Source organism: Tachypleus tridentatus, chromosome 9 (assembly GCF_004210375.1).
Source record: "Tachypleus tridentatus isolate NWPU-2018 chromosome 9, ASM421037v1, whole genome shotgun sequence".
NCBI classification, from domain to species: domain Eukaryota; kingdom Metazoa; phylum Arthropoda; class Merostomata; order Xiphosura; family Limulidae; genus Tachypleus; species Tachypleus tridentatus.
Window position 1 is genome coordinate 128,853,624 of NC_134833.1, and position 576,716 is coordinate 129,430,339.

The 576,716-nt window shown below is 33.3% G+C and overlaps 14 protein-coding genes and 1 long non-coding RNA gene across 45 annotated transcripts in view; 6 read left to right on the plus strand and 9 right to left on the minus strand.

Moving 5' to 3' along the window:
• Positions 1 to 235: 235 nt before the first annotated feature.
• LOC143226349 (ras association domain-containing protein 10-like) lies at positions 236 to 65,442 on the plus strand. Of its 6 annotated transcripts, none has more exons than XM_076457204.1 (4): positions 236 to 1,052; positions 13,062 to 14,972; positions 62,842 to 64,053; positions 65,248 to 65,442. In XM_076457204.1, the coding sequence occupies exon 3, from the start codon at positions 62,868 to 62,870 to the stop codon at positions 64,047 to 64,049; it is 1,182 nt and encodes a 393-aa protein (XP_076313319.1). In that variant the 5' UTR covers positions 236 to 1,052; positions 13,062 to 14,972; positions 62,842 to 62,867; the 3' UTR covers positions 64,050 to 64,053; positions 65,248 to 65,442. The 6 variants fall into 6 exon arrangements, 5 of the variants coding, with proteins under 5 accessions (XP_076313319.1, XP_076313318.1, XP_076313315.1 ...); XR_013014557.1 differs by having other exon boundaries at positions 237 to 1,052; positions 62,842 to 64,105; XM_076457203.1 differs by having other exon boundaries at positions 237 to 1,052; positions 62,842 to 64,094.
• Positions 65,443 to 75,369: 9,927 nt separating this feature from the next.
• Positions 75,370 to 77,743, plus strand: LOC143227248 (uncharacterized). Its single transcript, XM_076458717.1, has 2 exons — positions 75,370 to 75,679; positions 76,899 to 77,743. Exons 1-2 carry the CDS (start codon positions 75,595 to 75,597, stop codon positions 77,585 to 77,587), a joined length of 774 nt encoding a protein of 257 aa, XP_076314832.1. The 5' UTR covers positions 75,370 to 75,594; the 3' UTR covers positions 77,588 to 77,743.
• Positions 77,744 to 112,930: 35,187 nt separating this feature from the next.
• Positions 112,931 to 113,954, plus strand: LOC143227249 (uncharacterized). The gene is made up of 2 exons (XM_076458718.1): positions 112,931 to 113,130; positions 113,371 to 113,954. The coding sequence occupies exons 1-2, from the start codon at positions 113,046 to 113,048 to the stop codon at positions 113,784 to 113,786; spliced, it is 501 nt and encodes a 166-aa protein (XP_076314833.1). The 5' UTR covers positions 112,931 to 113,045; the 3' UTR covers positions 113,787 to 113,954.
• A 3,925-nt stretch (positions 113,955 to 117,879) lies between these two features.
• Positions 117,880 to 118,821, minus strand: LOC143227250 (uncharacterized). The gene is made up of 2 exons (XM_076458719.1): positions 118,624 to 118,821; positions 117,880 to 118,385 (listed from the first exon to the last, which is right to left on the minus strand). Exons 1-2 carry the CDS (start codon positions 118,706 to 118,708, stop codon positions 117,970 to 117,972), a joined length of 501 nt encoding a protein of 166 aa, XP_076314834.1. The 5' UTR covers positions 118,709 to 118,821; the 3' UTR covers positions 117,880 to 117,969.
• Positions 118,822 to 132,187: 13,366 nt separating this feature from the next.
• LOC143227251 (uncharacterized) lies at positions 132,188 to 133,463 on the minus strand. Its single transcript, XM_076458720.1, has 2 exons — positions 133,263 to 133,463; positions 132,188 to 132,954 (listed from the first exon to the last, which is right to left on the minus strand). Exons 1-2 carry the CDS (start codon positions 133,345 to 133,347, stop codon positions 132,335 to 132,337), a joined length of 705 nt encoding a protein of 234 aa, XP_076314835.1. The 5' UTR covers positions 133,348 to 133,463; the 3' UTR covers positions 132,188 to 132,334.
• Positions 133,464 to 138,221: 4,758 nt separating this feature from the next.
• LOC143226351 (uncharacterized) lies at positions 138,222 to 139,485 on the plus strand. The gene is made up of 2 exons (XM_076457205.1): positions 138,222 to 138,382; positions 138,735 to 139,485. The coding sequence occupies exons 1-2, from the start codon at positions 138,340 to 138,342 to the stop codon at positions 139,331 to 139,333; spliced, it is 642 nt and encodes a 213-aa protein (XP_076313320.1). The 5' UTR covers positions 138,222 to 138,339; the 3' UTR covers positions 139,334 to 139,485.
• Positions 139,486 to 139,621: 136 nt separating this feature from the next.
• LOC143226352 (uncharacterized) lies at positions 139,622 to 143,371 on the minus strand. The gene is made up of 2 exons (XM_076457206.1): positions 142,959 to 143,371; positions 139,622 to 140,779 (listed from the first exon to the last, which is right to left on the minus strand). The coding sequence occupies exons 1-2, from the start codon at positions 143,084 to 143,086 to the stop codon at positions 140,437 to 140,439; spliced, it is 471 nt and encodes a 156-aa protein (XP_076313321.1). The 5' UTR covers positions 143,087 to 143,371; the 3' UTR covers positions 139,622 to 140,436.
• A 2,508-nt stretch (positions 143,372 to 145,879) lies between these two features.
• LOC143226353 (myosin light chain kinase, smooth muscle-like) lies at positions 145,880 to 214,663 on the minus strand. 6 transcript variants are annotated; one of them, XM_076457213.1, is made up of 12 exons: positions 187,017 to 187,177; positions 185,695 to 185,796; positions 174,403 to 174,450; positions 173,148 to 173,238; positions 164,930 to 165,136; positions 161,312 to 161,453; positions 160,723 to 160,922; positions 160,145 to 160,297; positions 156,699 to 156,744; positions 155,081 to 155,155; positions 150,837 to 150,932; positions 145,880 to 149,754 (listed from the first exon to the last, which is right to left on the minus strand). In XM_076457213.1, exons 3-11 carry the CDS (start codon positions 174,434 to 174,436, stop codon positions 150,876 to 150,878), a joined length of 1,005 nt encoding a protein of 334 aa, XP_076313328.1. In that variant the 5' UTR covers positions 174,437 to 174,450; positions 185,695 to 185,796; positions 187,017 to 187,177; the 3' UTR covers positions 145,880 to 149,754; positions 150,837 to 150,875. The 6 variants fall into 6 exon arrangements, with proteins under 6 accessions (XP_076313328.1, XP_076313325.1, XP_076313326.1 ...); XM_076457210.1 differs by having other exon boundaries at positions 156,648 to 156,744; positions 187,017 to 187,144; XM_076457211.1 differs by lacking the exons at positions 185,695 to 185,796; positions 187,017 to 187,177 and adding an exon at positions 214,451 to 214,663.
• A 7,808-nt stretch (positions 214,664 to 222,471) lies between these two features.
• Positions 222,472 to 294,676, minus strand: LOC143226354 (sodium- and chloride-dependent glycine transporter 1-like). Of its 4 annotated transcripts, none has more exons than XM_076457217.1 (14): positions 294,522 to 294,676; positions 248,530 to 248,740; positions 247,298 to 247,432; positions 246,694 to 246,837; positions 243,908 to 244,061; positions 242,915 to 243,047; positions 239,566 to 239,700; positions 237,033 to 237,136; positions 235,130 to 235,367; positions 232,656 to 232,784; positions 230,544 to 230,643; positions 228,351 to 228,460; positions 226,889 to 227,059; positions 222,472 to 224,515 (listed from the first exon to the last, which is right to left on the minus strand). In XM_076457217.1, the coding sequence occupies exons 1-14, from the start codon at positions 294,570 to 294,572 to the stop codon at positions 224,345 to 224,347; spliced, it is 1,986 nt and encodes a 661-aa protein (XP_076313332.1). In that variant the 5' UTR covers positions 294,573 to 294,676; the 3' UTR covers positions 222,472 to 224,344. The 4 variants fall into 4 exon arrangements, with proteins under 4 accessions (XP_076313332.1, XP_076313329.1, XP_076313330.1 ...); XM_076457214.1 differs by lacking the exon at positions 294,522 to 294,676 and adding an exon at positions 283,242 to 283,522; XM_076457215.1 differs by lacking the exon at positions 294,522 to 294,676 and adding an exon at positions 267,137 to 267,366.
• Positions 294,677 to 304,617: 9,941 nt separating this feature from the next.
• On the minus strand, positions 304,618 to 364,191 carry LOC143226355 (uncharacterized). 9 transcript variants are annotated; one of them, XM_076457222.1, is made up of 15 exons: positions 364,084 to 364,191; positions 353,925 to 354,024; positions 336,535 to 336,568; positions 326,732 to 326,767; positions 321,600 to 321,626; positions 319,209 to 319,257; positions 318,676 to 318,792; positions 318,064 to 318,150; positions 317,254 to 317,430; positions 316,236 to 316,457; positions 314,961 to 315,031; positions 314,162 to 314,183; positions 311,049 to 311,129; positions 307,312 to 307,674; positions 304,618 to 305,406 (listed from the first exon to the last, which is right to left on the minus strand). In XM_076457222.1, the coding sequence occupies exons 3-14, from the start codon at positions 336,555 to 336,557 to the stop codon at positions 307,339 to 307,341; spliced, it is 1,248 nt and encodes a 415-aa protein (XP_076313337.1). In that variant the 5' UTR covers positions 336,558 to 336,568; positions 353,925 to 354,024; positions 364,084 to 364,191; the 3' UTR covers positions 304,618 to 305,406; positions 307,312 to 307,338. The 9 variants fall into 9 exon arrangements, with proteins under 9 accessions (XP_076313337.1, XP_076313335.1, XP_076313336.1 ...); XM_076457220.1 differs by lacking the exon at positions 353,925 to 354,024 and adding an exon at positions 340,283 to 340,674 and having other exon boundaries at positions 364,084 to 364,158; XM_076457221.1 differs by lacking the exons at positions 353,925 to 354,024; positions 364,084 to 364,191 and adding exons at positions 337,085 to 337,258; positions 340,283 to 340,649.
• Positions 364,192 to 364,382: 191 nt separating this feature from the next.
• LOC143226358 (uncharacterized) lies at positions 364,383 to 393,720 on the plus strand. 2 transcript variants are annotated; one of them, XR_013014560.1, is made up of 4 exons: positions 364,383 to 364,563; positions 368,984 to 369,160; positions 374,782 to 374,945; positions 393,382 to 393,720. It is a non-coding gene; the product is annotated as an uncharacterized LOC143226358 (long non-coding RNA). The 2 variants fall into 2 exon arrangements; XR_013014558.1 differs by lacking the exon at positions 364,383 to 364,563 and having other exon boundaries at positions 368,846 to 369,160.
• LOC143226356 (troponin I-like) lies at positions 375,396 to 400,412 on the minus strand. Of its 4 annotated transcripts, none has more exons than XM_076457229.1 (9): positions 400,275 to 400,411; positions 395,805 to 395,854; positions 389,356 to 389,484; positions 388,186 to 388,309; positions 385,284 to 385,384; positions 384,503 to 384,546; positions 382,711 to 382,752; positions 381,776 to 381,878; positions 375,396 to 375,969 (listed from the first exon to the last, which is right to left on the minus strand). In XM_076457229.1, exons 2-9 carry the CDS (start codon positions 395,823 to 395,825, stop codon positions 375,847 to 375,849), a joined length of 687 nt encoding a protein of 228 aa, XP_076313344.1. In that variant the 5' UTR covers positions 395,826 to 395,854; positions 400,275 to 400,411; the 3' UTR covers positions 375,396 to 375,846. The 4 variants fall into 4 exon arrangements, with proteins under 4 accessions (XP_076313344.1, XP_076313343.1, XP_076313346.1 ...); XM_076457228.1 differs by lacking the exon at positions 385,284 to 385,384 and adding an exon at positions 386,196 to 386,296 and having other exon boundaries at positions 400,275 to 400,410; XM_076457231.1 differs by lacking the exon at positions 375,396 to 375,969 and adding an exon at positions 380,270 to 380,553 and having other exon boundaries at positions 400,275 to 400,412.
• A 7,068-nt stretch (positions 400,413 to 407,480) lies between these two features.
• LOC143226359 (chaperone Ric-8A-like) lies at positions 407,481 to 441,790 on the minus strand. The gene is given in 16 exon segments (XM_076457232.1): positions 407,481 to 411,230; positions 414,827 to 414,946; positions 416,245 to 416,398; positions 418,306 to 418,388; positions 425,139 to 425,200; positions 425,502 to 425,600; positions 426,288 to 426,459; positions 426,688 to 426,778; positions 427,168 to 427,436; positions 428,171 to 428,223; positions 430,254 to 430,296; positions 430,298 to 430,327; positions 431,035 to 431,104; positions 431,533 to 431,746; positions 432,922 to 432,969; positions 441,511 to 441,790. Coding segments are annotated over 16 exon segments (1,701 nt in total). The 5' UTR covers positions 441,592 to 441,790; the 3' UTR covers positions 407,481 to 411,118.
• A 20,209-nt stretch (positions 441,791 to 461,999) lies between these two features.
• Positions 462,000 to 576,716, minus strand: part of LOC143227487 (uncharacterized) — a 146,433-nt gene continuing 31,716 nt past the window's right edge. The window contains exons 3-22 of the mRNA XM_076458929.1: positions 576,434 to 576,495; positions 574,537 to 574,590; positions 573,093 to 573,191; positions 570,282 to 570,347; positions 564,513 to 564,582; positions 562,674 to 562,792; positions 558,038 to 558,133; positions 550,090 to 550,200; positions 549,106 to 549,150; positions 509,382 to 509,721; positions 492,802 to 492,990; positions 491,754 to 491,815; positions 489,854 to 489,907; positions 488,411 to 488,509; positions 486,080 to 486,145; positions 477,776 to 477,845; positions 475,943 to 476,061; positions 471,252 to 471,347; positions 463,221 to 463,331; positions 462,000 to 462,281 (exon numbers count right to left, since the gene is read on the minus strand). Coding sequence (XP_076315044.1) covers positions 462,234 to 462,281; positions 463,221 to 463,331; positions 471,252 to 471,347; positions 475,943 to 476,061; positions 477,776 to 477,845; positions 486,080 to 486,145; positions 488,411 to 488,509; positions 489,854 to 489,907; positions 491,754 to 491,815; positions 492,802 to 492,990; positions 509,382 to 509,721; positions 549,106 to 549,150; positions 550,090 to 550,200; positions 558,038 to 558,133; positions 562,674 to 562,792; positions 564,513 to 564,582; positions 570,282 to 570,347; positions 573,093 to 573,191; positions 574,537 to 574,590; positions 576,434 to 576,495 — 1,976 coding nt within the window. The 3' untranslated portion in view covers positions 462,000 to 462,233. The remainder of the gene's footprint in view (positions 462,282 to 463,220; positions 463,332 to 471,251; positions 471,348 to 475,942; positions 476,062 to 477,775; positions 477,846 to 486,079; positions 486,146 to 488,410; positions 488,510 to 489,853; positions 489,908 to 491,753; positions 491,816 to 492,801; positions 492,991 to 509,381; positions 509,722 to 549,105; positions 549,151 to 550,089; positions 550,201 to 558,037; positions 558,134 to 562,673; positions 562,793 to 564,512; positions 564,583 to 570,281; positions 570,348 to 573,092; positions 573,192 to 574,536; positions 574,591 to 576,433; positions 576,496 to 576,716) is intronic.
• Positions 522,371 to 550,223, plus strand: LOC143226360 (RNA helicase Mov10l1-like). Of its 6 annotated transcripts, XR_013014561.1 has the most exons (13): positions 522,371 to 522,708; positions 527,098 to 527,282; positions 528,801 to 529,209; positions 530,186 to 530,356; positions 530,695 to 530,843; positions 531,946 to 532,086; positions 534,913 to 535,140; positions 540,584 to 540,689; positions 545,734 to 545,880; positions 547,297 to 547,503; positions 548,356 to 548,433; positions 548,622 to 548,692; positions 550,164 to 550,223. XR_013014561.1 is itself a non-coding variant. In XM_076457233.1 (11 exons), the coding sequence occupies exons 2-11, from the start codon at positions 527,143 to 527,145 to the stop codon at positions 548,670 to 548,672; spliced, it is 1,749 nt and encodes a 582-aa protein (XP_076313348.1). In that variant the 5' UTR covers positions 522,371 to 522,708; positions 527,098 to 527,142; the 3' UTR covers positions 548,673 to 548,687. The 6 variants fall into 6 exon arrangements, 4 of the variants coding, with proteins under 4 accessions (XP_076313348.1, XP_076313349.1, XP_076313350.1 ...); XR_013014563.1 differs by lacking the exon at positions 547,297 to 547,503; XM_076457233.1 differs by lacking the exons at positions 548,356 to 548,433; positions 550,164 to 550,223 and having other exon boundaries at positions 548,622 to 548,687.

A 576,716-nucleotide genomic window follows, 5' to 3' on the forward strand; every position in this document is an offset into this window, starting at 1 on the left:
CGTTATTTTATTCAAGTGATTTTCTATGTTATCAAACTAACGCTATTGTCCACGGAGAATTTGTTGTCATTTGTCATTTTATTAACCCTCGTAGACCCAAAGGTGCTCATGGGAAATATCCATTGTGAGGTTTGAAAAGTTAAGTTGATTCTTAAGTGCTAAGTTGAGAATCTGTTGAAATGGTTTATTTTACTTATAACGCTTAGTGCTATGTGTTAGTAAAACGCATTTACTCTCATGTAATTGAGCAGGAAGGTTACTTAAAGTCAGACAGCCCCTTTATTTTAAATGTCATTTGTGCGAGTAAGAAGTACTATTATTGCTGGTTTAACAATCTATTTTGTCATTACGAAAACCGCAAATAATTCCCACTAACAAATATTAAACTGAAATTATGTGCACATCGCATTAGAATTCGAGGCCAATGTCCAAAGGACGCTCACGTAGAACGTACACTGTATGTTACCGCCGTTTGGCTTTAATGTCTTTTCATGCCTAACAGGTCCTCAGCTACCGTAATCAGTTCAGCTAGCGTTTGTGCCCGCGTGAGGTAAGGTACCATAGCTTTTATAACGCAACAGAGAGTTGAGTAGTTCGAGCGTGATGTGTCCAGTTTCACAAGAGCTTTCACGTGCTGCTTGCCGCCACACAGTCCCTGCCAGCCTCTTCCCGATCTGTCTCTTGGCTGTCATGTGACTTTCTCTTAACTCCAATGAAACAGGGTTTCTCCCCACACCTAGCTACTCGAGAAGAGATGCTCGTCTTGATCACTCGTTAGGACTCACACACGTGGGTAGCGACAAAGATATCTTTGACGTGTGTTGTGGGAGGAAACTTACCACGTTAAGGCATACGAGAATGTAATACTTTTCTGACAGTAAAGTATTTCAACTTTGCACCACATGTGAAAGAAAAAATAACCTGTAGTTGAGGAAAGAACACTTAGGATTACACAACTACAGTCTTGTTTGGTGTGTTCGAGATTAAAGAACTAAGCCTTATCGGCGCCAGCACGAGAATCTAATTTCTCAGGAGATTTTGGTTCCCCAGAGGTAAGTCACAATCCTTGTTATCGTATAATCTCGTTTGGACCGAGATTTATCAATGTCACTTATATACATTGCTGGGATGACAGTAAGGGGGTCTTTCTGGATTAAACTGTCCAATAACGGCTTTGTAATAAACACAACCAAGAAGCTCAAGCAGGCTGGAATGGCTGAAGTTGGAGAGTGACATTAATTTACACAAGCCAAATTATGATGTATTTTTTCACCCTAATTTTTTTTCTGTGGGAACGATATCTTTATCAGGAGTCAACACACTTAAAAATACCACTATCTTAATAAATGCTCTTTGGGAAAATGAAATAGGGTTAGCAAAAAACCCCAAAAACAATGTGTAATTTAAAATATTTAGAGCTGTGTGACGTATAAACAATAGGGCTATCAAATTCAATACTCCTAGATTTTGTAAGACAAAGTTAACATATTATTTATATAGATAAAATATAAAGTACTATAAAATATAAACATGCGCAAATACATTATACATAAAAGGGAAATAAATTAAAAAGTATTTCCCTCGCAAAAACTACGTCGAATTTTAGTTAAAATGTTTTATTTATTTATTTCGTTTCTGTATCTTCTATACGCACAGAAATTATGAATTATAATTTAGACTGTCTTGTTACGCCACAATAATTTTATGCTTGCATATTTGTTAAGTGATATACTTAAAAAAAAAAAACACGACCTGAAAGCACATATCCTTTATTATAGAGAAATAGCATACTGAAGAAATGACTGTATAAAAGGTAGAATATTAGGCTTAGCGGGTGGAGCTACATTTTGCATACCACCATGTTTTTTTTTAAATGAAATTGGAATGAGGCCAAAATTATATTATTTTAAAAATCTAAGAAGAAATGTTAAAGTATAAATAAATGTTTCGCATGACCGCATACAGTGAATGGACAAAAATAAAATTTCAACGAGTAAATTAAGGCGTTTATTTAGTCGGTATTAAAAAACAAACAAAAACAAAACAAAAGCAAAAACTCACTCCGTTGGCGGTCACGCATTTCCTTTACAAATTATGACTCTTCTTTTCTTCTTCGTGTCTTCCACGCTTCCATAAAAACAACAACAACAACAACAAAGACACACAAAAAGAAGGGCTTAAAGTGTTTGCTTTACAACATAATTAAAGCACGTGACAAATAAAGTATCTGTTTAAGTAGTCTTTACGTTTTATTGTTTGAAATGGAATTAATGTACGTGCTTTTGACTTGTTTATTTTTAAGTCGTGAAAACATCATAGAGAGTTTATTTTTAGGCCGTGAGACTTGAGGACAGCACGTAAATAAATTAACCAATTCATTTACCGTCCAGTTACTTAACCTAAAGTTCCACTTTTGTTCTCATTTAATTAGAACGTGCTTCTTTGTTTTAGTGCACAGCTACAAAACGGGCCCTCTAAGCTCCGTACACCACAGGGAATCGAACCTCGAATTATATAGTTGTAAGTCCTTAAACTTACTGCTTGAGCACTGGGGAACGGTTTGAATGTATAAGGTCATCCAACAAAATTATTGTTCAAATCAACTTTTTGAACGACTGTTAATAAGCAAGTTGTATTCTAGAGTCGATAGAGTGGTGTTTAAAACATTGCTAATCTTCGTGAAGGATTTAGAAAAACGATAAATAAAAGAACTTGTTACTGCACAATTATTAGCGTTATGGCAGGAAGATACAGCTTTGATGTTAAAGCCACTTATAATTCAAGTGGAACAGCAGTACTTATTACATTATTCATGAATTATAAATACTTTATTAAAAATAAAGATATGGCGAAACAAAATATTGACATAGATTATAAACTCACAACCGTTATATATAGGTTCGATTCCCGCAGTAGACACAACAAATAGCTCCACGTGAGTTTGCTCTTAAACAAACAAACGTTCTTTCTCAACATTACTTATGACTATTTTTTTTCACCATAGGTAATTTTGTGATAAGTTTCGGGCACAACCACAGTTCAAGAAAATCCCTGAGATACAACATGACGCAAACTCTACACATTACGTCTGGTTAAAACTTGAAGAATAAACCATACTTTTTTCCGAATTTTTTCAACGGCCAAGTGCTGTAATTCGAATCTAAATAAAATACGAGTGGAGAAAGCAAAGGTCAAGGCCGGCCAAAACAATTCAGTTATTTACAGCTGTTGTTTGACTTGTTTAAATTATATTTTAAAGTCCCACAACGATGTAAAAAAAATTCTTGGAATGAGTTACATCTGTTCGTATCAGATCGATACTGCTATCAGTGTTTTGCACTATTCTTAAACTATATACCACTAAAATTGTTTTAAAACGTCGTATTTTCTGTTACTTTGTAAATAAATATTTATATGACAGCTAAGGCAATCCGCAGGTCAAAAGCTCTTAGCCTTTTCGTATGGATATTTCTAAACTGACGAAATATACAAACACTAAATGCAGTTTTGGTTGGAATAATAGTAATAATAATAAACAAACAGTCGTCACATGTATCATTCGAGGAATGAACAAAAACAAATAATAGCAAATAAGAATTCTATTATCTAAAGAGTGAGGAAACACACGTATGCTAACCTGTTCTCTGCTTATCAATACAAGTGTTAATACCCATACCAACCGTTCTGAGATACACATGTATGATATGATCAACACTTCGAACAAACTAAGAACTTCTAACTGTTACGATTACAACACCTTTGGCAGACTGAATGTTCGTAACTGCGACAGTGAGCACCTAAACACTTTAATGGGTCCTAGCCTTCAATATCAATATTTCCAACAGGCTGAGAGGACGTAACTGTTACGATGAACACTTCGAGCAGACTGAGAGCTTATACCTGTTACAGTGAGAACCTATAACTGTTACAATGAACATCAAGAAGAGGCTTACAGCTTGTGTCTTTACAACGATGACTAGAGCAGAGTAATAATTCATTACTGTTACAATTAGCACCTAGAAATGACAGACTAATAGTTCGTAACAATAAGTATCTAGGACAGATTAATATTTTTCAAAATATACAGACTGCTCTTCAGATGCCACTTGAAAAATCTTGTTGAAAAGTTTAATTACAATTTAAATTGAAGACATAGTTGGGGGGGGGAAACGAAACAAAATCTGACAAACATATCTTCTGTTAAACATATGCATCTCAATAAGGAAGCAAAATAAGTCTCGTTTTGCACGAGACTCAAAGCTGTTTTTACCTCAGTGCGAGTTCTGGCATGAAATGCTTCAAAGTGTAAAGTTTTTCAACCCTGCTAACTTAAAGCACCCTATATGTCCTCGCGTTATTCTTTCTCAGCTGTACAGTCAAGTCATCTTCCCAGAACAAGTAAAATTTAACCTTGGCTATTATCCATCAAACAATGGTAGAAATGTAGGAAGACCAGACATACAAGTAGCTCATATGTGGTAGGTCACACAGAAATCACCTTGACATTTCTATACATGCTCTATTAACATTACTCGTTTAGCAACAGTGAAAATGTGTAAACTGTTGTCAGTAACTTACATCAGTTCCAGCCATTATGCTTGCTCACGTGACCTTGACCAAACTATATCTGCCCTATTATCGTTCATTATTTTTTTGTTCTTTTCGATGCTTATTTGTAAGTCAAACCCGTTCGGCCGCTATTGTGTGGGCAAAAGACAAATATATATATATATAAAGAAGAATAGTCTATAAATATATGCCGAGCGGGAGATAGTGCAGTGTTTGTGGTGTTATATCACTGCATAAAGACGTAACGTGTTGTGTGATAACAATCTTGTAACGTACAACGTAGTATCTAAGCACATGAATTATAAGTAGTGTCCCAGCATGACGATACCCAAATTAATAAACTACTGTCATATGACTAGAACTAAATAAAGTACCGTGTCGTATAAAGATAACCAAATAAAATATCGTGTCACAGCATAATGATAACCAAATGAAATATTGTGTCACATGATTATAAACAAATGCAGTACCGTGTTCTGTAATGATAACCAGTGATATATTGTGTCAAGAGATGACTATTTGGTCTTTATTTGTTTTACTAACTTATACCTTATCTATTCGTATATAGTTTTATGTATTTTAATTTATGTTACGAATTTTATAATTTATTTAATTATATTCACTATATTCTGTTTGATAAGCCTCGTTATATATTTTAAAATTATCTACTAAGCTGAATGCTTTCAGTTCTATTCTTTTTGAGTATTTACTCATAAAACTTTTAGAGATGTTTAACAAACTTTCATCCAGATGAAAAACTGTGATATACTTAACATATGCTGAAAATAAGGAAGACTTTTAGCAAAAAACTAATTGAAAACTTTCATATAGTTATGTAGCCAGTGGACAGTCAAACCGTTAAAACACTTACAAAGTACTTTTTTTTTTTTTTAGTGTTCAACACCTAACGTACAGTTAAAAGGGCTTGGCACTTCCAAATGTTCAATACTTAGCATAAGGTTAGAATGACAGACAACTCTTAAATGTTCAATACTTAGCATAAGGTTAAAATGATAGATAATTCTCGAATGTTCAAGACTTAGCATAAGGTTAGAAGGACAGATAACTCTTAAATGCTCGATACTTAGCATAAGGTTAGAATGACAGACAACTCTCAAATGTTCGATACTTAACATAAGGTTAGAAAGACAGACAACTCTCAAATGTTCAATACTTAACATAAGGTTAGAATGACAGATAATTCTCGAATGTTCAAGACTTAGCATAAGGTTAGAATGACAGACAACTCTTAAATGTTCAATACTTAGCATAAGGTTAAAATGATAGATAATTCTCGAATGTTCAAGACTTAACGTAAGGTTAGAAGGACAGATAACTCTTAAATGCTCGATACTTAGCATAAGGTTAGAATGACAGACAACTCTCAAATGTTCGATACTTAACATAAGGTTAGAATGACAGATAATTCTCGAATGTTCAAGACTTAGCATAAGGTTAGAAGGACAGACAACTTTCAAACGTTCAATACTTAACATAAGGTTAGAATGACAGACAACTCTTAAATGTTCAATACTTAGTATAGGGTTAGAATGACAGACAACTCTCAAATGTTCAATACGTAGCATAAGGTTAGAATGACAGACAACTCTTAAATGTTCAATACTTAGCATAAGGTTAGAATGACAGACAACTCTCATATGTTCAATACGTAGTATAAGGTTAGAATGACAGACAACTCTCAAATGTTCAACAATTAGCATAAGGTTAGAATGACGAATAATTCTTGAATGTTGAAGACTTAGCATAAGGTTAGAAGGACAGACAACTCTCAAATGTTCAATACTGAACGTAAGGTTAGAAAGACAGACAACTCTCAAATGTTCAATACTTAACATAAGGTTAGAAGGACAGACAACTCTCAAATGTTTGATACTTAACGTAAGGTTACAAGGACAGACACTCTCAAATGTTCGATACTTAACATAAGGTTAGAAGGACAGACAACTCTCAAATGTTTGATACTTAACGTAAGGTTACAAGGACAGACACTCTCAAATGTTCGATACTTAACGTATGATTAGAAGAACAGACAACTATCAAATGTTCGATACTTAACGTAAGATTAGAAGAACAGACAACTCTCAAATGTTCGATACTTAGCAGAATTAATGCTATCACTGTTTTTGTAAACCTTGCCAGGATGTTCTAGTGGTTACTTTTATTCACAAATCAAATTTGCAACCCGTGAAGGACGTGTGAGCTATAGCAGATCGTCTCTTACCACGATCTGCTCTCTCCCTTAGGGGACGGCTTTCCATTCGCTAATCACAGAGCTACAGCTCGGAGCTGCGGGCAGAGCCCCCTTCTTCTGACGAAAACCACCGTTGTAAGTCACGGCTTTCTTACCGGCTTCGGTTCGTGAGGATCTTTAAGTTGGCTATCGTTTTCAGTTTCGCCGCTAGGCTACCTGAGACACGATCATCGTGGAAGAGGTGGCAAGAAGTAACATAAATTTTGAATTCACCAAGCGGCAAGTTATTGACTAATCATTCCCTTCTCGGGAAAATATTTTCTAGCAATGTGGGGGCAGCCAGAATCCCATGTTATACACAACTGAACAGGTCACGAATACTTTAAGTTATTATTCATTCTGGAGTAAGAAAGATGATTTAACTAAATGTTCTTTTTTTCTTTTTTTTTTCTACATTGGCCAAATTTCGTGCGGGGAGTAAAGAACGATTAAATTCGGTTATTTCTATGAGCGATACCAGTCCACCCAGCAATATTGGGAAAGGTTATTATTCTCTCTAATCATAACGGTCAGATAAAAGATAATTATCTTCATGACCCTACGACCTACCTATCCAACCACCTCGATTCATCTGACTGCTTTTGTACGAATGCACAGAAAAACAAAGTTCGTCGTTTGAATAAATTATGGAACAAAGCCAATTCTTTTAATAGTCTTGGTGTGAATACTTCCATACAAATATACTAAAAGGTAGAAAAAAATATCTAAAGGAAACTTGTTAACGACCACTTTCAAGATACACCCCCTTCTCTCTTCCCAGGTGGCTCATCGGTTAGCCTGCAGGATTATAACGCTAAAAATCGGGATATGATAACTGAAATGGGCACAATGAACGTAGCTCAGCGGTTAGCCTGCAAGATTATAACGCTAAAAATCGGGAAAACTGAAATGGGCACAATGAACGTAGCTCATTGTGTAGCTTTCCAGTTAAAAATAACAACAACAACAATTCTTCTTACAACAATGGACATTGAATTTACGCATAAAATATTTCGTTAATGTGCTGAAAGTGCAAGGAGCACACAGGATTAAAAATTTCATGTCGAATGCTAATCAGTGGTTTAATCAGTTCATATTATCTCTCAGAATAGTGTGTTAATTTCCACGTGAACATGAATATGGTTCGGTTTCAGGATGAGTGCCCCGCATACGTAGAGAATGGATGAGATTGCTGTCTCCAAAATTAGGATATTGACGATACTCGAATCGACCCAATAATATTGTTTTTAAATAAAAGTCAAGATCAGAGTTAATATTTTTGCAAACACATTTCAACGTTTATCTTAGAAGAAGAGAAAACTATTTTTTTTTAAACAGGTATTAAGTGTCTTATTCTTTTGAGACAGCACTTCAACTAGGAACCAAATGGCTGTAATTTACACAGTGACATCTTTACTCATTTGACACTTTGAATAACACTTCTGAAAAAATCTCTAGGCAACAAAGCAGATTATATGCAAATGTAAGGCTTTTAAACACTATTACACAACTTGACGAACTTCTCATGATAATGGTTGAACTAAAGATTTTGACCAAACTAAAACTCGACAAGAAACAGTGGTGTGCTAGGAAATTCAGTCCAATTATGTAAAATGACTGAGTTTCTAACAGAAATTCCTGAAAATACATATGAACTAATTACTGACCCAACGGCGTATTTTTTTTTTATAGTTAAAGTATAAAGCTACACAATGGGTTAGCGGTTCTGTGCCCATCTTAGGTATCGAAACCCTGTTTTTATAAGTCCCCAGACTTACTGTTGTTCTACTTGGTGACCTGACCTAATGGAGTAAAAAAATATTGTGATTTTTGATTCTGGTGTTAAAGATTATATTGGCATGACTTGATGTTGTATTACTGGGAATGTAACTTGTATTCCCATAAAAAATACAAATAAATAGGGTAAGCTCCTTTTATTATAACATTAAAACAACATACTGGATTTAGTTTATTTGAATTTCGCGCAACGCTACTCGCAGGCTGTCTGCGCTAACCGTTCATGTCTTAGCAGTGACAGACTAGAGGAAACACAGTTAGAAAACACCACCCACTTTCAACTCTTTGGCTACTCTTTTACCAACGAATAGTGGGATTGATCGTTATATTATAACGTTCCCACATCTGAAAGGGCCAACATAATCAGTGACGGGAATTCGAACCCGTGACTCACAAGTTGAACGCCCTAACTACCAGGCCATTCCAAACTCCTTCGTTTAGGACTACATAATAGAAATATAGTTGCCGAAAGCTCTAATAAAACTATAGATAGTTTCAAACACTCCCTACAAGCATTGTGACTACAAGCGAAGTGGCATTGAAATATTCAAAATAAATTCGCAAAACCATGCGAGTTTGACGTACAAATTATGAGTTGGAATGAAAAGTAAAATTGGATTAAAACTTACCGTAGGTTTTTACAAAATATGATGAGGTTAATACTGTATTAAAGATTACCGTGAACTTTGGGTAACTTCATTTCCAGAATGTACAGACAGTTCTCCGAAGTGTATTTTTCTCAATGCGTTCTTTGGTATAATGTTCTTAGAGTTTCATGCTGGACACACAAGTTTCATTACACTTATGCATTGCTCAGCAGACTGTTCGAGTTTGATATTAAGAATCTTTTATTTTTCCGACAGTTTTGCCGGTATAATTACAATAAAAATTCGACAGTAATAATTTATTTGTTTTATTAGTCTGTTAAACAAGGAACTGTAATTGTATCGTAAATATTTATAAGTAGGCAAGCCGGTTTTAGGAGCCGTTTTTTTTTGTCTTGTTTGTTTTACAAGAGTTTCATTAATGTCGTGTACTTCTCTTTTAAGCTTAATATTAAACTATGAAAACGAAAAATATTAGTGTTTAATATTTATGCTATTAAAACAACAGGAATATTCTTACTTTCTCAAAACTTAAACTTTGCTTATTACTAGAATAGTTTGTGAAATATAGTGATACTTTTCTGGGAATATTGAAAATGTTTTACAATATATGACCAACAGATGGCGGTAAAACACGATCCCGAACGTTTAAATTATAAGGATTTCGGATTGCCCCAAGATTGTATTTGCATTTTAGTTCAGTATTGGTAAAAATTAAAAAGATAAAAAAATTAACGTATAAGCGAATAGAAGTAGATATTGTAAATTTATTTAATAACACATAATATTTAATACATTAGAACTGATGCCTGATTTACAAAACATCTAATATAAACAAAAATGGATCTGTTAGCCTCTTGTGATAGGTTGTATGTGACCTTTGTAGATTCAAAACAAGGGTTTGGTCTTATTATCTGAAAGCGTGTGAGTAATTTTGTCTGCAAATATAATTAAAACACTCAGGCAGCCAAGTCATATGTCTATCTAGCTCGTCTATATCCACTTCATGTGATTTTTATATAACTATAAAATGTATAAAGGTGGAGTGTTGTTTACATATACAGTAATATTAGATTCTTATCTACATAAGAATTAACAAAAATAAATCTGTATTAGCATGATAGAGGCGCAAACTTGTTTATTTAGAGAACGAGTCACTTCTATCAAGCTGAGAAGCTATCATAAAGCTGCTCCTATTTCCACTATATCAAATTACACGTTATATTGTACCATGCATCAGAATCTTAATTAAAATTATAAGAAAAACATATTTAAGAATATGCAGTTTATGAATTATGCACACACTAGTTTGAAAGTTTTCTAATGTACATCAAGTATCTTGTAATGTAGTTACTCTAGCACACATTAATGATACCGTGCCGTCACCGAAAAAGCTCGACAAGGGCTCCTCTATTATATCAAAAACTGAAAAAAAGGCCTAGAAATATTTTTAATCGTATGCATCCATAATTAAGCATGATGAATGAACAAAAGCTGAGATCTTCTGCTTATAACAACATCAGAGTAATCTTTTTTTATATTTCAGACACATCAGATATTTATTTATATATATGTTATTTTGTTACGTTACAAAGTTACGACTGTCAGATATTTGGACTTTAAATGGCACACAAGGTTATCGAAGTTGCAAAATGGTTTGCTGGGTGCGCACGTGCGTGTGGTTTTCACCGCAGATTTATATCCATCCAAAGTTCACGATTATGACGTGAATGGTATTTGGTTTCCTACCTACAATGCTTTATTGTTTGAAGGTCAGTTTATCCATCCAGAGTTTAGGGATATGAAATGAATTCAACAGTTTCCGTCCCACGATGGTTTATTCGTTCATAGGTTTTCACAGCTTAAAGAAGCAGACTGACAAGATGGCTCTACTTATTCATATATTGAAATGTGATTGAGCGCATACCACAATTCACCTCTCACTGACGAGAAGTGAAGTCAGATGATATTTAAAGTTTCACAGGCTCAAGCAGTGACCAGACAATCTTCGGGAGTACATATAATAAAAGTTTAGTTAATATAATACTAAGAAAATGACAAAACACACACACACACTGATTATATTAAATTCCCGGTTTTGTCTTAAATAATTTCGTCTGTAACAATTCTAAATTAATTTAGAATTTTATATTTTTAGTATCGTCGCACCATAAATTAGGGTTATTTAAAGGGTTATTATGTGCATATATCATGTATTATAACATAAATATTAGTTTAAAGGTTTATGTTGGCCAGTTGATTGTAGTTATAAAAAATATTATCAAAGAGATTTTTCAAGTACCTGGTAAGGCTCTGGAATGTGTAGAGATCTTAGGATTTAGAATAACTTAAGTACAAAGTAAATAAAACAGACAATTATCTTACCTTTCTTTATAAGTTTATAGCGTGTAAAGTGTAAGTGTTTTAATATTCTTTAGGCTATGTTACTATCAATGCCTCACTATGTTAAAGACAAACTCAGAAGCTCAATAAAACCATGTTTCAAGATAATATAAAACACGACCATATGAATAAACACAAGATGCATAATAACGTTAACGCCTATATCAGAATGCAGGTAACACAACATAAGCTTTATCAAGTTACGCACAGCTATTCAAACTCCACACCAACGTCACTAAATAAGAAAATTCACATAAAGAAACTAAATTTACTCAGCAATTTTCAAAACAAGAAACATCCTAACAGAACAACACACCTAAACGTACAGTACTAAACTTAAGTAAACACACATTTAATAGAGCCAAAAAAGTGTAGCTATTACAAAAACCAAACATTGCTCTAATACATCCTAGATACAGCAATAACCAAGCATAGAAGAACGTTCAGCTAACCAGAAGAAAAACATTGATGTTTAGATTTTCAGGAAGACATGAAATGTAAGCCCCACTACTTAACACCATTTTAGAAGAATAGACCTATTGTCACGCAGGAACTTAAGTACCATCACGAACCTGTGAACAGGTAAAGGTAATGCTACTGTACGCAATGACAAAGAGGAAGATGACATCATCAAACCTCAAAACTTTCTTTGAAGATGGTCACGAAAAGAAGAGCAGGTACAACGCATCAGCTAATGCCAATAATCTTTCCAAGACACATAAAAAATAACAGAACAGTATACCACACACACACACAAACACGCACAGCTATGCTGTACCTAGTATTCGTAACCAAGGTTACTTTCGCCGTTTTATAGTTGACTACAAAGACATTCCCTCTATCTTCCAAATATTTTGTAGATATAATATCATCATTAGTCGGTAAAACGTCCACATATTTTAAGGTGGCTTTGCTATAAAAAACACACACACAAACAGAGATCAGTTAAATATAAAATCGAATATGAAAAGAGACATTTCCTAGTACAGGAACAATTAGGGTGTTATTTATATGCGTTGAATAATTCTGACTTACCAAATAAGATCAATTTTAAACAGAAAGTTGCATAATAACGTATCTAGTATTCTATGATTTCCGTCTTGCGTAATGATATTGTTTTTATTATATACATTTTATCTTGCACTCCATAGTGACCCCATATATATATATATATAAATGGCGAAAATGTTTTACATGTTTCTGTGAGTATTGCTTACATACGTATATATATATTTACTTGTAATAATTTGATTTAAAAGTAATGCTATTACCATTCACATAGATCCTTTTGAAACAGTTAAGAATAATTACTCTTTCAATACAGCAGGTTAATTATACTGACGCGTCTCTCGTTCTTCGTTTGTTTCTATTAAGATATTAATTAATCAAATGTCTGTTTTAACAAATATATTTAGAGAATTACTTTTTTTCTGAAGGTATATGATTCACTTGAACATCGCGTTATCTACAGACGGTGTAAAACGAGCTGAGTGCACCATTCAAGATTTCAGTATCAAAACATCGTTATCACCATTGTCTTGAAGGGTCCTTCGTCAGTTCAGTGAACAAATCAGGTCTGTTTAGGTTACGTATTCTCAGTGTTGAAAAATACACTAAAGACAGAGAGAGACTAACTTCCCAGTCGACTCAGTTCACGGTCACTTCGTGGTCACGACCAGCGAGATGTAGAAGCGTTTCAAGGCCGGTCTTTCCCTCTTATGGATCGACTTGAATTAACCTTCATGATGTAAGAGGGTGGGGCAGCATGATGGAGAGAATAAACATTAGTTACATGGCCGCGTTGTTGTCTAGAAAAACAAAAAAGCATTTCGGTATCTTGTTGTGCCCCAAACTTTTGGCAATGTTGCCAAAAATGGCAAAATTTTAAAGCTGACATTAAAGGAATTGGCTAAAAGGTCCTTGTAAGATTGTTGTACGAGCTTCGTGTTTTATAGTACACTAATTACAAAACATAAGAGGTGGTTATTTATGCCATTAAATTATTTTTAGACATCTGTATGGTAAACTGATGTTCTCTCATATAAGTACGTTTCGTGACAGCAGAGGACCATTTGTCAATGTTGAATTAACCATAAAGATTAGATACAAAAGGTGGAACAGCAGTAAGTGAGATTACCAAGCCATCTTTACTCAAAAAAAGAGAAAGAAAAAAAAGAATTATCTTAAACTAATTTTCTACAGATGTTAACAAGCGCTTTGAAAATTGTTTAAATGACTTAATTGTTAGAAAATCTCACCCACTAAAGTCAGAATTCACGATTATAATCGTGGATGAGACTGTTTTAATTTATTACTGAAATATGTTCTCTACCTTATTAAAATAAGCAGCAAGAGTAAGTAAGTTTAGATTGTATTATTTGATGACATGGATTAATAAAGCCTGAAATGTTTATTTTTTTTAATTTCGCGCAAGACTCCACGAGGGCTATCTGCGCTATCCGTCCCTAATTTAGCAGTGTAAGACTAGAGGGAAGACAACTAGTCATCACCACCCATTGCCAACTCTTGGGCTACTCTTTTACCAACGAATAGTGTGCTTTGGCGTCACATTATAACGCCCCCACGGTTGAAAGGGCGATCATGTTTGGTGCGACGGGGATTCGAACCCGCGACCATCATATTACGAATCGAGTGCCTTAACCACCTGGCCATGCCGGGCCTTAAATCTACTACAAGAAAATAATTTTAGCCTAGTTTTCCTGAAGATCCAAATAGTTCGTGAATCAGAAAGTGGTAACTAGATGACACAAGCCGTTCTGAATATTTCATAGAAAATGACATCCGTCTTTTGTTAAATTGTAAAAAAAACAAAAAAACATCGGATGGGTAGTTTTGGTAATAATGTAATATGAGGGTGCTCAGTTATCTCGTGACTTCATATACCACACAAAAAACATAGTAGATTCAGTCTCTGTTTTTCGATAGTTGCTTGAGGTTTTTGACCACTCAGTACAAACATTGTGTTACTTAGTAACTAACTAAATGATTTCTGCTTTTGGTCACATTATCATTGAAAATTCCTTATTTATTATATAATGTTACTCTCACTGCCTCTGTTCTCTGAATTCCCTTAACAAATACAATGATTTCGTAGGATTATAAACTTGCTTCTGATTGATTTATTACGCACTTAAATAAACCTGAATTTGTTCAAGTTTTTGGTTATCTGCTACACGAAGATCAAAAACAGTAACTTTTCAAAGTGCCTTTTCTACAGACGAGCTTGACTGTATCTTGCATTTTACATCATGGTCCGTGACAACCCTTGACACATGACTGACGGAATGATAAGGAAATGAAGATAAAAGTGGAAAACATTTGAAGAGGTTTGTACAATGTAAATTGTCACTAGCTTCGGTAGACAAACAAGTGGCGACATCAATGATGTTTGCCTCGGTTCTCGAAAATTTAGTATCAGAACCTTCTTTCCATGCCAGCTTTCCTGCTTCTTTATAAGGTCTTTTAAATTCACTAATTTGCACGTGACTTTCCAAAATTTACTCTTATCATACTTTACTAAAGGTATGCAAAAACAACAACTTTTGCTTCAAAACCAAGCGAGAAGAATGATTCCTACTTATATGAGTTGTCTCTTTTAATTGCATGAGACGTTACAAAGAACACGTGTATATTTTGCACATTTCAGGATTTTTTTGATGAGGTTAACGTGATATAAAACACGTTCTATCAATCAGTTATTAACGAACGATTGCAGTCTTCGCATTTCACCAAAATCTATAAATTATTCTACTTAATGCCTTGGAAAACCTTATAAACATGTCCGTATAATAACAGTATAAACAAAAAAAAAACAGTTGCAAAAGGTAAAACAAATTTACTATTAAGAGACAAGAGTAGTTTCATATAATATTTAATACTTTAAAATGATGAAAACTGGTGTGAAATGTGGCATACGCATTCACTTGTTGTTTTTTTAAGCATTCGTCAAAGACAAATTATGCTGAACAATAGATATATGTGTTCTAGACTGTGTTTTAAGGGCTATAATATGTTTTTGTCTGCCGAAGTCCAAGGAAAATTGACTGCGCGTTATTGTATTGAAAACAGTTATTCACATAGCTCATCTAGACAGTTTATTGTACAATGTAAGCAACTTAAAAATACATAAATCACCATTAGATACAGTTTTAATATTTATACAAACCAACTTGGTCTTTTATTTCTGAATTTTGTATCGACGGTAAGTTTTTTTTATGATCCTGCCCCGTGTAACCAGTTTGAAATAATTTGTTGCGTTCAGTAATAAATCCTTTTACGAGGTTGCACAAACTCAGTAATAGCCCTAATGTTTTCCCCTTTCTCTGGTTAGCATAGTAACAAAATGATTTATTGTAATGGGTACGTTTTATGAGATTTTACACACATTGTCAGTGATTTTTGTCGTAGCTGCTGTTGTTTTTGAATTTCTCACAAAGCTACTCGAGGGCTATCTGCGCTAGCCGTCCCTAATTTAGCTGTGTAAGGCTAGAGGGAAGGCAGCTAGTCATCACCACCCACCGCCAACTCTTGGGCTACTCATTTACTAACGAATAGTGGGATTGACCGTCACATTATAACGCCCCCACGGCTGAAAGGGCGAACATCTTTGGTGCGACCGGGATTCAAACCCGCGACCTCGTATTACGAGTCAAACGCCTTAACACACTTGGCCGTGCCTGGGCTTTGTCGTAGCTTTACAACGTTTTTTGAGAGGATTAGCTCTTAATCATGACGAAATATTTTTATTTCTCCGGTTTAGTATAAATTTAACCATTTTTTTTCATCGGTTAATTTCATACATGAACGAAATTTCTCAATTTTTTTTATCAATGTGAAAGTAAAATCTAGGTTACGTGTTCAAGAGATTAAAGTAACAGGTATTGTGCATGAGTTTGAGGATACCTTCTTATATGTGAATTTTAGAATACTTTCCTTGTAAGTGTTGACTTCCGTAAAGCGTGTCTGTCCTTGGCCGAGGGTAAAGAAAAGCCAGCCAAGCATAAACACTGTTCTTCTTAGGCATAGTATAGGCATAACATATGTTTTCATGACATAAATCATGACTTATGTGTAAAGAGAACAAGGGAGAAGTAGTCTTGTTTGAAATAAAACGTAAAAAATAACAAAAGAGAACCATGTAGCACCAGATGTGAAAATAACAGAGGCGTATATAATGCTACTGTTTGCTGAAAAGAACGTTTTCATTTGACGTTCACGGTAACAATGGGAATTTTATATCTGGAATTTATCTAGTCGTATGTAACTAAGCGTATTTAAACACTACATTTTGGATGGGGGGAAGGGTTGGTTAAAGTGCAGTTTGAATTAAATGGATCTTCTATATGGGGTGCTCTCTTTGTTTACAGATTTAAATAATAACAATGGTAACTTATATCTTTATCTCGACTGGTTCAAAAATAAGATACCTAAACTGAAAGAAGGTAATACATTTAAACGTATATTAAAAATGAATAATAAACACTCAGATTGGTTGCTTATTTTGTCGTTTTCTGTCTTAGTCTAGACACTGCAATAACGCAAGCTCTAAGACGTGCAATAAAAAGATGAGTGTGCAATTCAATCAATGATAAATCTCCATCTTTATGACAAAATGAAATTAAACGAATCCCCCTATTCTGTAAATGACTGAGCATTTGATGCAATGATAGTTGTCGAAAAATAAGACTGACAGAATATTTGGATATTTTTATTATTGCTAAAAAAAAGTGAGGTCTGTTAAATATAAGATGTAGCTGATGTCTATTCATAATCAGTGTGAAATTTTAATGTGGTCTTGTTGCTACCAAAACAAGTAAATCTTGTAAAACTAGACGGGAGCCTTGGGTTCTTGAAGTGGAACACTTAGGTAACACTTTGCTAGGACACGTTAAATCGCTATGTCACAATCAAAAGAAATCCTGATTGAGAAATGACAAAATCTTGATTAAAATGTCTTACACACTTGATTGATTTGACGCCATAGGTATTGAAGCTTTCAAAGCTGTCCTTGTTGGAGTGATCATTCCAAGTGTTTTTAGTGCATTATTTTTTAGGTTCATTCGCCCTGTGGATATTGCTACTAAGCCATGCTAACACCGCCTGGCGAATGTCCTCAGTATTCGTGTGGCATTATTTTGGTTTGCTATTTGGATTCCGTATATCTTGTCTATATTTTTCAATTTTTACCAGTGACGATATAACATGTTATGATTAAACCGTTTTATTTTCTTCAACCAAAATATTTAATCTATTTCTTTGTTTCATTATTACGGCAATATTAGTTCTGTTGATTTGCTACATCTGAATTCATAGTAAAAAAAAAAGATTATTCAGGAAACACCAGAAGATGAACATAACGAAAATAATCTTAGACAGCGTTTTACGATAATTACGCGAATGAAATAGTTTTATAACACTTTTAAAACAATTTTTATCCAATCAATATACAAAAAATAAATATAGAAAAGTAAAAAAATAAAAAAGCGATTATTTTTTTACCTGAAAAATTACGTTTACTTTTTGTTATACACAACACAGTATTTACTGCCATCTAGAGGCAATTGAATTTAATCATAAAATAGCAGATTTCTTTTTTCATTTTATTTGAAATATCTGTTTGTTGTTGAGAAGAAAACTTCTCAATGGGCCATCTATTCTGTGCTCACAGTATAGATTCATTTTAGGGTTATAGCCTCCCAAATGTACCGTTGAGACAGAGGAGGCAAATGGGAAGGTATCGTATTTTTGAATATATTGTTTAAAAAATCGCAACGCCAGGTTTGAAGAGAATGTTAGAAAAACACTGTTGAGCTTGATCGTATGAAAAATTAGTTTTTTTATTTTTTGTTTACGAAAGCAGACAATAGATCCGTTTATTTATATATATTTTTTCTACAATCAGATTGTGTTAACATGTACCAGCGAATAAAACCAAAATATTCAAAAATTAAATAATTTTCACTTTACATATACCTTTCTCATTAGAGATTTGTAAAACAGAATTTCAAACTTCGTTTCCTTTAAAGTCCCGAGAAACATTTTAGTTTTGTATATTAGCATACAAAGACACAAGGGCCAATAGCGCTGGCCGTCCTAATTGTGAACTGATAGGTTAGAGCGCAGATAGCTAGATAAGAAAATTCGCCATCACTTCATGGTCTATTCACATCTGACCGAATATTAGTGTTGTAGAATCACTCCAATAATGCCTTCAGAAACTTCGGTCGTCGAAAGAACTGTTCAGTATGATAACCATTAGACTAAATCTATTACATATTTAAAGAGAACCGACTAGAGTGATTTGTACTATTAAAATATTGTTCTACTGTCGAACTTGCGCAGTTAAAGGCGAAGAGAAAACTCTGTTAATCAATTACCACGAAGACAATTCTGCACGTTATAAATACCACCTTTTTTTCTAGTTAAAAATGTTCAATAATTTTTTTTTAAATTTATTCAGCTCACCCTATGGTTCCATATATATCTTTAAATATGTCATCCGGTGAAGAGAGGTGATTCAGTTGCACAGAGGTGAATACTTCGAAATAGGACACACATTGAACTAGAACTACTGATAATATCTCTCTGGAACATTCCTGTGTTCTATTTCTACGCACTCGGGCTATTATATGCCGTTTTTATGAAGTAATAGACCACATTAAGGGCTAGATTTGTTCTTGTCATATTTATTCAAATCTCAAGCAGCGGTTTCTGTAAAGGTATTATGATTTTTTCCGCTTACTTAATAGGTTCTCAGCTAGCTGTTCGTGTGTTTAATAACTACTTTATTCCGTATCGTGCTGTTGGCGCTGCATGCAAACGATTATGTACCACTATATTTGATTTAAGTATAATGACATACAATAAAAATAAAGCTATAAGATGTCTCATATTACAAAGTAAGAAACTCTGTCCTGATTACCACGTGGTGCGTTAGTTAATAAGGGATAATGCATTATGAAGGGCGAGGGGGAAGATGCTATGTGATAAAAGTGATATTTTGTATTTATTTTTACAGATTTTTTACCTAATAGAAAAGTTTCACATTCTTTTATATTACTAGAACATCAATTAAAATATGACCCTATGTTTTAAGTTTTTCTAATCGAAACACTAATCACATTGTGAAACATCTAGCCGATTTTGATCCCTTATATGAGTAGCTAACATTCTCATCCACGTCTGTGGGTTAAAAGTTTCATCCAGGATTTATGAAGGTCAATCTTAATTTTCAGTCTTTGATGTTGCTTTTTCGAAAAACGAATGTCAATGATATTATTTTGATACAATATCTATGTGGTCAACAACCTGATCAATGATCTCTGATGTCACTATTATCATCTAGTGATCTGGTAGCAAATTACATTTCTATTTTATAAAATTGTGTAGTTACTCTTATGGTTCATGAATTTGTTTAGTTACTATTCTGGCGTACTTGCGTATTTAAATACTAATCTGTTTAGTTTCTATTCTGGTTTACATATGTGTTTAACTACTAATCTGATTAGTTACTATTCTGGCTTACTTGTGTGTTTAACTACTAATTTGTTTAGTTACTATTCTGGTTTATATATGTGTTTAACTACTTATTTGTTTAGTTACTATTCTGGTTTATGTATGTGTTTAACTACTAATTTGTTTAGTTACTATTCTGGTTTATATATGTGTTTAACTACTAATTTGTTTAGTTACTATTCTGGTTTATATATGTGTTTAACTACTAATTTGTTTAGTTACTATTCTGGCTTATGTGTTTAACTACTAGTCTGTGTAATTCTATTCTGGTTTATGTGTTTAACTACTATTTAGCTACTAATCTGTTTAGTTACTATTCTGGTTTACATGTGTTTAACTTATAATCTGTTTAGTTACTATTCTGGTTTACATGTGTTTAACTACTAATCTGTTTAGTTACTATTCTGGTTTACATGTGTTTAACTACTAATCTGTTTAGTTACTATTCTGGTTTACTTATGTGTTTAACTACTATTCCAGTTCATGAATCTCTGAGTTATTCTCTTCCTGTTCATGAATTAATCTGCTTCTTAATTATCTTAGCCACCTTTTTTGTGTATAGCTCTTTTAGACTTCGATTTCTTAAGCTATCATATTTAGTTATATTTATATAGATGGTATAGCGTCTCACTAGGTTCGAACACTCATTAAAGCGCACCCAGCATCTCAAATCAGGGGCCTGGCATGGCCCAAGTGGGTTAAGGCGTTCAACTCATAAACTGAGGGTCGCGGGTTCGAATCCCCGTCGCATCAAACATGGTTGCTTTTTCAGCCGTGGGGGCGTATAATGTTACGGTTAATCTCGCTATTCGTTGGTAAAAGAGTAGCCCAAGAGTTGGCGGTGGGTGGTAATGACTAGCTGCCTTCCCTCTAGTCTTACACTGCTAAATTAGGGACGGCTAGCGCAGATAGCCCTTGAGTAGCTTTGCATGAAATTAAAAACAAACAAAACAAAATTCAAATGAGAAATTAACTGCTAATAAAAACACTTTTCAGCTTTTTAAACTACTATACAAGTAAATTACATGATGTTACATTATCATGAATTTTAATATGACATAGGTTATGAATATGAATATGATAAAGGTTCATGAATATGATAAAGGTTCATGAATATGAATATGATAAAGGTTCATGAATATGAATATGACATGTATTCATGAATATGAATGGGATATGGATTCATGAATATGAATATGATATGGATTCATGAATATAAATATGATATGGATTATGAATATAAATATGATATAGATTATGAATATGAATGTGATATGGATTATGAATATGAATGTGATATGGATTAATTAATATGAATATGAATGTGATTTAGGCTCATGAACATGAGAATGATTCAATTGCAACTGGTCAAGCTTCTATATTTATGTTAAAATGGTAAATTTGTACACCTGAAAAGAACTTCCACTTTCTGTCTGCTAACTGGACTCTATAACGTCATTAACAGTAGTAAGAAAATAATCTTATGTTGCAACATAATCTAATTCACACTTCATAACAAGTTTGTAGGCTTCGTTTTATCTGGAAAGAGAGATTTCCTAGGGAATAAAATTCATGGTCATTTTATGAGTAGGCCAATTTTACAGGGTAATGAATGTCACCATCACTTGTTGCTTAATCAATTAAAAGGTTAGACATTACACCACGGGAAGATGTTGTTGTTAGAAACCACATCTTTTGCTGGTATTACGGAAAGATAACAGCAATTACAAATTAAATACGTAATAAAATGTGTGATATAATCACTTTTTTTATCTTCGTGTATCATGTGAAGACCAATAGGCTATAAACTTGACAGTTTAGAGGGTTAATTACGGCTATATTTCAGTCTTTAAGAACTTTACTGCTGTCGTCGTTAGATATTTCTAACATTTTTATGTTTTGTTTCCCGTAGGAGAAAGCAACAAAAACATTTTAGTGCCAACATACAAAATGTTGTTTACAAATTGGTGGACATTTCGAATAGGTCACGCGTGGAATTAAATGAAACACGTCCAGTCTATAATTACAACAAAAGTGAGGTCGCAATCCATTCTAACAGAAAATTACGTTACACTTCTCTATCTAGGCTTCACTTATAAAGAGGGACGTAAAACAAAGTAAATTACACAACAATTTCTTATTTAAGGATACTGAAAATGGGAAATTATACGGAAAATGGTTAAGTCAAATTTGTTCCAACAAGCTATTAAGAAACAGAATATTGTATACATTAAGGAAATTATATTAACTCTCTTTCCTTTTAGGCTTTAAAGGAGAAAGGTATTCATGAGTCGGCCCGGCATGGTCAGGTGGGTTAAGGCGTTCGACTCGTAACCTAAGGTCGCGGGTTCGAATCCCCGTCGCACCAAACATGCTTGCCCTTTCAGCCGTGGGAGCGTTATATTGTGACTGCCAATCCCACTATTCGTTGGTAAAAGAGTAGCCCACGAGTTAGCGATGGGTGGTGAGGACTAGTTGTCTTCCCTCTAGTATTACACTGTTAAATTAGGGACAGATAGCGCAGATAGCCTTCGTGTAGCTTTACGCGAAATGAAAAAAACAACAATAAAAAAACGTAGGGTCTTAAAAGTGGGAGGTTACAAATGAAAAAAAAACAACATATAAAATCTTTTCCATTTACTGTTTAAAAACAGGATCTTTCATAAACCCACTTTCATGAAGACTTTGAAAAAGAAATTATATACATAATGGAAATTAAATTATTTAAATTTGAAAATAAACATAAGTTACGTATACAAAAGCCTTACATGAGTTTTTTTTTTCATCCAAGATTTAAGAAATTGGGAGTTGAGTGAAGTTACATAATTTTATATCCTACTTCTAAAAATAATGTTATATAATAGAAAATGGATAGAATTCAGACGTGGTTTTATTTGGTATGTGTCGATTTCTATTCTACTTTGTTATCATGTTTCTACCTACCATAGTTGATGGTCTTCCTGCGACTTTAAGTGTAACTATCTCTAACATCATCTCCAGGCTAAGCCGACAGTCCGGCTTGACCCCACAAAATCTCTGAGATTGGACAAGGTTTATTATCCCAGCAGGACCACGATTTCTCGCTATCTTTCTGGCTGCTTTTGGATTATCAGATTTCCTGTATCTGTCTGTCAGCAAAATCAAAGTGTTTTCGTAAGGTCTGTCTGTTAATAATTTATTGCTGCTACTGTTGACAATTTTTGTTCGCTTTGTAGGCCACCCACAAATGCTACGCCGATGTTGATTCATTTTGTTATGATAAAGATTAAAGGATAATATACATTTATATATATATAAATATACAAAAACTACTCTGATTTTTTATTGATATTCTTAATTAATATATAAGCAGATTGTTTTTCTGAAGCTTGCGGTTCCGTAAGATGTTTAGTTCCAGCTTTCCAGCTTTATCTTTGTTTCCGGAAAACTTTGCTGTAGATGTAAGTGTGCAAAGACAGTAACTTTCAGTGGAACGGCCATTGATGATTAACATCCATTATGACTTAGTACCATATGAACGAATCATATGGAATTATTGTTCACCTGACTACGTGCATAAGCACATTGGTGAAAAGACATGGATGTGAATGATCAAAGCGCGACTACAATTTCAAGTTTTTGAATAGCTTTGATTTAATGTTACAAGCACCTTGAATGTTTTATGAGTACAGTTTAGATATGTGAGAAAATTTCGCTTTGATGATTTTTAAACAATGCGGAATTATAGACAGCTCAACATGCCTTTCAAGAAAACGTTTCAATTTCAATGATTGGTTTTATAACATACAGTTGCTTTATTATGAGCGGTTGGATTAAGAGCTATCTTCACTCAAACTAATGGGGCTTCGGCTCTAGTTTACGTTACTATCCTGCAAGGAGATTACTCCGGCTCATTTTCGCTATTGTCAAAAATAGTTCACATGGTGCGCGATCTTTACGTTCCCTGTCAAAATATTTAATATTTAAGATGGGATAATTTGATCGCATCTTGAGAGAGACTCTTTTATTCAACCTCATTGGTAAAACGGTTCTTAACCACAAAAAGTGCACTAATTTTTCAATAGTGTTGTATATTTGTTATTAAATACAAAACTACATAAAAGACTATCTGCGTTGTATCAAAATTAGATGTGAAAACCTGGGTTTTAGTGTTATAAATTCCTGACTTATCGCTGAGCCATTGGAGGGGTTTTCATTATTTAAAAAGATACGTGTCAAACCTTTGTTTAACTAGAAATTACATTTATACTAAAAAAAAAAAGTTCATTTTAAAACGTTTGCTTTTTTACGACTTTCACTTTAATAAATGAAAATCACAATTAAAGTGTAGGTGGCCGTATTACACAACTTTCCCCCAAAATTACTCTTTATCGGACCAGCGACCTCTTTTAAAATACTTTATCAGTAGTCATCCAAAGTTTTTCTTTTCTTATGCTTATGTTGATTGCCAGTCAGTCCTTTTGGTAGTTATCCTTTTTCTAATGGCTATTTCCAGCTGTTGATTGTTTCATATTTCCTTTTTACTTTGCATCCATTCTCTATTTGTTAATTTGAATTTTTCTGACATCGAGCGTGGCCTAGTAACTAAGCCATCTAGAATAAAAATCGCTCTCTGCACAGCCTTGGGTGCGTAAAAGGTGATGGTCGAATCCTACTGTTTATCAGGCAAGAGAAATCCAATATACAAAATGAGTTCTCCTCTTTTTAATAATGGATCTTTTCCTGTTGGTTTCAGCCTAGATGTTTGCTCCATTGGATTTTACTTTTACTCATTCTGGGCTTTCTTTGCCTGATTTTCGCTGCCTTTTCATTAATTTGTGATGTTATTTTTGACTGTCTCTTAAGTTTTTTTATCACAATTTTTCATGAAATCCTTTTCACCTTTCTTTCTATTCTGTTCGTCCTTGGGCTTGATGAAGAATCAGAATCACCTCGAATACTCCAAATACTCTCCATAACATTTTTACGTTTCGGCTCCTGTTCTCTATACAACTGAAAACATTGTAAGAGTCTCTTCCAGTTATACTAAAGAAAATAAAAACAAAAACTTGCACATGACGGAAATTTCCCTTCTATCTAGGCTTAAAAGAATGAATATAGAATCATAGGAAGTTATGTAAATCAATCCTCCTTCATGCAAAGTTTAAAAGTAAGGAGCTTAACATAAGAGAAATTAGTTAAGCTATCCCCCCATTCAAGATTTTTAAAATTCAGATCATCTACGGATTTATCAAGTCATTTCTTAAGTAATGTCCGATATTAGGACACAGTATATAATGTCCACAGTAGTTGTACACAAATCAGATATGTGCTGCAAGACAGAACTTTTGCATCTTCAATTAAGGAAATTACATTCATAAGTAAAAAGCAGAGATTTTCGAAGCAATCAAGTCCTTCCATAAATATACATTACCCCAAGGTTTTAGCTAACGTTGAAGCGCTTCCATTTTACTCTGAGCTCTGAAGTACGTTACCCTGCATTGTATCATTCACTTCATTTAGATAGACAAATACGTCCGAAAGGTAAGCTACTTTCTGTATCCAGCATTTATCCCTTAATTTGTATGCAAGTTCAAAATAGCATTCAGATAAAGAGAAACCTATATCTTCACGCACTTCGTAAAACAGAGCAAGCATTTTTCCCTAAGAAAGCCATCGGACTTCAGTATGAAGCATCAAATTTTTATACAAACTTCCCATATCCTCACAGAGTAAACTGAAGATCCTCACAGTGAGTGGTCTTGATTTTATAAAATTAAATATTTTTGTAATATCACCCAATACCTCTTTTAAGTCTTCTGGCATTTGTTTCATTGCAAGTACATGACGATGAAGACAGCAGTGGATACTCTCGATATCTGGGTTCTCCTTTTTTATGCGTGCCACTACGCCTGAAAATTTTCCAATCATAGTTGCAGCCCCGTCAGTGCAAATACTTGAGCAAAGCTGCCATTGGATCTCATGTTTTTCCATAAATAAATCGACCAGTTTAAGTATTTCTTCGCCTGTTTACAAATTAGCATGTCTTCTTTAAAACTATCAGGTCATCCTTTAAGTAATGTTCGATTTTAGGTTCCAAAAAAGAGAAAGAATTTCAAACGCTTTTAATGTTATTTAATCAATAACGTATGTTCCATTATTATTAATTACTTCCTGCCAACGATTCACAAGCTTCTGAATGTCACTTCTATAAAATTCTTGGGGTTTGGAGGAAAAGAATGTAGAGAGGGTAGTTTTGACATCTTCATGTGTTCCAAGCTCTTTTCCATCAAGATAGTTCTGCAAACTTCGGAATAGATGATAATCAGATGGGGCAAGATCTGGAAAATAAGGAGGATGTGGAAGTTTTTCCCAGTCTAGCTTTTCAATCCTTGCAGATGTGATCCTTGCTGTATGGGGCCATGCATTATCCTGGTGTAACATAACACCTTTACGATTGATCAAAGCAGGTCTCTTTTCTTTCAGTGCAACATTCAAGCGCTCTAACTGTTGACAATAGAAGTCTAATGTAATCGTTACATTGAGTGGCAGCAGCTCAAAGTGGATCACACCAACAATATCCCATCAAATGCTTTACAAGACTCCTAAGGTGGAGGTCCATTTTGGGCTGTGATTTAGCCAGTTTACCTGCATTGAGCCATTGTCTGCGGCACTTAACATTTTTGTAAAATATTAATTTTTCATCTTCAGTCACTAACTTGTCCAAAAAAGGTGAGTTACGTTCACAAGAGTGCAGAGAAGTGCAAATGTCCATCTCGCTCTAAGGTTGGCTTCTGTCAAATCACGGGGGACCCATTTTCCAAGTTTTGACACCTTTCCAAGCTGTTGCAGATGATGTTAAAATGTTGAATAGGTTGAATTAAGCTTCTGTGCTAGTTCTTCAACTGTTACAGTAGAATCTTCATCAAGTGCAGCCTGCAGCAAGTCATCATTAAACTCAATAGGACAACCTGAACGTGGCGCATCACTTAAGCTGTAGTCACCTGATCTGAACTTTTGAAACCACCTTCGACGTTTTCTTTCATTGAGAGACTCCGCACCATTAACACCTTGAATGTTTCGTGTAGTTTCTGTTACACTATTGCCTTTTTTAAACTCATAGAACATTATATGTCTAATGTGCTCCTCAAACACATCCATCTTCATAATAGTTGATTTGATTAATGATCTGAAAAAGTGGAGTTGGGTTAGTTTCTTTTATTTGTCTGAACTTTTTTTTATATAGGTCCTACTACATATTTTAGTCATTAAAGCCTTCTACAAAGACAGAAATTATGATGCACTTTCTGTATTAAATTTTCGGACATTACTTATGGGATGACCTGCTACAACTTTAAAATCAGGGGTTAGATTCCCCCTCGGCGGACACAGCAGATAGCCCGAAATATCTTTGCTGTAAGTAAATGCACACACACACACGCACTTGTTGTAAATTTCACTTTTATAAAATGGGATTATTTCTTTTAAATTTATTTATTCAAATTAAAAACAACTAAATGAGTAAAATTAGAAAATTTCTTTATTGATTCTGTATCTAAAAACAACAAAATATCATGTGGACAAATACATAATTCTTTAAAGGTTTCTTGTAAATAAAATGAAATAAGACGTGAGCAACATGCACTTGGGATTTGTTTTTCTTTTTAACGAGCAAAGATACAAAATATCTAGTGATTATTTGGGCTCGAAAGATTTCTGCTGAATTATTTGTTGTTGTGTATTAAAATTTTAAATAGCCTAAAACTTAGTTAAATTGTAATTTAGATTTAGAACGTAAATAAATGACAATATGTATCCATTGAGAGATTGTTTAGGCAGATTATTCATGATGAAACTTTGTAGAATGGAGGGCAACTGTCTTTTGTGGAGACACAAGTGTAGAGGACGACGTTTCGAAAGTCTTCCGCCACAGTCCATTGTACAAAGTTTCATCAATGTGTATCCAACTTATACTTGCCAACAAGACTGATACACAGAGTTGCTTTTTAATACAAATATATTTTAATATGCAAACTGTAATACAATTTACAGTAATGATTATTACAAATAATGATCTATATACAAAAGTTTACAAACTTACAAACAGTATCGAGTCTTTTTTCTGGTAGGCCTGACATGGCTCGAATTGTAATCTGAAGTTCGCGGGTTCGAAACCCCATCACAGCAAACATGCTACCCTTTCTGTTGTGCCTTCCCTCTAGTCTTACACTGCTAAATTATGGTCGGCTAGCACAGATAGTCCTTGTGTAGCTTTGCGCGACATGTAAAAACAAACAATCTTTCTGGTATTGAACTTCCTTGATGTCTTATCAAAAATTCACGATGGGCGAGTGAGTTAATTTCGAGTTGACGTAAGTACAATTCACTTAACAGGGAGCTACTTAGCTCTGCGTTCTTCGCTCTTTGCTAATCACATCTCGAGTTTTCTACTGCTGAATTTATATAACGCCATCATAAAAATACTAATGTCCGATGTGAATCCGTTGATGATAAATGGTTGGTAATGCTCAAAATTTACAAACATACCTGATCAAATACCTGGACTCTCTGATTAATAAGCCTTAATTACAATTATATCTTCCGAGATTTATAGTATGCCAACTATAACAAATCAATAATATATATATTGTGTCTTGGCCCGTCGTATTAGTTACATTTATAGGTGTGACAAGAGTTTTTAGACATTTCAGCTCACACAACAATACTGACGATACGCTAATGTTTACGTATATACATACACATATGTTATTGATTTTTGCATTCGAGAATTGTTATCAACTTTAGTAAGTAGGCGAGACTTTTCCATTACAGGTTTAACGGTATAAATCACGTAAATTTCAAACTTAAACAAACATGGATACTAAAACAGATATATAATAGTAAATCCTTCACATTGAGTTGATAGTGTGATCTCTAGCAGTGACGTGATATTATTTTGAACAATATTTTGTAGAAATTACATTCTTAAAAACTTAATACTGAAGCAATGCAAGGCTCTGTAAATTTTGACACCACGAAAGATAGACCTAACATGTATTTTCATAGAAGATGAAGTATATGAAACTGATGATCGGGATGTGTTTTCTTTTACTTTTGATGAGTATATGAAGTTGCATATGTGAAGCTCGTTTCTTTTGTACTCAAACCTATGCCTCGTTCAATCTCTTCTGTTGCACTAGTCTCATCTTCAGTACTTGAAGAGAACGACCCGTGTTTGTATGTTTCTTTTCTTTTTCGTTCAGTAAACACGATGACCTACTTTTCTCTTTCTTTTTTTTATGAGGTTTCTCTTCTATTTAGGCCTTCATCGTGCAGAAAATACTAAACACCCATTATTTTTCATGTATAATTTTCGTATTTATCTCTATTACAGTTTGTTTGTTTTTGAATTTCGCGCAAAGCTACACGAGGGCTATCTGCGCTAGCCGTCCATAATTTAGCAGTGTAAGACTAGAGGGAAGGCAGCTAGTCATCACTACCCACCGCCAACTCTTGAACTACTCTTTTACCAACGAATAGTGGGATTGACTGTTACATTATAACGCCCCATGGCTGAAAGGCCGAGCATGTTTGGTGTGACGGGGATTCGAACCCGCGACCATCAGATTACGAGTCGAAGCCATTAACCCATTTGGCCTTATCGGGCCTTTCCAGTTTGTAATGGGAAAACGTCATTATCGTTTTCTCACTATCTGAGTCGCTATTTATGAAATATAGTTCCCTATTTAATCTAGCCAGAGAAGAAAAACGTTAATTAAAGGGAAATAATGAACGGATTAAATTATTTTCTGAAACTATTTGTGCCTTTAATCGACAATTCCTTTAGGGAGTTTGCTGCTGTCATGGAGCAGCAGCTCTGTCATCAATATTACCGATATTAAAAACGGCTTCTAAACATAAACGTGGTTTTATCACAATGATGTCATTTATGGTCTTGTCAAATGGCTTAACGTCGTTGGATGATTCAACACATTTTTCTTAAACGTCTGTGAATTTGATCCTTCAAGTTACTACTGTAACTTCCCTTACGTGTGTTTCATGGAAAATGAGTGATTTCACCATTGCTTTGTCTACTTCTTATCATTGAGTGTTGTAACACTTCAAAACGTAAAACTACTCAATATTCTACAATATATGGGCGCCACCTATATGAAAACCAATTGTTCATTCCAGAGATAAAGAGGTGGAGCATTTAATCATTTATCTAGAGGAAGGTTAATAAGACAAGAAGCTGAATATAGCTAGCTATATTGTAGATACATTATTCTATTATTATTAACAACAAAATAGCTGAACTTGAATATAACAGCGTAACGTTTTATCTCACTGATATAATACAGTCAGAGTTCCGTTAACGTAAGATTAATTCTAGTTTTTTTTTTGTTTCTAAAGTAACTACAGTCAGAGGTAAAGCAAATGTCCAGGATGTAGTTTGGTTCAGTCAACAATTAACACGAAGTTCAAATCTAATAATACTAAAGTGTGAGGGACCCAACACTGGGAAAATATTTTTGGCCCAGCATGGCCATGTGGTTAAGGCACTCAACTCGTGATCTGAGGGTCGGGGGTTCGAATCCCCGTCGTACCAAATATGCTTGCCCTTTCAGCCGTGGAGTAATAATGTGACGGTCAATCCCATTATTCGTTGATAAAAGAGTAGCCCAAGAGTTGGCGGTGGGTGGTGATGATTAGCTGCCTTTCCTCTAGTCTTACACTGCTAAATTAGGGACTACTAACGCAGATAGCCCTCGTGTAACTTCGCGCGAAATTAAGAATAAACCAAATCCAACACTGGTGTACAGAGAGGTGGGCCAAAATACATCTTGTGACTTTAATCTTGATTCTGTTTAATAGAAACTCCCCAAGAGTTCATTATTCTGGTTACTCCTCTTATGAAATGATTTCTTTGAATATCTTCTGCGCTGCACGTTTTACAAATGGTTACTTAAAACCAAACATGCAAACATGTGCATATTTTTACAAGGAGGTACAACGTATTTCCTCCTTTATTTCCATTCCAAACTCGATGTTTATAAGGTGTCTTGGGTGGGTCGCTCACCCTGAGTGGACAATCAATATTCCACTCACGGTGAGGCCCCGTTGCACTTTAGCGACAACACATTTTCGAGAACTAAACCATAGTCCTAACAATTCACTACATCCGTAATGAGATTTCCTACAGAAATAAATGCACCAGAGACCATTTAAACAAGTAACATATTTACGTTTAGAAGGCGTAAGCGAGGAATCATTCGTCACGCTCTAGTCCATTTATTGACCGGTAGGGGGCCTGATTTTGTTGAAAAAGGTATTTGTGAAACGTTCAGAAGGAAATTATTAACACTAGAATAATAAATTCGCAACTAATTTTGCTTATAAAAGGAGTAATTTTCCAGTTAGAGAAAATTTCCATTTAGTTTCTGGAATACCAGAATATTAATGAAGTAATTTCAGTATGCTCCTATTAACAACAGTTTTACAGACAATTTTTCATTTTGTATTAGGTGGTCTTGAAATTTATTAGTTGTTTTTTTTATTACTGGTGCTTATTAGGGAAACTATTTCAATTCATCTGTTGTATAAAGCAAATTCCAGTCTTACGTATATTAGAAACGAGGCTGAAGCGAAAACGCTTATTTAGTGTTACTCTTTACACGTGGTCGAATTTGTTTCATGCATACCGAGATTTGAAGGTAAAAGTTTCTACATATGCCATCTGATATTTAAAAAAAAACATTGTTAAATTTTTTTGCGAAACTGTGACTGCTTATACGAAATGTGTGACTGATATTTATTGAGATATAGCTCAAACTACTGAAGCTATAATTCCTACATGACATAGTTTTTAACCTGGCCCGGCATGTGGGCCAAAATACATCTTGTGACTTTAATTTTGATTCTGCTTAATAGAAACTCCCCAAGAGCTCATTATTCTGGTTACTCCTCTTATGAACTGATTTCTTTGAATATCTCTTGCGCTGCACGTTTTACACGTGTTAAGGCGTTGGACTCGTAATCCGAGGATCGCGGGTTCGAATCCCTGTCGCACCAAACATGCTCGCCCTCTCAGCCGTGGAGGCGTTATAATGTGATGGTCAATCCTACTATTCGTTGGTAAAAGAGTAACCCCAAGAGTTTGCGGTGGGTGGTGATGACTAGCCGCCATCCCTCTAGTCTTACACTGCTAAATTAGGGACGGCTAGCGCAGATAGCCCTCGAGTAGCTTTGCGCGAAATTAAAAAAAGACAAGTTCTGAACCTGTTGCCTATTCTACCAAAGGAGGGATTTTCTCTGTGGTAACATTTTTGATAATTTGAAATGTATACATTATGCAAAGGTCTTTCTTTATCATATAATTGTTCGTTTGTTTACGCTAACTTCTGAATGATGAATTACAAATGCAGTATCTTAAAATTTAGCGGAATTAAAATAACTCCACTTAAGATACATTATACTTACACTGGTTTTAGAAATAAGGTTTGCTGATACTAAGTTTAGGACGGGTAGAACCTGTGAGATAGATAATACTTTTGACAAGTTTTCAGGAAATTGTAACTGAATAACCTTGTACCTGATATTACTGATGGACTGGTACAATATATTGAAGGAATTTCTAATTTAAAAAAAATAAGGCAATATAAATACAAAGACACCTCCTAAAGTAATTGTGAATCAAATAAATGCTTTTTAAAATTATTGTTAATAATAGAATTTTAGTTTACTTTAATTTACAATACGTTTATTCAAAACATGACTGGATATTTTAGCATCAGATGTTTGTTTATTTGTTCGTGTGCTAGCTAGAAGAACGACTAAGTTTTGTCATTATGAGGTTTAGGTACACAAATATGTGGTGTTAAGTTTAGGTTTAATAGAATCCAAAACTTCATTGTTATTTTACCATCCCATATGTTATTATGACAAAGTATCTTTTTCTCTGAAATATGAAAAAAGTGAAACATTGAAAAGAAGACGTTTATTTGTTTATTTAAACACGACGTTTTACAATGAACTAGCTATCTGCACTGTGTACCCACCAGAGAATCGTATCCGAACATCAGTTTTAAGTTATTCAGTTTTAATATATTAAGCTTGTTAATAAAAATAGAATTTTCCATATTAATAGAAATAACACTTTACACAGTCCACAGTTGTGAACATGGAGTCGATTCTCTCGCATCTCGTAGTTTAAACGTTTTCAGCGACGTCATGGCTCATAGAAATAAAACTTAATATTTTCAAAATATGTATATCGTATATATTAACTTCGAGCGTCCACTATAGCTATTCTACGTCGCTGTATGTTCTGTACAAGTCTTTGGGTGGAGTGTTGAGAATGTTTCCTTATTTCATCACCAAGATGTTTTCCAGCTGATCCAGAGTGAGTGTCTGGTAGATAAAGTAGACGTGAAATTGTCCCTGAATCTGCTTCCAGTTGTACTTAACGGGATTGAGATCCGGAAGAAAAGTTGACCAGTTCATTCTCACAATAGTTTATTATTTATAATTGGAAGAACATACAGTATGGAAGAACATTATTGTCTATTAAAGTAATATTAAAAAGTTGCCAGTTAAAGACCTAAGGTTTGTTATTGTCTTAATTGTAAAGGTTGTATTCAAAGTGCCAGTCTCACTGACAAATATACAGGTCAAACGTGTCGTAACATTATCAGAGAGCCATTCCAAAAACCATGATTTTAACTCTTTTGCTAGAGGCTTAGCGTTTACCAAACTGTTCCCACAGACGATGATGGTTGTTATTTAAATTTAGCCAGAACTTTGAACTGTCTGTAAGGAAATCTATACATTATTAACGTCTTTGCTAGTTCATATTATCCTGATTTGTCCTACTGAAGATTTTAGGTGATCATACAGCATTCTTGGTCACATGACGGAAAAATAGCATCAATGTAGCTTATTTATTTATTTGGGTCAAAATCATTCTCACTATCTTGAAGGATTTATTTATTCAACCTCACAGTGCCGCAGAAGAGGTTTAATTTGGCTTCTTGTTCAGACCCGGAATTTACACTTTATAATAGTCTCCAGTGAAGAGTAAAACCTCTTGAGTTCCTCTGCTCATAAACAACAACTATTTGAGCCTCTCTGCTACCGAACAACAACTATTTGAACTCCTCTATTTTCAAGAATCTCTTAGAGTTTCTCTACTCTGAAGCAACAACTCTTTGAGTCTATCTTCTCCCAAGCATGTCTTTGAGTCCTATACGTCAAAGAAACAACTATTTGAGTTCCTCTATTTTCAAGAATGTCTTAGAATTTCTCTACTCTCAAGCAACAACTTTTTGAGTTCCTACTTCCAAACAACAACTGTGTTCCTATACTCTCAAGCATAGCAACAGGTTTGCTGACTTTTCTCATTGGTAAATAACTGCCATAATCCATTTTATCAAGGCAGTTGAGCATAGAGTCATGCGTCACACTTGTTGTAAAAGAAGATTGCCCAGAAATTAATGTAAAATTAAGATTTACTCATGGATTGACATGGTGCATGTGAAATGCCAGTTACAAAGTTGTCATTAGATTCTTTTTTTTAGTTCAAATAAATAGTTGTTATTTTTTTTGATCAAACTTGAATATTAAGCATCTTTACAAAAGTCTTTGAACCAAAATTTATATTTTCCAGTAAAACCACTGAGAATGACAACTATAAGGAAGTAATTTCATTGGTGTCACCCAGAGGGCAATTGGGTAATTGACCAAAAACTTTTAAATGTAACTGCGAACAACACAAAAAGATATATAAGGCAAAGACAGAGGTGAAAGCGGAAAGAGAAATCCATAAAAGTAGGATACAAAACCGGAATGAAAATATTTTAATTCAGAGCGTTTTAAATGAAAGATAAAAAATAATCCCAATTGCACACTAAATAAAGTGTTGTATGGCTTCAGGATAGCCATTTGCTTCAATGCTGGCTAACATCAGGATTTGGTGAAAGTTCCAATCATTTAAATAAACTATTGATTAAGAAATGTAACATAGGAAAAATATAAAATATAAAAAGAGAAGAAATATTTAAGATGTGTCTTCATTATTGACACTATTTGGAATATTCGAATTTGAGTTCAATGAGTAGACAATAGAAATGGTAACAGAAGTGAATATTATCTCATTGGAACAAATTCGGAACTGCTTTTGTAATTTTAAGGTTACACATAAGTTTATACCTTCACATCTTGATACAATTCAGCACATATATGATTTGAACATCATCCTTGAACTGGATAATTATTGGTGAATGTTGTCAAAATCTGGCTTGTTGCCCATAGGTGTTATCGAAATCTGAGTATTGGTAGATGGATGACCATCAATGGTACAGTAGTATGCCTGCGGATCTATACTGCTAGAAGCAGGTTTCGATACCTGTGGTGGGCAGAGCACAGATAGCTCTTTATGTAGATTCGTGCATAATAACAAAACAAACAAACAGTAGTTGGGTTTTGTCACTATCTGCAAAACGTAGACGACTGTTACAAAAATCTGGATAGTATTTGGGTGTTATATTAGAATCTGTATAATTTCAACTTTGAAAAATATGTAGTCAACAATAGCATGTTATGATTTCAGCATTTAATAATATTAAACTAATGTTAGCAAAATTAAAAGTTAAAGTTAACGCAATAGGTTTGTGTGTTTGGAATTAAGCACAAAGCTATAGAATAAGCTATCTGTGCTCTGCCCATCACGAGTATCTAAACCCGGTTTCTAGCAGTGAGTCTGCAGACATGCCGCTGTGCCACTGGGAGTAATACAACAGGCTTGTTTCTTTGTTTTGGAACTTTGCGCAAAGCTACAGGAGGACTATCTGCGCTAGCCATCTCTAATTTAGCTGTGTAAAACTAAAGGGAGGCAGCTAGTCATCAACATCCACCGCCAACTCTTGGGTTACTCTTTTACCAACGAATAGTGGGATTGACCGTCACATTACAACGCTCCCACGGCTGAAAGGGCGAGTATGTTTGGTGTGTTCAGGATTCAAACCCGCGACCCTCAGATTATGAGTCGAATGCCTTAACCACCTGGCCATGCCGGGCCCGAACCCCTGATTTTATCGTTGTAACTCCGTAGACTTACCGCTGTACTAGCGGGGTCAACATAATAGGAAAACAACATCAACACAATTCTAAACTAATGATAATACAATTGATTTTAACATCAACGAAATGTTAAGCCAACGTTAACATGATATGAATTATTACAAACACTGAAATGTCTTACAATAGGTCTACTAGAGCGTAGTTACAATACAAATATTAGAATAAAACTAAAATACTGTCAGTTATGGAACTTAATAAGTGTTAAAAAGAAAAGTTTAATTTCTACTCGGTTGTGATACTCTGCCAAAGAAGAATTACAGTTTATAACACACATCTCGTAGCTTGTTGAACTAAAATGTCTGGTATAAGTTTGGTTTAAATTTCGCGCAAAGCTACACGAGGGCTATCTGCGCTAGCCGTCCGTAATCTAGCAGTGTAAGACTAGAGGGAAGGCAGCTAGTCATCACCACCCGCCGCCAACTCTTAAGCTACTCTTACCAACGAATAGTGGTAACATTATAACGCCCCCACGGCTGAAAGGACGAGCATGTTTTGGCGTGACAGGGATTCGAACCTGCGACCCTCGGATTACGACTCGAGTAATTTAACCATCTGGCCATGGCGGGCCTGTTCGGTATTATATGAAATGTTATCTGGGTTAGTTACTACAGTTCCTTAAATCCAAAATGGACCAGCTAAGAAAAAAATAACCAAAAATAAAATATGTCATTTCGAACTTGTGTTTCCGCGGATGTTAACTAGAGATACATTATGGGAAAAATTTGGTCTCATTTCTGTTCATAGCCAGTATACTCGCCAAAATCGAAAATATTTTAACGGATGTTTGTTAAACGTTTATGAATTATTTCATTCATTTCTCTGTTTTGAGTAATATATTGCTCTGATGATCTTTGGCTCAATCTTGAGTTCAATTATTCCGACGATAGCTCAAAAATAAGAATGATTTGCAGGGAATGTTATTCATTTTCATTCTATGAAAAATTACTTGCTGCATACATCAATTATGCATATCTAGAAGACCATCTTAGTTCATGACTGACCTGAACGAACAAAGATTCCCGCAACCAAAATTTACATACCTGCACGAAGATAGGGGCTTCGAGTTCAATAATTACCTCAAAATAAGCAATATAATATGATATAATCAATCACGACTTGTCAAATATTTTCATTCTGAATATGCACTGACTTCGGGCATAACCGAGTACAACAGATATACAACCAAATTCTTGTTCACTTTGCCCTGGATAAAAAAAATAATGAAACAAGAACAAATGAAACAATTATCTGTACCTTTTTCTGATGAGAAACGTAGTATTTTGGCGGGGCTCCGCTGGTGTTATTTCATGCAGGTGTTACTTGGATACACCTACGTACGTACCTGTTTTAATGTCCAGATTCACTATGATTCCCCCTTACATTTCATTTGATTACCCTTTAGATTGTATATTATTTTGTTTAACCAAAGTTACATAAGACACAGCGGTATGTTTGCGGACTCATTCTGCTAGAAATCGGGTTTCGATATCCGTGGTGGACGGAGCATAGATAAGCTATTCTGATTAATAACAAACAAATATTTTAAAGTGAAAACGAAACATGATAATAAATAATCACATTCTCGCACGTGAAAAGAGAATATTGTGATTGGAAGAGACAGATGCACTGATAATATTAAGTATGACCTTTCTCCCTTTGGTCAAGCGTAGCCGACTGGTCAGCTGAGTGAGGAGCTGAGTTTCCCTGGCTCGCCTCCAGTTGCTGCAGTAAAAACGTGTTCTGCAATTTGAGGCTGAAAGTGCGTTATTAGAGTTATATTCACATTAATCGGTCTCACAACAGTAGGTCAAGGGTTGAGGATTGGTAGTGTTGAATAGTTGCCTTCCCTATAGGGTATCATTTCAGTGTTGGGATGGATAGTATTTATCGCTCTCTTGTAGGTCCGCGCTAAATTTAATAGAAAAAGTTTGTCATTTCTAATAATTTAGTGTTAGGTAACTCTAGGATCGATAAATTTTTAATGATAAAAGTCATCCGTTTGTTGTTACCTTAAAAGTTAGTTATTATAATTTAACAGTTGGAGTCTTTCGTTCTTGTTACAGATGCGGGTCAGCCTATCTTGTAAAGCTGTGAATTGTGGAGTTAGTAAGACAGATTCGAATCTGTGCGACCGCGAAGTATTCTCTCCATTTTAAGTTGTAGGTACGTTATAAGAGTGTGTGCCACTCCCTTAGAGTAGATGGTTGGTAGTAGGGTACTGCTGATTTCCATCTGCTCAGTCGCTCAAAATTAGGGATGGCGGAACAGCTTTACCATGAATACAAAATCCATTCTTGTTACATTCTTTTTTTTTAGTGACATTTCATGTAATCCCATAAAATGTATCTCGAAACTACAGAATATTTGATTATTAACTAACTTGATTGGTTAAATGTTTAAAAAGTATTCAGTTACAGCCACGTTTGCACCGGAAATAAAAACTTAGCAAATGTTTTATGACAGATTTCTACTTAACACAGTAGAGAATGATTTATAAGTACCTTTCTCAGTCTTTGTAACAGACTTGAATGTCAGTGGGTATGTTTCATAATTTATGCTGTAGTAGAGAATTTTCAAATGCTTTCGTTCATTTTTTTGGACATTCTGATACAGCTATACAGGGGCAACCTGTGCTAGCCGTTATTAATTTTTAGCTGACATATTACAGGGAAGGCAGCGTAATCTAATAGCGTGGTTTGACAGTCATTTCTACAACAAATCCATTGTTTCCAAAGTGTATAATTTTATTTTTTATCTAGGAGAGTGTGATACGAACAAACGACCTTAGGATAACAGTACAACACGTTAACCATTAGGCCATGTCCGGTCTAATTGCTCAGAAATGTGTTTTATCAGCTAAATCGTATTAAGGAAAATATTAAATACAAGTTCCTTTAAATAGAGTATAATAATATGTTCTGTCAGTTGCTTAACGTTAAGGATAATGTGAGAATCCGTCCCAGCAGTTACATTACATTAAGGAAAGTGTGCAGGTTGTTTTATCAGTTGTATCGTACTAAAGATAATGTGAAATTTGTTTTGCCAACCACGTTGCATTAAAGGAAGTGTTCACAATATATTCCCTCTGTTACATTGCATTGGGGAAATTAACTGCACAGGTATGCTATGTAATTTAAGTCACATACTGAATATTGCCAGAAATGTGTTCTGTCAGTTAAGTCTCATTAAGATGAGTGTATGAATTTTTTTGTTAATTATATTACATAAGGTATAACTAGGACTTGTAACTGCTGTTAACAGTAATTCACATAATAAACGCTCTCTTCGTCCAGTGGCTCAGGCTTACCAGGTTAAAAATTGAACTTTGATATCCTTTGTGAGGAAAGAACAGATAGCCTATTGTATAATTTTGAGCTTAACCACAGCTAACCATTAGAAAACAAACCAAGAGAAAGTAACTTAAGTAGTGTATAATTGGGATATATTTCTGTTCCGTATAAATAACCAGCCAGTATACTATGCCATACTAAAGTATCGAAGATAAAGTAGGAAAATAAGAAACTATTTGTTACAAACTGAACAGAGCAGTTAAGTATTTATTATTTTTCATGTAAACTTTCGTTAGAGATATATCCAAGTAATGAAATTAAACGAGAATTTTGTTGTTTTGTAATTAATATTTAAATGTATTGTAGATTACGCACAAAATTAATATTTTTTATTAAACTATAAAAGCAGTAATAAGCGAATCTGAGTTATGAAATAAGTGAGGAACAATTGTCACGCTAAATGTTCGTCGTAACAAATTGAATATGTTTAACAGTTACATTGACGTGTTAACTGTAGGAATCTGAAGGACACAAAATGAAAATTTATATAAAACATTTTGTTGTAAGGATTTTTTGTTTGCTTTGAATTTCGTGCAAAGCTACACGAGGACTATCTGCTCTAGCCGTCCTTAATTTAACAGTCTTAGACTAGGGGAAAGGCTGCTAGTTATCACCACTCACCATTAACTCTTGCGCTACTCTTTTACCAATGAATAGTGGGATTGACTGTAACATTATAACGCCCCCACGGCTGATAAAGCGAGAATATTTGGTGTGAGGGGTATTCGAATCCGTAACCATTGGATTACGAGTCGAGTGCCTTAACCATTTGGTCATACCGGCCCATTGTTGTAAGGAACTGAAAAAGATAAAACAATCAGCTTAGTTCCCATGTTTTACATATTTATTCTAATAATATAAAGAATATTGTTATAAATAAAATGATGTACCAGTTTATATGTTAGTTTAAGCAACTGGAAAAAAAAAAGCTACCTCGAAAACCTGATTCGCTGATTTACTATATACAGGTAGTCCGGAAATTACGTTAATATGTGTTGTTTTTTTTTCTTTCACCACAAGTAAAACATACTGTTAATGTAATTTGCGGACACTTTGTATATTGAGTAGAGTATTCTGAGTGACCACTTTCTTACAGAATACGCCTTGAGAAATCATTGTCTTGTATTTCTTCGGGTAATAAATATATAACCATTCTCTTGGTATAGTAATAAAGGTAATTAAATATCTCAGTAAAAACTAATTAGTTTATACTGGGTTAAAGTTGTTACTCACAACTTTGCCGGCTGAGTTTTAAAATGTTATTATTTTAACAGTTTATTTAGAAAACTAGACGATAGGTTCCTGCGTTTTTCTTGCTAACTTTCGGTTGAAGGTTTCCTTTTAATCCAAAAAAGTCCTCTCTCCACAAAGTGCGAAGGTCAGTTTGAACATTAATCGTTCTTCTGTTATAGTAGGTAGAGAAAAAAAAAGTCATACTCATACTACGTTTACTTTCAGCCGAGACAATTATTGCTGGAAACCAAATTTGTCACACTTTTAAATCAGTAAATAATAATACAACAGGTGTTTGCGCACACGATTACGTTTGTATGCATGTGCATCATTGTTGGGTAAAAGTGTGAACGTATATCTTGTGTATTCGATTACACACACATAAAATAAAGAAAAAAAACGCTTACTTGGGGCGTTTGCGGACTTAGTCTTCGTATTCCTTAGGCCTAGTTGTGTGCAGCCAGTTTTTCCATCATTGCAGTCTCAGATTTGAGGTAATTTGTCGGTATGATCAGAGGTTTAGCCCCCAGGGTCCACATCTCGTAGTTTCTGTAATTGTATCTTAATAGCTCGCTCTATATTTTTGAAAGCTTTTGAGATGAAAAATGGCCTGTTATACGAAAATGGGAGTTGGGAGGTGCCTGGTATCAACATTACACATAAAATATGTCCAGAGTGACTACCAGTAACTGACGTTTTAAGTGATAGAATAATTTTGTTGGCTTGAATGTAAATATCATACTAGGACGTATGTTCAAGTAAAATTACTTAACCATGTTAAACTCTAAAATTTATGTCAATGAACGAAGTAATGTTTCACGAGTTAAACTTTAATTACTCTAAGTGTTTTTTCACCAAACTTTAGAGTAAATAACGGTGGTTATTATTTAGCATTCAAAAAAAAAATTTGACTTAAGCTGTCATTGATATAATTTTGTAACAAAACAGTGTAACTCTGTAAATGATGCAGTTTGCTGAGGTTACCCCCTCAAAGGTAAAGCCTGTTCTGCCTACGGTAATCATATTGTTAAACACGATTTTTTAAAAATTTATTCTCTGATATCTTTATGCTAACAAAACGCATTTTATTCAAGTTGTAGAGATTCTTTTCGTTCAAAATATAAGCTTATCATACCTTTTGTAATTCTGTTTTAAAACAACTTTATTTGTTCTATTACTCTGCTGTTTAAACAACATTTGGTTTTGCTCAGCTTTATTTTGTCTAATTTTATTGTAACTGCTCTAACAACATTTATATCTGCTTAGTAACGTCGTCTCTTTTTGTTTTATTGCTTTAAAACAACCCACTGTTTTAAGACATTTTGTTGTGTCTGTTATTATCTTGTTCTAAGCACAGCCTAATTATTATTCTTCAAAACAACCTGATGTTTTAAGACAGTTTAACCTGTTTATTATTATTTTGTTCTTTATACAACATAGTTATTCTTCTTTAAAACTACCTATTGTTTAAAGAAAGTTTAACTTGTCTATTGTTATTTTGTTCTCTATACAACCTAGTTATTCTTCTTTAAAACTACCTATTGTTTAAAGAAAGTTTAACTTGTCTATTGTTATTTTGTTCTCTATACAACCTAGTTATTCTTCTTTAAAACTACCTATTGTTTAAAGAAAGTTTAACTTGTTTATTGTTATTTTGTTCTCTATACAACCTAGTTATTCTTCTTTAAAACTACCTATTGTTTAAAGAAAGTTTAACTTGTCTATTGTTATTTTGTTCTCTATACAACCTAGTTATTCTTCTTTAAAACTACCTATTGTTTAAAGAAAGTTTAACTTGTCTATTGTTATCTTGTTCTATATACAACCTAGTTATTCTTCTTTAAAACTACCCATTGTTTAAAGAAAGTTTAACTTGTCTATTGTTATTTTGTTCTCTATACAACCTAGTTATTCTTCTTTAAAACTACCTATTGTTTAAAGAAAGTTTAACTTGTCTATTGTTATTTTGTTCTCTATACAACCTAGTTATTCTTCTTTAAAACTACCTATTGTTTAAAGAAAGTTTAACTTGTCTATTGTTATCTTGTTCTATATACAACCTAGTTATTCTTCTTTAAAACTACCTATTGTTTAAAGAAAGTTTAACTTGTCTATTGTTATTTTGTTCTCTATACAACCTAGTTATTCTTCTTTAAAACTACCTATTGTTTAAAGAAAGTTTAACTTGTCTATTGTTATTTTGTTCTCTATACAACCTAGTTATTCTTCTTTAAAACTACCTATTGTTTAAAGAAAGTTTAACTTGTCTATTGTTATCTTGTTCTCTATACAACCTAGTTATTCTTCTTTAAAACTACCTATTGTTTAAAGAAAGTTTAACTTGTCTATTGTTATTTTGTTCTCTATACAACCTAGTTATTCTTCTTTAAAACTACCTATTGTTTAAAGAAAGTTTAACTTGTCTATTGTTATTTTGTTCTCTATACAACCTAGTTATTCTTCTTTAAAACTACCTATTGTTTAAAGAAAGTTTAACTTGTCTATTGTTATTTTGTTCTCTATACAACCTAGTTATTCTTCTTTAAAACTACCTATTGTTTAAAGAAAGTTTAACTTGTCTATTGTTATCTTGTTCTCTATACAACCTAGTTATTCTTCTTTAAAACTACCTATTGTTTAAAGAAAGTTTAACTTGTCTATTGTTATTTTGTTCTCTATACAACCTAGTTATTCTTCTTTAAAACTACCTATTGTTTAAAGAAAGTTTAACTTGTCTATTGTTATTTTGTTCTCTATACAACCTAGTTATTCTTCTTTAAAACTACCTATTGTTTAAAGAAAGTTTAACTTGTCTATTGTTATCTTGTTCTCTATACAACCTAGTTATTCTTCTTTAAAACTACCTATTGTTTAAAGAAAGTTTAACTTGTCTATTGTTATTTTGTTCTCTATACAACCTAGTTATTCTTCTTTAAAACTACCTATTGTTTAAAGAAAGTTTAACTTGTCTATTGTTATTTTGTTCTCTATACAACCTAGTTATTCTTCTTTAAAACTACCTATTGTTTAAAGAAAGTTTAACTTGTCTATTGTTATCTTGTTCTCTATACAACCTAGTTATTCTTCTTTAAAACAGCCCATTGTTTTAAGACACTCTTATCTGTCTGTTATTTTGTTTTAAGCACAGCCTAGTTATTCTCCTTGAAAACATCATATTATTTTAATAAGTTCCAACCCCTCTTTTATTATGATATTTCAAGCACAGTCTGGCTATTTTCCTTTAAAACAACCTATAGTTTTGAGACAGCCTAATCTGTATGTTATTATTCTGTCCTAAGTAAAACCTAGTTATTAACAACCTATATTTTCTTCTTTTCATACTGGTTAACAGTTTAATCATAATCATTAAAATATAGCCATATTTCCCGCCTTTAAAACAGCTTTTAACCTCTCAGCTTTTTTTTCCATTTAAAATAATTCACTTATTCCCCTATAACAAATTGTCTTTTCCTATGTTTCGTTTTATGAAACACAGTCTAAACTGTCTATTTAGCTTACTTACCCAGTTTAAATACACAACTTGTTTTTTTATTTTTACAAACAGTCTATCTTGTTTGTGACTAACAGTCTACTTGTCCTACTTAACAGATATTTATGTACTCTTGTTTTTTATGCTTGAACAACAGTAAATACTATTACCTGTAAATAAATAGTTCAGTTAGGTCTTATTAGCTGTTTTACTTATGCTAAAAATAAACTAGAGTTGAATTCAAGGTCTTAAAAGTTGACGTGAATTAGTGAGCTTGAGTTCTCGTAATGTGTTGACATAAAAAAATTAGAGAATTTGTTATTTATGTAATAAGTTTAAGTATTTTTCTTTTTGTTTATCATATTACAGAATAGATTTTACATTCACGGTTGACTGTCCATTTAACATAGTTTCGTGACACGAGATAAAAAAATTTATTTCTTTGTCAATAATTTCTCTTTCGAACTTTCGTTTCAAAATTAGTTGCTTAATTTTTGAACAGATGGCTCTAAAGTTTAGCGCGTGAAATATTTGTAATAATGAAAGTGTTTTATTCTTGCTAAAAGTGCGTAGCTATAAGTTCATCTTAAATACGTTATCTGTCTTAAACACTTTATGTTGTACACGACGCTTTAATAGGGACATGCACCAAAGTTGTATTTTATCACAGCAGCTAAGGGGAAAACGACATGACCTGACTTTCAATGGTAATCTATGAAGCACAACGTTGATACTTATATAAAAATGTTAATTCGTGGATAGCTTCAGATCTGTACTCAGGAGGACCTGCTATTCTGAAATTACGAAGGTCTACTCTTTATTATAGTTCATCCACTCAGGGAATCACTTGGCCACCCACTACGTGACTAGTGTTTCCAGTGTCATCCAAGTGCAAGAACACTGGGGTTTTGTGTTCGAGTTGCATATATTTTACGGACTTATGACTCTACCGTCATCTTGGCTTCTTCTATCATTACACCAGCAAACAATTTTTAGTGTACACGTTTCGTACCTTGAGTTTAATGATTCACGTAGTGCAAAAATTTGCTTCAAATGTACATCACGTAAAACACAAATAAAAGATAGTGATATGCTAGTTACCCTTTCTTTCGTACGGGGTGACAAAATAAAATATGATGACGTAAATATCTCCGTATATATCACCATAAGAATTACTATATATATGTAATGTGTATGTATATATATTAATATTAGGCTTGTTAATAAATATATAACGTTCTCTATAACTGATTACAAAGAAGGCCCACTCTGAGTAACACATAAGGCACTCTTTAGTGGCCGCCATCTTGACAATTATGGCGTTATAAGATCTGTTATATCTCTCTTTATATTCGGGCAAATTTTCATCAAAATGCTAAGATCAATCCTTCAGTTTATTATAATTTCATTATTAATGACGCATGGTGATAAAACTGTCAGTGTTATAAGTATGTGAAACCTTCTTTTTGAGCTGTTTTAATGTCCTTTACAGATTAGAAAGAGAGATAATTTATGTTAGTTTAAAATTTATGTATAGATTCAATGTATTAGTTTAAAAGTGTATAGATTCTTTGTGTTAGTTTGAAAGTTTCATAATTATAAGACCATCTTCATACTTTGCAAATACTACTCATTTTGACTAATTCTATTTTGAGATAAAGCTTAAATCTTTTCATGGCTCACTTGCTTCGACTTACAAAGAAAAAAAAATTGGGATTCTTACTTTTGGACATGTTTGTGTTATAACAATGACGGTCAAACATCCCATAATCCCATGACAGTAACCCAAGAATTGGCTTTGGATCCTGATAACTAGCTGCTTTTCTTCTAGTTTATCAGTCCAAAATTTGTATCCTTATACAAATACCCAACTCAAACCATTCTTGTATAAAGTTCATTCATTATTGTGAAATCGGTTATGTTACCATCATACAACTTGCCATTGCCAGTTAGTTTGATAACTCATGACTTCAGACATACATGTCTACCTCTCGTGCCCTCTTTGTGACACTAAATATTAAAAATGTGCTATAATCAATCGCTATGTATTATTGATAGAACTCGTTGTTTTATGAATTACTTTTTCTCTCTCTATAAATATATATACATACTTATGTATTGATATCTAATTCATTATGCCTTAAGTTTGAGAATATTTAAATAACAAAATGTTTCTGGTTGAGACGATTTCGCTGCCACTTGGAAACATACCTTCTGAAACATGTTTAACTTTAAAACATCTTAAATGGTTTGAGTTGAGATATTTAAAATGCTTACACAGAAACGTATTTACTGCTTCAAGTCAAAACATCAACATTTTAAAAAATGATACGAATGGTGCTCTAGTACAATTTTGTGTTTTAAATTAACGGACTAAAAGCATTGAAACAAGTTGGAAGTTTATTTTGTACAATAATTTCTCAGTCACAATTATCCATTACAGAATTATCTTTTTTGACTTACTGTTATTTAACAGTCATACAGACCGAAACTATTCTTATTTTACTAGACTCACTAACAAACTCCGATTATGTAATGTTGTATTATGAACAAAACTTTGAATTTCGATGAGAAAGAAACACAACACCCAGTCTATCATTCGATTCGATACTTGTCGCGGGATGAGACCAGTTTGAGAAACTCAACCCCAAGTTCGTAATTTCGGACAAAAGCATATCAGAAAACAAGTCTATGTCTCTTCTACTTATAGTCTGTAAATTATATACACATAAGGTCCTTAATTTTTTTTTATTAGCCACAGTATATTGGTATACGAAGAATATGTAACGTTAATGCTCCTGATACATTATTTCAAATTAGCCAATGGAGAAGCTGTTTAGAGATAATAATTTTTTCTTACCACCAGAATTGTGAATATTAGTAAGAAATAAGCTACAGACCCAGTGTGTTATTTTATTCGCTGTCTGAGTAATATCAACTTTAGGGAATTTCAGTCCTCATCAGCTATCTCTTTCTCTTCGCCCCCAGTGACTCAGCGGTATGTCTGCGGACTTACAACGCTAAAAACCGGGTTTCGATACCCGTGGTGGGCAGAGCACAGATAGTCCATTATGTAGCTGTGTGCTTAATTCAAAACAACAACTCTTTCTCGTCAAAAGTCCAGGTTTGATGAAGAACAAAAGTTATACATTATCTTAAATTAGTTTGTTTAATAATACAGAAGGGTAATTTTGTAGAATTTATGTTAGATATTTCACATAGTTTTATTAATATGGGTTAAATGTAGTGAGTAAAGAAATAAATATCATACATGAAGACAATGTTGTATGTGAAAACTCTCCGAAATTAAATAACTGCATTAATATATCAATGATTCAAAGTAGGAACTCCTTCCTGATTGGTTTTCATGTATAAACCCATACGTATCAGAAGGCTATTGTCGTTTTCATCATTTATTTTGTATATATGTGGCAAATCGTGTCAAGTAAATTTTCTATAGACATATATTTCATGATATTCCATATCACTGATAATCTAAGAGTATAATTCATATTTATTAACTTTAAATCTCTTTACACTTTTTAAAACAGTTATTTACTTTGTTCTAGTATCTGTGCATATACGTTTATCCGTAAAAACTACAGCCGTTAATAAATGCTCATTAAGCAAACTTGGTCATTCAGAACAGTATTCGTAAAATGTTATATTGGTCACTTTGGCTGAGACATTGCTTTACTTGGTTTTAGTATTAAAATACATAAAACAAATGTGTTTTAAAATAAAATGTATCGTAGTTCTAAAGAAAGTAACCCATCTTCAATGTTTCAATCTGAATCATGTTTTGTGAGATACATTTTGTGAATTTCGTTGGTGTAGAAATAGTGATACCCAATAATGTCGCAAAAAGAGGTTAGTCTCAGCTGTTATTAGTTACTTACCAATTCTGGATGATAAATATTTTATGATTTTTTTTTAAATAGAAAGTTGGTGTACTAATATACAACCCTTGTTTTTAAAATAAAAACAACTAAAGTACACGAATAGTTAGTTAGTTAGTTATCACGATTAGATTCCATCTAGGAACATAGGGCCGCAATCGCTTGCGGATTCTTCCACAAGTATTTAAGTAAGTAGTTGTTAGCCCACTGCACCGAGCCGTCCCTAATTTAGCAGTGTTAGACTAGAGGGAAGGCAGCTAGTCATCACCACCCACCGTCCACTCTTGGGCTACTCTTTTATCAACGAATAGTGGGATTGAAAGTCACATTATAACGCCCCCGCGACCCTCGGATTACGAGTCGCATGCCTTACGCGCTAGGCCATACCAGGCCAAAGTACACGAATATAAGTTTATTTTATAGTACCTATTTGGTGAGGCTAATTTTGAGTGTATTTTGAAAATTAAACAAAATATTCATAATTTTTAATAGTGCAGACATTTTTTGAACGTGTTTATCAAGTTCTGAATAAAGTTGACACAAAAAAGAAGAATGATTCTCATGAGGTAATAATTAAAAGTATGTCATTGGTACAGTCATTGCATTATGTTTACATTTTTGGATTTTTAACAAAGTCTTTTAAACTCTTTAAAGAAACGTCTTAAGATATTTTTGTCCACGAATATCAAAAACTATCTGTGGAACGTGTTTGCTTTATTTGATTTACAATGACTTTGGCCCAACTGGCTGAACTATGAAAATATAAAATAAACAGGGTAACGAACAAAGTATACTCACAGGCTTGGATTATTTTCTTTAGATAAAACAAAATCTGTTTATTTATAATGACAACATAATCGATAATCGAATTAGTTCTTTAGTCTTGGGTAAGAGAGATTGGAGGGATAGCTCTTAAAAGATGACTTCACGAGAACTATTCGTTCTTTATGGATCATCTCGAGAATCCCATATGAAAATTCACACCAATAATATCCTTGTGGGCCATCTAGAGAATCGCATATGATAACTCGTACCACACTACTCACTCTTTTTGAAACACTTCGAGAATTCAATATGATAGCCCGTTCCACACTATCTACTCTTCATGAAGCATCTTCAAGGATCCCACATCATAACAGATGTTAGATTACCAATTTCTTATGAAAAGCCCCGAGAAACTCGTATCATAGACCATGCGACATTGCTCACTTTTTTATGAAGTATTTCGAAAATCTCAGATGTAGTATATGTCGTTCACGAACTCCTTGCAGAGATGCCAACCATTACGATTTTGGTGTATACATTACGACTGTACGTTCATATAGACAAATATTACGACTTGTTGCAACTCCCAAATTATTATATATTATATAGGCCTATAAAATAAAGTGATAAATTGTACCCCAGGGCTTGAAAGGGGTGAAAAGAAAATTTATAGTGAGATAAAATAAATTTTGATAATAAATAAAAGACATCATAATCATGTTTGTGCTTGAAATAATACAAAATATTTGTATCTCCGACATTTACCAATAGTTTGAGTGCGGTGCTTCTCCATACTGGGTTCTTGGGGGGAATCCATAGTTACGTTATCAGTGCTTGTCAGCCAATCAGCACTCGCGTAGATGGGTATTCCTCGTTTTCTAAGCGACATAGAAACTCCAATGCGATCGTTCACAAGATGGAAAAAAAGAGGCCTCGTTCACCAGATTGTCTTGTTTCTGGCAAATCTAAAAGGACTAAAACTGTGAATCAAAAACTTATGAAAGAGTTTGTTTGTTTTTGAATTTCGCACAAAGCTACTCGAGGGCTATCTGTGCTAGCCGTCCCTAATTTAGCAGTGTAAGACTAGAGGGAAGGCAGCTAGTCATCACCACCCACCGCCAACTCTTGGGCTACTATTTTACCAACGAATAGTGGGATTGACCGTCACATTATAACGCCCCCACGGCTGAAAAGGCGAGCATGTTTAGCGCGACAGGGATGCGAACCCGCGACCCTCAGATTACGAGTCGCACGCCTTAACACGCTTGGCCATGCCGGGCCTTAGGAAAGAGTATAGTGCAAAATATCTGGTCATTGCATCAAAAGTCAGTTACAGTCATGCGTTTTGTACAGTTTGTTACATCGATTTTTCTGTGGCGCATGGCGGAATAAACGATTGTTCCAGACATACAAAATCTGCATCTCACCAACAAAAGGCTGAGGCGAAGACAAAAACGATGCAGATAACGACATTTATGAGTAAGAAGAATTCAAAACTATTACAATAAGTGTCATAAACATGATATAAACTAGTCCTTACACAAATACTTTTTCTGCTTACTGTTTGTGCATGTTCAATGTTGTTTTACCAGTATGTTTGTTACTCTGAACTAAATAAAAGACATAATTTGAAAAGAATTTTTTAAAATTTATTTATTAAATACATAAAACACAGTCATAAATGAGCAATCTATAGCAGTAATAAATAATAATAGTTATGATAATAATATAATAATAAACAGCTTGGAGACATTGGTCAGGCCTTGTAGCCGCAAATGATAAAGGGCTCTATCTGCAATCATTACGCTCAGTCATTTGAAATAGTTGGCATCTCTGTCTTTGTGAAAAATCTTGATAAAAATATGTATAAAATAATGCGTCACATTCTCTTTATAAAATATCTCAACGATCCTAGAAGATGCTGCTAAATTACTTGAGATGAACCAGTAGAAAATTACTGTAAGCTACACTTCTATTGACAAGCTGTCATGGGACTCAAGTGAAAATTGTGTAAGCCATTAAAATAGACAGATAAGTTAATTGCTTTATTTCATAAATACGTTAGGTAGTGATCCCGCTAGGTTCAAAATGTGTAAATATTTACGGGCAAAATGGACACTATTATGACAGGTTTTTTTTTTTGGACCATTTGCAAGTGGAAAATGAATTTAAGTAATCTTTCTTGGTGAAATTTTAAACTTCTCTCTAATGTAATGGAACAAGTAAGATGTTTTTTTAACTTAGGTCAAATTTTTCATTTTCTGATATTCAAAATACAAAGACACTTTCTTTTAAACATTGCCAAACAACAACTGAATAAGTGAACTTCGGTTGTAAATAACGTCTTTTCACCATCTTTAAGCTTCATTTTCGAAACAGTTGAAGATATGAACTTCAGTTGAAAACATCATGTATTTTCACTATTTTTATCCTTTGTTTTTACAAAGTTTTTTCAACAGAACTCATTTTTCCCTATGCAATTATAATTAAAGTTAATCCATCCAATTACCTAATAGGACAAGACGGTTACATAATGACTTCCTATCTGAATAATGTTATGTTTAACATTACATTTTCCTTGTTGATCGTTTTGTTAATCTTGCTATAAAAATCCAGCATTAGTGACGTTATGTCTTCCAACAAAGTTTTACTCTTCTGTGTTAAAGTTAAAACTATTGAATGATTTCTAATTTAAATAGACTACACGATTTATCACTTGAACATTACATCCAACATTCCAAACTGTTTTCTAACCGAAACTCGCTATTAAGTCCATTTGTAACCACATGTAATCAAGAAGATACCTTTCGTGCCAGCACCTTACTCCTGTCTTGAATATTAAGAGTGACTTTTACGGCCCACCAGGGGGCTTTCTTCGTCATTTTACGACTCTCATGAATTTGATTAGCTGCCCTCGTTATGCTAAGACTATCGGAATCTTGTAATATTATTGGAGCGACCTCTAACGGCTGCTGAAATTAGGAAAAATCGCCATGAATATGTATTCCTGACAGCGTGACATTTAGAATACGGAAGAAGGATTTATGCCACCCCTAACGAAAAATTCAAGATCGTTCCAAGTAATTAATCCCAAGTCTTTCAGCCATAAATTGTTGACTTGTTAGTGACCACACGTGACCTGGTGAAAAAATAAACCGTCTGATCCTTAGTAGCTAAGTACTTTGTCTTGAGAAAAATTAAAACAAGCTTACTGTTTTCTTTTACCGGTGTTTACCATCACACGGTGTTTGTTAAAATAAACCATTTGGCTTTTATACTTTGACAGAGTTTCATAAGAACGAATGAAAATAATTTTATTTGTGTTTATCTTTCACACTCAGCTTCACGAAAGTTACTCGAAGAGAACCACGGGTGTTTCGATACAAAGCTTTGTATTTACCGATTGTTAGTGGACTACATTTTATACAGTCCATTTCATCCAGAAAAATGATTAGTTTGGTTTAACATGCTCGTTTATCTTTTATTTTGAGAAATAATGTGTATGCTTTCTTATAGTAATGCCACATTGGACTATCTGCTGAGTTTACCGAGGGGAATCAAACCTCCTAATTTTAGCGTTGTAAATCCGTAGACTTACCACTGTACCAGCGGGGCACTTGAGAAATGCCTCTCTGGTTGTAAATATTCGCATAAGGCAGTATAAAAATGTTTTTGAGAACCAGACCTTATTTGGTATTTACGTTGGTCGATAGACTAAACTAAACTTATTTTAACAAATATTCTTTGTATCTAGCTTCGTATAAAACTATCAGATTTTCCGAAAATGACAGAGAAGTTCAAAAATAATTTTGGCCAGGTTATATTTTTAGACTGATATAAACATATGTTTGTTTTGAATTTTCGCGCAAAGCTACTCGAGGGCTATCTGCGCTAGCCGTCCCTAATTTAGCAGTGTAAGACTAGATGGAAGGCAGCTAGTCATCACCACCCAATGCCAACTCTTGGGCTACTCTTTTACCAACGAATAGTGGGATTGACAGTCACATTATAACGCCCTTATGGCTGAAAGGGCGAGCATGTTTGGTGCGACCGGGATACGAACCTGCGACTCTCGGATTACAAGTCGAGCGCCTTAACACACTTTGCCATGCCGGACTATAAACATATGCATTTGCTATAGCATTGCTATTTCTACTATATTTAGTTACTTTGTGATATTTACTAATTATCGCTTTCGTTTTCTGGTAAAGTTATTCTAAAGATAAAGGTAATTTTTTATTATGTTTTCTTTTATCTTAATTTTAGTTATCTCTTTGGAAACTTTTAAATTTGATTACGGCTTTCGTTTACTTGTAAATATTACTCTAGTTTTTTTGTGATACAACAAAAAAAACTCTCATTTCACATGTAGGCTTTCCAAGGGGTTGGAATCGGAGTAGAACGTTTCTAATAAGTTTTATCTGTTAACATGATCTGTTGAAAATATATCTTTATCGTACAACACATTTTGTATTCTAAGAGGCTTGAGGCAGGGTGCGTATTTTCTTACTTTTTTGTATTCGTGTTTATACCTATACACGACAGAGCAAAGAAAAATAAAACTGACTGTCCTTGGGAAATCTTTACCTGACTGTCGTCCTAATTATCCAACTGTCGTTTTCTTTTGCATTAATTTTTGCTTGCTGTAATATTCGATTTAAAGTGAACACGTTATTACCTTTCGTGAAAGTTAATCTGATTTCGAGAAGGACAAATGTTTCAACCCTGTTATCGTTAAGACTGGGGTGTATCAGTTTGAAGCCTGGTGTACATTTTAATTAGATAAGTCAGACGACAGTTACCTTCTACACTCCTGTATCTCTCCAGGAGTGTCTAAGGTGGATGTGCATGGTTTTGTTCTAAGCGCCTCACACACACTATACGAAGTTTATCGTTAATTTACTTTGAATAAAATTAAAAGCATTAAGCTCCATGCGTTAACGTAAATCAACACAACAGTGTTGACAGTGTTAATAACCCATGGTGTTCATATAAATTATCAGTTTCTCTTGAAAGTCGATTAATGTTCCAAATCCTGGTTGATTATAACGAAAGACATAAAACCTGAGTGGACGTATATCTTTTCATACTTGTTACGTTTGTTTGTATTCTCTTTACAGCAAAACAACATCGGGCTATCTGCTGAGTCCACTGAGGGGAATCGAACTCCTGATTTTAGCGTTGTAAATCCATAGACAAACCACTGTATTTATTATTAATACATACTTTACTACACAATTAGTGAGTGAACGTATATCTTTCCACACTTGTTATTAATACATACTTTACTACACAATTAGTCAGCGGACTTGTATCTCTCCATGGTACTCATTAATACATATTTTACGACACAATTAGGTTTTCTCAGCAGTAATTCCTCGGATTATGATAACAAAAATAAACGTATTTTAAACATTTATCCCTGATGAATCGCTGTAAAACAATTCTTGAGTTAGTTTCTCTAGAACACCAAACTTAGTATATACCTAAGTACATTTAATTTAAGCCTAAAAGATATTCATATAACTTGTATGTCTCCGGATTTACAACGCTAAAATCAGGGGTTCGATTCCCCTCAGTGGGCTGAGCAGATAGCCTGATGTGGCTTTGCTATAAGAAAAACACACACTCATATAACTTGTATTTTACATCAGAGTTTTATCTGAATTACAAACTTTCGATGTACAATAATCAAATCGTGATAAGAATTGAAATACGTTCTTTGTCTTGAGTGTAAAAAGTCATTCTCGCTTGTAGAGTTTTCAGTGTTTAAATATTTGTAAAAAATAAATTGAATCATGTGGGATAGGATATTACGAGTTGAGTTATATCGGATACATACCCACGAGCCGAGTCACGGGGCTCGGGTCGTTTGGTTTGTTTTTAATTTCGCGCAAATCTACACAAGGGCTATCTGCGCTAGCCGTCCCTAATTTCGCAGTGTAAGACTAGAGGGAAGGCAACTAGTCATCACCACCCACGGCCAACTCTTGGGTTGCTATTTTACCAACGAATAGTGGAATTGATCGTCATATTATAACGCTCTCACTGCTGAAATGGCGAGCATGTTTGGTGTGACAGGGATTCGAATCTACGGGGCTGGGAAGTTAAAGAGTTATGTGGGATGGAAACCCGCAAGTTATGATGCGAATTTTGTACGAAATGACAATAACAGAAATACTCGGAAATAAAACATGTATAAAATGTGTGAAACATGACATTTTACCAACACAATGTTGAAGAATGTATATATGCTTTTGAAAAAATAAATGAAGTGATAATAACCGTCAAAAGTGTTTATTTTAGTGGCTCATTGAATAGGTTGAATAGTTAACTGAAAGTAAGTTAGGCTTAAATACCAATCGCATCGTAAACGAGTCACAAAGCAAACAATCAGATATTTGTTTTAATCTTTGAAAACAGCTAAAGTTGCTACGATTACGTGATACATACGTGTAATAACAATACACAAGGTGATGGTACTTGTTTTGTTTTTTAACTTTAATTAACATCAGCTATTGCAGGGCTGTCACTAGGTTCCATAGTTGGTTTATGTTGCAACACGAATAAGATGTAGTACACGCCATTTATTTTTTTCTGGTAGTAAATATAATATTATTGAACTACTTCAAAATTATATTATGAGGGATAAATTTATTTGTAAACTAAGAAATGCTACAGATGTTAAAATCTTCTGATGGTTAAAAGTGTACTTAATGTTTAAAGAAAACTATTTTAAAACAAAATATTTTTTTTCCAAGTTTGAGGCAGATTGTCCAATAATGGGCATCTTTCTCTTTATGTGCTTTGTAGTACCTGTTTTTTGTTTTTTTTTGCGAAAGCTACATAATGGGCTATATGCATCCTGTCCATCGCAAGGAATTGAACTTGAAATTTTAGTGTTTTCACTCCATAAAATTATCCCTCACCTACTAGTGGACTCTTTTTATCCATTTTCTAATTCAGTGTACGAGATATAAACATGTTAAGGCAGTTGAATGTGTTGCGAGTTGGCTTATTTTGTTTCGTGTCCCCAGTGGTAAAACGGTATGTCTGCGGGACTTATACCGTTAAAAACCAGATTTTGATACACCTGGTGAGCAAAGCACAGATAGCCCATCGTGTATCTTTGTACTTAATTACAAACGAACAGACAAACCATTTTTAAAATTAAAAGTGGCGACGTTTGTCGAATTGCTCAAACTAAAATTAGAATTTTATCCTAAAGGTCTCACATGTATTTAGGAAATTACATTTTTTAGAACACGTCATTTTCTGATACTCACCTGGACTGTTAAAATGATTGATTAAGTTACGAGTCGTCCAGATGCATGATGGGTGTATTCATTATAAAAGGTTTTCGCAAATCATTATATCAGATTTAGAACGCAACTTGGAATAATAATAAAGAATGTAATATGCTTGAAAGATCCCATCCTTTATAAGACAGAAGTGGAATTCGTGTTTAAAGTGGCGATTGTATGAAAAGACGTGTGTTGCTGTTTGCCAAGTGTTGCGTCAGTTTTAAATGTTCTATTGCATGCACACACACACACAAACCTCCAATAATTAAAACGTTTTAAATCTGCAGCAAAATTTATAGATCCTCTAATTAGTACTATTTATTTTTTGAAAAACTATCACCTTATAAATTACAGATCTTTAATATTTTATTTTTAAATATTTGAGAAAATCCTTCACATCTATGCTTCATTTTTCTTTCAACTTATTTAATATTAGTGCATTATCCCCAAAGTTGTTAGCGTTAAATATTGTGTCACTAATTCTGATATAGAATCTGTTAAATGTTGACTCACGTACCCTATAATTAAGCATATTAAATATTGGTTAATTAGACTCATTGTTAAGTCTAATTGAAACATTCAAATTTAAACACCAAACTTAATCCTTTTAAAATCGTTATTTTAAATAAATAGTTTTAATTTACATTTAAACACTCAATATTTCCCGAGTTATCTTCATTATTCTTTTTGTCTTTTGATGGGCTGGGGATAGATTTGAGGAATTATAATGCTAAAATAAGGGGTTTGATTTCCTTTCTGTGGGCAGAGCGCAGATTACCCACAATGTAGCTTTGCGCTAAAAAGAAGTAGTTCCAATGAGACAGTGTATTTGTTTATATTGTATGTCATCCTAAAACCACGGTTTTCTGGTAATATAGTTAAGTCTGTTAAATATGGACATAGTTCAAGTTACTACTTTTTTGGTATTACTTCACTAGCTCCAAAGTTTTCTATTAAAACTAGATAATTAATCCCGTGTAATTATTATCTTAATTGCCGGCAATATTATATAATCTCAGCCAACAGGTCTCTCTCTCTGTTCACGTCAAAGTAGCACACCAATGTAAACTCCAAGTATACATAAGACGTTCGTGGACATGTCACAGGTTTTTAGGATACATGCATTGTATAATTTCAATATTGTTGGTTTAATTAGAAGTCTTTATTATTCATCAAAATTTAGCATTGAACCACAAACATTTACATTAAGATAATTTTAGGAAAGTGAAAATTTGTTTGTTAAAAAAACACCCGAAGATTTAGAAAGTGGTTGAGTGAAAATGGTGATTCGATGATTATTCATGACAGGGATATAAAATAATTGCATAGTAAAAACAGTTATTGAAGGCCCACGGATGATTAAAAACAGAGAAAATAATATACTGACAGGCCATTATTGATCATAATTGAGTTTGTTTGTTTTGAATTTCGTGCAAAGATAGTCGAGGACTATCTGCGCTAGCCGTCCATAATTTAGCAGTGTAAGACTAGAGGGAAGGCAGCTAGTCGTTACCACCCACCGCCAACTCTTGGGCTACTCATTTACCAACGAATAGTGGGATTGATCGTAAAATTATAACGCCCCCACGGCTGAAAGGGCGAGCATGTTTGGTGAGACCGGAATTCGAAGCCGCGACCCTCGGATTACGAGCCGAACGCTTTAACACGCTTGGCCATGCCGGGCTTTCATAATTGAGATATTGAAAATACGCATTGAAGTACTTTTAGTAATAAGACTGAAAAAATAGATTATTGAAAAAGACATTTTATAACCAGATATTGAGAACTTAACGCAACAAAACGTAAATAGAAAGAATGTTAGTAACCAGAAATTGAGGAGATGGTATACTCTAAACATAGATTGAAATACCTTTAATAACCAAATAGTGTAAAGGTATTATTAAGTGTGAACCAGATGACCTATGAAGATCGAAACGTTGTTCTATACTTTATTTTAATTTAAAGTGCTAATACCCATACCATATCATTACTTGGGATTACAGAATATGGTTACGTATATTTTGCTAAATACATTATTGAAGTATTGATGGTATCTGCGTTAAACAGTATTTATTAATGTGGTTTCTAATGACGCCACAGCAGGGTGTATTTAACTGACTGTGTAACGTTGTAGTATTTAAATACTATAAATTATTATAACGATTAGTAATGACTCACGACAACTCCCTCTATATACATGTACGTGCAGCGTGCACTTCGGATCACTGAAACAACGGTATTGTGCAACTTTATAATAAAATAACGATATAAAAAAATACAATTCAAGCACAATAACGTTGTGAGTTTTAGGGGTCACAATAAATGATTTTCTGTATGGCAGACTATTTTTAACGCCCTATTAACAATAATCTAAAATATTTTCTAAATTTGCATTTTGCAGATAAACCGTGTTCCAGAATGTGGTAATTTGTGTGTGTATTTTTTTTCGAATGTAAACCCCCGGTATCAGGATGTGGTAGCCTGTTTCTTTTTTCAAACACAGTAAGACATGGGTAGTTTTTGTAAATAACAAATTGAGCTTAAAAAGCGTTATAACGTGACAGTCAATCTAACTGTTCGTGAGTGGTGATGACTAACTGCCTTTCCTCTAGTCTTATACTGCAAAATTAGGGACGGCTAGCACAGATAACCCTCGTGTAGCTTTGAGCAAAATTCAAAACAAATAATCGATAGTCGTGGTGGGTAGGGCGCAGATAGTCCATTGTGCAGCTTTGTGCTTAACTCAAAACAACAAGAACGAACGTTTCAAAATATTAAGATGTAACGAAATTACAAAACAGAACTATCATAAGTATAGTTTTATTGTGTTTATGACAGAGCTGTTGCCGCCCCTAATTCTAAGCTACTGATCAGAGAGAAGGGAGCCAATCAGTAGCATCTTAATAACGCACCCACGGCTTAAAGTGTGGGGAATAATTTGTAATATATCGACCACACATACTAGGGGACTGATGACACTCTCATAACGCACGCGCAGCTTAAAGTACTATCTCTAATCTGGCTCTTCAAGTCCGAAATCCGTATCTATATCATAGATCCAACCCGCATCCTAACAGTGTCTGTTTTTTATGGCACGTTGACGTGTTACAAAATAATACCTAACACATTTAGAAGAAATAGTAAACATGACAGTCGCCTTCTCTCATGACATTCATTAGAAAGTAGTGATAGAAGTTGTTCTTTATAGGAGATATAACCTGTTTTATATAGATATATATGTACACATACGATCTGTATAGTTATGTACGCTGTAAGAGATGTTGATAATGAGAAAAGATAAAGTACGTTATGAACTTCAAGAAAGATAATTGTGGTATAAAAGACCATATTTTTTTTTATATACAGGTCAAAATGTACCTTTATGAATAATTTAGAAACAAGCCAGCAGAAATCTCACGTGAACTAGTGGAAATACTGTATATATATATACGTTACATTTGGGCTGCAACAGTCAAAAAGTATCTTCTTTTATTGACTAATTACATCTTTCCAAGGAAAGGATAGGGCATGAAGAAAAGGTTATAATTTACGGGTACGCAGAACATTAATTAAAAAAGCCTTTTGAAGACTACCAGGTTTACTAGGAAGAAAGGCCTATTAATCATAGCTAACCCTAGGCATGAGTCGCTACCCCCCAAAAACACGTTTATTCGAAGATGGATAACTACTTTGAAAACTAGTAGCTACGAAGAACTCCGTTATATATAGTTGTCAGTAATACTCTAAGCTTGTCACTGGTAGTAATTAATAGATCCCAAACTTTTTGGGTTCGGTTGATATTACTTTAAAGAGTGCCGAGAGACTTGTGGTTGGTTGGAATTTCCCACTCAAAATCTTATATAGTTTCATATGATATCGTCATCATGAACTCGCGTGATTTTTTGTTTTTTTTTGCTCGTGGCGATGTTATAAATACCGTGTGCTAACATCGTCACATGGTAGAATCAAATGGCAACAGTCTTTAATTGATGTGTTATTTTAACGTATATCACGCGTGAAACAAAAAAGTATTTTTTAATTCTATGAAATGATACAATTATATTTGAGGTTATCGAACTTTTACGTAAGAGCTTTGTCATAATTTGGAACTATATCAAAATCAACTGCCACCAAAAATCACCTGCAACACCTCTAACGTCTAGTTTAATTTATTTTATAAACGCATTATAAAATGCATCTATTATGGACCAAAAGTAATGGATGTTTTTTATCTGTATTGAAAAATTCACGAAAAACGTAATAAAATGAACTCTTAACTTTTACTTACATTTATATTTTGTGTTTAAAAACAAGTCCACAGAAATTATTTCGATGTTTTTCATGGACTAATTAGCTGCATACATGAACACAGTTTAACTTTTCGAGTTTATTTGAGAATATTGTTAAACACGTTTTGCGATCGTTATTATTTTTAATTGTTGACATCAGTTAACATAGCTTATTTTTAAGAGTTCGCATTCATTGGTTTATATAGGAGTCATAAAGTCATTTGTTTGAGTTATATAATCTAAGTTTCCACGAGCTTCTGGGAGTAACGATACACGTAGTGTATTTGGAGGACAAATGTGTGCATTATGTATGGAATATCTGAAATATTAAAATAAAAAATGAAAAATATAATTATATATACTGTCTCTTTCGGATATGCTAAGTTTCAGAGGCTAAATGGCTGTTTTTCATTGCAACAGATTTGTTTTTGCCATCATAAGGTCATTGTTTAGAGGCTTCAGAAGAATCTTAGGAAATCAGTGTTAATTAAATTAACGGTAGAATGATTATTTTACCACCCAACAGAGGTTTATCAATAGAAAAGGATAATGGTTGTGAGGCCTATTTGTTATGCCTGATTAGAACTTTGAATAACACCAGAGGTTTCATTCACCCTGGAAACTCTGACGGTACATCTTTTGAGAGTTTTTTTTTTAATATGAAATGCAATTATAGTAGACATCAGTGCGTCGATTATGAAGAATTATTGCGAAAGAAATAATAAAGATTTTTTTCAGGGGAAGATTTTGACCTTAACAACAAACTCGTCTAGGCAGTATCGCAGGTGGTTGATTAAAAGCATTCCAGTGTTACTTACTGCCACGAAGTTATGTATTTGATGTTTTGTAGCATACACCAAGGTGTAACTAGCAAGTATTCACTATCAACTCAGGATATGCGAGATTAACTAAACGTTTTATGATTCTGATATAATCGTCACTATTGTAAGAATGTTTGTTCGATAAGGAAAACAAAAATCAAGATAATTTTATATCATTTATTTGTTCATTAGACATATTTACTCCGGCTTAAGAAATTCTGTAAAGGATAATAACCAGTGTTGTGTACATATAAAAACAAGTATTCTAATAAGGACCTAAAGAATTAAGGGTCAAGGAAAATGTCCTTTTATACAAGTTTCTCCTTTGTCTTAGTTTTACCTATGATTTAGTGACATAAACATAAATTAAAATATTTATGTGTAGTATTAAAAATTAGTTGTGATATTATATGCAATCATGACCACCCTAAACTAACGTGTAGTTAAAAAAAAACAGTTCTTTGATGAAAACCGCAATCATTAGCCAAATCTTTGTATTTCAACCGACGGCATCATTTGGCCTAAAGGAAGATAAATACGGAGACATAATCTGAACCAATCCAGTTAATACAGAGAATGAAATAAGAGCGAGTTCTAAAAAGAACATAAACGAGTTACATTCTTGTCGTCAGAACTTTATGATGTAATTATCTAAATGTGTCACACATTTTCTGTATATTGTAACAAGAGAAACAGTCATTCAATACTACATTTCCTAAAAGAGCAAATAATATGTAAAAAAAAAGAAATATTATTTATAAAAAGATAAAATTAATAAATAGCAGCTTTACCACATCGGTTTTACTCATCAAAATATGACATTCTTGTGCGTTACCTTTATTGTTATTTACAACAACAACTAACATTTCTTGGGCGTTTTCAGTCTTAAGATTTAACGCCAGGTGCACAAAAATAGATGAAAATTAAAAAAAATTCTTTTTGTTTTCAGTTAGAACGATCAGAAAAGATATTTTGTAGATTTGTTATTTTTAAGTAGATCAATATATATACATGTATATATACTTGGTGTATTTTTCATTACCATAGGTCTTTAACTGATGTAATATCTTAGTAAATAGATGACGCAATTATTTATTTTTGTATACAAAAATAATCTATTTTAGATTAAAAACACGCCACAACAGCAAGTAAAACTTATATCATGATCAGGCAATTGATGTGCCAGGCTGCAGATCTGATGGTTGCGATTTTGAGCTCCTTTTACCCTTGGGATCTCTATCAATGGTCACTTGGCTTATGTGTTGTATAAGAAACCGTTAAGCTCGAACGTACAAAGTACTCATTCCTTGCAGCAAATAACATGATATAATTTTTATACATTATTTTATCTTTAAATAACACATTTACATGGAAACTGTTGACTAATTCCACTTGCCACTCTTTTTCTTTCCAGTTGAAAGTTCTTGATGGTACTTCGGGATGGGTGCCGAAATACCTGTGTGGGTCGGAGGATTTCAGAAATGGGTGACCGGAGTTACCAAGTCAACCACGTGCGAAGACATTGTTCAAGCTGTTTTATCTTCCAGCCCAAGGAGCAAGGAGCAAAAAGGAGAGAAAGATCACAAAAGTTATACAATTGTTGAAAGATGGCGGAAAGTGGAAAGACCTTTGGAGGGAAAGTCTCGAATTCTGAAAGTGTGGAAGACGTGGGGAGAAGAACAATGTAATGTGAGGTTTTTGCTTAAACGGGTTCACCCACACACGTATAAAGATCTCAGAACAACCAGGAGAAGAACAGGAAAAGTCATTGCGAACAACAGTCGTTATAAAACACTTTATTCCAAAAGAACTAAATCAGGAGATAATGCAGAGTGTAAGTCGGATTATGTAAGTAGGATTAAGAAAATTGTAATGTCCCAAGAAGAGAAGATCAGAAGCCAGCATCAGGAGTTGCAAGATAAAGATGACGAAATTGAGTACTATGAAACAAAAATCCACATAGTTAGAATGGAGGAAAGAGGTGTGAATTATCTTATAGATACTTATCTGGGAGAGACGAGTGAAGAAGAAGGTGGAAGCCAGGCTTCAGTAGGAGGAATCGAGGACACATCGCATTTATACGAGAAGGTTCTTTCTTTATGTGAAAAGATCGACAAGGAAGAAGAAAACATTAAGGACCTCTCGTCCAGAATCAGACTTTCTGTTGCTCTAGAAGATGGGAACGATGAAGAAGAAAATAAATTCAATGATGATGAAAAGAGGCTTCCTTTACCTGACGTCACTTCCTGTAGTAATATTAAACTATCGGATGACTTACTAGGTATTCAAAACGAAATTACAAGACTCGTCGCCGTTAACGATACCCAGAGGACTACTATCAAACAGAACGAGGACACGATTAGAGAGTACAGTCAGATTATTAACGAAAAGTATGTGTATTTACGTCAACTACAGTCAGATTTAGAACGCGAAGAAAGGGAAGCAAAAAGATTACAAGAAGAACTGTCAGTAATACAAAATAGTCATGTAGATTCACAACGAACTTGTGCTACCACTTCTTGTGAGGTCCCTGAAATCGGAGACTCGAACTCTGACACAGGACTTAGCTCTCTGCACAGTGGAAGTGATGATGGTGCTTGCGTACTGGATACATTAGTATGAAAATGTTGGTGCCTCAGAAAACTCTTATTATTTAACGATTCAGTGGTAACAATGAGGTTATAATCAATTATATTTTGACTTATTTATTTTAATTACATATTATTTGATCAGCACGTATGAAGAGCGAAACTTCATAACTTACTCCAAACTTTTTTTCTCTATAATCCAGGGTAGAAGAGTAAATAAATAATTATATATAATTATACATAAATAGTTATATTCTTCCATTTGTATATAATGCTTAAGACCGAGTGCCTAAAATCGCGAAAAAATGTATAAATAATATTATGTTCCAGGAAAACTATTTGCGTCTAATGGTTACACTATATAACCCTTAGTTGAAATAAACACAGTATGAAATGGACCGCTGACAGATGATAACTATACTTGCTTGCGATAAATATCTATCTTTGGACGAAATCACAAGACTAAGTTTTTAAACAGACATTTTATTAGTTATACTTCAAACTTTGATAACGAATGAGGTAGAAGAAAAAAAAACAATAAGTGGATTAGTTACAACCGCGAATATAAGAACTGCAGCACATTTAAGTTCCTGCGATAAAAAGAAATCAAATAAAAATCAACCTTTACGATTTAATAAGTAAAATCCGACTCCAAATTTCATCCAAAGGTGTCTGTGTTTAAAGTACTTAGAATAGACCTGAATGTGCTGTTATTTATGTTCAGTTTTTCAGCTTTATATAGATCTAAATGCTCTAACTGATTAAATTCCCTAAACAAGGCCGGTGGCGAACTATTTTGATTTATTAGTACTTTAAGTGTCGCATAAAAACGCCAAGATATATCTTCAACTATTATCAGTGATCTAACACTTACCTAAAAAAAAGCTGAATGTCTTGTACTTTTTTATTTGGCCAAAGTGTTACTGCTCTATATACTATACTGTACTCTATAGTATTATGTTCTAAAGAAGAGAAATAGTGATTGGCTTTCATTATCGATGCTTAATCGTTTTCGATAAAAAATATCTAAATTTTGTTAAAAGATGTACGAAAACAATGATCGTGGGCTATTTTCTGTGAACAAAATTATCTCAGAATTCTCTCTTTATGGTTTCTAGAATCTATTCAACGGCTGTGGTAATTTTAAACAAAAAGCGAAAGTTTGTGTTTGTTTGTTAACGTTGTTTAAGCGAGAAGCTTCATAAAAACTGATTGTGTTGTGTTTATTACAGTGACTGAAACCCGAAATTCAGCGTTGGAAACACCCCATGCTTGTCGCTGAACTCTCGGGGGCAAAACTTAAGTTTGGATCCTAATTCATCTACCAATAAACACTGAATTACTTTGAACAAAGTATTAAGTGGTGAATTAAAATCCAAACTAAATCTGAATTTGGTTTTACAGAACATGAATAAAGTGACGAAACGTGAATAATTTCATGTTGTTTTGTTTATGTGTTTATGTGATATCATCTACTGTTTGTGCTAAAACAGAATTTCAACATTTTTTTTTCCGCTCAAATGTTCATGGAAAGATAACCCACCCCCTTCACTACATATAGTCCAAATACAAGACGAAAAGTTTTAAAACTTGCAAGTTACCAAAAATTCAATCATAAAAACACATCCAAATAATCGGACTATCTGATACGATCTGTTTCTGCTTCAATGAGGCCCAAACTACTTTTGTCGCTGGAAATTCTACTATAACTAATACGTCCCACGGTTTATAAAGTTTATCCAGCTATAATATGTTTACGGTGTGGCATATTTTCTAGTCAAGTAAAACAAGTATCAATCGAAATGAGAAAGCATGTACACAATAAAATGGCTTGTGTCCACGTTTCTTTTGACGAACATTTACCGACTTCCAAACATACTGCTATCGTGAAACTTCCAGAAGTTCTTTGGAAAGCCTGAAGGGGATTCTAAAACCCTTTACTTTATCCATGTTCCCATTTTTGTGACCCTTACACTCATTATAATTCTTCTTTTTGGTATTGCCTTAGTGCCTACTTTCCGAACTCTGATCACCATTCGGGTGGTTCTTGGATGTGACCCAGTTCTCCAAGGTATCCAGAAGCACATGCTAAGTAATATAAGGAAGGTCGTTGCTAAAGGATAACTTCTAAAAAAATATTATTACAGCATTCAGTAAACCTCTATAACAAATGATGCACACGCACCTCGTTCCATTACATCCGTAAAACTAAGAACATAAATACCATGTGTAGTTTAACAATTGCTAATGTAACAAACTAAGATGACATAACAACAGTTTGATATTACAAGAACTATGAAAAAAAAAAACACGAATACAACTTACGTTTGGGTCCAAATTACTAATTTACTCTGAAGCAATCTTTAACAACTATTACAGCTACAAAAAGAAGAATGTTTCCTCTTTACGTTGACACTAACATTACCATTTAACAGTCCTAGCATGAATGACTAATTTCTAGTTCATTTCCGGGCGTTAATTAATGACTCACTATTAAATAAGCCCATTGAAAGTGATCAAACACAATTGCCACTGCTTCAAACTTTATCTCTGACTGAGACAAAAATCCTTATAATAGAAATCAATTTTGTCAGTCAGAAAAGCGAAATCCTATAACAGGATAGGATTCGAACAGCGGGAAAAGCGAATTCTCGTTAATAACTGTTATTTTAACAAAATACAGAGAGACTGAAAAAATGATACAAAGGGTTCAGCAATTCATACTAAGAGATTGAAAATAGGTATTTACCTATAATCGTCTACCAAATTCTACTCGAATATTTAATTTATCTTTCAACAAGCTCAAACAAAAATACCTGTAGTTTACACACGTTCTTAAAGTACTTACTGGGATTCTTCATATGACTTTTAATACTTTGCGTGTATTACTTGTTCTTTATTTCACTCAAATCCAAACGTCTTCGTTATGTTATTAATATAACCCTTTAACCTTCTTTCTTGTGTACACAGATCAAATTGCTTCCCACCAATACTTTTACTTTTATCATTATATTCGAATTAAGATTTTTGTTTTGTTTTTGTTTTTTGAATTTCGCGCAAAGCTACACTGGGGCTATTTGCGCTAGCCGTCCCTAATTTAGCAGTGTAAGACTAGAGGGAAGGCAGCTACTCATCACCACCCACCGCCAACTCTTGCGCTACTCTTTTACCAACGAGTGTGCGTGTGTTTTCTTACAGCAGAGCCACATCGGGCTATCTGCTGAGCCAACCGAGGGGAAGCGAACTCCTGATTTTAGCGTTGTAAATCCGTAGACATAACGCTTCACTAGCGGTGGGCTTTTTACCAATGGATTGACTTCACTTTATAACGCCCCCACGGCTGAAAGGGCGAGCATGTTTGGTGCGACCAGGATTCGAACCCGCGACGCTCGGATTACGAGTCGAACGTCTTAACACGCTTGGCCATGCCGGGCCGGGCCGGATTAAGCTATTTCATTTTATCTTGAATAACTTTTTTACTGTGAGTTTTTATTTATGTTATATAGGATGTTCACAAATTCTCTTTGGTCCTTTTTTTAAATCTGATCATAAAGTTATTTTCATTTTTTAACCCCTACTTTTAGCATATATTTGTTTACAATTCTATAGGGTCAAACAATCCACCTTTAAGATTTAAGTAAGCGAAATAATAAGGTAGCAGACACAGTCGAGTGTGTATTTTCCTTCAAAGACATTAATACACAAAATCAAAGTTAACATCCTGGGCTTAATTTAGTTGGATTTTGATTGTTTTTTATGTAAAATTTAAATAATTTATACAAGTAATAAACTATGTTTTGTAACAAGAAAGTTGTAAAAATCAAGTAAAACGTAGGAGAGTTTTGTCAGAAACAATGATTGGGCTTTACTCAACAGTGTCTATTATTATGTACCAACAGAATATTTTAAGAAATTGATAAAATATTAAGATGCTAAAGTTCGGTTCAGCGATCGCTTTACTTCGCTAAGCTTTCATGAAATTTTATAAAGAGCTACTTGGGTCGCTTCCATAAGTTAGTGTTCTCAAGCCTGACTGACCACAAATCTTAAAAAAAAAGAAACACCCCAAAATTCCACTGTCTTAACACATAGTAACAACTCATTGTCATATTTCACAGGAAGTCTCGTATATGACTACAATTACTAACATATATGAAATGCTGTGATGCAACCATAACTAATAGCAATGCCTCTACCCTCTGAGATCACAAGTGAATGTCTCATGGTTTATGAGGTGTCCTTCACACCGGTTTCATCAGAATTGCTTTGTGGAATCCGATAAACATTCTTGTGGTATTATGCGGGAGAAATTCGTCCGTCAGTAACATGGATCGGTGAGAAACGGATCTTGTTCACACATGTGTGTAACGTATCTAGTCAGTCATTCTTTAAGGAATCCAGGAAATTTCAGTTGAGGCAAATTTTCTGTTCAGCTGTGATTTGTACGCACGAGAAAGCGAACACAACGAGTGTTGAGGTGATTGTACAATAACTTAGTTGCAACATACAGGAGCTAGATGTAAAATATTGACATCTCATAGAAATAAAAAGAAAACTACTTGTTTTTGTATAATGGACAATTTTTTTTCTGTTTTGTTTTTAATTTTTTTAAATTCAAAAACAAAAAACAAAACAAACAAGCTACCTAACTATGCCGGGTTAATATTATACAAACAAGGAAAGAGCGTTTCTCAGTACCTTCTACTGAGAAGAATTTTATCCTTCAAATACCTTTCACGTGGCTTTTAGTTATGCTATTATTTTTCCACATAAAGTGACAAAATTAATAACTGTTACACTTCATAATATTCAGCATATTATTAAAGTTTACTTAATGATTAATGCATAATTTATTAATTTCGAGAGTATTTTGAACATGATCTAGCATGGTATGGGGGTTAGGGCATTCGAATTGCAATTTGCGGGTTTGAATTATTGTTACTGAACACATTTGTATTTTTAGTCGTGGGATTGTTATAATGTGACGGTTAATCTCACTATTCGTTGGTAAAAGAGTAGCTCAAGATAGGCGTTGCGTGGTGTCGATTATTTTCATTCGTTTTTAGTCTATCAGCGCTATATTAGGGACGACTAACGCAGATAACCGTTAATCAATTAGTTTTGCAAGAAACTGAAATCAATTCAAACCCTTCGTATAACATATAGTTGGAATAATCGTGTTTAACTCTTTCTTCTAATGCTAACTTGTGTTTGAAATATCTAATAGATATTTGCATGAAAACATCAAGCTGGCTCTAGAACAGCCAAATTTCTAACTATAATAGATTGCATACATTGGATCAATTTGCTGGGCCCATTGCTTGACGTTGGTTTGTCCGCCATTTGAAAAAGTTCGACAAGAAAGCTCTTTCGCATAGATCAGGTTACTTAAAAACTATGAACGTGTGTGCGAGACGACTGATAATGTAAGACCGATTTTACTAATTATTTCTGACGTAATAATGCTCTGATACCAATAATCATTGCAAGTTACTACCAGCTGCATGTCACTCTCCAGTTAGGCTTAGCATAACTTGTATAATTTAAACTGGTGTGAGACACGAAAAGGCGTTCCGAGTTCCGCATGTTCACGTGTCAAATGTTTGGTTATCATTTTAATTATTCATTAGACGAACTCATTGCTGAAAGCCAATAGACCGGTTATTTTGTATTATTAATAAAACATTTTTTATGCTAAGTTGTTTATTTAATGAGGTTTTCCAACAAAAATCGAAACAGTAGTTTATAAATAAGGGACGTTACTTCATATATCGACGTAATAAAACCTGCTTTTAACAACTCATGTAGTTCATTGAGAAGACAGAGAAACTTTTGAAGTTAAAACGAGTAAATGTAGTTTCAATAAATTATAGGTCTAATTAGTGTCTCGTATGACATATTTTGAAACCATCGGAATGTTACAGAGTTGTTTGATGCAACAATCCGAGTTAATAAATGTCAAAATCTACTTACATTAGTTGATTAACGACAGAAGAAAGTTACTTTGTTAGCATAGTTAAACATATTATATTTGAGAAAAAGAGAAAATTAGATTCATAAATGAGTAATATAATATCAAAATAAAAAAACAATAATCAAAAACGAAATTTTTTCCTAAACAGATTTATGTGGCATTGAAACTGAAGAGGAATTCTTGTTTGATATAGTCTAAAGATTACACATTTTGGTGCAGAATTATATTAGACATGGTTTTCAATGTGAATGTCTTATAGGGTAAGAATTATGTTTGAATAATTTCCATTATTGCCCACATATATTTGATTATTTAATGACGTGATAACAGTAACAGTTGTACTTTGCACATAAAGTTATGAGTAAAATGTGGTTTTGTGAAATAATGGTTTAAGTATGATGGGAGAAATATAGCGATGGTCCCTTATGTTATTTAACTGTTATTTAGTATTTTAAATTTTACGACTAAAACCTGCTGATCTTGAAATGCAGGAAGACAAACCAACGCTATTAAATTACCTTCACATTCCACATTTTATACTGATATACTAACATTTCTTAGCTTTCAGTGCTTTCTAATATTTTGTATTTGCTTTTCATTAAACGAACATTTTGTTTTTGTCGATAAAACGTTATTAATCAGCGAGATTCGGGATGTAAAAATAAATACTTCGGTTGTATTGATTATCAAAAATATTATCTTTGTTTATTGTTTAGTGACAAATAATTTTCCGAAGAGTCTGAATTAATTACTATGGCTTTTTCATTGCAAGGCCCGACATGGCCAGGTGGTTAAGGTACTCGACTCGTAATTCCAGGGACGCGGGTTCGAATCTCTGTCACACCAAACACGCTCGCCCTTTCAGCCCTGGCGGCGTTATAATGTGACAGTTAATCCCACTATTCGTTTGTAAAAGAGTAGCCCAAGAGTTAGCGGTGGATGGTGGCAACTAGCTGTCTTCCATCTAGTCTTACATTGCTAAATTATGGACGGCTAGGGCATATAGCTCTCGAGTAGCTTTGCGTGAAATTCAAAACCAAACAATGTTTCTTCTTTTCACTACAAATTTTGATGTAGCCAGTAAAAAAAGTAATAAAGATTACAATATTACATAGGATTGAGCACGTTGTATTAACATGTCAGCTGCCACCAATATAAAGTTTTGACGAAACGAAACCTGACATTATTTAACGTTATGGGCATTGTATGATATCACCAAAAACTGAAAGAATACGCAACGAAAAATATCCATACATTCGGATCACAAATATATACTCAGATAGGGTAGAATATTCCTTATATTTAACGGCTTTGGATGACAAAGGAATATGAATTTGGATCCTCAGGGTTATCGAAAACAGACCTGCAACAACTCATACATCAGCCATGGTAAAAAAAGTGTAGTATCCTGTTATACGTGAAATTTCACAAACGTAAAGGGCAATGGCAAACGCCGTCCACGTCCCCAGAGAACAAACAGTACGCAGTATAACCAAGAAGGGTATTCGTCTGGAAAAGCGACATAAGTAATATGTACACAAGCTACTTCCACGACATATCAGTTTAACCGCCGTATATCTGATGTAGCTGGAGAACGAAACGATTATTCAGGCTATTTTATATGAATATATTCTAGTCATGTTGCCGGACATAATTCTATGGATGTCTAGGTTGTCGGCGGACTATTGAAACGGTCTCTAGGGAACGGCTGAGCTCGTATGCTATGTGGATTATGGAAAGTTGTTAGGATAATGGATACGCTTTGAAAATGACAAATGTACGATAAAGACGTTTGCAAAGAAAAGTACGGTGTAACGCTATTGATTTTAATCTAAAGATCTGTAATTTGTTGCATATTGTGATCTGATAACTTGAAACCTAGACAAAAGCAAAATATAGAATCGAAAACGTCAAAGTAGCACAGGTTCGACTGAAATACGTATAGTAAAAATGTGAAAGTAACAAATCATATATAACCTTTTAAAGAGTAAAACAAATGTGGTATCAATAAGAATGTGAACATACTGCTTGGGTTACGAAAAATGTGACTGTTTTTGCATAAATTTTAGAACTATATCTAAAGCACCGCCTATAATATCAGGGCAAAATAATTACTGTAATAATTCCAGTTTTCAAAAGGACAGATTCCATAAATCTAGTCCATGGACAAGATTCGAAACTATTTTTTCAACTATATGTTAACTACCTCTTAAACAGGCGCAACTGACAAAATTATGTAGAATTTTTATAATATACATTAAAGCAATGTAACGTTACATTAAAGTATCGCAATTCGTTTTGAAAGCAACTATCTTCATCGTGTTGTTTTCAATTATGCACAAAGCTACACAATGGACTATCTGTGCTCTGCCCGCCACGTGTATCGAAACCTGGTTTTTAGTGTTGTAAGTGCGCAGATATACCGCTGAGCCACTAGGGGCGTTTTCACTGTGAAGAATACATTTTCTGTGTAATGTATTTTAACAGTTGAACATTCAAAAAAGGAAACTTTGACACATAGAGATGTTTGAAAAACAATATTGAACCCCACAAAGATGTAAATAAATCGGACTTTTAATCTTTGTTGTGTTTACTAAACGGCTGCGTATGGCCTATAGTTAGCGTGTCTAGAATGTAATTGGAAGGATCCGTGGTACACATCCCGTTACAGTGGAAACAGCACCCTCGGTCAGACAAGAATATTCCAAGATTTTATGCTGGGTATTATTATAACTAGTAAAGTTATCTTCTGTTTGCTCTCACAGTTTAAAAATAGGGATAGCTATGCGCAGGATGCTCTTGCATAGCTATGAGCAGGAATCATGAAATAAAACAGACTTTTACTAATACGTATTGCGAATGACAAGCACCTATTCAACGTAAAAAAGAACAACAAAAAGCGATAACTTAGAAAACCTTATTTTATATAGGCTTAGACGTTGGGTGTTACTAAAATATATCCTAACATGAAAAATGAAAGCTATCGTGATGTGAAAATATAATAATTTAAGCATCTTAGAGTCTGCAGGCAACTAGCACCTCAGTTGGGTGTGTGTGTTGCTAGGTGACACCATTTTCATTTACCGTGTCAGTTGTATTGTATAGATACATATGTATAACCGGTGAAAGAAACCACTCACTGTGGTCTTAGAGAATATATGGTAAAACTAATCTCTACTTATGTATCTCAGGAAGGTGAGCGTTGATCTCTGCTTTATTAGTAAAAGTGTTAATAACCATACCGGCCGTCCTGAGAAACATTTTTACTTCAAGGGGTTTCTAGTCATCACTTATCTCTACTCATGCTAACGATCTAGTGCCATCTAGTGACAGGTACTTAGTTAGAACACTTTAATTATTTATTTTTTGTTTAATATATTACTTCTGGCATTTTTTTTATGAAACTGCAAGAAAAAGATGTTATTTTAAAATCCAACAGAGACAAAGTATCCTGTAAACGCTTATACACTTTAATTATTTGTTCAAAGTATTTTTTGTCCACAACTTCACTCTTGTGACTTTTAGACGTTTTAGATGTTATATAAAATTATGTCACTCTGACTAATTATTTTATAAAAAATGCTTTTTATCAGAATAAAGTTAGGTCTAGGATTTAGATTTAAGTAATTTTATAGTTCGTATCTTATCGAAATTATATTATTATTATATCAGTATTTATTTATTTATTTTTCTCTTGGATTAACAAAGTAATTACACAAATACAGAGAGCAGATTTCAAAGCAATGTCAGTAATTTCTCTGCACAATGTTATACTATCCCGACATCTGTTGGTGGAAATATTCCGTGTTTTAGACTGTCAAAACAAATGAACTCTTTTAAGTTAGACTAACTTCATTGTTTGAATGAAATAGTTTTAAAACGACGTTAAAATCATGTTTAATAGCATTAAGTGCTATCTAATAATTCATTAAATTATTCACTCTGTATTTAATAAAAACGAATAAGTTACTTGTTGGAAATTCAGTTGTTTAATTATTTCACGTACCTATCTATAATTCACGATAAGTCTGTTCCCTCCCAGGCCCGGCAGGGCCAAGTATGCTAAGGCGTTCGACTCGTAATCCGAGGGTCGCAGGCTCGAATCCCAGTGGCACCAAACATGCTCGCCCTCCCAGCCGTTGGGGACGTTATAATATGATGGTCAATCCCACTATTCATTGGTAAAAGAGTAGCCCAAGAGTTGGCGGGGTGTGGTAATGACTAGCTGCCTTCCCTCTAGTCTTACACTGCTAAATTAGGGACGGCTAGTGCAAATAGCCCTCGAGTAGCTTTGAGCGAAATTCAAAACAAAAAAAAGTATCTAAAAAAAAAGTCAGAATAGTTTAAATGCATGTTTACTATAAAGTTCATTCCAACAGAAGAAATCAGAACTGTTAGAATATTAACTTCTTTCAAAACATATTTTGCTCTTTACTTTAGAAACAGAAACAGACGATGATTTTAACAAAATAAACCATTTATTGAATGAAAACATGAGTGAACTAGTTGTGAAGGAATACTGTCGTAACAATTATGTGAATAATTTTGTAGTACTAAGATAACTTTCTTCAGAGGCAAATGTTGGACAGAACGTATTTATTAAGTCAAAACGTAAAAAAGTTAAAGTTTCGTTTAAGTAAGCTTGGACACAATGTGGAGTATTTATCTTGTTGGGCAAGTTACTCTAAATTAGTAATAATGTATTTAATGTAACGATTTTCTGATTACAGATATTTCTTTTAAATTTTAGATTAAAATATTATTCATCTGTTCATTCCACTAAATAATAAATTACCTACCTTACTATGTCTAAAACATATCATAGGTCTGCAATATGTAATAATAAAATCTAAACGCACTAGATCTGTTACATCAAAGGTCCAGTGTAGCAATATATCTCGGTAACAGCACATCGCAGTTCGCGTAAAGCGTTTTGTGAAGTTGGTGCAGATTGGGTCTTGGACGTCTGACGAATGAGGTGTCTAAGTGGTCAGGAAACATTGCTTTTCCGATTCTACATTTTGAGCTCGCAGTTCTGGAAGGATGCTGTTCCTAGAAAGGGCTGTTGTAATGAGGTTTCACCGTTAGTGGTCGATCCGTTTAATCTCGCGCTGGGATAGTAAAAGCCAATAAAAGATTATTTAATCAGGTTAGACGCTATACCTTTCCCACCCGTTTTCGAAACAGTTGGCAGGAGGGATTTTCCGCACAATATAGCACAGTCTGCCCCAAAAAGATTCCTGCTGGGGACTAAATCTTTTCTCATAAACTAATGCCACTGAAAAATAAAACAAAACACGCAAACATTACTAGAATAAAATTCATCCTCATTTGTAACTCTGATAATGAAAAAAGTAAGTCTCTTCCAATAGGCTTGAACTCCACAAAGTACCAGGATACCAATCAGGCCAGAAGAGAGCGAGGGTTGTATAAATAGAGCTGACGTATCATGTTTGCTTTCACGACACAATCCACTTGAGACGCAAGACCTTCTGTATTGTCGGTTTCATGTTTGGTATTTGCCAAAGCATCCTAGAAAACTGAAACACACATCAGATTTACGCCTTTGAAAGAAAGCTGACTAAACATTGAAAGAGATCACCTGATGTTGAAACAGTTTCCATCAGTAACAACTGGCTCTATTCTGATGAAGACTTGTATTTTTGTATTATTACTATGGCCAGCCCAAGGTAGTTGTTTTAGTTTTTATTTATTTCCGTTATTTTATACCATGTTGCATACATATTTGAGCATACTTTTGTTAGTGCAGTGGTTCCCAACCAGGGGTGCGAGATAGCGTTCCAGGCGGTGCGAGATAACATTTGTTTTGGCCACCTTCACCTTTATTCTTAAACAAATATTTACTGTGAGCGGTGCGAGAATATATTAAAATTTTTTAGGGGTGCGGGGCATAAAAAAGGTTGGGAACTACTGCGTTAGTCGAAGAAATTATGAAAAACGTATTAATATTAGAAACATTCAAACTTGTTTTATGGTAACAATGCTAGTAATACACTTCTCTTTAACAAAACTATTCCATAAAGTAAAGTTTAAGCAAACTGTAAGGTAACTCACAATTTACGAGCGGGGATTGGTCGTGTGGTAATGTTCAGGATTTCGATACCACAAAACATTCCTCGTATTTAAGACTGTGGGGCGTTATAAGAGTGGCAGTCAATCGTTTAACTTGGATGGTAAACTGAAGGGTAATCCTGACTGACTGATTCCCCTGTGGTCAAAAATTCAAAATTATATACAGCGACAGAGAACATTAGTAGCTATGGCATAAATACAAATATATAACGTTTACTCTGATTAAGTATCATGAAAGCTGAGAAGTTTTGAAATTACTCTGACCATTTAGTTAGAAACATTTTAGAATACAAGACTGTCCACATCAAAGATGTGTTTCTCAAGTATTGTTATTTTCAACCTGAAGGCCACCTTATGTCAAACATGGACTAAAAATACCAAGTTAGAAATCTTGAAGATTTAAACAAACCTATCTCTAATGAACTCCTGTTGGCCAAAGACAGGACAATTAATCATCGCTAGTAGGTAACTTACATAGTTACTCTTATCAAAATGACAGGAAGGAATTAGCACAGGTATAATTCTCTACAGCTGAAAGTATAGAGCATGTTAATAAGCACATCGTGGTTCGAACTTTAGAACTGCAGTTCGATATGCTAACCATTAATTTTTAGTCGGACATTTCTCAAAACTAACTAAGTCGGAGAATAATCTTAAATGAATTACAATGTGTGATAATTGTCGCTGTGTAAGTATTTTTAACAGTAAATTGACGCTTGCCTGATTCATTACAACTACTTTCGTACAATTGATGAAATGATGAAACGTTTGGCTAGCAAAATACACAAAAATATTTCATTTTGTTTCTATCGACAGGCTTCGTCGTTTTCGATGAAGACAAACGTCAAGACCTAGTCCCTTTCCCTCGAGTTGGTCGGAGTTTTTGGAGTTGGACAGAAGACAAACGCCAAGGTTTGGTCCCTTTCCCTCGAGTTGGTCGGTCAACGGTGAAACGACAAGGACTGATTCCATTTCCTCGAATAGGTCGCTCATATTCTTTTCCCCAGGATGACATTGTAGATGATATCGAAAACACCTTTGACAAAGAACTTTTGTACACCCCTTCTTTTAAGCGCTTCTCTTCTGAGTTTACGCCAAGATTAGGAAGAAAAAAAAGGTCTGTAGTTTCGTCTAATGATGACACACAAGATAGAGATTATCATTCATGGTACCAAGGACTCAGTCCATATGAAAACCACTTTCATAGGAACCTACGTCAGCTAGTTCCTGCTCCTCGGTTGGGCCGAGCATTTACTCCACTTATCGGGAGTCAGACTACTCATCCATCCAGTTCCTTTCACAATGGAGAGGGTGAAAATAAGCGATCTGCCTTTACTCCTCGCATCGGAAGAGATCCAATAACACCTCGAGTCGGTAGGTCGGAAGGTAACATAGGAACTAATTCGCATGGTGCTTTCGCACCTAGAATTGGTCGAACAGCTTTTACTCCAAGACTTGGAAGATCCCATGACCATTCGAAACATGGAAAAGAAATTGAAGCCTAAAAATCCTAACGGAGTTACGTTAATTTAACAAAACATATTTGTCGTTTACAAATGGAAGAAAATGTATACTAGAATCTCATAAAACATTCTGTTTAGGATATTTATGTCAAGGTACTGTGTCCATAAGCTAATAACTTCCTGAAATAAAGGAATTGCAGAGAATTTGTGTGTTTTTTTGCCTAATCTTTGTTAATATCAAACTGCTATGACAACAAATTCGTTTAAGAAAAAAATATGTTTAAAACCGACTTGTTGAAACGCAAGAAACCCTAGAAGGTAAAAGAAGTTTTCTTCCATTGAGTGTTTAGTTCGTTTGTTTTTGAGCCCGCGACCCTCACACTACGAGTCCAGAGCCTTAACACCTGGCCATGCTGGGCCTAGTCGATATGTAATATTTATTACTGAAACTTTATAGTGTAGTTTATTACACTGATTCATCACTTTAAAATAATTTTATTTCTCATAACGTTAGACTATGTCTAGTAATTGTTATGATTTAAACTATACAATATGATGTTGTTCTTGTTTTTTTAATCTTACATATTCACGATTTTTCACAATACCAGACGTTGTATGATATTGAAATTGTGATCTATAAGACTTAATTACATGTCATTATCATGTTGCTATGTAAATAATTATTGTATTTTCATTGATTACCATAGTTTAACAAAACAAAATTATGGTAACGATTTAAACACTTAACACTCGGTTCGAATCTCCGTCACACATGCTCGCCCTCTTAGCAGTGGGGGATGTTATAATGTGACGGTCAAGCCTACTATTCGTTGGTAAAAAAGTATCCCAAGAGTTAAAGGTGGGTGGTGATGACTAGCTGCCCTCCCTCTAGTCTTACGCTGTTAAATTAGTGACGACTAGTGCAGATCGCCCTCGTGTAGTTATGCGCGATATTCAAAAACAAACAAACGTATGGACTAATGTTACGAGAAATTATTTGATCTTAAAGTCTTAAATTGTTATGTTAATAACAAACTGTAAGCTCAAGTTAAAATCGCTATCAATCGTTTTCTGAGGTGATGAGAAATAATTTTATTTTAAAGACGTAAATGTGTGTGTGTTATATAATTAAAACGATTAATAGTTTAAAGTGAAAACTATTGAAAGATCATTAACAATCTGAAATCAGATGCTTTACATCTTTTGATGCTAATTTTCTCACCTTCTGGAGGGTAAAATTAAAACAAGGTTATAAAACATTCATACGGAACAATTCATTACATGATCCATATTACCACAGAATTGAACCTAAAGACTGTAGCGCCATCTGCATACTTTTCAGTCTTACGACCCTTCATCTTTATTTAGATATAATAATAATTATTTTTTTTCGTGCGTGTTTCATTATTCCTATATATTTTTTCACATTTCTGTTCATCATGCTACTCGGCTAAACTAAAATAACAGTATTTTTACCACTAAGTGGTATGGCTTGTGTGTTCTGCAAATATAGTACGGCCTGGCATGGCCAGGAGGGTTAAGGCGTTCGACTCGTAATCCGAGGGATGCGGGTTCGAATCCCCGTTCCACCAAACATGCTCTCCCTTTCAGCCATAAGGGGCGTTATAATGTGACACTTACTCTCACTATTCGTTGGTAAAAAAAAAAAGCCAAAGAGGTGGCGATGACTAGCTGCCTTCCCTCTAGTCATCACCACCCACCGCCAACTCTTGGGCTACTCTTTTACCAGCGAACAGTGGGATTGACCGTCACATTATAACGCACCCACGGCTGAAAGGACGAGCCTGTTTGGTGTGACGGAGATTCGAACTCGCATCCCTCAGATTACGAGTCGAGTGCCTTAACCACCTGGCCATTGCGGACAAGACTAGAAGGAACGCAGCTGGTCATCACCATTCATCGCCAACTCTTTGGGTTTTGTTTTTTTTACCAACGAATAGTGAGAGTAAGTGTCACATTATAATGCCCCCAGGACTGAAAGTGCAAGCGTGCTTGGTGTGACGGGGATTCGAACCCGTGATCCTCATATTGCCTAAACATTTGTCTATTCCAGGGAAAATTTAAATTTTAATATCGTTAACTTTTCTCTTATGTTCATTTATTCCAAGTTTTAAGTGTTAAGTTTATTTTGGTTAGGTCGATTTATACACTACCGTATTCACATATAGGTTAGTAATACACATCTTTTTATCAATACATTTATTACATATTCAGTTCCATTTGATATTCGATTAATTTTTGTTTACAAGTTTATTGAGTTTTTAATTTCTGACGGATTTCGCACGATAAATGTGGAGCTTACGACAAAAATAACATGCTGTTTTTATCTATTTTTATCAAACGTTGAATTTAGCTTAGGTTTTGATTGTTATTTGTAATTTCATTGAATTGTGTGACGACTACATTATCATCAGGTGAAAACTCCTATCTAGTCCTGCACATTTTAAAACAGTATATGTACATTTAGCGGCACGTGTTTGATTGTAGTATATTTTTATAGCAGAAACTTGATTCATAATCAATCGCAAATTCATTTATCAAATATGATCTTCAATTTTGGTGCGACGAATTTTTTATTCCTTGTGGGTTGTACCTGACCATAATACAAATTCCAATCAGGATTTTAATCTTTGATGAGCTGTACCTAATTGTAAGTCAATTTTAAAATAATATTTATATTTTTACGTTGTTCTTGGTTGCAGGATCTATTTTCCTTATGAGCTGTGATTGATTATAAGTCATATTTCAAACAGGATCTTTATTCCTTGTAGTTGCAAACACATATTTCAAAACAGGATGCTCACCAGTAGCCCAACGGTTTGTCTGTGGACATATATCAATAGAAGCTTGGTTTCGGTGCCCGTGGCAGGCAGAGCACAGATAGCCCTTTGTGTAGCTTTGTATTTGATAATAAACAATGATTTTTGTTTGTTTGTAGTTAAACACAAAGCTGCACAATGGGCTATCTGTGCTCTGCCCACCATGGGTATTGAAACCTAGTTTTTAACATTGTAAATTCGTTGGCATACTTTTAACAAAATAAAACAGGGAACAACGTTTCAATTTTTTCAGGTCATTTTCAGGTAAACAACAAACAAATTAAGCAAAATCTTAATTTCCGGTAGTTTCAACCAGGATTAATAATCTCTGTGAAATGTACTCGGATTTAAGAAAATTTTCAAAAGACATCACTTTTTTCTTTCTTTCTTTTGACGTTACTCTGTGGTCTAAATTTATTCGTAAGACATTCTACAAATAAAACCTTTACTTTTGTTTGGTTGTGCTTCATTGTAAGAGATGTTTAAAACGTCACTTCTTGTGGTCTAGGTTTGTTCGTAAGACGTTTTTCAAACATCGTTACTACTTCTGGGTTGTGCTTGAGTGTGAAATTTATGTTTTAAATGGCTGCTTCATTATTTTTGAATTGAGTTTGGATGTATGATATATTTTTTAAAGAAGATCTTTATTTCTAATGGATTGAGTTTGATTGCAAGATTTGTTTAAAGTAACATATTTATTTCTTGTGGGTTGATTTGCTGTTGATTTTAAAGACATTCAGTAAACAGAACCTTTATTCTTGGTTGGTTCTACTTCAGTGTAAAACGTTTTTCAAAAATAACATTTATTATGTGCGGGATGTCTCCGATTCCATTTGTTTCTTCTTCAAGAAGTATCTTTGTTCCTTGTGAATTGTGTTTTATTACAACACATGTTTAAAGAGGGATATTTATTTACTTAATTATATGACGCTTTTTCAACAGAATTGTTATCCTTTATGAACTGTGGTTGTATGTGAGACATACAAACAGGGTATTTGATTTTCATGGAATGTTTGACTATACGATATTGTTTAAAAATATCTTAATTCTTGAAGCTATATTTGACTATAACGTATTGTTTAAAAATATGTTAATTCTTGATGGGCTGTGCTTGAATCAAAAGAAGGTCTTTATTCCTGGTGGGTTCTGCTTATTTTTTGAAACAATTTACAATGAAGATGTTTTTCCCGTCATGTTGCAGTTGATTGCAATACAAATTACTACCCAACGTCTTTTCTTCTTGGTAAATATTCAAGGTTTTTGCTTAAATCAAACATCACAGAAGTCTTGAAACAGTTAGTTTGATATGTGCGTTTGTTAATACATTGGAAAAATTATGCAAAAACAATGATTTGTTAAATTAGAAAGATTAAAAACAATAACAACAATAACGAATTAACTGTCGCACAGATAAAAAGAGTAACTAAACATATTATTATACAGTCTTGTTTTACTAGACTAAACATATTATTATACAGTCTTGTTTTACTAGACTAAACATATTATTATACAGTCTTGTTTTACTAGACTAAACATATTATTATACAGTCTTGTTTTACTAGACTAAACATATTATTATACAGTCTTGTTTTACTAGACTAAACATATTATTATACAGTCTTGTTTTACTAGACTAAACATATTATTATACAGTCTTGTTTTACTAGACTAAACATATTATTATACAGTCTTGTTTTACTAGACTAAACATATTATTATACAGTCTTGTTTTACTACACTAAACATATTATTATACAGTCTTGTTTTACTAGACTAAACATATTATTATACAGTCTTGTTTTACTACACTAAACATATTATTATACAGTCTTGTTTTACTACACTAAACATATTATTATACAGTCTTGTTTTACTAGACTAAACATATTATTATACAGTCTTGTTTTACTAGACTAAACATATTATTATACAGTCTTGTTTTACTAGACTAAACATATTATTATACAGTCTTGTTTTACTAAACACTAAACATATTATTATACAGTCTTGTTTTACTAGACTAAACATATTATTATACAGTCTTGATTTACTAGACTAAACATATTATTATACAGTCTTGTTTTACTACACTAAACATATTATTATACAGTCTTGTTTTACTAGACTAAACATATTATTATAGTCTTGTTTTACTAAACTAAACATATTATTATACAGTCTTGTTTTACTAGACTAAACATATTATTATACAGTCTTGTTTTACTAGACTAAACATATTATTATACAGTCTTGTTTTACTAGACTAAACATATTATTATACAGTCTTGTTTTACTACACTAAACATATTATTATACAGTCTTGTTTTACTAGACTAAACATATTATTATACAGTCTTGTTTTACTAGACTAAACATATTATTATACAGTCTTGTTTTGCTAGACTAAACATATTATTATACAGTCTTGTTTTTTTGCTAGACTAAACATATTATTATACAGTCTTGTTTTACTAGACTAAACATATTATTATATAGTCTTGTTTTACTAGACTAAACATATTATTATACAGTCTTGTTTTGCTAGACTAAACATATTATTATACAGTCTTGTTTTGCTAGACTAAACATATTATTATACAGTCTTGTTTTACTAGACTAAACATATTATTATACAATCTTGTTTTACTAAACATAATGCAGCGATATTATGGTCTTACAAAATATTAAAATACAGCAAAAATGGTTTAAATAACAGAACTGAAAACTTTGTGACATTAGTTCGAAATTATTTGGTAATTCGTATTGATGTTTTACAAAAAAAAATTCGTTCAAATAAGCCAGAAGCATACTTTATATGTGTGGAAATAGTTAACAAGAATTGGTAGGAAAAATATGAGAAGCTCAGAACACAAATGAAAAACTACGAAGCAAGTAAAATATCACAGAATGATAAGAAAGTGGGAAAAAAACCGTAAAATATTACAGAATGGAATTAAGCATTCTAAACCTTATCTCCCCAAGTAAACAAAAAAACGTAAAATATTACAGAATGGAATTACGCATTTTAAACCTTATCTCCCCAAGTAAACAAAAAAACGTAAAATATTACAGAATGGAATTACGCATTTTAAACCTTATCTCCCCAAAATAAACAAAAAAACGTAAAATATTACGTAAAATATTACAGAATGGAATTAAGCATTCTAAACCTTATCTCTCCAAATAAACAAAAAAAACGTAAAATATTACAGAATGGAATTAAGCATTTTAAACCTTATTTCTCCAAATAAACAAAAAAACGTAAAATATTACAGAATGGAATTAAGCATTCTAAACCTTATCTCTCCAAATAAACAAAAAAAACGTAAAATATTACAGAATGAAATTTAGCATTCTAAGCCTTATCTCTCCAAATAAACAAAAAAACGTAAAATATTACAGAATGGAATTAAGCATTATAAGCCTTATCTCCCCAAGTAAACAATTCTATTTTTTCTCAATAGCAGTTATCAAAAGGGATCTGTATAATTACGTTAACGTTTGTAACTTTTAAGCAGAGTTGGAAGGCAATGTAGATTGCAGGCTAGTTTAAAGGTTGTGTTAATGTTTGAGTAAAGCCAAAACCTTAGGTTTGAGAATACTGAACCTTCGCCATCTAAAAATTATAAAATACTGTAACGGATCGAATTTTTCTGTATAATCTATGTCAATGGTTGTCACTGAAAAGATAAGAATTAATTCGGAAAAATACCACATGATATTCTATCATCATTAGACAAAATAAAACACAAAACAAATTAATTAATGGTAAATACCAACAAGTAGCTAGATTTAATGAATAATATTCACTTATAGCTAGATCTTGCGTGGTGTGTGGTGAGTGTTAACCTGTAGGTGTGGCTAATAACGTCACTGGTGTGTATTAACGTGTAGACTATATTTAGAGAGGTGGGTTGTGAGTGCCTGCGCATAGAGTACAACTAATAATGTGACGTAAAACAACTTTATAATTTAATTGAAACTAGAAAATTGAAAGTCTAAACAACAGTAAAAATATCTTATGAATTTTAAAGATGTTGCAAATAATTTAGAATTAAAGAATCATTTGTCTTCAGCTTATAAGAGAATTACAAAAAAATTTATTTTTAAATAAGATAGAATTTAGTGAGACACAAAACAAACAAGGTATTTTTGTAAGTTTAAATCTAAGAACAAGTAACTTATACAGACCTTAAGTTTCTAATTCCTGTGTCTGTTTACTAAGGAGAAGGACAGAATGAAATGTGTTTAGTATTTAAATGTAAACAGAAAATACAAAACTCACCTCAGAGTTGTTAAGTTTTATGAGATCAGTAAGTGAACTGATGGTATTGACGTATTTTGTTATTTATGTGAGCAGTGTTGGATGTAGCTTAATACTCTTAGTAATAATTATGTGAATGTGTTGAACTTAAACGAAAACTAGAACCTATTGGAATAATTGTTCTTACATAATCTGGCTCAGAAGTACCCAATACGTTCAGAAAATGGTTCTATTAAAGAAGGGCAAAGAGGTGACATGCAAGTGCTATAGACTACTATAAGTCTAAATAGAACCGAAATTAAGTTATTAAGATAGGGTTAGCACTTTATGGTAGTTTGGGAATTTAAAAGGCTACACACACATGTTTTATATTATTCATGGAAACTAGACGTTGTTATGAACAAAGTTTGACTCGTTAATAATATGTCAAGTCTAATATCTACAGCCCACGGCTAGTACAGCGGAATGTCTATGGATTTACAACGCTAAAATCAGGGGTTCGATTCCCCTTGGCGGGCTCAGTAAATAGCCCGATGTGGTTTTGCAATAAGAAAACATACATGCTAATATCTATATGAGTTTATCAAATTGAAACTGTGCATTTACTGTCTTAACGCTGTGAATTATCACTATTTGTATTAAATATAAAATAAGATTTCATTCAGCCTACTGAAAATCTAAACAGAGCACAAACATCTAAAGTCGAACAAATTTCAGAAGAAATACTCGATTCTTACGTAAAGATGAACTTTGTTGGACTTTGCGTTGTCTTTTAATTTCCAGTAAGCTGAATACACGTAGTATTGAGGCGTTTCGATGTTTATATAATAGTACAATATGCTGTCATTTGGTAGGTAAAATAGCCATTGTAGTACTGCTATCATCAAAGCTTGTTTGTTGAAACAGTATATTCAATACACACAATGTTAAATCACTTGAAACGTTTGTTATGTAACGGTACCTGTGATATAATGCATCAGCCAGAATAATCATTGTTGTGTTAGTACCTTCAGAATTTATTAGAAATGTTATTATTTGAAACAAGTTTAAACTTTTATGAATTATACAAATTTATCTGTAAAATAATTTGGTGATGGTTATTTTGAGATTAACATCCCATTCGTTACATGTAAAGTTACAGACACAGACCTGAAGGTTTGCGAATAAAATATGTAATAGTGGGATAATTCATACTTACAGTCTCAAAAAACGCAAAATAAAAAATAAATACATTCTGATGGAATATCAAATTTGTTTTATTGCTATTTTAACTTAAAGCAATATTCTTTTGGCACAAGTTCTTCTGGGCAAACTTAAGATAATTTAATTCTAGTTTTGCTTTTTAACTGGTCTGGCATGGCCAAGTGGTTAGGGCGCTAAACTCGTAATCTGAGGGTAGCGGGTTCAAATCCCCGTCACACCAAACATGCTCGTCCTTTCAGCTATGGGGTGTTATAATGTGACGATCAATTCTACCATTCGTTGGTAAAAGAATAGGCAAAGAGTTGGCGGAGGGTGATGAAGACTAGCTGTCTTCCCTCTAGTCTTATACTGCTAAACTAGGGACGACGAGCGCGGATAAACTTCGTGTAGGTTTGCGCGAAATTTAGAACAAACGAACAATATTTTTACTTTTTTCTCAATCCAGTAATGTTTTACTTTTTACCAAGACCTGCTCGAAGATTCTAAACAAAAGATATTTTGGATGGAAATCTCATCATACATGGCCCAGCTACTAATGTACCCCCTCTTCGCACTCTGGGTCCGTATGTAAATTATTTGAGTGACAGTAAAATCTTATTGTTCGACCAGAGAAGAGAAGCCCAAAAGTTGGCGGTGGACTTGTTGACCATCAGTCTTTGTTCTACTTTACACGTTCAAAATTAAGGACGACTATGCGTGGCTTTGACTGAACTTCTGAAACAAAGTAATAAAACCATCCATCCTGTCAGGAAATCGCCCTGCTGAACACTAAATATATTGCTGGACACTTCGTAGAAGTCACGCGGTGAAAGACCATGGCGATTGAAACAATATTAATTCGGCACTTCTTTGAAATCAAAGCTGTTCCAATATACTTTGCTTTACCTAGTACATTAGAGTGTGAGGGAACAAATACAATAACATACGAGTTCAGCTAGATAAACTTGTTTGTTTGCAACGTGTTTTACACTTAGTTACTGTCTTATCTACAGCTGAACATCTTTGTTGTTGTATTTTAGCACAAAGATACATAAAGGACTATCTGTTGGGAAATGAACTCCGGATTTAACTACTAATCCGCTGAGGACACTGTAGACAGTAAAAGGTTATTCGTGGAAAAGTGTAAGTTAATAACACCTACGCCTTTTTATCTTTCTACTGCATCATATCAAACAAGAGTTTTATTTAATAAATAAAGTACTTGTGCATTCATTATACAGATTTTAATCCCATGGGAAGTTTTTCTTTTAACTTGATTCATTCCTAGATTGTTTGTTTTTTAATAAAACGCGCAAGAGTAAGCTTTAATATTTGTCGAGTTTATTAACTTTATATCATTCATCATAGAACAACAGGAAGGTGAAGTGCAACGGTAAAGTATAACCTTCAAAAAATATTTGTTTTGACTGAAAATATCAAAAATTGCCAGTATACGTTTAGTATCTTTTAGAGTAATGTTGGTAGATAGGAAAAACGTAATTCTAGCTCTAACGTTTATGACAAGGAATTTTACTAAATGGCCCGGCATGTCCAAATGGGTTAAGGCGTTCGACTCGTAATCTGAGGGTCGCGGGTTCGAATCCCGCTCGCAACAAATATGCTTGCCCTTTCAGCTATGTGGGCGTTATAATGTGACGGTCAATCCCAATGAATAGTCAACCACCGCCAAGTCTTGATGACTAGCTGCCTTCCCTCTAGTCTTACACTGCTAAATTAGGGACGACTAGCGCAGATAGCCCTCGAGTAGCTTTGTGCGAAATTCAAAAAACAAACAAACAAACGATTTTACCAAATAATTATTAGGAATCATTGTTTGGTACAAGAGTGATAAGCTGTGTTCAGTAAAACAATATAATAATGAACTCAAAATATAATCGATATATTTAACATGGTCATGGCAATGGTTTTGTTACCTAAGGATAGCAAACATTATCCGAAACCGCAGTTGTTATCTGGTCACGTCATAGGTTTACTTACCGAGTGAAAGCTATTGATAGTATTGTTCGAAACCATAGTACCCAGCTGGTCATTCTATGGGTTTTTGTACCTAAGGAGAACTAACATTACCCGAAACTACAGCCGATCATTCCATGATTTTTTTTTGTATTTAATGAACGCCAACTTACCCGATACTACATATCTCAGCTGGTCAAATCATGAGTTTCCTTACCTAGTGAGAGCGTACATGTTGTTATATTTTTGTTCCCAGACTTTCTAAGTAACATACAAAAGGGTTTGTTTGTTTGTTTTGAATTTCGCGCAAAGCTACTGGAGGGCTATCTGCGCTAGCCGTCCATAATTTAGCAGTGTAAGACTAGAGGGTAAACAGCTAGTCATCACCACCCATCGCCAACTTTTGGGCTACTCTTTTACCAACGAATAGTGGAATTGATCGTAATATTATAACGCCCCCACGGCTAAAATGGCGAGCATGTTTGGCGCGACGGGGATGCGAACCCGCGACCCTCAGATTACGAGAACACGCCTTAACGCGCTTAGCCATGCCGGGCCTCATACAAAAGGGAAAAGCAATATATTACTAAGGTCTTACACCTAGTTTTTGAATTTGCAATAAAGATACGTTTAAATTGGACTTTTTTTGAAAATTAAGAATAATATGATTGATTTATATTATTTACTTAAGACTGAAAAATATAATGTTGAGTAAATAGCATGTAACATAACTTTCCTAGGCTGATAAACAGATACACCGAGAGAAACAAGTTAATACTATAATAGGGATAAACAAAAACAAAAACGGTTTATTGTTCATATAATATCTACAAGTTCAATGACCTATAGATTCGATCACTCGATTCTTCGTTGACATGGTATTTCCAAGTAAGACTATCTTAATTCGTTGTTGACATGACAGTTTTACTTTTGTAATTTTGCGCAAAACTACACGATGGTTATCTGCGCTAGCCGTTCTATACGTTGTCTTCAATTATGCTGAATTTTAAAGTTTGTAACAATAAACAATACTTAAGCTCTTGTTACGATAGCAACAGTCTTTTACTCTTACCACTAAATTTACGGCGCGTTTTGAAACAATCCATTGTTGAGCAATTTTATATTTCAGCCTGTTACAAAACTCACTGTAAAATAAGCGAGGAAGCAAATATGAAATATCTCATTTGCTATGTAATATACACATAGAACATCCACAGGGTTAAATAAATTAATTGTAGTACTGACAGTATTTGTGTTAAAGATGTTTTAAGCAACACGTTATTGGAAACGCTAGAAATGTAATGAAAAAATATACGGAGAAAGTGGATCCCATCACTAATATAACTAACAACCAGCACATTATCGAAATTATAAACTTAAAATTTAGAACAGTTTAGATTTAATAATCCTAACATAAACTATTTTAAGATTTGGTTAACTCTATTAATCACAAACATAACAAAACATAATTAGATGAATGTACTATGTTTTTTTATAACATAAACAACGACTTTCATGCTGAACTGACTTGGTTAAGTTTCAGTCTCTGTTTATGAATGAGGAAGTTTTCTTTTATTTGGAAGATTTGTCTGTTATCAAAAACAGTTAAAATCTTAAAATAAATTGAATGTATGATAGTTAAGGCGTGATCAGCATACCTAGTATACCTAATAAAGTTTCCTAAAGCGGAAACTTCCCAAACAACGTACGGGGTGAAAGTACTGAGATCTGTAGCGTGTGTGTATTTTCTTATAGTAAAGCCACATTGGCCTATCTGCTGATCCCTTCAAGGGGAATCGAACCGCTGATTTTAGGGTTGTAAATCCGTAGACTTACCGCTGTACTAGAGGGGGTGAGATGTGTAGCCTTAACTTGTTTTGATAACTATAACTTATATTATTTGTCTTTAAATTCAAGTTAAGTAAAATGTTATCATTAAAGATAATAATATTAAAACTTTGTTATAATTAATTGTGATGAAGGGAAGAGTGTTGTTATTTTGAACAAAGTTGACTGTTTGAGTAAAGGTTTGAATACCTCTTCTAAATGTGTTAAAGTTTATCATGATCCTACAGTACTAGAGATTCTTAGCTACAGAAATATTTACTAAAAGATAACTTGTTAACTCAGGGACAATTCTAAGGAATTGGACTCTCAAGAACTTAATTTTTCTCAAAATTTCTTAATAGTTAGAGCAAAACGTTTGTGAACTGTATTTACAATTTATCAATCATTATAACAACACATATACGGACCAGGATTTTACCTACTGTGAAGCAGAACAGAAGTGAAATGCCCTTCAACACAGCACCGCATGAAAGTATATCGATAGTAAATATATATGTATATATATTTCGACCAGGCCAACTGCATGGTCAGGGTAAGAACGTTAACCCTTATTAGAAAAAACGCAACTGTGTACCAGAGTAATAGCTTAAGAATTGTATTTCACCATTCACACTGAATAAATACCGTGTTTTTATTGTAAAACGTTTTAAAAATGTTACACATTGAATTAAGTGAATATAACAGTGTTTGGAAAAGTGATTCTATAAATTACAAAAACTTGTGGATAACTTCAGTAAATGTATACATTCACTGTTATAGTATTTTTCATGTTATATCAGTATTTTTAACTGTACTTTAAAATACAGTGTTTATTATTGAAAAAATACCTGCTAATTAATTTTAATTAGTGTGAAATTAATTTTAAACCATATTTCTCATATTTGATATCATCAGTTAACTTTGACTTAGAGAATAAGCCCCCCAGTGACTCAGCGGTATGTCTGCGGGCTTACAACGCTAAAAAGCGGCTTTCGATACTCGTGGTGGGCAGAGCACAGATAGCCCATTGTGTAGCTTTGTGCTTTATTCAAAACAACAATAACAACTAAGAGAATAAAGATTATTTTCACTATTTCTACACTGAATAATAAAAGTAAGAACTTAAATACAATATTAAACAGTGTTTCTTCCTACAGAATGGTTTGTTTTGAAGACGTGGCCATGAAATAAAACTCCTCTGTTTAACTTTGATATTCAATCCACGTCAATACTTTGTGGTCAAATTTGTTTTTTTTAGATCTATTTTAAATTACCTTTTTATTTAAGAATTGTTAGAATTCGTAAAGGGGGCTGAGTTTTGAATTTCCCGCAAAGCTACTCAAGGGCTATCTGCGCTAGCCGTCCCTAATTTAGCAGTGTAAGATTAGAGGGAAGGCAGCTAGTCATCACCACCCACCGCCAATTCTTGGACTACTCTTCTACCAACGAATTGGCCCAGCATGGTCAAGCGTGTTAAGGCGTGCGACTCGTATTCTGAGGGTCGCGGGTTCGCATCCCCGTCGCGCCAAACATGCTCCCAGCCGTGGGGGCGTTATAATGTGACGGTCAATCTCATTATTCATTGGTAAAAGAGTAGCCCAAGAGTTAGCGGTGGGTGGTGATAACTAGCTGCCTTCCTCTAGTCTAACACTGCTTAATTAAGGACGACTAGCACAGATAGCTCTTGAGTAGCTTTGTGCGAAATTCAAAAACAAACAAATAAACCAACGAATAGCGGGATTGACCGTCACATTATATCGCCCCCACGGCTAAAATGGCGAGCATGTTTGGTGTGACGGGGATTTGAACTCGCGACCCTCAGATTACGAGTCGAACGCCTTAACCCACCTGGCCATGCCGGGTCATGAGCTGAGATTACTTATTAAAATTGAAATAACGATAGTTAGTACGTGTAAGATAACTTCATTTCTAACAAATACTTTTCTCCATAAACTTTCATCTTATTATTATTGGGTTTCTTTATCTTTATCAGGCTTATATTATCAATGAATGATCAAGTTAAAGTTTTAGCATTGGATGTACAAACATATACACAGGTTTCAGTTAATGGGCTAAATCATTTTATTTACATTTTGTTAATGTATAGACACAGAATAAAAAGTATTTGCGAATATATTTTGCTTATTTAAAGCAAAAACGTTACCACTACAACCAATAGAGAAATATAGATTTACAACGATAAAGCCAACGATTCGATTCCCCGCGACGGACAGATAGTTTATTGCGTAGCTTTGCCACTGATAAATTAAAAACAACAGAGAACTATAAATAGTTATTGATAACATGTTAATATTTTTCAGCATATTTTACTTTTTGGTATTAGCATAATTATTTCAAAAACAAACCAAATTCCCAGAAAACGTTTAACATTGAGCAGACTCATTTGGAATTATGTGACCATAAAGTAACTGTTCAACTAAAGGATAATGGAGTAAACCCATTCATTTATTTTCTGTGTAACTCTGTCCAACTCAAAGATAATTGATTAAACCCATTCATTTATTTTCTGTGTAACTCTGTCCAACTCAAAGATAATGGAGTAAACCCATTCATTTATTTTCTGTGTAACTCTGTCCAACTCAAAGATAATGGATTAAACCCATTCATTTATTTTCTGATTAAACTCAAAGATAATTGATTAAACCCATTCATTTATTTTCTGTGTAACTCTGTCCAACTCAAAGATAATGGATTAAACCCATTCATTTATTTTCTGTGTAACTCTGTCCAACTCAAAGATAACGGATCAAACTCATTCTTTTCTCCTCTGTGTAACTTTGGAAAGTCGGTTCAACTCAAGGATAATTATTGCCCCAAGTTAACGATAAAGAATAAAGTCCTTATTAACTTGAGGGCAAGTGACTAAGTAGCTTATTTTGCCTTTTATGTACTACCAAGTATTCTATCCAAACTTAAGGTTAAGGATTTAAGCTCTTCGCTTATGTTCTGAATATTTACTGATAGTTTGCTCAGCTCGAACATATGGGATTAGCCCTTGTTTTGTTCTTTGTGAAAATAACAGTTCCTCAACGAGAGCAAAATCAACAAAGTATTACTGCTCATTGGCTTAGTAAGGGGTTACACCATTAATACATTGCCATTTTTGTTTTTAAATGTTATGTTATGAGATTGAATCATGAGTTGTTTTAACTACAACTACTGCATACACACAATAGAATATATTTAATTAAAATAAGCTAATTCTTGATGTGTAAATTATAGATATCCACGTCATGCAAAAGTGTTCAGTTCATGGCCTGACTGGTTTTACCGCTTCTTACAGCCCTGCTCTTAAAGTTATGCCAAACGATTCATCAAGAATTTCTTTTTTTATTAACAGAAATGAGTTACCAGGAATTCGGTTAACGAATTTTTTGTAGGTTGAGAGTGGTTCTACTTCAGATTGTTTTAATCGAAAGTCCACATTTATTCAAGCCACAGTATAACATCTGAGGAAATTCATTTTGTCAATTTCTAAACCTATTTAATGAGACATTTTGAGGGTACTTATTTAATACCGTTTTTTTTACACACCCTAAAATACATCGTACAGTTTGAACAGTAATATTTTTTGTTACAATTAGTTAAACGTTTGTTTTCTATTCTATAATAATTTACATCTTTTTATTATAATATCGCAAATAAAAGGTAGGAAGTAGTGGAGAGGAAGAAGGTGCGATACATTGTTTGTTTGTTTTTGAACTTCACGCAAAGTTACACGAGGGCTAGCTGCGTTAGCCGTCCGTAACTTAGCAGTGTAAGACTAGTTATCACCACCCACCATCAACTTTTGGGCTACTCTTCTACCAACGAATAGTGGGATTGACCGTAAGATTATAACGCCCCCACGGCTGAAAGGGCCAGCATGTCTGGTGTGATGGAGATTCGAACCTGCGACCCTCAGATTAGGAGTTGAGCGTCCTAAGCACCTGACCATGCAGGGCTGCGAAACATTGATTTTAAGTTAAAAGAATGCTATTTTCGTTCGTCTTTCCTTTTCTCATTGCGCTGATTTCCAAAAGAGACATTCTACTATTTCTTTCATGAATGAGGTTTCCACCGGCCTTACTGTACAAGGAAACATTAGAAATACAATTCTTTGGAGAACCAGTCGATGATTTCATAAAGCAACAAAATGCCTGCACGTGATATTCAAGATTAATGCTCAACAATTTATTGATAATAAATTAAATGTAAAGATTATATACTTTTGATAATTAATTCTAAGATAAATAGATTTTGATCATCCAAAGTGTGTTAAATACGACTTATGAGAGTATGTCTTAGTATTAGATTAGAAAAAAAGAGTTTCAAATGTATAAGACTTATATCATTTATATCACTTATATTATTTATATCACTTATATCATTTCCATAAAATGTTTCTAATTTATTTCTAGTTTATTATTATTACCACAGTTTAATGATTTCTTCATTTGATACAAAAATGTACAGAAAGTTCTGAATTTCTTTTGACCATTTTTAAATATTTTTTAAATATAAAGCAAATTCGTCCACAAATAGTTAATTAAAAACTATAAATAAAGTGATTACCATTGTATAACATGACATGAATTATGATGTCGTCAGACTTTGTTTGAAACAATATAAATTTTTTACCTAATGCTGGCTTAGAGACGAAGTAAATTTATACTAGATCTTAAAGAACAGTTAACCACAAGAGGTAAAAAAGTATATTCTTGGACATATTAATAGAAATAGTCAAATATAAATTTCAAACTATTCGTTTGATAATTAAGATGTAGACTACAGTTGAAGTAAGACCTAACGGGAGGACTGTTAGTCTGTGAATTACTTTTTGTGTAAATTTTAATCTCTCGTCAAATGACCTGAAACATCCTAACATTTAACATAATGTGAAATATTGTAATAAGGGATACACCATGCTATTTAAACCACTGTATAACAGAACACTAACAAAACAAAACTGATGCATTAATGACGTAATCATTTATTAAGAGGACAAACAATCTGAAATTATGTTTTGTGACAAATGGTACACTTTAAGAAGTTTAATATTATTTTGGATACTTTACTTTTGATACTGTTGCTATACAAGACAGATTTTCTCTGCTAAATTGTTTCAAAATTCTGGGTTATACATTCATTTGAACGCCAGGTATTTCGTAACCAGAAAGATTCCCGCTGACATATGTTTCTAGTTAGATATTTTAGAAGAGTAAAACAAAATAATATATATAATTATCGAAGAATAAAATTTATCGTAATTTATAAAGGTTTTTCTTCCAATAAAGTCCGTTACCATAAACATTAACACTAACAAGAACCTGAGAATAAAGTAAATCAAAAGACAAAATTTAGCAGTGTAAGACTAGAGGGAAGGCAGCTAGAAGACAAAAAGAACTGTATAAATGGAGGTAGGCTTGGCATGGCCACGTGGTTAAGGTACTCGACTCGTAATATGAGGGTCACAGGCTCGAATCTCCGTTACACCAAACATGTTGACTCTTTCAGTCGTGGGGACGTTATTATGTGACGTTCAATTCCACTATTAGTTGGTAAAAGAGTAGCCCAAGAGTTGTCGGCGGGTGGTAATGACTAGCTGCCTTCCCTCTCGTCTTACACTGCTAAATTAGGGACGGCTAGCGCAAATAGTCCTCGGGTAGTTTTGCGCGAAATTCAAACCAAACCAAACATAAATAGAGATGGTGCTCTTGTAAATCAAATCATCCAATACAGGTATTGAGTATACACAAGTAACTCTGTAGTTTTTAACGCTCCCGAATGTGGTTGGAGATAAACAGTTGAACATAGCTTATTGTTAAAAAATACTTTTACTCAATTCCTTCTTTTACGTTGGGCCATGTGCAATATTTCTAGCTTTCTCACGTCACACTAAAACCATTATACTTCTGTGTATAATGTGTAGGGTAAGAAACAAAACAAGTTGTCGAATTACTTTCTAGTAATTTTTTTCTACCTGCTGTATTTGAAAATTGAAATACTTAAAATATTAACTTTTAAACTTATTAAGTGTACGTTAAACAAGTTATCTCACTTAGGTACATTTACATACACAGATATAATTTATACAATGACAGTTTTATTAAAGTCACTAGAAAGAACAGATTTTACTCATAATAAAAAATATAATCAGATTATTATTTTCTCATTCAGACGGAATCAGGTTTGATGAAGAAAAACACTATGTTGTAATTTCATATCTTGAGATGGACTATATTTCTGTATCTGCTCAGAAGACAAACAACAAGGTCTGCTTTCGTTTTCTTTTTCTGGTTGAACCAACTTTCTGAAATAGTGGCAGAAGACAAATGTCAAGATCTGCTCTAATTGTTCTAGATGAACAATCTTCCTTGAGAAACGTCAACTCCCAGTAGTTGGATCTGAAGAAACACAACTGGAGTTAACTATTATTCAACATTTTTGATAGAACAGGATTTATTATGGAGAGATTTTAAGGATAACAACAGTTTAGTTCATAACAGAAATCTTCGATGTACTATTATTTATAAAACATTTCTATCTTTAAAACAGATCAGACTTTTGACACGTATCTTCCAACAAGTGACTACGAATCTGGCTCATATAAAGAAGATTTGAAATGAAAACTGCGTCAAATTATCCTTACGCTTCGATTCGCTTGAATATTTAATCCTGATAAGTGTTGTTATGTTTCTGTTACGGATGATTATCAGACTTTTCAATAAAGGCAAACCGTGCCAAAAGATTAAAATTAAAAGCAAGAACAATGTTTGCAGTGCACAATAAAACTTTATATTTGGCCAACATTAAAAGACTACAAGTTCTGATGGATTTACGTTGCCCTAGGAGTATAATGATGGCAACGTAAAGATATGAAAACATGTGATTTATTTTAATGTTGACTGTTGATCAAATGATGTTTTATTATACATTTCAATGTCGTTCTTACTTTTAATTTTAAAGCACGATTTTCCATATGTGTAGCAGAAAGGAAAAAAATAAAGTATCGTCTAATCATTCTTTACTCGAGAAAGGGGTAGAACTTTGTTAACAGGTATGCCAGCGAAAGATACCGGTAGTTAGACAATGTATACATGGTATTTAACTAATACTCGTGGAATAAATGTAAATAAAACCAAAGGGCTTTATAACCGACGAATAACCAACAGATACTTAACCTTGAAATATATGACAAGGGTTTCAAAAATGTCCTCCGCTGGAACAGCAGTAAGTTTACGGATTTACAACGCTAAAATCAGTGGTTCGATTCCCCTCGGTGGACACAGCAGATAGCCTGTTGTGGTTTTGCTACATGAAAACACACACACGGTTTCAGAAATACGGTTACGGTGGGACGGCGGTAAGTTTAGAGAATTACAATGCGAAAATCCGGTTTCGATTTCCCTCAATGTGGACACAGCAGATAGCACGTTGTGAGTTTATCGTGAAACAAACATAAAAAATACACAACAGTAAAAGTACTTATATTAGTTGTCGTGTGTAACTGTAGAAGTACTGATTTGATGCGTTAAGTGTGTTTCAGACTATACAATATTTTTAAGTTTGCATAGTTTCTCCAAGTAACAATATGCATTTCCACAAGTATACAGATAACTAAATAATATATATATATATGAACATTTCTCAATAGTTTATTTGGTCGAGTGCTAAGAGTTCCCCTAAAAATTTCTCGATGAAGTCATCCAGAGATTTAAAAAACATCCTACCTGCTATTAACTATCATAAACAGAGATTAATGAAAATAGGATACATTTCAAATGAAAAGGATTTAGTTTAAATTTTTTCTGGTTGAGATAAAGACGTCTTTACTTAAGTTACTTCAATATAATGCATGTCGTTTCTTTCGTAAATTGTTCTAATTTTAACGTAAAATACTTAGAGATTGTTTTACTTTCTTGTAGTTTACTACAGTATTGTAGTAATACGTTGGCAAAATATCAGAATATCAAGAAATAAATATTAATAAGGGATTTCTGGGCATTAATAAAACCAATAAATACAAGAAAGTAAAGTGTGGCTACATCTACATATGACGTGTACGGCTGCGATTAGTTATAATGATTCAGTGTTTGAAAATATATAATTAATGTAGAGAAAATTTGAAAGTAAAACATATTTCACACTTCAAACCCTAAAAAGAAAAATAACATCTTATTTTAAATTATATTATGGTCTGATAAGCTAACTAAGATTAGCATAATTAGATGTATTAAGTTGTTCTTCAGGCCTGTGTGAAATTAGCTTATTTAGTCAAAAAGAGTTTAGGGTAATCACGGTTTATCAAGTAATTTGATCCTACGATATATTATATTGATGAGTAATAGCTTTTACGTCTTCCAGTGGCTCATTGGTAAGTCTGCAGAGTTATAACATTAAAAATCGGGTTTTCTCACCAATTTTGAGTACAGCGTTAAGTAGCTTTGCCCTTAACAACAAAAGAACATTATTTTGATGTTATTAATGAAGTTTGCCCACAAAATAAAACTAGGAATACATATTTTATTCATCGCCTCTGGATACACATTGAATAAGAGTTTCATTATTAATGAGTCTACTACGTGCTGGGAGGTTTCTAACCTAGGATATAAATGATGATAAATGGTATTTTTATGAAGAGGTTCCTTGCTGAGTAAACTCGTTTACTTGATAACTTACAGAATTTTGTGTACAGTAGGTTGTGTGTCTAGTAATTTATGGCATATTGCCCAAGTTGGTCAAACTAATCTTTCTTGTCAGCTCTGTCGAATGTACATTGGAGGTATCTGTGTTCTAAGATTATGATATAATATATCTTCATTAGTTTTACATAAAGTTAATATATATTATTGTTTCTGATTTGTAAGTATCGAATATTATTGTTATCGACCAATATTTGTTAATGCGAGAACTTTAATAAAGAAGGAGTGATGAATAAAAATAACTTTCCAAATTTATATTACTTTTCCAATTTAATTTTAGTATTTGTAACAAATCGATCCTTTTGTTGGATCTAATTGTTCATCACAATATGAATTTAATTATATTCTACACAAACTTTCTATACATGTATCAACTTTAGTTTTATTGTAGTACAATAAACACTCAACACAGATTTGATGTTACCTTAATTGAAATCAATTTCTTAGATGACAGAACTTATTGCAATGGTTTCCTCACAAGATCTTTTTTTGATATAATATCTTAAGCTATTTGATACGTAGTGTTCATTTATTTATTACGTGTACATAATCTATAACAGTCAGTTAACTTCTGTTAAACTTCATCTGATGGTTGTCGTTTTATTGTAATACTTATGTGTATAAGAAATCTCACAGTGTCAATCTCGTGATGTCCTTTTCATTTTTTGATATCATAATTTTTCTTACCACCTGGTGGTTTGGGCCTGGGTATGATCCCATGGTCTGAGCGTTTTACTTTAAGCCTTAGGGTAGCGGATTCGAATTATGTCTCTAACCGTGCTTGCACTTACAATTAGAATGTTACGGTTAATCCCACTTTTATTTCGTAAAGAGTAACCCTAGAGTTGCCAGTTGGTGTTGACAAGCTGTCTTCCTTCTAAACCAGGGGTGTGCAACAGGCGGCCCGCGGGCCACAACCCGGCCCGCCAAGCCATTTAGTGTGGCCCTAGTTGTTGTAATCTAACCATGTGGCCTGATCTGTAATCCAACGCAAATGGAATATTTTTAAAAGCATCGATCCTACGGGATTCCCAGGCTTCGACTCGACAAACTTCTAAAATTATCTTTGCTAGAGAGGAGCAGGCCGAATTCGATTGGTCGGCCTCCTTAGGGCATGAATAGGTGACGTGCACTAGCACTATTGTCTACGACTCAACGTCATGTCCTGAACCTCGCCTTCGCCCACTGGCGACAATTTTCCCTAACCTCTGCTGTCCGTCATTCATTATTGGTGAAAATTTTATTACCTTTTACAGTTACTACAAGAGATTGAAGGTAAATTGATTATTATTTAGCATATTGTTGTGACTTTACTGAATTTATTAAAATTTTTGCTTTCAGATGCATCTGATTCTATGTACAGTGTGACCTCGTTATTCGCGGGGTTACGTTCTTTACCCTCCGCGAATAGCGAAAACCGCGAATATTGGACGCAGTTTTAAAACGTATATGTATGTGATTATATACTATATGAAATGCTTCCCAAACACTAATGATACTTATACTCATTGATGCAGTAATAATGTAGCAATATTGCATACTGTTATGCATTTCACTAAATTGTACCGTGCGTTACCGGGCTGTGCTTTGCCGTTTGCGTTCTTGGGAAGCTGAGGCAGTCAGCCAATAGCAGTCAATCTTGTTTGGTGAAGACGACAATTGATAAAAAACGGCTTGATTGAGTAAATACAACAGAAATCTCCTCGAAAAGCCCTTTCAGTCTCTGTGACCTACAAAAACGCAGTTCGCGCATAACCCGCGAATATGCGGGTCCGCGAATGGCGAACCGCGAATAGGCGAGGTCACACTGTATTTTGCTATTCTCAATTAATTTAAGTACCGGAAGGCTATGATCGGGATGCCAATTTAGAAACATGTGTTTCTGTCCATAAGAGGTTCCATGTGTAAATAAATTCTATGTTTTTTTCTACTTTGCTATTTTCGTGAGAATAATTTTTGTTTTGATTTCAGGGCTAGTAAAATGTCAGTAGTTAAGAAACGAAAAATTGATGATGAGGGAAGGTTATTCAACAGTGAATGGTGCACAAAATATCTTGTTGTCCCACATAATCAAGGTGTTGTCTGCCTCGTCTGTCAAACTACAATTGCAGTCATGAAAGAGTACAATATTAAGCGACATTACGCAACTAAGCACTCCTCCCAGTTTGATGAAATTGTTGGTCAGGCACGAAAGGACAAAATTGAACATTTAAAACATCCATTGAAAAGCAACAAGGTGTTTTACCACTTTCAAGAAAAATTCAGAACTGGTGACAAAACTGAGTTTTAAGCTTTGTGAATGTATGGCAGAAAAGGGAAAGCCTTTCAGTGATGGAGAATTTATTAAAATTGTTTAACAATATTCACAGAATATGCATGTCCAGAGAAAAATATTTGGTGGAGCAAACTAGCCTTTCCCGCTTTACTGTCTCACGCAGGACAAAAGATCTTTCAGAGGACATCAAAGAAACTTTGAAAGAGAGATTGAATTCGTGTGAAGCTTTCAGTCTGGCTTTGGATGAAAGCACTGATATCAATGACACATCCCAACTTGTCATTTTCATCAGAGCTGTTACTGCAGGCTTTGATGTTTTCGAAGAGTTTTTAGATATGGCAAGCCTTTCCTCCACAACCACAGGACAGGATATTTGTGTACAAGTGCTTAAGGTTGTAGAAAAGTTTGAACTGAATCCTTATAAATTATGTGGTGTTACAACAGATGGTGCTCCTTCCATGACAGGTAGGACAAATGGATTCACCAAGAAATTTCTAACTGCAATTGGAGCACAAGACGTAGTTGTAAGCCATTGCATTATTCACCAAGAGAGCTTGTGCACCAAAGTTCTGGATTTTGCAGAAGTCATGAAAATGTCGTCCAATGCGTAAATTATATTCGAACACGAGGATTAAATCATCGACAATTTAAAACTTTTTTAGATGAGCCGGACAGTGAGTATTCAGATGTTTTGTACTTCTCTGCTGTACGTTGGCTTAGTAGAGCTGCTACTTTGAAGAGATTCTGGAATCTACGAGAGGAGATTAAGTTCTTCATGGAGAGCAAACGTCAGAATGTGGACTTCTTGAGCAATGAGAACTGGCTGAATGACTTAGCATTCCTCACAGACATTACACAGCATCTGTCTGATTTAAACTTAAAACTACAAGGGAAAAGTCAACTTGTGAATAAGTTGTTTGAGCATATTTGTGCTTTTGAGAAGAAATTGGAACTTTTCCAGGTTCAGTTGAGAAGAGCCATATTGACCCATTTTACATGTCTTGCAACCAGGAAACTGGAATTTCCTAATCTGGATTGCACCAAATATGGAACCAGTGTACAAAAGCTGCGTGATGAGTTTGCAAACAGATTTCCAGATTTCAGACAAACTGAAATTAGATTGAAATTGTTTGCTCAACCTTTTGATTTGGCAGTGGAAGACAGTCCTGATGATTGCCAAATGGAACTCATTGAACTGCAGGCTGACATGGACACTAAAAGGAAATTCTCTGAAAACAGTTTGCTAGACTTTTACAAACTCTGTGTACGTGAAAAGTTTCCCAATTTGTCCCGTCATGCACAAAGAATTGCCTCCCTTTTTGGTAGCACCTACTGCTGTGAGCAATTTTTCTCCAAAATGAAGCGCATCAAAACCAAATGTAGAAGTCAGCTGACTGATGAACATTTGACCAGTCAGTTAAGAGTGGCAACCACTTCTGTCAAAGCTGATATTGACAAGCTCTGCAAGGACTCTAAATTTCAAGTGTCGCACTAAAATGATCACTCATGCATATAATATAAATAATATAAAATATTATTGCTTGCATTTTGAGAATTTTTTTTAATTTATTGTGCATGTACACGAATAAGCTTGTTTTTTAAGTGGCCCCGCTTGATTGATGAAGTTGGTTATATGGCCCACCGACGAAAAATGTTGCACACCCCTGTTCTAAACTAACACTTAGTTTTTGTATCTTTTTAATGTTAAGGTTATTCGAGTACATTTATCTTAGATGGGTTCTTCATGGTGTAACGTTCAGTGCCTGTATAAATTAGGTGGTTATGGTGCTTTTAATTTTGTGTATATATATATGTTGCAACGTATTTGTGTCCTTACATAAACTCTAATGTTTGCCAAGCTATCTATCCTTCTTCTTTAACTTGTATGAGTCTTTTTTTTTCATTTGTTTGTACTTTTTCATCTAAGTTGGCTTTCTCAAAAATATTTTTCTGTTATTTCTATTATAAAAAAAATTTCGTCAAACGTTATATAAAAGACTTGCTTGTATATTTGTTTCCAACAGTTATACAAAGCCGTCATTAATTATGAATTCACATACAAGATGGAAGGAAGCTAGTCACCATCACTCACCGACAACTCCTGGACAATTATAATAGGACAGTGGGGTTTGAGGATCATTCTTCGGGACGAAAGCTATGTAAATTCACGATTAATGAAAGGTTATCTTAAGATACGAAACGTTGACTTCCTAATATGTAATTGTAAATAAACGTAAAAAGGCCCACAAATCAGTAAAACATAAAATGTGAAACCGTACGTTTGCGTGTACTTTACATGCACGAAATAAATGTGGATGTCAATTTTTATAAAGATCCATCAACAAGGGTGTGAAGTGGTGGTAAAAAAATGCAAAAAGCTCCTATATATAAGAACCGCAAAACGCAAAAATTGTATGTATCTCACCCTGGACTCAATAAACTTACATATTAATTTTGGCGAAGATTTGACGTCCCGCGAAGTAGTTACATAGACATATACCAGACAAGACAATAATATTATATTTTAACAAATTTAAAGAAAGCTACGTTTACCTAACATTCACGTTATAAACAAGACTAATATTGACCAAGTTATCGACTTGTTAAGGGTACGATCTTTTAAACGATCTTTCTCATAGCAGAAATCTCAGTGGACGCTTCTTACAGAATATTTATACAGGTTTTAAAGGAAATTTCATCAAGCTATTATTCTATCTCCAATCAATGATATTTACGTTGGGTTCGGTTACCAGCTTGGTCAGTAGGAATTAGATTAACGTTACTTTACTCCGGTAGACTTTCTTAAACAACTGAACTGTTCTGGTATTAACTCGTTGTACACATGATATTAAGTAGAAATTATCACCATAAATGATAAACAAACAGACTGGTATTAGAACATAAAATACATAATAACTTGTCACTTACAAGATACGCAATGTTAAAAATATTTGTCATGGGTAAATATAAAAAAACAACAACATCAGTTTTGTTTGAATAAATCATCAGTGGATCATCCAGTGTTATCTGTTTTCTGTATTTATGTTCTTTATAGATGTTATAAAATATTTCCGCAACTTATATTTAATACCAGTTTCAAAAAAATATATATCCATTGTCAATAAGAAGAATGTGTGCTAGACCGAGGTCTGAAAATATTAACAAGCTAGGTGTTCTTTTTTATTTTGTACAATAATTTGAAATCAAGAGTTAGCACTCTTACTGGGTCAGTGTTAACTGGAGTAAAACTAAAGAACACTATTTTATATTAGATTTTGCCTTTTTTACAGTTGAATATAAATGAAAGTACATATTTTGATTTTGTGGACAAGTTTTACTAGAAAGTAAAATTTCAGTGAAAACTTAAATTGAGTTTTCTGTTTCAAAAATGCTATGTTAGTGTTTAAAGTCATAAATCATTTCAAATTACAAATGCGGTTTACCAATATTTATTTATTTAAATTAGCCTTTTCAGAGATAATGTATATATATATGTATGTATAATATTACATTATACCGTAATATGGCGTTAATCATGGTATATTTTTGGATGGTTATCTTGACATAAAAATTTATTTAAACATAAAGGGTGTTTTATTTTGACAGAAAGTTAAAACAAAACAAAGCTATCTTAACTACCAAAAAAATCAGTAATTTACTTCATTTTAACCAGGGACGAAAGAATATTTGTGTGGGCTGTCTTATATAATTGAAATTGTTTGAATTTGTAAGACATGCAGTTAGGATGAGGTAATGTTGATATATTACAACAGTTACTTGCGAGTTTCAATGTTAATTTTTGCTGCGAACATTTTGCTTATTAATACTGATTTCGAGACTTCAGTTGTACAAATATCATATGATACCCTATATATTTGACTTATTTATCTTTTACTGCATCTTGATATCAAAAGTAAATAAAATATTTGCATCATTTATCTATCTTTGAAAGCAGTGCGAGCACATGATATTTGTAAAACTTCAATTATTCGCTCGAATAGCGTTGTATGAAGTATTGGCAATAATATAATCACCCAGAAAGAGGTGTAATTGAGTATCTGAAGAGAATTAATTCAAGTTACTTACACAGAGATTTTTGTTTGCTTTTAACGAGGAAATCCCATACGAGATCCTGGAAATGCAGCCATTAACTAAAACGTTTCTTAAAATCAAAATCAATTTCAAGTCAACAGACTGAAATCCACCAAGCGAATTTTAAGAAGACAGACTCCGTGTCGCCACTACTGGATTTTAAATAACTTTTACAATAAAACATTATAAAATTCTATTGTATGCCATTTGGAAAACATTTTCCTTTTCGTACGGCCATTTCATCTAACCGTGAAATTACTGAGATGCAGTTAACTCAAAACTAGAAAAAATTCTGAAGAGAATGGTCAAACAATTCCCTGGATTACATAGTTTATAGTCAACTATAATGTTGGATAGATATTTAAGTTGAAGCCAAAAAGCCAAAGGAATGATGAAATGAAATTTGAACGTCAATACATTTCCTTATAAAACGTGTTTTTACCTCACTGTATTTCATTGTTACGATACCTACTTTCACTAAGAGATACTGTCTGATACTTATTTCATAAGAAACACTGGCGCCATAACTTTTATTAATTTGATATAAAATCAGTCTAAGAATAAACTCAGAACACAGACTTATTTTATTTATGTTCGAAAATGCAGTGTTATGACTTTACTGGAAAGATACTCTACTACGGATATCTTTAAAACTATCTAAAAAGTGAAGCTATTATGAAAATGCCTATTATTAATAACAAGCTGCATGCACATCGAACGATGGGAAAAATGATTAATTTTTCTTTACAGAAATACATCTAAATAAATGTTTTATGAACATATTTTCTAAAAATAATTTTAATCTGGAAATAATAGACGTATGAAGAATGACTATCCTGTTTCTAATTTTTAATAAAATAATATTTTCATGTACATTCGGCTATCTCTTTTAAGTGTTGTTTGATTAGCATTTTGATTTCTGTATATGTTTAAGTTCTGTTCAAATGTGTTTGAACATAGTAAATCCTTATACATTAAAATGCAAAACAACAACACCAAATGATTCTCAGAGACGTATTCCTACTTGGTTAACTATGGAGTTATAGGGTTATTATACAGTTGTAGCTGAGGGCTCCGACTGGAGAAAATTTGCTGATGTTGTATCAGTGTGCGTTTTCTTGACAACCAAACAAAATTGTTAGGGTATTTCAGTCAATGATTATGACCTTTAGGCGCTAGCAATATCAAGCGTTATTGTGCGCGTGTACGAATTATTTCTCATAACAATTTATATCAGCCTGACCTTAAATCACTGCTCACTGTCCGTTATATATGGGCCCTGCATGGCCAGGTGGGATAAGTCGTTCTACTCGTAGTCTGAAGGTCGCGGGTTCGAATCCCCGTCACACCAAACATGTCTCCCTTTCAGCCGTGGGGGAGTTATAAAGTGACGGTCAATCCCATTATTCGTTGGTAAAAGAGTAGTCCAAGAGTTGGCGGTGGGTGGTGATGACTAGCTAAATTAGGGACGGCTAGCGCAGATAGTCATCATGCAGCTTTGCTCGAAATTCAAAACAAACAAACCGTTATATACATATGGCCGGAATAATTTTAAAAAGGCAAACTTGATTTTTGCGGTAAAAAGCGCTGTCGTTTCGAACAAGTTGCGTGTCGATCGGTAGAGCGACGACCGAAATATCGACACAGACGGACGACTTTTCGTCTTTATGTAGTAGATAATCACTAAACCTCATGCTTTTGTCGGTGGTATACAACTGTTTGTCACCAGTAGAAAGTTATGACGTAATTCAGATACGTTATGGAAACAAATAACACCAGGCTAAAATTTAGTTCAATAAACAGATCTACAGGTTAGATCTATTAGATCAGACTCTTCACTAATAGTAACCGTCTTTCACTATTTTCTTTCTATTTCCTGATAATCTGAGACCTTGATAGAACTATTTTAAAAATTTCTTATCAATGGACCATATTAATATTTTGATATACAACATAAATCCTGACAAAAGTTGTTAATTTTCTCACTTACATATTATGACAAATAAACTGCTAAAGTTAACAGACGTTTCATAATCAATCAAACTATGAGTTGCTCTGGGTAGAGTGATAAAAACTATATATGTGTTGTTGTAGGTTTTCAAAGTGTAAAATTACTCTGACCAGAGACCTCAAGACATTATCCATAACAAACAATAACATGAAATGTTTTGCTGTCTTAAAGTCACTAAAGAACATAAGGATCCCCCCACTTTTATCTCAGATTTATGGCTTAAATGAAAGTGGATTGCGCCCCCAGTGGCTCAGCGGTAATTCTGTGGATTTACAACGCTAGAAAGAGGGTTTCAATACTCTTGGTGGACTAAACACAGATAGTCCATTGTGTAGCTTTGTGCTTAACTACAAACAGTTAAATAACAAAAGTGGATTGCTTTTTTTTGCCTCTTGTCCCTGGATCATCAGTAATTCTCTGGACTGACGACACTAAAATTTATAATTTTGATACTGGTGGTAGACACAGCTCAACTATTCCATTGTGCACTTTGTGTTTAACGACAAGCAAACAAATTGATGATGATAAACGAAACCGTTACTCGGAGAATATCTTGCTTTGGACGAAAATTTAATTATTCCTCGCAACAGTCGTCATTGTTCAGATAAGATCGAATATCCTGTGTAAAACAGGAAGGATAGGAAAAAATATTATTTACGCCTCTGTTTTGTGAAGTGTAAATAAATACTAAAGATTGTTAGATTGAACTTCAGATGTTAAGAAACTTGAAGATCGTGTGTTTCCCAATGGAGATACTTAATGAGAATCGTTTATAAATGATTATTAATTTTCTCTATGCTCTTTCGAATACAAGAAATAAATCAAATGAAAAAATAGCTATACATTCTGGTTAAATACTTATATATATCTGTACTAAATGTACATGTAAAATTTTTATTTTGAATAAACACCGTCCAGAAAGACAATATTTGTTATTCTCTATTATAGGTAGAAAATTAATCAACATGAAAAATAAATTTTTCTCCAGTAATGTTTTATCAACCTGTATAAAAATAACATAATTGTAAAAGCTTCACACATTTAATGTGGTTATAGCTCACACAATAACGTCTGAAGTGGAAAAGTATTTGAAACGTGATAACAAGAACCATGTTTAGTTTGGTAAGAGACGTAGTTTATATTTCATAAGTTTCCTGAAGATAAACTATTTAGGAGGAAGAATATGTGTATAAAGTTTCCAGAAAACTGTCAGAATCAGTTCTTATTTAGAGAGGTCTAACATGGTCAGGTGGTTAGGGCGCTCAACTCCTAATATGAGTGTCGCGAGTTCGAGTTTCCATCACACCAAACATGTTGGCTCTTTCACCCGTGGGGACGTTATTATGTAACGGGTAGTCCCACTATTCGTTGGTAAAAGAGTAGCCCAAGAGTTAGCGGTAGGTAGTGATGTCTAGCTGCCTTCCCTCTATCTTTACCCTACTAAATTAGGGACGGCTAGTGCAGATAACCCTCGTGTAGTTTTGCGCGAAATTCACGAAAACAAACAATTTAGTGCTAATATAAAAGCTTCGGATAAAAATATTTTTCAGTATTAGATCTGTGACTTAATTTCTTTTACGATATAGAAACAGTTTGATATAAAAAAATTAAAAAGTAAAATTATTCTGAATTTTCTACAGTAAATTTAGACATAAGGTTAAATAACTTCATCTCGCACAAAATTAACGAAAAAATAAACGTAGTCTCAACTTATCCCAGTCAATGATGGAAAATAAAACAAGCATTTGTTGTTCTTAGAGAATTAACTGTGTAGTAATTTATATTTTACAGTTTTATTCATAGCGAGTATAATATCTTGTTTTATTTGTCCTCTAAAATAGAATTATTACAATTAATGAGAACTGTAAATTATGTATGCGTTACATATATTTTATATTTAAATTCTAATATTATTGATTTGACTAATAATGTTAATATATCATTTCTTAATTTGTTTGTTTGTTTTGGAATTTCGCACAAAGCTACTCGAGGGCTATCTGTGCTAGCCGTCCCTAATTTTGCAGTGTAAGATTAGAGGGAAGGCAGCTAGTCATCAACTCTTGGGCTACTCTTTTACCAACGAATAGTGGGATTGACCGTAACATTATACGCCCCCACGGCTGGGAGGGCGAGCATGATTAGCGCGACGCGGGCGCGAACCCGCGATCCTCGGATTACGAGTCGCATGCCTTACGCGCTTGGCCATGCCGGGCCTTCTTAATTTGTACTTTTGATATTCTGATATCTTGTTTAAATACTCTTGAAAGACTTCTATCTTAAGACAGTTATTTTTCTATTCTACATAAAAGGCCCGGCATGGCCAGGTGGTTAAGGCGCTCGACTCGTAATCCGTGGATCATGGGTTCGAATCACCGTCACATCAAACATGCTTGCCCTTTCAGACGTGAGGGCGTAATAATGTAATAGTCAATCCCAGTAGTCGTTGGCAAAAGAGTAGCCCAAGAGTTGGAGGTGGGTGGTGATGACTAGTGGCCTCCCTTCTAGTCTTATACTGCTAAATTAGGGACGGTTAGCGCAGATAGCTTTCAAGTAGTTTTGTGCGAAATTCCAAAAACCAAAACAAACAATCTACATAAAATATATAAAAAAAATTAATAAAGGTAAAATACACCTCTAGCATATTTCATTAACCAGTTAAACACTTAGAAATATAACTTATCCTTATCCTAAATAACCCACCGTCCAATCTATTCCAACAAAACTATATTTCTATTTAAACCTATCAATTTACATAAATATCTTCTAAATCTGTGAGCAATTTATAAACAATCTTATACATTTTAAGGTCCAAATATCAATTATTCATTCAACCTCTATTTTTATATACTTATTGTAAATATTCATTTGTTACAGGGTTTAAAGTAGGACCTCTGTCTGAGTTACTGTCTGGATGCAAACGGGTTACATCGATGGGTGGAGTGTAGGAATATCGTTTATGTCATTTCAGCTAAAGAAACAGAAACGTGATCCCAAAGATTAAGAGAAAATTAACGTTCGCAGAAATAATGAAAGCAAGTTGTTGTTGATTTTGATGTCTGTTTCTCTTCCATTTCCCTATCTTTTTTACAATAAGACGAAAAATGTACTTTTTACGTTGATGTATTTTCAGCACTGAAGGTCGTAAATCTGATATGACGAATAAACTTAGCATTTCAAATTCGTTGTACTAGACCACCAGCAATCCGACGTTCAGCCCGTTTGAACTGGTTTGAGCTAACTTCACAAATGAAGGATTTTCTGTTATAAGAATGCAAGGACTGGATCATAATTCTGAAAACTTCGTTATGAAAGACATCACGCACTCTCAGTTCAGTCCGGCTAATGAAGTACCAGACCTTGAGCAACAACGTTTCAACTTTGTTCCGAAAACAACCCAGACAAAGCTGTGTTCGTGCTTGCTTTGTTGATGTCTTGTTGAATGTTGTAGTGTGATACATATGATAATGAGTGGTTTTAACATTGGAAATCCACCATTCTAACCTGGAAAACGTCTTCTCCAAACTCAAGAGAGAATGCTCCCACGATGGAAGGAAGACCATTGAGGTTATGAACAAATTGTGTGACTAGTCACGGCAGCATAAGAAGTCTTCTAACTTCATTAAATATTGATGGTAGTGGTTGCATCAGAAAGCAAACTAACCACAAGCAAGGTACGACGTTGTTGACTGCACTAACGAACACAAGTTGCTAGTAAAGAAGACGATCTTCTGTGCCTTTTGTCAACAAGAACTGGGATGATAAATAGAATAAGATAACAGTTCATGTTGTCGCACACATTCTGAGTTCATTGTTTTAAACTTAATCATTTAACGTTTTTAAATCTTATTCTAAAAATTCAGTTTCCTTTATAACGATCAGTACGAGTTTGACTATATTTTGTGTTCTATAGCTTATTATACTTGTTTCCATGTTGCGGTCATTCGATTGTAGTAAAAACTTTGTTCACTTGACGTGTAAACGAGTTAATTAGACCCTTCGAGATCAGGTATGGCCAAGTGTGATCGACTCGTAATCCAAGGTTCGCGGGTTTGAATTCCGGTTGTACCAAACGTGCTCGCCTTTTTCGGCTGTAGGTGCATTATAATGTGTGGTCAATCCTACTCTTCGTTGGTAAAAGAGTAGCCCAAGAGTTGGTGATGGGTGGTACTGACAAGCTGCCTTCACACTAGTCTTACACTGCTAAATTAGGGACAGCTAGCGCAGATAGCCTTCGGGTAGCTTTGTGCGAAATTCAAAAACAAATGAGACTTTTATCATTTGTTCATGAACTGGTGTACACTTTAATTTTTAAAGATCGAATTGAGAAAATCTTTGACCTCAGGAAATGGATTATGTAAAGTTAGTTGTGGATGGCTACACAATATTTTTTGGATAAATTGTAATGTTTGTACACTTTCTGTACTAATTTTTTTGAAATTCTGACAAAGTTTGAAATACTCAAGAGGAGCAAAAGATTTTTATAATTTGTATTTGATTATTTAGAAGCATCACTTTATGTTACAGAGTAGAGTATATATGTCCTGCTTACCATGGGTATCGGAACCCGAGATTTAATGTGAAAAACTTTCAGACCACCTTTCCTTCGCTGACCCATCGGAAGGGTTTGTTCGGTTTGTTTTGAATTTCGCGCAAAGCTACACGAGGGCTATCTGTGCTAGCCGTCCCTAATTTAGCAGTGTAAGATTAAAGGAAAGGCAGATAGTTATCACCATCCACCGCCAACTCTTGGGCTACCCTTTTACCAACGAATAGTGGGAATGACCGTCACATTATAATGCCCACACAGCTGAAAGGACGAATATGGTTGGTGTGACAGGGATTCGAATCCGTGACCCTCAGATTACGAGTCGAGTGCCTTAACCACTTTCTCATGCCAGGCCATCATCAAAAAGGAGGCAGGCTAAAACGTTTACCATAGAAAGTATTCTTGTGTTCGTTGTTACGTCATGTAAGCGTTTTTGTTATTCTCGTTTTGAATCCCCCCGCTAGTACAGCGGTAAGTCTATGGATTTACAACGCTAAAATCAGGAGTTCAATTCCCCTCGGTGTACTCAGCAGATAGCTTGATGTGGTTTTGTTATGAGAAAAACACCCATTATCGGCTTATCTTTCTTTGCTATTTAATTTTTTAAACAGGTAGATATATTGTTTCTGTCATTAAACAGATTCAAATCAAACATGGCATAAAGTACACTTTACGTGAGTAACAACCATTATTTGTCACATAATTTTTAACAACTTCGTTTGTCTGCTTTACAATTAAAAATTACGTAATATCATTTTGGATTATGAATACTTCCCAAACAACTGCAGTGGTTGAACAATAACCCAAAGGTTTATAACGTTAAAATTTATGGTTTAATCCATTAGATGGGGGGGGGAAGTACAGTGCTGCTTAGTACTTAATAACAAATAAAAGATAATAATTAGACCTTCTATGGCCAGGTGGATTAAGGCGTTCGATCCTCCTCAGAAAACCATGAGGTCAAATCCCCGTCACATCATTAAGGTTTTCTTAAGATTCTAAAATTTTAATTGTTAAAAGTAAGACTTCTTGGTATTGTTTCTATTGAGAAAACTTCTTTTGTGTAAAAAATAAAAACTCTCTAACAAAATGTCTCTCGCCAAGTGACTTAGAAACGTTACAAACATTTTAACTCACGAAAAATGTTATAGTAAGTGATATGCTTTGATCTCTAAGGATAAGTTCACCAGTTCTCGAAAAACTAACACATTACTGACAAAATCTAAAATATCTGTCTGGGGAAAACTTTCAATCACTATATTTAAAGGATTTCCTATCAATATACTTTGGACAAGTGAGAGATTGTTCTTTGTAGTTCTGTTCCAAAAATTCTATTTATAACGTTTACAAACTAGAGACATTTCCTTTATTAAATGAGCTTCAAAATCCAAGATAAACATTAATTGATCAGTTTGGACACCAGACGTATACTAACCGAAAAGAGTCCTGCTGACCACTAAATCTCTTGTTAGACCCGTTAGACAACTTTGTCAAGAAGATACGTAAACAATGAAATGTAGACTAATTTATAAAGGTTTATCCTGGTATGAAGTTTGAAACAATAAACATTAACACTAACAAGAACGTGGGCACGAGCTAGACCAAGAGACAAAGAGAGCTGTATAAATAGAGATGGAGCTCTCGTAAGTTAAGTCATCCAATACACACATAGAGTATAGACAAGTAACTCCCTAAGATCTGTCATTGTTGGTGTGTGGTTGAACACATTAGTTGAAGAAATTTTATTGTTATAAAAATTCAATACTTTTTATCATTGGTTCAAAATGTGTAAAAAGTTTATGACATTTGCAGCATCTTCAAATCCCATAAAAATCATTATTCTTTTCTTCATGATGTGGGAAGTTACAGGTAAGGAACCAGAAAATGTTTCAAAATAGTTCTTATTTTCTTGTAAATTTTTCATCAAACGTATTTCTTACTACAATGTCCTAAACTAACGGTATAAAATTTAAGAGACTTATAATAAGTGTAAATTCCGAAATGCTCGAAACGTATATTCAAGAAAGTTTTATTTTTTTGATGTGCTATATTATATTTGCAGTTATTCATCTACGGTTATTATAATCGAACTATAAATTCTCACCGTAGGCTTCTTTAATTTTGATGACGACAAACGCCGGATTGTTATTCCTTATTCTCGTATTGGACGATCTTCCTGGAGCTGGTTGGAAGACAAAAGACAAGGTTTGATTCCATTTCCTCGAGTTGGACGAACATCCCAGAAAATGTCAGAAGACAAACGTGTAGTTCTGGTTCCGTTTCCTCAGGTGGATCAGCCTGAAGAAAAAGATGTACAACTAACTCTTATTCCACGTCAACTTATTCCTTCACCTCGATTCGGTCGATCATTTACTTCTGGTATTGGACGTCACGTTTTGGTTTGGCCAGACCCACTGTTTGTTGGAGACAAACAATCATTATTTACTCCAACCATCGGTAGAGATCTAGTTACATCTCATCTTAGTAGGACAGACAATGACAGTAACACACAGGGTATTAAGTAAATATTACTACACTAAGATACGAAGGACAAACAACCATGTTGACGTTGAATACTCACTGAAGGATTGAAATGTATAGTTACTCTTTAAAAATGTGGTCAATATAATAAATGGAAAAAAAATAATTATTTTACTGTTGCGTAAAAAAGGTAAAAGTTGCTCGAATAAATAAACTGCAAGATATTCAGAATTATTTTGTTCTTTATGTAGTTTATTACTTGTATTTTACTAAACACACAGATGTAAACGTATTTTCTCTACAGAATAACACAACTGTCCATACGATTCTAGATCAGCTAACTATTAATAATCTGTGATGTTGTATTGGATGAGAGGTTAGGTAGTAGTTGATTTTTGAAATTCAGCACAAACTGCACAATGGGCTATCTCTGTTCTATCCACCACAGGTATCAAAACTCAGTTACTTGCGTTGTAAGTCCGGAGACACACCGCTGTGCCACCGGGGGGATCATGAGATGATGGTTTTAATTTAACGAGGAAATGAACAGAATGTATAAGTTTCTAAAATTGCCATTTTTAAAACCCTTTAGATGGAACTCATTTTAAGTGATTTTAAACATACATTGTTTATTAACTGCATTTTACAATCGAAAAGAAAAGATTTACAAGAAAAAATTTTACATTTTGTGGATGTAATAAAAACTCTTCACTACTTTTTATCATCTTACAAAGTATTCTTTACTAAAGATATCAATAATAACTAATTAAAATAAAATAGGATGATTATCATACGATTAGTCAGGCTTTCACGGGGAAATAATCAGAATGCATGTCTTTGGGTATTTTAAAAATGATTTAGAATAAATTAATTTCACCCTATTTCTAATTGTACATTGTATATGAACGTACATGTTTATTTACTACTTTATAAAATCATTTCTTACTGATGACACATATAAATAGCAAATAAAGCAAATATCATTATTACTGTTAGGTTCTTATCAAATATCATTATTACTGTTAGGTTCTTATCAAATATCATTATTACTGTTAGGTTCTTATCAGTTTTTCTTATCAGTTTTTCAATTTTTATACTGTGTATTACCAGTTTCACGTTTCAATTAATGTCTACACTTCGTTAATGGAAGTTAGGTTTTAAAATATATATCTGTTGTTTGGAGAACAAAACACGTACATATAATTTACACATATAAGAAAGAAATATCTAAAACTTCTTTAGAAATCACGGATGAAAAGGAACGGTATGTTTCCCAATTTTATCTTCAAGTGCGCCCACATTTTGAGGGTGATGACCAATCATTGAGGTATCTTGGTTTTAAAGAAAATTTTGAGGGTGATGCCAATCATAGGTATCTGGCTAACTACAGTGTTCACTGGGGTTGATCGAATCCTGGATGTTTACGTTATCAGACCGTAAACGTATTTAGGTATGTTGCGCTTCACCTTCTGGTTATTGTAATTAAGTGAACAATACAGGAAATGTTTTATCTTCCTAAGATATTGTTGAATAAACTTACTCATATCTTTTCTCAAGGCAACTATTCACTAGTACAAGAATTCTTTTTCAAGAATGCGCCAGGGAGTAATTTTGTTTATTATTTCGTTTAGTTGCGTATTTCAGTTTAATTATACATGTTTGTTTAGTATTAAGCACAAAGCTATACAATGGGCTATCTGTGCTTTGCCCAACACGGGTATCGAAACCCGGTTTCTAGGAGGGTGACTTCGAAAACATACCGGTGTGCCACTGGACGTTTCAGTTTCATTCAATCATCGATAATATGTTTATTTATAAAAGTGTTTTTCAAAATCAACCTTTAGGCATTTAAGTTAGCGACTCTTGTAAACAATATTCGAACATTTTATATTTCTTTGTTTGTTGTTGAACATACAGTTGCAACTTTTGAACCTTACCATTGAGTTACATAATACAGTTTTAGAAACTAATGACTAATAACAACACAGTTATATTAGAATACACATGATATTACTGGAAAGTAAATCCAGCAAACTTAAGTAATAATTATTTTATTATTATTTCTTTATGCCTCTCGATTCCATGAAGGAACATATGGCTGCAATCTCTTGCGGATTCATTAACAGGCTGGTTTTTTTAAGTGAGTAGATTGTTAGCCCACCGCACAACCCCCAACCAGGAGTAGAAACCTTAGCCGTCCCTAATTTTGCAGTGTAAGACTAGAGGGAAGGTAGCTAGTCATCACCACCCACCGCCAACTCTTGGGCTACTCTTTTACCAACGAATAGTGGGATTGACCGTCACATTATAACGCCCCCATGGCTGAAAGGGCGAGCATGTTTGGCGCGACTGGGATGCGAACCCACGACCCTCGGATTACGAGTAGAACGCCTAACGCGCTCGGCCATGCCGGGCATTAAGTAATAATAAAACTACTAAAAGTTTCTTTTAACAAATTTCTGGTAACACAGTCATTAAAGGGATGCTAGAAATATTTTATTAGTCAGAATGAAAATCCTCTTTCAGAAGATTTTATGTCCTGTAAAGTTACTTCACAAGCTTTCTTCTTATCATCGAAGTGTTCCTTGTAACACTCCAGTTGAAATAGTTGCTGTTAAAGTTTAAGCGCCTGGAGCTGACAAAGTATTTAAATATCAACACATGTAAAACCTTTGATATAAACCACTCATACTACAGATGTTGATTTCTACGGTTTTCTTAATTCGGCCAATAAAGGTTGAAAATCAAAAGCGTAAGAATTTGTATTGTTTTGTATGAGCAATGTCATAACATTCTAATTGTTTATCGCACCAATAAAAACTGAGATAAAGAAGTGTATTGTTAATAATACGTATAATTTAACATTTATGCACAGGAATAGTGCTTGTTTGTTTTTTGAACTTCGCGCAAACCTACATGAGTGCTATCTATTTTTTATTTGTATGTTTCACATTATATTAGTCACAAGTTAATACATTATAATTTAACATTTGATAATAAAATTAGGTTTTCTCATCGTTTGAAAAGAACAGAGCTCGTGGAACGTGTGTGCACTTTTATTCAGTTTTATAAAGCTACAAGTACTACTTCATTTATAAAAAATTCTTTTTAATAATTATATAATTACGAACATTTTTCATGTTTATAAAGCAAAGTAATTTGGTCAATATAAATAAAAGAGAGAATTAAATTATAATTGAAAGTTAAACATATGACATCAACAATGCTGGGTTCTTTTGGAACGTTTCACAGACGTGAAAGTCTGTTTCTTATATATTAAATCTATATTATTAAGGGGAATTTATAATAATCCGCTGTCATGAAGCACACATTTTAACACGTAGTAAGGGAAATTACGATACAATGGCTTTCCAGACTTTCTTTAAATCCTGAATTTGAATGTTAAAGATAATGCGTGACGGTTTTATTTTTGAACTGTCAAATTCAATTATTTTTGGATTAATTTAAATTACACCGTATTTCTTTTTAAGCGATGGGAAAATATAGATATTTAAAACATGACAAATATTGATGTGAATTATATACAATTGCCATTATAACTATTACATAATAACTTTAGATGGACTTGCATATTAACAAAAGAAACCGAAATATTTTCTGGAATACAAAATTTTTTACTTAATCATAATGAAGACAAACACAAGGTTATAATTCCCTGTCTTTCTATTACACGATCTTCCTGAAGTTGGTCAGCAAGGTTTATAATTTATACTTTATAGGATCGGCATGGCATGGCAATTGCGGAGTTCCTGCGGACGTACAACGCTGGAAATCGGGTTTCAATACCCATGGTGGACAGAGCATAGACAGTCCATCGTGTATTTTGTACTGAATTTCAAAGCACTAACAAACTAACTAATTAGCTTCTCACCTAATACAATACCACAGATTTTTTAATAGTTGGCTGACCTAGAGAAGTGTGGACATTTTTTTCTGAAGAGAAAATACGTTCACAGGAGTTTGTGTGTGCGTATGTGTTTAGTAGAATACAAGTAATAAACTAAATGAAGAACAAAATAATTCTGAATATCTTGCAGTTTATTTATTTGAGGAACTTTTACATTTTCACCCTATAGAAATATAATTTCTTTTTTACGATTTATTATTTTTACCACATTTTTAAAGAGTAATTATACATTTCAATCCTTCAGTGAGTATTCATCGTCAACATGGTTGTTTGTCCTTCGTATCTTATTGTAGTAATATTTACTTAATACCCTGTGTGTTACTGTCATCGTCTGTCCTACTAAGATGAGATGTAACTAGATCTCTACCGATGGTTGGAGTAAATAATGATTGTTTGTCTCCAACAAACAGTGGGTCTGGCCAAACCAAAACGTGACGTCCAATACCAGAAGTAAATGATCGACCGAATCGAGGTGAAGGAATAAGTTGACGTGGAATAAGAGTTAGTTGTACATCTTTTTCTTCAGGCTGATCCACCTGAGGAAACGGAACCAGAACTACACGTTTGTCTTCTGACATTTTCTGGGATGTTCGTCCAACTCGAGGAAATGGAATCAAACCTTGTCTTTTGTCTTCCAACCAGCTCCAGGAAGATCGTCCAATACGAGAATAAGGAATAACGATCTGGCGTTTGTCGTCATCATAATTAAAGAAGCCTACGGTGAGAATTTATAGTTCGATTATAATAAATGTGAATGAATAACTGCAAATGTAATATAGCATATCAAAAAATAAAACTTTCTTGAATATACGTTTCGAGCATTTCGGAATTTACACTTATTATACGTCACTTAAATTTTATACCGTTAGTTTAGGACATTGTAGTAAGAAATACGTTTGATGAAAAATTTACAAGAAATAAGAACTATTTTGAAACTTTTTCTGGTTCCTTACCTGTAACTTCCCACATCATGAAGAAAAGAATAATGATTTTTATGGGATTTGAAGATGCTGCAAATGTCATAAACTTTTTACACATTTTGGACCAATGATAAAAATTATTGAATTTTTATAACAATAAAATTTCTTCAACTAATGTGTTCAACCACACCAACAATGACAGATCTTAGAGAGTTACTTGTCTATACTCTATGTGTGTATTGGATGACTTAACTTACGAGAGCTCCATCTCTATTTATACAGCTCTCTTTGTCTCTTGGTCTAGCTCGTGCCCACGTTCTTGTTAGTGTTAATGTTTATTGTTACAAACTTCATACCAGGATAAACCTTTATAAATTAGTCTACATTTCATTGTTTACGTATCTTCTTGACAAAGTTGTCTAACGGGTCTAACAAGAGATTTAGTGGTCAGCAGGACTCTTTTCGGCTAGTATACGTCTGGTGTCCAAACTGATCAATTAATGTTTATGTTGGAATTTGAAGCTCATTTAATAAAGAAAATGTCTCTAGTTTGTAAACATTATAAAAAGAATGTTTGGAACAGAACTACAAAGAACAATCTCTCACTTGTCCAAAGTATATTGGTAGGAAATCCTTTTAAATATAGTGATTGAAAGTTTTCTCCAGACAGATATTTTAGATTTTGTCAGTAATGTGTTAGTTCATCGAGAACTGGTGAACTTATCCTTAGAGATCAAAGTATATCACTTACTATAACATTTTTCGTGAGTTAAAATGTTTGTAACGTTTCTAAGTCACTTGGCGAGAGGCATTTTGTTAGAAAATTTTTAATTTTCATACAAAAGAAGTTTTCTCTATAGAAATCAGACCAAAAAATCTTACTTTTAACAACTATACATTTTAGGTTCTGAATAGAAACTTAAAGGTTACCATAGGAAAGATTCGCTTGTACGTGATAGACTTGATGTTAAATATCGGCAAGTTACTATAAAATATTTCTTATGAAGCGACTTTCATTTGTATCAGTGAAGTTTCTATTTTAATTCATTATTTAACGTAAAATGTGAATAAAATTTCGTAGTTTTGATTATACAAAATATTGATGTATTCGAGAAAGCGATATTATGAATTCAAAATGAAAATATAAATTACCCACGTTAGATGTCACATGTACAACGTACTCAGTTTTGGTTCACTCCTTTCTTCACTTACATTAGGCAGGTGATCAATGCTATAATCACGACAGTAGACAACTTAATTCAGATGAATGATCATATTGTAAATGATGAAAAATTTGTGTATTTTCTGTAAATCATAAATGTTTTAAATCGTTTGTAAAACATGATTTAGAGACTAGAAACATAACTCTTTATTTTTATATTTTTATCTCGGTTAATAATGAAAACATGTATTAGTCTATATTCATAAAAATATTTGGGTATCGTTAATTATTTAGTTCTATTTCTTGTTAACCACTGAGCAGTACAGTGTCGAATTCCTACCACAGAGAATGAACTCCAAATTTTAGAGTTATAAGCCCAGCCATATTAGTGACTTTGGAAGTATTTATAATCCCAAATAATATTCTATAGTTTCTAATTGTAAAGTAGCCAAACAGAGGTGTCAGAAGTTATGTCACAAATAATGTTTCTTGCTCGCGTAAAATATCTTTAATGTTACATTTGATGTGAATCTATTTAATGATGAAAACTATTCATTACAAAATTAAAATAGTAAAAAATGATAAAACAACAGGAACACACATACCTACATGACTTAACGACGAATACCTTCTTTCATAGAACATTTTAGCCCCAAAGGTTCAGAGAAAATGGAAACTCAAAATGTAGAAAGACATTTAAAGCTGGTGAACTGAATACAGTAAAATAAATAATTATTCAGTAGTTATCAATCATAATTAAATAATAGGTTCGTAGATCAGGTGACATGGCTTGGGTGGTATTTACGATCCGAAATGATAAAACAGACAAATGTTGCTGTCAACAAATTAACTTGCGAATGAGATTTGTTACCAATGTAATGTTCTTTGCGTTACCTTTGATGAGAAAATACTTAATGGCACCAATAACAAATCTCTCTGTTAAGCAAACCGAAATAACTTGACAAGGAATACTTTCTATTATAAAAAGTTAAGCCCCAGTGACTCAACGATAAATCAAAGATATTTTCACATTTAACTGCTGGTTATCAATAATAATGGTAGGAAGATTATGCTTTTAAACAAACAAACAAAAATTATTAAGAGTTTTCGCTTCTCTTGGGAGTTTCGAATTTTGACAGATCTCATTACTAATATTTATTTTCTATAAAGAGTATGGCAATATAAGTAACATTATACTGTACAATTTAAAGGTTCATGTTTAAACTGAATTAACGGCTGAAATTTGAGAATCGAGTTTACAATGATATACGTCGATTATTATTCATAGAAAATAGAATAATTTTTTATTTATATATATCTGTACGGTACTTAATAAAGAGAAATTCTTTACATGTACAATCAATATAGAAATATACATTTATAATTAGATATTACTACTATTCTTCAATTTCGCAAGATCGCAGAGCAAGTTAATATTTACAGAAAAAAGTATTTATGTCTAAACATCTTTAAAAGGAAACGTATAATATTCAAGTTCTATAATGTCGAACACAATTCAGTTGATCTTAAAATATTTTTAACTGAACAATCTGTGGTATTTATTTAGGCTTCGCGAAGAGAAACTTGAAGTATAATTCTTTGTGTCCATCCTGGTGTAAAATTAGATATTCGAGCTCTTTCTGAATATTCTAGACTGTTGTGAGAAATTACTAATCATTCGATGAAAACAAGACTAACTTGATGTGTACTTTTAGAGTGTTGTCAATGTGAGCTAAATCTCCCTAGTGTTCCCCACTGTGACAGGAGTACATCTAATGATTTACAACACTATAATCCAGGCCCGGTATTGCCAGATGATTAGGGCGTTCGCCTCGTAATCTAAGAATCTAATCGAATCCTCGTATCAACAAATAAGCTTGCCCTTTCAGCCGTGGGGACGTTCTATTTTGTCGGTTAATCCCACTATTCGTTGGTAAAGGAGTAGTCCAAGAGTTGGCGGGTTAGTCACCGCCGGGTATCGAACCCCTGATTTTAGGGTTGTAAATCGGGAGACATACCGCTGTTCCAGAGGGGGACTTGTCAGGAGACCATTGCAATAAGTTCTGTCATCTAAGAAATTGATTTCAATTACGGTAACATCAAATCTCTGTTGAGTGCTTATTGTACTACAATAAAAGTAAAGTTGATATATCTTAAGAAGGTTTATGTAGAATATAATTAAATTTATATTGTGATGAACAATTAGATCCAACAAAAGGATCGATTTGTTACAAATAATAAAATTAAATTGGAAAAGTAATATAAATTTGGAAAGTTATTTTTATTCATCACTCCTTCTTTATAAAAGTTCTCGCATTAACAAATATTGGTCAATAACAGTAATGTTCGATACTTACAAATCAGAAACAATAATATATATTAACTTTGTGTAAAACTAATAAAGATATATTATATCATAATCTTAGAACACAGATACCTCCAATGTACGTCCGACAGAGTTGACAAGAAAGATTAGTTTGATCAACTTTGGCAATATGCCATGAACTCATTAGACAGACAACTTACTGTACACAAAATTCTATAAGTTATCAAGTAAACGTGTTTACTCAGTAAGGAACATCTTCATAAAAATATCATTTATCATCATTTGTATCCTTGGTTAGAAACATCACAGGATGAAATAATAAGTGAGGTAATGGGACCAAAGCTGCACGTGAGTGGACTCAGTTACCTGATTAGAAATAATATCCTCAGATTTATCATTCAATTCACGAAGTATTTCGTTATTGTACATTATCCTCATTAACATATCTGTAGTCTCTATAACTGTTGGCTATTAAAAGATAAAAATATGCTCTAATTAAATGCATGTATTGCAATGAAGAAAATTTGCTGCTTTGAATAAATGTGATGTATATAATCCCAAAAACATAATTTCTGGTTTTGTTATCACATATTATCATAGCATGATTAAGATCTATTACAGTATTAATCTAAAATTTGGTGTAAGGTTTTAGACTTGACCCTTACATACCAAATTTTAATTCCGTCCTTCGCAGTAACAAAAGCAATGTAGTGTAGAGCCACACAAAACAACAACAAAAATATATTTATTATTATTATTATGAATAAAATAAGTTGCTATGTATTACAATTTTAAATAGCCTAGGACTGAGTCCAATTGTGATACAAATTTAAAAGTTAAATAATTGTTGATATGTATCCAATTTATGATTGACGGTTCACATTAAGCGAGCTAATTTCGGGTTGTGCGGGTGCAATTAAAGTAACAGTGAACTAGCTAGCTCTGAGTTATTTGCTGTTTGTTAAATGTCAAATTTTTAAACGCCAAAGTTATATTATGTCTTCGTAAAAATGTTAATATTTTGTGTGAATCCGTTCATGTTAAATGGTTTGTAACGTTCCACATTTATACAGTTACGACAGAAAGTGTTCGTACCCCTGCTTCGTGAATAGTTTTTCCTTCATAACTTAAAAAGTATCACGATTAGGATAATGAAAGTTTAGTATATTATAAATATTACAATAACACATTTGCATCTACGTAAATTTTTATGTAAATTAAACGACAAATAAACTGTTTATAAACAAATAACCAAATATAGGAGGGGCAGAAAGTGTTCGTGCGTCTACTTTAATGGTCAGTTGTGTAGTCTTTCAGGTAATTATTGGCGCAATCTCTCTCATAGCTCTCCATGATCGTTTGACAGTACTCAACTGGTATTTTCTTCCATTCTTCTTTACAGAAGGTCTCCAACTCTTGCAAGTTTTTCGGATGACGCTGATGAACCCTGGTCTTCAACTCATGCCAAACGTTTTAATTGGATTGAGATCGGGTGACAGCGATGGCAACTCCAAAACGCTTATATAGTTCCTCTGGAACCAGGATTGCACATATTTCGATGTGTGCTTAGGGTCATTGTCGTGCTGGAAAATCCAACGACGCCCAAGCCGCAAGTTCCGAGCATTATTCTTAATATAAGTGCCTAATATATCAACGTACTTTTCTTTTTTCATGATTCCGTTGACGCAGTGAAGGCTGCCTACACATAGAAGAGCTGAAGGAACCCCATAGCATGATCGAGCCACTTCCGTGTTTAACTGTAGGAACCGTGTTCTTTATGATTTCGTTCCCTCTTCTTACGGAAAATATAGCGAACGTCATTGTGGCCGAAAAGGTCGATTTTAGTCTCGTCTGACCAAAGAATACTCTTTTAATACGTAAAGGGTTTATCTACATGCTTTTTTGCATACCTCAGTCGTGCTTCTAAATAAACAGGCTTTAAATATGGAGTTCTACGAGGACGGCATGCTTTGAACCCAGAAGAGCGTAACATGTTCGTAACTGTAGAGGTGCTTACTTCAACCCCAGTTTCCATTACCAGTTTCTGTATGTCATTACGTGTTAAACGAAGGTTCCTACTAACTTCTCTGAGAACCTTCCTCTTGGTTCTCTCTGAAATTTTGGTGGGGCGTCCGGAACAAGGGAGGTTAGTAGTTGAACCTGTAAGCTTAAACTTGGCAATTATGTTTTGAACATTAGATTTTGGCACATTAAGTTGTGAAGCAATACCGGAAAGAGACACACGAGACTTGTATTTTACAATAATTCGGTTTTTTAAATCACTGTACAGTTGTTTCCTGTTCGCCATGATGACCAAGCAGATAATGAGGGAGACGGCGCTAAATTGCCGGAAGTACATTTTTTTGCTGGCTAAATTCCAATAATTATGAACCCAGTGTCTAGTTCTAGAATGGTATAATGTAGTTTATTCGCCAAACTAAAGAAAATTTTTACGGGAATATCAGTGTTTTTCACACGTTCTGAACTGTACGAACACTTTCTGCTCCTCTTATTTTTGATTATTTGTTTATAAACAGTTAATTTGTCGTTCAATTTACATAAAAATTAATGTAGATGTGTGTTAGTATAATATAATATATTATACGTATGTTAGCCTAATCGTGATACTTTTTAAGTTATGAGCAAAAAAACTACTCGGGACGCAGTGGTACGAACACTTTCTGTCGTAACTGTAAATGCTCCTTGTCAAATATTTGAAGTTTCTGATTAATAAGCGTTATTATAGCTTCCAAGGTTTATAATATATCAACAATAGGAAACAAATAAAATATACATTCTTTTGGCGCATCACTTTGGTTATATTTATTGGTGTGAGGACAGCTCTAAATACTTGAACTCAGGTAACAATATAGACGATACACTAGCGTTTACATGCATATACACATATATTGTTGTTTCGTACACTCGAGAATATTCTGAAGCTTTAGTGAATAGACGGAAATTTAACATTGTAAGTTTTGTACATTTTTAAATATAAATTTAACTTAGACAAACATGGATATTCTGGTTTAGGTAACTAGAATAAACCCAAAATCTTCTCGATTGAATAAATATCTCAAACATATTCGTTTAAAAAAACTATTTGCCAAAGTAAGGTTAAATATCAAAGTCTAAGGATAGTTTTTTTTAAATTTTCAATAACGATTTATCTCGGATAAATAGTGTGTAAAAAGAAGAAACATTAACAATGGTTTCCAATCGTGTTTTTACGACATCTTTACGTTAAAGTTCAAACTTGCAGTATAAAAAATTATTGTTTGTTTGGTGTTAAACACAAAGCTACAGAATGGGCTGTATTTGCTGCGCCCACAAGTGGTATCATACTTTGGTAAGGAAACCCAATTTTTAATGTTATAACTCCACAGGCTTGCCAATGAGTCACTGGAAGACGTAAAAGTTATTACTCATCAATATAATATATCGTAGGATCAAATTACTCGATAAACCGTGATGACCCTAAACTTTTCTGACTAAATAAGCTAATTTCACACAGGCCTGAAGAACAACTTAATACATCTAATTATGCTAATCTTAGTTAGCTTATCAGACCATAATATAATTTAAAATAAGATGTTATTTTTCTTTTTAGGGTTTGAAGTGTGAAATATGTTTTACTTTCAAATTTTGTCTACATTAATTATATATTTTCAAACACTGAATCATTATAACTAATCGCAGCCGTACACGTCATATGTAGATGAAGCCACACTTTACTTTCTTGTATTTATTGGTTCCATTAGTGCCCAGAAATCCCTTATTAATATTTATTTCTTGGTATTCTGATATTTACTGACGTATATCATGTCAAGGCCCGACATGGTCAGGTGATTAAGGCGCTTGATTCTTAATCTGAAAACCCGTCGTACAAAATATTATCGTCCTTTCAGTCGTGGGGGCGTTATAATTTGATGGCTAATTCCCCTATTCGTAGGTAAAAGAGTAGCCCAAGAGATTGAGTGGGTGGCGCTGACTTCCCTATAGTTTAACACTGCTAAATTAGGGACACGGCTGAAAGGGCAACAATGACGAAAGAAACAACATGCATTATATTGAAGTAACTTAAGTTTTATGAAACTTGAGAACTATCTTATTTTTTAATTTAAAGTTCTGGTTTTTATATATTCCTAGGGTCACGGGTTCGAATCCCGGTCACACATTTTCAGCCGTGGAGGCGTTATAATGTAACAGTCAATCCCACTATTCGTTGGTAAAAGAGTAGCCGAAAAGTTGGATGGTGGATGGTGATGACTAGCTGTCTTCCCTCTAGTCTTACACTGCAAAATTAGGGACAGCTAGCAAAGATAGCCCTCGTGTAGCTTTGCTCGAAATTCCAAAATAAACAAACAAACATTTTTATATGCACTTCAGATCTACTACACCTAGCTGTTAAAGCCGTGTTTGGTTTTACAAAATGTTCAAGAATTATATAAAATCACTTTCTTTGAAAGAATTTTCACATCGCGTCGTTAAACTAGTCATTAGAACAAAAAACATTACTCTAACAAAATGTGATACAGTTAAAACATTAATGTTCTAATCCTTTAGTACTCTTGAAACAAATACAAATACATTGTTTGATTATTATTCAAATGAGTCCGTTGCTTGATAGTTTGATTTTATTGACTTGAAGTGGACTTTGTGCTGGGAAATATATTTTAATAAATAAATAAATCACTGATGCCACCGACCTCTGCATTCATCAAACATCTGCCAAGTTTCTCTGTCAGAAAATACCAACAACGTTCAAAATCAATATTGTCTTTCAGATCTCATCAAAAACGCAACATTTCTGCGAGTGCGGCGAAAGGGAAAAATATAATCCCTGTAAACACTAGTTTAAGAAAGTGTAAAATCTTTCTTTTAAAAACTACCACGATTGTTTTATTAAATAAAAAGTAAGGCGTTAATCTAGGCTAAAAACTTTCTTTTAAATGGAATACAAAACCAAATTAAGGCCCGATTTTATTTTAATTGTTCGTCTTCTTCGCATACTCGAGATTTACGAACCGAAGAAGTATTTCCAAATAATTCTAAAGGATGCCCGGCATGATCAGGTGATTAAGGCACTCGACTTGTAACCTGATGGTCGCGGGTTCGAACCCCCTCACATTAAACATGTTTGCCCTTTCAGCCATGAGGTGTTATAGTGTGACAGTCAATCCCACTATTTGTTGGTAAAAGAGTAGTCAAAGCGTTGGCGGTGGGTGGTGATGCCTAGCTCTCTTCTCTCTAGTCTTGCACTGCTAAATTAGGGACGGCTAGCGCAGGTAGCCCTTGTGAAGCTTTGCGCGAAATTAAAAACAAAACAAAAATAAAACAACACTCTCGAGTTAAACTTAAAATACACATGTACTAAAGTAGGAACTGGAAGTGAAAGTGTGAATCAGATAATTCTTTCTTTTAGATAAACATTTCTAATTATGACTGCAAATAAAATCAATTTAGAATAAGTGTCTGTTTAAGCTGTTACTGAAAATATGAAAGTCACTGAAGCCTTTCTCGAATACTGAGAGAGCCATGTTAAAGAGTGATTGACGAATTATGTAATATATTGAGAGTTTCTTTAATTTCAATTTCGCGTAAAGTTGTCCCTAATTTAGCAGTGAAAAAACAAGAGAAAACATCTAGTCCTCATCACCCATCGTCAACTCTTGGGCTATAATTTTACTGACGAATAGTGGAATTGACCGACACATTATAAAGTTCACACTGATGAAAAGGCTATTATATACTCTTCAAAAAAAGAAACGCAAAAGGGATATTTTTGTTATTTTAAAGAGAAATATATGTAATAACGTTACAAGCTCAGGGTATGTGATGTTACACGTGTTAAGGCAGTGATTATCAGACCAAAATGACAATAAAAGTTGTGCACTTTGAAAACGGAGGAAAACATCGGATTTTTCGCCAAAACGCATGCGTGTCCAATAAATTTGTTTGATAGATCTGCATGTTCTGCAAGTGCAACATGTGCAAAATCTCTATAAAAGTGACGGGTTCTCGGTTTCCATAGCTCAGTGTTAAGCCACCGACACGCAATACAGTTACGCCAAGACTGACTGAAGCACAACGCAACAACGCCATTGGTCGTTTGGGAGCAGGCGAATCTCGATCAGATGTTGCCAGAGCTGTGAATGTCCACCCAAGCACCATCACAAGGCTGTGGAATCGTCACCAACAACATGGATCAACTTGTGACCGTCCACGATCTGGCAGACCTCGTGTGACCACGCCCGCATAAGATCACTACATCCAGTAACGTTACCTTCGGGATAGGACCACCACTGCGACGTCTACTGCCTCAACCGATCAGACCGTACGCAACCGTCGACGAGATTCTTAGGCCCCATGTGCAACCCATCATGGTGAACGTCAACGACGTTTTTCAACATGAAAACGCCGTCCTCACACAACCCGACTCACGACTGTCTTTTTGAGACATCACAACATAAACGTTCTTCCCTGGCCCTCCAGATCACCAGATTTAAATCCCATCGAACATCTTTGGGACGAGTTGGACCGACGTCTGCGACAACCTCAACCGCAGACTCTACCTCAGCTTGCAGCAGCTTTGCAGGCTGAGCGGACAGCTATTCCACAGGATGTGATTCGTCATCTCATCGCTTCCATGGGCAGGAGATGCCAAGCAGTTATTGATGCTCACGGGGGGCATACTCGTTATTGACGTTGAGTGACGTTAAACTTCATCTAGTGAGCGTGGACTTCGCCTTTGCAGACTTTGGATGTTCAGCAGTGAATGTGCAAAGTTTCACACATGTCATACAGAACTACCCGGAATAAACTTGTTAACAATATGCCTCAAAATTTGTCTTTTGCGTTTCTTTTTTTGAAGAGTATATTATCTTCAGTTTGTTTTGTTGTTTACCGTCGTACCCAAACCTGGGATTACTATACGCAATTTATTTATCTATTTCTGTTCCAAAGTTATATTTTGTAATTTTTTTCTTTATTTAATTTCCAGATGTCGCTTATTAATATGTGTTACTTGATGTTATGGTAAGTTTCTGAAATAGTAGTAGTTTCTAAGGTGATTTCCCGCTATCCCTAATACTGACCTACTGAGAGGGGGAAAGGATTCCAGTCAAAAGCACCCTACCAATCACTAGTGATCTACGCTAAAATAATGACGGTCACTCTCATAACACACTCACAACTTAACATGTGCGCAGTACTTTATGACATTGCGTGGATTCAAATCCACTTCACGAACTTCTGTAACATACATTCACCAACACGCCCAACCCTATCAATTTGAAATATTTCATGGTAAACTTCTATGTCGATAAAATTACAATTGAAACATTTGTTCTAAATTTTACAGCTTTTGTAAATATCTGGAAAGTAAAACAACTCTTCAGTCTTTGAATTTCAACTGGATTCCAGATTGGAATATACGTGATTTTAGAAGGATTGAAAGAATGTAAACTTATTGTTCATAGGTAATAATGATCGCCTAAGATGTGTTGGCTGAAAGGATAGGTTCATCACAAAAATCACCCAACCACACAAGTTTATCAATAATATGTCGTATTTATTTAGAAAATATTAGTCACTATCAAATAATTACAGTTATTACTTCGGTAAGTTATTTTGGGATGCGTGAATTTCGTCAGATCCATTATATCTTTCGGTGGATTTCATCGTGAAATCTTAATTTCAGATCTTTCCACGTACACTTCATAATAATAACTCTCGAAGTATTCTATTGTGAAGTTCTGGTTTCATTGGTTTCCATGTATACTTCAGAATAATAACTAAGCCACTAAGTTACAATTAACATTTAAAAGTGTGTTAAGTTTGTTGAAACGCTACTTCTATAACGTGTTTTAACTAATCTTAGAAATTGACAACACTAACGCAATTCGTTTACAAACATTACTAAATTCAACGTCACAGAAAACACGTCTCTCTCATTAAACGTAACATTTTACGATGTTAAATAAAAAATTAGCGAAATCCACTTGATTTTGGTTTTGGTTTTCAGAGGGCATTTTAATGTATTGAAATCGCAATACGTTTTTGAAGAAAGTTAACATAACTTCCAAAAGCTGTCGGATTATCGGGTATCTTGTTTTTTGTTAATTGAATCCCGACAGTGTTTAGATGGTTTACTACATCTTTCAGTTGTAAATATTGTTTGTTTGTTTTCGAAATTTCGCACAAAGCTACTCGAGGGCTATCTGTGCTAGCCGTCCCTAATTTAGCAGTGTAAGACTAGAGGGAAGGCAGCTAGTCATCACCACCCACCGCCAACTCTTGGGCTACTCTTTTACCAACGAATAGTGGGATTGACCGTCACATTATACACCCCCACGGCTGGGAGGGCGAGCATGTTTAGCGCGACGCGGGCGCGAACCCGCGACCCTCGGATTACGAGTCGCACGCCTTACGTGCTTGGCCATGCCAGGCCGCTCAGTTATAAATAAAACAATTATTGAGAACTGTATAGGCAACACTAAAAGTCTGTTTGTTTGTTTTTTTACCTAGATTTCTCTGATGTAATAACAATTAATGCACTACAAAAGGATTTCTGTACATAACTTTCTACTGGTATGGTAATAAAATGGTAATGTCCTAATCCAATCACCAAACGCCTATACTACAGCATTGTTATATGTGAAAAAAGTCTAATTTTAAAATTTTACTCATGACGATGACATTTAAAAACCTTAAAGTGTGATGACATTTTAAAAACCTTAAAGGGTGATGACATTTAAAAAACCTTAAAGTGTGATGACATTTTAAAAACCTTAAAGGGTGATGACATTTAAAAACCTTAAAGTGTGATGACATTTAAAACCTTAAAATGTGATGACGTTTACAAACCTTAAAATGTCATGACATTTAAAAACCTTAAAGTGTAATGACATTATAAAGCCTTAAAGTGTCACGACATTTATAAAACTTTAAGGTGTGATAATAATTTTAAAAAAACTTAAAGTGTAATGACATTTTAAAACCTTTAAGTGTGATGACATTTAAAAAACCTTAAAGTCATGGCATTTAAAAGAACCTTAAAGTGTGATGACATTATAAAACCTTAAAGTGTGATGACATTTATTAATATCATGTTCTATTGATATTACCATGAAGACGTTTGGTTGAATTTTATTTATAACTCAAACTTAGAAATCATGTAGTGTTTGTAAATACAATTAAAGTGTTTGTTTGTTTAATTTCTATAAAACGAATAACTTATTTCAAATCGATCTATATAATCTACTCAAAGATAATTACTCAAAGTCACAATTACGACCTTATATTTTATAAGATACGAGTTATAATTTTTGCAATGTTTTGTCACCAGAACTACGCAATGTCCGTAGTATATTACGAATGCGTCGATTAATGAAATTCTTCACTAACCAAAACATAAAACAAATTGCTCATAATCACCTATAACAGCAATAATTTTTCTACGCAAAATGTTTTGTATATTTTCAAACAGCTTTCTAACTGAAGTAAAACTATCAAATAAAACATAAATAACAACCAAAGATTTTCAAAAGCGGTCCTGTCCCAATTTCGTTTATCATAATTAAAAAATAAAACAGCAACAAAACTTATAAACTTGACAATAATTCTGTTGTTATGAACATTTACTATCCTATACGATTTCAACTAAACATAATTTTAGAGCAAATGTTATTAAAGTTCTATCGTTTTTTATATTCATAGTATGTACATGTTTTTGTTATCCACGAAACGGAATATAAAAGCATAATCGGCCTGGCATGGCCAGGTTGGTTAAGGCGTGCGACTTGTAATCTGAGGGTCGCAGGTTCGCATCCCAGTCGCACCAAACATGCTCGCCTTTTCAGTCGTGGGGGCGTTGTAATGTGACGGTCAATCCCACTATTCGTTGATAAAAGAGTAGCCCAAGAGTTGGCGGTGGGTGGTGATGACTAGCTGTCTTCCCTCTAGTATTACACTGCTAAATTAGGGACGGCTAACGCAGATAGCCCTCAAATAGCTTTGCACGAAATTCAAAAAACAAATAAACAAGCAAAAGCATAACAGAAATTAAGTAAGATGAAAGAAACTTCGATAAGTCATGAATAGTCTGCACTTCATTTATTCAAGAAATACTATACACAAGTATCTTCAACATTGCGTAATTTTGTAAAGCTACTGGTGAAACTCCTTACATATTTCAGTATTAAAGCATCAGTTGAGTTTCCAGCAGGTACAAGGTCCTTTGGTCTTCCATGTCTTTAGTTTAGTGAGCTACCATTAACGTTCTGATGTACTATGTTACTAACAGTGTTGTCGTCATTCAACCTGTCCACTCTGAGTGTGAAAGGAGTTCTAATGTCACGTGGAGTAAAGAATGATCGTTTTTCTTCTTCACGGTGAACAAGCACAGAGTAGGGCAATATAGAATTGTGACGTTTAATACCAGGAATATATGATCGTCCGAATCTTGGTGCAGGAATGACTTGACGTAATTTCATGTTAAGATCTTTACCGTGTGAATTGGGTATCTCATTCTTTGTTTGATAATCTGCGTTTTGGTTTTCGTGATAAGATGACAATACAGAATGGTGCTGAATTAAACTGTTGTCACCCATAATATCTCTTTTAGGGTTGTAGTACGCATGTCCAGCTCGTGGAATGAGGGTTAGTTGAAACTGTTTATCTTCAGACCTACCCAGACGAGGAAACGGAACTAGGCCTTGACGTTTGTCTTCCGTCATGTCCCAGGAAGGTCGTCCAACTCGAGGATAAGGAATTACGTCCTGACGTTTTCCTTCCATCCAAGTCGAAGAAAATCGTCCATGTCGAGGATATGGAATGATAGTTTGACGTTTGTCTTCATCAAAATTACCATAACCTGGAGACAATAACGTACAGTTCATTTTTACTTCTTACAATAAGAAACAATAACTCTTCCTTCGTCATGACATTAACTTAAGTTTTCTAAGCACGATATATGTAGATATATATATATGCGTGTATAACAGATAATTCTATAACCAAGTTGAACATATATTTTCATAAATTTAGAAGTACATCTTTTAATCAGTTAAATTTTAAAATAATCGTGATATGTATTTACAATATTCTATATATGAAAAATTCTTTAACAGAATGGAACAAAGATAGTTAGAAACAATTCCAGAACTTGTTCTGGTTTCTTACCCGTAACGTGCCATATCATCAACAGTAGAATAATGATTTTCAGAGGATTTGAAGATGCTGCAAATGTTATAAGTTCTTTCCACATCTTGGATCAAGGATAAAAAATATAGAATTTTTTATAACAATAATTTTTTTTTCAACTGTTGCGTTGAACCACACACAAGCAACGACAGATCGTAGAGAGTTACTTGTGTATACTAATGTGTCTATTGGATGATTTGACTTACGAGAGCTCCACCTTTATTTATACAGCTCTCTTTGTCTCTTGGTCTAGCTCGTGCCCACGTTCTTGTTAGTGTTAATGTTTATTGTCACAGACTACATACCAGGATAAACCCTTATAAATTAGGATGTTGATGTTTTTTATTGTTTGAAAATAAGTTTTTCTTTGTGATTTTTGTCGTCCGAAGCATCTAAACAAGAGATTTAGTAGTCAGCGGGAAACTGTCTAGATAAACCTAATGTCAAAACTGACGTAATAGAGTTTATCTTGATACTGAAAGCTGTTTAACAGAAAAACTTCTCTTCATATTGAAAAAGTTTGCCAAGAGAAGGTGGGAAACAAAATTACAAATATATGACACTCCACTAAACGTTATTAGATACATATTGTTGCGGTTGTCGAAATATTTGAAATTTCGTAATTTCAGCTTTTTGTTTTGAATTTCGCGCAACGCTACACGCGGGCTATCTGCGCTAACCGTCCCTAATTCAGCAGTGTAATACTAGAGAAAATTCAGCTAGTCATCGCCATTCGCCGACACCTCTTGGGCTACTCTTTTACCAACGAATAGTGGGATTGGCCGTCACATTATAACGCCCACACGGCTGAAATAGGGAGCATGTTTGGTGCGACGGAGATTCGAACCCGTGACTCTCAGGTTACGAGTCGAACGCCTTAACCCATTTGGCCATACCAGGCCGACCTTTTTCTACACCCAACAGTTATTTCTAAGCGCTACAAAAATTTGTAAAGTAATTTAATTATAGGAACATATGTACGATACAAATTCGTAACTATGAGACTTGCTACAACATAACAATATTTCATGTGCTTAATCATGTGAGATGTATTTCCGTATCCTTGCGTAGTTTACATCATGTTATTACCGTGCCTTTACATAATGTATTTCCTGATTTGTACAGTACTTTTGAATAATTTGTATCTTGCTTTTGAAACAAAAATAAGTGATTCAAACTATGAAAACTAAACATATACATTCCTTTTAAAACCTGTAATAATTCTCATATTATTATTGCAACTTCTGTCTTCCAGTTCGCTAGATAGTAAATAATCATCAATAACATAATATAAGCGGTTTGTAATATAGATTTTTTTGGTTTAGTTTATTTTTCCATAAAGTGATTTTTCATTTCAATACCCCCTAGCGTCAAAGTGGAATGTTTGCAGACTTAGACCGCTAGAAAGCGGTTTTCGATAGCTGTGGTGGACAGAGCACAGATAGCCAATTGTGTTCTTTGTGCTGAACTACGAATAAAATTCATTTTAATGAAATAAAATTAGTGTATTATCCGACAAGGATAACCCAAGAACTATTTACAATTGTTTTTCCTAAGTTTAAAAAAAAGACGAAATAAACATACGCACCAGTCAACAGCTTCCACCGGCAACTTTCAATTCAGGACAGTCATTGTTAAATTAATTTAGAAAACAAGAGAAAAGAAAAGCTTTAAATTAAGTAAAAATAGTATACATTTGGTCACATTTAAACTCACTACTTATCTGATATAACTTATTATCGTTACAGTTAACAATGAATTAAATATTTAAAGAATGTATTAAGTAAAAATAGTATACATTTGGTCACATTTAAACTCACTACTTATCTGATATAACTTATTATCGTTACAGTTAACAATGAATTAAATATTTAATGAATGTATTAAGTAAAAATAGTATACATTTGGCCACATTTAAACTCACTACTTATCTGATATAACTTATTATCGTTACAGTTAACAATGAATTAAATATTTAATGAATGTATTAAGTAAAAAAGGTGTTACATTAAGGTTACAACACAAGTTGTTCTGTGTATCCAAGACAAATATGTCGAGTTTATTCACTTGGAGATAAGCTACATTTTAATTTAAAAAAAAAAAACATTTTTCTCTGAAAAGACCTCATGCCTAATTTTTGTTGAGAACCTTAACTACATTCCTGGTTAATTTGACATCGATATAGGAAGAAACCTCTGGTTGCAGTGATCTTGCTGTCACGACTAGGAATATAATTATTTGTTATTTTTCCGAAAGGCGACAGAAATAATTTTAATACACAGACCACGAAAGGGAATCCCACAGTATGTACTTGTTTGGGTGGTTGTTTAAAAACTTCACGCAAAACTACTCGAAGGGCTACTTGTGCATAACAGTCCCTAATTTTGACGTGATAATCTAGATGGGCAACAGCTAGTCAATAGCATCACCCATCACAGACACTAGGTTGAGTTACTCTTGCCTGATGGAATAGTGGAATGTGCTGTCACCTCTCATAGTGCATCTGCGGTCACAGAGTGCAAAGCATGTTTACACGGCAACAGGAGGTGGCTAAGCCTTCGGATTCATAGTTCGGACACCTTAGCTACAAGGCTAAACCGAGCCACCATTGAATATGCATTTTGATTTACGTATAAATCACTTGCAAACAACGATTCTGAAAGTCAAAAATTAAGAAAAAGAGAGACTGTGAATTATTATTTGTATCAGTAAAACTTTTTGTGTGTTTTTCTTACATCAAAGCCACATCAGGCCATCTGCTGCGTCCATCGAGTGGCAATCGAATCCCTTGCAAATTCGAAGACTTATCTTAGCGGGGAACAAATAAAACTGAAAGAATTACTCACGCCACAGATACTGCTGTTGTGCGTGTCTTGAAGATAATTCTTTTTAGTACGTTTGTCGTTAATGATGTATTTTAGCTCCAAATTGGCTCAACGATAAGTTTGAGGAGTTTTAGCTCTAAAGTTCGGAGTTCGATCTCTGTGATGGGTACAACACAGATAGCTGGCTCACTTTGCAGTTCTGTGCTGAAAAAAATCTAACAAACAAAGGAAATATTGATTACGTCTATATTAATACCGATAAATTTAATTTTAAAATATTTGTGCAAGTACAAAATAAAACAGAAAAATTATATAGATGTTTCGCTCATACACACATATAGGTGATAAGTTATTAAACAACGCATCGATCTCAAGCTCTGTGTGAGACGCTTGACATAATAGAATACGAACTGACAGTTGACACTCGGCGTAGGTATGAAACTTGACCCCTGCTTTGGCTCAAAATTAGTTTAGTAATGGGTTTTAAGTATGTTGTTTACTGTTTAAGAGCAGCACACAAACCTTCATTTTTGAAGAACTTTAATTATCATAATTAAACATGCGTATATAAGCACACACGCAAACACGCCTTTTTACTGAGATAAAAATGATCATAAACATATGTGGAGTTGTAGACATGGGCGTAGCCGGGGAAAGAGGTTAAACTACAACCTTAATATTCTTTAAAATCTAAAATTTTCTATGTTTTCTGATTTAAATAAACAAATACATGATTTTCATGCCAGTCTCGTAAAATCTCTGTGCAGAAGAAAATGTTCACAGTTTTTTTTATAAGTGTCCCCTCTGTGGGACAGCAATAAGTCGACAGTCCTTACAACGCTAACTCCGATGTTGATACCCTGCTTTATACACAGCAGGTGATCCCTGTGTAGGTTTGGTCTAAAACAAACAAACATAGCTCATGGATAAAGTCCCTCTACACACAAACACCGCGTATCGCCGGTCATGCCCCTGGAAATATGTATTTCGTCTCTGAGTCTGTGTAGAATACCGAAGGTGTTCAAATATTTTATTCTAGACGTTTTATCAGCTATTCAGAAAGAAAACAACTAAAATTAAAGTATAGCATATTTGACGCGTTTCAACCATGTCTGTACACCTGTAGTTTTTTACATTGAATATCTATATAGCTTCAGAGCACAAACTGTGGCTTGTTCGATTTTATAAAATATCTTATATTATTTTCAGGTCAACAACTGCATTATATATTCTTGTTTTATTCTGGGTATCAAATGGTATTCTACAGATTCAGGACCCTCGTTTTCAGTTCAATACGAACGTGTTTTTATTTCACTATTAACTAAAATTACTACATTACACAATTAACACAAATTACATTAAGTAATTATTTCAACGTAATGCGATAAACAAATAAATGAATAAGAAAAGAAATACTTGTTGCATACAGGAATAAACGTCTGTTGCATGCTGTTACAAATGGCATTTAATACTCCATCAAAAATGTCACATTTTGAGTAATAATTACTTCTTAAAACTGTTTTAAACGTCATAATTTGTATAGGTACGTATACATTTGTCAGTTGGTTTGATACCGCATTAATGTAATATGCATCATCTCATGAAGAAATTCAATATATATATATATATATATATTTAAATATCCAAACGGCAGTAGATTAATATATTTTAGGTCATAAGTGACAACTATAGAAATGTTAAGTTGAATGAAAATAAACAAGACTTTTTTAATAACCGAGAGCATGTTTGTTTTGTGCGCTACCGCGTATTAATTCTTACCAAGTTGTTGCCGTCCAATAAAATCATAGTTTATCAGAACAGGAACAAAAGTGTTTTACTTGTTCAAGGAAAAAAAAATGTCAGGCTGGATTTTCCGAGTAATATAAGACAATCTGGCCAAAATACTCTCTTCTGTGTGGGCTTATGTTTTGGTAAAAGCTACTAATATAGCAACGTTTCGTGAAGAAAAATCCTAGTGTCAGAAAAATGACATTTATTCTCATTAGTTTAGTAATAAAAACATTTTCCAACAGGAATCACCGCCAGCATTTACGTAGGCACTAGTGGTGCCAGACAAGCATATAAATAGTACTTCTGCTGAGTATTCACTACAGATCCATGGTTCTTGGCATTGGCAGGAGTTTGTAGAAAGGTCCTGCATTAAAGACTGTCGAAAGTATCATTACTTTAAATAATAATAATAAAAAGTTTATTTTTTCTTTTTGACTACAATGACAGTGTATCTGTTTCTCTTGCTATTATCACCAGCTATAGGTACGTTTCAGTTTAAATTTGTTTCATTTGTTTTAGCATGTTAATAAATACAAAAAAATATTACTATGTGTTTATCTTTAGCATAACTTATTATTTAATAAGTACAAATACTATATATTTCTGATTTAATCATTTATTAAAATACATACAAATAGGTTGTTCTCTTCGAAACAGGAAACATTTTATATTTATGTCCAGTCGGAATATATCTATCTGAGCGTCTATTGTTTGAAACTTCATTAGTATTTTCATATTTTTACGAACTGAAAAGTTTTATAAACACTTTATGTAAATTATGTGAACTTATTATTCCTTCCAATAATTTAATCCATGCGTCATAATCATTATACAGCTTACATCATTTTCGATGAAAACAAACGACAAGACCTTATGCAATATCAAAGAACTGGTGAGGGGTACTGGAGTCAGTCAAATGACAAGTCACAGGACTTGATACCTTATCCACAAGTTGGTCGGAGACACTGGAGTTGGATAAACGATAAACGACAAGACTTAATCCCTTATCCACGAGTTGGCCGAAGCTATTGGAACAGGACAGAGGACAAACAAATGAACCCGAGCTACTGGAACTGGTTAGAGGACAAAAGACAGAACTTAATTTCTTATCCACAAATTAGCCCGAGTTACTGGAGCTGGACAAAAGATAAACGACAGGACCTAATACCTTATCCGAGAGTTGGCCGGAGCTACTGGAACTGGTTAGAGGACAAAAGACAGAATTTAATTTCTTATCCACGAATTAGCCCGAGTTACTGGAGCTGGACAAAAGATAAACGACAGGACCTAATACCTTATCCGAGAGTTGGCCGGAGCTACTGGAACTGGTTAGAGGACAAAGGACACGACCTTATCCTTTATCCGCGAGTTGACAGGATAAAGGACAAACGACAAGACATGATTCCTTACCCGCGAGTTGGCCGGAGTTACTGAAGCTGAACAGGACATAATTCCTCAATTACAAGCTGATCAGAGTTACTAAAGCTTGAAAAAGAACAAACATTAAGATGATATTTATTTTTCTTATGTTGTGTGAACTGTGAATAAACATCAGGAACAAATTAATGTTTAATTGTCTTTAAATACTGTTGTGAATGACATTTATAAAATTTGGTATTGATGCAAAATTCGTATTCTGTGTCTTATAATAGGCAATTGTCACGATATCTAACCACAAAAACAGACTGTTAAAAAAGAGCTAATTACAATAAAGAAAACTAAGAATTTCAAGCTTAAGATCAAAAGTGTAGTTTTTACAAAGTTATTTCTCAATGTAAAATAAGGCTAGTGTTTTTGGTCCTTCTATTTGACAGAGTAGATAGCCTCATCTGCGAGCGCTTTGTCCAGCCGACTTGTTCTTTAACCGATGATAAAACATGTAATGTATTCTCAAGACGGCTGGTATTGGTATTAAAACTTTAAAATTAAAATAATTTATTTTAATCAAAGTTTTAATACCAATACCAGCCGTATTGAGAATACATTTTTACTTCAAGTGGGTTTCTTGTCGTCACAAATTATTACATATTTGACAAATAGGAATCATTAAACAAATTTAAATTTAAATATTGGTTTGGTTTGAATTTTGCGCAAAGCTACACGAGGGCCATCAGCGCTAGCCGTCCCTAATTTAGCAGTGTGAGACTAGAGGGAAGGCAGTTAGTCAGTACCACCCATCTCCAACTCTTGGGCTAATACTTTTACCAACGTCACATTATAATACCGTCACGGCTGAAAGGGCGAGCATGTTTGGTGCGACGGGGATTCGAACCCGCGACCCTCAGATTACGAGTCGAACGCCTTAACCCACCTGGCCATGTCAGGCCTCAATTACATCAGTCAATAAGTATTTCGTGAGTAATTGTATGACATTTGTTATTCTTCAGCGTGTCTTTTATTGTGCATTTTAATTCCAAACTACAAACACGTGAAGTAAAAATTAAGCTAAGTGATATAATCATTGTTCAACATGATCTCGTTGAAACACTTTTCGATCTAAAATAAATCATAACTACAAACCAAAGTGTACTGGATGTCTAGTACATATTTCTTTTATTTCTCCTTACATTTACGCGCCTTAGTGTGTTCGCCAGTAACGCCAATGCTATTTCTTCAGACTGTTTTTCAATTAAAGACGAAGGAAGAACCGTTGGAATATCGTCTACATCTTCATTGACGAGAGTGGTTCCTAGTTCGTCTTCAGCATAATCTTCCACAGTTTCTATGACATATCGAAGAACCATCTTAACCGGTGAAACTTCGAATCTGGAACTTCCAGATCGTAAATATCCGGATTTTCTTAGATTAGAAGTGTGGTCTTCAAAACAAGTCGAGTGAGTAGAAGCTAAATTCTTGAGGGTTGAAGAATTTGTAAAATATCTGAAAATTTGTTGAGAAAAATGACAGATTTCGTCAATTTGATAATATATTTTGGGTTTTAAAGATATAATAATTTCGTTTTATTAGAACCTTACGTAACTATCACAGACTTATGATAAAACTCATGATAAGTATCCAGGTCACAACTGATAATTATCCCACCCTTGGAAGAACCTGGTGATTAGAGCTTGCTATTTGCAGATTCGAATCCCATCACCGAACGTATTCACCGACAAAACGCCGGCATATTATTAGTGACATTTTTAGAATAATTCCAAGATCAAGTAACGCATTATGGAGATTCCTATCTCATTCTTTTATAATCCTTTACAAAATCCTTTGGATCATAAAAAAAAAAAACAGTTTAGTGAGAACGTCATACATTGATTAATATCCTTCAGGTCATTTTGCCATTAGAATATTATTATTCAATAGGATTACTTACTATTAATTATTGACTGAAAGTAAACTGTTTACTTCTTTCTAGGCTAATTATGTGCATGGTTTATCTACAAAGAAAATCGTAATGGCCTTCAAAGGCCCGGCATGGCCAGGTGGGTTAAGGCGTTCGACTCGTAATCCGAGGGTCGCGGGTTTGAATCCCAATCGCACCAAACATGCTCGCCATTTCAGCCGTGGGGGCGTTATAAAGTTCGGTAAATCCCACTATTCGTTGGTAAAATAGTATCCCAAGAGTTGGCGGTGGGTGGTGATGACTAGCTGCCTTCCCTCTTGTCTTACACTGCTAAATTAGGGACGGCTAGCGCAGATAGCCCTCGTGTAGCTTTGTGCAAAATTTAAAACCAAAAATGGCCATTAAATCTTAAAGGTTTTATAAAAGCTTTCGTTTTATGCGTGTAGACATTCCAGATGTTCTTCCTTTCTTAACATTCAAATCATCCATAATCTCCAAAAAGGAACGATCATATAAAATTGTTTTTTTTAACCGCTTATAAAACTCGAAAGTTGTTTTTTCTACATACATACTAGTACTTTTTTATGAAACATTATGATGATAGACCAATCCACTACTTACTGAAAAAATACAAACTTCCTGAGCACGTAAAGGTTCGTAAGTTACAAGTTCTGGGCATGTAAAGATTCGTAATTAATTAACAGGGATGGTATATACTTCGGGAAAAGTATTTTATAGTAGAATGTTACTATTTTACCAGTGATTGCCTATTGGACGTTTAGGCAATATATTCTTGTCTATATGTGGACACACCGCACTGAAGTGGGCCGTCAACGTAGTTTTAAGTTAAAAAACATTTTCTCTCATTTTAAGGTGGAAATCGTGTGTATTAAATTTTGTCTTTTCTTGAGGGCACCCCCTGCTGGTACAGCGGTAAGTCTACGGAGTTACAATGCTAACATCAGGGATTCGATTCCCCTCGGTGGGCTCAGCAGATGGCCCGATGTGGCTTTGCTATAAAAACACACACACACTCACATTCTTGAGGGTATTTCTGTGGTGTTATAACGCCAAAAACCAGGTTTCGATATTCGTGGTTCGCAGAGCACAGTGCAGATATCCCATCGTGTAACTTTGTGAAAGTGATCATTATTTATAGTGAGGGTTAATTCCATTTATTATAAGTCAATGAGATCGACAAGCTAATATTTAAGTTGCAAATACAGCGGTTTTTCGATTGCTTAACAAACTGGTTCAAGGAAACGTTGATAAGGCTGTCTTCAAATATGCTCTAACAATCAACTGTTTGTTTGTTTGGAATTTCGCGCAAAGTTACTCAAGGGCTATCTGCACTAGCCATCCCTAATTTAGCAATGAAAGAGTAGAGGAAAGACAACTAGTCATCACCACCCACTGCCATCTCTTAGGCTACTCTTTTACCAACGAATAGTAGGTTTGACCGTCACATTATAACGCCCCCACGGCTGAAAGGGCGAGCATGTTTGGTGCGACGGGGATTTGAACCCGCGACCCTCATACTACGAGTGGAACGTCTTAACCCACCTAGCCACTAACAATCAATATGATTTACACAAAAAGGAGTGACTTTTGTTGCCTTCCTCTTTGTTTTGTTAATTGAAAATTCTTGGAAAGTTAATAGAGGTGGGCAATTATTAGCGTCTTTGAGAGACGACGTTCAAATCGTCTATTAAGACATCTAAATTATGTACTTGAATATATATTTAAGTATATGTATACACTTACGTTTTCTCCCCTTCTTTCGGGCAGTCACTACATGGTACATCGCAATCTCCTCGACATTGTACATCATTTATCACCAGTTTTGAAAATAATAAAACTACGAAATATATTCGTGGTAGTCTTCCACACATGTTTGTTTCTCAAACGTCAGCCTTCCTGCTTATAATGTGTAGTTGAGAGTAAAATGGCCGTTTTATATCTTCCACAAATGACCTGATAACAAGAGTTAAGTACATGAATAAAGAAGGAACTACAAGGAGAACTTACGACACAGAAGATTGAATGGCATCATTAATCTGCCGGCTAAGCCTAACACGACGTGGTAATTATCCTATGTTTACACACACACCGAAACGAAGCGTTAATAAGACCTGATCTTGAATGTAAGATTTACAGAGAATGATAGCTTAACTTTGTCTTTTATGGGTATTTCCCCGATTGCGATTATAATTTACTTGTTTTTGTTAGCAGCCTGTTCTCTTAAACATGAAAGATTCCTTGTTGTGTGTGTATATATATATATATATATATATATATATATATATATTGTGTATATTGTAGATATACATATATACACACACACACACACGACTGGACTATTGTTGAAATAGTAAACGCCAAAGTTACAGGTCTTCACTTTTAGCGTGACCACTTATAAACAGTAAACAGTGATGATCATAACCTATGCTTCAAACATTTGTATATGAGTGTTTAAATAGTCCAAATAAATGTAGATTGTAGTCTAGTACGAAATAAGCATGATTCAAGGAATATAAACCACGGTATAAAACTGCAGGTTTTGTCTAGATGCATCTATTTACGAATTAGATATTTCTCTGACTGCTTCTTAGATTTAACAGTTTAAGCTGCGTTTACGTTTTATCTATTTACATGTCACATACCAATGTCAGTATCTTAAAGTTTCAGCATTAATAAACACAGTCATAAAAATAACTTTCATTCAACAAGACTGCTCGGGCAAAAGTAAAAATATTATTGTCCAAGCTCGCAGACAAACTACTAATCTGTATTCCAGCTAAAACATGTATCACGAACCTCGTCAAGATCCGTCGAACCGTGTTCATATATATTAGTATTCAAATTCGATAGTGAATCTGTGAAAGTCAGTTCACGTTTGATCTATTCCTCCCCCATGTTAATACTCTTGTACACAGTTATGTTCTTAAAGTGACAGAACAGTTACCTTTAGCCTCCTAGAAGGCGTTGTGCAACTCGCCACAAAACAAAATACAGTTTGTACTTACATCATGTAACTGCATACACTCAGTAATATATCAGTATTTAGACTGGTTTGGTTTGTTTTGAATTTGCGCAAAGCCACACGAGGGCTATCTGTGATAGCCGTCCCTAATTTAGCAGTGTAAGACTAGAGGGAAGGCAGCTAGTCATCACCACACCCCGCCAACTCTTGGGCTACTCTTTTACCAACGAATAGTGGGATTGACTGTCACATTATAACGTTACGACGTATTTAGATTGTGCAATATGTTTTCATATTGACAATAATTTCAACCTCACAAACTTGGATTCTATTTCTAGTAAATCACGTTTCAACTGTTGAATTTCTAATGGACTTTGTTTAGCTCGTTTGAGCACAATACTAATGAACGGTTCCATAATAATTAGTTAGTACATATATTACGAACACATGCTAAGACAAACGACCAATCGGCGTTTCGGCACGTGCAATATGAGCGGGTGTCAACACGAATAACGAATCCACGTGTCAGCAGTTGGCAAAGTATCATTAACGTGTGTGCACCTGCTTTTTTAAACAAGATGTGTTGATGATCAGATGTGAACATTTGGACAAGAATCGTTTGTTTTTTTTCGTCTCAAATCAAGACACCCCTAGTGTTATTTCTTTTTATCTCTTTGGTGATAAAATATTTCATCATCCAACCCTTCTTCAGATAAATGCCAGTCTCTCCCATTTAAAACCATTTCTGTGACTATTGTTGGCACAAATAATTTAGTCTGGCGAGAGAGATTACGTCCTCTCTAGCCTAGATGTAGTTGTTTTGTAGTATTTATTTAATACTTAGTTTCCTATACTCCTATTACAGTAGAAAGTCAGTTGTCTTTACAGTGTTTAATGTTGTTTATAATTACTTATACTCACGAATAAAAGTGTGCACCAGGTTCGTACTATACAAAAGAAATTTCCTCAGCACTGTTGATCATACATTTGTGTAATCTACTGAATGCAAGCTTCAAATTACGAATTTTCATTAGAGTTTAAAGCTTAGCAACTCCGTTTGATACGTAAACGCAATCAAACTTCATTTTTATGTTGAAATCTTCAATAACACTAAGATTCATTAGGAAGTACCGATGGAACTTCCAGCTTTACTCTAAAGATTCATTGGAGAACGAAAAATTCCCTTGAACTCGTATTCGGTTGTTTGATCTTACAGTTCTCATGGGGAAAAGTTTATGGGTTACCGAATAAACTGAAGTGATTTGGTAATAGGAAATCACGATGTTTTTCTTGTCTCCTTGTGTGCACCAAGAACAAATTTCAGGTCTGCTGGATCCAGACCAGACAGTTCCCTGACAACATTTACTTTATTAAAATTCCATAACTTATCTGCCACCTCTGCGAATTATATCCATTTTTTATACGTTACTGGTACTTTTTATTCAGTTTTCCACAGCGCGATAAAACTCCAGTTTATCTTGTAATCACTTCGTTACACATTGAACTTCACGATAATCAAACGTCGTTGCTTCCAGCATTACTTTAAAAAAAAGATCGGTCTCATTAATTAATCTTATCACAAAAAGAATACTGGAAAAGTGTAGTCGTGTTATAAAGAAACAAAATGAAACTAATTATTAGGTAAAGTGATATAACATTACATACAAGGACGAGCAGATAAAATAAAAACAAAACCAGGAGCTTCATCGTAAAAAGCAAAGTTTATTCATTCATTTTTTTTGGTTTCCTTTACCGATTACATACCACTAATACAAGCAATAGAAAAAGCACCTTTCGATCAGCGAAAGCCATTTCACAGTTTCAAACTGGATACTTCAGTAAAACACGAAACAAACAACTTCAATCACATTAAAACAAACAAACGAAGATGTACAATAAACATGAAACAGATGCGAGTTATTTCAACTGAATGCCAACTGATTGCTTCTCTGCTTTTATGGGAAAAAAATTTTATTGTTGTTATTTTATTTAAGCCACGCATGGGTGACTAAATAAATCTTTGTTTATGTTTCTAAATTATACACAAAACAAAACTTAAGTAAAAGTGAATATATTTAATTCACCACTTGGCGAATATTTTATGTCGCATCTAAAGTAACTTGTACAAGAGAAAAAACAAATTCACTTTATTTTCTTACATTTTAAAATTCTTACAAAAACGATTATCGAACAGAAGTTTCATAAGAATGTTTTAAATGTTACAAGAAACATCACTAAATATTTATTTTTTCTTTAAGAATTAAAGATTGAGTTTTGTTCGGACTTAACCCGTGACACTACAAACCAGGTAATGTTTAGTTAGCTAAGTATATTGGTACACACAGTTCACAAGTTCTGCCAAATTACGCTCCTAGTAACAATACGAAGTGAAAACAAGAACTGTAATATTCAAGACAACGTAGGTTAGATGAAGTTTGATTAGTTGATTCGCCGCCTCGGATCAACCTTTTTTTTTCTTCTGAAGACAAGAAAGCTATTTAGTTTCGCAGGATGGTGTGCCATCCTCAAACTTAACTATGCCATTTAGGTTTCAAAGTTGTTTAAAATAAACTTAATAGTGTACACAAAGCACAAAAACAATCAATTTCCATATATAAGCCATAATGATTTCGCATACGTTAAGAAAAATTCTTTTCACTAAGATTTGGATGTATACGCCTATGATATTTACTGTTTCTATTATTAGATTTATCACATCAAATGCCTTTTCGTTCTCACAAAATCTTCATAACTGATTATCCATCTTTTGTTACTGGAATCAAAGCAAGCAAGTAAGCAAGCTTAAATGGAACAAAAAAACACTTTTGTTCAGAAATATAAATAACGCAGATTCTTATATCAAGTTTGTTTTTAACAAGGATGAAAAACATGAGCTATAAGCTTGTTTATCTTTAACGTTAAACTGCTATAAAACACGCCAGAGAAAATACCACACTAATTCAGTGTCATAGAGTACAATTTTTAAACTAACACTACGTAAATTAAACACTACAAAAATATGCTAATTAAAATCACACCCGTTCAAATAGTAACTGTCCGCCACACAGTAGAACAATTTAATATTGAAATTCTCGATGTACAGAAATGCAGAGTATTGCAAATCAGTTTAAGATAAAATTCATTGATACACAAAAATGAGGTAAAACTAAAAGGGGCTTCAATGAGATGAAGTTGATACTTCCAATAATTTGTCACATAAATGAAAATCTCAATAATTTTGGTTCGTAACATTAAGATGATCACATTCAATAGATACGACAAATGAATGTTTCTTATACGTATTTAGGCTGTAAACGTTTGGGAGTAGATTGGAGAGAGGTGGGGCGTTATATTATTTTTTGGAAAACAGGTAAAGAAAATAGAATAGCGAGCAAAAAAAAAAAGTTTATATTCTGTATTAGTTTCCCTTCCAATGACAAAGTTTAAAAGTTAACAACACTGCTATTTGTTATTTTAAATTTCGCGCAAAGCTACTCAGGGCTATCTGCACAACCCGTCCCTAATTTAGTAGTGTAAGACTAGAGGGAAGGCAGCTAGTCATCATCACCTACCGCCAACTCTTGGGTTACCCTTTTACCAACGAATAGTGGGATTGACCGAACTTTATAACGCCCCCACGGCCCTCGGATTACTAGTCGAATACCTTAACCCACCTGGCCATGCCGGGCAACAACATGGAGCTGTGTGTGTGTGTTTTCTTATAGCAAAGCCACATGGGCGATCTGCTGAGCCAACCGAGGGGAATCGAACTCCTACTTTTAGCGTTATAACTCCGGAGACATACCACTGTACTAGCGGGAGGCAACAACATGGTGCTAAAAACTAATTTGTCTTAACCCCCTACCTTCATATGGGAGCTGTTCGGTTTTAAGTTTTGAAAAATGCTTCTCCAAATATTTGTTGTTATTTTAAATTTAGCACGACATACAAGTTGACTTTTGTTAATCTGGGGTGCATAGAAAACTGCAGTTTTTGCAGCTATTTTACTCGTAAAGTCTATAAAACAAAAATTATTTATAAGAACGTGCACTGTGTTTACGTCTTTTAATTTTTTTTGTTCTCGTACATAAAAATACATTTTACACGCTTTTGTTTTACACGAAACAAATATAAAACACCTTCCTTCCTTGTAAAGCCGTAGTTAAAGAAATATGTTATCTCGAACAAGATAGTGAAAGTCAAGACTACTATAAAATAACAATGGTATTTGTGGCTACATAATATTAATTGAAAGAAGATTTTAAACAATTATTTTGATCGTAATACTGATTTATTTTGTTTTTGCTTTTGCCTTTGAGGAGTTCAAACAAATTCGTCACAGATATACAAATATTACAAGATACAGTAAATGAAAGAAGCTATTATTGGTGCATTGAAAAAAAAGCGTACGTGTGTTACGTTTCGGAGGGGTTTAAGAATAACACAAATACAACTGAAAGAGTTACGGGGTATTGAAACTCTTACTTCTCTGAGACTTCCTGTGATCAAAAGAAAAAGTTCAAAAACGTTGCTTGTCTATGTACTCAAGACTGGTATGGGTATTAACGTTTTAATTGAAATAAAATAAGGAACAACAGTTCGACCTTTTTCGGTCATCTTCATTAAAATTTTAATAATCATACCAGCCGTTTTGAAAATTCATTTTTACTTCAAGTGGGTTTCTTGTCATCACAAGTTGTTTGTAAATGTTTCGCTGAAAGCAGTAAGAATTTTTGTTCAACCATAAAACTTCAGAAATGTTAACCTTTATGATGACAGTTTACCGTCGATACAACTTAACTGAAATGATTAGCACTTAAACCCAAGTATTATAGTTATATAAAATTATAATGTAGCATTTTACAAGTGTACTAATACATGTTAAAAGTTAATTTACATTTATTAATTTATTTGCTAATAATTCATAAATCAAAACACAATGGAAGACTATTAGAGTATGTATTCTTAATATTATTTGCCAAAGATTGCTTTTAATTTATTAACAGTATACATAAACTTACGTTTTTAAGTTGCAAATGTATTTTAGTGCAGATGAAGAAAAAAGCAAATGTCGCCTTCAGAGAGAGTTAATTAATTTCCAATCTCGGTTTACGAGTAGAAAGTAAAATAAATATTGAATGAACTTTACGCCTAGGTATCGAGCATTGATAGTTGTGTAAAAGTATAAGGTTGTGACATAGCTATATTCTTCAGAATTTAAAACAATTTTTTGTTTTAATTAGTTGCGGGTAAAAGTAACAAGGAAATGACCTGCCATCTAGTGAGAAGATTTATAGTTCTAAAGTGCCTTTTAAAATAGCAATAAATGAGAAATACCTTTATATGCGCTGAAGATAAGAATGAAAAAAAAAATTATAACTTAAAATATACTCACTACAAAAATAATAAAATGCAAGTGAAAAGTTTTGGGTGGTATTTAATTACAAATAATAAAAACACTAAATTATAACAATATGCGAACGATTGCTAGCGGCCTAAACATGACTGATTAGCAACTGGTTTTACGTTAGGATAAGTCCACTGATAAACAGCGTCCTCATTTCTGCTTGGATACACCTGCAAAGAGAAAAAGTTCTATTAATCTGTTTGCGAATATATTGTTGCAAAATAATTAAAACATTATTCAATAAAACCCTACAGGTTAATAATGCGTTTAAGAAAAACTCATTAAGATGGTTACAGCTGATAAAGTAATTAGAATTCCTATACAGAAGCGGGTTGTTTAGAAGTAAGAAAGATTTAAAACCCCAGTTTCTTCCTTTCTTTTCATCTGTACATTCGTTGTAATTTTCAAATATTTGATATATCTTAATTAAATGCTGTTAATAAAGCATTAGTACCTAATATTGAAACGATATTATAATCGAATATTTTTCAACATCAAATGTATATTAAGAAAGCACAAGACGTTGCAATCGTTATCTGAATAATGATTAAAGTTTCAGAAAAATTCCATTACCTTTAAATATCACCAGATAAATTCATCGTGTATTATAAATTCGGGATATTCAAACTTTTACAGGTTGAACTAAATCTAAGTGGTATAATTAAGCCATTATGGAAATACTTCAGGAATAGACAAGCCAACAGTTGGGCGAAAGAAAACCCAAAATGTTAGTTTACATTAAGCCTACTTCATATTATATTTCTTTAAAGTTAACGAATAAAATTAACTAAATCTTAAAACAATAAAGGCCTACTTCCGTATAACAGCAACCTTTAGTTTATGTCGCCTTCGAACGTTAAACATATCACTGCTGCTGCAAACAATATTGATTTATATAATAGATACAAGCCACCACAACTAAAACTTTTGTACAATGATGCAGGTTATATAATTACACATTTTACAAAAGTTTATTTTAGTTATGTTGGCTTGTATCTATTATATAAATCAATATTGTTTGTAGCAGCAGTGGTATGTTTTACTTTAACCAAAGGTGGCTGTTATTCGGAAGTAGGCTTTTACTGTTTTTAAGATTCAGTTAATTTTATTCGTTAACTTTAAACAAACAGAATATGAAGTAGGCGTAATATAAACTTACGTTTTAGGTTTTTTTTTGTCCAATTGTTGGCTCATGTATTCTTACCGCAAAAATAACATTACAATATATCCATGTAATTATTCAAAGTCTTACTTGTGTCGCTGCTATTTCCCTCCTTGGTTTGTTGTTTTTTTACAAATTTATAATTGCTCCCATTCGTTTAAGGGCCAGAAAAGCATTAACAGCTTTCTATTGGAAGAAAGAAGGTAGAAAAGTAAGATCAATGATAAATTAAAAATTGACAATTTTACAAGTACAAATGTTGTGAACTTATGTAATGATATACAACTGAATTAAGTATCAGGATGTTAAGGAAATTGTCAAGTACGTCTTCTTCTTTAATTTATTAATTCAAAATAAGCTATTTTAGGCTCAATATACTTCTGCCAAGGAGATGCAAGTTTATAAATGCCATCTTTAAAGGACTAGACGTTCTTTGATGAAGTATTCGAAAGCCTCCAACTGACTTTTGGTTTGCAATCGTTTCATTTTTTAAAAAAAGTCCAAATGTTTTATAAGAGTGATAATTTATAGGAGAGTTCTCAAAGGATGGTGAATGAGGTAAAGTTTTATAATGAAGTTAGTTTATTTTTTTGATAGTAACGCGTGGGACATGAGGTTAGGCATTGTCATGAAGCATTATGTGTCTACTACGACTCACTACTGTTGAATGTTTTCGTGACAACTTTGGATGCATAATTAAGTTTACAATATTTCTCGGCTGTGACTTTTTATCCTGGGTTTAATAATGAATTACACCTATTGACGGACCACCAAATACTGACCATAAGCTTCTTAGAGTGAAGAACTGGTTTGGCATACGTTTTGATGCTTCTTTACAGTTGGGCCACCGTCCAAATTGTCGTAGATTGTCATAAATAATACAGGTGACAATTCTTTGGAAAAACTAGTCGTTTTTATTGTGAGTAAGGAATAATGAACAAATTTCAATTCGTCTTGTTTGATAGTTCTCAGTCAATTCGTGTGGTACCCCCCATTTAATGGAGTTTTTCACCTTACCTGTTACTTCAAGATGTCGGAATACTATTGAATAATGAACATGAAGTTTGTGAGCAAGTTTCTTCATTGTTTAGCGGGTACCTGATTAAACTAAGGCCTTTAATCCTTCCTCATTAATGGTTGTATGAGGGCGTCCCCGAGACTCATTTTCAAGGCTTGTGTCACCAAAGTAAAATATCCTAAACCAATACTGTGCTGTACGCTCCTTAGCTGTCCCATCACCAAATGCATGACTAATATTAAGACCTGCTGTATCTGCATTATGACCAAGCTTGAACTCTTACAGGAAAATTACACGAATATCAAGCTTACCCATGGTGAAAAAACAAACAATATAAATATTTAATTTCTGAAATAAGAAAAATAAAGTGAGTTTGGAATGAAAAATCGAGTTTTAAATTTGCACATGAAAATCCGAAATTCATATGCAACAGCCTGATAAAATAGGAATTAACACGTCTCTAAATCAAAAATAGTTCTACGTGATTTCATGAGGCAACATCGGGTTTAACACTATAAATGAATACAAACATACCCCGCTTTAAACGATTAATTCGTCCCAATTTTTACTCAAGTAAGACGAATTCGCGTTAAGCGATTAATAGAATCAATGGGAATAATTACAATGAATCCTCGTCCTTTCAGATCGTCCATCAAGTCTTGCAAAATGTGTTTTAGAAACAACTTAGCTGCATATAATGCCAAAACTGTAATAATCTTCAATCCAAAGATGAAGTAGCCGAATCATTGCAATCATTAACGGGCTTCTGTTTCGATTAAGTCGCATGCTTAGAGAAGCTGATGCAACTTTATTTTATTCTTTATATTCGTGCTTCTTACTTAAAATTGTGAGTACCGTTGACTCATTGTAGCCCAGATCGTGTCAGATTTTCAACATTGCTGGCACAGTCTTCATGTTGTTTAATAGCTTCAAGTTTTTCTTCTAAAGTAATTGCTTCTCTTCCTTTTAATATTACTGTCAGATTGTTGGCTATATTTTATTTTATCCATATTTAATAGGGGGTGTAATTTTACAAATTAGAAATAAAATAAGAACAGGCAATATTATACAGTATGTCAGAGACACTGCTATCACGTCCGAGTCCCAAGGTGACTGAGCACGCACTGGGTGACTCTCAATTGCGCATATTTTATTTAGGACCGTTCACGCAATCTACTTGTAACTCGAGTTTTTCAGAAATTTCCAAAAGGATTTCGCGATAACTGAATAATTACAGGCGAAAAACAAGAAATGGTCGCCCTTTTCCAAAACGCGATAAGTGAATTTCGCGTTGATTGAAGTAGCGTATAGTGGGGTTTGCCTTGTTTAAAAATCTAGCTACAGTAAATTGTGGCGTAGGGGGAAGGAAACTATCAAAAGTAACGCTTCCTACCACCAAAGAAAATATTTAAGAGGAATTTCTCTACCTTGCTCTAAAAAAAAACTCAAACTCGAAATTGGTTTTTGGTGTTGAAGTTTTACAGAAAAAGTATTTTAGGTTTGAGTATTGAGTGTTGTACTCGTCATAAAAACGAGTTTAAACATGTTAATAGCATCTAAAGCCTCATACATACTTTGCAGAAATGATGCATGTCATTTTACACTCGTTTCACGAGATTAATGCTATTAACAAAGATTAACAAAGTCTAGGGCATTACTGGAGACCCTTTCCTACTGGAATTTTCAGCGAGCACCTTATATTTAGAGTACCTTATTGGCATTTATTTAATGCAAACGCTTTCAAACCTTGTTTGAAGGACATTTCCTCAGCGTGAATTGATTAGTTTGATGTTTCTGAAATTAATACATAGCGAAAAAACGTGATCCACAAATTGTTTAATATTTCGAATCTACTTATCAGGAATGTAGTTATTACAAAGTTAATTAAAAATTAATATTGTCTTAGTTTAACAGATGTATTAAGAACGTCAGGGAGATGTTATAAGTACTTTATTAATTAACAGTAACTGTATACCACCACTACCGATTTATTTTAACACAGTTATGGAAATATGGGGCAAGCCAATTGTCTTAAGACTATCATTCTTCCCATTCACTGTGTTAAATCTGTAACAAAGCAGTTACACCTAATGTAAGTGTAGATTTTATACATGTAAGACATGTCCCAGTGTTATTAAAATAACACGGCATTATGGGCATAGATTGAATATGTATGATTAATTATATTGTAGAATATCAACCATATGGTCACACCCATCACTCTGCCTGGAAATGCTTGTGTGATTACTACGAAGTTGACAGCAACTCAAGCAACAATAATTAATTTTAACTTGTGATCAAAGCAAGCTGTCTACGTAAAGAATTATACATAAACCTTTTAATGAGTACAAGTAATTAGATAGTGTTTTTATTTTAAGGTTTGAATGTCCTCGTTCCATCCTCGCTGTTAGCAATATTTTCATCCTTAATTCTGTCCCATACTATTTCAACGTCTTGGAAATAAGCGGCAGGATAAATGGAAAATGTTTTTTAAATGTTGCAAAATGGTAGCTCGCTTGAAATTAAAGTTTATTACTTTTTTCATTTTTGTACAAAACAGGATGACCAAAACGTTAAAGATAATGAACTCAAACAAAGCCAGACTTCTACGAAAATGTAGGTATTTAACAATTTCATATATTTTTGGACAATTTTTTTAAGTTTAATTTTTCTAACCAACTTTTCACTCTGACTACCGAGCTGTTAGTAAAAAACACATGCAGACGATATTTTTTAAGATAAAAAAACGTATTTGTGCCCACTATTACGATACAATAACGGTTTAGGGTTAACCAACTATTACACATTACTTTTTACAGTTAATATAAACGAGCCTTTTTACTTTCTTTTTATAAAATGCCACAACTTTCGAATACGACTCGATGTTGCTACATATCCTTAACATGAGTAGTTATTAGAAATATGGTAATCTAACATTGTACTGCTTACGATACTTTAAAACAGCAGAAAAATAAAAAAACGAGTTATTTGCTTTTGAAAACAAACAGCTCGTTACTTTTTTCAGGATATAACAAAAGAACTCAGTTACTTAGATTTTTAATGTAAAGTTATAAAACTAAAACCTCAAAAACATACCACTATCGACTAATTCTGGTTCATATTCTTTCTGCTAAACTGTGATTACTGCGTTTGGAATGTAAATTATATTTCGCCTACAACAAGAATTTGCTTTACATTTATGTTAGGCAATAAAATAGCCACGAAAACTTAAGTTAAGGTTAGTCATCTAGTAAAGAAATATAGGCTTACTATATCACACACACGTAGATTAATCGTCATGTGTACTTGTACTCACCTGCCACCTACGGCGGATTACGAACCTCTTAAGCCTGGTTTTGTCCAGCTGGGTATCCTTTCTCATCTTGTCTTTCTATAAAGATCATATTTAAAGAAAACCGATGTACGTATGTATATTTTACAAATAATATAATTAATACAAAGAAATTTAAAACCAGTTATTTACATAAGAGATATGAAAAAGTATAAAATTACGAAGATAAAACATAGAAAAGTGATAAAAAACAATCGTTGAAGTAACTTTCCATTTTGAATAACAGGTGTTGACGTTCTTCGATAGACTAACTTGTATTATGAGACAAAAAGAAATTAAGAGACTACATAGAGAAGAAGGTTCACTATAAGATTTCTACACTAAAACTGTTAAGTATAGCAAATGTTAAAGATGCGGTCTAGATGTAAGGCAAACATTGATTTAGTTTTACACAAAGATCAACAGAAGAACATGTAAAGACATAAGCTACGAGAGAGGTTTTTTAAAAACATTTCTATACCGATGTGAACAAGAACCGTTTTCCACGAGGCAGCGTTTATTATCACTGCACTTAAGTGATTTCCAAGTATATTTTAATGAGACATCTTGGATTTCTCGCCATAAACACACACAACAAAAATCAACCGGCCCGGTATGGCCATGTGGGTTAAGGCATTCGACTCGTAACCTGAGGGTCGTTGGTTCGAATCCCCGTCGCACTAAACATACTCGCCCTTTCAGCCCTGGGGGTGTTTATAATGTTGGCCAATCCCACTATTCATTGGTAAAAGAATAGCCCAAGAGTTGGCGGTGGGTGGTGATGACTAGCTGCCTTCCCTCTAGTCTTACACTGCTAAATTAGGGATGGCTAGCGCAAATAGCCCTCGTGTAGCTTTGCGCAAAATTAAAAAAAAAAAAAAAAAAATCAACCCACACTTAGGTTGATCCCACAAATCACGTTAACTTAACCGTATGAAAATATTTTAGCATCTGCCATCACAAATTGTGAAACTAGAAATACGGCTACGATCGAGAACCACACCCTATTCACAAAAGCTTACGTCAAAGTTATTCCGAATAACATTCGCCGTTTGATATATTATTGTAGGGGAGGCCTTGTACCTAAACAACTGTTCAAATTTATGGATTTGACCAAGGGCCCTGGTTAAAATATAAAAACGTTAAGTTTACTCCTTAGTATGTTCCTCTAGAAAAGATCAGTTAAGTGCTCAGGATTATTTGTGTAAGTACTGAATCATCTCGAAATCACCGAAGAAAAGCTGTATGCTGATGACGTCAAAGCCTTCAATACAGCTTCAGCTTTAACATGTTCCAGAGAATAGAATGGTTTTCGTTTCAAGCAACGTGTGTCCTAACTTTAGTTGCGTAGAAGAATCTGACGAAGAGCTACTGTAAAGCAGTTCATAGATTATTTAGCGGATTGCAGCCTACAGGCGACAAGCTACCATGTGGATATCGGCCTTTAACAGATTTTGACTACAGAATAGGTATTCCCTGATTAAAGTTAATACTTAAATATTAGACAGAGCAGACCTGAAAGAAGCAGTCTACAAAGCGACAGAAGACAGACCTTGAAAGCACTCTCTTTCGTTGAAAGTACAGTAGGAGATTCTAAACCTACCCTCAACCATGGATGATCCAAACAATCTTTTGCTGACATTCTTTGGCTAGAAACAGAAAAAATTAAAGTAAGATTTACCTTTATTACAAATAACAATGCTAACAACTTAAGACTAAATAGTAAAGAGACGACTTTAATTTATTACACTACTTTTAATTACTTTAAGGGTTGGATTTTAAAGTAGTCGCTGTTGGGTGCAATTGTACGGGCGCATATTTTTTGAAAAGTAATTTTTTATTGTTATTTCAATTAAAGTACGTTTCTTCGCTCCTCTTTACGAAATACGAAAATGTTTACATTCGGATTTATTATAATAAATAACATGACTAGATGAAAGCCTAACTAGGCTTAGAGATTCGCATTGGCAAACAGGCATAAGAAATTGTTTCAACGCCAAAGGAAACGTGCATAGTTAAATAGCAACAACAACGAAATTCTAGGTTATTTAGTGGAATCAAAATAATTAGCTAATCTATTACACGTACTGTAAAATGTACATTTCATAGTCATACACGAAAACTGATTTAGGTTTCTTGGTGTTAAATAACACTAATCATCTTGTACATGAATAGATAACTACAAAGGAAAATTAAATTATTTTGAAAGTTAAAATAATTGTTAGCTTAAAAAGTTTACACTAAGTAAATTCATCTACGTTATTTTATTTTTACACAATAACAAGGTAAATACTTAGTTATTCGTTCAGTCTGATTGTGTGCGCGCGCACTCGCGTTTTGTTATAACAAAGCCAGATCCCGCTATCTGCTGTGTCCATTGTAGGTGTTTCTCAATTTTAGAGTTGTAAACCCAAAGGCTTAACGCTGTCTCATTGGGGACAATTTAAATCAGAAATGTGCCACAGCTCTACAAATTCAGAGCAAGTTTAAATAAAAAAATAAAAAACATTTTCTCTTATAAATTAAGAATTATCAGCTCATTATTTATGTTCTAATATTATATAAATAGTTTTTTAAAGATAAAGTTTACATACATTTTAAGAGTGAAACTTTATCTTTGCAATAGCTCTTCTGTGGTCCAGATATACAAATTACGTGCATGGTGAATCGGATATACATGGATATCTAGATAGTTGAGTGTTATCTTTCAATACATGGCTTTGGTCTTGAATTTTAATTTATTATGGTGAAAGACTAAACCACTGAGCAAGATTTGAAACAGTAAATATGTTCCCGCTTCTCATAGAAAATCTGTTCTTCTTTCATAGATATTCACTCAACTCTTTGTATAAAAATGAGAACATTCTATTATCTGAATTTTCATTCTCCCAATCAAGCCCTTCATGAAGGTGAAATATAATCAACCCTGATCCAGTCTCAATATATACGTACAGAATGTATAATACACAAATATTACTGTCTTTTGTCCTCAATTTCACTTTTGTTTTTTAAACAAATTATTATAGGATATTTCCTGACATTACCAAAGTTTATGGAGTATCCAATGCTTCTGTTTAATTGTAAACATTGTTTAGACAAGTAATCTTTGCCACGTTTTGATATAGTTAGTGACAGCCTTTTATGGTTTATTGAACCAAATTAACTTCTATTGAACTAAAATGTGCAGTTTTTTTAGAGAGCAGAGATCTACCATAACTAACTGATGAAAACATCCATCAGGAATAAATTTGTTAAACAGGGCGATTAGGTGTTTTTTGGTTGCTTTTTTTTACTTGAAAAAATCATATGATGTCTGTTGGATTTATAGTATCTTAAGATGCCTTTGTTAATACTTCTGTGGCTACATGTATTTACCCATTGCTGACAGTATCTTTTAGTCAATAGGTCTTTTAAGGTCCATGTTAGTTTGGTGAATTCACAATCCCTTCACAGAAGACCTGGGCATTCCTCAAGACTATATGGAATGCAATACTCTTTTGATCAATGTTACTTATTATGAAAAAACCTCTTTCTGTGTCAACCCTACATATATGTTTATTGCTTCCCAATATTTTAATGAGCATTGAATATTGGGATTACCAAGAGGTGGCTTCAGACCTCCCCTTAATTGAGTATGTGAGTGAAACCCTTTTGTAGAAGACCAGTTGTGTAATATCTGAAAGTATTTATCTGCATTTTGCCACCAGTAAGGTTTCTGTCCTATCACACAGTTTCACTGAAATACTTCTCATAATTCTATTGTGGCAGAAGCCTCTTTGGACCCCATTGTTAAATAGTAATGATTTCATTCTTCACAAAGCAGTCAAATATTAAATGAACAAAATGCTTTAAGTTCTCTCTGTAGTTTTCAACATCCCAAAGGGCACACAGGATTTGTGTTCCAAAAATTTATAGCCATGAAACAAAATTTAACAATAAAGTATCCAATACTTGCTTTAGCCACACTTCTTGCTTTGAGAATGTTTGATCCTACACATAACTTGAGTCAGTCTGCACATAGGTTTTCTGAATTTGTCCAACCAAAAGCTTATATATCAGATTCCTTTGAAGTCTGCTCTATATTTAACATAACCAGTATGATGTATAGTTATGATCCTTTAACAACATGAAAATGTTGCATTACATTTTTTATGTTCCAGGAGTGTTTCTTTTTGCAAATAAACGATCTGTTATTTTACCTTTCATTAAGTATTCAGGCAATATTTAGTAACCTAGGTTTATCTTTAGAGATGCTTGCATCTGATGGACAAGTTATTCCACAATGGTTGATTATTTATTCTTATGTGCAAATTGTTCTTTATTTACTATCCAGTTTCATACATCTTATTGGAACACTTCTGATGAACATTATTTGAGCTATTTTACTTTATTATTTTATAGATGGCTTCAAAATCATATGAGTCAGCTGCTTCAGCTGTGATTTGTGAAAAATGAACAAATATTCTAACCTAGCATGTACATCAGATACAGAAGGAATCTTCAAACAATTAACCTCTATCATAAAAATAAATCAGGTTTTGCTAGATTCTGGTCATGTTTGTAGTGGAGAAAATGATTTTCTAGACAACGTAGCTAAAACAGCCTATTCTGCTGCAATAGTTTGTTTTTTATCGTGCATCATACATGTGTAATTTTACACATTATCACAAGGAATGACCTCTTGGTAGAAGTTTTGGGAAGAACAATAAGCTAAAACGTTTTTCACTTTAAATTGTATAGTGAAAGACTGAATGTTTAAGTTTGAACAAAGTTTGAAGGGAAGTTTTTTTTAATAGCTATGCTTGGTACTAATTTTTTAACTTAATATTTAATCTGCAATGATCATCCAATGCATAAGACATTGGATAATTGTCCAACTTCAGCGTAGTTATACGAACGTTATGATTCACTTTCATTATTGGTTATGATTGTGCAGTAAATTTTTCATGTATTTAAATATTAACTTATTGCTCTCTTAAAACCTCTACACAATCATTAACATCTTACAATAAATTCACTATTTTTAACAGGATAACAGAATGTACTTACTCCCCATCTTTTATGAGAAGTTTGGAAATAAACTCTTTAGCCTCTGCTGAAATTTTCTCAAAGCTTTCATCGTCAAAATCATAGACTGCTTTGGTAACATTAGCCATAGTTTCAAGATCACTGTCACCCATAAATGGAGATAATCCAGATAATCTGAAACACAAAAAATTGAGGAAATGATTATTTTTTATTTGGTATTGAAGCACTTGTAACATTTCTTCTTGAAGGTCAGTTTTCTTGTTTCAGTACGCGAGACTACACAATAGGCCATCTTTGCTGTGACCACTGCAAAGACAGGATCCTAAATTCTAGTTGTGATTTTCTGATAGTGACTGATGTAAGAACATATTGTAATTATACAAACTAGGTTCTCTTGTTGGAAAAAAGAATACACTAGGAAGTTACAACTGGAAACAAAAAATTATCTAGTAAAGATGTTAGATACTGAGGAAACAAAAGGACCTTCAGATGTAAGTGAAATAGTTGGTAACCATAATTATACATCACTTGAATTTGTCTATAAGCCATTTGAGAAACAAATACACCAAAATATTATGCTCAGTGCTAGTATTACTTACAGGACATAACAAACAACGCCTACACTCCACATATCGGTCTTGTAGGTGACCATCTCAAAGTTCACAACCTCAGGTGCGACAAATTCTGGGGTTCCAAACAGTACCTGAAGTTTCTTCGTCGGATCATACTTTCTCGCCAAACCAAAGTCTATTAGCTTGATACGGTTTCCCGTTCTTGTGACGCAGAGGATATTTTCTGGCTGAAACATTGCCATAACAATAGCAACCACGTTTTTAGAACTTACTTTGAAGAAAGAAGCTTCCATGTAAAATTAAACTACCAAATAAAAAGTGAAGTAATTAATTAATTGAAAAAAGCTACACTTCAAACAACGAGCACGAATTACGAGTTTTATTCAATAATATAAGAAGGCAGAAGCTAGCGATTTGCTATTAGCTTGTTTTCTCTAAACATACAACCTCAACAGTCATGCAACTTACAAATTACAAGGCGAAGTGCACATCGTTTCGTTGTAGACACACGCCACTGAAACATTAGCAAAGAGCACAATGTTTCTCAACGGAGCCAGCTACGCCACTGATACTACCAAGCGAATTTTATGACGATTAAATCATACAGCTGACCTACCTTCATGTCTAAATGAAGAATATTTTGGTTGTGCATGTATTCTACACCTTCGCAGATTTGTCTCGTGAATATGGAACAAGCTTTTTCAGTAAGGATAAAATCATCGTCAATGACACGTTCAAAGAGCTCCCCTCCTTCTATCCTGTGAGAAAAAAAGAGCAAAGAAAACGAAACGTTTACACTACTAAAAACTGAAATTAATTTTGGTGTAATATGCAACTTTTATAACTAGCTATGACGTTACACAATGTTCAGTTATATAAGTGTGGGAAGAATAGAGATTAGGAAAAGTGCTTGCTATAGAGTATTTGGTCAGATGTTACGTACTCTGAATGAAATAAAACTTCATTACCTGGTTATTTAAGACGATTCAGTGTTGATTAAAGTAATTCACCCTTATTTGTAGTTTCAAAGATAGCAGTGTTTAAGACGTCTGCCTTCGAATAAACTTTTGGGATGTAGAGTTTCGAAAAAGAGGTTTAGTTAAATAATGAATACAAATCAAGTAAACAAATGCTATCTAAATAATCCATTTACTTTTTAAAAAACAACAACAAGAAACTAAAGTCATAACCTTAGAAAATGCTTAAAAATCTCAATCATTTTAAAATTCGCAAGAAAATCTCTAAAACGCTGTGAACATTCAAAACCCAGAAGTATAGGTCGCTATTCTTTGTAATTTACATACGCTATTGACGTCAGCACAAAATAGGCAAATTACGTTAATATACGTATAAAAAACATTCTATATGACGACTTTTACCGACTCGCACAGTCAATGTAATTTTAACAATAGAACAAATAAATTTAGCTGTGGGTTTTGCTCAATAGCATGTACTTAAGTGAATGTATAAAATATTACAGAACAAAAATTAGTTTAACGGAAAAATTAAGATAAAATGTTTAAAAGTATATTCATATTTCCATCGTGGTTAGTCGGGCACTAATAAAAATGGCCGACTGGTATGCAATTGTGCTGCCGCCTCGTTTTCAAAAACGTAACTAGAAGTGGAAATTATAGCTCGTACTTGTATAGTTACATCACAACCAATGACAAGTTTTTGGCACGAGTTTTAAAGAAAAAGTTTAATTTTTGCATAAAGGTTTTACAAGATGACATATTGCAAGAGAAATGGCACGTGTTTATCTTTAATGCAAGGCAAAACGTAAAAATATTAAAAACATGTTAATTAGTTCATGGATATGGAAAACGTACAATTAGTTTCAAAAACAAAATAACTAAACTTAATTTTAAAAGTTTATCTATTCAGACACTACTTGGCATTTTTTAAATATAAATTAAGAAAATCAAATAATCCTAACAGAAAGACTTCACTAATTTACTTGCTTTAAAGAAATGTTCTTAAGTTAATGGAACTTTCCGTTAAGTGGCATCAAGTTACACCAAGATCAGCATTTATGCCTGATTAGTGCAGAACAAAAAGAACATTAAAAGAATGAAGGTCATTTTGAAGTACGTACAAGACAAATTAAATCACGCGTTCTGTAGAGGGAAACGGAAAAAAAAGCTAATAAAAACATGGTGGAAGGTGGTGTGTGTCGGGCTGTCTGCCGAGCCCACAGAGGGGAATCGAGCCTCTGATTTTAGCGTTGTAAATCCGTCGACTTACCGCTGTACTAGCGAGGGACAGGTGGAAGTTGGACATTGATGCTTTTGAATTATTTTTAGATCACTTCAGTGTAATACGAATTTTGAAGAGTTCCGTACTGGATACAAGGTCAAAAGTAATAAATATTAACAGAATGTAAAACAAATCCGTTTTATCTAACTGAAGTAGTAATATATACTGGCTAACCACTTTATCTGGGGCAATAGCTAACAAGTGGTTGAACTGTTATATCTGACAGCCAGACGTGACGTGTCAAATAATCTACAATGTGCAGGAAAGTACCCTGGGGAATTCCCACCCTTTCAGTCATTAATATCATATGGATTTAGTTAGGCAAAGAATCATGATGACAAGTTAGTGTTTTGTTCATCCACAGATGTGCAACTGAATTAAGATCCTGGGATTTACTTGACCATGGGAAATCCCCGCAGTCTATCCTTTTTGAAACAATACGTGCACAATTTGGGCACAGTTAAATCTTTGAAATAACTGTCCTTCTCAGAGTACACATACTGGATACACAATCAGAATAGGCCCCCGCTAGTACAGCGGTAAGTCTACCGATTTACAACGCTAAAATCAGGGGGTTCGATTCCCCTCGGTGGGCTCAGCAGATAGCCCGATGTGGCTTTTCTATAAGAAAAACACACACACAATCAGACACGATGTTAAGGAAGGCTTAAATATTCATTATTCCCCCCCCCAAAAAAAACAACAACAAACAACAACTCCCTAAACCATTACTACCAGAGGCTTGTACAGCTGGGATCATTACACAGATGCTGTGATCGGTGTGGATTTCTTCAAATCTGTCCTTTCCAATATGTGCAGCAAAGATTAAAGTGCCACTCAACCTGCAACACTGTCATTCCTCAGTTCAATATTGCTATTACACCACCCTAATTTCCTTCTTGATGGTAATAAAGAAGAGTGGTTTACACAGTGATCTGTTGCCAAGTCCTTTCCTTGCAGTGTTCTTTTCAAGGTTCATCTGGAGATGAGTGTATATTACAATGAATTTTGTGTGTGTCAGATATTTTATTGTATAATGATATTCGAATCTTATCTCTAAATCGTGCTTCTCTCTTTCGGTCACGTTTAAGACTACGGTCCCCCTCGTAGTAAATACTTTATTTACGTTTTGCTAATGCTGATAAACTCGAATGACTGATGTCGTAATATAGTTTATCAACAAAACGGGTTTGGCCATCGGTGCCTATCAGATGCATACCCATGTCTCCTTAGAAAACTGCAGTATCTTTGCATCTCCTCCATACTTGGACTAACTGCAATTGTTCTTTCCCAGTTGTTTATAGTGTTAGAGAAATCACGATACACCAAGTCAATCTAAACTACATCTGAAACTCAGTTCAAACTAAAGTCTGAAAGGTTACGCAGGTTCAAGATATTACACAGTCTAAACTTTTAAAAATCATAAAACAGCTAACATAAAAAAAACTAACCATTTTAGCAATTTTCTGAATTTATAAAGGTCCTAATAAAACTGATAAACTAGTACATTAAGAGTTACTTCTCAATAACTTTAAACCTAACAAATAATTTTAAACTTTCCAAACATATTTATTATATATTTGAAATTAAATTAATGCACGAAATTCGGACTGGGTTACAAGTGTGTTACATTTCTCATTCCACTATTAACAAACTTTCATATACCTAGTTCTTCCAAGTCTAATCTCTAGCGAATTAAGAATGATCACGATTCCTTAATATACGAGTAACGTTTTTCTTTAACCAGAATTTCTCATAAAAAAAGTACAGAAGTGGCAATAATGAACTAATATTGCTAGTTATTAGCTCAACTGTATGTCTATTGACAATTTCAAATGTAAAGTATCAAGCATGCTTATATTAAACGTTTAAAGCTAGTAAATGATAAAATTACAAAACATTATCGTTAGGAAAAATAAACTTAAAAGTATGAATGAAAAGTGATGAAAATAATATTGTGTTAAAAGATACTAACAGTTCCAGTATCAAACACATTTCTTTTTTTCCGTCGTCAAAGGCGTCGTACAACTGAAGAAGTCGAGGATGTTGAAGTGTTCTCATGATTTGTACTTCCCGCTCCACATCCTTCCGGTCTTCTGCCCTATTTGTTATGACAAATTTTGCCGCTAGGGAACGTCCTGTTGCCTTTTCTTTACATTTGTAAACCGTGCCGAATTTTCCTCTAAAAGAAATAAACAAAGTCAAATAGCAGTTTGTTGTTTTTATAATTTTACTGAAACAATTTTATTGTAAATTTCATATGAATTACTACAGCTAGAATAGAAGTATTGTCCAAATGTTTTGTATCTCATTACATTGTGACACTTTATGTGAAGGAAACTAGAAATTTCTTGTACTTTGCCCCGCCCCATTTTTTTTTTTTTTTTATCAATGAGCAGACTATTTACATAATTTTACTTTTCATCCGAACTTAAAACTTTTTTATATTACTCTAAATTAGGAACGGCTAGCGCAGATAGCCCTCGATTAAAACAAACTCTTACAAGTAGGCCGGGCATGGACTGGTGGTTGAGGCACTCGACTCATAATTCAAGGGTCTCGGGTTCGAATCCACATCGCACAAAATATGATCGCCCTTTCAGCCGTGGGGGCGTTATAATGTTACGGTCAATTCCACTATTCGTTGGTAAAAGAGTAGCCCAACAGTTGGCAGTGGGTGGTGATGACTAGCTGCCTTTCCTCCAGTCTTAGGAACGGCTAGCGCAGATAGCCCTCGTGTAGCTTTGCGCGAAATTCAAAACAAACCTCTTACGAGTAAAAGAGAAGGGAAGACATTTAACTAAGAAAATTCCTCCAAAAGTAGCGCCAAAAGTGTTAATTTCTTTATTAAGCACAAAGCTATACAGTAGAATATTCATGCTATGAAAAGCACTGGTATCGAAATTTGACTTATTGTCAAGTCCAGGAACTTAAGCCGAGTTACTGTTGGTGAAGCTTGTGTTAATAAATATATATTATTTATTATGCTAATGTTTCATATACTTGACTAGTTAAGTGTTAGTGGTCTAATTCTAGGATAGCTTTAGTCAAAATCATTACTAACGTCTTCTATACTTGCTTAGCTACCCATTAATAAACGTTGAGATAAATTATTAAATGTGGTAAAATTTATTAAGGTAGTCCATTGATGCTTGAACAATATTTCATAATGGAGTATTTTGACAACCACTGAATAAAAACTGTAACCCCTACATGTTATGGAAGCCAAGCATTCGTTTGATTTTATGTTAGAACATGTTAATAAAACAGTGTATACATGTTTACCAATTTAAGTAAAGCCTTTAATCAGACTTTGATACAATGTTCACAATAAATACATTAAAAGCAAGCACTTCTAATACCAGTCGTTGATGTGAAGTACTTTGATACTGTAAGTTTGAAAATGAAGCATCCTCCCCTCCTTACCGACCCCCGCTAGTACAGCGGTATGTCTCCGGATTTACAACGCTAAAATCAGGGGTTCGATTCCCCTCGGGGGGCTCAGCAGATAGCCCAATGTGGCTTTGCTATAAAAAACAAACAAACAAACCCCTCCTTACCCCCCACCAGAACCACAAGTTCTCTCACCAATAAGAGTCTTATTTCTCAATAAGAAAGACTTTTTTACAACAGATGGCAGCACAAAGCAGTATAGGTGAGAGTTAAACAGGAGAGGATAATTTTTTTTACAGATAAGCAGGTCGTGGCAATAAGCGTTCTTTTGTCTAAACGTATTTGTGTATTCACTTATACCACTTGAAACTGAAACGACAGTTTTAAATCACAGTATTATTTCTTGAAGGGAGAACCTAAACGTGTAGGAAAACAAAGCTTACTTTACACTGATATTCATTTGTTAAAGAAAAATAAAACCGCTTGAGTAACTAAATTTCTCAAAGAGAAAATTCAAGTAGCGTCACAGTCAACAATACTAGGCTACTCCAGCGATAAAAAGTTTTGTTTTTTTTAACCTAGTATTTCAGTTATCGTAAACCGACAAATGACAATTCAACTGAAACTTAGAACTTCGCGTTACAATAATTCAAATGAATACAATTTTAGACGCATCTTTAACAGTACTGGGTGTAAGAGAAAACCCGACAAAAAAATCGCAAGTGTGAAAAATATCCAAAGAATCTTGTAAAGTAAGTTATCAGTTTATATTTTAATAACGGCCAAACTAGTTAAGTTTGATACAATCTCACGAAATATTCCAATAATCTTTATGTGACCTATGAATGAAAGTCCAAAAGGAATTAAAAACAATTGTACTTTAATTGTATTTATTTATTTAATGCAGAAAGCTGCTGATGAGGTTTCTACTAGAGTATTCTATGTCTTGAGAAATAACACTAATTGTTTTAGCGCAAGGCTCGGTAATGGGCTATCGGAGCTCTGCCCGCCACAAGAATTCGATTTTAGAATTTTAGCAAAGAAAGTATGGAAACTTACCGTCAATCCACAGAGATCAAAGCTTTGGTTAAAGGTCACCAAAAATATTTTTAAACACCGCAAGGGGGGCAACAGTTATTTAGTATAGCATGTTATGGTTCGTTGTTACGCACAGAGCTATCCGAGCTGTGTCAGTAGCAGAGATAGAAGTTATAATTTTAGCGATACAAGTTCTCAAGTCTACTGCTGAATGACTGGGGATGGGGCGGAACAAACGTTTAACTCTTGGGGTAGAGTAGCTGATGAAACAACAATACTATTAATAATTTGCAACAGAATTTATTAATTAGTTATTATTGGTGGTTAACGACGTTATACGTGCACAGTATTTTTTTTTTTTTTAAATTAAGTCAGTGTACGACAAAAATCACACTTAAAATATGCTAGCTAATACATCAAGATAGCGAACAGGTTTTCTACCTTCTTTTAAAAAGTCTGACAAAATTAAAACATTATAGAATTAGTTTTTGATACATTAATAAAAAAAAAGTCAAACAGCTCACGTTGTCGTTGTTTGATAAAGTGAATAAATGCGGGAAAATTTGTTCCAAACCAATTGCATGCACACACACACATTAATCAGAAGTGTTGAATCTAAAAGTTACGTACAATATACAAAACTTTCTATGTATCGAAAAGTGATTGTAAAACATAGTATTAAAAAGACAAATATAGGGTCGATATGTACAGTGATTTCGCTGTCAATGTCCAAGGGACAATGAAATGCCAAAAAATGTCTAAAACGGAACCGCCGCTCAGGGTCCTAGCATGAAAATGAGTAATTTGCGAGTGTTGTCACATTGCTAATGCACTGGAGGACCATAACCTACTATGAGAAATTAAGAGTAAAATATATATAGTCTTTTGAAGATAAGTTCTAGATAGTTATGACAAAGAATTTGTTCTATTAACAATGAGAAGGTAGCCATGTCTTCACGAGTTTTGGAGTGGTTCGTTCGTATCCGGCCTACTACGTTAGTCATACTGTAATGGTAAGCGTTCCAATCTGATACTAATGACCAGGCATCAGCGACTTCAAAAATCCAAAGTATAAAGGAGTGGAGAACGTGCCAATTAGCTATGGAATTTATACTTTGCTTTAGTAGCCAAGGATAAAAACAATGTATAATTTGTACATAATTTCTCCACATGGTAACATATAAGAACCGGTAGCAACTACTTTACATGTGGACACGGGTAACTCCAGGGTGCGTGTGCTTATTTCTCAACGAGAACAAAAAAACTGGCGAATTTAAAGAATTAACATTTCTAAGTCTGAACAAGTTGGAATCTTCGCAGCAAAAATATTTTCCTTATATCCTACTCTAAGTAATGATAGAGCACGAGCTGCGATGTATGTTGGTGCCTCCTGTATCCATACGGAAGATTTTAAGGCTGGAAGAATGAAGCACAGAAATACCACACTCAAGTTAACGTTAAGATACCTAAAAACATATCCTGGGTCAGTTAAAAAATGTAGATCTTGCTGGTTGGTGTAAATAAACCAAAACCAAAACAATTTACATTTTAAACTGGTACCAATGAAATAAAATTTTGTTTAACATAGAAATCCACACTGGCAGTTAATCCATCTGTCCACACACTAAGTAATACCTACGATAAATATTGAAAATAAAAATAGCAGAGAAAGAAAGAATTACAAAAATTTTGCAATTAAGAAAAATCTCAAGCGCATACTTAGAATTATGATTGAAGTTAAGACAATGTAGGTAAAGGAATACGCGCTTTAGAAAGTTGCAAGTCATGTAGCTGTGGGTGTTAACTTTCTCGGATGATTGTCCTCGTCATTACTGTTGTGGTTTCAGAATTTCTTACAGAAAGATTAGTTTGTTTTGAATTTCGCGCAAAGCTACACGAGGGCTATCTGCGCTAGCCGTCCCTAATTTAGCAATGTAAAACTAGAGGAAAGGCAGCTAGTCATCACCACCCATTGCCAACTCGCGGACTACCCTTTTACCAACGACTAGTTGGATTGACCTTTACATTATAACACCTCCACGGTGGAAAAAACTAGCATGTTTGGTGTGACGGGGATTCCAACCGCGATCCTCGGATTACCAGCCTAGCGCCTTAACCGCCTGGCCATGCCAGGCCCTTGTAGAAAGAAGTATAATTGTTACGGCATGCAAATATAGAAGTTTACAATATTTATAGGGTATGATATATCACTAGGAAGGTAGGTGGGTATGAAGGTCTTGGTAAGTGCCTTAGTTTATATAACTTTAAACATTCAAGCTAATGCATCAAGATGGCGAATATGTTTTTACTTTGTCCTTAAAAAATCATAATTAAGACAATAGTTTTTGATGGATAAGAAATATACTACCTTCAATGGAGTAACCCAATTATGCATATGAAGAACAACCTTTGATCGAACACAACTCTAGGTCTTATTTAATTTAGTTGATATCACAAAGTTGTTTCGTTTATGAAATAAACTTTTACAATTTGCGCGCTTTGGTTACCAGTGCATCACTTTAATAAAAAATAAAGCTATTTTAGGAAATAATAGCCTTTATCCATTGTTACATAACGAGAACAACAGAACTACTCTATCACATTTCTTCCAATGAAAAACAGTTTTGTCAGTAGGAAAAGTAATTCAATAGTACGAATCTCACACGTTGGAGTTTCGCCAAGCCAATATTAATATGTGTGGTTACCGTTGTTAGGAATGTTTGCACATCCAGATCTACATGGGTATTAACTACTTAAATAAAACAAGGATTACGTTCAAAGAGTATTAGTATTGTGTAATACTAATAATACCTAGTGTACATGTCCGGAATGAAAATAAACGTAGCCTTCAATGTCTCCCCTACAGTGCTTTATAAATACACAAGTGTTTTACTGACTAGGTGCATTGTTGGAATAAAATCCGTAAAGTTTCCGTTTTGGGCCTTCAAGAAACGGATATAGATCACTTTAGATACGTGTCTAAACACTTCGCAAACCTTCGTATTAATACTTTAACCACTACTCCAAACTGATGGATATTCGAAACATTGGCGTTATTCGATATTTATTTTTTTCCTCCATATTATTAAAAAAGCATTTGGGAAAGTAACTTTATTTTATTCTGTATGAAAGTTTTACAAAACTATTTTATAAACGTGGAATATAGTTACATCATTTCCGTCCAGAGGAGGGCACTGTTATAAATGAAAATTCATTTTGAAATTTATTTTACGACCTAAGTTATAGTCATTTATCTCATGGAATTTAGGCAGAAAATAAGATAGTCATAATTAGGCTACGATTTCAATGAGTCTCAGTTTCATGCTGAAAGCACGCGACTGGGTTTTGAGAATGGATTGTGTCAGAAAAACACGACATCCAAAGGTTACTTACTTAAAATGTGAGCATAAAAACAGATTTTATAATTCTTAACGTCACCTCTTTCCGTATTAGCTTTGTTGGCTCGCCATGGCCAGGTAGTTAAGGCACTCGACTCGTAAACTGAGGGTCTCGGGTTCGAATCCCCGTCACAACAAACATACTCGCCCTTTCAGCCATGGGGACGTTATAACGTGACGGTCAATCCAACTATTCATTGGTAAAAGAATAGCCCAAAAGTTCGCGGTGGGTAGTGATGACTAGCTGCCTTCCCTCTAGCCATACACTGCTAAATTAGGGACGGCTAGCGCAGATAACTCTCGTGTAGCTTTGCGCGAGATTCAAAATAAACTAATCAGCTTTGTTTCCACGAGCGCAAGAAACGCACAGGAAGGTTAAAGGGCAGTTTTTGTTGTTGCATTTTAGTCTTCGCACAAAGACAGAAATGGAGATACAAGAACTTTGTCACAGATACAATTAGGTAAACGCGACAACATTTGTGAAAACGCAACAGCGATAGTTCCAGTGTATATTTAACGCTTCGTCTATTTCCTTTCTTTTACCAAAAAAGTGAACTTGAGGCTGTCCAGTTGGTTCTAACACTCAGTTTCCATTAAAATAGAACAAAAGGATTAATTGCAACCTGAAGAATATCTCCACCTGAAGTCATATAATATTATAATGAGATGTATTTCTTACAACCCTGGTTCTCAAATTGTGGTCTTTGAACCATTAGTAATTCGAGGTTTGGTCCAAAATGAAAGTCACTGGTGCGTAATGCTACAGCAATTTTCTCTCATTTAACTTTGAAAACTTTTTTTTATTTTTTTTTTCGGTGGCAAGCGAAAGGTGGTGGGGTGGAAAAGGAAGGTGGTTCGTGAGGATTTGTGTTGCCAAAGTGATCCGGAAACGAAAATGTTAGAGAATCACTACCTTACATGGTCATGTTATTCACGCTCAACGAAAGCCAATATTACCCGAAAATTTCTAAGCTGGTTACGAAATAAGTTCTGTTGTTTTCACACCAGGTTGCTGTATGTGCTTACTGGACAATGGAGTACCAGTTTCAATGTAGTTTAGACACATTAAATGATCATAAAATCAGAGAACGTTTTCATTTGCCAAACTCGTCCTTTTCTTACCAAATGTACTTAAAGTCGATTGTTTCATGCTGAATAAGTAATATCTGAATGATGTCCTAACACGCGATATGCTTCAAAATTACGCATTTTGTACAATTTTAGTTGGTAATTTAAATTTTATGTTGAATCACTCGATACCAAAAATGCTATAACTTCAAGCATAATTTTACTACTCAGTATCATATTAACGAGTAGAACAACAGTACTAATCAACTGCCATAAAAAACAAACTAACAGTTCTTGGTAAGAAAGTGTAATTTAACACTACGGTTAATAAATCTTCGTTGGAGTTTCGCCAAGTGAAGCGTTTTCCGTAACAAAGTTTCTCACTTCAACAAAATTCAAGATAACTAGTTTTTTTTTGTTTTTTTTGCTTGCGTGAAAAAAGCTTTCAAGAGAGAACTAGAGAGGTGTTCGATTAAAGGATTAGTTGATGTCACAAGTTGTAACTTGTTTTGTCTACGAACAACAAATGATGTGCATTGGTTACATTACATTATAATTAATACATTATTTACCACTTTAATGAGAGTAAAAATATTTTCCGAAATAATAACGGGCTTCACATGTAGGGCGGTGGATCAAATGGTCCGGGGTTCAAGACTTGACGACTCTAAACATGTTCCACATTTTCATCTAGGGCATATCATAGTTAATTCAGTTATTTTAAAAGGCTCTTGTGGCGGTGGGTGATGCATTCTTTATTCATTAGTAATACAACATCAAGAGAGCGCTGTATGCTTACGTAGGGTTTCTGACCTGGTAATTTCGCGTTGTTTAAGTATGTTAAGTTCCGTAAATTAGCAAGGGCAAAATTTTTGGAATTTGCTTAGGGCGTATAACAATCTCCAACTGTTCTCCAAGTCTACAGTGATAGCTGTATATTAGAGAACTTTCTTTAGGAAAGAAAATGTCTGCCTGTACCTAGTGACTGAAGTGGTTTTGAAACATTAGCCTAAGTAGTTTTATAAACTCAAGTCTCTTTCTGTACATGAACATGGTAGAACATGTTTATTCATAATAACAATAAAAATGCAATTATAACGACTATAATGTATCTGGGTTTGTACGTCTTCAACAACAAGTAAAAATATATCAATTTAATTATTTTCGAATTATGTAGATAGTTAGCACGTGCGAAGAAAGAAAAATTCGTGTTGCACGTAAAAAGCTGACGAGTTTGTACAGGATTTGAGTTTTCTAATAAAACTTCCTTCACGTTATGAACAAAATAAAAATTACCTTCCAAGTTCCTCGTGCAATGTATATTCCTTTTTAATATCTTGACCCTTCTTCACTAGAACGTTTCTTGGTTCAAAAGGAGGTTCGAGCTCTAAAAATTAAAAATAAACGAATTTTTAGGGTAGAATAAAAGAAACGTATTGACGTACTGAAACATTCATTATATGAATTAAGGATGAGACAGAGTGTGGAAAACAAACTACGCACAATGTTCAGCTCAACTGAAACGTTGAATTACGTTAAGAGTTAAATGGTAAGTGAAAAAGTTAAAACGATATATTTCAAAGCTCATTTGTTCACACCTATGTATAAATTGTTCGTATATTTGTTACGTTTGATGTTTGGATGTTGCCACTTAATATTTAACTGTTCTTACTTTAGCATTCAACTGCTTTAAAACTTCCGTGTATGTTTTATATTGAACGATTTCCATTTATTTAGCTCCACTGTACATAAAAACATACAGTAACAGCTGTGTTGCACTCTTGTAAGCATTAGATCACTAAGTTAACAATATAGTAACTTTACTTAAAAGGCTCTGTTCAAATCTAGTTTTGACACATACACAAGTAGAATCTGTCTCGATTTAGTTTAATTGTCAGGTATAATATAAGTTAGAGATTTATTATACACAAAATACACCTCTGTGCCGTCTCTTGCTGTTTTATTTGATGAAAGTGGGGAAATCGAAACGTGTTATGTATTGTATATGACCTTTTCATTTTATAAGCCAAAGAAACAACTAGCTTTCAACAACAATTGGGTGACTAATCAATTTTTGAATGTTATAAACGTGTATATTGTACGCTTTAACTTATTTACCACACACTAAATACGAGGTATAATGATAAGCCAAGAGTGAGAAACAAGTTTCTGCGCGAATTAGTTTCGTGCATTTTTAATGGTACTTTGCAACCAAGTTTCCACACCACACGTTATGCAGCATCATTTTGGTGGCATTAGGGGCCTTTCCCTTGTTTAATTTTTTCTCTTGGTGAAGCTAAGTTTATAACAAAGACGAAAATCTACTTCGATAACTTTCAAAACAACCTTGCCCTTTCTTCACAGATAAACAAACGACTCATGTAACTTCTTTAAAAACACGAATATAAGAATATTTGGAGAGGAAACAAGCATCCATAAGTTTTTCTCCGTCAAGAAGATTTGGATATTTCTAGAACTGTTACACTGTGTTTGAATTCAGTTACTAAAGAGTGACCATTAAGGACAAATAGATACAGTAAATTTAAAGTACCTCCGTCTGGTTCTGTCTCGTCAACATAGATCATATTAGAGTGGCCACCTGAAAGAAATAAAAAAATTATATTAGAATGTTATTAGAAGCTAATTAATATGCAGATATAAATGGGCTGTTATGTTTCAATAAATTATGGATCAGCTTACAAAACCTTGAAATCTGCCGTTTCATTGTTTTAAAATTTGACAGACATTTACACTTAATATTGTTCTGAAAAAATTCTGGATAATCTAGAACTGTTTTAGCTATATAGCAGATTATCAGTGATCTCTCTTTCGTGGGTACCAAACCGAATATTTTCACTGTAAGCCATAAAGATTACCAATAAGCTACTACGGTATAGTTACCTTAAGAAAGCTTTGTTATAAGTGGTAATTTTATGAACAACTGAGTATATTCAGACTAATGAAGAGTTTAAAAAAAGATCAATTTATTTTTGTCGATTTCAAAAGTAATTAAATTAAAGCGTTACCTGAACTAATCTTGGCGTTACTAATCGGTTTTTTTGTTTAGATTTTAATAATGATAATGTTTTGCGATAATATAGGATCATTAAGTTTAAACGGTAAATATTTAAATGAGTAATCCTTTAAATGGTGTACAAAAATAAATATAAAAATGATGCCCGTGTTATTAAGTATTTAGTAAAGCTTATTCAACTTTGTGCTGAAAAACCTGTTACGTGTTTAAATTATTTCGTTCGAGCCTCATATCTATTTGGTTACTTGTAAGTATTTCAAGAAGCTTAAAACCGAGTTAAATTTTAATATAAAAGTTAATTAAATGTCGACATGTATGAAAATTGAAATTTGCCAATAAGATTGACACACAGATCTCTTTCTTAATACAAAATTTTAGTATAAAAACAACACAATTTATAACAGTTATTACAGATAGTTAATTCAAATAATGATTTACATATTTGCAAATAATATTAAGTCATCTTTCCAGTCTGGAACTTTAATAAAGGATTTACTGTGAGTGAAATAATTCCAAATTAACGTAGATACAATTTCACTAACAGGGAGCTAACAAGCTCTGTATTTTTTGCAAGTTTCACGCTGTTTATAAGCTGATTTTTAACCTCTGAGGTTATGTAATGTTTTCGTAAAAATGTTCATGTCCGATGTAAATTCACTGAAGATGAATGTTTTGTAACGTTCAAAATCTATAAAAAACTTTTCTGATCAAGTATCTGTACTTTCCCGATTAATAAGCGTTAGTAGTTATAGTTTCCAAGATTCATAGTAGACCAACTGTAGCAAACCAACAATATATATATATATAGTCTCTCGGCGTGTCGCTTTATAAACCTTAAGACGAGGTTTAGATATTTCAGTTGGACTAACAATAAATACTCTAGTGCTTTAGTGAAACATTTGATTCTTATAATCGAGAATCTTCTACAAATTTAGGAAATAGACGGGAATTTCGCAATACACGCTTAACAGTAAAAGTTTCATGCATTTCTAAATACATTTAAAACATCGATATTAAAATATATTTTATATATATTACCATATACTTTTATACCATAAAATATATAGTAAATCCGTCACACACTTCATCGAACTTCTTGAATAAATATAATGAAACGAACTTATGAGTTTTTTTTATTAAACGATATTTGATTAATTAGTAAATATTTTCTGAAAACAAGTTCTAAACACACACACAAAACAAAACCTGTGAATATCTGTCATTGTAAAAGTAATGAAATCTGGGATGTTTCTTAAATCTCTACATAAGGTGAGACACAACTTGTCTCACTTAGTTTGAAAAAAAAATATGACGAGTTAATTCTTTGTAACTTTTATAGTTTCATCTTTACTTAAGTGTTATAATTAAAGCAAATAAATTGTTGAATCCAGATTGAGATCCGAAAGACTCAAGTTGAACTCGATCACGAATAACCGTGGTTGAAAACAGACATTTGTTTTACAAAAAACAAAACTACGATACAAGTATAATATGTCAAAAAAACAAGAATCTCATTTTACTCTAGGTCGGCTACTCTGATGCACCCACTGAACAATAGCAAAATGTATGATCAACACCCGTAGAGTTTAATGTGAAAATTAACTTGCTTAGAATTACGCGTTAATATTCTAATTTTTCCGACTTCTCTGTCGTCGCACGTGACTAAGATCATACGGTCCACTGAGCCTAGACTATTGAATTTTATTCAACAAGAAAGGTTTAAATAAAGAACTTGTGGACTTAAGACAACCTTTAAGCTCAAGATTAGAAATGTTAATAAAACAATTATAAAGATATTGTCCTTCTGTCTGCTGAAAGTAATTTTGCAAAATAGATATTTCGTTTATTATAGGAAAACGTAATATTTAATAAATGTGTTATTTGCCATAAACTCATTCAGGCACCTGTGTTTTGGAACATAACTGTGTCTTTCATTATTCCGATAGTTAATTGCTAGATAAGTTTCGCACTCCTACAAATTTAGTTTGAGATGGGAAAGTAAATTACAAAGATAAGCATGATAAAAACACACGATTTATTTACAAGAGCTTTGGATAAAACAAATCACCCTTCTTTACACCCATTTGTCCATATTTGTATAACAATATTTTTCTTAAACTTTAAAATAAATTCATCCAAATATCACCCATGTATAACATTAGATATTACAGGAAGGTTGAATATAAACCTTTACATTAAAGCAGTTTGCTGTAATTAATTTATATAATATGAATGCTTTACTTTTAGCAGGCTAAGTAGGCTGTGGCAGTAATTATGCTTAAATATTAAAACAGTATTTATAAGGTTTAATATATTAATACAGTTTTCTTTATTGAACTGTTTGATTGTAAATTACTCAATTTTATGCATTCTGCGAAGCATACGGATCAAGCTCTGAATTTTATCGTCAGAAAGCCAAGCTTACTGCCTAGCAACAAGGGTGTTGAACATAGATATCAGTCCAAAAGAGGGTGTGATTGTTAATGATGCAAGGTAATTGATGGCCAACCTTCATTCAAGCCTTATTGAAGAGCTGAAGTTTTATCGACATTACTACACTGAAAATTATAATTGCATTGTTTTGAATTTTAGAGAAGTTCTATTGTATTTTCCATCACAATGTACGAGAGCATAATTTGCCAACTGAGCTAGTAATTAGTGCTTTAGCATTAAAATGGGATGGAATGCCAACTTTAGAAGGTAAGTATCTTACCTCAAAGTGGTAGTATCTTATTTTGTGCGTTTTGTGTTTACTTTGAAGAGCAATTTCACTCCCAAAATTGTCTGCAGGCTGTGAAAAGTGATAATTGTGGGGCATTGTAGGCTTGAGCACCCATACCTCGGTCTCCTAATTTATATTTCTGTTGATTATAATAATATTTATCCAATTATTTTTTCACGTGAGACTGACAAACGGATGTTATGACTAACAGACGGTGTATCACCACCGCAATATGGGTCCCATTTCTTCAGTCACCTCCAATACCTAGGGTATATTTTATTCCACATAGCTTGTTCGCTGTGGATCATTTTGATTGGTGTAGTTTGTTTGTTTTTTTTCGAGCGGGGCTTGTTTTGGTTTAGAAAACATTAGTCAGAGGTTTGGATTTGCTGTTCTTAACGAAATCCTTTAGATTTTGTTTTACTTGAGTATTAATCTTGTATACAAATCAGTAGCATAAATATCTATCGAATTACCTTAAAAACGAATATTTAAAACAAGCAAAGAAAGGTAATCAGTTTGTGACAGCTTGGATAAACCGAATTTAGTGTTATATTCTTCCGCTATCGATGCTAATATCGTGTCACTTACTCTATTCCCTTACTAAACCATTTCAGTCACTTCCCTCAGTGTACGAAACATGTTTTAGGTGCAAGAGCTAAGTGCAACAACATTACCAGACTAGAAACGCGTCTGAGGATGGTGTGGAGGGCTGATAAGGTTTGTCCTGCGAGATACGGGTTCGATTTTAATATTTTAAAATTCTCCTTAAACTGCGAAATTGATAGACATAACAGTACTGAAACTTGATTAATAGAGTAGTCGCGCTATGAAACTTAAACTGAAAAAAATGTCCCCAATAACATGAAAAAAATAGAGGACAAGTTTAGTAGCACTTAAAAAAAACACCAGATTGAAGTTATGCAAAGTGCTTGAAGTATGTTCGAGATTTTCTGGTTAATAAAAAAACATACGCTTCTCAAAAGGTAGTTCTTTTGCATTTTATAACATTTAACTCTCCCTTTGAAACCCCACCTCCCTAAAAAAAAAAAACAGCATGCAAGTAAATTCGGAAGACTGACTTGTATTGTACTTTCAAGGTCCAAAACCTTATTACGGCACAGAAAGCGAGCTTGACATTTAAACTTGTATTGTACTTTCAAGGTCCAAAACCTTATTACGGCACAGAAAGTGAGCTTGACATTCAACACCAGTTTTATTAGCGTTACACTCGGGAACCACTGGAGTGAGCCGTGTAATGAATGACGTTCATGCTGGAACACGAAATTTAACAACAGGTGGAGAAAAATTCATTGCCACGATTGACGTCAGTACCTTGTATAAATGCACAAACCTCATGAGCGAGCAAACACGTTCTTCTCGAGTCAAACTACTAACGTATTCATTAAAAGATGAAAGCGAATTTTAGTTTTATGCTCAGAGAAGACACAAGGAGTAAGAAAGACGCCGGAAGATTAGATTTGGCATTACTAATATTGAACAAAAATTTGTAATTTGAAACATGAGCTTAAAGCTTTTGGAACAATACAACTAGTGTATAAATATTTAGTATTTTTTTTCTGGAGGATCCTTTCAGAAATTTAAATCTTAGACAATAGATACCATCTTCAGTAACGATAACCTTTAGCTCTGGAGGGCGTCCATCACACAGAGATAAAAATGGAAACTGGAACAACATAATATGAATTGTACCCATCCAATAATTTTAAAAATGAGTGTAAGCAGATTAAAACCATATAACTTGAGAAATATAACCGTGTCTAATTCACCAGGGAATTATATGAGGCTAGAGAAATGAAGCTGGATTGTTGATTCAGAAGACGATTGTAAGTGCCATACAAACTTGTCTGTCTGATCTGTTATGTAAGTGCCATACAAATTTGTCTGTCTGATCTGTTATGTCCTCCGGGTGCATTCTTAGAACTTGCAGACAGCTTTACCAAGGTTGCGAAATCTATCAGTCTTCATTAGTTTCTTCTGCTAAATGAATGAAACAGCCAATATACTTAAACAGTTTTACTATCACAATCAGAGTTTGCAGGAACTGATCTCCCAACAGATACTCAAAATGGTCCTAAACCCTCAGAACAGGTCTTGCCAGATTAGTTCAGTTAGTCTGATGAATTCATCTAAAAGCATAAATCCTATATATTACAAATAAATAGGCACAGTGCTTGACGTGGGAGTCCACATATTAGTAACAGAGGTTGGGAGAATGTGTAGCGCTTAGGAATAGCACGAGAAATGAAAGGCGAAAACATTCGGTCCCTCACTACAGAAGTAGCCACTAGCATACCATTCAGAAGTTATTTTTGGCAACTAATAAGCACTGGTTCACTGCCATACAGGAGCAGCAGCTACTCCACCAGGAGACTGAATAGTCTTAGGCTCCTACGCTAAAGCAGTTTTGTCACCTACCCTCCCCCAACTTCCTTGCACAAAAAATTTCAACTACATGCGAAGTGTAAAAACCATAGCCATGTGTCTCTGAATACGTGGTAAGGCTAAACTTCTGTTGTTAGTATGTTTTTTTTATCACTTTTATTGATATTATAAACTGAAATAACATAAAAATAGGTTATTTGATATAATAACATTTTAATTCGTCTTAACAGTTGTTTTGTCAGATGTGTAACGCATACAATGTATACAGTCATACAACACAAATTTGAAACGGTGGAAAAAATCGTTTCAATAATTTTTTGTTTTTTGATAGCAAAGCCACATCGGGCTATCTGCTGAGTCCAAGGGGCGTTTCAGTAATAATCTGTTAGACCTTTTGTTATTTTTTCAAAATGAATCATGAACTTAAAACCTGTATTATTGTTCTTACAAAAATAGTTAGTTGCGAGAATGTAAAGGTTTGTCAGTAAAACGACTATTAACAGTTTTTTTTTTTTATTCGAATATTCGGGCAAAGGTGCACAACGGCTACCAAGGCTAACCATCCCTAAACTTGAACTGAGTGCCAGAGGAAATTCAGCTTTAACAGTAAAGTGTGTGCGCGTGCGTGAGAGGATTCGAACCACTGGTTTTAGCGTTGTAAATCCGTAGACTTACCGCTGCACTAGCGGGGTACAACAGTAAAGAATGCCAAATGTAGGGCTGCTGTTAACCCAATACTGGTATTTGACAGTTACTTGTATAAGACAGCTACATTCTTAGACTGCGTAGACCGGCACTTGAGAACACAGGTTTTTCCGAAATGCCGTTTATTATTTACATTTAATGACGTTGTAAGTAGTAAACTGAATATCTCCCTCATCGAAAAACAATTTGGTTAAAAAAATGGATAATAGGTTCTCGTAACAGCAGAGAACTCTGCTTAGAGAAAACATTCCGCAGCTTAGTATAATTAATACATGTTAAGTTTAAATACTCGAGACCAATTAAGATGTACAATAATTGAAGTTTCTTTCTGGCGCCATCTGGCGAAGAGTAAAATATTTGTATAATAGTTTTTTTTTAACGTTTATTTTGCATGTATAGTAATGAACATATTAATACGTGGGATTTTCTTTTTGTTCATTAGTGTTAAGAGAGTAGTTATTTAATGACTTAGAATTCTAGCTTTATTTTTTAAACGTACTTTGAAAAGAAAGTCGTTGGATTTGAGCAGTTAATTGTAATTGATAACCTACACTTGTGCCACCTTTTGGCTCTTGTATGAATAGGATAAGCTTGACAAAATAGTGTACTCTAAAGCAAAAGCTACAAAAATAATATGAACACAAAACGTGCAACAAAAACAATAAGTGAAATCAACACTTCCAAGTTTATGGATTGCCAGAAATTTGTACAAAACTAATAGCCAATAACATGTAGTGTACAACATACGGATCACATCGGATCACACGAAGTTCCAATATAATCATTAAACAAAGTAACAAAACTGGTTATTTACCAGTTTTCTTCTTTACGCTCCCCCACATTTCATAGTTTAAAGCCAAAACGTCGACCCCAACTAGAAACAGACAGAAATAGTCTATTTAAGCCAAATCTCAACATGAGGAAATACAACTAGCTTGGTTATATTTATGCAAATCCAAGCTAACTTAAGTGATTCGTTTTATTGAACAGGTTCACTTGTAAAAATGAACAGTCAGTACCCACTGCAACGTGACAACGTTTATAAATATGTGATGTGGATTTTTTCTGGGGTTCAACTTACTGTTCGTCGTTACAAAATAAGTAACATGAACACTAAAACTTCTGAAAGAAAAACATGCATGTAACCTGAATAATGACCGAAACATGACAACTTGAATATTCCCATTCCAACGAAATTGCTCATGACCTAATTATTGAATGTTTCTTCCCTGCAGAAGATATTTAAGAGTTAGGATATGTAAAAATAACCTTTCCAACCCTCGGAATTGATTTATAGTTAAATTTATTACTCAAGCTAACAAAGTGTGAAAGCGATGAATTAGATTCACATATAAATTAATCTGCGTTAATAGGTGTCCCCAAAATATAACTCTCCTCCCAATGATCTGGCATGGCTAGGTGGTTAAGGTCGCGAGTTCGAATCCCCGTCACAAACATGCTCGCCCTTTCAGCCGTGGGGGCGTTATAATGTGACTGTCAATCCCACTAATCGTTGGTAAAAGAGTAGCCCAAGAGTTGGCGTTGGGTGATGATGACTAGCTGTCTTTTCTCTAGTCTTACAATGCTAAATTAGGGACTGCTGACACAGATAGCCCTCGTGTAGCTTTGCGCGAAATTAAAAAAAAAACCTTCTCCCTAGTTCATTTTATAACGCTATAAGTCACGTAAGGTATTTGTGCGTGTTTTCTTGAACAGAATGTATCTATACAACGTGTAAAAGTAACGTTAATTTTGGGCTGCTGACCAAAGGAAGGAAATCAGTCAATGGCACCCGCCTTAAATTTTGTACTTTGTTTCAAAATAATGGAATGGCCTGCTTTTTAAACGTACATGTAGATGCTTGTATCCGATGTGTTCAGTTTGATCGCAAGTAAACATAGGACCTTCCGTCTCTTAGCGCAGAACACGATTCATTAGGCTACGCTCAACTCCGCGAAAACGCCACATGTGATAATAATGGTGACATAATTTACACAAAAAGGTTTTGTTTTTTAATGATTCCAAATTAAGTCAATGTTAGTGAAATTCATTATATGATCGTTTGTAATCACAAGATTCCCTAACACAACTCTTTTATAATACAACAATAACAGATTCAAAACTGATTAGTTGGTAAAGAATTTATAAAGATGGAAGCTAGTTGCTTGTGGCATTCCCCAAGGAGTGTAACGTATACAGGCGTAATCTGGAAACAGACCGTGTTGGGTTGCAAGTGCTACGTTTCGCTCTTTCTGCCAAAGAAATTTCTACCGTCTTGTTTGACCTTGAACTAGATACAGATGTAGCACGTTTGATCCTTGAAATTGATGTTTAGACTACTGAGAAGCCTGAGAGTATTTCCTGTGCTCCAAAGAAACCCGAGATAAACCTGACTTCACAGCAATATATGGACAAGTATGTGAAAGCTGAGCACTGTGATAAACGCACTGGATCTCCAACAATGAATCCTATTATTCTATCATTAGTCAAGGGGAACCCGCGTTCTTGCCACTACTGAAGAATAAACAAAGACAAAAAGCGTGCTTTGTTCTATAAAATATAATTTTCAGTGCGCGAAATTTAATCAAACAATTCAACGAGCGTATCCATACAACTGTGTTACAGTTAAAGGCAATACAGAAATACGTCAGCAATAATCACCAGAGAAAAAGTTTTAAAATTAGAGCATATTTTAGAATGAGATTAAATTACTCGAGATGGTAGGTTGCGTTTACAGTTCACCTGCAAAAATTTGTTCATAACAATGAATTTAATGATGTTTGTCGATGAACATTAAGCTCTCGGAAGTAGTTTCACAATTGTCTGTTTCACCAAAGTGTTAATAGGTTGGCAAAGAAATAAGGGCATTGGCATTTTATTACCGAGTAACTGCGACTCTTTCAAAAATAATTCAAACTTTCTTTATTCGCAATTCACCCTTATAAAAACAAGTGTTGTAGGTCAGTTCGAGGTTTATTTTATTATTCTATCTTATGCTAAGGATTTGTAAGTAATTCGAAACGCTGTGCAACACTAAAGCTTAAGTCACCGTATGATGTTTTTAAACCAAGTTGAACAAATCGAATACACCGTTAAACATCTAAAAAGTGCTTTGATACACATGATACGAAATTAAACTGATTAATAAAGAAAAACAAACAAAACGTGTCCTTGGTGTGCTTCCCATTGATGTTTCTTCAAGTATTTCCAGATACACCTGTAAAACGTAAAGCTGTATTTCACTTTAAACGTCATTAATATCTAGATGTGTATACAAGGAACAGATGCTACCTATATTATGAAACAATAAATAAATATTTTAAGCAATTTATGGAATAATTACTTGTGTGCAGTTCCCATAAAACTTCATCAATTACACGTTTTTGAGTCATTAAGCCGCGTGAAATGCTGAAAATCAAAACATTCCACAGACAATGTTTTCCAAATTGTCAGTTTCGTTTACCCCAAATAAGATTTACGCGGCTTTTTGCCAGGATATCTTCCGGTTGTTTGGCAATTTGTCAAATAACGAAAATGTTCACGAGAAGCAAATATTTCTTGAACAAACACATTCAAGCCTTCTTTGAGGAATAACTCAAACATTTATCGCAGTTTATTTAACCCATAATTCATTTACTGCCCTTTGCACGTAACTTCTTTTTTTACTGTTATGGCATGCTAACAACTTTGAGATAGTAAGAGAAAAACAAACATCTGAAATGCGCGTTGCTAAAATCGTTTCTGTTTAGTGAAGCGAAAATAAAGCAGAAATTTGTTCAATTTTATAAACTTGTACAACGATTTATAATTAAATAATTTCTTTGTCAGTGCTTTTTTAATAAAATAAAACTGTAGAAGAACGTGCAAAGCATTTTGCATTATATAGAAGTTCCTTATACAGGTTAATTATCAACAAAAACTTATGGTTTAGTGCATTTGAAATGCAAGTCTTCAGTTTTGTTTCTCATAAAAGTGCTTATAACACGCAACTGCCCCCTGCTAGTACAGCGGTAAGTCCAAGAATTTACAACGTTAAAACCAGGGGTTCGATTCCTCTCGGTGGGCTCAGCAGATCGCCCGATGTGGTTTTCCTATAAGAAAATACACACACGTGCAACTACATATTGATTCCAACATCAACAAACACGCGTTTATATTAAAACGTGGTTGTTTTGTAATCGAGATTCATAATCGTGGTTGATTCAACAGCCGAACCTGACTGCCTTAAGTGAATGTTAAACGAGTCAGACAATAAAATATTCGTTGTGTTTGTAATAACAGTTCCGGTAATGTCGACATATATGAAGTCAGAGAATTCCTCTTTCCAAAGAAGTTGTGAAAGCATGACAATTTAAGTTTCTTCTGCATTCCTGCCTCTTAGGTAAAGATAGGTAAAGTGCAGAAGACTAACAACCAGAAATCAAGCTAAGCCTAAATAATATACCCTTGTAGTTAAACTGTTCAAGTCACTGAATTGTGTTCTTTCTTTATCAAGTGTTAAATACGATTTCGCTGTTAAAAAATAGTGAACTGTGACATAGCAGTTAGCTTCCGCAGACTGAACAACGATTCATGGTTGTCGTTTCATTTTCGCTAAAATGCGTTTAGCAGTTTGAGTCCCACCGTAAGCGCGCTGTGAAAGTGACTAAAGTCCTACCGTTCGGTTGAATAATATTCCAAGAGTTGGCGATAGGTGCTCAACTAGTTTTTCCTTAAGCCTATTAATTAGTTTTATACGTAAATACTGCTTGTGGGGTTTTACGGGAAAGTTCTAAAACAAAACTGCTAAGATACATATAATACTTCAAATACAACATTTTATTAGTGATCTCAATTTCTTAAAAAGTGCATCAAAACCCATTTTCAGTTGTCTTGAGCAATCGCTTTTCATAGAAAACTTTCGTGTATTGTTATAGAAGTGGGTTGAATTATTTTTTTTAAATAAAAGTCCGAGTGAAAAGTGTTTCAACCTTCACCTTCTCGTTGAAAAATGTTTCAACCTTCACCTTGAAAAATGTTTCAACCTTCTCGTTCAATTTCTGTCAATATTTCAAGCTTCTTTTATATCTGAAAAGAGACTAAAGCAAAGAGCAGTTTTAGTTAGTTATGTTAGTTTATTTTTCTTTTACTTTATGGTTTTTCGCTTCGAACTTTATGTTCTTTGTGCATTTCTCAGCAGGGATCACTCGTCGACAACTCCAGATAGAAAGCTCTCAGCTTTTGCTTCTAACTTCGTAAGAATTCGTACTTTTAAAACCACAAAACTGGCTGGTCTACTCTTAAGTGCCTTTTAACAGAACATGTTGACAAACTCAATTATATGTACTTCAGACATGAAAAATAGAAGTATTTCAAGATTTCCTGGGGTTTGTGTCAGATGTCTCATACTTAAATGTATGAAAAATCTATGAAGGTCATGAAGGATGCCAGATCCAATGAGTACAGAGCACATTTAACTAATAACTTTTGTAGACAGCCAGGTGAAAATGGTGACAGTATGCAATCCATATAATACCTAATTTAGCTAAATCTACTAAAATAGTTGTTCGCCTACTAAGCACTATTTTTCTCACGTTAAGACATCTTTAGATAGAAGCCAGTCCATCCTTTCATTGTAGAGATCCATTTCAATCACTTACAATATCGTAGTTTCAATCTCGTATCAAAACTGCTGTTCACGTTCCTTACACTAAACACAATGTCTTGAAAAGAACGTTCCTAAAGTGTATTTCTCCTGAGCTTTGAAGACGAAAGTAAAAACTCACCAACGTGATGCATTTGATTAAAGACTATTATACATTAGGTTAATTTTATTATTATAACTTCAACAACTCGTGGCCACAAAACTCGTTTTCATATTACGTAAATAAAATGCATCATTTTCTATCATTTCTCATAGTGTTTATAACTTGATCAGTTCCCTAATCAGTTACTTCTTACCACCGATACTTCTAGAATGTGGGTTTATATCTCGCCACGGACAGAGTGCAGGTAGAACATGATTACCCTTGCCTTGTGAAACTCACACAAAAACAATGGTTAAATCAGTTAAAGGCATTCTTGCATGAATGTATCGATAACTACATCTACAGAACATTTTAGTAAACAGAAACATTAAAACTTCAATCTTAAGATTTCTGGACCTTTTTTCAGTACTATAAAATGGATGGGTTATTTCTCAACAAAATCATTATATACAACTAGGCTTAAGATTTAATGTAATAATGTAGTAAGGATAAGTACTAAGAACACGCGTAAGATAGACTCACAACGCGCATGTGTCTAAAATGTTACTTACGTTTTCAATGTGACGTTGAAGACCGAGTATTCTGAAATTTAAAATTATGTACCAATGATGACCCACTTAACCGTTGCACCACAAACTCTGAATAAGTGTATCGAAGTTTTCTGTCCTAAATGCACAGTCCTTAACATCCGGATATCAAGTTAGTAACAGTCTGGGTTTGTAGTTATATCCAATACTTTATATTCAAACACGTACGAACAAGGATCAGGTGGGATGTGTTCGTAAAACGGAATAAACCAACGAACAGCAAGGGGATATATGAAAGATGGGGCTGGCAATTTGCCAGGTTTGAGTTCCTGTAACTAATTGCCAGCGACTAGCAGCTGGTTCGTTTTTCCCATGTAGTGTAATAGTTGAACAGTAGGTTCGATTTACACTATTCCTCGGACATCGAGTGCAAGCGACACAATGTTTGAGATATATTACAAAATCAAAACGGTAGAGCTGTATACACAAAGGTAACAAGAGAAACACCAGAAAGAATTCCTCCCTCCACACTGGCTGATTTGTTTAGAGGTCACAATGTACACATTTATACCTCCACATATTTCGCCGCCTTGTTTCCAGAAGTCGTATTGAGTCACACAATACTAGTTTCACCTTTTTTTTTCAACCCATAACATTTCACCAAAACTAAAGTGAAAGATAATTTCATTGGCATGTTTTTTTATAAATAAAGTTATTTGGAGAAGAGTGAAAAGTGCCAGTCTGTGAAGTAAAGTGAAATGTTAGAGTCAATGTGAGCTAGAGCTGATAGAGATAACACACGAATTGGTTTTCGACTTCAAAAATAATTTTACTCGTATTTTCTTTACCGAGATGCAATTTATTTGTATACTTCAAATTGTTGAAAACCTTAATATTTAACATTCACTTACTAGTGGCGACCCACAAAACATTTGGGATACTTTCGATGCCCTTCATTTTTATTTACCCTATTCTATCACATTCACGTACACCATTCAAGCTATGCTTTCTTGTAGGCAAAGTATGTTAAATTGACAAATAATGGTTATTTAAAAAAAAATATTACGATGTCAAACTCACATAGACGTAACTTTGTAATAAAACTTCACTTAAACAAGTAAAGGTGTTGAAAGTGTACAGACCATGACAGTTAAGAGGGCTCAACCCATGACGGGGTTTTACGAGTTGACGCAAAATGCAAAAAAAAAAAATTCGTTGTAAAGAAATAGCTAAAAAAGAAGTTTATAGTAGTCTGTGAAATGAGTCAAAGCTAAATTACTGTAGAGTAAAGTTTTAATGAAGGCAAACTTAGCTAAATATGCAGAAACGTCTGAATGCGTCTTTAGAAAGTGATAAGCATGTTGTTTTGAATAAATTGCAAGTGCATAGCTCAGATCTTAACAAATTGAGAAAGTCAATAGAAGCGGTATTTATTGTAATGTCCAGTGTTAGGAAATTACACCCAGGTTGTTTTAGTTAAATAATTTCCAAATAAACGTGACAACGACATTGTACCAGAATTAAAAAGGTTGTGCATCAAAAAAGTTGACTAAGAAAACGAGCGATTCTGAATTTAAAAAAAAAAAAAAGCAATCCGGATTCCTTGGACAAAAGGCCTTACCATCCAGGAGAATTAGTAGTTTGCCGGGAAATTTGGGAGAAAAGTTCGAGACGGAAAAAAGTTTTATCCATCTAGTTGAATTTGTGTGTCATTCTCCTTAGCTGTCAATCACGTGTTTGTGGTCATACTTGTGCCAACACATCATTATCAAGAGATAATTGATTACCAAGACAATCTTAAGTGAACTACTTGGGATACCGAGATATCTTCCACAAGAACCCTTTGAAGGGGAGTTATGACGTAACAAGAAAGAAGCGACAAAGGTTAAATTAAAGCAATGTTAGTTTCTATTTCAGTAACAGGTAGGGACAACACTTATGAAAACTTCTCAGAGGAAATCTCAAATTCATTCTCCCCTTCCAACGACTTCTCAACTTCATTCCACCTCCAGTGGTTTTATTCGATCACTGTTTAACCCTTTTATAGGTAATTGTTCTCTCCCTCAATATTCACCCGAAAAATGTGGCTTTTAGAAACTGGTAAACCTATAAGTTTAATTTTATGACAATTGCAGACATTCTTTAACCCAACATTGATAACAGTCCCTCAACTGTACTATTTCTCAGTGGCTGCTAGCATATTGAGGGTATTTTATTGCTACTTCAGAATATTAGCTGTTTCTGACAGCATCTCTTCACAGACACAAAACAAGTAGCTTAGCTTGAAGAGATTTACTTGCTTTAACTTGACTCAAATCTGGTATAGGCAATGGGGTTTCCATTTCCACAGAAGGTAGAACCGGAACATCAAGTGTAATAATAATGCGAGATAGTCTTAGTTGTTCTATACTCAGGTAAATTTACATACTTCAAAATAAATTTCAAATTAAAACATTGGAGCTAAACTGGCCAGTGTTGGTCATCATGTCCGTGATGGGTCAGCAGGATGTGTTTTACCCCACGATGAATTAACAAAATGCACATTTTAATCTAGTTTCAGTTTACTATATGTATCAGCATTATCGAAAAAAGATGAAAAACATTCAATCCGCAACTAAAAAACAACTCTTGTAGAAAAGGGATTAAAGTTGCCTTGATCTAAGGACTTACCATTTTAACTAGGCATAAGTGACCACTCTCATACGACTGAGGAAGTTAACCTATCACTCACACAGCAATCCATTTTCTTTTTGCACAACATATATGTAACTGAACTGTAAACACGAGTATCAATGTCTGAATCATGTCTACAATTAAAACCAAAAAGGCGAATTCATTTATGCGTAGAAAGAAGTCATACACAACGTTTTACTAATCTCATAACTAAATGGCTGAAACCGAATTTTATAATATCGTAGTGAAAACCTTAGCTTTTCTTTCCCAAGTTTTATACACAATTTACTGGAACAAGAGAACCAGACACTGAAGCGAAGCATATGCTGTTTCTGTCGCTGTGCCAAGTAAGAATCAAACTTTATATCTTAAAATGAAAGAATAAATCCAGAAGATGTGTACGTTACTTCAACATTGCACGTATGACCTTTCATGGCTTTATTTTACAAATATTTTATTGTTCTTGTATGCTACCAGACACTTGATAACATGCACATGTATATTGTGTAGGTCAACCATAAATAACTTTAAATGACGCAATAGAATAAAAGATACGCAAGCTACACTGCAAATAAACTCATTGTCATGGTAGCAAGTTGAAGTCAAAATCATTGTGCTGTCATCTAAGGTCAGAAGGTCTTTACACAGTCAGCAAATAACAATGAAAACTTGTCAATTTTAATGTAGGTTTCTCATCAGTATTTGTTTAAATTTCCATAATTACAAGAGAAGTGTTAATTTACTGTGGATCAACATTCATATACCTCCCATACATACCTTCGAAGTTTTCTGCTAAGTATTAAATGATTAACCACTTTTTGCAAGGATGTCAACCAGAATACCTTGACTGTAGAAGGTAACGATGCAATGTGAAAGGATTAAAGATTGCCATGGTTTGTTCACAAACCATGTTAACTACAGTACTGAGTGGCAAATTGTAAACATTTTAATATGGAATCTCATGGACTAAAAGAAAGGGAGTTATGTCAACTGGTTTCAGTTTTGATACAGTTACTGTAATAGATATACTTTATAACGTTTCCTAATATCCGATGTTCCTCATTTGTTAAAAGCCTTAACGTCTGTGTAAAGTAACAGTACTGCCCCAGTCACTTTTCTGAACACTAGCTTCTATACCGAATCTTTATAGATGCTAAGAGAAGGACTTATCTTTAGCATTAGTTGGATTAATTTTACCAACAACATTTCTTTTCAATATCTGGCTGTTTATATCTTCAGTTTATAACATTCAGGTTACCTACAGAAGAGAAGGAAGTTGTCTTCTGAAAGTAAACAAAAACTTTAAGTTAATTTCATCTACGTATATTATATCAGCACGCACTCTGGATTGAAATATTCTCTATTCAGCTAAATTACCAACTATGGTAAAATAGATTAAAACCAAATTTAATATTTTCTATTTCCTCAACATGTCTAGTTCTAGCAGAGAACAACTTACATCTGACAGTTTGGTGTAGTTGTTTTTCCACTGTTGATAGCACACGTACCAGTTGCCAATACTCAGGGTTAATTGGTGTAAAAGTGGTGAATATTAAGAATTGCAATAACAAGAGCCAAAGATGATATGGAATAAAATAAACATGGATAAACGAAAAACAATTTAACTTCAAAATAGAATATTTAATTCCTAATGAAGTGAAACTGGGATCTTTACTGTGTGACTAGCCAACTACTATGTTGCTAGGCTCCAAAGAATGTTTAAGCATGGGAAGTAACCAATTTACTACTAGATAGGTTAAAATCACAACAGTACAGCTAATAGACTGGTACAAGTCCTAATGTAATGTCTCAGAATCCTAAACTACAAACATCACTAAATAATTCTTATTGCACATATTTGAGGAGATGAATTTCTAAACTCATAACAAGATTACACAACACTACTTGGATCTTGTCCACAATCCAGGGAAAATGTTCAAGAACAGTTAAACAAACAATTTCTAATATGCACAAATATCTAACGTAGTTTTAGGAAGTAAATAATGTAAGTTTAATTACTTCCATTCCGTTCACAAGAAAAACATGTGCTTAAAATTAAAAATATATACTTGAATAAACAAGTTATTTTCTAATTTTAAACGGGTAAATATGGCAGTTCCTGTCTGCCAAGATTCCTCTTATTTTTGGAGGGATTTTGTGCTTAAAGTTTAGGAAAGACATCTTTCGAGTTGGGAGTCCTTATGCACCACAATTCAGATGGAATGTGCTTGGCACACTGTACATTGATGGTATTGTCTGATAAGTTTCTGAATGGTGGTTGACAGTACTTATGCTTATGTAGTCAAAGAATTCAAAGTTTATATATTGTAGCCTTGACAGCTCTGACATCACCCAAGGGTTTGGAATGACACTTGTTTTCACATGAAGCTCCAGGCATCTTCTTGAAGTTATTAATACTGCAAGAGTAAAATCATGTAGATTCTCTAGCAAAATATTTTTCACAATATTCGGGCCTTGTTGGCTGGTTTCACTTTAAAAATATCCTTGATTATAAGTGGAACAATCTAGGAATATAAATTCCAACTCGACCTCTGGCTGATCAGAAATGTTGATAGCAATGAGAAATTAATTCCAGAGGCAGCTCAGAATTTTAGGAAAATCCATTAAGCTGCAAATTGTACATGTTTCTTGTGTAGTATGAACGGTTGCTATACACACACACATACATTTATCTACTACAGAGATGCTGTACCAAACATCTATGATTTACCATCCTACCACTAAGCTTGTATGGGATATTGTACGCCATTTAGACCCTCTTCTGTGATAACTTCCGAATGGTCTTACCAGCAGCATATGCAGCCATCAAGTTTAACCTTACCATTGTTTGCAAAAATAGAACTCATGTTCTAATAGAAAAGTATATATTGCACGCTGGTTTGTTATGTTGGTAATTGAAATTTAGTCTCATTTAACAAGCAGTAACTACTGTATCTTGCCTTAAGTAATTTATACTTTATTTTTATTTCACAACACAAATTTATACGATGTAAAAACATGCAAATAAGGAAACTCTATGTCCAGTTTGATGAACGAATTCAGAGTTACATATGTGTAGCCAATAAATTGCGTTGTAATACTATGGACGTGTAGTCAGAACAAAAAACTTGTGTATAACCACTACCGTATTCAGAAGTAAAGTTAAAATATTTACTAACGTAATAATTACACTATAATAATTCAATTCAGTTCAAAAATATTCTAAATCAAAAGTACTGAAAAACTTACTGTCATTCAGAAGGCAAGAAATCATAGTGTAGTTATATGATTTTATAAAAGATTATGAACTTTTCAGTTGTCACAACTACAGAATATTCTTTCCGCAGCACCATGATAATGCCCCCCCCCACACGCCATGTTTCTCAGATTTAGTAAAGATTATCCAATAGATTAATCCCCTTGAAGTATGTATAAGAATATCACAGATTTTGCGATTTGCAGCAGTAAATGTGTAGTTATTCCAATTTTTAGGTTTCCACACTACCACCGTAGTTACATGTGGTCATGAAAAATTAATTAATTTTATGTTTATCCCAGTTACTTTGCCTCTGTTTTCAAAAGTGAAAGTTATATTTGTCTAGTAGGAATAGTTCATCACAGAATCAGGTGTTTGAATTAGGCAGGGTTACAGTGTAATATTCTCCTCGCTTTGAAGTCTTCCACCGGACGAAAAAGCAAGTTGGTGTTTTAAATCTTGAAACACTGATTCTATTTGATTTTCAGTGCAACTAGTTCAGCAGAGATTACACAAAATTGGAGAGCTATTCACTGATTCTATAGATGCAACCATCACTTATATAAATAAAGATGATGGCATTTAAAAGACGGTGAAAAAAATTCATTGTTCACGTAATGTAAAGCTTATAGAAGTTACACTGAACAAAAATATAAACGCCCCATGTGAAATATTGGTGTCACATGAAGAGTATCACCCAAAGTTAGTGTATACTCCTTCTACTTGTACAAAATGGATATTTCTCTTGATTAGTGTCCCAAATTTGAGTCTACCACTGCCTGTGAGCATTTGCTCAGTGATGCGTTAATGTCACTGAGTGCATGGGTGTGGCATATCCAGACGCTGCTCAAACAGAATGAGCAGTACTCAGACACTCCTTATACTGGGGACAATAAAAGGCCACCCCAAAATGTCAAATTTTGACAAAAGCAGCAATGCCTCAGATGACTCCAGTCATGCGGGAACGTGCCATTGGCATGTTGGAAGCAGGAATATCCACCAGAGCGGTCGCTGTGCAACTGAATGTTCACTATCGGACGATAGGACGTTTGAGAGTTCGTTTTCAACAGACGGGCAGTACTGCAAATCGACCTCATCCACGTCGACCACGTCTGATCACCCCAGCACAAAATCGTCACATCCGGCTTGTTCACATGGAGGTGGTGGTGTTATGGTGTGGGCAGGCATCGTATATGAGCAAAGAACACAATTGCACTTCATTGAGGGGAACTTGAATGGGCAACGATATCGGGACGAGATCCTCAACCCAATTGTAGTGCCGTTTGTCCGGCAGCATAATGTTACCTTCCAACATGACAACGGCCGACCACATGTTGCCAGGATCTGCACCCAGTTCCTTGAAACTGAGCACATTCCAGTTCTGGACTGGCCTGCGTATTCGTCAGACATATCGCCCATAGAGCATCTTTGAGATGTTCTGGATCGACGTGTTCGCGACCGTGTTCCAGTTCCGGATAATGTGCGTCAGCTCCGTGTGGCACTCCAGCAAGAATGGAATAACATCCCACAGGCCACCATAGACAACCAGGTGAACTCCATGCGAAGGAGATGTGTTGCTCTGACAGAAGCAAATGGTGGACACACAAGATACTGAACAGTGAATTTCTTCAGCCTGACCCCTACCATGTTTGAAGGAGTGACAGTCCTGTTCATATGCCAATATCAAGATGTAATGGACAGTGATTTGAAGATTATTCAATAACAAAATGAATTGTGGTTTATTTCATATATTGCATGTCCCTAATGTTAATAAAAACTCAAAAGTCTGACATGGGGCGTTTATATTTTTGTTCAGTGTAATTACAGGATATTATTCTAATTTGTTGATTGAATCTACCTTTATATATGGGATTGCCTGTCTAATACTTAAAGCTGTTTTAAACTGAGAATATCACTTTCTTGGCATGACAAATATATCAAACATGTATGTCCATCTCAAAGTTACATAGGAATCAGCATGTATTTCAGGTGCATACTATTAACATTCCCCGACAACTTTCATAGTTATGACAACCGATGGTAGCTTGACACTTAGTAATCCAATGTTACACATGGTAGATGGTACAGAATACGTTCAAAATAAACTGTCAGAAAAATTTTTACAGACTGGAATTAGGAAATAAAAGCCAGTTTCTGATTTACCACTACGATCGCATTTTGTGTTATAAACCGAGATGTATATATAGCAACCAGTACGAACACTCAGATCTAAATGTCTAAAAACCCACTAGACATAGGACTGAAAACAGACTCATCTTGCAAAATGATACACATATAATCAAGGTTTATTAAGTATGTTAACTTTTACAATATGTAATGTACAATTGCAGCACTGCTACAGAGCTACCAGACCCACAGGTCTCCTTATGCCACAATCACAGTGCAGGGCTACATTTACTTTATCGAAGAGATTTATCAAAAAGATTAATTCAAATGTTCAGAAATCAAAAATTGCAAAGTCCTTTTAACTTATTGGTATGTCAGAATTCTCAGTTACAAAATAGTGATATTGTAGAATTATACCCATTTATATCACTTGTCCTAGCTATAATTATACAGTGTCCTGGTTCGGTATAGCTAGATTCGCAGTCTGAGGGTCGCAGGTTCACATCCCCGCCGCACCAAAAATGCTCGCCCTTTTTCAGCCTTCTGGAGGGGGTGTTATACTGCGGTCAATCCCACTATTCACTGGTAAAAGCGTAGCCCAAGAGTTCAAGTGGGTGGTGATGATAGAGACGACTATCACAGATAGCCTTCGTGTAGCTTCGCGCGAAATTTAAAAATCAAACAAATAGTCCTTTAATTTTGTTGTTTTTAGTAGAAACACTACTAAAAACAATTCACGCTGGTCCCTTTCGCAAGTTTCAGAAAAGGCGTAGTTGTGTGAACATATATTTTCTGTAAAGGAAAACTTAACGTTCAACCAGAATGTTCTTTGGTTTGACCAACTTTTCATCTGGGACAGTGTATGAGAAATGTGAACATGAATGTAGTCAGAAAAATATTAATACGAGTTTACAGTCGAGAAACTTCTTGACGCCTCCATATAATGTATAATGCAAAATCCAAAGTATATCCTACCTACAACTCTTGGGAACAAATTATCCAGGACAATGTACGTGGTTTACAATGACAAAAAAAAAAAGCACTATTCAGCAGTATAGCATCCGACACGTTTATAGTTATGTAGCCAGAACTGAATTTACAAGTTTTAAGAAATACTTACTATGTCTGGGTGAATATAGCACCAAACCTATCAGAGTTATTCAGCTGCTTTCAACCAAATTCAAGCTTACTTGTAACTACCCCATCCACACGTTGAGCTGTCGCTACTAATACGATTAGTAGTCACTGCTGTATAGTTGATCTAATTACTGCTGCAGCAGTGTATAGGATCCTGAGATTTAATAAATGAATGTATTCTCACTAAAGAGCTTCATAACTCATCACCGTTTCACGAGCTTGATGTTACACGTTAAAGTTCTATTGTTTTACAGCATCGTTATTCAGTGTGCAAGCAAACCTTTTGCATTTATAAAAATCATCTTTTGTCAGAGATGTCTCACACTTTGTTCAACTAGTGTATGAAAGTATTACAGATGCAATTTCTTTTGTTGGAATTCAAGAGTTGTTGAAATACAACTCGCATACATAATTGCATGTTCTATGTCGCCCGGCATTCGTGACATAACTACTCCAAACCTAATGTCGCAATAATAAGAACTGAGAATATATGAACAATCTTCAGAAGATGATCCAACACCTTTCTTTAACCAAAACGTATTGGAATGCTCGGCATTCTCCTGGAACATAAAAGCTCTAGTCAGTATAAACAGTAGTGGAGTTGCCCAAGATGACTAAGAAACCTCAACAGTATAATGCAAAATAGAAAATTCGCTTTGTGATTGGCCTCGGATTGGAACCACTTAATACTTGAACATTTGCATAATAAATTAACACCACATCTTTTACATAAAAGAAACGCATGCATTTGTGTTTATATTAATGCATCTTTCGATGACCTTCAAATCTTCAGCTTTGATACACTGAAACTCAGGTTTCATTGGCCGCCTGAAACCTAAGTTCCAAAATTAAAGTGTTCATACAAATCCTTGTAGGTGCAAAAAATATAAACTGATTTACATTGATCAGTTAAACTCTCCAGTAGCTTAATCTACTATTAAATTAATGAACATCTTTCAACGTTATCTGGATATTTCTATACAACAAAATTATCGTGATGTTACTTTACTCACCTGCTTGATGTCCAAGTGTCTTTAACTCTTCACTTTACATTAACTACTGAAGAGAAAACAAGTGCTAAGGTTGTATTATTTCATTGTTCATCAACTCAGTTTCATTGCTAAGAGTATTCCTAAGTCTCCAAAAAATATACACACTGTTTGTTTAATTGGATGTGTACGTACTATTATCCCATCCAACTGATCCTACAAGCACATTACTAGTGTAGTCCTCATGCAGTGGTCTCTAGCGTTTGCCAAGCTGTGTCTTAATATTTAAATACAGGATAATTGCAATGGTTACATATTGGTGTGCATCGAATGGTTTTTCCTCATAGTTGTAACTTACCTGTTACACAAGTGAAACTGCCTAACATTTTCTATACGAGGTATTAATACAAGATCATAGAAAAAGATCGGAAAGTTACAAAGTTGAAAAGATGTGACAAACTAAAGTTGATGTTAACTTGAATGTGAGTTTACTGAATTCTTAATGCATTGCAAGTTATTTGAACTTTCCATCATACTTCTGGATGATCTGACTAGTGGAATTTGTCAAGTTGGAGCTAGAAAAAATTAGATTCCAATACTTTAAAAACAAGCCAGCCATAATTGGCATTAATACTTCTACATTCCAGTATCATAAGTTGGCCTGCAAGTTTGATTCAACTACTGTTTCCCAACAGAATATAGATAAATACATCCAGTGATTTGATACCCCACAGTTTAGTTAAATACAAGACATTTCACAAATCATAATGGCTTCATGAAAATACTCTTTAGCTTTGGCAGGAGTAGTGATAGGGATGCTTTGGTTGAGCCATAAGGACAATGGATTCAAGGTACTTGAAGTTGAGTCATGTACTTCTCCAGCATTATATTTACTGCGACTACATCACATTACGATTAAAATAGTGAAGTTGGAATACAATGTTCCTGTGACCAAAATGGTGGAGGCTGTTCTAAAGCAATAAGTTCACTTGGCATCTCCCCTCAATGAACTATTTAGATCCTAATCACAAATCAGTGGATAATGCGTCAGGAAGACCTCCCATGCTATCTCAGTTGTAAAACAGACAACTTCTCACAGGGAATATATACACCTTTGCCATGTAGATAATTGTTATTCAGTGATATTTAATGAAAAATGGTATTGCTGTATTTTGCACGCTACAAGCATAATATCTGGGTTCAGATTTCCAAAATGTTTAAAAAAAAAAGAACAAACCAGTAACCTTCCTGTTCTCTCGGACTCGAACCTTGATCAAGCTCACACAAAGTTTCAACCTCAGATATTCTTTAAAGTTTCTTTGAGAAACATTTAAAAGGTGAAAATTTACTTCACTTTTCACCACTGTCATCTTTGTCAGGAATCACAGCACGTTATTTTTACCGATTATATTTAGTTAAGATTAAATTATATGTAATATCTAACAGTTTCCTACGAGTTAGATCTGTACACGTGCGCAAACACGCACGTACTTGTAGGGATGTACTTGGTTGGATGTAGAGATTGAGCCAGAGTTGTATTGGTATCAAATGTAGTTTTCCCATGAAGTACTTAACTAATATCATTGCAAGAAAACTATAACCTGATGACACATCATGTCTCACGAATCCCCTCTGGTAAAAAGAAAGATTTTGACCCTAGCTGTAACAGTACAAGATGAAAAAGCAACAAGTACAATAACTAGTCATCAAGAGTTTCAGGCTAACCAAAAATATTCATCACTACGCAAAACTTTAGAGTTGTACTACTGAACTACGTGTGACTGGATAGTGACAAAGGGAAAAGTACGACTCGGCGCAAACACTTCTTGTATGGGGTTTGTGTTCTTCTGATACACCAGTGCAAGTTCACCATTGATACTCTTAGAGTTAAAAAAAAATTGTGCTCCGTTCATTTCTAAGCTATGGAAAGAACTTTTAGTGTTCTTACAATGTTTAGAAAAAAACTGCTCGTCAAAAAGTCTAGACATCCAGTTTCAGTGACCAGACTTCTAATGAAGCCTGTCCCAAATCGCAATAAAGCCTCTGTCAGTAATAAGAAATATTTCACTATAAAGATACACGCCTTTCAAGCAGAATTGGTCAATTCCAAGGGATGACCAATAGATGTGACATGAAAGACAGTGATTGGAAAAAAAAAGTTATGAAAAAACTAAGTAACATTCAGAGAATATTTCAGAATAATTATATACAACAAATAGGAAAAGTAATCAGTGATGACGAGAAACCCACTTGTTGAGAAATTTATATGCAAAAACGGCTCGTTTGGGCTGAGAAAACACTTTACATAGAAGAGCGAACAACGTTTCGACCTTCTTCGGTCATCGTCAGGTTCACAAAGAAAGAGGTAACTGACCGGAAGCTGACCACATGTTTGAAAGGGGTTGTGTAACTGTGTGTCGAAATGTAGAGGGCGGTATTAGATGTTTGAATATATAATTTTATTTATTATTTTAATATAGGTATAAAGGCGTTCCTTTATATTGGTTTATTTTGGGTTTAAGTTGTTGTATAAGTAAGGCTTCTTTAATTTTACGTTTGTTTATGTTTGTTTCTTTATTTAGTATTTGAGTGTTTTCTATGGTTATGTTGTGTTTATTTGACTTGCAGTGTTCGAAAACGTGTGAAGGTGACTTTTATGTTCTTTGAATCTGGTTTCCATTTTTCTACTTGTTTCTCAATATAGAAGTCGTGGCAGTTATCACATTGTATTTTATAAATAATGTTGGTGTGGTGTTTGTCAGTGTAGTTTTTACATAGTATAGACCTCAGTTTTGTGCCGGGTTTTTGAATAAATTTGGTATTAATTGGAATGTCATATTTTGTTACTAATTTTTGCCAAGTGTTGGTTATTTGTTTGCTGATGTCGGGAATATATGGTATACAGCAGTATATGGTTTCGTGGTTTTTTGATTCGTGAGCTGTATTTACTTTAGTTGGTTGATTTTGCTTTCTGTCTAGGTGTGTGCGTATAATGTTTTCTACGGTTTGTGGAGGAAACTTATTGATGTTGGTGAAGTATTGTTTTATTTTGTCTAATTCATCGTTAATTTTATCTGGTGAGCATAGTTTTATGGCTGTGTTTATTTGGTTTCTTAGTATGTTGAGTTTTTGTTTTGTTTCATGTGCTGAGTCCCAAGGAATGTATAGTCCAGTATGGGTGATTTTTCGGTGGATTTCTGTTTGAAATTGTGTATCAGTTCTTGTAATTTTGAGGTTAAGAAATGATATTTGATTGTTTTCTTCCTGTTCACATGTGAAGTTGATGTTGGGATGTATAGAGTTAATGTGATTGAAAAAATTAAGTATGTGTTCTGTAGATTTGAATCCCGCAACCGTGTCATCTACATATCTATACCAGTATAGTGGTGGATGTAATGCTGTGTTAATTGCTTGTGTTTCAACTTGTGTCATAAAATATTGGCTAGAACTGGTGATACTGGGTTGCCCATGCTTAGGCCGTTTGTTTGTATATAGTTTTGGTTGTTGAACATGAAGTTTGTCTTTATCGTGGTGAATTCTATGAGGGTTGCTAACTGGTTACTGGGAATTTCTATAGTTGGGTTAGGGTCTCGGATATAGAGTTCTAAGGCTATCTTGCAGGCTTCAGTGGTTGGAACTTCTGTAAAGAGGGATATAACATCGAAACTGGCCATTAAGGCTTTATGATTAAGTTGATTTAGATTAGACTTGAAATTAAAAGAGTCTTTGATAAATGAGCTGGCTGATGTTACATATTTGGAGAATGCCCATGCTATGTATTTACCAAGGTTGTAATTAAACGATTCATATGTGGACATTATTGGTCGTAATGGACAATCTGGTTTATGAGGTTTGGGGATGCCGTATATTTGTGGTGTGCGTGAGTCGGTTTTACGTAGGTAGGAATAAAGTGTTTGTGAAATTGTGTTGGCTTTTTTCATTTGTAGTAGTAATTTGTTCAGTTGCGTCTCGTGTGTCTTTGTTGGATTTGTGTGTATAGGTTTAAATTTGTTCGTGTCTGATAGGATGTTATTCATTTTTTGGATGTATTCATTCGTGTTCATTATGACTATAGCGTTACCTTTATCTGCTTTTAGAATTTTTATGTTTTTGTCTTGTTTTAGGTTTTTTATGCAATTAATGTCTATTTTTGTAAGGTTGTTTTTCAGTTTTCTGTTTTGTGAAATTAGGCTGTACTGGAATCGTTTATATTATTGTAGGAAGATGTTCGCAATAGACATTGACCTTGTTTTTATATTAGAATGTTATCCATACATTACTTTTCTTGGAATTTTGGTATAAACGTAGTGCTTAAAATCTACCAAGAAAAGTAGTTGAGACTACACGACAAAACAGAAACTGACTTGTGCATGCCATGTTTCTTCCTTCATGAAGTGACATCGATTAATATTCGTCTAGAATCTAGATCATTGTCAAAGCATATCATGTCATTAAAGAAAGTTACTGTTGTATGTAACGAAGTTTGTTGTTCAGGCTATTTGCGTTAATGTACCTAACTCTTACTAGTTTAAACAAGTTCAAAGACAGTGTTATTAAAGTCATTAAATCGTTTTTTTATCGAGTTTTCGCGACTAATTTTTCATGTAAATAGTACATGTTCGTATGATCTGCAACTATTTACGATTTCGTTCTGTCAACATTTATTTAAATAAAGTGTTAATTATGTAAGTACTGCACTTACTAAAAGTTCAGAAAGTTATTTTCCCAAGATTAAACATAGGAATACATGATGTCCGAAAAAAAGATTGGAACCATAAGAATTTTGATGAATTTAACAGAATGCGTTCTACGTGCCGACTTGTAATTTGAAACAAATTTGAATTAATAGCAGTATTAATTCGACATTCTGATGCTTTGACAACACTGTAACTTCAGTTACGTATTCGAAATTAAGTTGTAAAGTACCCATGGTTCAAGACGTTTTGGACAACCTGTACTTTGCATGATTAAAATGTGTACATTAGGCTACATGAATGTGAATGCTGAGGTTTGGTTACTAGAAATATTGCCTATATCAGTGCTCATAAAGAAGGGATGGCTCTAACTACGTTGTTGTCAGAATGTTATCAACAATAATTATATTCCCTGTACAGTTGTACTTAAAATAGATATTGACAAGTGTTTTTAAATACAAATGTACGCAGCATGAAATAAAACGGAATTATTCAGGGCCACGATTAAGTCTGAATTAGAGCATAGATAACATACAGGACTTTGGAATGTGGATAACTGAAAATTAAACTGGAAAGAGTAACTTTAATTTTAAGATTTTTTTTCAATAAATAACCAACTGCTTGCTTACGTTTCACTATAAAATGGTATTCTTTTGTTGTATATTATTATAACATTAGAAACCCTAGACTTGTCTCTAGTATTATACCGTTATTTCTTATACGTGCATCCCGGTTTTTTTGCCCATTTCTACGTGATACACATTTAACATTTCAAAGAATTAAAACTGAGCACTTAATGGAGCGTCATTAGTTGGTACTAATTCCCTCCCCCCCCCCCAATACAGAAAGTTTCTGTGAAATTAGTTTTACACATGATATTGAAGTATATTTCATAACTTACTGTTCTTCAGGAGTATACGTTAAAATATACTGAAGGTTCCTACGGGAAAAAAAGTTAAATTTTATTGGTCAATTAAAAAAGTCAGTATTTGTAAACTTAAGTTTAAAAAACGAGAATGATAGGACCTCCCACATAACCAGTTACCATAGTAATCGCTCTTGCTTTTACTTTACTGGACCAGATTTACTTTGATTCTTATGATTATATAATTATCACTTAGTAAATAAAATTGAAATAATTAATTTTCTCACACAATGAGTTTTATTCAAGTAGTTTTGTTTCAGTTGTATATTATTTCTACGAGTCAAGTATTAAGTTATCGTGTAAAACTCACGTCTCGAATTTGCCTTTTGGTGTCACATAAATGTATCCAGTTGCGTAACTTTGTAGGACGTCTGCTTCAAAGGATAAGTTTAAATATTTCAGTTGGACTTTTAATTTTTAAAATAATCGCAACAAACAGTAGGGGACACTGACCTCTTTTACAGTCCATATCTAATCATCTCTTAAATGTTTGTTATAGGGATATTATCTCATTCTTAAGATCAACCACTCAATAAGGGTGTAAAGCTCTTGGAATCAGACTTAAGCGACGTTCCTCACCCAAGCTGTGGAGAACGTTGACTGTTTCCCACGTTTTGTGGTGTTCTTGTCCCACAGCTAATCAACTTGTATGCACGTGCTCGAATTTCTAAAACTGTAGCCCTCACGATCGGTTTTGTTTTAAGCCTTTCATAGAAAAGGCCTGCAAAACATTTATTGACATTTATGCTCTTCGCTTTAATGTTCCTCATTCTATCAGTTTCACGCACCTCGTTTAAGCTATTACTTTTTACAGATTGTGTTAAAATGATATGTTCTGGTTATTTTTTTTTAATTACGCAATAAATCAAACTCAAGTAGACGTAACTTTACATGATAAAACTACACAAAGTAAACAATAAAGTAACGGTATTTATAATAATGTACACAATATGAACTTGTTATGAGCGTTCAGTGTATAAGTTTCATAAATTGAAACAAAGAAACTCACACACTGAAAAATAAGGTACGAAGAAAAAGATAACTAAGAGGTGTTTACAGCAGTTTATGAAATTATCAGAAGCTAAATTATTGTAAATTAAATATAAAGTTGCAACGTAGGCAAACTTGTCTGATTATACAGACATCTAAAGGTATGCTCACAAAGTGATAAGCATATGGTTTTGAACGAACTGCGCATACGCATGTTAGACTTAAGACCATAGAAAATGTATTTAATGTAATATTCATTGTTAAGAAATTTATATACAAGTGTTGTGTGAAACACTCCAAATATATTAACTAAAGTTGAAATCAAAGCCAATTATCATGTGATAACAATGATAATATGCTGGTACTATCGTGCATCTTACTGGTTCGACTAAAAGGTTTGACCAAGCAAAACACGGGTAAAATAATTCTAATTGAAAAATCAATATTCCATCCGGATTCCGCGGACAAAGGCCTTTCTAACTATATGAGAGAAATTCTAGAATACTAAACAGAAACGTAGGTGAATTATTTATAGATACAAACGAACCCGAGGGGCCTCTGGCAAACATTTATGGAACTGTGATAATACAGATTTAATGGTTGAACTGTTATCCTTCACTTTTTTCAGTTTAATTATAATTGCTGCACGATAATCCATGAAATTCAATTTGCTTAATGAAATTAAGAACGGTAATTAGTAGGACTAATTATTTACGTACTTCAATTCAAATCAATGTCAAGTTTGGAGCTCGCTTTCTGGAAATCCCTGTAAGTGCTTTCACAAAACACCCAGTTTCTCTAAATGGATTAGATATAAAGGTACCTTTGTGCAACACTTCGGGCGGAGAAGTTGCGTTTGGAACTGTTTAGAAGTCGATGAGTCCAGCAAATTAGGAGAAGGGGTTTAAGGAAAATGCCCGGTTTCCTCAAGGATGAATTTATCTTTGGGACCTAAACGATTCGTTTTGCATCGTTTAGAAGGCACTGAGACTAAAGAGTTACACACGCTCACACAATCTTATTATGTAGACATTTGGTTAGCCTTTTGGTTAGCCTTTTCAGTTCATCACCCATGTTGTTTTCTTCAATTTTCTGAACTGTTATATGAAGAGTTTAGTAGCTATCTACGAACCTTCTTAAAGAACCTAGAAATTTTACACCTTGTATGTAAGAACCATTTATATAGTTTCGCACTATTTTAAATGTGTGCGACTAACGTGTTGACGAATTCACTATTTGCCTAATAAAGCACCCACTAATTGAACTCTTGGGATAACAAACACCCTTTGTGGCTTACAAAATTGTCCATACGTAAGACAGGTTCACTTGTACAGAATTAAGAAAGAAACGTAGTATTAGTTACTGAACAAAATTAAGGTACATATCCAATAAACAGTTATAGTGTCATTTTTTTCATCTGTTAGGACTAACTGTCGTAATACTTGATTAAATATATTTACAAGTACACTGTTCTTTATATTAAGGTTTTTCCTATATAAATAAAATACAAAATTCAATTTGTTAGTAAAACATTTATTTCTTGGAGGCTTCTGTAATAAAAACTGCTGTATACAGTTTTTAAACCAGTACGTATGTACATAAGTAAATACCAATATGCGTGATCAGAACCTTTTTTGTACTTTCTTTTTTAAAAATATAAATTTGCCTTATTGTCGGACGTAAGTAGACAGCATTTGTGTGTAGTATTTATGCACATGCACGAATGTTTAGTGAAAATTAGTTTGTTTTAGTTACAACTCTACAGTTTACAAAATGACCCAAGGCACACGATGTAAAACCGTTTTTAGCAACAGAGAATGGACTAATGTTTTGTTTTGTAACCGTACGCGAATTGTGGGGGCGTCGAGTTACTAATCCAAAGTAGAGGAAGAATTTCCCTATTAGTTCACTGATATGGAATTCGAACACCTACACACTATAAGCCGACACGGAAACACCAGATGTCACTATATTAACATAGTCCCTAACTTATATATATATAACTTATATGTTTTTCTATAAAAACATTTTTGTAGAAAGGCTTTTGACGATTTGAAACCTCAGGAATAGCAATTTACTTATAACACTGCAATTCTGGGGAGGATGTTTGTTTTGAATTTCGCGCAAAGCTACTCGAGGGCTATCTGCGCTAGCCGTCCCTAATTTAGCAGTGTAAGACTAGAGGGAAGGCAGCTAGTCATCACCACCCACCGTCAATTCTTGGGCTACTCTTTTACCAACGAATAGTGGGATTGACTGTCACATTATAACGCCTTTACGGTTAAAATGGCGTGCATGTTTGGTGCGTCCGGGATTCGAGCCCGCAACCCTCGGATTACGAATCGAAAACCTTAACACACTTGGCCATGCCGGGCTTCTTGGGAGGAACAAGAATCTATAGATACAAAAAGTTAAATTGTAGAATCATTATTTACTCGTTACGAATCTTAACTCGGTCTTAACTGGCGTACGTTTGACGAGAATAGAAACATGTTACTTAATTGAAGTTGCATATTTAATAGTCCGGATACGCTTAGTGAACGTCCTTCTCAGCGACACTACAAGTGGCATTGTTTTCATTTCCACAAACAGTTAAACTCAAAGCGAAGACACTACACATCATAATGCAGAATACTTGTTAATTCTGGTGTTTTTTTTTGCGGCAGTCTAACGGATTAGAAAATCATTACATAAAGCCAATATCGTGTTATTTTGTCCTGGTGTGCACAGATACTTAGTCCACAATGGGTTAGTGAAACAGTTTCAATGAATGAAAATGGTACATGCACAGGTGTCCCTAGTGAGCGACTTTTAGGTTAAATTTTATTACCCGCGTGTAACCACACATACTGCCCTCTATTTCGAAAGAGAAAGAGGCAATTTACGAGTAAACCAATCTTTTGCCATAAATAGCTGTATTTGCATGACATCTAAAATCAGCTTAAGATCATAAAGCTTAGAAGAGGCTTCGTTTCTTAGTGCCCGTTTTCTCGAACAGTGGTGAAAAATCAAACTATCAAATCACAAGGTAAGTACGTGGTTGAACTTTAGTTTCTGTAATACATCTCGTCATATTCCATATTCAGAGAAAAGAATATTCACATTGTTATAAATCTTCAGTGCAAACACATTGTTTCTACCTAAATTTATCTCAAACAACAGTCATCGTTTCATTACTCACTTTCCGTCTATACGAGTAAGTCATTGTGGCTAACAAAGTCATTGTTATGCAGCATGACCTATATATGGATGGGTGATGTCAAGTCTATATAAATACTTGTTTGTTTTTTTAATTTCGCGTAAAGTTACACGGGGCTATCTGCGCTAGCCGTCCCTAACTTTGCAGTGTAAGACTAGAGGGAAGGCAGCTAGTCATCACCACCCACCGTCAACTCTTGGGCTATTCTTTTACCAACGAATAGTGGGATTAACCGTCACATTCTAACTTAGTGTAACAAATGCATAACAATTACCACAGCAACGGAAAGCACTTGATAACTCAATGAACAATTGTTCCCAGGCTAAGGGGTAGGGGGATAAATACATTTAGATCTTAAAAGAACAACTTAAGAACAAATCCTTGCTTGTGTTGGGTCAGTATTACCTTGGTAACAAAATTGGCAAGTGTTCAGCACTGCTTGACGTCATGTCGAGCTGCTGTCATTAATCTTCGGTGAAAGAGCACGATGTGGGATGCAACAGAACTACACGTATGAAACAAAAATCACATTCCTTTTCAAATTTCCTATGTCAACTTATTTGATTCAAAAATGTTGTGAAGTGAAATGAAGGAGAAGGTGGCATTACTTAATACAAACAGTATTTAATAATTGTTATAAGACTAAGTATATTCTTATTGGAAAGTATTTACCCAGTATTTGTAGCAACAAAGCTAAATTTTGATAAGCAGAACATTACAGCCCATTGTCTTAACGACCTAGTCAAGTTTGTTTTAATTATGCCAATCCTACGTCACAAAATGAGCTTATTTTGTTTCATTGTGTACAAAAACGTTAAAGATTTTGTTTTATCTGTATCTCAACCAAATGACTTTAATAACAACAGAAATGTAGGCTTAACGTGATGTCTGCAAATGGTGCCAATTATCAAATATTATAGTTTAAAACTTATTTTAAAAAACCGAAAACAGAAATAAATAGGCACGAATATAGAAGATAAATAATATTGGAAATATTAATGAAGCTCAACAATTACCCATCAAACATTTTGTTGGTGTGCAGTAAGCTATGCCGTAAGAATGTCAACAATTACCCATTAAACATTTTGTTGGTGTGCAGTAAGATATGCCGTAAGAATGTCAACAATTACCCATTAAACATTTTGTTGGTGTGCAGTAAGCTATGCCGTAAGAATGTCAACAATTACCCATTAAACATTTTGTTGGTGTGCAGTAAGCTATGCCGTAAGAATGTCAACAATTACCCATTAAACATTTTGTTGGTGTGCAGTAAGCTATGCCGTAAGAATGTCAACAATTACCCATTAAACATTTTGTTGGTGTGCAGTAAGCTATGCCGTAAGAATGTCAACAATTACCCATTAAACATTTTGTTGGTGTGCAGTAAGCTATGCCGTAAGAATGTCAACAATTACCCATAAAACATTTTGTTGGTGTGCAGTAAGCTATGCCGTAAGAATGTCAAGAATTACCCATTAAACATTTTGTTGGTGTGCAGTAAGCTATGCCGTAAGAATGTCAACAATTACCCATAAACATTTTGTTGGTGTGCAGTAAGCTATGCCGTAAGAATGTCAAGAATTACCCATTAAACATTTTGTTGGTGTGCAGTAAGCTATGCCGTAAGAATGTCAAGAATTACCCATTAAACATTTTGTTGGTGTGCAGTAAGCTATGCCGTAAGAATGTCAAGAATTACCCATTAAACATTTTGTTGGTGTGCAGTAAGCTATGCCGTAAGAATGTCAAGAATTACCCATTAAACATTTTGTTGGTGTGCAGTAAGCTATGCCGTAAGAATGTCAACAATTACCCATAAAACATTTTGTTGGTGTGCAGTAAGCTATGCCGTAAGAATGTCAAGAATTACCCATTAAACATTTTGTTGGTGTGCAGTAAGCTATGCCGTAAGAATGTCAACAATTACCCATTAAGCATTTTGTTGGTGTGCAGTAAGCTATGCTGTAAGAATGTCATATTTGTTTTGAACATTCGTTTTAAGCAAATGAGAAGCACTTTTGCGGAAGTGAAAGTGATTAGTAAGTGGAACAGTTAGATAGTAACTGTTCCACTTACTAATTGTAACTGATTGAAAATTAATACCACAGAATTACCGAGAAGAATCACCAAGACGTTATCACGTTAAGCCTATTTTCTCTTGTTATGCAGCGTTTTCTTAGTTCACGAAAAAAGATAAAGAATTGGATATGTATCCATGTTAACGTTTAGAAGAATCTATCTTTAAAGTAATGGATTAAAAAGAAAAAAAATTCTTATTTTTCCTAATATATCTTTATGTGCGCTTTGTTCAAAGTAAAATACCGAAATAAAATAAAAGTAGAAAAAAGTGTTTGTATATCCTCCTGATACGTCACGTTTTCACTTAAAACCTTTATTAACGAGCAGTGTACGAATAATCAACATAGTCAGGCATTCAAATGAGGTATTGAAAAAATAGGTTAAACTAAGGTCTCGACCTAAAGGGTGGTCAGAAGATTATTGTAGTGGGTGGAAACATATTTCCGGTAACTGCAATTTTAGAGTATGCACACTAACTTCCTGTCACTTTATGATAGGGGAATCCGTTACAGCCTGATATACTTTCGGGGTTTATTGATAAGCATTTAACAACGACTCCTTGCGTTACCCAACAGAAACATTCGCACATATTCGGATTTTCATTCTGTCATTAAATACTCGAAACATTAAACCGAAAATATGGTAGCAGATATATATTACTCAAGTTTCATGACTTAGTTATGTCTGTATTGCATTAACTTTTGTAACCATGTTATATGAAAGTTACTTAAACAACGTTTTCAAACCCTTACTGAAATGTAATATTTATTCCATAGATGCAATGTTGGTTTACGAAACTTGACTAATTATGACCGTTTAATATTTAGCATCTGTTTCATTTAATATTTAACAAAGACTTATTTATAAAAACTTAAGTACCAATTAAACGATATTCAGATTACGCTCTTGCGTTTATTTTCACTGTTTAATATCAGGTTTTTTACGCTGTATCATTTAGAACTAGTCCTTCAAATGTGCTAATAATAGATTTTACATGGGAGAAGGTGAATGAGTCATTAATGATAAACACCTAGAACTATCGTACGTTACTATCAAAAAGCACATAGCTAAATACGACGTTCATGACAGAAAATGTGGAATGATAAAGAAATAAGGTATTCTTAACTATGAAAAAAAATACCGAAAGTATTTTCCACTTTCATTCCCATATGCCTTGTGATACGTTTCGAATAGTCTTAATATGATTGGATGAAAACCTAAATTACTCAGGTGCTGCAAAAAGCCTTTAAAAAAGAACATTACGCACATTGTTGGCATCACACCATCTGGCTTTTGTAAAGACTTAATTTATTGTAACAAAACTAATTTTACGTTAAAGATAAGTTCGCTTAATACCAGGAATTTTTTATTATTAATGTTTGTGGTAGTACTAATTATAGGTTACAAGATACTCTATTTTATTTATTAAATATTCAAGTGGAATTATTACACGTGTTCGATTGTTATGAAAGCACGAGGAATAATTAATCTTTGGAGTTAAGCCTGCTGTTTATCATACAATAGTTGCCAATGGTTTACACATTAGTATATTTACATTAGCCATAACTCACGAGCGACTAAAACAGTCTACGTCTTAGCTATTGTACTAATTAGTTGTATCAATATTAGACGATTTCATTGACAGACTTATTTAAAATTTTATCTATGAACTAGAAATGGCTCAGTTAAACAAACGTTACACTTGGAAGCTGTCTTACTTGAGGACAACTTGGAATTAACTTTAGGGAAATATTGCACTAGTAGTAAGAAAATAGAAAGCTAGGAGAATAAATCAAGGAATCCAGAGATAAAATTAATAAATTTAACATAAATATTGGTTTGGGGAAGGGTGTTAACTAGAGTCAAGTTTCCAAGGGTACACACAGTGGTAAAAGAGATATGGCTATTGAAGAAGACTTATTCAGTATTCTGACGAATTATAGGACTTTAGAGAGTGCTGACAACTCACCTGGTGGTACCAAATAATTATTCTTAATTGTAGTGCCTGTGGGAGCGGATGATGTTAAAAGCTAATTCAGAGGAACTGTTTGAAAAAAAAGGAGCTTCAGGGAATAAAAGAAACAAATGTGTAGCCCTTTCTGGGGACCTATTCCCCCTAGCTTATACACAATATTGTATTACTTAACAGGATTCGATGCTCAAATGAAAAAGGTTTATCGAAGAAACCTCTTAAAACAAGTGGAGTGATTGATGTTAACAGTTTTCGAGACGAGAATGAATTATATACAAGAGATAGACTTTATTTAAACAAACTTGGTAATAGAACAGTTGCCGATAGTTTAAACATATTCATTAAAAGTAATATTAAACTTCCACAGTGGTGAAAACAGAAAGGAAGGCCTAATAGTTTTATCCTTGTAGTGAGAAAATTTAATATTATGACAAAAAAAAACTTTCCAAACCCATTAATTAAAAAGTTAAATCACAGTAATGATACTGATAGAATACAGTTAATGTTTTTCAATACAAGTACCCTAAGAGTGTTACTTGTATTGAAGTAATACAGGATTAATTGTCGTTGGTAAGTTGAAGAAATATTTAACAAACGAACTAATTATAGATTGGAAGATAATGCATCTGGATTATTTTGATCTCTTGCAAAATTACTCTAGGGATATTTGCGCTAGCCGCCCACAATTAAAAGTGGCAGATTAAGGAAGGTGGTGTTACTCAAACATACCCACCGCAAACAGGTGAGCTACTCTTTACTAACGTAGATTAGAATTGACCATTACACTACACCGCATTCACGACTTGAAGAGTATTTGACGTAATTTGATCCGAACCTTCAACTTGCATGTTGAGTCTAGCGGCCCAAACATCAGGCCAAGTCAAAAGATTTCTCTATACAAGATAGTGGTTGAGCTTTAGTTGGAAATACTGTGTACAGGGTGGCCCGCAAAGTCCCTACCCATCCATATATCTTATGTATCCAGTGTATGTGTGCTGTCCCTCATTCTCGCTGCATAATATTATGCGTACTTGTCACAATACTCTTCAAGTGTAAATGGGCTTACATCGGCTATATTTCTCTGAAAAAATAATTTTAATACATGCGTAATTGAATATAACATAATAACATATGAATGGGTAGGGTTTTACGGACCACCCTGTACAGTTCTAGTCCCTAAAATTAGGGTTAGATATTTATTGCAAAAAATCCAGAGAAAAGCTACTATAATGGTACTGGGGATTGTGGGGTTATTGGGAAAAGGACAAGAGGATATTTCTGAAGTCTGCAAGATTATCTGGGGAATAAGCTTTCTGTGTCTTCGTGCTTATTTTGAAGATAAGACAGGTTTCAGATTAAAAAAATGAACAAAGGTTATGTTACGGCTATAAACTTATTTTTAATATGATGATAGCTTATTAATGAATACGCTTTGGAAAGTAATAGAGGAAGAAAGTATTTTATAATAATTTTAAGAAGGTAATTGACTACTTTACGAAATTTGAATTTAATTTATCAAACGTTGGGTGGTAGGAACAGTATTAATAGACCAGATGCTCCCTCACTGTCCATATCTTGATTGTCTGAATTCTTTAGTTTTGCCAAGTTAAATTTTTTCAACCATAGTAATGGACGCAAGTAATGTTTTTTAAAAAGAAAATGGTTTAATTTTCGTTTTCTTCGTATTTTCGAGTACAATTTAACTCAAATCTTATTTTCAGAAAGATATAATTTCAATCGTTCATGCCAACAAGGATGTTCGAATGATCCATTGTTATGAAATTATGAGAATTCAAAAAGTAAGATGCGTGTTCAAATAACCGAACCTTAAGTCCTTCATATCATTTATCTTAAACTTCACAAATTATACAAATTTGAGGTTATTCTAAATTAAGTAATAATAAACAAGTAATACGTATTTATCTCAGTAAGGTAATATTTGGTTCCCCTACCACACCGATTCTGTAAGTCTAAAGCTGGAGAAATAGAAACTCCGATATCAATACAACCTATGACATTTCCAAAACACCTAAACATATACTCTGGTAGGTTGTAGATGGTATCTCGACAAGTTCATATGCAAATTTCACACACCAAACATTCTCGTTTCAAAGTGATTGTAAATTTTACGCGAAGTGTAGGTAAATTTTGCTTATACATGTCACTTCACATTTTTTTCATGAGCAATTTTTGTTTACAATGGTTCTTTCATTAGGTATGAAATATGCTTTCAGAATTAAAATAAAAAAACACTTCAAACAATATTCACTTTGCAAAGCGAGTGGATGCCTCGTTAAATATGAAAGAGGTTCGAAGGTTGAGCCCATAGGCGCGGGAATTTAACTTTTCTGTATGTCGACCATGGGTTTTCTATTCTGGGTTTTCAAGATACTAAATGGAAATTCATGGTACTGTCAAGTAAAACCGTCCCATGCCCTCTCCCACCCCCTTCATAACTGTTATATTACTAAGGAAAATAAAACTACTACAGAAGTATTTACCGTACTCTCCCACCCCCTTCATAACTGTTATATTACTAAGGAAAATAAAACTACTACAGAAGTATTTACCGTACTCTCCCACTCCCATCATACAGAATGTTTTATCGTGAATACATCTATTGACGCTACTGATGAGTCGCATTTTTTATAATAATAATAAAACGGCATTAGTAGTAGTACTGTCCGATAAAGAGCTAAGGTCAGCCAGACGAAAATAAATGGTGTTGCACTCTACACTAAGCGGCCATACATACTGGGAAGTCAAACTCTTTCATCACTAAGCATCGTTTCTTGGGTAAAATGGTGCCTAAAAAAAAAAAAAAAAAGAGAGTCCTAAACGTTGTTTTACACGTTATGTTATTGACTATACGAACCGTATCCACCGAGAGTGAACATTTTTGGAACTCGTACGACAGCAATGTTTTAATCTTTGTAAATTTCACATGAATTTCTTTAAAGGATACTGTGTACGTCATTTTTTTTCTACTATCAACTCTGTTCCGATTTTATAAACTATATTAATAATAAGGGTTTCACTAATATTTCCAATTCACCAGACTGGGTTCGTAGATCAAAGTTTGTTTGTTTGTTTTTTGACATACTAGGTTTTCAATATCTGAATCTATTCCACTAAAAATGAACAGTTACTTCCAATATTTAAATACGAACACAACCCTGTGGAGTTCTAGTTAACAGCAGTCTCTACAAAAGCAATAGCGTACTAGCAAATATTATCGACTAAATCTATATTTAGCTCGAACTTGGAAGCTAGTTTTCCATGGTTCCGTCAGAACCAAATGAAAAAAAAAGTCCAGAGAGGGAGTAGTCTTGAACTACATTTATTATCTTTGTTTTATAAATCGTGAAGTTCTGTCATAATTTACAACACAATTATTAAAATTAATTTCCTACTTACCAATTATAACTTCTTACAGCCTAGTTAATTCTTTATTTATGCGGCCAAATCACTTCTAAACCAGCGAAGTGCTAGCGTACCGAGCTTCGTGTATCACGACGAGTAATCCAAAAACAGAACACCCTCAACTTAGGCTTAATACCCCAGGAAAAATCTCCACGTGCGAGTAACTGCGCCACCAAGCTCTCTAACTAAACAGCGCGAATATGCATGATCTACCAGATACGTCATACTGAATGGAAAGTTTCATGTATGGCTTCCAGGGGGCGGCTGAGAAAATAACATATTAGTTAAGAAGTATTAGGTTGAGGAATAATTCGTGAGCGTTTTTAAATAATTTCATTCAAGCATTACATGCAAGACTATACAATACTTCAGTGCATGAACATATTACACCCAAAACATTTATTATGATACTTTATTTCATGTAATACCTAGGTATATAGTATGCATTGTTTCAAACGAAATTGCAAGAAATTAAATGCGAAAAACAGATGGTGTCGAAAATGCTCGATTTTGTCCACTTGACAGTTCATTTAATGAGTTGAAAATGAAAGCATAAATTAAAGACATATGAAAATCAAACACACCATCTATTAGAGCAAACAATTATCTACCAAATGACATTAAATATTTTGCGAAAGCGTTTCATTTATGAATATATTTTTTAACTTGAAAAAACGCTCACGAATTATTCCTTAACCCAATAAAAACCTCTAATATTATATTTAAGTAAAAATTAAAATTTGACTAGAACAATGAAAATAATTGCATGTAAGGTTCCTGTTACGATACCTTATGCACTCTTTTTTATAGATATAGAGTGACAATTTTTTTATATCTTTTTCACAAAGTGGTGTGTGTGTTTTTCTTATAGCAAAGCCACATCGGGCTATGTGCTAAGCCCACAGAGGGGAATCGAACCGCTGATGTTAGCGTTGTAAATCCGTAGAATTACCACTGGACTAGCGAGAGGCTTCACAGAGGGGTATCTGTGTTGTAAGTCTTAAAACGTACCTCTCACCAATCGGGGAAGATAATTTGATGTGTAAGAACATTATCACGTATTCCAGATTTGTCAATAAGAAATACGTTTATTAATTGCCAAATAAAATTAGTTCTCAAAACTGCTTTTACATTAGCTTATCTTTGCTAGCTTTACACCATTTTTATGACATAGAAACAATGTCTCAATGTGCTATTTCAATATATTTTGTATTTTTATACTGTTTAGGAAAAATTTCACTTCTAAAGTCATATGGTTGTTGTTGTATGTAAATTGCTTTTGTTGCTAAAAACTTGATTCTTTACTTTCAAAACTTCTAATGGTATTAGTAGCCTCCCAGATACTTCGTTCTGTTTGTTTGTTTGTTTTAGAATTAATCACAGGGCTACACAATGAACTATCTGTGCTCTGCCCGCCATGGGTATCGAATCCCGATTTTTAGCGGTGTGATCTCGCAGACATATCACTGTGCCACTGGGGGGCGTTTCGTTCTATGCTAGAAATATCCAGAGCTGTTGCTTAAGTGTTCTAATCACTTGATTGGTTCATTAATGAGAGGTATAAAACTTGGTTGTAGTGACGTCACACCTGTTTAACAGAATACAGGATTTTCTGTTCAAATACTGAATTTCACATATATAAGTTAAACTGATCCCAAGTTTAAGAACAGCCTATTCGTTCTTACCATTTACCTTAGCGTTCGAGATCTGGTAGTAATGTGCCCGGACTGAGAAAGTGAAAATTTCTTATTGGAAACCAGTTCTTACAAAATCGATCTCCGCACATTGAAGCTGTTGGTGCACGGTTAAAAGCGCAACGGTCAAATCACATTAACAGGTTGAGTGGCTGCCTTCCCTCAACTCTATGATTTCAAAATTAATAACGGCGATGTACAGACAAGCCTTGAGCGGAGGTTAGCAAAATTCTGAAAGAAACAAACAAACAAATCGACGAATGATTTATTCAGCCAGGCAAACGGCTGGCGTTTGTGCAGAATATTTTTTAAAACATCTTGATATATGTTCTCCACAACTCTCAACGTCATCCGTGAAGTCATGCTTTGAAGGTCTAGGCTAGAATAAACATAATATTTTGTAATAACCTGACATTTCAAACCCCTCGATTTAGTCTTAAAAGAGTTTTATCGTTTGGTTGGACAACTTCCAAATCGTCTGCCTTGTATGTTGAATCATTAATTATAGAAATAATTTACTACAGGGAATTAAAGCAATACCTTAAAATGCAAACAATTTATCTGACATAGCACAGTCTTATCTTAGACATTACTCAACGTTTTCATTTTTCAACTTAGCTGTTATATTGAAATTTTCTGTAAGTTAGTAAATCAAGGGGTAGGTGTTAGAACATTGGATTCAACCAGTTTTATGGCCTGGCATGGCCAGATGGGTTAAGGCGTTTGACTCGTAATCTGAGAGGCGAGGGTTCGAATTTCCGTCACACCAAACATGCTCGCCCTTTCAGCCGTGAAGGCGTTATAATGTCACTGTCAATCCCACTATTCGTTGGTAAAAGAGTAGCCCAAGAGTTGGCGGCGGGTGATGATGACTAGCTGCCCTCCCTATAGTCTTACACTGCTAAATTAGGGACGGCTAGCGCAGATAGCCCTCGAGTAGCTTTGCGCGAAATTCAAAAAACAAACAAAGAACTGGTTTTACAGTATGGAGTAAACACTTATTTAATTAGTCTTCCAAATTACCTGAAATAAAAGGTAAAATATGTCAGTTGCATTTTTTTAATGCGGTAAGTTTATTGAAAAAAACTATGCATCTTTTCTATTTGTTTTTGACTTGAAATCTGTTATCAAGTTTCATTTTAATAAGTAAAGCGTAAGTATGTATTTTCTTACAGTAAAACCATATCGGGTTATCTGCACCGAGTGGATCGAACCACTGATTTTAGCGCTCTAAATCCGGAGACCTACATTCGTCTCAGCAGGGTACGAATGAATAAAGTAATTATAATTCCGGTATGTTTAATTTATGTTGTTAACACACTGAACCATGCAACTCATTTCCGACTACATATATTCGTCATCCAGTTTGTGAATTTACATTTCTGTCTATGTGGTTTACAACAATATTCATTCCAAAAAATACATAATTGGTTAAATTTTACAGTAATTTTAAATAATTCTAGCGAAAAACTCAGAATTCGTTGCAGCAAACTAAAGACACTGCGACGTGTTACAAACGATTTATTTATTTAACAACTGATGGTTCTTTAGTCGTATGTTTCCTTAAGTCACATTTTATATCAAATGACAAATCAGTGTTTTGTTTAATTATACCTGTTAAGATAAAAATATTGTGAATGAAAAAATATATCAAGGAGGAAAACATCTGAAAAGAAAAACGAGCGAATTGTCTTGGGTCTTTTTCTTTTTTTACTATCTTAAGAATTATTCAGGTCACACGTGCCAGAGCACCACCACTAGAGACATTATTTTGTTAAGACACATGACATCGTAGTTAATAATAAAAGCGTCGTTTCTTGTGTGTTGGGATTTTTTTCTCACTCGCTTCAGTGTTATACACTCAAAAATGATGCAATCTTAAAATAGCTACAGCGGTACAAATTAAACATGATTCACATTAACCTAGCTTCAACTGTATACTCTTAAAACATGATACAACTTAATCCGTCATAAATAAACTGTTACGTAAACTGATGTTAGTTGAACTTGCTCCGTTTAAGACCACAGTAACGAACATTAACTATAATGTTTTGATTATTTGTTTCTTGTTAAACATGTGGGCTATCTGTGTTCAATCCCCCGTTTGGATAGAACCCCGAATCTCAACGTTTTAAGCCCTCATAATTGAAATTTTGCCACCGGGAGTTTAGTTTTACTAACTGTCCAATGTTTTGTTTAGTTAATTTCAAGAATATGTTCAATCACCTCTTACTAATGTACACCCATTAAAATTGTAAGAGTAATTTGAATCGCCTGCCACATATTGACCCAGTGCATCAAAATGATATAAATCTCCCTATAAGTATGCAGCATCTTTGATACAGTTAACTTCCCCAAATATCTTAATGCCATCTGCAAAATTCAAAATTTTGTTAGATATTCTAGAGTTAATATCATTAATAAAAATCACAAACAGCAGAGGATCCATTACAGAGCCCTGAGGCACACCATATGTAACCGTGATTCCAGTTAGATCTAACTCGACTTATTACTGCTCTGGGCTTTCTACTCTCCAACCAATGTTCTTTCAACTCAATACAATTTCTCCCATATTTAATTTTTGTAACAAGTATTTTCTGAGACACTTTATGAAATGCTTTATGAAAATCAAGATAAACCATGTCCAAACTATTTCCTTCACCAACTCTTGCAGTAAAATCCTCAAAGAATGTCACAACATCTGTTAAACCCAAGTTAGTAAAACCATGATGGCTCTCTAACACTAAAAAATTGCTCTAGGTGGCTCTGTAACACATTTTGAATCACACTCTCCAGAACATATGCAACTACTGATGTAAGACGGTTTTATATAATGTAAGATGGTTTTATATATCATCGTGCAGTAGTGTAAGCACATGCTTTGATGAGATGACGTCGAGTGGTTGAGGCACACAACTCGCAAGTTGATAGTCACGGGTTCGAATCCTCGTCACTAAAAGTGACTGCCCTTTCAGGTGTTGGGGTGTTATAATGTTACGGTTGATCCTGTTATTTGTTGAAACAAGAGTAGCCCGAGAGTCGGTAGTAGGTGGTTTGGTTTGTTTCGAATTTTGCACAAAGCTACACGAGGGCTATCTTCGCTAGCCGTCCCTAAATTAGCAGCGTAAGGTTAGAGGGAAGACAGCTAGTCATCACCACCCACCGCCAACTATTGGGCTACTATTTTACCAACGAATAGTGAAATTGATCGTCACATTATAACGCCCCCACAGCTGAAAGGGTGAGCATGCTTGATGCGACGGGGATTTGAACCCACGACCGTCAGATTACAAGTTGAACGCCTTAACCCACCTGGCCATATAAAGATTATCCAAGACTGATGAAAACACATAATTCTGTCCTGCAAAACGTTTCATGTTTACTGGACATAAATATAAGCAAAGAAAAGTTACAGACATATAAGCTCAGATGAACTGTGTACAGAGAAAAACAACATATTTCTACATCAATACAATGAAACGATCGATTATAAGAGAGTCAGGTTTAGAAATCAGCAGCTTGTGGTTACCACTAGTTAAACGACCACCCGTTTCACAAGAACCTCAAAAATAAATTACTTCATGTCCACCCCAATCATTCCTTATGAAGTAAGCTGAACGAAACCTGAAGCAAGCTGGACTGAACAAGAAAATATTTCGATTGGTTGGTTGGTTGATTTTGTGTTTTATGAGGCAAAGCAACTAAGCTGTCTGCACCAAACATCCAGTAAAAAGTTAAAATTAAAGTAAAATTATTAAAATTCATAAAAGGGAATTAAGGTAAAACAAAACAAAGTTTAAAAAAACAACATAAATAGCATAAAACCAACGTTAAGAGAAAAACTACAGTAGTACAAGTTGTAAAGGACTTTCTGTAGCATAACTGAAAATCTTTCGAAACGTTCTTTCCATCTGTGATTAAATCGTCTATAAAATAATGAATATTACTTGATCTTTTGGAGAATACACATGCATCAAAAATATAATAATAATAATTAGATTTTCAAAAGTCTTTGATGGAATACTTTAATCTTACTAAACATACCAAGTCGTAGTTTGATGACCTGCTTTCCAGGATTTTAATTTTCAAGAATATCCATTTAAGATATGTAAGAACATGTTTGAGATTCTTTTAATGAAAATTTGTAATAAGTTATCCAAACGAATTCTGTGTTTGGAAATTCATTTTGTTGTAAAGAGAAAAGTACACTCGGTTCATTCTCTTCTAATTAACTATTTTGTTCCTATGTATCTTGGATTTGGACATAGCCGCCAAGAACAGACATTTTTAAATATGTCCGGCCTCTCACACTATATATATTTTGATCCAAAGTAACAACATTGTGTAGGTACAAAAAAAAATGTGAAACGTGCATTCCAGAGAAGAATCAGCCAGTTGTTAAACAAAAATGGTTGCACATATTTTAGTCAATGTATTCCTGTAGTAATTACTTATTTTGAGCTCTGATTGAAAACATTAACATGTGAATAGAACTATGTGATATCGCTGTTGTGAATAGAGGACTTACGAATGAACTGAATCTTATTTACGAACGTGGTGGGTAAATCCCCTTACCATTCTTTCTGTAACCAATAACCAGCATCCTACAAAATAATGCAATATTTCAAGGCTTACAATAAACGTATATTGAATTTTAAAAACAATAAATGAAACAATAGAAACTACTGAGCTTGATTACCACCATGAAAGTTTTTTTCGTAGGGAGTTATGTAATTGTGCTGATTGTGCAAAGGTATAGCATTCCCAAACTATCAAAAAAATCCCGACTCCCTGTAATATATTAGGTTGAGGAATAATTCGTGAGCGTTTTTAAATAATTTCATTCAAGCATTACATGCAAGACTATACAATACTTCAATGCATAAACACATTACACCCAAAACATTTATTATGATACTTTATTTCATGTAATACCTAGGTATATAGTATGCATTGTTTTAAACGAAATTGCAAGAAATTAAATGCGAAAAGCAGATGGTGTCGAAAATGCTCGATTTTGTCCACTTGACATTCCATTTAATGAGCTGAAAATGAAAGCAAAAATTAAAGACATATTGAAATCAAACACACCATCTATTAGAGCAAAATATTATCTACCAAATGACATGAAATATTTTGCGAAAGCGTTTCATTTATAAATATATTTGTTTAACTTGAAAAAACGCTCATGAATTATTCCTCAACCCAATATTATAATATTCAAGTGTTTAACGTGGAAGTGAAATCAACATGAGAAATGGTTTTGCGAACAAGGGATTTCCACAGAAATATCTTCAGAGACGTTCGGTCACTGGTACAAGGTTGACACCATGCTGAAGCAGTTACATCACACATAATACCTATCTGAAGATGGACTGTATAATGTATGGATTAGCGGTGAAACGGTTTGCTCTCTATTGAATTTAGTGCAAAGCTACACGAGGGCTATCTGCGCTAGTCGTCCATAATGTAGTAGTATTAGACTAGAGGGAAGGCAGCTAGTCATCACCACCCACCGCCAAATCTTGGGCTACTCTTTCACTAACACATAGTGGCATTATAACGCCCTCAAAGCTGATAGAGCGATCATGTTTGGTGCGACGGGGATTCGAACCCGCGACCCTCAGATTACGAATCGAGTGCCTTAACCACCTGGTCATGCCGGATCCATTAAAAGCAACAATCTTTTCCGTACAAAGATCTAAATATAGTCTCTATATGTGTCAGGTAAGATGTCTTTTTCACTGTATTTAGCATAGCACAGATAATAGTCACAGCTGTGAGTCTTTCTGAGTCTATGCAGTCAATACAGTGAATGCTGGGGTGCCTGAAACATAGGTTCAGTAATTTGATCTTTAATACTCAAATGGCAGCATGACATGGCCAGGTGGCTAAGGCGATGGATTTGTAATCTGAGGATCGCAGATTCGAATCCCCGTTGCAACAAACATGCACGCCCTTTCAACTATAGGGACGTTATAAAGTGACGGTCAATCCAACTATTTGTTGGTAAAAGAGTAGCCCAAGAGTTGGCGGTGAGTGGTGATGACTAGCTGCCTTCCCTATAGTTTTAAACTGCTAAATTAGCTACGGCTATCTCAGAAAGCCATCATGTAGCTTTGTGCAAAATTAAAAAATAAAATGAACGTAAATTTCAAACGTATTTCAAATAGGATTTTTTTTAGACTATTAAAGTTTAGTGGCTTTTACGCGACAGAAGAGCATTTCTATTAAATAAACTATTAATACTGTACCTACACTGACAAACTGTTATTTAATTATTTTCAGATATTTCATTGTAAAATCAATCACGAAAAAACATCATATCTAACATGTTTTATTATTTGTACACTTCTTCAAACCAGTTACATGCTGTATATACAAATTTGAGACCACTACATACTCACCCGTTCTTCGATAACCTATCAACTAAAAAAGAAAAAAACATCTGAAAAAACTGACACCAACGTCAAATGTATTTTTAACAAAATCTAATGAGCAAGTGACCATTCACAGCTCTGATTATTGATTTCTGAAACTCATAAAACTTCAATGGCAAATCGACTGTTATGGCTTAAATTAGCATGCAAATCCAAAAAGAAACCATTTGGCTAAACAAAACAAAACGCCTGGAAACAGTTATAAGAGGAATTATGCCCAGGAAATTTTGGCTTAAGCTCAGCATAAATATCGATTAGCAAATATAACAAATGAAGGAATACGAAATAAAATCTAATAAAGCAGTAATTCACAAGTTTCTGCACGGAATCCGAGCTTCTACGAGATCTGCTAGATTATCAATTACACACATAAATATATATATATATATATATATATACACACACACAGATACACGTTCTCGTGTGTCTAAATATAATGTATATGTACAAAAAGTTGCAATACTATATTTTGAAACGTAATGATGAAAATAAAAAAAATTGTATTAAACAAATAAAACACTAGGTGTAATTTAAAACAAAATTATTTAAAGAATAATAAAGTTGCTATAAATACGGTAGATTTTTGATCTTATAGTGTCTGTCTAGTTCATTAAAGTTTAACTTTCCATTGGACAGACTCTGTTAAAATATAATCGCTTTGGGAATAATTATTAGGCGAGTGTCAGTGCTATATCTTTTATTACAATTCACTGAATCACACGAAGAAAGAACCAGACAGACGCGTTACAAGAACAGAAATCCATGGGGCATATTCTAAACTTTCATATATTTCAGTTAACTCCCTGTTCATAGCCAGTCTCCTGTGTTTAATTTTCTGCTCTAATAATTAATTCTTATTGTCTGTACATAGTTGTTCGAGTTTTCATTTCACTTTCACACTTTTTCCATTTAAAATATTGTGGTAACTATTTTGTACTACCCTATACATTATAAATATACACACATGACTGACTTGTATGATACTACCACATAATCTATCTTGAATAAGTAGCTGTACATGATCCTAGAGCTGGAAGTGAGACCCTGCAACTGGTGGGTAATTAACATATTACAAAAGGCAACTCTAATATTGCCACAATGCCAGACTTGTTATAACTAATCTAATCCTCCACCACAGTACTTGGTTATTCAATAAAAAATAAATAATTTTTATTCCTCCGCTCTATTTCTCTTATTGCTGAGAAAGAAGAAACAGGAAAACATTTAAAAAATAAGCTCGAGCGATGTTAGACTTTGTTGTTTTTTTGTGGTTCATTGGTGTTAATTGGTAGCTCCAAATGAACCATTAATGAATTCCCTTTTTGATCACAAGCTGGACTACCTAATACGTGATGGTGTTTCTGGTATTAAGAAACACCCATGGACGCCAAACTACAGAAAACCTACAAAAGTTTACTCTAGAAGATTTATTAGGGAGCAAGATATGTGATTTATCATACAGCATTTAAATTTATAACGTAGTCAAGGTTTGTTTTTTTTTCCGAAGTTTTCTTTACCTGGAAGTTACCACCCAATGTATTTCAACAGTAACTACAAGTCACCCACTTTTCACGCACAACACAACCTCAAACAGTTGCCGGTTTTGACCCTTCAATTAAGTGATAATATATATATCACAGATTTTCTCATTGAAAAAACCGTGAGAATGCTTTGGTGAGGACGAATTACTACAATGAGCTTAGTTTCCAGAACTAGATGATAAGAAAGTTTGTCTTCTATTAAAGTGTAGCTTTTCATATAGCGGTTTCAAAAGTATAGGTGACGTTGAAGTTCGGGTTGTCGAAGGAATTTTCTCGTATAATACCTCCATTCATTCCATCGTCATCATAAACACTGTTCTTCATTTGTTCGTGCTTGTGAGCGGGTCCCCAGTCCTCTCTAGGTGTCAGCAGAATAATAAAACGCTAAAAAACAACACATAATATTATATCACTTCTCCCGTATTGCGATCATTTGTTTATAGTCAAGAAATAAAATTGTCCCAGATTATCAAAACATCTTATCCATATTTTATATTTGAAACACCTTGAGGGATTTATATTTAATTGTCCGTACTGTACCTACTATAAATTATTATTGTCAAGGAAGATCTTACATGATGTCGTAACAATGAAATATAAATTATCCATATTAAATTCTATCCATTTCATGGCTCGCTTTTGGTCAAAAGTAAGTGAACCAACCTTCGTGAACTTTGACAATTGTGGTGATTAATTGTTTAACGAACATTTTTGTAGGAACGTTTGACTTGCTTTAATATATTATTTTAAAACAAGTGGACTGTGCGCTGTTTATTGCTAACATGTCTAATGTAAAGGAACTCTGCCTGTCCGTATATAAACACCTAACAGATATCAACATAATTCTGGTATCAAAACTAAAAGTAAAGGGATTATGATAAAAGAGAATGAATGCTACTAATACCAATACAGTCCTGGTGTCACAACCATTTGTAGAAATGTTAGGTAGAAGGAAAAAACGTGGTGATAATGATGCTAGTATATATAATCTAGGTATTACAACCACTAATAAGAATATTATGGTTGGAGAAAAAGAAATGATGCGGACACCAGTACAATCCTGTTATCATATCCATCTAACACCAGTACAATCCTGTTATCATATCCATCTAACACCAGTAGTCTTGTTATCATATCCATCTAACACCAGTACAATCCTGTTATCATATCCATCTAACACCAGTAGTCTTGTTATCATATCCATCTAATACCAGTACAATCCTGTTATCATATCCATCTAACACCGGTACAGTCCTGCTGTCATATCCATCTGACACCAGTACAGTCCTGCTATCATATCCATCTAACACCAGTACAATCCTGTTATCATATCCATCTAACACCGGTACAGTCCTGCTATCATATCCATCTAATACCGGTACAGTCCTGCTATCATATCCATCTAACACCAGTACAGTCCTGCTATCATATCCATCTAACACCAGTACAGCCCTGCTATCACATCCATTTAACACCAGTACAGTCCTGCCATCTTACCATCTAACACCAGTACAATCCTGTTATCATATCCATCTAACACCAGTACAGTCCCTGCTATCACATCCATTTAACACCAGTACAGTCCTGCCATCTTACCATCTAACACCAGTACAATCCTGTTATCATATCCATCTAACACCAGTACAGTCCTGCTATCATATCCATCTACAAAAGATCTTATGGTAGAATAAGAAGAATGCTTCTGATATCATCATAATACTGGTACTAATAAGGATTTATTTCAGAAAGACTTGGATACTTGTAATGCCAACATAATCCTGACATCATTAACCAAACTAGTTTTCGGTAGTAAAAATATAGTTGCCTCAGATGCCAACACAATCTGTTAACAGGGAATTTTCAATACAACAAGAAGGCTGCCATTCAGATAATCACAATCTTGAGAAACTCAACCACTTGTAGGACTTGACAGTAAAAGAAAGAGGAGTGACACTGATGTGAAGAAATGCTGGTATCTCTACTACCAGTAAGGATCTTACAGTACAAAATAGAAAGTATTACTTTTATAAGAAGACAATCCAGTATCTGGACCAGAAATAATATTCTTACAGAAGGAGAAGGAAGAGTAACATTGGTGCCATAACAGTTTGGTATCTCGACCACAAGTAAGAATCTTTCAGTTGTAAGAAAGATAGGTGGCATTGATCTCAATAGAATCCGATAGTCCAACTTTTAGTGAAAATCATTCTGTTAGAAAGAGAAGGATGGCATGGTAGTTTTGCACCTTAATTACTAAAAATAATTTTCAGCAGAAGAAAGAAAAATGACGGTGATAGTAGGAGAGTCTTGTTGCTCACACGCTAGAAGGAATCTTATAGTAGAAAAAGGAGGGATGAAGCAGGTTCCAGAACAATCATGTAACTAAAGTAATATAAATAATCTTACAGAAGAAGGTATATGCTGCTTATATCCCTAGTATCTTAATCACTAGCAATGGTTTGGGAGAATGAAAACTGCTGATAACGAAAGAACCCTGAAAATTGAAACTTTAGTGAGGGATCTACACAAGGAACCAGAAAGATACGTTTCTTATACTTATTCAGTTTTCAAAGGCAAGTAAGTACTTAACGAAGGAAGAGAAAATACAAATATTTCTGATACTTGCGCAATCCTTGTTTTAATGTTTATTTTGCTATTGAATCTTAAATACCTAAATAATGTTAACACACAGTAAATTACAAATGTATATCATTTAGTGTTGCATAACAAAAAGTAATGACATTAAATCTATATTACCTGTTTGAGAGATCCTTTTGGTAGAGAACAAAGCTTCCAAAACAGTACACCGATAATAACGACTACTGGTTGAAAAGCAATTATCCACCCAACAGCGTTAGCCCATGCTGGAAATATATAGTCTCCTGATTTGGCTGGTTCATATTCGATCCAGTTGAAGAACAGAATGAACTATTGCAATGAAAATAAACAAAAAAATTAAAGTTAAAAAAGAACAAACAATTTGGCAGAAATATGAGAATTTTGCTCAAAACATCAGATTGTCAGAAAAATACAGAACATAAAATATTAACACTTACTAGAGTTTCATAAAACATTATAAATATAAAAGTTAGCTTTAATTAACCACACGGGAAATCGGTTCCTCGTAAAAGTTATTTAAAAAATGTGAAAATGACAATAACGCTGTTACAGAAAGCAACAAACGGATGAAAAATGTAACCATGGTTACGGTGCAAGATGTAACGATTTTCTTCAATGTCTCCATAGTAACCACGCTTCCGAATGTCTACACACTGTCCTAATAATCATTAAAACAATTGTGAGACGTTTCCACAAAATTATTACACATATCAAATAAGATTTGTTCCAACAACTTTCAGTGTTTACATAACAGCGAAGCAGATGTAATTTGGGCCAACAGTGTTCCCATATTTTTAATTGAAACAACTAATCTCACAATATTATCATATCAGATATTATTTATTACAACAATATTCATGTAATAATTTTATAAAGTTTAAATGCAATGTCTACACAGCCATCCTTTCATAAATGAATCATACAATGATGTTTCCATGATAACCGTATCGGGTATGGTGTGTTCTAATAACGTTCCCACAATAATTATAACGTATGTGACTTATTCTCACTTCATCCAGGGTATACTGAATACAGCCCGATTAGTTTGCATACTGACTCCATAAAATAGATTTATGGATGTGATTAGTCTATAAACTATACCCGTAAAAATGACATAACGTGTGAATTGTGCTACAGTTTACCTACAATAATTGCATTAGACAACTTTTATTCTAATAATATTATTATAGTAATTGTACGAACTTTAAACTGGACAAATAACAAACATTATTTTATAGATAATTGTATTAGATAGTTTAAACAGCGTTACCTTATCGTATCGAATGTGATATGTATAACAGTGCTCCCACAATAACTGTAACAGATACGTATCGTTACAATAGAGTTTCCATAATAATTGTACTAAATGCGAATTATACATCAGTGTTTTCATAACAATTGCATGATGTATTTATTATCTGTTGCAACAATATTCCCATAATAATTGTATCGTATTCGAGTTATTGCAACAGGCACGATTGTTTTTAAACAGTGCGTCGAATTAATTTAAAGTAACTGGATTGTTGTTGTTTTTTTTTTTTTTTTTGGTTCTGAAATGGTAAAGAGTTTTACGCCAGTCAGTAAACAGCGTTTCACTTACCAGAAGAGTAGCTGGGGTTAGATATTTCCATATTATTGACCAGAATATAACCCAAGCATTGGAACGAGGACCGATCATTTTCTCGATGTCATTCAGGAAACGGTCTGCACCTAAACGAAACACTTTCTATTATTAACATCTTAACTTAGAAATACCCAGTGATGTTACACTGTAATACACGGCTTGAAACACATCCATACAGTTACATGATGTCAAAAGTATAGGTAAAAAAAAACACACACACACTGAAAAATAAAGCTATATAGTGAAAACTGGCATCCAAAACCCGAACAGTTTTTCACGTAGGAAATCTTCACAACAAGAAATTCAGTCAACATTTCACACAATCGTGTTCCAAATCTGAACAGCCGGTTTCCTACAATTAACACATATGTATTTTCTACGAATACATGATTCAATAACTAGTATATAAATATGGAAGTCGATTAGAACAGGAAATAAAGCGATCACTAACTGACCAAACAAACGTCTCCACTCGCAGTAGGAACCTACCAGTTTATGACATTTTTTAAATACAAGAACGATCTTTATAGTGAAGATGTACCTATAAATTATAATAAATATTCAGAGGGCGTCAGAGTAATCGATGCTTTAAGTCCAGTTAAGTCACCGTGCTACAAAACGAAAATACGTAGAAATATAGTAGTTAAAAGGGACGTTTTTTTATACAAGAAAACGTTAATACATTCACTACATGCTTTGCAATACGTTTATAAGCCATCGGTTTGAAAAATTATGATTTATGTGAAAATTTGTATGTTTGTTTGTTTTTAACTTCACGCAAAGCTACACAATGGCTATCTGCGCTAGCCGTCCCTAATTTCGCAGTGCAAGACTAGAGGAAAGGCAGCTAGTCATCACCACCCACCGCCGACTTTTGAGCTACTCTTTTACCAACGAATAGTGGTATTGACCGTAACATTATAACGCCCCGACGGCTGAAAGGGTGAGCATGTTTGGTGCGATGAGTTTGTAGGTAAGCGCAAAACTAAACAATGGGCTATCTGTGCTCTGCCCACCACAAGTATCGAAACTCGGATTTTAGCATTGTGAGCCTGCAGACATACCGCTGTGTCACTAGGGGGAAACACATACAATAAAAACTCGTTGCATTTTTTTTTAAATCAGCAGCACGCAAAGTCTTATTAGTCCTAATCTTACAGTTATGACTATATTAATGTTAACAGTGTTTAAAGTGGTGGTTTTCATACATATTTGTCCGCAGACCATTTCGAGGTGGGGAACCCCGCCTACCACCTACCGATATACCGATACTACATGTTCTATTATTTCCCATATGACCTTATCCATTGCGTTGTGTGTCAGTAACATGCATTTTGGACCAGGCCGCGAACCACCTTGAAGACCTTCAAGACCCATCAGTGAACTTCGAACCACGCTTTGATAAACCCTAGTTTATAGTGACTGCTTCGTTTATCCAGAAGTTTTCAATAATTCGGAAGATTAAGCTTTATTAAAAAGCGTTCGGATAAACTGTAATTTGATTGTTTCTATATTAATTCCAGTTGGGTATTTGTTTCTCCGTAAAGTTCTCCGCAGTTTTAGTTAGCAAGACAAAACTCGGCAGATGTCTTTAATTACGTGACATAACATTCCTAGCGAAAGGGCAGTCGCATGATCTAAATATATTATTTTTAATTTATTTCATTTATTTTTCGACCTGTTTATGATTTTAGAAACAACTGTGGCCGTAGTTATTAAATTAACACTACTCTATTGTGTATATTAAAATGCATGTTCCTTGGAATATTCAGTTTTAAGGTTTATTTATTGTAAACTTGGAAACCAATGAAAACGGTAACTTCACATCAACCAGAGGATAGCACCATATTGCACGTTATCAATATCGTCAATGATCGGAAAAGAGCAAAATGTATTCTGGTATCCACAGAGCTAAATAGTATGACGTAATGCAAGGTCAGTTACCAAACATCCTGTCATAGAAATGCTCCCAAATAATTTTTAATGTTGGAGTCGTCAGCTTCATCAGATTATCGCGTGACGCTTTCAAACTAAAAATTTGAGGGCGCCCTCTACATAGAAATACTTATATTTGTTAAAGTGATACAAAACAATGAATTCTTTCATTCCAAGTTTGTTTTTGTTATTCTTTTTTCTGCAAACACTAAAGCTGTTGACGTCTGCACTTACCATAATTCCAGGATATCAGGAGACATTCTGCAATGGCGATTAGGAGCACTGAAAAGTTAGCTGCATACTTATCAAACAACTCCAGCCAATACACACCAGCCTGAAAATATCAAAGTCAACTTCAGGAACATACCACACTTTCTATTACACACAAGCATATATATATATATATATATTTAATTATGTATTATAATATTATATATTATAATATTAATATAATTTTATCATATATTATAATATATAATTTTTATTTTCTAAATAAAAGAAATGTGCTAAAACGCGCATCTAATGTCTTAATTGTCGTTCGAAATCAAATTAAATCTCAAATAGGTTTGGTTCGTTTTAAATTTCGCGCAAAGCTACACGAGGGCTATCTGCGCTAGTCGTCCCTAAATTAGCTAATCATCACCACCCACCGCCACCTCTTGGGCTACTCTTTTACCAACGATTGACCGTCACATTACCATGCCCCCACGATTGAAAAGACGAGCATGTTTGATGTGACGGAGATTCGAACCCGATTACGAGTCGAGTGCCTTAACCAACCTGCCATGCCGAGCCATCAAATTTCAAATAGAATTAATTATTTGAATCCAAACAGGTCAAGGTCTGTTACAAAAGTCATAAATGATTCATTATTTGAGATTATTTATAATTATCCAATATTGATAATTACATAAAAATAAACGCTGTGTTTTCATAATTTACAATTCTACACATTGTTAGCACTAACCATTTACATTTGTTATTTGATTTTTGGTAATTTATATCACAGAGCTAACTATTTACATTTGTTATTTGGTGTGGGTAATTTACGTCACAGAGCTAACCTTTTACATTTATTATTTGGGGTGGGTAATTTACGTCACAGAGCTAAACTTTTACATTTATTATTTGGTGTGGGTAATTTATGTCACAGAACTAACCTTTTACATTTATTATTTGGTGTGGGTAATTTATGTCACAGAACTAACCTTTTACATTTATTATTTGGTTTTAGTTAATTTATGTCACAGAACTAACTTTTTGCATTTGTTATTTGGTTTTAGTAATTTACAAGAAAAAAATCGTAAGAATTTCTTTATTTCTGGGTATTTTAAGAAACACTTCATCCAGTTCAAGCCACTTACCTCATAAATAAGTATTTTGTAAGATTTTTAAACGTTCACTTGGTAAAATTCCGAAAACGAACTAACCATTTGAATTCTAACGAGTCTGTAATTTCATTCCAGTAATAAAATTCACAAAATAAGAGAAATTTCAATTATCACGCACATCCTACTAAATCATTCATTCGTGGTAAAAATCTAATTTATGTAAAAAGAGGTATCTTGTACATTTAAACATTGAAAAGTATACATTTTAAGTACATATGGGATAGAACAAAAGGGAAAACATCACACTACAGTACAACGCTTAACCACGTTATCAATGTGGTACTATATATGGTATAATACGTTTTTATATACATTTACCACTAAGTTTTGAGACAACCGTGACCTTATAACAAACATAAACCTTTTCTTACTGAACTAACTTACTCCTCAGCCACGTGCTTAATTTTTAATTAGTGTTGGAAATAACAAAGAGTTATAACTTTGCAGTTTTTAGAAATAATTTGAAAAGCACGATTTATCAAACAAGTATGAACAATATAACAAAACAAGTATGAACAAATGAGAAAGATGTTATTACATAAATGTAAGAGTACTTTGAGTTTATATAATCGATATTTATATATTACAAAACAACCAGATGGTGCTTTGTTGTTGAAATATATAGTATAAACGTGTGAAAATCTGTTAGATTTAACAGATAACAAAAATAAAATAAAGAAAAATGTTTTATTTCTATATATTGTCAACAGATGGCAGGAGTGATGATATAAACATGTTCGGTGATGTAACATTTTTGATAGTAAATTAACAATCGAGTTGTAAGCACAATGAAATTTATCGTTTTAGTTTTTTTGGAATGGTCATATAACATGCTTTGATAGGAGACAGCTATGCGATATAAACTACAAACAAACATAGCACTACTAGCTCAAATTAAGTAGCATTATTGAATACTTGTATAACAGTTTCAACAAGGAATTTCCAACGTACTCACCCTTGTGGTAAAGATTATACCTCCCAGAAATCCAAAAATGGATACACCCAACACCACAAATGTTTTCTTTTCTCTGAGAAAGGGGAAGCTGTCGAGGATAGCAGTTGTTACTGTTTCTAGGAGAGCAAACTAAAAATACAGGTAAGAGTAGTAACAGTCATCAACAAAATAGTATTAAAAAATTTAAATAAGTATTTGACAAGCAGTGGTTAAGTGTAAAGTTTTGTCTTGAAATTTCGTTGCTATTTTTCTTAGCAGAAGCAAAAAGAGTGTATTTCATTAATTAATCAAAGTATTATTTTTTCGCTTAAGCATTATTTACGTCATAATAAATAATAATGGACAAACGTCACAAATGTACTCAAACTTTGATATTATACCTTAGACATCTGAAACAAAATGTGTGACAAAAAATGAAGTTGTTCGAGTTCTACAGAATTTATAATTAGAGTGGAAAGCTAAGCCTTAACACAGTGAAGTTTGTTTATAGTTATGCACAAAGCTACATAATGGGCAAACCCGATCTTTAGGGTTATAAGTCTACAGATATACCACTGAGCCAATAGGGGGCGATACATGAATGATCAATTTATGATGAAATCAAGGAAAAAAATCAAGTGAAATGAATGTAAAATGTGTGGTTTAATAATCAACTTATATGACTTTCTTTCTAACCTTTATCTGTTCAAATGTTTATCTGAGGTATGAAAATGTCTTCAAAATATTTATCAGTTTATAATAAGTCATCACTTCAGACCATAAATTTTTGGTTTGTTTTAAATTTCGCGAAAAGCTGTACAAGGGCTATCTGCGATACCCATCCCTAATTTAGCAGTGTAAGAATAGAGGGAAGGCCAGCTCTTGGGCTACTCTTTTACCAACGAATAGTAGATTGACCGTCACATTATAAAGAGAGAGCGAGCATGTTTGGTGTGACGGGGATTCGAACCCGCGACTCTCAGATTACGATACGAACACCTTATCCACCTGGCCATGCTGGGCCTACCGTAAACCAATCAAAATGTATGAGTGGAGACCAAAGGGTGTGTGTTATAGTCCCCTACATCTTTCAAACGACTGCGTAATACGACGTATTATTTATTGAGCTAAGTTACATTTGCCATTGATGTGGTAAAATTGTTTTACCTTAATTATGTATAGAATAATAAAACAAATATATTGGGCTCTAACGTTAAAGACGAAACTGTGATTTTTTTTAAAAAATTAATTTTGCAGACGAAGATATATTTTGCCCATCAAAGCCGAATTTTAATCATGCAAAATTTACTGTCTCCTTCTTTGAACACACGTATCACTTGTGCCAATGTTTAGTTGCAGTGTGTAAAGCCACATTTCTGGCGCTCGTAGTTATAATAAAATGGTCAACACAAAACTTTCTTCTGAGCTTATATTAATTAATAGCCCTTTCAGTCGTGGGGGCGTTATAATAATTAGGTCAATCCCACTATTAGTTGGTAAAAGAGTAGCTCAAGGGTTAGCGGTGGATGGTGATGACTAGCTGACTTCCCTCTAGTCTTACACTGATAAATTAGGGATGACTAGGACTGATAACCCTCATGTAGCTTTGTGCGAAATTCAAAAAACAAACAAACAATCAATAATTAATAATTCAGCCAGGTCAGGTTATGGTTGTTCAATGTTTTTAAACATTTTAGATGGGAGAAATCACGTAAATGTACAAACACAAAACACTGTGTTAGTTTGTTTTTACTCTGTTTAGTGCCTTTGAATAGGAAGTAATTGTTGTGAATATAAGAGGTATGAAATGTTAAATAATAACATATTAATTAAAATTCTCTCATACAAATCTATTTGTTTATTCAGAAATTTTTAACAATTAAACTGTTTACTCGTTTTTGTACCTATTACTAGAAGTTGGTTCCTCGTATTGCACCATACTGAGTAACTGAGTGTTTTTACGTATTATAACAATCAGGGTAAGAGTTTATGAATTTATTCATTTTCTATGAAAAAAAATATATAGGGAAAACCTAGAGTAATCAGTGGTATTATATGCAATATTAATGGTATTTTTGTCTATATTATTTTTGTGTAATTCGCATGTCACTGACGCATATAACGAACAAGCAACTTGGTACAAAAATACGTGAAACAAATGTGTTTAAAAGCTAAAATATTTTATTAGTAATATTATAGTTAAAAAACGCTGTTTTGAAAACGTCTAGCGGTAAAATATCTGCAAGTTCAAAAAACAGTTTTAATTAAAAATCGTGCACTAAAACCAAATCTTGCTGCACGAACCTGATACGAACAGTTGTTTTCTTAGTTATTTCAAAAACAACTGTTTAGAACTCAGTTATATTAAGTTTTAACATAAACTGGTTAAAAAGAAGAGAAAAAAGGCTGTATTTTGTTGGAAAACATGTCAGAATAACAATATTAAATAACTACTGCTCCTGTTACTTTAACCTAACGTAAGCCTATATTCTTACCTGACTGTCAAGACCGAGGGTCAACAGCATGATGAAGAATAAAAATGCCCAGAGAGGAGCTATAGGAAGTCTTGCTACCACTTCCGGATAAACAATAAAAGCTAACCCCGCACCTTGATCTACCACGTGCTCTACTTCCACATTCAACTCATGGGCCAAGTAGCCAATCACAGAAAAGATAACAAAGCCAGCAAAAATACTTGTTAGCACATTCGACAAAGAAACTATTATTGCGTCCCTATATAAAAAGAAAAACGAAGAAAAAATACAAATATTTTAAGCGTAAACTCTAATTTAAAGTTTAATTATACATAATGCATTTCTCTCGTTTAAATAACTACGTCGCTCTAAAAGATGGAAGACAAAAACAAATATTTAGGTCGTGAATTCTAATTTACAGTGTAATAATATATATATATAAAAACTTCTCTCGTTCGAAGTGATCCAAATTTTTCTTCAATAACTATTGTTAGATGAATTTAAAATGCTGAGCACTTTGACTTTTTTTAATCTCATAAGCCCATATTGAATAAGTACAAAGTCGCTTTTACATGTGAAACATCTCAGCTCATATAATTGTGAGATTAAATTTTGCCTTTGCACACATATGACAAAATGGTTACAAAGACTTGACGTTACTAGAATTCTCCGGTGTCTGTGGCCACATATATGTGTGGAATACATTAAGAAATATGAGTGCGGTAAACAAACTAAACAATTTTGCTTATGCGCAGTAAATGTTTGAATATTGGGTAATTTTTGCCCTAAATATCCAAGAAAAGAACATAGTTAAAACTATTGTTAGATTGTTAACATATGTAATTAATAACGTTATCAACTGCTTTAAATACACTTTAATTTTTAGTTATCTCACTAACATTTTCCCAAAAAAGAAAAGGATTAAACCTATTGAAATTTTATGTCTGAAGCCATACTAATCTATTAGTCACTTTCATCACCAATAGAGGGCACAGCAGTAAAACGTAAATAATAAAATTATATAAAAGTGGTGAAAATCTCTGTAGAATCAAAATAATTACACGGTTAGGATATCGGTAAAACGACTTTTCTTTCGTTTCAGTACAGTTTGGTCAAAATGCTGTCCCCATATATTTCCCGCGACATTGATTTTAACAACATCTCTTGTATTTATACACTCTAACAAGCTGTAGCGTCACTCATTAGCAGAAAACTAAATACTTGTATGCAAAACCATACTTCGTATAATATATTTTTCAGTTTTGTTTTAAATTGTTTTATTTAGTGAAGTAGATATGTTTGTATTTTGCTTACCCAAAGGTAATTAGTAAAAATATTTTAATTCCATTAATTTCTCAAACGTCCAATATAGTTACTATCATTAACATCAAAATGGGGAAGAAGGATTGCCCACATCATGTTACTTTCAGTAAACCACATTGCATTAGTTCTTGAACAGAGGAAACGCACATATCTGTCTCCTTTATTCAAATCACACAATACCTAAAATTTGGTGAGCTTTCTAACGGAATGTTTCTAACGGATTTTACCATGATTGAGGGTGTAAAGGTCAAGGGTAATATCCAGGAGGGTTAAAGGCAACTTTCTTGGAAGGTAAACAACCAATAGAGAGTGTAGAAAATTATGATGGGTGTAGGAGACAAATCTAACACACAAGACACACAAACATGATATAAATAAAGGAAGGAAACATTGGAAATAACATAAATAGAGAAGAAAACAATACATCTTCGCCTGTTTGCTAATCATGAAATTTCAGTTAAATGTTTTGCAAACAATTATTTATCTTACATCATTGTCCAAAAAAATCTAACGGTAAGATAAAACCGGTTACTTGATGTATTACAGTGACTTTTGGCTAACTTATAACTTGAATAACAAAATTTAGATTATCCTGTCTTACTTGTAGCAGTTATTGTGGAACGGATTGTAGGAAGACAGAGTTATAAGACCGCCCCATGCTGGACTAAGGGCAAAGAATATCTGAACAGCAGCATCACCCCACACCTGCAAGAAACAAATAATTAGCTTAATTCCAAAGGGCTTTATTGATTGGTAACAATCTAGGATACATATTTCGAAATAATCGACAGTAAAAGAAGCAACGCCCGACATGGCCAGGTGGGTTAAGGCGTTCGGCTCGTAATTCGAGGGTCGCTGGTTCGAATCCCCGTCGCACCAAACATGCTCGCCCTTTCAGCCGTGGGGGCGTTATAATGTGACGGTCAATCCCACTATTCGTTGGTAAAAGAGTAGCCCAAGAGTTGGTCCCTAATTTAGCCGTGTAAGGGAAATCGAACCCCTGATTTACCGCTGTACCTGCGGGGGACTCTTCTTTTGTACCAAATTTAGTTGATTTGTTGATTTTCAGTGAAATCTTTATTAACTATTAAACATTATTTCTTATCAGCTCACCGAATAGCTTCTGAACAACCAATTAGAAACACAAAATTTTGGCAACAGTAAGAAACAGTATTAGATTGGATGCAATACACCAGTTCCTAATTTTGTAAGATTACCTATAGGTGGGTTACAGAGTAAATGTTTGGCCAATACAAAATATTCGCAGTGTTGCCAAGCTCGTTGAAAATAAACAGAAATAGGGTTGTTTGTTTTCTTAAGTAGCTCTATTTTTTTCTGAGAATCCCCGATTGCGTTTGTTTTTTTTTATTCGTTTTATTCTGTGGTCGCTTATTTTGCCTTTTCTCGTAAAGTCAACTATTAAATACGTAATAAAATGATTGTAGGCGTAGTAATTTCATTGATTTAGTTGGTCAGTAAATAGTCCACACATCATTACGAATTGAAAATCAATCGTGTTTAATTGAAAAACACACCCACAATCGTGAACTTTCTGGCCTGATCACTTTGACACATTCTGTGTCCTAATTAAGCATCACAGATAGCCATTCTGGAGGTAAGCCATAGAAGATCTGTTTTGAAAGTCAGTGCTGCTTGTTTGGTACTTGTTAAGAAAGGTATTGACACTCGTTTAAGCTTGTTTTGAGCGGCAGCGCCGCTTATTGTTCTCGCGAGACATGGCAGCATTGCTTCCTTGACGTACAAGATAAGATACTTTTGTTTGCCAGCATACTGTGTACTATAGTATTGAGTTTCGGGAAGTTCGTTATTTTCAGTACCAGACACAGAAACGTTGTAGGGTCCTCGCTTATTTAGTGAAGTGAACTTAATTTGTTGCAATCAAATACAGGGGAATACGTTTTCATTTATTGGTGATATCTTACAAAAATACAAAAACAAAGACGTTTGGGCCCCGGCATGGCAAACGTATTAAGGCGTGCGACTCGTAATCTGAGGGTCGCGGGTTCGCATCCCGGTCACATCAAAATGCTCGCCCTTTCAGCCATGTGGGCGTTATAATGTGACGGTCAAATCCCACTATTCGTTGGCAAAAGAGTAGCCCAAGAGTTGGCGGTGGGTGGTGATGACTAGATGCCTTCCCTCTAGTCTTGCACTGCTAAATTAGGGACGGCTAGCATAGGTAGCCCTCGAGTAGCTTTGTGCGAAATTCAAAACAAAAAAACAAAAACGTATGGATTAAGCAAGATAAACAAGTCTGAATATCCTATAACTGTAATACTGTTTTCACAATTCTATCGTCTGCGGATAATGGGGTTAAAAAACAACTGTTTTTAAGAACCAAATATTGTACTAAATTTAATCACGGTTCATGGTATAAACACCACTTACAACATATTTGATGTTTTTTCGCTTATGATCATTTGATTATGTTGTGCTTTGAATCAACAAGGATAACATTGTTTTTTATACTTTCAAGAAGTTACTCGGACTATTTCATGTTTTACCGATGAAAACACAGTGTGCTAAGCCTAATCTAATGATGTCAATTTTGTCATTTTAACGTAAAAAGTATCTATTAATTATCTTCATAGCTATAAGAACTGCTGAAAAACAACATAAACATGTAATAACCTTCAACAATATCAATTTCTAATCTGTGAACCGAATGTTCCGCTTCGCTATAGTTTCCTTCACAACGTTTTCTTCACGCGTTTCATAAATTTCGAGTACTATACCACCATATTTCAACTGGATTAATTTTATAACATCTGTTATGCATTGAAGCTTTTAGTTACAAGTATTAGGCTTAATTTGTAATGTTTATTACTATTAATTGACGAGATGATGGACTTAGTATGTTATCAGGATTTCTGGTTTTACTTTTAAATCACATGTGTAAATAAAGAATACATAGATATTAATATTCTATATGTAGCGCTACAGAACTGTAAATATTTATATACTGTATGAAGCGTTACAGAAGTGTAAATATTCACATTAAAAAAAAAACCTATTTCGCTAACTAACTTTAACGTATTTTGAAAAAAAAAAAAAGCCTCGTTATGAAACTGTAGAAAATAATAAAATAAAAGTTTGTTGTAGTCGCATCTTACTTGAGCTTTTCCAAGTAAACTCCATTCAGGTGTGATATACCACAAAATCCCTTCCTTAGCGCCTGGTAGCGTCACCCCCCGGAAGAACATAATTATAAGCACCACGTATGGAAACAAAGCTGTGAAATACACCACCTGAAAAACGTTAAAATTGTAACAGAATACAAACATAAACTAAATACATGTGTGTAAATACACTCATATTTACAATGTACTACTTTAGTAATATTTCTGAGTCAGTAAATAAACATTAAAATGTATTAACTATTGGTGTAGTGTGGTCGAGTTAACACATAAACGTTCTCATTTACTAAATATTATTATATAATTTCTGAGTTAATAAATAAACACTCACACTTATTAAATATACTCTTCAAAAAAAGAAACGCAAAAGGCAAAATATGAGACAAACTGTTAACAAGTTTATTCCGGGTAGTTCTGTATGACATGTGTGAAACATTGCACATTCACTGCTGAACATCCAAAGTCTGCAAAGGCGAAGTCCACGCTCACGAGGTGAATGTTAACGTCACTCAACGTCAATAACGAGTATGCCCCCCCGTGAGCATCAATAACTGCTTGGCATCTCCTGCCCATGGAAGCGATGAGATGACGAATCACATCCTGTGGAATGGCTGTCCACTAAGCCTGCAAAGCTGCTGCAAGCTGAGATAGAGTCTGCGGTTGAGGTTGTCGCCGTCGCAGACGTCGGTCCAACTCGTCCCAAAAATGTTCGATGGGGTTTAAATCTGGTGATCAGGAGGGCCAGGAAAGAACGTTGATGTTGTGGTGTCTCAAGAAGATAGTGGTGAGTCGGGCCGTGTGAGGACGGGCGTTTTCATGTTGAAAAACGTCGTTGACGTTCACCATGATGGGTTGCACATGGGGCCTAAGAATCTCGTCGACGGTTGCGTATGGTCTGATCGGAAATCCTACGCAGCCCTGGTATGGTTGAGGCAGTAGACGTCGCAGTGGTGGTCCTATCCCGAAGGTGACGTAACCGGATGTTGCGATCTTGTGCGGGCGTGGTCACACGAGGTCTGCCAGATCGTGGACGGTCACGAGTTGATCTATGTTGTTGGTGACGATTCCATAGCCTTGTGATGGTGCTTGGGTGGACATTCACAGCTCTGGCAACATCTGATCGAGATTTGCCTGCTTCTAAGCGACCAATGGCGTTGTTGCGTTGTGCTTCAGTCTTGGCTTAACTGTATTGCGTGTCGGTGGCTTACCACTGAGCTATGGAAACCGAAAACCCGTCACTTTTATAGAGATTTTGCACATGTTGCACTTGCAGAACATGCAGATCTCTCAAACAAATGTATTGGACACGCATGCGTTTTGGCGAAAAATCCGATGTTTTCCTCCGTTTTCAAAGTGCACAACTTTCATTGTCAGTTTGGTCTGACAATCAGTGCCTTAACACGTGTAACATCACATACTCTGAGCTTGTAACGTTATTACATATATTTCTTTTAAAATAACAAAAATATCCCTTTTGCGTTTCTTGTTTTGAAGAGTATATTAGTGCAGTAATTTTGAGTTGATAAATAAATCCCCACATCTGTTAAATATTAGTGTATTAGTGTATTAGTCTGGGTTGATATAAAAATATGTTAAATATTAGTTTAGTACTTCTGGGTTGATATAAGCACGTGTTAAATATTAGTGTGGGCTTTCTGAGTTAGTAAGTATATATATAGAATGTCTGTATTAATAAATAAATACGTACATTTATTAAATATTTGTGTTGCGTTTCCGAGCTAATAAATAAACAATAAAAGCTATACACATTAGTACAGTATTTCTAAGTTTATAAATAAACGCTTAAATCATTTACGAATTAGTGCAGTGTTTCGGATTCGTGAGTTGTGTTTCTTACTCAATATAAACACTCAAATCCATTAAATATTAGCATAGTGTTATAGCATTGATAACATCCATTTTTTTGTTATGGTTTAATGGTTATATATTCTAACTCTAGGGCAAGACTAGTGAGAAAGCAAAATAAAAAAAAAAACTTGTAGAAATTAAACTAATACTTTTAACTCTATGGAAAAATAAGTGAGAATACAAACAATAAGCGCAGGGATTAACTAAATCCTTCTAATTCTGGAGCAAGACCGAAGGAAAAGTAAACAATAACTATAGAGATTAACCTAATCCTTTTAACTCCGGAGCAAGACCGAAGGAAAAGTAAACAATAACTATAGGGATTAACCTAATCCTTTTAAATCTGGAGCAAGACCAAAGGGAAAGTAAACGAAAACTATAGGGATTAACCTAATCTTTTTAATTCTAGTTATAAAGTTAACAATAACCTGTAAGGTATAGGTGAGCACCATGTATAACAGCTTCAACTAATTCTGACTTTTACAGTATGAGCATTATGAATGTCTTAAGAGACGACAGAAATTAATTTATGAACCTTAAATTCTGCACATTTAAGTAGAGGACTCAGCATAATTTTAGTACCACATTGAATGTTTGGACATGGCAAGCTTTGCATGAACAGATATGCTAATCATCATAACGAACACATACTGATCCTGAATATCTTTGGAATACGCTCTCCGATGTGGCTCACTTTACGTGCTCTATGATTATTGTTGTAACTGTTCTATAAAGAAAATTATTAGGATATCTAATTATGCGTTTTATAAAGAAAGTTATCAGAGTATCTAATTATGATAGATTCTATACAATGTTACTGAAATTTATTAAATATTCTTATAAACATACCATGTAAAACACATTGGTTTTCGTGTAATATATGGCTGATCATCCTAAATTTTTGCATCATGTTTCAAAGCACTAGAAGTAAAATTTTATCAGTAAAAGATAAGCATTTTTAGAGGCCAATCAGAAATTGAGACTCAAACGAAAAGAAAGTATGGGTGAGAGACGAGGTCCATAAAGGCAAAGCCCAGAAATACTAACACTGGGTGAAGTGAAGCAAAGAATATTCCTGAAAGACCTGGTACATGCATTCTAAAGTTTCGAGAGTTGGATTTTAATTTATTATGGATTTGAGAATTTTACGTTGTTTCTCACGCACTCTTATTATGCCGCGAGTAGCTAAAACAGGAAAAGTTCGTAATGGGTTGATAATTAGGGCTACAATAACTTTATAAAGTGTTCTTGTTAACTTCTGGAAACTAAAAGTGCAAGGCTTCATTTGTCAGGAATGGAAACTGATAAATATATATCTTTTCACTGATCAAAAGCAAAACTCTAAGTCATCCAGAAAATAGAAACACACAGCAGCAGAAACTATTCAAAATATGTTTTTTTATTATTGGAGAATAACACCTGATCTGTTTAGAACTGAAAAACGACAACAACCTACTTTCCCCGAAGACTGCACACCTTTGGACAAACAAGCAAACACGATGACCCAGGCTAGTAGAAGACAAAGAGCTAAAGACCATCTCACTTCGCCAGTTTCTTCAATTCCATTTGATATGCCCAACACATAATGCCTAATGGACAAAAACACAAGTCAATATAATTTTATTTAGTTGATTTATATGTATTATGTATTAATTATATCCTGGGGCTCATACCATTAATAAGTCAAATATATGGTTTGTTCTATGTGATTTATGTACCAGGTCTGTCATAGTCTTTATACCATTAACTGACGAATATATCAATCTTACTAACGTAACTTATTATACTGGCACATTAGTTGTATTCTTATCTCTGTAATATTAACTGTTTAACAGGTTGCATCTATGGTTTGTTCTATATGTCTTATAGATTAGATCAATTCTCATATTCTAGTCTCCATATCAAGAAATCACAAAGGCGTTAAACTCTCATTACCTATAAACTATCATATTACATTTACAGCATCATTTGTAGAATGATTTATCATGAACCCTCAGTTTATTTATCGATTCGTATACTTTTCACTACCACTGTGGTATACATATTACATAATATTGAGTAAGTTTATGTCTTTGTCTGTTACAACACTTAATGTAAATAACTATCTAGTAAAATTGGATGAAATTACTCAATTTATTTTAAAAATATAAAGCGGACCCGAGCAATGATTTATGGAATTAATCGAAATGCTGATGGTGTTTTTTGTTCAATTTTTTTTTCATGATGCATACCTTATAACCAAGTATTCCCGCAAGTAATTTGACGGGAACACAATTTCTTGGTTAACAGTAGTTTAAAAGAACGTGCTTTAAATGTCTTTGACTGAGTGGTTAGATAGTGTACATTCTGCTTATTACAAAACGTTCCATAAAACTCCATATTCTTACTAGTTCAATATTTGTCGTCTATGTTTGTTTAACAAGCTCACTGTAATATGGTTTTAACTTACAGAAAGTATTCGTCGGCTGGTGTTTTCTTGTGCATGCTTTTGACCAACTCAGTCAGGTTTAGGGCGTTCGATACATTCACACTGAAACATGTTTGGTTAAAATAAGTTCCATTTTTCAGATTACACGCGTCGGCTTCCTGATACGAGTAACATGCTGCAAAGAAAATTTAAATAAAAGCGTTAATACCCATACCAGCCGTTCTGAAATACGGTATACATTCTATTCTAAAAACATCTAAAGTTAGTAATAAATGAGCAATGAAAACTGAATAACGATGCCGTAACTGTCTTCTTCGTGTGCATGACAAGGGAAGAACTGCTACTCACTGGCGGGTTTTAATGAAACACTATTTTGTACTATACGAAACACAAGAAAAGGGTCTATAAGAAATGACACTTTCGTCATGCTGAAATGTAACGTAAAAAAGCCATTTTTACAGGAGGGGACAAGTTAAAACCTGCTAACATTTGTTATAATTAAAACTATATTTCTAAAGGATAGTTATGACTTCTCTGTTGGTTCATACGATGGCTTAGCAAATAATAATGGTTAAAGCCATCTTCAATGGTTCTCGTCTGTTTCGATTACACATAACAAGTAATGTATCTTAACACTTACATAGAACAAATAATTATCAATACAGGAAGGATAGTTTGAAATATGGAAAACAAATGGACTCTTCTCAGAAAATCAGTTATACAAAATCACAATGAAAAGCATTTGCAAAATCAAATTTTTAAACTTGCTGTAAATCAAAAACATGTAATCCTTTTAATATTTACGTACTGATTGTTTAGACACTGTGACGTCATATCTTCCCTGGGAAATTAGTAGGTATAACTTCAAGCTGAAACTCCATGTGTTAACAGCAGTTATTGTCCAATAAAAAATATGATTTCTGGCAGTTTCAAGGAAGAGTATTTAAAACATCGCCCTCTGCAATCATCTCCAAATGATTTTGTTTATTTGTTTTTTAATTTTGCGCAAAGCTACTCGAGGGCTATCTGTACTATCCGTCTCTAATTTTGCAGTGTAATACTAGAGGGAAGGCAACTAGTCATCACCACCCACCGCCAACTGTTGAGCTACTCTTTTACCAACGAATAGTGGGATTGACCGTCACATTATAACGCCCCCACGGCTGAAAGAACGAGCATGTTTGGTGTAACGGGGATTCGAACCCGCGACCCTCGGATTTCGAGTCAAGTGCTTTAACCACCTGGCCATGCCAGGGCAACTGACAAGGAAGATAAATGGGTGCGTTAGCACACATTGTGGATTTAGGCGTAACAGTGGATGAAGGATAAGCTAGTCGAATAAGCCGTAGTAGAAGAAACAAACTTAAGAACCGAGTTTCTTAACCATCTGGCCATGCTGGGCCTGTCTTCAAATGAAGATGATTTGAACCATATTTGACGTTTTAAGTTTTCAATTATTTTATCACGTAATTTATTCCCTCGCGGTGGTTCAGTGACAAGCAAGAGACCGCATAGCTCAAATATTTTCGGTTCTATCCCTGGAATGGGCATATCTACAATAGCTCACTGCAATCTTTGCGTTTGAAATAAGCATGTATTTGTCTACGTTAAAACAGCTCTGTTAACTACTAATAGTCTTCCATAAAAAAACAGCCTTTTTTATTTCATTTATATGTTAACATTTTCAAACTTTAGCTGTTGATGTTAAAATAACAAAATTTTATTTAGGCCAGCTTTTCATTAATTAAACTTAAGTCTTCTGACTAAACGTATTGTTCAAGATGCATCACACTATTTCAGAAGCTGTTAAAATGCAAATATCTGATTTTTTTCAATAGATATATATTTATGAAGAAATTATTCTGCACAGCATGGCCAGGTAGTTAAGGCACTCGACTCGTAATCTGAGGGTCGTGGATTCGAATCCCCGTTGCACCAAACATGCTCGCCATTTCAGCCGTGGGTACGTTTAAATGTGACGGTCAATCACACTATTCGTTGGTAAAAGAGTAACCCAAGAGTTGGCTGTGATGACTAGCTGTCTTCCCTCTAGTCTTGCACTACTAAATTAGAAACGGCTAGCGTAGATAGCCCTCGCGTAGCTTCGCGCGAAATTTAAAAAACAAACAAGAAATTACTCAAAACTAAGTATTTGATGTGTTCGCGGTATTCAAATTACAACTGTGAAAAAATATATTTATTTTAGAGAACGCTTGTTTTAGGTAGGGAGTTAATAATTTAGACCAACGTATGTCGGTGACATGTTAAAGTATTGAAATATCAAATATCGTTATGCCAATTATATTCCAACACTACTTTCAATCAATTGTTTTATATGCTCTTTTGATTTCCTAATAACAGTTTAGTTTTCATTATTTTAAAACTGCACTTTACAATCATAATGCAACTCTTTGCGCATGCGTACAGTACAATTTGTGCTTACAAAATTAAACCAGTTTTTTATGATGGTAATGACAAATATTAGTAAAAAATATTCTTGTGAAAAAATATTTTGGCTCTCAAGCTAGTGATTTCTTTCTTCGTTTAGAATTCACGATTTCTACATTTAGTTCTGGAAAAGGTTTGTAGCAGTTGTCAACCTGGCTCCTGACTTCAACGAGAAGACAGCCTACGATGGATGCAAATATTTCCTTCTATTGTAAATTAAACGATAAAAATTACAGTTATTCGAAACAAGTACATTTTGTAAAACTGCTTCCCTTTAAAGAAATTCATACTTTTATAGGTCAAAATAATTTAAGGTGCAAATAAGTAAGGACAAGTAAGAAGTTAGTAACTGTACATACCGTTTGTACTCCATTCAGGGTCACAATTTTCCCAGGGAAGTCTCCTGGCCCAAGAAGCAAACGTATAAAAGAGAGTCCAAGCAATGATGACATTGTAATATAGCATTACAACACTTGATACAAGGATCATTCCATAACCAAGGCCTGAAAGATACGAACATTATTCTGAATATATTCTGAATTTACCAAATTGTAACACTTTCTTTTCTTTTACCCTGGTCGTCCCTAACACACAAAGTTTAATGTTCCTCTATAAGGTTTACACATTAGTAAAAAAGAAATCGTTGATTAAAAATCACTGGTACAAAGTTTTCACACTGTGTGCTGAGAATACTTTATTTTAAGTGTATAAAAAGATACGTGTTTGTGTGCATAGAATTGTTAACTTACATGAAGAACTATATATTTAATAGTTATTCATGACATTTCACATCCAATCTACACCCTAGTGTTCGTTTCAAAATTAAAATGTTTAAATTTTCGACTGTCATCAACAAAGAGTAAAATAATATCTAAATGTTACTTATATCTTTAAATATGAAAATATATTTATTTTTGTGAATACGACACTGAATCAAGTACACTGAAAACCGCAGAAACTAACCTTGAAAAAGTGGGCAGAAGCGTTGAAATAATACAACAGGTCCAAGGTTAGCATACTGACCAATGGCCAGCTCCATGAACATCAGAGGTAGCCCAGCCAGCATCATCATCGCTATGAAAGGTATCACGAAAGCTCCTGGAAGAATGAAAGTGACACGAAATGTACTCACACACACACATTATAAACACAAAACATACATACATAAATACACACATTATAAACACAAAATATACATACATAAATATAGCACACATTATAAACACAAAATATACATACATAAATTATAACACACATTATAAACACAAAATATACATACATAAATTATAACACACATTATAAACACAAAATATACATACATAAATACAACACACATTATAAACACAAAACATACATACATAAATACACACACACATTATAAACACAAAATATACACATAAATACACACACACATTATAAACACAAAACACATAAATACACACACATTATAAACACAAACATACATACATACATACACACACACATTATAAACACAAAACACATACATACATAAATACACACACACATTATAAACACAAAAATATACATACATAAATACACACACATTATAAACACAAAAGATACATACATAAATACACACACACATTATAAACACAAAACACAAATACACACACACACATTATAAACACAAATACACACACACATTATGAACACAAAACACATAAATACACACACACATTATAAACACAAAAGATACATACATAAATACACACATACATTATAAACACAAAACATACATACATAAATACACATACATTATAAAATAGATTTTTTTATCTAGAATAGTAATATCGACTGAAACAATTCATTGCTATTAATGTTTTATACGTAATTAAATAAATAGGAAGTAGGTAATAGGTAGTATTATTGTGAACTTATAAAGATTCATTTGTAATTTTTCAACCTCCATATACTCTTCTTGCTTTAGGTCTTATCACGAAGCTTTAAATGCCATGAAACCAGAGTGTGAAAAAAACAAAAGTCAGTATATATAATAAACAATTTCATCCCACCAAATGCATTGTCAAAGTTTACGTTGAAAGAGTAGCTACAAATTACTACCCCATGCATAATTACACAAATATTTAAATCGTATATACGATAACGAACATTCATATACATATATATATTCGCGCACATGAGGTTTATATTGGCTGTATAAAAGGATTACTAACCTCCGCCATTACTGTAACATAAATATGGGAAGCGCCAGATGTTGCCAAGGCCAACAGAATAACCAAGTAGTGACAAAATAAAGTCAAATCTTCCAGTCCAGTTTCCTCTCTCGATGCCCTCTTCATCTGAGCCGCTGACTTGGTCATCGTCGTCTTCCTTAGGAGACAAAGGAACTTGACTGCTCACTCTTGGAAACTCCTGTTCTTCATTCTACAGAAACACCTTTCAAGTTCAATCACGAAGTTTCTGTTTCTTTCAAACTAAAAACTACAAGTGTGCTCCGTTATGTATATTATGGTGTCTGAAGATACTGGAAGAGATATTTTCATCGATTTCTTACTTTAATAAATTCGTAGAAAACATTACAAAAAAGTTTTCATTGGTCTAGAAAGCAGTATCTGAATTTTAACCCTTTTGGTAATAAATATTCACGAGAAGTTTCTTTTTCTATCTGATGTAATTATTCCTGCATGATGTTTCGCAAATTATATCTGAGCTCCATCTGTTGCTTGAAATAGAGCGCCCTTAGCAAAATTATTAAAGTATAAATTATTAAAATTATAGTTTACTTTGGAAAATGACTTAAAACCTCTTTTCGCTTTCAAAAGCAGCAACAGATATTTTGTTCATTATCAACACGAAGCACATTAAACATAAAGTCAATTTTCATCATCTAAATGTCATTATAAAACAATGAGCAAGATACAAAGGTTTTAACGTTGCGATTGTGTAAAATATTACTGAAAATCCATCAGTCATTGTAAAGTTTCCAAGTCACAGCACCATTTTTATATGTGTTAGGCAATTTGTTTGTTTGTTTGTTTTTTGAATTTTGCGCAAAGCTACTCGAGGGCTATATGTGCTAACCGTCCCTAATTTAGCAGTGTAAGACCAGAGGGAAGGCAGCTAGTCATCACCACCCACCGCCAACTCTTGGGCTACTCTTTTACCAAAGCATAGTGGGAGTGACCGTCACATTATAACGCCCCCACGGCTGAAAGGGCGAGCATGTTTGTTGCGACCGAGATTCGAACTCGCGACCCTCAGATTACGAGTCGAATGCCTTAACCCACCTGGCCATGCCGGGCCTGTTAGGCAATTTAAACAACAACAAAAAAGATTTCAGTTTGTCTCATAAGAACCGTTCTATTAAGAAGGAGCTACTCTTTTTCGTCCTTGCTAAGCTTGGACGAAAAACAAATAATTCTTGTCCACTAATTCCGAATTAGAAAACTGATGTTTAAACAACATTTAAGCTTCTTAAAGTGAGGACGTATCATTTAATACTTGTTCCAATACTTGTCTCTTGGGTATCCATAAAAATATTTATTGCAATCTCTAACTTACATATCTACTTAATATCGAATAATGAAATATCTGGCTCGCCCTACACTTACATGTTTTAGTTGCGCAACTTACGGTTAGAGTTATTAATAGAAACATTATGTTTTTTGTTGTTCAGTTTCACCAGAAATGTTCCAGCTAACGGATGGTATGAATCTAATTAATTATTTTTTCTGAAAGTTGTTGTCCCATCTGTTCTGTATTGATGACCACTTTCTTTCAACAACAAGGAAAGATGTACAACATAACTAAAAATCCTTCATAATCTAATACTTTCAGCTTGGGCTTAAACAAAAGACAGATACTTTCATTATGGAAGTACAGAGTAAGCATGTACACGCTGCTTAAAATCATACATCTGTGTCTGTAGCTATGCTAGTTAGTACAGGTGTATAAAACACATGTGGAATATATTTATTGAAAAATTTACGACACTTTTGTAATCCTTGATTCTTCGAAAAGCTAGTCACGATTTTCTCGTTGGCTTGAAAATAAAGGATGATCTTTTACCAAGTTAATATTGTGAGGATATGTTTGGCATTAGCGATAATATTTTACTTGTAAAACTGGTAAACGTTTACCTTCTAGACAAGTTATGAGTATTTATGCACTGATGGCAGCCATCATAAATTTTATAAAAATAAACTTTAAATTAAGTTAACTGAGAAATGGATTTTCAGTGACCTCCAAATCCTGAACACAAATATCAAAATTTCTTTTATTGCTTGTATAACAGTCAAGGTATGGCCAGTTACATATCATGATGGCCGCCTTGGATATTTCAAAGATGCCAAAGTACGTTTTAAACATATGTAAAACATTCAAACATTGAGTGGAACACTAATTTTAGATTATATGGTCTACTGTAAAAATATTTAGGATCCGTTATTCTGATGCAATATTCTGACATCAATAAACCAATTAATTTTCGAACAAGATAACCTGACACCTCATGGCACTTTGTGGTGTATAAGCCACTTATACTATACAGCATATTTCGAGGTTGCACGTGATATTGGACAAGATGTTAATAAAGTAACCAACCAGTGTAAGTTGTATCCAGAGAATTATAAAGCAGAAATATACCGAAATAACAATTCTAACTTACGATAAACACAATTGTAACAAATTTACTGTTGTATATTTATTTTAGTACATACGTTTGTTTCAATATAGTTTTCTTTTTTGCATGTGACGTGCATTCTATACTGAGTATTGCAGAAGTCTCTCCTGTAGTCAAAACTTGTAGAGAATTCTTGAAAGTAAGAAGCAATAGTATTTGTCTACGAAAACGCGCAAGATCATTGTTGCAAGCGAAATTTGGTGAAGATTCTAAAGACTCGCGTGCTTTGTATAAAAGTAGCGCGCGAAGAGAAGCGAATATTATTGAACAGTTATAGTCAGTACCAGTACGCTATGGACGTGGGAAGCCATATTTTTGATTAACGTCTATTAATCAAAACACCCCAGAATTTGACCAGGAACGTTTATAGATTTCGAACATTACAAACCGTTCATGAATTACTTTCTTCGGACCTTATTATTTCTACGAGAACGTTAAATATCTTTGTTGGAAGGAGTGAGCTTCTAACCGGTTTGAAGATAGCCAAGGATGATGTCGCTAGCTTAAGCAAGGCCTAACTGTATCAACTTCCTATTAATTTTCTCCTTGAGGGCCTGGATAATAGATGAAATATTTAGTCCCAGACCGCATATAAGACTCACTTTTGTTTTTAAGTTAGTAAAACTCTTGTATATAACTCTTCATTTGTAATAACTGTTAGAAATAATCGATAACTTGTATAATTTGTGTGATTGTATATTAAAATACGTGTGTTAAAAAAGGAAATCGTGCAAATAACAAATGGCAAATAACACAAATTTAATACATATTAGTATTTATTTAAGATAGTAATACGTAACGTACATAACGTAATCAATCGGAGACTTCCCCGAAATAAATAATAATATACAACATAATATAATCGATTTCACGCAAAGCACTCGACCTTTAAAACGTCTAATCAATAGTATAGAACAGAATTATATATAAAACAGATCAGGGTGGTAATTTATGTTTGAAAACCATTAGACTATTTGAAACAAATACTAAGATACACAGGTAACAGAGAGCAAGGGGAATTATCTTCCCTAGTTTTACTAAGTACATAAAAGTGATTTCATTCAGACACTCAGGCAAACAGCTTCTGGAACAATGAAGCCAGTTAATTCATTTAATGTTAATTCGCCCTGAAGGGTAAGGTCCGCCTTCGGTAGTTGAATGAGTGTGCCCTATACATTGTACAACTTGCAAAAATTCCGCGCTCGTTCGGCGCAGCCGCAGTCAATGGGCTAGGAAATCTTGGGTTCCTGGACAAGTAAATTCACTTGAATTTTCTTGTTGTTATACAGCTAACAATTGGATGATTCAAATATACTAGAATGGCTTAATTTATTTCATAATGTGAACACTGATTACGAAATGAGTATTTTCAAACTCCAATCAAATAGTGCACATCACACAATATACTTACTGTTTCAAACTAACATTGTGAAACAAACTGTATCTTTAACGTAAGTTAATATGATTGAAGTATAGAAACTTATATATAAGTAATTATAGTGTGCATAACGTTAATGTGAAACATAAGATTGTAATAGTTATTATCTTCCCTTACAATAGACAATTTTAATAAATATGTATCAGCAAAGCGGCCCTTATTTTACTGTCGCCAAAGAAACTTTGAGAACTTTATTCAATCAAGACTACAGAGGCTCGTAATGGCAATTATTATGCAATAATCTGTCGATAATCATTAACACTGAAACATTTAAGGAATGTTTATAAATGATGTCTACGGTTGCCGTTACAGCCGGCGTCTCTCATCACTAGACTAGCGTAATATATATATTATTTCTTTCATTTTACTTATTACGAAATCTATTTCGTGAAAGTTATTATAGCAAATTATGTAATGTATGTAGATAATATATCAGTTTGACTTTCGCGCAAAGCTATTCGAGGGCTATCTGCGCTAGCCGCACCTAATTTTGAAGTGCAATGCTAGAGGGAAGGCAGCTAGTCATCACCACCCACAACCAACTCATGGGCTACTCTTTTACCAACGAATAGTGGGATTGACCGTAACATTATAACGCCCCCACGGCTGAAAGGCGAGCATGTTTGGTGCGACGAGGATTCAAACCCGCGATCCCCAGATCACGAATCAAATGCCTTTACCCGCCTGTGCATATATCTAACGATGCACTTGTTGTTTTAATGTTACTGTGCAACAAAACGATGGTATAAACCAAAGTCATTTAAACGGCGAAAACGTTGTTTCGCATTTTGGAGTACTGACATAGCCTGATAAGGCGCTCGACTCCGAATCTGAAAGACGTGAGTTTGAATACCTGTCATAGAACAAGCTTGCATTTTCATCCGTGGGAGCGTTATAACGTGACAGACAATCCCACTCTTTGGTTAATATTTTATCTTTTAGTTTATCTCTACTAAATTAGAGGACATGTAGCTTTGCGCTAAATTTAAAATAAACCAAACCTCGGTTCTGGTACAAATTCATTTACTTCTTATTTGTACATAAATTATGTGTTTCTAATTAACCAGTCATTATATAAGCATGTGAGCACGTATTCGACATTTGAAGCCTTTGCTTTTAGCATTTATATATGTTAATCCCTATGTTGGCTGTATAGAAAAATAAAATGTGTCGTTCATGAAAAATTTTATGTTATTCACTTAGTAATGAGTAAATAGGATTTAAATAAGTTTTTATATAAATTCTATTGAAGGAGTTTATGCAACTTATGCGTGCATTATAAGAAATAACCTACTTGTAGATAAGAGTTTCATTTAAGTTAGCTGAAATTCAAAATTTGTATTTATTGCAATTATCTTTTCAGTGTTTAAACATGAACTTTAAGCCTAAAGTGTCTTAGACTACGATAGTTCATGGCCAGGTGGTTAAGGCACTCGACTTGTAATCCGAGGGTCACGGGTTTGAATCCCCATCGCACCAAACATGCTTGCCCTTTCAGCCTTGAGGGCGTTATAATGTGACTGTCAATCCCACTATTCGTTGGTAAAAGAGTAGCCCAAGAGTTGGTGGTGGGTGGTGATGACTAGCTGCTTTCCTTCTAGTCTTACACTGCAAAATTAAGGACGGTTAGCGTAGACAGCCCTCGTGTAGCTTTACGCGAAATTCAAAAACAAACAAACTACGAAAGTTGTAACCTTGAAGCTAACAGGTAGATTACGCAACTCTGCTTACAGCGTGGTTTTAATGAGCACAATACTTAGTTGAACACAAAGAAAAAATATATAAATACCTTTACTGTTTCATTCGTATATATTCACCATTTTGTTTAAAAAGACTGAATGTTTTGGGCCTAGTTGGTAGTTCTGGGGTGGATCGTTTTGGGACACTTCAACAAAGATAGAAATGTTAAGGAAACTGTCTGTTTTAAATGGATTTAAATATGATTATTTTTAGCACATATTTTATAAATATTATGATTTAAATTATGAGTTTAAAGATGTATTCAGAGTAGTGTAAGAATTATTCATCCATAACGTTATGAACATTATTTCATAATTATCTTTTGAAAACGGAAGAGTTATCCATCTAGATCACTCAGTTTTATTCAAATTATGTATATATATATATATATATATGACACGTATACACGTACTCATCTCTAAAGGTGCTTGCAGGTGAAAAGACTCCTTCTCAACAAAAGATACTCATTTTAACAATTTCATCGTTATTGCACAATCTTAGCCAAGTCTAAATCTATGGCGCCTACATGTTTGGGTCGATAACATGGCGCGAAATTCGTTGGCATTTTGCCAGCGATGGTCATACCTATTCCTTTGACAAAGTCACAGAATTCTGGTAAGTTGTTATTTTTTTATGTCTGTAACGGTTTTATTCTGGTTTTAAAAATTTTTAAATTTAAAGTATACGTGGATGTATTATATTATTATTTTTTTAATGAACTACGCCTTTATCAAAGGCAGTTCGAGAAACAAAGATTTGTGATCAAATTCCAGGGTTCTCGGTATAAAAAGCTATTAGATGTGTAGTTTTGAGAAGTGTCTACGTTTTTGAATAAAAGCTGTGTTTCCACAGATAAATACAAATAACGTTTTCTTACTTATGGAACACACTTTAAAAAAATTACTGGCATATGAATAGTTCTAAAATAAAACTTTTCTTCAACTAATAAACGTAGCTCGGAAAAACTAATTGATATTTAAAACTACAATAGCTGCGGAATCGTAGTTTGTTTTCTTCTCGCTCTTTAACCAATTAAATCTCAAGGAATTACTTTTAGGTTAATGCATTGATATCATGTGATAACTGTAGATAAACCAAAGGTGTTTTAAGTAAGAGAGAAATATCTCTTTCAAATAGCGTAATTGCTTGTTACTAGTTTAATTAGTAAGGATAAAGGAATATTTTTCATTAACTTATCAAGATGTACACATTTGCGATAACATGTATACATATTTCGAAACTGACTTAGCGATTTTCAAACTTAAACTGAATACAAAACTTAAAATCTGTGCACTTTAAAATAATACATTAAATGAAAGTATAGTACACTACCGTATGCAGTTAGCTTTACTGATGCTGTTTAGTAAACTCAACAGCATTCACTTGCAGTAAAAATAAAACGTTTTAGTTACAAAGTTAATAAAAAGGTTGTTTACTTTCCAGTCCAAAAAGGGCCTCATCTGAATCTTCTCCGCCAATTCGTCATATTCGAAAGACGCCGAAGGATTCTCCATGATTTTTCACTAACTAACCGAGTTGTCGCTGGGTTTTTAAACAGAGAATTGACGAAGGGAAAACACAGAACTTTTGATACTGATATGATACTAAACACAAAAAGGTCAAGGAATATCCAGCAGTTTAGGGACAACGTCCTGGCACTTAAATACTGAGTGCATTATCTTTGAATAAAGTTTTTATGTTTAGGTTCAAATATTTCAGGACTCTTTGAATGTTATTAATAGGAAAAAAACAACACCCAAAACTGACCAAACTCAGAAGAACTTTACTTTTAGTTCACGATGTAGTTAGTAAAGATTAAAGAGTCGAAAACTCAAGACATACATGTCGTAGCAACATTTCATCAGCACTGCAATATCTCTTAGTTAAAGGAGGTAACATAATGTTTCTAAAGCGCTCTACGCAATATCTTGCACGTTAGCCATTAAAAGGACTGTATTTGCGCAGGCGCTTTGTGTAAGCTATAGCTTGAACCAACTCCGATATCTACTTTCGGTGTTACAGAGCAAATCGATATTACAACAGTGTCGAAAAGACGCAGATGAGTAAACGGGAGATTACAACTACAAATAAATAGCTAGAATTTCACACCTTTAATTTGATGGAAATGTCTGTATCTTCTAAAAAGATTCTAGTAAACAGGTAAAACGTGTTCTCACATTAAAACAGTTTCCACAGGTTCCTACTCGTCTTCTGAAACCTAAAACTTAATTTTTGCTTTTCTGGCTTTCCAACTATCCTGTGTCTTTTGATCAATACCAAATCTGTTTCAGTTAGGGGGCACCACAATTCTACTTTTTAAAAATGACCTTATTCCAAAGGCTGACAAGTAGTGGAATTTTTAAGTAGAAAGTGTAGTTGTAATGAATGCATCTACAATATAGATGCAGGAACAAAACAAGTGTGAAGTAGTTATTGTCATACAAAATGGTTAGCAGTCTCATCAGACTATGTTGTGCAAAAGAGGTGGGTGATTTGCGTGTGGCTGAAATTCTAATAAAGTTATTTTAGCTTAATCTCTTTAGCATTATTTCATGAACTGATTACTGAATTGATAGCGAAACTGAAAAATCGGGCTCAACAGTATCGTTACCTTCAAAACGTTTCGATATCTTGTGAAACTAGCGTTGTGGTAAAGCCTAAAAATGTAGGGTTGAGGTGGAACGCGCGATGCATTACAAGATGACGTCCAATTAATATAATAATGCCATTTCTACAATGAAGAGCAAATATAAGAAGGATACCATAATGTTTAGTATGGTACTACCATAGTATAATCCATACAGGTATCATCATGTCATTAGTATGGTACTACCATAACATAATCCATACAGGTATCATCATGTCATTAGTATGGTACTACCATAGTATTATCCATACAGGTATCATCATGTCATTAGTATGGTACTACCATAGTATAATCCATACAGGTATCATCATGTCATTAGTATGGTACTACCATAGTATAATCCATACAGGTATCATCATGCCAATATTTCATTGATATTTATTTTTATTTTTTATACTTACTGAGTTTAATTCATCAAGATCTATCGAAACAACCCTAAATCACTGGTCCGAGGAATGATCCACCCTCTTGACCATCCCTGGCTTAGTAAAATAGATGCTTGGTTGGCTTGTGTAGCACCTGTTAAGTATTGTATGGTATGAAGTGAATTGTTGAACGCATCTCATTGGATAAAATATTTTTGAAGCCTGATAATATCATAAAATTTATCATCCTCAGTCACTGAATTCGTTCATTCATTCGTAACCTCATTCAATACCCGGAATGAGAAAACGGATCATTTATCGAATAATTGTGAAATGATTTATGATTTCTAAACATCTACAGTTACATTATAAAGTTAATTAATTACTAGTAATGTATTCTGAGCTATTCAACTGACGAAATGGTGTTTTAATTTGATAATACACAGTATGTATATATTATTATGGGAAGAACTTGTAAATTTTAAGTAGCGAACATAGGAATTGATATTCAAACAAACAGTATATCGTTGTGCATAATTTACCTTATACAAGAAAATCTATTCTTTTGTTTGGATCCCAATAGTGTTGTGGAGACCATATTTTATATAAAGGTATGTTTAATATGAACATTATGAGCCAAATAGCCTAATCGACCCATCAAAGCTCAGGCATAACCGTACCTTAAAATAGTTGAGGGAAAGTAATAATAAACTTTTTTTTGCACATATGAGTCTTAAACGAATGGCAAAATTGACCTTTTTTTTATAACACACCCACTAATGACAGTGCGGGCTCGAACACTGGACCTTCCAATGTGAGTGTGGCTTACAACTCGTCTATGCTCAGCTATCTGCAAGCTATATAAATTACGGAGACAAAAGTCCTGCATTATCAGGAATACTAGTGTCCAGACGAGTTTGTTTGTTTCTTGAATTTCGCGCAAAGCTCCTCGGGGGCTATCTGCGCTATCCGTCCCTAATTCGTGTTTGGTGCGATGGGGATTCGAACCTGCGACCCTCAGATTACGAGTCGAGTGTCTTAACCACCTGGCCATGCCGAGCTGTGTCCAGACTAATCGTTAAATATTACAAGTTTTGGTTAAAATTGCTCACCATATCTTATATGCCAATATCAATACTACTACTTTATTGCCCTACTAAGCGCTTCCTGGTGGCTTAGAAGAAAGCATAAGGGCTTACATAATAAAACACAATTTTAATATCTGCACAGATTTATTATTGTTTATCTTTGCGCTTAACAATAAAGAAACACATAAACAAGCCTTACAAAATATCCGAGTACATGTAAAATTAACAAAATAAAATGGTGTACACTTTTAAGCAGTAATGGTGCTCCTATAAAAGGATAAAATATAAAAATACATATACTATTGTTATGAAATATGAAAAAAAATTATTGTCACGTTTCTTAAAACTAGAAAAAAAAACACATTTATTATTTCAATGAATAAAACATCGTTACAGTCAGTACTGACCGTTAAAATGCCCCGTCACACCAATCATTCTCGTCTTTCCAGCCGTGGAGGTATTATAATGTCACAGTCAGTCCCACTATTCGTTGGCAAAAAAGTAGCCCAAGAATTGGCGGTGGGTGGTGGCGACTAGCAGCCTTCCCTCTGGTCTTAAACTGCTAAATTAGGGGCGGTTAGCCCAGATAACTCTCGTGTAGCTTTGCGCGAAATTCTAAACAATCAAACAAATCGTTAAAATGAAATTCAAATACACTGTCCTTGTTTTCGAGTCGAACGTCTTAACCCAATTGGCCATACTGGGCCACAATTTGGGATGAATGTATTGAAAGATGCTTCTTAGCGTTAAGCACAACTCATACTTTATGACATAACCTTACATTAATATGTACATCTTCCTCATACAGTAAAGTTTAAAACCACCGGATAAAACTGTGATACTGTAGTTTGACTGGCTGCACAACCAACCAAAGAAGAAATTGTTAGAAGTCCCCTTAAGACTTTGAAAGATATGAGTGTGAATACTTTTGCATGTAATTATTAGTCCTTTAAATTCGTCCCCATAAGCTTTCTACCATCTCCAACCTTAATTACGTATTAATACGCAAACGCCACTGTCGAGTACACAATATTTTATAGGAGAAACAAAACAATAGAATTTATTTTCCAATAATCTTATTCATGTACTGAACTCGCCCTTCATAAGCCTTGTCATGATTTTGAGATAAACGCCATAGAGCAACAGCGTTTTGAACTCTGAATTAGAGATGTGACATTTGTTATTAATATCATACCTGAGAAGAGTGAGTACCGTACCTTGTAATGACACAAAAGTGCAATGAAGGGTGTAAACAATTAGAAACGTACATAAGAGCTTGAGTTGGAGGACTGCTTGATGGGTTGGTTCTGATTGTGTCATTTTCAGGTAAAAATGATTTCCTCAAGGAATGTTAAGACAGATCTGCTATACAATGGAAAGATCGGCAATACGTTACGGAACATTATTATATTTCGACAAAACCAACCGAGTTTGAGCAAATAAATTTGACTAGACGTAACGTGTAACGTACAATGGAAAAAAAGTCTTTATTGATCAGACACAAAACACGGTGTTACGTGCTTTCATATGGATACCAGACAGTGCCGTTTCAATGGATTCGTGAGTTACTTAGACTGTTAGACTGGAGGCTTCCCTCGAAATGGAACTAATTAATTTATGTAACTGTTTAAAATTAACTTTTCTTAGGTAACGGGAGACGTTTTGTTTATCAGTAACAAATATAGAAGAAACTATAACCTCGAAACATAATGTGGTTTATCACTGAAGGACAATGGATATACATATTCTTACAAACGTGCAGAATTACAGCCGTGTTTACATAGGCAGAACACACGTGGTCTCAATAGAATGACTAGGAGCAATGGTAGTTTGAATTAAATCCCCTTGAACACATATTAAATAAATGTAAGGTTTCTTTGTTTATTTTGAATTTTCGCGCAAAGCTACACAAGGGCTATCTGCGCTAGCCGTCCATAATTTAGCAGTGTAAGACTAGAGGGAAGGCAACTAGTCATCACCACCCACTGCCAACTCTTAGGCTACTCTTTTACCAACGAATAATGTGAATGACCGTCACATTATAACGCCCCCACCGTTGAAAGGGCGAGCATGTTTGGTGTAACGGGGATTCGAACCCGCGACCCTCGGATTACGAGTCGAGAGCCTTAACCACCTGGCCATGTCGGGGCAACTAACAAGCGAGATAAAACGGTACGTTAGCATACATTGTGGATTTAGGCGTAACAATGGATGAAAGATAAACCAGCCGAATAGCCGTAGTAGAAGAAATAAACTTATTTGGTGTAATTATACCCTCTGAACTCTGCATTGTTTTGCAAAATAATTCGAAATAATCCACCCCTAAATAGAAACCATTAAAACAATAGAAATGCCATAAGAGTTCGGCTGCGAATTAAGCAATGTAATAATAATGCAGATAGTTTAAACCTAAGGTTCTTGTATTTCAACTTTTTGAGATAATTTTTAACATTGGTATTTACAGGTTAAAACTTCTGAATAAAACAAAATACAATATTATGGGTTAATGGGTTTTACTTTAAGTCGTCCAAAGTCACACGGACACAACTGATTAGGATGTCTTCCACCAACTAGCCGGGGTCAGGTAATTATCATTTTACTGGAAGAAATTTTTGGTATTTCTTAGTCGTTTACTGTAATATTTGTAAATGTGAGCCATTAAGAGGTTATTTTCTTAATTACGTAAGCATATAGAATTTGAGGCTGATCGTGTTCTGGCTCAGCATTTCTCGATGCTTTCGCCATCTGTCCCTAAAAAAAAAAAAAACACACTGGCAAGATCCCCGCACAAAATTAAATGTTACACACTGAGTTGCATTTGAAAAGGTGATGGGTAACTAATATAGTCTTTTTTGTCGTTCTTTTATTGTACAAAATTGGACACTTACCAGCAACACGATGTTTTAATGGTATACAAATATATGTTACTAAAATAGTGCACAATCTTTTAAGTAAAACTTGGCCCCACTCCTTACACAGTTGATGCTGAAACTATTAACTTCTAACAATACATAATTTTTCTTAGTAGGCCTATTTTTCTTTTTTGTATTAGTTTTTTTTTGCCAGGTATTATATGATGCAAGTAGTTAATTATTCGTAAACGAATCTTTGTTCTGGTGTGCATACCATTACAAGCTAGCAAAAAATTACTACAATTATTTTTGTTACACGACATTCGTATTGGACCTATTACGTTTTCTTTAAACTATATTTCTTACCCTTAAGGATTTAAAAAAGTCAGAAGATTGCGTAATAACAGCATACCAGCCATACTATATTTGCCGTATCCATAATTGACGATGCGTTTCGCTCAGTTCAGAGCTCTTCAGGCTGCCTGGGGTACAACAAACATAGTAATAGTCAGAGCACTATTTATATAATCTGTTTGTTACAACGATAACTGTTATGGCGTGTACACCTTTTCAAAGCCTGAAAAGCTTTGGAATGAGCGAAAGACATCGTCCTCGATTCATATGGCATATATTGTGTGAATGGAATTCAATTATACATTTTTCTAATTTAAAAACATAAATAATGTAGAGCTTAAAATGTAATAGACCTAATACTGATGTCTTATGGTTTGTTTTATTATTAGTTTTGCGCAACTCTACACTAGAGCTATCTGAGCTAGGCGCCACTAATTTTGAACTAATATCGACTTTTTTTGTTCGTTGAATTTCTCACAAAGCTATTCGAAACCTATTTACGCTAGACTTCCCTGATTTTGAAATGATAAACTTGAGGGAAGGTCATTAGTCAAAATCGCTCTCCGCTAACTCTTTTGCTACACTCTAACAAACAAATAATGGGATTAACCGTAGCATTTTAACACACATACGATTGAAAGAGCGAGCATGTTCAGCGATTGGTTTAGATCCCTTGACCAGCAGATTGCAATTCAAGCGCTTTAGCAATAATGTCATGCCAGGTCACTAGTGGCTAAAGGGAAGGCAGTCAGTCAAAATCATCCGCCGCCACAAGTACTTTCCATGGCTCTCTGAATGGAATAAAAGGATTGACTGATTGCCACCTTTATAAAGTGGCCACGACTGGAAGTTAGTGGCTTGCTCAGCAACATTATGTCTGGAACCTTGGATTTTCGAACAACAATGCGAATGTGTGGATGTACTTTCAAATCTAGCAGTTTAGGTTATAAAATTAAATCATAAAATCAGTTAGATTAAATAAACTTTCAAATTATGGTGGCTTTAAAAATACAATATAAATTTTTAATTTTGTAGAGATATACTGTTTCTGCATAAATAGGCCCCAAAAATTCCCTGAAAATTACACCTTTTGTTATTTTAATTATTGTTATGATTATAAAATTTGCTTAAAACGTGAATTTATTTTATGATTTAATTGTTATAATTTCAAGTACTAGAATTGAAAAAAAACACATAATTATTCTTATAGTGATTATAGATACATTTATTTAAATTCTAATTGATTACATAAAGATGTATTGTGTAATCCAAATCAAAATGTAATAATACTTATTAACATTTTAATTTTAGTAAATACTATAAGCTCGGATATCAGGTTGATAACCACCACAAAATAATACTTACTTAAACTTAATATTATCATGCAGCTGTTTGATTTGTTCTACATTGTTGCACCCTACCTCGTGAGGTCGTGGGCGTCTGTTACAAGTTAGCGCGCCAGCACTATATTTATAACTAAAAAAAAGTGCTACGTGAAATCCATGAATTCTTCTGAATATGAGTAAGTACCCAATATTAGACTTCGTTTTGTATGTATGTGATACATAGAAATATCGTAATAGTTTAATCGTACTTATGTTTTATAAGGTTCGAAATGAAATGAAATTAATCTGTGAAAGTAGTGTTACGAAGAATCTGCCCATTACATAACTGGTGTTTTGGATAGGTTTTGAAATTTCAAAACAACAGTTTTTTTTTAAGTTATCGCTCAAACAATTTATATAGTTTACTTTTTCTTTAAAAACGGATATTACTTTTACCAAGTTAATACGATGATATGTAACAATTTGCAGTAAAATCAGGTACACTTGAAGCCTGCACACTGTCTGTTTATTTTTTGAATTTCGTGCAAAGTTACTCGAGGGCTATTTGCGCTAGGCGTCCCTAATTTAGAAGTTGTAAGACAAGAGGGAAGGCTGCTAGTCATCACCACCTACCGCCAACTCTTGGGCTACTCTTTCGCCAACGAATAGTGGAATTGACCTTCACATTATAACGCCTTCACGGCTGAAAGGGCGAGCATGTTTGGTGTGACAGGGATTCGAACGCCTTAACCCACCTGGCCATACCGGACCTAGCCTGCACACTGCGAGAATTCTTTGAAATACCTTGCACTTTATAAGAATATGTAGCGTTTAGGAAAATTCATTTCAAGAAGATGTTTTCATAGTGATGGAGAGATCAAATCCACATGGCTTTCAAACACTGTTTAGGTAAATGTGCTACATATGAGCCTGGATAAGATCAAATCCATTTTAAAGACATACAGGGACTACTTCCGCTATGAAACTGTTGTTCACTGCTTACATAGCGTGATTTACTAGGTATTAATGTTTATTATCACTACAAGTAAGAGTTTTGTTAGGTTAGAATAAACGATAACATAGGATAGTTCGTGCACTTTGAACTCTTTTCCCTATTCTATAAAAACACTGTCTTGATAATAAAGCCAGCAAATTGGAGGAATTTTGGAACCTTCAAAAACTGCATTGTGTGCCGTTGTAATGAACCTTGTTATTACAAAATGAATTTCACAAGTTCTAAAATATTACCATGAATTTGTATATAAGCATACTGTAATGCAATGTTATCAAAATACTAAATTTGTAACAATAAAAATAATTTTTTAAATTAATAATTCTGATTTAATGTAAAAACTGAAATGTTTGCTAATTAAAAGATTTTAAACTCAACATATCGTTTCTAAACATCACCGAAAGAGTCAGATCTCCGCCAACAATATATTTTTTTTCATTGAAGGTTCTTAAGGAAAGTCACTGTGCTAGTCCTCAGTAATTCCTTTGTATCAATGTTCAACGTTTTCTTCGTATAGCGTCATTAAGGAAAATCATTGTGTCAACATTCAATGCCTTCTTTATATAATGTTGTTAAGCAGAGACATTATCGTAATACTATATACAAAGTCTTTAAGAACAGTCATAATGTCAATACTTAATGTTTATATCGTATAATGTCATTAGAAGAGAGTAATTTCGTTAACACTCAATGCCTCTTTTTGTAGAATGTCATTAAGGAGAATCAGTATGTTAATATACAATGTTTCCTTTATAAATATCCAATGTTTCTTTTACACAACGTTGTCTTAGTAGCATGTTTTATGTTTCTGTCTACCACTATCAGAACTATTTCGCGACATTACGTTTTCGCGTTACAAAATATTCAAGTAAGACTACAATGCTAAGTCTATAATTACATAATTTATTTAAATAAATAAAACTCGAAAACTTGTTTTAAAAAAGTGTTATTTCGATAATTTAAGTTTAGCCATTATGGTTTGATTTGTTTTGAACTTCTCGCAAAACTAAATAAGGACTATCTGCGCTAGTCATTCCAATCATTCCAAATCTATAGAGAATGCAGCTAATCAACACCACCCACCGCCATTAACTAATAGTGGGATTGACCGTTATCTTATAAATAACACCCTCACGGGTAAAGGAGCAAGCATGTTCTGTGACAGGAGTTTGAAAATGCGAGCCTCAGCTTGGAAGTCGAACGTTTTCACGAGATATCCAAGCCAGATCTCAATCATTATATTTTAGAGAACATTAATAATTATATATTATTATTATTAATTCGTCGTGCGTGGCTTAGTTTGATAGTAGACCCGGCCTGTGAATTTGGAGATACATTTTCTCAGCCCTTTGCCGCAAAACACATTCATTGCATTAGCTGACGAGCCGTGAGTGCGTTATAAGAGTGACAGTCAAATCTCAACATTCGATCAGACAAGTGAGGTTCAAGAGTTGGTAGCATGTGTTGTTTAACTCCCAGCATTCCTTTTTTGTCTATTACGTATAATATTAGAAACAGCCATGCACAGGTAGCCCTTGTAGTTTTTAGCGAAATGCTGAAACAAACAATAAAAATGGAGATTAAATTCTTGCTTACGGTTCCTGTTGATTAATTTTTCAGATGGCGCTGTACATTTCTTTATTCTTATTTTGAGGGACTGTTCTCTGAAAAATGAAACTCGGAAACGAATAAGATGCGTTTAGATGTTTGCTCTGTCTTTACGAGTTACAAGTTGGTTTTTAAGAAAATCCAAACTAAATCGTTTTATTTAATGTATTAGGTGCACACCAAAATTTTAAGCAGGTACTTCTGGAAAAGGTTTAGCAGTGATGGGTTGTCTTGAAGTAAAATTTATCTATAAATATATTCATATATTTTGGTTTGGTTTGTTTGGAATTTCGCACAAAGCTACACGAGAGCTATCTGCGCTACCCGTCCCTAATTTGGCAGTGTAGGCCCGGCATAACCAAGTGTGTTAAGGCGTGCGACTCGTACTCTTTTTCGCATCCCCGTCGTACCAAACATTCTCGCCCTTTCAGCCGTGGGACCATTATAATGTGACGGTCAATCCCACTATTCGTTGGTAAAAGAGTAGCCCAAGAGTTGGCGGTGGGTGGTGATGACTAGCTGCTTTCCTTCTAGCCTTACACTGCTAAATTGCTTGTTTGTTTGTTTTTTAATTTCGCACAAAGCTACTCGAGGGCTATTTGTGCTAGCCGTCCCTAATTTAGCAGTGTAAGACTAGAGGGAAGGCAGCTAGTCATCACCACCCACCTCCAACTCTTGAGCTACTCTTTTACCAATGAATAGTTAGATTGACCGTTACATTATAACGCCCCCACGGCTGAAAGGGCGAGCATGTTTAGTGTGATGGAGATTCGAACCCGCGACCCTCAGATTACAAGTCGAGTGCCTTAACCACCTGGCCATACCTGTATTCATACATATGTATATAAATTCTTTCTTCATATTTTTGGGGTCCAAAACAGCTCAAACGAAGGATAAATAAGTTGTATCTGGACCCCAGTAACTCGATAGTACTTCACAGATCTTGTTTTCAGTAATTAGTTGTTATATATTAAAAAAAAAGCATAAAACAAAACCACTATTAGAGATTATCCTAACAATATTATTTTTATTAGAAGAGTAACCAACATTATTAATCTACGAGGCCAATCTAACTTCATTCGTTATCAGTACACTTGTACGCAGTATTGACGTAAGAGGGTACTCTAGCGTCGGGTTTTATAACAAGACATACAAGTTTACACCGTCACCTTTTACAGAAGATATAGTTTTCTTCTTTTAAAATAAATACACACTTTATATTAAATACATTCTCTAACCTCGCCTCATAACTTAAGTAACGACGAGTGTTTTAAGTTTTACTGAAAGCTAATAACGGAATTTGTATAGTTTCAAACACATCTTAAGCGATAAGATTATAACAGAAATTATTAATGAAGTCCAATAATCGAACGATATTGCAAGTTTAACGAGTCTTTAAACAAACATCGTACTAAATAATAATGATCTGTTGAATGTAAGTATTATAACAGACACGACAATTGTAGTTTAATTGTATTAACGCAAGAGCTCAGACAAACAATTTAAATCATCACACGCTTTATCAAGAAGGGCAAAAATCTACGTACTTATTGTATTAATAAATATTACCTGTATGGGTTTTTCAGTTACTGTTTTCAAAATCATTGCACCTTGTTAAACGGGTCTATCTTAGTAGAACAATAAACTCTGATGGAGAAGACAATACTTAAATACTTTATCAATGCTAGTGTTCTTTCCTTTGGTACTTACTACATTTATGCGATGTCCGTCTGAACGATACGGTCGAATCAAGAGTTGGAGACTTTGAGTGGCTGGTGTTGTCACGACCATTTGCTTATCAAGGAAGATTTATTGTGTAGCTTGGATAACCAGGCCCCAGAACCAAATGGGTATTAGCTTATGGAGTCTGAGAACAGATGTTTTTTTGTTTTTTTTGCAAGTTATCAGAAAGAATGACTATAATAAAATTACTGATATTTCTTATCTCAGGTGCTCCACCGAACTCCACTGAAGGACTGACTGGTTTTACGCTAACCTAGCACTGGTGTTTACTAACAATCTAACATATCTTACTCACGTGGGTGAGAAGATTGTGCTGACGTCATGCCAGACATGCGGTAGTAGCTCAATAGAATTGATTACTGTGGCGGCTACTCATGGAATTGTGTGGAAATACTATTAATCTTGGTAGAAATCAGAGATAATCTTAGGAAAAATCATTATTACGTTTTAATTTCCTCTTCTAAATTTTAGCTGTATTTAGAATAGATTAAAACAAGTTTTGAGAGGAATTTTACTTTAATTACATTAGCCATAAGTACATGTACGAACGTATGTATGTACGCTTGTATTAAACATCATTTACAATGCTTTTGATTCACTTTGGTAGCATATCAGTGGCCAAAACTTCAAAAGACATGCGATCAAAGCAAGAATTGTTCCATTTTGAAAAGAAAACCTGAAGAAATGACAACATGCGGGTTTGTATGGGTGTAACAATGAAACATTTGTTTTATTAATACAGTACTATTGCTACTGTAAACCTTGGAATTTAAATTCTGGTTTGTTTTCAGGTATTTTTGTTACGAGTATTTGTTTAAGCTCTAGAATTCAGATCAAAGCCTGCCTTCAAGTTATATTATTCTTGACTCAGATGTATGTTTAACCTCTGAAATTTATATCGTACTCTGTCTTCAGATTGAGTACTCTCAGCTCACACATTTGTTTAACCTTCATAATTTAGATCATAGTCTGCCTTCAAATTACAATACACTTGACTTAGACTATGTTTAATCTTCGGAATTTAGATTGTAGCCTACCTTCAGATTACACTACTCTCATCTCAGACATTTGTTTAACTTCCATAAGGCAGACTACAGCCTGCCTTCAAGTTACAATACTCTTGGCTCAGTCACTTGTTCTTTCTTTAGAATTTAAATTTTAGCTTGCTTTAGGGTTGCATTACTCTTGGCTCAGCCGTCTTTGGAATTTAGCCCCTGGCCTAATTTGAGATTAAATTGTCTTCTGGCAAAAACGAAAAGCTACACCACACAAAATGGGTAATAAAACAAACATTTTTGTACTTACGTTTTGGGCCGGACTCCCTCAATCTAGTAATTGTAAATTTCGATGTTCAAAGCCAAGTTTTATTACACCTTTTAAGATATATTAATCATAATCCCAATATTTCAAGAACTATAGGAAAATGGATAAAAAGGTCTTAAATCTTAGAGAAAAATGTAAATAACAGACGCAGCTGAATAGCACAGAAGAATAAATTAGTGTCACCAGAATTACTACGATGAGTAAGAAGAAATACAAAACACCAGCAGATGCATAATGTTGTTTCTTTTACATACAATCCTAGCAGCACAGTAGTTTTTAGAAGATTGATAAAAATCCAAATATAAAGCCAACACAGACATGATGCAGTAATTACCGTGCGATCGTAGAACGAAAACACACCTACTATAATTGTCGTGCATGGAAAACAATGTAGGCCTTACTCTCAATGTCTATTGCCCTACAATGTTTTAGGCGTTCCACTGCCCTAAATTGTAGATAACTTTCTAGTCTGGATTTCTTCTCATTTTCTGTCACGTTTGAAACTGACTTTTAATAATAATGCTAATTAATTCAAAGAGTTCTATTAATTTCTCGTTTCGCCCCCATAAATAAAATTATCGCGGATCTGTCGTATTTGTTGCGACTTTTTTTATGTGAAGCATACTTACAGGACCAAATGTACAACAGAATATCCAGGATGGATATCCTTTTGCGATGTGACATTCTGGCAATATATACTGACTCCATATTTGTGTATCAAGATGTGCGTATCGACTGTTCATAGAGGCATGCATGTAATAATAACAGTGAAGAGTATTTGGGACATTTGTAATATTAGACTATTTCAGTGACCACCCAAACACAGCTACATTGTAAAACCGTTGTTGTGTCACTCATTTGTTTCGAGTTTGTTTATTTGTTATTGCTATGGGTTTTTTTAAATCATCCTTTTATTATTCTATGCTCAATTATATTTGTAATGATTGTTTACTTATTTTCTAGAGAAAGCCATAATATTATCTCTAAGATAAAACTATTGTAATTTGTCAGACAAATGGAACTATGAAATTTAGTGTTGGTATTGAGTTTACAAGTAAAATTAAAAGGCATGACCAGGAATACAGATTTCTAAGAAGTCGTAATTCAGACGAGTTAATAAAGTGTTAAAAAAAACAATGCAAGTGCTATAAACTACGTAAGACTGTAAACAAAACAAATAATAAAATAATTATTCGCAACATCACGGTAAAAACTCGCAAATCAAATTGGAATTTTCAACCTGAACGACATCTTATGATATACATGAACCGACTGACCAGGTCACAGATTTCTAAGATTCAGATTTTATCGTTCCTCAATATAAGCTACTGACCAGGGAGAAATAGTAGTGAGTCTGCTGCACACGCCCTAATTTTCTTTGTATTTTTTTAACTGAATGATGTGATTGACTATCATCTTCGTAACACACCCACAACTGAAAGTATGGAGCATGTTCAACAGCATCACGACTCAAAACTCGGACTTTTCGACTCATAGCCCGGCAGAACTAAATACGGGCCACATTTAAAAGTGATTGTGTCTGCTGTGTATGTGAAATTACATTTTATTTGAAATAAAATCTAGTTTAACTTATACTGACAACTTATACCAATATCAAACAGCCAGACGATGGGAACTGAAACGATTTTGGTTTGGTTTGAATTTCGCGCAGAGCCACACGAGAGCTATCTGCGCTAACCGTCCCTAATTTAGCAGTGTAAGATTAGAGGGAAGGCAGCTAGTCATCACCACCAACTGCTAACTCTTAGGCTACTCTTTTACCAGCGAATAACGGGATTGAAACGGCTGAAAGGGCGAGTATGTTTAGCGCGACGGGGACTCGAACCTGCGACCCTCAAATTACGAGTCGAACGCCTTAACTCACCCTCTCAAAATTCACATATTTTAGTATAAATAACAGTTAACCTTGTAACTGCGTAGTTCAAAAATGATATATGAATAATTGTGTTTATATCGATTAATATCCTAATGAGAATGAATCGTTGTGTTTAACACACCCACCACAGATTATTATTAACAGCTTCAAGTGGGTATTACAGATTATTATTAACAGCTTCAAGTGGGTATTACACAAAATATTGTTTTGGAATTCTTTTGATTGAGATTTTATTCGTCAAAAAACAAACTTACACGTTGACATATATACACATACATATAGCACGGTTACCATGACCAAAATGGCGAGTGCAGGGGACAAACAGAACGAATGGTACACAACATCAAAGAGTCGATAGTGAAGAATTGGCGAGTACCTTTACATGTTTGTAATTCAGATTAGTTGTGAAAATTCTTTAGAGCAAAAGGATACTAGTGGGAAATAAAAATGAAACACTCCAGACAAGCAAATCGTAAAGCGTTCTTGTCAGAACCGCTTTAGACCGGTTATATTCGCCTGTTTGAGCCAACTGGTTCAGAAGCACGTGGCTTCAGCAAGAGTGTAGGTGTAGCGCGTACAAATTGTGTGGGCAAAAAATAGAATCGTCCTTAAACGTTGTTCATCGAAAGTAGGAGAATGCATGAAAGGTACTTATGTAAGGGCACGTACCACATCCATATATGGCACTCACGTGCACAGCACATAAACACTTCTCTAATGAATGGCAATTGTAGAAGCCTTTCGCAAAGAGGTGTGCACCTTTTAACAATACTACTTCCCAACAATTTGGCGACGTTTTATGTCTTGCTATATCAGACGTTGTTCAATAAAGAAAAATGAGTAAATGTTTCTGAACTGTGAGTATTTAGAAAAGAATTGACGTTCTTTTGTTTCGATAAAAAAACATACACAGGAGTAGCTTGCTAGCAGGTTTTCTTTTTATTCAATAAGTTGTCACCACACAGTAATTATTTTCTAGGCTCTCGTTATTAGTACACAGAGGTATGTACTCTTCAAATCCAGGTCGTGTTGGCAATTATATTGTTTTTAGATTAAACGATTCGCGCAGCTATTGGGTGACTTGAAAACTTATCCTTTCGCTTAAAAACTAACGTAAAAAGTGAAACAGGACTTCACGAAACAAATGTAATTTTAAAAGTCAATCACAACTTAGTGGCTCAGTTATTATTCTGAACTGTACATGAAAACCAATGAAATCCGTTGAGAGCTATGTTAACGAAGTATTCAGAATACCTGAAGATAATTTAACAAGGTGGTTTTACTCGTGTTTATATCTGTAACTGGTGGTACACTGCCACCGTAGCTTTACTCGGTACGTCGACTCACTACTGGACAAAGGTTGTTTATAGTGTGTGTGTTTTTTTATTTTGCCATAAGAATAAAGGGTTTCCTTTGACGCGAGGTTATTTTAAGACTTCTAGTAATTTCTCGGTGATTAAGCAATTACTTTAAGAGCTTATAACGCTAGAGTTTAGAGTCCGATTCCTAATGCGGACGCAGAGAAGATGACCCACTGTTCAACTTTGCTTTAAAACAGAAACTACTTTCCTAAAGGAAAGAATAAAAACAAGCAAGGTCCTTGGTGTTGGTAAAAATATTAGAAGGTGCTTTCAACGCCTAGAAAAAGTGACTATAAGTGTTCATTTGAAAAAAGTCTGAAGGAAATAAATAATGGCTATATAAATATATACAACTGGTGAAATGTTACCCAAGCTATCCTTCAGTGCATTTCGAAAGAGTTGAACTGGCAAGTTATGCTAACTGGAAACAGAACAATTAACCGTATACATATCTGAAATCATTTATGTTCTGTGACTTAACTGTACATTACTTCTAAAGACTATGTTACCGTTCAAAAAACTGTTAAAAATAGGGGTATTCAATTATGCACTTTACTCATTACCGTGTTCTTTGATTAGCTGAAACTGCTGACTTAATGCGTTTATTTATTATAATGTCCTCTGAATGGCTCGTTTTGTTGACTTAACGCGCATTGTTAATTATCATGCTCTTTGATTGTCTCATATTGATGACTTAATGTACTTTATCTACTAGTGTGTCCTCCAACCGGCTTGTACTAACACACTTCACTTATTATCACGTTCTTTAATTGGCTTATATTGATGACCTGACACATTTCACACATTACGATGTCCTATGGTTGGCTCATATTGATGACTTTTTATTTTACCCATTGTAATGTCCTTTAGTTGGCTAATTTTGATGATTTAATGCACTTTATCTATAACAATGTTCTTTTATTGGTCCTTGTTGATGACCTAACGCCCTTTGCTTATTATGATTTCTTTGATTGGCTCATAATAAAGACTTAATACACTTTATTCATTATTACGTTCTCTGACTGGTTCGTTTCATGATTGATAACATCTCTTCACAAAACGTTTAAGTGTTAAATCACAAATTGGTTGGCTTGGTCTAACTAAAGAGTCTCAATTCGTTGTTAACATTTTTGTGTTCAGTAGTTATTGATAGATGAACGAATGAGGCTCTGATACATAATGGTATATTTTGCAGTTTCCAAATAAAATAGGAAAAATCTGTTGGCTACGAGTAATGGTAGAGATGTTACAATTCATATAATAGCATTTATCGGAACAGTTGCATCAGATGCTTCGTCATTGTTGTGTCACATACGTAGTAAGTTCATTTTACTGGATTCCTTCTGTGACCAAATAAATTTACTAGAACGCTGGCACCCAATGAGTTTGAGGGTGTGTCTTGGCAATGAGCCAACTCCAGCTCTCTTTCATGACGAAATACAGTAATTTTGCGCGACGAATAGCGAGAAGGTTGTAGTAACGTTTCCGCATGACCTTTACTCGAATATTTTTCTGCACTCTTATCTAACCGATGTACTTTCGCAACATTCTGCAAAATAGGGTTACTTAAAAATATATGAGAGCCAATTTTACTGTAAAAAAAGGTATTTTACAGAATAAACCTATAAATCTGAAACCATATTTCAAGAAACATGAGAACTGTGCAAAAGACTTCATAAATCCATTACAGTAATTACTTTTAAATTTTTCTTTTGACAACCATTAAGGACTTACAATAATTTACCAGTCACAGCCAATTCTCGAAACCTCCAAAAATTTCATTTCCCAACCAATCACTGTAGACCGCAAATATATAATTCTTTGCTGATTATCTAAAACTTTAAAACATTTTAAACCATCTGTGACACAACTCAACACTATTGTGTTTTTAATAATTAACACCGCAGATCATAATCGCATTATATTTCATGCTAAATGGACGAAAATCCCACAAACATTTTTATTCTTAGCTGTTACCTAACAACCAACATAATTAACAATGCAATGTCTCTTAGCCTACTTTTGAGGTTTAACAATAGTATTGTAAACTTTCTTTAAACATTTGTTATTTTGATTTTCACTTGTTCCAAATGTTGAATTTGTAACAATAAGATATCATTATTTAAACTATAATACATTACGTTAATATTTTGTTCTAATTATTCGATTAATGTAGTAACAAATACCTAGTCTACTAAAAACAAACAAACAATGAACACGAAATACTATAAAAGATATAAAACTTGAGAATCCCAAAATAGTTCAAATTACAAAATCAATACATTTTTGCAATCGTGACGGCAACGATAAATGTTTACTATATTTCTGTCTCAATTCTGCCAATTTCAAACCAGGTAAAGATTGTTTATGTCTGACAAATCCCGGATGAAGGCAAATACTTAGCAAGTATTTCAAACAAATCGATTGAGACCCGGATCATATAAAGGTAGCTCGCTCCCAGGTCTCAAAAGCGGATACGCAAACATGGCCAAGGAACAAAAGTACGTTTTATAGTGTCTGTTGATGCAAGCGTTGCTAAAAATCCAAGTGAACTAAACATCCTGATGGGAAAACAACACAACAAGAGTTACTCTGCTATATAATTCCAAAGTAACGCTTGAGTGAGATTGTAAATAATACATTTCGTTCTGGCAAAAGTAAAAATACTTTATTACCACTGGCGAGATCTATTTAAAAAAAAACACACGATATTAAATAATATTTACAAACAACAGACCAATTCAGCAACAGAAGAAAGAAAGAAATACAAAAATTGACTGTAGGTAAATATCAACGTAAGTACACCCACAGCTATGTGCAAAAAGAGACAACAATAAAAAATGAAATATTTCAGTTATTAAGCTGTTCGACTTTTTTAACCTACCAGAATTATTTTATTACAATTAGCCAGATGTTGAACAGAAAAATAATCGGTGAAAAATGTATGTAATAAGTGGGATAAACTCCAGTTAATTACTGTAAAAATTGGTACAGTCATAATGGATTATAAATTATTCTGCCTAGTGAGAAGAAAATTGCATAACATAAATATTATTTATGGTATTTTACTTAAAATATTCGGAAATATGATATTTTTTATAATGCCCGTACGTCAGAGAAAGACGGACGCCTGTAGAAATGTTTCTGTTTTGCTACAACAGTGTAACGTTAGGAAGTATACAAAAGGGGTGTGTTCTACTTTTATCTATAAATATTATTGACAATTGAAGAAGTTTTCTTTCTGGTTCTAAGACTTTCCAATTAAAACAGAGCACGTTGAGATAATATTCATTTTTAAACAGTAAAATCAGGTCATGGATCTGTTAACCTACCTATATATTTTTCATACTTTAGTGTGATTTGCTGAAGGAAACCATTTTCTCTGACGTCACATGCGTAAGTGATTCACTCGCCACAGCGCTGACCTCCTTTCGAGAAAATCTATATTAGTTATAAGCTGGTCGCGATAAGTCGATTTTTTGTTACTTTGAGAAGGGGATGATCGTTCAAGTGTGTAGGAAGTAGAAATTGTATAAATAAAAATAATCGTTAATTGAAATATTGAAATAAATTCGGAGAGAAAATTTATTTTCCGTTCGCAAACGTTTTTTGTACGAATTATTTCAATGGCACCTATAATCATATTTTTGGTAGACAGTGTAATACTGCCACAAAAGACTTTGGCATAGTGCCAAAACAAGGTGCAAACTATGTCTGTGTGAAGTTAAACCCCTGGATGCACAGAAGTAGATCAACCTATTTCCAACTATTGTAAAATATTCACCATATTATGCAAAATACTTCTTATATTCACTGAATTTACAATATTTATCCCATATAATTTATTGTATCAATTCTCATCGAAGATGCATTTAATTATTTTTTTAAAGAATTTAAATCCTGGACATTTTTAAATAGCGAATTACAAACGTCCTCAATAAACTATCAGAATCAGAGTTCACGTCGAATTTGAAATTTTAAGTATGGAAACATTCAACTTTCAAATGATCTTTAAGAGATTATATTATCAGTAATAAAGTCAAAAAGTGACCTATTTATACCTATATTAAAAATAATAAAATAAATAATATAAAATTATATATTCAAACATCTAACACCGCCCTCTATATTCCGACACTCAGTTACACAACCTCTTTCAAACATGTGGCCAGCTTCCGGTCAGTTACCTCTTATCTTTCTTTGTGAACCTGACGATGACCGAAGAAGGTCGAAACGTTGTTCGCTCCTCTACGTAAAATATTTTCTCAACCCAAACGAGCCGTTTTTACATATATGTTTACTATATTAATTTATTAACGTGTTTTAGCGTTGAAACTGCTGAAAATTTTAACACTAGAAAAGAGAAACCGAATTTACTTAATCATATATTTAATATTAAAAATTTTTGAATTAAGTAAACATTCTGTCCACATTCAACCAAACGAAACTCAAATTTATAAAAGAATTGAAACAATTATTGAGCACAATGTTAGTAAATTAGTTTGTTTGTTTTTGAATTTTGCACAAAGCTACACAAGGGCTATCTGCGCTATCCGTCCTTAATTTAGCAGTGCAAGACTAGAGGGAGGGCAGGTAGTCATCACCACCTACCGCCAACTCTTGGGCTACTCTTTTACCAACGAATAGTGGGATTGACCGTTACATTATAACGCCTCCATGGCTGAAAGGGTGAGCATGTTTGGTGCGACGGGGATTCCAATTTGTGACCCTTACATATTGCTTAAAATGAAGTGAAATAAATCTTCATAACTGAGTTATTTAATGAATCGTCACTGTCACCAGATTTTTGGTTTTAAGAACTGAAACGTAATATTTTTATTAAAGTAAATATGGTAAACAGAAAACGTATAGCAATTATTATATCTTATCTAGCTGTATACTGTCGGTGTTTTGGATAAAAAAAAATAAAGAATTAAAACCTAATTCTACAGTAAGTTATAGGGTTAAGGCCCGGAAATCTTATTTTTACACGTAACAATTCTCAAAGTATTTTTAAAATTGAGGTAAGGATAACATGATCTACTTGGAGTTGAATACAAGCTAGAATAGAAACAATTCTAATTTTATATAAACTATCCAATATCTAAAGTCTTATAAACAGTCACTACGTAGTTTGATTTTGAATAAAACATCAACCGATGGGAGATACTTAAACTCAGAACAAAGTAAGTTTAACATCAACCAAATATTTCAAAGTAGTAACTGGAACACAAACTTTTCCTTAATGTTAAAATTATAAACACATCTCCTTAAACACCATTTGCAGTTTGTTTTCCAACTATGAACAAATAAAGATTTTTTGGTGATCTCATCCTTAAACACCCTACATTTCGTTAACCACGAGAAAAGCAAGGTTATTTGAGAAACAATCCAGCATCTTTCATACTTTGATATTGATGAATCCTAAAGCATCAACCTACCAAGATTATTTGAGATTGACTCAACAGCCTTATAATAATTAACTAACAAGGTTTACAAAATAGAAATAAGGTTGGATTTCGTATTCATTAAGACATTCCCAACAGCTCACAATTTTTAATTACAAATTTTGGTTGAGATTGCCCCAATAAGCTCGGAAGAATTAGCTACACAATGAGATATTTGTGCCCTATTCACCACGAGTATAGAAACCCGGTGTCAAACATTAAGGACACTCGTTTCTTCCTTTTTTCTTTGAAGTAGCAAAAAAAAAAATAAATTTCCAAAATTTTTATTTGTTGTTTCTTTGGGTATTTTTAGGACGTTGTTATTCTGGACCTGTTTAATATAATATGAAGTAGCTGTAATTTAACGTAAGAGATCTTTGAGAGAGTTTTATTACACAAATAGCTTTGTTCCAATGGTTATGAATGGGCAGATTCGTTCCTCATTCTCCCTTTCTACTTCCTTCAGTTATTCAAAAGGTTGGTTTTTCTGGTATATTTCCAACTTATAAATATGTATAAATTCTACTGTTACGTTATTTACACAAATATTAATGATAATTACAAAATACACCCTCTCGTAACCAAGTCTTGACACCTTTCAAGAGAGCGTGTAAAAACCTTCCCTGATACGTTATTTTCCTTTGATTGTTAAATATTTTAACTTGTATGGATTTAACATATCTGGTTTAATTTTTGTCAGCAAGATACAAAAAAGTGATATCAAATTCTTTTATATCAAGCTCATTTGTGCATTTCCAACAGAAAGTCACAGAAAAATGTAATAAAAAAACAACTAAAAATGAATTGCTACAATAATAAAATGTTTTAGATTTACCAAATATTGTTACATGGAGAGTAAATATGTTTTGTTTTATAAAGAACAAAATTTGTTTTTGTCAAATTTATCAGAAATGAACCAATACATTTTTTTTGGCTACATTTACGAATTTTTACCATTAGGCAAGTTTGATCGTGCTCTTTTCGAGTGTGTGTGTGTTTCTTATAGCAAAGCGACATTACACTATCTGCTGAGCCCAACGAGAGGAATCAAACCTCTGATTTCAGCATTGTAAATCCGTAAACTTTCCGCTGTAATACTGGGGGACTACTCTTCTCGAATTTGACATTTTAATTACTATAGTTCACACAGTGTAGCAGTTTCTAATCAACTAATAATACCAGAACTAACTTCATTATATTTATTGAATTGATTATTGTTGTCTTAATTAGAGTTTGAATATATTTTGGCTGTTCCAAATTTACGAAAATTAATTAATATCCATATTTTTAAGCCTTATTAAAAGCTGCAATTATGAAAAACGTCAAGGCATTGTTACTGAAATAATGATCCAAGTTAAAGATAAATATGGTTACAACTATTTTGAAACGAACACAATTTATTTAGCAATAACAAAAGTAAATATATCCCACGAATTAAAAAATCACGGAACCATATACTGCTGCATACCATATATTCCTGACATCAGCAGAAAAATAACCAACATTTGGCAAAAACTAATATCAAAATATGACATTCCAGTTAATACTAAATTTATTCAAACACCAGGCACAAAACTAAGGTCTATACTATGTAAGAACTACACTGACAAACACCACACCAACATTATTTATAAAATACAATGTGATAACTGCCACGATTTCTATATTGGAGAAACAAGTATAAAAATGGAAATCAGATTCAAAGAAACACAAAAAGTCGCCTTCACATGTTTTTGAACACTGCATATCAAATAACCACAACATAACCATAGAAAACACTCAAACACTAAATAAACAAACATAAACAAACGCAAAATTAAAGAAGTCTTACTTATATAACAACTCAAGCCCAAAATAAACCAATACAAAGAAACACTTTTATACCTATATAAATAAATATAATCAAACATCTAAGCACGCCCTCTACATTCCTATATTCAGTTACACAGCCCCCTTCAAACATGTGGTCAGCTATCGGTCAGTTACCTCTTTCTTTCTTTGTGAACCTGACGATGACTGAAGAAGGTCAAAACGTTGTTCGCTCCTCTACATAAACAATTTTCTCAACCCAAACCAGTCGTTTTTACATATATATTAGCAATAAATGAATTAGGCTAACAAAAACATTACATTTAACAAGTTCGAATGGTGAAATGTAGAATGAGTAATTATTGGCAAGTTGGAATCAATTAAAAATAAATATTTATTTCTCCATATAAAGGAGCAGTTCAATAAGCATACTGGAAACAAATGCTGCAAGTAAAAATGAATGAAAAATATAACCTATAACCTGCAAATTTTCATTTTACTTATGATGCCTTTAAATTTCTCGTTTACTTCAACAGCAGAAGACAAAAAATCAAAATAAAAACACATTAGTAACTCAAAAAATTGTGATATATAAAATCGACGTGAGATACATGGTGTTGCTGGGTGTGTTATTGAATGAACGGCCCAGCATGGCCAGATGGGTTAAGGCGTTCGACTCGTAATCCGAGGGTCACGAGTTCGAATCCCCATCACACTAACGATGCTCACCCTTTCAGCCGTGGGGGCATTATAATCTAACGGTCAATCCCACTATTTGTTGGTAAAAGAGTAGCCCAAGAGTTGGCGGTGGGTGGTGATGACTAGCTGCCCTCCTTCTAGTCTTACACTGCTAAATTAAGGACAGCTAGCGCAAATAGTCCTCGTGTAGCTTTGCGCGAAATTCCAAAACAAACAAACAATACTGAATGAACAGAGGTAAGACATACTGTTGTATTATTGGATGAATAAAGGTAAGATACGCTGTTGTCGCAATGGATGCCTACTTCTAAAGGGATTGAAGTATTGGTACTCAAATTAACAACAATATGTATATAGGATTCAGCTTAATGTTATGCGAAGCACAATTGAATAATACTAATTATTATTATGGTAAATAATACTATCCTAGTATAATGACAATTCTAAATTACAAAATAATAATAATAATGACTGAACGAGTCAGCTTCTTCACTCCCGTTTAGTAATATATTTTGTTGTTTTTTATTTGATTTAAGGACTCAGCAATGTAAAACACTGCTTTTGTTTTGAATTTTGCTCAAAGCTACACAAGGGCTAACTTAGCAGTTTAAGACTAGAGAAAGGGCAGTTAGCCATCACTACCCTCCGCCAACTCTTAGGGTAATCTTTTACGGCTCTAAGGGCAAGCATGTTTGGTGTGACGGGGATTCGAACCTGCATCCTAACCACCTGGCAAAGCCGAGCCTAACAATGTTTTCAATAAGTATAAAGTAATTGAAAAAAGTATTTCATATAAATTGAAAATACAGTCTCGAATATATAAACAGTAAATATAATAAAAAAGACGGGTTTATAAAATTATCAGTGAATTGCTCTTTAAAAGCATATTTCAAAACATATAACCATCTTTTTTGATTTTGTCGAAAAAATTCATTTGATATCCATTTGATTTTGGTCCGAGTGTACACATAACAATTATCCATGCGCGTGCCAGAAAATCTGTTACTAATTTTATAATCCTCGTGCTTACGTGAACTGTGTAACCGGATTGGCATCCAGCCAACCACGTGGTCGTCTGACGCTGAGAATTCCTTTCTTTCGCCTCCATTTTCGTCTTTAGGATTTCAAAAATAGTTTTACTGACGAGATATCTTAGAGTCTGAAACAGTCGATCGAAATACAGACAGTTTGCTTCTCTAAAAGTCTGAACTAGTTCTGAGACAGAAAGTCTTCTTATCTAAATATTTGAGTGAGTCATGATACATATAACTTATCTGTAGTTTTCAGTTAGTGTTAGTCAAGGATAACTCAAGATAAAGATAGTTCACTTATCTCAAGATACTGAAAATTTACAGTTTATTTCGAAAGTTAATACTTTAATATTGTGTTAATTACAAATGTTTTGTCTTATCATCTGCAAACAAAGCGTATTAAACTAGTGTTATAAAATATATTCTTTTCAGTATCTTTTAAATAACAGTTAATATTTCATTGAAACTACTCTTTTAATACGCGCAAAATATAGCGTTTATTTGTCTACTAATTAGCTGGAGCTTTGTCTACCATTGCATTTCTAAATATGAAGAATAGAAATAACAATAGGACAACAATACCAATGTCGTAACTTCATTTCTCTACGAACTGCTAGCAATGCACTTTTTTAACAATTAAAATTATCCCATTCTTCCATATGTGCTTATCTTATTAGGTTTGTGGGTCGACTGTTAGTTTTATAACAGGTTTTTCTTATGTAATTTTCTCGCTAAACAAGAGCTCTACCAACTGAGCTAATGGTTAACACGTTATCAAGTGTTTGTGAGGCTCATTTTAACAATTAACTAAAACCGTCACATTCTTACATTATCAGAAAAATGTCTCACTTTATCTTGTAGTAATTTCAGTTTTTATTGTTTTCTCAGCTAGAATTCGTTCCCTAGCCTTTCTGAGTATTTTAAGAACTGAGCCAACTGAGGTAAACTTTCACAAATATATTGAGCATTGGCCTGTCATAAAGTATTTTTTTTTTTCAATATTGATATTCCACGAGTGTGTACATGTAACCAAAATCTAGTGTTATCGTTGCCACCATGTTACTAGGGCAAAGCACGCTATAACAAAGTTTCTGTTTACATATAAGCACATTTCTTTTACGCTCTCTATAAACATGAGTGATGTCACAACGTGGGTGTGTATGCTAAATCAATAGCTTTCTACTGACGTCAGATGTAGGCTTGTATAACGGATGAAAACACGGCTACAGTGACGTAAAAGATAAAAGACTACGCATATATTCAGACGTAAGTTGAAAGTTATAAACGTAATATTAATATCCCTCAACAAGATGTTGAGAAAGTGTATACACATATTGGTCATGGATATAATTCCAAAGTAAAACCTCCAACTCTCAACAATAAGAACAGATGCATCGTTCTCTATCTGTTAATTTTGTTTTCTCAACAGGTTTATAATAAAACCGCTTTTCTAGTCTTATGTAGAAAACAATCACGATAAAGTTATCTCATACAATAAAATCAAAGAAACCTTAAATAACACGAAACTTATAAACAACAGGTTTTGATATAAAGTTTTGTAAATCAGTTAACTAAAAATAAAGTATTTCATATCATGTCAGTAGAAAATAACGTTGTGTTTGAAGCAGGAAAACTTGGGTTCCATTTCAGTAAACCTGAGATTATCGAAAATCAAAGCTTTGTGTGAGGACCATTAAAAACACTAACTTATTTGTCTTTACAACCATCTATTTAACAACAAAGTAGTTATATTGATCGAATTGCTCGTTTCTGCCAATAAGGTTTTTTCTTTAATTTCCAAAGAATCAAAATTGGCATTTGAAACAACGAAATAAATTATATCGTAAACCAGGTGGCTATATTTGTGGGATAAGATAGTAAGTACAGTAACTAAGGTTCTCACTATAAATGAGAATTCACTTGAGAAAAACATTAAAATTCATACTTTATGTTATTAACAGAGTCCTTGTAATGAGCTGTTTAACAACCATTTTTATTCATAATTATGTCTTTCTTTGTGTCTTCATATACGTTTTGTCCACTGTCTCTCCCCTCTCTCTCTCTCTCTATATATATATATACATATCATTTTTCATAGATTAAATTTCTTAATATTATGGTTTTCGTCTGTACTATGCTTCCCGCTAGTACAGAGGTAAGTCTTCGGATTTACAATGCTAAAATCAAGGGTTTGATTTCCCTCGGTGGGATCAGCCCACTGTTGCTTTGCTATAAGAAAACATAAACGCCTCTACTAAATTATAGTAATTAAAATTAATTTTGTCCAAACCACAGTCTTTATGTTCATTATTAAGTTTGTTTGCTATTTTACATTCTCATAATATATGTAACAATGTTAAGAACAATGTCACAAACGAACGATAACATCAAAATACATTAAGCGTTCAAGATATGTTATTAAATTTTTTTTTACATATCCCCCTTTTTATATCTTATATAGATGAATCTTTTATAAGATGGATCATTTATAAACACCTTGCATACCTGTATATCATCTTCATCTTTGTTATCCAGAAACTTTATCTGACTACTTGCTGACTGGCTTCTTGGAAAGTAGTGCGCATCCGAACCTTTTACATTCAAAAAGGCCATAATTAAGGACTTTAATCAAGGCCAGTGGCTGAGGAGCATGTATGTTGTCCAGGATCTTGAATGGCACAAAACAGAAAATTCAGGTGCCGTCTCACAATGTGGATCTGGTTAAGCAGTATTCGTTTTGTGATCAAGAGCATACAAGTGTTAGCAACGCTCGTTTATAATTAACTGTTGGGGTACTCTATGTTTGTCGTTTGAAAACCACAAGTCCCTCCTCCTGGTGGAGGATAATTTAAATATTACATACACTGACTCCGGTTTTCTTCTGAGCATTTGCTAACGAGGCAGAAATATTAGTCCAAGTCTTTACAATCGCGTGCAGGGCATCAATCAACTTACGCTAAAGTATTTATAAAGCTTTATCTGAACATCACAGCCAGTGAAATACATTGGAAGTCTTACGTAATGACAACTTTCAAAATCAAAACATTACCTGATAATAACACAGAAGCTAAGATGAACAATAATAATGTAACAAGGCTGTACTGATGACTGACAGTGCAATAAATTAATGAATGAGGAAAATTACTAGAGAGTCGATATTCATGCTTCGAATATGTTAAAAATACGATAACTTATGTATCACAAGAACCTTTTCATTCTTAAAAACAAAATTTTATTTCACTTTTTAATACAACCCACGTTTTTGTTTCAGCTCAAAATATTTGCTCACGGCAGAGAAATGTTCTGTCCATAACAGTTTTAATTGTTTGGGATGGGGGGGGTAGTGTCCGATACTTCGACGAATGCTCAGAGTTGGAGAGTATGAATCGTTGAATAAGTTTTTAATTTTTTTTTTTACGCTTTAGTAAGCTTGCACTATTGGCTTTAAGTATTCTTGTTTTCAAAACTGCTAGTGTATTATTTAGTTTATTTAACTAAGTTTATCATGGTTTAGCTGAGGATTACGGTTCTACGACAGACATTGGTTTAGCTACGGATTAACACGTGTTCCAGTTGTAATTACTTTATTTGTTTGTGATTAAAGTCACATTAGGTTCTCTGATCAGTGAAACTAACCTCGGATTTTAGCGTTATAAATTTGTATACTTATAGCTGTCTTATCATGGAACAATGTGGGTTAGTTAAAGACCACTGTTCTCAAACAGATTTTGGGTGAACTACGGATTATCGTAAGTTTATTATTTATTTATGGACAGAATTGAGATGTATTTGTTGTATGATGCTAGCAGTTAAAACCTATGTCCACGTTTTTTAAATTACCATTGCAAACTAACCGCAAAGGTGGGATTCTTTTAAACCGGCATGACCAGATGGTTAGAGTGTTCCACTCATAATCTGAGGGTCATGGGTTCAAATCCCTGTCACACCAAAATACTCGCCCTTTCAGGCGTAGAGGCATTATAATATGACGATTTGTCCCACTATGCGTTGGTAAAAGAGTAGCCTAAGCGTTGGCAGTAGGTGGTGATGATAGCCCTCGTGTAGCTTTGCGCGAAATTCGGTCAACAAACAAAGCCACCCAAAGGTTTTCTTTACTTATTAACGTACAACTTATGAAACTATAAATTCCTTTTACTCAATCAGATAGAAAATAAACATCATATCAAGTGTATAATGGATAAAATAAGATAAGTGTATCAATATACAATTTAAGCCTCGTGGCTCACATAATTGAATGAGTACATGGTATTATGCAGTAGTAAATAACAATAAGCGGGAGCAGTTCTGGAAAGCTCTCTACGACTGTTTTATAATTATAATTTGATATCATCATTTTCGTATTAATTCGAAAAAAATTATTAGCTTTAAGCAAAATCCAACAAATTTCCCAGTCAATTTATGTGATATTCTATTTATTATAACACAAATATAATGCTCCTAAACTTCTTCTAAAGGTCTTCAGTCATAGGCGGTAACTATTTATATTTGTGTGTATGTGTATATATACACGTATACAAGTATCTATCTACACATATAACCACTCTCAATTACCCTCGCCCAACATCGTGGTATCCATTAAAAGTTATATTTAGTTTTATTACCAAGAGTCCTAGGGATAACTATTGTTGTTCATTTATTAGAAGCAGTGGAATGGAAGTCAACTGTGAGGTTATAGTATGCATATCACGTGTTATGTAATCACACTCAATCTATTTTGAGATAGCTGCGAGGGAAAGGAGGATAAAAAATAATATTTTACCAATAAACAGTGCATTGGATAAGCAATATATTACACCGCTAAAACAACCACAACAGCGTTTACAAACATATGTTTGTTAACTTGTATGTATATATATGTATGCAAGATGTACAGAGGCAAAGAAACGTAGATAGATAAATGGGTGTTTTAAACACTGTTTATTGAGCATCTCATTTCGACAACTGTGTTATTAGTTACTTTAAATAACTCGAGCAATATTCACCCTATACTAATTAGTTTTGTTTGTATGCATGTTGTTTGTTTGGAATCTCTGATCTATTCATAGATTTCATGATGTGAGAAAAGTAAGCAGGTTCAATAAATCTTGATACGAAATTATAAAAACCGTCTTTCGAAAGGAGTGCCTTTCTTCTTAAAGTTTAGTTAGATTTGTTTTGAACTTCGAGCAAAGCTACACAAGGGCTATTTGCGCTAGCCATCCCTGATTTTGTAATGTAAGACTAGAGGGAAGGCAGCTAGTCATCACCACCCACCACCAACTCTTGGGCTATTCTTTTACCAACGAATAGTGGGACTGACCGTAACATTATAACACCCACACGGCTGAAAGGACGAGCATGTTTGGTGTGACGGGGATTCGAACCCGCGACTCTCGGATTACGATTCGAGTGCCTTAACCATCTGGCCATGCCGAGCCCTCTTCTTAAGGGGAAAACAGTTTGAAGAAGAAAGGTCAAATTTTCGAAAGCGCTCGGGTCATAGGGTGTTTTATCCTTTTCTATTCATAGTCTTACTATTAATTTATTAAGTGAAAACTATTCCTAATCAAAGCACGTTGCCATGAAAACCGGAGATGGAATAGGAAAAATAGAAGAAATAAGAAAACAATAACAACTAATGACGCAATTTCGGTGTTGTAGTGAGAAGCCCACCAACATATAAAATATATATTTTTTTTTTTACGCATCATAAGTCACTGTTAAAGCTTCGTTACTCAATGTACATCTTTTCCTAATTAATTGCCCGAGTAAATTAATACAAACAGGCGTATAATAAATTGTGTAATATCACGTTTTAAACGAAGTATGTCTGGTTTAACCTTCATGACACAGCAAGACGAGACGCCAGTAAAATCCGGAACACAAAAATGCTACTCTTGCCATAACCATGGCAGAGATAAATGAGTATAGACATAAGTTGTAACCAGTAACTGAAAGTCACGTTGCCGTCCTATAACTTCAAAGACAAAGTCGGAATTTAACTTGTTTTTACGATTTCTCATAAGTTTTTCTCAACCGCAATGATTGACAAAAATATAAAACCATTAACATGATGATGCTTGTTTTACAGAAAGTACATTTGTAATTATTCATAAGTGTTTAGTTTTACCGTAAGACATTTCTCTAGAACAGTCTAATTATACCGTTCATCATTGTTACTTAAAGTACACGTTTCATTAACAAGAATAAAAGAAATATTTTGGAAATGAGTGAATTTGGTTTTACCTTGTTTTTGTTGCTACTCGATTCTGCGAGACCCGAAAATTACTTTAAAATTGAGTATATTTATTCATAACATCTTTTAATATTGTTTCATTACCAACATTTATTACTTTGGCTTAAAACAAGAATACAGTGAAAATGGCTAGAATATTTTTAAAATTATATTGAGTATTATTATATTTTTACACTCTTGAACGTTTGTTTAAATATTCCTACACAGAGCTATGCAAGGGATATCTGATCATTTTGAACTGATATACCAGAGAAAAAGCAGGTTATAAACAGTACTAACCGCTAACTCTTTGGCTACTCCTTCACTAAGTGGGATTGACCATCACATTATAATGCTCCCACAGCTGAAAGGGCGAACATGTTTGGTGAGACGAGGATTCGAACCAACGGCCCTCACATTACGATTCGAGTGCCTTAACCAACTGGCCTTGCCAGTCTTATGAAGGACAAGGTTTTCACACTAATATATTATCGACTTTAAGATCTCGGCAACAATTACTAACGTTCTTTGAAAAACGATTCCTCATTATAATTTAATCAGAAAACAATTTCACACTGCGCCATGACATCAAGATTCTTTTAGTCTTTATAAATCTTCTAAATAATTATCTCTTTATATTCATAAAAACTTTAAAAGACAAAACATTCGTGAGATTTTACATCTCATACAAAAACTACTGATTTGGTCAAACTTCCTCTTACTTGTAACATACATTCTGAGTTAGCAAAAGGGTTATAAATATACTTTCAACATAAATATATTTAGGATAGGTCAAACGTTAACGGTAAGCTTATGGCGCAGAAATCCCCAATTTTACTAGCAGTATTTTTGTAGGTTTAAGACATAGACAGACGTATATCTATATTGTGAGTTGAAAATGGTACATAGATCAGAGGTGCACTTCTGTTTATTTTGTAGATATGACTTTCCGATGTGAAAATAAGTCCATTTTCTGTGTAGTAATCTGCAGCTTCTGTCACTACACTGTTTAAAGATACTTGTCTATTTTATCAACATCTCTTAGTGTGTGCGTGTACAGTTATATTTCATTGAAACTGCGAGAAGAAAACAAACAAGGTCAGTCGTGAATAGTCTTCTAAAATCATAATATGGGTTATTAGCTATTCAATTTTAGGCCTAAGAATCCGAAACCATGTTGTATATCTTGATAATTATATTATTGGCAAGCTATGCTTAGTTCAGTGTCACAACTCTACAGCAGTCCATTCTTCATCAAGATATATTTTCATCTATACTTATGATAATATTGTTTTATTCAAATAGACGTTGTTATAGAAATGGATTTTAAAATGTTTCTTAAATGAAATGGAGATGTTACAGACGACAAACAAGTTGATTTAAAATAGTTTTAAAATTTAATAATGTTTTTGTTTGTTTTTAATTTCGCGCAAAGCTACGCGAGGGCTATCTGCGCTAGCCATCCCTAATTTAGCAGTGTAAGACTAGAGAGAAGTCAGCTAGTCATCACCACCCACCACCAACTCTTGGGCTACTCTTTTACAACCGAATAGTGGGATTGGTCACAAATATGGTACTCCTGCTATTTTACTTTTTGTTTCTGTGATTATACTGGAAAAATGCTGCGCCAATAGATAACGAAGATTAACCAATGAAGTTGATGAATGATTTGACATTACTAGTTTAATATCTAAACCTCACTGTCTCTATACCTCCTCTAAGGAATAAAGTTGTGACTTCCACCCCTGTGTGTTTGTGTGGATGGGTGGGTGTTTGTCAGCATGATTTCTCAAAAACAGCTAAATGGATTAAGACAAAAGCTGGTATACATTTGTACTATGACCAAACTTAAAAGTCATTGGTTTTGGAGAGTCAAAGGTCATGTAAATCTAAAAAAATTCCCCTTTTCACGCTATTTTTACTGCATATTTGAGTAAAAAACGAACAGAATTTCATGACACTGGACATATGCAACATTGATAAGGACGGTTTGTTTTGTTTGTATGTTTTTGAATTTCGCGCAAAGCTAGACGAGGGTTATCTGCGCTAGCCGTCCTTAATTTAGCAGTGTAAGACTAGAAGAAAGGCAGCTACTCATCACCACCCACCGCCAACTCTTGGGCTACTCTTTTATTCATTATTCGTTAGTACTATTCGTTAGTAAAAGAGTAGCCCAAGAGTTGGCGGTGGGTGGCGATGACTAGCTGCCGCCCCCCACTAGTACAACGGTATGTCTCCGGATTTACAACGCTAAAATCAGGGGTTCGATTCCCTTCGGTGTGGCTTTGCTATAAGAAAACACACATATTATATTTAAGCCCGGCACGGCCAAGTGTGTTAAGGCATTCGACTCGTAATCTGAGGGTCGCGGGTCTGAATCCCCGTCACACCAAACATGCTCGCCCTTTCAGCATTGAGGACGTTATAATGTGTTGGTCAATCCCATTATTCGTTGGTAAAAGAGTAGCCCAAGAGTTGGTGGTGGGTGGTGATGACTAGCTGCCTTCCCTCTAGTCTTACACTGCTAAATTAGGGACGGCTAGCGCAGATAGCCTTCGAGTAGCTTTGCGCGAAATTGAAACAAACAAACAAACCAACGAATAGTCGGATTGATCATCACGGCTGAAAGGGCGAGGATATTTGGTGCGACGGGGATTTGAACCCGCGACCCTCGGAGTACGAGTCGAACGCCTCAACCCACCTGGCCATGCCGAGTCATGATAATTACACATTTTTTTAAGAGTCGAATATGATAAACACTGAGTGCCGCAGATAGAAGCTCTACTGAGTAACCCACTAATTCCTCCACTTTTTACACAGTTTTCAAAACACGTAGATGTGCAGAATAGTCGTAATTATTTACAAGTTTCCTATTTTAATAGAAATAATTTACCTAAAATGATTGATTAATTAATACTTTTTATCCCTATCAAGTACGATCCACTTACATGAATAATAAACTTCATGTATATATATATCTGGATTATGACGTAGGCTAATCTATGTATAATCCAGATGATTAAACTGGAATTAAAACGAAATTCCTAAGAGAGATTTAAAACTGATACTGATGTCAGTAGTGAGTTATGTTAACAGTAGACGTTTACTGGTGCTTTACGTAGACTGATCACAAGGGGGCATTCCATGAATTAAAAAAAAAATATAATTTCTTCTTTGAAAACCAAATTTCATGAACATTTATTATTAGATAATACAATCGTTGGTTGTTTCGTTCAGAAGTCTCGTGCACTTTGTTACGTGCTATATACTTCACTAAATTAATTTGTTGTGACAAGAAAACACTAGGAGATTAACAGCAGACTCTGTAGCTTGTACGTGTTTATAAACATTGTAAAAACTCAAATTAACTGTAATAACATGCTCCTACAGGGTGCGTTATAAACTTTGTATTACAGCGTTTGAAAAGCGACAAATCAGTTGCAAAGTTGTTATTGTCACATGGTTGATGAGAGAGTTATGACGATGCTCTCGTGTTTTCCATTGTAAACACTCATAGTCCGACAGAATACAGAGAAAAAGCTTTTCACAGCTTTGTACATTGTGATTGTATTGAAAACAGTCACTGTCAGCAGAGCACAGGATGTTATATATGGAATATCAATAACCTTCACAGAATTACTGTCACAATATTTTGTATTTAAACTTCCTGAACAACTTGGAAACTTAAGAATATCAGTTGTTATGATTTGTTTGTCTCTTCCCGTGTATGTGATACTTATTGTAAAAAATAAATAATCTAAACAATGAAAATAATTTATTTTAAAAAGAGTGTAAACAAACAACAATAATACAAAGTTTAGTGTTAAACTACTAACAATGATATAAGTTTAGTATTATAATACCAACAGTGATATAAAGTTGTGTTAAAATGCTAACAATGAAATAAATTTAGTGTTAAAATACTAACAATGAAATAAAGTTTAGTGTTAAAATACTAACAATGATTATCCATGTTAAATATCTAAAACAGTTAGAGTAAGATAATCGCCAAATTATTATAAAATAAAATATATAACAAAACGGAACTAATATGAACATGTGTGATCTGGACACTTACCTGGTAAAATCATCTTTGACTTGGATTTTAGAACAGTATAATTTAAAAAGCAAGAATATATAGGAGAACAAAATAACGTAAAAAATCAGTAACAAATGAATTAAACCAAAAGAGTTCAATTGTTAGCATAAAGGTAAAATGCAAGTGATGGGTGTATAGGTTAATATATCACACAGATGTCGGTTCAAAGGTCTAAAATGTCGTAGAATAGAAACGTTCAAATTATTATTTAGTGCACAATGAAATAAACGTTTGTAATACCACAATTTTTGAACCGCTTTTATTTTGTTAACTGAAAAAGCATGGTCATGCTTCTTCTAATATTTTCTCGACCACAGAATTCTCAGTGGGTTTGACATCGGTTTTTATCATTTTTTAAAAAATTATTTATGTACCAAACTGTTTTCGGTCCATAATTGTCTTGGTTACAGTGTCTCCAATAACATGTATCACACATAAAATTGTAAACAAAAATACCACCACTATTCAAATTGATTTGGTTTGGTTTGAATTTCGCGCAAATTAGGGAAGGCAGCTAGTCATCACCACCCACCGCCAACTCTTGGGCTACTCTTTTACCAACGAATTGTGGGACTGACCGTGGGACGAACCTCAGATTACGAGTCGAATGCCATAACCACCTGGCCATGCCGGGCCTACTCCAACTGATACCACTAATTATTCCTAACGGTGCCATATGTGTTTTACATAGCATATAATAATTTCACTCAATAATTTTGGTCACTTCTTTGCGCTGAGTGTTGGAACAGATAAAAAAAAAATTATTCAGTTGGATGTGGTCCCTACCCATGGTGAACGGTATAAAAACAAGTGTAATGTGTGGATGTTAAAGAAGAAATGTTTCGTTTAAAGAGACGTCTAAGATGGAGCTAAAACTTCTTCAACTGCATTCGGTCACTCGGTTTAACTGTACGTAGATCAACGTATCAGCTGAGCTATTCTTCGCAAGATTTATAGATGTATCTAAACACACACACACACACACACACACACACACACACACTAGTCCATTCTTTCCAGAATCTTTCTAGTATGAGATAACTGATAATCTTTGCAGAATGTTTCTAGTATGAGATAACTGATAATCTTTCCAGAATGTTTCTAGTATGAGATAACTGATAATCTTTCCAGAATGTTTCTAGTATGAGATAACTGATAATCTTTCTTCGTAATGAACTTAATTCCAACTAATGTGGGCCAGTCAGTAATTTTGCAAGCTAAACATTGCTTTATATCTGGGTGGTTGAACCAGTCAGTAACTATATATGACAGACGTCTTCGGTGACGGGGATTCGAACTTGCGACCATTAGATTGTGAGTCGAACACCTCCACCACCAAGCGAGTGACTGATAGTACAGCTCTCAATCGTCCCAGAATACTTTATTTGAGTCAAAAGCGTTGTATGGCTTATGACCACAGTCTAACACATCCATTACAAACACAATTATTCTGGGAGAAAAACACTTACACATTGCTTCAAATGCAAAATTTACATTTCAACACGATTTGTGAATAGAAAGGAAAGTTACTACATGTAAACGTTTTGTGGATTTGTTGTTGAAAATAATCTTTTACAATTTAAAAAAACAATGATATGGTGATGTTTGTTGCACTTGTATTGTAAGTGAAGTCTTAGCTGTACAATCATAGCAGATAGGATGTTTTGACCCAAATGTCATTATTGCATAGTTTAATGCAGTTCTAAAAGTTTCCCACCTCGCACACACGAAGGTACACACATTACTATACTAATTATATGTGTATATCTAATAAAACTGAACTTTTGTTAAGACTGGAAGACGTTAAATATAAACATCAAAATGTCAGAAACATAATTGAACCATAAAATCTAAGTGTACCAGGAGACAGAAGTTTATAAGTTAACTGTACCAACTTAACTGGATTCTGAGAAAAATGCAACTCCAAAAATTCCTTCACTCACAGAAATTTCTGTCTTTACCACTTGAATTATAATTATGAAGTTTTTCTTTATTATTTCCTTGCTATTATTAATTAACAATCTCCTCAATCAGCATTATATGATTAATCAAAAATAAGCACGGTTTTGTTTATATGCGTGATTTAATTTCATCAAACTGCACAAGTATCAAAAGCTGATTATTCCTACGTTTATTACAGCTCGACTCGTAATCCGAGGGTCACTGGTTCGAATCCCCTTCACACCAAACATGCTCCCCCTTTCATCCGTGGGGGCGTTATAATGTTACGGTTAATCCCACTATACGTTGGTAACAGAGTAGCCCAAGAGTTGGCGGTTGTTGGCGATGACTAGCTGCCTTCCCTTTAGTCTTACACTACTAAATCAGGGACGGCTATCACAGATAGCTCTCGAGGAGCTTTGCGCGAAATTCAAAACAAACAAGACCTAAGTTTATTCATATTTTTGATGTTTTTTTTTTTACAGTACATAGTTGGAACCATGTGAAACAGGATCCGAGTAAAAACACCTAACTTGTTTTAACAACTAAGCTTGTGTTGTTTTTTTCCAGTATGTCAGTATGAGTGATAGGACTTCCTCTCATCGAGTTAAATGATATGAAAGTAAAGGTCTTGAACCGTACACAAAATCTGAAAAATACATCTGAGATTTCTTCATATAATTTTAGAATTTGTGGTTGTTACCTCAGTAAATAGTTTTATCTCAATCCATTAATCTAATATTCCAGTTTTTTCACTAGAAGTAGAAAAAACTAGCACAGATGAAACCGCAGTAATAGAAATAAGCACGTGCCGTTTCTCTCCAGTTGTTGTTTCATAAACTAACATGAAAATAATAAAGACGAAAAACAGAATTTTTTACCAGGTTTACCTACGAGGTCTAATAACAAACGCTAACAAATAACAACATTGTTCTCATAAGTACTCGAAATGCCTTCCTCCGATCTGAAGAATAACCATAACCTGACAATATAGATACAGGGAAAAAAGCAAACAAGTTCTTTGCTAATAACCGCAAGCAAGACCAAGGGGCTGGAATATGAAGATTTCATTGAATGTGGAAAGGTGAAATTAGCAAATCAACTCTCTCAGCCGTTTTTTTATATATTTTTTTTGAAAGCAGGTCGTACTAAATTAATCAACGAGTTACTTCGGGTGTGTAACAGTGATCCAATCACAAGTTTTCTTAATGTTTTCTATTCAGAATTCAGTTATTTTCACGAACCACAAAGCGTCCACACTAACGAGCTCCAAATGCAATTTTTAAAACGTTCGGGGAAATTGCAGAGGGTTAAAAATTGTTCCTTGAAACTGATTCGTTCTTTTATAAATTATTTTATTTAATATTTTCGTTGATAATAAAAAGACAATTTAATTCTAAAGTAAAGTTGTTGTTGTTTTTTAAAAAAAAACTCTTATTGTTCTACTTCTCAGTACATCTCAGTGTGAAATTGTCGTTTACCCTAAAGCATTTCAGAATAATGCACTTACCCACATCAACGCTTGAAACGCAGGGTTGTAAACGCATTTTGAAGAAGGCATCGCAATTTCTAAGTGATGTTTTCCTAGGTTTAGAGAAACTACGATAAGCTAAAGTCTCGTCCAGAAGTTCGCCACGCCGTCTAGAGTAGTAGCAACGTGCGGGTGAATTGTTGTTGTTGGTGAGGGTTTGAAGGATGACTCACTACTCGAGGGTAGGAGGTACGCTTAAGGATGAGGACATTTATTGATCCACTTCATAATATTACTGAGATATCACAGAAATAACGAGTGCAGTATTTTATCAGACACGACGTGTATATTACAAAATCGCCTCAAACTGTTAACAGGCACTTGTGACTTTTCGGCGAGAAGAAAGTTACTTTTAAAGTTAACACCTTTGTTGTTTTTTTTACTTTCCCGTCGCTTTTGAATGAACACACACATATATATTCCAGCTTGTGGAGTAACTTTAACTGAATTGATTTAAGGTTAAAATACAACACAAATGTCAATGACCCACACAAGTGAACTTTATAAGTAATACATAGACTTTTGCATTATGTCCTACCGTGATACTTGACTGAAAACAGGAAAACTCCTCGATTATAGTTTCTGCCATCTAGTGGAAGGTTACAAGACAATAATATGAAAATCATGGTAAAATTTAATTATATGTATCTTTTAAGTAAATAATTTAGATATTTTACTTCTGTTATCTTTATTATAGTTAAAAGCTATTAAATTAAAATATCTATATTTTATCTTAATTTAAAGTATCTTTAATTTCTTATCAGTCTTTGTAATTGGGTATAAATTAACCATATTTGAAGATAATTCCACCTAAAGGCAACTGGTTGAAACAAAACACAAATTTATGTAATAATTTTGCTACAAATTATTCTATTCATTAAATCAAATGAATATTTTAAGCAGATTTTTCCTTTAAAAGCTTGCCATGGATCAGCTTCAACATATCTAATGTATCTATTAAATAATACCCAATAAAGTATTTTGAAAATTAGTCATCATTGTGCATTAGGAGGTAATCTGGGAGGTTAAAATAAACTATTTGTAATATTTCAAAATTTTGGAGTTGTAAAAAAAAAAGAAGATAAATTTTAGTGAAAATACTTTATGAGAGAGGTTCACGCAAACTTCAAAGGTTAAAAGGTTATGACAGATGACGTTACACATTACAGCAAGTGGATTCAGATGAGTGAATGAAAGCTTATTTGTTTGTTTTCGCCCAAAGCTACACAAAAGTCACCGGGATATAATCGTCCATAGTTTCTTACAGATAGACCAGAGGAAAAGAAGCTATTCAACAACACCAACCGTCAACTGTTGGGTTACTCTTGTCTGACTAAGTAACAAGATTTGATTGTCACTATTATAGTGCATCCAAGGCCTCAAAGTACAGCGCGCGTTTTTACATCAAAGAGACGTAAACCACGATACTTTGTACTGTATGTCGAAGTGTCGCTTAGATACGCACTTTGAACAAAGTAATAGTTTGGACTGAAATAGGTTTTATACTTAACATTATTATTTAATAAAATGTTTAATACAATTTACTTAACAATTTAATCCTTTAAAGTTATTTATCAAAACATTGTCTATGTTTACAACATGCAGTTAGTTACCTGACTTATTTTCAATTATCTTATATATCCGTTCCTGTTGTTAACTTCTGTTTAGAATGCATCAACGGTTCAAAATGCAACCTTAACAACTTTACTGTCATATAGTGTCAGAACTGTAGGTTAACAGATTTACAGCGGTAAAAACCGGGTTTTGATACCCATGGTTGGCAGAGCACAGATATTCTACTGTATAGCTTTGCTTAATTATAAACAAATAAACTGTAATGGATATAACATATATATATATATATGTATACACACACATCTATGCATGTTACTTAAATAATAAATATAATATATCGCCATCTGTTGAACGAGACCACAAACAAAATTCTATAGAAAAATTAAATTTCTGGATATTCAAGATTCAAAAAATTAGTAAAATAACAATTTCTTTAGCACAAAACACAATTTTCAGCATAAGTATCCTCCTTACAACAAGAACACAACTTTCACTAAGACTGTAAGTGAATGTTTTATTATATCTTTATTGATGTAATTTGTAAAAATAGTAGTAAAAACGTTAGTAAACGCTTCCACTTTTAATATATAAAACGTTACAGTTTGTATCCGTACAGCCTGAAGACCTTTCCCATGTACAACTTCCGAAAAAATTCTTTTGTGGAAAAAGTTTACTTTTCAATTTTTTTTTCAATGAAGTATGAATACTTTAATGAGTGTCCTCCGCTAGTTCACCGGTAAGTGTACGGCTTTACAACGCTTAAAATCAAGGGTTCTATCACCTTCGGTGGGCTCAGATGATAGTTTGATGGGGCTTTGCTGTAAGAAAACAAACGAACTTTGATTAGTAATTACTAGCGCTAACAATCGCCCTTCTGACGGCTGTTTGTGCTACCGGTAAATAAACGCTCTCTCTGTATGGGTATTTAGGTATTGATGTTTGTCTACCCAGGAGGGTCAGGTTTCGTTAACCTCTTCCTTCAAATTTTGGTTTTACAACTGTCAAGCGTATTTATATATGGTACACGAGGGCCAGAGTAACCCGCACTTACTCAGGCCCCTTTCAGGGCAATGTCTATGCACAATCTACGCATACACTTGGTGCAAATAAAACATTTCCCTTGTAGTTCCATAGATTATGAAAAAAAAAAATTGTAATTAATCTCTAAACTAATGTGGAGTCTAGGTAATAGGTGGTCTTTTATTACTATTTATTTATTTTTATTTAGAAAATATATATTCACTGGGGAAGGGTGTTTAGGTCTATTCTCATCGTGTAAACAGTACCTGTCAAGTTCGCTTACTGGTTCATTTTTTTCTCCAATTTTTTAAAAATAATTTATTGTACTATGTAGGAGTCTATCTGCTATTGTTTCGATATGTGCGTATTTATGCATAAATTCAGATGATGTTGTTCTAAGTACTTTATAAGCTGTTGTGAGTAATGTATTTTGTATTGTTGTTTGTAGTTTTGTTTGAAGTAGTTTTTTGCTTACGTTTATCCATGCAGGAGCTGCGTAGTCAATGACGGGTCTAATGTATGTTTTGTATATTTTCATAATGTTGTCTGCCGTAGCTCCACTGTTTTTGCCAGTTAGACTCTTAGCATGGTTTATTCTTCGCCAAATTTTTGTTCTAATATTATTTATGTGGTTTACCCACGTAAGTTTTGAATCGAACGTAAGTCCTAGGAATTTTGCTGATGTAGCAGTCTGGAGTAGTTCTCCATTCATATAGATCTGTGGTTGTGCTTTTTTATGTTTAGTTAATTTTGTGAATACTACTAGTTGTGTTTATTTTGATTCTATGTTTTTGACAATATTCACTTATTCTGTTTAATTGTGGTTGTATGTTTGTGGCTGCTATTGCTGGTGTTGGTGCACTTTTGTTGTGTTTGTAAGCATTGTGTTTGTGTTGTTGGTTTGATAATTATTTAAGTCTACTGGGAAGAGTAGTTTGAATAATTCACTGTTGTTCATTATAAAGTTATTTACTTTATTATAGTAGAATGTGTTCATGAACTCGCGCTTCTCTGTGTGGGTATTTGGGTAGTGATGTTAAATACCCAGGAGGGTCAGGTGCATTAGACCTCTTCCTCCATCCTGAGCGTTGATGGCGTCTATCGTTAAGATTCATGAACGAAGATTGTTTGTTTTGTTTTTTTAATTTCGCGCAAAGCTACTCCTATCTTATTGAAGTTTGAAAATAAATAGCATTTCGATGTGTCATTCAATAAATAAGGAAAGCACCCTATTAACTTTATAAAAATATGACAGCGTTTTAATTATATATTTTTCAGGTAAAACAATTAAAAGGATAAACGTACAGTAAATTGGATAAAAATATATAAGTTTAATAACTAAAACAATTTTTCTTTAAATGAAACTGTATTTATGTGACAATGAATTTATTTATAAATGTTTCTTCTTTTATAGCGAATGCGATAATTTAGAAATGAGACGTTCAGTTTCCAAGATGTGATTCAAAAGTACAGTGGCATTTGAATTTTTACATTATTTATAAATAGGATTCATATACACCTTATTGAAACAATACAACATATCATTAATACTAAGGGTATTCGAGTGATGAATCGATGCACCCTCATCATTACAGGTTTTATTTTTTTTTTTGTTTAATGATTTATGACTTTTATTCTATTTGTTGTACCGGATTAAATTTTTCAGTTTATAAGCTACCTCTTTCTATCCTTACCTAAAGAGTAAAAAATTTTTTTATTAAATTTTACGTAAAATTACTCACTAACTTATCTGCGTTTTTCCCACCTCAGAGTTCAAACCTTGAACTTTAATGTTAAAAATCTCAGGTTTTTGTTTGTTTTTGTCTTCCATATAAAGAAACGTTACAGTTTTTTTATTTAAATGATAATATAGGCTCAAGAATCTCTAAACGAATTGGTTATGTCTGAATTAAACTAAAAGTTATCAATAGTACAATACGTATAGTCTTAATGGTGTTTACCTGTCACTATAAACGAATTAGGTATAATGAATGAAAATTATATTATGCAAATGCATCTTGAGTTTAATAAATCTCATGAACAATTAGATTCTTGAACTGCGCCAATTCTTGGGCTACTCTTTTGGCAACAAATAGTGGGACTGATCGTACATTATAACACCCCTACGGCTGAAAGGGCGTGCATGTTAGGGAGATAGGGATTCGAGCCCGCGACCCTCAGATTGTGAGTTGGTCGCCCTAACCACCTGGTCTATTGCAAAGAAGGAAGTATTCCGAGAATGAATCTATCATCCCTCAGTTCTCAGGTTTTGCTTATGGATTGTTTCACGTGTTTGTAGAACTTAGAGTACAGGTTCCGGTACCCTGTTGGGTTTTTATACTTGTCCGTGATACCCAGGCTTTGAAAGCGATACCAAATGTGATGTCTCTTACTACTCAAGTTGTTATTTTTGTAATTCTTGATCACATCATTTGGTTGAAACCTTCTCTTGTACTAAAGGTGTTTATGGCAGTTGTGAAAAAGATTTGACCTCGTGGTCATTGAGACGCCTCACACGACCATCAGTTTCGATCAGAAAACTGGGTACCTAACTTCATATGTGAATAGTCTAGGCAGGTCACTTGTTTTAATTACTTTAATACTTGTTTTAATTAATTGTGTTTCAAATACAAATTACCATAACCGAAAAATATAAATATTTCGTGCGCTAAACACGAATTTCCTTCTATTAATTCTTTAAAGTAGATTACAAAAACCCAGAAATTCGAGAATTTTCGAGTAGTTTCTATTCTTCTTTACTCGTGAGGAATAATTTTCAGTTGTTCGAAGGTGCTCGATGTTTGGGATCTTTTGAAATCTACTTGGATCTTTTGACAGTCTGCTTCATAACTCTTTCGCCATGTATAATTAGTTAAAGCTTATTCTAATGTTTTTTCTATAATACACAGCATAACAAATTGTTAAAACCTCAACTAGAACTAGTAGAATATTATGTGAAGTACAAATGAAGGAATCTTAAACAAAAATTTAAAAAATGTTAAGTGATATCAAATGTCGCATGGATATTATATGACAATAAAATATTATCGTATTAAGGTTGACACATTTATCAGTTGCCACTCGACTTAGTACATTGACGAGACATTAATATTAAATTCCTTATTCTGCTAGTAGGTGAATCAGATAAATAATAATAACTTTTCCATGATGTGACTCTCCACCTATCAATTGACTCGTTAAAAAATGTTTCTTGTGGACATTTGTTTTTTAGAATTTCGCGCAAAGGCACTCGAGGACTATCTGCGCTTGTCGTCCCTCATTTAGCAGTGTTAGACTAGCAGGAAGACAGCTAGTCATCACCACCCACCGCAACTCTTGGGCTACTCTTTTACCAACGAATAGTAGGATTGGCCGTCACATTATAACGCCCCCACGGCTGAAAGGGAGAGCATCTTTAGCGCGACTGGGATGCGAACCCGCGACCGTCGGATTACAAGTCGCACGCCTAACGCGCTCGGCCATGCCGGGCACACGTTTAATTTATTTGAAGGAATTTATTACAACTAGTCTGTCCACATTTTTTTGAAGAACTGTCTGTTTTTCTTATCCTGAATGTTCAATTTCTGCTGTATTCAACAGCTTAGACGTCCACCTCCCAATTTCTCATCATTCAAATCTGTCTCTTTCTACTCCCTAAGCGTCATATCTTCTAACAGATGTTAAGTAGACTCCTTTGTGAACAACGATGGGATATGTGTAACTCAATAGTCTCAGGCACACATACCCTGATTCTGAATTCTACATTTGTCCGTCTGTACTTGTACAACTGATGCATTTTCAGATATCTCTTTAGTCTTGTGGTCCAAGCAACATCAAATATAATTCATATGTGACTAATGCCCATTTAAGGGGTTTAAATCACAGTTGGAGGCCTAACTGGTAACAACACGTATAGCATTAATAAGAATTTTATTTCAAGTATTCATTCATTAGTTTTCTAGGCCACGTATTTTGCTTCATCCATTACCACGAATAAACATTTTCTGTAACATTTGTATCAATGTTATAACCGTAGCTATCAACGTAGCCGCCAATTTTGATTTCTTTCCTTTAAATCGCACGTTCAATCCTGAAGTATTTTTGATTAGGTTGTTTTTGTTACTTAACACAAGAGTTCATGGCCAGGCCAAAAATATACTGTGTAAACACGCTGTATGTGATGAACACACAGCATATTATGAAACATACAGCAGGCTGTGTACATCCACTTTAAGTAATAAAACACGCTAAAGTTTATGGAATATATTGCAGACCGTATTTTGTACTGTTAGCAATGAAATTATAAAACATATGGACATACTGTGATTAACTAAACACCCTACATATTATGAAACATATCACAGGTTATATAGGTGCACTGTAAGTAACGAAACACACAGAAGTTTATAAAACATACTACAGGTTATATAGGTGCACTGTAAGTAATCAAACACAGTAAAGTTTAAAAAACATATCACAGGTTATATAGGTGCACTGTAAGTAATGAAACACAGTGAAGTTTATAAAACATATCACAGGTTATATAGGTGCACTGTAAGTAATGAAACACAGTGAAGTTTATAAAACATACTACAGGTTATATAGGTGCATTGTAAGTAGTGGAACACACTGAAGTTTATAAAACATAACCACAGGTTATATAGGTGCACTGTAAATAATGAAACATACCGCGGCTTATAAAACATACCACAGGTTATGTAGGTGCACTGTAAGTAATGAAACGCAATTTTCATGGCTGTAGATGCGCGTAAGTAATGAAACACACCACATGTTATGAAACATACCGTAGTGTAATTTTTTATATATTATACATAAATTGAAACGTTACGCATTCTTTATACTGTCATTGTTTGTATTTGATTTGATTCGGATATTTGCCGAAACCTACGCGAGGGCGCTACCTGTCACTAGTATGGAAATGGACAACTGGAGGGTAAGCAACAAACGAACAGCACATTCGTTAAATCCTGGGTTTCTATAATGGGACAATGAGATTTGACCGTTACTCTTATAATGCACTATAAGTTCCTAAAATTGGAAGAGTGATTCTGTCGTAACAGGACGCGAACTTGAACATTTGTATACACAGAATGGCAGGTTAACCACTATCTTCACTGTATACAATGGAACACAGTGCAATCTGTTTTTATACCTTTTATCTGATAAACCATACTGTAACATGCACATGTGCATCGCAATAAACTATCTTGAGATGTGTACATGCGATGACAAATGGATTCTGTAAAATTGAAGGTACACTCGAAGTTAAATGAAAATTAACTCCAGTACGAGAAAATAAGATGTTATTATATGGATTAGGTGTAACTTCTAAGTCTTTTGTTTTGCTTGTAACTTTAGCTACTATCTGCACTAGCTGTCCCTAATATAGCAGTTTAAGACTAGAGGGAAGGCAGCTAGTCATCACCACCCACCACCAACTCTTGGGCTACTCTTTTACCAACGAATAGTGGGATTGACCAACACATTATAACGCCCCCAATGCTGAAAGGGCGAGCATGTTTGGTGTGACGGGGATTCAAACCCGCGACCCTCGGATTACGAGTCGAATGCCTTAACACACTTGGCCATGCCGAGCTTAAATATAATATGTGTGTTTTCTTATAGCAAAGCCACACCGAAGGGAATCGAACCCCTGATTTTAGCGTTGTAAATCCGGAGACATACCGTTGTACTAGTGGGGGGGGCAGCTAGTCATCGCCACCCACCGCCAACTCTTGGGATACTCTTTTACTAACGAATAGTGGGACTGACCATGACATTATGATGCCTTCACGGGTAAAAGGTCGAACCCGCGACCCTTGTATTACGAGGTCATGCTGGGCTATTTTAATTGTATATTAAGTGTTTTTATACTTCTGCTTAGTAATTCCTGATATATATTCTACCAGAAGGGATCTTATAGGTTAAAGAATTTTTATTCTTCAGATAAAATACATGTTATTTTACTTCATTATCTTAGCCTAAGTACTCTGAGATGTGTGTTTAAATTCAAGACGTATCACATAAAGTTCATCCCTTGAGTCTTAACCGATTATTTACCGTTTTGACATACTAGTTTCTATCTGCAGTTTGTTAAAGAATGTGATTGTCATTACTGCAGTTATATCCTTTCAAAACATTCTGTTTTGTGTAATTTCTGTGTCTGATGTGTTTTAATTAATCTTTGTTAAGGTGTGAATTTACTAAAAACATTTCTTTCCCTTCTTGATATCACTACTTATTACCTCGTCCTTATAGGTTTTCGCATACTTACAGTTGTTATTACACTGGAAAAATTACATTGCTACGTCAAATAAAGTACATTGTTGACCACTTTTGAAGTAATGAGTATTCTTAAGTAACGTATTTAATTAACAACATACTGTTATTATAAAATAGTTATTACGAATTAATAAATACCTTTTAAAGTAGTTTATTGTTACTTCTAGCACCTAATTACTTGGTTTCATTATTAAGTTTTGTTATTTAAGCCTTCTTTGTAATTACCAGTAAACATATTTCATCGTAGAATAATGATGAATTCGGCAAAGAAGGATATTTGCTATGACGTTTGACTTTTTCTGCAAGTAGTAATGCTTTAGTAATTTAAGAAAGAATAACGTAAATTGTTTTCTCAGAGTATTTTTTGCCTATAAACTTCTTGAATGCTTTAAAAAACGTAAATCGTTTTAAAAACCAAAAACAATTCTATAATATAAAAAGAGTTTTCAAAGGCTTAAGTACAGTGGTAAATCTACGGATTTGCGACACTAAAACCAGGGTTCGATTGCCCTCGGTGGGCTCAGCAGGTAGCCCCCATGTAGCTTTGCTACATGGATGTATGCTTTACTCGATCCTTTAAGATTTTCCTAAAACAAGAGTTTATATCTTTGCAACCACACTATGTTAGCCACATACAATGCATTTTGCTCGATACCAGAGCTCATCAGATAGGTGGAGATACAAAAACAAAGAAACAAAGCGATGGTTGGAATTAAGCATACAAAGCAAATCAAATTAATGGTCGGATTACCATTCAAATTAGCTATTTGTTAAAATAACAAGTGTTGATGTATACAACTTTGCTAACTAAACACGACTATAGCAAATTATATTGAACACAAGATAATAGTAACAGGCTTACTGTATTTTTAAATACCACATTCTACATTTAGAACCCTGAGGAGTTTTCCAAAGAGAAGAATGTTTAATAATATTTCAACTATACTCATATTCTCAGAAACACTCTTAAGGAGACCTAATAAATTATTTAATATTTAAAACAAAAATTAGTCTGATACTGTTACCTTATATCAAATAGTTAACGGAGGCGCTTACACCACTACAACAGTAGAACAAGCAAATACTATGGAGAGCTGGAAAATAGCGCAAAAAAATTTATAAAAGAAGCAAAATTATTTTTACATAGTAGATAACCTTCAGTAAAATAACCACACACTTTGAGTTTCCAAGCACTTTTATTTTTCATAAGAGCAAAATAATTCTTATGATACATAAGTATTTTTTTAAAGACGAAAAATGGTTTCAAGTCACGGTCAGGCAAGGAAGACAACCATTTACAATAGTGCATATATTGCCTCACGAAAAGCTCAGTTACTACAGTTTTGGATCTTTTCAGTTAAAGTTAAAAAATCATTATGTGATTGATATCTTACTCATTGCTTGGTCTGTCCTATCTAACCTTTCATATATGTGTTTTTATAACAACTAAACTATCAGGTTGGCACATAGTAGGATATGTAAAACAGTTGGAAGCCACTAAAATCTGCTTTTCTTACGAATGTATCTCATAGAGAAGCCAGTGAGCTTAGTACTTAAATGCAACACCAGAGGGCATCAGCCCCCTAAAATTCTTTCTGTTCACAGCGAGTAAGCTAGTAGATCCCATAGAATTAAGGACAGGAGTACAGTGGAAATGTCACAAAACTCTCGTTTCTGGGTTAGACACATAATTTCACAACAAAATATGTTATATTATGTAAACACGTATATTTGTAACAATTAAAAACTCTTCTGTATACACTGTAGTCTCTGAAGGAGTATTTTTTTTTTACGTACAAAAAAACAAACAAACCACTCAATACGTGCCTACAGTGTGAGATTGAGTAAAACTCTTGAACTTAAGGTCTAACTACATATGGGGAATTTGTGGTCAGTCTGAAGTTTTTCTTTTATTTCTGTTCTTCGTGATTTCCACTGGCATTAACGCTATAGGAACTCAAACAGCCTGGTGTGGAGAATAAGAAACAAAATAATAGTCGTTAGTATTGTTTCTTAACAATATTACCTAATAAAAAATTCCGAACATCTTTAAAACGTTATAATTTTCTTAAAACTGTCCGGAGTAACAATCTATAGATTAAAACGTACATAAAATAAAAAATAAAAGTTTGTCTACAAGTTTTAACTGAGACGAGTAAAGAAAAAAAACTTTAATTTACCAGTTAGAAAATGAAGCGTTTTAACTAATCGACCAGCTAAATAAAAACTTGAACTTGCCATGCAGAAACGTGAATATTTTAATTTAGTGACGAGTACAGAAGAAATATTTCATATATGCGTATACAGCTGCGAGACAGCGAAAAAATGAAGTATATACTCGTATAGTTTAAAGTTCACCGTTCTCCTGTGAATGATTGAATCGTACAGTAGAAACATGTAGGAGTGATTTTAAATCTGATCATCTAATTAAGTTGTTAGAGTAAGTCATACATTAGTTCATTAAACATTTTGTTAACTACTTAACCACTAGGCTACATGAAGAATCCTTAATCAACTACTATAAAACTACCAATAAATTATTAGTCACTATAAATTACCAACAAAGCACTGGTTCCCAGAAAACTCCCAATAAATTATTAGTCAATGTAAATTATCAAATAAGCACTGGTTCCCAGAAAACTATTAATAAATTATAAGTCACTATAAATTATCAAATAAGCACTAATTCCCAGAAAACTATTAATAAATTATTAGTCCCTATAAATTATCAAATAAGCACTAATTCCAAGAAAACTATTAATAAATTATTAGTCCCTATAAATTATCAAATAAGCACTAATTCCAAGAAAACTATTAATAAATTATTAGTCCCTATAAATTATCAAATAAGCACTAATTCCAAGAAAACTATTAATAAATTATTAGTCACTATAAATTATCAAATAAGCACTGGTTCCCAGTAAACTAGAAACAAATTTTAAGCACTATAAATTACCAACAAAGCACTGGTTCCCAAAAAACTATCAATAAATAATAGTTATTATAAACTACCAACAAAGCACTGGTTTCCAGAATACTATAAACAAATTTTAGCCACTATAAAGCTGTCAACAAAGTAATAGTTATAATATTACTATCAACAAATTGCTAGTCACTATACAAACAATTTTCATCGACAAATCTCCAATCATTAGAAAGTTGTCAATAAAGTTCTAGCCACTATAAATCTGTCAACAAAGCACTAGAAAGTTCTAATCACTAGAAACCTATCAACAATGTGCTGATCACTATAAAACTATCAAATAAAGTAGCTGTGACTATAAACCTATCAACAATGTGGTGATCACTGTAAAACTATCAAATAAAGTAGTAGTGACTAACAACCTATCAACAATGTGGTGATCACTGTAAAACTATCAAATAAAGTAGTAGTGACTAAAAACCTATCAACAATGTGCTGATCACTATAAAACTATCAAATAAAGTAGTAGTGACTAGAAACCTATCAACAATGTTGTGAACACTATAAAGCTATTAAATAAAAGTAGAAGTGTCTAGAAACCTATCAACAATGTGCTGATCACTATAAAACTATCAAATAAAATAGTAGTGACTAGAAACATATCAACAACCTATCAACAAAGTGCTAGTCACTAGAGAGTTTCAATAGTGTGTTAGTCACTATACATTTATCACTAACGAGCTAGTCGTCATAAAACAAAAACCAAATCCTGAATCGCCAGAGAGTTAAACAAAAGTGATATTCACTATATAATTATCAACAAAGCATTAGTGACTGGAAAGCTCTAAAAAATGTGTAGAAGTTTCCGAGAAGTAGCGATCTGTTATTTTTCTGTATTATTTAGTAAATTATTAACATCAAAGTAGCCAATGGTTTAATTATGCACACCTTTATTCTATCTGCATCGCATAATGCCTACTCTTCCTCTTCTTCTTCCTCCTCTTCCTCTTCTTCTTCCTCCTCTTCTTCTTCCTCTTCCTCCTCTTCTTCTTCCTCTTCCTCCTCCTCTTCTTCATATTCTTCCTCTTCTTCCTCTTCATCTACTGCTTGAGATGGTGTAGATTCAGGTATGGAAGGCATGTGTAATTCTTCCTCTTCCTCTTCTTCGTCGTGACGTCGGGTACCAACTTCCTTATTTCTAGGAGTGGACGGATCCCATTTGAGAAGTTTTGGGGATCCTCTTTCTTTGAAAACTTTCAACTTTTCCTGCCATTGTTTCTCAGTTTCTGATTCGTAAGCGTTTTCCAGGCCCTGTTTACATGAACAAAAAATACATGGTGCTGCTGTAATAACATTATTTTAAATGAAACTTGTATGTTATCAGATTTGTGGAAGAAATTAAGAGGTAGGTAAGTGAGAGTTCCAAATGTTTGTGGCCCCGATAATGTTTTCTCATTTGAATTATGGAATATCCGTATTTATAGAGATAATTGTTCAACGGGGAAGGGGTCAAAACAGAGCTTTAGTGTGTTTAAAAAAGAAATTTTTGTTTCCATTATTAATTAATTTATTGTAAAAGCAATAAATTTCAAACGTTTTATTCTACTCAAATATTATTCAGTTAAAATAATTGGATAATGTAACAAAGCTAACTGACATTTGTAATGTACAAATTAACAACGACTTGCAACATTGTGCCATTTTAAAATATAAACATTTCTTTAAAAATAGCAGAGGTTATCGTAACAACTAAAGTCGTTTCATTTTAAAACATGAAAGAAATGATATATTTTAAAGTATATGTTATCGCTTGGGATTATTTAATGGAAACTAGTCTTAACTTTCCAGTATGGTAAAGTTTGTTAAGTTTTGTAAACTGGTTTGGTTTATTTTGAATATTCTGCAATGCTACAGGAGAGCTATCTGCGCTAGCCGTCCCTAATTTAGCAGTTTAAGACTAGAGGGAAGGCAGCTAGTCATCACCACCCACCGCCAACTCTTGGACTACTCTTTTACCAACGAATAGTGGGTTTGACCAACACATTATAACGCCCCCAAGGCTGAAAGGGCAAGCGTGTTTGATGCGACGGGGATTCAAACCCGCGACTCTCGGATTACGAGTCGAGTGCCTTAACTACCTGGCCATGCCGGGGCCTTAGTAGACTGTAACACTTGAAAATGAACAAATACTTAGCTTTCAAATTTTTACAACAAAAATACAAGAAAGTTAAAAACTTGTTACTATCAGTTTGAATGTAATATGTTCGGTTTAGTCAAATTAAAGACTTCTCGACACCAATATGTTGAAATAATAAAAACATCATAAATATGTAAGGAAGTGTACTGCAACTGAAAATTACTGGTCAGGTGTACAATGTGTAATTTCTTCCATAGGAAAACATGGCGATGTTTCTAATTTAAGTGCACATTGTAGATTTTGTAAAGTTTATTAATTTATTAAGCGAACATCAGCAATTTCTCTTTATCACAATTATTCATATTGGTGTTAAAAACGTATTAGTTGTTTGTTTATTTACCGACGTTTCGTTGACTATCGAGTCTGCCATTGTTAAAACAGTTGATAGCAATGGTTATCTTTGAATACATGGTTCAATCATAAATAAAACATTACTTTAAATAATAGTAACAAGTGGAGCATGCGATTAAAAACGTGTTTAAGAATGCAATTCATAAACTTAAGAACTTAGCAGTTAGTGGTGGTAAATTCGTTAGTGTTGTAGAATTACTATAAGAATAGAAACAAGGTAAGATAATATAACTTTTTTATAGTTTACCAATAGTGAAATAGATTACTACAGCAAACCCACAAGCTAGTTACATATTTTAGTAAAATCATAAGATAAAATTAAGTTGTCTTTCTACATGTAATAATCTACCATGATGCTAAGTATCGACCTATACGACAAACCTTCATCCAAGTAAATACCTTAACTTAACTTCCAACTATCCAGTATCGGTTAAGAACGGCTTAGTATATCTATACACACTGGTTACAAAAGTTTCAGAATCTACTCGGGTGTAACTTCATTCAGTAAATATTACGTCTACCCTTAGCCAGAACAAATACACCATAAACTTGATTAGGAACAACTATGGAAGAAATTAGAAATAAGCACATTGAAACCGCAGCCAGAACTATAATAATCACGAACGTAAACTTGTTATAATAAGTGTTTAAACAAACCATTATGAGCTTGAATATCAAATTAGTTTTTAATTTGCTCATGACACTTCACAATTTGATTACATGTGTTAAAGTCCTATTTCTCATAATATAAGATCCGAGGTTGTATACCAGTTACCGTATTCAGGTTGTTCTGGTTTGTGTGTGTATATATATAGGTGAAACAGGACGCATTCCTACTTAACGAATAAGTGAACATTCCTGGACCAGCGCATCAAAACCAGGAGAATATTAATACTTTCAGAACATGTATTTGATAACATATTATATCGAATGGTTTATTCACAAGCCGATAGATAGTAAAACTTTCAGACTAGCTCGAGAAATACAGAAAGTGCTCAGACAGCCTTAGCTAAACAACTGTTAATCACGTTAAATTCCATCTTCCAGAATACTGGCTCACAATCGTTAATTATTAATTATATTTATGTAAGTATTAGACTATATTTTAAGACGGTTTGTTATCCAACAGGTTTCTACTAGTCTGTAGTTTAGATTTTAATCTCACAAGTGTTTGCAATACTTTTACTTTATAATTAAATTATTGAAATCGTTTTCAATTATCTGTTTCACAACTGCCAGTCCCCCAGTGGCACAGTGGTATGTCTGCGGACTTACAACTCTAGGATCTGGATTGCGATACACGTGCTGGGCACAGCAGAGATAGCTCATTGTGTACCTTTGTGCGTAATTACAAACGAAGAAACACAACTGGAAAAATGCTGACAAAAAAGTTACATTATCTAACCCCCTCTTTTCTATTTTTTTTTACTGTGATTCTCCAGCCTTATTTATTAATCTGCCATTACTCACTGCTAATTTATTTCGTCTATCAATTGTCTTTCTTAAGTACTTAATTGTACTTCGCACCCGACATGTCAGTATTATTCGAAACAACCCGAACATGTCTTTAGTGACAACCACTGTAAACTGTCTTCATGATAGTGAATTGCACAGCCATCAAAACTTTGGTAAATAGAAAGTGTTTATTTACACGGTTGGTATCAATATGAATATTTGTAACGACCTTTGCAATACTCAACATGTTGATCTTCATTAGCATATCAGTAATGTTTCTTCTTCTTATTACACTACAATATATTTTTAACCGCTCTGAGTGAAGTGTTTTTAGACAAAATACATCCACAATTAACATACTAAACGTTACAACAACACTGGAATGTAAGGAAGGCATTTCAGGGATGGACGAGAGCAAGGACTAATTATGTCCCAGTTTGTATTTTGTATATACCACGTTATGAGCTGTACGCAAAGTCCCGTACAATATTATGTTATTAAGCCTAAAATTTCGTTAACATTAAAAAAACAAACGGGAGCAACTCCTTAACAATTCCCACTCTACAAGGTCAAAGGTCAGCGTTTCATCGAAGTGCTGACTTTCTCCCACACAAGGAAATCTTAGAGTAACTTTTGCTAGTGTGAGTGTTAGTTTAAGAAATAAAACAAGAGTTTTACGTACACCATCAAATAACTGTCTCTTATCGCCGTATGTCCGTCTGTCAATACGACGCTCGTACTTGCTAGCCACCTGGATCTTGGGCTGTGAAGATTTAAACAAAAAAGCAACAATAACATATAAAACATAGATATACACACACACGCTATACGTCTATACAAGTATACATATTCAAGTATAATTATACCTTCAAATAAGAATTTTATCGCAAAAAGTCCTTCTGTGTTGACTAGATACTTGGAGACTGGGGAATAAGAAAAATACGTGAAGTTGGTATAGCAAAACAACAGTGAAGGCACCTCGCGTTAGTGAAGGTGGTGATGGAGAAATGGTTATGTGTTGAATTGATGTGGATCGTGTGTGCAAATGGAATTGTTTCGATAAGTTAGTTTTTATCTATCAGTCCTAACATTAGCACTTCGTTCTATTATTACTATTCAATACATGTTTAATTTGATATTAGTGTTTTCTCGAATCACAAGTTCGTGGAGAACTGATTACGTAGGTAAAGATGATGTGCGAGAAATTTTCTTTATACACATGTATTCACTTTGGAGCAGTATCTAGCAAATGTTGAATAAAATATATTTTGCACTACTATTTCGCATTTGTGGAATGGGAACTTTATAATCGATTAACGCGATAAGGGTAAGCTAATGCTAATATTATAACATAAAAAAGTTAATGAGGTCATAAATTAGACTTAATGCATAGATGATTTACAGGGGAAGTGTCCATTTTTCCAAAACAATTGTTTGTTTGTATGTTTTGAATTTCGCGCAAAGCTACACGAGGGCTATCTGCGCTAGCCGTCCCTAATTTAGTAGTGAAAGGCTAGATGGTAGGTAGCTAGTAATCACCACCCACCGCCAACTCTTGGGCTACTATTTTGTCAAAGAATAGTAGGATTGACCGTCACATTATAACGCCCCTACAGCTGAAAAGGCGAACATGTTTGGTGCAATGGGGATTCGAACCCACGATCCTCAGGTTATGAGTCAAACGCCTTAACCACCTGGCCAAGCCTGGCCTTTCCAAAACAAAGTCACAGAGTAACTCAAAATTTGAATTTTTTATTCCGTATTAAAATATGTTTTATACCTTACAGTAATTCAGTATAATGTCAGCGTGGTGCAGTAATACGAACTTCGTTTAGTTTTAATTTTTAGTATAACTTGAAAGATATTTACTGGAAATGGACAAAAAAAGTGACCCCTTTATTAAGTAACGTTTATAAACTACCTGGCCATTCCAAGCCCTTATAGATAACTTTGTAATTTAGCATTTCACCTATCACAACAAAACCTTTCCGAAATTAGTATAATGTCAAAATAGAACATGAAATTATTATAATTAGACTTTGTAATCTTACATCAGTTCATATTAAACATCTGGGTGGTCCTCCTCGTACCATAATAACCTTCACAAGGCTAAGTAGCATACAGTCTATAAGATTATTGATGTAATCCACGGTGATTTTTTTACATCTCTTCATTAAAAAGCTCAACTTATCTATAGTAACTATTTTAGATCGTGGCCAGCAATTTTCCTGTTCGGTTCCGCCCAGAAGTTGGATTACAACCTGGAGACTTTACTGGCCATGGCAAATTTGTAACGTTCACCTGGTCGAGATAATTTTGTACAATACGCGCACTATTAGCAGTGGCATTGTCATGCTGGAATATAAAGATTTTGCCAAGCCTTTTCCTAGAATATGGCAGAAATATCGTCTTCATGTGATGCATGTAGTTGACGCTATTGATATTTCTCTGGAAAATATCAAGAGCAGTTTTTTACATCATGATAAATAATTGCCCAAACATATACTACACCATCTCTTGTGTGTTTTGTAGGGGAAAGACAGTCTCTCTTCATTTGTTCTCGAGTCAAATGACTAACACAAACTGTATCACTAGCTTTAACAAGCCAGAAACAGGCCTCATCTGAAAATATGACATGTCGCCAGTGTCCTAACTGTAAGTTGTCATGTTGTCTTGCTCAATTAAAACAGTGACGGTGGTTAATTCTGGTTTAACATCGGTTTGGAGATAGCACATCTTGCAAAATAGCCTTGTCTGGTCGGTCTACTATTCACTGCTCACCTGGATACTTTGACATGAATGTGATCATGCAACTCCTGTCGTAAGATGTTGCAAAACGTATTTTGACATCGACGGGCAGTAGTGAAATAAAGTTTTTTGTAGTCCGATAACGTTTCAGGATTCTATATACAGTATACTAGGGCTATTCTAATGTTCTAGCAATGTCAGTTTGCTTCATACCATTTGTAAACAGTCGAACAATGTGACACCCTATAACTACTGGCACGTGACGAGGCATGACTCTACACCAAGAGAAAAATTGTCTGAACAAAGCATTAATTTGTTTACTAATAAATATTATACCAAAATCACACCCTTTTACACACAAAAGGTGTGTACGTGTACTTCGACGAACAAATGCTGAAAACAGTTTATACACACCACAATCACATTCGTTCATATTTGTCTGAGCATACACGACCTTCTATGTCACTACACCGTCACTTACTAAATAACTACTCCATGGATATAGTTGGCCAAAACAGTGTTTATTTGATTGGGGTTATATTTTTTGTATAATCAGTGTTTTTTACATCATAAAATATTTTCTAAAATTTGTTTTCGCACTTATAGGATTAATGTATTACGTTTTCAGTGTTGGGTAGTAGAATCGCCAAAATAAAAGAAAAAAAAAAGATAATTCTTTGGAAAAGGTAGTAGTGGTATAGGGACTTTTAGGCCTTGAAATTTAATATAAATTTAAACTGTAAAATATAATTGTCAGTGAATATAACTACTCGTGACATAATCGGCGTTTTGAAATAACTTGAACGAAATATGTTATTTAATTATCTAGAAAATATTTAACCATTTGAGAGACCTCGTGCTTTATAGTAAACCATCACTTTATATGAGAGAAATAACTAAAAAATAGGATATGAAAAGATTATATTCATTTACAAATTATACTCCAGATATAGTTTCTTAATATAGACATTTACTAGCCACAGGTATGTAAGTTTTTATTCTGTTGTTGAAAGACACTTTTTTAAATATTTTACCAATTCATCTTACCGGATGCTTTCCTTGGAGAGCTCTGAAAAATAACGATAAGAAATATTTAGTAAGTAAATCGATATTTGTATAAAGTTTTGACAATGAACTTGTTTTATTAAAATTGTTTATTTGAAAGAAAACTTTTCCACAAAATTTACACATAAAATCAAAATACAACAACGAAATCAATTCCATTTTAGAAGTACAAATTTTACTTACGGAGAATATGTTTTAGTGTTAATTAACTGTTTTGTAACTTACTTTGTATGTATAATTAACAACATTATTTAAGATCAAAGCATCAATATGTATTTCATAGGAAAAGTTTATAAAATATTTTTGAGAATTTTAATAATCTACATTATGAGAAAGATCAGTTTTAGTTTTACCCTAAATTGCATATCGAAAATTAACTAATTTACCTAAAAGTAGCTTAATTACGTCAGTCCTACGTCTATATATTTTTTACATTAGTTAGTACGTTAGACTCGTGTATATATTTCTATGTGTAGATAAGGTTAGAACATTAAATTCACGTATATTTTTCTTATAATTCACTGCCAAATTGCTGAAAGTAAATTCTCAACAATACAACCGTTTTAAATTTATGGAAGACTGACAAATAAATGTAACTAGGTACGTAATAAACATGCAAATACTGAACTTTATTAAACCACATCATGCACTCCTAAGAACACCTGTGCCTAAATTGTGAGTTAACTTGAGAAAACGTTATTCTTTTCGTTTCTAAATAAGACATACAAACAACGGAAAAAATATCTTAATTGTTACAACAAGAAAAACCTTAAGTTCTTACTCGGGATCTAAGCCTTTCTTCAGAGCTTTGTTTCGGTTTATCTGTCTCTGTCGTTCATTAAGTTCTTTGAGCTGTGGATAAGTTATATTATTTTCAAAACAACACAATAAATATGGAGTTTTCATGTTATCGCTAGACACAATATCAGTTATATATAGACTATTCAAAATGGTTCTTTTTAGATGAATAAGTAATCACCTTTTTTCTGTTTCAAAGATAACGTTTTACACATACAGGGTATTACACTTATATTCCCTCATATTTAAAAATATGATTAATATTAAATGTTCTTTTTTTATATACTATTGAAATCAGCCGATGTGAGAACAGTATCAAAACGGAAGATCATAACTAGGTAGTTGCTACATAACGTATATACGTAACAAATAGCACAGGTTTCATCATAAAACTTAGTGCAAACGTAGAGACATCTTCGGAAACTTTGTTTTACAGCCAAACAATACCACTATTAAATTTCTTTAACTTTATTGATGTATCGATGTTTTAAGAGTGAGAAATCAAGTTGCATATAATATAATTTTCATGTAAACTATCAAGAGGATTTCTTGTAAACGAATGTCATTGATTTATATTAGCTTCTCATCAAAACAAGTTGTCTAGTTAGATCAGAACAACATATATATAAGCACACCTAATTAAGTATAATTTTCGAGCTATATTACTTATAATGTTTTGTTTGTTTATAATTAAGTACAAAGGTTTCTAGCCTTGTAAGTCCAAAGACTGGTGGGCACTTATAATTATTAGGATGCATTATTTTATCAGATGGATATCATCACCGTTAACGATATTTTCGGCCGTAAACCCAATAGCACCACACCAGGTTCAACCAGCCCAGCAGGTTAACGTTAGTTGTAAGTCCATAAAGCTTACAATGTAAAATGATTGTTATAATAGAATAACAACTATAAAGCTGAATTACAAATTATAACTAACAACAGTAGATAATGTAAATATATTAACCAATGTTCTGCGTGTGTGCGCCCTGCGGCAAATGTTTCACTTGTTTAGTCCGAAGTACAACTATGAACTACCACAGTATGGTAAAAGATACACTTTCATTGTTTGTGTAGATATGATAGAGCTTAATAATATATCTATTGTGTTTAAAATCTCCAGGTTCAATAACAGTTAAAACAGCACGACTTCAGTTGCTTTTCTTTAACTTTTTCATTTTTCCAGCAAACATCTAACCTTCTATGCAAAGTATATAAATAAGAAGATATTTAAATCACAATATATAAAGCAACTAACATCGTAGTCCTGACGTTTCTGACGTTCCTCCAAATCGTACTTATCCGACTCCAAAGTGCAGATTTTACTCCACAGTTCCTGAGCTTTTTTTCGTAGCTCCTCACTATTGAGCCCTTCAAGTTCAAGAGATTTTACTCTATATTGCAAACAGATTTTCTTGTCTTCCTCTAATTGTTCTTTTGTCTTGTTCATCTCGCTTTTAAATTGCGTCGCACTGGTAAACTAGAAACAAGATTGTTCTATTACATTTACCACAAGACAAAGCACTTTGTTACATACATATGTGTGAGTAATTTAATTTTGTTTTCCAAACTCACTGCACTTAAAGAGTACTATTAATAAACTAGACTAACAAACTAAAACGCAATTATATTATTATTTTTTCATAAATACATTTTTTCTTCACTATCTTTTTACTTTTCACATTTCTAATTTTATCTAATATTTTGAAATGTGAGGGAAGAGAAACATAAAAATCAATATTTAAAAGAGAATTGACGAAAACTTCATTTTCTTATAGTTAAAGACTTGTTTGTTTTTGAATTTCGCGCAAAGCTACACGAGGGCCATCTGCGCCATCCGTCCCTAATTTAGAAGCGTAAGACCAGAAAGAAGGCAGCTAGTCATCACCACCCACCGCCAAATCTTGGGCTACTCTTTTACCAACGAATAGTGGGATTGACCGTCATATTATAACGCCCCCACGGCTGAAAGGGCGAACATGGTTAGTTTTTGAGAGAGATTCGAACCCGTGATCCTCGGATTGCGAGTCGAGTGCCTTAACCACCTGGCCACACCGGGCCATAGGTAAAAAGTACCATAGAGGCAAGTATTCATAAGAAAACTAGAACGGGTAGGATGGGTTGTAAGGTGGAAGACGTCATAGTTTTGGCTTGATAAGGGCCATAGACATTGAGAGAAATATTTTTAAAAGTGCAATTAGTAAACATGGTAATAACGTTAGTTAAAAAGTAATTGTTTAAAGATGTAATAAAGGAGTATCTTGTGTTTACGTTACCTTATCGAAACTAGGATGACCAAGAGCTGCAACAGAATCGTCTTTCTTTTGAATCACAAAGTTCCTCTTGACGGGTTCTTGAAGCTTTTGCATTGCTTCTTGCATCGCGTGTCTCTTCTTTTCAGCTTCTTCTAAACGCTTCCTTTTGGCTTCTGCTTCCTTTTGTTTCTTTTCCTCCTGATTCAAAAAAGACAAACATATTTTTTGGAATAGTATATAGTTCTTGATAGTTCTTAGAATATATATATATTACCTCAATTATCAGATTCTCAGTAATAAAATAAGCATAACTCTTTATAAAATATACATAAGTGAATGTGTGTGCTTTTTTGTGTCACATTTTTCTCAATATAATTCACTTTTTATCGGTTAGTGATATAGTTTTAAGAAACCTAAATATTATAACAAATTTAATTGTTTTATAAATATCGCTTGATTACAACAGTCTACATTTTTCACAAATACTTTTATTCTTATAAATCAAATGTTGAAGTAATAAAACCTGGTAGAAAGAGCTTATAGATATAAAAATTTCAGGTTTTCGAGCACCTATAAATCGTACAAAATTAAGGACATGCCCATTCTTGAACAATGTTACTTTAATTTTTCGAAAGTCGGTTAATTTTCAAAACTCTTTATCGTATAGATAATGATTTTAAAAATGACATACGTTAATTGTTAGTTATCATAAAATAATATGCCTCATATAATACAACTGGGTCTGCCTAGGTTAACGTAAAATTAATATAAAAAATACACATGATATCAGGAAGTTAAGGAAAGAAGGGGTTTAAGGGGTCTGTCACTTACCATTTCACGTAATCTAGTTTCTTCTTGTCGCTTTTTCATTTCCATCATTTTTACTTCCTGTTCTTTCCTTTGCATTTTTCGTCTTGCCTGCAAAAAAAAAAAGGTAGTAAAAATTTTCAAAATATCTTGTTTGTTAACAAACATTACTTTGATTGTTTGTATTTAATCAATGGTTTGTTTTTATGAAATAATATTCGTTTGCTTGATTTTTTGTTTTTTGAATTTCGCGCAAAGCTACACGAGGACTATCTGCGCTAACCGTCCCTAATTTAGCAGTGTAATACTAGAGGAAAGGCAGCTAGTCATCACCACCCGCCGCCAACTCTTGGGCTACTTATTTACCAACGAATAGTAGGGTTGATCGAAACATTATAACCCCACTGCTGAAAGGGCGAGCATGTTTGGTGAGACGGGAATTCGAACCCGCGACCCTCGGATTACGAGTCGAGCGCCTTAACCCACCTGGCCATGCCGGACCAAAGTTAAGAGTAAGACGTTTGATTTGATTTGTCTTCTTCAGAGAAAACACGTATTCTACATAGCGAAGAATAATGTGAACTGTAGAAGTGGAAGGAATAAATCGGGTTACTGACATCATCAGTTAAGTTTTACCTGTCTGTCCTTCAGTTTCTTCAATTCGTCTTCATCTTTCTGCCTTTGGATACGTCGTTGTTCCATGTACTCTTGCCACATAGCTTCTTCCTCCTCTTTCTTCTTTCGCATCTTCTCCTGATATTAACATTTGGTAAGGAACACAGTAACTAATCTCAAAAAAATAATGACGTAACGCGTAATGATAACATTATTTAAGCTTCAAGGGTTACTTTACGAAATTTGTTTTTGAAATTATAACTTTCTCGCGCACACGTGTACTAACAAGTATTACTGACTGCAAAAACTAATTCAGCTAAGTTAAAGTAAGAAGCTTTGTTCACTTGTAGTTTCAAACTGCTGGCGTAAATAGTTTAAAACTCCGTCTCCAAACAGATTCAGGTGGCCAACCTTGTGGTATTATCCAAGGTGAATAACTGTCCATCACTTAGTGTATTTTCAAAACAATAATTAATACATTTTAATTTTGCCAGTAAAAACATTTTTTAAAAAAGTACGTTACCATAGAAACTGGACACCAGGTCAAAACTCACCTCCATCGCCATTTCAGCTTCTGATGCCTGAGGTGCAGCTTGTTGTGGCCTAATGAATAAAAGTAACTCATAAAAACTATGGGCCAATCGCCGAAGCGTGATCATTAGACCTAACTCTTAGAAATCAGTAGGTTGAAAGAACGAGACTCAGACACTCATATCTTTAATTTGAGCTTTTAATTGGTTAAAAATAATTATAATTCAATATAAACAAGTTAGCACAGCAAATATTCAGTTGTGGTTAAAATGTAGTAATAATTTTATAATCACTTTTATCAATCAAAACTCAGAAGATAGTACTCAAACAAACGTTTAAAAATATGTAATCAAACAAAGCTGTATAATCCCTATAAAAAACGTCGAGCTTTTATTTAAGCTCTCAAAGGAAGTTTGACTCTGAATAACGAAAATTTGGCATTCGTTTTATAAAGGATACATGTACATCAATAACTGACATGTAGTGATTTCTCTTTGAACCAAGGAGTTTTTCACATTTTATAACATTTGCACATCAAGAAAACCAGGGTTAGCCAAACAGGACATACAATAAACCACAAACAACACCAGGACAAAGCATTCGAGTTGACAGTGGAATACAATAATATTGACCAAAAATAATAACTTAAACTGGAACAACAAATCTGTAACTTAATAATCACGAAATTTGTTCAGCAAAAACTCTTTGTTCTAGCATTGTTCTGAGTAATAATTTAATCAATATGATTGTTATTAAAACTATCATTAAAGTATACCGAAAACAGAGTATTTGAAGCATTCTTATAAACTGCTTAGCTATATATATATATAATTACGTAAATGTTAAAAAATACAAAACATACACGATATAAATATCGACAAACAGTGCAATAGAAGTGGCAATTATTTTATGGTACAACTATTTTTTGTTTAAAAATATGTTTGTTGTAAACAAAAATATACACATTAGGCTATATATACTCTACCTACTGCTGGTATAAAAACTTAATTTATTGCTATAAACCCTCAAATTTACCGGTGAGTCATTGGGAGGATTTTTTTGTAGAAAAAAAAACGACACAACTTCAAAAAACGCAATACATGATTTTGTATTTTAATAATAAATCATTAACGAATTTAAGACAACGAAATACATCACATTTGAGAAATATGTGCAGCCAATAAAATTATCTAAATTTGAAAAAAAAAGTTGTTAAATTACTTTCTGAAAATAGCGTAAGCAGACCTTTTTATTTACTTGCTTGGAAAATCTAAGGTGACTTGGTTTGTTTTAAATTTCGCGCAAAGTTACGCGAGAGCTATATGCGCTAGCCGTCCCTAATTTAGCAGTGTAAGACTAGAGGGAAGGTAGCTAGTCACCACCACCCACTGCCAACGTTTGGGCTACTCTTTTACCAACGAATAATGGAATTGACCGTGACATTATAACGCCCCCACGGCTGAAAGAGCGAGCATGTTTGGTGTGACGGGGATTCGAACCCACCACCCTCGGATTATGAGGCGAGTGCCTTAACCATGTGGGCATGCTGGGCCAACTAAGTTGAAGAAAAAATCAATCTACAGAATTATGAAAAAACATCAACATGCCATCAGTTATTTGTTCATATTTTGTTTTCGCTATGATGAACAATTTAAATTATGCAAATTTAGAAACAAACCTGATATTTGCTCTGAGCAGGACACATAACCAGAAGTTTGAGAAGCTAAAGTTTGAAGAAAATAAATAACATTGAGACACTTCTTCGGGGCCCGGCATGGCCAGGTGGTTAAGGCACTCGACCCGTAATCCGAGGGTCGCGAGTTCGAATGCCAAATATGCTCGCTCTTTCAATCGTGGGGGTGTTATAATGTAATGGTCAATCCCACTATTCGTTGGTAAATGAGTAGCCCAAGAGTTGGCGATGGGTGGTGATGACTAGTTGCCTTCCCTCTAGTCTTACGCTGCAAAATTAGGGACGGTGAGCGCAGATAGCCCTAGAGAACCTCTGCGCGAAATTCAAACCAAACCAAACCAAACACTTCAACGGTTAAAAACTGTTTTCGTTCGTTGCCATAAAAATAAAAACTGCCTGTAATATATGTTATGTATTACTTCCGAAGAGTTGGAAATAAAACTCTGATTTTGCTTTATAAGTATAATGAATTAGATATGGTTACAGACAATCTTACATGGACAAATTAAAATGAACACTCTAATTTTTAGTTGTTTACTTTATCGCATGAAAAGCGCTATTAAAACATAATTGGGTGAAGATTGTGGTTAAAAATCCAAGATACAGTTTTTGTGGTTATTTATTCGCAAAATTCACATTGTAATAGAATTTCCATGCAAGGATAACAAGGACTATAGATACACGTTCAACTGACAGTCCTCGTGGACATGATTTTACTTACTCAGTCTTCTTCTGCTGTGATGAAAATCTACAAGAGAAAATTCAGGTAAAATATTTGAATAAAAGTATGAAGGAAAGTAAAAGAACAAATTTTGATTTTACTAGATGTTCCCCATGAGGTCCATAAAAGTTCATTGCTGGAATACTTTTAGGTTAAAATTAACTTCCGAAAAATATCATTCAACCTATAAATGATGGTAAACAAGATATCTGAAACAAAATATTTTGTAAGAGTCTCTGAAATGAGGATTAATTTGAATATTTACACGGCCAAGTGATACTAAACCATCTTAGTGGTAAAATATATATAACAAACAATTTCTTGGATATCTCTACAACAACAAATAATTAATGCATTAACCGATTTTTACAAGGAAAGCTTCTGATAAACAAATTATTGAGTTGCTTCGAGTTACACTCGTAACTTGCCTGAAGCCTATAGTAAAAACAAAAATATTCTTCAAATGTTTTGTAAGACTGTGAAACAAAGTTTGCATTAGAAATAGCCAGTCACGCTGAATTGGCGATAAAAATTACCAAAAATGTTTATTTTCTTTTATGTTTTTAGATACTAAATAATTTTAAGTAAGCTTTGATCTCCTAAACGTTAACTATGTTTAATTAGGGACGGTGAGCGCAGAAAGCCTTAGAGAACCTCGCGCGAAATTCAAACCAAACCAAACACTTCAACGGTTAATAACTGCTTTAGTTCGTTGCCGTAAAAATAAAAACTGCCTATAATATATGTTATCTATTACTTCCAAAGAGTTGTAAATAAAACTGTTTTTTTTTTCGCTTTATAAGTATAATGAATTAGAGATAGTTATATACTATCTATAATATACAGCCATGTGAAAAAGTTAGGACACCCTATGAAAGCCTGTGTATTTTTGTAACATTTTTGGATATATAGATATTTAATCTCAATTTCAAAAATACTGAGAGATTATAGGAATGTAACTAAACAATTAAAACTGAATAAAAGACTTTTCAAGATCTTCTGTAAATGTAATTCTACAAAAATGCATATTCTAACTGAGGAAAAAGTTAGGACACCCTACCCCCTAATAGTTAGTGTTACCTCCTTTGGCTGAAATAACTGCAGTGAGACGCTTTTTGTAGCCATCTTCCAGTCTCTGACATCGGTCTGAAGAAAATTTGTCCCACTCCTTAATGCAGAATTCTGTCAGATGTGAGATGTTTGAGGGGTTTCTTGCATGTACAGCCCGTTTCAAGTCATCCCACAGGATCTCAATGGGATTAAGGTCTGGGCTTTGACTCGGCCATTTCAGAACTCTCAATTTCTTAGTTTTTAGCCAGTCCTTGATGGATTTACTGGTATGTTTTGGGTCATTGTCGTGTTGCAGGGTCCAGTTCCACATCAGCTTTAATTTTCGTACAGATGGTATCACATGATCCTCAAGCACCCGATAATACACAGTAGAATTCATGGTGGATTATGTGATTGTGAGCTGTCCAGGTTCTGCTACAGCAAAGCAGTCTCAAACCATGATACTTCCATCTCCATGCTTCACAGTTGGTACGAGGTTCTTTTCCTGGAATGCTGTATTTGGTTTACGCCAAACATGTCCTCTGTACTGGTGTCCAAATAATTCAATTTTGGACTCATCTGTCCAAAGAACATTATTCCAGAAGTCCTGATCTTTGTCTACATTCTTTCTGGCAAACTTCAGTCTGACCTTGATGTTTCTCTAAGAGAACAAAGGTTTCCTCCTTGCACACCTCCCATGCAAGTTAAACTTGTGCAGTCTCTTTCTGATTGTAGAGACATGCACTTTCACATCATCAGTAGCCATAGCCTGCTGTAGGTCCCGTGATGACATGTTAGGGTGTTTGGAGACCTCTTTTAGCATCTTGCGGTCTGCTCTCGGGGTGAACTTGCTTGGACAACCAGACCTGGGCATGTTGGCAGTTATTTTGAAAACCCTCCACTTGTTGACTGTTTTCTGGACAGTGGAATGGCTGATTTCAAAATCTTTTGGTATCTTTTTAAATCCCTTACCAGACTCATAAGCTGCTACAATTTTCTTTCTGAAGGTTTCAGACAGCTCTTTTGCTCTCACCATGGTGCTCACTCTCACTTCAACAGTCAGGAGCACACCAAACAAAATGTCTGAGGTTTGAATAGGGCAAGCCTCATTCAAAATGCTGAATAACGTTCTTCTAATCATGTGCACCTGGTGTGATATACCTGTGTGTAAGTTGAGCCATTTTAAGTGGGAATAAATGTGGGGTGTCTTACCTTTTTTCTCAGTTAGAATATGCATTTTTGTAGAATTACATTTACAGAAGATCTTGAAAAGTCTTTTCTTCAGTTTTAATTGTTTAGTTATATTCCTATAATCTCTCAGTATTGTTAAAGTTGAGTTTAAATATCTATATATCCAAAAATGTTACAAAAATACACAGGCTTTCATTGGGTGTCCTAACGTTTTCACATGACTGTACATAATAATAATATCGGAACATCAACTTACTGAATGGCTAAGCCTTGGCTTCCAAATAATGTTATTATTTATGAAGTAAAGATAAAAACAGTAATAAACAAAACCGAACAGAAAATGTTTTTATCCATTCCCCGTAATCACTGATAATAGTAGCAGTGGTGCCACAAAGATTGTTACTACTGACTCAGGGATATGAAAATGATCTGCTACTAGTGATGCCAACCAATATTGTTACCTCTGACTCAGGGATCTGAAAATGATCTACTACTACTGGTGCCACCAATATTACTACTAACACAAGGATCCAAAAATAATCTAGTAATGATGATGATGCCAATATTGTTACTACTGACAGAGGGATCCGAAAATGATCTACCACTAGTGGTGCCACCAATATTGTTACTGACAGAGGGATCCGAAAATTGCGTGTGTGTGTTTTCTTATAGCAAAGTCACATCGGGCTATCTGCTGAGCCCACTAAGGGGAACCAAACCCCTGATTTTAGCGTTGTAAATCCAGAGACATACCGCTGTACTAGCGGGGGGCATCCGAAAATTATCTAGTAATAGTGGAGCCACCAAGATTGTTACTGACACAGAGATCGGAAAAAATGATCTTTCATAAACCGTATATGTCTTTTAGAGCCAAGCCACATTAGACTATCTACTGTGTCCACTGAGAGGGATCGAGCCTCGAATTATAGCATTGTAAGTCCATAAACGTACCGCTTTCCCACTGTAGGACTTCATAAAACGATTATTCTGTCATTCCATCCATTGCGGCAATCACATCCACTTGAACTACTTTTCAGATCTCTTTCAAGTAAACTTCAGTGTGATTATAAATCCTTTGCAGTTGTTACACTAACTAACTGTACTTTCTGGATATTAGTTCGCTACTAGTTGCCTGACAAATTCAAATAAGGTAGCGTGTGTGTGTTTTTTTCTTTTAGCAAAGCCACATCGGGCTATCTGCTGAGTCCACCGAGGGGAATCGACCTCCTGATTTTAGCGGTAAGTCTACGGATTTACAACGCTAAAATCATGGGTTCGATCCCCATAGGTGGACTCAGCAGACAATCAGGTGTGGCTTTACTAAAAGAAAAACACACACACACAAAAGTAAGGTAGTATCTTATGTGCTGACATTTTTCTGTGAAGAAACTACATTGTATAGAGTTTCAAAGTCTTAAGTTGAAACCTAGATGGAAGATCCTCAAAAAAATCAGAAGTGTGAAAACACAATGTAAATATTATTCGGAAAGGAGGACATGCTGAAGAATAAAGAAATTGGTCTGGTTTGGTTTGAATTTCGCGCAAAGCTACACGAGGGCTATCTGCGATAGCCGTTCCTAATTTAGCAGTGTAAGACTAGATGGAAGGCAGCTAGTCATCACCACTCACCGCCAACTCTTGGACTATTCTTTTACCAAAGAATAGTGGGATTGATCGTAACATTATAACGTCCTCACGGCTGAAAGGGCGAACATGTTTAGTGTGACGGGAAATAAAGAGATAATTTAAAAGTAAAAATATCAACACAACGACATTATTGCAAGTTTATATTCTAATTTTTCCACCAAAATACTTTAAGGTATATAAAGTTTAGGTTCTTTTTAGAACATATATTTTGTAAAAATTAATCGTAATTTAAACTATCTGTCGTGTAGTTGTATATCCCTTTTTTATTAAAATGAGAATTCACGTGTTTCGAATGTAACATTTGTTTGTGTTGGAATAGAAAATACGTAAATTTTATGGTTGTTGTTATTTGGAATTAAGCACAGAGCTACACAATGGACTATCTATGTTCTGCTCACCACGGGTAGCGAAACCCGTTTTTTAGCGTTATAAGTCCGCAGACATACCACTGAACCACTGAGGGGGGTAAATGTTATGATAAAAATGTATGTTTCAATTTAAAAAAAAACAACTACACAATATCTTAAGTAGAATAATACGTGAAAATATTTTTAAAGCCTCAAGCCACTCAATAAATGTCTTCATAGTTTTAAACTTCGCTTATCTTTTTTAAACACATGGTTTCCAATTTCCGAGAAAAAAATATGTATGTAATAAAACGCTATGTTTTTCAAAACTAGTGAATTTTAAGGAAATTAATTCTAAATGGTGATATTTTCTTAGCTGTAGTTTCAAATTAACATGGGCTCTGCATGGCCAGGTGATAAAGGCACTCGACTCGTAATCTAAGAGTTCCGAGTTCGAATCCCCGCCATACCAAAAATGCTCGCCCTTTCAACTGTGGGGACGTTATAATGTGACGGTCAATCCCACTATTCCCAAGAGTAACCCAAGAGTTGGCGGTGGGTGATGATGACTAGCTGCCTTCCCTCTAGTCTTACACTGCTAAATTAGGGACGGTTAGCGCAGATTGTCCTCGTGTAGCTTTGCGCGTAATTCAAAACAAACCAAAATAATATGAGCTCAACCGGAAGCTATTCTCTTACACTTAGTGTTTTTATCAAAGTAGTATTTAAGGTTTATGTTGTATGTGTATTTTAATATCGTTTTTGTCATAGATTCTTAGCAAGTAATTCTGAAACAAAAAAATACATGCTGAAGTATTGTTTGTATTTTTGTCAAAATTCTTAAACGTAATTATATAAATATATTATAAACCAAACATGATTTTATTATTAACTCACCTGGCTTCATCTTCCTCTTCTTCCTCTTCTTCTTCGCTAAAAGAAAATAGAAAAATAAATCCTGAAACATATTGGTCAAAACGGTCAAGCCAAAACTTATTGTTGTTTGTCGTTTTTTACAAAATGCATGTGGAAAAAGGGATTTGCTTGTTGAGTTTGTACGTGTATATATAAATATATACGTATGAGTATTTTCTGTTTTATTGTTTAATCTTATTATTATATTCAGAAGTTAATTCCATTGGATCACGGTGAACACAAAATGTACAACTGCACATACTTAAGTTAAAATGCCATCGTTCCTGTAGCTGTTAAATGAATGCATCACTTTCAACTACAGGCCACTACTTTAAAAATACCGATACTCTAAAGTAAAAGCAACTTTGTTGAAATAATTTGCAGCTTAAAAGATAAATAGACTTAAAGGTTATAGAGTAACAGAAGTTCAGGATTTTCAATAATTAACTGTTCAAGAGGTTTTTCATTGACCACAGCAAAACATGACTCAAAATGCCTGGTACATTCTGAATTCCTCAATCTTAACATTACATTGAGAACGTGGTGTTCGGTTATGTCGAAAATTTGAATACTTTTCAATGGCCTGATAGTGTTCTGTCCTTTTTTTTCTTTGATGTTCAGTTGTGGTCTGAGGATGCATTGTTTAATAATTTTGCACACTTCAGTAATCAGTAGTGTACAGAAAATGCATTGTTTAATTATTTTAATGTTTCATACTTTTAGAAACAAAACCAACTACAATCTTAGTCAACTCTGTGGTATGATTTCTATATTGTCGCCTAGAAGCGAGATAGAGGGCACCTTTAAAGAAATGTTTAAAAACAAACAAAAAGGTGTGCTAAATTTAAAAGTGTTTTCAGTATGGAATATTTCAGACAAGATAAACAAAAGTTGAAAGCAAATCAGACTCTTTCTAGTGGCTCCCTCAAGCAGTAGGGAATGGCGTTTCTTGGCAATGTATGACAACAGAAAATGCAGTTGTAGGTTCAAAGAACTTGTTAGGGGAGGTTTTTGTTCTCCATTGTGTATAATTTCATTGAATACTGTGCCAGGAAAAAAGGTGCGGATAATTAGGCTTATCAAGTACAGTGCCGATATTCTGTCCTTATATCAGCTATTATCCTAGTTTTTCTAAATGCGTGAAAAATCCACAGAAGTGTAACAGATGTGACGTATAAAAACGTTAAGCCTCACATCTGCTCGTTGTGTAGTTACGCCAGCTGTGTCAATGGTGACAAGAAAATCATTTTGATGTTGAATATATTAATACATATTTTCTAAGACAGTACATTATGAGTAGAAGACATTTTTACTGATTGAAAACCATTTTATAATCATTATTTTTGTTAAGTCAGCTCAGCCTTTATGTTTAGGATGTTGTAAGATTTCTATCCTACTTAAAGCTAATAACAGTAATATTAACACTGGTTTATCTGATACAGAATTCTGAACGTTTTTGATGTCTTTAGCGCCCCCGGCTAGTACAGCGGTAAATATACGGATTTACAACGCTAAAATCAGGGGTTCGATTTCCCATTGGTAGGCTCCGCAGAGAGCCTGATGTGGCTTTGTTATAAGAAAAACAAACAAATCGTGTCTTTAGAAATGCTTTCATTGGTCGTCTACAACATGCATTTTAATATTTATTATATCAAATGTTCGCATACAGGGAAAGAATATAATTAAACCTCTCTTTGGCATGATCTACGATTTTCATGCGGTTACTTAGTCTGCTCTTACAATCTGCCCTTACAATCAAATAAAAAAAAAAAATGTTTTTTTTTGTTGTTCCAGTTAAAAATAATAATTCAATTCTTACCTATATAAAAATAATTTAGATTAGTTTCTATTTTTCTGCATTTAATATAATGACAAACTCCGTAAAAAAAATTATTCTCATAATTCGTCATGTTGAGTATGTCCCCAGCTGAGACAGCGGTAAATCTACAGATTTACAACTCTAAAATCGGGGGTTTGATTTCTCTCGGTGGACACAGCGATGTGGCTTTAATAAAACAAAAGAAAAACTCGTAATTTGAGCGTCGCGGGTTCGAATCCCGGTCGCACCAAACATGCTCGCCCTTCCAGCCGTGGGGGCGTTATAAAGTACGGTCAGTCCCACTATTCGTTGGTAAAAAAGTAGCCCAACAGTTGGCGGTGGGTGGTGATAACTAGCTGCCTTCCCTCTAGTCTTACACTGCTAAATTAGGGACGGCTAGCACAAATAGCCCTCGAGTAGTTTTGTGCGAAATTGAAAACAAACAAACAAACAAAAATAAAAGAAAAATAACCACGTTTATCGAGCTGACATTTTAGTAATCCTTGACTTTATTTTTGCCGTTTTTAATGCCACATCGGCAAGCCTACAAATTTATAACGTTACAAACCAGATCTCTAACGCAGTGGTATGCACAGCATAGATAGCTCAGTGTGTAGTTATGTGTTTAACTACAAGCAAATTATTTTTCTAATATATCGGAATTGCAGGTTTACAAGATTTGGCTTAGCATACTAAACTTTCTTAGGGTTAGAGTTTATAATTCGGATTTATATTCTAAAATTTAAAGGAAAGAATCAAGAATATCTTTTTTCATAAGAATGGTTGGTAGTTTCAAAACAGAAGCATACAGTATGATTTTTTAAATGTATATTTGCCCCCTCTGGCCATCCACGGTCAAAGGTATTCATAATGTGTAAGAAACTAGTAACTTGAAAATGTATAAGTAACATTATTACGTGATATATACCTTAACTTATCGGAGAAAGAGCAAAATTAATCATGACTTTTTATCTCAGTTTTTACGATTATTACTGCGTTAAAAATTACTTGAAATTTCAAGGATAAACAGCCAATTATAGCGAAAATAAACGGTCCGGCATAGCCGGGTGATTAAGGCACTCGACTCGTAATCCGGAGATCGCGGCTTCAAATCACCGTCACACCAAACATGCTCGTTGTTTCAGCCATGGAGACGTTGTAATGTTTCGATCATTTCAACTATTAGTTGATTGAAAAAAATGAGTAACCCAAGAGATTATTATTATGTTAGCATAATGTACCTCCTTACTCTAGTATGCATTTATGCGTTTTTATTATAATCCGGTAGATTTTAAAACAAGTATGGAAAACATAAAGTCATAAGAAGAAATATATAAAAGTGGACTTTAGTATGAGTAAAACCAGTAAGTGAATGCCTTGTTTGATACTGTAAAAGAGAAGTCAGTATATTAACACTTAGTTTGATACAATAAATAAAAAAAAGCCAGAATAATAACACTTAGTTTGATACAATAGATAAAAAGAGCCAGAATATTAACACTTAGTTTGATACAATAGATGAAAAGAGCCAGAATATTAACACTTAGTTTGATACAATAGATAAAAAGAGCTAGAATATTAATATTTAGTTTGATGTAGTAAAATAGAAGCTAACATATTAAAACTTTATGTGACACAGTAAAATTAAAACCAGTATATCAACACTTTTTTTTGATACAGATGTATAAAAAATTCAGAAAACTTCAATTTTTTATTAAAACATCATAACATGTAATGGTGTAAAATTCCGAATTTTTTACGGATTACATACCGATAAATAACCTGTATCTGTTTCAATATCAAATAGCGGTACAATAAATAACCTGTATCTGTTTCTATATTAAACACCGAAACAGTAAATAACCTGTATCTATTTCAATATTAAACAACGATACAATAAATAACCTATATCTGTTTCAATATCAAATAGCGATACAATAAATAACCTGTATTTGTTTCAATATCAAATAGCGACACAATAAATAACCTGTATTTGTTTCAATATTAAATACAAAAACAATAAATAACCTGAATCTGTTTCAATATTAAGTACCGATACAATAAATAACCTGCATCTGTTTCAATATCAAATAGTGGCAAAATAAATAACCTCTATCTATTTTGATATTAAACATCGATACAATAAATAACCTGAATCTGTTTCAATATCAAATAGCGACACAATAAATAACCTGTATTTGTTTCAATATTAAATACAAAAACAATAAATAACCTGAATCTGTTTCAATATTAAGTACCGATACAATAAATAACCTGCATCTGTTTCAATATCAAATAGTGGCACAATAAATAACCTCTATCTATTTTGATATTAAACATCGATACAATAAATAACCTGAATCTGTTTCAATATTAAGTACCGATACAATAAATAATTTTTTTTCTGTTTCAATATTAAGTACCGATACAATAAATAACCTGAATCTGTTTCAATATTCAATTTCATTGAATTAAACTCTTACTAAATGTTAATGAAGACCGTTTTCTCGGCCATTTTTACGAATGGCTGTCGATCGAGAGAACGCTTATTATCGTTACGTTTTGAATCGGAAAACGTGTGTTAGTCTCTGCACATATGGAAATAGCAGCTGGAAATAAATTATTTCATTTCATTTGCAGGGTGTAAAAGACTATGTTGCCTAGCAACTAATGACGTAATGGTCCAGGGCAACTTATGGCACTTTACTCATGCAACGTAATATGGAGGATGCCCTTAACGACAGGAAGAGAAGGCCAAGAGTCACAGCAGGCATACTTCGGTATAGTTGTGTACTTTTCTCTAAAACTGAAAATACTGTGCTATAAATAGCGAATCAAGAGGGGTTGAGTATCAAGAATATGCTTGTATATTTTTCGTTATGTATGAACTGGGAATTCTGAAAGATTGTTCCCAGTTCATTAGAAATACTTTACCTTTTTTTTCAGATATTTGCGAAAAGCTTACGATTAAATTCTCCGGTTCTTGAAAGAACGTTAAAATGTGATAAAATAGCTGCTTCCACGTGGTCTTCATGGGGTTAGGTTTTGAAGTTATGAAGTGTCTGTGTTTTATAGTGCTTTGCTTTAACAAAATAATTGAAAAATGTTCGAAATTTAAAATAAGAAAACTGATTTCTTGTAAACAAATATATAGATAGATAGATAGAGAGTTAATACATTTACACAAGTTTATGACTTACAGATGCAAAAGCTTTTCTGAACTGTAAAAGAAATATTAACTAGAAAAATACTTCAAAATATTGTTTGCATTATCCTTCAGGAGTATATTTCCTAGATACAAGATTTGCGATTTCAAACGCTGATTGTACTAGAACATTAAAATCTCAGGTAAATTGAGTAAAAAAGAAAGATTTTTACTGTCATGATTGACATTGTTAAATGGCATAAGTCAAAGGTCAGAACATTTAAAGAAAAAAAGACTTCAATATCCTTTATGGAACCAAAAAACCTCACACAGCAGAGCGTTCAGGGTAACAATGGGCTACGAAACCTGCAAAATAAACACTACTGCTACGAAAAAGAACCTACCAACCCAATACGACATTCCGATTAAACAAGATACATCTAAGATCGATAACATTGAGATAAACTATTTTTACATTATGTCCTGTTCATATGGCCTACTTTAAACTGCCAAAGTTAGGCAACAGAATATACAATTTTCCTACTCTTAGTTGAGTTGTTATTTTTGTCTCTTATAAAAAAAAAACCTCTAAATATTTTCTTTCGAACGTAGCTTTGCGTTTTATTCACAAATCAAATGATGTTTTGTTACTTTCGTTTCCAAACCGTTTGTCTGTATTATAACAATATGCAAGTAAAGTGTAAATAAGGCAGCGAATCCTGCTTTTATAGACAAACGTAATAAACTCCTAACAGTATGCAGGATACTCCGAAACACGCCTTTTTTTACATATTATACATAGTTAACGATTCATAAACAATATTCATCGTGTTTTTCTGTTATTACAAAACCATCATTGTTCTTAATGGTTCTTCTTTTTGGAGAACATGTCACATGAAAGTTAATTATGTTAAGACAGCGAACTTCTCTATCGACAGCTAACTATTTAATAAATTTTCTGCAGTAGTTACCGATATATTTATATATAGGATGGTCGAGTACCGTTGCACAGACAAAGAGAGAAGTTTGATTGAAATAGTCCCTTCCATAGTTTTCAGAATAAATATATTGATGGAAACTTTATTTAAGAAATGTGGGTAGCCAGGTCTGAGAACAAAGGAAAACGGCTGAGATTTACTATTGCTATTATAAGATAAGCTAATTTTCATTTTTTTTGCTAGAAATAAAACTAGTTTGAAAATGCTGTGAAAGATGAAAGTTGAAATGTATGCGTTTCAGGCATTGTATTCGACACGTTGATACTATGTTTACGGACTTTTCCTGTTTCAGACGCGTGTCATGTTGACTCTTGTCATAATTATGGAAAAAAAACAACTCTGCAGTGAATCGGAAAAGGTGCCTAAAAAACCAAAAAAGAGACTACAGAAAACCATATAAAACACTAATAAAATGGAAAAATAAATTAGGTCATTGGCACTTGTTAGGACTGATGCTTGAAGAACAAACAATAATGGAGCCTCATAGTCGTTTTTTCAAATACTTGGTTATTTTTTCTTTCTCTTCCTAGCTCGGTAAACAAGCACTGTGACGTAGGCTGTTGTGTAACCAAGTATTTTCGTGACTCACACATTCTTGGCACAAGGAAGATCTCTCACCTATTTCATCATTGAACTGAAAGACAGCTTTTGTTGAAAGAAATTACAGTACTTTGAGAATATAGTGTAGTTTCGTTTTTGAGGATAGTTTTATAAGCCGGATATTAAAACTATAAGAAACCACAAAAATAAAAAAAAATCCCATTATTTTTCAATGAAAGCAGATGTTTGTGTGTTCTTTCCATATTTGTTTGCAAAAGTTCGTAAGTAAAACGGCTATGCATTACAGTTATTTTCTGGTGACTATCATAAGCAAGCGAGTGCACATGCGTGGTTTTATTTTTCAAACCTATAGGTGTATGTGCTTGCTCGGCACAATTGTAATTGGTAAGTAAATATGAAATTTAGCATTGTTTACGAATATAAGTGGGTCTAATATGAATAATATTCTACTTAATGTTGCAATTTGTTATGATGACCCATGTAGTCTACATAGTACTATATTCAAATGTATAACACATATATATGTTAGGTTGGTTTGTTTGTTTGTTTTGAATTTCGCGCAAAGCTAAACGAGGGCTATCTGCGCTAACCGTCCCTAATTTAGCAGTGTAAGACTAGAAAGAAGGCAGCTAGTCATTACCACCCACCGCCAACTCTTGGGCTACTCTTTTACCAACGAATAGTGAGATTGACGGTCACATTATAACGCCCCCACGGCTGAAAGGACGAGCATGTTTAGCGCGATCGGGATTCAAACCCGCCACCCTGGGATTACGAGTCGAACGCCTAAACACGCTTGGCCATCCGGGTCAAAATGTAAGGTCTACAATGAATGTCTGACCATTCCAAACTGTAGTGTTTCTACTGATAAACTTTTAACACAATAATATAAAACAACCCCTTTCAGAAAAGACACATTCCTGCAATGAGATGGCTAAACGATTCAAAGCCAAAGGACACAACATTTCAAAGAATCTTCAATGTTTACCATGGAAGAGAAAATGCTCGCACAGCAGAAGAACGAGCTACGAAACTACATATAACTCAGTCCATAGTCAATAGTACTCTCAGACACATAATGAAGGTTATGGCTACGATAAATAACATACCTATCTCCTCTGACCCCAAAACAACAACAACACACATTGCAAAGTTGGATATATCTCTTAATATAAATAACATACCTATCTCCTCTGACCCCAAAACAACAACAACACACATTGCAAAGTTGGATATATCTCTTAATATAAATAACATAATATATAAAAGGTTTAAAAATTACGAAAGCCAATACATCTAAAATTCACAGAGTTTCCAGTCATGTATCGAAATCAATGATTGTTTTAGTTAGGAAGATGGGCGAAGATAACGAAATCACAGCAAACTCAATAGATCGTGTACCCTTCATGTCTTACGATGGCTACTTTAACGAATCCTTGCACCTTTTATCTTCTTAAATGTGGTTTTGTAAGGATAGTATATTGACTTATAACTTCACCTTCTTTCGCATAAGCTTGTTACAATGAAAATTGTGATGTCCATTCGTACATGACTACAGTGATTAGTTTTCTGGTTGTTGGTTGAAATTCATGTAAAGCTATCAAATGTTATTTGCGCTAGATCATTTTTACTTTTGCAGTGTTAAACTAGAGAGAAATAATCGAACACGAATTACAGAATCTCAGATTTGCCGTTTGGCATGCTAACCACTGGATCACTCTCACCCAGTGGCCATCGGACTGCTAATGAAGAAATCAGATCCAAAGACAGAACGAAATGTGGAAAACTGTTCTTCTAAAACACATTTCATCTCATTAAAATTTTAAATAATCTAATTTTGAGTTTACTTAACATTTCTGGTGTTCATATTAAGTCATTCCTAACATTTCTGTTGTTAATATTAAGTCATTCCTAACATTTCTGGTGTTAATATTAAGTCATTCCTAACATTTTTGGTGTTAATATTAAGTCATTCCTAACATTTTTGGTGTTAATATTAAGTCATTCCTAACATTTCTGGTGCTAATCTTAAGTCATTCCTAACATTTCTGGTGCTAATCTTAAGTCATTCCTACCAAAATTCGATCTTTTAAAGGGCCCGGTATGGCCAAGCGTGTATCCCCATCGCGCCAAACATGCTCGCCCTTTCAGCCGTGGGGGCGTTATAATGTGACTGTCAATCTCACTATTCGTTGGTAAAAGAGTAGCCCAAGAGTTGGCGGTGGGTGGTGATGACTAGCTGCCTTCCCTCTAGTCTTACACTGCTAAATTAGGGACGGCTAGCACAGATAGCCTCCGGGTAGCTTTGTGCGAAATTCGAAAAACAAACAAACAAACGATCTTTTAAAACTCACATATTTGTTAATGAAATTAAAAATGAAACAATAGACTTCTAATTATTGCAACAACTAGGAAGCAAAATATTTCACTGAAACAGCAGCGATGCTGATTGAGGTTTCGAGTGTTTTTATGAAATAACAAACTGTAAAATGTTGGTTTGAAAACGTGTTTAATTTTCTTTAGTTTTAGTCTTAGCTATTACTTCAGTTCTCTTGCATTGTACAGTATTCAGTGGATTCTAAAAACACTGGAAGCCACTCGGTGAGATATAACTGCTCTTCATTTGTTTTTATAAAGCGTATAAAGTGTGGTGCTCTAGAAATGATGATTGAAACAACAGTGATGGAATTATGTCAAATTACAGTTCTTTTAACGCGAGTACGAATAGATGGTGCTAACTTTCCACGGGAATGGTTCTTATTATAAGTATGGTTTCCAACTTTAATTATTAATAAAATCCAACAAAAGTCTTATGTGCAGTATACTACACGCTAGTCGATCTGCGCATCATCTACCGTGGAATGTCGAACCCCGGATTTTAGTGTTATAAGTTTATAAACTTACCACTGACCCACCAGGAACCTAACGGAATCTACTATAAACCTAATGCAAAAAGGTTAGACTTATGATGTCATTTAGCGTAAACTGTTGTCCATGGAAGATCTAGGGCAAAGTTGCAATGGTAAATAGAAAATATAGTTCTATGCTTAAGATGTATAATAATTAACCATTAATTATTTTAGTAGTTTTTCAATTCATACTCCAGCAAAGATACAAATAGACCATTTGATTTCATACAAAAAATCTACATATATATTTTTAAAATAGGAAAAATGTATTTTACAACAATATTGGATAAATAAAACGTATCTAAGTTAAAATAATATTAAAACTTCATAAATTAAAATAAATACACGTGTACCTGTATCTCTCGTCGTCGGACATTTTAAAAATTCCTGAAAAAAAAAAGAACAAATTGTGTTTAGTATGGTACTGAGAGTCCGGAAAAAATAAATAAGAAACTTTTTTGACTTACTGACTATTTTACAATCATTTAAAAATCATCTTTTCTCATTAACTGTATTGAGACGTATCAGAAAATATAAAATAATCATATATGATGAGTACAGCTATGAAAACATTACATAAATTGAATAAAACACATTTCTTTATTTCACATATCTGTGCTCTGAGCATAAAAATTGTCCGCACAATCGGATATTTTTACATTTAACACATGTTAAAATAAAAGGTAAGTTTTATTTATTAAATGTAAGATTTGTTGAATTTCACCCTAGGTTTATATAGAGTAGGATTAACGCACCAGTAACATTTGAATATAGATTATAGTTAAGTATTTTATCTTTTCTAACTAGAACATTAGTAACTAAGAGCCCTCAGTGGAAGAAAAACATAGTAGAGATTGAGTTGGAGAGGTGCACACTTTGGAATATTTTTGGGATTAATTATACCTATTGTGACAGTTCATGATATAAAGTTGACAGGAAATATATATATACGCGTCTAGCTGGTCTTGTATTTTGTTTCTACGCCCACATCGCACCTTCTAGCACTAACTCTCACGCTCTGGAGCTCCACAGTTTCAAGGATCATTTCTGAAATTCCAGACTACGAGTACCTCTCATCTAAAATCATAAAAAAGCAGTCCCTTTAACATAGAACTGTCATTCGTTTTGTGAAACGTTTTTAATGTGTTATGTTTACGTTGTTCAATTACTGAGTGTGTGTGTTTTCTTTTAGCAAAGCCATGTCGTGCAATCTGCTGTGTATACCGTGGGGGAAATGAACCCCTGATTTTAGCGTTGTAAATCTGAAGACCTGCCACTGTTCCACCGGAAGATTATTCAATTACTGATTAAAAATAAAATTAAAATAAAAGTGTTAAAGTATAGAATATTGAAATTTATCATGGCTTGTGGTAGTGTTAAACTATAGAATATTGAAAGTTATCAAGGTTTGCACGAGTGTTAAACTATAAGATATTGAAAGTTATCATGGTTTGTAAGAGTGTTAAACTATAGAATATTGAAAGCTATCATGGTTTGTGGGAGTGTTAAACTATAGAATATTGAAAGTTATCATGGTTTGTGGGAGGGTTAAATTATAGAATATTGAAAGTTATCATATTTGGGGGAGTGTTAAACTACAGAATATTGAAAGCTATCATGGTTTGTGGGAGTGTTAAACTATTGAATATTGAAAAGTATCATAGTTTGTGGGAGTGTTAAACTATAGAATATTGAAAGTTATCATGGTTTGTGGGAGTGTTAAACTATAGAATATTGAAAGTTATCATATTTGGGGAGTGGTTTGTGGTTTGTGGGAGTGTTAAACTATTGAATATTGAAAAGTATCATAGTTTGTGGGAGTGTTAAACTATAGAATATTGAAAGTTATCATGGTTTGTGGGAATGTTAAACTATGAATATTGAAAGCTATCGTGGTTTGTGGGAGTGTTAAACTATAGAATATTGAAAGTTATCATGGTTTGTGGGAGGGTTAAACTATAGAATATTGAAAGTTATCATATTTGGGGAGTGTTAAACTACAGAATATCATATTATTTTGTAAACAATTTAGGCAGAGTATTGATGATGCGCAAACAAAGATATAATGGACAAGAGTGACATTTATAGAAAAAATCTTAGAAGACTAATCTATGCAAATATTTCACGTCGGAGGACAATGTGTTAAGATAGTTCCGTCTTCTATCTTCAGTTTCCAAGACTTTACCTAAAAGTTCCTCTCTTAAATAAAGAGTCGCTCCCCGTTTTACCACTTTTTTTGTTAATACAGAATACCGTAACTACATCGTGAGTTGTGAAGAAGTTATGTATGAAACAAACCCATAAAACAATTACAAATAAATCGGTCAGCTACCCCTCTCCACTTTCACCCAGTTTTTCTTTTTACAGTGTCCTTCTCTTTAGTTACTCATTATTTTGTTTCTCGTCCCACCCTGAGGACTCCCTCCCTCTCCTTATTATATTTGTTTCATTTTCTCTCTCTTTGTTTCCATTTACAAAACATGGGTTACTTAGTTCATATTGTGAAAAGCGTTTTTGTAAATTGTTATTTTTAGTATCATGCCACGTAACAAAACCAGACTGATTGAATGATAACAAACTATAAACAAAGTTTAGAGATTCGTAATCATGTTCAACTGTCAAGTGCAAGAACCGACAAGAAACTACTAACCTAAGCATTAGACAGGATTCAAATTAAAAAAAATAAAAGAAGACATTTCACACAGACAGAAGTTAAAGTCTCTCTCTTCCGCCAGCAGGAAACACTCAGTTGTAAAAGAAATCATTGTTTTTGTAACATAAATATATACTTGAGATTACATAAAGTGAAAAATCAAACAAACAGTGCATGTCTCTTTACAAGAGTGCTTCTACTTCAGATATGATTGTGTAGTGTCTTCTAGTTTTGATGATTTAACCTTTTAATCTCTTTTTTTCTTGTCAAGTAGTGTGGGGTCAAAGAACAAAGGTGCTATTAGTAATTCTTTGTAACAGAAAAGCAAAACCAGAATGAAAGATAGTAGAGCTAAAGTTAAAGAAGCTTTCTTACCACTAAGAGTAAAATGGAAACAAGTGATAAACTGATGTTGTTAAACTTACAAGTAACAAAGAATGCTCCACAGACTGTTAATGGACTTACGTTCTGTCTAAGGAATTTTTTACGATATTATATGTAACAATTTGAAAATACAACAGTGATGTATTGATACATTTGTAATGTATAATACTTAAATAGCTGATAAAAGTACACATACACTTTTACGTAACAGTAGTAATACATATGACAAGTCGGACTCAAAACGTACATATATTCTTATATTTTAAAATACTAATCTAGCCCCAAAAACACATATTCACTTATATGTAACAATACTGATATAGTTAATAAATTTGGCCACAAAACACATATACACTTACATGTAACAATACTGATATAGTTAATAAATTTGGCCCCAAAACACATATTCACTTATATGTAACAATACTGATATAGTTAATAAATTTGGCCCCAAAACACATATACACTTACATATAGACAATAATACAAACCGAGCTTGAGATAAAAATTCAGCAAGTATACAGTTAATATTATATTACGTGTGTGTATGCTTGAAAACTCTGAGTCATAGATGGACATATGTCACAGATATGTGGTAAGTTATGAATTTCATACAAAGAAATTCTACTGTTTTAAATTTTTATTAAAATATATTATATCTGAAATTACTATTTAAACTTATGTTTTGTTTAGTAGTAATATATTGCGTTGCATACAATGTTAAAACTATTTGTAAACATTAGACAATTTGGTTTAATGAAAGTGTGTAAACCATTAAAAATTCACAAAGGGATACATTCTAAACATGCTCAGATAATAATAATTTAATACCGAGTTAAGATTAGATTTCTCTGAGTAAAAACCATATATATATATACATAGTTATTGAACTGTTTGAAATGACGGATTAAGTGAGTATCCCATAAAGAGGTAACAAAACTGGAACTAGGCGTCCACTTAATACTCATAAATGTTTTCCACTGCCTCTGAGAGTGTTGGTATCGTATTATAACAGAAAATTTGAGGTAGATTTGCATACATATAAAATGAAGAAAAAACCAGACCTAAAATTTGGAGTTGATAAACTGCAGGTCGGCTACGTTTAGTCCAGTAGTGCAGTCGAGTCTACTACCCCAAGATCAAGGCTGCCTGTTTCACGTCTAGCTTCAGAGACACGTAGGTAAGCCTGACCCAGCACCTTCAATCACAACACTCGGAATGACCAGATTTTTCGTTTGGAACCGACTATAATGGTGATTCACCACGCCCGCGGGGTCCTGCGTCTTTCTCGAGTTTAAATTTAGATTAAGCTGTAAAGGCTTTGGTGTAAAAATCTCGGGGTAACAGTGACCACGTGCAGAATCGGTCCACGCCTCTTAAACGAGAAACAGTTATCTGTGCGTCCTTCCTTTCAGCCAATACGACGTAGTTAGAACGGTTTCGCTTTCACTTCATGCTAGACAGAAAGAAAATTACTAAAATATAAAATTGGAAAAGCCACTCAACAGTGCCTCCTATGACAACCCCACAGTCCTTCCCGGAGGTATTCTGCCCTGTCTCTCAAGCACAGCACGCGGATGCCCATTTTGGGCATTCATGAAACCTGAGAATACATGAGCCAGCCCACATAACTGCTACATTTTTTTTGTCAAACTTCAAACCTCAAAACGTAGAATCCCTACTTTTACATGTTGCCAAGTTCTAGTGAAAATCATTTAGCAAAGGAAATATAAGCTACTTAGAAACGACAACGTATAACAAACAGATGTGACCTTATCCGCTGACACAGTATTAACTTTCTAATTATTCGTTTTTACATATCTTTCATTAAGACTAGAAAAACAACAATTTATTAAATTAAAAATGTTCCCTATTAGCACTTCTCTTTAATGTTATAGTGCATTGTTAGTGAAACAGTGAAAATATTTTATAAGATATGTGCATAAAATCTTATACGAGAACGCCCATGACCAAACTTGCAACTTGAAAGCATCCAAAATATTAATAATACTGAATTAATAACAGTTAAGAAACAAAATATAATGTGTCTAATAATAAACACAGTTTCTCAGAAAAATAAACAAAATCGTAATCCGAGGGTCATGGGTTCCAATCCCAGTCACACCAAACATGCTCGCCCTTTTAGCCGTGAGAACTTTCTAATATGACGATCAGTCCTACTGTTCGTTGGTAAAAGAGTAGCCCAAGAGTTGGCGGTGGGTGGTGATGACTAGCTGCGTTCCTTTAAATCTCATGGCCCGGCATGGCCAAGCGTGTTAAGGCGTGCTACTCGTAATCTGAGGGTCGTGGGTTTGTATCCCCGTCGCGCCAAACACGCTCGTCCTTTCAGCCGTGGGGGCGTTATAATGTCACGGTCAATCCCTCTATTCGTTGGTAAAGGAGTAGCCCAAGAGTTGGCGGTGGGTGGTGATGACTAGCTGCGTTCCTTTAAATCTCATGGCCCGGCATGGCCAAGCGTGTTAAGGCGTGCTACTCGTAATCTGAGGGTCGTGGGTTTGTATCCCCGTCGCGCCAAACACGCTCGTCCTTTCACCCGTGGGGGCGTTATAATGTCACGGTCAATCCCTCTATTCGTTGGTAAAGGAGTAGCCCAAGAGTTGGCGGTGGGTGGTGATGACTAGCTGCCTTCCCTCTAGTCTTACACTGCTAAATTAAGGACGGCTAGCACAGATAGTCCTCGAGTAGCTTTGTGCGAAATTCAAAACCAAAAACAAACAAACCTTCTAGTCTCACACTGCTAAATTAGAAAGAGCTAGCGCAGATAGTTCTCGTGTAGCTTTGCACGAAATTCAAAACAAACCAAACCAGAACAGGACGAGTTTTCAAGCTGAAGACGAAGTGAGTCACATAGGAAAGTGAACTATACGAAAGAAATGAGATTAACGGCTTTAAAAAGGGTCATTTTGTAACATCTTAGAAGATTTCAAAGAAACTCTCTTCTGATAGATCTTAAACTTAAATACTGTGGTGAAACGCTTTAATAACAGCATAAAAATCCTTCACTGATAAAAAGAGTTCGAACGTATTTTACCGATGCCCTTGACCATTATAGATATATTATCGTGTAACACACTCCTATATATGCGTGTGTGTTTGTGTATGTATATATTATTTTTAATGACTAATTATGGTATATAAAACTTTTGCTAGATTTCCAACAAAAAGACAACATTAACCTACTAATCTTACCAGTCTTACGTGAATAGAAATCGTAGATATAAGAATTATTTTTGTTGCTCTTACGTGTTAGAGAATGTTCGTTTCTTGTGTTTAGTACTCAAGATGCGAACACAAAAAGACAAGATACCATTCATTAAAAACCCTTTCCACTCATAACTGACCCATAGCTGCTTTCGTACAAGATACACAATGGCATTTTAATAATACGTATTAGTTACTGTTCTTCAGGGCCCCGGCATGGCCAGGTGGTTAAAGAGTCTGCTCGTAATCTGACGGTCGAGGGTTCGAATCCCCGTCACACCCAACATGATTGCCCTTAGCCGTGGGGCGTTATAATGTGACGGTCAATCCCACCATTCCTTGGTAAAAGAGTAGCTCAAGAGTTGACGATGGGTGGTGATTACTTGGCGCCTTCCCTCTAGTTTTACTCTGTTAAATTAGGGACGGCGAGGTAGATAGCCTTCGTGTAGCTTTGCGCGAAATTCAAACCAAACTGCTGGCTGCCTTAAATGTAAATGAAAACTTGATTAGTGCATAAAAGTTTCGTGGATAAATTTTCTAAACCTTGGAAATTATTAAATTATTTAAAAATCCCTGATAAAGATGTGACACGCAAAACACCACAGTAATACTCAATATCAGAAAATATTCAAAGTATTGTTAATATATAACAGTTTATACATAAAATGAACACAGTAGTATAAATGTTTAAGGCATTTCGTGTTTAAAAGCCTAAAGGCTTAGCATTAAGATCTAGTTAAATCATAAACGTAAAAAACATATTCATTGCCATATCAGAAAACACTTTGCCTTCGCGAGGTCTTTATTAAATTTCTGAACCTCGTTATAAGCCACGTTGTTTCATGAAACTTCAAGCAAAAATGGATGGGAATAAAAGTATCTCAACATTGATTTTAATCAGCTATAGTTTAATGTAAATTCCAGTGCACAGTTCTATGACTGCAAAAACTGCAAACAACGAACTGGATTACTGATTTACATATATTTGAAAGTTATGTCTTTACATTAAGGAAGGCCCGGCATGGCCCAAGTGAGTTAAGGCGTTCACCTCGTAATCCAAAGGTCGCGGTTCGAATCTCGGTCGCACCAAACATGCGCGGGAGAGTTTTAATGTTACGGTCAATCTCACTATCCGTTGGTAAAAGAGTAGCTCAAGAGTTGGCGGTGGGTGGTGATGACTAGCTGCCTTCCCTCTAGTCTTACGCTGCTAAATTAGGAATAGCTAGTGCAGATAGCCCTTGTGTAGCTTTGCGCGAATTTCAAAAACAAACAACATTGAGAATGTAATAATACATGTACATTTCATTGAAAGTTCTAAATCTAGCTTAGTCTATTAGAACTGTTATTTCTTCAGTTTCATCAAATACAATTCCAAAAAATTCCTTTTAAGTTTACCATGGTTTCCTTGAACTCCCAGTTTCACATCACCTTTTGCTGATATTTTGATAACAAAACACAAAAGTATTAACCACTGTCCATGTTAACGGAAGATACAAACAGGTTGAAATTTAAGCAAAAGATAATGTATTTGAGGGACACATCAGAACACTGTCGAAAAGCTTCCAACAAAATAGAATATTCTGCATTAGATCTTAAACACAAGTAGAAAATGGAAAGAGTGTTTCTAGTGTTTTTCTTCCAGTTTTCAACACTGAATTTCTGTAAACAAAAGGGAGTTCAAGCATAATTAAGAAAAATGCGTAAATAAAAAAATCTTGAAAAAAAATATCGTTGTAGTACTTGAAACTTTATGTGTTTCATCCAGGAGGTATGGACTTGGAATGACCATGTTCGGTCATTAGAACTTTCACATACAATATATCTTCCGCTGTCATAAACTATAATAAGACATCGTGTTGTACATAATAACTTGATAATAACGTGCACTAAAATCGTGCTTTGTAACAACACAGACAAACACCATGATCAGAATAATAAAATTACTGAGTGAAGTATGGAGTTCATAGTTAAAGGGCGTTGAAATCAAATTTCAACCCTATGCTTGACATAGGATTTGATTTCGTAAAATGTGTGTGGTAATGGTTGTAGCAACTTAACCCTAAATACATCCGTACTATATTCGCACATAAACAGCTCAGTAATGTTAACATCCATCGTTGATGATGGCCTTAACAGCAGTTCCAGAAAGAACTGGTTTTCATAGATCTCCTATGACACAGCAAAAACCATGATAACACAACAGCTGGTTTTATATTACGAAGGTTTCCATCGTCATCAGGACAGACTTTTCTTCGAATTACGCTGCAATAAATCTCTTAATACTTGTAGTGTAAAGTAGCTTAAACATTTACACGTGATCTATGCCTGTCTTATAGATCGGTGGCGGTGGCTTGATGGCATTATATCACCATAAGGCTAATAATGATAACAGTGTTATAATGTAATATAACACTATTATTACCGACCTATAAATAATGCTTCGTCGACATAAGGAGTTGTGCCCTATATTAATGTCCGTCTTATTTCTTGGTTTTAATATATATTATGAACCTTAACCATCATATTTATTCATTTTTTCTTCTCAAGTTTAATAACTCATCAATTTACTGAGGACTTCATCACAACTGATGGACAATGTGAACGAAAACCTTTCTTTAACCCATTTACATGGTCTCAAAAAGACATCGTAACATGAAAACAAATTGTAGTATTCTGAAAAAAATAGGGTCCGGGATGGCCAGGTAGGTTAAAGCGTTCGACTCGTAATCTGAGGATTGCGGGTTCGAATATCTGTCGCACCAAACAAGCTCGTCCTTTCAGCCATGAGGGAGTTATAATTTGACGGCCAGTCCCATTATTCGTTGGTAAAAGAGTAACTCAAAAGTTGGCGGTGGGTGGTGATGACTAGCTGCTTTCCCTCTAGTCTTACACTGCTAAATTAGGGACGGCTAGGCAGATTGCCCTCGTGTAGCTTTGCGCGAAATTCAAGACAAACAAACAAAACTGAAAAATAATCTGTGACGTACTTTTCACGTATCTGTAAAAAATAAAATATAATCCTAGTAACAAAAAAATTCTAATTACGTAGATCGTTTGTACTTTAAACATATTTGAGTGTTTAAAGGAAAACATCCATCAAATCAAGCTGTTCGATTAAGCTTATTTTAAATAACTTGATAGATGCTTAGATGCTCTTATTTTATGGGGTGGATGGTAAGAATATCTGAGTTTGAAACAATTAATTTTACTTCGTGCATTTGATAAAGCCATTCATTAGTACATCTGTTCTCTAGTACTGCAATAATCACAAGTAACAGCCATATAAGCTAGTATGAAATTCTGATAAACATTTATCAAAGTACGTATAAATAATCTACACCATTTCATCTCTTATCTGATTGTGTAGGAAAACGTATGATGATTTTAATATTTATTTAAACATGCGTTTTGTCGTTTGTTTGTTTTTGTTTTTTTAATTTCGCACAAAGCTACTCGAGGGCTATCTGTGCTAGTCGTCCTTAATTGAAGCAACAGTAGCTTTACAATGGTACAGTTGACGCCGAGAGGGAAGGCAGCTGTTAAGGGCTATCACCACAGCGTAAGACTAGAGGGAAGGCAGCTAGTCATCACCACTCTTGGCCAACTATTCTTTTACCAACGAATAGTGGGATTGACCGTCACATTATAACGCCACCACGACTGGGAGGGCGAGCATGTTTGGCGCGACGGGGATGCGAACCTGCGACCCTCAGATTACGAGTCGCACGCCTTAACACGCTTGGCCATGCTGGGCCGCGTCTCGGCGTTCAACTGTCACCATAGTAAAGACGTTGCTTTACTGTTGCTTCAGTAGCCCTTAAATAAGGTTCATAAAGTGTTTGTATATACGTATTTAACTAGATAGTATACCTCTAATTATCACATGTAGATATTATTATAATATTAGAAGCTTAATGTACAACTTCAGTACAAATAATAATGTATGATTAGTTCCTTAATGTTTAACTGGAGCTAGATAAAAACATGAATTATAGTGTTTGGAATAGTTGCAAACAACAGCATAAGTGTAGAATTTTAGTATAAAATAACATGAGATATTTTTTTTATAATGAATGTTCTATAACGTATATTTTAATAAGACTTTCACAGTTATGAGACTGTTAGCGTAATATAAAACAAAGGAGAGTAGCTTTACAGAACTATACTTGAGCGTCACAAAAAAGGAGAAAAATTTTAACACTCCAAGAAATAAAGCAATCATAAGACATTTCAATAACACTTGAACAAAAAAAAGTAAAGGGTGTGTGTTTTCTTAGAGCAAAGCCACATTAGGCTATCTACTGAGTCCACCGAGGGAAATCGAACCGCTGATTTTAGCGTTGTAAATCCGGAGACATACCGCTGTACTCGCGAGGGGCAACACTAAACGAGAAAAACAACATTCTGATTAATAAAGGCTTTGTTTTTATGTCTCGCTTTGGGTGAATTTAATTAAAGCATGACCTGAACGTGACCCAGTTCTTGCTTGAAATTCCGACTTATTTTATTAAGTACCGAAGTTACTTGGCTTAATTCTTTGAGACGAACGCTTAAGATCTATCGGGAATGATATCTTGACTTTTCACGTCAGTCATAAAAAAGAACGTGTAGTAATGAGCTGTTATAACTGCTCTATTCTAACGAAATGAGGAAAGTAATATATCCATACAGCAACGTACTTTCATTTGGCATCTGTTGTTACAAAGATTTAGTCGATACTAAATTTTTGTGTTTGTTTTAAAACAAATGTGCAGAACTAAAATAACTCTTCCTGTACAGATGTTTTCCTTCCAGTTGTTTTCAAATTTCACTTTGTAATTAGCCCCCCACTTCTCCACAAAACCTCGAGTTCTTCACGCATGACTAATAACCTATAATTCTATAAGTTACTTTATTCACACAGGTTTTATGTTTTCAGTTAGCGTTTTTTAATTGGTATTATGTAGATTAAGATACGTATCAGATGAAATTAACTTCATTAACTTCTCAAGTGAAACGTATAAATATCACTACATATGATATGAGTTAGCTAATAAGTCAACAAAAAAGTTTCAACTTTTGAAAAACTGCCGACAATGACATATATTAACGTTTCGTTTCGGAATTTTTTGTTTGCTGTTGCTGTTGTTGTTTTAAATTGAGCACAAAGTTACACAACGGGCTATCTGTGCTCTGCCCACAATGGATATCAAAACCTGGATTTTAGCGTTGTAAGTCCGCAGACATATCGCTGAGCCACTAGAGGGTTTTATTTGCTTGTATATTATTAAGCACAAGCCAATACAATGGACTATCCGTGTTGTTGTTTTTTTTTAATTTGTTGTGCACACTGTAGGGATTTACACATATTTTAATAATAAAGTTAGAAAATAAATATTTACATTTTAGATAATTATAATCGAACTTTTATTTTAACCAACATTTTGTCTATGCAGTTTCTTCACGTCTAGTACATAAAATTGTTTAATATTACAATATTCATTAAATTATAAAACTGTGTGTGAGTTTTTATTTCTAAAGTCTACCGTAAGGTGCCTCTAACAATGTATAGTTTTGTTTTTGAATTTCGCGCAAAGCTACTCTAGGGCTATCTGCACTAGCCGTCCCTAACTTAGCAGTGTAAGACTAGAGGAAAGGCAGCTAGTCATCACCACCTACCGCCAACTCTTGGGCTACTCTTTTACAAACGAATAGTGGGATTGACCGTAACATTATAACGCCCCCACGGCTAGAAGGGCGAGCATGTTTGGCGCGACCAGGATTCGAACCCGCGACGCTCGGATTACGAGTCGAACGCCTTAACACGCTTGGCCATGCCAGGCCCAACAATTTATAGAATATTGTTATTATTTCACTATTGTTTTAATATTGTAGTACAGCAATGTTAAGTACATAATTATAAAAAAATCTGACATAGATTGCTTACCGTATATTCCCTATGTGACGCTCTCGGGCTTGGAAACTGCAAAATGAAGAGAGCAAAGGCAAGTATTTGTGCAGTTTCGGATCCTATTTTTCATATGTTATTTGTTGTTTTAAATGCTATTGAGTGTGTTTTTTGCTTGTGTTTTTTCAAATAAAAACAGTAGAAATTAAAGTGGATTATGTGTTTATGTCACACAAGGTAAAGAAATACTGAGTGGGCGTTAATTAGGGGCAATGGGCATGTAAGATACAGAAATACACAGAATTACTAATACTGTTATGATTAGCTACAAAATAAATAGATGCTGCTAAGAAACAATTTAAAGATACAAAGTTTAGTAGCAGTGTTTGAAAACATTGTAAATCAATGTGATACTTCATAGCACAAAAGTGTTAAACTAGAAGTAATAATGTTAAGTAAGTGATATAATGTGTGTATGTTTAGTTAAATGTACCAATCATCGTTTCTACTTATTTTTGAAAATTTTTCGTTAATGAGAGAATAGCTTCCATACATTATCTCTTTCTTTAAAACTCCTATTAGTTTGTTTTGTAAGATAGAAACTTAAATGGATTTTGGTTTTCTATATTTGAGATTCTGTACTCGTATAAGGGAATGTTCTGCTGAGGCGGTTTTGTGTTGGTCATACTTATATAATACAGTGATGTGTTCTGAGATAGGCGTGTGCAAAGATCTTCCGGTTCCTCCCACGTATGACAAAAAAAAACAACAAAAACCTACGCCAGAGAAAATAGCGTAAATGTGCCTCACCAAAAACATAATTTTCAAATCATAAATATCCGAAGACACACATACAAGAGAAATCAAACGACCTTTCCACACCAGGAGAATACAAATCACTTTTTAAGTTTGTATAATAAAATTTAATGTGTTTCCATACTGATATTTTAAACAATTTTTCTTAATGTGATGCCAATTTGAAACTTTCGTTTTGTACTATGCGTTAGAGTTCAGTTAGTGAAGGCCTTTTAGTAAATATTTTCTACATTACATGTTATTTTGGCTACAAATTCTTGTTGCGCTAAACTTTGTAACAATTTTACTAAAACTGCAACTGGACTTCTCACATATTTCCTACGTCCAGTTTAAATATTATTGTTACACTACAAACAAGCTTCTTCTTTGCATTTAATGAATGGTTTTTATGCAGCCCATTCTACGTTATAATAATATTTTTGGGAACATAATTGATTTGTTATGAGTTGATCTTTACGTCACGACTCTATTCCTGGATATAGAATTAGTTTTTTACAAGCAGAGTCTATGTTATGATACCATAATTGGAAACAGGATTGGTTTCTTATGGACAAGTAAAAATACATTTTTTAATGACTCACTTTTCCTGAATTGTCATCAAAAGGTTTTGGTTGTTTTTATGACATATTACTCTTTGTCAACAGTTGCTGTCTTCTCACGAGGACATTCTCTTCGTGTACAATGTCCAGAGAATCCACTTGTTGCTCTATCTTTGGTGATACTCTAGAAGTGAGTTAGATAAGTTCCTTAGCTGGTTGACTTACTTCTGATGGAATCTTCTCTAAAGAAAACTTTTTGGATATTTTTATATTTATATTCATAAATCATCGTGGGAGATGATCCTTGATTTAGGTCTCCATTCTTTCTGGATTCTGTTCCTTAGGTTGGTTGTCTTCGTTACCTTTAACCTCCATCCTTGTTGTCATTGAATATTGAACGTCTGAAGATGTGACTGTTATGTAGAGCAAAGTATTGACTAGTCATAGAATATGAAAGTACTTGAAACAAGTCTAAACTCATATCTACGCCTCAACCTAAAGTCTGTTCCCAACATTCACTCTTACTCAGCGTGACTTATCCACACATATCTTGTATAGAGAAGGTTCCCACAATGTTTCCCAACTTTTATTATATCTAGTTGAATAATGGTAGAGCTAGACTTGATCAAAATCGTATTGATTCATGACTTTCTGATTTATTTAAATAATGCATTCCTTACGTCAAATAGGAGAGATGGAGTATTTTCATTTATTTTTCCAGACTTTCTTCTGTAATATTCCCTATTATGTATCACCTAAAGCATCTCTTCTGTCTTGTGGTTTATTATTTGAATAAATATTTGTCTGTTTAAAAGGTTTTAACATTTTAAAGAAATTTGTTCTTTATGTTGCAACTGAAATATCTTTTCTCCTGCGATTTCCTTATTTCATTTTGCATAACAGCTATCTATCTGAGCGTTTGAGCTATTCTAAGCTTCTACCAGAGAGAGTTCGTGTATTTTATAACCTAATAATTCCTAAATCCTTGTCATTGTTGTTTATCTGATTCAAGTTCCGTCTTTAGTTGGACAGCTTTCTTTAAGGACAAATATCGACTTTAGTCTACTTCACATATCTTCATCTACTAGAGTAATCATTAATTATTAATTTGCCAACTTATCCATCATTTCACGTGGAACATCTGGATGAGAGAACTGGAGAGGTCTTTCTATATTTTCAGCCATAGGCTGAGTTCTCGTCTTTTCTCTTACATTTTTTTTTGCTTTATAACTTTCCTTCTGAGGTGTCACAATATATCCATCTCATAAGGTAGTAACTAGTTCCTGGTAATTATTCTGTCTCTCTGTTGGATTGTCGCTTACTGTTGTGGATTTGTTAAGGATGCAGCAAGATGACTAGCGTGTTTTTCAGGACTCCAACAATTCACTTCAGAAATTATTTTAAATAGTTTGATATGCTTTTATAATATGTTTAAATCATAGCATGTTGGTTTTTCTGTTCGGTGATGTTATTGAACTGATCTGCTAGTTGTGTGGTTGAAGTAATCGAAGAAAGTCCTGATTCCATAATACGATATGCATTTTAGTTAAGTTTTTTCAAGCTACTTTTGTTCCTTGTTGTTTCATTTAGCTCACGCCTGTTCTTCGGATAAACTTTGTTCCCTGCTTTATTAGTAAAAGTGTTAATACCCATACCCGCCGTCCTGAGATATATTTTTACTTCAAGTGTATTTCTCGTCATCACGGATGTTCTGCGGATAGGGGTAGGTCTCTAATGTTGCACTCATGCAAAAATATCAAGTGTCGTCAAATGGTAGGCAAGATGATATCACAAAGTTACGACCTCCCTTATGTAAAATGAGAATTACCAAACACGTGTAAGCGACAGTTGTTGTGGGTAAACGTGGCTTTTCCCGATAAGTAACAAACGCTTGATTAAGCAATTGAAATGGACCTTCATAAACTAAATATTTATGCGTCGACTTGCTTATCAAAATAAAGGCTTTTGAAGGACAGAAACAGCTAATTAGCTTAAGAATCCAGTGAATTTGTTTGTTTCTAATTAATCATAAAGCTACACGAAGGGTTAACTGTGATCTGCCCGCCACGGGTATCGAAACTCGTTTTCTAGCATTTTAAGTTCACAGATATACCATTGTGCCACTGGGGACAAATCGAGTGAAAGGTGGCCGTCCAGGATTCAGAAAGCAATTATATATATACACTCTGTTTATGTTTTTACGAATACATTTTTTTGTTTTCATTTTGTCTCGAGCTTTGGGTCAAGTCAATTTGTTTTTTTTTAATTCATGGTCTGTTGGTTTCAGCTGAATTCAGCATTACTTCGAAAATTATCCTGCCAGTTCTCCTGTTATAAAGTGCATTGTTCTAATATTCTCTGAGGAAATTAATTTCACCTTAAAATAGCACAGAAGGTAATAAAACAGTTGTATAAACAGATTTAAACTAAATGAGTTCTTTTATTCTATATTTTGAGGTATGAGTACTGGAGCTCAGGCAGCAAAAAGAGTGTCTGGTTTGTTCTTCGGATTTGTTAATTCAATTTCTAGGTGTATTACTGCTCATTTCTTATAGCTTGATCAATGCTGTTATTATTAACCCTACCACCGAAAGTGGACGAAAGCTATAGTTTCGCCCCTGTGTGTACGTGTGGGTCAGCAATATTTCTTGAAAACGGCTGAATGGATTTAAACGAAAGTTGGTATACATTTGGACTATGACCCAACATAGAAATGATTAGTTTTTTTAGGATCAAGATTACAGATTTTTACTCAAAATGTTAATCAAAAATGCAGATGCAAACTGAAGTTAGTATAAGTCATTTTCACAAAATCTGTTCACTGTGAACTCATGTTTAGTTATCAAGCTCATATAAAAAGTTACCATTAACACCGCATATTAAAATACAAAATCTGTTATTCAGTGAGAAAAATTAAAGTTGCTTTTCTAACACTGCTTGTGTTTTTTTTAGAATAACCTTCCCTCTATTAACCGTTTTAAGGACTGTCACGCTCGAAGCTCCGTCACCGAACATGCTCGATCTTTTAGCCGTGAAAGCATTATAATGTGACTTTCAATCCCATTATTCGTTGGTAAAAGATTAGCTCTAAGTTGGCGGTGGGCGATGTTTACTTAGTGCTTCCCTTCTAGTCTCTCACATTAAATTAGAAGCTGCTAGTGCAGATAGTCTTCCCAAAGTGAAATTCAAAACAAAATCAAACTCTTGACTGTTTAAAGATTATATACGCTTCTTCCTTTAATACACTGATAATGTGAAAATACTGTTGAAAATGATGAATTATTACAACATCTGTAAAATAAATCATCAACTGTAGGTGTGAAAAACAAAAATGTTCGTTATTACTTACTTGGTGATATTTTTATATGTTATTAGAACAATGCTCTTAAAAACAAATATTGTTTCGTATGCAACGGGTATTATATTACAATACTGTCATTTAAATGAGATTTTTATGCCTTATTCTATTGTAACCAAGAATATTCTTTATAGTAGATCCTATATTATGGATTAATCATGATTAAGAATTAACAATAATACTATTTGTTAGTAAGAAAATGATTAATAATCTAAAATGTTTCATAAAGAAGATCAGTGGTGTGAAAATGAGATTCCCGCAGCTGTAGATGATCTTGAATGGATTCTGTTATAAACTAGAACAAAATGTTGTACACATCACACTGATGGTAATGTGTCCAAAGGCCAGACTTAATACAGTAAGTATAAGGAAAATGTTATACTCTAATTTAAAATGACCCTTTCCGAAAATGTAGTGCATATGGAGACATTATTGTATGAGAAAGTCCAGGTCTGTACTCTAAAAACTTTGGAAGTCTGATTTCTACGAATCTCCTGTGACAGAAAATTAGTTAGTCATCTATTGTAGATAGTGGTGCCATTTTTGTTAAAAGAAAATAATAAAAAGATGTCGTATTTGTGTTTCATGGTGCACAGGATTCCATATACCATTAAGATATTTTTAGCCATTACTTTACCAAGAACCATGATAAATCAATGTTGCTGGTCAGGGTGAGACTGCTGACGAGAGACCTATGACTAAATTATAGTGTTGTAATTTTTTTTTAACATTGGGGAACCAGATGAAGCTAAAAAATTTTTTGTGATATCCCTGAGTATTAAACATAATATAACGTTATTTCAATAATAATAAATAATAATACATTTCGAAACTTATCTAACTGAGCCAACAGAATATTGACCATTTATGATTAGTATAGTTACCTTACAGCATTTTCTGGCGATTTCCATTCTTCTTTCTCCATCCTATTGTGTGGCTACAGCTCCTTAGAAGTTGGCTTTCCATTGTATTAGCCTAACTTTCCTATGGAAAAACAGAAGCGTCCTTTTGAATCATTGATATGATTGGCTGAAGCTAAAGAAGTATCATTTTTGTTCCCTTTTTACTGTGTATCTCTGTCTTTGTTCCATTCTTATCTTAGTTTTAACTCAGTACCATTCAATCCCGATCCAGTATAGTTCGGCATCAGTCTTATCTGATGTCCTGACATAGTTTTTGAAATTGTAATCTAAAACAGTGAAATACCGTAGTGAAGTATTTATTTAAAGGAAGGACAACAAGAATTATTGAATAAATGAATGTCTGTAGTCATCTGTATATCCTTGAGTACAGTTATAGTTAGTTTTGCTATTTTTTATAAATCTTGTTTAGGATCTCACAACTTTAATTGTTCTCTGAGACAATTAGACCTTTATACTTCAACTTAAGTTACATAACTTTCAACTTTCCAACTAGATTTGAGCGAACTCCAGTTACTGCGGTTGCGTTTTTTTTTTAAAGAATGCCACAATTTCAAGATAATATAAAGTAATATACAGAAAATGCGTACTAATATTTTTATCTGAACAATTGTTTTAGCGAAACATTATATAATTAATTATATTTGTCATAAGACATTTTGTTATGTCTATTATAATTTTAACACCACATCACTAATGTAGCCTCTTACGGTTGAAATGCTATTATCATATATTTTTCAATTCTTGAAAATCGGTAAGAAACTAGATTAGGAATGTAGTGTCATAACATATGATAGGCCTAACATAATATCTTGTACCAAATGTAATTAGTGCTCGTTACGTTGCGTGATTCAACCAAATAAAACATGATGTTGTAAGCGTCACTATCTGTCACACCAAGACTTGGTGTTTATTAGTTTATTATAAAGTAAATATATGATAATATTTGCAGTTATGTTTAACTGCATATTTACATCCAACTCTGACATGGATGCTTTACGTTTTAAGACATTATTGATATCCATCCTTTCTAAGTGTGTTTTTTTAAGTGAAACATAAAGCTACACTATAGGTTGTCTTTGCTTTGCCCATCACAGGTATCGAAACCGAGATTTTAGTGTTATAAGGTTTCAAACTTACCGCTGAACCTCTGTAGAGTGAGTTTTGATACTTTTGTGATACTTTCACAGGAAAGCTTATCCCACTAAGCAAGTCCCAATGGCTTACAAACAGTGTAACTATGACATCTTGTGAGTGTTATTTATACTATAACAAGAGTCATTTCTTTGCAATGAATATAAAGGTAGTAGTGTCGGACCATTTACAGAAGATAAAGAATCCTGCAGCAGTAGCCTCAGTGGCACATTTTGAGTCAGAGTGACTTTTGGAAGTATCATAATGTCGAAAGGCTTAACTCAGCCCAAAGTTACCTTATTACAAGTGCGCTAAACACAGACCAGTGGAATGTGCCACGACTATGGATTGAAAGGTTCATCAAACACTACCAAAAAATTCACTCTGAACTTTAGATCTGTGAGTGAATAATAATAATGATGGTCAAATCCCACTAGTCATTTGCTCAAGGCTATTTCAAGAGTTGGTGTCTAATGCAGATGTGACTACTTAAAAACAAGCTAAAATCTGCTCTAGCTATCGCCTGCTGTTTTATCTCTACCATATTGCATAACTATAAATAGCTGCATAGCTTGTACTTTAGGCCTAGGTGATACTGTTATTTTAAAAAAATGGTATATAACCCTATATACTATGTTGAAATCACGTTGACCTCTAAGAGAGAAAAAAAAAGTTAAAAATATGTAATATAAAACATCTAAGAAAGGTTTGTTTGTTTTGAATTTCGCACAAAGCTATTCAAGGGCTATCTGCGCTAGCCGTCACTAATTTAACAGTGTAAGACTAGAGGGAAGGCAGGTAGTCATCACCACTCACCGCCAACTCTTGGGCTACTCTTTTACCAACGAATAGTGGGATTGACAGTAACATTATAACGCCCCCACGGCTGAAATGGCGAGCATGTTTAGTACGACGGAGATTCGAACCCGCGACCCTCGGATTAGGAGATTAACCATCTGGCCATGCCAGGCCTCAGGAAGGAGATTGACTGTAATCTATTGATTTACATTATGCTTCACACCACTGCAATGGAAGTTTTCCAAACATTCTTTTTACCAACTTCACTAACGTGAAGTTAAACAGAAAAATAAGTCAAAGCATTTTTATCGGAAAACATTTGGTTGTTTGTCTGTAGTTAAACACAAAGATACACAATGAACTATCTGTGCTGTGCCCACCACATGTAACGAAACTGGGTCCACAGATTTACCACTAAATCAGAAAAATAAAACAATATTAAATGATAGATTCATATGACCTTTAATATATTAACGTTTGCTTTTTTTAAAGCCTGATCTTACAGTTTCAGTTTGAGATATTCCTTGCACAAAATGGCAGAATTTGTTTCTAATGGAATTAGATTATAGTAATATAGATGTTTATAAATGAAGGAAAACTAGCATAGTATTTGAAATATGTAAAAAGGAATTAGACTTAAAACTACTTAGAAGTTCTATTAATACATTTCAAAACTTCAACCCACACAGTATGCTTAAGTAACGTTCCTAAGGGGCTTCTCTCTTATTATAATATCATGTAATAATTGTTTTAAACATAACTGAATGTTCACCAACAATAAAGTAAGCCTTCGCTAAACTGTCAAATGAAGCTAAAAATAATGATATAATACATTAATGTGAGGGGTTTTAAGATAATAAACTATTTTCTTTCTACGCTTTGTATCAAGTGGCTTTATTCTGATTAACAAAGGTAGACTCAAAGGGAATGTAAAGGTGTATTTTTGCCTTTGATTGTCTTTAATTTTTCTGTCATCTAGTCAATTTGTCTGTTTCTGACTCAGAACTAAATCCTAGTATCTTAAAAATGAACCTGCTGCGAAAGTCATCAAACATCATAACCTGTTGAACAGGTGAGCTCCAGATTTGTCGTAAGCCATCCAATGCCAACCTATCAGAGTCTAAAAGTAGTGTAATGCATGAATGATATGTTGTGTGGAGCCACTGTGCAGGGTAGAAGCAACTTAGCTTTGGCTTGACTGCTCTTGTTTTCAACCAGCGCAGACCACCGAACCTCAAAATACAGCCATATTTCTTATGTCAGTTGTATTGGAAGTTGAGGTATTTTGTCACATGTACTGCACGAAACAGAACATGTAATAACATATTTTACTTTTGTGCAACTGGCTCCTGAGTGCACATTCAGTACAATAAACAATTAACTGTTTGTATTCGTGATATATGTCCAATACTACCATCACTACTTATTAGAGAGTTCTTCATTCAAGCACCCTATACAACAATGATACGACGTATGAAATAATAGCAACGTTGAAGCCTGACTTCTGTTGCACCTCATCATCCAGGGCAACAGCAATGTGTTGCAGATGAAGTATCTCATTACAGAGACAGAACTTGTCCATTGATTGCTCATCCAAACCCTGAGCACCATGCAGTGTGTGATAACTGCACTAGTTAATGGTCTTCTTAAATTAAACGTCAAAGTCCAGAGAAACGAAAGGTACAGACTTAACTTTAGTGCTACTTGCCATCTAACAAAGTGAAACACAATCATTACAGATAGAGGTGTGCAGAGTGGACACTTAATCTGTAACAATTCTAAAAGCAAATATGGCTGTAGGATGCTCTACTAACATAAACTACGGTAACAGTGATTCCAGAACTGTGACGCAGTTCGCCAATCTCGGAGTCCAAAAGCATAAAACACTCTGAGCTTTGCATGATGGAAGGACTGGAGAATTTGAAAGTGTTTGCCACACGTGTGTCATAAACGTGAAAGTGATTTTTTGGCTGCATTTACATCAAGATATTGAAGGATGGTGCAAATAGTTTGTTGTGTGTGTCACTTAGAGGAAACCTAACCAGTTGTGACTTCTTCTTTGAAGAAAATATCAGTAAGTATACCTCTTTCTCTCTCTCAAAGACTGATACAAGTAATAGTTTTGTACTGGTCATATTCGACTAATTCACCAGGTGGGACAACGTTTATTTACTGATTGACAGTCCAGCAGCTATATTCAGAGCATAAGAAGAAATCCACACAGATCAAAAAGCCAATTTAAACAGAATTGTGCTGAATGTTAAGGGTAGTGATGACACGCACTTCGCCATATTACTCACAGTTTGACGATGTAACGGAATGAGTTACTAAAACAAAGAAATTATACGTGCAAAGATTGTGAATTATGACGAAATAATTATATTTAATGTTAGTATTTACAGCAACAATACCAGTACAACAGTCAATTGATTGTTTTTCAAACTTACTGATGTTTGGATATGAAATACAACTTTTAGTTGATGGGATGTATATCTCACCTTCCAGCGCAGATATACCAGTAACCATAAAAAAGACACTAAATTATGAAACTTACACATGGAATTGCACACTATTAGTTTGGTAAAGCTGCTACACGAATAAAGAGGTGTTGTGAAAAGACATAAAAAGAACAAAAATACAAGCTCAGGAGATGAGTGTAGTTTTTTCATATGTTAGCAGATAGCCCTCGAGAAGCTTTGCGTAAAAAAATTAAAAAACAAACAAACAAAACACTGCTAAAACTAAAGGGAAGGCAGCTAGTCATCATCACCCACCGCCAACTCTTGGGCTACTCTTTTACCAACGAATAGTGGGATTCACCGTAACATTATAACGCCCTCACGGCTAAAAGAGCGAGCATGTTTAGTGTGATGGGGATTTGAATTTGCGACCCTCAGATTAGCAGTCGAGCGCCTTAAACACCTGGCCATGCCAGGCCTTGTGTTAGCAATGTGGAAGCTATAATGAACCAGTCTGAAAAAAACTGAATAGAAGTATATGATCAAGAGAAATGGGCCAGTTGGTTTTGAATATCGATAAGGATAGGGTGATAACTAATGTGAAGCGATTCCAGGGCCAGCATAGAGCTAAGTGAATCAGTATAAATAGTACAGTTTGTAAAATGCATAACTTCTACGTAAGCCAGGATAAGAGAAATGGCATACAACTCGGAAGTGAAAACAAATTTTAGAGGGAATCCTGTGTGCAACCACCAAATCACAATAAACCACGCCAAACAAATTCACCTGATTTCGAATTCGCGACCCTTAGATTACGAGTCGAGCGCCTTAACCACCTGGCCATGCCAAGCCTTGTGTTAGCAGTGTAGAAGCTATAATGAATCAGAATGAAATGAGCTTGTTACGTAGTAGCACAGATTGACTATGGTATTAGTTTCTGTCCCTCAACTGTTAGATTTAACTGTTTGACCAGCAATTAATACGATCAGTTGACTGAAGAATCAATGAAAAGAAATGAATGTTCCATGTTTTCTGAGCTATTTTGTAGTTGTTCACAGCAGAATATTTAAAGGTAGTTCAGCCCTAGAAACTCACAGGCCTTTAAAATTTTGAAAACATACAGAGCTATTGAGTGGTCCTTAAACTACATGTACTCCAATAAAAAATGATCAAGTAATCTCAACATTTGTTGAACCAAGTTCTTCAACATTCTAGTTATATTTTATAAAGTGATTTATCACAAATTCTGCTGCCTGATTATAAACGCATTGGTCTACAGAAGACCAACAGATATTTTCAAATTGAGATTCCTTAGATGCTGTAAACCACAATAAATATAATAACTTTGGAGACAAAGCAAGAAAAGTTACTACATTGTAGCATTTCGTCAAACCTGTTCTCTGGGGAAACTAGAGGGATAAATAGAAGTGACTGAAAAGCAATAAGTCTGCAAGATGTCAGTTTGCAACGATCTACCCAATTATTTGTAATATCTACCAATAGAGAGTAGTGAAAGTTGTAGCATACCATGTGGTGTCTTTCTGGAAAGAGCTTAAAACATGGATACCCTATAATGATACATACACATACTATTTGATGGAACCACGGAATTAATAAGCCTTAAAAAAGTTCCAAAAGGTAAGAACAACAACACGTATATCTAAAGAACGAAATATTGACAGTATATACTATTTTATTTTAGTTTACTTTTGTGTAAAAATAAATATATTAATTTAATTGGTTAAACGTGTGAGAAAAATTACTTTTTAAATAGCGCTTTTATCACGTGCCTTTTGACAATCTACTTAAAATATTTTGTATGGTATCTACAGATCTTTGTTAAATGTTCTTATCATTGTTATGTATTTTATGCAAATAATTATCAAAACAAATTATTTTTATGCATTTCATATGGAACATCACCAAAGGTTCTAATTATTATGTATTTTATATCGATCATTGTTAAAGGGTATCATTTTTAAAAATATGTCGTATCAACTATTCCTAAAGGGTCTTAAAGGTGTTGTTTTCCAAATGTTATGCTATAAAGTATAATAGTCCCTTACAATGACAAAGTACTGTAGATTCATATTTTATAAAAAACGTTTTTTTATTTATAATTAAAGATAGTTGGTCTGAAGTATGTCTTTCTTTTTTAGCTTAGAAAGATAAGCATTTACTTCTGCATAGTTTCCGCACTTGTTATTGGAGAAGTCCTAAGATTGGTTCTGATTGATTTCCTACCTTCATCAACCGTGTAATAATGTAGAAATATTAAAACAGTTTGGTCAAACAAGAGTACCGCTAGGGTCGTTCGCTAAATACCTCCCTCTTATCTACTATTTAGATATTAAGGACGATTATGCACGTGGCTTAGCATGAAATTCTCAAATAAACAAGAAAAGTAGGTTCCGTGTACTACCTTAAAAAACTTTTTAATAGTGTCAGTATTAACATAATAAAACGTGAAATCTCGAACAGAGAATTTTTTAAAAATAAATCTCATAAAATTAAATTATTAAAACTACCTAATTTTCTTTCCATAAAATATGAACTGTTAAACACAGAAACTTTATGAATAAAACTCAGAAGACTAAGTTGTTTGTACTGAGTAAAACTTTTATTTTAATATTATATGTTTTTTTGTAACTTTATTGGGAAATACCTTTGCAAAACGTTGTACATATTTTGAATTGCTTCGTCACCGAACATTCTTCGCTAGTAGCCAAGTAAGACCTACATAAAGATCAAATTAACCGCTTTTTAAAGCGCATTCTAAAGAACAGTGAAATAAACAGCCCATGTCACTGTTATTTGAAAGTTTATGAGCTAAATTTAGCTGTTCATGGGTGAGAGTTAACACTTCTTTTCTTAACGCAGTGGGGGCGTTAGAATGTTATGATCAATTCCACTATTCGTTGATAAAATAATAACCCAAGAGTTGGCGATGGGTGGTGATGACTAGTTGCCTTCCCTCTAGTATTACACATTTTGTTACTAGCCTGCTGTCTGATAAATTCCAATTGTTTGTGTCTAAAACCATATTTAAAGCCAAGTTTGACAAAAAAACTCGTTTTTTAAACTTTTATAATATGTTTTACACTATTCTATTTACTCCAGTGTTTGTTCTAAGCATAACAAGATATTAATATAAAAAAATACAAATATAAAATATTATTGTAGTACAACTTATTATTGAAAGACTGCAGTTTTCTGTGATCTCCATACTAAAATGATTAATCACTTTAAATAAGCTAGCATCTCACCAACTTACTTCGTGTAGTTTATTCCTGTTTAAAATGTCTCACGTAATATGTACATTTTTCCAATGATTTTGTTTACTGCAATTAATTCTAGTACCATATTTGCCGCTAGGCGATACTGGTGTACTTAACATTGCTGGCTAAAACTTTAAGGCCAATGAACATAAAGAAAAAATATGCATTTTGCGTTGTTAGACTCAACCACTTATTTGAGTAGAGCTTCGAAAGATAAAAATAAGAAAAGGGAAAATAAAAATAAAAAACTTTTGTAGCATTTAATAGGGAAAATATGAACACTATGAAATTATCTTAAATACCACCTGGTCAAAAGTTTAAGACCATACTGAAACGAAGCGTTAATCGGTAAACACGTAACGAAATTTAGTTATTTGTGTTCAAGCATTAGTGTTATCAACATCTCCCACTGACATCTCCTGTGTTACATTGGGTAAAACATGGCAAAAGCTAAAACGTTGACAGAGTTTAGAACGTGGGAGAAGTGTCTCTCTCAACGTGCCATTGCTGGTGAGATGGAGCGTAGTAAAACTGCTGTTGCAAATTTCTTAAAAGACCCTAAGGGATACGGAACGAAAATTTTAAGTGGTCGGCCCAAGAAAATTTCGCCGGCGTTGAGCAGGAGGATTCGACGGGTTGTCCGGCAACACATCAGCCGATCGTCGAACCAGATTAAGGCTCTTACGGACGCAGAATGCAGCTCAAGAACAATAAGACAGCATCTACAAGAGAAAGGCTTTAAAAACTGTAAACGTCTTCAAAGGCCATGCCTCCTTTCACACTACGAAACAGCTCAGTTAAACTTTGCTGAGAAGCACCAAACATGAGACGTAGAAAAGTGGATGAAGGTTTTGTTCTCTGATGACAAAAAATGTAACCTGGATGGTCCAGATGGTTTCCAACGTTACTGGCACGATAAGGATATCCCACCGGAGATATTTTCTACACGACACAGTGGAGGAGGTTCCATTATGATCTGGGATGCTTTCTCCTTCTATGGAACAACAGAGTTTCAGGCTATACAGGGGCGTCAAACAGCAGGTGGCTACATTGGCACGTTGGAGAGAGCATTCTTATTGACTGAAGGTCCTCGCTTATGTGAAAATGATTGGATCTTTCAGCAGGATACTGCTGCAATCCACAATGCCCGCAGGACAAAGGACTTTTTCATGGCAAATAACGTGATTCTTTTGGACAATCCAGCGTGTTCGCCCAAACTGAACCCCATTGAAAATGTTTGGGGGTGGATGGCAAGGGAAGTCTATAGAAATGGACGTCAATTCCAAATAGTGCATAATCTTCGTGAAGCCATCTTCATTACTTGGAATAAAATTCCAGCCAGTCTTCTGCAAACGCTTATATCGATCATGCTAAAGCAAATGTTTGAAGTTTTTTGCAATGACGGCCGTGCAACTCACTACCGAGACCTCATATTGGGCATTTCATACCCTGTTTAGGACTTCTTTTTGGTATGGTCTTCAACTTTTGACCAGCTAGTATTTAGGCTAATTTCATAGTGTTCATATTTTCCCTATTAAATGCTAAAAAAGTTTATTTTTATTTTCCCTTTTCTTATTTTCATCTTTCGAAGCTCTACTTAAATAAGTGGTTGAGTCTAACAACGCAAAATGTATATTTTTTCTTTATGTTCATTGGCCTTAAGATTTTGGCGAGTGGTGTAGTTCATGATTAAAGTATTGCGTATTTTTCGCTTAAACGTTACAGTCATTAACAATATTCGTAAGGGTTTTCAATATGTCTAGCTTTATTATTTTTACTTTTTGAGCATTATACTTTTTTGTAGAGATTATTTTTGTAATCGTACCTTAATATATGTATTTTAGACTAACCTAAACCTTCTAAACATGAATCTCGTGAGATATTACTAGGCTTACAGCCGAAAATACTGTTAACAACGAAACAATGCATTTTTAATATTAATAAGGAAGTAAAACAGTATATTTAATTACTTATGCTAGTTACCATGTTGATTATTCTGTTATTTGTTAATCTAAGTACGTAACCTGTTCTTATCATAAGTTAATATGAATTACTATGTGATTAACGCATGTGGTTACCATAATTCTTATGTGAATCAAGTGATTTAGCTCGCACACCAAACGTTTTAAATAACCCAACACACGACTTCTAGTCTCGCTGTTGGATCAAGTGAGTTAGAAGACATAGAATTAGCACAGATGTCTATTAGTTTCAATCTGGATGTAATAGCATACGTCTGTTTAACAAATATGTAGTTACTAATGTTTAATGTGAAGTACTTAGACCAAAAGGTGGGGCATATATTGACATAACATTAAGATATAATACAATTTCTAATAACAGAAGAATGACCAAAAGAGCTACATAACAAGTAATAAAGTTGTGTTTTTCGGAGAGGGAAGATATTAAACTAAATGATACTTGAGTAATAAGGTTATTCAAAAGAAAACTTACTGTAATCTTCAGTCTTTCAAACGGGTCATGATATTTCCCATTTCCATCAACTAGTGTCTTCTTGGAAACACATTTGTACTGAAAGAATTGATTGTTTTGGTTGAGCTTAGGTTTTAAAAGCTTGGCTTGAAGTAGACCGTCTTTGTCTTTGTTTATTTTGTGTGTGTGTGTGTATTTTCCATGTTGAATAAGCAGTTTTTTTTCTAAAATACAAGACATGCGCTATTAAAAGCAACGAAATGGTAGACTATTAATAGCATTCCCCAAACCCTTAAAATTTAGTTGTGAAGTTGAATGTCCTACTGATACGTTATCGTTAGCTAGTTACATAATGGGCTACCTATGTTTTGACTCGCGCGAGTGTCGAACCCTATTTTAAGTGTTATAAGTCGTAAGACTTGCCACTAGTAGTTACCTGGAGGCCAAAGAGGAGCCGTTTATTATATGAAAAGAAAAGAAAAAACTAAACCAAAATGAAAGGTACGTAAGAAAGGAAAATTAACAACATGTTCCAGTTCGTGTTATGAGGTGTATGTGTGCATGTATCATATCATGAACATAATTCGAAAAGTGTCCTAATTTTTAAATTGCGTATATCGTATACGTACGCAAATAAATAATAACAATAAAGCAATAATAACATCTAATTAAAGTTCACTAATATATAAATACAAGAAGATGATAGCTATAACAACGTTACTCGTAAGAAAAGAAATCACAGATTACGTTTGATTTACTTACACTTATATATTCTTCAAAAAAAGAAACGCAAAAGGATATTTTTGTTATTTTAAAGAGAAATATATGTAATAACGTTACAAGCTCAGAGTATGTGATGTTACACGTGTTAAGGCACTGATTGTCAGACCAAAATGACAATAAAAGTTGTGCACTTTGAAAACGGAGGAAAACATCGGATTTTTCCCAAAACGCATTCGTGTCCAATAAATTTGTTTGAGAGATCTGCATGTTCTGCAAGTGCAACATGTGCAAAATCCCTATAAAGGTGACGGGTTTTCGGTTTCCATAGCTCAGTGTTAAGCCACCGACACGCAATACAGTTACGCCAAGACTGACTGAAACACAACGCAACAACGCCATTGGTCGCTAGGACGCAGGCGAATCTCGATCAGATGTTGCCAGAGCTGTGAATGTCCACCCAAGCACCATCACAAGGCTATGGAATCGTCACCAACAACATAGATCAACTCGTGACCGTCCACGATCTGGCAGACCTCGTGTGACCACGCCCGCACAAGATCGCAACATCCGGTTACGTCACCTTCGAGATAGGACCACCACTGCGACGTCTACTGCCTCAACCATACCAGGGCTGCATAGGATTTCCGATCAGACCGTACGAGATTCTTAGGCTCCATGTGCTACCCATCATGGTGAACGTCAACGACGTTTTTCAACATGAAAACGCCCGTCCTCACACAGCCCAATTCACCACTGTCTTCTTGAGACACCACAACATCAACGTTCTTCCGTGGCCCTCCAGATCACCAGATTTAAACTCCATCGAACATCTTTGGGACGAGTTGGATCAACGTCTGCGACGGCGACAACCTTAACCGCAGACTCTACCTCAGCTTGCAGCAGCTTTGCAGGCTGAGTGGACAGCCATTCCACAGGATGTGATTCGTCATCTCATCGCTTCCATGGACAGGAGATGCCAAGCAGTTATTGATGCTCACGGGGAGCATACTCGTTATTGACGTTGAGTGACGTTAAACTTCAACTAGTGAGCGTGGACTTCGCCTTTGCAGACTTTGGATGTTCAGCAGTGAATGTGCAAAGTTTCATACATGTCATACAGAACTACCCAGAATAAACTTGTTAACAATATGTCTCAAATTTGGCCTTTTGCGTTTTTTTTTTTGAAGAGTATATTAACAGGAAAACATATTTATTCTGATGTCCCTTGTTTGACGAGTAATAATTATTTTATCATTAACATCCCTTCCCGATTATTTAGAAATGACAAATTAGAAATGAGCTTTACAGTCATGATATACAACTTGGGATCTCACCGTCCATGTGATCTAAATATGATCTTTAATGTGAATGGACAAAGTTTCTACAGCTGATCCAACGTAGTCCTGAAATAATAAATACACAACAATAGGATGTTAAAGATTGACTAAACAGGAGTACTGGAACATTTAAAACAGGAGTACTGGTACATTTAAAACAGTAGTACTGGTACATTGAAAACAGGAGTATTAGTAAACTGTTCTGGAACATTTAAAACTGGAGTACTGGTGAAGTGTATTGAAACATTTAAAACAGGAGTATTGGTAAACTGTACTGGTACATTTAAAACAGGAGTACTGATAAAGTGTACTGGAACATTTAAAACGGGAGTACTGGTAAAGTGTACTGGAACATTTAAAACAGGAAACATTTAAAACGTACAGGTGAAGTGTACTGGAACATTTAAAACGGGAGTACTGGTAAAGTGTACTGGAACATTTAAAACGGGAGTACTGGTAAAGTGTACTGGAACATTTAAAACGGAAGTACTGATAAAGTGTACTGAAACATTTAAAACGGAAGTGCTGGTAAAGTGTACTGGAACATTTAAAACGGGAGTACTAGTAAAGTGTACCAGAACATTTAAAACGGGAGTACAGGTAAAGTGTACTGGAACATTTAAAACGGAAGTACAGGTAAAGTGTACTGGAACATTTAAAACGGAAGTACAGGTAAAGTGTACTGGAACATTTAAAACGGGAGTTCTGGTAAAGTGTACTGGAACATTTAAAACGGAAGTACTAGTAAAGTGTACTGGAACATTTAAAACGGAAGTACAGGTAAAGTGTACTGGAACATTTAAAACGGGAGTACTGGTAAAGTGTACTGGAACATTTAAAACGGAAGTACTGATAAAGTGTACTGGAACATTTAAAACGGAAGTGCTGGTAAAGTGTACTGGAACATTTAAAACGGAAGTACTGATAAAGTGTACTGAAACATTTAAAACGGAAGTACTGATAAAGTGTACTGGAACATTTAAAACGGAAGTGCTGGTAAAGTGTACTGGAACATTTAAAACGGGAGTACTGGTAAAGTGTACTGGAACATTTAAAACGGGAGTACTAGTAAAGTGTACTGGAACATTTAAAACGGAAGTGCTGGTAAAGTGTACTGGAACATTTAAAACGGGAGTACTGGTAAAGTGTACTGGAACATTTAAAACGGAAGTGCTGGTAAAGTGTACTGGAACATTTAAAACGGGAGTACTAGTAAAGTGTACTGGAACATTTAAAACGGAAGTGCTGGTAAAGTGTACTGGAACATTTAAAACGGGAGTACTGGTAAAGTGTACTGGAACATTTAAAACGGGAGTACAGGTAAAGTGTACTGGAACATTTAAAACGGAAGTGCTGGTAAAGTGTACTGGAACATTTAAAACGGAAGTGCTGGTAAAGTGTACTGGAACATTTAAAACGGGAGTACTGGTAAAGTGTACTGGAACATTTAAAACGGAAGTACAGGTAAAGTGTACCGGAACATTTAAAACAGGAAGTAAAGTGTACTACAGGTAAAGTGTACTGGAACATTTAAAACAGGAGTACTAGTACTAACATTTAAAACGTAAAGTGTACTGGAACATTTAAAACGGAACATTTAAAACGGAAGTGCTGGTAAAGTGTACTGGAACATTTAAAACAGGAGTACTGGTAAAGTGTACTGGAACATTTAAAACGGGAGTACAGGTAAAGTGTACTGGAACATTTAAAACGGGAATTACAGGTAAAGTGTACCGGAACATTTAAAACGGGAGTACAGGTAAAGTGTACTGGAACATTTAAAACGGGAGTACTAGTAAAGTGTACTGGAACATTTAAAACGGAAGTGCTGGTAAAGTGTACTGGAACATTTAAAACGGGAGTACTGGTAAAGTGTACTGGAACATTTAAAACGGGAGTACTAGTAAAGTGTACTGGAACATTTAAAACGGGAGTACTAGTAAAGTGTACTGGAATATTTAAAACGGGAGTACTGGTAAACGGTACTTGAGCGTTTAAAACAATTACACTGAAAAGTTGTAGTAAAATGTTTAAAGACTGAAACATTAGAAAACCACACTGTAACGCTTAACTATAGACGCATTGGTAAAATACACTCAAATATTTAAAGACTGAAGTATTGGAAAACCATGCTGGAACATGTAACGGATAAAAGTATTGTATCACGGAAAGACAACATGATAAATATAGCCCATTTCAATCTTGTTAAAAGTTAACCATGAAGTAATATTTCATTTTAAAATATGATCATGTAAAGATACACCATTTCAATCCTGTTAAAACCTAACAATGTAAACATATTCTATTTCAATACTGTTAAAAGGTAACCGTGTATGTAAATTCTATTTCAATCCTGTTAAAAGCTCGCTACGTAAATGTTTTCTATTTCAGTCCTTTTTAGAGCTGACCACGCAAATGTATTCTAATTCATTCCTTTAGACCTCCTATTATTTTCTAATATTTTTTGAAGTATGTAGGTTATCGATTTTTATAACAATTACAAATAAGTAAATAATTATTGTTTTGTTGTTGTACAGAATGTTATATTCAGAAAGAAATGTTGTGTAATGATTGTTTCTCAAGTTTTCTCATGGTAAGCGTGAAATGAGTTATTTACCCTTTTCTTGGCAAAAGTGCAGAGTGGGATGAGCTAAAAATGTGTTTCACTATTTTTGGCTTGCTCACGTCTGTTTAAAGTTCACTTTGACATGAAAACAAGAGATATTAGTTATAGCATTCTTTCTCTCTTCTTCTCTTAGATAAGGAAAATAAGTTGATAGAGGATATTCTTAAACAATATCCAATAACGTCACTTTGAGTAAAACGTGGGAATAAAACATTTATTTTTTGTTTTTATTCAGATTTCCTGAGCTTAGAGCTTACCCGAGTCGCAAATTTTCCGTCGGGAAGAGGCTTATACTTTTACTTCCATAGTGGAGTACGTACATGCCGAATTAAAAACTAGTTATATTCTTAGAAAGTTGATAACCAGTAATAACTAGCAAGGTTATCTGCTGTGGACAATGTTTTCTTCAATTGTAAGTAATATTCAGGTGTTCAAGTATATTGATTATTAATATATAATTTTCAATTACGTGTAGAAAATGAGTAAACGTTAGCTGCGATTACATATACATGTGTTTATGTGTGTTTCTCCTATAGCAAAGCCACATTGGACAATCTGCTGTGTCGAGCCCCTGATTTTAGCGTTGTAACTCCGTAAACTTACCGCTATTCCAGCCGGTGATTATGTACAACAAATCTCATATATGTCAAACGTTTCTCACTTTTATCTGTCTTTAGGAACTAACGAATTTTAACTATTTTGTCCAGTTTATAACATCAGATTTCGATAGCCCTTCCCACCTTCCTGCTTATTATTGTCATTTTGAGATAGCTATGTCCTATCCTCTGGCTTATGATAGACCAGTTCAGTTTGTAATATTTGTCTCATTGTGTCTAGACTGATTAATTTGTAACTTACAGGAGATAGACAAAGAAAGTGGTCCCCCTGAAAAATGTTGTTAATTTTTATATCTTTAATTGGATAACAGAGAAATATGTAAAAACTATATATTTGTAGAATGAACTCGACGAGATATGATCTCCAATCGTAATATTAACATTGCTTTTCGTAAATAGCAATCCTACCGACTGCACCATATATGGCTCGGCATGGCCAACCGTGCTAAGGCGTTCGACTCGTCATCCGAGGGTCGCGGGTTCGAATCCCGGTCGCACCAAACATGCTGGCCCTTTAAGCTGTGGGGACGTTATAATGTGACGGTCAATCTCACTATTCGTTGGTAAAAGAGTAGCCCAAGAGTTGGCGGTGGCTGGTGATGACTAGCTGCCTTCCCTCTAGTCTTACACTGCTAAATTAGGGACGGCTAGCGCAGATGGCCCTCGAGTAGCTTTGCGCGAAATTCAAAACAAACTATCGTAAATAGCTGAACTTTTCATGATTTATTTACAATTTTTCATAAAAAGTGTTGTGCATCCGCTGTAGTTTCTTAGTTATTCTTATTTCTATTAACCTACAAAATAACCAAACAAGTTTCTCTGCAATAATCGAACGTAAAAAATGAAACTCATAATAACACAAACCATTGTAAAAAGTTAATATATAGTCAGTATTCCTTTGAATTTCAGTACTGCTTCACGTCGATGGGACATCTTTCAATGAGTTTGTACAGATATTTCTGAGTGATGACTGCCATCCTTCTTTGAGTATTTCAAAATGTTAGTCTTCCATGTTTGGCTTGCGATATTTTGTTAATCGGCTGAATTCAGCCCACAAATTTTCAACTCCACAACTCCATAAGATATTCAAAACTGTCCACATATATTATAGTTCATTCATCGAGAAGTATAACACGAAACTACTTTACATATATTGCCAGATGGCGGGTGAACATTCAAGTTCATCGTAAAGGTTTCTTCAGTTTCACTATTATACAGTCAAAACACCGAAGTCATTGTCAGCTTCTTCAACCCATTTTGTGCACTGAGAGTGTAGTGAATTCTTTGTATTAAAACTACAAAAGAACGTGTGTACACTACGGTGAAAATACAACATTGTAAGATGGTAACAAACAGCAACAACGACCTTCTAAGGAATCAGATTGACTAACCATGTCAAACAATGTTGCCACACAGAAATTCTTACTATTATCCATTGTCTTGCGTACTCATCATGACATTTAACAGCATCTCTTTTTTTTACAGAACCGAAACAATCAAATTATAGGCCGCGCGATTGGTTTGTTTTTGTACATGCAAATATATAGTGTTTTCCAAATGTGTACTACACCCCCACCCCACCCCAATGGCACAGCGGAATGCCTGTGGACTCGCACCGCCAGAAACCGGATTTCGATACTTGTGGTAGGATGAACACTAATAGCTCATTGTGTAGTTTTGTGCTTGATTCTAAACGCTCAATCAATCAATTCAAACGTGTGGGAGAAGAGTATCTTTAATAAAATGATCAGCATTCTAACGTCATCTAGTGGGATTGTTTTCAACTGGAATTATTAAAGACACTCTTGTTTTCCAGTCTTCTACTACGGAGCTTAGAGTTTAGATGTTTGGATAGCATAATAACCAGAATTTTTACTTTTTTATCACGCTTACCCGTTCTTTATAGCACATACAGTGTTTTGATATCACTTCTTAAATTAAGGTAAAATTTGCTCATCAGTATAGTTATAGTAATGAGCTTAGCAGATATAATAACGCCATAATTTCTTGTAAGATATTCTTATATTGTGACAATTAACTAGTAATATTCCTAGTGTCAATCACTTGAATTAGTTCATCATTTCGTAATCAACGAAATCAGTATGAGTTATCGCTAAGGAAGACGATGCGCTAGTAATAACTAACTACTATATTTCACTATCGATTTTCTGTCGAGGAGAAATAATGACGTTGAACATTAAAACTATTTTGGGGATTCCTGGTTTAATTTCCTACACAAGACAGAAATTATTATTATACGCCAAATCCTTGGTTGTTGTCTTTTTCTGTTATAAAGTTTTACCTAGTCATTAAAGATTTAATTTTGTTAGTTTTTGAATTTTGTGTAAAGCTACACGAGCGCTACCTGTCCCTCAGTTAGCAGTGTGAAACTAGAGGAAAGGAGGCTAGGCGTCACTACCCACCGCTAACTCTTGGGCTACTCTTTTACCACCGAATAGTGCGATTGATCATCACGTAATAACGTCCCCATCGCTGAAGGAGCAAGCATGTTCGGTGTGACGGGGATTCGAACCTGCGACCCTCAGATTGCGAGTCGAGCGCTCTAATCACCTGGCCATGCCGGACCTCAAATAAATAGACGTCTCTACAGCGTATGACTTACTTTCTTTTGTGTGATGTTTTTTTCAGAGCAAACTGGGCTATTTGCTCTTTACACTGTGCAGAATTGAAACCCGAATTGTAGTGTTGTTAATTCATAAAGTTACCGCTGCCCCACTGGGTGAGAACTGACTTCTAATCAAGAAATTTCACATTAAAAAATCGAGTCACTATTTCAAATCTTCACAATGATTTAGTCTGCTTTCGTAGAAAAAAAGTTGATATTCATTTATTTCCGCTGAAATCAGGCGCGATTATTTACTGTACTTATTATGTATAACTTCCATCAAGGCATTGTAAACTAACGTAAACGAACTAAAAATTTTTAATGGTTATAATTACAGCATTTTCTGCTTATTAAATGTGCTGGTATGTTGGTGTTTGATAAAAATATCATTATAATCTCCAGGAGCACAAACTTCAAAATGTTCTAAAGTTTAGTCGATGTGTTAAACATACTGATAAACAATGTTCTGCTCCTGATTGGGAAAACGGTGCCATTGTAACCAAGCTCAAAAATAAATTTTCACGCGTATTTGGAGAATTTCTGGAATTTGCTACGTCGGAGAATAACGTGATTCATGGTACCAGTGTACAAATCCCTATAGAATATCACGCTATGTTATTTTAATCTGAGTCTAAGGGGATCACGTTTACTATATACATATAAATTCCACAATTAGTACCATTGGCATACCACTGACGAAGACGGAAGCCACCGTCAAAGCGTCTGAATCTTTCGTTAAAACTTTGTTTGTTTTTTTTTAAACTTGGGTTTTTTAACACTTTATTCCCAGTTTTTACATTCTTTATATTACCTGCTATCTGAAGATTTCATTGATGAAAATTTAATATGCTAATGAACTGACTGTGGTTCTGCTTAAAAACGGATCATTATTTAGTTTGTTTGTTTTTTGAATTTCGAAGAAAGCAACACAAGAGCTATCTGAGCTAGCAGTCCCTAATTTAGCAGTGTGAGACTAGAGGTAATCCAGCTAGTCATCATCACCCGCAGCGAACTACTGGGCTACTCTTTTACTAACGAATAGTGGGATTAATCGTAACCTTATAACGAACCATGGCTGGAAGAGCGATTATCTTTGGTGTAAGGGGGATTCGAACCCGTGACTCTCAGATAACGAGTCGAGCACCCTAACCACCTGGCCATGACGTGCCTCGGATTATTATTACAATTATTATTGTAATTATTATTACAATCCTCGGATTGTAAGGAACAATATCTGAGAAAAGATTGTTCTAAAGGAACCGTCACTGAAAAAGGATTGTTCTACATATGCGAAACTTTAAGCCTGAAAGTAATCACTTTAAAATGCAGCTTTTCAATTAAATTTAAAAGTTGGACACCAATTATGAACTTGACATTGGTAATGACTAAATCTACAAAACTTTACCAACCAATTGAAAAAATGAGTATTAATTGATATGGTCTACAGTACACAAGCCATATTACAAAGTATCTATCATTTACCAGCTTGTTCTGGATGCGGTTGACTTGGAATACTTCATAAAGTTTGTTTATTTTTGAGCAAAGCCACATTGAATTATCTGCTGTATCCATGGCGGGGAAATTAACTCCGGATTTTAGCGTTGTTAGTTCGTAAATTTACCGCTATCTCACCGAGGGACACAACACAACGATCACACAAACCAGAAAAGGCTTAGGTCGATCTCATTACGGCACAATATAAAGGGGATTTTCCGAAAAAAAAAATGTATCCTAGAATTTATAATTAAAGTAAAAACATTATGGTTAAAATCTGTCCATGAGCACAGAGATAGAACATTCTGTAATAATCTCCTCTTGTTTCTTAAGTCTGGTAGAGCTGGTAAGCGTACTGACGAGTAAAGCTTAACTGGAAATCACTTTATCATAAGTCTGATGTCTTTGTAAAGATACGTTAGAATGTGATTTTGATTGATATCTCTAACTTTGGTGAGGCTTAAACCAACTTAGACACGACCTCGGTGGAATATTGAAGATAACTGACTACTAAGGATGAAAACTGGTCTGATGCAACGTAAAGCTCGGTTTTCCTGTTTGCATTTTTGACATTTATCGTGGTTAACGGTTAATTTCTTTGTTATACTATATTAAATTCCACTGAACCTTGAACTCATTTTATTTTCCCAAAGTGTTATTGAAGCCTGTTTGGTGGTTAAGAGAGGTTACAGGTCTTTTAACCCTAGAATCACATGGTTCCCATCAGGTTTAGAAAGACATTCATCTGAAGCTATTTATGCACGAACGTTTCATTACACGATCATTGGTAATAAACGAATCACGCAAAAATGATACGCTTGAAAATTACATGTTTTTGTTGAACTGAGAAAATAAACGATTTTACATAAGTTTACACCGGTTTTCACCAAATTATGTCAATATTTCAATTACTTCCATTATTATTGTTTCTTATGTTTTGTTACACTCAGAAGATAATTTATTTCACAAAATTTTTCATCGGTTTCTTGAAAATTATGTGAATATTGCAATTGTCCCTGTTTTTCTGTGTTTTGTTTTATAAGTAGAAGATAACCAGTTTCACACAAGGTTCACATCACTTCTCCATACTGAGTGATATGGGATTTAAGTTGTTTCTAAATCCATTTATTAATCCCAAAATTCAAAATGGCATTTTTAATAAGAAGTAATAGAAGTAATAAAAAATTAAAATAATAAATAAATATATATATTAAACATTACATTGTAATATTATTACAGAAAGTAACATTATTTATAAAGCGAATAAGCAATGGTGGTTTTTAAACATTCTCGTAGGATTGGTGTTCCTTGGCTTAGCTGTCATCGTGTCCGGACTGAGAATTCGAGGGTTCATGGTTTGAATCCCGTTCCTATAAAAAACGTGCTTCGCACTTTTGGAATGAAGCTGAGCTATAAGATCGACAGACAAATTTCACAGTTCGGTCAGAAAAAAGTTGACGGTGGGTGCTTTTGACTTACTCCATTTCCTCTAGTTACTACATTCTAGCTGTAATTTATGTTAATCATTATTAATCTGTTTTATTTAAGATGGCCTAAACTGAAGATGCTTTCTATTGTTATAATACATGGACGACTTATATATATATATATAGTCTTCATTTTCCAAGTATTAAGAGTTTGTAGTTCAATAATCACGTCGTCAAGATGAGTTCTGTTTAAAATACATTTTGTAAAACAAAAGGGCTACAAGTATTCTATGGTGATATAATAATTTTACTGTTCGCTATGTCACTTCGTTATATGTTTCAACTGAGAAGTTTACATTCACATCAAAATATGAGTGTCATTGAATTCACTTTCACTGCTTATATAAAAGGTCGCGAACAGTTATTTTTTGGGTTTGTTTCTAGCACAAAACAGACACTTTTTTAAACACACAAACACCAGTATTCTATGAATCGTAATCAGATTTTTATTCGCAGAGTAGTATTACAAACGTTTAGTTTACCTTACATTATGTCACAATATTTTGCTATAAAATAAATACGCAATTCTCTACTAACTTGAACAGGCGCAGAATAAACCACAATAAAAAGTATTAAAATATCTAGGACGGTACGAGTGGAGGCGTAAAATACTGGCATATTTGAGGAATGCTGAGTTAAATGGTAAATATTGTTCCTACACTGTAGAAAATCCGCGAAAATATGACATAGGTACTACTTGCTAAAACTTTAGTTGGTCGAAATATACATTTTGGTCTTGAACCTACAAGCTGAACCTATGTTTCACTGGCTGGCCTTCAGGTATAACTAACCCATGGGAAACGGTCAAGATATTTTTGATATATATGATACTGATATCACGGTCTTCTGTTGATATAAGTTCAACATGAATCTACTATTCTTCTTCCTCTTCCTCCTCTTCATGTTCCTCTTCCTCTTCCTGTTCCTCTTCCTCACCAGATGCTTTCTTCTCCCCCTCTTCTTTTTTCTTTCCAAGTGCCCACTGTGGCCTCTCGGACTAAATGTAAAATATACATATAGGTATCGTGGTTTTGTATACAGTTACAGGGTAGCAAGTATTCCAAAGATTTGTAATATTTGACTTAACGCTTCAAAAGACAAAATGCATTTATAAACTGGTCAAACTTTATAAAATTTAACTAGGTGGCTATCTGATGAATTTTTCTGCTATTAAAAACATCTGTTAGATGGAGAGGTAAACATGTGTAAATAAAAAAAAACGTTTTTTTTTTTTGCTTTAATGTAATAATCAACATTATTTTTTAAAACTTAGTATTCAATAAGATATATATCTTATGGACTTTTCATCACAGTTTATATACTTTAAAAATAGACGAAGCGCATAGTTTATACTCTTATTGTATGGAATATTATTACAATAATAACGAAATATAATGTGGTTTGCAAATACTTTCATACGAATTCAATTTACTAATTCAGTTGAATGAAGTTTATGACATGACATGCTCTGTACTGTCGGTAAGGTTTCCTGTTATTTATAAATGAAAATATGAACACTTTTTCGTATCATAAAAAGTTATTTCAAAATTTAAACCGGAGTAAAGATTCGAATTATTTCAAGGACTCTGAAATTATTTTAATTGTGTTTTTGCTTTTTCTGTTTATAATGGATTGTTATCTGTTGAAGATCACGTGAGATAAAACTGACTGCTACTGATAACTATGGCTTAATATTCAACACTTACACAATACAAAGCATAATTCAACATAATTTAAAAACACGATATGCCATCGATAAAATAGAGAATCCATGACTTAACGAATGATATTTCTTCATTTTTAGTCCATCACAGCTGTTTTAATATATTGATTAAGAATACAGACAATGAAAAGAACACGGTTACCAATGAGAGGGTTAATATTAAAACAGATGAATATCCACGTGTTACATTTGAGAGTTATTACAAGACAAAGTTGTAGAGCTTACACACAAAAAACCGACAACAAAATTCAAAATATAAGAACTTGTCTAACCTAGTACCTGTTTTTGTATTTTGAATTAAACAGTTTTACAGTACACAAATTCTTACTTTGATAATTACAACGTTTCCACACATAGTACGGAGTCATCATGATGTTAAGATTTACATATGATAACACTACGGGTCGAAACGTTGTAATTATCAAAATAAGAACTTGTATGTTGTAAAAGTGGTTGTTATTGCATTTTAAATTAATTATTCGGTTCAGTTGGTTCGTCACTAAATGTTAACAATTAATATTTGTGTTGTTAGCATTGAACGTTCACAAATCATACCTGTTCCAATTTTATAAAAACTGGCATCTTCTACATCGTCCTCAGGAGGATGTCACTGAAAAAAGTAACCCTCGGCTCCCCCCCCAGGAAACTAGAAACTTTGATGTCACAGAAACACTGTGTATTGTTATACGCATGAACAGTAAACAAACCAGACAACGCGCAAACATCCAGGCGTGGAAGTTTAAGAGTGATACGAATTTCTGCACGTGGATCAAAATTTATCTAATTCAACTTAACAAACATACCTACAGATAGAACTTTTTATTCTGAAACCCGTTCATTCACTCATACCTATTGTCACTAAGCAGTAAAATTATTAAACATTTCTTTATTCTATATTGAACTTTATAATTTTGTGTCAGAATTCGTAATATATTTTTGCTTTTTGTTGCTCTTGAAAAAAAAGAGATGTGCTGTGGTTTGGTTTGAATTTCGCGCAAAGCTACACGAGGGCTATCTGCGCTAGCCGTCCCTAATTTAGCAGTGTAAGACAAGAAGGAAGGCAGCTAGTCATCACCTACCACCGTCAATTCTTGGGTTACTACTTTACCAACGAATAGTGGGATTTACCGTAACATTATAACGCCCCCACGGCTGAAAGGGCGAGCATGTTTTGGTGTGACTGGAGTTCGAACCCGAGACCCGCGGATTACAAGTCGAGTGCCTAACCACCTGGCCATGCCGGGCCGCTGTGCTGTGAGGACAAATGATAGCAAATTGTTATTAGCTACATCTATGAAATTCTTGCTACTCAAAGCCCTCTTGATATTTGGTTAATATTTTAACATAACCTTTGTTTTTATATTTTGTGTTAATTCCGTCATATCTTTAACACTAGTATTATACAGAGTGTTCCAAAATAAATTTACCAAAAAAGAAAGTTGGACAACTTTTTTATTATTTAAGATAATAACAACATTCAAAACAAAATGTTTTCGGCTCGTAAGCTTTGCTTCATTTAAATATTACATTATTTATCAGTATTATTCGTGAATGTGTTTTATTGTGGACCTCAGAACTGGCTCTGTTTTTGAGTAAAATGATAACTCCTGAAGAGTACTCCAGATTTTACCCTTCACCTCTTTGGACTTTTATCTTTGAAGCTTTCTGAAAACAAAAGTTTATCATAACAACCAACTGGATCTTTAGGAACTGAAACTTTGTATCTGTATTCAGAAAATATTTGGTATTGGATTTTGTTGTTATCTCAAATAATACATATGTTATTCAACTTTATTTCTAGTGTATGCATTTTGGAACACCTAGCATTTCTTATAAAATAAATGTTTTGAACACAAATTAAACATTTTAAAATAATCTGGATATGAAATGCGAGTATAGCTAATATTTTGTGTGTTTTTTTAATTAACCACAGATATATAGAATGGGCTACCTGTGCTGTTCCCACCACAGGTATAATTTTTATTTACATTAAGATTTCTGAAAACAATGTTATCATAATTTATCATTTTGGCGTATCAGTTATTAAAGCACGTGCCATGTTAGATAAAACGCAACAGATGCAGTTATGCTTTGTTGACCGAAAAAAATATTACACTAGGATAATAAACAACGTATTAGTGTTGTGATTATAAATAGAATTTCAGCAACAATCAATGAAGGTGTAAAATTTACGTTAAAATTTAAATTAGTACAACTTTTGAATGAACTGCTTGTTGTGTTTGATGTAATTTCTCTGTCGCACGAGATAAAATGTTTTACTTTAATTGGTAAATACTTTACAGTAATTAAAATAATTCAATACAAAATTCTATTTTAATATTATTCGAGCTCTAGATACTGTATGTTGTATAAGTGGTACAAAGTTATTGAAACATCTAGAGCAAACTGGATTAAAAGCGTTCACCATGATTTCTAAATTCATTGGCCCTGCCTGACCTGGCCAGATGGGTTAAGGCATTCGACTCGTAATCCGACGGTCGCGGGTTCGAATCCCGGTCGCACCAAACATGCTCGCCCTTTCAGCCGTGGAGGCGTTATAATGTGACGGTCAATCCCACTATTCATTGGTTAAAGAGTAACCCAAGAGTTGGCGGTGGGTAGTGATGACTAGCTGCCATCTCTCTAGTCTTACACTGCTAAATTAGGGACGGCCTAGCGCAGATAGCTCTCGAGTAGCTTTGCGCGAAATTCAAATCTGAGTTCATAACAATTAAATTTTAAATTGATATTAAATATACTATTTATTAACATGTGAAAGCATTTTACTCCCAAGTTTGATGTACTGAATTAGGCTGTGTGTGGATAATGTAGTATAGTGTAAACTAATTTCTGTGTTAAAGTTATTTCAATAAAACGTTGGAGGACAAATTTATTCATTGGGTGATTAAGTGTATTGATTATAGCTTTGAAATATAATATTTTTTAGGGTATGCTATTTATGAATAACAAAAATATTTGAATATTGTCAATACTGAAATGAAAATTTAGGAGTCGAAAAATGTGATAGTATTTCAACTGTCTTAAGCGTTTCTTTGTTAGTTAAAAGCCCAACAATGATTGATTTGGAACTAAGGGAAACGCTACACAAAGGGTTGTCTGTGTTCCACCTACTATGGGTATCGAAACCTGGTTTCTAGCAGTGTGAGGCCGCAGAAAAACCGCTGTACACTACGGTGTACGAAGCAATCATACTGGAATATTTGACACATGTATTTGATTTGTTTTAAATTTCGCGCAAAGCTACACGAGGGCTACCTGCGCTAGTCATCCCTAATTCAGCAGGATAAGACTAGAAGGAAGGCATCATCACCACCCACCGCCAACTCTTGGGCTACTTTTTACCAACGAATAATGGGATTGACCATAACTTCATAACGCCCCCACGACTGAAAGGACGAGCATGTCTGGTGTGACGGAGATTCGAACCCGCGACCTCCGGATTACGAGACGAGTGCCTTATCCACCTGGCCATGCCGAGCCCATGATACATGTATTTTCAACATCTTCCATATGACTGTAATTTATTGTAAAAAAAATATGTTCGAAAAACAACTTCCAATATATAACCCTTTTATTTCTGCCTTCTTTTGTGATGACACATCGCAAACAAAATCACTGGCTTGAGTAACCAGTAAAGTTAAAAAAATTTTACTCCAAGCAAAATAAGAATTTGTCGTTGGAGAGAATAACGTGTTTGTTCTGCTGTTCTAAACATTAGTTATGCACAGAGAATTTGTAAACAGACAGTCAAACAGAAATTTACATAGCTAGGTTCGAACTGAATGAACAGGGAGACGAGGGTTACTTGTTCGCCCATTCCGGCGCCCCTTTTTTCTTCTGTGAAACAAAGAACACACAAGGATAAGAATACACAACATAAACACAATAGGACCTGAACAAAGATTGGGTTCAAGGATAAGACTGTTTTTAGGAGCAGTTTAGGTTAGATTTGAGATGCGACAAAAGTACTGTTGAGTGTTGAGGAGGACATAATAATTCATTACCTAAAATAAAATTTTGAGATCCTCAAGCTATATAATGAGATTATAAAGAGAAGTTTATCTGGATTTTCTTTACACTTTTGAATAAAATAATTTATATTCTTAGTACTTGAAGAAGTGAAATAAACAGTATTTAACAACTGATAAGTATTACGAGGGAAACGATAAGGGTGCAGAATTAACTTATTGGACACAAGTTTAAAACAATGTACAGAAGATATAGACAAGTAAAGCAGTTCGGTGCTCGTGATTTCACACGCTATAACGAACCTTGTAAATTTGTGGTCTCATAGTTTCTGTTGTCTTACATATGTATATGTATAATATCCACTGGTGGATCACCTTAACATACAATCAAATAATCATTACAATTTGCAAAATACTGGCCACTGTCCATTTACTGAGAAATCAAAAGCACCAAGACCACAAAGATATTAAACAAAAATATTAGAGTAATTATATAAAAAAACAACATTCTACAAAGTACATTCTACGCTAAGAAAAAAAACATTGAAAAGTTGAGAATATAAAAAGTGGAGACACAAGTTAACGCACACATAGCATTTTTCACGATGAAAGACGAAGGAAACGAAAACCTAACAGACTTTTTGAATCTTAAAACATGAGTTTAGAAGACATAAAACACGGACCACAGAATAACATTAACTTAAAACGGTTGTGTTTAATAAAGATTCACACACAAGTTTGACAGACATTGCATAATGGCATCATAAAGTTGTTTAACTTACTTAAAGCAAACGTTCTTAAATACAGTGTCGCCTCACTGTTTACGTTAGTGAATAAGGTGTTTTTTTTCGTGTGTGTGTTTCAGGCTGTGATGCCACAAGTATGTGTAATTTGTCGACGCTTTTCTACACTCTGTGCACTAAGTTTTACATATAATACGTTATGCTTAACCTCTCGAGATTAATGTTTACTGAAGTTTTCTTACGATCCTTATGGAAAAAAAAAGTTATAATTTTAAAAGTTTGGAAAAGGTTAAATGATTTCACTGTATTGCCTCTTTGAAATTCCTGTAGTAAATTCAGAAAATTTACCTCTTTCTCTTCTCCAAGCTTGAATTTATCCTTACTAATAGATTTCAGGTTGGCACGGAAGTCCATATCCGCATTCTTAGCTATGGCTTTGAGTTTTTCAAACCTTAATGCAGTCAAAAATAAAAGTGACAACGATTAATCATACAGAATAATTATTTTGACCAATCCCATACAAATGTTCTCAAAACAACAATGATATTCAGTATTTTTTATCTATGTTTGGCATGCTATTCTCATAAATTCATACATATATTGACGAAAGTGTTTCAAATATACTGGTAGATGAAATAGTAATTAGCTTTGTACCAATACGTTGCAACACCTGTATAAATAATATTTTTTTTTTAAATTTAAAATCACAACATAGAGTCCCAGTCTAACAGGTTATGAATATTATAAAAAAACAACTTTTTTATTAGTTAACTTTTCTGTGGTAAACATTTTTCATCTTACAAAGTAACTAGTTTTACACCAGTAATTTATTTCAGCTTTCCCGAGTATTGACCTTTCCACCAGTACGTTACTTCGTCACACCAGAACGGTAATGCCATCTCTCCAAATTAGTTATCTTTATATCCAAATTTCATTTCCTAGCCTAATTCCGCAAGTACCTAATATTGACTTTGTAAATTACACACTTAAGTTCCTTTTTCACAAAACTACAAAATACTGTTCTTAAATTAAATCTTCGAGAATTATACTTTCTTCATTTTTTATAGAAATTATAAAAATAGTTATCTTTAAAAGAAAGTTTTGAAAAGCAAATTAAACCTCAGGATAAAAAACGACGTCGGACGTAGCAATAATCTTTCATCCACATGAAACCTAGCGTTGAGTCTTTATTATTCACATAAATCACTTAATATACTTGGCTTAGCATGCAATAAACGTAGTTTTTTAATTATTACGTCGTTGAAAACTGATGTATTACTTACTTTCCTTCATACTTGGATACTTTCTTCAAGGTTGGTTTCACGCTGTAGCACAGAATAAAATAGAAAAAAAAAATAAAACCATTAATAATCATCCCAGTGACCTAAAGTATTAATTTAAAGAAATCATAAAAGTTAACATTTTTTTTTTAAAATTACCTTGTTAAAAAGTGATCACCTAATCCACAACTGTCTATCAAAAACCCCTAAAAAACTATTTAAGTTGTGTTTGGTCAGGTGACAGATAACCAGCGATAAACTTGATGTCATTTACAGTTTTATAATTTACTATCACTTTGAATTTTAAGTGAAAATCTTGCGTTATGTATAACAGTATTAGTACACATAACATACTATGCAACACTTCGCTCAATTTTTCTTTTTTTTTTCAAAAACCTTTCTTTCTGAACCTTAGTATTAAATCATTTCCAGTGACGTTTTCAACTCCATTCAACCACTGACCAAAGGAAATTAGTTTTTGAGTGGTAGTAGCGCGACATATCGATCAATCATTAGTCCTAAGTGATACATACTGTTCTATTTCAAATCTATTAACACAGTATCCTGACATCAAAACTACAAGTTTTCAAACATTTTTGGAACTCATTATTCAGGTGTTGTTTTATTTTTCTATATCTTTGTTTTTAACATGTTTTGTTAATTATCTACCTCGAAATTTATTAGAAAGACGTATGAGTAAATTCCAAATTTTAAAGCTTTGAAACTAAAATACATGTTTCGAGAAAAAATAAATGTTACAAGAAATAATGAATCGTTTACAGATATTTTTAAATATAAAAAGTTTCAGTTCTTTACGAAGGAAATGTAACTGTCACAAAAACCCATTTAAATTAGTTACAGAACGCCTGGCATGGCCAAACGCCTAAGGCGTGCGACTCGTAATCCGACGGTCGCGGGTTCGCGCCCGCGTCGCGCTAAACATGCTCGCCCTTCCAGCCGCGGGGGCGTATAATGTGACGGTCAATCCCACTATTCGTTGGTAAAAGAGTAGCCCAAGAGTTGGCGGTGGGTGGTGATGACTAGCTGCTTTCCCTCTAGTATTACACTGCTAAATTAGGGACGGCTAGCACAGATAGCCCTCGAGTAGCTTTGTGCGAAATTCCAAACCAAGTTACAGAAATTGTAAACTATAGAAAAACCATCCTCTCCCCCTAAAAAAAACCCAACAGAATTTCAATAAATATCACGAATTTTATTCAAAATTTTTTGTTCTTTAGAAAGTGCTATTAAAAATATGTTATAGGGGTCACAAAGAATCATTCAAGAATAGACCTTGCAATTACATTTTTCTTATAGTATTTCAAAATTTTAAAACCCATCATTACTTGTATCGAGCTCGAATTTCTCCTGGACTACTTTCAAACCTTATGTAGGTATGGTCAAGAAGTTAGGGCGTTCGACTCATAATCTGAGGATAACGGGTTTGAATTCTAGTCACACCCAAAACGCTTACCTTTCAACTGTGGGGGCGTTATAATGTGACAGTCAATCGAATTTTTTGGAAAAAAAAGGGTAGACCAAGAGTTGGCGGTGGGTGGTGATGACTAGTTTTACACTGCTAAATTAGGGACGACTAACGCAGATAGCCCTCGTGTAGCTTTGCGCGAAAATTCAAAACGTATGCTGATAACTTCGATCATAATAAAGTCCAATCCTACAGTATCAACACTGCTTATATTATCCCTAATTAACTGTCATAACTACAAAAATATTTTTTCTTATAAAACGTTTCAGCTGTTTTATGAAAACATGATTAGGGAAAAGTCAAACTTACAACTTTCCTCTCAAGTCGTTCACCTGGATGTTCAGCTCATTTATCTGTAGAAAAATGTGATAAAATATATTTAAAGGCCTATCCTCATGACATTGAGAAAGCACAAGAAATTTATTTCCGGTAGTTTTGTTGTGATTTGATTTTAAAAATAAAACTAACAAAAAGTAACACACTTTAAAATTATTTTATTAAAATATTTTTATATTCATATATGTACTACGTCTTAAATCAGCATTCTTTCTTGTTTAAGTTTTTTTCTGTTGTGCTTATATATTGCTAACTTAATTATTAAGAAATTATATTAATAAAAAAATATTAGAAAACTATAAAAGGGTTCACCAATTACTAGCATAATAAACATTCCTTTAATGAAGTTTATTCCAATATGTTCAGACACATAACAGAGGAATGGACTACTATTGTTTACCAACGCTCACCCAACAATTAGGTGACAATAATTCCGTTATTCTTTGCAGATAGTGTAATGTTGGATAACGCTTAAGATTTCAGAGAATGGTTTTAGTTTGGTTAGTTTGAAGCAAAAAAACCTCATTGAATATTTGCTGTGTCCACAGCGGGGAATCATATCTCGGATTCTAGCGTTGTAAGTCCGTAGACTTACCGCTGTCCCATTGGGGAACTTCAGAGAAAAGAGGATTCCAAGCTACAGTGATAGTGTAAGTGTTGGTGAAAAACTACAGGGATCGAAAAAAATTATTTTTAATTTAAGGGAGTCTGTCACCTTCGTTTCACGACTACCTGTGCAGAACTACTAACTGACCTCATAGTCTTTCTGTCTGACGGCATATTCCATATCATACTTTTCACTTTCCAGGCGTTTCAGACGTTCATAATATTCTTTGCAGAAAGCTTGAAGGGTTGCTGAAATTGGGTAAAGTAACAGCATCTAATGAAGCACATAAATTAATTAAAACAAAGATAAAATAAAATAAAAGATATGTTGCGGTTAACAGCCTTGTACCGCAAATTAAGCCCCAAAATTAGCATAATCGAAAAAAATTGAAAAAAATAAAAATAAAAGACATACAAGCGATAACACATTGATATCAAAATCAAACTTAAACATACACACTACTAAGTTATCCTTTGTTAAATACTCGCACTTTATTAAAGCAGGCTAAAAGGCGTTAACATAAAGCTGGTGTTTTTCATCTTTCTCTTGGAATTAGAAGCTATAAAGTTCAATGAACAGAAAAACCTTGGACAAAAATGTCGTGGCTGTTAAAGACGTTTTAGTCGCACACTCACAAAATTTCGCCACACACAACTTTTTTGTCACACACTAACGACGCAAGCATTTCTAACTGAAAGAAAACAGAAATAACTCAATTAGTAGAACGAAAACGAAAATTTTACATTGAAAGCAGAAAGCCACAAAACAATAAGTTATTTCGCAAAGTTTTTGCCACAGCTTGGAGTAAGCACAACCAGTAATGTTATGTTTCTGTCGAAGAAAGAGGTAGGCCTAATAATCTGAGCTATCGTGTTCGCCTTTTTGTTTGTTTCTTTCTTTCTTGTAGGGACAATTTTTGTTTGATATTAGAATGTTACAGACAGGTGTTCAGATGACATTGTTCTGTTTAATAAGATATTGTCTGAACAAAAATAGCATTCAAACTTCATGTGCCGAATGGACGAAAAGAAGAAATATCTAGACACTTAGTCCTCGTACCAAGAAATCTTTCTGGCGAACTTCATACTCCAGGTCATACTTTATATCTTCTAGGCTTAAGATCCTCTTATGATATTCTTTGCAGATAGCCTGTAGCGTTGCTGCCAAAAAACATAATATATTTCATCATTTAGATCTACTGAACATTTCTACCAGGGTTGTGTTTCATTTCTCCAAAAAAGGTATATTTAACACACATACAAGTAAATGAATAGTTTGGCACAAAAGCAACTACGAACGCTTTAAAATCTTTATGACGTTAGTTCCGGGAGAAAACAACCCCTTTCCGTTTAACACACAAACACGTCTCGATTGTAACGGCAATGTATTTAAATATTAGTTAAATACTAATGATAACGTTCTGGCTTCTTTTTAAAATGTTAATCTATTCCATATATACCTTTATCATAGTTTTTTTTATTCTTAAAGAAGTTTTAATTCAGTTGGTAACGGCCATTGTCGAATGAAGTTTTCATAAATTCAATAATGTGATACTATTTTTTTTTTCTGTTGAAAGCAGGTACTCGTTATGTTTTAACGTGAACAAAATGCGAAAAATTATAATTCGTTGTATTATGCCTAATGGTTTCCTGTTTCATGAAAAACAAATCACAATAAACCTATTTTGTTTATTTCTAGTTAAAGACAAAGCTACACAATAGGCGGTATGTGCTGTGTCCATTACCGATCTCAAAATAATTCAGTTTTTGAGCACTGAGCTACTTATGAATCTAATTAGCAATTTAGTTGTGATTTTGACTACTGTTAGAAAATAAACGTAGATGAGATTTAATGTTGATGAAGCGGATCCGCATTTTTACTGACATTAGCGTATTTAAATGTAACAATATTCCATATCACGGGAATTTCTGCACAATGGATTACCTGTGCTATGCCCATTGGAGAGATAAATCCCATCAAATCCTAACTTTTAGAAGTATTAGCCCTCAAGATTATCGCTAAGCTATCAAGAAACCAGATTCTAAAAAAAAGTCCTTTGATGAGTAACACGAGATCCAAATAACCAAACCAGTTTTCTTATACAACCTTTTGTGGAGTGGTACAAGATCCTAGTGAGCGAACCAGTTTTCTCATTCGATTACCTTTTCGTGGATTTGTGCAATTCCAATAACGAAACCATTTTCCTATTGTGTAACCCCTTTGTGGAGTAGCACAAGATCACAGTAACCAAACCAGTTTTATCATTCAACAAGCCCTTTGAGGAGTAGGATAGGATTCTTATAACCAAATTAGCATCCTCTTTCAGAAATGGATAAGAAGGTATCGTTTACTTTCATAGTCATGCTTACCAAAATAAATTTACAAGATATATTTATCATACTAAATTATCAAACGTGGCTCGCAAAACAAAGCATCTGTGTTTAAAGTTGTTGTTAAACACAAAAGTACACAACGTTCTGCCCGCCACGTATATCGAAACTTAGTTTCTAGCAATATAACTCCGCAGACATACCGTTGTGGCACTAAAGGACCTTTTTCATCACCCGCTATTGGAAGGTCATCACCCTACCACTTACTAAACGGACTCAAAATTGTTTAACTTCATAGATCGAACGAGAACCGTTTGTTTGTTTTTTCAACCATGACAATGTCTAAACATATCACAAAACAATTTAGTTGGCTCAACAGGATAAAAATAAAAAAGTAAGATCGTCTCTTAAAACCAAATACACACATATAATCCAACTATCTCAGAAGCATTGAAGCTTTTTGCAATCCTTATACTCTTTAAGAATCTATCTTTCAGTGTTTTTTGTATCTTAATTTTATCAAAGTATATTTAAATAATTCTGCCAAACTTCTCTCTTTCACATTAATTATACGACAGAGGAAGACTTTCAGATATTTACCATTTTAAATGTACAAAGATTGTATCAGTTCATCCTCAAAAACCTGGCAAACTGTATAAGCGACTGTAGCTATACATTTTTTCCATTACACTGTTCGGGATATTAGTAACGAGGCTTACCTTCGTTGGCGCCATCCATTGATTTGGGGTTGCCTGTTCGTTGTAGAATTATCTTCTTTCTTTCTTCTGCCTTTCTTTCCTGTTCCTTTTTCAACTCTTCAGCTGCTTTTTTCCGCAGAAGTTGCTACACAGTGAACAAAGCAAGGGTTCACTTCGAATAAACAACTTAGAGAAACACAGCACGTCAAACTGTTCACCTAATACCAACATTCTTAAACTATTCCATTATTCGACAAATTGTTCCATTCATTAAATATTAAAACCAATTAAAGCCACTATTCTGGAAGAAAAAAACACACTACAACTGGGATTGATATACAATATCCAGAAAGCAGTAACGTTTTGTTTTAAAGATTACTTCACGTTTATAACAGATACGATGAAACACTGCGGTAAGTTTATAAATGATCTGAACACCGTACACTCTAAACAGTAGGTTTCCTGAGGTAGGGAAATACAAACAAATAGTTAAACCACACTGATGATGATTAAAACTTTGTCAGTTTCTGCCCCACAACTTGATTTATGAAATAAATTTGTGCCCATTGGAGATTTCCACGAATTTGTTCAGAAAAGTAAAGATTAACCCTTCCATAGAAAGTCAGTATGATACATTTAACGCTTTACAACAAAGCTTTAAAAAAAAAACTCGCATATACACTGGAAAGTAATTATATTAGAAACGAAATCCGAAAAAACGAAACCATTGAAGTATTTAATTGGAAGTTTCGTGTTCCTCTGAACAAATGCAGAGAACTTCTTATACTTAATACATTTTATCTATATGGTAATATGGAGCAGTTCCATATTTTATTAAATGCGTTAAAATCTGATTAACGCTTTATTAGAATCACCTTGTTCCTTGTTCTCTATTAAGATATACCAGATGACTAAGACACGAAACAGCTTTAAGCACTGAATAAATGCGTGTTACAATTTTCATCGTAAAATCCTTTGATAATAGAACTATTAAAGTGCTATTATATACGTTCATCGTTATGATACTACAAAACTCTCTTTGGTAACCTGAAGATTACCTAAGAAGGTCAAAATGTTGTCCTCTACTTTATTATAATAAAAGTTTTAATACCCATACCACCCGTCTTGAGATACATTTTTACTTCATGTGGCTTTCTCATCATTACGCTACTTGCTATAATGTTAACTAACCCTAAGTTTCTTCTTGCGTTCTGGAGTCATGAATCCTTTTTTGCCCTTCTTAGCCTTGGCTGCTTCCTCAAGACGTTTCCGCACATCCGCCTTCTTCCTCTCCTTCTCCTCCATTTTCCTCCTTTCTTCCTAGATGGTTAAAATTATGTTACTTTTTTTACTTCGTGTGCAGTTTCATTTTCTACAAAATTTGTTGTTATTTACGTCATTATCCGAGGACACACGTTATGGCAAAGTTCTAACGGTCAGTATAATGCGCATCAAATATCTGCTATTTAATATCCCCTTATGTAATGTCAATATTCTTCTGTTAGTGTAGCATTTTGTTGTAGTTTTCTTCTGTATAACACGTAACAAATGATTTGGTGCCTGATGCATTGATATATGGGTATCAATATAAAATTTTATAAACCTTGTGTTCCATGTAACACATTTAAATATCCTCCTGTTTTAGCAAACCTCTATCAATGTCCTCTATGTAGTATATATGATACATTGTTCATTATAACACTAACAAGGTCACTGTTCTGTATACATTGTAGTGTGACATGTATATATTGTCTTACTGTTCATTATAACACTGCCCACGTCCTCTTGTGTAGTATGACACGTATTGTGTTACAGGTGAGTCTCTTACGAAAAGGTAACATAGTAAACTACAGGAGTTTCAGGCAGTTACTACAACGAATTACTAGAGTATAGTATAGTCTATAGTGGGACCATAATATGATACAGTTGGTATCATAGTACTACAGTCATACTATAGTGTACTACAGTAACACTATGATATAGTGTAGAATATTACATTCTTTTACAGTTTACTAAAGATATACATGGGTATACTGTAGTACTATTTTTATGAGCAATATAACACTACCAGCGCTTATATGTAAATTGTCATCCAATTTGGTATCTTTTATGCAGTTTATAAAGTTCCAAGTATTTTCCTCTTCAGTATAACACATTAAAAGTGTTTTTTCTTCATCTAACGACTTTCAAATATACTGCTATCCAAACACAATATTACCAATGTTCTCATATCAAGTGTAACACATTAATCCAATATAAAGTAACTATCAGTTTGCTAAACGTCAGTGTAATAAAACTTTCTATTTAGTTACTGTACTTTCTAATGAGCTTCCAATTTGGCTAGTACCTAATTGGTTAAATTATCAGTGGCCATCTGGTTAATAATACATCATAATATTCTGTTAAACTAGTGTGACACAACATCAAAGCTTGCTTAACTTTTGATGCCCATAACGAAAGCTGATGCCCAAATAAAGAAAAAATATTAAATATGCATTTAGAACATTTCAACGGCCTTATAGTTCTTTGTACGAGTTATATTATAAAATAAGTTTTATCAATAATGTTAAAATAAGCATAATAATTATAATAAGGTTTAATAACTCACCATAAACTTAAAATTAAGTTTTTAGTGTTGTATTTTTTATGTAAAGTTTGCTAGATTTTAACATGAAAGATAAGAACATTCATAAGGAAAATGAAGATATGAAATAGTAAGTATAAAAAATGTATCGCAAAAATACATTTTAGACAATTTACATAAAAACGTTTCAAATGGTCACACAGTAGATGATAAGTAACAAAATATGTGGTTAGCAATAAGAATAGCGTTTAAAATAAAAATACGGTTAAAAAATTCTTAAAGCATATCAGCATACTCAGAGTAAATAATAAATTTCCAAAAAAAATATTTACACGAACATAAAGTTTTCAATAGATGTCAGCACTAAATCTGGATACGTCGCAAGTGTTAACTATAACAACTGCGAGCACCAATAAAGTTAAATTCAACCACACATTTTGAACTGTTGATGAAACGTTATGGCGTGAATAATACACACGTAAAAGCATATTTTAACAGCATTCCATTATGATAAAGAACTATTTAGGAAAGTTTGAAAGCTTACCTCGTTATTAATAGGAACATCAAAGATCGGTAATTCTAATATTTAAGTACAATAGAAACAGGATAGGTAATTCTAATATTTAAGTAAGTACAATAGAAACAGGATCGGTAATTCTAATATTTAGGTAAGTACAATAGAGGCAGGATCGGTAATTCTACTACATAGGTAAGTGCAATAGAAACAGTAACCCTATATCTACATTCTAAGTTAAGTGGCCTCGTGGTCAGTGTGTCGAACTGTGGATCTGAGGCCCTAGATGTGCGTCCCATTGCCACCAAAAAATGCGATCCGCACTTTGAGATTTTGGATGCACAATAAGCATTACGGTGAAATCCCACTGTTCGATCACAGTAGCCCAAAAGTTGGCGGTAGGTGCTGTTGATCAAATACTTTCTTCTTAGTTTATCAATTCAAAATTAGTGGCAGTTAGCGCAAGAAGCCCTTGTGTAACTTTGTGTTAATATCCATAGCGAAAACAAACCAAACTTAACAGCGACATTAGTGCGTTTTAAGAAGTACACGTATTATCCAAATTCACAGCAGCTCTAAATTTCGAGGCCTATTTAACTATTGTGACAGGAAATAAAGACTGTTTCTATTTTAAGATATGTCACTACTAATATCCCAGTACTAGATTATCACTGCAGCAAATGAGGCACGTGTTTACAAATGTTAAGTGGCGATGTTCTCATACCGAAATTTAATCAACTCAGCTATAATTTCATTTAGCCACTAATATCAAGTATTTAGAATCGTAAGAAGGAATAGTGTTAGATTTATGTAAAATATTCTGCATTTTTACGTGTCTATTTCAATTTTCGAATTTCTTTTATACGCAGTTAAGGGAGATGTCTGTAACATAAGTAAATTTAAAACTATATAAAATCATTAAAACAGATTTGTTTGCTTATTTTATTGAATTACGGACAAAGCCATTGCAGAGTTATCTGATCTAACCGTTCCTACCTCAGAAGTGATAGATGAGAGGGAAAACAGCTATTCAACATCACACACCTTCAACGTTAAGCCTACTTTTTACCAACAAAAAGTGGAATTGAATGAACATATAACGCCATCACGGCTGCAAGGGATGTTCAGTAACGGGATTCGAATACGCGACCCTAAGATTGCAAGTCTAGTGCCATTAAAATAAAACGGATATTTTAACAGGTATATGCATAATTTACTCACTAAGTTTTATTTTATAGAGCTAGGACATGTAGAATATCAGAGGTTTTACAATGAAAGGAAACTGAGATATGACATATTTTGAAATAATTCACTCAAAAATGAATTTTTTTTTAATAATTTAATAAATTTATCGTTTGAAAATTAACTGGAGATACTAATGACTTACAAATGGAACTGTTTTATTGACGAAATGGACTTAAAAATTATTTAAAAAAACCTTTAGCTGTGCAACATATAATTATTTTGTATTAGAATTTTCGTGCAAAGCTACACAAGGGATAACTTTTCATAACTATCCCTAATTCTGCAGTGCTAATAGAGTAGAGAGGAGGCAGTTGTCACCAGCACCCACAGCCAACTCTTGTTTAACTCTCACTCCTATAATTCATAGATGCACGTTCCGGTACATTTGACACATGGCAACGCCCGGTACTGTTTTCATTTCGTTTGTTCGTTTTGAATTTCGTGCAAAGCTACACAAGGGCTATCTGCGCTAACTGTCCCTAATTTAGTAGTGTAAGACTAGAGAGAAGGTAGCTAGTCATCACCACTCACCGCCAACTCTTGGGCTACTCTTTTCCCAAAGAATAGTGGGATTGACCGTACTATATAACGTTTCCACGTCTGAAAGGGCAAGCATGTTTGGTGTGATCCTACTTTCAGTACAATGATGTTTTTATTTCTTTATACTAATACCTAAACGATCTTCAATATTAATTAAATATTATGACTTTAAAAATGAGAAATAAATGTAATTTTGTAGATATTATAAAATAAATTATGTATATCTTAACAAAGTTACAGTTACAAGTACGGGAATTTTAAAACTTACCAATGTGATAATGGTCTAACATTTGTACTTTGTAATGACGTGTTTTGTTTTTCTATTTTTGTCCAGCCCTAAATCTATCAAATCCATACCTTTTGTTGGAGTGTTGGCTTATTGCAGCCTCTGGGGAAACTTTCCAAACCTACCTGACCTTTTCAATCATCTGCGAAAGATAGAAAGAATACGAAACAAATTGTGGTAACATTTCATTTCAGCTCTGATAGTGTTTGTGATATCTATGGTTATGATATCTAAAATGACTGCTTTTCTTAGGCAACGATAAAACATGACCAATAATAAAAAGATAAAGGAATAAGCAAATCCGATTATTTTTCACGTTCCGCCTTTTGCTAACTTGATATATTGAAACTAGTCGGGTTTGCCTTTTTTCTTTCTTTAATTATATGTTATATTTCTTGATAATTAACTACGAATTTAACTGATTATCTTTCAATATTTTTTGTTTTACAATATAATATTATGTTAATAGAGTAACAATACTTTTGTAAATAGAATTTTATTCAGAAACTTAGCATCTGCACAAAAAGACAGTAATCAAAGTTTTTATATTTCAATAATATTTTTTCAAACTGTGTTTCTTTTTTAATTCAAACGTTTGTATTGTTGTATAGCCAGAGAAAGGTTTGACGTTAGCTTAATGTTTGAAATCATCGTCTCTGAGTTTTAGAAAAGCTCTTAGTTCGAGCAGTTTAAAATTTTCAATCAACTAAAAGTACATTATCATTTATCATAGAGTCTAGCAGTAATTTACATTGAATTTAATTCGAATGAAATATTTTGTAGAATTTGTTTGTAGTTTAGTACTGTGATTACTGAGTTTGTACTTTTATGAAGAAAAAGGTTTATAGAAAATGTTTTTAACATATAGCCTTATGAAATTACTTTGTTTCAAACATAAATTTATAGCGTATTAAGTAATAAATTATTTCGTCGGTAATCAGCTTATAACATCATGAGAAAACATCTTTTCAATGAAACGTCATTTTTATCTTGTATTTTATACCTCAGTTTTCTTTATTTTAGTAGGCTTAACGAGAAAATATAAAACAAATGAAATGATATTTACCGTATTTTTGGTAGTCTTTTTCTTGCCGTCGCTATCCCATCTGATATCCACAGCCATTTTTCCACGACTACTTTTGATAATCAATTATCATTTAGGTTTTTTGTGTTTAAAACGTTTTCAAACTAATTGAAAGGTAATACTTCAGTTAATTCGAAAACGATTTATTTGATTTATTAAATATGGAGATTTATGGAAAATCATTTTAAAAAGTTGTAAATTTAAATTTTTACAAAATATTCGTCTCACCTCGCTGATATGTCGTGAAAAAATGGCAACGTTGAAAGAAAAAAATGGCAATTGATTACTTTCACTTTATATACAGTAAAATTTCCAAACTTATTTTGTAATCAAATTAAACGTATTTTAGTAGATTTTGCGAAATATCTAGCGATAACATAAAAATAGGCTTAATTAGATAAAAATATACAGCATAGATTAACTGGGATCTCAATTGCACTAAAAATACAAGCAACACGTAAAACGCAAAATAAATCATTTTCAGATAAATAATACGCCAATTCACAGTTCAAGTTCTCTAAAACGTTTACTAATATTAAAAACGTTCAGTTTTTATCAGTGTTATACAAATAAGTTCTAGTTCGTTACATGCAGAATAACAAAAGACAGTTGTTCAACCACTGGAAAGAAAATGCTCCAGAAATAAAAAGCATTCTTCCATGCATTAGCTTATGAATGTTGTGGTAACATTCGAGCATGACAAAGCTAAGAATAAGCAGGAAGAGATATCTGTCTGTGTCTGAGCAGAAACAGAAGTGAATCTATTTAAAATAATTGCATATATTACACAAAACATCCTATCTTCATATGAGCTAGCGAAATAATACCAAGAAATCTAGGCCTTTATTTTCTTTACCGATTACTTATAAAATTATGTATAACTAGACTGGTTGAAAAATCAATTCATAAATAGTAAAAAATAAATAAATGAAAAACAACAACTGTGTATTTATTAATGACCAGATTGATGAGGAATATTTAAACATATTAAAATGAATTACTTTTACAAAAGTAATATTTATTCTGTGTTTACAATTATTATTATTACATTTTTTTTACATTTATTCAGAAGAAAGGTCATTGTAAAACTTAAAGCGTAAAATTCATAAATTATTTTACAACAAATCTAACTTTTGGTATTTTCAAGTTGATCAGTTATCACATATAACATGACATTGTTTGTATAAAGAGTAATAATACAATGATTTTTTCGCACTACGTTATTTATTTACGTTCTTTCGTCTTATTTTATAGGAGTTTTTCCGTTCATTTCGTGGTTTCATAATTCTACTCTTTGGCTAGAATTTTTTGAAATATTATAACAGTCTATGCATTTGTCTTTCAAACCAACAAATACATTCCTGCTGGTACTTCACAAGTTACATACATACCTCATATTGTCAGACATGTTGGCAAATGTTACAGAATGGAGAAAATCTGTAAAATAGAAGGTAAATATTAGTGATATTTGTGTTAAAGTTTACCATGTGTGTCATGGCACTGTTCATTATTCACTATAATAATCCTCATATACTTTTATATACTATTTATTTCCTGACCCGTACATCACTATTATACAAACTATCTATTTTCTACACTTATATTGCTGTTACACAGACACTTCTGTTCTTGACAACTACATTACTATTACAGAGACTGTTCTGTTCTTGACCATTACATTACTGTTACAGACACTGTTCTGTTCTTGACCACTACATTACTGTTACAGAGACTGTTCTGTTCTTGACCACTGCATTACTGTTACAGAGACTGTTCTGTTCTTGACCACTACATTACTGTTACAGAGACTGTTTATTTTCTACCACTATATTACTATTGCACAGACTGTTTATTTTCTACCACTATATTACTATTGCACAGACTGTTTATTCTATGTTCAGCACAGTAACGTTTTATAGTTCTTATCACCTGACCATCACAGTATCATCCCATAGTGTTTATTTTCTGGCCACTGCAGTATCGTTACTGAATATTATTTTCTGAACATTTGAATACCATCATTATCTAACCGCTACAAGACCGTTTTGTGACGTGATTATTTTGTGACTGCTAGAGTACCGTTGCACGATGTTTATTTGCTTGCTATTACGGTACCATTTAATAGTGTGTTCATTTTCTGAGCAGTATAATGCCAAGCATAGCTATATAAATTTTTGATTCGGCAAATTCAAAATATCCTGGAAATGATCCTCAGAACTTCCTGCAAATAATTTTTGCTTTTATTAATGAGGAAGGTCCACCTCATATTTAAAAATACTTTACAAAATATGCTTGTTTGTTTGTTTTGAATTTCGCACAAAGCTGTTGTTGTTGTTTTGAATTAAGCACAAAGCTACACAATGGGCTATCAGTGCTCTGCCCACCACGGGTATCGAAACCCGGATTTTAGCGTGTAAGTCCGCAGACATACCGTTGAGCCACTGGAGGGCCCGCACAAAGCTACTCGAGGGCTATCTGTGCAAGCCGTCCCTAATTTAGCAGTGTAAGACTAGAGGGAAGGCAGCTAGTCATCACCACCCACCGCCAACTCTTGGGCTACTCTTTTACCAACGAATAGTGGGATTGACCCTAACATTTTAACGCCCCCACGGCTGAAAGGGCGAGCATGTTTGGCGCGAAGGGGATGCGAACCCGCGACCCTCAGATTACGAGTCGCATGCCTTAACAAGCTTGGCCATGCCGGGCCGCACAAAATATGCAAGTAAGAGAAACGTCCGTTTTTTTTATTAGCTGATAGTTGTAAAACTAACACTAGAAACTTATCAGTAAAGGTTTGTTTTGTTTGTTTTTGAATTTCTCACAAAGCTACTCGAGGGCTATCTGTGCTAGCCGTCCCTAATTTAGCAGTGTGAGACTAGAGGGAAGGCAGCTAGTCATCATCACCCGCCGCCAACTCTTGGGCTACTCTTTTATTAACGAATAGTTGGATTGACCGTTACATTATAACGCCCTCACGGCTGAAAGGGCGAGCATGTTTGGCGCGACGGGGATGCGAACCCGAGACCCTCAGATTACGAGTCTCACGCCTTAACACGCTTGTCCATGCCGGGTCTATCAGTAAAGGCTAAAATCAAACAGCCTCTTAAAATGTATTATTTATTGTATTATTCATGTATCTTATGAAATGGAAATATCATGCTAAAAATAGAAAAAAAAATACACATAGTAATGTTCGTAAAAGCATGAATATGTTCCAATAAAAAGAAATTAGCAAAAAGACATTCAATTTACTATTGTGCGTTTTTACTTGGTATATTTCGGTAGCAGCGGAGTACAAGTTTTTATTACATATTCATGATGTCCTTGCGTGAGACGAGCAAAATAACGTTGTATCTAGATGTCGCTCTCGTGTAAGCCAGTATTCACGTAAATAGAATTTGGACAAATATCTCATACAGCATAGTGCATATTTGGTACTAAAAATAGACTTGATGGCCTTCCGTTTTCCATGGCTAAATAAGGAGCTCTTGGACTCCCTTTACTTGCATAGATTTGAGTCTAAATTAAACTGGGTAGATATAAGGTTACATAACTTCTTGATCCGCATTCGTTTGTTTCTTTTCGCGAAATTTTCACTTTCATATAAAAATAAATTTATTTTGGATATTTTTCCACTAGATTGAACATTTTGTATAACATATTACCTTTAGAATATTATATTTCGTAGCTGTATATAGAAAAAAAATTGAAAGATATTAATTATCTTGTTAATTATGTAATATTTATTATGTAGAACAATACATAGTTTAACTTTTCTCCCTCTAGACCAGACTTTTGAGGATGGAAAGTTTTCTGACTAATGCTTTTTAACTTATTTCCTTAACAGATGTGATTTTGTTATTAAAATGTATTTGTTCATCTAAGTTGTTGTTTTTAGTGCATAAACTTGGAACTTAGCATGTAATTAATAATGTGGGGGTTGAACAGAGTCAGTTTGGGGCCACATTTAGACTGCGAACCATTAGTAGGTCGACTTCATCTAGATAACGTTTGAGAAAACGTTGAATTCGACTTCTACATCATTTGGGTTCCAAATCCCATTCCATTATAAATCAAAAGATGTTTGTACTTCCCTTTCACAACAGTCGACAATTTATCTTGTTATTACATGTAATTGAAAATCGAGTTTTTAATAGATGCATTTTCTAAAATACCGATAATTATGTAATTTTAACATTTAATAATTTGACTGTGAGTTCATAGGCAAAAAAAAAAAAAATACAGTTTTACTTTTCCAAGTTGTAACGTGAAGTAAGAAAATAATGAAGAGTTAAGAATTCAGTCATTCCTTATTTTTAAGCAATTAGTAAAAAACTACGAAGATTACTACTTCTTTCCAAACTTTGTTGGTGTTTTTGTTGGCAATGGCGTAGGAACATCTTATTTTGTAAAGTTGGAAGGAAGATGACTTACAACGGCACTTAACTTGTCATACATCACTTACACATAAAGAATACTGTTAGTGATAAACTTGTGACAATCCAGTGACACTATATATAATATATAGGTTTTAAAAAATTAGAATCACTAAATGGAGATTTAGCTGTTCATTTGATCCTCACAGGAACTCCTCTATTTGAGGATAAACGAATCCGTTCTCCTTTGCTCCCTTTACCCAAAATTAACATGGGTGACCTCCCCCCTTCCTGTTCTTACCGCACTAGTTATTGTTGCTGTTTTCTTAAAGTTCTTTAAATTATAACTACCCATCCAATCAAAATCTTTTAAAGCAGAATGCGCTGAATTTGATAAAGCCATCTGATAATTTAATTCATATTAAAGGAGAAACGTTTAGAAAAAATCGGAGCTCATTCAAAAATATCTGCAGGATTTCAGATTTTTGCATCCAGGTGTCTCCTTATCGTGTTCTAAGTGTTTTTTCTTGTTGGCCCTAGCTTAATCCTGATGCTTTAAGTAAAAATCGATAGCGGCCACCACGGCTGAAAATCTTACTAGTTAAATTCAATGAAACAGTTTTTATTTGGTTGAGAGAAACATCGTCGTGAGGCTTTTGACCAAAAACTCCTTTAAAAACAAAATTACTCGGTTAATAATCTGACGACATTTTTAGATTGTTTTGGTTAATATGCTATGAAAAAAAGTGTCTGAAACGTAAAGTTAGTGTATTCTCATTAAAAACGTTTGTACCCATCGTCCTCTCGTTTATATGAACGTTCATCTTCACTTAACCGTTCTTAATATGTACATATAAAGTATGTAAATCATGAATTTTGGCTATTTAATAATTCTGTGAAAAAACACACAATTATACATAATTGGCTGTACTGTGGTGTTAATTATTTAAGAATTAGAGGTTTTAATTTAGATTTTACGAAAACATGATTCAACGATACTGCTAAAGACTTTACAATGGGTTATCTGCATTCTGTCCAGCGCCGAGAATCGAACCCCATATTTTAATGTTGTAAGTCCGTACATTTAACGTACGATCAACACTTCTTTACTTAATTCATTTGTTCATAGATTCTCGATGGAAGTAAATGTATATGAGAAACAAACAATTATATTTAATATTGTTTTCGGTATTCAATTTTATAACTTAAAGTCACTACGTAACTACATAATTTTTACATAATATGAATCTTAGTTTGACATATCTCTAAACTTTTGGATAACAACAAGCAAGGTAATGCACTATTTTGTTTACCAATATTTTCTAAACTTTGGCATCCCATCCCTATTTTGTTTTTCTGTCAGTAATCAGTATTAAGCTAGTTTTGTCATTATTACATACATAACTGTGATTTTCAGTTTCAAGAAAACGCTAAGCCTAAATTCCTTAACGTGAATGTAAATTATTTAATCCTGAACGTACCTGAAGACTAAGGAAAGAACAGGCCAGCTCTCAGGTTCTTGGAGCACTGGATAAAAATAGAAGAGTGTCGTATACTTTTAGCTGCTACAATATATAATTTAACAATTTCTTCTCTGATTGGACAGTTTTTACTTAGGCTCACATCTCATCCAATCAGCTTCTTTCACATCACTTTCCAATTTACTGATAGGTAAAGTATATCTATTGCTATATCTTTCCCACGCAGACGTTTCTTTTGTGTGCAATACTTAAATCTTGTTCCACTTTCTGAACGTATCACATCACTTGATAACTCAAAGCTTCTTCAAGATAAAACTACCTTAAATTTTATAAACACAAATGAACATAAAACAAAAGGAGTTTATTTTTCGCTAGGAACAAGATTTCTTACTTTGAAGTATGTAGACCTGATGAGTTATACAGCATTAATATTAAAATATCATTAAAAGTGTTCAAATTTAATATTTCACATTCTATCGGAATTTTAAATCATATTTTAAATTTAAACCTTATAGACAGATACTTCGTTTGTTAATATGCACATTAATTACAATTATTGTAGTCATTATCAAGGTTTTATAATTATTCATCCAATCTAAGATATGCTTGAAAAGAATCATACGAAAATTTATTTAAAAAGTGCTAGTGTGACACTGAGGGCACGTTTAAAGTACTGTGATTTATTTTACTAGAACTTTGTTTAGATCCTCCTGTCTTGATGGGTTTTGTTTTAAATTTAGCTTAAAAATTTACAAAAAAGTTACACGACCGAAAGCATTTCAGCTTACAGCTCGTAATTCAAAGACAGCAATCATTTATTGCTATTACATCGTTTGCTACTGTTATTACGTCATGTCTAATCATCCTCTAATGTTTAGGGTTTTTGATGAACAAGCACTTTTTTTTCTTGTTAGTTTTTACTGAAGTTTCAGTTAGTAAATAAATAAATTGTGCATTTTCAATTCAAAAATATAATTCTGCCGTTAAAGTATAAGTGTAATTAACTACAATTAATTTGAAAAGCATCAGTTTCTATGATAAGAAGGATTTCGATGTACCATATAACATTTTATCCTTGTATATATTATACAAATTCCTTCGTAGGAGTAGTTCATATTGTTAAGAACCCTTTACCTGTCAGTGTCTGGCTCATTTTATGAAGTCAGCTGTTTTACACCATCTAAACAAAAACTAATTCTTGAGGTATGTTATTACTGTCATATCTTAAAGCAAAATGCCTCATGTGATTCATCACGTGCTAACTATAGAACATAAGTGTATCAGAGTTATTTTAGTCAAGAACGATGAAATAGATTGACCCATTCGAGTCTTTGAGGGTGAGAAGGACAATGAAAAGCGTAGATCTATGAGGGTTCTGCGTTTTTAAAGAATAAACAATCCTAAAGTTAATAGAAATCCACAAATACCAAAACTTTAACGTATGAGCAAAGAAGATTAACTTGTTCCTGGACAAAAACATAAAATCCATGCTTCAAAAGGTGTGAAGAACAAACGCAAAGAAAATTAAAAGTATTTATATATAGCTACATAATATTGTTTGTGTTTGTTGTGCAATTTCGCGCAAATCTACACCAGGGCTATCTGCGCTGCTATATGATATGATATTATCAAGTTAAAGCACATGAGAGAATGTTTTCCTCTTCTCTGTGTGTAATAAGAATTATTACAACGACAATTTATAACTTAAAAATAAAATAAATAAAGGAAAATAATAAGATATCACAAAATTAATTGAATATATTAAGTTTCGTGAGTCTGCATTAAAACTCACCGCTCTTTCTTCTTTATAATGTAACTTCTCTACCTCAAAGGCTAATCAATCAGTAGAAACAAAAATGCCATTAGTTACAAATACTTTGAACAGATTAGCTGAAAAAAGTTACAAATTTGTGCCAGATCAAGATCGTAGACTTCGTTCTTCTTATCAGTGGCAAATACTATCACTCAAGAGGCCTCCTCTTACATTAATGAAACCTATGGCAAGATCAACACTGCAACATTGGTCCATAATATCAGTGGTAAATACCACCACTCAAGAGAACTCTTTCAATATTAACGAAACCTATGGCCAGATCAATATCGTGGACTTGGTCCTTCACATCAGTGACAAATACCATCATTCAAGAGGACTCCTTTAAGGCTAGTGAAACCCATGGCCAGATCAAGAGGGTAGTATTGGCCCTCCATATTAGTGGCTGTGCCATTACTCAAGAGAACTCCTTCTATATTAATGAAACCTTTGGATAGATCAAGATCATGGACTTGGTACTTCATACCAGTGACAAATACCATCATTCAAGAGGACTCTTTTAAGCCAATTAAAACCTATGGCCAGATCAAGACTGCAGACTAGGTCCTTCATATCAGTGGCAAATAACATCATTCAAGAGAACTCAATCTAAGCTTATGAAACGTATTGCCAGATCAATATCGTGGACTTGGTCCTCAATACCAGTGAAAAATGCCATCATTTAAGAGGACTGCTTCTAGCTAATGAAAACTATGGCCAGATCAAAATGGATAACTTGGTCCTTCATATCAGTGGCAAATACCATCATTCAAGAGAACCCCTTTTAGACTAATGAAACGTATGGCCAGATCAAGACCGAAGGCTAGGTCTTTCACATCAATGGCAAATACCATTGTTCAATAGGACTTTTTCTATATTAAAGAAACCTATGGCCAGATCAAGACTGCAAACTTGGTCCATCATATCAGTGGCAAATACCATCACTCAAGATGCTCCTTCTATATTAATGAAACCTATGGCCAGATCAATATCGTAGACTTGGTCCTTCATACCAGTGACAAATACCATCATTCAAGGGAACCCCTTCTAGACTAATGAAACCTATGGCCATATCAAGACCGTAGGCCAGGCCCTTCACATCAATGGCAAATACCATCATTCAAGAGGACTCCTTCTAAGCTAATGAAACCTATGCCAGATCTATATAGTGGTCTTGGTCCTTCATATCAGTGGCATATACCATCATTTAAGAGGACTGCTTCTAAGCTAGTGAAACCTATTGACAGATCAAGACCGCAAAATTGGTCCTTAACATCAGTGGCATATACCATCATTCAAGCAGACTTCTTTTAAGCTAATGAAAGATATGGCCATATCAATATCGTGGACTTGGTCCTTCACATCAGTGACAAATACCATAATTCAAGAGAATTCCTTCTAAGCTAATGAAACCTATGCCAGACCAATATCGTGGTCTTGGTCCTTCATACCAGTGACAAATACTATCATTCAAGAGGACTCCTTTTAAGCTAATGAAACCTCTGGCCAGATCAAGATCGTGAACTCGGTCCTTCACATCAGTGACAAATACCATAGTTCAATAGGACTTTTTCTATATTAAAGAAACCTATGGCCAGATCAAGACTACAAACTTGGTCCATCATATCAGTGGCAAATACCATCACTCAAGATGCTCCTTCTATATTAATGAAACCTATGGCCAGATCAATATCGTGGACTTGGTCCTTCATACCAGTGACAAATACCATCATTCAAGCGGACTGCTTCTAAGCTAATGAAACCTATGGCCAGATCAAGATTGTGGACGTGGTCCTTCACATCAGTGGCAAATAGCATCATTCAATAGGACACCTTCAAAGCTAATGAAATCTATGGCTAGATTAAGACCGTAGACTTGGTTCTTCATATAAGTGGAAATACCATCACTCATGAGTACTCCTTCTATATTAATGAATCTTATGTCCAGATCAAGATCGTGAACTTGGTCCGTCACATCAGTGGCAAATACCATCACTCAAGAGATCTCCTTCTATATTAATGAATCTTATGTCCAGATCAAGATCGTGAACTTGGTCCGTCACATCAGTGGCAAATACCATCACTCAAGAGATCTCCTTCTATATTAATGAAACTTATGGCGAGATCAAGATCGTGGACTTGGTCCTTCATATCAGTGGCCAATAACATCATTCAAGAGGATTCCTTCTAAGGTAATGCTGAGTTCTTGGATTATGGTTTCGCTTCAGCGTTAAGCTTCTGCTCTCGCTCAGAATCCCTTCGTTTAGAAAATATTAATTCCAACTTCCATCACAATGAAAAGTTATTCTCTGGCGTACAGTAGCAGCACAAAAATGTGCACTAGTCGAGAATATTAAAACATTCTGTGGTCACGAACCAAAAACATAGGCTACATTAAATCACTCTATCATGTCTTCATGTACGCTGATTTACTGCAGGTAAAAACGGAATCCGATCAATTAATAACTTCAATAAAAAAACATATTATGAAATTATGGAATTAAACTGAATCCTGACCTGCTTGGTTTTAGGAAAGAGACATAACACAAGCTCCACAGTAGAATAAAAACTGTTTATTTATTGAACGGCGTATTAGACAAAGAAAACAATTCAGTCAAAGAACGTGTGTACAGGAACGATAGACTTCTCTTCTGCTTTAAGTTTCGTTCAAAAGTATCTTCTACAAAAAATAATCCAATGTGACTAGTTTGTGAGAATCAACAACAATAAATATATATATGCATATAACTGAGGAGTGTCACATCTTCTAGGGTACATTTGTTTGTTGTTACATCTGATCGTCCTGTTAACATAAATAGGGAAGGCAGAGTATTCAGGAAGCTCTAAATTCATCTCGGTTGTTTCAAGCTCTAAATGAAAATAAAACTACTTCTAAAAATCTTATTGCCAGGCCTTACTGTCTCCATAATAACCGAAGGCAACCCATTCTAAAGGCCAACCCACCCTGTTAGAAAAATAAAGATGATTCCTACCCTACCAAAATTTGTACTATTAAGTATGAAAAAAGACACATAAACACTATCAGTTTCTTTTTCAATCTTAAACACCTCAATTATATCTTCTCTTTCTTTTTCCAAGATAAAAAAGTTTAAGAAATTTCAGCTTCTCCTCATTTAACAAATTCTCCACCCCAGGTACCATTCTCGCAACCCTCCTTTGAACCATTTCCAACAATTCAAAGTCCCTCCTAAGGTAAGGAACCCAAGACTGAATACAGTATTTAAAATGTGGCCTAATCAGTGACTTATACAATGAAATTATAATCTCTTTACACTTATATCCAATATTTTTATAGATATATCCTAAAATCCTACCACTAACAGCAACACACTGATTGGATGCCTAAGAAACTGATCAAATTATGCTTCTAATACAAATTATAAAACCCACATGCACTATCTTGGATTCATTATAATCAAAACCCATCTGCCATCATTTATACACCTTAATAAATGATCTAAATCATTTTGTAAACCAGTAGCATCCTCTTCATTGCTTTCTAAATTGTGGCTTTCACTTTATATATAAGAACCTTACTCCTAAATGAATTGGAGTTCGGTTTCGGAGTCTGTTAGTGACAGTTAACTTAAAAAAAATGTAGCATTAAAACTTTGATATTAAACCTTAATCAATCATAAATGATCAATTTGCATATTTCATTGGATATAAAAGATACTGTTTGTTTGAATTTCGCGCAAAGCTACACGAGGGCTATCTGCGCTAATAGTCCCTAATTTAGCAGTGTAAGGCTAGAGGGAAGGCAGCTAGTCATCACTACCCACCCCCAACCCTTCTTTACCCACGAATAGTGCGATTGACCGTCATTCATAACGCCCCCATGGCTGAAAGGGCGAGCATGTTTGGTGTTACAGGGATCTGAACTCGCGACGCTCAGATTACGGGCCCGTTAAAAGGAAAAGCCCATAAAATGTAAAAATAGTTACAACTAAAAAATGGACAAAAGTCAGATAAAATACTATGTAACAGGTGTGTTTATATTTTATTTGTAATTAAGTACAAAGCTACACAACGGACTATCTGTGGTCTACCCACCACGTGAATCGAAACCCTGTTTCTAGCTATGCAAGTCCAGAAACAAACTACTGTGCCACTGGAGGGCGCCATGTGACAGAATGAAGCTTGTATGGATTATATTAATACAATTTCCTCTGTTCCAGGTTTGAATTTAATTAAATACTGAAGTCTGGATGGCTTGATGACGCATGGTGTTGAATGAATAGTTTGATCGTTAGGGTTAACAATAGAGTTTAGTTGAAATTATATTAAATCGCTAATACTTTTGAAATCTTCCCATTGAATCGATTACCGATAAAGTCTTAATATTATTATAAGGCTCTTACAACTGAAGCTTTATCTTACTTGCTTGCATTCTGTAATATATTGAGGATTGCGTACGTTTACTTAAAACAATTTTAAATATAAAAACCAGCAGGTCACGTGCCAACAATAGCTGACATAAAGTCGTGGAGAAACGATATACATCATAACTATATTTTGACATTATATTGTTTCTCGTATGCAGTGTGATATCACTGATATTTCATCTATTTTGGGAAATGCTTGTGACAGTCCATTTTGATTCATGTGCTCTCATCATAAAGATGTGTTCATACTAGAGATTTAAAATTCCATGGTTGAAATATCTCTCTCACTAAATGGTATGAGAAAACAAAGGAACGTTGGATCAACTTGGGAACAAGGGCAATCTAGAAAGATACCCACAAGATCACCGGACGCAGCATCTATGGGGTTTTGTAGGATTAGAAGGTTGAAACAGGCTGTGGAACGTCGTATCCTCTTACTTTAGTTGGTTTGTGGAAAGCCAGAAGGTAGAAGGGGTATGTTTTGGCATGATAACGTTACAACGAAGCTTGTTGAAACAGAAACTATGCTGCAAAGCATTTGTCAAGATACGCGGTTGTAAGACAGAGAATGTCCATACGAAGCGACTTTTACTGTAATGACGTGGTGAAGCTTCAAAACCATGTTGATATGATGTGCTCAACCTTTGCATAACAATTTTGTTGTTATTTAGTTTTAAAAGAACAAGACAAGAATTTACAACTGTAACGGAATCACACAGTACGTTAACAAAAATGTTTCTTAAAGTTCTTTCGTAGCTCATTAAAATGGTAAACAAATGGCTGCAAATCTTTTGGCAGATTCTTATATTAAATACACTGGAAAGGAGGTATTTGAAATATACTATTGCTATCTTGACATTTCTTTAGCAGATCGTTATATTTAATGTGCTAAGAATTGGTTGTTCAAGAGATACATGGTTGCCACGTAAAGATTAATTGAACAGATCGTGATGTTAAACGTAATAAAAATGAACTGGTTGCAAGACGTGGTTAATACGCAAAAAAAAACAACAAAAAACAACGATTTATTAATAAGCGTCCTACAAGACCTTCGGAAGGAAGGTTCTTCAAGCAGGATCTCAACAAACAAATTCCAAATACAAAACATAAACAACAGTGATGACAAATACAGTTCAGTCTGAAACTGTTTACAACTGATAATATGCTGACAAGCAATATTAATTTAAAGCTATAATATCAATATAACAATAATTAATAAGGACTTTTTAAAGACTGCCTATTGAAAATTCACATAGAAATACCTTAACTATACGTCTATAATACCAAAACAGTACATCTTCATTGTCCAATAAAAGATTTGGAATTACACACATTAATTAAGGGAAAAACTTTTAAATAGTATCGAAAACTGTACATTTTTGTGACTAGTAAAAATGTAATAACACTCGAACCTTTAAGTTGATTAATGTGTTGTAGCTTCAGGTATATGTAAACTTCTGATGTTATTGTTAAATATGCATGTGATTAGGTAACTTAACCCATTCCTAAAGAACATATTTTTTTCATTTTTTCAATAAAAAGTATGAACAAATAATTCTATCCATCTCTACCTAATCTTTATTGTGCCTACAAATTGGACCAAGAAACCAACGTGATACACTAGCATTTTGATAACAACATTTTCATGTAAACAATATGTAAGAAAATATGCTTTCAGGCCTTTATACGTGTTTACTGACAAATTTGAACATTTACACTTTAAACAGCACACAATACATATGCACTTAAAACAACTTAAACATAAACTTTACTACATTTTTGTCCAAAAAACAAAAACTCTCCTCGCATGACCAACGTTCTTAATGCTGTTAATTAGAAAAATATAAATAACAACAACAATTTAAAGTGTAAACTGCCAAATTACCATTTCTGTTCATGTCATAAAAGTTGTGTTGTGTTATAACACATTTAGCATTATATTTCTAAACTGTTTCATGCTATTACTTTTGGAAGACATGGCTAGATATCAACGTATCAAAACTTTCTCATGGAAGAGTGATATACCCTGTACAATGTAGTTACCCCAGTAAGATGGTTCTCTCCCTTAAATAGCAGTAAAAGTTTCTTCCTTATGACTAATAATGAAAAATACTGAAATGCAGTCACAGTAAAATAACATACACACACACATATACATAAAGAAAAAACCACTCTCCATAATTAATACTGACACCATTTCATGATAAAAATTTACAGAAGGTAATAATGATAAAACATGTAGATGACTCAGATAAAACTTCACCAATAATACACGTATATGACATATTACAACATATTTTGATCCTCATAATTTACTTGTGTTCATTACTTTTCACTATTTTTGGTTTTCTTGAAAAGAATAAAAGACAATTACAAACAACCAATTAGATGTTCACACTTGAGCTTGTATTGCTTAATAGTCCACAAATAAGTAGCATTCTGGTTTTCAAACTTAATTAACACTTTTAACAGAAAAGTTAAATAGATTTGATAGTTAAACAGTTTCATGCTCAGTCACTATACACTTTTTGGTTACTGTCTGATGCATTTGTTTTTCTAGTATGAGAATTATTAGATATCATTATAATTCAAAATGCAGGAATTTCTATGCTTGGTCTTAGTGTATGAAAAGAATGTTTCATGCATGTCTCATGGGGTCATTTGACTGGTTTGAAAGTTGAGATTCATCTATTGCACTATGTGTGTGATTTAGTACATTCACTGGTTACAGATGTGCCAATATGAAAATCAATATATTACCAATTAATTAGAACATCTCCCCAGGCAGCTGAACACTTACATTAAATGTAATTTGAAAAACACCTACTATGAGCTAAATAATTCATCATCAACTTGTTTATCAACCATACTTATGAAATGTAATTAACTCTTTTTTTATTACAAAATTCCAATGAAATTTAAAAGGAAATATGAAGGATAGAAGCAAAATTAACACAATTTTTATATATTACTAGGACTACATACCTGCTTTCTAATTTAGAAAAACAAATTAAATGGTCAAAAGATTTATAAATTCCTTACACAACTATAAAATTGTAGTTGCACTATTACTGGTATTACCAGACCAGCATTTCTAACAATTAACTTTTTATTAAGAAAGTCTTATGTTCACTATGTTATAAAGTAATTCCATTAAAACAGTGTGAACATTTGACACCATCTTGTTTAGTACATGTGATTAGTATATATACATGTACTTTCCCTGTGTGAACATTTGACACCATCTTGTTTAGTACATGTGATTAGTATATATACATGTACTTTCCCTGTCATGGAATTTATGTTGACCCCCCTTTTTTTTTTTTTATTATTTAATGGATTTCTAACACTGAAAAGTTTGCAACCTGGTTCTGAATTTTTTAAATAGTTTCAAAAAAAAGAAAAGAATATAAAATAAATTATCTAATAAAAACAATACATGTATAACATTTTTTTCAATAAATGTGATAAAAAAGGCAAAAATAAATTATAATAAAAAATTATTAACAGCTGTTACATTGATTTTTTTTTCCTCATTCATAAAAATATGTCACAAACTCTGGAAATGATTTCACAAAAACAAATTACATACTACTAACTTGTAATTAAAAAAATTACGTACATTTGCTGTTACTAGACAATGGTTACTGACTTTACTCAGTTAACGAATACTACATAGAAAGACTTTCAAAATGCTAACACATCCCATATCACACACAACAGATGTAAACCTTACTTACACACTGTCAAGAGGTGTACATTTTACAAGACACAATAGTTATGTAAAGAATATTCTGTAATCTGTTTTGCAGACTACTAGGTATTAATTTACACACTCACTTTCCCCACTGAACAAAGCAAAAAGTACAGTTATGACTATCAAATAAAAATGCCACTATTAAATAAATCAGGTTGTAATTAAACCATACGAAAAACCACAAGTATGAGATTCTTTTACACATCCAAATTAAATTTCCTACAGTTAGTCTGTGACTAAATAAGGAAAATTAATTATTAATCTATAACTTACTGTTGTTCCATTAAATACATCATGAGATGAGATTTGAAATAAGTATTAGATGCTTATCCACTTTGAAATTAAATCTGCTACCATCACTCAATGGCTGAATATAGCAAAATTAGTTATTAATTTACACATTATAGTTGTTCTATTGAATACATCATTGGCTGGGATTAGGTGGTGTACAAAAACCAAAGCCATAAGTATGAGATATTTGTACACTTACAAGTTGAATATTTTCTACCACTGCTCTGTATCTGAATGTGGAAAAAATTAACTTATTGTGATAGTTGCTTCAACAGCAGTTTGATTTCTCTAAAGATATTGTTACTGATACAGAAATATTTATAATAAAACAACATATATTTATAAGAATCACAAGATAAAGATAACTTGTCACTTAGAAAAGTACGACTAGAATATTGAAAATTTACCCTGATCAAACCATGTAACTAATAATTAAATCTGGTAGCTATAAAAGCAAACTTAGAAAGAATATATGGCCTTGAATATGGTTCAGATTTGTGCTAATAGCATCAACACAAGCTTTCTGACCATAGTGTATTTGGATTCTGAAAGCACAGGAATCCACATCACTTGTAACTTCTCAATTTGAATCAGTTTGTTCAGAATCTTCCTCCTTCTCATGTTCTGGAATATGTTTTACAGGGTGAGGTTTGCCATCAGTGCCAACTCTCATAGGTTGTACAATACCATCTCTGTTGTCGAATAGAAAAGGAAACCAAGTCACTACAAACTCAACAGATCAAACAATAATCAGTTAAAAATCAAAATGTTTAGAATTAACCTTAATCTTCTGTTGCTGTTGTTAATTGTTAACCTTTATTTACCTCAGTACAGTTCTCAATGACATTAATTTCTCACACATATCACTTAAAATGTGATGAATATTTCATCAAATGTAGGCCTATGGCAGGAAAGCCACAACTAGTTGTGTTTAAATTAAAAAATTTGTTTAAGCACTTAATGTAATAAATAAGTGTTAAAGATAAACAAGAAAGAGACAGTACATCTATTAATACCCTCAAATGATCTTTATGTGTTTGAAAATCGTGTATGTTAAGAGCAAGTAAAAAGTCAATGGTTAAAAAAAATGTATGTCTGGTTTGGTTTGTTTTGAATTTCGCACAAAACTACTCAAGGGCTATCTGCGCTAGCCATCCCTAACTTAGCAGTGTAAGACTAGAGAAAAGGCAGCTAGTCACCACCACCCATCGCCAACTATTGGGCTACTTTTGTACCAACGAATAATGGAATTGACTGTCACATTACAACACCCCCATGGCTGAAAGGGCGAGCATGTTTGGTGCAACTGGGATTTGAACCCAAGACCCTCAGGTTACGAGTCGAATGCCTTAACCCATCTGGCTATGCCAGGCCTAAGTATATCTGGTAATACCCTCAGAAAATCCAAATATGGAAATATGTCAAACAATACTAGTTCATTTTTCAAGTATTCTTTCTTTTCTCTCACCAAAATTAAAATTTTCCATAAGGAGAAAAAAAAATTCAATTGATTCTAGTTCATGTTACTCATAAAAATGACAGTTTTTTACTCAAAAACTAATCAAATAATTATTATATTTTTTAAAGATAAAATTACAAATTAAAGTGCTGATATTTAACCCTTTCATTTATATTCTTTCTGCACAAGTTATCCTGCTACATTTAAAAGTTAAATAAACACCATTGGTATCAATTTATGTGATTCAAATTAACATTACAAGTGTGTTCAGATTTAAGGTTTCATGTTTTCTAAATTTAAGTCCTTTATTTTAAATGAATTCTTTAAGAAAAACTACTTAAAAACCTCAGATGTATCATAAAGTAATCAATGACATATGAAAATTATCTAATCTGGCCACTCTGTATCTTGCAATAATACAATGGGAGTCCTGTAGATATACATCTAGAGTACAAGATGCTTACATAACTTTCTGACTCATACATTTCAAAGTTCTCTGAATTAGTGCAGTTAAAACATGTAACAGATTTTTTCTAGCCCATGACATGTGCAATGCTCACCTTCAACATATCTGAGTTTCATAGCATTCCTGTAGATGTTACACACACGTGTGTATAGTCATTAGAAATAGCTAATTTTACACTATTACAGTTATTTTGAAATTGGTGAAAATTAATGTCACAGAGTACAATTAACTGACTGTTGTGCCCTTGATTGACTATGGCACTTATAATTGTTTCTTACCTAAATAGGTTATACTTAGAAAGACAGTTAAATATTTATGTCTCATATTTATATATTAGTTAATTGTGTAGTAATTATGTTTTAAAATGCATAATTACAAAGTAGAAAACATTTTTCAAACATATGTTATCCTTAGTGAAAGTTCTCAAGACTTAAGTTATTATATGAATGTAACCAAAACAACATTTTTAAAGATATTCTATAACAAATTAAAACATATATCCTTTTTTTTTCTATTTCCTAATTGTATTTATTTCATTGCACAGTGCATTGATGATAATATACAAAGTTAAGAAAAAAATATATAAAATATAAAAATTTCCTTCAGAAACATTTGATTTCATTTAGGTTCTAGAGGTTATATGATGAAGAAAAGTATTTTCATATTTATAATAAAAATCAACCATCACTCAAACTGTTTTAACAGCTAGAGTGCAAATAACTACTACAGATAAATAACATGTTTTATGTACAAAATACTTATAAGCTTTAAAAAAATCTTATGAATTAATGTGGGAAATTCACAAAATTTCCATGTTTTTGTTGCATAAATCTCCTTCACTTGTTGAGTAAATGGTAATCACATCTATCTGAGCTTACACGATGCAGATAAACATCATATAAGGGAACAAATTCTAGGTGCTGTCAAGTTTTCTAGTTACCTCTATAATGCATCCAATTTAAACTTTTACGTTAAAATGTACAAAACATTCTGCAACTGACAATGTATTGTATTTACAATGCAAAACTTGAAATATTAGAAGAGTAGATTGATTAATATATTGAATCACTCCAGCTAATATATTCAGTTGATGTATGTGTGTGTTATAAACACCACTAGAATTCTTCACCTAAGAACAAACCATCATCACTTCATTTCCATGTTTTTTTATTGCAATTAACCAGAGTTCAACTAATGAAAACTGCCATTAATATGACCAAAGAAAAATAAACAGCTAATTAAAATATATGGTTTGAAGTCATGATTTTAAACAATTTAATCAACTAAAAGAAAAATATCTAAAAGTATTTAAATGTAAATGATAAGATTCCTGGGTAAAACACACTTAGCACACAATGTAAACAATTTTGTTTTCCATATTAACTACTGTAAATATTTTAGCAGAGTTTTTTTAATATGTCAGAGCTTTACAATTCAACCATCAACTGAAAAACTTTCCAATGTAAAGCACAAAGTTCAACATTCATGTGTGGAGATAATGTTTGGTATTTCTGTTACAAACATTACTTATTATGCTCACACTACACTTGTTAACTCCTTGTACTTTTCTGATGCAAGATGTTACATTTTTAGGTTTCCGATAGATCCCAGACCCTTTAAGGCATATATTTTTTAAAAGCAGTTATCTCTCTCACATAATGGCTTTCCTTGATTTGTATTTCCTATACATGCACCATTCTCTCTTGTCACAAGCCTAGTGCAGTTGACTCCCATTATACTGTAGAGCACAACTGTCATTTCAAGATTAGGCAAGAAAAGATGCTTCAGAAATAGGGTGGAAGGTGTTAGAAGAGGTAAGTATGTATTGGAAATACACTTTCAGTGCTAGAAAAATGTTAGCTTCCAACACGACTTTTATTGTAAAAGATATAGATATAGTTAGTAATACTGTGAAGAAAGTAAATTATATATATTTAAAAATTACCTTAAATTAATAAATGTAGTAACTAATACTGTAGAGAAAGTAAACAAATATATAAATATATAAAAATTACCTTAAATTAAGAAAACTTAATGAAGATGTGAAAACTATTTGATAGAAAAAACTATTTTAAACTGTTCTTGTTTTGTTAGTTATACAAGAAGCTACTTGTATGAAAACCTATAAACTTAACAAATATTATTTGTTCAATTATGCGTGTAGTTTGTATATGTTTAAGTCACTTTTGCCAAGATGATATCCAGACACACTAGGATAGCTGGATTCAAACAGAAACTAAACAGTAAATAAAGTCTTTTTGTTGGATAGTACAAGTTTAATAAAAAGCCAATCAAGCTACTAACTAACCAGCATATATTTCTAGGATACTAGTTGTTATATCAAATACAGATGGCTTCACTACCTTGCCAACTTAGCCATCATGTTCAAAAGCTCCATGGCTTCCTGTTCTTTCTGCTCATCTGTTAGGCCTTCCATTGGATTAGGTCTTGGAGATTCATAGCAGCCTTTTACTGGATTGATTCTTGAAAAATACAGAATATTTACTTATGTTTATTATACCTTTTGTTTAAATTAAAAATAATAACAAAAGCATCAACAATATGACTCATACGTTAAAAAATATATGTTAGCAAGAGGGTTTAGGAAGTCAAGGGGTTAAAGCCCCAAACCTCCTTGCTTTGTTATTTGGTGATCTTTAACATAAACAGCAGCTAATAGATTTTCTGTTGGTTTTTTTTTTCAGCACTTAACTCATCATGGACACAACATCCCTTGTAATTTTCACTTTTGCAACATGAGCAAGTGATTACAAGATTTGAATAATTAAAATTACAACATGGATATACTATATATTATCTGTAGTTTAAATAACACTTTAAAAATTCTTGTGACATGTTGATGGTACAAAGGTAGCAGGAAAATGCCTTCAGTGAAGCATTATATAAGGCTTAAATATCTTGTAATAATACCATCATCCATATAAAACATTTCAGAGGATAAGCCTCAACATAAAGATCACCAATTTTAATAAACATTTTTTCAGACAAACATTAAGAATGTTTTAATTTCTCAGAGAACACTGACATTTTAAAGTAGTAGAAAAACTATTTCATTACTTAGAAATGTTTGGACTAAAGAAGAGATTCCGACACCTAACGTTATATCTTATTTTCTGCAAATCAATACTTTAAAAGCTTTTGTATAACTATTTGTGCCTATATACATATAAACATATAAAGAAGTGCTTTAACTACAAATATACTAAATCAGAAAGAGCTGTAAGATAACTACATTCCACATGTACTTCAAAACTGGTTGGTAAAGTACTAACGTTATCCTATTTCTTCACCACAAGGTAAAAGTATAAAATATGACAACTGAACAAATCGGTTATGATGCTAATTACTTATTGATCAACCAAAAATTTGTTCAACACGTGAAAAAAGAAAAGAGTATCAAATGGTATATAGCATTTGAAAAACCTGAAAAGCCTTTGTCAATAAAACAAAATGACAAGTTAAGTGAATGAAACTAATCCAAAATGCTCAAATAAATATGAAAGTGAACATAATGAAAACTAGTAACAAGTTGTTTTGTTTTTTTCATAAACTCCACACACAATACTGTACTGATGTTACTTTCCTTTAACTTTAATGGCTTAAAAACTTTGCATTTTTTGGCATGAACTTTCCTTTAGGAAAGCTGTTATTAAGTATTTATAAAAAAATTCCTTTCTTTGAAGCAAAGCAAAATTTTCCTTATCATTAAGCATATGTTTACATGTACAGTAACAGTGGTTAACCACTGATGGAATGTTACCTTTCCTTACAAGCAAGATATTCTTCTGTGTCACTCTCTTCAGACTCACTTGAATAGTTACAAGCACCGCTGCTCTGACCACCAAGCATTAGACCTCTATTTGCCAACAAACCTGCAGCATTGCCGTAGCCAGTGTACTTCACTAGTCGATTCACTGAGAAAACAGAACTTATGCAAAGAGCCAGCTCTAACATCACATAAAACAACAAATAAGGAAACAAACACACATAAAATTATATAATTTACACATGATCTCTTTCAGTTATTTATTACAAACTCAATTCCACAAAAATCAAATCATTCCTCTTTCCATGAATGGTTTAATAACCCATTATCCCAAACCACTGGTTAAGTCCATTGCTGTCTATTCTCCAGCTGGTATCCCATTACACTGCACATTAATTTGTATTATGTTTTGCCTCTGATAAAAAGTAAAAAAAGTTCACGGGCACCAGTCTAGGTTAACAGTTGAAAAACACATCTTAATGCACTACTGCTAGGCTACCTGTTATCCATCATAACAGTATATGAAACAAATACAGTGACTGTTGTTCTGATGACTAGTCTCTTATAACACTGTAAAAAACACAGCAGCTCTAGTTTCAGTGACTAGGACAAATGTTTCCTCTAATTTTTTTCAATCCATGTGTGAAATGAATATTTTCATCTGCACTCTAACTTTACCTTGGGGGGGGGAGTATTTTTAGATCCCCTCAACCATACTGAATCATCAGGCAACTTTGCAATGCTACTAGTTTGTTATTTGGGCTTTAGGCCAAAGACTGGCAGTGTCATTAAGAGACTACTCACTATTATTAAGTATTTATAAAGCTGGAATAATGAAATGTGTGGCATTTGATTGGTTGTTATGCAGCTTAGAGAGAGTAGAACCTATCATATGAATACATGAAGCACAGCAACTATGGTTGCAGTGGCTAGGACCTATAATAAGAATATGTGAAAAACAGCAGCTCTGGTTGCAGTGGCTAAGGCATTTCATAAGAATGCATGAAGCACATCAGCTGTGGTTGCAGTGGATATAGCCTATCATAAAAATACATGAAGCACAGCAGCTGTGATTGCAGTGGCTGGGACCTATCTTATAAATGTACATGAAGCATAGCAGCTGTGGTTGCAGTGGCTAGGGCCTTATAACAGCACATATGGTTCTAGTAGGAAACAGATAAGAGTACTGGGTAAACTAAAGCATTATGTACAGATGGACAGTAGCTTCCACACAGTTGTATTTAATGGTATTATATATACATATGAAAATAAACATATTGTTCATATCAATGTACAAACATCCACACTTCACCATTATATATACTAAAACCTTCACTCTATAAAATAATAATAATGACTGTGAAGCTGTTCTTCTATTTCCATACTTTATCTAGCAGACTGTAAACTCTGAACAAGCCAATCACTTGTAACTATTTTTTTATTATTGCACTCAACAAGTTAGAGCTATTCCCTTATCATTTTTGAATTAATAACTGTCTATCTTACAGATATTCTTCATGTTATATAATACTTTCAGCTGATATTACACAGCAAGTTTTAAAATATTAATTACAAACCCTGTAAATTTTCTTAAAACTTCACATTAGGTTAACAAGCTAGGATCATTTTTACACTAATGTTCACTAGAAATGTTTAAACACTAGACTTTTCAACTTTAATAACAGAATCATAGTTATAGAACTTATTATGATATGCTATTTTTGCACAGTGTGTAACATTTATATTTTTTAAAAAGAGTTGTTTTGAGTTTACAACAAACCTATTTCAATTTGAAGAAAATAAGTGTATACATTTAACAAAGTTTTGACTACTGAAACACTATATATATAAAAATTAATTTTACTTTCAGATATATGCATTAAAACAAGTTAAATAATGTTTGGATATTAATAAAAAAAAGATGTAAATTTCAAAATAGAAAAACAAACAAATCAGAACTACAACAGATATTTTTAATTATAAAACTACTACACTTTCTGTTATGCATGTATTAGAAATTACATCTAAAACCAATAAAGAACATGAGTACCTTACCATTTTCTTTACACAAAACAAATAGAAAATCAGCAACAAGTTCTTTAATGTCTGTGTACGGGGAAGTCATTAGACGAACAAGTCTGAGAGAAGATACCACAAACAAGTGTGAACACCAGAAAGTAATCTAATAGCAAGCATTTACTTATTTTCCTAAAAAAACAAACAAACAAACTACACAACAAATAGTGACAGAGTAGAAGACAGATATCTCATCAACAGCATCCACTTGGATTACTTGTCTGAACAAATAGTGGCTCTAAATATCACTCTTATACCATATCCACAATCCAAAAGTACAAAACAAAGATATCTCATCAACAGCATTCACCACCAATTCTTGGAATACTTATCTGAACAAATAGTCACAATCCAAAAATGCAAAACAAAGTTTTGTGGCAATGGGACACCTACCAAGAACCTTTGGGTTCACAACATGGGGATGCTAACCACTAAGCCACATCCTGGATCCAAAATAAAGCATTTATTTTTGTTTTCATTATTACAGTTAGTCACATTTTGGGAATGTAAAAAGGTCTCTCTTGAATGAAACTTTCACAGAATATCATATATACAGATGTTAATCACTTTCAAACTAAATAGAAACAATATATATTGAGAGAGAAAGTCACTGAGACTGTAAATCAAAACTTATTTCAAATCGTAAGAAATGTACAAAATTCATAGAGGGATTATTATTTATACTTTGTCTTGTGTTACATAACATGGATACTATCATTTTTCTTACAATATCCTTGATAAACAACACGAGGACTGCATGCTACAAATGGGTTTGGTACAAAATATATACTCTCTACAGGTGACTTTGGTGACTATTTTTGTAAAATTGATTCAAATCTATGTGTTTTAAACATAAAAATTTAATCAATAGTTTTCTGAACACTTACTGTTAAATTCTCCACCTAAGAGCTAAAGTCTTCTTACTGATTCAGTAATTTCTTTAAGATCATTTATCATTTCATTATAATTATATTTATTAAACACAGTTACTAAAAAGGGTTCTATATGGTACATATATAAAAAAATTAGTAAGAATTGATATAAGCCTTATGTGATTACTAACTGATTTGATTTATCAGCATAAGAAGCCTTTTTTACTACATTTATAAATACCTGTAGAAATATGTACTAAGACTATGGAAAAAGAATCCTTACAGTCCAAAGATTTGTCTTAAAAAACTTTACAATATATGGTGACATAAGCAGCATCTGATATGAGCTTACAATAATAATAAAAAACATTTAAAAGTTCTTTTAACCCTTTCAGTGTGTTTTTGGCGACCACAGTCGACTTGAAGGCTCAGCGCAGCAGGCGACCTTCCTTTATTCCTGTTAATCTTATGTATTGAATTTAACATATATAGTATTGGGTACAATCACTGAATATTTCAGGGACTTTTGTTGAGTTATTGCCGAGATATCATGCTTTTAGTACTGATACCGTAATTAGTTGAAGTATCAAACATATATATTCAGCGCCATGCCAAATATTCAAAGTTGTAATTCAGTGCTGAAAGGGTTAAAACTTTTCATAGCATGACAACTCAGTCAGCATCTGACAAGAAATTACAGTAACCTTAAGAACAGCTAGAAACAACAGGTCAACATCTACAAACAACAGTCAAATATATTAAGTAACAATAACAGATTTCGAATAAGTTACATACATAAAGCAAAACTAAACATTAACTTTATTATCAAGATAGCAAATTAGATATACTTGTCTTCTAAATCTACTCATAAAGTACAGCCTAGAATGCAATGTTTGATCATTTACATATTCTTGCTATTAATGATGTTTTGGGCCGTTTGTTTTTAAATTTCATGCAAAGCTACACAAGGGCTATCTGTACTTAATAATGTTTTGGGCTGTTTGTTTTTAAATTTCGTGCAAAGCTACACAAGAGCTATCTGTACTTCCTGTCCATAATTTAGCAGTATAAGACTAGAGGGAAAGCAACTAGTCATCACTATCCACTGCTGACTTTTGGGCTACTCTTTCACCAATGGATAGTGGGATTAACTGTAACATTATGATGCCCCCATGGCTGAAAGGGCAAATAGGTTTGGTGTGACAGGAATTTGAACCTACAGTCTTCAAATTACAAGTTAAGCACCCTAACCATCTGGCCATGCCAAGCATTTTTGTTCTCTTTTTGACTGTAAACCCAGTAATATCTCATGAGATATAGCCAGTTTAGAAGATTTAGGTTAGTAATACAAATTCCAAGTGTTACATGTTATATTTATCAATACAACTTATAATAATGGTTATTATAAATAAAGATTTATTTCAAAAGTTTTACAAACTTACAAACAATACCAAGTCCTCTATCTGGCCCAGAATTTAATATTTTATCTACAGTTCAGGATGGGTGAATGAATTTCAAGTTGATATCAGTACAGTTCACCTGACAGCTAGCTAGCTAACTGCTTTGCTGAACACGTTTGTCACAGATGAAAATATTTCATGCCTTCATATAAATATAAACATCTGAAGTTAATTATCTGAAGTGAAAGTTTAGAATGTTTGCAATCTATAAACATCCCTAGTAAAATATTGGAATTTTCTAATTGGTAAGGGGGCCTGACATGGACAGGTGAAAAAGACACTCAACTCATAATCTGAGGGTTGCGGGTTTGAATCACTGTCACACCAAACATGCTTACCCTATCAGCCATGAGGGCATTATAATTTGACTGTCATTCCCACCATTCGTTGGTAAAAGAGTAGTCCAAGAGTTGGTGGTGGATGGTGATGATTAGCTGCCTTCCCTCTAGTTTTACACTGCTAAATTAGGGTTTGCTAAAGCAAATAGCCCTTGTGTAGCTTCATGCAAAATTCAAAACAAACCAAACCAATTGGTAAGTGTTTATCATAGTTATAACTTCCAAAGTTTAAAGTATACTAACTATAGCAAACCAGCAATGTATATCTGTCTCTTAGCACATTAATTCATAAAATTTAAGGTGAGATTCTGAAAAGTTCAGTTGACAACAATATTTGAAGATAAACTGGTGCTTTCATGAAGCACATATTCTCAGTTCTTACACTTAAGAATCTTCTACAAATTTAGAGAATAGGTGGCAATTTTGCAATACACATTTAACAATATAAGTCACATGTATTTCTAAACATAAATTTAACTTATACAAACATTGATATTACAACAAATATATAATAGCAAATCTGTTACACAAGCTAACAATGCAAATCACTCCATTAAAAACAGGTTTAATGATTAATGACAAATTAAAAAAAGATAAACTTAATTATATACAATATACTTGAATAGTAGACCAATATCATTAAATAAAAAACCAGTAAATAAACAAGTGGCCTGCCTTAATTAGTAATATCATAAACATTAGTTCTTGTTTTAAACAACTGTATGATGTATATTTATCTTGAAACTGACTCTCCCTTTCTAACAGCCATCATATAACTTGTCAGCTGTGAAAAGTAATGCCAGATATTTCATAAAAGGCATAATGGGCTTGATGTATCAATTTTTCATAGTACATACAAATCAAACACAGTGGCCCAGTTCACCTCTTTCCTTTTAGAGAATGGTCCCTTACATATAAATTTACTTCAATATATGATGTGAATAACCAATCAACATCTTATAATGCCCTCTAAGTGGTTTTCTTACCCATTTTAACCAGTGAAAAGTACACTACATTGTTTTGAATCAAGATTTCTCAAGAAGGTAGGTTGTGTTTTTTAGTCAGTTCGAAGTTTCATGTTTTTTAAAATGAAAATACATCTTAGTTACTAAAATTAACAAATTGTAGTGGAATTCTATGGTATCAATATAGTTATTTATGAATTTTTGTTTATCCAATGTATGTATAAAAAAAACCTAAAACAAATTTTGTTTGATGTGCAAAATTTGAAAAGGATTACCAACCCAAGTTCAGCAGCAACTGAGTTCAAAGGTTGAAATGAAGAGATAATAGTTTGTTTTACTTCTTAATTTATTGTTATATATATCTTAAGAAAAATAAATTTAATAATTTATTTCTAAATAGTAATACCCTATATACATGTATAATGTATAATAACAGAAACATGACTATATATTACAAAATACTAGTTCACTGAAACACAGCCAAGACAGGGAAGACTAAAAGTCAGTTTTATATTATTGGATATGAAATATGGAGTGCACATGCATTATGCCAATGCAAGTTACATAATGTTAGCTAGGCATAACTGGAAGCTCAACATAATAAAAAAAAATAAATATATATTATGAGATTCAAGCTACTTAGACTAAATATTTGTATTCTTTGTGTTAAAATATGTAGTCATTCTATTGTGACAAAAGCACAATTTATATTTACTTCCTAATTTTTTGTGATGGTTACAAGGTTGTCAAGTGACAGACCCCACATAATTAGAATATATTAAGTAATATAAAATATAAAGTTTTAATGAAAATAAACCTTTGAAATATATATATAGCAGGTTTTAAAGAATATGCAAATAATATCTCAGATTTTTGAGACAAATAATAGTTTTTTTTAATCATAAAATGAAATCAATTTGTACTCAAGCAATGAAAGAGACTTGACATTTTCACAAACAAATCTTTAGTAAAAATACTTCATTGAAAACTGGAATTTTTGTGCACAAAATACTTGTAATCTTTATTAAAAGTCTATCAAATTTTGTGCAGATACACATGCTGTTTCAAAAGTTATTAGTGCAAATACTTAACATGTTCAAATGTACAGACTAACTCGTATATTATACCGAGCCCATTGTGGAAGGGTTAATACACTGTATGCATAAACACACAAGTGATCAAAAGGCACAGAAAATAAATGTAAAAATTACTCTACCTAAATTAATATTTCAATTACAAACACAGCTCATTATAACTATATACAAGAACAAAAACCAAAACTAATGGATTACTAAAATCAAATGTTTCTACCATTACAATTTCAAAGCTTTTAATTCTCTCTTTACATGTCATAGAATTGCTGATTATACATGAGTTATAACTTGTTTTTTTCTCTGTTAATACTGCAGTATTTCTTTAAATGTTCTTTAGTGTATTTCACACAATTACATAACATGATTGACAATTCCATGATTACTCTACATGATTTAGGAATTCAAAATATTTTTGGAATAGCATTGTTTAACTTACCCAAATGTATAGAGACTGATAAAAACTGAAATGTGTTAATTTATGATACATCTATATTGATTTTAACGTATTTATATGCTTCAATACCTGAAAGTTTCAATGTATTCAAATTTTATAGAGTTAAGATAAAAAAGTTTTTACAAAGGAAAAGTTATTAGCTGCTTTACCTGCAGAGCAGTGAAATACCTACTAAGTAAATAATTAAAATAATATTTTTTTTTTTCCCTCGTGACATTATTACATTCTCAGGTAATATAAACATTTACTGAGAGCTGTGATAGTTACTTGTTTTATAGATTTCCACACAAATTTAGGATTTTCCTGGAAATTTGGACATTTACTACTAATCAGTTCCAAATTATTCACAATATCAATGTTACCTATGAGAATTTGACCAATGGAAAAACAAATGTAAGGGGATAAAGTACATTTGCATTTCCAGTAAAAAATTTGGCTGTTACCTAGCACTTTTGTTGTAATAAAAGATGTTACTGCCAATGGCACTCTTGCAAGATAGATAATACTTTGGTGTTTAATTCTGAAGATGTTATGTAATAAATGCTGTATGAAAGTGTCTTTGGCAATTAATTTTAACTTCATAAGTTCTAAACTTTCAGCAAAAAATATTTTTAGTGGTTATTATTTTGGGTTAATGTAAGAATTATAATAGATATATTATTTTTTGAACTTACTTTTACGGTATTTATGAACCAAGCTGCTTGTGTACCTATGACTTTTGTTTGTTTCAAGTTCCCTAATAATATATATCACATATGGAGATTTAAAACAGTTATAATAAACAATACAATTTATCACACTAATTACTGATCAGGATCTATATACCTTACAAAAAAAATCTGAGAATTTCAACTAATATGTTTTATTCAGTTCTTTATAAAAGACAAGAACATAAACTAACACCATATGATGAAACATATGCACCCCCTTCAGTAGTAAACAGTATAAGAACAAGTTAGTAATTTGAAGATTTAAAAATAATACTTCAGAAAACAAAATAAAATAAACATAGTAGTACATCCACAACCACCTTTCTGGGAAAAGAAAACTACAATAATTCCCTGAGCCATCAAATATGTATTCAATATACCTCAAAAGTATACACTGCTATTACAGATAAATATTTGGTATATCTTCTTAATATAACAAAACCTGATAGCTACACATACTTGCAACTCTTATAAAACTACGTATGCAAATACTTTTTCTGTAATACAAGAAGATATTATGTTCATTAACATGAGAATCATACCTAATTACATTAAGCAACATGAGTTGGAAAATACAGTATGAAATACAAGTATGTAAGTTTACCATATGCAGACAGAAAACACATTCACACACATTATAATAAGAAACCACATAAATTAACACAATGATATCAACAAAACAGGTATTATCAGTTGGTATAACTAACAGATAAATATTCACAAAACAACTGAGGACTATTCTAAGTCATTTTATTAATGTCTTTCTTTTTGTTCTTATCTAGTGATTCTAATAAACACCATTATACATTAATTATCTTAACTTATGTGACAGAAAGATCAATTGTTTTCATAGTACATTTTTTGTTATTCTAATTAGATTAAACTGTAGTTCAAATTTAAGGCAGAACAACAAGTTTACCTGTTTCTAAGTGTGTCTCCTTCTTCTGGTTTACATCTTACATCTTTTAAGGGTGGAAGAACCTGTAAACATGAAAAACAGTTATTCTCTGATAACAAAACTAAACATAATAGGTTTGCAAAACAGACTATATTGTTTCTAGTTAGTCATAAGAAAACAAAAAACAACATTAAAGTTTTAAAATTAATAAAACATTTCTAAATAAAATTTATACAAAACAAAATTGTCTTAACTATTTATAAAACATATTTACTCATGCAAAAAAGCATTATTTTCAAAAGTAATTAAAACATATTTCTAATTCTAATTGTTTACCATTCATGGTCAAAAGAGAATTACCTGATTTACTAAATTATTTCTTACCTTAATCTTCATCCATTTCCTAATTATTCTATTAGAACGAGCACATTCTCCAAGACAAGACAGAATTGGGATTAAGAAATCCCTCTGCTTTTTATTTGGCTGAAACATATTATAACAGAATGTGTTAATGAATGTTACCTCACACAATGACTGATACAAATTGTTCAAACAGTCTATCTGTTACAGTCTTTTTAAAGTTTGATTCCCCATTTTTACCTGCATCTCAAGTTCTTGTAAAAGTACTTTTTATACAACACTCTCCTTTACAGCAAATTTTTTAGAATAAAAAATACACTGAAGTCTACACAAATTTTTAAAAGTTAGATGTACAATATTGCATGATTTTAGTCAGTATTTGTAAGAATGAAAACATTTTTAGTTTTATTCAAAAAAAAGATCAAAATACATATTTAATGTCAACTACATTGGTGCATATATTAAAGAAAAAAACACACACTAGATCATGGGTCCCCAATGTGAAAACTGAAGGAAAGCATCAAGAGGGCCATATCAAATACACAATTATGAATAAAACAGTTTGTAAATTGAATGACAAGTAATTAATCTTTACTTTAAATAATTAGAACTACAACAAGGTAGGCACATTATACAACTCAAAGTCATACATTGCAATAAAAACAATTTCAACAAGCAAGTTCATCCAAAAAATTTACACTCTAGTAATTATTAATTATTACTAATTAGGCAAAATAAAAATTTAAATAAATTTACAAAGTAAAAATGAAACTTTTACTAATAAACGATTATATTTCGACAGATGTTCACCTGGTCCATCTTCTTCTGTAGAAATACTAACATTACAGAAACAGCTTCCATGTTCATCCCTTCATATTGCAAGTTTTTGTTATCACTTTTTCCACCAGGGATATCAGTTAATGGAGTAAGTAACTCCTCATAACTGGAATGAGGCATATTGTTGAGAAGATTTATTGTATGGCTAAATAGGAAAAAAAAAAGGTTCTGGTTTATACATATATTTATTTATACAACTGCATTTACTAGGTTAAATGGCATTCTGATCAAAAACATATTTTTAATTGAATACTAGATGTGAGAAATTAACGAAGGCATGCAGTAAACATAAGTGGTAAAAAAAAAAGAATTTATCTTAACATTTCAAACTATTCCTTATTTATATAAACAGAAAAAACATAAAAGCTCTTACTTGTGCAGTTCTTCCTTTTTGGCAGGTGTTTTAGTGTCACACAGAAGAATGTCGTGGAGGATACTGACTAGCCTCATGAAATGTGCTTCCTCTTCCTGTAAGAGAAAAGATGATTTAAGTTTAGTATTCTAATGCCTAGAAACAAGTTTTACGAGTGGTTAAAAATAGAGAACTTTAATCAGTTTTCTTAATAGCATTAAGTATATAAAAACTACAATGGTTCCTTCTAAACAACTACTGAAAATTCCAAATTTTGCTTCTACTGAATGAATATATATGATATATAGTTCTAAACTAAAACATTTAAGTAGTAATAACCTGAGTTAAACTTACTTTATACTTCTATTATGATGACATTATTTTATGGCTCATAGGTATAAAAGTGTTTCCACTGTGAATTTTACAAAAGACTAGTAGTATTAGGAAAACCTGAAGAATACAGTGATCTTTCTACACTGAACTATAAATAAAACAATACACCTGCCTCTTCCATATTTAACTTGTCTACATTCACAGTTAGGTTGAACAGAACCTTAAGAACTTCTGATGCTAAATCTACTTCTTCATCATCAAGACAAGGAATTGGAAAAACTCCAGAATCTCCACCACCTCGTCCTCTCCTACTGCTTTTGCTAAACCTTTTGCTGCCTTTGTGACGATGTCGATTTCTCTCGGCATTGCTCTTCATAATAAGATCTACTATCTCCATCAGATAAATGAGCCCATGATGTTCAGTTCTTAGTTTTGGTCTTTCCATTAACAAAGAAAAAATATTTTTTTTCAGGAAAAAGCATATCAAGACATGATATGGTATGTTACTCTTGCAATAACACTGCTAAAAAAATGTATAAACCCCAAGTATCAAAAAAAGAGTGTAGTATTATCACTTTTCCTATGATTTTAACTTGCAGTTGAATATTTTGGACCACATGGAAAGCTGTGGCAAGCCCAAGTCTGTAACAAACTTCTTTTACTGATTTAAAGCATTATGTATACAAAGTGACTTATGCTAAGTATTCAAAATATGAAAAGGTAAGAGAAATTCATTCAAAATACTTCTTTCATGTACTTACTATAGAATTACAGAATTGTAAAATGTACTCCATAACAGTGTGTGTAAACACAGTATTCAATTTAACCAAATTCTAGCATAAAATTGCATCCATAAGTCTCCAATGAAGTTCTAAAGGCTAACTATGATTTACTTTCTATGACAATTGATGTATATCAAACATACAATATCTTAACGTAGTTATAAAAACCAACATACTCTACAAATTATTCAGAAAACTTTGTCAGATTTGTCATTTAGGTATAGCCATACTTGATTTTTATCTACTTAAATTATAGTTATTTAATTTAAAAGGGATAAAAATATTTTGTTCTTCTATTGTTCTTTCCAAAATTTAATTTTAGTACTCCCTGGGAACAGTCAACAATAACTTAACTTAAAAAACTACTAAATGAAAGTGAAAGAACCAACCTGATATCTGCACATAAAGCAGTCAGTAGAAATAACATTCTCATGTCAAAAAACTGTAAAAATACAACAACATTCACTTTATGAGACTGATCATAGTAATGCAGCAACAAGTCATGAATAAATACATCTGCATTAAAAGTATTTCAGAATGAGCTGGCTTGTAACTAAATCAAAAATTCTTAGTCACATTAAAGAGAAAAACAACAAGGACACAATACAAAAAGTATTTTATGTTTCTAAAAATCATTTCATTCAAATAATAAAAAACAAACCACAATAAATTTGTTGGAACACTACAAGTGCCAAATTATTACAACTTTAAAATAACTCAATTTCTTGAACAAGAAGACTTAAAATTTCCAAAAAGAGCAGGCCTAACCAAAAAGAAACATATAAACAGAATATACATAAATAGTATAAAAACCCACACTACATGTGTAATATTTTTTCTCCTAGAGTTCGAATTCAAATCTCTTTTCTGAGATAGTTTTGTGTGCTCAATTACAAATAGAAGTTTAGCCACAGAGATTTAATATTTGAGGTATTCCTGGTACTATATATTTGAAACATGTTTGTAAGTAGGTTAACATTTAGAACATTATTTGTAATTATGAATACCACGTAATTTGTGGTCTTGTTTGAATGGTATAATCTTAAATAATTTCAACAACTACAGTACCAATAAACAAAATTTTAAATTTCTAGTTTTATCAAGATGGACATGTGAACTTTTTTGTTTGACATTCCACTTTCAATTACATTTTCAATTTGAATTTAAAGCCTTGGAGATTTATTTATTTAAGAAATTTCTTACACTATTTTTTATTCTTTCCTTAAATTTGTATTAAAGTAAAAAATGTGTAAGAAGGTATCAAACAATCAATTTAAAAAGGGTGAAAAAACATAAAAGCATTTTTGTTTAATTCATTGATTTATGTTTAAAGCTTAATATAGTCTTTTTTGTTGCTCTGCGTAATATAAAAATCCTTTACACAACTATGCAAAGTTTTAGTAAATGTATAATAGGTTACCATGTATATTTTGGTATGCAACATATACAAGTGCTTCATAATACACAGAATAATACTATTTAATTTCATGTTGCAATGTACAGAAATTTAAGTATTTTGTTTCTCATTTTGGATGCAAGGGCTCAAAGAAAATATTTTCAATTACTTTGTTTTTTCTTAAGCTCTATAATTATATCTATTAAAAAGTATTTCAGAGCATTAAAAAATTTCCTATAATTATAACTATATGTTGGTAGTTTCTTGACTCAAAGTATTTATGACTACTAGTTGTGAGGAGAACATTGGTGCTTTGCAAAAGGAATTGGATTATTTCACAAGTTAAGGAAATAAATGGCAAAAGTTTTTAACTATAAAAAATGCAAAGTAACACATGTGAGATATCACAACTTGAATTACAAGTACAGTTTCGATGGGAATAACATTAACAGTGTTGTATAGGTCATTGGTCAGGACATATTTTACTATGCCAGGTTCAATCTCGGGCTCCTTACATTAGAAAGGATACTAAGTTGTTGTAAATAATTCAGACAAGAACCAGAATGACACTTTCAATGAAAAGGTTTGTCATACAAGGATAGGTCAAGATCTTTGAAACTTTTTTCTCTTATAAAAAGAGTTAGAGGGAATTGGATTGAGGAGGGTAAGATTGTTAAGTAAACATTTTATTTAATGGTAAAAATGATAAGACCAGGGGACACAAATAACAATTCTGCTTCTTTTTTTTTTATTAACTTAGTTAGTCTATGTAATGAGCTGCCTTTAGCTATGATAGATGCAGTTAATTAAGAGAATTTAAGGGAAGGTTTGATAAATACTAAAATGATAAAGGCTTGCTTTGAATGTTTTATGTTGAAGTTTAGTATTGCAGATGAGATGACCTAGACACACCAACAGGTACCTTGTTGTCTTTATATCATACACACACATGCGAGTGTGTGTGTGTGTATTATTTCTATTTAAAATGAACACATAATCAGGAATCCTTTGAAAAAAATCTCATATTTACTTTCTTAACATTTCACAAATTTAGTAACAAATATCATAAAACATACTTTGACTTCATGTTGTAGATCTGGATCTTTGTATGTTTTCAAGCATCATAATCCCTTCCACACATCTGTTGTAACTGAAAAATAAACTAAATAAACCAAACATATTCTGCAAATTCTCCAGAACTACTAAAACATTACAATGCTTCCAAACTGTGGAATAATTGTTGACAAACTTTATATCTTACACATATATTGTGCAGCGTGGAGACTGTACAAGCTGTCTCCTGTTTACAGTAACCACTTTCTGCTCAGTGTTTGAAAAACTGACCAGTTCAAGCTATAAGTATATCCTAAAGTTTATTTCATGGTTGCAAAGCTGTTGTAGAAACAAACTAATATTTTAAGGAGTCTTGCACCTTCAAGTAGTTTTGTAAGTACTTAGGTAAGTTTGTACTCAGCTTTCAACCATTGTTATGACAGGTAGCCAATATAGTCACCTAAGTCTAATAATTAATTAGTAAAACTTAATCCTCAGGACTTCTCTGTAGATGACAGTAAATTATTAGCCAAAACATAGATAACTAGTACATAATTAGTACCCATTTATTTACTTAAAAAAATAGCCAAATGTGCATGCTATGAAGCACGTCAACAATGTAGGTAATTTCACATGGACCAAAAACTCAGTGCTAAGTTAGCAAATGAGTTATCACAATTAACTGTCACTTTCATAAACAATTATAATGCAGCTTAGCTTCACTGATTTTAAAGCTTTTCTTTTTTCCCTTTCAGAACACACTACTTCATTCTCGTTTAACATTGAATAAAAAAAAACACTTACCAACAAATTCTTTGAATTCCAGTACTATTGAAAATCAGATTACAAAGGCTTTTCTGTGCTTCAATGATCACTACAAAAATGAAATAGTTTTAAAGCTTACACAAATTTAGTAATACATTACTTACAGACATTATACACAAATGTTAGTTGTGAGAATTTTATATAAAAAAATGTATGCAGTGCTCCTGTAATCTTGTAACTATTTTCAGGATTCTTTAGTACAACCTCTCTTTATTTCAAAATATCAGTCTTAACTGTGCATGGAGTTTTGAAAACTGATATTCCATTTTCCCTTTTTTAAGATTTAAACATAGAAAAAACTAGACTTAGGTCCCACATTTTTCTAGGAATATAGAAATAATCAAATATATTAAAATCAGCAAAATGCCAATTTAAGATTAGTTGCTTTTAATAGAAGACCTTTCTTCTTCTGATGACAACCATTCCACTATTATTTTCAAGTATTATTACATCTTAGGAAATAGAAGTACCATTAACCTTTGGGATCTTTCACTGGAACTTGATTATTAATAAGCTCTTCTTCAGTAGCTATTCCTGCCAGCTGTAACATGGTGTCTATGATATCTTTTGTAAACACTTCTTCTAAACCCTTCTTCTCTCTGCTTAAGATGCGAACGGTTTCAAGACAAGCTTGATGGCAATTGGAAAATGACTCATCCCTAAGACACTTTAGTATTCCATCTACAAGCTTCTGAAAATTATACACAAAGGTAAAAATAAAGTGAATAATCTGAGATAAAAAGGTTTTATGTCATTATCTATCAAATGTTTTCTATCACTACAATGCTTAATACTATTGTGTGCATTTTTGACTTTCTTATATGAATAAGAATATTTTATTTCTAGGTCTGTAAATGTTCTGAATGTCATATGGTCAGTAAAATCATTAAGTTGATTTTGTTTTAACTACTTTTCTTCTTTATCATTCCTCTGGAGATAACACCTAGTCTGACCATGAGAGATATAGCTGTTAGACTGTTGACAGCAGTTCCTTTGAAAGTAAACAAAGTGATATCTCAAGGTTACAATCTTGCATATGTTTCAATGGCAATAATTAATAAAGTATGAAACTAGTTTCTCTGGATAAGTTTTATGTTAGCAATTCGACTAAGTAACATGAGATTTAATAATCTGTAACATCGTGTTGTTCAGTTTGGAAATAAGTATTGAGAAAGCAGAGAAAGTTGTATTAATTCACAACTCCAGTAATGGTAACTGTCAACTTTTTACACAAGTACACACAAACACTATGTTTATGCACTTAAATAAACATTATTTTCATTATGAATCATACTGTGTGTCCTATACATTTAATTTTTAAAACAGATTTAGATGTTTTTAGTGGAACTTGGTGTATATATATATATATATATTGCCAAACCTACTGTTATATAACAGATATATTTACTTTTCAGGGAAATTAGTTTATCTAAAAATACCACAACACAAATTACAGTAAATATTTTCATAATACTGTCAGTTTCTTAGCACACATCACAATTCTGTCGTGGACAGGCACAGGATAGTTGCAAAGGTCCTTGCATAATTACTTTCAATTATGATAAATGATAATTAGATTATCAGTTCCTACAGACAATGTAGCCATAAGTAATACTGTAAGATTGGTCTCATAAATGAAATTGTAATTATATTTAAGAAATAGATATGTAATGAAGCATATTATTGAGTTCTCCAATCTGTTTATTTCTGAAAAAATGAAAACCTTACTCTCAAGCAATTTAATGAATGTTATTAGTTAAAGATTATCAGAAATGTAACATACAAAAATGGCTACTTGTCTGTTAAATGACACCAAACTGAGTTCAACTATAAGAAATTTTCCAAATTACAAGGTACATATACTACCTTCTTTTTCAGTACATCAAGTTCAGGAAAAGAAAATGTCTGGGCATTCTGAAACAAAAATATAGAAGCTCAATAAATTGGAAATTACTCTCAAGCAACAATTTGTGTAACAATAAAAGACAACAAACTGGAACATATACATAGACAACAAACTGGAATATATACGTACTTGAAATATATATAGTCTCGTTTTTAAAACACCTATGTTACTGTGTGTTACAATAGAAAGATTTCAACTGAACAGTTTTATCTTGTACATAAGTTTTAAGTGTTTATGGTGAAATATATTTTAACAATACAGAAAAAGTGAGAAACAATTTGCCTTAGGGCTTCAACACAGCCTCCTAACTCACATTAGTGTTCTGTGACTAATAATGTCCAACTAGCTTTGGATTCCATGAAGGTAACTACACAACCTTATTTCATACCTGTCCCATCAATTTCAATGGATGATCTTGTCCCAACTAATATCCCCATCTGTGTTGATTCAAATAAGTACCTTTAATCATTACTATTCAACTAAAGACACATGTATACATCAGTCACAACTCACTAGGTTCAAATTAACACATTAATTGGATATTGCCATGTTAAATTCTTGTGCCTTAACTTTTCCAAACACTTAAACATGTCCAGGCTTAAGGGATGTGTTTACATTAAAATTAGTATTTTTTAGGATACCCGCAGCCCTAGAAACATATACTTGTTACAGAATTCATTTGTCACTGTTCAAAGGTTAAACGTCTTCTGAGAAAGATGTTATTCATATTTTGATGACAAACAACTTCAGAGTAAAGTTTTCTATTCTACCCCATATTCTTTCATCTCTTCGTCAATGCTTTTACAAATTAAGATTTCAGGATAAATATCCTTCTTCCCACATATATATATAACTTCAATAAAAATGTGGATATAACACAATTTAACAAATTCCATTAACCATTACACAAGGAGTCATGAGTCAAAGGCCACATCACTGCATTTGTTGACTTGATTTCAAAAGTTTATTCAACTATTATTTCATTAATTTATACCAATAAGTTTGAAATGAGATTGTAGATTATTATTCAAACTTTAATCTTATATACGAGTTACTTTCTTAACTTAAAAGTGAATATTCAAATAACACATTTAAATATAGATTTTAGTGAGTCACATGGTATATTGAATGCAGCACCATTTAAAATTGGATGTTTGTGATGTCAAAATACAATACTAATACTTTTGTACAAATTATGAACTCAAAGTACAAATATTGACATACTAAAATGTAAAATAAGAATAATATTTCTTCATTTTGTTGAAATGTGGCTTATGCACCGAATCAAGCACGGTGGCCCCATTCAACTCTTTCCATTTTTAAAATGGTTCCTTGTATACTCTTATCACAGTATATGAAATGTAAATAACTAATCAACAGCTTAGAATGTCCCTTTTGTAGTTTTCTTAGCCATTTTAATCTGTGAAAAGGACAACCACATTCTTTCAAACCAAAATTTCATGAAGGTAGGTTGTGCCTTTAATCTCCTTGAAGTTTCATATTAGTTAATTAGTTTCATAAGCACATCTTAGTTACTGAGCTTAATAACTTATAGTGGAATTCTATGTTACCACTACAGTTACTTATGATCTTTTGTTTGGAGTGGTTTGTCATCTTCATTGAAAACAGTTTCCATCCTTCAGTTAGCATAAAAAAATTTAAAAATAATAAAAATTCATTATTTGTATTGTAGATATCCAAAATAAGCAAATATAAAAGTGGTATCACTATATAAGTAATTATTTTTAAAAAAACTTTTGAAAACATTCATCTTACTAACCAGTGCTACCAAGTTTTTCTAAGTATGATTATAATTATAGGTAGTTAATTTTATTTATAAATCAATCACATTACTAGAAATAAGTAAACAAGCTGATTACTTATAAAATATGTTAACATTACTCAAACTTATTTAAGTTACTTTAAGACCACATGGTCAGTACTGATTAATCCAAAGTACTATCTTATTATTGTGAAAGCCTCTTCATTCACATTAAAAAAAATACTGAAACTTTGGTCGTAGTGTTACACAACTAGATTTTAAAAAAGTGAACAGGTTTCATACTATCATTGTAAAAAATGTAACATTACTGTAGCTAGCATGTGGAAAGTAAACATAGTTGTTACTTGTTAACACAATAATACTATATTATATAAACTAGTTTTATTCTCATCCTCTAACAGTTTTAAAATTTTGTAAGATAGTTATAACTATCAAACAATTTATTTTTATAAAATAAACTGGAGTTTTTCTGATCTTGTAATTGTTTGACATTAAATCTAGGATATTTGAAGAATATCCAAAAATATAAGGTTTTTATGTTGGCTAAGTATGTGTCTACCTAATATGTGAATTATGATTATTTGGTTACAAAGCACTTGAGGATATGCTTAGGTATAGATACAACTCTTAAGGTCCCAGCATTGTTGCAAATATTCATATAAACATGTAAAACAACAGTATACTATCAGGAATAAAACATCTGAAAAATTGCACACAGTATTTTTACAACAGATGAATGAGAAGAGATTCTAAATGGTAAACAGCACAGTGACTATGGTAAGCTACTACAAAATATATTGATGATAGAGTTTTATTAATTATTTTTATATCTGTATGTTTTCAAGCAAACCCACACCAGTTTATCTGTTGTGTTCACTGTAGAGAATCAAACCCTGAATATCAGCATTGTAAGTCAAAAACTTACTACTGTCTTGCTGCAGGCATTATACTTATATTTATACAATTTATAAAAATAAAATGGCTAACTGACTACTTAATTATTTCTAATTGCAACTAGAACATGTTTTAAATAAAAACAATATTGTTTTTAGCTATAGCAAAACATGTTTTCATTATTTAATTATCAACTGTTTTAACTTGCATATTTTAAAAATAAATATAACAGTGACTGCATGGTGATATTTAGTAAACATTAGCAATTCATTTATCATGTGTAAACTGTCCAAATTATCTTAGTAATTTTTTTTTAGTTTAAAAAAATATGCAATGCAAATAGTGACTTTCAAATGATGTGTATTATATGAAACCAGGGGTAATTCAAATATTACTTTAAAAAAACAACAAAAACACAGTGGATGAAAATAGGAAAATTAATACCACATTAGAATAATTCACTGGTTGAAAAAGTTATGAAGCTTGCATCCTCCCTTATTTCTTATTGCCCAACTCCACTGGCAAGTTCTTTAAATCTTGAGGATAGGCCCAAAACTGCTTTCATAATTGATAAAGGGCTTTACTGACTCAAAGTGATGCATTTTTATTTGAAGAATACATCTACAAGATCTTTGAAAGACTGATGAGTAAGGTCCTCAAAGAAAACGGTTTTAAAGCTTTATTAAATTACATGGAAAAATTGCAGTGAGACCAAAGCTTAAAGCTAACCTCAGTTCTTCATGAGGACAGTTACCATAACACAACACTTGAAAGTGCCAGTAAAATGAATTTTCAAGGTCTTGTTACAGTCATCAAGTTTGTCATGATGTCCACTGCTTTGAGCTCACTACTTGCCCTTTTATTCTGACCAAACAGTAAATATTTTTGAATTAAGGTCCAGTTATTTTTCATCATGATAGTGGTATTGCAGTCATCCGTTATTTATAAGCATAGACAACTTAGTGTGACCCTTATAGCTGCTATAACCCCAATACTTATTTGATATATACTAACAATGTTAGACACACAGTAATAGGAATTTTGAATGGTATATAAGAAAAATAAAACTAAATAAAAATACAAGAATTAATATCACTAGCTGGGATACCCATACCCTGAATGGAAGTTAAGTAAATTCGTGATTAATGAAAAGTCATCTTAGGGCATGAAACACTGTTTCCTTTATATATAATATAAAAAAAAAACAACTCATAAAAACAGTAAAACACAAAATGCAAAACTGTAAATTTGCATGTATCTCTTCATAAACCCAACATTTGGTGACAATCCATTAACAGGGGCAAAGTAGTGGTAAAAGAAACCTGCAAAAACACTCATATATCCATAACCTGTGAAGTATTTAGATGGACATACAACAGAGAGTACTATTTATACAGATCATTCTAGTGCATTAAATCCATGTGAGACATATTCATGACATCATATCTGCACCTGAGGATGGATTAAAAGTACTCCGTGATGGAAAACAGAGGTAAATGGGAAAATTATGACCCTTATTGCAAATCCACATGTACACAGGATAAAAATTTTGCAAAGTTGGGGGTTGCACATCATGTAATAAAAAAGTTTTTCCACCACCATGTAAGTAAAAGTTCCATTATAGTATGATGTTAGAATAATATAGTTGATGAAAAAGTTATGTAAAAACCCCCTTTTTTTATTGTAGGGGGAACAACTGGAGGCAGCATGTACACAAGTTAATTAATCAGTTACATCTAATTAACTCTTTAGCAAATACCAAAACTGAACATGATGCATAGAAGGACTTTCTGGATAGAAACTGTAGGCTGTACTAGCATGTTTCATTTTCAAACTTCAACTAGCAAAATATAATTCACCAAACACCAGCTATGAAAGTAGACCTAGGCCTAATTAGCTCTGCATATAAATAAATACCTTACTCACTATGTAAAACTCAACAGCCAATTCCTCAATGAAAATGAAGTTCTAGACTGCAGTGACTTCATTATATGTATTATGTCATATGAAAACATATTTGTTATGCATTATAAATGTTTCACTTAAGGCATTTTATTACATCTGTTTATATGATTTTGGTGTGGTTAGTCAATTTTGCACTGTTTCGTATTTTGCTGTTAGAAAAGCATCTTCTGTGATTCTGCACAAATTAAATAAGAAATTGTTTCAATTCTTTCTTTGTCATGACACCATCATACTTCCAAAAATGGCCACACCCCTTTCAATATTGTTATTTATTACATTCACGTGTTGTCTGTAGTGCCTCCCTATAGTCCTCTATGTGTTCTCATGATTCTAGATCATAATCCAGAAATCAAGATGATATTTCGAGGTACCTGAAAAAGTCTGTTATGTTCTTTTTAATGAAATCTTCAACTGACATATTTCTAGACTTCCTGATATTCAGCTGAATGATCTTTGCATTTCTTTTCATTTAGTGCTTTTTTTTCCATTCAAAGAATACCAAAACAATGGATTCCTTATTGAGATACCATAAATATCCAGTAAATTGTTGACAGGGAGATTTTAAAAATACCAGAATGCACTTTCTTACACTTAATAAGACATTGTACAAAGTTAAAATGATTACGAGCTGAAATGGCATCAGAAACAATGAATTATACCCCACAACTGTCTCAAACAAGAAAGATGCAGTTACCATGGAGTCTTCTTTCCTTCCAACCAGCATGCTTGATTCATCCCATAAACATCAATTTTGTGGGAGCATATATTAAACTGACCAGGATGCAGTGCTACAGGCACAGGCACTATAAATTGCACTCCAAAAGGAGGGGTATCAACAAAAAAGGCTATGGATAGTACAAAAAACTCTCAAGAATCATCTCTTGGTTGATTGTATTGAAATATGCTTGTAGCAAGCTCAGTAACACTGTGTTAACTTCTTCTGTGCATTCTGCTACTTCATCATGGTTAGCTGTAGTTTCATAGTGTGACTGGCCTAAGTGTTCCCAAAATTGCTGGAATAGATAGAAAATTGCAATATCTAGACCAAAGGAAAGCTGCAGTCTTTTAAAACACATGCTAGTGAAAGTTTTGAATATGATGCTGACATGCTTAATATGGAAGACTGTTCTTTAATCTTTGTTCTAACAGTTCTAACAGTGCACATGTTCCACCTTTATGACCAGTATTGCAATATCTAGACCAAAGGAAAGCTGCAGTTTTTTTAAAACACATGCTAGTGAAAGTTTTGAATATGATGCTGGCATGCTTAATATGGAAGACTGTTCTTTAATCTTTGTTCTAACAGTTCTAATAGCGCACATGTTCCATTTTTATGACCAGTATTGCTTGCTGTTTGCCAAAGAAAAACTGCCTTTATATGATCAATGACTCTCCACTTTTCCAGCAAATGTGTCACAGAAGATGCTTGAGTCTATCAAATGAATGAACTACAAATGAAACTATTGGCTGGAATTGTTCTCTTAAGTTCTTAACAAATTCTTCATGGAAGTGATTTTGAGATCTTCAGATCAAGGAACAGTTGACTCTCAGTTCAAGCACATCATGACCAAATCTGAGTTGCAGTAGCATAGACAAAAATTGCCTATCACTCAACTTGGTTCTGTCAACAGCTGGGACAAAATTGGGAGTGATAATCGTTGTTCTTGCACTCTTTTAGGTTTAAAAGATGATAATTCTCTAATACAGGGGTTCCCAATCGGTGGGTCGTGACCCCCCAGGGGGGTCACAAAGCCTTGGCAGGGGAGTCGCGTAGCCTTGTTAGAAGTAGCTTGGGATAACATTAATTTTATTTCATCAATTACATTTTCATGTTGCAAGTGCAAAAAGGTTGGGAACCCCTGCTCTAATAGCTACTCTATCCTCATTCATTTTGTTGGTACTGTATTCACCAACTTCATCATCACTGATGTAGGATGACTCCCAACAACTGACAGTTTAATTATAGAAGTAAAAATTGACATCATAGGTAATTTATAAAGCATATGTTCTTGAACATTCTGAATAAGATGGAATACTCTGGAATATTCCAAAATATGCTACAGTATTCTAGAATGTGCTAAAATATTCCATAATAATATGCTACAAGATTGTTGAATAATCTAGATTCTTCTAGAATTGTTTAGAATATTCTAAAATATTATTGATTATTCAGATGTTGATATAATGTGATCTACAAGGTAAAATTTCAACTACCTTGAACAACCCCTAAATATTATTCAGTATGGATAAAACTGAATGTGATTATATATTCTGTACTATATACAAACAATATGAGAATGTGAGTGTTGTAAATCAAAACTTGAAAAATGAATATCACCCTAACAGACACCAAATATAAATTACTAAGAAACTAAATCAATGTTTCAAAACTTAAATTACAAAACTGAATATTACATATTTGCAAGCTGAGGCTGGCAAGAAGTTTAGCAAACTTGATCATGACTTGATGACTTTTAGTATGACACAAGGGATGCCATATTGACCAAAGGTTATTGTAGTTCAGTAACTCTCTACAAACACATCTCAGTTTAGCCAGTAAAACTCATTTTGTTGACAGAAAAAAACATTACAATTCAGACAACACAAATTAATATTTCCTGTTCAGTTTTGTAAACAAAGAATTGAGATACAGGTCAAACTGATGAACTCTTTGGGTGGGGCTGTTTATAAATCCTCTTCCATTTTTCAAACATAAAGGATTGTAACCTAAAAGTGAAATTTTGTAAAAGTAAATTCTGTGAACCAAAAGCATCCTGACTAGTGTTTAGAATTACTTCCAAAGAAACAGATACACATGATGAAAAAGTTAAAACTGTAAAAGACATTCCTACTCCAAAAACTTGTGTGGAATTACATACCTTTTTTGGTATGTGTGCTTAGTTTTATGATTAATTTCCTTTTAAATTTGCTTTAATTGATGGACTCTTATATGTGTTGGGCTAGAATAACTTGCATATCAGAAGGGTATCACTGCATGTTAGCTACACACTAAAGATAAAGAAGTTCCTACTGCTGGTTTAGAAAGTAATTTATATAATGAGAGGATTTTTTTTAATTTTGCACAAAGCTACTCAAGGGCTATCTACACATATTGAGGGGAAAATTTATGAAAATAATGTTGCCATCTCTTTCTTCTTTTTACTAAATCTGTGGTAGCAATTTATATTTTTATGACTTAGTTTATCTTTTACGTATTTTTTCCTTCTATCATTTAGTTTAGCTATATTTTTATATGCTTTATATTCTAGCTTTGGTGCCTCTAGTACATATAACTAGTAATTTTTATGACTCCACTATCAGGTTCCCTGGTGGTGATGCATGGATCCTGAGTTCATGCACAATTAGGTAAAATAAATCTATATTGTTAAGTTACGATATGCAATCACGTGGTCAGGCAAGGAAATAAAACCCTTATAAAAATATAATCTGAAGTTAAGTAAACTCTGGAGAGGAATTACACTAGAAAGCTGTAATATTCTGGAGATGCAACTGCTAAGGCTGCTTGATCTTCATTTGTGATTCAAAAATTTCAAGTTTTGTTATTTTGTGTAAAGTTTTTTTTATTCTTTTGGTTCTTTTTACTTTAAAAATGGAATAACGTTATTACTCAAAACATCAGCAATATTACGTATATTATCTACTAATAACATTTTAATATGTATACCACTACTATAATTTATAGTACTAACGCTCATTCTCAATTAACTTTTACTACGACTTAAAACATACCCTTAGGCTTAACTTATAATACTAACAATAATACTAGTATTTGTTACTAATAGTTCAATAATTGTAATGTATTCATACCACTACACCAAAGTGAAACAGGTTTGTAATTGACTTCCTGATTCTTCCTTATATATGATAAGCACCAGTATGCCATTACCTTTTTGTTAAATTCCAGTAATACTGTTTTCACATTTTCTTCACTGCCTCTTTCAATCAAAGAAAAAATTCTATCATCCATATTGAAGTTAGTCAAGTGAATATCATTACAAAACTACACAAAGAAAAAATACTCTTTTTATAATTTTTAATAGATGCGATATTATAGTTTCTAACAATTTTTTATATTATCCTTAGTTAAGATAGAACTAGAAAAACATTTCAAGCTAACAATTTTAAAACAACGTTTATAGCGATATTTGACGCTAATACTCTGGTTTCATGGTAACTATCGTCAACGGGAGAAATGTGATAATGGACGAAAATTTGAAAAGTCATAAACATAAAATAATTTTCACATTTCATAAATACTTTCAAAGCAAAACAGGATTTTTGTTTTAATATGCATATTCGTATTTATATACTAATTAAAATGAGTTGTTTCAGAATAATCGTTCAAAGCTATTGTAGTGTGAGGTAGTAATTTATTACTTTGTTTACGGTTTTTCCTTCTTTTGCTTAGTTTGGTTAGATTTTGTGTGTCAAAAGCACCAGCATCTAAGTGTATATTGTTTGTTTGTTTGTTTTGAATTTCGCACAAAGCTACTTGAGGGCTATCTGTGCTAGCCATCCCTAATTTAGCAGTGTAAGACTAGAGGAAAGGCAGCTAGTCATCACCACCCACCGCTAACTCTTGGGCTACTCTTTTAATAACGAAAAGTGGGATTGACCGCCACATTATACGCCCCCACGGCTAGGAGGGCGAGCATGTTTAGCGGGACGCGGGCGCGAACCCGCGACCCTCGGATTACGAGTCGCACGCCTTACGCGCTTGGCCATGTCGGGCCCATATCAAAAGTCGTTTTGATATTAAGACACAACTTTGGTTCCCCAAGCAGTTAGCTTTCTTACATATATCTGGTGTTCCTTTGAAAAGCTTAAGAACGAAGTGATACAGGAATTCCCAGTCAATAATAGATGAACATTTTTTATTTCTTTCAAAATTTGTAGTGCATTTTGATAAAAGTTAAGAAAAAAACGACCTTTGTAGAATATAATTATCTGGAGTGTAAAGTTCTTTTTTTTTAATCAAAATAATAGATGAAGATTACATTACTTTGACATGTATACACTCAATACTTTGTAGATCATCCAATTGGAATCATTGGGGTTTGTTTGTTTTTTAATTTCGCGCAAAGCTGCTCGAGGGCTATCTGCGCTAGTCGTCCCTAATTTTGCAGTGTAAGACTAGAGGGAAGGCAGCTAGTCATCACCATCCACCGCCAACTCTTGGGTTACTCTTTTACCAACGAATAGTGGGATTGACTGTCACATTATAACACCCCCACGGCTGAAAGAGCAAGCATGTTTGGTGCGACCGGGATTCGAACCCGCGATCCTCAGATTACGAGTCGAACGCCTTAAACCACCTAGCCATGCCGGACCGAATCTTTAGGGAGTTAACCTCTATATTATTTATGCAATGAAGAAGTAAAAAAAAAGTTAATACACATAATATTAAATTTTATTTCACGCATTTGTAAAATAACTACTTTAAATAAAAGAGGCGAACACTTATTTAAATAAATGTTTTAGACGTATATATTTTATTTTAAAAGACTGCTTTTCTATTGGTAAAATTTTGCAAGCGTTTAGTGAGAGTTGTGTCCTAGTCTATTGCCCATTGACAAGGCGGCACATAAAATGCTTTTAAAACATGATCTCTTTAGGTGTGTGGGTAGAAGAGTGGACGGGTGAGATAAAAGCAGAGGTTTCTTTGTAAATGGAGTTCAGTCAAACCGGATAAATGTCACAAGTGGAGTACATCAGAGCTTAGTCTTAGGACCTTTGCTCTTTTCGATTCACATCCAAGACATAGGTGAAGGAATGTTTTTTATAATTATGTTGTATGATTGATATATGGTACCACGTTAATTGTAGCGAATGAAACTTCATTGCATTTTTAACCTATTTTCGTTGTTTTTAATTTTTAAAACACGTGGAATGCTTCCAGCGCTTATTATCTAACCTACGATCAACCAGGTTTTTTGATTGTCTGAATAAGGTATGTAGTATCTGATACCTATAATGATGTTGAATATACAAATTTGCCGCTAAAAACGATATTATAACTTTTATGGTTATTAGTCCTATCAAAACTAAATTGGTGAATATATTAACTTGTATTTATATTTTTTACCTGTCATAATTCATGATATATTTTAAGTTGTTATATCTGGGTCTATCTCAACATACAGATATTTCTGGAAGTAAAATAATAGCATTTTATATTCAACGTTATAATATTAATGCTTAATATTCGGTGTATTAAGGAGGAAAACAATATTTTATGGAAACTTCCAAAGGAATAATTTATTGTAAATCAAAATATGCCGTTATCCATACACAAAATAAGAGAAACCCTTATTGTTTATAACGCTATAAATCTGTTCACAATACTATAAACCACACGAAAATGATAAGATGCTTACTTTTGTCTCTAAATAAAAGTATGTAACGTATTTATGATATAAGGAAAAGTCTGAGCCACTAAAATATTGTGATTACTAGGTGTGTTTTATGTTGTAGTCGCATAGCTAGAATACTGTAGCAGTTACAACAGCTACTTGTAATTTTCTACTTAATACTATTCTTTTATAAACCTCGTCAGTGACCTAAATTTTATTTTATATTTGAGAATTAGATTATTTTTATTAAGTTGTATTGTTTAACTGACATAATAAGTGACAAACACTGGTAAAAGAAAATCCAAAACTTGGTTTGTGAAATGAAGAACAGCTGCAATGGCTTACATATAAGTGTAGATCCGAAGTGGGTTATGGGATGTCTACTTTCATGTTTGCATTAAATGTTATGAAACCGGTTATTTTAAACACCAAAAAACAGAGTTTCGTATAAAGCATTGTGAAAAGTTAATTTTCACTATATCATCTATAATATTAAATGTATGAGTAATATCAACATATTATATATTGTTTTATATTAAATGAGCCTTCGTGTTTAACTGGAAAAATGTGATACTTTAGTGTGTGTAAATTAACTTATTCTGAGTATTGACAGAAGTACACTCGTCTTAAAGAAGAATTGAAATATGACATATTAATATAATGTTTAGGAACAACATGGAATCTGTTGGTTCATCTATACTTTCTCATCCTCTAAACAGAACTTAAACTATTTAATAATTTTAAGTACATTGTACGTTATTTTTAACATGTCATATACTTCAGTCATTAATAGACGTATTTTGAAAAATGATGCTTCAAGTTGCTGATAGAAATCATTTAAATCTCTTTGCAGACGTAACTCATTCTGCAAGATCTTAAAATTACAAATTTGAGAAGTTTCACGTCAGTTGAAACAATAACGTAATTAAAGATGTAAATATTTTAAATTGGGAATTAATATAGTGTACCAACGATTATACAGGATTTCGATCAGTTTTGGATTGTTACTACTTATGTAAAAACTGAAATAAAACTTTACTTTTTACAAATTCCTTTCCTCTATCAGTATCACACAATGATCATACCACCAATATTTTTGTTTTGTGTATTTAAATCTGTAAGTTTTAAATGAAATTATATATTTGTTCTAATTTCTTTGGGTTACTGGTGGCGAACCTTCGTTATTTCCAAACTTTGGATAAACATGCTTTGTGCTCTTATATACCTCTTTATTTTATGGTAGCATTATAATGTTGATAAAGTGTGTTGATAAATAACTTTCGATCGCTGACGATTGTGTAATATCTTAAAAGTACAAATCACTATTTTTTACGAAGCCTTTGCTGATAAATCGCTTTTTTCTTCCAGTTGAAAACATGTTTTTTGTCCAATTTTAAAACAATCAGCTTACTCCTTTAAAAGCTTTTCTGAATTAATTTATCGGCTACAGATTTGTGGATAGGAAAACGTAGTTTTAAAAGAAAAAAACAATGGTAGTTATAAAAACTCTGTACCTCATTGTTTACAACTAGCGAGATGTCTCGACGTTTTGCTTAGGTTATCATAAGACATAAGAAAATAATGATTGTTTGTTTTTGAAATTTCGCACAAAGCTACTCGAGGGCTATCTGTGCTAGCCGTCCCTAATTTTGCAGTGTAAGACTAGAGGGAAGGCAGCTAGTCATCACCACCCACCGCCAACTCTTGGGCTACTCTTTTACCAACGAATAGTGGGATTGACCGTCACATTATACGCCCCCACGGCTGGGAGGGCGAGCATGTTTAGCGCGACGCGGGCGAGAAAATAATGATAATTACGCAAAACATAAAAATGCAAGAATAATCAATATCTATTAACAATAAAGTTAATCGACAATGTTATTGACTAATTAAAAGTATTATTAGAAAATAATCTTATCGTAAAACTTGCTTTAAGAAGTCAGACATCTTCGAATATTTCGAAGATGTAATTATGAATTAAACAACAACGCTGGAAAAAAATACTTTATTTTGGAACACTACCCGTGTTAGTAGTAGAAATATCAATGCCTGTAAGATCATGCCTGTTTCTCGAGTGTATTGATCCTGAACTCTGCGTAATTTCAATTAACAATGAGTATTAAGAGTAGAAAATACATACCTGAAAAGAAATTACTAGAACCATACTAGTGTTCATTGAAACTTCTGTTTGGATGGACATTAAAATGACCAATCAGAAGCTTTGGAAAGAGCAGGTGAAAGATCCAGACCTAGGCGCGATATAATGCGTGACCATAAAAATTGGCAATCATATAATACTGATGTACACAATAGCTGGAATTTTTACAGTCAACTACTACAAAGATAGCAAGATGAACAATCATTATGAATCACACAGGTTATTGTAGCCAACATGTTATGTAGTTAGTAATCCCCAGATCTCTAAGATGATACTTTACATCAGGGATGAGGAACCTGCGGTCTTTTTGGGTACAAGTTGCGGCAATTTGCGTCTTTATTTGAAAACACTAAATCCAACTTTTTTCACGACTTAATGCCAAACATTTTCGATATGTCACTAAAAATTCAGACATTTCGCAAAAACTGACCTGTTTTTAAAACTCTCCACATCCAATCGGAACTTTTAGCTGAACTAACAAAAGTAATTAATGAACAATGAAATCATTAAGGAAATGTGACATGACACAGCTGTTCTAGTCTTCCTGATTGAATAATACAATGAGAGGTTTGCACATTTTGAGAAACATGATTTCACACTGATACTAGTTTTCAACCACACCTGGTTAATGTCTCCAAAGCACCTGATGACTTACAGATGGAATTGATTGAGTTTTCAGAAGATAATATTCTGAAGTCTCGATTTGACGTTGAGAAGGATCCCATTAAATTATAGAAAGAATGCTGTTGAATACCCACATCTAAGTCAACATACTAGTCGAATGCTGTCTTGTTTTGACACAACCTATTGTTGTAAATAAACATTTTCATTTATGACACAAGTTAAAATGTGTCTGAGATTTCAGGTGACAGATATTCACCTAAAAGACCTATTAAAACTAGGGTGGACAATGTTGGAACCAAATATCCGGTTCCTATCCCGCAATAAGCAGTCATAAAAAGTTGTTAAATGGTTTGTTTTCTAAGTTTTCCATTTATTATTAGTTCTATTGTTAACTTTTTCAAACAAATAAATGTGTCTTTTCTGCGTTTTTATTTTGTTTAAAGGTATCATATAATAGCAGGCTTCAGTCAAAATTAGTCAATATGTGGATAAAAATATAACATTTTGATGTATAGGATAAATTATCAACATGCAGCCTAATAGAATCTGGGTTAAATAAAATGTGGCCTTCCAATGTAAAAAAGTTCCACGTCTCTGCTTTAGACTTTGTATAATCCAAAGACCGGAGGGAATTAGAGAATGCCACACATATGCACTATTATGATTGCGGAAAAGTGACTTTTCTTGCTGCATCCGCATCATTAGGTTGAGTGATGGTGTAGACTTTGTACCATGTACAATATTCAGTGGAAAATTTTGTTTCATCAAAAATAATTCAACAGGATTGTTTGCCATCTAATTGAGAGAATCATTGTAAATGTAGCTGATCCTCTGGTCAAAACGGAGAAAGGTAATTACTACAAAGATAGCAAGGTGAACAATCATTATGAATCACACATGTTATTGTAGCCAACATGTTATGTAGTTAATAATCCCCAAAGCTCTAAGACGATACTTTAGACCAGTGCTGGGCAATTAATTTGTGTTCGTTGAAATTGATTATTTTGCCAAACGTAATGAACGAAACTTATCCATTGGTTGACATATTAATTCACTCTATTACAGATGTGTTACAGAACAATGGTTATCAAGCTTTGGAGTGTCTGTAAAAATTTGCCATATTAACTCTATCGCCACAGGTATTCTTTAATGCGCATGACACAACGTCTTACATTTCAAATTGTATTACACTACTTTTGTTAGTACTATACCAATTAGAATAGCATAAAGTCTTAGCTAATAAATGATATATCTTTTAAAAGTGTACAAGTATTAAGTTCTTAATTCTACAATGCAACATTTGAAAAATCCTGAATTTCCCCTTGTGTTGTTGTTGTTTTGAATTAAGCACAAGGCTACACAATGGACTATCTGTTCTCTGCCCACCACGGATATCGAAATCCGTTTTTTAGCATTGTAAGTCCGCAGACATGCCGCTGAGCCACTGGGGAATACTTCCCATAGTGTAAAACACGTGACACATTATCTCGTAGCATGTCATCTTTCCTATTTTATCCACCACTCTTCGAAAAAGTTCGAAATTAAACGTAAATTACTCCCTATAAATTCATTATTTCTCAAACAAGCCATGTTTTTTATAGTCTTAAATTTTGTTTGGTTACAGAGCCATCGAATACAAAATCAGAAACCTCCTGTCATACCTACTTGTCACATTCCTTCTTTCAGAATTCGTTAATATTTCTGTCTTACGTTTAATTATATATTTGCTATAACCAACAGAAAGTCAAAGTCAAATGAAGTATCGTATAACGTTATGTTCTGCATGGTTAAATGTCAGTTTCACTTAGAGTACCGACATTGTTACAGTGGGAAAGCTAACGACTAGTTTGGATAAATTTGTAACGACTTTTGTCACATAGTTAGAAAGCTTGAAAATTTTGAGTGGCAAAGGAATTTGTTTACTTTCTGCATGGCAATAGTGTACATTGTTTGGTGCATTATTTAGTTATATAAAAAAATATTAAGTGCATTACTACCACTAGTATAATATAATTAGGGTTAGTTTACTTCAACAATTGATATCAAGGAAAAAAAGATTAAGTATTTTATTTCTTGTTTTTCATCTTTATTCTTTATGTATAATTACAAAAATAATTAAAATGTAAATATAGGGACCTTTTAGTATAATTAGTTAGATCAGGTAAAATGTTGTTGTTGTTTTAAATTAAGTACAAAGTCACACAGTGGGCTATCTGTGCTCTGCCCACCACGGATATTGAAACCTGGTTTTTAGCGTTAGAAGTCCACAGACATGCCACTGAGCCACTGGGGACTCAGGTAAAACAGATAATAATATTATAATAAAAAGTTTCACGAGGCACACACGCGAACATTTCATAGAAGCTAATGGGTAATGTGATTCGTTAGCGTAACGTAAGCTGCATGTGCCCGATTGATTTACAGCTTTATAAAGACGAGAATAGTAGTTAAACATGGTTCAAAGGCAAAAAAAAAAAAAAATAGATGTATTCTGTTACGAACTTATATTTACTTAGGATAAACGAATGTGAGTATATGAAGTCATTCTAGAAGTTAAAAAAGGCAATTTAGATTTATTTCAATTTTTGTTGGTGTTTTGGTTTTTACTTCACGCAAAGCTACTCGAGGGCTATCTGCGCTAGCCATCCCTAATTACGCAGTGTAAGGCTAGAAAAAAGACAGCTAGTCATCACCACTCATCGCCAATTCTTGGGCTATTCTTTTACCAACGAATAGTGGGATTGAGTGCCACATTATAACGCCCTCGCAGCTAAAAGAGCGAGAATGTTTGGTGCGACGGGGATTCAAACCCAAGACTCTCAGGTTACGAGTCGAACACCTTAACTTACCTGGTCATACCAGGCCTTTTGTTGGTGATTACGAGATTGGTCAAATTGTCCAAAGAGATCTGACAATAAAACAGAGTTAAACATCAGTTCAAGTCTGGTGACTCAACTTTGTAATGATATGTGTATGAAGCATGCATATAATTTTCATAATGGACTAATCTGAATGTGGTCTGATGATAGCTCAACGAAGTTAGAACAGTTACATGTTGTATGTGTCAAATACGATGTAAAGCTTAAACTCCACATAATTAATCATTTTCTTGATAGCTGATTAATCCAGAAATCATAGATGGATGAACACGTGTACTCTAATGATGATAACACTGTGCCATACGATCTCATCTCGAATGATGAAGAAAATGAGACTAGTAGTGGGTATCAGACAAGGAACCTTAGCATTCTGCCTCCTCCGATGACGAGGTGAAATGGTTGGGATTAACTGCATGACCTGCACAAAGAGCATCTTGTTGATTTAAAAATAATGACTGAGAAGAAGTGAAATATCTTGACTTCCAAGCCACTGAGTGGTAGCTCACAGTAACATGACTAAAGAATATCTTAGTATAAAGATTTTATTGTTATTATATTATATTTATTATATAATACATTCATTGCAAAATCAATAGTTGAAAGAATGTTGAGATCCTTACTTCCTGAACTGTCAAAAAAATGATATTGTTATTTGGCCTGATGTCTTGCAGATTTGTTGAACTGAGCTGAGACCTGGATGGACGATTATGGTAGGAATAGGTCTTCCTGTTTACTTATGCTTGCTTTTAGTTTTTTATTATATCATTCCATTTTCAATATCCTTACTCTTGATGTGTCCAAAAAAACAAGACTGATGTTGAAATTAGTTACCATAAAAAATAAACTAATTTCTGAATGGTGATGTTGTGTAGAGCTAGTATGCTTGGTTTAAATGTAGTATTAATATTGATATATGTGACAGTTCGTGTTTCTCATTGCAAATATGAACCAACTTGGGTATATTTAACAACATAACTGATCTTGAAATAAACAAGTATATACGTCAGTTGAAATAACTACTAATTTTTGCTTTTCATATTTAGTATAGAATGCATATTTTAAAAATTAGAAAACTTTCTTACTGTTTCAAATGAGTTTTATCGTAGTTACAAAGTAAAACTAGCGTATTCTGTCGCATTGTTTCATTCTGTTTATCAGGAACTGAAGTTAAAAGAAATTTGTTTAAAATAATAGAATTATATGTATATCCAAAATAATTTACAAAGCATTAACTGCCAAGCCTATGACTGTGAAAAACAACACTTTAAGACCTGAGTTTATGTATGGTAAATTTATTTTATAATAACACAAGAGTGAAGGAAGTCAAACAGATAAGTGAACACCTTTGTATTTGTTAAGATTAGGGTTTTATTATAAGCAGTTTATTTTTTGTCTGTTTGTGTCATTTTAAATGTTTCTCGGCATATTTTCATAAACATGAATTGAAGATTTTAAAAGTTTCAACAAACGAATAGAAAGCTGCCCATTTGTCTCTCTATTATAACTGCTTTTGCAGTATGTATATTCTATTGCACACATTTCCTGAGGTATCAACTTGTATATACGTTTTTAATACAAATTAACTTATTTTTATACATGTAGAAGTATATGACAGTTCCACATTTTTTGATAGTTTTCAGTAAGTTTTGGTCGAAAGGCAAAACAAAATACAGAAGGATATTTGTGGAAGTTAATTTTCTTTTTTAATCTAATAGTTTTTCTCCTTCAGTAATGCCCTTTATTTGCGCAAAGTCTTTAGCTCTCCACTAGCCTTAAAATTCCAACCTATCTCACGTTTGTAAATAGTTCAGATACGTTGCAGTGTGCAAATAAAAATGTGACAATCCTCCATCAACAGAGCATGACACACTCTACTGTTGCATCTTATTCCCTGTATACTATAGAGCCAATCATCATTTCGAGATTAGACAAAAAAGAAGCACTAACGGGGAAGGAAGGTAGGGTGTGTTGTAAAAGGATGTAAGTATCTATCACAGTTATATTTTCAGTGTTAGTAAATATTAGCTTCTGAAACGATATCGTACCTTCTTTCACATAAAAGCTACAATCAAACATCTAACATGGAGGAGCAGCCAGAGCACACGTTACCTAAATGAGAACCCTTCATAAAGCATCCGAAAAATGCCCATTCAGATCACACTACATTGGATCTAGGTCTACTCTCCACCCTCGATAAAGGAACGTGTCACTTAATGGATAACAAAGAGGCGCATAAAAATTAGCCATAGATACCCCAGATATAGAGTAGATAGAGTGTTAGATTGTAAATGGGAAGTCAACTCCAGCTCAAAACTAGTAGAGCCTGGAATGTATCATTCTGCTTATGGTAAGTGGATTCTCTATTATCGGCATCTGGACTGTAAAGACAAGGTCAACCTATATCCAAAACCAGAGGTACCGAGATGAAACCAATCTGGCTACAGTAAGAGGAGGGTTCTCTATCTTTCACCTCAGACTAAGAAACCAGAAGGGAAAAAGGACATCTGTCCAAGACCTCAGAAAATTATGCATGCATATCCAAGACGACAAACACCTGTACTCGGATAAAGGAAGAAAGATAGAAGTGCAATGTGGAGGGCGAACTCTGATCCAAAAACATGTTGTGGTGGGGATATGTCACCCAGTCTATGGTAGGATGAGGGTCTCATCCCACTCACTTATGAAAACTTATTTTTATTGGTCCGCCTCGAATCAACTCCAGTTGTCCGGGAACCAACATCTAAGCAGTAGTAGGAAGGGGGATCATATCCAGAGAGGTGAACTGCATTTAATAGAAAAAGCCAGTCCAAAGCCATATGGATTATGGAATAGTACATCACAACTATTACAAGAGGATAGTCACGCCCCTACTCTAAATTGAGTGTGATTGAGTACTCTTAGAAGAAAGCCTCCAGGGTTCACCACCACAGTGGCTAAAAGCTGGTACATGGTGCGGACTCCCAGGAGGACTCCTGTGCTTCACTGAAGGGGGAATTGCGCATTTAAAGTCCGGAGGAATGCAGCACTGGACAAAATGCAACAGATGACCATGATACCCTATTTTTAAGAGCAAATTTGATGCAAGTAAAGAAACTGGAGGTACGGGTAGCAATTTCCCTTCTGCTAGTAGCACTTGTTTGGTAGATCAAAGCTAATGGGAGATGAACAGCTACAAGCTTCGATTATTCTTGTCAAATGATGGCGTAGATGGTCAACCAGAAAAAAGTAATATATCTAATGTAATGTTATAACACCTGTAGAAACAAACCACAGGGAGTTGGGAGCTAAGTATGAATATGCCAGCCTGTTAAGTTAGGAAAGGGTGGGGAGTAAACATCACTTAGAGAGAAGGGGTCCCAATGTATAGATAAACGGGAACCACAGAAAGAACCATGCGGGCAATATAACATCTAAAATCCCTCACAAGACATACAAGACTATCCAAATCCAAACAGTATTAGGGTAAAAGCTTATTCTATTATACTTCACACTAACTATACAAGTCTAAATACGGAAAACATATCACACAAATGTAGAAAAAATTATTATGCACCGTAAGAGCCGAGGCACGATGTGTCGCCTCCCAAACACAGTTGGGCCAACATGGATCCTAATATCTGAAGCCGACAAAAAACAACAACATAGGTATATCAAGAAAGGGCCTAAATGAGGAGGGATAACAATAAAAGATAGTATACCTGTGTCCTTACCTAAAATAAGGCTAATGACTTCCTGGGTCGACCATATGCAGAAAATCGAGATTGCGCAGCCAAATAAGTAAGTTGAAAAAACAACTCAAATCGTCTTCATCTTTTCGGATAAAGAAATGTTAGGTCTGAGCTAGGAAGAAAACAACCAGGCGCATAATTGACTTCAACTTGTATTGAAAACCATGACCTACACATCGAAAGTGTAAGGCCTGGAGCCTGAGACTCAGCATTTATAATTTGTGTAATATTCGTCAATACTGAAGTGGTGGAAAATGAAGTAAATTTCGAAATTAATAATGTTTCTTTGTTTTCCGAATTTTGTGCAAAGCTACACGAGAGCTATCTACTGTTACTGTTAATGTGTCAAATGCAGAAGTGTTGCGCCCAATATGTCACATGAAAACAAAATTGAACGCCAATTAAGAAATGCGATATATTTCACGAAAGAAAACAGCTTGTGGGTATCTACAAAACTTTGACGTTGTTTCAGTACATCGCAGGTTTTGTACTACTTCTACTTGAAAATACTTTAAACCTGATTTTTCGTTTATCTCTATTAAAAAAATCCTTCAACATTGTCGAATTAAGGACTTGGAGTGGGGTGGGTGGGAAAATTTTGTGTGAGATAAGCTCATAAGTTCAAATACACTTGCATGCTACTTATCAAGGGGAATCAAACCCCTGATTTTAGCGTAGTAATTCCGAAGGCAAACAGCTGTCCAATCTGGGGACCAAGTGATAGATATATAATATGTAAAACACTAATTCTATTATTTATAATAAACATAAAGTAATAAGGTGATTTTGTTTTGTTAAATTGCTATTTTTTATTTCAAACAAAGCTCCACGATGGCTATCTGTGCTAGCAGTTCATAATTTAGCACTGTAAGACTAGAGGGAAGGCAGCTAATCATCACCACCCACCGCCAACTCTTGGACTACTCTTTTACCAATGAATAGTGGGATTGACCGTCACATTATAACGCGCCCACGGCTGAAATGGCGAGCGTGTTCGATGCGACGGGGATTTGAACCCGCGACCGTCAGATTATGAGTCGAACGCCTTAACCCACGTGGCCATGCCGGGACCCGAAATTAATAAACTATATTGAGATTAGCATGCATAAAATGAAACGAAAACAACGAGGTGTTTAATAAACCATATGAAAAAGAACTAAACTGATTAATAAAGAACACGAGAAAACAAACTTAAATGAAAGTAAACGTTCGAATGAAAATTACAAGTGAAAACTTGGTTCTACAGTTCAGAGGAAAAAAAACAGTATGTAGCACTTCAATTGTTAGAGGGTTTTACACATGTTCATTTGCATGCTGCAACGCAGCTGAACCATCTAAAGACGTTAGGTAGGTGAAAGTTTCAAGGCTAGTGGCGAGCTAAAAACTAATCCTATGGAATACAACACTGAAGGAGAAATCTATTATGAGAGAGTGGAGGTAGGATATCGTATATGAAGATTCGTCTGTTTTGCTGATTTAGAGCTAATTTACAAACAAGTAACTATTTAACAGCAGTGGAACTAAAGAACTGAGCTCTTTAGTTGCAATTTTCTTTATTGAGGCAGTCAGTGTTTGAACTTATGACTTTATTGGTACGAACAAAAGTTTTTAATATGCCTTACTTTTAGCACTGGCCGTGAGAGGAATTTCAGTGAATATAAACTCTAGCTTTTGTGATCTTACGAAGTATATAAGTTTGATTGTTTGTTCTGAAAAGTTTCTCTCTTTCAATATTTTACCATCAACTGACTATCGCACAATGCAACATAACCTAAGTAATAGCTAAGCCTGAAACTAAAGAATGTTGTTTGTTTTGAATTTCGTGCAAGGCTACACGAGTGCTATCTGCGTTATCCGTCTCTAATTTAGCAATGAAAGACAAGAGGGAAGGAGCTAGTCATCGATACCCACCACCGACTCTTGAGCCACTCTTTTACCATCAAATAGTGGAATTGACCGTAACATTAAAACGTCTCCATGGCTGAAAGGGCAAGCATGTTTAGTGGGATGAAAATTCGAGCTCGCGATCGTCATATTGCGAGTCGAGCGCCCCAACCCTCTGGCCATACGGGCCTGAAAGTTTGAAAGCTTGCATTTGTTTTTGAACAAAAATATTTGGAAATGGCAGTTTGTCACCGAGTATTAAAACTTTAATTAAAATAAAGTACAGAACAACGTTTTGACCTCCTTAGGTTATTTTAAGAGTCTCATTAGAGTCTCGTCCGTAAGACGTGTCCAGCAAAGGTCAGTTGCAAACTCTTTATTAAACTAAAATGACTTAAGAAGATCCAAACGTTTTGTACTTTATTTTAGTTTTAATGCCCATACCAGCCATATTTAGAACACAATGTTTACTTCAAGTGTGTTTCACGTCATCATGACTTTGTCACTGACTTCACCCCACCCCATGAATTTGATGTTTAGAAGTGTATGAGGGTGATGATTATAAGAAAGGTAATAAATGGTGTCGAGATTATCGGAAGCTGTAAAAATTCATCAACATATCGAACCCCAAAAATTGGTTTGTAAAATGAATATGAGACAGAAATATCTTGTTTTAATCATGACTGTATCGGCCCCCGCTAGTATGTCTCCGGATTTACAACGCTGAAATCAGGGGTTCGATTCCCCTCAGTGGGCTGAGCAGATAGCCCTTTGTGGCTTTGCTATAAGAAAAACACACACTCATGACTGTATCGACAAATACTGGGGCTATAAAAATTTCATTACTGATTTCTTAAACATAATTATACTTCACATCTATAAACAGAAAATTGAAAGATTTATTCGCAAAACGAATAAATCTCATAGTGTTGAAGTTCAGGCAAAAAGGAGAATTTGAATCGCAAGATAATGTTAAAATATATGGTGAAAAACAGTCGAAGAACATGAATTTAGTATTAATGTACCATTTACATTTTTATTTGGTAAATAACAAGGTCAACTTCTATCTGAAATGTATACAGATACTTAAAGTGGATTTTACAGCAGATCAAGTATGCATCCAAATAGTTGCAACCCTTTTCAACCTATATAAAATTTTCACCAGTTGGAATTCACCTGACATAAGACTTTCAAAATGGAAATTTGCTATTTAAAATTTTTATCATTATAGCTATATCTTTGAGTAGTCAGTGGGTGTCCTGTGTAGTTTATTAAAACATCCCATGAAATATTTAAGTATTTAGGGAAATCCTCACTGTTAATTTTCACATTTTCAATCAATTTTCTCTTGCATCCTTTTTGATGCCCTAATCTCCTGTTTCACCAGTTTTCTTGATCTTCTGAATCATCTGTTATACCTGTCAATTTAAATTGTTTTAAATTTATGATGTTCCCTTAATTTTCTCTCTCATTCTCTTTAAACCAACCTGTTTTTTACATGCAACTACTCTTTTATTTCTATAAAGAATATATTTATCTTGAATATTTAAAAGCTTATCTTAAAATTTCCACTTCTGATCAATGTATCCCAATAATTGAACTTCTCAATTCACAACATATAATTCTTGTCCATCTCTTCAAAATTTGTTTAAATATTTAACTAAAATGTCATTATTCCTTATCTCATATGCAGCGAAACATTGAACCTAATAGAGCAGTGATCTCTTGCATCCAGAAATTTGAAATTAACAAAGAATGAAAAATAGTATTGTTTTTAATAGGTTCTTTGACTTATTGGTGAAGAAAGTCATCTTGGACAGTTTCCAAAAACCTTTTTTCTCCAGGGTTTGACTCTAGAGCAATGGTTCTCAAATTGCGAGCTGCAGTGAGTTCACAGGGGTGCTGCAGGATATTTCAATTTCGAGAAAAAAACAGCGATATTGGCACTTGTTGGACATCGCGCGAACTACTAGCTCGAGGTAGTTCACAGTTTTAACATTAGACCGCGCTACATTCCATTTGATGACGCTCTCGAATATTTTAGATGCGTTTTTGTTCCTTTGAACCTTCGGCTACGCCAATAGCTTCTCGAACTTTCTCGTGTTTAGATCTTGTATATAAATACCTGTCAACTCTTCGGGTATGTCAGTAATCGAAATAAGTGAAGAGTGTTGTAATCAAAAGTCTGCGAGGTCTAGAGAAATTCAGTGAATTATTTTGTTGATTCTTTGTCCTTGTGCATAAAATGGAAAGATTTTTTAACATTAATAAAAAGTGTGGGAGTGAATAAAATGATGGCAAACTACAGACCAGAGGCAAAGTTGTGAAGAAACGGAAGTATGATGATAGTTACCTGGATTTTAGTTTTACTTCGGTAGATGTCAATCATGAAGAGTGTCCACAGTATGTATTATGTCTAAAAGTTTTAACTCCAGAGTATGCTTCCAAGTAAACTAAAACGCCAATTACAGACCAATCATCCTAATATGGCTGGCCTGGCATGGCCAAGCGCGTAAGGCGTACGACTCGTAATCCGAGGGTCGCGGGTTCGCGCCCGCGTCGCGCTAAACCAGCCGTGGGGTGTATAATGTTACGGTCAATCCCACTATTCGTTGGTAAAAGAGTAGCCCAAGAGTTGGCGGTGGGTAGTGATGACTAGCTGCCTTCCCTCTAGTCTTACACTGCTAAATTAGGGACGGCTAGCACAGATAGCCCTCGAGTAGCTTTGTGCGAAATTCCAAAACAAACAAACTAATATGGCTAGTGAATCCCGTGATGATTTTACCAGAAAGTTTAAAGGATTGAAAGAACAGAAATTTTTGAAATAAGCACCAATACCAAGCAATGGTTTATTAGCATCCTACAAGGTGGCATATAAAGTGGCGATATGTAAAAAAGGTTCACACTATCGCAGAAGAACTGATTTTACCGGCTGCAGTAGATATGGTGAAAAACTGAATACGTTGAATCTCTCTCTGGTGATAAGCAACACGCACATTCTGAAACTCGCAAAGTAGGCTTCAGCCTTCAGCAAAAAGTTACTACTATGGAGAAGAAAAATAAATGAAAATTGTAGCAACGACTGTTTCTCTCTGTTGCAGCAGTTTATTACATCCAATAAAGTTGATTTGACCAACGAACTAAAATCTGTTTTTGAGGAGTACCTAACACAGTCACTAGCTCAGTGGTTTGAAAATTACTTTCCAAAAGATACGGAGATGTTTGCATGGATCCAAGACCTATTCAAGGCTAAGGTCTCATTTGAATTTACCTCTACGGCAGAAGGAAACCTTATTGAGCTATCTTGTGACAAAACTTTAAGAACAGAATTTGGCAACATGGAAATAACCGAGTTTTGGTTATCAGTAAACGATAAATATCTGTTGCTAAGTGCTAAAGCTCAGAAAATCCTAATTCCGTTTGAGACGTCATATCTCTGGAGAGCTGGGTTTTTGGCGGTTGCTGTGATAAAAAGTAAGTACACCACGTGAAAATCAAGGTGGAACAAAAAATGAGGGTGGCAGTGCCCAATCTGATTCCAAGGTTTGAGAAGCTATGTAGAGCCCAACAGGCACGCACATCTCGTTAGTAATTGTGGTTATTTAAAAATGAAATAAAAATATTGTTTTTCCTTTCAATTTACGTGTATTATTCTTTCAAACGGCTACTGAATTGATAGGACATAAATACTTAAGTACTAAATTGTTTGGACCTAACCACTTAATAAACAGAACTGTTAGGTTTTTTTTGCCACGAACACTGGGAAAAAAACAATTGCTGAGACACTAAGGGCGCCGTGAACCGAGAATGTTTGGGATACGCTGCTCTAGCATCTTCCAATTCATATGTCTGAAATTCAAATCACTTATAACTATGACTTGATTAACATCTGAAATCTTAATCTCATTGTAAAATTTCTTACTAATTTAGTCAGTATCATTTGGTGTTCTGTAACAAATTCCCACTAAAAGTATTTTCCCTTTATATCCACTAACAGAAACTCATATGGGTTCAATCTGCTTGAGATTATCTTTACATTCAACAGAATGTAATTCTCATTTTACATATAACACTACTTCTCCTCCCTATTTAATACTGTATCCCCACTAAATAGCCTGTAACCTTATATTTTAAATAAATTTCTGTCACCAAAATCATCCATGTTTAACCATGTTTCAGTTATGTCCATTATATCAAAATCCTTGATTTCTACCCAACTTCTACCACTGCTCTAAAAATCAACTATTTTTCCTAGCCCTCACCATTGTCTTGTTTTAGTTTAAAACTTCCCTTGCAGTTGAGTTAATAGTCATAGTAAACAAGACAGTCTCTATCTTATTTAAATGTAAACAATCAATTCCATAAAGCCCCCTTCTTCCACTAAACTGATCCCACAGGTCAAGCCAGCCAATCTGTTCATCCTTATATACCAACAGAAGCCTTGCATCTAGCCCTAGTGAAATACTTATAATTTCTTTCCCACAGTTAATTCTGGGCAATATCCTTGACAAAAGTAAGTTATGGCCTTTTTTTTTTAAATGCCTTCATCAATCTCTTGTACTTATTTATTAGCTTCTCTGATCTACCTGTTCCACATCATTAGACCCTACATGCACCACGAAAACTGCATCTCTGCTAGCTCCCTTTTATTATATTTTCTCATCCTCTGTTAGTTTTATCCTCCCCCTTGCTCCTGGGTGACATAATCCATTTCTTTTCTCCCTATTTACTACACAGACTATCCTATCCATGTGACTTATCAAGGAATCTGCTTATCATCCACATCATTTTCTGAACCTTCCCCTAGTAATTTTTCATCTGTGGAACCCAAGAGCTGAAATTTGTCACAAAATAGAGTAGGCTCATTACAAATAAATTCATTACTTTTAGCCCTAACAGTATTCTTTCTAACTTCCTGAAAGTCATTGTTAGTTGATGCATATAAAAGTTTAAGCTCCTCTTGAAACCCTATTGTCATTTCCCACAGTCTACATTATTCTTTCTCTATTGCCTGTATTTTAGGTATGTTATCCTTCAAGCTATAAGTTCTACATAAAAACTGCACATCTTCACTACTAGCTTTCTTTAAAGGACATGCCATTTCTGAGTTCCCAAATAAAACCCACTAACTGCACCCACTACACCTAGCAAACTTTGAATGCCGAGCTCCAATGCTGATCTTAGCCATTGTATTTATACATACTTACAGTCTGAAAATAAATATTTAATACAAAGTACCAATAGCCTATTGTCAACACTGTTACTGTTATGCCTTACATTTAATATAGTTTTTTTTTTATTACTAGTTTGTCTTCACACGAATGTAATAAAGTTTATGTTTAATTTTTGAAAATTTAGAAATATACCTTTACTGGATGTGATGATATACATAATGTTAATAATAAAATGTATTTAACCTGGTTTATATTATAACCTACACAAAACTCTAGGATGAATTTAAACTAATATCTTTAAATTAAAACAGAAAGTTAGTCCTTATAATCTTAAGAAACAATAAACTAGTTTTTTAGATTGTATTTATTTAATAAAACAATGTATTTATCTGGTCTTACAATTTGCCATTAAGTTGAATATACCTATGCCTAAAGTACTGTTGCACATACTAAATTTATTTTAACACTGTAGTAAAATTTAAATCACTGAAGTCTAACTTAAAACTTTGACAATCATACTTTTATTTTCCAATGTTATCTAGTTATTCTTCTTATTTAACCCAAATTATTACAGATTATAATATTAATATTATATAGTTTTCAGAAATATTTAAGAGCTTAGCTTTTCAATGTCCTCTCTCTCTCTTTCTTCCATCATGTCCTCTAATGCTAGAAGCTAAAACAACTTTGAAGTTTGCTTCAGAGAGTATGCACCAAGTTTGTCTTTTGTGTGTGTGTGTGCACTCGAGTGCACGACGAGGAGAAATCTGCATCTTGTTACCATGACAAGAACAAAAACTTTAAAAATATGCATGTTATTAAATGCTCTAATTTGAAAATTGAAAACATTCAAATAATTTTCATTTATTGAATAAAATTTACCTAATCCTCCTCATTTTCAGTTTGAAAGTAACTTTCAGTTTTCTTTTTGTACTTCATATATGATAGAAATAATTATAACATATTGATAAGTTTGTTGTAACGAGTGTTTGTTTGTTTTTTTATATATAGTACTAATAATTATACTTAGAAGTTAAAAATAAAAGTTAAATTCTGCTCATGACTACAGTAGGTTGCTATTTTAAGCAGTTTAATTTCCAATATTCACTGATAAAACATTGGATTTTGTTTCCTACAGTTTTTCTTTTATTCATTCATAACATTTGTGCATGACGTTGTGTAAACATTAATAGCATCATGTTTTATTCCTTCAAAGTCGTGTAGAATATTGGGTAGTGTTCCTGAATTTTCATTCAAGTATTCTGCATATAGTTTACATTTTCTCAGTATGTGTGAAGGTTGTGAGCTTAAAATAATTTATTTCCTAGGTAAAGGTTAGATATTACAATGACATTCCATAGGAGCTTTCCCCATCTTAACCCTGTGTCAACTCCATCAGGTATAGTAAGCCCATTTAAAGAGACACAGCTATCTGTACAAGTTAGTATGAGCTGGTGTTACTAGTTGGAATAATTGTCGACATAAGTAGTCTATGGATAATTGGGAACATAATTAAAAATCTAATCTGACTTTAAAGAATGTGAAAGAAATAAAATGATATTTTTTAATCAAACATGTACAAAACAATTGTATTTATTGCTTTCCTTGTGCATATATAAATTTCACTGAATTGTCACATATGTAACTAATGCAAAATTAAAAACTATTTATTTTACACTGAGGCTTTTTCTTGTTACTTCAGTAAATATAAAATTAAAACACCTTTGAGGAAATATTTCTTTCAAACATTGGCTTGTTAAGCATACTAGTTCTCCTGGTTATAATAGCTTTCTTTAGTTGTGTAATTTTCTAAGCCATTTGTGGTGGTGTGACTCCCAGCTTCTCTGATAAATTCATCTAATGATAGAGAAAGCAAAATAACTGAATATATTATAGATCTGTAGACAACATGAACATTAAAAATACTAATTACTTCTTGGCACCATAATGAAAGATGATTTTCTCAATGATGGTTTCCTGACAATAGCATTCAACAAAGAATAGAAATTTTCCAGTTAATAATGCTGCCACAGTAGAATTCTTTTTTTTTCTTAAATAAATGTAATTTGAAACATACTTTAACAACTGTTTGATCTTGTGTTTTGTTTTTTTTCTCCATTTGGCTTGCTTACATATCACTAACTGGTTCAGCCACATTTAAACTTTATTAATTAAAAAGAAAAACAAGGCTCAGGAATTTTTACTCAAAAGTAGAGGTCATTTCTGCATGCATTTACCTATAGTCATAATAAACCTGAACATCTTAAGAAAAATGGTTTCTAGAATAATTTTTTTTAGATGTGCCTATTCTAAAAGTAAAAGAAGTCAATTTGTCAACTAAAACTTTGGCGTGATTTTTTTTTGTGGCAAGGTATGTCAAATAAAGAAATTTTTCTAATGTAAATTTATTTTAAATTGCATGATATATTGTGTTAATACTCATACCAGTTTACAAGTATTTAATATATGGCACCAATATTCCCATCTTGCTCATAATCAATTGTATTTCACAATCAAATTATACCATACCTAAATGAAACATTGTGCATGTAATGATACAGTAAATTTCTATAACCTCCAGGTTTTAAGAGTATTTTACTCAAAATTAACTTTTCCAATCTAAGGAGGAATTACAAATTTCCCATGTAAGTATTTGTAGACTTGCTCATTATCTTAAGTTTATATCAAATGATACCTAATATCTCATACTATTAAATAAAGGAGTTATTCAAACAAGAAATCAAATGGTTCTTAAAATGTTTTTAAGATTCTTTCACTTCATAATCTCATACTTACAATATACTTAATCTGGTTCTCATGATAACAGATTCCACCTTGTGCATCACATTTAGCTATATGTTCTCTCTCAGGATCTCCTGGCACAAGAATTTTTGATTCACCTTCTGCCTAAAAGTGGGGGATAATTTCAGGTAAATAAATAGAATGTATTACTTTTGACTATGCTAATACAATAATATAATAATAAAATGAAGTCATCATACTTTGAAAAAACAAATTAAAATCAAATCACAGAAACCTAATAATCTGGTGTTTTAAAGCATTCAGATTACTAGTTTTGTTTCTTTTAATTTCTAAAAAAATGAAATTTATGGATTTATTATTATTTGTTTGGAATTTTGGAATTTCACACAAAGCTACTCGAGGGCTATCTGTGCTAGCCGTCCCTAATTTAGCAGTGTAAGACTAGAGGGAAGGCAGCTAGTCATCACCACCCACCGCCAACTCTTGGGCTACTCTTTTACCAACGAATAGTGGGATTGACCGTCACATTATACACCCCACGGCTGGGAGGCGAGCATGTTTAGCGAGCTTACGAACCCGTGACCCTTGGATTACGAGTCGCACGCCTTATGCACTTGGCCATGCCAGGCCTTTATTATTATTAAAATTAATTGGATGAAATGGATAATTTACATTTCTAAAAATAAACAATATTTTTCATTCTTCTTAAGGTTTATTAACTAAAAACATTAATTTTCAGTACAAACTAAAACTGTTATTATTTGAGTAACATTGTTTTTCACTATGACTGATTATCCACATTTGTTTTATTCCAAATTTATAAAAATAATCATTTCAAAGATAAATGAAATTCTAAAACTTGCATATGGAATATAACGCAATTGCAAAAGGATTTCTAACATACAGATTCATATTTCTGCTATATGTTTTGTATTTAATAATTGATGGGTAAAGGCAAAAACCTAAATTAAAAAACATTTATGTTTACATTCGACTAAGTTGTTGTCCTTTCGTTACAATTAACAATAAAAGTTGCAGATGAAAAGAAGTTCTTAACATTGTCATATTTAGTTTTTTATGTTATTTATAAATATAGAATTATGTGAAAAAGTGGGATTTTATTATATTAGTTGACTGCCAAGAAACTTTCAGATAAACATAAATTCACTTAGAAACAGTATTTAATAAAACTTCACAGTACAATACTGGAGCAGATAATTAAGTAAACTAAACATTTTTCCAAGAAATATATATAATTATTTATAAGTTTTAGCCTTAATTATATCAAAATTCAAAAAAATTTCTATATAATCTTCTACTTTTGCAAGGTTTAGAAGTGTTGTTTTGGTTTTATCTGGCATACGTGTTTGTATTTTACAAGCAACTACTTAAATGTAATAAACGTCAACTGTAATAAAACTGTTTAATCAATTCACAGAGCTGGTTACTTAATAATGGTGTAAATGCAGTAAAAATTATAACATTTACTAAGTACATTACTATTCACATACTGTAAATCGGTTACTTTTCTCTTATTCTAGAGGCATTAATTTTCACTAAAAATTACTGAACAAGGTTGTCAGCATGTTAGTTGAGAAAATTATCTGATACTATAGGTAATTTTCATGTTTTTTTTTACATTTTTTAAAGACAGAAACTATCCTTCACTCAATTTATTTATTTATTTTTTTAAAATTTGTTCATTTCTCTCCCTGAAACTCTAAAAGCAAACACCAGTGAGTAAACCCTATAAACTTTGTGAAGCACTCGTATGGTGTGTGACACATGGGGAAACTGATCCAACATGAAACTTGTTTATGAAAGGGTAAGAAAAATGTGGCTGTTTGGGTTGTTGGACAACACAAATAACTTTACTAGTAATCGTACATCTGCAGTAAGTGGAACCTTACTTATACTTAGACATTCCATTCTATTCAGTAACTCAGAATGAATTCTAAGACAAAGATTATGGCAAGAAATAAATTTCTAACATCCAAAAGAAATTAAACTGCTATGAAACTAGTTATTTATAGTTGAACCTTGTGTGATGAGAAAAATCTAAAATTTTGTTGGATGTGATGCGAATTTCAGATATTTTAATTCATTAAATGATTAACAAATATCTTTCTTAGTGATTATTCATCTCCAGTATATGACAGAGTCTACACAAAAAGTTCATAATGAAGAGCCTTGGCACATTAAGAGTAGTTTAATGAAGACATTAAAATAACTTAAGATACAAACACATAACAATGTAGTTTTCCTTTGCACTGTACTTTAAGACAAAGGAAGGAGTTAATTAACAAACATCTAAACATTTAATTCATACATTATAAAGTCAATAATGAATATCAAACTTCAAAAAAAAAAGGACCTTGTTAGAAACAACAAGACTAAACCTATGATGATATAAAACATTTAAACCATAAAACAAACTTTAAATAAAAAATAAATAAAAAGATGGGTCCTGATTTTTTGAAGGTGCTAAGTAACTAGAACACTCATGCAGCAGCGAGATACTTCATATATCAGTTTAATCTCTTTATGAGTGGAGAATGGGTGTTGTACTAACTTAAGAAACTTGATAGGTATGCAATTCTTGCATACTTTTCTTCTGCTGTGTTACTAATATTACCTGATTAATTTGACCTATTACAACCATAACTGGGGATAAAATGTCAACTTTAGGTGTTAAGGTTTTCTTACTCGCCAACCCCAGCAGTAAAACTTTTCATTCTCTTTTTTCTTATTTATTTTTCACTTCTTTTCTTCTGAAAACAGTTATCGTCGTAGATATGTTTACAGTGAAAGTTGATAAAGATGCAAAAAGTTGTGGGTTTAAGCACACACTTCTCGCAGTTTTCAAATTTTGTATCTCTTGTTATTTTTGTGTGTTCTGGAAGCATAGTTTTATTGTACAGCATTTTTGGTTAAGGCTTGTTTTATATTATATATATATTAGGATTTGATTATCTTGAGTATAGGAACTTTTTAATTTTGATTTGATAGATTGGTAGTGCTTTCATGGGTTTGACACTGCCCTCAGCCAACCGATTTTTTTTTACAGGTTATATTTATAGAAGGTAAGAAAAGCTTGCATTCTTTAATGTTAACTTGTAAGCCTGGGTATACTTTTTACATACATATATAGTGAGAAAGGTAAGCCTGTTAGAAATCTGGCAATATCTAAAAACAGTTAATTCGATTTGTTTGTTTATTTTACAAAATAAAATACTAATTCTTTCTAATTTTAAGAACTTGAGTGAAAGCTAAAAAAAAAAAATATAATAATACACCAACTACACTTTATCCTGTTTATCTACTGTCAATGAGTCTTTTGCTCAATACCAAGGCTCATCAGGCCAGCTGGGACATAAATGGTTGAGACACTATTTATGTTTTTAAATTACATGAACAACAGTTGTTACAGTATGAACTAGATTAAGCTGTTAAAGTGTAAATTTAAATCAGTTATACACTTACATTATTGTTATTGTAACATTGGAGATGGAAGTAAATTTTGAAAAGATCAGATTATCCTGAAATTGAATGTCATTGTTAAAAGTAAGAAGATCTGGCAGTTATCTGCCCAATAATAATTTACCAATACACACGTTTAATTGGAGTGACAGATAGTGAGCAAAAGAAAAGAAAACCTTCAATTATGGAAACAACAACAACAAACAAAAGAAACTTCTACTAAGGATGAAGCTGAGAAACATTTTATTTCAAAGAACTGCATCTTACTGAAAAAAGTTAAAATTAGACCATGCAATAAATAATACAGGTTTCAGTTCCAAATGGGTCAGTGGTGAGTTTATGGACTCAGAACAGTAAAATCAGGAGTTTGATTTCCCTTGGTGAACAAATGCAGATACCTACTGTGTAGATTTTTCTTCAAACAAATCAAACAAAACAAACAATTACAAAAGGATAAATATAAATAATAATTTTAAACTGATTAGTAGTTCTACAGTTTTGTTGCATAATTAAAGTTCAGAAAGAAGGCAGAATATTTAAAACTTTGACTAGGGAAACAAATCACCTAGTACTAGGCCTGTCTAAGCTTACCAAAAATACTGGTCTTGAGAGTTATAATTTTCCTGTACTGAAAATATATTTCCAATAGGTACTTACTTCCACTCATAAGATTAAGCGTTCTTGTCCAGTGCTGCCCTCTGTATGCAAACTTATTTCTTTATGTATGCCACAAGTCTTTTGGTTCTCTCTTTCTCTTTGGAATCAAATGGTTACAACATGTCTCAACCAAATCCATCTTGAGCCACTTCTTTATCAACAAGAATATGGCATACTTGTGATGCATGCGACTCCCTCTATATGCCTTTACCAAGTTATCACTTCAAAGTGTGACAGAAGATGCAAGTATGGGAGGAAAGTGGGAGGGAAGTGTGAGAGGGGGTAAGTACCTATCAGAAATATATTTTCAGTATAGGAAAATTATAACTTTCAATACAGTACTTCCCTTCTCTTACAATATTAGCAAGAATCCCATATTGAATAAGATGTGGAACTGGTGCAAGGAGATGAAAAAAATAAACTCCCAAAAGCATCTGAAGAATATCCCTGTAAATGAGTGAGTCAGGTCCATAGATCTGATGAGGGAAACTGTGCTAGTTCTGAACTAGGCTTACTCTTTGCCCATCCACGAAATGTGTGGGAAAACAAGGGAAGAAAAAGAGAGGAGCATATCCAAAAGGAAAAAATCTGCAGCAGGATAGTAATCCCAAATATTAAATGTATATGTAACTGAATCCCACATGCACCCCCCCTGCTAGTACAGTGGTATATCTTCAGATTTACAATGCTAAAATCAGGGGTTCAATTCCCCTTGGTGGGCTGAGCAGATAGCTCAATGTGGCTTTGCTATAAGAAAAACACAGAACACACAGAATCCCACAAAATATATAAGTGGGTAAATTAATGGATGTGCCCCTAGGTGAAGAGTGGCCAAAATGCAACTGACTGTGTTTGGTTAGTCAACTACACCCAAAACACGTCACTTGGAACCAACATCCATGTGAAAGTAGGACAAGGATCAATACCATCTTCACGTCAAATTCAAGATACCTGAGCATGGCATGTGATATCTTTGATCTATTAATTCAGGAATTAATAGAAATCAATCCCCCACACACACACACAGAAAAACTGACCAGAACCATCCAAAAAGCATGAACATTCTCAGCATAAAATACAAGGAACAGCAGGAAAGAACACAACCAGAACAATATCTTTTACCTCCACTGTGACCCACAACTCACAAGGAGTGTAACTGATGGAGGTATAAACATATGTGAGGACTTACATTGATTAGTTCTATTGTAAATCCCAAACCAAGTCAAGAAGTACTGATATCCATGCAGAGGAAAGATGAGGATGCTCAAAGGGGTGAACTGCACCCTAACTCCTTTGGATTGTACAACTCCTATTGTAGGATATTACATCATCTACACCTGCAGAACACCACTGCCCTACTCTGCAATGAATGGTTATAGCCACCATCTTTGTGCAGAACTCATTCTGGAGGGTGCCTCCATTGTCAACAACTCTAATGCTTAGAACTGGAAAATGGTAAGTACTCCTGCACTGCATTGAATTAAAAGAGGGTGAGAACATGTTGGAGAGCCCAGATGACTGACATCATCAGAGGCAGTGCAAAAAGTGACCATGAAATCCTATTTTAAAAAGCAGACCATACTGATTTATTCAGTGCAAGGCATGGCAGGGATGGTCAAATATCTCTTTCTGCCTTATCCATGCAGTCCAGAACAGGCAAGTTTATAAATATAAAACAAATATATCACAAAGTCATTCACCTACAAGAGACCTTATGGAACACCCCATCTCAAAAGGTGAGTATTGTTAAGCTATGGAAATTAACCCTTAACTCAATATGGTTGTACAGTGTGGATTTTTAATAGAAAAATATCTGATCAGGTACCACTTTTCACAGAGCAGGATCGACATAAGGAATAAGGGAAGCTAAAAACACAAAAGTATGAATATAAATTTACCAAATCAAAGTTACAATGAAGCTTGAAGAATACAGTTGAAAGAGAAGCTTAATGAAAAAGAATTTACAATATGGTGTAAATAATGGGATATGAATGTATCAGGTGTAGTCCACATGCCTAACTGTAGGAATTCCTCCAATGGCTGACAAACATGAGGTGTTGAAGCTCAAGAGAAGACACTCTGAACAATTTTTCATGGGAAGAAGACAAAAATGAACAGGCCAATTAAATCCAATGTCAAACCCAACTGGTGAAAGTTAAAGGTAAAAGATGATGAACAAAAGAAGACCAACTAGTCTGAAATACATTTTTTTTTATTTCAAGTGGGTTTCTCGTCATCAAAAATCAAGATGTGTGTTACCATTGCAGAATTGTGGAAGGGAGTAATTCAAAGCTGCTGGATCATGAGAAGCTCGAGAACATTTGTGTGAAAGGACTTTTTGTCAACAGACCAATAACCCAAAATATTTTGGTGACTGACCTGTGCAACCCAGCCCTGAAGAGATGTGTTTGCAAATATACATAAATCCAAAAAAGGTGAAGGAAGTGGGGTGCTTGCCAATGTATGTAACTTGTCTAACCAAAGTAGATCATCCATCAGGGTATGAAGAAGGGTAATAGGAGCTGCCAAGGGACCTGAAGCATGGTTCCATTGCTCTTGAAGAGCCCACTTAAGGGATCATGTGAACAGTCGAAGGGAGTCAGTAATACCATTAAAGATCACATCCCAAAAATTAAGAAGCTGAAAGGACATGAAGAACTGATAGTTTTATGGAACAAGTTCATAGAGATGAAAATTTGGCCTGACTGAGATAAGTGGTGAAAAAAAGCTTGGCCACACACAATAATAAGCAAGTGATATTGTTCCCTTTAATTAAGTTGGAAAAATACTTTAACTGAGTTATTTGAAACTTCCTGGAATATAAAAAAGTGTAATTATAAAGGATAAATATTAATTTGTCCAAATATAAAGGTTGTGTTCATCCAGTTGTCAATTAAAGGCTTTTGCTTATACTTTATAATACATATTGCATTGTTGTTTGGCTTAGGATTCTTCTATAGTAAGTGTCTGACTTGTTAACAATAAATTGTACAATAAATGAACAATACACACTCAACGTGTTTACAAGTGATATGTATTCAAAACTAGTTTAATGTATGGACAACAAACTCTTTACACTACAGTGACCATAGGATATCATGAACACTATGGTTTTCTTCTATTTGTCGAAATTCCACTTAGACCTAGTCAGTTACTTTTAAATTTCAGTTAACAAGGCATACTACCTTTCCCTATTTCTACTTCACTAATAATCCGTACATAATTCACTTATAACTGGTGTGCAAGTTACCAAAATATCTTTGTTTCTTTTGTCAAAATGCATTGAGGCTGACTCATTTACTTTGTAACCACATTTTGACATAAGAAATTCATCTTATCTTAGTTTCTACTGTTAGCCTTACTCAAATATGTTAAAAGTTAGGCCTTTCACTTTTACTGAAGTTAACTTCATACAAAACTTTTCCATGCTACTGTTTCCTATTGTCTTTTACTGTCTACTGTTTCTCACTCATCTCATATTATTTATAAATGTTTATTATTAAATCATCTGCTCACTATATTCTCAACATTAATGAATTACAAATGCAACTTCCAATAATCATCTGCTTGTAAACTCTTATAATAAGAAACAACTATCATAAAATATTCATTCACAAAATGAACTAATTAAAAAATCTACATGAAACAGTCTTTTATATGATGAGACAGTTGATTGTGATTAAACATGACAATATTCAAAAGTTGTTGTCATTGGTATATCTATTTAGAGTTCAAGTATCTAAAAAGGTTGAGTTTTGATATGTAATGAAATATATTTCATTATCATGAGGAACTATGATTATGCATTTATAACAACTTTTGTGTATAATAAAATAACTTTTCAGTGCTAAGGTCTGAAGTGCTTTTTTTAAAAATATTTATTATAGATTTTGTAACATTAAATATACGATACATTTTTCTACTTACAGGTTCTTGGTTTCTGCATATCTCCATTAAATCACTCATTCTGTCTTGAAAGCTAGGAGCAAATACATCAGGGTTGATGGCAACAAAACACTGACCCTAAAAGAAAAAGAAAAAATTACATAATCCATGACCTTGCAAGTTAATAATTATCTACAGAATTGTAAAAATATAGACTGATTAAAAGTCTGATTTAACAATAACATCGTGTCATGTCAGAATTAATATACACCAAATCTTAGACACATTTAAACAACCCATAATTAGTTTATTTTTAGTTAGAAATTCTTAATAGTAAGGTCATAAGTGTTTTTGTTTTTGAATTTTGCACAAAGCTACATAAGGGCTATCTGCACTAGCCTGTCCTAATTTAGCTGTGTAAGACAAGAGGAAAGGCACCCCCCACTGCCAACTCTTGGGCTACACTTTTGCCATATGAATAGTGGGATTGACAGTCACATTATAATGCCCCCACGACAGAACGGGCGAGCACGTGTGGTGTGACAGGGATCCGAACCCACAACCCTCAGATTATAAGCTGAGCACCTTAATCACCTGGTCATGCCAGGCCACATGTCATAAGTAAAGTTTAGAAGTAATAACACATGCAATAAAAATTCAATTCTATATAATTAAATGAGTAAAAACACTTGTTTTAAATAGATTTCAGAATACTAAAGAATTTAAGAATTACATTATATAACAAATCATCTGTTGGAAGCTTTAACTACTAAAAAAAAACTTTTATTTCATAACAGAGATATCTGGCAACATTTGTAGAGCTTGGAAAGTTTGTGCTGTCCTAAATCCATGCACTAAATCATCAATACAAATTTATATTTACATAAATGCAATCAAAATTTGAAACATTATTCAAAATTTTTTTAATTTTTTTTTAAAGTATATGTATTTCATAAAAGTTCATGTATGATAGAAGCACAATATAGTTTGTAGTCATCTCAGATAATGAATAAAATCATTTTAACATTTTTTTCAATTTACAAAGTCAATGTAATAACAACCTACAACTTTCAGAAAGAAGCAATGATTTATTTTTGCAGTTTTCTACTAATACGGATTAATATAAACATAAATTTGTACTTTTAATTCTAGAAGTAGCAAGAAACACTTTAAGGAATCTTGTTCTAATACTGCTAGGAAGTAATCGTCTGCTTAATTATTGTTAAGTACACACTCTGCAATTTTTTTTCTTGCCATGTCATTACTGAAACTATAAACCAGGTATACAAGTAGGAGACAAAAAATGAAGAAATATAATAATAAATCCAGTTAAGGTGGAGCATGCACTCACTTTACATCATTCAAAAATGTCACAACATTGCAACATGAAATTGATTATTTTAAATGAAATTTACGAAAAATACTTTACTGTCATTTATTGATCAGCTTTTTGAAAAGCTAAAAATATTTTTAAATATAAGTAAGAAAGAGTTATCAGCACTAAAATACCTTAGTAGCAATAACAATATTGTTTATACTAAACTTTAGGAAAGAAACATTAAAATTACTTTGGGTAAAATGGAATATTTGAGTAAAACATATATATAAAGCCTTACCATTATCCTAATGATAACAGAAAAATACATTTATATAAATATTTGATGAAATTAAAGAAAGATAATATTTGTTAATGTTGGCACAATATACAGAAACTACCCATCAGGAATTCCTCCACAGATTTCTTATGGACTTTCAGTTCACTGTGACATAGCTTCACATATTGGAACTCGTAGTCATACTAATGTAAAGCCTGTCAAAAGTAATGGGAAAAGACTACCACCCTCCACTACATAGTATACCTGAACCTCATATTTCATAGCTAATTGAAATAAATGTTTTGAAATCAAATTTCACCAACAAAAAAGGGAGAAAAGTTCAGGCAGTCAAACATTGGTAAATTCCTCTGTGATTAAATTGAAATTAAGATCATTCATGAAATGAATTTATGGCATATTCGTATAATAATTGTTGATAAAAATCAAATTAACAACTTCTAGTATATATAAAAGCTAACAATGATTTTCATGTTATGTTGCTTAGCAACAAATATGTAACCTAATATTGTCATTAGTCTGTGTATTGAAAGTATCAAATGAAATGTACAGACCACTAAACTGAAAAAAATATTTACTGATTTATCAACTTTAGAGTTTCTGTTGATTACATATATTTTTTTTGTTATTAAAATCATGGGTGATGTAACAAATGATACCTTAATTCAGAAATTATTCATGTTTAAAATGGAATTGGCACTTTTACTTTCACGATAAATTTTATGCACTTGATTCTAGACTAAATGATCCAACACTACATCTTTATTTTAGACTTATTATTCTAACCCTAACTACATTTAAGGTTTCATGGCACATACACCCTCAAGGCCCTGTTGTTTCTCCTCACTGATACTATAATAGGCACATAGTAATCGAACTATTTTGTCTAGATAAATGCATTTTGGCTTTTATGACAGCTCCTATTTCAAGAAATCAAGCATGGTGTAACACACACTGGCCTTTACATAGGTCAGATATTTATGAGTTAATTAGTGTTGTTTTTTTAAAAACTATAATACTAATAAATATACTTCAAAACTTGTTTTTTATGAAAAAATAATTTAAAACTGTGGGGATTGTCCACAGTTTTTTATATTATTGGAAATATTATGAAGGTCACTTTACTGTTTTCAAGGAACAAGTCTGTTTCTGGAGCTGGAATTATTTATTAATATGCATTAGGGTACAAGAGTCCATGGATAAATGAGATGAGTACATGTCATTGCATACACCTAGAAGGTGTTGATAATACAACAAGATAAACCTAATGATATTTACTGAACATGTCTGCAAGAGCTGCAAAGACAAAAGAATGCTTTAAAATACATTTGCTTTTAAATTTATTTTCTTATAATTAAACAAAATACACATGTATAAAAGCATCCTTAAACTTTAAAAAAAAGTGTTTGTTAAAAATCTTTTTTTTTTCTGTAAATATACTGCCTGAATTAGTGCTAGTTGATAAGGTAGTAAGTGCAATACAACATTAGTTTAATCTGACACAGATAAATAAAGTTATTGATGAACGTGGTGCATATACACAAGGTCTTACTGTAGTTAAGTAGCAAGTGTAGCAGTATTGAAGGTATTGTTGAACATCAGAAAGACGATGGTCTTTCATTTTCAGGCAGTATTGTAAATGTGAAAGTAAATTTGATAGTGAAATTCACCATAAAACATGCTGGGGTGCATTTTCATTTTACAAGTTGTACACTAACTGTATTTAAAGCAAATTATCACCTACACATTTTTTGCAAGAGATTTTGCAAAATTGGTTGTCTTATTTATTTGACTGATGAAACAATTCATAACTATTTGAACAAATGAAACTTCAGAAAATCATTAACATATTTGTTTCAAAATATTAAATTTTTATAATTCTGCCATGCATTTATAAGTATTCTTTGTATGTCAACAACAGCTGTCCACCCTCATTTGTAGAGTATCTCCATAAGTACAACTTAGGGTGTTTTTAAACAATTTATTATTATTATTATATTAAACATATATCTTATTATTCACATAATTATGTGAAAGCATTATTTCACATATAAGAGATCATACTTCTCAACGGAAGTCACCAAGTCTCATTTACTGAGTTACTTTGCAAGCAACATTACATCAGTTGTATAAAAACCTGCTTACATAGGCAAATAAAAGTGAAGTTTAAGAATGCCAAACAAATCAGCTGTATTGGAGTACACTTTATAAGAATATAGCATAGTCTTCAATTTAAACGATTCTAAAATCTTAACGCTTGAAAGACCAATCAAACACAAAGCCATCATATAAAAGGAAACTTACTCATTCACAAAGACCACAACTTAAAGTTGGCTTAACATATAAACTACTGCTTATTTTCAAAACATAGTAAGAAAACTTGTTCACTTATATTTATGGCTTGGAAAGGAATATATACAAAGTGATAATGATATAACAGGGAAGGTTGGTTGGTTGGCATATTTCGTATTATCAAGTTATTGTGAACTGAAAGTGAACATATGCTAACACAGTAAAATATGAAGACAACTGAACAGTAGATCTTATTCTTTTGAAGCACTAAATCTCTCTACAACATAATAATCTATAGCCTACAATAAGATAATTCACGTACAGAAATAACACACAAAAGAATTATACAAACTTAGCATTTATTTTATGTTAATTTACAAATGAAGGGGTATTTGAAATCCACAAGGAAAAAAAAATTACAATCCTGTAACCATCCTTTACTATTATTAACTAGGTTTAAGTTTCATTAATCTATATCCATATTTTAGAATATATTGCTTATAGCCACCTTGTAACATTCAAAACAATAGTTCAAGAAAAAAGTTGTGCATGACTACTTAAAAACTAAGTGTGAAAAACAAACAAGAATACAATAAGAAAGGTATGATTCTAGATGATCCTCAAATAAGAAAAACTTTCAGTTGAACAGCTTTCAACTGAGGTGGAAAGTTGAAATTATGCCAGGAAGAATACTTTGTTGAAACACTTTCTATAAGAACAAGTTCAAGAGAAATCCATGGTACAAGAAAATTAAAACTATTTTTGAATATATACTGACACCAAATACAAAACTTAAAAATACAAAGAACTAAATGAACAAAATCTAACCAGATCTGCTATTCTAGAAGTGTCTAACCAGCGGCGAATGTTTGGACCATATGCTGCACCTGCTAGTAATCCACAAAATACTTCAACCATCATTGCTAAACCATAACCCTTATATCCACCTGTAAAAATGTAAAAATATGGTTGACATTTATCAATTTGCAAATAGGACTCAAACAGCTTTAGTTATTTCATGCAACTGATCAAACAATCATTAGCTCAAAAATTTTAACAAATAACAAAACAAAATGATGAAAAAAGAAATAACTTGGGCATCATACAAAAACCAAAAACATATTTAGTTTTATAACTTTTTATTGTTGAAACTTTTATCACACTTAATACTAAACAAGTATAATATTTGCACATTATTTGGTCATTCAGGTTAAATAATGTGCAAATATACTGAATAACTTCTCAGATACACATTGTTTTCAATAATAAATGAATGGTCATTTTTTCATCTCCATGTAGTAAACTGATAAACTGCAATCTTTATCAAGTTTCAGAATAAATCCTCAGACTTACTGCTAAGCCATATGATTGTTGAATAGTTAGAGTCTTATTCTAAATTTATCATTTATTGTAAGCATGTGCAGTTCTCACATAAAAAAGATTGTCAAAAAATTCATTAAATTGATTTTGTTCAAGCTGCCTTTATTTATTTCTCATTTTACTGAGATCACATTTGTTCTGCTCATGAGCTCACAACAATGTAGGGAGCAATACCCTTCACTGGTAGATAAGTCGGTATCTCAAGGTTACAGCCTTTCCATCTTTCTTTGAAAATGACAAGCCATGTAGTTAGCATTATTCAAACTGAGTAATGCCAATGTTTTCTGTAAGGAAGTAAGATGTGTTAAGTTTTAATTTGCCTGGTGAACGACCTTGACCTAAAAAGCTGCATAGAATAGTTACAGTCCAGTTCATACGATAGTCCGTTGTCTGAAGCAAGTACACACACTTTTTCTTCCTGTCTTTGTGTTATAATACAGACTGTACTTTTGTATTTTAAATTGTGTCCAGTCTCTATTTTATTCTCATTAATTCACGTTTTCAGAAGACTCCAAATATCTTGTTGGATCACGTACACCTATCCCATCACTTTTAAAGGAAAGAAGTAATGAAAAGTACATAAACAACATTATCAACGACATAACTAATTATAATCACACTTGTTTGTTTGCAGTTCAGCACAAATCTATGCATTCGACTATTAGTCCTATTCCCACAACAAGTATCTAAACTCGATTTTTAGCATTTAAAGCCCTCAGAATTATCACTGATCTCCTGTAGAATGCAAGAAAGATGGCTATAAAATAAATAATTTTTCATTATTTTAAACTTTCACCTTATGACCTTAAATAGGTTAGCTAAATTTTCAATGGTTCATCCTACTTGTTTCTTACTTTACTTCATTGGATCTTCTCCCAGTATTAGCCATTTACTGTTGACTATTCAGTGCACTTAAGTTTCCTTTGTAGTATTTGTCTCTAACCATATGTGTGATCCACCTTGCTTTCAAACATAATGATTCCCCATTCAAATAATTGTAAATAGCAACTAATCTTTTGGTGTGAAATAAAAAAAGAGAATATAAAAAGGTATATTGAACATATACCTTTATATAAAATATAACAGTCATGATTATACACTTCAGCTTTGACACATTTAAAACACATAACCAAAGAAAAAAAACCCTGAAATGTATAAAATTTAAGATAATATGCAATCATTGACTTTATCATATTAAAGCAAATACTTCATTGATAATAATAAGAAAAGGAACCTTTCTGAAATTTTGCACAATATTATTTCATAAAATCTGACATTTACTTGTATGCTCAGCACCACCCAGTGGCAGAAGACTTCCTCCATTTAAAACTTCTTTGGGATCAGTTGTAATCTATAAACAATTGTAAACCACATTAGTCACAAAATGCTAGAAATTGTGACCTAATCATTTTCTGAGATGAGAAAATACTGGAAATAGTACATTAAATATAGATATAAACATGCACATTAATAGTTAACATTTTCCTAACCCAAAAACATACTTCTGATAAATAACGTTTTTGCACATAGTAGCTATTCCTCAAGTCAGCCATTGTGATTTTTCACATACCACTAGCATTTAATCACTCCCCACATAAGACACATTTTTCAGTATGAATAATGTTAATGCATAGTGTAATCATCATTTGACAATAATTCTTCACCATTAGGGAAAAGAAACATCTTCCACGTACAGTAGATCCCCAGAAACACTTATAATCAAAATTCACTTTATTCATAGATGAGGCAAAAATAATGTGCACTGGTAGCTGAGAGAAAGGGTTTGAAAGTACAAAGATGTAAATATCTATTGGAAATACATTTTCAGACAAGGAAAATAATGATTTCCCAAACTATATACTTACCTTTGCACATGACAGTTGGAATCATATAGTGATATGGTGAAAAGACGTGTGCAGCAGCAAAAACCCTAGTTAAGTTCCTTTTAAAAACAACAACTGAAGAGGAAATCCCATGGAGTGGAAAATCATGTTCATCTAATGCAGGGTATACTCTTTGCCCAGGTTAAAGTATGAAAGGTTGAAAATAAAAAAAAATCTAATGTGTGGCAGGGATGAACAGAAAAGTGTAGGATCAACCAAGCATTTGCACACAACTGGTTTGTCAGACTAGAGTGACTAGGAGAGTTTTTTCCCAATATTTGTCTGTGGAAAATATATAGTCCTAAAAGGACAGTGAAAAATGTATACATGTGAAACACCTCATCTCAACAGTGGGTACATTTGAAGCCAGAATGGATAAGTTTAACATTTTCTGCCATCCTTGACTTGATGTAGATTTAGAGAAGTATGTACACACCTGCCACTGGGTGTGGTCTGAGAATCAAATCAATAAGAGCAGAAACAGATATGGAAGTAAAAGAGGTACTTACATTGGATAGTGGGTAGGCTGGAGGTACATGATATCATGAGAGAAACAAAACTGCCAGATGGAAGTAATGGGAGATAAAAGGTGTTGGTTACTGTCCACATTCCAGATTAAAAGATGTCATCTAAGGGTCATTAAAATTGTGAGGAGAGTGGGTCAAGTGGTAGAATGATGTGATGAGACATGATACTGCCTGTGAGCATCTCCATCCAGGGAGGAATATACGATCCAGATGTGTTGACAAATCCATACATAGAGCATCATGAATGAGAGGTCCCTAGAAAAAGAGTCTCATGGCAAGAATGAAGGAACCCCAAAATGGGCATGAAAGTAATACTTGACCACTCACACTGGACAAAAAAAGACAGTCAGGATCAGTATGACCATATAGGACTAAGATCAACAGAAAAGAAATGGGAGAGAAGTTATCTCCCTCTCAAGTTTCCTGAACCATAGGAAGAAATAAGTGGTCAGAGTACAAGCTCAAAAAAGAACTGTAAAACAAAGTACTTGAGGTATCCAGTGCATAACAAGTCATATCTGCAATGACCAAAAGCAAGAAAGAGAAGGAAATGGGATTCAAGAGAGATATGGTATAGTGAACAAGTGGTCAAATAGGGCTCAAGTAAGAAAGAACACGAAGAACCACATTAATGTTGCAGTTACACAAAGCAATCAATCAGTCAAGGAAAATGATAAATGAAGGATCAGATCAAGAAGGAAATAACAGAATCATAGCAGAAAAGTCAAAAGATTGTCAACAAGATTCCCCATTAATCTGCTATGGAAGGAACTGATAACGCTTTATTCAAATGAACAAATGAAGAAAGCTGGAATGTTGACAACAGTAGGATGGTCTGTCAGGAGAGTGACAGATGGACCAGCAGCAAAAAAAAAAAAGAAAGAAAGATAGAGTACAAGAGTAATGCAAATGGAATAACAGAAGGGTGGGTGCATGAACAGAAATACCTGACTGATGAGAAGCAGATTGGACAAATCCCCCACTTGAAGATAAAAGAATAACACTACGTGAAAAATAGAAATATTATATTATAGCTAAGGTTATATATACAGAAACAGATAAAAACAGTCCTGACTGAATGTACTCCGAGCTAAAGCAAGTAATGAAGACCAGAAGAAGAAAAGATGTGGTATTATGGAAAATGGTGAAGAAATTGATGATTTGCCTCCTCCTGCCCAATTGGAAAGAGATCAACAAAATGCCTGAGGAAGAAGTAACTGCTCAGAAAGAAGAATCCCGTTTGGTCAAGAGATATGATCTATTAATAAGTTTAAATCCAAAGAAACATGACATAATGTGTCAATGAACATGATATGAGTGTACCCAAAACAGAAAATCCAACATGCAGAAGCATAGATACATAAATTGAAATCCACCTTAACAGTAAATATTGGTAATAACCATAGTATTGTCCAATTTAGTTATAACCAAGTGATTAACAGGCTAAGGTTGGAAATAAGAACAGCCCAATGGACAAGTAGTAGTTCTAGAACACTGATGATCAAATACCTGAGGTTGAGGAGTCATCTAAGGATATGCCTCAACTTGATTATAAGAAACGTGTTAGTAAAAAAATGGTGATCCAGAAATGGAGGCAGAATTGAAATACCAACAATAGTGTGATGCAATCTAGTCACCAAGACAGATCCTTAAGAAGGGAAGGTGGAACCATCATAAAAGAGGAAAGAAGATCACAGGAATTATTTCCCTGGTCATTCAGGGTCTACTGATGAACTTTCATGCGAGAAGAGCCTACAGAGATAAATTGTTCAAGAGAGACAAATGTCCCTAAAAGGGAGAGAACTTCTTGCACAGAAAGCATGGAAGAATTATGAGTTAAGGTGAATAGATGCTTCACATTTTACAGATGAATGAGGCAGCAAAAATGAACTTATCAGAGTCCATTATAATTTTAAAAAACATTTCAAGGTGAATCAAGTCTTAGGTCAGAGTAAAGAACAGTTTGGAAGGTTTGATCAGTCAACCCAGATGAGAACCATTTTAGAGAAAAAGAGGCCTCCAAACAGAAGATGAGGAATAATCGAATGTCCATGTAATAACGGAAACAAAGACAAAGACTGTGAATGTGGTGAGCACGTATTCCCATGACTCAGCTAAAAACATGAGGAGGTGATGCACAAGGTAATGAACAAAAGAAATCATCCAATTGGGCAATTGAAATATGTAGCAAAAAAATCTTAGATAATCTTGGTTATCCATAATCCAGAAGAATTCTTTCAATGGCTCTCTTGTCCAAAAGGTCCAATACTGTAGCCTTGAGATGTAAAGTTTGTTGAAAAGTAAAAGACAAGAAGTGAAAAGCCTTATGTAAGAACTGGAATGACTCACCAGAGGGCTGCAAGAGAAGTCCAGAAATTTGCAAAGAGAAACAAACATAACCTCATAGAACCTGAGCTGACTGAGTACAAAGGGAAGTAATAATTCATGAAAGGTGTCATGAAAATCCTGACAGGACAAAGAGATAGCAGGAGGAGAAAGAGGTGGAGAGTTCACGTGTTCAAGGAATGTGTATGTGTTTACAAGGTTAAGAGAAATAAGAAGCCAAGGAGGAAAGGGAGGAATAGCATGAGGCATCCTTTACCTACATCTGTAAAGAGTTAATAATGCTACTGAAGACTTCAGGGTAACGAAAAGAAGTCAAATGGAGGTCACAGTAGTAACAAAGTGGAAGACTAATAGCAGAGAGAAGAGTATTAGGATTCAGAAGGTCTCTACAACAGAGGAACCTAGTAAATGTAGACAAGGAAGAAGATGAATTCCTGGTCAAGGTATTGAAAAACACTAACATTAGATAGCCAGAAAAACTATCAAGATCATTGTGGTGGGCTTCAGAGAAAAGCTGGAGAGGATAGGTAATGAAAGAGATGGGTAAGAAAAAAGTAAAGATGGGGGAAATTGATCACGAGAGAAAGTTACTGGAGACAGATAGTCACTCCTTCAAGCAGGTGAAAATGGCTTGAAGGATTGAGAAGCCATGAATAGAAAAGTGGAACTGTCATAACCCATACCAAATAAATAATGGAGTTGAAGAGGATGAAGGATTTGAAAGTCTGAAAGAAGCTGATCCAGACATGTGCCAGTACATGCAGATATGTCTGGAGGAGCAGGTAAAGCAAATAATCCTTAACAAGAGAAGCATACCAAGCAAGAGGAAATAAAGGATATATGTGAAGAAAAAAGCAAAAAAACAAACCTAAGAACTCAAACCCACAAAAAGATTTGAATAAGGACCTTTATTATCTACATGTAAAAGAAGAGCCTAATAAAAACCTAGGAGGGAAAGAAAAAAAATAATCTGACCAAAATTATCATCCTTGTGATCAGATTCAGAAAGGGGACATGAACTTCTGACAAAGGAATGGGGAGGCATGACAATGAAAATATTAACAACCCATGACATATTGAACAATGGCAGTAATGTTTTACACAGTCACTTAGCCTCCAGTGGCTATAGACAAAGTAGGTAGAAAATAGCAGTCACCATCACAAGAGAATTCATCATTATTAAAGGAATTCTCATGATCAACTTTTTTCGTTTACAGTAATTGAAAGGTGATGTAGATTTAGATAAAATTTAGAATACATTTAAATAAAATGATAAAAGTTAACACTGGAATGCATGCAGTGCAAATATCATTATATTAAACAAAGTTTAAACTTAACAAGCATGTTCATGACAATGCAGAGGAAAAGAATGAAGTTAATTTTGTGCAGTTCATGTTAAAACATGTACCTAAAGTGAAAAATAGCTGAAAACTTTTGGCATGCAAAAAAATCAAAGGTAGATATGTAAGGGATGGCTACCATGTTAAAAGAGGTAAGGATATTAATAACTTTGAAAACTCTCAATTCAGGCAATGATTCAATTTCATATATATTATGAAGAGATGTTTTTGTAATATCAGAACAATTCTTGGTGAGGCTTGTATTTATGAATAGAGTTTGAAGAGGCACAAGTTTGATCTTTAATGAAAACCTAACACTATCAAATTGAGATCCAAACGATATATTTGGTGATCATAATAATTAACAGTTATAGAATCTGTTTATCTCCAGAAGGTAATGTGACTTTGGTGTGGGTGCATAGTCACCCAAAGGAAATAAAAAAGTGTATTTATTTCACTAAAACGAATTAATGTTTTAGAGTTAAATATCCTTACATGACTTTTTAAACTCTTTCTCTACACAAAATACTAATTTAAAAATCAAATAAAACAGATACATTTTGCAAAACTTATCAATGACATTAATAAAATTGTGGCTATTTTTATGAATATGAATTATATACACAATTTCTATAATTTTTTTTAAATTCAACACAAGTTTGCCCCTGTGTGATGAGTAGAGGGTCAAAGTATACATGCCAAGATCTTGTACAGAGTGCCATTGAATATAAAATTACATATTTCATCTTCATGTGAGGGAAAAAATGCTTGGCCTTTGTGAATTATGAGATTAAACGTGGAAAAAAACATCTTTAAAAAAATTTCTTGAAATTTAAAAAAAATTCAAACTGAATTTTAGAAAACTGGTTTCTGTCACAACAGACAGTGCTCCCACCATGACTGGGGTGAAATTAGGATTTGTTTCTATTTTGAAGCAGCATTTAATTTAAAATAATGTGAAATCCACGCTGCTATCTTTCCACTGCATTTTGCATCAGGAAGATTTATGTGCCCAGATGTCTAAAAGTGATGAATTGAAAAATGTGATGGGCATTGTTATAAAAATTGTAAATTATATAAGAAGTGGAAGCTCTCTCATTCATTGACAGTTTGTTGAGTCTTTGAAGATAATCAGTGCCTGTACTTATAACAATATTGCCGATTTTTCAAATGTAAGATGGTTAAGTAGAGAAAAGGTCTTGAAACGATTTGCTTCCTTATTTCCTCAAATAAAAGAGTATCTTGTTGAAAAAGGCAAGATTGAAAATCTCCCTGAAATTGAAACTTTATCATGGCAGTGTGCTTTGCACTTTCTGTGCAACATGATGACTCAGTTGAATAATTTGGATACAAAGCTTCAGGGAAGAGGTAAAATAATAAGCAAACAATCACAGTGTATTCATGAATTGCAATTAAAATTAAAACTCCTTGTGGAACAATTACAAAAGAATGATTTGACACATTTTGCAAAGTTGAATAGTTTTCTATAAAATAATAAGGACTATGATTTCTCTGATGCCAAAGATGATCACTATGTAAAATGGATCCAAAATGTATCTCAAAATTTAAACAACATTTCTACAAATTTTAAAATTTGAAAATGATATTTGAATTTATGCATGATCAATTTCACTTTGACTTAGGAAGTTTCAGTAAGGAAATTACATCTTTTTAGTCTTTGGATAAGTGTGGATTTGAAGACGATGTGGATGTAACTTGCTATTCTGACAAATAAGTGTCTTCCAAATTTAAAAAAAGCAATTTCAAAATAATTTTTCATGTCTGGATCCACATGGGTGTCAACATTTTCTATACTAGATTTTCTCAACTTTAGATACAGATCTCAGCTTATGGACATAAATTTAGAGGCATAGCTAAGGTTCTCATTGAGCATAGATATTTAGCCAAATTTCATGAAACTTGTTGATGAAAACCCACATCAATTTTCACACTGAAGATTAGTTGGAATGCAATTATTCTGATTAAAGTAACATGTTTTGTTTTGTTTTTTTAAATAGCATAGCCAACATTGTTTTCATTAGCCACAGTTGTGGCCACTATGAAAAATAAATTGCTCATCCCTGCACTAGAGAAAGATGGTCAATCTCCCAAGCAGGTAAAATGAATTCCAAGAATGGGGAAAGGGAATTGTCATAACCCATGTCAAAGGAATCCTAAATGAAATCAAGAAGGATGGATGAGGCATCTGAGAGAATGAATAAAGATGATCCAGAAATTAGTCAATGTGTGTACGTAAGTGTGAAGTAAAGCCAAATAATCCATTGCCTAAGAGGCATAAAAAACAAGAATTAAAAGACAGATCCATTTTACAATTTGCAAACTTTGAAATGGACAAAAGTAGTTTTATTCTTCACGCGAGTATAAATTTGTATTCTAACTTGTCAGTCCAAATCTGACTGACATCATCATTTCACAAACATTTCTAACACATTAAAATTTTTCTCCAATAGGCATGTACATTTTACTTAAAGCTTGCCACATTTCCTGTAGATACAGTCAATATTCCTTCAATGGACTTACCACATGAACATTTGCTTCAATATACCACTATGCATAAATTACAGATATTTTATGTGAAATAAACTAAAAATAACTGTGAAATACATAAATAATTATTACAACCATGATGTTTTGTATATGTATGCATATCAATCTGCACAAGCAAGCACATGTGTGTGTGTGCACTTGCTCAGGTGCACATATTTGTTACACACTGACATTAGCTAGCAAAGTATAATCTGTTAATCAGAATTCTGGTTAAGAAGTTACACAGACACTGTCACCTACAAAAGTTATAACGTTTTCAAACGAGACCCAAAACTTGAATTTTGTCCACAAAGCTTGTGGACTAAGCTTCTCATTTGTAAATAGTTTCAATAAAACAAGCTATGCACATGGTTTCTAAAATGTTTCACTAGTTTATCTGTTCAAATATTATAAAATTATGCATGTTAACCATCACTTATAACATATGTGAAAAATTAAAGCTAATAAATACATAGGGGACAATAAAGACATTTATCATGGATTTTTGTTCACTAAATTTACTACAAAAAATTATCCTTCTGTGCAATATAAATTGATAATAAAAAAAGGAAAAATAATGTTATGCATTACTTTTTTGTATTCTCAAGATAGCTGGTATGGGTATTAAAATTTAAAATAAATACCAAACAATATTTCAACCTTCTTAGATAATCTTTGTTAATCTGAAGACAACCTCAGAAATTTGAAACATTGTTCAGTACTTTGTTTTAATCAGTTTTAATACCAATACCAGCCATCTTGAGAACACATTTTTACTTAATGTGGGTTTCTCATCATTATGTAATGCTATTTTTATTTCTTCATGTTTCAAAAACAAGTAAATTAAAGGATTAATATGAAAATTCTTTGCATAGCTTTACTTTTAATCCTTGTGATATACAGTATCTAACCAAAATATTCAGTATATCTTTAATGACATACCTTTCCTTCACTGTTCATACCCCAGCCTTCTGGGATACTTTCACGTTTTCTGTCTTGCATTTCTATCTAAAATAATCAGTAGGACACAAATTGTGTTTCAGTGTCTCCTATTATTAAGCCAACAAAATGTTTTCAACTTTTACAAAAATGATTAAAACAAACAACCTCTGAAAAAAACTACAAGTCAATTTAATTTCTTTTCTAGAAGGCTTCCGTTAATATCACTATTAATTTTCAGTTTTCCACAGGTTTTAATATTTTTACAATTTTTCTAACTTAAATTACATTACTTGGTCTAAAGTAATAACTAAACACATATAAAGAATTTAAAATTATTTTCTTGTATGTCTTGGTCCACATTATATCACAATAAGCCCAAAAAGCTATTCTAATTGAAACAAATTCAGGGGGAACAGATCCAAATCGTGATACATCTCCTCTTGTTAAAGACTGAAACACTCCTGTGAAACTTGGTTACTTTCTTACTTTGCTTCTACATATGCAAATTTTCTTTCCATCAATATTTATGAAATAGCTTTGTAAATAGTTAGATATAAGTTGATTTTACCATCAAAACCTTTATGGGCATTTTTTTTTAATTATAAGTTCTTATTCACACATGCATAATAGCATGCTTTTAATTATATTTCATAATTTAGCTTAGAAACAAGATATGGTTATGTAAGTCAGGTAAAACCTGAGAATACAACAGTGATTACAGCTTCTAGTACAACTCGAGGATAACATGTTACAATGATTTTGGAGCCTCATCACATTGTTTCAGTCCATATCACCACAATTTGTCATACTCCATCTTATTACTGTGCATCACACAATGACAAAATGTAATGTTGAAACATACCATTCCACAGCAACTCTATATTAGCTTTGGCTATTGCTTGTTACACGACTTTCTAATTTATCATAATGTACTCAAAACTGTATAAATCAAAAGTTAAGTCTCATAACATAACTACATTGAATTCCATGTGGAACTTAGAAATCTGAATGTTAGTTTAACTCCTAGACGGTCTCATTAAAACTACAGGAATATGTACAAAGATTATAACTAAACTAATCACTGCAGTGGTAATCCAAGTCCTTTTCTTAAGTTTCAATAAATGATGCAACAGTTAACACTTTCTTACTGGAATCTGTCCAATTCATAATCCCTAGAGTATCATTTATTTTGATAATGTATGCAAATGTTTAAAAAATGTTGCATATTATTGGTAAACATTACAAGACTTTGTACACAAAATAACGTTTTTGAATTAAGTATTAAATATTTTTTAATTAAAGATTTTTGTTTGTTTGTTTGGAATTAAGCACAGAAATATACAATCGGCTATACATGCTCTGCCCACCATGGGTATTGAAACCCAGTTTCTAGAGGTGTAAGTCCACAAAAATACCACTGTGCCACTGGGGGGCAATTAAAGATTTTCTCATAAAAATGTTTTTCTTTCAGATTGTTGACCTTTTTAACATGTAAAATAATTTTCATTTTAAGATTAAAAATACTTCTGTACATCAGAAAACTTTCAAATTTCATGTGTGGAATCTTTATAACCTTCAAATAAGTATAAAAAGTGTTCTTTCAGAAAAAAACTTTGTATTTTATCTGTTATTTCTCCTATCAAATCATAATCTGTATGCATTTAGTAGATTTGACTGATCTCATAACCACCATAAAAATTAGAAAAAAATATCAATTATGCTTTTTTCTTTCACATCTAAATAAGGAAAAACTGCCAATGTCTTACAGGCAAGCTGATCTAAAATCTTACAACTGTACTTCATCACGACTCAAAGGAAAATACAAAAAAGTAACACTAAAACTATAATATCCAAATCATGAAAAGAGCATTTGATCTATCTGTAAGCAGAAAATAACACAGGATGACATAAAAGTATCATTGTGAAGTACATTAGTATGCATGCATAATTTTAATAATTAAAAACATTACATGTTTGTTAAAGTATTCTATTATCACAAAAATGTTATAACTTAAACAATATTAATAAAAAAAATACCTATAGTAAAAATTCTGTTCATTTACTTTTAAAAATGAATATTTCAGATTTATTAGTCATCCTGTTAAAGTATACAATGATAAATTTGATCCTTTATCTTATGCAAATAACGTCATTTTTACCCACTTGAAATCTTGAACTATTTAAATAATTTGAGGATATAACAGTCTCTGCAATACAATTCATTTAAACTGATACCATTCACATGTCAAATATGTCCAATATAAGAAAAACATGAGTATATAAATAGAGAACTTTTGCAGATTAATACTGAAAGTAAACCAGTTAACTTACCTTTCCAACAGCAACAGCACATGTAGCCATATCCAGTACAAAGCTGTCTCCATCTTTAGCAGGAGCTGCTAAGGTAATTGGATTGGTTCCTAAAACTGGCTAAAATGAAAACAGATTTCTGTCTAAACACCTATCCCTGATTACAACAAACGTAAAAACAAAACTTTTCAAGAAGCATCTATTTACATTTTCAATTGACAATCCAAAATTTACTCAGGCCTTTTCATTGTTGGCTTCTTTTGTATGTATTGAATAAAGATACACAGAAGAATATCTGACCAAAGCCATCATTAATTTTGAAATCATAAACTAGATGGAAGACAATTATTCAACAGCACCCACCATCAACTCTTGGGTAATTTCAGCTGGATCCCATTATATGGTTAGACGTCAGTCTTATAGTACATTCATGACCCAAAAGTGCAGAGCATATTTCACAACAATGTGCTTCGAACACTGAATCCTTATATCCATGATTTGCAAGAATTAACTATTATGCCATGTCATGACTAAGTAGAGAAATATATAAGAGAAGTACTTTTGCTGTTATTTACGTTCTTATGCCCTAATAAGATTATCATAGGCACAAACACTAAAACTGCCAATATATTAAAAACATAACTATGACAATGATTTATAACAATGATTAAACACTTTTTGTGTTTTTCAGTGATGCTTATATGTTACAAGCAATAACAACAGACAGCTTATAGCCAAGGGCAGTTCAGGCAGAGTGTAAACCAAACCCTACTCCTGCTGAAGTTTCACTTAACATTTTTTTATCCTTATGATGGCCTCTCATTATATAACTGATTTTATACCACTGTGCACACATGCAGAAATAGTATTTTCATACTTAAAAGAAAATTTGCAGTGATAAAGGAACCATTATATATTTCAGAAATATCTTTTTTGTCTTTGGGGTTGAACTAGTGTAAAAATATATAATAAATATCTTTGAATGAAGTTCTGGAAAAGTCTTAGTAACAGAAATATTTTAACTAGTACAAAGAATAAGCACTATATAATATGTCCACTCAGAAGTTCTCAATTTATAACTCCTCACAAATGAAATGTCTAAGTTTGATTTCTCATGTTGTGTAACAACTTAATATTCACTGCAAAATGTAAAAATATCAATACACAGTCAAAATATCAAAATAATCTTTTCTCAGATATATCCAAATTGCTTATGCAATTTAGTCATTTTTTATGACATATTTTGAGTTTAAAGGCCTATCAATGACAATCAACCTCATGCAATTTTTAACCTTTAGTATTGTGTTACACTTAATACGTTCTTAAAAGAATAAACCTAAAGCCAAACGAAGAAAATAGCTTTATCCGCATTATCTCCCTTTCAAGTTGCTTTATTTTTACAACATATGATTAATAAAAGGTTGAAAAATTAAAATCCATAAAAATAAGAGATTAAAGTCTTACCTTTTTACCTCGAGTAGGAGCAACAAAGGGAGAGGTATTTGTAAATGACATACCCTAAAATAAAAATACAAAAACATATAAAACCGGAATATAAAAATTGTTTAAATACAGAAAACAAATTTTTTCTTAAAGATGTTCACAACTAACTTGCACATAAAAATTAACACCATCAACCAAGAAATTTATAGATTACACCCACAAATACAGTTTTTAGTTTTAAAAATTGTATAAACAAAATTTCAAAACTATATTCAAAGCTTTTATGAAAACAAATCCTTTAGGGGAAATAGGAAAATTGCAATTCAAACAAGTTTTTCTTGATATTTGAGAAACAGAAAATATATATGTAGTTTGTCTTTTACAGTAAACAATTTACCTAAATGGTAAATAATACAATGAAATATTATTTCAAACACAATGTTCATAAACCTAAATACCTGGATAACTATTGTGATGCATTGGTTCACTAAAGAAATTATATATATTTACAAGAATGTACAATTAAATATAACTTCCTTGTAAGCTTCTAGACCTAAAAAGAGAGGAAGGCCCAAGAAGGCCACCTCTATAAACGAGACCAAAATCAATACACATAACAGTCAGCATGATAGAATATCCTTTACATTGGTATTAATTATAGCTAATAAAGACACTTAATTAATCAATAGTCCTTTGTATACACTTTCATCTTTGAACAATTTATAAACATTGTACTAGAATTACACTTTTAATTTTCATATATTAAAAAAGTCAAAACTCTAAAAAAATTATAAAAGAAGTGTACAATGTATTTGTGTATGTGTGTAAACCCTAGATGATTTATAAGGAAATGTAAATTCATAAAAAAAGAAAAAATAAAGCCATAAAACAAACACCCGACATCAGGACAAAAACCATAGGGTGCATCATCCTGTAAATGTGTCCATTTGTTTGTTTGTTTTGTTGTTGTTGTTGTTGTTGTTGTTTTTCAAGTACTCAGCAGAAGTTTGACCAAACTTGCATTGGACATAATATACCTTCTGTAACCAATTTAATCTCAAATTTACTAGCCTCACATGCTTTGAAGAAAAAATAAATAAATAAATATCCAAATAATAATAAGAATGAAATAATTAGCATAAAAGACACCAATGGGGAAAACAGCAAAACTGTCTTTCAAGTTAGCTTTACAACCCTCAGAATAATGTTTGGACATAAATACCAAAATGCTAAGGTATTAGAATACGAAGTCTAACTAAAGTTATTGATATAGCTCCAATCCTAGATACTTTCATGTTATTAGCTGAATTTTCTATGATTCTAAAAAGATGCAAACTGTAGCAAGTCTCATACTGGGAAAGTTATACAACTACATTAATCCATTAATCATAAAGCAATAATATTTGAGAAAAAATCCAAATTGCAAGATTATTCAAAATAATAATGAATATATTTTATGAGAGTATTATTAAATCAAGACTACAGATCAAGCAAGTTTTTGTAATAATATCTTTCAACAAATTAAGCATCTTAGGCAACAGTTTCACAGTTTGACAATCCAACTTCAAGTTTTAAGGTATCTCATTGTCCTGCAAATTAAACCATCAGATTACATATCACATAACTAACTACTTTACATTAATCAGCCATGAACTTTGTATCCATATATCACCTTGTTTCTGTGTTTTTGTAAATCAGCGACCAACATTTAATATTTAAAGTGGGAAACAAGCAAGCTAGCACTTAAAATAAATAACTACCTAGCTCAACCAAACAATGGAAATAAAGTTACACACACAGTCAATAAAATTACACTTAAAATCAAAACATAAATTGCTTACATATAATTCTAAGGTAGACAATTTATTTTTATTTTAACGACTAATGGATAATATGAAACGTTTAAATAAGTACTACATACCAACAAACCTTCTTTGCAGGCCATCATACTGTACCATCCTGCTATTCCATAATGATTTGACCCTGAGAGATAATTTGATAAACATTGAATGTATTCATTACCTTCTTACTAAATCTTGTTAATAATAAAAACAAACAATGTAATTGGCAATCGATTTCCATTATGAATTACAGTAAAATTTCTTTCTCAGTCTAAGTTCAATATTAATTGCAAAAAATTATCACTCATAACAACTAGCAAATAACTTAGAGTGAAACAAGTTATACATTAGTAGTACACAAAATGCTGTCACAGCATTCCTAATGTGGGTATCTAATATGATGATTACAACAATGGCATCTTGCAAAACTTTGTATCATGCTTTGTTGATATATCTCTGCACAAAATTTCAAGTGTATTCTCATTCTTATCAAACCATAGAGTTCATTTAAACAATTATATTGAACTTTTGGCCTTGTTTTTGTTTCGTTTTTTATACTATGTACAAATAGAACTTGCAATAATGCAAATACAAGTGCCATCATATGAAACAAACTAAGAACACAATTCTTGAAAACTACAAAAATGTTTACATCACAACCTCCACAAAATCAATCCTCATCACAAACATTCATCCAAAATTTATAATTTCATATAACTGTTACAATATATGAAATCAGTACAGCCATACTTATCCAATCTTTCCAGAATTTTGACTAAAGTTTCCATTGGTTTTTTTTTAAATAAATGCACAGAGCATACACATATATCTTCATTCATAGTTTTTTAAATGGACAAAAGCTTTTAATCCATAAAAGATCTGTCCTCAAATCTTTAACCTAATATTATTATTATAAAAGCAGATATTATAATAGCCTCAAAACTCCTAGGTGAATACTTGCAACTGCACAACTCTTAAATTTAAATACATGCTATAAGTCATTCAACCCGAAACATGTACACACAAACTGACAAACACTGATAATTCAGGTTATTAATACTTTAATAAACATTAGACCATTAAATTAAAACCAGAAAGTAGATTTTGGAAACAGTGATCATTATTTACCTTTAGCAACAACCCATCCAATTCCACTCTCTTTGGCCTTCTTAATTGCTAGCTTCATTGAGAAATTTCCTACAACTGGACCCAATAAGTTCTTACCATCAACGTAGGCAGTAGCAGCAGTTTCATTAATAATTTCTGGTTGTCCTTCTATGCTACATATTTTACTTTTCACGTCATTCACGTACATTTCTGCAAAGAAAACAATTAAGAATGTTACTGTCGTTCTCAAGTGTAGCTGCTTTCACCGTCATTACTCTCTTGTTAGTGATGAATGTCTAGAGAAAAGAAAACCTTATCTTTTTTAGTTGATAGTATTATAATTGTGCATTTTATTCTATGTTCAACATGAAAATATCAAATTTTCAAACATCCAGGAAATGATACATACATATTGCAAAAATCTAACAAAAAATAATGAAGTATTAACTGGTATCTTATATTAGTATTAGTAAATTGTATGTCTCCGATTTTCATTCACTGTCGGCGTTTCAAGAAATTGAGTACAAAATACCATTTTGGGCTTCAGTTTCTTTTTTTAATGAAAGAACTAGGGATGTATTGGCCACTCTTGGCCATCCCATATTCTAAGCTAAACTAAAACTATCAAATAGATGAGTTAGAAGTCCTAAAGCCAGCCCTTATTCATATACTTATCAAGCTGTCTCTTAAACTTGTTTAAGATTACTGTCTCCACATCATCTGAAAGCCATCCATTCCAAATGTGGCCTAACCAGTGACCTATACAATGAAATCATAACCTCTTAAGACTTGTAATCAATACTTCTGTAGGTACAACTTAAAATCACATTTGCCCTGCCACTAGCAACAGCACACTACTCAGATGGTTTTCAGGGGCAGATCAACTATTACACCAAAATATCTTTCTTTCATGACACTGTTAAGGCTATTCCTATTCAAATTGCACTTAAAATTCTAATTTTCCTAACCCACTTGTATTATCTTGCATTTATTGTAATTAACACTAATTTGCATTTAGTTTTCCAACTCATGAAATGATTAAATTATTTCATAAATCAACAATATCCTCTTCACAGCTAGCAACACTCAAGATCAGAATATCATCTGCACACAAAAGTAACTTATTGACTGTTCTGTAATACATATTATTGATGTGAATAATAAATAATAGCAAAAATCCTAAGACTGAGCCCTGAAATACCCCACTTGTGATATTAATCCAGTTTGACTGAACTCCATTTGTAACAACCTATCCAATTTGCTAACTTATACTTCACACCTATAGATATTTTATTTACAAGTCTTTTACGTGGCAACTTGTCAAATGCTTTCTGAAAATTCAGATTCACCAAATCTACACCCTTACCCTCATCTACATAAGTAGTACCTTTTTCAAATAATGTCAAAACGTTTGTGAAGGAAGTGAAACCATGTTGACTATGCAATAAATTTCTGAAGTTTGTTAAATGACTTTGCAAAGCATCTTTTAACAAACTTTCCAAAACTTTTCCCACAATTAATGTAAAACTAATGGCATCTATGTTTACTGGAAATACTTCTTAATACCTTCCTTGAAAATAGGAGTGATATTAAATATCGCCAAATCGTTTGGCACTTGCCCACTATTCAATAAATTTCAACAAGTTTTTATAATTTATTATGTTATGTATTGTAATTTCAAATAGTGTAAAATTTTTATTTTAATTCAAAAGTTAATTGAATGTTGATATGTATCACATTTATAATGCATGTGTCAGTCTTACTGGCAAAACTTTTGCACATTTTCAAACAATACTGAGTTTTTTTATTTGATTTGGAACTGAATATTTTATTGATGAACAAATTAATTCTGTGTTGTTACACAAGCACACTTCACCCAACAAGAAGCTAGCTAGCTTCTTCACACAAGTTGTTTTCTTCAATGAAGTTATACAGTGTCTTCTTAGAAATACTAACAACTGAAGTTAATTCACTGAAATTAAATGGTTTGTACTTTTTGATCAAATATCTGTAATTTTCATGATTAATAAGCAATTAGAGTTATAGGTTCTGTGATTAACAGTATACTAACTGCAGCAAACCAACAATATTAAACTCTTTTTGTCACTTTTTCACTTTTAGGATGAGGTTCTCAAAAATGCAGTTGGCAACACTCTTCAAAGATAAGTTAATGCTTCAGTAAAACATTTTTGATTTTTACACTCAAGAATCTTCTACAGATTTAAAGAACAGGCAGGACTTTCCCAATAGCAATTTAACAACAAATTATATGCATTTCTATATACACATATTAAACTGAAACAAATATAGATATTAAAATAACTATATAATAGTAAATCCATTACAGTTTCTTAAACCATCCAAGCACTGTTCTATTGCTAATGGTCGGGTAAATAGGATTTTAGGTTGTATCTATAGAAATATCAAATATAAGTCTAAAGTTATAATTTCATTACACAATTCACTGGTTTGGCCACTTTTGAAATGTTGTGTTCAGTCTTATGGTTCCCACCTCAGGTAGGACGTTAAATTGTTGTAAAGGGTTCACAGTATCATTCTAGTAACTCTGCGTAAGTTTTTTTTATACACACTTTTGATTTACTAAATAATATTTGTTTTCCTCAATGTTTTCAATGTAATAGTGTCTTATATAATAGAAAGTACATTTTTGCGTTTTGGAGAAGTTTCTAACAAATGGTTTCTATCTTGGAAACCCAACTTTATCCACAGACATTATTCAAGCTAAAAAGTAAAACACTGAAAACAATAAAAGACATTTTGATACTTTTTTAAATTATTTTTTTAACTGAAAGCTACCTAGAAAAGTATCCTGTTTTAACCACTTACATCCCTATAGAGCGGTGAATTGTATTGTATTTTCTTTCAGTTAATTAGGAGACCATAAAATGATGCCATATGAGGGGCCCCTTCACACTGCAATTTGTAGTGTAATGACGTCAATCAAACGTGTACATGCCATACATCATGAAAAGAATTATGAACTCTAAGCTACAACACAGCATATCATATGAATATCAAAAGAAAAATAAAAATTATTACTCTTAATTTTGGTTTCACTTATTCGTGAAACAGAACACTTTTTGTGGGGATTATCCACAAACAGATCTAGTTTTAAAATTACATTATGTGAGAACAGTCCATAAGTTCAAAACCGCCACTAGTATCTTCGTTTTGTAGCACTGCAACTTCATATGACTGTAGGGTAAATCACCTTGATGACTTCGACATATCTATTACAGTTTATACGTTGGTCCTGGTCATAGTTCATGTGAAAAGTTGTTATTAGAAAAACTGTTATAACCAGTACCCATAATAAGAGCAGCTATTTGTGTCATCAGTAGGTACAACCCAATTTATGAACTCTTCAATCTCTACTTAACTCTAATGAAGTCAAAGACTTGTTACTGAATCATGTTTCCGTAGCTAATGCATTAAAAATTGCCATTCGGATCCTGAATACAATATACGGATTACTGATTAAATTTCCCATTGTTAAGTTTTTTCTGTATAACAAATTATCCGAATTGTTGATGCTCGGACAAACCAAAATTCACTGTTGTTCACTTATTACGTACTATATCAATTTTGAAGTAAAGACAGGGACACACTTCTGCAAATCACGCTGTTAATACCTCTAGTACAAACAGTTTCTCCAGGGGCAATGTTAAGTTTTGGATTGTTACGTTATGCTAATTCTCATATATATATATTAGAATACAGAAAAATGCATCTGGAATTACTTGTACACGTTATGACGAAAAACGAAATTGGAAATATTGTAATTTGAAAGACTGAAGGAACGACATAGACTGTGGCTGACTTGCATCAAAAGTATCAAAATGGATTAATGTACGACAGTGAGAATTATTTGTGCTTCAAGGGAGATATATGAAAAACCATGGTCAGTAACGTTCATTTTTTTTTTTTTGTATATGGCACATAAAAGAAATATATTCATTTCAATTTTAAAAGATCGTAGGTGATCGTTTAATTTCGTGCAAAGCTTACTCAGTGATTATCTGCACTATTTATCCTTAATTTATAATAGATTAAATTAGAGCCGGATTAAGGGTAACTGATGCCCTAAGCACAACCCAACAGTGGTGCCCCCTCGGCCCCTCCAGTACTGAACTGACGAGACATTAAGACTCAATAAGTGCTGAAAGTAAAATAAAAGTTTGAAAATTTATAACCCTTCAGATTTCTTCCAGATCAGACCCAAGGCCACTGACGTTAAGACTAATACTGAGTATTAACCTTGTTCACATGAACTTGTTCGATTCATGCACTTTTTGAGACATGATTTGTCGGTTCTTTACAGTAGATTTGTATAACCTCGGTGCCACAGTATTACTAATAGTAGTAGTAGTAGTAGTAGTAGTAGTAGTAGTAGTGTGTATATATATATATATATATATATATATATATATATGTACATAACAACGTTAAGAATCATGTTGTCGTACATGCTGAAGTCTTACGCAATTTCACCTAAAAAGGTCGAATTATCGCATTTAGACTGCTCCGATCAGTCAATTGTTTTCCAAGCTTTTCAAACATTTAATATAACACATACTGATCTGAATTTATAGTCGCGAAATAGTTGAATTACACCTGAACGTTTGTCGTCGTTGTCTCTGTGTTTCTATCTCGGATTGTTCGTTCATCTCATAAAATATATCACCAGAGGACTGGGCCCCGGTCAGATCGGGGAATTATGACCACGGTAGGATCAAGGAAGAAGTAAGGAGAATACAATTGTGACCTCCAGTTTTTGGTCTAAAAATGGGATATTTGACAAACTTTTGTTGGCTATTTATGAATGGATACTTAAGACCTAGTATCATTGTGTTTATCCCTGAAGTAAATTTGAGCTTCATGTCTGTTTATATTATTACATGATCACAAGGGAATACAATATGCCCAAATGCTCTTATAAGTTACATGTAATCTATAATCGGGGCCATTCCTTTCTAAATTTTTTCTTGGTACGAAAAACTTCAAAACATGTACTCATACAAAAAGAGTTTTTTTTTTTTTTTTATCACAACAGCTCAGAAAAGCTTCAGTGAGAAACATGTATAAAAGTAATAAAAAACACACATGAATAATGCAATACTAACGCAAATAAAACTAAAACAAAAAGACAATAACTCAAATTTAACGTTCGAAAACAGAGGCCGAAAAAAACAAAACTTGCCACATCTCTGTACACATCTGTCACCATTTCGTTTGACTTATGTTTCTGTGGTATTATACTATTATTTTTCTGTAGATTTGACTGAATAAAACAGTAAAAGGTAAAACAGTTCAACTGTCTATAATTTCTTATAAATAGCCACAATAGAAGGAATGATTGAGAAAAATATTTCATTTTCAAGGTCAGACATTATAAGCTACGATCATCTTTTACCTGAAGTTTTATCAACATTTTGTACTGTTCTTTGCAGTAATATATTGCTAATCAATATCTTATTTCAGATACATAGTTTAGTAGTTTCTCGAAACTTCAGTCACTCACCGAGGTAAAGAAAACGTTTTTTTAACAATGCAGAGTAAAGTAGAACACGACAAATGAGAACAATTACCAAAAATGTGTGGCAGTAAAAGAGTTAAGGGTATGATAGCTAGGGGGGAAAACTCTGTGGTGCCTCCACCCATTCTCTTGGTGCACTAAGCTCGTGCTTATTTTGCTTAATGGTTAATCCAGGGGTGGATAGAACAGAGGAAAGGCAACATGTAACCCTGCCAATTAAATAGTGAGGTTGATTGCGACCTAATAATGAAATGGTCTTACATATAAAAGGGCGAACACGTACTCAGATGGGAGTCAAAGAGAAACCACATTTCATATATTGCAAGTTGAGTGTCCTTACCTATAGGCCAAGCCAGGCCACGATGTATTTACAGAATGGCATTTTAAAATGAAATATTACCGAACGTTAATCATAATAAACTGGATTCTCAAAAAACAGAAAATATGTTTGAATCCACAATATCTGACAAAGTTGATGTTAAATGATATTTTCCTAAGTCATTTATTGATGGCACATGAAGTCCTTTAGACATTTTGAGAAAAACGTACACGAGCTTTTACACCCCTCCCAAAATTATGTTTTGTGCACTTGTTAAAACGTACAATTATGCATGTTCCTTTATTCACAGTCTTTTTTTTTTCTGATCCGTCTATTGATACAAGGAGTTACATATTAACAGTTATGTTGTTTTTGTCTTTTTTGTGATAAAATAATGTGGTTCAATAAGGACACACGGTAGTGTGTCAAGCGGTCAAAATAACCTCATGCAAGACGCATTATTAACAAAAATGATAGTTTAGAGATATTTCACCTTCTGCATCTCAGACTGTGGTAAACCAAAGAAGCATGTTTTCAGTGGATGTGCTCTAATCTAGCAAGAAATACCCGAATTGTAACATAGCCAATTTTGATTTTCTTCCATTTGTCTTTCTTCGCTCCAAAATACGGAAATTTATTTGGTAGAACATCATACTCAGCTGTTACGATTTTTTCAAATTTCATAAAGTGATAGATTATTCGACTTACAATTATAAACCTCATTAAGTGTATATATAACCCTCATGTGCAAAGTCATTCAGTAAAACCGCTCAATTTCGACTACACTACTTGCACACACCTACGTGAAAAATCTCGTGAGCTATTGGTCTAATATTTTTATTACAGTTTTGTCTAAGAGTACAAGTGAACCATTTTTTAGTTTTTGTCATTTGGATTAAATGTGGCCGATTTAGAGCAGCAAAAAATATAAGAAAAAGGACGTGCATATACATTAGTATTGGTTAGTTGTTGTTGTTTTTCAATTAAGCACAAAGCAACATAATGGGCTATCTGTGCTCTGCCCACAACGGGTATCGAAACCCGGTTTTTAACGTTGTAAGTCCGCAGACATATCGCTGAGCCACTGGGGAGCAGTGTTGGTTAGATCAAGCAAACTAGTTTAGCAGTTTCTAGCTCAAGTTTTCAAAAGAATCATACAGGTGGATGGTTATTATTGATTACTCATGACCAATTTTTTGCACATATTTGCTAAATTTTATTAAATTATTTTACTTAAAAACACGTGATATTAGCTAAAGCAATTAGCATAAATAAAGATGCTTGATATGGCTGTAATGGTTAGAAGGGGATGATTACAAGAAACTGTTAATCCAAATTCCATGAGGTTACAAAAACTAATTTTAAAAGGAAAAAAATTGCCATCATGTATTTTAAAGAATCTAGTTGGTTCTCTAAAGAAAATGTTTATTTTGAGTAGCAAGTTCGAGATCCTAAGGCTAATGAGAGTTAGTATTGAGTGTCAGTTTCTTATACACTGTGGTTTGTTAGTGTCTACTGATAAAAAGCCATTATATCTAATCAAACACACTTCAGGTGTACAAAAAGGTGTGGCCAAAAAAAAGATCGAGCGTACAACTTAAAATAATGAAATTAAAATTGGTGATCAAACTGATAGCTACACTTATCTTATAACAAATATTCATTCAATAGTAAGCTAGGCTGCGTATTTTGTTTGACCAACAATCGTGCCTCAAACTGAACAAAAATCGAAGACTGGCTAACTAATGAATGAATATTGGCAGTAAAATCTTCATCAGTGCTATAAGTGCAGCTACTAGTTTGGCTGCACCTTTTCCACACTTAAGGTGTTTTTCGTTAGATATTATAATTACATGCTATTCTTAAATTGTATTTATTGTTCTGTTGTCACCATTCTAAAATGATAACATTTTTGTTCAGATTTGTACCAGGTTTATTCAAGCTGCAATGCGCTGTTGAACATGCAACACACTTTTAGCTGTGTGGGCATAATAGCAGCGACAGTCAATCCCACTATCTTTACAAGTAGCATGGAGGTGGCGAGTATTACAAACTGGCTGCCCTCTATTTAGTGGGTAATTCTATAGTAGGAATGGCCATTCTGAACTTCAGATGGTTTCTAGCCTGGTCATTTAGCATAACATATGTAACATAAGGCATTCAGGTTGAAAGTACCAACCTTAATACAGTTATCCAGCAATCTACCTCACGAGGAGTTCTCACGCATGCGCTGTACTTATTAGGCCATACTGGTAGAATAAGTATCCAATAGCAAGAACATCTGTCTGTGGATACTCTTCCGTTTAAACAAGTTGACAGATCCAGTTCAAAAAACAAAAAAATTATACTAAACTTTCACATTTATTGGAAAAAGGTATAGAATAATCTGTATATTGTTATTACTGCAGCGGCTGTTGTTAATAAATGAAGTTGAACAAAACTCATGTTACAGCAAAATCCTACAAGTCAAAGACTGTAAACAAATTTTCAAAATTTCGCTTGCTTCCATTAATAACTAATATATCCATCTACAATGCAGAGCATAGAGATATTATCGCTGTTTAAGTTTCTTGGTCTTTTCTGATTCACGTGAATAGCTTCCGGCTTATACTTAGGTTAGAATAAGGTTTAAAGCTTGAATTATTTCATGATTAAAATGTTTAGTGTTTTTTTTTACTTCTTGATGTAGAATGCAGTTTTTATTTATAAAAGCAAAAGTCAAGATTATTATTATATTTAATGCGTAAAATGATGTACCAAATTCAGACAGCAGAAATCTTGACCATATCTCTATTATGAAATGGGCTGCTTTTTAAAGCCATTTCTGCCAATTTTCCAAACACGACTTCTACAATTCCTCAATCTAGATTCACTTCCCTGTCTTACAACAAATTTTACTGGAGAATAAACTTGCTGTGAATCCTGGCAAATACTTTTGCTTGTTTTTAGCAAATTTGTGTTTATTTTAAGCGTTTTCAATAGAAAAAAGGCGGAGGTCAGCAGTATCTTTAAAATAATCTGCAAAATGAAAGGAGTGCAACCATTTTAAAGCGAAAAGTAACGCCATCTGCGCGATTGAGAGCGTAATGTCTTTTAAAAACCAAAACAAAAAATCGATATTAAGTTCAGACACTGGGCGAAAAAGATACCCTTCAAGTCGGAAACATTTAATCAATGATATCATTTGTATTTATAAAGCATTTGTGATATCTTCTGTGGATCCTAGCCTTTAGTTAGAGTAAAGATCATAAAAAATTACCAATACCATATGAATCTATCAACTTATGAATAAAAGGTTTGTTTGTTTGTTTTTGAATTTCGCACAAAGCTACTCGAGGGCTATCTGTGCTAGCCGTCCCTAATTTAACAGTGTAAGACTAGAGGGAAGGCAGCTAGTCATCACCACCCATCGCCAACTCTTTTACCAACGAATAGTGGGATTAACCGTTACATTAGAACGCCCCCACGGCTGAAAGCGCGAGCATTTTTGGCGCAACTGGGATGCGAACCCGCGACCCTCGGATTACGAGTCGCACGCCTTACCGCGCTTGGTCATGCCGGGCCATGAATAAAAGGAAACTAACACATCACTTTAACACTAAGTCTAGCTAAATTTAATAGTTATAATTGAATTCTGGTTCAAAACTGAGACGCTCTTAAATAGCATTACTTTAAACATTAGATGTTTATAAATTTCAGTCTTAGTGCATCTTGTTTCGACCCAGAGCATAAAATATTAAATTTTTATTGTGTCCGACAAATATTTAAAATTTTGTTTTCTTAGAAAAAATGAACAAATGTAATCAACTGAAATTATTCGTGACTTTAGCCACATTACAGCAAACAAAAGCATAAGGTATTAGTTTATCATTATAATTTTATAAATTATACAAAAATTCTTATTATGCCCTTATTTACGCAACGATGCACAATGGTCAACATTGTTACATAAGGAATTCTCAATACACTGATAATCTTCACATCAGGATAGTGCCTATCTCACTTATTACTTACTGAGTTAACTTTGTGTTTCCTACTCACGACTTAATTGTAGGAAGTAGATGAAAATAAGTTGACAATTCCATCAATATTTTATTGTACAAGCCAGCTAGTCGTGTGCATAAAATTGAGGCCCACTCTTCTCTCTAACGACCAAGATACCTGAAATAAGTTAACTATGACTAAACTTTAATATCAACCTCGAAAACTTATTTCAACGAAACAAAGAATTGGCTACTCTATACATTTCCCAAAATGTATTTGCTATATAAGCCACTTAGTCAAGGCGTGAGGTAAAATAGAAATGACAATCTGCAGGCATTGCTAATCCTCCACACCCGGGGTTCCCAAACATTTAATGCCTGCGGAGCTTCACATCAGAAAGAAAAAAAACATTTCGGAAACTTAATAACAAACAATACACTAAAAATAAAAGTAATCGGTCATTAGCACCAGAAAATGTTTACTCCAATCTTTAAAATATAAAAATGTATTTAAAATAACAATATTTAAAATAAATATTTTTACTACTTGTTCAAAAATTTCTGCTTACAAAATTTATATCAGTAAAAGTACAGTTTTATTTATTAGCGGCTCGGATGGGTTTGCTGTTGTTCACAAAGTAGTTCAGTATTTGGAGTTATGGTTGTTACCTGCAAGTGCAAATTATCTTCAATATATAGCCTGTTTCTAAACTTGGTCTCTGTAGCTGTATACAGTGAAAATGTTTGTTCACAAAGACGTTGTTGGAAAACGCATCAACATTTTCAAAGCTCTGTTACTTATTTCAAGGTATTCCATGACCATTTGAATCCAAAATTGTGTAGTTTTTTACTGCTAATGTTTTAAAGGTGTAATCAGTTGAAATTTCTATAAGCTGTTCTTTTTCTTTCAAAGGCAAATCGTTGATACTTGCAAAGTCAAAGATTTTGAATCAACAGTAATTTGTCTAAATCAGGAGAGAAGTACTCCACAGTTGTTGTACACTAATCAGATAGTTGCTGCAAGACTGAAACTTTTGCATCTTCACTTTAGAAAATTTCATTCATAAGTAAAAAACTACCGAGCTTTTCAAAGCAACCAAATTCTTCGATAAACATACATTCACCTCAATTTTTTACCTTTTCGTTGAAGCGCTTCCATTTTACTCTGAGCTTTGAAGTACGTTACCCTGATACCCTGAATTGTGTTTATTGAATTGCATTCAATTCATTCAGACAGGCAAGTATGTCCAAAAGGTAAGTCACTTTCTGTATTCAGCATCTGTTCCTTATTTTGTATGTAAGTTCAAAACGGCATTCAGATAAAAAAAACCAAAAAAAACTGTCTCTTCACGCAGTTAGTAAAACCGAGCAAGCATTTTTTCCCGAAAAAGCCATCGGACTTTCGTATGAAGCAGCAAATTGTTAGGCAAACTTCAAATGTCCTCACAGAGTAAACTGGTGATTCTCACATTGAGTGGTCTTGATTTTATAAAATTAACTATTTTTATAACATCACCCATACCTCTTTTAAGTCTTCTGGCATTCGTTTCATTGCAAGTGCACGACGATGAAGACAGCAGTGGATACTCTCGATGTCCGGGTTTTCCTTTTTTTTTTTTTTATGCGTGCCACTGCGCCTGTAAAATTTTCAATCACAGCTGCAGCACCATCAGTGCAAATACTTGATCAAAACAACGAAGTCAAAAGTAAAAGTTTGTTATGAAAAAAAGGCAAGGCCACTAGAATTATATATTTTTTAAAGGAATAGGGTGACTTATTATTTTTATATATATTTTTTTAAAATTTTTGAAGTCAAATAACAAAATATTAAGCCAGATATGATGTGCGTCTAAATCTTGAAGGAAATGAAACATGACGTCATGCGGGGTATGACGTCATAGAGCTCATTGGTACCAAGTTTGTGTAGTTAAACTGCAACGAATCTAACTTGACGTAACACTTTCCAATTATATTTATCATAAATATAATTATACTTCGTATAACTATACTTTAAAACTAAAATAATTGATACTGCACCTAATTGCATCACAATGTTTCAAATTTGTACAAGTTTCAGCTATGACGTCATGTTTCATTTCGTTCGAGATTTAGCTGCTAATCGAGACCTGGCTTTTAAAAAAACAGTTGGCACCACTACCCAGGGTTGACCGATGTTTCCTATGAACATTACTTAGCTCTCTTGCATCTCAAATGACGCATGTGATCTTGAGATGGTGCCATATCTTTGAGCAACCAGTGGTGCCAGGGTCGAAGTTAATTGAGATTACATTAACATTTTCACCGCGAAAACTTCCCCTAAACTAAATAAAATCGTTATTAAGCAGAATAAAACATTAATTAATCGCTCAATACGCGATAAACGTGTTAAAGATATAGTTTACTTTTTTAGTACAGCGCATTCTGTTCCAACTTTATAGTTTTAGGAAAAAATATTAACATTCTGGAATTTCCTCGCGGAGCTCCAGATAACTATGATCTGCACGATTAATACTACTAGAGAACGTATTTGAGCAAATTTAAGAAATTCTCCAGTGAAACTGTCAGCATGAAGATTTTAAAATATCAAAGTAGAACAAACTTTGAATGTAACTGGCACAAAACTGATATCACCTGTATGAATCTTTTCCCGTAAATGAGGGCACTAAACATTTTTATGATCCAGAAATGTTCACTTGTTAAATTATAATAAATGGTAACAGAAGGCTTATTCCACATGCCCCAGGTGCGCATATTATAGAAAGCACTTATGAAAAAAATGGGTTTAGAACTATTAAACAATATCTGAAGTATGTGTTTAAACAACAAATTAAATTAAAATTAATCCGTTCAAAAATTACTTGGAGTAAAACATACATTTAATCACAAATATTCTGTACGAAGCGCAATTAATATTCTTCTATAGCGGGGGCTATATATATGTTCGTTTGTTTCTTTGAATTTCGCGTAAGGCTACACGAGAACTATCTACGCTAGCCGTCCCTATTTTAGCAGTGCAAGCCTAGAGAAAAGGCAGCTAGTCATCACCACCCATCGCCAACTCTTAGGCTACTCTTACCAATGAATATAGGGATTTCCTGTCACATGATAACACCCCACCGGTTGAAAGGACGAGCATGTTTGGTGTGACAGGGATTCAAGCCCGCGACTCTCAGATTACTAGTCAAGCGCTCTAATCACCTGGCAATATTGGGCTCGCATATTCTTGACTGTATATTGCGCACGTTCCGCATGTTCTCGAAATTTGTAGAAGATTCTTGAGAGTAATAATCAACAGTATTTGTTTTATAAATACTGTTGTTTAGCGTGCCCGAACATTGTTGAAACCTCTAGAAACTCCCATTATTGGTATATAAAAAAACTGAATCACCAAGAGACAATTATTAATATTATTATTGCTCAGCTACAGTCAGTGTGTTTTTGGCCTGGGAAGCTATAATCGTGATTAATACCTATAAATCGGAAAACTACAGAATTGGATCAGGAAAGTTTGTAGACTTCTCGCATTAGAAACTGTTCAAATTCAGTGAATTAACTTCAGACGTTAGTATTTCTACGAGAACATTAAATACCTTCAATGCCGGTAAAAAGTCAGCTGTGTGAGGCTAATTAAGTTTGTTATCTTGAGCGAGGTGTATGTGACTCTATAAACTCAGAATTATAATACTTTGCTTGTCAATAGAATATTTAATTCTAGGCCGGATATAAGACTCAGTATTGTTTACGTTTATAAAAGTGTTGTACATAAACCATTATTTGCAATAACTTAATAATAACCGTTGTCATATATTGTATTGTTTTTGTTGGTGTTTTTTTTATATACATATTAAAATATATTTGTGTTAAAAAAGAAGATTGTTTCTATCAATCTTGTTGACAAATATCATAAATTCGATACATGTTAACATTTAACTAAATTCTAAATTAAAATTTCTGGTTATAGTAATACGTAACGGACATAATATAATAAATCGGAGATTCGTCTGAAATAAATTATAATAGGTAACAGTTACTACGAAAGCAAGACTTTTGCAGTTGAAGGGAATAGGTCGAACGACTACTGGTGCCACAATATTCTTAAAACTGAACGTTCTACTTTATTCTGATTTTATAAATTAAACGCTTGACTTTTATGTAAATTACGTAATTTTTTTAATCAGAAGAAAACGTTCGCTTCAAAAGAAAAGAGATTCTACCACATACTCTAAAAGTGTTGATTATGCTCATGACACTAGAATAAAAATTTAAATATATGCTAAGAAAACTAAACAATGAGCCTACCATCAAGAGAATATTTATAACAATAATGCAGCAGCTTTCTGACTTTTAAAAAGTAGAAACAAGACGCAAATTAGCCATAAAAGTGAAGGAACGCTAAAAACTTCCTTTGAAGTGCATGAACACAAAAGTAACAACAGCCTTACGTTTCACTTCTAAAACTCATCGTACTGAAACATGAACCGAAGATTGATAAAAATACTCAGAGACAATTACTATTCAATGCTACCTCGAAACCTACTATTAACAAACATGTTCTTACCATTTTGTTGATTTTTTAAAGTTACATTTTCCATAGATTATAATTTAACGTAGTCATACATACACACACACACACAATAATTATAACGCAGTAAATACAAAGTATTTACTCTTGAGCTATTTTACCAACGAATAGTGGGATTGGCCGTCATTTTATAACGCCCCCACGGCTGAAAGGGCGAGCATGTTTGGCGCGATGGGGATGCGAACCCGCGATCCTCGGATTACGAGTCACACGTCTTAACCCACGTGGCCATGCCGGGCCTTGAAAGACCGAACTCTCTTCAAATAAAATGTTTAATGTAAATTAAAAGAACAGCAAGCATTATATTTTATTAGCATTAAATCTAAGTAAGAACAGAGCTTGTAGTAACATAACAACAACAAACACAATTATTCATACTTGTATTATTAATAAGTATCGAACACTGTCTCAGTTGATATACAAGACCCGGTGTTTGGCTTAATGACGAGTGAAAGGAATTTCTTATGAGCACTTTTAGTTGTTCTTTTACACACTGCATCGTACAGGTTCGTAAAGTTTCCCCTACCAATCCACCTACCTTATCAAATTACGCAAGCTATACGAGTTTAGAATGAGGTATCTTGCACTTGTACAGTTGTTTCGTTAATGTTGCTATGGGGACGAAACAATAACAACACGTTCCAGGCTAAGACATATCCGCAACATTAACGCTACCTCACGCTTCGTCACAAACACATATAAATAGTATAAAGGGGCCCTGCAGAGTTGACGGTGGGTGATGATGACTAGCTGCTTTCCGTCTAGTGTTATACTGCTAAATTAGGGACGGCTAGCGCAGATAGCCCTTGGGTAGCTTTGCGCGAAATTCAAAAAACAAAACAAACAGTATAAAGGTTTGCAATTTACAGTAATTCTCATTGTTATTATTTACAAATTGAGGATAATATTTACATCAAAAAGAAAGAAAACTTTAAGATACTCCCTTAAACAGCACATATAATTTAAATTTGTTTCAATGCGTTGTAAAACTAATACTTTACAAAACTACAGTAATTTAGTTTACATAAAATACTATGGTCACAGGTGAAATCCAAAAGAGAATCTGTGACGTAGTGGCTTAATACAATCCTTGCTGTAGTCTACAGTTTTGCTTATTTGATACTTAGCAGAACAAATTGAGTCCCCAAAACAAAAAAATAACATCATCATTATCATAAAATGCAGAATGTGTATATAACACGTATGGCGTTTTGAGTCCATTTTATCTTACCATATACTAACTAACATACACGCACACATATAAATATTGGGTTGAGGAATAATTCGCGAGCGTTTTTTCAAGTTAAAAAAATATATTCATAAACGAAACGCTTTCGCAAAATATTTCATGTCATTTGGTAGATAATTTTTTGCTCTAATAGATGGTATGTTTGATTTTCATATGTCTTTAATTTTTGCTTTCATTTTCAGCTCATTAAATGAACTGTCAAGTGGACAAAATCGAGCATTTTCGACACCATCTGCTTTTCGCATTTAATTTCTTGCAATTTCGTTTAAAACAATGCATACTATATACCTAGGTATTACATGAAATAAAGTATCATAATAAATGTTTTGGGTGTAATGTGTTCATGCATTGAAGTATTGTATAGTCTTGCATGTAATGCTTGAATGAAATTATTTAAAAACGCTCACGAATTATTCCTCAACCTAATACAATGTTATACCAGTTACTAAACACAACATATGTTTTGACTCCGAGTCTTTGATTCATATAATTATACGACCACGTGTACACAAATTTTTTTTGCTGAAATTTTGCTTAATTGGAACAAGTACTACGAACGTTGCTTTCAAATTCGTAGTGTTTCTAGAAAATCGATATCATTCGATCCAAAGCAATAGGAAGCGTCAAGGCCATGGCTCCTACCATTTTTTCACGAATGTGTAGTTACAAGTTATGTATTAAAACTTGTTTCTTTTAATTCAGTATACTATGTTGTGTGTATGCTCAAAACTCAAACTTAGAGTATTAACTTTTTTAAACCTTCTGGTGAACATTCCCCCAATATACCCCTATAATGGCAATGACATATTCGCTCTGAAATTTCTCGCCTTGTAATTGCAGTTTAATTATTATACCATTGTATTACAGGGAGCAATAATTCTAATTAAATTTGGAGAAAACATATCACAAACCTAGTCTGTTCAGCCCGTGACTGAAATGTCCTCGGTGATCACCAGCCACTAAAACGTCTGCAAGAGCTTTAGCATCACTTTCACTGGTCCCTACTTTCGTCATACATCGTTCCATAAAACTGTGAATTTCCGGTAAAGAAATGATATTGCTTCTGCCACCATGTTCTTCAGTTGAGTTAGTGCCTTGGCTCGCCATATTTCTATAATTTTTGATAAAACGCAGCTTTATCTTAAGCTTTTTACCACTAACTGTAAACAGCGTTTCATTAAATAAACATAAGGGTCTCCTGACAACGTATAGTACTTTAGTGATCTCTGTGTGAAGCATTCTGTCATGTGCTCAGCAAAACCAACAAGCGCTCGCCGTAATTTGAGATAAGAGGCAAAACGTTTGACCTTGAACACGTGTACTCGGAATAGGTCGTCTTGTGTTTTTAGTTCCCCTTCCCTACACTCCCAGAGACCCAGCGCATATTTGATGACTTATAATGCTATAAAGCGGGTTTAAACACCTGTAGCAAAAACACGTTGCGCTTAACAACAAACAAACAAATTATTCACTGTAACTAAAGGAATAACAGTGTTATATTATATCACATGATTAAAAAAAAAGGTCCTCGTGACTTTTGTTAGCCAGTCCTCGGTTAAAGATACGTGACAACACATTAAAAACAGTTATCGTTTGTACTGAACTCAAGAAGTGGATAATAACAATAAATAAATATAAGATAGCTGCTCTTAGCGTACACCGTAGAGTACACGGTTTTATGGTTAACGTTCCAGGACTGTAAAACCAAAGTTTTAAAATGCATCTAGTCGCTGCGCAAATGTATCAGACACTTTGAGGCCGTGGGTGAACGCTTCGCTTCTTCATGTTTGGGTGTTTGATTATGTTGGTAATTTTGATACCCAGGAGGGTCAGGTGCAAAAGACCTCTTCCCCCATCCCTAACTTTCAATTCTCAGCTACTGCTATGTTGTAGTTGTAGTGCTTCAGGGCCAGAATAATCCATACCTACTCCGGCCCTTTTCAGGGCAGCGTTCATATTCACTGCTGGCCAAAATCTTAAGGCCAATGAACACGAAGAAAAAATATGCAATTTGCGTTGTTAGACTCAATCACTTATTTGAGTGGAGCTTCGAAAAATGAAACTAAGAAAAGGAAAAAAATAAATAAAAACTTGTTTGATATTTAATAGGAAAATAGCCTAAATACTTGCTGGTCCAAAGTTGAAGATCACACTGAAACGAGGCATTAATCGGTAAATACGTAACGAAATTTAGTCATTTGTGTTCAAGCATTAGCGTTGTCAACATCTCCCACTGACATCTTCTGTGTTACGTTGGGTAAAAACATGGCAAAGGCTTAAAAGTTGACATGGTTTGAACGTGATAGAATTGTCGAGCTGCAAAAAGCAAGGTCTCTCTTAACGTGCCATTGCTGGTGAGATTGAACGTAGTAAAATTGCTGTTGCAAACTTCTTAAAATACCCTGAGGGATACAGAATGAGAATTTCAAGTGGTCGGCCCAAGAAAATTTAGTCAGCGTTGAGCAGTAGGATTCGACGGATTGTGCGGCAACACACCAGCCGATCGTCGAACCAGATTAAAGCCCTTACGGACGCAGAATACAGCTCAAGAACAATAAGATGGTATCTACGAGAGAAAGGCTTTTGAAAACCGTAAACGTCTTCAAAGGACACGTCTCCATCCACACCACGAAACAGCTCAGTTAAACTTTGCTGAGAAGCATCAAACATGGGACGTAGAAAAGTGGATGAAGGTTTTGTTCTCTGATGAGAAAAAAATTTAACCTGGATGGTCCAGATGGCTTCTAACGTTACTGGCACGATAAGGATATCCCATCGGAGACATTTTATACACGACACAGTGGAGGAGGTTCCATCATGATCTGGGGTGCTTTCTTTTTCTATGGAACAATGGAGCTTCAGGCTATACAGGAGCGTCAAACAACAGCTTGCTATATTGGCATGTTGGAGAGAGCATTCTAATTGACTGAAGGTCCTCCCTTGTGTGGAAATGATGGGATCTTTCAGCAGGATACTGCTGCAATCCACAATGCCCGCAGGACAAAGGACGTTTTCATGGCAAATAACGTGATTCTTTTGGACCATCCAGCGTGTTCGCCCGAACTGAACCCCATTGAAAATGTTTAAGGGTGGATGGCAAGGGAAGTTATAGAAATGGACGTCAATTCCAAACAGTGCATGATATTCGTGAAGCCATCTTCACCACTTGGAATAAAATTCCAGCCAGCCTTCTGCAAACGCTTATATCGACCATGCTAAAGCGAATGTTTGAAGTTTTTCGCAATGACGGCCGTACAACTCGCTGGTGAGACCTCTTGTTAGGCATTTCCTACCCTGTTTAGGACTTCTTTTTGGTATGGTTTTAAAAGATTGACCTGCTAGTATTTAAGCGGATTTTATTGTGTTCACATTTTCCATATTAAATGCTGAAAAGTTTCTTATTTTTATTTTCCCTTTTCTTGTTTTCATCTTTCGAAGCTCTACTCAAATAAGTGGTTGAGTCTTACAACGCAAAATGCATATTTTTTCTTTATGTTCATTGGCCTTAAGATTTTGGCCAGCAGTGTATTTTGTGTACGTAACTTAATAAATCGGAAAGTCGTCCGAGATAAATTATAATACGTAACAGTCAATAATCGAGGTTTGTTTCATACATCACCATGTAAACATTTATATCTAATCCTCATTTGCTGTCAAACATTTGTACTATTTCAGTAATTGATTCACTCGTTTAATTCAAAACTCATGGACAACCTTATGTATTTTTTTTATTTATACAAAGGAATCCGTGTTTCCCAACCAAACGTGAATAGATTAAATGACCTATAAGTCGAATTTTGTTCATTTGTGTGTTCTTTATCATGATGTACAGTAAATGTTTGTTTTCTATGTTGGAATTAACAAATACAAGAATATACTTAATCGTTTGTTGTATCCATTGTGCTAAACTGTCAAACTGTGGTTGATATAACAAAGTTCACATTATCACGACATCCAACACTTTAGACAACTTAAAAATTATTCACTATTGAAATTCATTTCATCATTCATCTGGATTCTTCAGGTGTTCCAAACAGTAAAACACATTGTTCAGTACACATGAAAAATACAGTTCTAGATTGTTAACCGGTGATATAATAAGCTTTGATTTAATTCTTGAAGTAATCAATAGTGACTAAGAGATATCGTCTATTTTATTCAGTCATCATGAGGAGACCATGTTATTCTCGGCAATAAAGAATTAAGAATTCTCTGATAGTTTCTTTGCTTTGGTCAGAATTTCTTTCTTGCAATACACATAATACAGCTTTTGCAACATCTCTTAGTGTATTTACACACACACACTTATACAAAAACAGTTCAGCACATTGTTATATATGCAAGTACCTTCCTAGTGGCTTCCAGCTATTGAATTAAGCAAAGTCTGAATTATTTACTGGCTGAGAATTTTGAGGACTATTAAGTACATCATAGGTTAAGACACATATCTCAGTGACTTGTAACAACAGTATAGCACACCTTCCCATACTTATACAAGTGCCACAGGTTTTGTACGTCTGTACTACGTCATTCTATCTCTGATGATAGTGTTCCACCTTCCTGCATGTTAAGTGGTACTAAATGTGAGTTAGAATCCTAGTTGTCAATGAATTGTGAAGACTATTCCGTAGTAGAATCATAGCTCGTATGAATATACTGTTTTACTCAAATATACAATCATCCCTTTTATGGTTTACAGTTTACATGAAGCATTTTACTGATCAATGTTTTACATGAATTGTGAGAATTCTATTTTACAAGTAATGCCAGTAATGTTTAACAAATACAAAAACCTTTTCTAGTTTCTTCTTTCTCAAGCAATATCTGCATTCATTAGCAATACGTCATTACACATTCTGCTTTATCATGTACCTCTAAAAATTCTGATCCAATTCCATTATTGCCGGCATGAGTTAAACAGGAAAAGATAATGTTTGTAGTGGGTATGATAACATTGAATCTTCTACCAGAGTGATCGCGTTAAGGTGCTGGGATGTAATTGCAGCTATCTAACTACTAGCAAGACGCGAGTTTTTTGAGACCCAGTTGCTTTAAGAACGAACTTTGGTTTCGGCCAGTCTTTGAAGAATTGGTCAATACTCCTTTTATTTCATGTAATATTACTGAATAATTGAACCTGTTTATGTATGAGTGAGTGTTTACTTCGTTAATTTCTCAAAAATGACTGGTATATTATAGAGGCCAAATAAAATGGCACGAAACTAGTAAAGAAAAACTAAAAAGTTATCTCTAAATTGCTGAATTAGTAGGTACCGTCCAATGCATCCAGATATTCATCCATGTGCGGCAGAAAAAAGCGCCAATTCCTGTTACTACATTTACCCATCTGAAGCTAACACGTGTCCTTTCTAATGGTAGCAACAAGGCATTTACTGAAGTCTGTACAACTCCAGTCTTTAAAATTCACTGTATTTTAATGTTGGCAACATTGCTGGTGCTCCTGCAAGCTGGGGTGGCAGGTTTTTAATTGAAGTTTAATAATTCGTACCTGAGTGGTGGCAAGTTACTGTTGTCTGACTCAAATGACCACCTGATCTCGCAGATAGTCAAACAGTATTTTATTGAGTTTCTACTATTATTTTGAACTCAGGTAGCTAACACAATCATTAACTAATGATGTCAATGTTCTGGAAGCTGTGAGTGAATTTGATGTTTAAGATTATATAACATTATCACAAGCACTAAGTTGATCCTCACTTAAGTGCTTGATCAAATTTAATCCCAGCCAATTTAAACGTGATATGAATTATTACGCCATCTGTCCTTTAATCCAACCTTTCAAAATTTAACAAAGTAGTTGTTTTGTTGTTTATTATTAAGCACAAAGCTACACAAAGGTGTATCTGTGCTCTGCTCATCACAAAAGCCCGGTTTCTAACAGAATAAGTCCACAAACGTACCGCAGTGCCACTGTGAGGCTTATAAAAGCTGCCCAGATTTTTCATACCTATGTCTTTGAATGCTAATATCAAGCTTTATCTTATTTTGCCGACAGGAACATTTTGATCAACACAAGGCTGAGATAATAAAGATAAAAGGGACATGTAGTTTTGTTGGTACCAAGGACACCTACATTTAGATGAGCACTAGATTAATTTTCCTGAACAGTTGTGTTAAGTAACTAAAATGTGTTCCAGCTGGATTCATAGAACAATAATATAGTCACACCAGGTTTAGTAAAGTACGGCACTGCGCCATGTTGAAAAAAACTTTTCAGATGATTTGATTGCAGATTAAATTTATAATAGCAAGTTGAAATATCTGTATAGTTGAGAAACTGTGAAGGTGAGCTTTGTGTACTATTAGACTGACATGTTAATACCACTATATCATATGGAAATGCCATCTTTGCATGGATTAGATGCCAATAAGGTATGATTCTATTAAAATCAGGAATTGCGTGATCTTCCAAGTATCAGTGTTTGTGCAATAAGTGACAGTTTACATTTATTATATCAACTAAATATGATGAAACTGTTTTATTGTGCATTTCTAAATGTAAGTATTTAACTGTCAAGAGTTTGGTGGAAATGTAGATAATTTATGAATCACAGTAATAGCTGTATATTAGGTTATTGTTTATGTTTTTGAAGAACTTTCTCGTATTATTTTGTGAAAAATGAAGAAATAATACTATGTCCAGTCTACTTACTGGCAATGAAAGTACTCTGTTCCTTTTATCACAAGTTACAATTAACTCATAGCAGACCTACCTTTATAAATCATCCCAAACACTCACTTGTTTGTTAATGTTGTTTCTACAAATACTTTTCATATTTCTAATACTTTAATAACAACTTAAGCTCAAATATTACAGGCAAAGAAATGAACAAAGTAGACATAATGTTTTGATGCAATATGAGAACAGCCTTTATTTATTGAAAAATAAAAACAGAGATTGCATTCTTATTTCCTGGAAACTTCATGGTTGCCTTTCGGTGGATTTAAAAATGAACTAACAAGCTTGATTCCCTCAAGATGTATTTACACCAATCAAATTACTTAAGATCAGGTACACGAATCCTTATTTTTCCATGATCTGTTCCAGATGTTTGAATTTAACATTTGTTACTGAATATCAAATGTTGGTTACCAATAGTAATTAATGTTACTCACGTAACTAATAATTTTTAAAGAGGAGATCGCATCTTCCAGATATTTTACAGCTTAACATTGGAGGACACTTGCTATCGTCTACTGTCTTGCAGAACAAGTAAAACACAGAATAAGAAAAGAACAAAATCAACAACTTTTTGGACCATGTGTTATGCAAAAATGCATAGATTCAGAATAGTTGTTTATCTTGTTAAATGGTAATCTTTGTGATCAGATTGACGGCGTGGCAATGGACATCAGATTGGTTCCTTCTCTAATTAGTGCTTTATTTTTCATGAAAAGCACTGGTTAAAGGATTGTCCGCAGACCAATAAATAATCAGTGGTATGTGGATGACACTTGATTATTTTCAAAGACCCAGACAGACAAAACTCCTTAATTATTAGAGTACATACAAACTATGTTTTCTCACGGATTACTCGTAGGGCAGAGTTAATAATTGAAGTTTTTGAAATCTCTGACTTTACGGTAGTTTTCCAATCATGTTCCAAATATGAAGATTGCAAAAGGAAAGAGTAGTTACTCCAAAACAAAAAAAAAAAAACAACAACAAATATTTAATAACAATACTCTATGAACAGTAAAGTATGTTGTAATAATAATGATGAAGAGTTAGTGTTGAACTGACCAGCGCTATGAAGACTTTAATAAAACATTGATCTCATGTCAGTTCGCATTATCTGTATGTGAAACCTAAAATATTGTGTGCAAATAATATTGTGGTATTAACCCATACCCTAAAAAATTCGACTTGTAAAAGACTTATATAAAATGGATAATAGTTATAATTAGCTTGCTTGAGATAGTTCACACAATAACAGTTACTTTTCATGAAAGCTGATGGTATAAATACTGCCTAGACTATTACGATGTCTGTTATATTCCAATGCCACCTGGTTTACGCTAAAGTTTTGGACTTGATTTCCCATGATGGACACAACAGATAGCCCAATGTGGCTTAGCAACCGATGTGTTCAAAGGAATACAAAATTTGACAATTAAAGGGGTAAAGATACTTAAGGCGGACAACATTGTTTATATATAACACAAGGTAATACAGATAAACACTTTGGATTTAAACACATTCCATCTTGAGTATCTGCAGCAAAATATAAAGAACTACATCATTCTCAAGTAAAAAACTAAAATACACTGCTACATCAACGATAATTAAAATATAATTTTATTAAAACTAAAACAAATAACAAATAGCGGACCAATAAACGCGAAATCGCTTAAGCCGCTGTAGCAAATCTTGTGAGCGAGGATTATCACGGCTCACCGCTAATTTAAGAACGTGTAAAAACGCGGCTTACGAATTTAATCCTGGCTTTATAACTTCAAGGGGATGTTTAAAAAGGATTTGCTTTAATTTGGGAAATAAATAAAATATATTACAATTGTATCTGAATAGTCTAAACATTAATATTATAATGATCACGCAATGGCCCGGATGAGGCTCCTTGGCAAAGCTGTTGGCGACTTCGGCTTTTCAGTCACAAAGGTTTAAGCCGCGGAACACTTAAGCCGCGGTTAAGCAGGTTGACCCCCCAAATACCGCGGCTTAACGGCGCTCCATTGTACTTCCTAGACTATTAAGATGTCTGTTATATCCCAATGCCACCTGGTGGGACAGCGGCAGGTTTACGGATTGACAGCGCTAAAGTTTGGGACTTGTGTCCATCATGGGAAATCAACAGATAGCACAATGTGGCTTAGCAACCGATGTGTTCAAAGGAATACAAAATTTGACAATTAAAGGGGTAAAGATACTTAAGGCGGACAACATTGTTTATTTATAACACAAGGTAATACAGATAAACACTTTGGATTTAAACACATTCCATCTTGAGTATCTGCAGCAAAATATAAAGAACTACATCATTCTCAAGTAAAAAACTAAAATACACTGCTACATCAACGATAATTAAAATATAATTTTATTAAAACTAAAACAAATAACAAATAGACGAGTAATAACAAAAATACTGTATGTATTAAACAGCGTGCAGTTTAATTGAATACAGAATGTAAGTTCTGTGTAATGAGCATATTACAACATTGTTTTTTTGTATGTGGACGGGATAAAGCTGTTGAATTGTGTAAGGAATCCAGTGAACTATTTTTATTCTGTAAACTGATGTAGGAAATCCATTGGGGCTAATGAAGATGTCTGATAAACAGGACAAATTATTTTTATTTTCAACCTCACATGTAAATTTAATGGTAGAATGTTGTGAGTTCAGGTATTCCAAAAATTTTAATTATGAAGAAGAATAAACGTGTCGTCCACATACCTTCTGTAATGTTAGGTTCTTAAGGCAGGTGTCGAGCACACAGGGCATGAACTTATCAAATTTCATTATAATTTGCAAGGCAACTCTAATCTCAATCACCGACTGAGTGGTGGGCAGAGCACAGATAGCTCATTGTGTAGCTTTGTGCTTAATTCCAAACAAACTAATATAGACTTTAATTTAAAGATGTTTTACTTCGCTCTACTTCAGTTTAGAGTGAAGTAACTTAAACATATTTATTGTGCAAATTAATTGAAACAAATGGTCATTTTACAATATTTTCAGCATGGCGGCCGGTGTCGGCTCGCTGGACCCGCTGATTTCCTTTAGTAGTCATTTTTTCACACAGACGGCGTCATTAGCTGTGTTTTGCAGTACGGTCGATCTATTTTTGGGATATATGACGAAATTTTGAAGAATATTAAATCATTCGAAATTGGGTTAGAAGGGCAAGGAGACCAGTCAAAAAACAACTTCTTACCAACTCAATGAAGAAAGAACGGTATCAATGAGGTCTGAAATACAAGAACTGGACGCAAGACCAATGGAGGAAGGTGTTATTCAGTGACAAGACTCATTTCTTCGTACAGGATCAAAGAAGTTTGCATGCTCGCAGATCTCCAGGTGAGAAACTTCGAAAATCTCACATCAATCAGTTTGTAAAACATTCCTTGAAGAAGATGTTTTGGGGCTTTTTCAGCTTCTATGGCGTCGGAGGCTTACATATCGTAGAAGGAATGATGCGAGGACCACAGTACATTGAAGTTTTGCATAGAAGAGTCCTTCCAGAATTGAAAAAGAGATTTCCAGATGGATCTGGCATTTTTCAGCAAGATCTGGTTCCGTGCCACACATCGAAACTTGTGAAGAATTTTATTACTACAACGCAAATAAAAGTGCTGGACTGGCCTGCAAACTCTCCGGGCTGAAATCCTATTAAAAATCTTTGGGCGATTTGTGAAGGAAGATTTCGGGGAAAAGACTGTACTACGAAAGATAAGCTAATTGAGGCCATAATTGAGGTGTGGTATCGCGATCCAAAAATTAGTAAATATTGCAGTCAACTCGTGAACTCGATGCCAAAGTGGATTAATGATCTTCTGAAAAATAAAGGCGTTTATATCATGTATTAATTTCTGAGCAATTTTTGGATTCTCACAAATAAAACGCAAAAAATTGAAAAAAATCGTAATTTTCCGTCTTGTTTCAATTAATTTTCACAAGGGTGTAGGAAGGTCAAAACGTTTTTCTCTCCTGAGCAATAAAAAGTGTTATTACCCATACCAACTGTTCTGAGATACATTTTTATTTCAAGTGGGTTTCTCATCAGCAAGAGGTTGCAACATGTTTTTACACACTAATGTTGACTCAGATTAAATGACACTAACCATTATCATCAGCCATTATCCTTTGCCAGTGCTACTATTCTTTTCCTTAAGAATTTTTTTTATATGTACAAAATTAAAAACATTAAAGATATTTCAAATTGCATGAATGAAAATATTCCTATCATGATCAAACAAAACATTAGACACAACAATTTTATATTTGTTATGATATTGAAATTTGCTTATTATTGATAGTTTTACCAACCCGTGATGAGCATTCCAATTCAATGCAATTAAAAGAGGTTTTCACTATTCTCTGTAATAAACATAAAAAACAACTGAGTCTATTAAGAAATAAGGTAAAATGGTTTAGGAATAGTGTGAATTTCTGTGTTACTTTTATTTTTTTCATGAAAATTCACTACCTATCAAACATTTCAACATCATTGTTGAAATATTCTCTGATTAGTATTAAGGAAAATAACAGACACACTCATTTTCCAATAATAATTTCTATGTCAGTTATCACAGATAATATCATATTTATCAATTCTTAATGTTGAGAATCATTATTTTGCTTTCATGCCCTGTTTATTTTGTTATTGCACTCTTCATGTAACTTATTCTTTTCCTTTATAAAATTCTGAATGATCATATATAATGTTTATACTTATATATTACTATATACATATACCACTATAACACATTGTCAAGTGCTCTAGTAGTTTACAGGGATTATTTATTTTCTGAAGCCTGAAATATAAATGAACAGTTTGACAGCCCCTAAATAAGATTATTTTTATTATGAACAATAACTTTGGAGAGTAACTTGAGTGTTACCTATGTTATTTATGCAATTGCAAGTGGCAATGATTGTAAACTACCAGAGCACTTGACAATGTTTTATAGTGGTATAAAAGGGAGGTACCACCTCTGAAGGAAACTAAATACTTGAGTCATGATTGATAAACTATCCAGTGGCCACTGTGCTGGCAAATAAAATTTATTAACGCAGGAAATAATTGATTTGATTTCATTTTAATTTTGTGCAAAGCTACACGAGGGCTGTCTGCACTAGTCATCCCTAATTTAGCAGCGTAAGACTAGAGGGAAGGCAGCTAGTCATCACCACCCACCGCCAACTCTTGGGCTATTCTTTTACCAACGAATAGTGGATTGACCGTCATATTGACGCCCCCACGGCTGAATGGGCGAGCATGTTTGGTGTGACAGGGATTCGAGCGTGCGACCCTCAGATTACGATTCGAGCACTATAACCACCTGGCTATGCCAGGCCTCTTCCATAAAAACTAATTATTTTATGTCTGTGGGAATCATACGTACAGAGGAGGTTAGTATCAAAGAGGAGGTTAGTAGAGAACAAAGCTCTCAAACGGGGATCTTCCTCCACGCTCCTGTCCAAATTGCCAACTTTGCTAATTCAGTCACACAAAAACCCATAGATGCTGCATTCAATGACATACGAAATAGCTAGAACACTCATTTTATTTCTAAACCTGCTTGAAGTATGCGACTGTTGAATAAATATGTCATAGAAGCAACATGTATGCATACAGTTTATGTTGCTTTTCCAAGTAGGTATTCTACTTGATTATGTTACCTACTGTTGCCCGCACCACGTTGACAGCTTTTGCCATTGACGTTTATTTTCACGGATTTTCATCTGTTATGAGACGCCATAATTTATTTACTATAGGTTTAATACAACTTTTTATACATTTTTTTTGGTTGGTTGTATTTTCACAAGTAAATCGATATTCTTTGTTCTCCAGTGTCATAAATTTTAAATGGTATTGTTATGTTTGAAATATAAATTCACGGTCTAAACGTATCCTTGTGATCTGAATATATGAATATTTGAGTCTGATAGGTCTATCACATATCTCTTTCTCAAGTTTTGAGTTTTGGGCAGCATTATTCTACCTATGTAATACATGAAGATGTCAAAATGATTTATTTTAACTAACGACTTGTCGTTGGTAGTAGTGAAAGATATCCTTTACAGGAGTTGAAGAGGGAAATAGATGATTTTATGAAAAATAATGGACATATCGAAATTTTTACTGTCCTTGTGCTCTTAAGATCACGTCTACCTTAATGAATTAAAATAAGGTAGATACAATTTATATTTCGCTAATTACCCTAGTTCACTCCATAACACTTGTTGTTCATGCAGTGTAATAATATAAATATCGACTTGCTGATTTGTTGTTTTATTAATATCAAACTATTCAGTGGGCTATTTGTTCTCTGTCTGCTGAGTGGTTTCATACCCAGTATTTTAATATTGTATTTTATAAACTTACTGTTATACACCGAGGGATAAAAAAAGCATCTCACAATAATTGGTCTTTGTCGCAGTCACAAGTGGTGAAGATGATGATATGAAAATTATAGCAATTGGTTTCTTTAATGATACTTCTACAGTATAATAGTTGGTGACGATGGTATCATCAGTCATAATAGTCGTTCCCTTGAGTGATACCCAACCACTAGCTCAGTGGTGAGTCTGCGTAATTATGACGCTAAGAATCGGATTTCAATACTCACGGTGTTTACAGCAAATATAGACCATAGTGTAGTTTTTTGCACAACTGCAAACAAACTAAACCTGCGGTTATTAACTTCAACATAAGAAGTGATGAAAATAGTGGTATCAAAAGTCAAAATTGTTTTATATAGTGATCCTTGTACATGATAACAGTTAGTACTGATAAAGATATCACTTTAATATAGTTCACATGAATACAGTTGTTGTCCAAGTGACTGAGAAAATAAATAGTGTCTCAAATATTACAACCACACCTATATCCTTATCCCAGTCGGTCTGATGAACCCTTTTGTCGGGTGAAAGGCATCGTCAGTTATGGATATAAAAGATACAGTGTGGTTGCGATGTTTTATACATTATTCTATATTTTTTATCCTAAATTATATGAATTGGATAACTATAAGAAAGGACAAATATCTAATTCTTAACATTTGCATTTAAAATTAGTTTGAATTCAAATTTTATAACACGTATTAATTTTCATTTAGAACTTTTATCTTAATTTTTTAAGTTGTTGAAGAGGGGTAAGGGTAATAAGCTAACATTATGTTATTGCCCATCAACATAATACGTGATATAACAATACTCGCTAGCTAAAGATTGTGTTAAACAAGGTATAAAATAGTATGGTGAAGTGTGACAATACTTAATTTTGATGTACTGTAAAAAAATGGCATTAATAATAATAATAAGATCTGGTAATTTTAACATTCGTAACAATTAAAACTCGGAAACGTTTAAATTGGCCTATTAGTATTACCGGACAGGTGCTATTAATGTACTTAATTCCATAATGATCTTGGAAGGCCGAAACGTTGTTCTCTGCTTTATGAGTGAGTGTTAATACCCATGTCAGCCGTTTTGAGATACATTTTACTTCAACTAGGTATCTCGTCATTGGGAGGTACTATTAGCATTATAAATAAGTTACAAAACATTTTGTCTGTAACTTAGCATAAAAAATATCGTTCTTTAAAGTTTGATGTTTGAAGGCGGAATGAGGGATACTAGTTTATTCGAAGGAAGTATGAGTATGTTAACGTTATGGGCTTTTACTCAAATAAATTGAAACGAAGGAGAAAAAACTAAATGTTTTATTTAATAAGCTGAAATAAGCATTTCGAGAGAAAAATTGTTTTTGTTGTTATTGCTAATAATTCCTAATAGTAATAATTATTGATACAACGATGTACTGAATTCTGGAATTGCATCTAAATACATCATCAGAACTTTTAGGTTTTTCAGTGACTTCTATATTTTGTTAATTTTGTGTTAACTTACTTTTAAGTATTGAAATACTAATAAATAGTTTGATATTTTTAGTAGGAACTTCTATTGTATATCATTATAGTAATGAGTAATAAGTAGGCAGTTTGCTTTCTAACATTTTTCACACATAAAAAAAACCTAAAAGAGGTAAAAAACAACTGTATTGTCTGTATATATATTTACTTGAACGTTGTAGGAAGTAAGTTTGAAGTGGTAATGCCATAGCCACATTGTTATTTGTCTGGGGGCATGCTTCCAAAGAAAGGTTTGGAAAGTTTAATCTTATGGGGTTGAATGTTGAACCATTTTAACTACAAATACTGCATACACACAACATAACGTGTAGAATTAAAAAGTAGTAATTTTTAACACATAAGTTATAGATATAGATGCCATAAAAAAAAAAAAATTGTCAAGCCATGGTCACATTGGTCTTACCATTTTCTTCAGCACTGTTGAATTGAGTGGTGTAATGTGAAAGAGATTTAATACTTAAGATTCTCCATTTTCAGTAAAATTTATCAAAGAAATAGTTTTTTAAATAAAACTTAACTACTTGAATGCTTTATTAACTCAAAGACTCCATCAAGGTTCCAGTTTATGTTTTTATCCTCTCTTAAAAATATTATTTTTGCTAAAGAGAAGTATTTTTTTCCTCTTGTTCAATAGGTATGTATAATACACAGCCTCATTTGTCACTGTTGAAAACAATATTAGCTCTCAAACGTTTAATCTGAATGATCATCATAAAACCAAGTGTTGAAGCTTTCACTTCTAAATTTGTATGACTAGGTTTTTATACTAGAGTAATAAGAAAGCCCCTTATATTTCATACTATATCTTTAGAATGTGTACTTTAACTTCTAAACTAAGTTTATTTAGATCCAGATAATTGTCGTTATACTGCTAGAGATTTTCTCACTTCCAAACCTATCCTAGACAATCTTTATATAAAGTCTTGAAGTATCCTCATGTAATTAACTTTATAACATGTTGAATTGTGTGATATATACTGAATTGAATGTGAACATATGTGTATCAAGTGTTATTTAAACTTCACTTTAATGCCAGTTGAAGCATAATGATTGATAAGTGTTGACTAATTTTAACCCTTGTACTGCAGCTGTTTTAAATGCGCCAAATATTTTGTGAGCCATATGCTGTATATAGCACACTTGCATTTAAGTTCTGGAAGCATACTGCACCCTATTTAGCATATCAGTAATCAGTTGGCTAGAAAGCCTATTTATAGCATCCACATGTGCTAAAGATTTAGTATTACTGATTAGTTTAGGATTATTGCTGATATAGTAGTTAAAAATACCTTACTAATAAAATAAGTGCTATGGGCTAGTCTTTAGCTCAGTTGGTAGAGCACTCATCTAGCAATTGAAAAGTTTAAGTTTCATAGATAAAACAAGGAAATGTATATACCATGAGAACAGAAAACTAACAAAGAAACACAGGTCATTATTTACTTCAATCAACTGTATAAGTTCAGTGCCATATTTTCATTACACAAAGATGTATTATAACAAACAGAAAGCCAATAATTAAGCATTAATTAATCAGATAAGAATTATATTAGCATCTTTTATGTGGTCCTGATTTCTACTTCTGTAACATGGAGGATTTGTGAAAGGATGGGACACCTACAGTGTCTCTGGGTGCTATTTCTGTAGATATCACCTTCAAAGGATATACCTATTGCAGTTTCTTACAGTTATAATAATTATTTTATATCTACACTGTTCTGTTTTTATTGTTGATAGTTATATTAGTTTATAAAATCAGTAAACATTATATATATATATGTATGCTAAGGATAATTTCTAAAGATACTTAAAAGTTATTCAGAACATGTTTTAAGGTGAAAACAAGACAGTAATTCTACAAAATAAAGAACAATTTGGTTAAAAAAAAAAGGTTAGACTTGTTTTTGTCTGTGTGTGTGTGTGTGTGTGTGTCTATATATATTCATAATGAGGTGAAACCATCTTAAATTATAATATTACAATGTGTATATATCACAAATATGATAATGATTCATAATAGGGATTGCAAATAGTTGCATGAAACTAGTAGAATGTTCAGACAAAAAGCACCTTAAACAGTAAAGATTCAGTTCAAATAGCTCCTTAAAAAGCTTTACCACTGACTGCTAAGACTACACATATGAAAATACACAAAAAGAAATCACACATGTTATACTTGCAAGGATATGAAAATCTGTTCAAAATGGTTAATTTGCAATTATATTATTTATTATTTTACTGGCCTAAACAAAACATGGCTTGGTATATTGCACACAAATATTTTGTGGAATACTAAATAAGTTACTGTGAAGGTTGTAGGGACAATTAAAAGTTGATTATTTTCTGCTGTATTTTTACATAAGTTGAAAAATCATCATTATTTTAGTATAAACATTATCATTGCCCATATTCTTAAAATATCTTGGGTTCCTTTAAAAATCTTACATACAAGGGGAAATGGGAATTACCAGCCAATTATAAATAAGGATCAGATGAGTGTAACATGTAGATATTTAATGCTTTGTACACTACACAGTTGGGTCTGTAGAGAGCTAGCCTCTATATTATATATGAAATGAAGGAGTTATAAAACGTAATATTAAACCTATGACACATGTTTATAAAATAATTACTTTAAAAGATTGCATGGGTAATTTTAAAATGAATGTTTTGATGTATATGTTTTATTTGGAAAGGCTGCTTTTCTGCTGGTAGAACTTTATACGTTTATAAATATATTTGTCTATTGTAATGCATTATATATAAAGGATTTAGTGACACAGAATTTATGAGTGCTAATTCTCTTTTCAAACAAATTTCCTTGACAATCTTTAGCTGCTGCTTAACATTCTACATCTTGAACTCATGATCAACTCATCAACTGGTATAGTAAATAATCACGAACCACATTGGTTAGCAACAAGATATGTTTTCTGTCATTAAAATGTATAAAGTTAGCCATTATATCAAGTAATTTTTTTGTTTATAGTTGAGCATGAAAAAAGCCAGAAAGCAAAATGTATAAAAAAAATTTAAAAACCTGCAAATATGGATAATAAAAAAAGTTAAGAAAGTAAGGGTGGAAATACTTCAGACATACATCAGAGATACTCATAATGCAAAATTCCATTTTGACTGATTTGTAATTCTAAATAACAGATGAGTGAAAATAGGGATTTGCAATTTGAGCAAACAATGCCAACAGTAACTTGTTTACCTACTTTTTACAATCCTCGTATGAATGTTTTAAATTCGCAGCTATTTATTTGTTATATGTACATATATATTAGTATAGTGAGATAACATTGTACATGACAAAACTTATAATACCTGAATTCTGTGCCAACTATTAATTTAATGAGAAGTTTAATAAAGTTGTGTTCTTCTAATAATTAAAAATTAGTTGTTGGCTGAAGAGCAACTTTAATGTTGCAAGAATGTAATCTTGAGCTTATGCCTTTTGTTATGACTTTTTTTTGTTTCTTGATATGCTAAATTTATTATACACATAAATATACAGACAAATGCACTACAGTTCAAAGGTTTAAATGTAGATACGTTTTTGCAGGTTCATTGGTGAAATTAAAATAAACACACTGGCAATCAGGTCATTGATTATAATACTGATAAAGACTAAATATTTTTTAATATGTACAAATGCAATCATAATCTAATTACTTATACTTAAACATTACCAAAACAATTTGGTCTTAATGACTGTAGTGTACATTCATGGCATTCTGTACTGCGTATGTAGAAAAATGTCTTTTTCCAAACTTGTAAATAGTAGTATAATTCAATCAGACATGTATTTTTGTTAAACACTTCAACGATTGTCTTTGATAGTTTCCTAGATGTTGTTTAAGATGTTCTATTTTTTTTCAGTAAAGATTTATAAGTTATCATAATGGTGATTAGATGTGTTGTAGTAGATATTTTGTAATTTTGTGTAATTTTAATTAAATGTAGACAAAAATTATATCCTACAGATTTGTGTATCTCTGGACCTATCAGAAACTCTTAAGAAATGAAAAATGCTAACACTTGTTAGTAAAGCAGTCTCCTACCTCTGGGGCAGCCCTAATTTAGATGATTCTAGCAATGACAGACAGAATAATGTTCTCCCTAATGTTGGATTAGGTGACTCATATGATATACTTCATGAACAGAAAGAGTATGTCTTTATCTTTTTTTTAACTGTGTCATTGTAAAAATATACATGTCTGTGGATAAATGAAGTAAGGTTGTTTGATATTTGTTTTTTACCCAGAAAAGAAGTTTAAATAAAATCTTGTACTATTTACTCATAACTTAGGATAATCAATATTTACTTGAATTATATTTGTAAAAACGTTTTATTACACAATTTCTCATTAAAGATTTTGATTAGAAGTCTAGGGTAATTCAACAAAACAAAAAACCTGCTTATTCAATGAAAACTTTATTTGCAGTATATACATCATATAAACACATCAGAGTTAGATGAAATTATAACAATAAGTAAAACATCCATGTTTATTTAGACGTGTATTTATATGTACATCAAAGAAATAGTTCTATGAAAATATTTTAAAATATGACAAATTTTATATTTTCTTTTCTTTCGTATTGTAATATTATTCTGCTCAGTTAGTACTCATGTTTTTGAAGCAATTCAACAGTCAATGTAAACTTAAATAATGTGGAAAAAGAAGTGAATACTTTATTTATTTTCATACTTTTCTTTCAAGACTTTCAATTAATTATTGGAAAGTTTATGGGAATTTGTGTCTAAAATCTTAACTAAAAAAAAGAAGAAAAATAGTCTCTTTGGATGACATTTTAAGATGCATTTAGAACCAATTCTGTGAATAGCATCTTACTTTACAGCATGAAAGTTTGGTTTGTTACATGTAGTTTGAAGGAATTGTCTTGATACAAATATATGTGGTATTAATTTACACTTATATTTGACAGAGTACAGTACGTTAGGCTGTGGAAGAGTTATACAAAAAATAAACTGAACACAGACAGCAAATGAAAAAACAAACAAACAAACATAAGTCAAAAAATTTAAAAAACTCATTATTCATCAAATTAAAAGAAATATTCTTGAGCTTTATTTATACTGGCTGGCTTCTAGGTTAGATAGACATATTTGAAGCTAGCTGTTGGACATATTCATACTATATTAAGAAAAGAGCAGGAATTCTATATTCTCTACATCATTAACATTTTCTTTTATACATTTCTAAAGAAGACAAATTTTTAACTCCTAGTAACTTGTACGAGTCTCTTTATCACCCCCTCCAATTGATTATAACCTCACTTTGAGAGGTTGTGACAGTGAAACATGGCCAATAAAATGTAAGCTTTACAAAATAATCACTGTGATATTAGCCTTATCCAAGCTAGAGGTTTAAATCAAACTTATGACCTTTCATTATTGGTTTACAAAGATTTCTCTAACTCTATGTAGAACACCTGCATAAAAATTCAATAAAAAATTTGACTGAATGTGTGTAAAGATATTTTTTTTCTTATTTGTGGAAAGATGAAATTAGCCATTTCATGTGCAACAAATAGATCTAAAATTTAGTGTGTATGCTTTTTCAAAACGCCTAGATTTTTGTTTCATTTGTATTTTCTATTCACATAATTTTGCATCTCTATTAAGAAATGTTTCTCATAATTTTCTTACTTATATGTATAGAACCCCAGTGGAACGAGAAAAAATATCATTGCATGGAAAAGTAACCCATATCAGAAAAAGTGATAGCTATGGTCTTATAAATGGGCATATATACTTTAAATTTGAATCAGTTATTGGTGCTGCTCAGCCAAAAATTGGAAACATTGTATCAATCTCTGCTTCTCGCAACAAGAAGGAAGATTCTTGGTGTGCTGATAGTGTTCAGGTACTGAGTGAATCGTGGGACTTTGACGATACCAAAGAAAAATGTGATAAACTGATTACCAAATGTGCAGCTGAAGCCAACCGAGATGATCACAGAATACTTCATAGCCCAGGAAATGGACAGTACCAATCTGTTCTTGCTGTGGTAACATCGATGAATGGAAAACATGGCATTTTAAATGAAACAACAAAGTTCACATTGCAGGTGTGTTATGAACTGACCAAAAGTTTAATTTTTTTACTTCATGTTTATTATATTTCTTTAAATTGAAAAACACTTGGGAGTTATGAAAATAAAATTTATGCAAAAGATTTTATTAAACAAAAAATAGTAAACAATTGATAAAAACTCATATTATTACTGTAGTGAATTTTTTAATGGAAATTAAAAGTTGTAAGTTTCATGTGTAGTGTAGTAAAAATTAGAAGTTCATTCATTAGGAATATACATATTTAAATGTACCAGCTCAGACTTTCTCAGAACAACTAGATTGCTGCTTGTGTATTTTCATAAATATTTATATATTTTTGCAGATGAGCAAATGGTAATTTAGTTTTAAAAATGTTTAAAATGTTTTATCCTGCATTGGCTCATATGATCATAATCACAGTGATTTGCCAAAATAGGGATAAAGTTTTAAGTAACTCAGTTTTATTAATTTGACTTCATTATTTCTATACTTTGTACAGCATTAAAACTTGTTTATATTACTATAGCTAGCTATCTTATGTAATGCTCAGTCCCTGTTGGTCCTCATAAAATGTTTTAATTATACTTGTTCCTACTAAATTACGAGTGTAACTTAAGTGATTTCAAAAAGTGGAAGCATTTGGTTATTGGTTATATAAAATGCACATGTGATGTGGTTCATTATAATCTTCAGCAGGTTCTTTTAAGCTGTTTTGAGTACTTTTGAAAAATACATTTATATTAATTGAGTAAAATTACTCAAGATAACTTCAAATTCTTGAGTAATCAAGACTTGTTCTTCCTGTGATTCCAGGATATAGCTAAAATAAATTTTGGTGTCATTGGAAATATTATTTTATCACTAAAAGATGCATCTTTCTCTAAACATCTGAAAAACCTAAACCTACTTTCATATAACATTAATTTTTAGCCGTTAAAGTTGTGATTATTTGTGAAAGCAATTTAATTATCAATTTCTGTGTCATATCAGAATATTGCAGTAGACTTTAAACCATTTCCTGGTGATTGGGTTGTTGCTGATATTGTGACTTGTGAAGATAGTGAAACTGTTAGTGTATTAAGAATCAAACCATTGAGGCAGAACAGTACTGTGGGGAAAGTCTCTTCAGTACAACATGATGGAGGTATTGTTGATGGAGAGGTAAGTAAAACATCTTATATTCAGTTAGTCATACTGTTATTGTATCAAATAAAGTGGTCACAATGCAGTGTATATAGTCATTTTTTAAGTAAAATATAATATTGTATCACAAAGTTCAGACACTGATCTAGAAGTTTGAGTGCTTTCAGAATCATTAATACATTTCATTAAATATCAAACTATTGTTAAAGGTAAGTCAGGATTAAAAATTAAAGTATTTTTTCATATCAGTTTCACAGAAATTAAACTTTATAAAAAATTAGTTATTGTTAAAATGGAATATGTAATCCATATTATAAGATGAAAATTTTTATGCATTTACTTGTATTTATCTTTAGATAGTTTACTTTTATTCAGCCTGTGATATTAAATACCATCCACAAAGAGGAGATTCTGTTATTGTCAAAGCAATAGAAAGTGACCAGGGTAGATTCCAGTGGCGAGCTTTGTCAATAAATCCAAAGAAAGTGTCGGAACCTTCACTGAGGTATGCCATTATTTCTACATTGTAATCTTCAAGTTCCATTTTCAATGTAACCATTTCAGACATAATATTTAATATCTTAGGTACTTTTAAAAAGTGTACATTACAACCACAGTAATTTTTCCATTGTAATGTTGATATGTGCATTTTATTAAGAAATTTACACTTCTTATTTAGATTAATGTATGTTCTTACTTATTTTTTTGTACTATAATTTTTATTTGTATGACAACTGAAGAATAAGATTTTCTTTATATGCCTTTCTATAAAGTTATATTGAGAGTGAATTAATTTTTCAAGTAATATACTTTTCTTTATCTGTAAAATATTTTGTCTAGAAATTTTGAATACATCCTACTTATTGAGACTAAATTTTCATGGTTAACAAACAGGAATTTCAGTTGTTATATTTGATGAAATATAATTTGAAATAATACTTGAACTAAAGGTGTTACATCAGCATTTGCAGTTTTCATAGATTTATCTTAAGTCTTAAGAACAGTGCATAATTTGAAAAATGAAAAGTATTTTGGTATTTCTTTTTTTCTTTTGTGCCATTCTTACATGTAGTTATGTAATGGGAAAAAAAAACCTTATTAAATATAGCTCCCTGTATTCAGTGCATAAGACAGTTATATTTTTGTTTGGTTTTTAGATAATAATGACTCATTATTGTACGTGATGTATCAGTGATCAAATATTACGAACTGTTGATAAATATGAGACAAAAAGAAAGGAGTTTCTGTTAAAACCTGCAAGATTGGGTATTGATGATAGAAAAATGTTAACAGTTTCTCTGTTGCATTGTCCATATTGTTGTGCAAAAAATAAAAATTGTTTTTCATTTTGTAATACATACCATAATTACATTAACCTACTGTTTTATACTGTGGAAATGAAATTTCTAGAGCATATTGCTACAACTTGGAGTGTAATAAGTTTTAACATGTACTATCCAAGAAACATAAATAATTTCCTAGGTTTGATAATGTATGCATTATGAATTATTTGTCATTTGTCAGTAATTGTTTATGTACAAACAAATTATGACTAATCTTATATAACCATCATAATTATAATATCTTTAACAACTGTTTTCTTAAAGATTTCATACTTGGAAGTCACCGACTCAGAGCAGTTTCATGCTTGAACTGTTGTCAGACAAAAACAGTATTACCATATCTTCACCACTGGATTTTCAGAATATTCACTTAGGGACAAAAAAGTATATTACTGCTTGGATAAGGTAAACCATTTTTTAACTGTTTAGATGTTATTATCATTGTGTTTTGTTGTCTTTATGCTATAACTGTTATAAAATTTGAAATTGTGAAATCTCTTTTCTTATGAATAGATGTGTATGACTTGCCTAGCTAGCAGATAGCATTTTCTATTTTGATACTAACCTCCAACATACTCAATAAACTGCAGTAATTATTTGATATTTTAGATATCCACTTCAGTTTTGGAAATTAATGTTGATTGGACCATTTTTAATCTTAAACCAACTTTTCTATGGATAAACAAAGAAGAATTTGCTCATCAAGGCTATTCAATTTTCTACCACCACTCTACTCCAACTTGCATACAGAAACCCCCTTTTTCCTATATCCAGATCAAACCTATACAAATTTCATCCATTCTTCTCTTAAGCACATTCAGTGTTGTAGCTTCTGCCACACTTCAAGGAACGTTATGTCATAGACTTACCACCTCTTTGGAAAGGTAGTATTGCTATAACTGTAGTAAATGGAAGTCAAACAGGATGACTACTTTAATTTTGATCTTATTGAGAAAAACTTGATGTTTAAAAGCAGTAAGGCTAAATACTCCACACACTATTTCCCCAAGAGCATGAAGAAGGTTACAAATTGGATATGTGAGCCACTCACTGCTATTTTTTGTCAGTCCTTGAATAGTGAGCATGCACCAGAGGATTTGAATGTTAGCTAAGTAACTTCTTCCTTGAAGGGAGGTGATAAAAATTGTCCCAGTAATTATAAACCCATTAGTCGTACATCAGTTGTGGGAAAGGTTTTGGAAAGTCTGTTAAAAAATACTTTGCAAAGTCATTTAACAAAGTTTAGAATTTTATTGGATAGTCAACTGTCACTGAGAGAAAAATCTTACCTTACAAATCTTTTGACATTTTATTAAAAGGTTACTGTTTATGTGGAAGAGGATAAGGGTATAGATTTGATACATCTGGATTTTCAGAAAACATTTGATAAGGTACCGCATAAAAGGCTTATAAATAAAATAGAGGTGTGGGAGATAAGTTAGCAAATTCAATAGAAAAGTGGCTGGATGGAAGAAAGCTGGATAGGGTTGTTACAAATGGAGGTCAGTCAAACTGGATTAATGTCACAAGTGGGGTACCTCAGGGCTCAGTTTTAGGACCTGTGCCCTTTTTGAATTACATCAATGATGCAGATGAAGGAAGAGTCAATAAATTACTTGAATTAGCTGATGATAATAAGGTTTGGGGTGTTGTTAACTTTGAAAAGGATGTTGCTGATTTACAAAAGGATTTAGATCATTTTGTGAGCTGGACAAATAAACATCAGATGGGTTTAAATTATAATAAATTCAAGATAATGCATGTGGGTTGTCATAGTTTGAATTATAATTTGGATAGAAATAACCTTAACAGTGTTATAAAAGAAGGGGATTTTGGTGTAATAGCTGATTAGTCTCTAAAGCCATACAAGCAATTTGCTGTTGCTAATGGTAGAGCAAATTGGATTTTAGGTTGTATCTACAGTAATGTTAAAAACATGTATAAAGAGGCTATAATTTTATTGTACAGGTTACTTCACTGGTGCCTGAGGTGAAGGGGTTGTCAAATGAGAAGAGGCTGAAAAAATCTCAAATTGTTTTCTCTTGTAAAAAAAGAAATGTTAGGGGGCATCTGGTGGGAGGGTTTGAGATTGTAAAGGGTATTGATAGTGTTGATGCATTGCCTTTTTTCATATTTAGCAGTGAGAATAATAGGACTTGAGGAAACAAATATAAATTTTGGGAGGGTAGGAGTCATTTTCAGCTAAGACAGTTTCATTTTTCTAAGAGGGTAACTGGCTTTTGGAATGGGTTGTCTTTGAATGTAAACTTTAAGTGAGTTTACGAAACATTTTGAGTATAGGAGTGATAAGGGCTAATTTTAAGATTTTTTATTTATTTTTTAAGTTATTTAATTTAGTTTAGAGGATGAAACAGCCAAGATAGACCAATTGATTCCATGTTGTTCCAAAACATTATATGTTAGGTTTTCCATACGTTAATCTCATGTCTTTTAATCATGCTGCTTGCAAGTATTTTTATGAAATTATCATTTGCATTTATAGATTTTAAATCTTCAACAATCTTAAAACCCGAAACATATCTCCCTGAAGCTTTGAATTTTCCTATCCAAATGAGTCCTAACCAGAGGTAAAAATATCAAAAACAAATATAGTGGTACTGAGATGGGTGAAGATAGTATTACTTAAAAAATAAGTTCTGGTATTCAGTACCAGTGAATACTAGCAGAATTTCATCCATGGGCTGAACCAATATATTATTAAATCAACTAATGACTTTATGTATACAACACAAATCCTGTTTGTCTAATTGCTCACTAATGTGTGTGATGAACAAAACTTTCTGAATTGTATCACTCAGAATCTTTGAAACTATGGTCCAGAGTGATAATTGAAGTGTCCATTAATTATGCTAACATTGTCAACTTGTTCCTTAAATTATCTAGTGTTTTTCGGAGTACAGTGCAAAGTTTCAAGATAAAACGTCTCTTACCTTGAAGTTAGTTTAGTTTAAGCACTTTAAGAAGGCTTAAAATGGCTGAAAATATTTACTGTTAATAAATCATAATTTTTATTCTTATACTAAAAGTGTCAATCATTGAATTTACTTCTTGAAATCTATTCATTTTATTTATAATTTTCATTTTGTGTTGGCATTCTTATATTAATTCTTTCTCCCAAGTTATAATATTTTTGTTCATTTGTAACTAAAAAGCAACCAAGAAAGAGAAAATCAATTATATAATTACAAGTTTTTTTTATTGTGTTTTCAGGAATGAAGGTAGCTCTGAAAAGGTTTTGCTGCTGTGTAAATTACAAACATCAGGTTCATCAGACTGTCAGTTTTTACTTGGAATACCTAAACTCTACAACCTTTCTCAGCAGGATGTGGCATCAGTGTGTAGTGTTGCTCAAAATAACATTTCAAGTTGTCTACCAAATAATGCCCTTGTACTCCCTCCAAGTTCTTCAGCTTATCTGAACATCACCTGTGATGCCAGGTTGTATTTGATGTTCTTTATCATATATTTTATTAACTCCTTCCTTACAGCAGGGTCAAACGGTGCATATCATTACCTTTTGCAGAGTTGCATTGAAAAGTTAAACAGGCAACTTTTATAAATGTATGTCGGTACACATGGCAGCAAACCATAGCTCGTAATTCAAATTTTAATTTAGTAATTTCAAAAGAAAGTTTTTAGTCAAATTGCCAGCCTGCACTTCTAGGTGTTGTGTGAAACATACATGCTCTTAAGTCTCTCTTAGACTGTAGCACAAAGAATATAGCTTTTATAGTATCCAACAGAGTTGAAACATAAACTATAAATTTATTACACCCTTTTACATTTATCTTGTGAATTTTAAATAAATTATTCACTCGTGCCTACTTATCTAATAGAGATGTTTATAACCAATATATTATAATATACAGAAATCTTAAGTTTATTTGTTTTGATTTGGTGGACAAAAATGGAAGTTCAAAAGAAAACCTTGAGTTGCGTTTAGGTGAAGTTGTTGTTCTGACCAGTAATGGAATTTTTATAATCTATTTAAAGCTTAATTATAAAGCCAGATAAATCATTGTAAGTTTATGACATTCTGTTCTAGCACCCAATGTTGTTTTGTTATTTTGTTGTTGTTCTGTTCTGTTCTGAAATACACATTTGAAAATTATGTTAATTATTTTTTTGGGAAACTAACAGAAATAAATTAGTTACTGAAGCATGGCAGCCAAGTTCAACTACGTTGTGTACTGGATTTATTGTGCTTATGCATATTTTTGTTTGTTATATACTTTTTTTTTAACAAAGCAATTAAAATGTAAAATATATATGTAAAAACGGTTTGTTTGGGTTGAGAAAATTTTTTATGTTGAGGAGCGAACAACGTTTCTACCTTCTTCGGTCATCGTGAACCTGAGGATGACTGAAGAAGGTCAAAGCGTTGTACAATGAACTATAGTTATATGTAACCACTCTAAGAAAGAGACTATTATCATTATATTTTATATTGTACAACATCACAGTATGCTAAATTGAAGGTACTTCTCCTGGATGGTTTTTCCTCAGGTTGATTGACTTGTTTATCATGAAAGGCAAATTTTATGCAAGATGCTTCCATGTATGTTTTCTGCCTGCAAGGACTACACTTGTTATATTCAGTAAAACACAAGGTGCTTCTTCCAGATGATTTTATCTGAGCTGACTGCACTTGTTAAAAAATATTTATTTTTTTCTTTTATTCACAAGACAGTTCTTCTGGATGTTTTCTGTCTGGATGGACCACACTTGACTTAACGTACTCAGAAATATCACAAGGCTCTTTTTCCTGGATTATTTTGCCTGAGTGGACTGCACTGGTTGATCTCTAAAAACTCAGGTACAGGATATAATACAATCAATCTTATGCAGGGCATTTCCACTATACGTTTTTCTACCCAGATGGATGCACTTGAAATACTTCATAAAATCACAAAGCACTTCTCCTGGATGTTTTTTGCTCAGGCTGACTGCACTTGCTGAGCACACAGTCTAAAACATACAAAATATGAAATAACCAGTAAAATACAAGGTATTTTCACTGGATGGACTGCAATTCATGTAACTTGACATATACCAAGGAACTTCCCCTGGATGTTTTACTTGTGCTAACCACACTTTGCTATCTTAATACAAGTCAAAGGTACTTTCCTTGGAGTTTTTTGCCTGGGCAGACTGCACTTGTCAATATGACAATATTATGTAAAACACTTCCACTGTTATTTTGACCATATAGACTTTGTTCACCCACTTTCTTCCTTACTTCCCCACCGATTTGCTGGTGTTTTTGGTTTTTATGTGCTAATTTTCAAAAATGATGGTTGTGCTTCAGTAGTAGATGCACTACATGCATTAGTATATGTAGTGCAGTATGATTGGTGGAGGCTAGTCACATGACCAGCACGTTGCTGTAATGACACAAAAAAGACTAGTGCACAATTGAAAGTGTTAGCAATGCATAAAGGAAAGATCAAGGCTGCGATAGCTCGGTGTTATATGAGATAAGTACCTATTGGAAATGTTAACTTTCAACACGTGGTGAGCACAGTAAAGGTAGCTCTTTGTGTAACTTTTATCGGTCAACAGTCAAATAAACATTGAACTTAATTTTCAAATCTTTGTTAAGTTTCTAGTTTATGATTGTTGTGATATTCATGTAGTAGCTCTGGTGCTAAATAGATTACTTATTAAAAACCTTTTTCTTAACACATTCACCATTGGAAAATCTTTGGGAGGATAGTGTTCTAATTTCTTTTTCTGTGAAGTTTTAGGATTATTGTGTAAATACAGGTGAAATGACTTAATAAATTAATTATGTAATTAAAGAGGTGTTCTTTAATTATATTCTCTATTATATGCACATGTTATTATATCGACAAACAAAATACATAACTTACATTATGAGGCCTGGCATGGCCTAGCGCGTTAAGGCGTGTGCTTCGTAATCTGAGGGTCGCGGGTTCGTGCCCGAGTCGCACCAAACATGCTCGCCCTCCTAGCCGTGGGGGCATTATAATGTGACGGTCAATCCCACTATTCGTTGGTAAAAGAGTAGCCCAAGAGTTGGCGATGGGTGGTGATGACTAGCTGCCTTCCCTCTAGTCTTACACTACTAAATTAGGGACGACTAGCGAGATAGCCCTCGAGTAGCTTTGTGCGAAATTCCAAACAAACTTACATTATATATATATATTATTTTTAAAACACTTATTTGTGTGTATAACAATATTAGAACTGTATAACAATTTCATAGACATTTTGTCAATAGAAGTAGAATAAGATTTTTTTGTCATCAGTTAAGTTCTGATATTTACATACATGAAATCTACTCATAGTGAGCATTTAGCTAGTCTTTACCAACATCAAAAATCTGGTGAACTGCAGGAGTTCTGTCTTTTTTTCATTTAAACAACTACAATAGTACTAAATGAGATAATGAATTGTGGTTATTGGTAAATTAATGTAAAGGTCTCATACCTTTGATTATGCACATAGCTTATGCTAAAATTGATTTCTAAAGTATTTTAATATTTAATTTAAATAGTGCTTTTAATTTAATTTATAAAATAAAATCTTAAATTAGAAAAGATGCAGAAGTAAAGATATGTTTGTGTAATATATTGGAATTATTGATTTTTATTATTTCACAGGCATTTGGGGAAAACTCAAAATCTAATCTTGTTCAAATTTCAAGGATTTGAAATAGCTCGGTATGTTACTGTGAAGGTGGAAGATTCTAAGCAGGAACAGCTGTATCCTCGTTCACCTTATCAACCAAATCGTAGAAAAACATTGAACATCAGGCTTGCAGAAGCTGTAATGAATGGCATGCTAGTTCCTGGAGAAAACTAAAGAGGTGTTCTTTCAATTTTTTTTTTTCAGTAATGTCCAAACCTTCTGAAATTAAAAGAACTTGTTATTAGGTTATTAAAATGTTTCACTTGAATTATAGTTAAACTTTTGGATTGCATTAACTTATTCTTTGATCCCTTTTATTGCAATGGAAATGATTATGCAACTCAGTTACATTTTCAACTAAACCATTTTTTCTCTTTCAATCCTATTCTACTTAATGTCACAAAGTTGATCTAGACTTATTACTTCACCTTTTAACTGCTATTTGACTTTTTCAATTAAAAGTATACACAAGAATTGTTATGGAGAAATGTGAAATGTATGTTTTCTTAATAGAATTATCTTTATATATTTTTTAACTGATAACTTTAAATTATAACCCTTAGAACTTTCAAAGTACATGCTTGGTTTAACATTTTGCTCTTTCATTATTGATATTCATTGCACTTTTTTTTACAACTTGTAAACTGTATGGTGAAGATCTGGAACTGTGCTAATCCAATTAAGTTAAAGTAAATATGGAGAGACAACAGTTTTAATGAAGTTAGATTCCAAGATCTTATATACAGGAGGTGTTTCTCATCTCTTCAAGGACTATTTTGGTCCATCAAAACATAATGTCCACAGTACTAACGCAGTGCAAAGAGAAGTAGGTTCATAGGACAGAACTTGTGTTACTAGTGAAGTATCAAGGATAAGCCCTGTTTTCTAGTTTTCTAAGCTGAAAGACAATGACTTCTAATATGTGTAGGCCATTTTAGAAATTATACTTGCCTCTTTGTGCCACAAAGAACTATTACTTCACATATTTGCTGTGTAAATTCTTGCACATGCCACAAGCTTTGTACAAAGTTAAGTAGTGCTTGGGTGTTATATGTGAGATAATGACTAATTGGGTAATCTTACATTCCATCTATTTTAAATGTGCATTAGCAAAATACAAAAGTTTCTTTTGACACTTCCTGTTGCTCTATTTCATTGCTTTACAACAAATACCACAATTAACATTTCGTGAAAACTATTTTCTGCTTGAGATGTACATGGTCTCCAATTTCATGGACTTTCCCTTTCTTGATGATGGTTTCTTCAAAAAATCTTTTTGTAATTTCTTTCTCTCCAACATTTCTTCCACCATTTTTGGTATGGGATTATAGCTCTCTGTTGTGTAGCATTTTTGAAGTTAACATTTTTCTCATCTGAAAATTTATTACAAACAGATAGATATCTCTTTCCACCTTTTCTCCTCATTTGTGGTGTATATAGTTTGTCTCATCAGGAGTGAGTATTCATGATGATTACTGTGTGTGAAAGATATGGCATTCTGTTATTAGTGGGCATTACATCAGATGCTAGAGCAATACACTTTAATAAGTGTAGAGATGGGAGAGAGGTATCTGTCTGAAATACATTTTCAGGTAAGAAAAATGTGAAATTTTATTGCTAGCATGTAAAATCCTGTTGAACTGCTTTTTGGCTGTTGATGATTGTGGGATTTTTTTTTTTTTTTTAATTTTCTGCTGAAGCCACTTGGCTATGAAACCAATGTACTCAAGCTTGCAACATTGGTATGTATAATGATATACTGTAGAAGATGTAAACATCAATTCAATTTTGTCCTTTAGGTGAAACACAGTTGTTAGTCTGTTTTATATTTTAAAGACGTGCCTTAAATAAATTTCTGTGGACTCGGGCTCATCTTGCTTGTATTTGACTAATACTGGCAAATATACATTGCAGTAGAGTGCTCTCCAACTAGTGGTTAAAAATTATTTTATAAGCTGACAATGAAGGCAAACTACACATATTACAAACCATTTACATTAGACTCGGAAAACTAGCATTAAACAACAGAGAACATGCTGTACCTTTGAAAATTGAACTCGAGCTCATTGAGACTGAGACTTCAATTTATGATCTGATTTTGTGAAGTATGGGACTTGTATTGCTTATCTATTTAACTTGTTCAGTAATTATTGAGAAGTAGTATTTAAGATATATATCTGAATATCAGTTTTTTTAAAGTATATTTTGTTTGACTTTTTAATTCTAGGAGCAGGTTCCCTTTGTTTTTTCCTCAGTACCCTGTACCAAATGCATTGTGGGAAGCTGTACTTCAAGGGCAAGACGTTCTTAATGTTGCACAGTGTCTTGTAGAGGTAAAATGTTTTAATAATTTGTAAATATTTAGTTGTCTGTCAAAAGTTACAGAAGCTCTGTTAGTAGCTTTATGCGTGATTGGGATCTGTCTTAACTAGGAGGTTGTTGAAACTTGTGTTTCATTCAAAGAAGTATCATGGGTTATAGATGCCTCTTGCACTGTGATACATTATACAAGTCTAACTCTGTGTATTTGTGACATCAATGTTTTTTGTTATTTTGAAGACATAATTTTTCAGCTTAGAAGACAGTTTTTTATATATATACACACTCATATATCTTGAATTGCAAGGTGTGTGTCAACCTACAAGTGGTAAGGTGCTGGACTGATTTCTCATAAAAACTGGCACATACCCTTAGAGGATTTTGGGGAGCAGCATTAAGATTTTCAATTGACCACTTGTGTTTTCTAACTCCATTGAAAGGATATGTTAGCTAGTAGGGAATGTAGTATGTGAGTGTATATTTACATTTCATAGTAAATTCAGGCAAAAAGGCACCTTAAACAGTATTCAATTCAAACAACAGTTTAAAATCTTTACTACTGACTGTTAAGACTGTGCACATATCAAAATGCATAAAATAGAGCATGCGCATTTGACTTGCAAAGAAAAGAAATTCATTCAAAATGTCCCATTTATAATTCTTGTTGTTATTATTTTCTTGCCAGCTTATAACAAAAATAGCTTGGTTTATTGCACCTACATATTTTATAGAATACTCAATAAGACATTGTAAAGGTCACAGAGGTATTGAAAAGTCAAGTTGTTTCTTCTGCATTTAACCTAAACTGAAGAAACATCAAATTTCTAGTGTAAAAGATGTTATCGTTACCCCTTGAAGTTAGCTTTCGTACAAATTACTAGTCTTTGTTTGAAAAGCTTGAGTAGAGTGTGAAACAAGAATTAACCACCAATAATAGATGAATATTAGATAACTGTAAAGTAGAATACTCAATGTTTTGTACACTATACAATTAGTGTCTTTAGGAAGACAACCTCTATGTATTCAGTGAAAGAGGGGAAAAATTTCAAATCACATAATATTAAATTTTATTACACGCATTTATAGACTAATTGTTTTAAAATAAATGAAGGTTTATTTAAAGTAAGGTTTTATATGTACATGTTTTATTTGAAAAGACTGCTTTTCTACAGATAAACTTTTGTACACACTTTGTGGGAGTTGTGTTTTAGTCTAGGAATACATTTGTCATTAATATAGGTATTAAAGTTTTAATACATTTTTACTTCAAGTGGGTTTCCCGTCATCATGAACATTTGCCCATTTCTATACATTATATATAGGTAATGTAGTTATATAGAAACAATAATTGCTCACCATATTTTCAAACAAATCTTCTTGACAGTCTCCAGCTGCAGCTTAACATTTAACATCTTAAACTAATGTGATCAGATAGTGGCTACGGTAACTCATCATGAACTGTTTCAGCTAGCTACTAACTATGTGTATTATTATTACAATGTATAAACTTCACTACCATATCAAGTAATCCTTCATCCATAAGTGAGCATAAAAACACCAGCAAAAACAATATAAATAAAATAATTTGGAATTTAAACATTTACAAAATAAGGATCATAAAAAAAAATGTAAGGAAGTAAGGCTAAAGATACTGTTGACATTATTTACTCATATTTCAGATCTCTGTTTTGACTCAATCAGGTGTAATTTGTGAATTTAAATTTAAATTATCAAAACTTTCTTTTGAGGTTAATATATGTATTGCAACAGCAAATCTTTGTTCTTATCAAATGTTTAAAAAAAAGAAACTCATATAGACAAAGTCAACATATTTCTTAGAATAAAAACAGAAATAGACATTGAAAATGTACACAAGTACACAAAATCTTAAGTTCATTTGAAAAAAAGTGTTAAATTTCGATTGTTTTGTTTTGTAATGGGTTTTCTCATGTGGTTGAAGGAGAACGCCAATTCTACGGCCTTTTCATGAAGTTCATTTTCCCCCTTGATTTTTGCATACAATTTGATAGCATTAATATAACTTAAAACTGGTGAAGAAGTAGGGATTTCTATTTCCTCTCTATCTTTTCCATTTTGTTCATCTTCTGAATCTCTCACACTGTTACCATCTTGCGATTCTGTCATAGATTTTAAATCAGTTTCACAGTTTCTGTCGAAACATTCTTGTCAACGTTCAAAAAAACTTTCTGCTTTCAGAGAATCATTTTCATCAATCTTCTCAGAGTTTGGATTTCACTGGAACTGTCATAACAAACAACTTTTTAAAAAAAGAAGGTATTAAAAATTAGGGTATTAAGTAAATTTTCCCTAAATTTTAAAATTAGGGAAGATAGGTATGTTTTTTCTGTGAGAATTATTTAAAGAGTATAATTTTGCACTTAAAAGACAAATATATTTCTACAAATCATGAATCTAATTTAACTGCAAAAATAAAGACAACAGAAAAAGAACAGAATATATTTAGCCAATACTTACTGTAACAAAGTCTTTGAAAATTTATTTATATTTAAACAAGTTATTAATTAATATTTAAAGAAGTTATTAATTAAATACAAAATTAATATTTAATCAAAAACATTTTTTTCTTCCTTACATGGGTTCTAATCCTACTTGTTGATAGATGAGGTAGGTAAAATATAGTTTTCTGTTCATATTACACAGGTTCCACCACTTAGAGGGCCTTTTATAAGAAAAATATTAAGATAATGCTGCAAAATTTTGATATTTCAGGCTTGTACATGTTTCTGGCTTAGACAGGTTTCACTGTATTAACATAGTTTCAACTGTCAACATTGATGAAGAATTCAACTTTGTAAAGAGTTCCTTCAATTACAACAACAAATTTCTGCTGTAATTATTGTTGAAAAATTCTCACAAACTACCACAGAAAGAACATCAAAACTCAACCCATAAACAAAATTAATAGTACTGAACCAACAAACAACAGAAAATTACAATGCAGTTTTCCATTTATTCCTGAAATCATATCTAAGGTATCATGCTTGAACAGAACTTGCCATTAAGCATAGTATTCTTGTTTATTTGAAATTTACTCAGAAACCCAACCAAAAACTAAAATTATTACTGAATACAAATTATTTTAGAATCACACAATAACAGCGCAGAATTCTACATCGGAGAAACTGAAAAAAAGATTAGAAACCAGATTTGCTGAACATAATACAAACTCTCCAATGTTTATCATTATTAAAGTTCAAAAACCATAATATATCTACTAAAAACTATAATTATAAACAAAGAGACAATCTACAATTATTGAACAAAACGGGGTGCCAAGATACCTCTGTCTAGTAAGCTGTTAAGCAGTTGTTGGTGATGTGACTTCTTTGCCTCATACTCTGTATATATATTTTTGTGTCTTTGTAAGCTACTTCTTGACAAAACCTTGTCTTAACATCATACACTTGTTATTGTGTTAAATTTGTAATAAACTTTTTTGTTATACATTCATGTTGTCGTTAGACTTTATCATATCTGGTTATGCTGCTAATGATGACTGTGCATTTTACAACAGATCTGTGTAGTTTCCATTGAAAAAGGCCTTGTTGTAAGGCTGTCATATCACAAGTACAGATCTCCTCCTTACATGCTTTTCATATTTTACTTATTGTGCGAGGACAATTATTTGTGAATGCCAATTTCAACAGTTGGATTGCACAGAAATTCACAGATGCTTTTCTTCAGCATAGATTAACAAGAATATTCATTATATCCTCCAGCTGCTTGAGGTATGCCAAAATTGAAGCAATATGTCTTGTGTATGTGTAACTTGTGATGCTTTTCCAGATGGAGATTATTCTTGATTAAATCACATATTGTTGCCTGGAGTTCATGGACAGGTTTTACTATTAATTTTTCTGATCATTGATTATCACTTGTCACAAGACATTACACTTTGCTCGCTGTAGCTGACATAAGACTTATTGGAGATCTTGTTCTTGATAGTCCTGGCAACCCAATTTGATCCATATTATTTTGATTTCCATTGCTGTTAAATATGTATGGTATCTACACTTTTTGAAATTCTAAATCTTAGATCTGAACACATGTTTATGATTTGGATGTATGAACATTTTGCATCAAAAAGATTTTACATACACTGTTGCAGTACATCCTGTTCTACTGTGTCTTTATATTTGCTGCAGTTATCACATTATTTTTCAATTTTCAAATTAAGAATTGTTTCAAAATTACCTACCATATTACACTGTAAAATATCATATTCAGAAATTGTTTACTGAAATTATAGTTATCAATTTTTTGTTTTTTCACAACACAGATGTATAGGTTAATGCATTATAAGTTACACTGACATTCTTTAACAAGTCATATATTGTTTGAAACTGCAACTTTTATAATTGGCAGTAATGGAATATTTCAGAAACTTGCTACAGGGAACTATGCTGATAAATTCTCAACTCTCTTGCAATTAGAATAAAATCAGATGCAACTTGATATGGAAGAATTTGACATTCAAGAGGTAGGCTAATGTGTAGAATCTTCTCAGTGTGACTCTCAGTTGTTCAAAGAATTAATCAATTACAAAAACATGATCAGTTAATTCTATAACAGTGAAGTTTGTATAGAGGAGAGAAGCCACTCTTTGTTTTTGATGTGGAAGATGGGAAGCTGCTGGTTTGTAATACGATTTCAGGAAGGTATTTTTTTTTGGGTCAGTGCAAGAAAGATGCTTTGTTTATACTGTAATATGAGGAGATTACAATATTTATTGTATGAGAAAGAGAAATACTTTTTTCTTATGATAGAAAAGAAACTCGTGTTAATATTATAGTAAGTTTAACAAAAATTAATAACATTGTTTTAGATAATGTCAAATTTAAATTTCCAATCATGGATTTACTGAAAGATTTTACATGTAAGCAAATAAAATGTAATTCTACTTTCAGTTAAATTAGTTGTATTTAAAGTAGTTTAATAAAGTGAGTTATATTTGTTAGAATGTCATGTATTTACACTTGACACATTTTTCTCGTGTTCTACAATTAATTTTGATAGGTCTCCTTGAGACACTGCAGGGAATACTTAGCTTTATATGTTCCTGGTTTGGCAGAAGGTCAGCCGTCTGTTCTCGTAGAGGACCAGGTCATCTTATCATTACCAGTTCTTGAAGAAGAGCTGTTATATGAAGGTTTTGTGCATGAGGTAATTTACCAATTCAAAAGATTATATAAAGAAATAAAGTTCACTTCAAATATCATTGATGTTAGAGTGAAAATAAACCTATCATCACCATTAAAGTTTGTTTCTTAGTTGTAGGTATGATGTTCTCAGACTGTGTATTTTAAAAATTAATGTGTAGAAGCAAAACATATTTGTGTTAAAACAGCTTATTATTTTTGTTTATGAAAGATTTCAATGTATAGTTTTTGATTGGAGAATTTTGTAATATACTGTATTATTGTATGCTGATCATCAGATTTAGCCAGTTCATTGTTAGTGGACTAAATATGATTTTTAAAGTATTATTTGTTGTAGAATATATTTTTACAATTAGAACTTTCTGGGTAAGACATTCAGTACTTTTAATGTAAAGGTTCACTGTATCCTTAATTCATTTGTGATCAGTCAGTGTGCTATACAATTTCAAGCCCACGTTAAAAACTTGCTAAATTCTGTAACACTAGATACATCTAACAGAAGATAGACCTGTATGTTTATTTTTACAACATTAGTGAAATGGGAAGTATTAAGTTGTTCAACTTACAATGCAAGTCAACAGTTTTTAAACTATGTTCCATGGAACATCAGGTATTTCTTAAAAAAAAAATTTTTTTCAATTATTGAGCAATAACCTGTCAGGGAATGAATCTATTTTTAAAATAGATTTTAACAGTTTATCTTACCAGTGTCCAGTTTTCTTGTCTTTGTCTTACCCTAATGATACTTTTTAGTGCCTTTTGTCAATCCAACTCCTATGTTATATATGAAACAAAGGAGTAAGAAAAAATTAATTACACATAATATTAGTGTTTATCACACACATTCATAGAATGATTACTTTAAAAGACACAAAAACTTTGCCTTTTCAAATAAAACAAAACTTTAACTTTGATAAATTGTTTAGGCAGAGCATTCATGATGAAACTTTGTAGAATGAACAAGAACTGCCTATTGTGGAGATACAAGTGTAGAGGACAATGTTTCAAAAGCGGAAGACTTTCGAAATGTTGTCCTCTACACTTGCATCTCCACAACAAGCAGTTGCCATCCATTCCACAAAGTTTTATCATAACTTTTAACTGTTTTTCTACCTGTAAAATTTTTCCCTACAAAATGGAGGTTGTGTCTTAGTCTAGGCATATACTTATCAATTACATTATACATTGAGATGATAGTTACAAATAAAGTATAAATGCTCGCTATATTCTCAGTATTATAACTTTCTAGAACTAGTACTTTAACAGCATGACAATTTTATTATAAATCAGAAAAATGATAAAATATGCTGTTCTTATTTTGTCAGGGTAGTCAGAAAATTGAATTGTTTAATAAGTTTCATAATTTACTTGATGAATATATGTGTAATGCACATAGAAGGTGGGGATTAATTTACCATAGTCACTGGGGCTAAACATTGAAAGACAACGATCAGCAGTGAAACGAATAGTGAGTGATCAGTGTCGTCCAACACCTTACATTACATTTGGACCTCCAGGAACAGGAAAGACAGTCACAGTAGTGGAAGCTATGTTACAAATTTACTTGAATATTCCCTCTAGTTGGATAATTGCCTGTATCCCCTCAAACAGTGCTGCTGATTTAATTGTGAGTGTTTAAAGCTGCTGTTAATAATGTTATTTAAAATAAGTAAGAACAAAGCTGTTTCAAATTAGAAATATGCAAATATTTTGTTTAAAAAAACAAACGATAATGATACGATATGTTGCATCCATGATTCAAAGTTTGTTTATTGTAGTTTATTTGATATTTGAAATTCTTCAACTAGCCTGTAAATGTTTGAAAATAAAAAAGTGACATAAAATTATGCTTGTTTAACTCTGTTGAAGCACTGATGTCTGTATTCTGTGTTTTTTTATATCACATGTTTAGTTGTTTTATATTCCAATTATTTTGAACCTAGTAATTAGTACACAGCATGTTAATATATGTAGTGGATTTATAAAATGCAATGTTAATTGAGCATCAAATAAGATTATTTATTGGTTTGATGACATAGTAATGTCAGACACATACACACATGTTGAATTTGAGCTTTTACATATAAGAAAAGTATTTAGAATAAAATCCATAGGAAACATCAGGAAAAGATTTGTGTGCTGACTCTTGTAAAGTGTGCAAAAAGGACATCACCACTGTTTTCACTTTATACATAATTCTAATAATTAGAAAAATTCTAATGAGGAGGACATCTGTTTCTCGAGTTTTAATCATCGAAATTTTCAGAAATGAAAACAAGTAGTTACTGTGGGTTCATGTTCTTAATGACGTAAAACACAAAATACAAACTGATTGAACCATATTGACTGATAACTCCTTTTTCAGAATGAACACTTGCACAACACCTAGTTCTAGGTTTGCACTTTTTTTTTTTACTTCAGTTGTTTTATATTTAATGGTAAATAAAGTGAAATTTACAAGCACGGAATTATATTGCAGACCTTAAGGACACATGAAAGTTAAAGGGTTCAAGCAGTGGATTTGGTTCGTCTAAATGCACTCCAGAGGATTGAAGAGGTAAGGCTCAAACAAATTTATTGGTGGAGGTCTATTTAACAAAATCAAGGAAGATCTCTGTTTCTTGAATAACATAAAAATAAAGCCTGATAATCCAGTTGTAAAGGTACCATGCTGATGCTCATGTTAGCTAATTAAGTCGAAAAGTATGTGTAAAGGTTGTGAACTTAAAATAATTTCTTTCCTAGGTAAAGGTTAGATATTACAATGACATTCCATGGGAGCTTTCCCCATCTTAACCCTGTGTCAACTCCATCAGGTATGGTAAGCCCATTTAAAGAGACACAGCTGTCTGTACAAGTTAGTATGAGTTGGTGTTACTAGTTGGAATAATTGTTGACATAAGTAGTCTATGAATAACTGGGAACATAATTAAAAATCTAATCTGACTTTAAAGAATGTGAAAAAAATAAAATGATATTTTTTAATCAAACATGTACAAAACAACTGTATTTATTGCTTTCCTTATGCATACAAATTTCACTGAAGTGTCACATATGTAACTAATGCAAAATTAAAAACTATTTATTTTACACTTTGAGGCTTTTTTTTGTTACTTCAGTAAATATAAAATAAAAACACCTTTGAGGAAATATTTCTTTCAAACATTGGCTTGTTAAGCATACAAGTTCTCCTTGTTATAACAGCTTTCTTTAGTTGTGTAATTTTCTAAGCCATTTGTGGTGGTGTGACTCCCAGTGTCTCTGATAAATTCATCTAATGATAGAGAAAGCAAAATAACTGAATATATTATATGTCTGCAGACAACATGAACATTAAAAATACTAATTACTTCTTGGCACCATAATGAAAGATGATTTTCTCAGTGATGGTTTCCTGACAATAGCATTCAACAAAGAATAGAAATTTTCCAGTTAATAATGCTGCCACAGTAGAATTCTTTTTTTTTCTTAAATAAATGTAAGTTGAAACATACTTTAACAACTGTTTGATCTTGTGTTTTTTTTTTCTCCATTTGACTTGCTTACATATCACTAACTGGTTCAGCCACATTTAAACTTTATTAATTAAAAAGAAAAACAAGGCTCAGGAATTTTTACTCAAAAGTAGAGGTCATTTCTGCATTTATTATGACCTATAGTCATAATAAACCTGAACATCTTAAGAAAAATGGTTTCTAGAATAATTTTTTTAGATGTGCCTATTCTAAAAGTAAAAGAAGTCAATTTGTCAACTAAATCTTTGGTGTAATTTTTTTTGTGGCAAAGTATGTCAAATAAAGAAATTTTTCTAATGTAAATTTATTTTAAATTGCATGATATATTGTGTTAATACTCATATTTACCAGTTTACAAGTATTTAATATATGGCACCAATATTCCCATCTTGCTCATAATCAATTGTATTTCACAATCAAATTATACCATACCTAAATGAAACATTGTGCATGTAATGATACAGTAAATTTCTATAACCTCCAGGTTTTAAGAGTATTTTACTTAAAATAATTTTTCCAATCTAACGAGGAATTACAGATTTACCATGTAAGTATTTATAGACCTGCTCATTATCTTAAGTTTGTATCAAATGATACCTTATATCTCATACTATTAAATAAAGGGGTTATTCAAAAAAGAAATCAAATGGTTCTTAAAATGTTTTTAAGATTCTTCCACTTTGTAATCTCATACTTACAATATACTTAATCTGGTTATCATGATAACAGATTCCACCTTGTGCATCACATTTAGCTATATGTTCTCTCTCAGGATCTCCTGGCACAAGAATATTTGATTCACCTTCTGCCTAAAAGTAAGGGATAACTTCAGGTTAGTAAATAGAATGTATTACTTTTGACTATACTAATACAATAATATAATAAAATGAAGTCATCATACTTAAAAAAAAAACAACAAATTAAAATCAAATCACAGAAACCTAATAATTTGATCATTTGAAGTAAAGCCAATAAATGAAAAACATTCTGATTACTAGTTTTGTTTGTTTTTTCTAATTTCTAAAAAAAGAAATTTATGGATTTATTATTATTAAAATTAATTGGATGAAATTGATAATTTATATTTCTAAAAATAAACAATATTTTCCATTCTTCTTAAGGTTTATTAACTAAAAACATTAATTTTCAGTACAAACTAAAACTGTTATTATTTGAGTAACATTGTTTTTCACTCTCACTGATTATCCACATTTGTTTTATTCCAAATTTATAAAAATTATCATTTCAAAGATAAATGAAATACTAAAACTTGCATATGGAATATACCATTTTTCCAAGAAAATATATATAATTATTTATAAGTTTAAGCCCTGATTATATCAAAATTCAAAAAATTTCTATATAATCTTCTACTTTTGCAAGGTTTAGAAGTGTTGTTTTGGTTTTATCTGGCATATGTTAGTACTTTTCAAGCAACTACAACTGTAATAAAATAATAAAACTGTTAATCAGTTCAGAGCGCTGATTACTTAATAAGGTTGTAAATGCAATGTAAAAATTTTAACATTTACTAAGTACATTAGCATTCACATACTGTAAATCGGTCACATTTCTCTTATTCTAGAAGCATTAATTTTCACTAAATATCACTGAACAATGTTTTCAACATGTTAGTTGAAAAAATTAACTGATGCTACAGGTAATTTTCATGTTTTTTTGACATTTTTTGAAGACATAAATTGTCCTTCACTTTATTTTTTTATAATTTGTTCATTTCTCCCCAAAAAACTCTGAAAGCAAACACCAGTGAGTAAACCCTTTAAACTTAGGAAGCATGGGGAAATTCATCCAGGAAGAATGTAGCAGTTTGGGTTGTTGGAAAAAAACAAATAACTTTACTAGTAATTGTATATCTGCAGTAAGTAGAACCTTACTTAGATGTTCCATTTTTCAGTAATTCAGAATGAATTCTAAGACAAAGATTATGGCAAAAAATAAGTTTCTAATATCCAAAAGAAATTAAACTACCATGAAACTAATTATTTATAGTTAAACCTTGTGTAATGAGACAAATCTAAAATTTTGTTGGATTTGATGTAAATTTCAGATATTTTAATTCATTAAATGATTAACAAATATCTTCCTTAGTGAATATTCTTCTCCAGTATATGAGAGCCTGCACAAAAAGTTCATTATGAAGAGTCTCGGCACACTGAGAGTAGTTTAATGAAGACATTAAAATAACTTAAGATACAAACATATAACAATGTAGTTTTCCTTTGCCTGTACTTTAAGACAAAGGAAGGAGTTAATTAACAAACATCTAAACATTTAATTCACACATTATAAAGTCAACAATGAATATCAAGCTTCAAAAAGGAAGGACCTTGTTAGAAACAAGACTAAACCTATGATGGTATTAAACATTTAAACCATAAAATAAGTTTTAAATAAAAAATAAATAAAAAGATGGGTCCTGATTTTTTAAAGGTGCTAAGTAACTAGAACACTCATGCAGCAGCGAGATACTTCATATATCAGTTTAATCTCTTTATGAGTGGAGAATGGGTGTTGTACTAACTTAAGAAACTTGATAGATATATAATTCTTGCATACGTTTTTTTTTTTCTGTGTTACTAATATTACCTGATTAATTTGACCTATTACAACCATAACTGGTGATAAAATGTCAACTTTAGGTGTTAAGGTTTTCTTACTCGCCAACCCCAGCAGTAAAACTTTTCATTCTCTTTTTTCTTATTTATTTTTCACTTCTTTTCTTCTGAAAACAGTTATCTTCGTAGATATGTTTACAGTGAAAGTTGATAAAGATGCAGAATGTTGTGGGTTTAAGCACACACATCTCGCAGTTTTTTTGTATTTTGTTATTTTTCTGTGTTCTGGAAGCATAGTTTTATTGTACAGCATTTTTGGTTAAGGCTTGTTTTATATTATATATGTATATATATTAGGATTTGATTATCTTGAGTATAGGAACTTTTTAATTTTGATTTGATAGATTGGTAATGCTTTCATGAGTTTAACACTGCCCCTCAGCCACCTGATTTTGTTTTATAGGTTATATTTATAGAAGGTAAGAAAAGCTTGCATTCTTTAATGTTAACTTGTAAGCCTGGGTATACTTTCTACATACATATATAATAGAAAGGTAAGCCTGTTAGAAATCTGGCAATATCTAAAAACAGTTAATTCGGTTTGTTTGTTTTACTAAATAAAATACTAATTCTTTCTAATTTTAAGAACTTGAGTGAAAGCTAAAAAAAAGATATAATAATACACCAACTACACTTTATCCTGTTTATCTACTGTCAATGAGTCTTTTGCTCAATACCAAGGCTCATCAGGCCAGCTGGGACATAAATGGTTGAGACACTATTTATGTTTTTAAATTACATGAACAACAGTTGTTACAGTATGAACTAGATTAAGCTGTTGAAGTGTAAATTTAAATCAGTTATACACTTACATTATTGTTATTGTAACACTGGGGATGGAAGTAAATTTTGAAAAGATTAAATTATCCTGAAATTGAATGTCATTGTTAAAAGTAAGAAGATCTGGCAGTTATCAGCCCAAAAATAATTTACCAACACACACGTTTCATTGCAGTGACAGGTTGTGAGCAGAAGAGAAAAAAAACCTTCAATTATGGAAACAACAACAACAAAAAAAAAGAAACTTGTACTTAGGATGAAGTTGAGAAACATTTTATTCCAAAGAACTGCATCTTACTGAAAAAAATTAGAAACTAGACCATGCAATAAATAATACAGGTTTCAACCCAAATGTAAAAAGAAGACTGAATTGACAAAAATGTTGATCAAACATGAACTTGAAACAAGCTACTTCACTAAAAGTAAAACAAGTGAAGTTGTGAGTAGTCTCAGTGATCACATGATTGTGTAAGTTTTCCTCAATTGTTAAAGGATAAATATAAATAATAATTTTAAACTGATTAGTTGTCCTACAGCTTTGTTGCATAATTAAATTTCAGAAAGAAAGCAGAATATTTAAAAGATTGACTAAGGAAACAAAGCAGCTAGTACTAGGCCTGTCTAAGCTTACTAAAAATACTGGATTTGAAAGTTATAATTTTCCTGTACTGAAAGTATATTTCCAATAGGTACTTACTTCCACTCATAAGAATAACTATTCTTGTCCAGTGCTGCCCTCTGTATGCAAACGTATTTCTTTATGTTTGCACAAGTCTTTAGGTTCTCTCTTTCTCTTTGGAATCAAATGATTACAACATGTCTCATGAAAATCATCTTGAACCGCTTTTCTACCAACAGGAATTGGCATACTTGTGATGCATGTGACTCCATCTATATGCCTTTACCAAGTTATTACTTCAAAGTGTGGCAGAAGATGTAAGTATGGAAGGAAAATGGGAAGGAAGTGTGAGAGGGGGTAAGTACCTGTCAGAAATATATTTTCAGTATAGGAAAATTGTAACTTTCAATACAGTACTTCCCTTCTCTCACAATATTAGCTAGAATCCTATATTGAATAAGATGTGGAACTGGTGCAAGGGGATGAAAGAAATAAACTCCCAAAAGCATCTGAAAATTATCCCTGGAAATGAGAAAGTCAGGTCCATAGATTTGATGAGGGAAATGTGCTACTTCTGAACTAGGCTTACTCCTTGCCCATCCACGAAATTGTAGAAAATAAGGGCAGAAAATAGAGGAGCATATACAAGAGGGAAAAATCTGAGCAGGATAGTAATCTCAACCATTAAATGCATATGTAACTGAATCCCACATAATATATAAGTAGGTAAATTAATGGATGTGCCTTTAGGTGTAGAGTGGCCAGGATGCAACCGACTGTATTTGGTAAGTCAACTGCATCCAAAACACGTCACTGGGAACCAATATCCATGTGAAAATAGGATGAGGATCATACCATCTTCACATGAAGTTCAAGAGACCTGAGCATAACATGTGATATCTTTGATCTATTAATTCAAGAATTTGACATCTGGTATCAAAAATATGTTTGTATAGATAGAAATCATTCCCCCCACAGAAAAACTTACCAGAACCATCCAAAAGCGTGAGCATTCTCAGCATAAAATACAAAGAACAGCAGAAAAGGACACAACCAGAACAATATATTTTACCTCACTGTGACCCACAACTCACAAGGAGTGTCACTGATGGAGGTATAAACATATGTGAGGACTTACGTTGATTAGTTCTATTTTAAATCCTAAACCAAGTCAAGAAGTACTGATATCCATGCAGAGGAAAGATGAGGATGCTCAAAGGGGTGAATTGTACCCTAACTCCTTTGGATTGTACAACACCTATGGTAGGAAATTACATCATTTACACTTACAGAAAACCACTGCCCTACTTTGCACTGAATGGTAATAGCCACCATCTTTGTGCAGAACCCATTCTGGAGGGTGCCTTCATAATCAATAACTCCAATGCTCAGAACTGGAAAATGGTAAGTACTCCTGCACTGCATTGAATTAAAAGTTGCACTGAAGCTTAAAAATACAGATAAACTTGATGAAAAAGAACCCAAAATATGATGTAAATAATAGGATATGAATATATTAGGTGTAGTCCACATGCCCAACTGTAGGAATTCCTCCAATGGCTGACAAACATGAGGTCTTGAAGCTGAAGAGAAGACACTGAACAATTTTTCATGGGAAGAAGACAAGAAAGAACAGGCCAATTAAATCCAATGTCAAACCCAATTGGTGAGGGTAAAAGGGAAAAGATGATGAACAAAAGAAGACCAACCATTCTGAAATACATTTTTATTTCAAGTGGGTTTCTCATCATCAAAAATCAAGATATGTGTCACCATTGTAGATCTGTGGAAAGGAGTTATTCAAAGCTGCTGGATCATGAGAAGCTCGAGAACATTTGTGTGAAAGGACTTTTCGTCAACAGACCAATAACCCAAAACATTTTGGTGACTGACCTGTGCAACCCAGCCCTGAAGAGGTGTGTTTGTGAACATACATAAATCCAGAAAAGGAGAAGGAAGTGGAGTGCTTGCCAATGTATGTACCTTGTCTAACCAAAGTAGATCATCCATCAGGGTATGAGGAAGGGTAATGGGAGGTGCCAAAGGATCTGAAGCAAGATTCCATTGCTCTTGAAGAACCCACTGAAGGGATCATGTGAACAGTTGAAGGGAGTCAGTGATACCATTAAAGATCACATCCCCAAAAGTAATAGAATCTCACAAGCAAAAAGTTAAGAAGCTGAAAGGACATGAAGAACTGATAGTTTCATGAAACAAGTTCGCAGAGATGAAAATTATGCCTGATTGAGATATGTGGTGAAAAATATATTGGGTAGGAGTGAGGAAGAACTCCAATTTGATTAACCAGCCTATCCAAGCAGCCACTGGAAGCAGCTGACAAGTATGACTTCAGTTTAGATTGAGCTGGTTATCCATATAATGGTGAAGTCACAGCCCCAAACCAGTAAGATGGCAAACAACAGCTCTAACTATACAACAGGAAAAATAAGAGACAGAAGCAAGCCTGAAAAGTAAAGTACAAAATTGGTAAACCTCCCAGTAATAGATGAATCAAAGATAAGGATGAGATCGTGTTGAGACATGGATGTGTAAATTAGCATTGATGATGTTGATCTTTGTATTCCATAAGCCCAGAGAAATGCTCACTTTAGGGTGAGAAATGATTCCATCATAAAATGAGAGAAAAAATAAATAGGGATGTGAAGATTGGTCATGCAGTAAGGAATGATGCAGTTTCTAGAAAATAAGAGCAAGGGATAAAACCATACACACCCAAGAAAAAAATTCAAAAAAAGACCAGAGCAGACCTAAGTGAATCCTGAATGGTAAGGCAAAGCAAATATGCTAAGCATTCTGCAGAAGGAATTGGGGCAATGTCTAGAGAGAGAGAGAGAAGCTGATCCAAGTGACATTCACTCTTCCTACGAAAAACACTGATAAATCTCCTGTTGGGTCACCTGTACCTGAGGCTTGTAACATATTGCTAGTCACAAGTGTGACCCCCCCATGGGAACATGAGTTTCAGAATTCATAATTAAGAAGAATCAATCAAACATCGAAATTATAAATAATAATACAACTGTGATAAACCAGAATTAAATTAAAGTGAAGAAGTAACTAAACTTAGTAGTTTAAACAAAAACCACTTGGTGAATATACTAAAGCTGAACATGAAACCTGAAATAAATAAAAGGACATGTCTGAGAACAAATGCTGCCAAATGATAACTAATAATTCATTAGAAGCACATAAAGGGGGTCTCACGAATATTCCACACTCCTACTGGTGGCGAAGTGACACATGATGATTTGTATATGAAATGCATTAGAATCGTATGATTCCAACCGGGGGTAAAATGACTGTGCCATACATAAAAGAACAAAGCTCACATGTAGCTTCAACACCAGATGAAAATAGTTAATCTTCTTAGATGGGGTAAGTACTGAATTTGAAAAGAAGCTTATCCACACACAATAATAAGCAAGTGATATTGTTCCCTTTAATTAAGTTTGAAAAATACTTTAACTGAGTTATTTGAAACTTCCTGGAATATAAAAAAGTGTAATTATAAAGGATAAATATTAATTTGTCCGAATATAAAGGTTGTGTTCATCAGTTGTCAATTAAAGGCTTTTGCTTGTACTTTATAATATATACTGCATTGTTGTTTGGCTTATGATTCTTCTATAGTAAGTGTCTGACTTGTTAACAATAAATTGTACAATAAATGAACAATACACACTCAATGTGTTTACAAGTGATATATATTCAAAACTAGTTTAATGTATGGACAACAAACTCTTTACACTACAGTGACCATAGGATATCATGAACAATATGGTTTTCTTCATTTTGTCAAAATTCCACTTAGACCTAGTCAGTTACTTTTAAATTTCAGTTAACAAGACATACTATCTTTCCCTATTTCTGTTTCACTTATAACTGGTGTGCAAGTTACCAAAATATTTTTGTTTCTTTTGTCAAAATGCATTGAGGCTGAATCATTTACTTTGTAACCACATTTTGACAAAATAAATTCATCTTATCTTAATTTCTACTGTTAGCCTTACTCTAACATGTTAAAGGTTAGGCCTTTGTTAATCATTAGGCCTTTCACTTTTACTGAAGTTAACTTCATACAAAACTTTTCCATGCTACTATTTCCTATTGTCTTTTACTGTCTACTATTTCTCACTCATCTCAAACTATTTATAAATGTTTATTATTAAATCATCTGCTCACTATATTCTCAACATTAATGAATAACAAACACAACTTCCAATAATCATCTGCTTGTAAACTCTTATAATAAGAAACAACTATCATAAAATATTCATTAACAAAATGAACTAATTAACAAAATCTACATGAAACAGTCTTTTATATGATGAGACAGTTGATTGTGATTAAACATGTCAATATTCAAAAGTTGTTATTGGTATATCTATTTAGAGTTCAGGTGTCTAAAAAGGTTGAGTTTTGACACGTAATGAAATATATTTCATTATCATGAGGAACTATGATTATGCATTTATAACAACTTTTGTGTACAATAAAAGAACTTTTCAGTGCTAAGGTCTGAAGTGCTTTTTTTTAAATATTTATTATAGATTTTGTAACATTAAATTTTCGATACATTTTTCTACTTACAGGTTCTTGGTTTCTGCATATCTTCATTAAATCGCTCATTCTGTCTTGAAAGCCAGGAGCAAATACATCAGGGTTGATGGCAATAAAACACTGACCCTAAAAGAAAAAGAAAAAAATTGCATAATCCATGATCTTGCAAGTTAATAATTATCTACAGAATTGTAAAAATATAGCCTGATTAAAAGTCTGATTTAACAATAACATCGTGTCATGTCAGGATTAATATACACCAAATCTTAGACACATTTAAACAACCCATAATTAGTTTATTTTTAGTTAGAAATTCTTAATAGTAAGGTCATAAGTGTTTTGTTTTTGAATTTTGCACAAAGCTACATAAGGGCTATCTGCACTAGCCACTCCTAATTTAGCTGTGTAAGGCAAGAGAAAAGGCACCACCTACTGCCAACTCTTGGGCTACACTTTTGCCAATGAATAGTGGGATTGACAGTCACATTATAATGCCCCCATGGCAGAAATGGTGAGCATGTATGGTGTTACAGGGATTCGAACTCACAATCCTCAGATTATGAGCTGAGCACCTAAATCATCTGGCCATGCCAGGCCACATGTCATAAGTAAAGTTTAGAAGTAATAACACATGCAATAAAAAATCAATTCTATATAATTAAATGAGTAAAAACACTTGTTTTAAATAGATTTCAGAATACTAAAGAATTTAAGAATTACATTATATAACAAATCATCTGTTGGGGGCTTTAACTACTAAGAAAAACTTTTATTCCATAACAGAGATATCTGGCAACATTTGTAGAGCTTGGAAAGTTTGTGCTGTCCTAAATCCATGCACTAAATCATCAATACAAATTTATATTTACATAAATGCAATCAAAATTTGAAACATTATTCAAAATTTTTAATTTTTTTTTTTAAGTATATGTATTTCATAAAATTTCATGTATGATAGAAGCACAATATAGTTTGTAGTCATCTCAGATAATGAATAAAATCATTTTAACATTTTTTTCAATTTACAAACTGAATGTAATAACAACCTACAACTTTCAGAAAGAAGCACTGATTTATTTTTGCAGTTTTCTACTAATACAGATTAATATAAACATAAATTTGTACTTTTAATTCTAGAAGTAGCAAAAACACTTTAAGGAATCTTGTTCTAACACTGCTAGGAAGTAATCGTCTGTTTAATTATTGTTAAATACACACTCTGCAATTTTTTTTCTTGGCATGTCATTACTGAAACTATAAACCAGGTATATAAGTAGGAGACAAAATATGAAGAAATATAATAATAAATCCAGTTAAGGTGGAGCATGCACTCACTTTACATCATCCAAAAATGTGATAACAGTGCTAGGTGAAATTGGTCATTTTAAATGAAATTTACTAAAAATACTTTACTTTCATTTATTCATCAGCTTTTTCAAAAGCTGAAAATATTTTAAATATAAGTAAGAAAGAGTTATCAGCACTAAAATACCTTAGTAGCAATAACAATATTGTTTATACTAAACTTTACAAAAGAAACATTAAAATTACTTTACTCAAATATTCCATTTTACCCAAACATATTTATAAAGCCTTTCCATTATCCTAATGATAACAGAGAAATACAATTATATAGATATTTGATGAAATTAAAAAAAGATAATATTTGTTAATGTTGGCACAATATTTAGAAATTAGCCATCAGGAATTCCTCCACAGATTTCTTATGGACTTTCAGTTCACTGTGACATAGCTTCACATATTGGAACTCATAGTCAAACTAAAGTAAAGCCTGTCAAAAGTAATGGGAAAAGACTACCACCTTCCACTACATAGTATACCTGAACCTCATATTTCATGGCTAATTGAAATAAATGTTTTGAAATCAAATTTCACCAACAAAAAAGGGAGAAAAGTTGAGGCAGTCAAACATTGGTAAATTCCTCTGTGATTAAATTGAAATTAAGATCATTCATGAAATGAATTTATGGCATATTCATATAATAATTGTTGGTAAAAATCAAATTAACTTCTAGTATATATAAAAGCTAACAATGATTTTCATGTTATGTTTCTTAGCAACAAAAGTGTAATCTAATCTTGTCGTTGTCTGTGTATTGAAAGTATCAAATGAAATATACAGACCACTAAACTAAAAAAAATATTTTCTGATTCATCAATTTTAGAGTTTCTGTTGATTACATACATTTTTTTGTTATTAAAATCATTGGTGATATAACAAATGATAGCTTAATTACAGAAATTATTCATGTTCAACATGGAATTGGTACTTTTAAATTTTATGCACTTGATTCTAGACTAGATGATCCAATACTATGTCTTTACTTTAGACTTCTTATTCTAACACTAACTACATTTAAGGTTTCATGGCACATACACCCTCAAGGCCCTGTTGCTTCTCCTCATTAACAGTATAATAGGCACAAACTAATCAAACTATTTTATCTAGATAAATGCATTTTGGCTTTTAAGACAGCTCCTATTTCAAAAAATCAAGCAAGGTGTGACACACACCAGCTTTTACATAGGCCAGATATTTATAATTTAATTAGTGTTGTTTTTTAAAAACTATACTACTGATAACTATACTTCAAAACTTGTTTTTTTATGAAAAATAATTCAAAACTAACAGTGGTTGGGGATTGTCCACAGTCTTTTATATTATTGGAAATATTATGAAGGTCACTTTACTGTTTTCAAGGAACAAGTCTAAGTTTCTGGAGCTGGAATTATTTATTAATATGCTTTAGGGTACAAGAGTCCATGGATAAATGAGATGAGAACATGTCATTGCATACACCTAGAAGGTGTTGATAAAACAGCAAGATAAACCAAATGATATTTACCAAACATGTCTGCAAGAGCTGCAAAGACAAAAGAATGCTTTAAAATACATTTGCTTTCAAATTTATTTTCTTATAATTAAACAAAATACACATGTATAAAAGCATCCTTAAACTTTAAAAAAAAGTGTTGGTTCCAAATGTTTTTTCTTTTCTGTAAATATACTGTCTGAATTAGTGCTAGTTGATAAGGTAGTAATTGCAATACAACATTAATTTAATCTGACACTGATAAATAAAGTTATAGATGAACGTGGTGCATATACACAAGGTCTTACTGCAGTTAAATAGCAAGAGGAGTAGCATTGAATGTATTGTTGAACATCAGAAAGATGATGATCTTTCATTTTCAGGCAGTATTGCAAATGTGACAGTAGATTTGAATGTGAAAGTGACCATAAAAACATGCTGAAGTGTATTTTAATTTTACAAGTTGTACACTAACTGTATTTAAAGCAAATTATTGCCTACAAATTTTTTGCAAGAGATTTTGCAAAATTGGTTATCTTATTTATTTGACTGATGAAAGAATTCATAACTAATTGAACAAATGAAACTTCAGAAAATCATTAACATATTTGTTTCAAAATATTAAATTTTTTATAATTCTGCCATGTATTTATAAGTATTCTTTGTATGTTAACAACAGCTGTGCACCCTCATTTGTAGAGTATCTCCATAAGTACAACTTAGGGTGTTTTTAAACAATTTATTATTATTATATTAAACAAATATCTTATTATTCACATAATTATGTGAAAGCATTATTTCACATATAAGAGATCATACTTGTCAACTGAAGTCATCAAATCTCATTTACTGAGTTACCTTGCAAACAACATTACATCAATTATATAAAAACCTGTTTACATAGGCAAATAACAGTGAAGTTTAAGAATGCCAAACAAATCAGCTGTATTGGAGTACACTTTATAAGAATGTTGTCTTCCAATTAAACGCAAAGTCACGATATAAAAGGAAACTTGCTCATTCACAGAGACCACAACTTAACTAAGTTTGCTTAACATATAAACTGCTGCTTATTTTCAAAACATAGTAAGAAAACTTGTTCACTTACATTTATGGCTTGGAAAGAAATATATACAAAGAGATAAAGATATAACAAAAAATGTTGGTTGGCATATTTCATATTATAAAGTTACTGTGAACTGAAAGTGAACATGTGCTAACACAGTAAGATATGACGAACACTGAACATTAGATCTTATTCTTTTGAAGCACTAAATCTCTCTATAACATAATAATCTATAGCCTACAATAAGATAATTCACGTACAGAAATAACACACAAAAGAATTATACAAACTTAGCATTTAGTTTATGTTAATTTACAAATGAAGGGGTATTTGAAATCCACAGGGAAAAAAAAACTACAATCCTGTAACCATCCTTCACTATTATTAACTAGGTTTAAATTTCATTAATCTATATCCATATTTTAGAATCTATTGTGTATAGCCACCTTGTAATATTTGAAACAATAGCTTAAGAAAACAGTTGTGCACAAGTACTTAAAAACTAAGTGTGAAAAACCAAACAAGAATATAATAAGAAAACTATGATTCTAGATGATCCTCAAATAAGAAAAACGTTCAGTTGGGCAGCTTTCAACTGAAGTGCAAAGTTGAAATTATGCCAGGAAAATTACTTTGTTGAAATACTTTCTATAAGAACAAGTTCAAAAGAAATTCATGGTACAAGAAAATTAAACTATATTTGAATATATACTGCCACCAAATATAAAACTTAAAAATACAAAGAACTAAATGAACAAAATCTAACCAGATCTGCTATTCTAGAAGTGTCTAACCACTCATGAATGTTTGGACCATATGTTGCACCTGCTAGTAATCCACAAAATACTTCAACCATCATTGCTAAACCATAACCCTTATATCCACCTGTAAAAATGTAAAAAAAAGGTTGACATTTATCAGTTTGCAAATAGAACTCAAACAGCTTTAGTTATTTCATGCAACTGGTCAAACAATCATTAGCTCAAAAATTTTAACAGATAACAAAACAAAATGATGGAAAAAGAAATAACTTGGGCATCATACAAAAACCAAAAACATATTTAGTTTTATAACTTTTTATGGTTCAAACTTTTATCACACTTAATACTAAACAAGTATAATATTTGCACATTATTTGGTCATTCAGGTTAAATAATGTGCAAATATACTGAATAACTGCTCAGATACACATTTTTTTCAATAATAAATAAATGACTGGCCATTTTTCTCATCACCATGCAGCAAACTGGTAAACTGTAATCTTCATCAAGTCTCAGAATAAATCCTCAGACTTACTGCTAAGCCATATGATTGTTGAATAGTTAGAGTCTTATTCTAAATTTATCATTTATTGTAAGCATGTGCAGTTCTTACATAAAAAAAAATTGTCAAAAAATTCATTAAATTGATTTTGTTCAAGCTGCCTTTATTTAGTTCTCATTTTAGTGAGATCACATTTGTTCTGCTCATGAGCTCACAACAATGTAGGGAGCAATACCCTTCACTGGTAGATAAGTCGGTATCGGCCTCTCCCTGTTTGGACGAAAATGACTAGCCATGTGGTTAGCATTATTCAAACTGAGTAATGCCAATGTTTTCTGTAAGGAAGTAAGATGTGTTAAGTTTTAATTTGCCTGGTGAACGACCTTGACCTAAAAAGCTGTGTAGAATAGTTACAGTCCAGTTCATATGATAGTCCATTGTCTAAAGCAAGTACACACACTTTTTCTTCCTGTCTTTGTGTTATAATACAGACTGTACTTTTGTATTTTAAATTGTGTCCAGTCTCTATTTTATTCTCATTAATTCACGTTTTCAGAAGACTCCAAATATCTTGTTGGATCATGTACACAAGTGATGGGATCATCACTTTTAAAGGAAAGAAGTAATGAAAAGTACATAAACAACTTTATCAACGACATAACTAATTATAATCACACTTGTTTGTTTCCAGTTCAGCACAAATCTATGCATTCGACTATTAGTCCTATTCCCACAACAAGTATCTAAACTCGATTTTTAGCATTTAAAGCCCTCAGAATTATCACTGATCTCCTGTAGAATGCAAGAAAGATGGCTATAAAATAAATAATTTTTCATTATTTTAAACTTTCACCTTATGACCTTAAATAGCTAAGCTAAATTTTCAATGGTTCATCCTACTTGTTTCTAATTTTACTTCATTGGATCTTCTCCCAGTATTAGCCATTTACTGTTGACTATTCAGTGCACTTAAGTTTCCTTTGTAGTATTTGTCTCTAACCATATGTGTGATCCACCTTGCTTTCAAACATAATGATTCCCCATTTATATAACTGCAAATAGGAACTAATATTTTGGTGTGAAAAAAAGAAAGAGAGAATCTATTAAAAGGTATATTGAACATATACCTTTATATAAAATATAACAGTTATGATTATACACTTCAGTTTTGACATATTTAAAACACATAACCAAAGAAAAAAGGCCCCTGAAATGTATACAGTTTAAGATAATACACAATCATATATTTATCATATTAAAGCAGATAATTCATTGATAATAATAAGAAATGAGACGTTTCTGAAATTTTGCACAATATTATTTCATAAAATCTGACATTTACTTGTATGTTCAGCACCACCCAGTGGCAGAAGACTTCCTCCATTTAAAACTTCTTTGGGATCAGTTGTAATCTAAAAACAATTGTAAATCACATTAATCACAAAATGCTAGAACTTGTGACCTAATCATTTTCTGAGTTGAGAATATTGGAAAGAGTACATTAAATATAGATATAAACATGCACATAAATAGTTAACATTTTCCTAACCCGAAAACATACTTGCGATAGATAACTTTTTTGCACATAGTAACTATTCCTCATGTCAGCCATTGTGATTTTTCACATACCACTAGCATTTAATCATTCCCCACATAAGACACATTTTTCAATATGAATAATGTTAATGCGAGAAACAAAACTGCCAGATTGAAGTAATGGGAGATAAAGGTGTTGGGTACAGTCCACATTCCAGAATAAAAGATGTCATCCAATGGTCATTAAAATTGTGAGGAGAGTGGGTCAAGTGGTAGAATGATCTGATGAGACATGATACTGCCTGTGAGCATCTCCATCCAGGGAGGAATATATGTTTGACAAATCCATACAGAAAGCATTATGGATGAGAGATTCCTAGAAGAAGGGTCTCATGGCAAGATTTATCACAGGAACCCCAAAACTGGCATGGAAGTAATACTTGACCACTCACACTGGACAAAAAAAAGACCGTCAGGATCAGTATGACCATATAGGACTAAGATCAACAGAAAAGAAATGGGAGAGAAGTTATTTCCCTCTCAAGTTTCCTGAATCATAGGAAGAAATAAGTGGTCAGAGTACAAGCTCAAGAAAGAACTGTAAAACAAAGTACATGAGGTATCCAGTGCATAACAAGTCATATCTGCAATGACCAAAAGCAAGAAAGAGAAGGAAATGGGATTCAAGAGAGATATGGTATAGTGAACAAGTGGTCAAATAGGGCTTGAGTAAGTAATAACATGTAGAACCACATTAATGTTGCAGTTACACAAAGCAATCAGTCAAGAGGAATGATAAATAAAGGACCAGATCAAGATGGAAATAACAGAATCATTGCAGAAAAGTCAAAAGGTTGTCAACAAGATTCCCCATTAATCTGCTATGGAAGGAACTGATAACGCTTTATTCAAATGAACAAATGAAGAAAGCTGGAATGTTGACAACAGTAGGATGGTCTGTCAGGAGAGTGACAGGTGGATCAGCAGCAAAAAACAGAAAGATAGAGTACAAGAGTAATGCAAATGGAATAAAAGAAGGGTGGGTACATGAACAGAAATACCTGACTGATGAGAAGCGGACTGAACAAATCCCCCACTTGAAGATAAAAGAATAACACTACGTGAAATATAGAAATATTAGATTATAGCTAAGGTTAAATATACAGAAACAGATAAAAATAGTCCTGACTGAATGTACTCCGAGCTAAAGCAGGTAATGAAGACCAGAAGAAGAGAAGATGTGGTATTATGGAAAATGATGAAGGCATTGATGATTTGCCTGCCCAAATGGAAAGAGATCCAACCAAATGCCTGAGGAAGAAGTGACTGCTCAGTAAGAAGAATCCTGTTTGGTGAAGAGAGACGATTTATCATTAAGGTTAAATCCAAAAAAACATGACAAAATGTGTCATTGAACATATGAGTGTATCCAAAACAGAAAATCCAGCATGCAGAAACATAGATACATAAATTGAGATCCACCTTAACAGTAGATATTGGTAATGACCATAGAATTGTCCAATTTAGTTATAACCAAATGATTAACAGGCTAAGGTAGGAAATAAGAACATGCCCAATGGTCAAGTAGTAGTTCTAGAACACTGATGATCAAATACCTGAGGTTGTGTAGTCATCCAAGGATATGCCTCAACTTAATTATAAGAGACGTGTTGGTAAAAAATGGTGATCCAGAAATGGAGGCAGAAATGAAATGCCAACAATTGTGTGATGCAATCTAGTCACCAAGACAGATCCTTAAGAAGGGAAGGTGGAACCATCATAAAAGAGGAAAGAAGATCACAGGAATTATTTCCCTGGTCATTCAAGGTCTACTGATGAACTTGCATGTGAGAAGAGCCTACAGAGATAAATTGTTCAAGAGAAACAAGTGTCCCTAAAAGGGAGAGAACCTCTTGCACAGAAAGCAAGGAAGAATCATATGAGTTAAGGTGAATAGATGCTCCACATTTTACAGATGAATGAGGCAGCAAGAATGAATTTATCAGAGTCAATTATAATAAAAAAAAAACTCCAAGGTGAATCAAGTCTTAGGTCAGAGTAAAGAACAGTTTGGAAGGTTTAATCAGTCAACCCAGATGAGAACCATTTTAGAGAAAAAGAAGCCTCCAAACAGAAGATTAGGAAGAATCAATTGTCCATATAATAATGGAAACAAAGTCAAAGACTGTGGATGTGGTGAGCAAGTATTCCTCAGCTAAAGACATGAGGAGGTGATGCACAAGGTAATAAACAAAAGAAATCATCCAATTGGGCAATTGGAATACATAGCAAAAAAATCCTAGATATTCTTGGTCATCTATAATCCAAAAGAATTCTTTCAATGGCTCTCTTGTCCAAAAGATCCAATACTGTAGCCTTGAGATGAAAAGTTTGTTGAAAAGGAAAAACAAGAAGTGAAAACCCTTATGTAAGAACTGGAATGACTCACCAGAGGGTTGCAAGAGAGGTCCAGAAATTTACAAAGAGAAACAAACATAACCTCATAGAACCTGAGCTGACTGAGTACAAAGGAAGGTAATAATGAAAGGTGTCATGGCAACCTGACAGGACAAAGAGATAGAAAACTGGTTTCTGTCACAACAGATGGTGCTCTCACCATGACTGGGGCAAAATCAGGATTTGTTTCTGTTTTGAAGCAGCATTTAATTGAAAATAATGTGAAATCCACGCTGCCATCTTTCCATTGCATTTTGCATCAGGAAGATTTATGTGCCCAGATGACTACAAGTGATGAATTGAAAAATGTGATGGACATTGTTATAAAAATTGTGAATTATATTAAAAGTGGAAGCTCTCTCATTCATTGACAGTTTGTTGAGTCTTTGAAGAAAAGCAGTGACTATACTTTTGATGATCTTACTGATTTTGCAAATGTAAGATGGTTAAGTGGAGGAAAAGTCTTGGAACGATTTACTTCCTTATTTCTTCAAATAAAAGAATGTCTTGTTGAAAAAGATAAGATTGAAAATCTCCATGAAATTGAAACTTTATCATGCCACTGTGATTTGCACTTTCTGTGCGACATGATAACTCACTTGAATAATTTGAATATGAAGCTTCAGGGAAGAGGTAAAATAATAAGCAAACAATCACAGTGTATTCATGAATTACAATTAAAACTAAACCTCCTTGTGGAATAATTACAGAAGAATGATTTGAAACATTTTGCAAAGTTGAATAGTTTTCTATAAAATAATAAGGACTATGATTTCTCTGATGCTAAAGATGATCTCTATGTAAAGTGGATCAAAAATTTATCTCAAAAATTTAAATTACATTTCTCAAAATTTAAAAATGATATTTGAGTTCATGCATGATCAATTTCACTTTGAATTAGGAAGTTTCTGTAAGAAAATTACATCTTTTTAGTCTTTGGATAAGTGTGGATTTGAAGACAAGATGCTTACCCTGCAAAGTGTAGAACACATAAAAGATAAACAAAAATGTTCTATGAGAGAGATGTAGCTTGCTATTCTGACAAATAAGTTCTTCCAAATTTAAAAATAGCAATTTCAAAATAATTTTTCATGTCTGGATCCACATGGGTGTGTGAGTCAACATTTTCTATACTAGATTTTCTCAACTTCAGATACAGATCTCAGCTTATGGACATGAATTTAGAAACATAGCTAAAATTCTCATTGAGCATAGATATTTAGCCAAATTTCATGAAACTTGTTGATGAAACCCCCCATCAATTTTCACACTGAAGATTAGTTGGAATGCAATTATTCTGATTAAAGTAACATATTTTGTTTTGTTTTTTTAAATAGCATAGCCAACATTGTTTTCATTAGCCACAGTTGTGGCCACTATGAAAAATAAATTGCTCATCCCTGCACTAGAGAAAGATGGTCAATCTCCCAAGCAGGTAAAAGGAATTCCAAGAATGGGGAAAGGGAATTGTCATAACCCATGTCAAAGGAATACTAAATGAAATCAAGAAGGATGGATGAGGCATCTGAGAGTATGAATGAAGATGATCCAGAAATGAGTCAACATGTGTACATAAATCTGAAGGAAAGCCAAATAATCCACAGTCTAAGAGGCATAAAAAACAAGAAAAATTAAAAGACATAGATCCATTTTACAATTGGCAAACTTTGAAATGGACAAAAGTATTTTTATTCTTCATGCAAGTATAAACTTGTATTCTAACTTGTCAGAGTCAGAATCTGACTGACATCATCATTTCACAAACATATTTTAGATATAGATACCTTTCTAACACATTAAAATTTTTCTCCAACAGGCAAGTACATTTTGCTTAAAGCTTGCCACATTCCCTGTAGATACAGTCAATATTCCTTCAGTGGATGTACCACATGAACATTCGCTTCAATATATCACTATGCATAAGTTAAAGATATTTTATTTGAAATAAACTAAAAATAACTGTGAAAAGCATAAATAATTATTATAACCACGATGTTTTGTATATGTATGCATGTCAATCTGCATAAGTGAGCACGTGTCTGTGTCATGTGCACATATTTGTTACACACTGACATTTGCTGGCAAAGTATAATCTGTTAATCAGAATTCTGGTTAAGAAGTTAACACACACACACACATCACCTACAAAAGTTATAACGTTTTGAAACGAGACCCAAAACTTGAGTTCTTTCGATTGGTTGACTATTCTTCTTCATTTGGAAATATTACAACTGTTAATCATAAGTCAGAATGATATTACATTTCACAAAAGAACCAATCAAATGCTTTATCATCTTATACAGGCATTATTCTCTGTAATATTTGACACTATTATTGGCAACAAAAATTAGCATCAAGGTTTTCTTTTGGATGTTTTTCACACTTAAGTAACACATTTTTTGAAAGATAATATATTTTATATTAAAATAAGAATTTAATATTTTGTTAAGCTTGGCTACAGAATTAATTCAAAACCACAAGCTTGTAGATTAAGCTTCTTATTTGTAAATAGTTTCAATAAAACAAGCTATGCACATGGTTTCTAAAATGTTTCACTAGTTTATCTGTTCAAATGTTATAAAATCATGCATGTTAACCATTACTTATAACATATGTGAAAAATTAAAGCTAATAAATACATAGGGGACAATGAAGACATTTATCATGGATTTTTGTTCATTAAATATGCTACAAAAATAATCCTTTGTGCAATATAAATTGATAAAAAAAAAAAGGAAAAATAATGTTATGCATTGCTTTTTTGTATTCTCAAGATGGCTGGTATGGGTATTAAAACTTTAAAATAAATACCGAACAATGTTTCGACCTTCTTAGATCATCTTTGTTAACCTGAAGACAACCTAAGAAATTTGAAACATTGTTCAGTACTTTATTTTAATTTAAGTTTTAATACCAATACCAGCCATCTTGAAAATACATTTTTACTTCATGTGGGTTTCTCATCATTATGCAATGCTATTTTTATTTCATGTTTGAAAAAAACAAAAAAACAAGTAAATAAAATATCAATATTCAAAATTCTTTGCATAACTTTACTTTTAATCGTTGTGTTATACAGTATCTAATCAAAATATTCAGTATATCTTTAATGACATACCTTTCCTTCACTGTTCATACCCCAGCCTTCTGGGATACTTTCACGTTTTCTGTCTTGCATTTCTATCTAAAATAATCAGTAGGACACAAATTGTGTTTCAGTGTCTCCTATTATTAAGCCAACAAAATGTTTCCAACTTTTACAAAAGTGATTAAAACAAAAAACCTCTGAAAAACAAGTCAATTTAATTTCTTTCCTAGAAGGCTTCCGTTAATATCACTATTAAATTTCAGTTTTCCACAGGTTTTGATATTTTTATAATTTTTCTAACTTAAATTACATTACTTGGTCTAAAGTAATGCCTAAACACTTATAAAGAATCTAAAATTATTTTCTTGTATGTCTTGGTCCACATTATATCACAATAAGCCCAAAAAGCTATTCTAATTGAAACAAATTCAGGGGGAACAGATCCAAATCCTGATACATCTCTTGTTAAAGACTGAAACACTCCAGTGAAACTTGGTTACTTTCTTACTTTGCTTCTACACATGCAAATTTTCTTTCCATCAATATTTATGAAATAGCTTTGTAAATAGTTAGATATAAGTTGATTTTACCATCAAAACCTTTATGGGCATTTTTTTTTAATTACAAGTTCTTATTCACACATGCATAATAGCATGCTTTTAATTATATTTCATAATTTAGCTTAGAAACAAGATCTGATTATGTAAGTCAGGTAAAACCTGAGAATACAACAGTGATTACAGCTTCTACTGCAACTTGAGGATAACATGTTACAATGATTTTGGGGCCTCGTCACATTGTTACAGTCCATATCACCACACTTTGTCATACTCCATCTTATTACAATGCATTATTCCAACAGCCCTACAGTTTAATTTCCACTACAAAAAAAACTCCATTGTAAGGTTGTCAGGGACTCTACACCTGACTTCCCTGTTTGCTTTCTGCAATCCATCTCATGGACAAGGATGATGGTTGAATGGGAGGTTATGACTGGATGTCTTATTTCAGTGAACCCACTCACTGTTGGCCTCATTTCCATGTAGAAATCTATCTTAAGTAACGTGCTGTTGCTTAAGTCACACAAACACCTTTTGTACTGACTTGTTTTTGTTTGTAGATTTTAATGCTTGTTACAACATGCCACATTTTCTTAACACAGCTGGTGTATGACTTCTTACAGGTCTCTTTCTGGATGATCCTTATTGTACACAGTGTATTGATATTTCTTTGTTTTCCAATGCCTTTACCTACAAGACAAGTTATAAAATCTCTATGTAAACACATGTCTTTCGAAAAACAATTTTTTGTTATCTGCTACCTACAAGACATCACACAATGACAAAATGTAGTTTTAAAACATACCATTCCAGAGCAACTCTATATTAGCTTTGGCTATTGCTTGTTACATGACTTTCTAATTTATCATAATGTACTCAAAACTGTATAAATCAAAAGTCTCATAACATAACTACATTGAATTCCATGTGGAACTCAGAAATCTGAATGTTAGTTCAACACCTAGACTGTGTCTCAATAAAACTACAGGAATATGTACAAAGATTATAACTAAACTAATCACTGCAGTGGTAATTCAAGTCCTTTTCTTAAGCTTCAATAAATGATGCAACAGTTAACACTTTCTTAATGGAATCTGTCCAATTCATAATCGCTAAAGTATCCATTATTTTGATAATGCATGCATATGTTTACAAAGTGTTGCATATTATTGGTAGACATTACGAGACTTTTGTACACAAAATAACATGTTTTTGAATTAAGTATTAAATATTTTTTAATTAAGGATTTTTGTTTGTTTGTTTGGAATTAAGCACAAAGCTATACAATGAGCTATATGTGCTCTGTCCACCATGGGTATTGAAACCCAGTTTCTAGAGGTGTAAGTCCACAAAAATACCACTGTGCCACTGGGGGGGCCATTAAAGATTTTCTCATAAAAATGTTTCTCTTTCAGATTGTTGACCTTTCAATGTGTAAAATAATTCTCATTTTAAGATTAAAAATACTTCTGTGCATCAGAAAACTTTCAAATTTCATGTGTGAAATCTTTATAACCTTCAAATAAGTATAAAAAGTGTTCTTTCAGAAAAAGCTTTGCATTTTATCTGTTATTTCTCCTATCAAATCATAATCTGTATGCATTTAGTGGATTTGACTGATCTCATAACCACCATAAAAATTAGAAAAAAATATCAATTATGCTTTTTTCTTTCACATCTAAATAAGGAAAAACTGCCAATGTCTTACAGGCAAGCTGATCTAAAATCTTACAACTGTAATTCATCAAATTCAACACGACTCAAAGTAAAATACAAAAAAGTAACACTAAAACTATAACATCTAAACCATGAAAAGAGCATCTGATTTTTCTGTAAGCAGAAAATAACACAGGATGACATAAAAGTATCGTTGTGAAGTACATTAGTATGCATGCATAATTTTAATAATTAAAAACATTACATGTTTGTTAAAGTATTCTATTATCACAAAAATGTTATAACTTAAACAATATTAATAAAAAAATACCTATAGTAAAAATTCTGTTCATTTACTTTTAAAAATGAATATTTCAGATTTATTAGTCATCCTGTTAAAGTATACAATGATAAATTTGATCCTTTATCTTATGCAAATAACGTCATTTTTACCCACTTGAAATCTTGAACTATTTAAATAATTTGAGGATATAACAGTCTCTGCAATACAATTTATTTAAACTGATACCATTCACATGTCAAATAAGTCCAATATAAGAAAAACATGAGTATATAAATAGAGAACTTTTGCAGATTAATACTGAAAGTAAACCAGTTAACTTACCTTTCCAACAGCAACAGCACATGTAGCCATATCCAGTACAAAGCTGTCTCCATCTTTAGCAGGAGCTGCTAAGGTAATTGGATTGGTTCCTAAAACTGGCTAAAATGAAAACAGATTTCTGTCTAAACACCTATCCCTGATTACAACAAACGTAAAAACAAAACTTTTCAAGAAGCATCTATTTACATTTTCAATTGACAATCCAAAATTTACTCAGGCCTTTTCATTGTTGGCTTCTTTTGTATGTATTGAATAAAGATACACACAAGAATATCTGACCAAAGCCATCACTAATTTTGAAATGATAAACTAGATGGAAGACAATTATTCAACAGCACCCACCATCAACTCTTGGGTAATTTCAGCTGGATCCCATTATATGGTTAGACATCAGTCTTATAGTACATTCATGACCCAAAAGTGCAGAGCATATTCCACAACAATGTGCTTCAAACCTTGAATCCTTATATCCATGGCTTGCAAGAATTAACTATTATGCCATGTCATGACAAAGTGGAGAAATATATAAGAGAAGTACTTTTACTGTTATTTACGTTCTTATGCCCTAATAAGATTATCATAGGCACAAACACTAAAACTGCCAATATATTAAAAACATAACTATGTCAATGATTTATAACAATGATTAAACACTTTTTGTGTTTTTCAGTGATGCTTATATGTTACAAGCAATAACAACAGACAGCTCATAGCCAAGGGCAGTTCAGGCAGAGTGTAAACCAAACCCCTACTCCTGCTGAAGTTTCACTTAACATTTTTTTATCCTTATGATGGCCTCTCATTATATAACTGATTTTATACCACTGTGCACACATGCAGAAATAGTATTTTCATACTTAAAAGAAAATTTGCAGTGATAAAGGAACCATTATATATTTCAGAAATATCTTTTTTGTCTTTGGGGTTGAACTAGTGTAAAAATATATAATAAATATCTTTGAATGAAGTTCTGGAAAAGTCTTAGTAACAGAAATATTTTAACTAGTACAAAGAATAAGCACTATATAATATGTCCACTCAGAAGTTCTCAATTTATAACTCCTCACAAATGAAATGTCTAAGTTTGATTTCTCATGTTGTGTAACAACTTAATATTCACTGCAAAATGTAAAAATATCAATACACAGTCAAAATATCAAAATAATCTTTTCTCAGATATATCCAAATTGCTTATGCAATTTAGTCATTTTTTATGACATATTTTGAGTTTAAAGGCCTATCAATGACAATCAACCTCATGCAATTTTTAACCTTTAGTATTGTGTTACACTTAATACGTTCTTAAAAGAATAAACCTAAAGCCAAACGAAGAAAATAGCTTTATCCGCATTATCTCCCTTTCAAGTTGCTTTATTTTTCCAACATATGATTAATAAAAGGTTGAAAAATTAAAATCCATAAAAATAAGAGATTAAAGTCTTACCTTTTTACCTCGAGTAGGAGCAACAAAGGGAGAGGTATTTGTAAATGACATACCCTAAAATAAAAATACAAAAACATATAAAACCAGAATATAAAAATTGTTTAAATACAGAAAACAAATTTTTTCTTAAAGATTTCACAACTAACTTGCACATAAAAATTAACACCATCAACCAAGAAATTTATAGATTCCACCCACAAATACAGTTTTTAGTTTTAAAAATCGTATAAACAAAATTTCAAAACTATATTCAAAGCTTTTATGAAAACAAATCCTTTAGGGGAAATAGGAAAATTGCAATTCAAACAAGTTTTTCTTGACATTTGAGAAACAGAAAATATATATGTAGTTTGTCTTTTACAGTAAACAATTTACCTAAATGGTAAATAATACAATGAAATATTATTTCAAACACAATGTTCATAAACCTAAATACCTGGATAACTATTGTGATGCATTGGTTCACTAAAGAATTATATATATTTACAAGAATGTACAATTAAATAGAACTTCCTTGTAAGCTTCTAGACCTAAAAAGAAAGGAAGGCCCAAGAAGGCCACCTCTATAAACGAGACCAAAATCAATACACATAACAGTCAGCATGATAGAATATCCTTTACATTGGTATTAATTATAGCTAATAAAGACACTTAATTAATTAATAGTCCTTACTTTGCATACACTTTCATCTTTGAACAATTTATAAACATTGTACTAGAATTACACTTTTAATTTTCATTTATTAAAAAAGTCAAAACTCTAAAAAAATTATAAAAGAAGTGTACAATGTATTTGTGTATGTGTGTAAACCCTAGATGATTTATAAGGAAATGTAAATTCATAAAAAAAGAAAAAATAAAGCCATAAAACAAACACCCAACATCAGGACAAAAACCATAGGGTGCATCATCCTGTAAATGTGTCCATTTGTTTGTTTGTTTTGTTGTTGTTGTTTTTCAAGTACTCAGCAGAAGTTTGACCAAACTTGCATTGGACATAATATACCTTCTGTAACCAATTTAATCTCAAATTTACTAGCCTCACATGCTTTGAAGAAAAAAATAAATAAATAAATATCCAAATAATAATAAGAATGAAATAATTAGCATAAAAGACACCAATGGGGAAAACAGCAAAACTGTCTTTCAAGTTAGCTTTACAACCCTCAGAATAATGTTTGGACATAAATACCAAAATGCTAAGGTATTAGGATACCAAGTCTAACTAAAGTTATTGATATAGCTCAAATCCTTGATACTTTCATGTTATTAGCTGAATTTTCTATGATTCTAAAAAGATGCAAACTGTAGCAAGTTTCACACTGGGAAAGTCATACAACTACATTAATCCATTAATCATAAAGCAATAATAATTGAGAAAAAATCCAAATTGCAAGATCATTCAAAATAATAATGAATATATTTTATGAGAGTATTATTAAATCAAGACTACAGATCAAGCAAGTTTTTGTAATAATAAATTTCTACAAATTAAGCATCTTAGGCAACAGTTTCACAGTTTGACAATCCAACTTCAAGTTTTAAGGTATCTCATTGTCCTGCAAATTAAACCATCAGATTACATATCACATAACTAACTACTTTACATTAATCAGCCATGAACTTTGTATCCATTTCTCACCTTGTTTCTGTGTTTTTGTAAATCAGCAACCAACATTTAATGTTTAAAGTGGGAAACAAGCGAGCTAGCATTTAAAATAAATAACTACCTTGCTCAACCAAACAATGGAAATAAAGTTACATACACAGTCAATAAAATTACACTTAAAATCAAAACATAAATTGCTTACATATTATTCTATAAAGAAGGTAGACAATTTATTTTAATTTTAACAACTAATGGATAATATGAAACGTTTAAATAAGTACTACATACCAACAAACCTTCTTTGCAGGCCATCATACTGTACCATCCTGCTATTCCATAATGATTTGACCCTGAGAGATAATTTGATAAACATTGAATGTATTCATTATCTTCTTACTAAATCTTGTTAATAATAAAAACAAACAATGTAATTGGCAATCGATTTCCATTATGAATTACAGTAAAATTTCTTTCTCTGTCTAAGTTCAATATTAATTGCAAAAATTTTCACTAATAACAAGTAGCAAATAACTTAGAGGGAAACAAGTTATACATTAGTAGTACACAAAAT

Coding starts and splice junctions, on each gene's coding strand:
- LOC143226349 (XM_076457204.1), top strand. CDS start 62,868: ATGGGTGCCGAAATACCTGTGTGGGTCGGAGGATTTCAGAAATGGGTG.
- LOC143227248 (XM_076458717.1), top strand. CDS start 75,595: ATGTTGAAACAGTTTCCATCAGTAACAACTGGCTCTATTCTGATGAAG. Junction 75,680..76,898: donor ATTACTATGGCCAGCCCAAG/GTAGTTGTTTTA, acceptor TTCTATCGACAG/GCTTCGTCGTTTTCGATGAA.
- LOC143227249 (XM_076458718.1), top strand. CDS start 113,046: ATGTGTAAAAAGTTTATGACATTTGCAGCATCTTCAAATCCCATAAAA. Junction 113,131..113,370: donor CATGATGTGGGAAGTTACAG/GTAAGGAACCAG, acceptor TTCTCACCGTAG/GCTTCTTTAATTTTGATGAC.
- LOC143227250 (XM_076458719.1), bottom strand. CDS start 118,708: ATGTGTAAAAAGTTTATGACATTTGCAGCATCTTCAAATCCCATAAAA. Junction 118,386..118,623: donor CATGATGTGGGAAGTTACAG/GTAAGGAACCAG, acceptor TTCTCACCGTAG/GCTTCTTTAATTATGATGAC.
- LOC143227251 (XM_076458720.1), bottom strand. CDS start 133,347: ATGTGGAAAGAACTTATAACATTTGCAGCATCTTCAAATCCTCTGAAA. Junction 132,955..133,262: donor GATGATATGGCACGTTACGG/GTAAGAAACCAG, acceptor TATTGTCTCCAG/GTTATGGTAATTTTGATGAA.
- LOC143226351 (XM_076457205.1), top strand. CDS start 138,340: ATGACAGTGTATCTGTTTCTCTTGCTATTATCACCAGCTATAG. Junction 138,383..138,734: donor GCTATTATCACCAGCTATAG/GTACGTTTCAGT, acceptor ATCATTATACAG/CTTACATCATTTTCGATGAA.
- LOC143226352 (XM_076457206.1), bottom strand. CDS start 143,086: ATGTGTGGAAGACTACCACGAATATATTTCGTAGTTTTATTATTTTCA. Junction 140,780..142,958: donor CCGAAAGAAGGGGAGAAAAC/GTAAGTGTATAC, acceptor ACAAATTTTCAG/ATATTTTACAAATTCTTCAA.
- LOC143226353 (XM_076457207.1), bottom strand. CDS start 174,436: ATGATCTATGTTGACGAGACAGAACCAGACGGAG. Junction 160,298..160,722: donor GGCGTTGTTTGTTATGTCCT/GTAAGTAATACT, acceptor TTTGTGTTTCAG/ATTATCTGGATTATCTCCAT. Junction 155,156..156,647: donor CGAAAGAGAGTGCTTTCAAG/GTCTGTCTTCTG, acceptor TGATCTTTATAG/AAAGACAAGATGAGAAAGGA.
- LOC143226354 (XM_076457214.1), bottom strand. CDS start 283,349: ATGGCCTTTTTGAATGTAAAAGGTTCGGATGCGCACTACTTTCCAAGA. Junction 244,062..246,693: donor CCCTGAATGGAGTACAAACG/GTATGTACAGTT, acceptor TTTTCTTTGCAG/CATGTTACTCGTATCAGGAA. Junction 228,461..230,543: donor CCTGATATCCTGGAATTATG/GTAAGTGCAGAC, acceptor TGTTTCGTTTAG/GTGCAGACCGTTTCCTGAAT.
- LOC143226355 (XM_076457222.1), bottom strand. CDS start 336,557: ATGTCCGACGACGAGAGATACAG. Junction 326,768..336,534: donor TCCGACGACGAGAGATACAG/GTACACGTGTAT, acceptor ATTTTCTTTTAG/CGAAGAAGAAGAGGAAGAAG. Junction 315,032..316,235: donor AGAAACGTCAGGACTACGAT/GTTAGTTGCTTT, acceptor ACTTATCCACAG/CTCAAAGAACTTAATGAACG.
- LOC143226356 (XM_076457229.1), bottom strand. CDS start 395,825: ATGTCTGACAATATGAGGTAT. Junction 384,547..385,283: donor TCAGACAGAAAGACTATGAG/GTCAGTTAGTAG, acceptor ATTTTTCTACAG/ATAAATGAGCTGAACATCCA. Junction 375,970..381,775: donor AGCTTGGAGAAGAGAAAGAG/GTAAATTTTCTG, acceptor TTTTACATTTAG/TCCGAGAGGCCACAGTGGGC.
- LOC143226360 (XM_076457233.1), top strand. CDS start 527,143: ATGCTAACACTTGTTAGTAAAGCAGTCTCCTACCTCTGGGGCAGCCCT. Junction 529,210..530,185: donor CAACAAAGTTCACATTGCAG/GTGTGTTATGAA, acceptor GTGTCATATCAG/AATATTGCAGTAGACTTTAA. Junction 535,141..540,583: donor AACATCACCTGTGATGCCAG/GTTGTATTTGAT, acceptor TTTTAATTCTAG/GAGCAGGTTCCCTTTGTTTT.